Raw genomic sequence first — 548,084 nt, forward strand, 5'->3', positions numbered from 1 at the left:
CCCTATCCAGTATCAGTCTATCCTCATCCCATCTCCAGCAGTTACTTGTTGCTTTCTCAGCCATGACATTTGAAGCGTTTGTTCAAATAAATGTAGCAATTCGAGAGAGAGAGAGTTGATTCTGCACGTATTGGCTGAATCAACTTTTCTTGCAGGAACTGGGTGTTCTGCTCAATTATGCCCACTGTCCGGACTCAATTTTGTGTGTGTGTGTGTGTGTTAAACAAATCACTGCAAATATCGACGATTTGGGGAAAAAATGTTGGAAATACGCTGTGGTATTTCCGCAGTTGCCGGACCTACAAGGTTTTTTTTTAAAAAAACTCTGGCTCTCTTTGAACCACTTCGCCAATTTATCTCCTTGCCACCACAGTTGTGGGGTAAGCTGATGCTTGGTGATGAGAATACAGTGGTGCTTTGTCTTGCCAATGAAAGAGAAGTGCTTCCTTTGCTTGCCTGAGGGCACGGCTCCAGACCTGCTGTCGCTTATTTTACGGTTCTCCAATCACTGAGCGTGTCCAACCTTCATACCGACCAATGGCAAAAAAGCCCATTGCCCTGGCGGACCAATGGAAAAGATGACAGGTGCAACGCTCCGCCGAATGTAAAGCAGGGGAGGCCGGCGGCCTCTGGTCCAATCAGCAACGGGGCTTGGCCATCGCCGCAGCCAATGGAAGGCGGGTCCTGTTGTTGACGTCCAGCTCGCAGCGGTAAGATGGCGGAGCAGCGCGCTGTGCGAAAACGGAGTGGGGACAGCGAGTCGGATAAACGAGGTGAGGTGAAGCGGGCCCTCGGCAAAGCCAACCGAGCCCAATTCTCTGTGGAAACACGGGGCGGAGAAGCCAGGCGGCGTGCGGCGGGGGCGGCCAGTAACTGCTTTCTGGCCGTGCCGGTGACAGATTGGAGAGCGCGCGGCGGAGCCGTTGCTGGCTGGACACTGCGAAGCCCCCCCACCCTGCCCGCCCGCCGCCGTCTATCCACACAACAGCAAATAGAATCGGGGCACCACATCACCCAAGGCGTCCGGTGTGAGCGGCCGTGCAATGCATCCGTGTATACAATGCAGAGTGGGGAGGCTGGTGCACTCATGCATGTGCAGGAGTGATGGCGACAGCGGCTCTCATCACCCCCACCGAGCAGCCCCTGAAGCCCCGGTCGGCGGGCTTGGCAGATGGATGGCACCGAGGTGTGGGGCTCCAAGTTTATTTTCTGGTTTTGTGAGTCAACGGGCATTGGCAGCTGTATTGCTGAGTTTGGACGGGGACACCCACTCCCCACCCTCCATGTGGGTCGCTCCGCCCTCGACTGACACCAGCGAGGGACAGTTCACAGCCTCCGGGGTTGCAGATGCATGGCTGTTTAGATCGGCTGCTTCCCCACCCCGCTTTTACCAAAAGCAGCAGTGAAACAGATTTTGGCTTGATGGTTATCTTCTTTCCCCCTAATCTCTACTCGTGCTTTTCTTTTTTTTTAATCCCTTCTGCTCTCTCTTTATTCTTCAGGTACGTACCGTGTCTTTCTCTTGCACCGTCCCCTTCTTCCAAGCCTCACGTCCCTATTGTACTTCAATCATGACATGTCACACACCCACGATGATTTTTTCCCCCCCTTTTTGGTGATCTTGTTTAATCCAGATAGAGTCAGCTGAGTTGATTTTTTTTAAACTTGCCGTTCATCATGTTTTTTACCTCTTTCCCAATTGAACACACACCTAATATTTACCATTTTTCACTGGTATATGTAAATATAACTATACATAAAAGAAAAATAGTAGGAACTATGGAAGGCCTTTATCATTGATTTAATCACAATTTTTTTTTGGTCTCAATGCTGCTATCTTCTTCTAACCCTGTATCTCGTTTTTATACAGAATATATCAATCTCTCGAATGTAATCAGCAATGTGTCTTCATGAGACATCTACAGATGTACAAATATCTACAAATATTCTCTGATCTTTTAGCTGCAGAAATGTATTTTCCATCTCTTACCTGAATCACTTGACCTTTCTTTTGAGACTGAGCTTTGGTTTGAGATATCCCAGCAAAAAAAGAGACATCATGCCTCCATCTACTCTGTCAGGGAATGGCTTCAATTCAGTCACCTTTGATTTGCCAAATTGTGCAGAGTACAGGCTCTATCTGCTCAATATTGTTTCAGGCAAGTTACTATTGCAGAAATCAGTCTGGTGCACCTCCTTTTCATTATTTTCTTCACAGAATGATTGAACCAGCACACAGTATTACAGGAGATGTCCCATGTAATTCTATAAAGATACATTTATATTCAAATCATTTTGCAGTAGAAGAACACATTTTATTTGTCTTTCTAATTGTCTGTTGTATTTGCTTGATACAACATATCAAAGGACACTTGGGTTCCCCTGAATGCTTTTATTTTTAATCTCTCACTTTTTTTTCCATACTGAATCCTTTTCCATTTTTTCCCCCACATTGTAAAAGTTCAAAGGGAATACAGAATACATGGATCTTGGGTGTTCTTTTGTGTTTGGTCTGGTAAATAGGGGAGTTCCAACGTATCTTCAACATTTCAGGGTCTTTTTTTATTTTCACTCTTTGATCTGCAGATCTTTGTTAAACTGTCAAAGTTATTAATGCTTATTTCTCTGATGTGAATTTTCTGGTATCTTTCTTTGTGGAACAATGCTTTAAAGTGTGTATATGTGTCTGTATTTTGTCACACACATATATACAGGTATATATGCAAGTTGAAATATAATTGATGAAATTTCCTTGAAATTTTTAAGTGTATGCAGTTGGATATTTTTCTCCTTAGTTTTGTTGGGAAGAATGTTTTGTGTAAATATTTGGGTTTCTCAATTGGTTGAATAAAATATGTCCATGAACTTGGCAGCAAAAAATAATTATCATGCTGAAGTTCATTAAAGAACCAGTTGGAAAATTGCAGTTCTTTGTGAAATACCGTGATGTCCTTTTTAATGGAAACAGTTATGGGTTCTGTTTTTTTTGGTATCTATCCCAACCAGGCACTATTTATACAGAGTTAAACAAAGAAGTCTGCAGATGCTAGGGTTGAGTGCAGTGCACTAATGTGATGCAGAATTTCCGCAGGTCACGCAGCATCCGTGCGAAGTGAAGGGTAAGCATCGTTTGGGGCCTGGGTCCTTTGCCACAAATACATAGCTTCTCTGGATTCTGCGTGATGTGTGTTTCACAGCATGTTTGTGTATTGCACTATTTATATAGAGTTTTGGCAGTGATGCTTGTGTTACAATGTCCTTATCCAACATGCACATTTACATTTGAAATGGCAGCTATCATTCCTGAAGCAGAACCGCTAGTCTAGAATGACAATTAAGATAATTGTAATATTCCTTTTTACATCTGTCATGGCTAGTTTATGCCCATACTTACATGGGAATTGGATAGTTGAAGCAATATATGCTCTAATTACTGGCAAGAATACTAATACCCAAATTTGCTGAATTCTACTGATGGGTAAATAGTCCATAGCCACTCAGATCATTGCTTCTCAAGAAAACAGCCAAGTTGCAAAGAAAGGTTCTGCCTTACCCTTACCACCATCTGAGTGAAAACATTTTCTTTATATCGTCTCAATACCTTCTGTTAATTACTTTCAATATTGCCTTTTGATTTTAATCCCATTCCCTTTAGGAAAGTCAGGACTTTCTATTTGTTTAGGGCTTTCATAATTTACAGGCAGCATGATTGGCAGGTAAGCTCAAAATTTCAGAAAGGTTGTCAAAGAGAGAGTAGTTGTAAGAATGTTTAAATGTAGTTGAACATCAAAGGATTGTGAGATTTTACTGATAATTTCCTGTTAGCACTTCATTATTCAATAAATTTGCATATTTACAGTGTTTTATATGATCTTGGGATATTCAAGAATCTTTTTAGCCATTTAAGTAATGAGGGAATGAAAATAGTTAACTTAATCTTGATAAAGTGTTCAGATTGAAAACATTGACTAATAGTTTCTACCCCTGGATACTGTCTAACCTGCTGAGTTCCTCCAACAATTCTTTACCTGCCTTGCATCAGTATAATCTGTTTTTCAGTGATTGTTGCATGGGCTGACATCCCTTCACTGCTGCTGATCCCCAACCTGATCCGTCGCCACTGCCTATCCCTACCTGGTCTGCCATTCAACCACTAACTCACCATCTGGCCCAAGCATTGTAAAAGGTTGCCCCCCCCCCTCCCCCCAAACCCAGTCTAGAATGTTGTTTGTTGGCAATCAGATTGTCTAACACGATGGACCATTTAAAAAGAAGCCTGCAGAAAATTGGAGGCAGTCAGTCAACAATGGAATGTCAGGGAGATGGAGGAATTGGAAAACAAACTTTGTCATTACTTGGACAACTTTTTATCACAACTTTCCTTTATTCTCTCCACCTTTGCCTTTTCTGCAATTCAAAACACTAGTTTCCACATTTTTCCAGTTTTTAAGGGTTGAACAAATGACTTTTCTCTCTTCCTTGATAATGCCTATCTTCCTGCATTTTCTCTTTCTTTCTTTCTTTGTTTCTTTCCATCACAGAATGAGATTCCTCAACAATAGCAAATGTTCTTTTCTGACTTTTTGTAAAATACTTGATTATAATTGTAATTCCTTATACCTTATTTTAACCATCTTTCTGAGAAATTAACCATCTAGAATATTCTTCTCTGGATCTTCCAGAGTGATTTGTGATTAATCAGTTTTTTTGAATCACTAAATTAGGAAAATTTATCACTGCATGTGATATTGAGGAACAACTGTAATTTATCTTCAAAATTATTTTTACATCTACAGTAAATCTAATCAGTTCTCAGTTTATTTAGCAACTGCAGTGTGTGTTAATGTTTTGGTGTGTAGTTGCTTTTTTTCTGGTTGCATTCAGAAATGAAAGAATTTTTGTCCTTTTGGATATTCTGCTATTATTTTCAAATATTTGAAGGGAGTATTAAGTTGCTTTACTTTAACATTTGCAAAAATTTGTTTGAAAGCAACTAATGTGATTAATTTGCTTGCAAAACCTGAAGTTATAAGTTATTGGTTTGTTCTGTGTCTTGAAAATTTTGTTTTTGGAAATGGAATCGCAAATGCAATATACATTTCCTCATAAAATTGTCATACATTGTGAGATTTTAGTAGATCACTGTAAATTAATATTAGACTGAAGATTCTAGTAGTGATTCTAGTGATGTGTTACGCAGTGTGTCTGCTGTTTTATGTATGTTAAAATTTATGTTTATTTGCAAGAGGTTGTGCCTCATTGCATCAGAAAAGAAGGTTGTTTGACCACTGAGAAAGGGTGACTCAGCCAAGTTCCACTTATGGGTAAATAGTCCATAGCCATGAAGATCATTGCTTCTCAATTAAACAGCCACGATCCAGAGAAAGGTTCTGCCTTACTCTTAGCACCATCTGAGTGAAAACATTTTCTTTAGATCATCTCAATACCTTCTGTTAATTACTTTCAATATTGTCTTTAGGAAAGTTAGGATTTCCTATTTGTTTTGGGCTTTCATAATTTTGTATGTGGAACCCTCTCAACACCCTCTACTCCAAGGAAAACCACTGGAGTCTATCTAGTCTTCACTAATTGTTTCACTCTTCCATTTCTACAACATTTTCTCGATCTCCACTCCAGTGCAATCATACATTTTCAGTAATGTGCTCACCAGACTTGTTTGCAGTATTCATGAAATGGGCATAACTTCCACTCTTCAATATGAAACCACCAAGTAGTCATCACAGGTTGCCTTTGAGAGGGAAAGATGCCTTCCTGGACCCTTGTAGTCTCATGTTGAAAGTATTCCTCCAGTACTGATTATTTCAGTATTTAGATACATTTAGAATGGAAAACAAATACATTTCCAGGTTAGGACATTTTATGACATGGCAGGCAACATCCAAATTATGACATTCCCATGCACTTAGTGTCCTTGATCATCTTGATAAAGTTAGGGATGTTCAATTGTCAAATCCTTGGTGAGTTGCTGCGCTGAATTTTGTAAATGTACACACTAAGGCCATAATGTGCTGATGACAGAAGTGATTGCAGTAGAAAATTCATTGAACTTGCATATTGATTTACTTTTATAGAGTTCACCTGGAGTACTTGCTGGCAGCAAAATTAGCTTAGCAGTTAACGCAATCCATTACAGCATCAGCTACCCAGGTACGAATCCAGCGTTGTCTGTAAGGAGTTTGTAAGTTCTTTGTGTCTGCGAGGGTTTTCCCCCCAGGTGCTCTGGTTTCCTCCCACATTCCAAAGATGTGGGGTTAGAAGGTTAATTGGCCACATGTGTCTCTTGTAATAAAAACACAGAAATGCTGGAGGAACTCAGCAGGTCTCGCAGCATCCATAGAAGGTAAGTATATGTAAAACCAACATTTTGGGCTTGAGCCATACTTTGAAGAAGGGCTGAGGCTCGAAATGTCAGTTATAAATCTCAAGTGGAAATAGTTGGATCTTTCCTTGTTGAAGATGGTCATTGCCTGCCATTTATGTAGAGTAAATGTTACTTGCACTGTTCAAGTCTTGGAAATAAGTAGAGGAGTAGAGGAGTTTCCTGTATCAAAGTGAATATTGAGCATTGATTTGATAAAACTACTGAAAGGGTCAGAATTCTCACAGCCATTTTGAGCCCCCATACAGAAATTGTTTATCATATTTTGGTCTTTTAACAGAACAATAATTCCACAAAGAATGGTCTTGATTTTTTTTAGTTCCCCAGTGATGAAATTTTTAAAAGATGGTTCTCCCCATTGCCCTTTGAATTAAACAAAAAGTACTGCACAAGGCAGATTTTTCCATGTTATGATGAGAAAGTTAAAATCCTTGTTCCTCTTTTACATTGGGGAGACTGGATGTAGACTGGGCAATCAATTTGTTAAGCACCTTCACTCTGTCTGCCTCACAGCAAGGAGCTCCCAGTGTCCAACCACTTCAGTTTCATTCCTCATTTCCACACTGGCGTGTATATCTATGGCTTCAAGTACTACTAAGTTGAGGCCACCTATAAATTGGAGGAATAACATCTTGTATTGGCAGTGTGCAACTTGACAGCATCAATGTAGACCTCCAATTTTCAGGAACCACTGGCCCCCTTCCCCTGGTCTCTCACTTTCCCTTTGTTTCCCTTTCTTCAGCTGCCAGGTACTTCCTTCTTTCAGAGAACTATCTTTAGGAACTTTCACACAGAAATGTCACGATATTGCTGTAAGGAGGACTCGGCAGTATCCTGGCTTCATGCTTGTCTTGGTTGTTCACACAGAACTGAGCAAAGTTGGCAAAATGCTGGGCTAGGGTGTAATTTCAAACAGAAGGCTGGCATTCCTGGACCAAGAGAGGTGGGTCGTGTGATGCATCAGCGTTGGCATTATCTTCCATATCTGAGGTGGTCTTGGAATGAAGTAAGCAGCTTTCAGACAGTGTGGCATTCCAGAGTGTTGAATAGGTCTGCTGGTAGAAAATTGCTGGCATAGAAATGACCCCTCTCTACCCCCCCCCCCTCCCCCCCACCGCCACCCCTGCCATTCTGGGTTGTATCTGCAGAGGTGTCAGCTACATCCTTTTTCATGACCTCATCGATTTCCACACTCATTCTCACAAACTCTAACCCTTTGGTCTTCCAAGGTCTGGCTGATCCACCCCATTCTGTTAAATGCTGCTCCTTCTGTGGTACTTTTCTGAATTCTTTGCTGTGCAACATTCCAATACACCATCATGGTTCAGCAGCTGGTCTGAGCTATCCTACTGTGGCGAGGTTAGCTGGACTTGCATTGAGGGAAGCTTCAGTTTTGCATGCTTAATACAGCATAGCATGTTGTATTGCTGAAATAGATCAGGAATCCATTTCCTCAATCTGTTATCAGTGTTATTTTGATTACTTTGTTTTCAACTTTTTGATTTCATATTTTTACCATTGTTCATAAAAACATGTTGATCCGAACCCTGTCTCTTGACACCTTGTGGCAGATGTTCGTGTGGTGTGCATTGTATACAAATAGAAGTTGTAGAATAAATATTAAATTATAGAAATGGTTCTTTATTAACTCTTTTGCTTAGTTAGCTAATTCAAGAAAAAGAAAGTTGTAGGCATTTTGATACAGTTGAATCATATCTAACTCACAAAGGGAAAATCTTTTCATTTGTTTTAGGAGCTGAAGCATTCATTAGTTTGAAGTAATTTGATAATGCTGGTTGTGCCTATGTTTCTCTGCAGGCAGAAGTCAGAAACAAAATTCAAATGTTTAAAAAAAAATGTGGTTTGCTGATGTTTCATCTCTTTAAATATCTCATTTTTGTTGTGATTTCTTCATTACCTCATTCCCCTCAATTTCTGTATTTATGTTCAGCACTTTGTCGGAAATGCGGTCGACGTTTTGTAGCATCGAGATTCTACCAACGTCATTGAGCTTCATGACTGATTGCTATTTATTAATTTTGTTAGTATTGAGGGATAAACATTTATTTGAACTTCCAAATGGAGATCCTCTGTTGTTTGGGTCGTGCCATGAAATCTTTTTCAATGCCTTGAGAAAGTTTAATTTCATAAACAGGGGTGGCCAATTAATGATATATGTGCCAAAAGTGGAGCTTTTGATAATTAGAACTGGTGCATTGAAGGAAGCCCGGTTCACCTTGACTGAGTCTAATACCCCACCTTAATTGGAGGCCAAATGCAGTTTGATTTTGCTGAAATGACTGCAACTTAGAAATATGGTAGACTTGGAAGTTATAGGTTGTTGAAGAAAATTGAATTTTTTTGTTGTTGTTGGCTAACAAGCAGAAAATGGTTTGGGGGTTCCAGAAGGGGCTGAAGGATAAGGTGTAGCCCTGTGCAAATCTTAGTTTTGCATGGGTTGGGGTGATTACTTGGAACTGCAGCTATGATGATAATTTGGAGAAACCTGTGGAAGCACGGTTTTGGTGACTAACCAACTGGTTTATATTGCACACCCAAAAGGGTATGATTAAAAATGCTTTTTAACTATTGTAAATATCTAAGCAACCAAAGGTTTGAGACTGGTTTGTGAATGAGAAATTTTGTCAGAATTGTAGCATGTAATCTATCTTAACACAATGTTGAAACTTGCCAAAAAGTTCAGTTGTTGTGACAATGAAGTTGTCAGTATTTACTGTTGTAACACTGTCTAAACAAGGTCAGACATGACTTTTCCTTGCATGAATAATTTTATGTATAAATCTTGAAGTGGTGGGTCAGTGAATCAGGTTTATTCCCTATCTGCAAGTTTCCAATCAATAAAAGTCAACTGACCTGATGGAAATTTCATATATTTATGAACCAGTTTACAGCAACAAGCAGCTGTGTCCTTGATGGTGGAATGTTACACCATGCATGAGGAAAGCATTGCAACAAGTGTACCATAATCTTTTGCCTGTTGTGGATTAAATATTGATTACATTCAAACTTGATCATCTTTATTTGGGTAAACAAAGGTGTATCATCTCAAACTGTAAATTCAAATTTTCATTTGGAAATTTATGACTTGAACCGCTTGGTGAGATGCATTATATGAGTTCGATTTCCAACCTTTTGATTAATGACTTTTCAGAAATTTATTATAAATGATGACTTTCTCTGACCACCATAGTGTGAGCATAAATCTTTTAAAACATGAATAGACATGTTGGTTAGAGGTCTAAATAGATGTGCAAGTTGCACAGTGCTTGTTTCAAGATAGAGTTATTGTCAGAGTACGTACATGACATCACATACAACCCCGAGTTTCTTTTTCCTGTGGTCGAAGCAGAATTACCACTTATTGGTAGTGCAAAAAAACTCTACACGGTGCATATTTGTAAACAAATAAAGAACTGTAAGCAGATAATGTATGTAAACAAACCTTGCAATGCAGAGAGGATTAAAAACCTCAAAAAAGGGCACGAGCCCTTAAATGAGTTCCTGATTGAGTTTGTTGTTGAGGAGTCTGATCGTGGAGGGGAAGCCACTGTTCTTGAACCTGGTGGTACAAGTTTTGTGGCATCTATACCTTTTTCCTGATGGCAGCAGCAGTGAGAACAGAGCATGTATTGGGTGGAGTGGATCCTTGATGATTGCTGCTGTTCTCTGATGGCAGCGTTCCCTGTAGATGTTTTCGATAGTGGGGAGGGTTTTGTCTGTGATGTCCTGGGCTGTGTTTAATACCTTTTGCAGTGCTTTGCTCTCGGGGGTATTGGTGTCTCCCCATGCCAGACCGCGATGCAACTAGTCAGCACACTTTCCACTGCACATCTATAGAAATTGGCTAGTTTCTGGTGTTTTACTAAATGTAAGAGCCATAGGCTCGGTTCTTACCTATTGAGGGCGTTAGCGGTATTCACTGGGGTCCTAGGCCTCTTCCCGTTGGTGCATGGGTGAGGGTTGGCATCATTTATGGAGCTGCAACCTACAACCTACTGGTTGTAGGTGTCAGTGGTAACCACCAGGGTCTGTAGGCCTCCTCCTGTCAGTGCATTGACGAGGGCTGACACTGTTTATAGAGCCAGAGTGTGGTGGCGCATGCGCGGTTGGTTCGGCTTTGGCGGCAGTGGTGTCAGCCCGGGGGCAAGCATGTCGATAAGTATGCATGTGCCGTGGAGCATGCTCGGCCTTGGAAGCACAGGGGTTGGAGCTGGGTTCAGTGCACCACACCAAGGAGCGTGCGCAGGAGTTATGCAAATATTTAAAATGAGGTTCTTCAGCCTGCATTGGCATTTGGAAATCGAAGTAGGGTGAGTTAGGGGTCGACAAATTCTGTTGACTGTTTCAGTATCGTTTAAGTATCAATCGAATATCATTTAGACCTCGTTAACTTTTATATGAATGTTTTGTTGTTAAGAATCTGCTACATAGAATATTAGAAAAGGTTATAAATTTTTAAACTTGTAGGGATTTAAATGCAACTGAACTTGTGCTGAAAATGATTGAAAATGTGTCGCAGACAAACTGCTAACTTGGCCTACAAGCAACTATATAAGTGAATAAAAAGGAAGTCGCTACACCAAACCTCTGCAAACTCCTCAGGAAGTCGAGGTGCTGATATGTCTTCATGATGCCATTGGTGTGTTGGGTCCAGGAAAGGTCCTCTGAGATAGTGGCTCCCAAGAACTTAAATTTGCTCACCTCACCATCTCTAATTCTCCTAATGGTCACTGGATTGTATATCTCTGGCTTTCCCTTCCTGAAGTCAACAATTAGCTCCTTAGTTTTGGTGACATTGAGTGCAAGATTATTGCTGCTGCACCATTCAGCTAAGCTTTCAATCTTCCTTTCTATATGGTGACTCATCACCTTTCTTTATATAATCCACTCTCCTGGTATCATCAGCAAATTTATATTTGGTGTTGTTTTACTGAGCCACACAGTCGTCGTAGGTGTAGAGTGAGTAGAGAGGGGGATAACTAAGAATGTAGCCCTGTGGTGCTCTGGGACTGATGGAGATTGTGGAGGAGATGTTCTTACCAATCCTCACTGATTGTGGCTGGAGGTGAGGAAATTCAGGATCCAATTACACAGTGGGGTGTTGAGTTCCAGGTCTTGGAGTTTGCTGATCAGCTTAGAGGGGATGATGGTGGTGTTAAATACTGGTAAAGGTTCATTATTCAGTAAAGGGCATCCTGATGAATGCATCTTTACTGTCCAGGTGTTCCAGGGCTTTGTGTAGAGCCAATGAGATGGCATCCAACCTGTTGCTATGATAGGTGAACTGGAACATCAACCACTGCTCAGACAAGAGCTGATCTACTTCATCACCATCCTTTCAAAACACTTTATCACTGTTGATGTAAGTGCTACTGGTCAATAGTCATTAAGACAGGTTACTGCGCTCCATGATTAATGCCTGTTTGAAATAGGTAGGTTACACACCCTACTGAAGTGAAATATTGAAGATATCCGTGAATATATTGGTAAGTTGGTTAGCACAGATTTTTAATACTCGGCCAGGTACTCCGTAGGGCCAGATGCTTTCCTCCGATTCACTTTCCTGAAGACAGCATGCACATCATCCTCAGATATAGATAGGATGGGATAATCAGGGTGTGGAGGGGTGGTTCTTTGCTGTTACTGTCATTAAATCAGGCGTAGAAGGCATTGAGTCCTGATGGGAGCAACACTTTGCTGACTGCTACTTCACAAGATTTGGTTTTGTAATAGATAATCTTGTGTTCAAAGTTTCTGTGCCTTCAGAACCTTGGAACAAATTTCAAGACCATAACCTTGCTGAAAGCAACATCTTTATTTGTTTTACAAAACTTGAGAACTCAGAGTATACTGTTTCCGAACAGCTAGTCTGGCAGTAAGTGAGTCTGCCTGATGGTCAGACTCCTGCTGCACACAGTTTTCTACAACATCACTTGCCTTTAATCTCAGGGGTTAAACTGGTTCCTGTCTTTGTCTCTTTCTGACTCTGGCATCAACATGTTAAAACCATTCATTAGCTTTGATCAAGCATTTACAATTTTTTCAGTCTGCACCCAAGAGATAGTGCAGTCCCTGTTGCTGTGAATTCTTTTGCTAACCGAAGAGAAGAAACTAACATTTAGACATTAGTCACACTTGTTTTTCACACTGTTTCATTAATACCCAAGAGATAATTAATGTGAGGGAGACACATTACTTTAAACATTTAGCTTGTACACTTCATTGCGAGTTACATTATCTGAGGAACTTGAGGCTAACAGAGATTTGTTAGCACGCTGAAGAGATGATTTCTATGATACAAGAAGGCAGAACATCGGATTTTTCAAGAGAAATGTGTTACATTCATCTTCATTTTGCCTCTTTGTTTCTGTGAGACATCTAATCTAAGACATTCAAGGCTAAATAGACTTTTAGGCTGAGGTTTGACCAAAAACGCACGTCATGGGACCTCGCTTCTCTGAATTCTTTCACAATGCAGCAAGGTACATGTGAACATTAGTTAAAATTTATCAATTTACATTAGTCGACACAAGGAAGACCCTTACTTCCACACTTGGAGGTTTTAAGTGTTCGAGTTTTGGTGAGTTATCTTCCTTGATGCCAGCATGCACTTCATGGTATTGAGAATCTTAAGATCCTTTGCAATTTCATCCAGCTGTGCACATAATGAGTATCCTATCAAATACTGGACCTCTTTAAGATGATATAAAGGCTTAGGGGGGGATTGAGAGGTAAGAATCTTGTTAAAGGGTTTCTGACCTCTAATCAGCTTCATAGCTGCAGAATTTAGGTGGCTACTGCTTTGAGAAGTGGGGAAATAGATTTAAGATGATTTCATGCTACATTGTGAACTGATTATCTGAAATGCTTGGGACCGATAACACACCATATAACAATTACAGCATGGAAACAGGCCAATTTGGCCCTTCTACTCTGCACTGATCCAAGTACCCCCCTCTAATCCCACTGACCAGCACTCTGCCCATACCCCTCCATCCCCCTCCCATCCATATACTTATCCAACTCTTTCTTAAATGACAAAATTGACCCTGCCTCCACCACCTTTCCCGGAAGCCCATTCAACACAGTAACCACTCTCTGAGTAAAGAAGTTCCCCCTCATGTTACTCCTAAACCTTTGCCCGTCAACTCTCAACCCATGACCTCTTGTATCCATCTCTCCTACTCTTAATGGGGAAAGCTTTTCCACATCAACTCTTATCTATCCCTCCCATTATCTTAAACACCTCTATCAAATCTCTTCTCAGCCTTCTACATTCCAAGGAATAAAGACCTAATTTGCTTAATCTCTCCTTGTATTCCAGATGCTGAAACCCAGGCAACATTTTTATAAATCTTCTCTGTACTCTCTCTATCTTGTTAATATCCTTTCTATAAATCGGTGACCAGAACTGCACACAGTACTCTAAATTTGGCCTCACCAATGCCTTGTACAGCATCATCATTACTTCCCAACTCCTATATTCTATGCACTGATTTACATAGGCAAGCATACTAAAGGGCTTCTTCACCACCCTATCCACATGCGCTCCTACCTTCAGGGAACAATGCACCGTTATTCCTAGATCTTTCTGCTCCACTGTATTCTTCAAAGCCCTCCCATGTACCACATATGTCTTGCTTTGATTATTCTTTCCAAAATGATGCACCTCACATTTATCAGCATTAAACTCCATCTGCCATCTTTCTGCCCACTCCTCTAAGCAGTTTAACTCCCTCTGCAATCTTTGAAAACCATCTTCATCATCCATAATTCCCCCTATTTTAGTATCATCTGCATATTGATTAATCCAATTTACCGCCCACTCTCCAGATCATTAATTATATATGACAAACAGCAACGGTCCCAATACCGAACCCTGAGGTACACCGCTTGTCACCGGCCTCCATCCTGACAAACAATTATCTACTACTACTCTCTGGCACCTTCTTTCCAGCCACTGTTGAATCCATTTGACTATCTCCAAATTAATACCCAAGGACTTAGCCTTCCTAACTAACCTCCCATGCAGAACCTTATCGAAGGCCTTACTGAAGTCCATTTAGACAACATCCACTGCTCGACCCTCATCAACATTCCTAGTCACCTCTTCAAAAAATTCAACGATTGGTCAAACACGACCTTCCACTCACAAATCCGTGTTGAGTGTCACTGATCAGACCCTGTATATACTTATATATGCTATCTCTAAGAACGCTTTCCATCAATTTTCCTACCACAGACGACAAACTTACAGGCCGATTAGTTGCTAGGCTTGCTCCTCAAACCCTTTTTAAACAAAGGAACCACATGCGCAACATGCCAATCCTTTGGCACTATACCCATTTCTAATGACATTTGAAAAATCACTGCCAGAGTCTCTGCTATTTCCTCACTAACTTCTCTCAAGGACCTGGGGAAAATCATGACAGGATCTGGAGACTTATCCACCTTTATATGTTTCAAAAGCTCCAGTTCTACCTCTTTCTTAATCACTATAGTCTCCATATTTACCCCCTTTGCTTCCTTTACCTGCACAGTTCAATATCCTTCTCCTCAGTAAATACTGTGGAAAAGAAATTGTTCAAGACCTCCCCCATCTCTTTTAGCTCCACACACATTTGTCCTTTCTGATTCTCTGTTGGACCAATTTTGTCTCTCACTTTCCTTTTGCTATTCACATATTTGTAAAAACCCTTTGGATTTTTTTTTACCCTGCTTGCTATAGCCACCTCATACCTTTTAGCTTTTCTAATTTCTTAAGATTCTTTCTACATTCAATACAGTACCCAAACATCTCCTTTTTTCCCTGTTTCTTATATTTTTTATAGTACTCCCTCTTTTTTCAAACCAAGTTTCCAATATCCCTTGAGAACCATGGCTCTCTCAAACTTTTGACCTTGCCTTTCAACCTCACAGGTATTTAAAGATTTTGGACTCTTAAAATCTCTCCTTTAAAAGACCCCCCATTTCTCCATTACATCCTTCCCAGAAAACAAATTGTCCCAATCCACCCGTCGTAAATCCTTTCTCATCTCCTCAAACCTAGCATTTCCCCAATCAAAAACCTCAACTCTGGGCCCAGACCGATCCTTTTCCATAATTACCTTGAAGCTAATGGCACTATGATCACTGGACTCGGAAGTGCTCCCCCACACATACCTCTGTCACCTGACTCATCTTATTTCCCCAACAGTAAATCCAACACAGCTCCCTCTCTAGTTGGTACCTCCACGTATTGATGTAAAAAGCTATCCTGCACACATTTTACAAATTCCAACCCATCCAGCCCTTTCACGGAATGGGTTTCCCAATCAATATTCAGAAAATTAATATCCCCCACAATCACTACCCTGTGCTTTTTACAAATATCTGCTATCTCCCTACTAATTTGCATTCCCCATTTGGTGGTCTATAATACACCCCTATAATTGTAACTTCCCCTTTCCCATTCCTCAATTCCATCCAAATAGCCTCCCTGAATGAGCCTTTTATTCTATTGCACCTAAGCATCGCTGTAATATTTTCTCGAACAAGTAGTGCAACCCCACCCCCCGGTTCTATCACACCTAAACCAACTAAATCGAGGAATATTTAGCTGCCAGTCACATCTTTCCTGTAACCATGTTTCACTAATCGCTACCACGTCATACTTCCAAGTGTCAATCCATACCTTCAGCTTGTCCACCTTCCTTATAATGCTCCTAGCATTAAAATATATACATTTTAAGATTTCCCACTTTTTACTTCCTGTATGCCCCTATCTTTACCAACAGCACTTATGATCTTTCGCAATCGACCTCTGCCCACCTTCGTATAGAGCATCCCCCTTTTCTGTCACCTGTCTTTCCCCGATGTTTTGGTTAACTGAATATTGTCTTTAAGCAGCCCAGTTGCATCAGCAGAATACTTGGATTGGCCATTACTGATCCCTGACATCTTGTCACTGCTGCTGCTGATCCTGCCTGGGAGTCCGAGGTCCTTGCTCCTGCCTGGGAGGCCATTCTCCTTGATGATGCTAGGACAGTGGAGAACCAAGCAGGGTTGGTGTCATGGGGGGCATTCGTGGGCCATGGCCCCCATGAGTTATTAACGCCCCCCCCACCCACCTAGTACGATGGTGCCACCACCTTGGCCTGATACCACTGAAAAATCAGTGCCCCTGCACCTCCCTCCCCTCGGTGGTTATCCTAATGCCCTTTGATTAGATTTGTTCTGACACTGATTCTGGAATCAAATACAGTGGAGGATAAAGAAGAAATGGAAAGAGAGAGGAGGGAGTTACCTGAAATGAGGACAATCTCCCCATGCGCTGCCTGACCTGCCAACTTTCTCCAATTGCTCACTAATGGCTCAAGAATCCAGCTGTTCAGCATCTGTCTTCCCGGTTGGTTTTGAGCTTTGTTACCCAACTGGCGCTAACAGTGCATCAGAGCTCGACATGAGCCTGTCGGGTGAAATATTTTCCAACTTGTGATGTCCTGTTGCTGTCAGAAAGAGTTTGAATAACTGAGATTTTCAGTTAACTGGTTTTCGGGTAATTGGAAATATACTGTAATGGAATTTCCCCAAAAGCCATGTGCAGTTATGGAGAGTGTAACAGTTAATGTGGAGGAAGGCCATTATGGAGAGTGTAACAGTTAATGTAGAGGAAGGCCTTTATGGAGAGTGTAACAGAATCAACATTTTAAAATTAACTGATGTGAAAAGATGGAATATGAATAGAAATTAAATGAGAAATTAAGCCTGGGAAAAACCTCAGCATCGATGAGGATTGTGACAAGGTAAGGACTTAACCGCTAAGTTAGTAATATCAGTGAGAAATTATCTAAGTATGGTGGATCTTTGGTTTCATATTGCTTCTTGTTGAACATCTGAAATAATTTGCACCCTATTAAAGTTAGTCTCAGTCAACCCCTGAAAGAAATGAGTCCTATTGTTCAATCCATTGAATTTGGAGCTGGTGAATGTTTGAGCCCACCTGGTCTTTACTTTTAAAGAGGGTTGGAGGATGATGGAGCATTTTTGTTGGTTGCCATTCAAGAATTCTTCATCTCTTGTCCAAGTCTCTAGATAAAAGTATCTTTCAGGAATAGAATGGATCAGATTTATTGATTGACATTTAAAAAAAAAAATCTTAAAAATGCAAAATTTTATAAGCAAACAATTCTTATGGTTTTCCTTATGGTTTTTCGGGAAAACAGGGAGGTGATCCATGCTATAGAATATGGTTCAATTAAAAGAATAATAAGCATCAACTGAGCAGACCAGTTTGCTTAGCTACCTGAGTTTATTTAAGACTGGACCAAATTTGATGTTTTGTTAACTTTTTGGTGACATTGTTATAATTTTCAGGCTGAGGGAAAATGTTACTTAGAAATCTGCCATTGTGGTTTAATAGCCTCATGAGCTTCATTTCTAGATTTTTTTTTCATCTCTGTTTTGTGTTTTTGGATGTGAGGATAACGAAACTATGGATAAGTCCTTGTCCAATGTGAGAGGCAGTTATGACCGGAGTATTAAATAGTTATGAGTATTAAATAATACTCCAGTTATGACCGGAGTATTAAATAGTTATGAATTCTCATGATGAGAAAGTGATTTGCATTTACAATTGGAGATATGTGATTTAAGTTGAAAATAAGATGAATGCTGGTCAAGTTCAAGTTTATTGTCACATGCACCAAGGTTCAGTGAGAAAGTTTATTATACAAGCAGTCCATCTGGTTATCCTATTCATAGCACAGTGTGAAGCACAGTACAGGAGTGCAGAGTTAGAGAGAGGTAAGTTAGTACAAAGCAAAGGCAGTATAATTTTTATCAGTGGGAGATTGATACACAAGTCTGAAAACAGCAGAAAATAAATTGCCCTAACATCAAGCAGTGTGCAGTCTCACACTCGTGAATCTTCTTCTGATAGGAGCAAGATAAGGAGAGTGTGGCTGGGGTGGGATGAGTCTTTTAATAGGAGTAAAACACAAAGTGTGCAGATACTGTAATCGAAGTAAAAGCACAATGCTTGAGAAACTCAGCAGGTCAAACAATGTACTTTATGTAGCAAAGGTAAAGATACATAACTTGAGCCCTTCATTGAAGTATGAGCAAAATGTAGGAAGGTATCAGAGCAAAATGGTAGTGGGGGTGGGCAGTGGGAGCACAGTCCCACAGGCAGGAGGTAGTGGGTTGATAAGGAGGGAAGGGTACACCAGGACAAGAGAAAGGGGGACGGCTCTGTGAATGGAGAGGGAAAGGGTGGAGAGCTGGAGGAAAGAAGACACAGATGGGGAAGAGAGGGTGAAAGGGGAGTAGGGTGACAGAAAATGGAGAAATTGATGTAATGGCATCCATTTGTAGAGTGCCCAGGTGGAAAATTAGGTGTTGCTCTTTCAATATGTTGGCTACTTTTCCTAGGCAACGGGAATTAGAGATGGAGTTGATGGAGAGTTGGAGAGGGATGAGGTTTTTATGATGATTTGAGCTGTGATCATAACTCTGCAATTTCTTGTGGTCTTGGGTGAAGCAGTTCCGATACCATGCAGTAATGCACCTTACAGGATGCTTTCAGTGCTGCATCTGTGGAAGTTGTGAAGGAATGCTGATGACATGTTGAATTTCCTTGGGCTTCTGAGGAAGTCCAGATGCTGGTAGATGGACCAGGGCTGGTCATTGGGGATCTTATTAAAAATAAAGATATCTAGACTAAAATGCTTAGTAGCTTGGAGATGCATGAAACACGGTACAATGGTGAATGATTCAAAAATAAAGGAGCTGGATATTCAGGGAGCAGAGGAACATCATGTACATATGGTCTGGACCACTTTCATCATTTCCAATCATCTGAGCATGACCTCCAACCTCAATGTTTCCCAACTCTGCACTCCCTATTTCTACCTCCTACTCAAGATCACAAACTCAATTGTCCCAGCAGACGCATCATTTCTGCGTGCTCCTGCCCTAGCAAACTGGTATTTTCTACCTCGACTCTGTTTTGTCTCCCAGTCCAGTTCTTCCCCACCAACATCTGGGATACTTCTCACATTCTCCATTACTTCGTCGACTTCCAGTTCCCTGAACTTGACTGGCTCATCTTTACCATGGATATCCAATCACTATACACCTCCACCCCTTCATACCGAAGGCCACAAAGCCCTTTGCTTCTCTCTTGACAACAGACTCAACCAGTATCCCTCCAGCTGGCAGAACTTGTCCTCACCCAAAATCTCCTTTGACTCATTCCACTTTCTTCAAGTCAAAGGAATAGCCATAGGTACCCACTTGGGTACCTATGCCTGTCTTTTTGTTGGGCACTTGGTGAAATCCATACTCCAAGCCTACACTGCAAGACTCCTCAACTCTTCCTCTACTACATCAGTGACAACTTTGGTGCTGCCTCCATCTCCATTGCATCTGCTCCCAGGATGAGGTCTTCCATACCAGATCATGAGAGATGTCCTCATTATTTAAACAATGTGGCTTCCCTTCTGCTGCCATGATCTCAGCCCTCACCTGCATATTCTCTGTTAACTGCACAACTGCCCTGGCCATCTCTGCCCCACAAGGGATTTCCCTTGTCCACGCCTACCACCCACCAGCCTCTGCATCTAACGTACAACATTATAGCACAGTACAGGCTCTCAATGTTGTGCCAGGCTATATATTCCTACCAAAAAAAAACGAAAGCCTTCCAACTTTGTAACCCTCTATTTTTCTTTTATCGATGTTCCTGTCTCAGTCTCTTAAATGCCCCTTGTGTCTCAGCCTCCACCACCACCACCCCTAGCAAGGTATTCCAGGCACCCACAACTCCATGTATTTAAATTAAAAAAAACCATGTTCCTTATGTCTCCCCAAAACTTTTCTCCCTTCACTTTTGTATAGCTGTCCTCTGATGTTTGCTACTTCCGCCCTGGGAAAAGGTCCTGACTATCTACTTTCTCTGTGAGTCAGAATCTTGTAGATCTCTAAGTCACCTCTAATCCTTCTTTTCTCCAAAGAGAAAAGTCCCTACTCTGCTAACCTTGTCTCTCAAGACATTTGCCAGATCAGGCCACATCTAAGTAAGTCTTCTCTTCACCCTCCAAAGCTTCCATATCCTTCCTATAATGAGGTGACCAGAACTGAACACAATATTCTAAGTGTGGTCTTGCCAGAGGTTTGTTGAGTTGCAATGTGAACTCTCGACTCTTGAACTCAGTCCCCTGACAAATGAAGCCCAGCATCTTCAGGCCTTCTAAACTATCCTATCAACCTGTGCAGAAACCATGAGAGAGAGTGGGATCTTGAAGTTCAAATCCATAAGTTATTCCACACTGTTAAATAACAGACCATTAATCCTGTACTCAGCCCTCAGGTTTGACCTTCCAAAATGCATCACTTCATGCTTGGCTGGATTGAATTCCATCTCCCGCTTTCTGCCCAAATCTGCATCCTGTCTCTATCCTTTTGTAACCTACGACAACCTGCAACATTATCTACAGCTCCTCAATCTTCATTTTATCAGCAAATTTACTGACCCCACTTACTGTTCCTTCATTTAGGCCATTTATAAAAATCACAAAGAATAGGAATCCCAGAATGGATCCCCACGGAACCCCAGTAAGTTCCACAGAACCTCTGGGAAGAATGCTTTTCGTCCACAACTACTCTCTGCTTTATACAGGCAAGCCAATTCTGAATTCACACAGCCAAGGTTCCATGATTCCATGCTTGATGACTTTCTTGTAATACTTTATTTATCATTTTAAATATATTTAACAATCACATCAAATACAAACATCAAGCGAACCCTTGTTCATGTGAAAGAACAAAGAAAAATAAACAAAAAAATCTCATTGTCAGTGTGTACAGTAAAACATATAGAGACACAATAATACTACAGTGTTTAAAATCTTTACAGAGGTCTACTGGGTAGCCAGAAGCGATTGTAACCCAATATTGGCACCAGTGAGGTACTTATATGCTTTAAATAAGGCTGTCAGATTTTTAGAAAGGTGTTATATCCCTTCTTGTGATTGTATGTGACCGTTTCAAGTGGGATGCAGCTATTCATCTCCGAAGACCACCTAGCCATGAGTAGGTGGGAGTTGGACTTCCATGCAAGTGCTGTGCACTTCCTGGCCATACATAGGGGAATTTTTGTGAATTTAATTTGAGAATTAGTTAGTGATCATGGTCAAGTACCCCAGAGGACAAAACTCTGGGTCTATTGGGAAGGTGACTACTGTGATCTTGGTTTGGGTATCACAGAGGTCAGACCAGAAGGGCCTCCTCACCTTTGTGCAAAGCCAGATAGAATGCACATAACTGATAATTCAGGTTTATAATTGGTGAAATTTCTGTGGCATGGGGTACAGTTGATGGATAAAGTTATAATGGACCAATCCATACCTGGCATTGATAGTAGCTAACAAGCATCCCTGACGCAGATTTGACTAGAGTTGTTCGTCAATTGTTGTGTCAAATTCTGACTCCCATCTCACCCTATACTTGTGCAAACCTGGCTTTGGGCTCTTACTCATCAATAATAAAAAAAAATACATTCTAGAAATAAACTTGCATACATTTTCTTCATGGAGTTGTTTCTCCTTTTGAGTCCCAGTAGTTATTTCAGGCCTCAAATTAGCCCCAAGGACAGATTATAACTGAAGGTAACAAAAAAGGAATTATTGGATGTCCTATTTCATCAGCTGTTCAAATGACAAGAAAAGTCCTTTTTCACAACAATCTTCCAGATGTTGTATCCTCTTATGATACCAGGTTTCCAAAATTTTTTTGTTCAAAGTCATGGGTATAAGTTCATTCTGTCTTAACGGTGTCCCCTGTGACAATCCTCTTTTCAGTCCAGAGCCTCCACAGGTGTTACACCAAGTGTTTTTAAAATGATTGTCTTTCTGGCTATAATTCTGAAATTCCATTTATACATGAAATCATTATACACCTATTTTAGAGAGTGCAATCCAATTTGTACCCAAGAGAGGGTATTGATCCTCTCAAAAAAAGAAATGAATCTCATTTGGGCTGTCAAATAATACTTTTTTGTAACAAGGCAACATGACGCCTCCTAACCTATAACCTTTCCATGGATATTACAGTTACCTTACAGTTCCAAATAAATAGCCCAACATGCTTATTAAGGGGTTTAAAAAAAGGTTTGAGGTAGTGGAATGGATAAGGACTGGAAAAGGTACTGCAATCTTGGCAATATATTCATCTTTACACAGTTGACCCTGCCAGTTAGTATGATGGGAAAATTCCTTGATGACTTTCTGAACAAGTCTCTCATGGGAGATCTTATCAAATGTTTTACTAAAATCCATACACACCATATTTACCACCCTACCTTCATTACCTTTTGTTATCTCCACAAAAAAACTCAGGCTTGTGAGGCATGACTTTCCCTTCACAAAGACATGCTTGCTATTCCTGAGAAGACTGCACTGTAAATACTTATAAATCCTACCCTTAAGAATCCTCTATAATAGTTTGCACACCACTGATGCAAGGTTCACAGGTCTATAATTTCCAGGGTTTTCCCTGTTTCCTTTCCTTAAACAATTGGACCACATGGTCATTCCCCTGTGGTGAAGGAGGATGCAAAGATCATTGCCAAAGCCCCAGCCAGTTCAATCTTCCCTTCCCACAGCAACTTGGGGCAAATCTCAACTGGTCCTGGGGATTTATCAACAATATTTTGAGGGTTCGGTGCAGACTGGGGGATTGTTTTATTGGGCACCTTAGCTCTGACTGCCGTAATAGTGTGGATCTCTGAGTGGCCACCCATTTTAACTCCCTGTCCCATTCCTTTGCTAATATGTCTGCCCATGATGTCTTGCAATGCTAGACTGATACCACCTGGAAATTAGAGGAACAACCCCTCATATTCTTTCTGGGCACTCTCCAACCAGATGGCATGAACATCAACTTCTCTGGTTTCCTTTAGACCCCCTCCCCACCCCCATCTTTACACAACCAACCAATTTTCCCCTGCAACCGCTGCAACCGTGTCTGCCTGTCCCGCATCGGACTTGTCAGCCACAAACGAGCCTGCAGCTGACGTGGACTTTTTACCCCCTCCATAAATCTTCGTCCGCGAAGCCAAGCCAAAGAAAAGAAAGAAATATCCACTAGCTTTGTCATTCTCTCGCTTCCTTATTACCTCTGTATCCTTTTACAGAGCCAAAATCAATTCTCACCTTTCCTCTCCCCTGTTCTCTTAACCTTACACATTTTTTTCTATTGGTTTGCACTCTTCCTTCCCCTCCCCCCCACATTCTTCCCTCTTTTCCCCTAGCCTTTGAATACGGATGCATATCTCTTTGTTGATGCTTTAGGAAAGGCTCAGAGCTGTAATGGGCACGACAAAACTGCTGTTTTCCTGTGTTTTTACTATTTTCATAATAGCTTTGCGCATTCTTTGGTCATACTATTTCCAAGATTGATTGAAATTTAAATACAGTAGCAATATTAAAACTGATTGGGTATTTCAGCTTCTCAAGCTTGTACAGATTATGGTTCGCATGTTGAGTTTTATTGACAGAGCTGATGATAAATTTTTAAAATCTGGATCTTGTAAGCTCTGAATATCTGCAGGCCTTTGGAGGAGAATGTTTTGGATTTCTCTTTATATGGTATAAAATGCTTCTTGACAACTCCCTTCCCTCCCACCGCCCCCACAAAACAGCATAGCTTTTGCGTGGATAATTGTGTCTGTGCTATTGATTTGTTTTAGCTCTTCAGAGTAAGTAGTTTTTTCTTTGGCTTCTCTATTTTTTAATTTTAAAAAATCCGATCACTCTCCAATCTTTTTTGCTTAAGGGAATAGTGGTCTGGTTTATGAGATCTGTTCACGTCAAAATTCCAAGCTAGGATTGGTATCAATTTTTTGAATCTGCATTGTTGTTGCCTCCCATGAGGCTAATATATCTTCACTGAGGTGTGGTGGTCAAAACTGAACACAATACCTCCAGATAGGGCTGAGCCAACAGTCTCTAAAAACTGATTAAGATCTGTAAACTTCTCTGTAGTTTCAAACTTCTTTCTTTTCTTTCTTTCTTTGGCTTGGCTTCGCGGACGAAGATTTATGGAGGGGGTAAAAAGTCCACGTCAGCTGCAGGCTCGTTTGTGGCTGACCAGTCCGATGCGGGACAGGCAGACACGATTGCAGCGGTTGCAAGGGAAAATTGGTTGGTTGGGGTTGGGTGTTGGGTTTTTCCTCCTTTGCCTTTTGTCAGTGAGGTGGGCTCTGCGGTCTTCTTCAAAGGAGGCTGCTGCCCGCCAAACTGTGAGGCGCCAAGATGCACGGTTTGAGGCGTTATCAGCCCACTGGCGGTGGTCAATGTGGCAGGCACCAAGAGATTTCTTTAGGCAGTCCTTGTACCTTTTCTTTGGTGCACCTCTGTCACGGTGGCCAGTGGAGAGCTCGCCATATAATACGATCTTGGGAAGGCGATGGTCCTCCATTCTGGAGACGTGACCCATCCAGCGCAGCTGGATCTTCAGCAGCGTGGACTCGATGCTGTCGACCTCTGCCATCTCGAGTACCTCGACGTTAGGGGTGTGAGCGCTCCAATGGATGTTGAGGATGGAGCGGAGACAACGCTGGTGGAAGCGTTCTAGGAGCCGTAGGTGGTGCCGGTAGAGGACCCATGATTCGGAGCCGAACAGGAGTGTGGGTATGACAACGGCTCTGTATACGCTTATCTTTGTGAGGTTTTTCAGTTGGTTGTTTTTCCAGACTCTTTTGTGTAGTCTTCCAAAGGCGTTATTTGCCTTGGCGAGTCTGTTGTCTATCTCATTGTCGATCCTTGCATCTGATGAAATGGTGCAGCCGAGATAGGTAAACTGGTTGACCGTTTTGAGTTTTGTGTGCCCGATGGAGATGTGGGGGGGCTGGTAGTCATGGTGGGGAGCTGGCTGATGGAGGACCTCAGTTTTCTTCAGGCTGACTTCCAGGCCAAACATTTTGGCAGTTTCCGCAAAGCAGGATACAGCAATGAGCTCTCTGAACCCTTCTCCATTAACAATGGCGTGAAGCAAGGCTGTGTTCTCGCACCAACCCTCTTTTCAATCTTCTTCAGCATGATGCTGAACCAAGCCATGAAAGACCCCAACAATGAAGACGCTGTTTACATCCGGTACCGCACGGATGGCAGTCTCTTCAATCTGAGGCGCCTGCAAGCTCACACCAAGACACAAGAGAAACTTGTCCGTGAACTACTCTTTGCAGATGATGCCGCTTTAGTTGCCCATTCAGAGCCAGCTCTTCAGCGCTTGACGTCCAGTTTCAAACTACAATCTGCAATACTACCATCCTTGTTAGTTTGTTCAGAAACTTTGAACCCAGGTCCATATTATCCATAAATCAGGCAAAACTGAACATCATTTGTCACTTCCTGCCAATTGGAGAACACATCTTTTACTTTTTCCTGTCTTCCATCAGTTTTCACCATTCAAAGGAATGTATTTAATTCCTTGAACTTAATCTTCACAAATTCCAAATATTAGGTTGAAAAATAGTCTTCAGGAAATTTGTGAGAATAAGTTTGTCTTTTTCTTGATTAATCTTTTTAGTGACCAAGGAAAAGTTTAGCTCAATCAAAAGTTTATTTTAATATTTTAAACTTGCTCTCTGATTTAGTTCTGTGCTGTAACTTGGTTGTTAATAAGACCTAATTTCATATTGATAAGCCTGTAGTTTATCTCCATCTTTTTAAAGAATGCAGGATTGTCAGCAAATTTCCATTGGAAAGATTATGTTTTTAAAAATTCCAATTTGATTTACCTGCATGGAAATGTTTTTGCAGAGGCCAATGTATTGAATTATTTAAAATTAGTAGTGATTGTGTGTTCTCCTTGGTGTATTAATCCTGTGTCTATCATTATTTCATAGGTGTTTCAATTTAAAAATAAGAATTGGTTTGTAATGATGTTGCTGAGACAGTTGGGAACAGATGACAGGACCTTTGTTTGCACAACTTCTCTCTCCTCACTTCTTGGGAGATATTTAGTTGCTGCCAAACATTTGCAGTTCAGTTTACAGTTGGACATTCTGGTTTAGTTTTTGTATTTTGCCATCTTTCATCAATACTAAGCCTTTTTTTTTTAGCTCATCCAAAATTTTACTGTTGTAACATGTCCAGTTTCTTAAATACCACTTCTTGCATTTGTATTGATTTTAATTTCCCACCTTCACATTATTTCAAATGTACTGCGAATACACAATGTGTTCTTTTCATTTTTTATTCTCAAGATCTTTTTTCCTGAATCTTTTCAATATCCTTGAACTGAAACAATTATAGTTTTGCACCTGTTATTTTGATTTGTGGTAAAAGCTGCATGCCCAATGGCACAACTTGCACCCTTTTTAAACGAGAGCATGCCTTAACTTCTCTAGTAACTCAGTTTAAAAAAAAAGCAAGTATTAAAACCGTTGGCCCAAATGCATTGCATCAATGGCTGCTTCTCTTGCTATTGACTAACAAGTGCTTCGACTTGCACTGATAGGTGAATTACTGGTAATAAATTATTATTTTATAAAATCTTTCACAGAACAATAAATGTACCTGTGTTTTCTCTTGAGAGCATTTGCTGTAATTTCACTTTGACCTAATTTCTTTTGCTGAATGCACACATTTTAAATTAAGCTTTTATGTTGGTAACTGAAAGCCTGACACTGATGAAACTATTCTTGTGCAAGAGCTTTTTAGTAGGAATGTAATGTGAACTGCTTTTGAAGTTGATAAATCAAAGGACAACAGATGAGTGCACTGCTGTTGAAAGCTTTTGATGGGTCATCTGAATTTCTCAGACTAATTTGAATCTGGTTGTTCTGGCTGTTGATATCATTCCTTTCAGTCTTTTAAAATTTATTACTGCATGGTAAATTCTACTCCTTTATGAAACTTGTGGCGACAGTCTAATGTCTGAGCCATTAAACTTTTTTCGATCTTGTATGATTGAAAGATTTTAACTACATTGTGATTTTGGCTGTGAAGAATGGAAATCAGAAGTGCAAAGAAAAAAAGCTTTTTCTCTGTACCTTGGTTCTTTTGCCACTGCTCTCTTGGTTAGGAACAGCAGGGCAGGTACAAACTAAAGAAGGAAATGTCTGATTTTAAAATGTTGTAAATTAAAGAGATAACAAAAACTTCTCAAAGCATTTGTGAGGAAATTGGAGTGGCGGAAAGGTGATTTGTAGGAGTGGTTTATTTTGGCATGTATTTTTTATACTTTTAAGATATGTTGCTGCGTTTTGGTTCACAGGCACTGTTTTTAATTACAATGGCAGAACATTTAATTGAAGGATGTTCTTTTCCCTTACTATTCTTGTTTAATTGCATCCATGTTTTCATTTGTGCTTGCTGAGATTGCATCCTTCAGAATCTACTTAATTTGTAACTAATATCAATGTTTTCCCACTCATTAAATAATTGAGAACATCCTGAAAAGTCCCAAATTTAAACAATCATTTTGTGCATTCTGTATTTCTTTTGCAAATTGCCTTCTATTATTTAGCATATTAACAATTTTTAAAATATTTTGAGCACTTAATGTCCAAATGTATGTTTTTGGAACTCTCATATTGTTGTACAAAATTGAACATTTGGTATAATGACTCCAAGTCTGTAAATTTTTTGCTAGTTTTCTTTCCTTGATAAATAACTGGATGCTATTAATGGGATGGAAATATTCTGTGTTCATTGTCAAAATAATTTCTTGTCATTTTTTTGAATTACTCCAATCTGGCAGACAGCAATATTTTTTCACTTCAGTATATTGTTTAATCTGGAGAGAACACTCCTTTCTTTTGATTGTTCTGTGGGGACTGAGTTAATGAATGTATCCAATCTGAGATCTGCAGACACAGGAGACGACATGAGAGTTTATTGTTGTACACATAAATAAAATATCCAGATTGTGGCGGCATGCCACTAGGCAGGCGAACCGGCCCCACTTGTAATCCACGCGGCGGGGCAGCCGGCAAAAATGGCGCCATCGGGGGTTTCCCCTTCTTCTCAGCATTGGCAGTGCAGTTCTCAGCCGGGTCCAGGCTGGGAGTATAAATCCAGCCCGGCAGCCAGCAATAAACCAGTTTTCTGCTCACTGTGCTCAACCCGTCTGGTTGTGTGCTCTTTCAGTAGCAGTGTAGCTGCTGCTACAAGATCATATTTTTGAACTAAGTGGATCAAACTAATCAGTCTAGTCACATTATCTACTGATTTTCTGTACTTAATAAATCTTGTTTGATTTCTATGAATCAATCTTGGTAAGACATTTTCCAATCTATTCGCTAATAATTTTGCTAAAATTTTGTAATCCACATATAACAGAGATGAGCCGATAAGATGATGTTATTAATGGATCTTTACCTTTTTTTGGAATTACTGTTATAGTAGTTTTAAAAGAATCTGGTAAAACTGTGGTAATATCTTCATAAAAACTGGATCAATACATCTTTAAATTCCTTATAGAATTCAGAAGTAAAGCCATAATCTCCTGGAGACTTATTATTCTGTAATAAAGTTACTATTTTTGCAACTTCTGCAACTGAGAATGGTGTTCCTAAAATCTTCTGTTCCTCCTGATCCAGTTGAGGTAAATTAAATAGATCTAGAAATTGATAATTTCTAGCTTCATTATTCTTACGTTCTGATTTATATACTTTAGTGTAAGATTGTTTTAAAGAGTCACTAATGTCTTGAGAATTAGACGAAACAGAATTTTTATCAAGTCGAATAGCTGTAATCATTCTAGATTCTCGATCCCTTTTCAATTGCCAAGCCAGGATCTTATTTGCTTATTCTCCCAATTCATAATATCATTGTTTACTATTTAAAAGCAACTTTTCTATTCTAGATGGCTGTAAAGTATTATATTGTAACTTCTGATTCAATAAAATCTTCTTCCCATCTTCTGATGGACACTTATGTAATTCTTTCTCCAAGATTAGAATCTCTTTTCCCAAATTATCAACTTGGATCATGTGTTTTTAATTTTTCAGGAAAAACTCATTATTTGACCACGAGTATAACCCTTGGGAGTGTCCGAAAGAACAAATTTATTATCCACTGAACTATCATTAAATATTAAAAACTGTTTTTGATCTGTTATAAATTGACAAAGTTTTCATTTTAACCATAATGGATAAATATTGGGTAGAATTTGGTAAGATAAGAGGGTTACACACATTTTAAAACAGATCTTATTTGAAAAACTGAAGAATTCATATTCACGAACATTGCAAAAACTATGGAGAATGCTATGCACATTTTACAAGTAGGTGCTAATTGAAATGATGTCATGAAATGAATAGACCATGATCTGGAGGAGACAAACTAGCTGTTTAAAAGTACCTACAGTGTGCTCACAGAAAGATCACTCCTGGATTTTGTTTATCTAAGACAACAGATGGGAGCAGAAAGATAACTCCTGTTGTTTGCTGAAGAAGGTGAGGTTTTTTGCAAGTGAGAGAGTCACATGGGCTTTCTGGCATTTGGAGAGAGAGAGAAGGAGGAGGGAGGAGGCGGGCTGAACAGTGCAAGCCAAGAAGCTTGTTGGAACTGAAACAAACTCCAGAATGGTGGATGGCTGGAAGTGCTATCTGTATTTCTCTTGGAATAAGAGGAACAGAATGGAATTCTGTGATAGCCTGAAAGAAAGGGGTTACCATCTGGAGAACCCTGATGTGGCAAGTTTTATCACCAAGACATTGAGGTGACTGATGGTGGTACCTCAGTTATGGAAATTCTGGAACAACAAATCTCTCTCTGCAAACCCTACAAGAACCTTCCTGAGCGGTAAACATTTACCTTTCGAGCCCCAAAGCCTGGCGATCTTTATACATGTTAAATTCTGTGCACAGTATAAGAATTGCCTGCAACCAGAGAACTTGGAAAAAGGAGAAGTGACATTGAACTATGAAACAAAGAACTTAAATTTACACACACATCATACATTTGCGCTTAGAATTAGAAGGGGGTTAATTTGGGTTAGTTAAGTATAGAGATAAGTTAAAGTTTGATTTTGTTTTCATGTTTAAATATAATTAAAAACAACTTTTGTTTAAGTAACTATTTGTCTTGGTGAATGTCTATTGCTGCTGGGTTTTGGGCTCGTAACATAATAGCATGTTAGTAAATCTCCATCGATAAGCTATTGCCCTTTTATCCTCTAAATTTAGCTGTTTAAAAGTACCTACAGTGTGATCTGAAATAAGCCTAAGTGTATATTGGATTTGCTGTACTCTACTATGTAGTTTAGTTGACATTAAGAACATATCTATCCTAGAATATGAGTCATGACGATTAGAGTAAAATGAATAATCTCTTTCTTCCATAGGATATTTCTTTTTCCAGTCATCTATCAAATTAAAATCCTTCATTAATTACAGCGTTAACTTTGCCACTTTTGAGTGGGTCTAAACAAAAGTTAACATCTCCCCTCCCCCACTAAAATATTATCATTTGCCTCACCCAATTGAAGAAAAGTATTTTATATAAAAACTTACGATCATCAAAGTTAGGGGGGTAGATATTTATCAGTGTCCATTTTTTGAGAACATTTGAAAATTAATAAACACAAACCTACCAAATGAATCTAGAATGACTTTTTTAAAATCAAAATAGGTATTTTTTTATTTATCAGAATAGCAACTCCTCTAGCCTTGGGATTAAAATGTGAAGATACAACTGTACCTACCCAATCCCTCTTTAGTTTCTGGTGTTCTTCAGTCAGATGGGGTTCATGTATAAAAGCTATATCTACTTAAAAATTTTTTTAAGGTTTGTTAAAACTCGCTTTCTTTTTATAGGGTGATGGAGCCCATTCACATTGAAACTAATAAATTTTAAATTACTATCCATTATTATCTTCTAAACTATTCCACAAAAGGACCTTTCATAATCAATTGTCAATTTCTGACTTCTCACCAAACCCATAATCCTAAATTTAAATTGAATTTCATTCACATTTATTGTGAATAAATATAGTAGGTAGAAAAGAAAAGAAAGAATAGACAAAAGACCCCCCAAAAGCACTGTCAAATATTGTCTTGACATTGCTACCCTCTCTATTGTCCGAGATATGAAACAAAAACATATTAACGCCGGTGACTCAGTAGCAACCAGTTTCCCCATCACTCTAGCTACCCCAGGAAATTAAATCCATCTATAAAAGAAAATCAAACTAACCATCAATAACTAACCCCACAATATAACTTTCAGTTCAAGTATCATTCTTGCCAATTTCTTCTTGACGTAAAGCTGGTAATTTTCCACAAATTCTCATGCATGATCTGGATTCCAGAAAATCTGACTTTATTGACCTTGTAAAAAAATATCTTCAAAGTAGCTGGATAACATAATGTAAAAGTATAACCTTTCTTCCACAGAATGTTCTTAATTGGATTAAAACTTTTTACGTTTTTTTCAATAATTCCAAACCATTATCAGAATAGACGAGATTTTACTGCCTTCTATTTCTAATGGGACTTTTCTCTCTTTGGCTTGTTTTGCCGCTAACTCCAAAACTTTTTCACGTACTTGATGTTGAAGAAATTTCACTATTATTGGTCTTGGATTCTGTTCAGAGGGGGGGTTTTGGATCAAAAAGCTTGATGGGCACATTCAATCTCGATACCATCTTTAAAATGTTCAATCCCAAAAATTTGAGGGATTCATCCCTTCATAAACTTAATCACATCTTCCCCCTCCTTATTTTCTTTAATATTGATAATCTTGACATTGTGTCTGTGGCTATAATTTTCCAGAGAGTTCACTTTTGCAAGTATTTCTTCATTTTTCTCTTCAACATGCTCAAATGCTTCTGATCTTGAAAATGTTGGTCTCCTTTCCAGTACTTTAACTCTTTCATCTACTGCATTATATTGTATTTGAACTTTTTTTAATCATTCTGGTCAGCACACTTTATCTATTTTCCCATCCATTTTGGTTTCTACTTTAACCTCAGACCATTTAATATCTTTCCTTACCAATTTAAATTCTTCCATTATAATAGTTAAAGGATCTTTAATAGCTGTAGCTGATAAAAGTTTCAACCAAACCTCTTCCTCTTCCAACAGCTCTTCCAGATTTACCTGTTCTTCTTCTCCCTGTATAATATCCTCTTCCAATTCTTCTTGCCTTTCTTCTTCCTCTTCTTCCATATATCCTTCAGTTTCCTTAATAATTTGTAACTTGATGTTCTCCCTGTTGATGCCGGGTCCTGTCTCACCCAATTTTTTTTTTATGTGTGAGCCAGGGCTCACTTCTGCCGATGTTCACGTATGTGCGTTCATGTCATTCTTCTACCAGATCGTCCAGGCATCCATGCTGTTGCAGGGATGCCACAGCCCACTGTGTGTGAGATCGGGAGCTAATTTTGAACGAAGAGCCAGGCCTTCTCCAGCCCCCGATCTCGTCTGCAAGGTAGGCCCTTTTTCTTCCAGTTGTAATTCTTTTTCATCTTCGCTCTTCTCTTCTACTTCTCTGTCCTTTTTGAGTGGCATTTTTTCCAAATTCAAGGGTAGTTCCCTCCTTTATTATTACCATTATTATTAAAGTAAATACTTTGATTTTCGGATCCTTTTAAAACTTTTTCTCAGAGGAGTCCTATTTCCCTGTCCTGGCTTTACATCATCATGTGACATCCAGCTATAGCCAGATCATATTTCATATTTATTGTCAGAGTACATATATAACATCACATACAACCCTGAGATTCCTTTTTCTGCAGGCAAGGCAGAATTATCACTTATTGGTAGTGTTTAACAAAAATGTACACATGTATACAAAGAAATGTAAAAACACTGTAATACAGAGAGGGGGAAAAATCAATAATGTGTATAAATATGTCCTTAAATGAGTCACTAATTGAGTTTGCAGTTGGAAGGATAGTAGCTGTTCCTGAACCTCGTGGTGTGCGTCTTGTGGCACATCTACCTCTTTCTTGATGACAGCAGCGAGAACAGAGCATGTGCTGGGTGGTTTGGCAGCATTCCCGATAGATGTTCCTCGATGGTGGGTAGGGTTTTTCCTGTGATGTCCTGGGCTGTGTCTACTACCATTTACAGGGCTTTACACTTGGGCGTATTGATGTCCAGATACAAGACTGTGATGCAGCTGGTCAGCACACTTTCCACCACACATCTTTAGAAATTTGCCAGGATTTCCAATGTCATACCAAACGTCTGCCAACTTCTGAGGAAGTAGAGGAGCTGACGTGCATCCTTCACGATGCCAGGAAAGATCCTCCGAGATGCTGACTCCTAAGAACGTAAATTTGCTTACTGTCTCCACCTCTGATTTCCCCCAATGATCACTGGATTGTACACTTCTGGTTTTCCCTTCCTGAAGTCAACAATCAGCTACTTGGTTTTGATGACTTTGAGTGCGAAGTGGTTGTTGGTGTACCATTCAGCCAGGTTTTCAATCCCCCTCCTGTACGCTGACATCACCCTTTTATATACAACCCACTACTGTGGTATCATCAACAAATTTATAAATGGTGCACTGAGTCACATAGTCAAAGGTGTAAAGTGAGTAGAGCAGCGGGCTAAGAAAGCAACCCTGTGGTGATTGACATTGTGTAACCAGGTGTAAGTACATTAGCTACAAAAGAACAAATTAAATTACTGTAATATAAGCAGGTACATAAGATAAATGAATGACAATAGGATTACCAATTAAATGATCACAATTTGGCAAGATTGGAAAATGACACAGGATAAAGTGCTCTTTGTGCAGGTTGGATAACCATGTGCTCCTTCTGCTGTTTGTGCTTGAGCTTCATGCATTCCCAACCACAGGACTAAATTTTCGGATTTGCCTTGAATGTTTCTCAGTTAATCATTGAGAATATTTCAGTTTCTCAGAAGCTTTGAAGGTGTCCTTGCAATGTTTTCAACTGTCCTCTTAATAATTACTGTCTGTGACAGAGTACAGATTAGGGTGCATGTTTTGAAAATCTGGTTTCAAACATATGGCCAATGCCACCTGTTCATTGTGGCAGGTGGAACATGATCAGAGTCTAGATTTTTAATATGGTGACATTGATTGTTTTACACTGCCCTCAATTTCTTGAGGCAGCAGTTTTGGTACTTGTGGAGTCTGTTGATTTCCCTGCTGTAAGCTGTCTATACTTGATGCATATCAAAGGGGTGGGAGGAGACAAACCAATGCAGTTTAATAAACTGAGCCTAGAACTTGATTGGAGAATTTTGAGTATTAATTTCTGTAGGTGGTGAAATGCAGTGATAGGTCGTATGTCACGATGGTGAATTTCATTTGTCTGACCATGCTTGCGAGATGGCTCCTGAAATACTAAGGCCTTGTTGCTGGCAGGTGTGTCCTTGGCCAGGATCATGGATGGGAAAAGCTGGCAAAGGATCCTTGTTTCATAGCTCTTGTAAGACCCAATTTCTGCTATGCAATGGTACAAGAATCAAGATTTACTGCTCATTTTTCTTGTGAAACATACTTGAACCATTGGCAGATCATAACTCAGCGACTTAAATTCTGATCTTGATTCTAGAGTGGAAAAATGTGAGCGAGATTTAACACTTTCAAGTTCATCTTGTAGATTAAACCCATTTTTGGAAATCAGGTGAAATATTGCATTGAAGAAAAGAAGGTTATTGCTTGCTTTATCCCAGATCTGTACTGGAATTACATTGATGAAATTTTTGGGGTTTCAGACCATCATGAATTAGATTTTAAAATAGCAATAAATTTTGGGGTTCAGCACCATTATCCAGCATGAATGACAAGAGTTGAAGACTTTTCTTGCTGTCCAAGACTGTAAACAATAATTAATACTGCTTCCTGTACTTTCATAGTAATTTTTCATTGATAAAGATCTCGTCTTTTACGCTATTGATGGTCCAAATTTGCATTGATTTATCTGTGTTTGCCTTCTGGGATCAGCTTGTCAAAAGCTGGGAGTAAGTGCTTGAAGAAGATTAGAACCTAGAACATAAACAGTACAGAACAAGACAAGCCCTTTGGTGAACACGATGTCCAAATCAAACTGAAACTCTGCTGCTTGTTCTCCATAGATATTCCAAAATCCCCTTTATATTTATGTTTCTGGAAGCATCTTAAATGCTACTATTATATCTGCTTCACTACTCCTGACATCATTCCAGGGAGCCACCACTCTGGATAAAGAAATTGCTCCATATATCATCCTGTAACTTCCTTCCTGTTACTTTGAATGCATGTCCTCGAGTCAATGACACTTTTACCCTGGGGAAAAGATTTTGACTCTCCACCCCATCAATGCCTGTCATGAGTTTATAAACTTCTATCAGATTGCCTCTTTGCCTTCTGTGCTTTAGAGATTCTTGATACTTTTACCGGTGGTAGAAATTAGGAACTTGCCTCTGAATTACAACATTCATGTGTCTTCTTTCTTGGGAAAGCTGATATGGTATCTCTGAGATCCCCTGTCATGATTTTTTTTTTCTTTCCTGAAGTGTCTGCCCAATTTCTTAAGTAATTCTGTTACCATTCTGTCAACACAGGATTTAGAAGCAAGCTCATGGCTAATTTCATTCCATAGTGAATTTTTCCAGAATTTTATTCATATTTTGATTTCTCTTAATGCTTTGAAATCTTCTATCCTCTGAAAGAACTGTTAGACTTATCGCTCACTATCAAACTGTACTCTTCTCTCCTTAGTTGTATGAGATGCCCTTCCTGCTTCTCCTCCATCAAGCCCTTTGAGAATTTTCCAAGTTTTGATGAAATCTCACTCTTCTGAACTCCAAAGAATACATTTGCAGTCTAGTTAATCTTTTGACATGTTGCAAACCCACTAGTCTTTGAACCAATCTAGTAATTGTTCACTGAATTCTTCAATGACAAGCATATCCTTTATTGGATAAAGAATCAAAACTCTGGATTATACCTCACGCGCAGTGTCAGTAACTGTAGTAAGATTTCTCCCTCTCATAATGAAAGATAACACACATTTGCTCTCCTAATTATCTGCAATAGCTGGATGTTGTCATTAGTGACTTGTGTCCAGGTCCCTTTCATCATCAATGCTACCTGATCTCAAATGGGAACAGTATTCTTTTAGTTGCAATTAACCATATAACCATATAACCACTTACAGCACAGAACAGGCCAGTTCGGCCCTACGAGTCCATGCCATAACAAATCCCCACCCTCCTAGTCCCACTGACGAGCACCCGGTCCATACCCCTCCAGTCCTCTCCTATCCATGTAACTATCCAGTCTTTCCTTAAATGTAACCAATGATCCCGCCTCAACCACATCTGCCGGAAGCTCATTCCATATCCCTACCACCCTTTGCGTAAAGAAATTTCCCCTCATGTTCCCCTTATAATTTTCCCCCTTCAATCTTAAACCATACCCTCTAGTTTGAATCTCCCCCACTCTTAATTGAAAAAGCCTATCCACGTTTACTCTGTCTGTCCCTTTTAAAACCTTAAACACCTCTATCAAGTCCCCTCTCAATCTTTTACATTCCAAAGAAAAAAGCCCCAGTCTGCACAACCTTTCCCTGTAACTCAAACCTTGAAATCCTGTCAACATTCTCGTGAACCTTCTCTGCACTCTCTCTATTTTGTTTATCTTTCCTATAATTTGGTGACCAAAACTGTACACAGTACTCCAAATTTGGCCTCACCAATGCCTTGTACAATTTCATCATAACCTCCCTACTCTTGAATTCAATACTCCGATTTATGAACGCCAACATTCCAAATGCCTTCTTCACCACACCATCTACCTGAGTATCAGCCTTGAGGGTACTATTTACCACAACTCCTAAATCCCTTTGTTGCTCTGCACATCTCAATAGCCTACCATTTAATGCATATGACCTATTTAGATTTGCCTTTCCAAAATGTAACACCTCACATTTATCTGTATTAAATTCCATCAGCCATTTCTCAGCCCACACCTCCAGCCTTCCTAAATCACCTTTTAATCTACGGTAATCTTCCTCACTGTCCACAACACCACCAATCTTTGTATCATCCGCAAACTTGCTTATCCAATTCTCCACCCCTACTTCCAGACCGTTAATATATATAACAAACAATAGTGGACCCAGGACCAATCCCTGAGGAACTCCACTAGTCACCGTCCTCCAATTGGACAAACAATTTTCTACCACTACTCTCTGACACCTCCCATCCAACCATTGCTGAATCCATTTCACTACCTCCTCATTTATACCTAATGCCTCCACCTTTTTTCCTAACCTCCTGTGGGGAACTTTGTCGTATAATCTTTTCAACCATTTTATGAAGTATTCATCAAAACTTATCTCAATCACCTGTGTGCCGAATTCAGTTTGTGTATATAAGAAATTACAGTGTTTGAACTCTTGGATTCAAAGATTGCAAGGAATTGTGTTGAAGTCTCTTGTTACAGAAGAAGGTATGATGAGGGGAGGGGGAAGAGGAGAGCAGATTAGCAAAAACCAGAAAAGTTGATGTTAATTCCATCTGGCTGGAGAGTGCCCAGATGGAAAATCAGGATTCTTCCTCCAATTTACAGATGGTCTTGGTCGGTAAGTACTCAAGACCATGTGAGTATGGGAGTGTGACACAGAACTGAAATGGTTGGCAACTGCAAGCTCTCTGCCACTGGTACGGACAGAGCAAAGGAGCTCTGTGCCCTTTCTCTTCAATGTGAAGAAGGTCAGAAAGGGAGCTCTGAATGCAGTAAATCAATCCTGCAGGTACACGAGTGAAGTGTTGCCTCACCAGAAAGGCCTTTTTGGGGCCCCAGACTGTGGTGAGGGAGGAGGTGTGGGTGCGTGTGGTCCATGCCTCCTCCTCTTGCTACTGTCCCCTCCCTCCCTTCATCACCTATAACCTCCTGCCTTTGCAACCATGCCCCCCCACTCTTTTGTTCAGATGCCTGCCAAAATTTTTCTACACCTTGACGAAGGGCTGAAGCCCAAAATCCTGATGATGCATTTTTACAATTGCTATGTAAAGGACACTGTTGACCTGCTGAGTTTCTCCAGGATTATGTTTTTACTTTAACAACAGCATCTACAGATTTTCATGTTTTACTTATGATTACAAGTAGGTTGCTTGTATTATTCAACATTAAGCAGTGGAAGGAGCAATACCTGGAGTAGCAGCCTGAACTTGAATCTTTGCAGAAACTATTTTGGTGCAGTTTGCATGCAGAAGCAATAGGTTGGAGTGGAATTTCAGAAGGATTATGGAGAAGGAATGGTTTGAGTGAAAGGGGTGAAAGAAGTAAGCTGAGAAATGGGTTTGGAGAGACATGATTGCCAGTTTTCAAAGGAATACCAAGTGCTCAAGTTGGGGAACATGGAGATTTATAGGGCTGGTTGCAATTAGTCAGCATAGAGGAGGTGAACAATGTCAGGACCGAGAGCATTCCTGGGTAGAAATGGTCAGTCAATGTTTGTGTCTGAATCCTTTATCCATGATAGCGTGGGTAATATGACATCTGTCACAGAGCAAAGAAGCTAGGGGAGGAACCAAAGGTCATAGGGGAGGAAGTAGGGGAGGAACCAAAGGTCATAGGGGAGGAAGTAGGGGAGGAACCAAAGGTCATAGAGGAGAAAGTAGGGGAGGAACCAAAGGTCATAGAGGAGGAAGTAGGGGAGGTAGTAAAGGTAGAAGGGGAGGAACCAAAGGTCATAGAGTAAAACCATGCAGGCAATTTCCAAGCTCAGGATTCAAACTTCATCTCTAATACTGAGGAAGTAACAGTGATTTGTTTTGAGTAGGAGCAGGTGAAACCAATTTAATCACATTAGACAACAGCAGAGAGGATCATTGAAATAACTTTTTAATCTTCTGCAGTGAATGTTGAAGTGTTAATTGTGAGGTGATGAAATGGAAGTTATTGCATTGGTGATGTTTAGGTTTTTTTCCCTTTAACATATTTGACTCTACACTTGATTTAAAAGATTGTTTATGGCTGTTCTGATTTTCCTTTCTGCATTATTGAATACCATTTGGAAGAAGTGCAGAAGAGCCATCTGGTTGTATTTCTTGAGGGAGAATAATTGGAGTTATTTTGAATGCTATGACAAACTAAATGGCTCTAAACTATAATTTTAAAGCATTATTACCATTTCAAACTTAGACTTTTTTCATTTGCCCCATTCTTTTTTCCCCCTTTGAAGTGCAAAGCATGCCATATTGTAACTAACTTGCTGTTCTGGTAATAGTAGCTCAAAGAATATGCTAATCTAAACTGACCATAACTTGTGTTGCCAATCTTTTTCCATGTTTCCTACATTGGTCCATCCCTTAAAAAAAATTCATAAATATTTGAAGGAATTAGCTGATAACCTATACTCACACTCAACTGTACGAATGGAAAAAGAGCTGAAGTAATTTGTATTCAATAGCATTTTGAATGCAGAAATCTGGAATCTAAAATTGCAGTGATGAAAAAGTCTTGTGACAATATTGAGCTCACCTACCAGAATTGGAATAAGTAAAAGTAATATATTTATGCATTATTGGGGAAAATACTTATTTTGCCAGGAAGGAACTTGAGAAAGGACTTTGAGGAGTTAGAAGGAGCCAATAGCAGACAGAGGCGAGCATAATTAAGTAAAATCCTAAGATGCTCTCAAAGTGTGTGGGAAAAACAAGAGGCAGTCTACAAGATTATGAGAGGCGTAGATAGGGTGGACAGCCAGGGCAAGAACAACAAACACCAGAGGATGTGTGTACAAAGTGAAGGGAGGGAAGGTTGGGGGAGACATCAAGGGTAAGTTTTTCTTTACGCAGAGAGTTGTGAGTGCCTGGAATACCTTGCCAGGAATGGTTGTGGAGGATGAAACACTCACTCTTGGTTACTGGTATGATTGACACCTGAATGAAGCCTGGATGTTGTCCTCTGATATGGACAGGAGAGGATCATCGGGGACTTGGGGGTGCACATTTGGTGGTTCTTTCTTGTTCTTGTGGTCCAATCGGGTGCAGAAGATATTGAGTTTGTCAGGGAGTGAAGCTTTGCCTTCTACTGCACTGGATCATGTTTTGTAGCAAGTTGTGTAATTTAGACCCTGCCACAGCTGCTGGGTGTCCCTCGTGGTTTCCATTTTCGTCTGGAAACGCCACTTCGTTCAGGAGATAGCTTTCTGCAGGTCATACCTGCTCTTTCTGTTGTGATAGGTATCTCTGGATTGAAATATCTGTGATGTAATGTTACAGATAGACCCCCTCTTGAGTAGTTTTCAGTTCTGGTCACCTTTCTACAGGAAAGATGTGGATTTTCTAGAGTGGGTGCAGAGGAAATTTTCAAGGATGCTGCCTGGATTGGAGAGCATTCTTATGAGGAAAGAACTTGGTCTTTTCTCCTTTGAGACGTGGAAGATGTGGGGTGACCTGATAGAGGTGTAAAAAATGGTGAAAGGCATTGATTATGTGAATGATCTGAGGCTTTTTCCAGGGTGGAATGGCTCACGTGAGGGGGCATAGTTTTAAGGTGTTTCGGAGAAAGTACAGGGGGAATATAAGAGATCCCATTTTATCTGCTTCCATCACTGTTGCCCACAGACAGTTAGAATGCTGAATGAGCAAAGGATCTCTTCTTACTAGCCATCCAAGACTCTAATTTTCTTGAAGCAATATTTATTTATTTTTATGGATGGAATATTTGTTCTGCATATGTATTGCTTGTCTGTATGTGTCTGCAAATTTTGCATCAAGGACCAGATAATACTGTTTCATCAGGTTGTACTTGTACAATCAGATGACAATAAACTTTACTTGAAGAGGCAAGTTCTTCACACAAAGTGGTGAGTACCTGAATGTGCTTCCTGCATCAGTGGTGGAGGCACTGGGATCTTTGAAGAGTCTATTAGATAGTTACATGGAGAATGGAAAAAATGGAGGGTTATGTAGTTGGGAAATTCTCACCAGCTGTTTGAGGAGGTTAGTACCACACTGCGCTGAGGAGCCTATTCTTTGTTCTATAAGCAGCACAGTGAGCACAATGCTGTTACAGTGCCAGAGGCCTGGGTTCAAATCTGGCGCTGTCTGTAAGGAGTTTGTACGTTCTCCTCATGTCTGTGTGGGTTTCCTCCAGGCTCTCCGATTTCTTCCCACCATTCAAACAAATATAACGGAGGTTATAGGTTATTTGGGTCTCAATTTGCTTATTGCTTGAAGAAGGACTCAGACCTGAAATGTCAGCAATATATCTTTGTCTCCTGTGGAAGTTGAAAGACTGGCTGAGTTCCTTCAGCATTTTGGTGTGTTTTTCAATTGTGCTGAAAAGGCCTGTTACCATGCATGCTGTTTGTCTAAACTTTAAACTTTTTACTTAAATTTAATGAGTGTGTTTTCTTAAGTACCAAAAAGAAACTGGTTTGCAGTTGTATTGAGGGCTGTGATTATGGTACAGTACATTTCTGATCAACCGAAATTTCGAATATCTGAAATTCACTCACCTGCATTTTATTTCCAACCCATAGTCATCAGGTGAATTTCAGCCTGTTAGCATTAAATTAAATCCATTGAATAAAGCTACAATTTTAGATTTATGTACCTGCTTCTTCATCCATTTGGAAGGAACAAAGTTATTGTGGCCAAAATACTGGAGGAACTTAGCTGGTCTTTTCAGCATTTAAAGGAGACAAAGATGGATTGCTGACATTTCAGGTTGAGCCCTTCTTCAAGATAAAATCAGAAAACATAGAAGCAGGATATATCAGAAAGTCTCAGAATTCAAACAATGGGGAAGGAATTCAGACCAACCAAAAGTGTTAATTGAAATATGATGAGGGACTACGTGAGAATTTATCAAGTCTAAGGGAAAGGAGAGATGACTAGGAAAGAAGGGATGATGATGGGGTTTTAACAAAATCAGTATTGATGCCATCAGGTTGGAGGATCCCCAGTTGGAAGATGAGGTGTCTCCAATTTACAGGTGGTCTCAGTCTGACAGTGCATGAGACCATGGACAGTCATATTGGTAAGGGAATGGGATGGAGAATTGAAATGGGTAGCCATTGGGAAATCCATGCTATTGAGGTGGACATAGTCAAGGTGCTCCCAATCTGTGCCCATTCTCTCCAATGTAGAGAATACAGCGGGAACACTGGATGTAGTAGATGACCCCTGCAGATTCACAAGTGAAATATTACTTCACTTTGAAGGACTGGGGGCCGAATGGGGCTGAGGGAGGAGATGTGGGCATAAGTGGAGCATCTTTTGTGGTCATGGGTAGGTCCTAAGGGGATGATTGGGGAGGAGGAGTGTACAAGGGAGTCACGGAAGGAATGGTTCTTGTGGAAGGAGGAGAGATGAATGTGTCTCGAGGTGAGAGCATGTTGTAGGTGGTGGAAATGGTGGATGAGGATGTGTTGGATGTGGAGGCTGGTGGGCTGGTAGGTGAGGGCAAGAGGAATCCTGTCCTTGTGTGTGGGGTTGGAGGGGGCCAGGGGAGATATGTGGGTAATGGAGGCAAAGTGAATGAGTGCCGAGTTGATGGTGGTAGAAGGAAAGTCATGTTGTTTGAAGAAAGACATTACTGATGATCTTGCATGGAAGTCTCATCTTGGGTGCAGATACAATGGAGATAGAAGAATTGAGAGGACAGAATGGAATCTTTGTTGGGGACAGGTGGGAAGAGGTGTCGTTGAGGAAGCTGTGGGAGTTGGTGGATTTCTAGAAGGGTTTGTCTCCTGAGATGGAGACAGAGTGGTTGAGGAAAGGGAGAATGTTGCTAGAGATGGACCAAGTGAATTTGAGGTTGAGGTAGAAGCTGGCAGAAAAGAGGATGAATTCAACGAGCTCATCATGGGTACATGAGGAAGCACCAAATTAGTCATCGATGTATTTGAGGAAGAGTTGAGGAGCCTTGCCTGTGTAGGCTTGGCAGAATGGATTGTTCCATGCAGCTAACAAAAAGGCAGGCATAGCTGTGTCCCTTGCTGGGTATCCATGGCTACCCCTTTAACCTGGAGAAAGTTGGATGAACCAAAGGAGAAATTATTGAGGGTGAGCACCAGCTACAATTTTTTTCTGTCCCTGGCCTGAATTGAATTGAAAATGAATTCTCATTTCCTGCCTCACTTGCAGATGATGTGCTTTACTTTTCAGAAAATCTGGATACTGACTGTTTTCTCGGAACACATGGTCCCCTGCCAATCCCCTCTACCCTGTCCTGGTATTGCACGGATATCCTGTACCGTTGGCCTGAAAGTGCATATTCTCTCTGCAGAGACTAACTTGATTTATTGAAGTCCAGAAATCTTGGTTATGTTTTGGCAGAGCTGAGAATTTGAGAATCTGAATGTGCAGAGGCAAATTACCAGCCAAAAGCACAATAAGTAACTAGTGTAGATTACTGTTCACGAAACCTATTTTTTTCCTTGGAGATGTGAGCTTATTTGCAGTGCTATAGGAAGAATTTCAGCCAAATCCTTTAAGATGGTGCTGAACCCACTGACTTCCTCCAGCATATTATTTTTGTTGCAGATTCTAGCATTTCCATTCTCTTGTGTTTGCAGCTTCTGAGGGAATTATCAGAAGGCCTTTCACACTGCTGAGTACATGTGAGTTAACCCTCCAAATTGGGGGGTTAAATTGCAGGAACCATGCAGTGTGAAAGGAAATAACTGGGCAGGGCAAGTCAATTTCAACTAGGCTCTAAACTTTGCTTGGAGCAGAGTTGAGAGCCCGGCTGAGTTAACTCACCAACCGCCTTCTGCCCTACTAGGAACAATTAGTGATGTTAGTACCTGTGTGCTTGCGTAAGTCTGACAGATAAATTTCACAGTGAAGCTGCCACATTCTGACAGCCCTGCTGCCTGAGCCCCACTTTGACGGCCTTCCGTTGTTGTGTTACCAGAGAGAGTGTGCTGCTTGAGGGGAGCGGGGCAGAGGGAGCAGATGGCATGAGGAAGTGGGGCAGGGGATTCATTTCAACAAGAAATATTTGACAAATTAATCTGATTTTTAAAAAAAATTATTTTAGATTTTTTATCATTAAACCAGGAGAACACCTCATTGACTGTTACAGAGCATATCAATATCTTCCAGCAATCTGCGTATATATGATGTTTCTCTTCCCCCCCCCCCCACCCCACTCCCCATTCCCACCCCCTGGAGAGAGAAGGCGAAGTAGAGGTAACAAGGAAAAAGAGAAAGAAGAGAAGGAAGAAAGGAAAGAGAGGCTAGGTCTGGCGTTTCCAGTACATATCCATAGAAGCTGTGGAGCCACTCCCTTGTATATCTACTTTTCTTGATCCACCTATTGGTGAATCTCTAAGTTTTTTTTTTTGACCATGTATGGCTACAATCATGCTCCTGTGTACTTCAATATGACTGCCATATTTTAACAAAGGTGCTGTGTTGGCTTCTAAGATAATACGTAATTTTTCCCATGGGAATACAGCTATGCATCTTAGTAATCCACTTGCTGATATGAAAAGGGGAGTCAGACTTTCAGACCATCATTATGCATTTTTTTGCTACGGCCAAAGAAATAAATATGAATTTAATTTGGAGTTTGGTTAATTTGTAGCTTATGTCCATAAGGTTTCCTTGTAGATACAATGTTGGGTCCGGTGGGAAGGTTACTTTCATTATTTTAGTTCGTATATTGGCCAAATCCTGCCAAAATGGGTCTACTTTACACAGGACCAGGTTGCATGAATGAATGTTTCCTGCTCCACCCCACACCTGAAGCACATTTCTGATACTTCCATCTTTACCTTCTGGGTTTTTTGCAGTGTGAGGTAGAACTGGTGCAGAAAGTTATATTGGAACAGTCTGTGTCTAGAGTTGATAAATTGTCACACTGTCTTTACATGATTCTGACCAACATCTTTCGTCAGTTGTGATGCCCAGGTCTGACTCCCATTTTTCCTTTGATCTGTATAACCCGCTTGGGGCTTTCACCTTGGAGTACCGTGTACCTTCTTGATATAAATTTGGGGAAATTTCCCAGGTGAAGCAACCCTTCAACCTTGCTATGTGTAGATAGGGCCATTGTCAGGCCCCACCTGTCCCTTAGGAATGATCTTAATTGGAAGAAACAGTGAAAGGTCCCATAAGACAAATTGTATTTGCCCCTTAGGTGCTCGAAGGACGTAAGCTATTTTCATTTGTAGCAGTCCTCAATGTATTGGATCCTCTGCTGGTGCCAAATCTCCAAGATTTTATTGCCTTTGTTAATGGGCATCAGTTCATTTTGATTCAGTGGCGCCTTAGGCAATATTTCCACTTTCTTTCTGTTACATTGATCTCATGCCAGATTTTAATCAGATGTTTCAGTATGGGGTTATCTGCTTTTAAATATTAATTTGGCATCCCATTTGTATATTAAATCCTTCGCTGTCCTCTTCCCCCATTGCATGCAATCCCATTTGCACCCAAAGAAGGATGCAAGGAACCTTGACTGAGCTGCTAGATATTTTTTTAAATCAGGCAACTAAGCCTTCCCCCCAGACACAGAGACACAGACGCTGTAGTCCCATGTCAGTTTTTTCCAATGCTATTCTTTCCAATACTTTTGCATTCCATATAACCATTAACGGAGCGGAAACAGGCCATGTTGGCCTTTCGAGTCCGCACCGGTTCACTGATTTTGTGTGCCTTCTTCAGGCATTCAAAATGAATTTCCTTATAATGGCATTCAGTGCCTTAAAAAAGGATGGTGGTAATGGAATTGGCAAAGATTGGAAGAGGTATTGGAGTCCTGGCATCACCTTCAACTTTATGCACTTGACCTTTCCCATTAAAATGATGGGCAGATCCTTCCATCTCATCAAACCAGCCTCAGTCTTTTCAAGCATAGGAGGGTAGTTTGTATAAGTTTTCCAGTTACTGTCAATCTTGATTCCTAGGTATTATAGCTCCTGCCTGCCAACTGAAATTTCTCTTTCTTTGGTCTTTTTTAAAAAAATTAAAAAATTTTTTCACACGATGAACATATTAACCAAAATACACACAAACATTTCCCTCTTGAATCTACACAGTGTCATTTTCTCCCCTTTCCCCCCTCCCTTCCCTCCCTCCTTCCCACCCCCCTCCAAACCCATTAAACGTTCAACATATACAATAAACCCATAAAACAATGTCATCACACAATGAAAATAAACTAGAAAATTGTGTCATCTACTTTTACACACTGGGTCAGTTCATTTCGTCGTCTTCTCATTCTATCATTTTAGGGGGTGGAGGTCCGCGGTAGGCCCTCTCTTTTGGGTTCCATGTACGGTTCCCAAATTTGTTCGAATACTGTGACTTTATTTTTTAAATTGTATGTTATTTTTTCCAATGGAATAAATTTATTCATTCCCATGTACCATTGCTGTACTCTCGGGCTCTCTTCTGATTTCCAAGTTGACATTATACATTTTTTTGTTACAGCTAAGGCTATCATAATAAATCTTTTTTGTGCTTCATCCAAGTCGAGGCCTAGTTCTTATTTTACTTGGAAGAAAGATCTCCGGATTTTTTGGTAAGTTGCTTTTTGTGATTTTATTTAATACCTGATTTAGATCTTCCCAAAACTTTTCCACTTTCTCACAAGCCCAAATTGCATGTACTGTTGTTCCCGTTTCCTTCTTACAGCGAAAACATCTATCTGATACTGTTGGGTCCCATTTATTTAACTTTTGGCGCATGGTATATAGCCTGTGTAACCAATTATATTGTATCATGCGTAACCTCGTGTTGATTGTATTTCTCATAGTTCCGGAGCATAGCTTTTCCCATATTTCATTTTTTAATCTTTGTTTAGATCTTATTCCCACTTTTGTTTGGGTATATAGCTTATTTCATCATTTTCTTTCTCTTGCAGCTTGATATACATGTTTGTTATAAATCTTTTAATTATCATTGTGTGTGTAATCACATATTCAAAATTGCTTCCTTCTGGTAATCTCAGCCTGCTTCCCAATTTGTCCTTCAAGTAGGTTTTCAGTTGGTGGTATGCAAAGATTGAACCGTGAGTTATACCATATTTGTCCTTCATTTATTCAAAAGATAATAAATTATTTCCCAAGAAACAATTTTCTATTCTTTTGATCCCTTTTCTCTCCCATTCTCTAAAGGAAAGGTTATCTATTGTGAAAGGGATTAGTTGATTTTGTGTCAATAATAATTTTGGTAGTTGGTAATGTTTTTTTTTCCTTTCTATGTGAATCTTCTTCCAAATGTTGAGCAGATGGTGCAGTACTGGTGAACATCTATATTGCACCTGTTTTTCATCCCACTTATAAAGTATATGTTCTGGTACCTTCTCCCCTATTTTATCTCGCTCTATCCTGGTCCAATCTGGTTTTTCCCTTGTTTTATAAAAATCTGATAGATATCTTAATTGTGCTGCTCTATAATAATTTTTAAAGTTTGGTAGCTGCAAACCACCTTGTTTGTACCATTCTGTTAATTTATCTTGCGCTATCCTCGGTTTCCTCCCCTTTCCATAAGAATTTCCTTATTATTTTTAGCTCCTTGAAGAATTTCTCTGTTAAGGGATTTGGTAATGATTGAAATAGGAATTGTATCCTTGGGAAGATATTCATTTTAATGTAATTTACCCTTCCTATCAGTTTTGGTGGTAAATCTTTCCAATGTTCTAAGTCATCTTGTAATTTCTTCATTAATGACTGATAGTTTAATTTGTATAGATGGCCTAGATTATTATCCTATGTATCGGATTGCTTGTGTTTGCCATTTAAATGGTGATTCTTTTTAAAATTCTGTATAGTCTACGTTACTCATTGGCATCACTACACTTTTATTTGCATTGTTCTTGTACCCCGATATTTCTCCATATTCCTTCAATTTCTTATGTAATTCTTTTATTAATAATTCTGGTTCTGTTAAGTATACTATGATGTCATCTGCAAATAGACTGATTTTGTATTCCTTCTCTTTTATTTTTATGCTTTTTATTTTATTTTCTGTTCTTATCAATTCTGCCAATGGTTCTATTGCTAAAGTGAACAGTGAGGGAGATAGTGGACATCCCTGTCTAATTGACCTGCTTAATATATATCTATTTACTAATTACTATCACCTTTGCCATTGGACCCTTATATAATGCTTTAATCCAATTAATATATTTCTCTGGTAGGTTGAACCTCTGTAATACTTTGAATAAATAATTCCATTCTACCCTGTCAAAGGCTCTGTATTGCCCCTTGTCCCTTGCCGGGCAATCACAACTCCCCTCTCCATTCGGACTGCGAACCCGTTCGCAAGTGTCAACTGATTTCGCAGTGACTGTTATTCTCCCAACCAACCCCCTCCAGAAGACTTTTATCTTCACATTACAACAAAGCTCCCCCTCTTTTCTCTTTTTCTTTTTATTTAAATTTTTTTAACCCCTCCTCTTTCCCCCCCTTCTCCCTTCCCTTTTCTTCCCTCCTTTAGTTCTTACTTATACATTATTTTTAGATCTTTATATGTAGTTTGTCATCGTTCTTTGTTCTTGTTACATCTCTTCATACCTCTTTCTGTTTTGCAGGCGTTCTGCAAATTCTCGCGCTTTCTCCGGATCCGAGAACAGTCTGTTTTGCTGCCCCGGGATAACTATTTTAAGCACCGCTGGATATCTTAACATAAATTTATAGCCTTTTTTTCCATTGGATCGATTTTGCTGCATTAAACTCCTTCCTCTTCTTTTGGAGCTCAAAACTTGTGTCTGGGAAGAAAAAAAAATTTGACCTTTGTATTCCAGTGGTTTTTATTCATTGCCTTCTCCAATATATTTTCTCTTGTGTATCTCAGAAATTTTACTAAAACGGATCTTGGTTTTTGTGGTGACTGTGGTTTCGGGGCTAATGTTCTGTGTGCCCTTTCTATTTCCATTCCTTACGCATCTCTGGCGTTCCCAGGACTTTTGGGATCCATTCTTTTATAAATTCTTTCATATCTTTGCCTTCTTCATCTTCCTTAATGCCCACTATCTTTATATTGTTTCGCCTACTATAGTTTTCCATTATATCCATCTTCTGAGCTAACAACTCCTGTGTTTCTTTAACTTTTTTTGTCACTTTCTTCCAATTTTCTTTTTAAGTCGTTCACTTCCATTTCTGCCACCATTACACATTCTTCCACATTTTCTAATCCTTTCCCTACATCTGTTATGACCAGCTCTATTCTACTCACTTTTTCTTCTGTACTTTTCATTTTGCTTTTCATTTCACTAAATTCTAGTGACAACCATTTTTTTTAATGCTTTCATTTGTTCTTGAAAATTTTTTTTATCTATGTACTGTCCATTAATTTTACCTCCTATTCCTCTGTGCAGAGCTTGGTGTTCTTCTTCTTCTGTGTCTGATCTTGGGTTTGTGTCTTCTCTTTCTCTTCCTTGTATCTATGTCTCTTCTGACTTTCTTGTTGAGCTGCTTGTCTCAGTTTATTGGATTTTTTTATCCATAGTTTCTTTTTTTTTTTTAAATTTTTTATTTTTCACACCATAAATCACAATAGCCATGATATACACTTTTTCTTTTCCACACATTTACAGTGACTTTTTCTCCCTCCCCCCTCCCTCCTCCCAAGCCACCCCCCCATCCCTCCCCCCTCTCATCCATTTTAGTTATACAATCTAGGTTGCATTAATTCAGTTAGACAATGTTGTCATTCAACAAAAATACACCAGAAATTCTACTGAGTCCATTTTTTTCTTCTCTTCTCCTTCCATCAACTTAGGTAATGTTTGTTCCCGGTAGGTTTTCGCTATTGTATTTAATGTAAGGCTCCCATACTTGTTCGAATATTTCAATATTATTTCTTAAACTATATGTTATTTTTTCTAATGGAATACATTTATTCATTTCTATATACCATTGTTGTATTTTCAAATTATCTTCCAATTTCCAGGTTGACATAATACATTTTTTTGCTACAGCTAGGGCTATCTTAACAAATCTTTTTTGTGCATCCTCCAAGTCAATTCCAAATTCTTTATTTTTTATGTTACTTAGGAGAAAGATCTCTGGATTCTTTGGTATATTGTTTTCTGTTATTTTATTTAATATCTGATTGAGATCATCCCAAAATTTTTCTACTCTCTCACATGTCCAGATTGCATGAATTGTTGTTCCCCTTTCTTTTTTACATCGAAAACATCTATCAGATACTGTTGGGTCCCATTTATTTAACTTTTGCGGTGTAATGTATAGTCTGTGTAACCAATTATATTGTATCATACGCAGCCTCGTATTTATTGTATTTCTCATCGTTCCAGAGCATAACTTCTCCCATGTTTCCTTTTTTATCTTTATATTTAAATCTTGTTCCCATTTTTGTTTAGTTTTACCATTTGTTTCCTCATTTTCCTTTTCTTGCAGTTTAATATACATATTTTTTATAAATCTTTTGATTAACATTGTATCTGTAATCACATATTCAAGGTTACTTCCCTCTGGTAAACTCAAGTTGCTTCCTAATTTATCTTTCAAGTAGGATCTCAGTTGGTAATATGCCAGCGCTGTATCTCCCGTTATATTGTACTTATCTCTCATTTGTTCAAAGGATAAGAATCTACTTCCTGAAAAACAATTTTCTATTCTTTTAATCCCTTTTTTTTCCCATTTTCTAAAGGCAAGGTTGTCTATTGTAAAAGGGAGTAGCTTATTTTGCGTCAATATTAGTTTTGGTATTTGGTAATTTATTTTATTTCTTTCTACATGAATCTTCTTCCATATATTGAGGAGATGGTGTAATACTGGAGAAGTTCTATGTTGTACCAATTTTTCGTCCCATTTATATAATATGTGTTCAGGTATCTTTTCCCCTATTTTATCTAATTCTAGTCTCGTCCAGTCTGGTTTTTCCCTTGTTTGATAAAAATCTGATAGGTACCTTAATTGTGCGGCTCTATAATAATTTTTGAAGTTTGGCAATTGTAAGCCTCCTTGTTTATACCATTCTGTTAATTTGTCTAGTGCTATCCTCGGTTTCCCCCCTCTCCATAAAAATCTCCTTATTATTTTCTTTAACTCTTTGAAGAATTTTTCTGTCAGTTGTATTGGCAATGCCTGAAATAAGTATAGTATCCTTGGAAAAATGTTCATTTTAATACAGTTTATCCTTCCTATCAGTGTTAGTGGTAGCTCTTTCCAATGCTCTAAATCGTCCTGTAATTTTTTCATTAGTGGATTGTAATTGAGTTTATATAATTGGCCTAGATTTTTGTTTATTTGCACACCTAGGTATCTTATTGCCTGCGTTTGCCATCTGAATGGGGATTCCTCCTTAAATTTTGAGAAATCCGCGTTATTCATAGGCATTGCTTCACTTTTATTTACGTTTATCTTGTATCCCGACACTTCTCCATATTCCTTCAATTTCTTATATAGTTCTTTTATTGATAGTTCTGGTTCTGTTAAGTACACTATCACATCATCCGCAAACAGACTGATTTTATATTCCCTGTCTTTTATTTTTATTCCTTTTATATTATTATCTCTTCTTATCGATTCTGCTAGTGGTTCTATAGCTAGCGCAAACAATAATGGTGATAGTGGGCATCCCTGCCGCGTTGACCTGCTTAAGTTAAATTGCTTTGATACATGTCCATTTACTGTCACTTTCGCTAACGGTCCCTTATATAATGCTTTAATCCAATTAATATACTTCTCCGGTAAACTGAATTTTTGCAATACTTTGAACAAGTAATTCCATTCTACTCTGTCGAAGGCCTTCTCTGCGTCTAAAGCAACTGCTACTGCCGGTGCTTTATTTCCTTCTACTGCATGAATTAAGTTAATAAATTTACAAATATTGTCTGTTGTGCGTCTTTTTTTGATAAATCCAGTTTGGTCTAAATTTACCATTTTCGGTACCTGTTCTGCTAATCTGTTCGCTAATAGTTTAGCTATTATCTTATAATCTGTGTTTAGCAAAGATATTGGTCTATATGACGCTGGTGAGAGTGGATCTTTCCCTTGTTTTAGTATCACTGTAATTATTGCTGTTTTACATGAATCTGGTAAGTTTTGTGTCTCATCAATCTGGTTGATTACATCCAGGAGGGGCGGTATTATTAGGTCTTTAAATGTTTTGTAGAATTCTATTGGGAGTCCATCCTCTCCTGGTGTCTTATTATTTGGTAAATTTTTTATTATCTCTTGTATTTCTACTGTTCCAAATGGTTCTGTTAATTTATTTTGTTCCTCTATTTGTAGTTTTGGTAGTTCAATTTTAGTCAAAAATTCATCTATTTTCCCTTCTTTCCCTTCGTTTTCGGTTCGGTATAATTGTTCATAGAATTCTCTGAAGTTTTCCTTAATTTATTTTGGATTATATGTAATTTGTTTGTCTTTTTTCCTTGTTGCCAATACCATTTTCTTAGTTTGCTCTGTCTTAAGCTGCCATGCTAGGATTTTGTGTGTTTTTTCCCCTAGTTCATAATATTTCTGTTTTGTCTTCATTATATTCTTCTCCACCTTATATGTTTGTAATGTTTCATATTTTATTTTTTTATCCGCCAATTCTCTTCTTTTGGTTGTATCTTCCTTTATTGCTAATTTTTTTTCTATGTTTATTATTTCCCTTTCCAACTGCTCTGTTTCCTGATTATAGTCCTTCTTCATCTTGGTTGCATAACTTATTATTTGCCCTCTAATGAATGCTTTCATTGCGTCCCATAGTATAAACTTATCTTCCACTGATTCCGTATTTACTTCAAAGTACATTTTTAATTGTTTTTCAATAAATTCTCTAAAATCCTGTCTTTTAAGTAGCATGGGGTTTAATCTCCATCTATACATTCTTGGAGGGATGTCTTCTAGCTCTATTGCCAATAACAGGGGTGAGTGGTCCGATAATAGTCTAGCTTTATATTCCGTTTTCCTAATTCTCCCTTGTATGTGGGCTGATAACAGGAATAGGTCTATCCTTGAGTATGTTTTATGTCTAGTCGAGTAGTATGAGTATTCCTTTTCTTTTGGGTTTTGTTTCCTCCATATGTCCACAAGTTTCATTTCTTGCATTGATTTAATTATAAATTTGGTTACTTTGTTCTTCCTGTTAATTTTTTTCCCCGTTTTATCCATATTTGGATCCAAATTCAGATTGAAATCCCCTCCTATTAGTATGTTCCCTTGCGTATTAGCTACCTTCAAAAAGATATCTTGCATAAACTTTTGATCTTCTTCGTTAGGTGAATATATATTAAGTAGATTCCAAAGCTCTGAATATATCTGACATTTTATCATAACATATCTCCCTGCTGGATCTATTATTTCCTCTTCTATTTTAAATGGCACATTTTTGCTAATTAATATAGCCACTCCTCTTGCTTTTGAATTATACGATGCTGCTGTTACATGTCCTACCCAATCTCTCTTTAATTTCTTGTGCTCCAATTCAGTTAAATGTGTTTCTTGGACAAATGCTATATCTATTTTTTCCTTTTTCAGTAAATTTAGTAGTTTCTTCCTTTTAATTTGGTTATGTATTCCATTAATATTTAGAGTCATATAGTTCAGCGTAGCCATTTTATATTTTGTTTATCTTCTCTTTCCGTTTTTCCATCATTACCTTTCCTCCTTTTCCATTTCTGTTTTCTTATTTTCAACTCTTTACCAGACAACATTCCTACAACATCCAACATTTTCCTTATTCTCCTATTTCTATCTTCTTTATCCCCAATCTCCCCTTCCCCTCCTGAGTTGCCCTTTATCCCTTGTCGGACAACCACATCTCCCCTCTCCATTTGGATTTGCGAATCCACTCGCAAGCGTCAACTGATTTTGCAGTGACCGCTCTTTTCCCCCCACCCAGCCCCCCCCAGAAAAGATTTCGTTTTTTATATGTCACGAAGGTCACTCTTTTAGTTCCCTCCTTATTCTCTCTATTCCATTACCTTCCCTTATTAATTCTTGTCTATACTTTCTATGTTTTCCTCTAATTACAGATACTTTCACATATGCCCGTTGTCTCTATTCACTCTTATACCTCTTTACCCGCATACATATCAATCGTGGTCATTTTTACCCTTCTTACCCGTCTTCATCCCTCAGTCTATTTTTGTCTTTACCCACATACATATCAATCGTGATAATTTTTGCTCTCATTACCCGTCTTCATCCCTCAGTCTATTTTTGTAATTGTTCTGCAAATTTTCGTGCTTCTTCTGGATCCGAGAATAGTCTGTTTTGTTGTCTTGGAATAAATATTTTCAATACCGCAGGATGCTTCAGTGTAAATTTATATCCTTTCTTCCATAAAATCGCTTTTGCTGCATTGAACTCTTTTCTCTTCTTTAGGAGTTCAAAGCTTATATCTGGATAAATGAAGATTTTTTGCCCTTTATACTCCAGTGGTTTGTTGCCCTCTCTTACTTTTTCCATTGTCTTCTCCAGCACCTTTTCTCTTGTAGTATATCTTAGGAATTTTACTACAATAGATCTTGGTTTTTGTTGTGGTTGTGGTTTAGGGGCCAATGCTCTATGTGCCCTTTCTATTTCCATTTCTTGCTGTAGTTCTGGACATCCTAGGGCCTTAGGGATCCATTCTTTTATAAACTCCCTCATATTCTTGCCTTCTACATCTTCCTTAAGGCCCACTATCTTTATGTTATTTCTTCTGTTATAATTTTCCATTATATCTATTTTTTGGGCTAGTAATTCTTGTGTCTCTTTAGTTTTTTTATTAGATTCCTCCAATTTCTTTTTTAAGTCTTCTACCTCCATTTCTGCTGCTATTGCCCGTTCTTCCATCTTGTCCATTTTTTTCCCCATTTCTGTTAAGGTCATATCCATTTTATTTATTTTCTTTTCTGTGTTGTTTATTCTTCTTCTTAAATCATTGAATTCCTGTGTTTGCCATTCTTTAAATGACTCCATGTATCCTCTAACAAGAGCAAGTACCTCCTTTACCTTGCCTATCTTTTCTTCTTCTATTTCCCTGTACTCTTCCTCTTCCTCTTCCTCTTCTTCTTCCTCTAGGTTGACCATCTGTTGTTTCTTTGCTGCCCTTTCCTCCTCTTCTTTCTTGTTTCTATTGTCTTCTGTGGTCTCTTCTTGCTGCAGGTGTTCTGCAGCTGTCGTTGCCGGCTGTGGAGATCGACTCCCCAGCTGGTCCCCCCTCCCGTCGGTGTGTTTTTTTGTATGCGCATCGCGCATGCGCGAGGAGTCGCGCATGCGCGGTTGCGCACTTTTACTCGGCTCTGTGAGCCATTGTTGTAGTTCTCTTTCTACCGACCTGAGGTAGTGGGGTCTTCTCTCCACAGCGGGCCTCTTCGGACAGGTAAGGCCTTCACCTTTTTCCTCCGTTGTCTTCTCTTCCTCTCTTCTTTCCGTTGATTTTGATTTTTCTCCTTTTGTCTCCATCTTCTTTCCACCTTTATATTCACTTTTCTTTAACTTGTATTTCTGTGCCTTTGTATTTTCTCTTGTTTTTCCCGACTTTTCTGGAGAGGGCTGGAGTTCACCGTCCGGCCACTACTCCATCACGTGACTCCTCCCTTATCCATAGTTTCTTGATGTTGATCCTCTTCTTCTGGGCTGGTTATCTGTTGTGTCTCTTGCTTCCTTTTTTCTTTCTCACCTCTCCCTTTCCCGTTGCTTTCTTTATCTTCCAGCTAGAAGCCCTGCTGTCGGGCATCTCTCAGCTGTTCATGCTGTGGAGTTTCACCTCACAGCTGGTATACCCTCCCGTCGGTGTTGTCCTTGTCGTGCCCATCTGCGCATGTGCGATTCCTCACACATGCGCAGTTGCGCACCTCTCTTTGGCTCAGTGAACCATTTTTACAGTCCCGCGGTCGGTGGGTCGCAACCCTGCAGGATTTCCACTAACGTCGGGGAGCAGGCTCTTCTTTCCACAGAGGGCCCCTGCTTTTTCGTGCAGGTAAGGCCTTCACCTTTCTCTTCCGGCTTCTATCCTTCTTCCTGTTGTTTTTGGTTTTTCTTTCTTAGGTGCCATTTTCTCCACACTTTTATTTTTTATTTGTTGTGGTTTGTGTATCTGGGGCTTTGCTTTTTCTTCACTTTTTTTTCTTCTTTTCTGGAGAGGATTGGTATTCTCCTACCGGCCACTACTCCATCATGAGACTCCTCCGCCATGATGAAATTGTTGAGGCAAGGGAATACATAGTTTTAATACATCCCTATTGTACTTTTCAGTAATTACCTTTGTGCCACTTGTTTGCATTCATAGCAATCTTTTGATTGCCTTAAAATCTAGTGATCTGTTTTGGCTATACTCGGTGACCAAACCTTTACAACTCTCTTGAGTTGTGAATTCTGAAGGTTTGGTACCATCTTGATGAAAACATTTTTTCTCTCTGCCCTGAATGGCTGATGCTATCTGATGGCATGATGATCTGTGGTTCTTGGCACTCCAAACAGCATAAATATTTAATATGTTTCTATTCAGTCAAGCCTCGTAAATATTTTGGGTTACTGAGAACTGTAGAGCTGCAAAGGAATATGAGAATACATGTCCACAGAACCCTGAAGGTGACAGAACAAGAATACAAGAATTGGAAGGCCTCGTTAGAATTGTATTAAGTATAAGTTTGGTCAAAGCTAGTGTACAGCTTTAGCTATCATTTTAAATAAAAGACATGGTGGGATAAGAAAAAGATAAAAAAGAGTTACAGTTGCGGAGAGTGATTGAGTCAGCTAAGCTTGTTTTTCTATCAACAAAGGAGATCAAGGGGTGATTTAATTGAGATATGAAAGGTCACAAGATGTTAAACTGCTAAGAGCCATTCCCCAAGAAAAGAAATCAATGACGAGATGGCGTTAATTGATTAAAGAACAGTAAGGGTGTGCAGAAAATTTTTTAATTTGGAAAACACGTGTGGAAGGATGCAGTAACTTGCTGTCTGAAAGGATGCATGAGTCAGAAACCTCGACCGCATTTAAAAAAAACTTGGTTGAGGATATGAGGACTTGAAAAGCCATTGTGTGTTGGATCATGGAACAAGCTGGAGTCTGGGACTAACCTATTATATATTGTTGTCTTTGCTATATAATATACACTGTTTGACCTGCTGACTTTGTCCAGCATTGTGGTTTTACTTCACCCACAGTGTGCAGATTTTTGTGTTTTACTCTAACTTAATGTCCACCTTTAGCTCATGTAGCAATGAGCTAAATGACCTCTGTTATGAATTTTTGATGATTCCATGAAATATTACAATGACATTCATAAAAATCATTGATTGAATCCTTACTTAAAGAAAATTCTTTTAAAATTAATATTTTGAGTTGTTACTTATTCCTAATTGCCCTTATGAATCAGTAGCCGGTGAAGGTGGTGATTTAGCACCAGTGATACTGTTGCTGGGTGTAGAAATGGAGGATTTTGCCTTGCTGACGGTGACTAATGCATTTCCAAGTCAGTGAGGATAGAAATATGCTAGTGGTGAGATTCCTAATGAATCTGTTCACCTTGTCCTCACTGTTAGGGGACATGGCTTTGTGAGGTGATTGATGTTGGAGCAGCTAAAACCAATGTCTGTAGTACATTTTGCAGATGATATGTATTGCAGTCACTGCACATCGGAAGTGTGACTGCGCTTAAGAATGGATTGACGCTCAAGAAAACACTTTTGTCCCAGCTCACAATGTATCTTTTAATAATGTTTGGGCTGTACTCACCCAGGCAAATTGAGACTCGTATCCTGTGCACGACCTTTGTTGTTTTTTTTAATATTTTTTTTATTTTTCACTGTGAATCATATCAACCAAAATATGTACAAACGTATCTCTTTAAATTTACACAATGGTCTTTTCTCCCCTTTTTTCCCCCCCTTTCCCTCCCTCCCCTCTACTCACCCCCCTCCAATAAGAAAATATTCAACTTTTACTATACAATAAAACCATAAAACAATATCTTCACACAAAGGAAAATAAACAAGAAAAATACGTCATCTATTTATTACACACTGAATCAAGTAGTTTTGTCTTATCATTTTCATTCTCATTTTAGGGGATGGAGGTCGTAGGCAAGCTCTCCCTGATATGTACCATGTATGGTTCCCAAATTTGTTCAAACATTGTGACTTCATTTTTTAAATTGTATGTTATTTTTTCCAATGGAATACATTTATTCATTTCCATGTACCATTGCTGTATCTCATGCTCTCTTCCATTTTCCAAGTTGACATTATACATTTTTTTGCTTTCGCTAAGGCTATCATAATGAATTTTTTTTGCACTTTATCCAATTTGAGGCCTAATTCTCTACTACTTGTGTTGCTTTAAAGAAGTATCTCTGGTTTTTTTGGTATGTTATTTTTTATAATTTTATTTTGTATCTGATTTAATTCTTCCCAAAACGTATTTACTTTCGTATATGCCCAAGTTGCATGTAATGTTGTTCCCATTTCCTTCTTACAGTGAAAACATCTATCCGATAATGTTGAATCCCATTTTTTTTTATTTTTGAGGAGTGATATATACCCTGTGTAACCAATTATACTGTATCATGCGTAACCTTGTGTTTATTGTATTCTTCATAGTTCCAGAACATAAGTTTTCCCATACTTCATTTTTTTATCTTTCTATTTAGATCTTTTCCCACTTCTGCTTAGGTTCATAGTTTATTTCATTTTCCTTATCTTGCAGCTTAATGTACATGTTGGTTATAAATCTTTTGATTATCACTGTGTCTGTAATCACGTATTCAAAGCTGCTTCCTTCAGGTAATCTCAAGCTTTTTCCCAATTTATCCTTTAAATACGCTTTCAATTGATGATATGCAAACATTGTACCATGAGTTATTCCATATTTGTACTTCAACTGTTCAAATGTGAATAAATTATTTCCCAAAAAACAGTTTTCTATTCTTTTGATTCCTTTCCTCTCCCATTCTCGAAAGGAAAGGTTATCTATTGTAAAAGGGATTAGCGGATTTTGCGTCATTAGTAATTTTAGTATTTGATAATTCATTTTTTTCCTTTCTAAGTGGATCTTCTTCCATGTATTAAGTAAATGATGCAGGACTGGTGAGTAGTTATATTGCACCAGCTTTCCCCTATTTTATCTAGTTCTATCTTAGTCCTGTCTGGTTTTTCCTTTCTATTGTAAAAATCTGATAAATACCTTAATTGAGCGGCTCTATAATAATTTCTAAAATTTGGTAACTGTAAACCACCTTGATGATACCTCTCTGTTAATTTATCTAACACGACCCTTGGATTCCTCCCTTTCCACAAGAATTTCCTTATTATTCTCTTTAGTTCCTTAAAGAATTTTTCTGTTAAGGGAATTGGTAATCTTTGAAATAAGTATCGTATCCTTGGGAACACGTTCATTTTAATGCAGTTTACCCTCCCTATCAACATTAGTGGTAATTCTATCCATTGTTCTAAGTCTTCCTGCAATTTCTTTATTAGTGGCTGATAATTTAGTTTGTACAAGTGGCTTAAGTTATTATCTAATCTGATCCCTAGGTATCGGATTGCTTGTGCTTGTCATTTAAATGATGATTCTATTTTTAAATTTTGTATAGTCTGCGTTACTCATTGGCATCACTTCACTTTTATTTGCATTGTTCTTGTACCCCGATATTTCTCCATATTCCTTCAATTTCTTATGTAATTCTTTTACTGATACCTCTGGTTCTGTTAGGTGTACTATGATGCCATCTGCAAATAAGCTGATTTTATACTCCTCCTTTATTTTTATCCCTTTTATTTTATTTTCTATTCTTATCAGTTCTGCCAAAGGTTCTATTGCTAAGGAGAACAATGAGGGGGATAGTGGACATCCCTGTCTAGTTGACCTACTTAATTTAAAGTGACTCGATACATATCCATTTACTGTTACCTTCGCCAATGGTCCATTATACAATGCTTTAATCCAATTTATATATTTTTCTGGTAGATTAAATTTCTGTAATACTTTAAATAAGTAATTCCATTCTACTCTGTCAAAGGCCTTTTCTGCGTCTAGAGCAACAGCCACTGTTGGTTTCTTATTTCCTTGAACTGCGTGAATTAGATTAAAAAGTTTGCAGACATTGTCCACTGTTCGTCTTTTTTTAATAAATCCAGTTTGATCTTGTTTTCCTATTTTAGGTACACAATCGGCCAATCTATTTGCTAATAATTTCGCTATTATAGTCTGAGTTAAGTAAACATATTGGTCTATATGATGCTGGTGTTAGTGGATCCTTCCCCTTCTTTGGTATTACTGCAATTATTGCTGTCTTACATGAATCTGGCAAGTTTTGTGTTTCTTCTATCTGGTTCATTATTTCCAGGAGAGGTGGAATTAATAACTCTTTAAATGTTTTATAGAATTCTATTGGAAATCCATCCTCTCCTGGAGTTTTATTGTTCGGTAGCTTTTTTAATATATCCTGTACTTCCTCTATTTCAAATGGTTTTATTAGTTTGTTTTGTTCCTCTTTTTGCAATTTCAGCAGTTCAATTTTAGCTAAAAATTCCTCTATTTTATCACCTTTACCCTCATTCTCACATTGATGCAATTATTCATAAAATTCTTTAAAGTTTTCATTCATCTCTGTTGGGTATATGTAATTTGTTTGTCCTTTTTCCTTGATGCCAGTATCGTTCTTTTAGCTTGTTCTCTTTTAAGTTGTCAGGCTAATATTTTGTGTTTTTTCTCCCAGTTCATAACACTTTTGCTTTGTTTTCATTATGTTCTTCTCCACCTTGTACATTTGTAATGTTTCGTATTTAATTTTTTTGTCCACCAATTCTCTCCTTTTCGTTATACAATCCTTTTTTACTAATTCCTTTTCTGTACTTACTATCTCCCTTTCCAACTGCTCTATTTCCCGATTGTAATCCTTTTTCATCTTAGTCACATAACTTACTATCTGCCCTCTCATGAAGGCTTTCATTGCGTCCCATAATAAAAATTTGTCTTTTGCCGATCCTGTGTTTATTTCAAAAAATGTTTTAATTTGGCATTCAATAAACTCCCTAAATTCCTGTCTTTTAAATAGCATGGAGTTTAACCTCCATCTATATATTTTTGGTGGGATGTCCTCCAGTTCTATTGCTAATAATAGGGGTGAATGATCTGAGAGTAGTCTCGCTTTGTACTCAGTTTTCCTAACTCTCCCTTGAATATGGGCTGATAACAAAAACATATCAATCCTTGAGTAAGTTTTGTGCCTACTCGAATAATATGAAAATTCCTTCTCTCTTGGGTGTTGCCTCCTCCATATATCAATAAGTTTCATTTCCTGCATTGATTTAACCATAAATTTGGCTACTTTATTCTTTTTACTTGTCTTTTTTCCAGTTTTATCCAACATTGGGTCCAAGTTAAGATTAAAATCCCCTCCTATCAATATATTTGCTTGTGCATCTGCAATCTTCAAAAAAATATCCTGCATAAACTTTTGATCCTCCTCATTAGGTGTGTATATATTGAGCAAATTCCAAAATTCTGAATATATGTGACACTTTATCATTGCATACCTCCCTGTCGGATGTATTATTTCCTTTCTATTTTGATTGGTACATTTTTGTTAACTAGTATGGCTACACCTTGAGCTTTTGAATTATAGGATGCTGCCATTACATGTCCTACCCAGACTCTCTTTAGTTTATGTTCCGCCTCAGTTAGATGCATTTCCTGCACAAATGCTATATTTATTTTTTCTTCCTTCAATAAATTGAGTAGCCTCTTCCTTTTTAATTTGGTATGTATTCCATTAATGTTTATAGTCATAGTTCAACATGCTATCTTATATCTTGCATACATCTCTTTTCCACCTCTTTGCCACTTCCATCCCCTTTCCCCATTTTCATCTCTTAGTTTTCTCTTATTTCACTTAATATACGACAACACATTTAAGACATAAAGTACCCCTGCAGTTCCCACATCCACTAATACCTTAACCCCAAATATTCCTCCCCCCCTCTCTGAGTTGCCCCATACCCCTTGACGGGCAACTGCCACTTCCCTTTTCATTTGGGTTGAGATCTTGTTGGCAGCGTCAACTGATTTTGCAGTGACGGTTATTCCCCCTCCACCCAGCCCTCTCCATAACATATAACATAACATAACAATTTACAGCACGGAAACAGGCCATTAGGCCCTTCTAGTCCGCACCAAACCAAACACCCCTCTCTAGTCCCATCTCCCTGCACAATGCCCATAACCCTCCATCTTCTTCTCATCCATATACCTGTCCAACCTTTTCTTAAATAATACAATTGACTCCGCCGCCACTTCCTCATTCCACACGTCTACCACTCTCTGAGTAAAGAAGTTCCCCCTCATGTTACCTCTAAACCTCTGCCCCTTAATTCGTAACTCATGTTCTCTTGTTTTAATCTTTCCTCCTCTTAACGGAAATAGTCTATCCACATCCACTCTGTCTATCCCTTTAGTAATCTTAAATACTTCTATCAAATCCCCTCTCAACCTTCTACGCCTCCAGAAAACACTTTTTTTTAAACACGTATAACAAAGCTCTCTCTTTTTTTTCCCCCTTGCACCTTTCCTTCTCTTTTCCCTCTTTAGATCTTTACATATACATTGTTTTTACATCTTTATATATACTTTATCACCATTCTTCATTCTTGTTACATCTCTTCATCTCTTCTCCTGTCTTGCAAATGTTCTGCGAATTCTTGGGCTTTATCTGCATCTGAGAGCAGTCTGTTTTGCTCCCTGGGTATAAATATTTTAAGCATGGCTGGATGTCTTGATATGAATTTGTAACCTTTTTTCCATAAAGTTGATTTCGCTGTATTAAATTCCTTCCTCCTCGTTAAGAGTTCAAAACTTATGTCTGGGTTAAAAAAAAATATTTTGACCCTTGTATTCCAATGGTTTATCATCTTCTGTAATTTTATTCCTTGCCCATTCCAGTATATTTTCTCTTGTTGAGTATCTCAAAAATTTTACTAAGCTGGATCTTGGTTTTTGATGTGCCTATGGTTTCGGAGCTAATGCTCTGTGTGCCCTTTTTATTTCCATTTCTTCCTACATTTCTGTTGTTCCCAGGACCTTCGGGATCTATCCTTTTATAAATTCCTTCATGTCTCTGCCTTCTTCACCCTCCTTCAGGCCCACTATTTTAATGTTGTTTCACGTACTATAATTTTCCAACATATCAATTTTCTGAGCTAACAACTCTTGTGTCACTTTCTTCAAATTTTTCTCTTAAGTCATTCACTTCCATTTCTACAGCCGTTTCCTGCTCTTCCACATTCTCTACTCTTTTCCCTATTCTGTCATTACCAGTTCTAACCTTTGGATTTTATCTTCTGTTCTTTTCATTTTCCTTTTAATTGCATTGAACTCTAATGACGACCATTCTTTTAGTGATCTCATTTGTTCTTCAAAAAATACTTTATCTATATTCTGTTTATCAGTTTTACCTTCTATTTCTCTGTGAAGATCTTGGTTGTCTTCTTCTGTGTCTGCGTCTCTTCTGTTTTTCCTGATGAGCTACTTGTATTTCTTCGTCGGGCCTCTTGTTGCTGTTCCTTCCTTCTTGGGCTGCTCATCTTTTGTGCTTCTTGACATTGGTCTCCTTGTCGATCTTCCCTCTGTCTGTCTTCCACGTCTGTTTCGTCACACCCTCTTCTGCTGTCTTCCTTATCCTCCAGCTGAGAGCCCTGGTGTCGGGCGTCTCTCAGCTGCTCGGTCTGTGACAGCCTGCTCCTCTGCTGAGCTCCTCTCCCGCCGGTGTCCTCTTTTTCCTCTGATTGCGCACTGCGCATGTGCGACTCCTTGCGCATGCACCATTGCACACTTTTTTTGACTCCGAGAGCCATTTTTGTAGTATACTGGCTGGTGGGTCGCTACTCTATAGGGCAGGTACTGACCTCAAGGTTCGGGCGCTCCTCGTCACCACAGTGTCCTGTTTCTTCCTGCAGGTAAGGGCTTCTTCCTTCTTCTCCGACGACTTTTAAACATTTTTCCAGTTGTCCCTACTTTCTCCTTATTGGAAGCCATCTTCTTTCTCTCTGTATCTATCTTCTATTTCTTGTACTCTATTTTTGTTATGCTTTGCTTTTTTCTAACTTTTTTCCTATTTTCCTGGAGAGGGCTGGTTTTCCTGACCAGCCACTACTCCATCATGTGACTCCTCCGACCTTTGTTGTTGATGGTGGAAAGGCTTAGGAGTGTCAGGAAATGAATCACTTAGTGCAGGATACCCAAACGGTCAGGTTCTCTCTCGTAATTCAAACCCATGTATTGGTGAAAATATTCATGTTATTGCCATGTTTTAAAACTTTGGCTCTTGGGAGAGCTCGCTTCGATGTCAGCAGTCTTGAAGATGTAGTTTAAAAACCCTGATAATCATTATGTTTTATTAATATTCATTCCGAAGTCTCAAATTTATTCAGCAGATCGTTTGAAAACCTTATGAAGATCACTCAAAGCAAAATTTCTTTACAGTGGATTTTGTACTGCTCTGCAGTCTCAAATAATTATTAGTCCTGCACGTAGCTCATGAGAATGAAATCTCAGCTGTTTTATCTTGATTTATCAGTGTTCTTCTGGGCTGGTGCTATTTCTTGAGTATATCAGAATGACCTTTGTTATTCTTATTTTTAATTGAATTCACTTGGATCTCCCTGCATGTTGATAGTAGTGAATCTGAAATTGTGTGGCTCTGGAAATCCTAAATATTCAAATTTTCCACAAATGAAATAATGTACAATCCAAAAAAAATCTCTAAAATTATAGAAAACTGCATGGTAAAAACAAAGAAACACAATTAATCACAATTGTCAAACAATGTGATTTAATTTGGGTAGAACAGGGTATAGACAGGGTTTATAGCAAACATTAGAAATGCAATGAAGCCAAGAGGATTGATCACTCATAAACATGGGAACAGACTCCTTAATGTTATTTGTGAGTTATGTTCAAAATCTTCTGCAATTTGGGAAACTGGCCATGTAACTAATGTTTAGAGGCCATTTTTCAAGGAATCTACAGTAAAATGTGATCATCTGTATCCATTGTAGATGGTAATAAGCTCCATTTAGTGATCGTCAGAAATAGCTACATTTGGAGTCAGACTTGAAGTCTCGAATGTATTTATTGTAGAATACTGATCAGCTCAATGTTATCTATTCTTGGCTATTTATCTCTGTTATATATTAATCCTATGTCTCAATCATTCATTTCTTGTGTTCTGATTGCAGCTCTCCACTTGCTCTCTCCACAACTAAAACTAACTTGTTTTTCTCATTTTGTCCAGGACTGATGAAAGGTTCTTGACCCAAGATGTTAAATCAACTTGTCTTTCTACAGATGCTGCTCAACCTGCTGCGTATTTTCGTTATTTTCTGTTTTTACCTCAACATGAAATATTAATTGGTCATTGAGGTGCTGATGACCTTTTTCTATAATTGCATAATTCCAAATAACTATTTTTCCTGAATTTTTCTCATTTAGATCAGCCATTGACATTAAATTTAATTCCAAGCCATCCATCTACTATGCATAGAGTCCCATCCTGTGTTTTTTATGTTCTTTATTTAATCAATTAAATGCTTTAAACATATCAATAGTTGTTGAATTTCTTTTTCATTATCTTGATTCCCTGTCATCTTCTGTTTACCCCTTATATTTTGTAAGCAAGTTTAGTTTTGGAAGATTTTAAGCATCCTCAGGAAATTGAGACTGAGCATTCAAAGCAATTACTCTCTCCCTACAAATGTTTAGTTAACGTCGAGGACTTTCCATTGAATTTGAAAGGTATTGCTGGTCTTTATAAGTTCATGGTTCCTATTTCCAATGTGAACTGTGATGAAGAAAAAAATTAAGTCTGACATAGCTGACCTAAAACAAGAGTAGGGAAATAAAGCTTAAAGCGATATCCAAATTTATTGATAAGATGGAGAATCAGAAGCAATGTGGTCTTTTGAAAGTTAATGACATCAATGTTGTGTTTGTGTATTGAAAAAAATAAAGGTCTGAACCAACCTTTTTTAGCAAAAGGTTTTAGTACTTTAGCTGTACAGATACTTCAGGTTGTTCCTCCTCAATGTAAACAATTTTACAATCTGAGGATATGGTTCTTCCACTGACAAAATTGGAAGATTTTACTTTCAGGCTTGTTAGAATCTGAAAAATGTACAGCATAGAAATGACCCTTTAGGGAAATGATGCAGATCTATAGTAGTCCCATTTGCCAGTGTTGGAGCCATTATTCCTCTCTTCCTCCCCAATTACCTGCCCAAATATCTTTTTAAATTTGCAATTGTATCTGCCTCTATCACTTCCTCTGGCAGGTTGTTCTGCCACCCTCTAAAACACTTGTCCCTTAAATCTACTTTATGGTTCTTCTTTCTCTCCTTAAACCTGAGTGCCCTCCAGTTTAAAACTCCACTGCCTAGGGGAAAAATTCTGACCACCTCTACTCAAAATGTTGTAAACTTCTTATAAGGTCACTCCTCAATTTCTGATATTCCAGTGAGAAAAAAACCGAGCCCTATCCAATCCAAGAGACCTTGTAAGTAAAGCTCTCAATTCCAGTCAGCATTCTGGTGAATTCTTCTGCACTCCATCTTTCACTCTAAAATATTTGTCTTGTGGTGAACAGAACTGTGCACAATGTTCCAAGTGCGATGTTGTCAATGTTTTGTTCTCATCAAGCTGTTTTTATTGAAATGGAAGTAGTCTGGCCTGGGTGGGGGTGGGGGTGGGGGGTGGGGGGTGGGGGGTGGGGAGAGGGGGAGAGTCTATTTAAATTATTCATAATTTTTATTTTGCTTTAAATTTGATTTAATTTTTCACACCCCAGTTTGGCAATACAGTTAATCATGTGAGCATAAATGGACTAAATTGACAAATATAAAGCTGAATTATCAAGGTGGTCACAAAATATTCATGCATGATGCTAGAAAATCAGGATACTGCAAGTAGTTGTTACAGGTGAAAATATTTAGTGTTTGGGGAAATTGAAGCTTCAAATTTTAGTTTGTGGTTTTGCTCAGTGTAGGTTATGTTTTGGTGCTGAAGTTAACTGCTGTTTCATCAGTTTGTTTGTTTAGGTTACCTTCATGAATCAACAAGATTCCAACAAAAAATCTTATTGACAGAAGCTGCTACTCACTAAACAGTTTATTGATGCATATTTTCCATGGCTTACTTTCAAAATAAGAATGTGCATTTAGTTGGTCAATAGCAATAGATCATTTTCCTCATTTATGTTGTATGATACTCTTCTCTCTTTGGCTTGGCTTCGCGGACGAAGATTTATGGAGGGGGTAAAAGTCCACGTCAGCTGCAGGCTCGTTTGTGGCTGACAAGTCCGATGCGGGACAGGCAGACACGGTTGCAGCGGCTGCAGGGGAAAATTGGTTGGTTGGGGTTGGGTTTTTCCTCCTTTGCCTTTTGTCAGTGAGGTGGGCTCTGCTATGATACTATAAATAGGAAATATTACTTTCCATCTTGATGAAAGGCTCAAGCCCAAAACATTGCTGATGTATCTTTACCTTTGCCACATAAAGGCACTGTTTGACCTGCTGAGTGTCTCCAGCATTTGTGTTTTTTTTTTACTTTCCATCTTTCTTTATTCTTGTTTATAATTAGCTTTGGCACTGTTCAGAGTTTGAGTGTTGCTAGCTTGAGTAGCTATGAGAGACGTTTCTGTTATAATACAACATTGTATTAAAGCTACTTACATTGTATTAAAACCCAAAACCCAACCAACCAATTTTCCCTTGCAACCGCTGCAACCGTGTCTGCCTGTCCCGCATCGGACTTGTCAGCTACAAACGAGCCTGCAGCTGACGTGGACATTACCCCTCCATAAATCTTCGTCCGCGAAGCCAAGCCAAAGATTAAAGCTACTGTAGTGCAGTCAGTCAAGATTACAAAGCTTTGACATTTTTCTTCATTGAATTGTAATCTGAATAGACCATTTAGATAACATGGTGACATTTTTCATTTATCATTCACTTCAGCATCAAACTTTGTTGAATTTCATATGAAATTCAGAAGCTCTAATATTATTTTTGATAATAGCATCACTGAATATAGCCCATGTGAACAAATTGTCAGATCGAGTTCAATAAAACATGTCTAAGTCCCATCTGAGAAATACCTGAATTTATTTTTGTTGTTGGAAATTTAAGAATCCTGTCAGTCATGTTTATTTCAAGTGCTATTTTGGTAAAATTGAGACTTGCTTCCTAATTTGGTACTACGATGGTTCTTTGATTTCTTTTCCTTGAGTTCTCTTTTGCATCAGTTTGATCTTTAAATAAAAAACATTGCAGGTTGGCCTACTTATTGTTTTTGAGCTATGATGCTTGGATTACCCTGAAGTTCCACATATTTGAGATTTTGCATCTTCAGAGGAGAAAGGGTGGGAAGATGTATCATAAATGGGAGTCAGTGTACTTATGTTTGGTGGCTTGCTTATCCCAGATGGAGACAGATCTAGAAAAGGAAGTAAATAATCAAAAACGGGACATCTGAACATGACAGCAAAAGTGATGAAATTTTGAAATCCTGCATAAGTGCAAGAAGAATTGAATGAGCAGATCTGTGTAGAACTGAGGCAAAGGTTATTCCTTATATCCCACAATAAGAAAGGCATTTTAAAAAAATATTGCTGGTCGAGCTGCACAGTAACCTGTGTATAAGAGACACCTGCTACAAAGATTTGTTCCGCCTTTATAACTGCAGTGTAAACTCACTTAAGATTGTACAGTACTGGCTAGTGAAATAAATTCTAATCCTCCAGTGTCTTCAATACCATGTCTTAGAAATGCTGAAACTTGTAATCATTGTTTACATTGGGAATAATTTGATCTTAAGTGAGACTGGCCTGTAATGATCTGAAAGAATAATTTTTAGACCCAAGTGTGGATAATGTGCCATTCAGAATTAAATCTATTTTGTACTATGCAACTTTAAATTATACACTTTCCTGTAAAGCATGATATTTAATTTTTCTATAGCAGTGACAGCACAAAAGTAGTTCTTGAGTGGTTCTCTAAACATATTACTGTTTAAATCAAGGTCTTTGGTGTGGTGAATCGTGTGATCCTGGTGCAATCAATCTTTAGGGAGAATTCCCATTTGGGAGCTAGAATGAATGTTTTTTAAAAGTCTGCTGTGTTATTGCAGAATGTTTTTTAATTTTTATTTTTCACACTGAACTATATCAATCAAAATACATATAAACATTTCCCTCTTAAATATACACAGTGGCATTTTCTCCCCTTTTTTCCCCCCCTCCAAACCCATTAAACGTTCAACATATACAATAAAACCATTAAACAATGTCATCACACAATGAAAATAAACTAGAAAATTGTGTAATCTACTTTTACACACTGGGTTGGTTCATTTCGTCTTCTTCTCATTCTATCATTTTAGGGGGTGGAGGTCCGTGGTAGGCCTTCTCTGTTGGGTTCCATGTACGGTTCCCAAATTTGTTCAAATAATGTGACTTTATTTTTTAAATTATATGTTATTTTTTTCCAATGGAATAAATTTATTCATTTCCATGTACCATTGCTGTACTCTCGGGCTCTTTTCTGATTTCCAAGTTGACATTATACATTTTTTTGTTACAGCTAAGGCTATCATAATAAATATTTTTTGTGCTTCATCCAGTTTGAGGCCTAATTCTTTATTTCTTATATTACTTAGAAGAAAGATCTCTGGATTTTTTATGTTGCTTTTTGTGATTTTATTTATTTAGATCTTCCCAAAACTTTTTCTCTTTCTCACATGCCCAAATTGCATGTACTGTTGTTCCCATTTCCTTCTTACAGCGAAAACATCTATCTGATAATATCCATTTTTAAAAAACTTTTGGGGCGTGATATATAACCTGTGTAACCAATTATATTGTATCATGCGTAACCTTGTGTTTATTATATTCTTCATAGTTCCAGAGCATAACTTTTCCCATACTTTTTTTTATCTTTATGTTTAAATCTTCCCACTTTTGTTTGGGTTTATAACTTACTTCAACATTTTCCTTCTCTTGCAGCTTGATGTACATGTTCGTTATAAATCTTTTTATTATCATTGTTTCTGTAATCACATATTCAAAGCTTCTTCCTTCTGGTAATCTCAATCTGTTTCCCAATTTATCCTTTAAGTAGGCTTTCAGTTGATGGTATGCAAACATTGTACCATGAGTTATTCCATATTTGTACTTCATTTGTTCAAATGATAATTAATTATTTCCTAAAAAAACAATTTTCTATTCTTTTAATTCCTTTTCTCTCCCATTCTCTAAAGGAAAGGTTATCTATTGTAAAAGGGATTAGCTGATTATTGCGTCAAAAATAATTTTGGTAGTTGGTAATTTGTTTTTTATGCTTTCTAAGTGAATCTTCCATATATTGAGTAAATGATGCAATACTGGTGAGCTTTTATATCATATCAGCTTTTCATCATACTTATAAAGTATATGCTCTGGTACCTTCTCCCCTATTTTATCTAGCTCTATCTTAGTCCAATCTCGTTTCTCCCTTGACTGATCTTTGGCTTGGCTTCGCGGACGAAGATTTATGGAGGGGGTAAAAGTCCACGTCAGCTGCAGGCTCGATTGTGGCTGACAAGTCCGATGCGGGACAGGCAGACTCGGTCGCAGCGGTTGCAGGGGAAAATTGGTTGGTTGGGGTTGGGTGTTGGGTTTTTCCTCCTTTGTCTTTTGTCAATGAGGTGGGCTCTGCGGTCTTCTTCAAAGGAGGTTGCTGCCCGCCGAACTGTGAGGCGCCAAGATGCACGGTTTGAGGCGATATCAGCCCACTGGCGGTGGTCAATGTGGCAAGCACCAAGAGATTTCTTTCGGCAGTCCTTGTACCTCTTCTTTGGTGCACCTCTGTCACGGTGGCCAGTGGAGAGCTCGCCATATAACACGATCTTGGGAAGGCGATGGTCCTCCATTCTGGAGATGTGACCCACCCAGCGCAGCTGGATCTTCAGCAGCGTGGACTCGATGCTGTTGGCCTCTGCCATCTCGAGTACTTCGATGTTAGAGATGAAGTCGCTCCAATGAATTTTGAGGATGGAGCGGAGACAACGCTGGTGGAAGCGTTCTAGGAGCCGTAGGTGATGCCGGTAGAGGGCCCATGATTCGGAGCCGAACAGGAGTGTGGGTATGACAACGGCTCTGTATACGCTAATCTTTGTGAGGTTTTTCAGTTGGTTGTTTTTCCAGACTCTTTTGTGTAGTCTTCCAAAAGCGCTATTTGCCTTGGAGAGTCTGTTGTCTATCTCGTTGTCGATCCTTGCATCTAATGAAATGGTGCAGCCGAGATAGGTAAACTGGTTGACCGTTTTGAGTTTTGTGTGCCCGATGGAGATGTGGGGGGGGCTGGTAGTCATGGTGGGGAGCTGGCTGATGGAGGACCTCCGTTTTCTTCAGGCTGACTTCCAAGCCAAACATTTTGGCAGTTTCCACAAAACAGGACGTCAAGCGCTGAAGAGCTGGCTCTGAATGGGCAACTAAAGCGGCATCGTCTGCAAAGAGTAGTTCACTGACAAGTTTCTCTTGTGTCTTGGTGTGAGCTTGCAGGCGCCTCAGATTGAAGAGACTGCCATCCGTGCGGTACCGGATATAAATAGCGTCTTCATTGTTGAGGTCTTTCATGGTTTGGTTCAGCATCATGCTGAAGAAGATTGAAAAGAGGGTTGGTGCGAGAACACAGCCTTGCTTCACGCCATTGTTAATGGCAAGGGTTCAGAGAGCTCATTGCTGTATCTGACCCGACCTTGTTGGTTTTCGTGCAGTTGGATAACCATGTTGAGGAACTTTGGGAGGCATCCGATGCACTCTAGTATTTGCCAAAGCCCTTTCCTGCTCACGGTGTCGAAGGCTTTGGTGAGGTCAACAAAGGTGATGTAGAGTCCTTTGTTTTGTTCTCTGCACTTTTCTTGGAGCTGTCTGAGGGCAAAGACCAAGTCAGTAGTTCCTCTGTTTGCGCGAAAGCCGCACTGTGATTCTGGGAGAATATTCTCGGCCACACTAGGTATTATTCTCTTTTGGAGAATCCTAGCGAAGATTTTGCCTGCAATGGAGAGCAGCGTGATTCCCCTGTAGTTTGAGCAGTCTGATTTCTCACCTTTGTTTTTGTACAGGGTGATGATGATGGCATCACGAAGGTCCTGAGGCAGTTTTCCTTGGTCCCAACAAAGCTTGAAAAACTCATGCAGTTTGGCATGCAGAGTTTTGCGGCCAGCCTTCCAGACCTCTGGGGGGGATTCCATCCATACCTGCTGCTTTGCCACTTTTCAGTTGTTCAATTGCCTTATATGTCTCATCCTGGGTGAGGACCTCATCCAGCTCTATCCTTAGGGACTGTTGAGGGAGCTGGAGCAGGGCGGAATCTTGGACTGAGCGGTTGGCACTGAAAAGAGATTGGAAGTGTTCTGACCATCGGTTGAGGATGGAGATCTTGTCGCTGAGGAGGACTTTGCCGTCTGAGCTGCGCAGCGGGCTTTGGACTTGGGGTGAGGGGCCGTACACAGCCTTTAGAGCCTCGTAGAAACCCGTGAAGTCGCCAATGTCCGCGCTGAGTTGGGTTCGCTTGGCGAGGCTAGTCCACCACTCATTTTGTATCTCCTGGAGTTTGCGCTGAAGATGGCTTCATGCGCGACGGAAGGCTTGTTTCTTCTCTGGCCAGGACGGCTTTGTAAGGTGAGCCTGGTGGGCAGCTCGCTTCTTTGCTAGCAGCTCCTGGATTTCCTGGCTGTTATCGTCGAACCAGTCCTTGCTTTTCTTGGAGGAGAAGCCCAGTACCTCTTCAGTGGATTGCAGTATGGTAGTCTTCAGCTGATCCCAGAGGGTTTCAGGGGACGAGTCCGTGAGGCGGATTGCATCGTCGAGCTTTGCTTTGAGGTTTGCCTGGAAGTTTCCTCTCACTTCGTCTGACTGCAGGTTTCCAACATTGAACCTCTTTCTAGGGGCTCTACTGTTCCTGGGGTTTGGCTTGAAGTGAAGATTGAGCTAGCAGCGAACCAGCCGGTGGTCAGTGTGACATTCCGCGCTGGGCATGACCCTGGTGTGGAGCACATCTCGTTTGTCTCTTTCTCTCACAACTTCAAATATTTTATCCACTTGCTACATCATTTTTACACCTTCTTTGTAAAATTCTTATTTTCTACTCTACTCTCTCCACATTTTATAACTTCTTCAGTTATTAACATCAATGATTGCTGAAAATTCTCCATTTAAATTTTAATTTCAAATGTAAATGCATAAGGCTCTTTCATTTTCCGCACCTTTATTGGCCACAGTTCTTTGTTCTAAATGTATTTCTTGTTCTTGCTTTGCTTTTTCACTGGAGCTGGAAGCCTCTAGTGTCTTTTTTAATGTTTCCTCCATTTTTTTTGTGCTCTGCGCATGCATGACTCAAGGTAGGCCTGCCTTCATTTTTTCTTGTTCAGCTTCCTGTGTAATTACAGCTGTTTTTTCTTTCCGTGGTGCCATTTTAAATTACTTTCCAAGTCTTCCGATACTTTTTTCCTATTTTTATCTTCAACCTTTTTTAACCTCATTGTTTCAACGAGAGTAGGGATTTGCAGTCGAACCCCATGTCGTCACATGCCATGACTCTTAGGTTCATAAGATTATACATCATTTTTTCCATGTCTCCTGGAGACTTGTTTGCTTGTAAGGTTCCCAAGGTCCATTCAATTTCCTCACTAGAAAGCAGGGCATCTAATTCCGTATGGTCTTTGTGTTCCAATCTTGGCAGCTCAGTACCTGCCAAGAACTTCTCAATTTTATTCATATCTCTTGGCGCCTAGGATTTATACAATTTCTCATGATAGGTTTTAAAAGTGTCATTAATTTCTATTGGATGTGTGTTATCAAGTCTGGCGAAGACTGAACTGCATTAATCGTCCTTAAAGTTTCCTCTGCTCTGAATTTCCATGCCAGTATTTTATGTCTTCCTTCACCTCGTTCATAACATCATTGCTTGGAACCCAAGAGTGTTTTTTCCACTCTGTATGATTGCCGTGTTGTATTTAAGTTTTCTGTTTTCCTATTCCTTATATTTTTCATTTGATCTCATATTTTGATTTTTTTTTTTGCATTTTTATGATCTCCTGTTCCCATGTCTCCACATCAATTAGCTGTTTTTAAAAAAATATTTTTGGTGTATGAAATTATTTTCCCCCTTAGGTAGACCTTCAGTGTGTCCCAGATTAAGAATTTACTATTAGTTCAGGGGCAATTTGTTTCACAAAACAGAGCAATTTGACCCCTTATAAAGATGCAGAAGTCTGGGTTTCTCAAGTGTAGCATTAAGGTGCCACCTATATGCATTTCCCTGTTTTTCAGGCATTGTTATCTGTAAGGTCAGCAGTGAGTAATCTGATACTAGCCTTGTTATATATTCTGACTCGAGCATTCTGCTATCCAACTGTGCAGACATCAAAAAATAATCAGTTCTGTTATGAGAGTCATGGGGATTTGAGTAAAAGGAGTAGTCCCTAGCCTGTGGGTTCCTCTTTCTCCATATTTCTATCAGATTTAATTCCTTGAAAAAGGCCAGAGTTGCTCTCGCTGCCTTGGATCTCGTCAATGTCTTTGTTGTCTTATCTACAATAGGGTCCAGGCAGAAGTTTGGATCTCCTCCAGCTGCAGCCCCGAGGAAAGCATTTTGCATGAACTGCTCATCAAAGTTTGGCGCACAGAGGTTTAGTATTGTTCATGGTTCTGAATATAGTTGGCATTGCATAATTACAAATCTCCCAGCCAGGTCTGTCACTTCAGCACCCACCATCACAAGGTGTATTAAAATGGCTACCCCCCCCCCCCCCTAGCCTTGGAACTGAAGGAGGAGGAGGAGAATACTTGCCCCACCCAGTCCCTCGTGAGTTTATTATGTCCCTTTTTCGTCTAATGTGTTTCCTGTAGGAATATTATATCTGCTTTCTTTTTTTAAGGTGAGCCATGGCCCACTTGCTTTTTATGGGGTTGTTTAAGCCATTCACATTAATACTAATAAAATTGACAGTCTTATTCATTTGTGTTTCTATATCTTTTCACCTTCAAGCAGATGTAGCTATGAGGGAGAGGGAAAGACTCTAAAAATTCACACATCTCACAAGATGAACATCTGCTTATAAGCAGAGCAGCCATTGTGTAATTTACTTTATTAAACTGTTCCACTCTCGTTCCAACTCCCATTCGCTTATTAAACTATACTGCTCTTGCTGCAACTGCCGCTCGCTGTTAGTATTGCTGCAGTTCCTGCCATGCCTCAACTGCAAATGAATGGATTGCTGCTTGCAATGTGGGCAGTGAGGCACCCATGATCTTATGGAGTAGCGAAAGACCTTGCATTTGTTTGGATTAAACACCCTCTGCCATTTTCAATCTATTTTATCTACACACTGGTATTTCTCTGCTGCCTAAGATTACCTTCCACGCTATCAACAGCCCCTTTTACATTTATGACCCACTAAATCGGCCATTCAGTGTTCCTGGATAGGAATGTCATTTTTACTGTACACACTTGACCACTTTTAACTAGGATACTGCATGTGTTCACATTTGCAAGGAACCATTCTTGGGGTTAGGACTGTTTTACCTTCTGGCGACGTCATGATGTATCGAGCGATGGTGGACCTGCCCTAAATCCTGATCAATTAATTGTGATCTTATATTTGAACAAAATTAATTATAACATTTTTAAGCTTTTTGTATAGCACATTATGAGACCTTCAGCCTCTGTTGTTGTTGTGCTGACCTTTAAAGGGACTAAGGAAAAGAGCTACCAATAAATAGCAACAGTGGACAATTTTTAAACAGATGAGAAAGTTGGTAGTGCTATTGTGCACAATTTATTAATCGTGGGAAAGTTGGTAGCGCTATCGTACACAATTTATAACTACCATTATGGTGGACCTGCCCTCCCAGAATTTCGTGTGGTCGAGAAAGGGCTGTATGTATGGCTGCATGCATGGAACACTCATGGAGGGGTTTCTCTGCCGCATAGCCTTCTGGAAGGTCAGGTCTGTCATTGCTTTTTTTCCACGGTCTTTATAAATTGTGCACTTATAGCGCTACCAATTTTCCCACTCTGCTTAAAAATTATCTGTTATTGTTATTTATTTCCTCTCTCTCCCGCTGTGACTTTCCCGCTACAAAGTTTATACCTTCATTTTAATCTTCCTTCATGTTCCTGCTATCATGTTAAAAACTTGGGTCATTTCTGTCCTAGAATGCAATTGCCAGTTCAAAACTTTCCTGATTGCATTAGGATTTGAGGCAGTCTATCCCCAACATGAAATGATGTCATCTCATGCCAGCGTTGAGATGATTTTCATTTCACACTAGATCCTTTTTAGACTGATTGGCTTTTAATTCCTGGGACCACTTGCAAGTGTGAAAGGGGCTTTTGTGTTATCTGATTTTTGTGATGGCTATGCTTTGTTCACAACTCTGGTTTCTTGTGGTCTTGGGCACAGCAGTTCCCATATCATGGAGTGATGTATCTGGGTAGGAGGCTCAGGAGCATCACTGATGCATCTCTCTCAATTGGTGGGCGATCTCAACATTGGGAAGCTTGGATAATTTCACTTTTAAAGAATAATTTTAGTGGAATTTTAGTTGGAATATGTCTGCTGTAACTGTGGTGCTGTTCTGATTGTTGATATATGGAAAGGATAATGAAAACTTTCTTTGGCTGCTTTCATCTGCATTTGCTGCTATTCCAGAGAGATGTAAAATAAACTTAGGATTGCAGAGTGTATTTTAATGAACCAGATATGCATACAAAAGAGCTATTCTGAGGTACCAAGGTCTCATGATTTCTTTTAGATGAAAGTAATGGTTGATTTATAGGACTAGGTGTTCAATCCCTGACATTGCAGTATTGTTTAGATTGATCTTCCCTCATTGAGTTAGTGTTGTCAGTTGCCTCAGTTCAATAATGGAGGATGACTACAAGGGAGTATTATCCAGTATTGGACACTTCTTTAGTTATATTCCCTGGTATCATTGGGTGTTTTGGCCTTTTAAACACAATACCCCCTCTTCCAAGGCAGACCCACCACAAGCTGATCCAGAAAGGATTCCTCCTATTCAGCAAGACTCAGTGACTGCTGGTTTCAGCTGAGTTGGAGACTGATTTAATTGCCTTTTTTATGGACTGCCCTGTGATTTCTACTTCCTTTAGGAGCTTGGTCATGGATTTGGCATCAAATCTTTTACAACTGATTTCAACTGAGCGCATCTTCATTTTCCAGTCTTACTCTTCTGCTTCTGCGGCAAGATTAGTATAATGTAGAGCAGTGGTTCTCAACCTTTCTCTTTCCACTCCCATACCACCTTCAGTTTTCCCTATGCCAGAGATGCTCTGTGATTAGTAAGGGATTGCCTAAGGTGGTATGTGAATGGAAAGGAAAAATTTGAAAATCACTGTTTTAATCTTATCTAATTGACTCGTTATGTGCAATGTTTCGTAACTCCAAAGGAAATGGGCCAATGACAATTTTTCTCAAGCAAAATATTTCAGTAGCAATTGGGTCTAGAGCAGTGATTCTCAACCTTCCCTTCCCACTCACATCCCACCTGAAGCAAATCCTTACTAATCATAGTGCACTGATGGCTTAGGGATTATTTAAAGTGGTATGAGAGTAGAAAGAAAAAGGTTGAGAACCACTGACGTAGAGTTTTCCGTTCTTGCACCTCAGCCATGGTATGTCCCCAAAGGAGCCGTCAGCTTAGTAATGAAGACAATCTGTCGAGAGCTGGACTAGAGTACCAGATCTGATCTACGGTTGATGCTGGCAATTTCCAATGGAAATGTGAGTCGCTGGCTGAGGTCTACAAGTAATTTCCAGTCTCTGGCTGTGTTGAGTTAGCGTTCATCTCAAAGTAAGAAGGAGTGGGTCCTGCAACTTGTTCCCTCCCGGATGAAAGGTATTAGGCATGGGAGGGTGTTTGGATTCTGGGTGTTTGACAGAAGGGGATTCAAAGTTTTTCTCTTTTTTTGAGTTTGACTGGTAGATGTCTCACCAGGTGTATTGTCCTTGGGTGTATTGTACCCAACCAAAATGTGCTTGATGGATTAGGAATTGGGTAGAGGGGTCATGTTGGATCCTCTCCCAACCAGAGATTTTGGTTTGTGGGAGAGGGGAGAACATCATATTGCAGCTCGATGATAAAGCGGGTTGTATTTGACTCCTTATTTTCTGATTAGTTTCCTCCTTTCAGTGCCCTTCATCTTATCCATTGTTTTGTTTGAAATGTGGCTTTGCCAAACCTGGTTGCTGCTTCTTGTCGGCACACTGCCTCCACTACTGTTGCCAAGATTCAGATGGACTTGCTTTCTGCAAGGTGGGCTTCTTTGTTTCTAAGCCAAAGTCCCCTTTTATCTTGTTGCATCTCGCTCACTATGTCCTGGTGTTGGACTGCTGATTTTTCATTCCATACTGCTGGAGCCAGCATCCATTTTCTGCCTGTTGATAAAGCTGGGGTACCACCTCTTATGCACAGGTCCTGTGCTTCTCTGAGCACCAACTCCAGCCTCACTTTGGTACATTTGTATTCCTCCACAAGGCGAGACAATGGCAGCGACAGGATTCCATCCCAAGAAAGCCCTACTCTACTAAGACATCTGGGTAGTCTGAACCACTTTCTCGTTTGTGAGCTGATAAGTCCCTCCATTTTCTTTGTTATTGTAAGTTGTGTACATTTGTGTGTGTTTGGGAAACACGTTTTCTTTCAGAAAAGGGTTTTAAATGTGACTGATTTAATAGCATCAGAGAAAGAAGTAAGCCATTCAGCCCATTGTGTCAGTACCATTCAAAAATGAACTTTCCACCTCACATTTGGTTCATGGGTCTTCAAGTACATATCCAAGTCCTTCTAAAATCTGATGGTTGCCTCTGCCCCTACCATCCTTTTGGTAATGAGTTCCAGATCATTTTTATATTCTTGATGAAAATGTTTTATCTTGTGATCCTATGACGAATTATTTTAACTTTAAGTTTTGAACCATCTGCAAAGGGATACAGCTCCCTTTGGACATTTTTCTCATAATTTTAGAGTATTGAGGTATTCCTCAGTCTTAATAGTTCCAACACATAAACAATAGTTAAATAGTATGTCCTGTTTAAGTTTAGAAAATATTAAATATACCATTCAAGATTCAAATACTAATTTCTTAAAGACATGGGGTCCTTTCATGGACCATTACCATTATCTAAAGTTTTAAGACCGATCTAAACTTCGATGCTATATTGTTGATTTCCGAGTTGACGTCACTTGATATCCATAAGTTTTTTCTAAATGGAAGGGGTTTTGACTATATGGGATTTAAAAAAAAATTTTTTCTTTATTTTCTTCTGCAGTGGTAGCCTCTTGCTATTTCCCTCCCGTGAATGTGGTCATCGAAAACTCTGCTACCATTAGTAATTCATACCGAGAATAATTCCCCCATCACCACTCTGGCTGCTACACAGTAATGACCTCCAGCCTTGTTTTCAGTTTGTTTCCAAGCCCTCTGTGACCTTGTTCTTCCATGTTGTGATAATGCAGAGCTGGTCCATCAGATCAATATATTTTGAATAGTTTATTGTCGTGTGTGAAGGTGCAGTGATGAGCTTCATTTTGTGTGCCTTAAAATGTTGCTGCATACCAATGCCATCTTCAGAGGAATTTCTTCCAGAAGGTGGTAAATCTGCAGAATTTGGGCCACAGGTGGTTGTGGAGGTCAGGTCATTGGGTGTATTTGGGAGAGATTGACAGGTTCTTGATTAGCAAGGGCATCAAAGGTTATGGGGAGGAGGTTGGGCTGTGGGGCTGAGTGGGAAAATGGATCAGCTCATGATTAAATGGCAGTGCAGACTTGATGGGCTGAATAGCCTATTTTTGCTCCTATGTCTTGTGGTCTTAAAATATAACTATGGTTTAATTTTGTGTAATTGTAAATTTCAATAAATATTTTAATAAGATACAGTGGAATCCCAGTTTAATGTGGCCCAATTTAATGCGAATCGGATACAACACGATGAGTCATTACTTGGGCGTTGGGCTGTCACTAGGAGTACGTGCAGATTCTTGGGACTGCTGTGGGCAGCGGGAACGGTTGATATATTAAAAATTCATTTGTTTTAATTTCAACTGTAACTGCAACGATTTATTGAAACCTAGATTTAGTGCGATCCCACTTTTTTTGTGATGTGATTTTTTTTTTGGACCTAAACACTCTCATTATAATGGGGATGTACTGTAGTTCCAAAGAAGAAAACCCTAGCTTATCTGATCTTTTCTCAGAGCTGCAGTTCTCCAGTTCTGGAAACATTTTCCTATATCTCATGGTCCAATTTAATTATGTTGTTTCATTTGACCTGTTAGTAATTAAAAAGGATGCTGAAAGGAATTCTGCAACCATGTCAAAACTAAGTATTTTTATCTGGGAAGTGCAGATAAATGCAGGATTAGTCTTTGACAGAACTACATTTTTAAGATGACTTTAGCTGCTCTTTTTCCACCTTTTGAAATGTTTTGATAGGTTGCACTGGTGAAAAAATGTGGGTTTTTTTTGTACACGTTTTTAGCTTTTTGTTAGTTTTTCTGTTTTTTCAAATACCAATACATACATTAAGTTATAAAAATGTAACTTTCAGATTTTCCTGTAGAATAAAAATTTGCATAAATTAACCTAGGAATGGAGAAAGTTACTGAATAAATCAGAACAACCAGTGCATAAATCCCAAAATACATATGTCAAAGTAAGTGAGACTACAGATCTTATTCTGTTAATTACATGTCATTAAAATTATGACTGAAAATTCAAATTGATTTCAGCATTCTTTAAATTGAAATCAAAATATGCATTTCTTGCAAGTGCTACTAAATATTGCCCTATCCAAGTATTCATGCATGTTAAGATTTTATTTTGTGTTAATTTCAAATTCACATCTTCCATGAGAAACATTTACTCAAGGTTGGCAAAAGGGATTTAAAGCTGTACTAATATAAAGCAAGGCTCATGCTAAACTTGAGCACAAAATAAACTAGTTCTACTCAATAGCTTGTTTTGGCCTCACAGAATCTTTGTAGTTGTTGGAAATGGAACAAGTTATGACCTGCACCAAAATTGCATGTTTGGTGCCATGTGAAAATTGTAAGCAAATTGTAGTTTGATTTTCAGCTAAGTATCAATGCATCAGACCTTTGAGACGCGTTAATGGAAAAAAAATGCTGCTTCTATGAAATCCTTATTTCCAAAAATAGGAATTGATTTAGTTGTCCTTATTTGTCTGGACTACATTCAAGATTATCTGAACTATGATTATGAACATATCTGTTGGAATTGATTCAATCCTGTGATGTAATGTTACTGTAGACTTCAGTTTACCAGCAAAATTGCCATGGATCTGGTCCAGAATTATACTGTTAATGTCTTTGTCCAAACTTGCACTGGAATTTGTGCACTCATTGAATTTTGGCCACAGTTGCGAGCAAGACTGATGCACTGATGGAGAGTGTTTTATTTTACTCCATTACGTGTCTTGCAGAGGCAACCACTTAATTTGCTTCAAAAATACAATTTTATAAATCCAGATATTATGCATGGATTACAGGTCAATTGTATATCTTTGTGGATGGAACTGAAAAGTTGATGGAGTTACTCTCTCCACAGATGTTATCAAACTTCTTGTCTCTGTCCAGTGCTTTCTACTTTTATGGCAGCAGTTGTGTTTTTAGATGAATTGGACTCTATGAAAGGTGAACAATAGGAAAAGAACACAATCTAGTCCATGACAAAAATGTGAATTGGTGATAGCGAAGTGATGGGAAGGATGCGCAGCATAAAGCAATTTCAAGCACCAGTTTGAATTAAGGCTAGAAATTGAGGATTGTGGTAGTCTGAGGAATGACGTCAGTGACAACAGGATTTGAAATAAAATTTTGAATGTTGAGCTGAAGGAAAGCACAATTTATCTTTGCCTTTAAAATATAGACTGACTAAATTAATGTGGGGGTGGTGAAGTATGAGAGCATGTGTTGGAGACTGGTTATTAAGTTTAAGACAGTCAGAAAAAAGATGTAACTGAAAAAATGGAACTAGTGCAATGCTCTATTTTGGCAATCACTTGTTTACAATTCATATTAATGATTTAGAGGAGGAAGGGCAGAGTGTAAGTTATTCAAGTTTACTGATGACACACAATTTGGTTGGAGGGCATGATGTGCTGAAGATGTTTGAATTGTCCAACTTGATAGAGTGGGATCATTGAATAATTTGTACAAAAATGGCAAATGGAATTGAATGTAGTAAGTTGAAAAGTCGTGCACTTAAGCAGGGGGAATCAAAAGACCAACTATTTAAGGGCAAAGAGATTGCAAATGAGTGGAGCACAGATGGAACTTGTGGTTCTTGAAACACAAAAATTTGCAGACAAAGTTAGAAACACAAATGGTATATTGGCCTTCACTGCAAGAGTTTAAGTACAGAGAAGAATTCAGATTTATTATTATACAATTGTAAAGTACAACTGGACAAAACAGTGTTCTTTGGTCCTTGGTGTTTTTTTTTTAAAAACCAAGCAAATGCATATAAAGACATATATTTGCAAGCGATTTGCAGTATCCAATACATAGTTTCTAAATAAATACATTGTTAAATGATAGTAAAGGCTCAGAGGGATTGTATGAGCAGTTTATCAATCATTCAGCCATCCCACTGCCTCTGAGTAGAAGCTGTTTCTCAGCCTGTTGGTTCTGACTCTGATATTTCTGCATCTATATGCAGGGTGGTTGAGGTCCTCAACGATTTTGAGACCCCCTTCAGAGAATGATCACAGTGGATCATGTCAATGGAGGAGAGGGAGACCCCAGTGATCCCTCTCCTGCTCTTATGGTCCTGTGGATTGACCTCCGATCTAATGCTCTATCTTTCTTTGGCTTGGCTTCGCGGACGAAGATTTATGGAGGGGGTAAAAAAAATGCTCTATCTACAGCAACTGTATCACACTCTGATGCAGCCAACCATGATGCTCTCAGTGTAGAAAGTCAACAGGATGATAGCTGGTAGTCGTGCCTGCCTCAGTCTTCTCAGGTTGTGCAGTTGTTGTTGCATCTTTCTGACAAGTGAAGAGATATGTGTCTAGGATAGGTCACTACTCAAGTGGTTTCTTAAGTATTTAATATTTAGGTATTGTTACAATTGTATTGGGTATTGAAGAGGTAGTAGTTGTATTACTGTGTACCATCTTGGTTCATTTAGAAAGGATGTGCTGTAAAAGCAAGATCATTTAAGTTTGGACATACGAGGTCAGTGTGCCACCTTAAATTGTAATAAGCAGTGTCTTGCACAGAATGAGGAATCATTAATCAAGCTGAGAGTAGAGTTCCAATCTTCTTCCGAAAATGTTGAGTTCAAATCTCGTTCCCATTTGCTCTTGATTCCAGCCATGGGAATTGAATTTCAATCCAATAAATTATTATGAATACTTGATGTTAATCCACCATGAAAATAAACTGAGAATTAAAAAACTGATCAAGAATATTAGCATTGGAAATTCCTGGAAAATCTGAAAGCTTAGACTGAACAAAATGTCTAATTTGTAAGTGTCTAAAAATAAAACTATCTATTGTAAAGAATAAATTTAGTTGATAATTATTCAAAAGAGGCAAAATTATCTTGCATAAAAAGATGATTAAAACTTTGTATACTTTGACTATGCCATTCCTTGAAACCTGCGTCCAACAAAGACGGTTGAAAGAGATGGTTATCTATTATTGGACGTGCAGTGAAAAATTATTAATTCTGAAGAATTTGTTAAATTGATCCACTGTGTGAGAAAGGTAAAATTTTTGAAGCATTGAGAGATGCTGGAAAGATATTTTCCAAACTTTGTCAATGATTCTTTGAATTAATTTTGAACCTTGCTCGTTAATTGCTTTATTTGGTTTTTCTTGTGATCCAGATAAACTTGTATCGGCATCTCAGGAAAAATAAAAAAATGTTGATAGCCAGACGAGCAATTTTATTGAAATGGAAAGATGATTCATCCCCAACTCATACACAGTGGTTATATGACATAATGTTCTATTTAAGTTTAGAGAAAATTAGGTATAATATTAAAGACAGAAAGTTTCAATTTATGAAATTGTGGGGCCCATTCTTAGAATTTTTTTTGAATTGGAAGAATTAACAATTACTGTATGTTTCGGTGGTTCATATCCTGTTCTCTGGGGTTTGCCAGTGATTCCATATTATTGATTTCTTTTATTAATTTAAAGGTAACCTTAATTAGAGGGTGGGGTTAGATTAGAGTTAGATTTCATTTTTCTTCTTCTTTCCCTTTATTTTATTATTTCAATAAATGGATTTAATGGTTACATAAATCATTTCAATTAAATGTTTTTGATATAAGCAATTATTGATGTAGTTTAACCTACTTATTTCCTCATTGGCCTTTTTTCATGCATGCTTACTTGTATGCAAATGGATTATTATTTAATTGTCATTTCTATACTCATGCTTAAATGTTAAACTCAATTAAAATATTTTAAGAAGAAAGGATATGTCAGCTAAGAATAGATTCATAAAGCTAATTCTGGAGATGAGAGGATTTCCCCAAATAAAATGTGGCTAAAAAAGTGAATTAGTACATCAAGTGCTGAAGGAACTCAGCAGTTCAGGCAGCATCCATGAAAAGAAAGGGACAGTCAATGTTTTGAGCCAGAGCCCTTTGTCAGGAATACCAAGAATTGGACATGAACCTAAATAAGAGGTTGAATGGGGAAAGGGCCTCAACCTGAGAATAAATGAAGCCATGTGGGACACTGGGAGATCCATGCTGTTGCAGTGGACAGAGTGAAAGTGCTCAATGAAGTGTACCTACAATGTGTCCAGTTTTCTTGATGTAGTGGAACACCGGATGAGTAAATGTCCCCAACAGGTTCCCAAGTTAAGTGTTGCCTCTCTTTGAAGGACTGTTTGAGACCCTGAATGTTGGTAAGGCAAGAGGTGTAGTTTCAGGTATAGCATTTTTTTGGCGGCCACAGGGTTAAGTGCTGGGGAAAGGGAAAAGGGCATTGTGGCAGGTGGAGAACTTGTTCAGGTGTGATCACAGGGTGAAAAGGTAAGGCCTCCACTGAGGACAGAGTGAATTCTTGTTCCTTTGTTATTGAAGAATGAGGGGTGAACTTGTTGAAATACACAAGATCTTAAAGTGGCATGACAGGGAGGATGTTGAGCTGCTTGTGGTGATATTTAGTGAGAGAGACTGTTGCTGCTCTATGTATAAGATGCTGGCCCGCCCACTGATGACCCGACCCCCCCACCCCCTGGTAACCCCTCCTCCTGTGACCTGGCTATAAAGGCCGACCTCCCTGCCCCCTTCCATTCATTCGAGCACATGGAGTTGGGCCAGCTGAAATCTAATGTGTATTAAAGCCTATCGTTCCTCACTCAGTCTTTGGAGTCATTGATAGTGCAGATCACTTTAATACACATTAATTTTCCACACGGGATGGACAAGCTGCTGAGACCTGACAGACTCGAAATCGATCCACAGATGCCCGAAGCTGCTGAACGGTACGAGCAGCACAATCACAAACTTCCTCGAAGTCACAGTGGGCCTGGTAGACTCTGACGAGAAGAAATTCAAGGCCCTGCAAGCTAGAGTGGGCCACCAAGCGTACCTAGCGATCCGGAACTGCACAACCTACCCAGAGGTCATGGCTGAGCTCCGCAATCTCTATGGACCCCAGGTGAACGAAGTGTACTCACAGTATAAGCTGCCCTCGAGGAGACAGCAACCAGTTGAGTATATGGCTGAGTTCCTCCAAGCACTGTACGACCTGGGGAAAGACTGCTGGAGCACTGCTACAGCCCTGCACCCACATCACCCAGTGTGTGGAGGAGCTGGTGCGAGGTGCCTGCATATCTGGAGTGAGGTCTGACTGCGTTTGTTAGTGACTGCTTGAGGAGAACAAGCTGCCCCTGAAGAGAACTTTCCAGCTTGCCAGGGCCCTTGACTTGGCCTAATACAATGCTAACAAGATCGCTGGCAGTTCCTGTCGGGGCCTCCACGTGGACCGCAGGCGCCACCATGTTGGGACCCAGCATCACAGACAGCCTTTGCGATAGCGAGCCGCGACTCCACTGCCGCCGCAATCGGCCACCTAAGGTTCCACTTCTGCGGCCAACAGAAGCAACCCCGATGACTGTCCGGCTAATGAGGCTATTTGTTTGGGATGCGGGAAAAGTCCAAACTCTCCCAAGTGAGCAGCTCGGCACCGACATCACGTCCATCCCCGAACAGCATGACTGCATGCGCGACTCAGGAGTCGCCATCTTACCTAGCGTCTCCTCTGCCCTCCTGGATGATGTCATTTCCATCTTCCGCTGCCCAGATGACGTCACTCCCTCTTCCTCTGATGCGACATCATTGTCAACATGGACGCCGCCATCTTACCAGTCAGCCCTCCCCTTTGATGACAACCTGATCCTGACCTCCATGACACTGATCTGATCGACTACTCAATGATGAAGATCGGGAAACTCTCTCTCTCTCTCTCTCTCTCTCTCTCTCTCTGTCAGACCCATGAACAGCACCATCACTATGGTGACAAAGGATCAATCCACAGAGATCTGGGGGTACTGTGTAGCATTGTTAAAGGTGTGGGGTGAACATTATGATAACTTTCATTTGCTTGTAATGCCACAACTCTGTGCGCCGATACTCATGGGCCTTGACTTCCAGAGCCAGTGTAGGAATGTGATGATGACATTCGGAGGACCACAATCACCCATAACGGTACACAACCCCCAGCTCACAGACCCCTTCCCACGGTAGCCCGTGGCCTCTCAATCTTCTGCATATTCCCTCCGTCATTATTTGAGAACCTGACTCCAGACTGCAGGCCCATCATGAACGAAAAGCAGGTACTATAGTGCCGAGGACCAGGCATTTATAAAGTCTGATGTGCAGCAACTCCTGATGGAGGGGATCATAGCTCCCAGTTCAAGCCCATGGCGAGCCCAAGTCGTGGTCATCAGGGAGGGGAGCAAACCCCTTATAGTGATCGATTACAGCCAGACGGTCAACCGTTTCACTCAGCTAGATGCTTACCCCCTCCCCCGGATAGCTGATATGGTCAATAAAATAGCCCAGTGCAAAGTGTACTGCATGGTTGACCTGAAGTCGGCATACCACGAACTCCTCCTTCATCCGGGGGACTTCCTCGGGATGCTCTTCGGAGTCACTAATGGGGTCTTAGTGTTCCAAAGGGAAATGGGTTGGATGGTAGACAGGCATAGACTGACAGCGATGTTCCCCAAGTGTGACAGTGTTACCATCTGCGGCCATGACCAGCAGGACCGGGACACAAACCTGCTGAAATTTCTCAGTGCAGCCAAGTCCCTTAATCTGACTTATTACAAGGAAAAGTGTGTGTTTAGAACCACTCACCTGGCCCTCCTTGGATGTGCCCCTGACCCCAGCCGCATTTGTCCCCTTACGGAGCTCCCAATACCACACCACCTCAAGGTGCTGAAACAGTGCCTGGGGTTCTTTTACTATGCCCAGTGTGTGCCCAATTACGCTGATAAGGCCTACCCCTTAGTAAGGTTCACAAGTTTCCCCTTATCGGCAGAAGTCCGGGTGACATTCACCCAAATCAAAGGAGACATTGCTAAAGCCACGATGCATGCCATGGACCAATCTATCTCATTCCAGGTGGAGAGCGATGCTTCTGACTTTGCACTGGCTGCCACTCTCAACCAGGCAGGCAGGCCAGTAGCATTTTTTTCCCCACACACTCCACGGCCCTGAGATACAGCACTCCTCAGTCAAGAAGAAGGCATAGGCAATCATTGAGGTAGTATGCCACTGGCTGGGAAAATATTTACCCTGCTGACGGACCAACAGGCCATCGCCTTCATGTTTAACACAAAACTGTGGGGTAAAATCAAGAATGATAGAATCTTGAGGTGGAGAATTGAACTCTTCAACTCTAACGATGATATCCTGTACCAGGTAAATTCAATGATTCCCCAGATGCCCTATCCCGAGGGATGTGTGGCAGCGCGCATCTCAACTGCCTCCAGTCCCTCCACAATGACCTCTGCCACACCAGAGTCATGCAGTTGTTCCACTTCATAAAAGCCTGAACCTCCCATAGTCAATTGAGGTCATCAGGTCTCTGACCAGACACTGTCAGGTCTGCGTGGAATGTAAACGGCAGTTCTTCAGGCCTGACAAGGCACACCTCATCAAGGTCACGTGCCTCTGAATGAATGAGTGTCAATTTCAAGGGACCCTTGACCAATAGAAACGTCTATTTCCTAAGTGTCATAGATGAGTTCTCCAGATTCCTGTTCACCATCCCCTGTCCTGACATGACCTCTGCCACAGTTAGACACTCTGCAGCATATTCATCATCTTCGGTTACCCGGAGTATATTCATATTGATTTGGGGGGGTCCTCGTTCATGAGCGATGAGCTGTGGCAGTATCTGTTGGCTAGAGGCATAGCCACTAGAAGGACCACAAGCTATAACCCAGGGGAAACTGCCAGGTGGAGCGAGAAAATGCCACCATTTGGAAGGCGTTCTCACTGGCAGTAAGTCCTGCCAGAGCAACTCCATGCCATCTGATCTCTCCTATGCACTGCTACAAATATAACCCCACATGAATACATTTTCCTTCCGCAGGAGGTCGGCTACTGGAACCACTTTGCCGCCCTGGCTCTCATTTCCGGGACCTGTCCTGCTGAGGAAACACACAAGGGGCCATAAGACTGACCCATTGGTGGAAGAGATGCAGCTCCTGCAGGCTAACCCTTAATACACTTACGTCCAGTACCCCGACAGCCATGAAGACACAGTCCTTGTCTGGGACCTGGCACATGCCGGAGACACCCACCTACCCCATGCCCCCTGATACACACACCTTTGCCCCTACAGGGGCGGTGCAGGCTAGCGATGCCTCCAGGCACCCACACCACATGCCCGGGACCGTCACCTAGCCGAACCGACCACCACAACTGCTCCCACATACAACCAAATCCCAGCCCCTATAGAGACACCTTTGCACTCCGCCTCAAGACACCCGACCAGCAACTGAACCGATCACCTGATGGGCTGAACCTTTAGGACTGGATTTTGTTTTTTTAAAGAGGGGTGAATGTGGTGACATGTATGACCTGTTGCTGCTCTGTGTATAAGTGACTGGCCTGCCCACTGATGACTCACCCCCCCCCCCCCCCCCCCTGTAACCCCTCCCCCTACGCCCTTCCATTCATTTGAGAATATGGACTTGGGCCAGCTGAAATCTAATGTGTATTTAAAGCCTATTGTTCCTTACTTAGTCTCTGGAGTCATTGATAGTACGTATCACTGCTTTCACTAGAGGGATGCAGTTACAAATTAAGGGGGTGGTCTTTTAAAATTGATGTACAAAAGAATTCATTCTCACATTGTGAGAGGAATATCTGGAATTTTCTACCCTGATGGACTGTGGGGTGTTGTATCCTGGTGTAAATTATAAAAAGATTGGGGAATTAAGGGTTTTGTGAAAACAGCACAGAAAAGGTCTTGTAGTTCTGGTAAAGAGGCACATGAGGGATTTTCTTCTGTCCCTGTGCTGCAGAGGTTGAGTAGCAACTATTTCATTAATTAGTGATAATGAATTATGATATGGTTGTTGCGCAAAGGATGAAGAGTACAAGCTATGGACAGTTCTGCAGTGCTTTTTTTAGATTAAGAATAGTAAAATAGGTAAGTAGATAACCCATATCACTTTAATATTTCATTTTATTCTGTCACTGCCAAAGTTATTTTACAATTTGTTGATTCTTTAACTGGCAACTATGGGTTTCTGTTTCTTTGCAGTATCTTGAGAACCATTAGGAATTAATAGTATTGAAATAATACACATTAGTAGGAAATGATTTCCAGCCACATTGGAAAAATTTGTGCTTCTTTTAATATTGTTTTATGAAAAGGAATTTTTTTTCTTCCTTGAGGCTTCAGAGCATAATCTTAAAAGGCAAGATCCTACATCAATAGTAAACATTGTATTGTTTACTTCTGTTTTCCTGATCTCTTTGTTCATATTTGTTTTTGAAAAAGAATTAAGGCTTAAGCCAATAAATTGAATATATAGTTAAGAAACAAAAGCACCTGGTCATGTCTCATTAGGAAGTTCTACAGTGTATGAATAGTTTTGCTGACATTGAGCTCTGAACCTAGTAGGAAGTTCAGGAATTCTGCACGTCTCCTGTAAAATTGCGCAGTTTTCAGGGCAGTGATTGATGGGGAACATCTATCAACTACTCTGTTAATAGACTTCCTGTGCATCAAGTGAAAAAACAGTCATCTACATCAGCATTTATACTGGGAATTGCCTCTGATTCTTGTCAGATTCAACATTGTGTCAGGTCTGAGATCCCAGTGACTTCATTGCAGTTTCTAGGCCAGAGGGGGAGAAACTTTTGGATATTAATTTAGTTTAATTATTTTTTAAAGTTTTATTTGTCACTTGTATCAATACCAAACAATTATTCAATTATCAGTTTAATATTCTTAAATAATTTTGTCTTTTTTGGGTTGAATATAAATGGTTTGAATTATCGCAGTGTTTGCCATTTGAAAGCTACTTCTCAGATCTCAAAGCTTTCAGGTGCATGGCCTTGTAGTGCATCCTGGTACCGGGACTGAAATTCAGAGTACTTCAGGTGTGTGAGGTGGCCCACTGCGTCAAGGTGAGGTGGCCCACTGCGTCAAGGTGAGGTGGCCCACTGCGTCAAGGTGAGGTGGCCCACTGCGTCAAGGTGAGGTGGCCCACTGCGTCAAGGTGAGGTGGCCCACTGCGTCAAGGTGAGGTGGCCCACTGCGTCAAGGTGAGGTGGCATGGTTAACAGTGCCAGCCACCTGGCTTTGAATCTGGCACTGTCTGTAAGAAGTTTGAATGCTTTTCCTGGGTGCTCTTTTTTTTCCCCATCTTCTAAAACATACGAGGTTGGTAGGTTAATTGAGTGATAATGAATTATGGTATGGTGAGGCAGCATGAATTTCAATGCCAGAATTAGCTTCTGTGTTGTAAATAAAATTTAAAAGCCAGAGCACAGGAAGACTCCAGGCAGTAATTTTGAGAATGGAGCCTGGGTTTTGAAAGATTCACTCATGGATACTATTTGAAATGCACAGATGTACAGAAAGAGGTTTCTGACCATTTTAAATTCTTTAAAAATAAAATAATAGTTCAGGGATATCGGTTTTCCCAGTCCAATTGTGCATAACAACTAATTTTTTGACATTATACCTCAAATAAAAATTAACTATCTTCTTTCAACCAAGTAATTGTATTTGGAATTTAGGTTCAAGTGGCGGCTGCTCCTTTTACCCACTATATCTATGTCGGCCATCAATAATTTATTAACACTTACCTTACTCTAATTTCATTTTATTCTCCCCATATTCGCATCAACTCACCCCAGTTCTATCACTCACCTACACACTCAGTTAACCAACCAAACTATCCACATTTAGGATGCAGGAGGTACCCAGGGGAAACCTATGTGGTTTAAGGCAGAGTATGCAAACTCCACACAGGTAGCACCCAAGGTCAAGATTGAATTGCATCAGCTGTATTACTGTATGATGTCCGAAATTTCTAACATGCCCTGCTTTCCTGCATCTTTACCTGTCCATTTTCCTGAAATGCTTCTCTTCATCACTGTTACCTTTTTTGTAAATTTTATTTTAAATTTGGATCAATATAAGTACAGTATTTATCCATATCATAACAAATAATAAAAAAACAACAATACAAAAAGAATACATAATTTCATATTTTCTCCCTCTTCCTCCCCAAAAAAGTAAGTAAGATGGAAGAAAATAAAAAAGGCTGCCTGATAAATATATAGCCTCTTGGTTAATTAAATTTCAAATTTGCATAATCATCTTGAACCTTGAATTAACTAAGCTGAGTGGGAATGGCAGACGCAGTACATGAGGTCATAGCAATAAAATCCATATAAGGTTTCCAAATCTTATCAAATTTTTCTGGTTGATTCTGTAAATTATGTTATTTTCTCTAATGGTATACAGTTTAGTAGTTCCTTTTGCCATTTATTCAACCCCATATTATTGTCTAGTTTCCACGTTATGGCTATACATTTCTTTGCTAAAAACTTCTTCAGATAAGTATCCAACTTCAAATCAAAAATATCTCCTAATAAAAATATTTTGGGATCTTTCAAAACTTGCATCTTCATAACGCGTCCCAAAATTTTCCTACTTTTTCACATTGCCATACTGCATGGAGAAAAGTTCCTACTTCTTCATTACATCTAAAACATTGATTAGAACAATTTGAATTAATTCCATATAATGTATATGGAGTTTAATATAATTGATGTAAAAAATTAAATTGTACCATTTGGTACCTAACATTAGTTGTATTTGTTACACTTGAATGACATAATTTGACCATTCTTCTTGAATTTGTATATTTGTATCTCTTTTTCATCTCAATTTAGATTTAAATAAATCCTTTTTCTTGCAATTTTATATGCATATTAGGAATAAATCTTTTGATAAATCTATCAGTTATTAAATATTCAAATGGACTTTGATCAGTTAGTTTAAAATTTATCCCTAACTTTCTTTTAAAATATGATTTAAGCTGATGAGAAAAAAATCATATTTGGTATATTATCCTTTCAATTGTGAAAAGTTTTACAAAAACTAAAAAAAAAGCAATCATTTATCTTTTTTATTCCACAATTATACCAGATGTCAAAATAAACATCATTAACCGTAAAAGGAATGAAAGGATTTTGCTTTAATACCATTCTAGCCAACTGATAATTCTTCATTCCTCTTTCTGCATGTATACCATTCCATATTTTAAGTATATGTTTCAAAATTAGTGTATCTATTTTCCCTCTCAACAATCTTTCACGCCATTTATACAAAATATACTTAGAATTATTTTCTCCTGTTACTCATTTCAATTTGTACCCAGGCTGTCTTTTCATCAATCTGATAACAGGAGGACAAATCTAAGTTGAGCTGCTTTATAGTAAATTATAAAAATTAGGCATTTGTAATCCCCCCGTCATGTTTCCATGTTAATTTTTCTAATGTCATTCCAGGCATTTTGTCTCACCAAATAAACCTTCTGATAATTTTATTTAAATCTTGAAAAAACATCGTTGGTACAAAAATTGGTAATGATTGAAATAGGTATTCTAGAAAAAATATTCATATTCATACAATTTATCCTTCCTTTTAAATCAATTGGCAAGTCCTTCCATCTTATTAAATCTTCTTTAATTTTCTTCAATAGAGGTATGCAATTTAATTTAAATAAATTATTTAAATTATTAAAAATAATAATTCCAAGATACTTGACCATTTTCTTCTTCCATTTACATTTTTTCATTTTCTTCACTTGAGTGTAATCTGTTTCAGTCATTGGCATTATTTCACTTTTATCAATATTTACTTTATAACCTGATATTAACCTATACTCCGCCAATAAACAATTACTTTTTTTAATGAACTTTCAGGGTTTGTAAGATATATTACATCATCTGCAAAAAGGCTAATTTTATGTTCTTTATCATTTACATTAAAACCATCAATCTCATTATCTCTTCTGATCACCTCTGCTAAAGGTTCTACAACCTTGTCTCGATGATCTTGCCAATAAAAAAGATTTTGATAGTTGTCTATTTGGGCAATTATATAATGCTCTTATCCAGTTTATAAAATTTATTGGAATTCCAAAAACCTTCGATACTCTAAATAAATAGTCCCATTCTAATCTATCAAACACTTATTCTGCATCTAAAGCCAAAGCTACTGATGGTATTTTTCTTTTCTGTGCCATATTTAACAGACTTATAAAGCTAACAATATTGTCAGCTGATCTTCTTTTCTAAATAAAAACCTGTTTGGTCCATATTAATCAATTTAGATAAACATTTAGCTAACCTGCTAGCTATTAGTTTAGACAAAATTTTATAATCTGTATTCATTAATGAAATTGGCCTATATGAAGATGGAAGCAAAGGGTCCTTCCCTTTTTTTTTGGAATAACTCTTATTAATGCAGTTTTAAATGACTCCAGTAAATCACAAAGATCTTCCATTTAGTGTAACAATCCTGTAAATATAAGAATCAATAACTCTTTAAATTCTTCATAAAATTCTAGAAGAAAAACCTTCTTTGCCTGCAGCCTTATTATTTTGGTAAAGACATCACTATGTCAAATATTTTTGTAACTGTAAAAGGATTTGTTAATTCAGCCTTGTCTTCTATATTTAATTGTGGAAAAATAATTTGTGACAAATATTCATCTATTTTATCTCCATCCTTCAAAGATTCCAACTGGTATAATTTCTTATAAAATTTCATAAAAACATCATAAATACCCTGTGTTTTATAAGATGACCTGAATCTTCTTTTATAGCAGTAATTGTTCTCAATAATTGTTCAGTCTTCAATTGTCATGGTAAAACTTCATGCACTCCATCTCCCAACTCATAATATTTTTATCGGGTTTGCTTTGTATCTCTCTCCACTCTATAGGTTTGTATTAAATTTCAATTTTTAAAAATCCAATATTCTTCATTTCTCATCATTTACATGATTTTTCAATTCTTCTTCTATCTTTATTGTTTTATTTTCCAAATGGTTAACTTCTGACAAATATTCTTTTTTAACCTTAGCCTTATAACTTAAATAAATCCTCTTAAATAAGACTTCATGGAATCCCAAACCACAAACTTATTGGTTACAGAATGTTCGTTAATGTCTAAAAATATTTATTATAAATTCACAAGAATCTTGCCTTTTTAACAATGCAGTATTAAACCTCCATCTATAACTTATATTTTGCTCTTCCTCCAATAAAATTGATATAAACAAAGGCGAATGATCAGACAATATCCTTGCTTGATATTCAATATTTTGAACTCTAGCTTGCAGTTGAGAGAAGGTTATAAACCAATCGATACGTGAATATGTCTTGTATTTGAAGGAATAAAATGAATAGTCTCTAATATCAGGATACATTCTCCTCCAACTGTCAACAAGTTTCATTTCATTCATAAAATCCTTTACAACTTTATCTATCTTGTTTTTTAAAACCAAAATTCCACCTGATCTATCCAGTTTTGAATCAAAAGTAAAATTAAAATCTCCTCCCATAATTATTTTCCCCTTTACATTAGCTAATTGCATAAAAACATCCTGTATAAATTTTCCATCATTTATATTTGGTGCATATGTATTCAAAGTCCAGTATTCATTATAAATTTTACAATTTACCATGACCTATCTCCCCACTTCATCAATAATTACATCCAATGTTTTAATTGTTACATTTTAATTTATTCATATCACCACTCCCCTAACTTTAGAATTAAATGAAGAAAACAATAGTGTTCCTACCCATTCTCTCTAATTTTACATGTTCTATTTTCGTTAAATGAGTTTCTTGTGGGGGAAAAAAACATCTACTTTAGTTTTTTTCATTTAGCTTAATAATCTTTTTCTCTTCATTGGATTCTGAATTCCGTTAATATAACATTAATATTAAAGCATATGTCCATCCAGTGTCCTTCCCCCTCCCTATATAATATCCTATATAGGCTTAAAATAAAAAAGAAAAGATAGAGAAAGGAAAAGAGAAGCAATAAGTAAGGAAAAACCCCAGAGGCGTGTGATGTTAGTGTCTCTACTCCCCGATCTATGTGGGATGCAAGAAGTATCACATTAGTGCCCATGACTCCGCAGTGGTCAGCATCATACTCCCCACTAACTTGCTCGAAATACCATACTATCCCTTACAATGATCTTTTCAATAGAACTTAGAATTCATTAATTTTATCAAATATAATAGATCACGCACATTATAGGTTAAACCTTCCTCCTGTTTAATCTCTCTCGAAACACAATATACTTTCAGTTACAGCAGAAATCTTTCAATTGTGCAATTAATTCAGGTATCAACAGCCATGGTCTTCAGCAGGCAATGAATCAGCATCTACTTTTGCTTCATTAGGCTCAGTAAAAAATCTATTCCTCCCTCCCAGGACAAATACTTTCAATACAGCTGAATATCTCAAAACAAAGGCATAGCCTTTTTTCCGTAACACATCTTGAACTGGATTAAACTCTTTTCTCTTCTTCAACAATTCAAAACTTATGTCTGGATAAAAGAAAATCTTATTTCCATTATAAATCATAGGTGATTGTCTTTCTTTAGCTTCCTTTGCTGCCAGCTCCAATATCTTCTCTCTTACTTAATATTGAAGGAATCTGAGAAGTATTGGATGGGACCTTTGGTCAGGCTTAGGTTTAGTTTTCAATGCCCTGTGGGCTCGTTCAATCTCCAAATCTCCTTGAAATTTAGTCTGACTCAAAGATTCTGGTATTCACCGTTGCAAAAAATGTTTTCATTTCTTGACCTTTATCCCCTTCTTTAAGTCCAACAATCTTAATATATTCCTTCTGCTAAAGTTTTCCAAAACTTCTATCTTTTGCATTAACTGATCGTGCTTTGCAGCAGCCTCTGTTTGTACTTTCTTAATTTGGTCTTTGAGATTTTGAATCTTGGATTCATTCTCTTTCATTTTACCATCCGCTATTTCAAATCTAGTATAACCTTGTTGCATTTATCTTTCCATCTTATCACCATTCTTCTTTACTTCATCAGTTAATACTTCCATAGATTGTCGAAAAAGTCTAAAAATTGCTTCATTTCTCCAGAAGATAAAGAAGTCTCTGCACCTTTTTCTGCTTTTTTTCTTGATTGAAGGTTGTTCTTGATCTTTCTTTTGCTTTTCCAGGTCCTCTTCTTGATCACTGGAGGTGTAAGTGTCTTTAGTCTTTTTAAAAAATTACCTAATTTTTTTGTCCTCTGCACATGTGTAAACTTGGCTCTTATTCATTCTTTTCTCAGGCTTGGGATTTGCTGGATGAGTATGTATGAGAGAATAATTGGTTCATTTTCTGCAGTGTAATCTTGGGGCATATATATTAATTATGTCACTCTATACTGATTTCAAACAGATTTGGATAATTCTACCTCATTCCTTCAACCTAATTGCCAAAACAGCTTGTAGCATTCACCCTGTAATTATAACGTAGTGAAAAATTTAGAATTTTCAATGTAGGGTTTTCTTTCTGTACTGTGGGTGTCAAGCACTCTTGTTGTGGATAGGATTCTAGTCCATTGAAAATGGGGCATGATTACAAAATACAGGAAGGAGGGTGATAACAAAAGCAGCTAGAGCCTCAATTTTCATTGTGCAATGGCAGACTAAACTCTTTAATCATTTTAAGTGGAAGGAAAATGTACTAAACAGGGCTTGTAAGTGTATTTCAGTAAATCTCTGTTTTGTCTTGCATGCTGAGAAGATTGTTTTTTTTTGCATTAGCACTCAGTAACAAAACTACTCTATGGAGCCAGGGTTGTGCAAACAATATTCCATTTACACCACTCAAGGTGTACTGGTGTAGTAATTTACAAATTGTTGTGTTATAGAATGCTGTATGGAAAGTATGTCCTTCCTTACTGGATGATTTGCTTTCTGTGGGGAAAAAAAAATTCCCTGTGTCTTTTTGAACTTAAAAGAGCAAGTTGTGGGATTGATTCTTGAAAAGAAATCGAAAGGCATTTATTTTGCACTTAATTTTCCTTTCATATGAAGATAGCTTTGTAGCCAAATTCCTCACAAGAATTTTTCATTTTTGTGTTTACAATGATCATACATACAACAGAGATTCTTTTTCCTGGGGGTCGGGATGATTTGTTACTTTACGCCATTTACCCTTTGCTGAAAGCCATCATTTTTTTTTAACTGATATCTGGAAAAATTTTCTGAGAATTAAATCTGTGGAGAAATATTGATGTTCAAGTACAATGCAATTTGTCTTTATTATATTGGCCTGTTATAACAATTTTCAAGAAAATATCTGAAAATTATTTTCCTTTCTGGATGTTTATGGAAGCTGAGATCCAAAAAAACCAAAAATTGCATGTTAAGTTTGTTTCAATTCTCATGTGATCTCATAATATACTTGGCGTTTGCCCACAGACAGACAAATGAATAATTTTAGATGTGTCTCCTGCTGGCTGATTCACTTAGCTCTGATATTAACTGCATGCTAGAAGCAATGCTTGTAATATCCAGCTTGAAATAGCAAATATTGTTGATTACTGCTACTGTTCCAGGAGTAGATGCTTTCCAGTATATATTCAGATAAAGAGCAATTCAGATAATAGAAGGTATGACAAATCTATTCAGAACTGATTTGTGTGATTTATGCTTCATCTGTCATGGAATATTTGGTTAGTTTGATGTCCAGTTTACCCACTTAAAATAATGTTATCTTGAAAGTCTTTTCTCTCAGGTCTGGAATGTCAACTTTTTCAACATTCACACAGGTGATCGATCACATTTACATTCGTTCTGCACAGCATCATTTCAATTGCAAAATCTGTTTCTGTGAGAATCCTCAATGCAGTAACTTGGTTTCTTTGTTTTTTTCCAAAAATATGACTATGAAGCTATATAACATTTTTGAATGTGATTGTTTAACACTAATTTAGATGGAACAGAAAGTAATAAACAAGAGCAGAAAATTAGTCACATTTTGTGGTGTTGGAATTAAATAAACATGACCAGTGAAAATAAACTTCAGGAGAATCCCTCTTATCTGGAATTCAATCAAGCAGAAACTTAAAGAACCAGCAGAAAAAAAACTCAGAGGAAATAAATAAATAACAAGTCTGAAGGAATGAGACTGGGCAGATTGACCCCGCGGGGGAGCTCTGAGACTTTGTTGGGCATGTGCAGATTTGCATCACTGAACTTCAATGCGCGGACATTCTTACTGCTGTCACCACTTTGTGTGGAGGTGAGTCGGGCGGTCAGAGCGAGGTAGATGGTAAAGTTTCAATAAAGTTGTTTGAATAAAATGTTGCCCAGGATGAAGAGCCAGCTGATGCTGTTGATCGCTGTGGCAACTTTCCCAAAGTATTACCCTATCCCTGCCTAGTACAGTCTTTATCTTTATTAGTACAGGCAGTCCCCAGGTTGTGAATGAGTTTCGTGTCTTGGGTTGTCCATAAGTCGAATTTGTAAGTAAGGTGGAACAGGTACTTAGGGTTCTTATTTAGCTTCATAAAATTATGTGCATGAATCAGTTGGAGGCACAATGCGCATTTATGCGCACACGCAGATTGGAACACAATTATATTCAAATTGGGGAATAGCCTGATCGTAAGTACAAGTTGTTCGTAACCCAGGGACTGCCTGTATTAGGTATGTTAGTTAGACTTTATCTGTAAATTTGGAGGAGTTGGGTTAATTATGATGGTGGGATGGTTAGCATTGCAGTTAGCTCAACACTGTTACCATGCCAGTGACTGGGGTGTGATGAATCTGTGTCATGATGTCAGTCTTTCGCTGTGCTTAGTCTGCCCTCCTGACATTGGACATGTATTATCTCTATCATGAAAGACACTCCCCTTGGGTATAACTGTGTACACGCCCATTATCATTCATTATTGTATTGCTAAGTTTCTACTAATGAAAGCCATGATTTCTGGTTAACTACACAGCCTTCGGATTCTTCATTTACTGGCATTTCATGGGGTTCAAATTTAAATTTTATAAGTTACAGGAGTTACCTGATCAAAGTAAACTTTACATAATTAAAGGCTTCGATACTGATTTTTTTCATATTTTGGACTGTCTTTTATCTTTTAAATGGTGTGTTCTTTATATAGGTGTATAGGTGTATTAGTTAGGCTTTGGAAGAGTGAGTCTCAGTCACTGGAAAATTTTGCATATCCACTATCCGTGATCTCTTTCAGTCTTGGATAATGGGGATTCCACTGTATTTCATAATTTGGAACACTGAATATTCGATTGATATTAAACTTCATTTGCATGCTTTAATCTATTTGAAATATTTAAATCAGTGGCACTAATATCCTGATGTTTAACAAATTTTATTTATTTCTCATTTTTGTTGATTTTTTTTGCATTTATATACAATTTCTGTTGTCCATTTCTTTTACATAGCCATGTGATGACTTTTGACTTGGTCTTGCTTCACCTACTTCTGAACCCATTGTCCTACCTTTGCTATCTCCACACTTGACAATTATAATGTTCTGAATGTCATCATACATACATTCCTCATAAATTTATTGACATCTCAAATTTAGTGTCCTTTCCTGAACTTGCATCAAACAACACCCCTGTGCTCACTGATAAACCTTGGCAGCTAGTTAAGCATGATTTTTTTTAAAAACACCTCTCATGTTCTAAGCCCTTCTTATTTCTGAGTCCTACAGCCACAGAGCTTTCTAAACTAAGTACGTTTATTTGTCACAGGATACTGAGTACAGCGAGAAAGATTTTTCTGTTAGCAGACTGATTGCTTGGTGATAATTGATCTTTCTCTCCATTGCAAACCAAACTAAGTAGCATGATAGTCCTGTTATGAGGTTCATTCGGGAACCTGATGGCTGCAAGGAAACCCATCTTTAAGCTTGTTGTAGTGTGCTTTCACACTCTAAAACTTTTCTCTATGATCGGAGGAGGAGAACTGAGTGTGTCCTGGGTTTTATGAGTCTTTAAAATATTGGCTGCCTTTCCTTGGCAGTAGAAGATGTTGATGATGTCCATGAAATGTCCGAAAGGTTGCATTATGCTTTTGCACAGCATTCACTACCTTCTGTAGTTTCTCCCTATCTTGAGAAGAAGAGTTATTGCACTATGTTCTGATGCATCCAGCAAATATGCTGTTGATGGTGCACCTGTAGAAGTGATTGACATACCAAACTTACTTAGTTTTCTCAAAGTAGAAGGATTGGTACACTCTCTTGACTGTCACAGCAATGTGTTTGTCCAGGGTCAGGTCATTGAGATATTTATTTCTTTTAAGAATGAAGCGATGTTATTTTTCAACTTCAGCTCCAGTAATGTGTGTATTAATGTCCCCCACCATTAATGTGGGCATTAATGACCCCCCCCTTAAACTCTCGTTTGTCTCATAAACATTGAGAGAGAGGAGGGTTATTATCTTCACACCATGCCAATAGACTTTCAATCTCCTTGTATTCTGTTTCATCATTGTCTTGATACCCACTGTGGAGTCATTGGCAAATTTGAAAATGGAGTTGGAACAGTATTTAACTGCATAGTTGTGGGAGAAGAGGTAGTATAGTAGGGGACTGGTACACATATATGGAGGACTGGTGTTGAGTATGACCATGGAAGAGATGTTGTTACCCATTGTTATTGTAACATGTTACAGAGAAATTTAGGGATCCAATTGCAGAGGGGGCGCTGAGGCCGAGAACAGATATTTGAGTAAGTTTGCATTGAAGGTGGAGTTATAGACTTTGAACAGTGGGCTAACATGGGTGCTTTAGGTATCCAGATGTTCTAAGAGAGCCAGGGAGATGGCAACTGCTGTGGATCTTTTTTTCCAGTTGGAAAATTGAAGGGAGTCATGGCTGGTTGGGAGGCTAGAATTAATGTGAGCCATGGCCATCTTTTGAAACATGCCATGATGTTGGACATCAAAGTTGCTAACTGGAAGTCATGTTGATCCATTGTTGTGCTTTGGTACTGATATGATGGTGGCCTTTTTGAACCAAGTGGGAACAGTGTAGGGAGAGATTAAAGATATCTGAATAATACATCCTCCAGTTGATCTGCACAAGCTCTCAGGCCCTCCATCTGGGCCAGTTGTTTTCCATGAGTTCACCTACTGGAAGAGGGCTCTGATTTCAGCATCATTGACTATGGGAGCAATAGAAGAGGTTGTAGAAGATGAGGTAGATGTCACTTCCCTGCTGGCTACTTATTCGAGTGAGTATAGAACTTATTTAACTCCTTATGGATTTCACTGTTGTTGCTCTTATTTAATCTAGGGTTTCTTGTTTTGCCATATTTATGACATAATAATTGATATGAAATTGTCAAAAAAAGACAGAAATAAATATCATTGTGATTGAAAAAGGTATAAACATTTTGGTAGAATATTCATTTTAACTGAATTAATATGACCAATCATTGTCAATGAGAGTGGTGACCATCCTGTAAGAATTGATTTGGTTTGGTTGACTAAAAGTGCAAAGTTTTCTTAAAATTAAAAAAAAAAATTATTAGTTATAATAATGCCTAAGTATTTAAATTGTTCATTCACTATTTTGAATGGATATTTAGAATAAAGTTCCGGTGCACCCTTCAATGGCAGTAATTCTCTTATGAAGATTGATCTTTTAACCAGCAAATGTGCTGAAATGAGGAAGTAATGATAGTATATTCGATATGGATAACTCTGGGATGGAAATGAGCATAAACAGGCCATCTGCATAAAGAGTAATTCCCCAAACCAAACCAGTAAAATCAGGATTTGCCTGCAGAGCAATAGCAAAGGGTTCCAGTACTAAGTCAAAAAATGATGGACTCAGAGGACAGCCTTGTCTTGTGCCTCAATGTAGTTTAAAAAGTTTGGATTGCTGGGAATTGGTACTAATTGATTGAATAAAAGGTATCTTTAGAATACTAGAAATAATGGGGGATTAGCCCAACCTAATTTTCCGCTTTTACTACTGGGCTATAAACATAAGAAATGTTACTTTTGTTGCATTGTGAAAAGACAGATGAATATCCTAATTGGATTGAGATGGAGTTGAAGTCCCTCAGAAATATCTCCCTATGGGCGAGATTGGGGTCACCTTTACTTACCTCTATTCAAAAATTGACAAAAAGCTTAATAATACACAGATTGGAGATCTGGAATAAATTCAGAAAAAAATTCAGACTTATGGGATTTATAGTTACAATTCCTGTAATATCTAATTATTTATTTCAACCAGCTATTTTAGATGTCTGTTTTCAAGAATGGAATTTTTTAGGTATTAATAGTTTTAAAGATCTTTTTTATACAACAACTGGGGACGATATTTAATCTATCAAATAGGCATTATTTCAGATACTATCAAATTTGACATTTTGATTGTTCGAAGCTTTTAACATTTTCCTACTCTTTCTGACCCAAATTTTATCGCTGAGCTATTCCAGTTACAATTTACTCATAAAGGTATGATATCTGCTTTATATTATAAACTATTGAGTATTAAAGCAATTTCTTTAAGTGGAATTAAAACTGAATGGGAGAATGATCTGAATATCTCTTTCTCAGAGGAAGAATGGATTTCAATTTGGGCCTGATTTATGATTCAGCATTGTGCACTCGGCATAATCTTATTCAATTCAAAGTGCTACATTGTGTACATTTCTCCTCAGTCAAACTTGCTCAAATTTATTCTTGTATTAGTTCACTTTGTGACAAATGTAAAATATTCGATGCCTCTTTGTTACATATGTTTTGGACTTGCCCTAATTTGCAAAAATATTGGACTGACATTTTTAGAACTTTTTCAGTCATATTTAGGATCATTTTAGATCCATGCCTGGTCATTGCACTATTTGGTTTTTCTAAAGATATTAAAATTATTTTATCTTCTAATCAAAGACAGGTTGTAGCATTCTCCACTCTATTAGCCAAGAAGATGTATTAAGATGTAAAGATGACTTCCTACCTACACATAATCAATGGCTATTAGATATTATGTCCTTTTAAAATCTGGAGAAAATTAAGCATAATGTCACAAATATCAAGATTTTTTAAAATAAGATTTGGGGCCCATTTATAGCTCATTTGGCGTGCTTGTTTGGATCCCCTGAGGCTGCTTGTTCAGATTTAACATGACATACAATATGAATTTTATTGGTAGAATAAAATTGGGTTTGAATTTTTTTTCTTTTTTTCTTACTTATCTCATAATATTGTATGCATTACCATATATTGGATTTAAAATTAAGTAGTATTGCTACTGTACCATATGTTATTAATTGTAAACCTGCAAAGGTTTCATTGCAATTGATTTACTGCTTTTTTTTGGTTAGTTTTTCTGATAAAACTCAATAAAGATAATTTTAAAAGAAAGATACTTTGTTGCTCTACTCTGTATTCAGTGAGAGCATGGATCTCTGCCATGACTGCTGTGTGCCTTTGATGGTCTCTTGTGATTTGAGCTTGTTGTGGTACCATTTCTTGGTTTCTCCAACAGACTTGTGGAGACCTACTTGGATGAACCTGGCCTTTAGCAGCGAGTTGACTTCCTGGTTCATTCATAGTTTCTGATTGGGAAATAGTTTTATTGACTTTTTGATTATGCAGCCTTCCATGCACTTGGTGATGTAAGGTCATTGGCTGAATCCTTGAATACGAACAGATGGACCAACATGAAGCAGTTGCATAGGATGCCATCCATATCCTCAGACAATTGTTGAATGACATCTCACCACTGTTCCCTCCCTCCTCAGCTTCTGCTTGTATGCAGGTCGCATCAACACAGCTGAATGGTCTGAAGTGTTGTTGAAGGATGGAATGGTTGGCATTCAGAAATGTGTACCAGTCATCCAAAGTTGTGGAATTTTTGGTGGGGCAAGATATGTTTAATCTTGAGGATGGTTGGTTGAAATTTCTGGCAATTAATATGGCTTTAGGATACTTCCATTTCAAGGTTGTGCCTGGAGGTGAATTGTTCATCTTGGACTTGCTTCATGTTTACCTGAGGTGGTATGTGGACTGCATTTGGTGTAATGGATATGGATGCTTGCAGCTAGCTGGTAGTCAGGCCAGCACTTCACTGTGAGACATTGGGCACACAACATCTCCTCAATTGCCAGGAAAGCGCAACAATGACTACACTTCCTGAAAAGACTGAAGTGGCAAGGGTACCAGCCACCATTTTGTCAACCTTCTGCAGGAGATCTATCGAGAGCACCCTGGTCGGCTGCATCACATTGTGGTACGGTTAACACAGAGGATTGGATCGATCAATCCACAGGACCATAAGAGCATCAGAGAGGACCACTGGAGTCTCCCTCTTCCTTCCCATCCCCCCCCTCCCGTTGACTTAATTGGAATTTCTGAAACTGTTGAAATTTGAGCTTCAACAATCTTAATTCTTCCAGCATTTTTGAATGCGGTTTTAGCTTCAAGGACCAAAGATATGGAATTCCCTCCCTCTTGCTGACTTGAAATAGTTCTATAATACTTGCCTGTTTTAGCTCTATCCTAATGTCATTCTGGGTGGCAGTTTGTCAAATTTTATTTGCAGATACTCTTGTGAAGCACCTCAGGACATTGTCCCACTTTGAGGATGATGAAAAAATATTGCAACACTAAAGAAATTCTGTGAAATAAGGAAAACCAGAGATCTTTTCTGAATAAAAGATAGAATTAACCCTTTGTTTAATTTGTCTCAAACTACAGTATAAAATTTTCAGTTTGAGAAACTCGATGAAGTTCAGAATTCAGTTGAGTTTGCACAATATGGTTGGTACATATATGTTGCATATAATGAGTAAAATATTTGAAAAGCAAAGTGTGTGCTCTATTCTCACTACTGGCATCAGGAAGGGGGTATAGGTGTCACAGGAGTGGCACCACCAGGTTCAAGAATAGCTGCAACCTCTCCATCATATGACTCTTCAATAACAAACTTAATCAGGGACTCATTTGAGAACTCCTCTTTTGTACTTTATTGATTTTTAAAAATTTTCTCTGTATTGCACAGTCAGTTTGTTTACTTTCGTTGTTGGTTTGCAGTTTTTAAATTTATTTACAGGTGTTAGATGTGTATTTTTTTTGTGCACTTGGCAATAAGTAGTAATTCTGTCTCCCCTGCAGGAAAAAAGAATCTCAGGATTGTATGTGATATCATGAATGTACTCTGACAATAAATCTGAAATCTAAAATGGAAAGTGTGCTTCACTGAAAACCCTCTTTGGATTTACACAACTCACAAAAGTGAACAGAGAAGTCATTCAACCCTTCTTGCTTGTTCATGCTCAATGGGACTACGGTCAAATTTACTCCCATTTCCCATCTTTTATCCACAATAATCTATCATATTTGTTCTCTCCACTAAAGTTCATTGATGAAACATGCCTTTGGTGTCAATGACTTCATGACAAATACAAGTTATGCAAAATCATTGCACCTTATCCACCTTGCAGCAAATATTTTTGTTAATTGCTAAGATTATGGATCAAGTGAAACTGACGTAACAGGTATGAAACCTACTTATTTACTTGCCTTTATATATTTTTTAAAAAGTACTTGAGTTAAACAAGAAAGACTGCATTTTCTGGAGAAACAGCAGGTCATGCAGCATCCATATGAAGTAAAGGATAACCAACGTTTCGGGCCTGGGTACTTCGTCTGGTCTCATCAAAAATATGCAAGTACCTGACTAAAAAAAGGTGGGGGAGGAGCACAGGCTAATAGATAAGAAAGAGATCATTGGTGGATATAGGTGGGAGGGTAGAAGAGAAAAAATGAAGAAAATGATGGGGGAAAGAGGGGTGAGGGTAGCTCTCTGATGGGAGAAGGAAGAGACTGGGATGCAGCGCTGAAGGAAATGAGATAGAGGGATAGAGAAAAGAGAAACTTGGGGGAATGGATAACAGAAATGTTAATGTTGTCTGGTTGAAAAGGGCCAAGATAGAATGCATGATATTGTTCCTCCAATTTGCACATGGATTTGGTATTGCAGTACCCATGGCCATGGACAGACATGTCGGTGTGGTATAGGTGTCTGGAATTGAAATGGTTGCCCACTGTAAGTTCGAAGCTGTTGCAGCAGACAGAATGTAGATGCTCAACAAAAGTCTCCCAGACTATGTTTGGTCTTCCTGATGGAGAGGAGGCCATATCGGGAGCACTGGATACAGACATTGACCCCAACAGATTAACTTGGAAGGAGTGTTTGGGCCCCGAATGATGGTGAGGGAGGAGGTATGGGTGCTAGTGTAGCATTTCTTGCAATGCAATACTTTGTTTAAATATTTTATTTTTGTTTTTTTTTTCATAAATGTGTACATAGAAAAACTTTCCTCTATATTATACTTTAAAAAAAACCGAAACAACCCCTTCCCTCCCCTTCCCTTTCACAATATAAATCACATACCACCAGGGCTCACATTTATGTTGATCATCAAAAATTCTATATGGGGAAGTCATTTGGATTTATACTATAGCAGCATTTATTAATATCCTTTTTATTGTTTTTATGATTACAATTGGGCCCCTATATGATCAAAATATGGCTGCTATATCTTAATAAAGATGTCATATTCTTTAGGTTGTATGTATTTTTTTCCATAGGTAAACAGCTATTCATCTCAGCAGTCCATCGTGCTATATGCAGAGGGGAGTCGGATAACCAAACAGTTGCAATACATTCCTTAGCCACTGCTAAGGCTATTTTAACAAATGAAATTTGAAGTTTAGTTAATTACTTCTTTCAATAAAATTGGCCAAAATATAAAGCTCTGGGTCACCAGTGAAGGCCACCTCTGTTAATATTTAAATAATATTCTGCCAAAAAGGACTTAACTTCACATGTGACCATGTAGCATGTAAAAACATTCCTATTTCTGTCCCATACCTGAAACACATTTCTAATATTTCAGATTTTGATTTATGCAACTTCTATGGTGTGAGATATAATTGGTGTTGGAAATAGTATTGTAATAATCTGTATCTCGCATTTATAATTGATGCCATGATGTCCAAACACCAATCAGACCAACATTTTTCCATTATTGCAACACCTGGACTTGACTCCCATCTTTCTCTTGATCTTTGTAAACTTATTTTTGCACTTTCATTCTGGAGAACATAGTACATCTTAGTTATAAATTTAGGTATATTCCCCAGCCAAATCATTTATTCCATTTCACTAATTTCAAGTGGGGCTTAACTTTGCCTCCATCTTACTCTTAGGAACGATCTGAGCTAGGGAAATCAAAAGAAATTCCCATTAGGCACTCCGTATTTATTTCTTAATTGTTCAAAATGCATGAGAGATCCCTCCATATAACAATCATTAATATATCTTATTCCTATGTCACACCATGAATTCAATATTTTGTTACCCAGATTCATAGGCAGCAATACATTTTTACATAATTCTGTTATTAAAATGATATACCTGCTTTTTTTTTCCATGCACTCATTTATTTCTTTCCACATTCTAATCATATGTATTAATATAGGGTTATCCGTCTTGATATTCCACTTATAAATAAAGTCTTTTGCTGTTTCTTCTTCTAATGAATTCAATTCCATTCATATCCAAGAAAGGGGAATGTCTTCTCAAAAAAAAAGATAAAAATCTTGCTTGTACTGATAAATAATATTTCTTAAAGTCTGGAAGTCAAAGCCCTCCCATTTTATAATCCCATGTTTGCTTTTCCAATGAACTTTTTTTTTCCATAGGAATTGCCTTATGTAATCATTCAATAATTTAAAGAAATTTTTAGGTAGTGCAATAGGCAACAATTGAAAAAGATACTGTAATCTTGGCATCACCTTCATTTTAATACAATTTACTCTTCCTACTTGAGCAGTGGTACTCAATCTTTTATTTTCCACTCACATGCCACTTTAAATAATCCCTCTGTACTTAGTAAAGGATTGCTTAAGGTGGCATGTGAGTGGGAAGGGAAGATTGAGAATCATTGCTGAAAACCCAATTGTTATAGAAATATTTTGCTTGAGAAAAATTGTCATTGGCCCATTCCTTTGGAGTTATGAAACCATGCATATAATAAGTCAATTAGGTACGATAAAAACAGTGGTTTTCAAACATTTTCTTTCCACTCACATACCACCTTAAGCAATCCCTTACTAATCACAGAGCACCTATGGCATAGGGAATACTTAGTGGTGTGTGAGTGGAAAGATAAAGGTTGAGAACCACTCCACTAGAGTTATTGGCAGGTCTTTTCATTTCTGTAAATTTTTCTCATTTAAGAGGAGTGTAATTAAATTTGTACAAGTTTTGCAAATTACTATCTGTCATTATTCCTAAATATTTGATTCCATCTATCTTCCATTTCAAACCTTTCTGATATCTTTCATAATAAAAAAAATTTTCAATAGCATTATCTCACTTTTGTCCATATTTATTTTATGACCTGATACTCTTCCATGTTTTTTCTAATGTCGTTTGTAATCTTATCAATGTCTATTCAATCTACTCAAGGGAAAAACCCCTGACATCTGATTGTTAGTTATAATTTTGGCTTGTGGTTTATGACAAAGAGTTCTTATCTAGTTTATAAATTTTCTGCCTACACCAAATTTTTCCTGTTTTAAATAAGTAAGACTATTCTATTCGATTGATTTGCTTTTTCTGCATCGAGAGATAGTTGGACTTGGATTCAACTTTGATTTTGCTATGTATTATATTGAATAATCTACCTAGACTATTTGAAGACTGTCTTCCTTTAATAAATGCCTCCTGATCTGGATGTATTAATTTTGGTAAATACTCACCCAGTCTGTTGGCTCGTGCCTTTGCTAGAATGTTATAGTCTGCATTCAGAAGTGATATTGGTCTGTATGATGAGGTTTTTAATGCATCTCTACCTTTCTTCGGTAGCACTGAAATTATAGCAGTTGAAAATGATTCTGGGAGGGTCTGGGTCTCCACTGCCTGGTCTAACACATCCATCATAAGAGGTATAACACATCTTTAAATTGTCTGTGGAACTCAGGAGGAAGCCCATTTTCCCCTGGAGATTTGTTAGCTTGTAAAGAACCAAAGGCTTTCTTGATATCTTCTCTTGTGAAAGAGTCATTTAAATCAATTCATCTAATTTTGGAAGTTCCACATTTGTTAAAAATTCATCTCATTTTCATCTCCTAACAATTCTGATTTGTATAGTTTCATACAGCATTGTCTAAAAGTATTATTTATTTCTTTTTGATTATCTGTTATAAAATTGGTGTCTTTTTATTGCATTTATCATTCTAGATGACTCCTCCACCTTTAACTGCCAAGATAAAACTTTATGCGCCTGTTCCCCTTATTCATAATATTTTTGTTTGGTTTTTAATATTTTTTTCCCATTCTATATGTTTGTAATGTGTAAAATTTCAATTTTTAATCATATAACAATTACAGCAAGGAAACAGGCTAGTTTTGCCCTTCTAGTCTGCACTGATCCAAGTACCCTCCTCTAATCCCTCTGCCCATTTCCCTCCATCCCCTCCCATCCATATACTTGTTCAACTCTTTCTTAAATGACATAATTGACCCTGCCTCCACCACCTTTCCCAGAAGCCCATTCCACACAGTAATCACTCTCTGAGTAAAGAAGTTCCTCCTCATGTTACTCCTAAACCTTTGCCCGTCAACTCTCAACCCATGACCTCTTGTATCCATCTCTCTTACTCTCAATGGGAATGCCTTTCCACATCAACTCTATCCCTCTCATTATCTTAGATATTTGTAATGTGTAATATTTCAATTTTTAAATTCTCTAACAGACTATATTTTTCTTGTGACCCTGTTCTCTGATATTTTTCCAATTTTGTAATATCTTTCTCTTGACCTTATAGTTCTGTAGCATATTATCTCAAGATTTTTGTATAGGAAATGATTTGTCCTCTGAGATAAACTTTTAGCATATCTCATAGCAAAAAGCTATTATTAGTAGAAGAAAGATTAGTTTCACAGAATAGTTCTAGCTGTCTCTTAATAAACTCACAAAAGTCCTTCCTTTTCAACAGTCTGGCATTCAGATGCCATCTGTATCCATTTTCTTCTTTTTCCACTATTGCAATAGTTGAATGGTGAATAGTCTGATAAAAGTCTTGGCAAATATTCTGTTTTTACCACTTTACTTTTTAACTGGGCAGACATTAAAAATAAATCAATCTTTGAATGTGAATCATGCACACTTGAGTAGAATGAGTAGTCTCTTTGTACAGGGTTAAGTGCCTCCATATATTAGTCAAATTTAAATCCTTCATAAATGATAGTATCACTTTTGCCCTTGTCATTGTTCTGGCAGATTTATCCAGTATTGGATTTAGAGAAAAATTGATGTCTCCTCCAACCAGTATATTTTGTCTTTCCTCTGCTGTTTTTAAAAAGTTATCTTTCTTAAAGGCTTCATCATCATAATTTGGTACAGAGATGTTCATAAACTTCCATGATTCTGCATTAATTTTACAATGTGCCATGACAAATCTTCCATCTTGGTCAGTAAGTGTTCCTTCTCTTATTATTGTTGTATTTTTATCAATTAGAATCGCTATTCCTCTTGTTTTAAGCCAAATCAAGATTATATTACTTGTCCCACCCATCTTCTTTTTAATTTAGCATGATCTAATTTGGTAAGATGGTTCTTGTGGAAAGACTATATCTGCCTTTAGTTTTTAAAGTTGTGCTAAGACTCCCTCCTTTTAACCATTCTCTTTATCCCATTAACATTAAGACTAATAAATTTAAATGTTCTACCCAAATTGATTTTTTTAACAAATATTGTTTAACAGTAAAACCTTCTGGATTATTTAAATAATAGTGATCTTTCCCCTTTAAAAAAACACATACAATGTCCCTGCCCTGATGGTGATGTAAACGGGAAACCCTGAAAGCCCACAGAGTCTCTCTCGAGGAAGAACCACCCCTTCCTTTAGTGCCATTTTTTATATATTCACCTCTGGGCACTATTCTCCCCCAAGAATGGAGTTTCCACCACGCTACTACTTTTCCCAACTTTTCTCTCTGAGCTCTATATGAACATTTCAACAAAATTTACTTTTCAATAGTAAATATGATGTTTTTCTAAATAAAATAGCCTTTACTTAGTCCCACTGTAAACATGCTTCACAGTTTTCCTTTTTGACAACCGTAGCCTTTTCATAAGCCTCGCAAGAGGTCTTCCACTTCGTTCTTAGTCTTGAAAAATCATCGATTATCTCCTGCTTCTTCGACTCTCAGAGTCACATCGAATATTTCAAGTTTTGGAGTGTAGTTGTCTTTACATCATCAAACTCCTTCCTTTGCTGAATCAAAGTAGGACTAAAATCTTGGAAAAATAGCACGTTTTCATGGTCAATCTCGAACAGACCATTGTTTTGCTTAGAGTATGTTACTTGCAGAATTGTCTTCCGTTCCTGGTAACTCAAAAGTCTTACCAGGCGAGGTCGTGGTTGTTGATCGTCGGCTTTCTTTGGACCAAGGGTCCGGTGAGCGTTTTTTTTCCACAGCACTTGTGGGATCCACGTTTCAAAGAAGTTAACCGGATTTCTCCCCTCGATTCCTTCTTTCAGTCTGATAATTTGAACATTATTTCGTCTGCTAAAATTCTCCATGTGGTCGATCTTGTCCAGCAGACCTTGTCTGTTCAACTCCCATCGCTTCACATCTTTCTCCACAGCTTTTGAGCTTATCTTGTGTTTTTACCAATTCTGCTTCTGCTTGGGTCATTCTTTCCATTAACTCTTCAACAATTTCTTTAATTTCAGTCATCCTTTTAGTCATGTTTCTCATTACATTTTCAATGCCAACAAATTGATTTTTCATATTTTCCATTTTAATATTTAGTTCTAGTCCTGACTCCCCAGCTCTGCTGAGGTCCACTGGTTCAGGGGCCACTCTTGCGCCACTCCCTTATGGGCTTGTGCTCTATGTTTCTGGTTTAGCAGAACCTTCATTTTTTTTGTTCTTGGCTGCCTTGGTTGTTTTGCCAATTTTTTAGTGAAAAATTCTTAATTTTAAAGTTTTAACCGGCTTTTTGATACTCTTCACGGAGAACTTGATCAAAACAGGTCTGTCTAATTCCATGGTCTCCCTTCCCCACCTTGCAGTGCAGTACTCTCCAGATAGGCCAGGGAGAGGGCACAAGGAGAGGCCCTGATGACAAAAGCACAGGGTACAAAGTAAATAAGCTCATAAAAGGAGCAGCTGCAAAAGTGATTATTCAACTACAAGAATTCTGAATGTTAGGTGGTATTTTGCTCAAGTGAAGACCATACATTTTCATGAATTGTATATTGGCATATGTACCAAGGTACAGTGAAAAGCTTTTTGTTTGCTATCCAAGCAAGTTAACTCGACTTGAGTTCAGTAAAAGTGCAAGTATAGTGTGAGAAAATGCAGGGGAGAAGGAAAAATACAATTGCACTAGAAGTCCGAAAATCCAGAATGCTCAGGGGTTGGTTCTGTCCTGATTTTTAGGATTCTCGCGCAGTACTTTTAAAATGCAAACATAAGGAGGAATAAAGAAGAGATGAACAGGAAATTTTGAAAGTTTATTCATTAGCAAATACAGAATGCCTCATTTATCAAAACGAGCAGTTTTGAAGAAAGCTCGTCAACACTTGACAAAGGTGTGAACTATTTTTTTCACCTCAGAGAAGCATGTAATGCTTGAAATTATGTTTAAAAATTAACATTGTAAAATAAAATGCAGTATACAAATGAATTTCTTTGTGATAAGATTAACTGTGTTAAGCTGTGGTTGCTTGTTGCCACTGCATCTGTGGAGATTTACATTTAAGTGCGATAACAGCAAGAAAGAAACTGTCTTGGAATTTGGGGGTTTGTATTTTCAAGCTTGGTTATCTTCCGCACGATGGTAAAGAGGAGGGATGTGGTGCCATATATGATGGTCATTCTGGACTATATTAATTGGAGAATAGAAGGATGAGGGGGGGTATCTGATGGAAATGTTTAACCTTATGAAAGGAATATATGAAAAAGAAACGTGAAGTTGTTTTCATTGGTAGCTGATGCTCGAATGGGGCAACATAGCAGAACGGGGCTAAAGTGGCAAGAATTGGGGGAGTAGATTTAGAACATACAATTCAATAGCAGAGTTCAGGGCCTTTAGCCTATAGTGTTGTGCTGACGTAATAACCTTTTCAGACAACTGTCTCGAATTTCCATAACTTCATTTTTCTCAGTTCCATGTACCTATCTAATATTCAAACTAATATGTCCATCACCAATGCCAGCAGTGCATTCCATGCACCCACTTATCTCTGTGTGGAAAAACTTTCCTCTTTCACCCCCATGTACTGACTTCCAAGCGCCTTACACCCCTCTCATGTTAGCCATTTCAGCCTGGGGAAAAAAAAAAATCTTTGGTCATCCACACAATAAATGCCTCTCATCATCTTGTACTCCTCTATCAAGGAGAAAAGACCAGGTTTACTCAACCTATCTTCAAAGGCATGCACTCCAATCTAGGCAGCATCCTTGTAAATCTCCTCTGAACCCTATCTATATCATTCACATCATTCCTGTAGTGAGGTGACCAGAACTGAACACAATGTTCCAAGTGGGGATCTAAAGTCTTAAGCATCTGTGGCTCTTGAACTGATCCCACGGTTAATGAAAGCCAACACACCAGTCTTTTTTTTTATTTTTAATTTTTTTATTTTTCACACCATAAATCACATTAACCATGGTACACACTTTTTCCTTTTCACACATATACAGTGCCATTTTCTTCCCCCCCCACTCCTCCCATCCCACCCTCCCTACCTCCCCCCTCCCGTCCATTTAAGGTATAAAATCTAGGATACATTAAACCAGTCAGACAATGTTGTCATTCAATAAAAATAAACAAGAAATTCCACTGAGTCCATTCTTTTCATTTCCTTTTCCTTCCGTTAACTTAGGTAATGATTGTCCCCGGTAGGTTTTCGCTATTGTATTTAATGTAAGGCTCCCATATTTGTTCGAATATTTCAATATTATTTCTTAAACTATATGTTATTTTTTCTAATGGAATACATTTATTCATTTTTATATACCATTGTTGTATTTTCAAATTATCTTCCAATTTCCAGGTTGACATAATACATTTTTTTGCTACGGCTAGAGCTATCTTAACAAATCTTTTTTGTGCATCCTCCAAATCAATTCCAAATTCTTTGTTTTTTATGTTACTTAGGAGGAAGATCTCTGGATTCTTTGGTATATTGTTTTCTGTTATTTTATTTAATATCTGATTTAGATCTTCCCAAAATTTTTCTACTTTCTCACATGTCCAGATTGCATGAATTGTCGTTCCCATTTCTTTTTTACATCGAAAACATCTATCAGATACTGTTGGGTCCCATTTATTTAACTTTTGAGGTGTAATGTATAGCCTGTGTATCCAGTTATATTGTATCATACGTAACCTCGTATTTATTGTATTTCTCATCGTTCCGGAGCATAACTTCTCCCATGTTTCCTTTTTTATCTTTATATTTAAATCTTGTTCCCATTTTTGTTTAGTTTTACCATTTGTTTCCTCATTCTCCTTTTCTTGCAGTTTAATATACATATTTGTTATAAATCTTTTGATTATCATTGTATCTGTAATCACATATTCAAGGTTACTTCCCTCTGGCAAACTCAAACTGCTTCCTAATTTATCCTTCAAGTAGGATCTCAATTGGTAATATGCGAGCGCTGTATCTTGAGTTATATTGTACTTATCTTTCATTAGTTCAAAGGATAAGAATCTATTTCCTGAAAAACAATTTTCTATTCTTTTAATCCCTTTTTTTTCCCATTCTCTAAAGGAAAGGTTATCTATTGTAAAAGGGAGTAACTTGTATTGTGTCAATATTAGTTTTGGTAATTGATAATTTGTTTTATTTCTTTCTACATGAATCTTCCAAATATTGAGGAGATGATGTAATACTGGAGAAGTTCTATGTTGTACCAATTTTTCATCCCATTTATATAATATGTGTTCAGGTATCTTTTCCCCTATTTTATCTAATTCTAATCTCGCCCAATCTGGTTTTTCCCTTGTTTGATAAAAATCTGATAGGTATCTTAATTGTGCGGCTCTATAATAATTTTTAAAGTTTGGCAGTTGTAAGCCTCCTTGTTTATACCATTCTGTTAATTTATCTAGTGCTATCCTCGGTTTCCCCCCTCTCCATAAAAATTTCCTTATTATATTCTTTAACTCCTTGAAGAATTTCTCTGTCAGTTGTATTGGCAGTGCCTGAAATAAGTATAATATCCTTGGAAAAATGTTCATTTTAATACAGTTTATCCTTCCTATTAGTGTTAGTGGTAAATCTTTCCAATGCTCTAAATCGTCCTGTAATTTTTTCATTAGTGGATAATAATTGAGTTGATATAGTTGGCCGAGCTTTTTGTTTATTTGTACACCTAGGTATCTTATTGCTTGCATTTGCCATCTAAATGGTGATTCCTTCTTAAATTTTGAGAAATCCGCATTATTCATAGGCATTGCCTCACTTTTATTTACGTTTATCTTGTAACCCGACACTTCTCCATATTCCTTCAATTTCTTATATAATTCTTTTATTGATAGTTCTGGTTCTGTTAAGTACACTTTAACATCATCCGCAAATAAACTGATTTTATATTCCTTGTCTTTTATTTTTATTCCTTTTATATTATTTTCTGTTCTTATCAATTCTGCTAGTGGTTCTATAGCTAACGCAAACAATAAAGGTGATAGTGGGCATCCCTGCCGTGTTGACCTGTTTTGGTTAAATTGCTTTGATACATGTCCATTTACTGTCACTTTCGCTAACGGTCCCTTATATAATGCTTTAATCCAATTAATATACTTCTCCGGTAAACTGAATTTTTGCAATACTTTGAACAAATAATTCCATTCTACTCTGTCAAAGGCCTTCTCTGCGTCTAAAGCAACTGCTACTGTAGGTGCTTTATTCCCTTCTACTGCATGAATTGTTAATAAATTTACAAATATTGTCTGTTGTGTTTCTTTTTTTGATAAATCCAGTTTGGTCTAAATTTACAATTTTCGGTACATACTCTGCTAATCTGTTTGCTAATAGTTTAGTTATTATCTTATAATCTGTGTTAAGTAAAGATATTGGTCTATATGACGCTGGTGTGAGTGGATCTTTCCCTTGCTTTAGTATTACTGTAATTATTGCTGTTTTACATGAATCTGGTAAGCTTTGTGTTTTATCAATCTGGTTGATTACTTCCAGGAGGGGCGGAATTAATAAGTCTTTAAATGTTTTGTAGAATTCTATTGGGAATCCATCCTCTCCTGGTGTCTAATTATTTGGTAATTTTTTTATTATCTCTTGTATTTCTACTATTCCAAATGGCTCTGTTAATTTATTTTGTTCCTCTATTTGTAGTTTTGGTAGTTCAATTTTAGTCAGAAATTCATCTATTTTCCCTTCGTTTTCAGTTCGGTATAATTGTTCATAGAATTCTCTAAAGTTTTCCTTAATTTCTTTTGGATTATATGTAATTTGTTTGTCTTTTTTCCTTGATGCCAATACCATTTTCTTAGCTTGTTCTGTCTTAAGCTGCCATGCTAGGATTTTGTGCGTTTTTTCACCTAGTTCATAATATTTCTGTTTTGTCTTCATTATATTCTTCTCCACCTTATATGTTTGTAGTGTTTCATATTTTATTTTTTTATCTGCCAATTCTCTTCTTTTAGTTGTATCTTCCTTCATTGCTAATTCTTTTTCTATATTTACTATTTCCCTTCCCAACTGCTCTGTTTCCTGATTATAGTCCTTCTTCATCTTGGTTACATAACTTATTATTTGCCCTCTAATGAATGCTTTCATTGCATCCCATAGTATAAACTTATCTTCCACTGATTCCGTATTTATTTCAAAATACATTTTTATTTGTTTTTCAATAAATTCTCTAAAATCCTGCCTTTTAAGTAACATGGGGTTTAATCTCCATCTATACATTCTTGGAGGGATGTCCTCTAACTTTACTGACAATATTAAGGGTGAATGGTCCGATAGTATTCTAGCTTTATATTCTGCTTTTCTTACTCTATCTTGCATACGAGCTGATAACAAAAATAGGTCTATTCTTGAGTATGTTTTATGTCTAGCCAAGTAATATGAATATTCCTTTTCCTTTGGGTGTTGTTTCCTCCATATATCCAAAAGTTGCATTTCTTCCATCGATTTAATTATAAATTTGGTTACTTTGTTCTTTCTATTAATTTTTTTCCCAGTTTTGTCCATATTTGAATCCAAATTCAGGTTGAAATCCCCTCCTATTAATATGTTCCCTTGCATATCTGCTACCTTCAAAAAGATATCTTGCATAAACTTTTGATCTTCTTCGTTAGGTGAATATACATTGAGTAGATACCAAAACTCCGAATATATCTGACATTTTATCATTACATATCTCCCTGCTGGATCTATTATTTCCTCTTCTATTTTAAATGGCACATTTTTACTAATTAATATAGCTACTCCTCTTGCTTTTGAATTATACGATGCTGCTGTTACATGTCCTACCCAATCTCTCTTTAATTTCTTGTGCTCCAATTCAGTTAAATGTGTTTCTTGCACAAATGCTATATCAATTTTTTATTTTTTCAGTAAATTTAGCAGTTTCTTCCTTTTAATTTGGTTATGTATTCCATTAATATTTAAAGTCATATAGTTCAACGTAGCCATTTTATACTTTGTTTATCTTCCCTTTCCGTTTCTCCATCATTACCTTTCCTTCTCATCCATTTCTGTTTTCTTGTTTTGAACCCTTTATAAGACAACATTCCTAAAACATCAAACATTTTCCTTATTCTCCTATTTAAAACTTCTTTAGCCCCAATCTCTCCTTCCCCTCCTGAGTTGTCCTTTATCCCTTGTCGGACAACCACATCTCCCCTCTCCATTTGGATTTGCGAATTCACTTGCAAGCGTCAGCTGATTTTGCAGTGACCGCAACTCCTCTCCACCCAGCCCCCCCAGAAAAGATTTCACTTTTCATATGTAACAAAGGTCACTCTTTTAATTCCCTCCCTCTATTCCATTTCCTTCCCTTATTAATTCTTGTCTATACTATCTATATTTTCCTCTAAATACGGATACATTCATGTATGCACATTATACATATACACACATATACCTCTTTACCCACATACATATAAATCGTGGTCATTTTTACTCTTATTACATATCTTCATCTCTCTAGTTGTTTTGTAGTTGTTCTGCAAATTTCCTTGCTTCCTCTGGATCCGAGAATAGTTTTTTTTTCCATAAGATCGTTTTCGATGTATTGAACTCCTTTCTCTTCTTCAGGAGTTCAAAACTTATGTGTCTTTTTAGTTCGCAGTCTTTTGTACTCTCGTTACACGTCTTCATCCCTCAGTCTATTTTGTTCTGCAAATTTTCGTGCTTCCTCTGGATCCGAGAATAGTTTGTTTTGTTGTCCTAGAATAAATATTTTCAATACCGCTGGATGCTTTAGTATAAATTTATACCCTTTCTTCCATAAAATCGCCTTTGCTGTATTGAACTCCTTTCTCTTCTTCAGGAGTTCAAAACTTATATCTGGATAAATGAAGATTTTTTGCCCTTTGTACTCCAGTGGCTTGTTGCCCTCTCTTACTTTTTCCATTGTCTTCTCCAGTACCTTTTCTCTTGTAGTATATCTTAGGAATTTTACTAAAATAGATCTTGGCTTTTGTTGTGGTTGTGGTCTAAAGGCCACTGCTCTATGTGCCCTTTCTATTTCCATTTCTTGCTGTAGTTCTTGACATCCTAGGATCCTGGGGATCCAATCTTGTATAAACTCTCTAATATTCTTGCCTTCTTCATCTTCCTTAAGGCCCACTATCTTTATGTTATTTCTTCTGTTATAATTTTCCATTATATCTATTTTCTGAGCTAACAGTTCTTGTGTCTCTATAACTTTTTGACCTCACCAAAGCCTTCGACACCGTGAGCAGGAAAGGGCTTTGGCAAATACTAGAGCGCATCGGATGTCCCCCAAAGTTCCTCAACATGATTATCCAACTGCACGAAAACCAACAAGGTCGGGTCAGATACAGCAATGAGCTCTCTGAACCCTTCTCCATTAACAATGGCGTGAAGCAAGGCTGTGTTCTCGCACCAACCCTCTTTTCAATCTTCTTCAGCATGATGCTGAACCAAGCCATGAAAGACCCCAACAATGAAGACGCTGTTTACATCCGGTACCGCACGGATGGCAGTCTCTTCAATCTGAGGCGCCTGCAAGCTCACACCAAGACACAAGAGAAACTTGTCCGTGAACTACTCTTTGCAGATGATGCCGCTTTAGTTGCCCATTCAGAGCCAGCTCTTCAGCGCTTGACGTCCTGCTTTGCGGAAACTGCCAAAATGTTTGGCCTGGAAGTCAGCCTGAAGAAAACTGAGGTCCTCCATCAGCCAGCTCCCCACCATGACTACCAGCCCCCCCACATCTCCATCGGGCACACAAAACTCAAAACGGTCAACCAGTTTACCTATCTCGGCTGCACCATTTCATCAGATGCAAGGATCGACAATGAGATAGACAACAGACTCGCCAAGGCAAATAGCGCATTTGGAAGACTACACAAAAGAGTCTGGAAAAACAACCAACTGAAAAACCTCACAAAGATAAGCGTATACAGAGCCGTTGTCATACCCACACTCCTGTTCGGCTCCGAATCATGGGTCCTCTACCGGCACCACCTACGGCTCCTAGAACGCTTCCACCAGCGTTGTCTCCGCTCCATCCTCAACATCCATTGGAGCGCTCACACCCCTAACGTCGAGGTACTCGAGATGGCAGAGGTCGACAGCATCGAGTCCACGCTGCTGAAGATCCAGCTGCGCTGGATGGGTCACGTCTCCAGAATGGAGGACCATCGCCTTCCCAAGATCGTATTATATGGCGAGCTCTCCACTGGCCACCGTGACAGAGGTGCACCAAAGAAAAGGTACAAGGACTGCCTAAAGAAATCTCTTGGTGCCTGCCACATTGACCACCGCCAGTGGGCTGATAACGCCTCAAACCGTGCATCTTGGCGCCTCACAGTTTGGCGGGCAGCAGCCTCCTTTGAAGAAGACCGCAGAGCCCACCTCACTGACAAAAGGCAAAGGAGGAAAAACCCAACACCCAACCCCAACCAACCAATTTTCCCTTGCAACCGCTGCAATCGTGTCTGCCTGTCCCGCATCGGACTGGTCAGCCACAAACGAGCCTGCAGCTGACGTGGACTTTTTACCCCCTCCATAAATCTTCGTCCGCGAAGCCAAGCCAAAGAAGAAGAAGAAGAAGAAGAAGATAACTTTTTTATTAGATTCCTCCAATTTCTTTTTAAGTCCTCTACCTCCATTTCTACTGCTGCTTTCTTCTTAAATCATTAAATCTTGCGCTTGCCATTCTTTAAATGACTCCATGTATTCTTTAATAAGAGAAAGTATATCCTTTATCTTGCCTTTCCCTTCTTCTTCTATTTCACTGTACTCTTCGTTGTCTTCTATGTTCTCCTCTTGCTGCAGGTGTTCTGCAGCTGTCATTGCCGGCTGTGGAGATCGACTCCCCAGCTGGTCACCCCTCCCGTCGGTGTGTTTTTTTGCATGCGCATTGCGCATGCGCGAGGAGTCTCGCATGCGCGGTTGCGCACTTTTACTCGGCTCAGCGAGCCATTTTTGTAGTCCACTTTCTACCGACCTGAGGGAGCGGGTTTCTCTCTCCACCGTGGGCCTCTTCGAACAGGTAAGGCCTTCTCCTTCTTCTTCCGTTGTCTTCTCTTCCTCTCTTCTTACCGTTGATTTCGATTTTTCTTTTTTCGTCGCCATCTTCTTTCCACCTTTATACTCACTTTTCTTTAATTTTTATTTTTGTGCCTTTGTGTTTTCCTTTGTTTTTTCCGACTTTTCTGGAGAGGGTTGGAGTTCACCGTCCGGCCACTACTCCATCACGTGACTCCTCCCAACACACCAGTCTTAACAACACTATCAACTCTGTTCTTCCACGCAACTTAGAATCCTTCCATTAACATATTCTACCTTCAAATTTGACCTCTTATAATGAATCATTTCACACTTTTCTGGGTTAAATTCTATCTGCCACTTCTCAGCCCAGCTCTGCATCCTATCAATGTCCCACTCTGACCTTTGACAGCCCTCCAGACTATCCACAATACCACCAACCTTTGTGCCATCCGCATATTTGCTAACCCACCCTTGCATTTCTTCATCCAGGTCATTTATAAAAATCACAAAGAGGAAAGGTCCCAGAACAGATCCCTGTGGAACACCACTGGTCACTGACCTCCATGCAGAATACAAACCATCTTCAATCACCCTCAGCCTTCTGTGGGTAAGCCAAATAGCATGACCTCCTTAGATCCATACTTCCCTACTTTCAAATGAGCTTGCATGAGAACCTTGTCAAATGCTATATATTAATCCATATTCTCTCTATCAACTGCTCTACCTTCATCAATTTTCTTTGTTACATCCTCAAAGAAATCAATTAGGCATATGAATCATGGCTTTCCCCTGACGAAGCTATGCTGACTATCCTCAATCATATTACGCCTCTCTAAATATTTATATCCTGTCTCTCAGGATCTTTGTCAACAACTTGCCCACTGCTAAAGTCTCACTGGTCCATAATTTCTTTGGTTATCTCTGCTGCCTTTCCTGAACAGAGAGACAGCATTCATAACCCTTCAATTCTGCAGAACTTAAATTTGGCACATGTACTGTCAATTTTTCTTCACCAATGTGGGCTTCCTTCTCAACTCTATTCTGATCCTGGCCTGATAGCACAGATGTTCTTGAAATTCCACTAATTAGGGTGTACCTCCATAGAATGGTGCCAATTGAATTATCAGGACTGGAAATGCAAGGTCCGGAAAGTCTATAGAGGAGCAGATGAATTTGCAGGACACTGATCTAAAGGCTGTAAAGCAGATTGTAAACCATTTGGTTCATTCATGGTAAATGGCAAGGCACTAAAGAGTGCAGTAAAACAGAGGGATATGGGAATACAGATACATAATTTCATGAAAGATGCATCACAGGTAGATAGAGTTGTAAAAAGAGCTTTGGCATTTTGGCCTTCATAAAGATGCACCACCAATGACCTTGCACTCAATGCCACCAAAACTAAGGAGGTGATTGTTGACTTCAGGAGGGGAAAGCCAGAGGTATACAATCTAGTGATCATTGGGATCACTAGGTAGAGAGAGTGAGCAAATTTAAATTCTTGAGAGTCATCATCTCAGAAGATGTTTTGAGAACCCAACCTGCTATTGGCATCATGAACAAACCACTTCAGCTCCTCAACTTCCTCAGGAGTTTGCGGAGGTATAACACCATAAATCATTGCAAATTTCTACAGATGTGTGGAAAGTGTGCTGACGAGCTGTGTAACTGTATGATATGGGGACATCAATACCCTTGAGCTTAGAGCACTCCAAAATGTAGTGGACACAGCCCAGGACATCAGAGGCAAAACCCTTCTCATTAGATTCTACAGGGTATTTCATCTTGTATTCATATGTGTGTGTTCTTAGACAACACATGGATGAAGGAAAAGGTTTTTTTTCTTTCAAGTTGTTGTAAACTGCACCATGAGGCATGCCAGGAGGTTGCAAGTCTCCATTACAGATCCTGCACACTGTGTGTTGGCCCCCTGCTGGCAGCCAAGTCTAATTAACCAGTAAGGCCTGATCACTATCATTACATCTCTCTTTCTTAAAACAAAAATAGCTTTCTTTTAATTCGCATGTTTTCTTTGTATAACTACAATTTTAACTTTAACACCAATAACTTAGATTTTCATTATTATCAACAATGTTAACATTTTTAAAATTTGTGTTTTCACATTTACATACACTAAAAGTTGAAGAGCAAATAAAGATAGTGCTACCTCAATCTATTACAGGAGTTTTTTTTAAAATAGTCCTTACCTTGACATTTGAATAGGTCAGCGCCTACCTTTTGGTAAGGTCTGTATGGTGCTGGGTGTGGCTTTAGTGGTTCTGCAGGATTGCTTGCTTGATATTTCTGGCATATTGTACAGTTTGACATTTCATTTGTTATATCATTGTTGATTTTTGGCCAGTACATCACCTCTCGTGCTCTTTTCTTACACTTTTCGATTCCAAGATGTCCTCCATGGATCCTTTTTTAGCATCTCTTTTCTCGGGCTCTTTGGGATAAGGATTTTTCTTCCTTTGTATATGATGTCTTCAACTACTGATAGTTCCACCCTGCAATTCCAGTTCTCTGAAACATCAGGTGAGCAGTCTTGCTTCATGTGGGGCCATCCATCCAAGATGTTTTTTCTCAGTTGTCTCGGTGTTTCATCTTTGTTTGTCTCTGCCTTTATGAGTTCCATTTTTGCATCTGATATGGACAGAGCACTTGTGATTATGTCCACGAAGGCATTCACTTCTTCATCATTTTGGTGTTGGCGAGCTCTCTTGTGTCAACAGCACAAGACAACGTGTCTGCTGTGTATATTAGCTTACCCGGAGTGTATGCCACATTCAGTGTATAGCATTGCAGCTTAATCATCATTCTTTGTATTCTAAGTGGACATTCATTTAATGGCTTTTGGAACAATGCAATCAAGGGCTTATGGTCAGTCTCTAAACTAATTGCTTGTCCTGACACAAGCTGATGAAATCTTTCACAGGCGTGTACAATGCTGAGCAGCTCCTTTTCAATTTGAGCGTATCACATCTCCGTGTCTGTCATTGAGCGTGATGCTTATGCAATTGATTGCCAGTCATCATATTTTTGCAGAAGAACTGCACCGAGCCCACTGAGATGTGTCTGATGATATTTTAATGGGTCTCGCTGGATTGTAAAACCTCAGAACATGTTCCTTTGTAAGCAGTTTCTTTAGTTCCCTCCATGACTTTTCATGGTCATGATTCCACTCCCATTCAATGTTCTTTTCTGTTCGTCTTCTCAATGGAGCCGTCTTTTATGAGAGGTTGGAGATGAATTTACCCATATAGTTGACCAGTCCATTAAACCTCTTGTCTGTCCTTTTTGCATTGTGGCCATGGCATGTTCCCAATGGCAGACACCTTTCTGGGATCTGGTCTAATGCCCTTACTGCCAATAATATCTCCTACAAATGTTATTTCTGTCACCCCAAGCTGGCATTTCTCTCTATTCAGCTTCAGGTTTGCTTTCCTTGTTGCTTCCAGCACTTTCCTTAATCTCTCATCGTGCTCCATTCACATGGTTCCCCATACTGTCATGTCATGCATTGAGGTATCAACTCTGTCCAGGTGCTCATATGGATAGTTTTGTGATACACATCAAGAGCTGAGGCAATTCCGAATAGTAACCTTAGGAATCTGTATCTGCCAAATGGACTATTGAACATGCACAGTCTTGAATTTGCTTCATCCAATTTTAACTGCCAAAATCCTGATGATGCATCCAACTTGATGAAAAATTTTGCATTTGCAAAGTGACATGACTTATTCATGCATCAGAAGCTTAAAGTGTTCTCTCTTTATTGCTCTGTTTTTTGGATCCAGGCAAATTCTAAGCTTTCCATTTCTTTTTGTCCACAGCAACGAGTGAACTTACCCACTCCATTGGCTCATCTATCTTCTGAATCAAGTTCAGGCTTTCCATCCTGTCCAACTCAGCCTTTAGTTGCGTTTGAAGTGTAAATGGAACTTTTCTGCATAGATGTATTATTGATGGCACACGTTTATCTACTCTGATCGTGTGTTCTCCTGTAAGGCAGCCTAGACCCTGAAATAGGTCATTGTACTCTTCCATGAGTTCATCATAGACTATCTCTCCTTCGGTTTCCACAAGGAGGACTTTTGTTTTAACTCTGGTTCAATTTCTCAAAGGCTGTTAAACCTAGTATTGCCTGTACATCCTTTGGTACCCACGATGAATGCTAGCATGTGCTCTTTGTCCTTGTGTTTCACTTTGACCATGCACTCTCCTTGCACGGGTATATCAGTACCTGAATATCCTGTCACCTTCACTTTTGTTTCATATCTTGGTCTAATCTTCTTAAAATCAGTCTCTAATATTACATTAATTTGTGCTCCAGTATCCAATTTAACTGAAATGTATGTATCATTCACTTTTAATTGCAACATCCAGTTTCTGTTTTCTTTCTTGTTCTCCATCACAACATCTACAGAAAATTCCTCTATCTCCCTTTCATCTACTGCATGAACCTTGCTTTGTTGCACTTGGTTCCTACAGCAACAGGCATAATGGTTGCTTTTGTTGCACATATAGCATGTTTTACCATATGCTGACAGTTTTTTGGTGTTGTGTACTGCATCAACGACATGGCTTTTGATTGTCCTCTCCACTTTTTCTTAGCTGGCCACGCCTCTCTTTCCACTTTGGCACACTTTTTGTCAAATGGCTTGTCTGTTCTTGCTCACTGCTTCCATGTTGTAGCTAGTTTCACTCTTTTGCCTGCATTTTTACAGTTTCTGTAGCCCTACAGAATGTTATGGCTTTTTCCAGGTTGAGACTTTGCTCTCTTAACTGTCTTTCCCTTAGACTATTATCTGGAATACCACACACAAGTCTGTCTTTTATCAGTGAGTCGATCAGTCCACCAAATTCACACATTTTGCTTCTGTTTCTCAATTCAGCCGCATACTGATCAATACTTTCTTCCGTTTTCTGTATATATGTGAACAATGTGTGCCTCTCAAACATCACGTTACGTTTAGGTATGCAGTATGCCTAAAACTGTTCCATTATTTTTTACAGTTTCATTTTGTCTCCTTCAGCAGCAAATGTGAAGTTGAAACATTTCTGGGCTTCATCACCCACGACATGTAAGAAAACCGATGCTTTCACTTTTCTCGTCAGCTTCGACTGTCACTAAATACAAATCTGTTCCAATTTTCAGCCACATTACCTGTCAGCTGAAGTTTCACTGGTGGGTGTAATCCTTCCATTTTTAACTGTGTTAGTTTCTCTTCACTTATCAGTTGCTGACTTTAGATTTAAAGTATTTCCTTTTAATTTCCTTCATTCTACTTCTGACATGTTTCATCTTGTATTCGTAAGTGTGAGTTCTCGGACAACACATGGATGAAGGAAAAGATTCTTTACTTTAAAGTTGTTGTAAACAGCACCATGAGGCATGCCATGAGACTGCAAGCCTCCATTACAGATCCTGTATACTGTGTGTCAGCCCCTTGCTGGCAGCCAAGTCTAATCAAACAGTAAGTCATTGCTAGTTGCATTGCAACCATGATGACTATCGTTACACAGGGACCACTGCTGTCAGAGAACAGAAGCAATCACCAAGGATCCACACCACCCAGCACACGCTCTGCTCTCGCTGCTGCCATCAGGAAAGAGGTATAGGTGCCACAAGACTTGCACCACCAGGTTCAGGAACAACTGCTACCCCTCTACCATCAGACTCCACAACAACAAACTCAACCAGGGACTTGTTTGAGGACTCTTACTTATGCAGTTTAGCGATTTAAAAAATAAATAAATAAATAGATAAATAAATTAAAAAAAATTCTGTTTTGCGCAGTCAGTTTGTTCACATTCGTTAACTGTTTCCAGTTTGCATGTATACACTGTATTTTTTTTTTGCACTACCAATAAGTGGTAATTCTGCCTCACCTGCAGAAAATGAATCTCAGGGTTGTATGTGATGTTATGTGTGTTTTCTCACAGTAAATCTGAATCTATATCTAAGTTTTGATTTTCAGAGTTGGGATGTAATGGTAAAATTGTATAAGATATTGGTGAGGCCAAATTTGGAGTATTGTGTGCCGTTTTAGTCACCCAACTACTGGAAAGATATCAATAAGATAGAAAGTGTGCAGAAAAGATTTATTGCTTTGACTTAAGGAACTGAGATACAGGGAAAAGTCAAACAGATTAGGATTTTATTCCCTGAGGGGATATTTGATAGAAGTATTTAAAATTATGAGTGGGATAGACAGAGTAAATGTATATAGACTTTTTTCCACTGAGGGTAGGTGAGAACCAGAGGACTTGGGTTGAGAGTGAAAGGGGAAATGTAAGGGGGAACTTTTTCACACACAGTGGCGGGATTGTGGAATGAGCTGCTAGCTGAAGTGGTGAATGTGGGCTCAATTTTAGCATTTAAGAAGAATTTGGACAGGTACCTGGAGGACTTTGGACTGGGAAACAAAATGGATCAGCACAGACTAAAAGGGCTGAAGAGGCCTTTTTCTGTGTTGTAATGCTCTATGGTTCTATTTGCTGAACTTTCAACAATTTTGATGTGCTGACATCAACTGGTGAGAAAGACTTGGACTAATGAAGAAAAGTTACTTTTGCAAAACTTTAAAGTAACTATAGGCATGATCTATACCTCAGTTGCTGGCTTTAGGAAAGGTGGAACAGTTGAGAGTTTTTTGTGCTTTTGCAACTGCAATATGAATTGTTCCTGGTTGTTTTATTGCTTAGAGTAAATTTGTTGACCATTTTTAATGGGGAAATAAATAAACACTTCAATAAAGTAATTGCAGAATGCAAATTGATCCATAGCCCAGGGGGTTAATTGAAATAGCAAGGCCTTGCTTGAATCCAGGTACAGGGAGTCCCGGGTTATGAACATCTGACTAACTGACAACTCATACAGATGAACAAATTGTGCCCTCAATTGGTGCATGCGCATAATGTTACCTCATGAATGCCCCTTCCAGTTGTAAGACATTGATGGAACGAGAGTGTTAAATTTTAATCATGATTTTTTAAAAACATTTTTGATCTATCTAAACTGTTTTAAGATATTTCATTAATTTTTTTTGCAGTACTAAGACAAACATTTGACTAACTGATCCTCAATAAGAACTGTATGTATCTGTTCCAACTTATCTACAATTTCAAATTAAAGACCAACGGAGGAATGGATCTCATTTGTAACCCAGGGACTTGTATTTTCAGCTGTATTTGTTTGGTGATTGTTGTGCTTGAATTTTGAAGTCTGGATGTTTAGGAGGGTCAGAACTCCTGCATTATTGAGAACCCCCAAATTTGACAAGTAGGATCTGTTTATTACTAGCAATTTAAAAAGTGTATAAAATTATTATGAATGCCAATTAGCTCAGAATGATGCTCTGTTCGAGAAAAGCATGGAACAAAAAAAAATTGAAGATGCTTGATCTAATTTGGTTCAAGAATTCATGATTTTTGAGTTGTATTTGCATAATAATTAACTGGTGGAAGACAGATGATGATTCCAAATAAAGTATCCAAAGTGTTTGTTGAAATGTAATCTGTAAATCCAATGACTTGTTCTGTTTGCTCACCTTTTGTATATGATTAAAATACAAGAAGTGAATTTAAAACTCTGATCTTATTCCAGATTATTCACTGGATGTGTTTGTTGTGATGGCAACAGTCCTTGTTATGAAGCATAAAGTAGGAGTTATCATTTGATCTTTTTAATTGATCCTAAATATGAAATTATAACAAAGAAATTTACAATGAATTTAGGAGTGAAATTAACAGGGTGGTGATGCTAAACCCATCCCTCGAGTGCTCTGCAACAGTTGAACAAGAAACCAAGCATTTTTGGGATGGGGTGCATTTATAAAGAAGGTAAATTTCCAGAAATTCACGTCACACAAGTTGAAAAATATTTTGAAGTAGAAACTTGTTATTTCCAGATTGAAGGTGTTTGTGGTTTCAGTAACATGAGGGTCACCTGCAAACCTTCCAAGCATTAGTATGTGGATCTGGTTCAATTTTGTCAATGAAGGGCCTTTTGGCTTATTGGTGGATTTTTATCTCCATGTCATTCTGCTCTTCTTTTCCTTTATTCCTTGATTCCCTGAAGCTTGATCTCTGTCTTGAATATGCAGAAAGACCAAATCCTCGGAGAACGTAGAATAGCACAGGAACAGGTCCTCTGGACCTCATCCTGAAGTAGAGAATTCTAAAGGTTGACTACCTCATCTCATTTGAGTTTCCAGTGCCTGCAATTTCTCTTATCTTCTCTCAGTACAGATTGAGTGACCCCTTTCAATTTGAGTCTAACTGCTCAGCCTGTTGAAGGAGACGATGACAGTTGAAACCTGCTGGGCTTAATATTGTTTGGGCTGGGCCTCCTTATATTTTTCTGAATGTGATCCACAAATAAAAAGGTTTGGCCATCCCTGTGATGAAGGCATCAATCTGATGATTCATGAGTTGTCAGTTGTCATCACAGCAGAGCAATCTGATAAATTGGAAGAACAGCACAGATTAAAATGACATCTGAAATAAATGAAATTAGTTAAGATCCAGAAGCATGAGTTGACCCTGCAACAAGACCACAGTTGATCCCATCTTAGACTTCAAGATTCCTTGATTGTCATGTAGTAAACAGATGTAATATTACAGGAAATTTGCTTTTGTCTGCAGTAAGGCTGACAGGTTCACCATCAGCAGAAATTTCCAGGCACCTCTTACAGTCGGAGAAAGAGAAGAAAAAGAGAGTCCTCTCAGAGTCACTGAATGTCTATGGATTCACCTCCGGCAGTCCCGCAGCCTTAGACCTCAGTCCAAACCATCAGCAACCCAAGCTCCAGATCTAACCTTCCAACATGATCAGGAAGCCTTCAGTGACCTTGGCACCCTCTACAAGTGACAACGCCACTTCACTGCTCTTTACCTTAACTTGCAACCCCCCTGCAGTTTGTTTCATCAGTCTTCAATTTAAAGACTGTGAAGTACTCTGAATCGGTGTCTGGAATACAACATTCCAAAGACTTGCTATTTTCTGAGAGATGAATTTTTTCTCTGTCTAAAATGGGCATCTTCCATTTTGAAACTATGGCTCTCATTCCTGATATGTCCATGTGGGGAATCTCAGCATCCATTCTGTTAACTTCCTTCAAAATCTTACATTTCATTAAGATCATTAGTTGTTCTTGTGTGCTGCAATAAGTTTTGACCCAATCTTGTTCAACCTTTAATGAGAACATAGCAAATAGGAGTTGACCAATTTAGTAAGATCATGGCTGAGCCAGTCTTGGCTTGAACACCACTTTCTGACTCTTCCACCCTGTTTCCCCCCCACTTTCTCTTTTTGTCCAGGCTGCTTTACTTTCTTTACCTATCAACCCCTTTGTCCCATGAATCAACATATTGATCACCTTTACAAGCATATTCTTGAATTGTAGAGGTCAACAGTGCAAAATACTCCATGTTTAGTCTTACCTGTGCCCTGTAAAGCTCCATCAAAAACTTGCTACTTTTTTTACAATTTGAAATGAAGGCCAGCATTCCATTAGCTTTCTGTATTACTTGTTATATTAATATGCACATACTAAATGTTTCATATACTAGATCTATTTTTGCACATATTTGTATTTTCAATTTCATTCATTCTTTTCATGCACAATCTCCCTTATGATAATTTATCTTCCAACATGATCACTTGCTTGTATCCCTTTGCTGCTCTTTGTCCTCACAACTTGTTCACTAACTCATGTCTGCAGTACAGTTGCCCCCTTTACCTAAATCATCATTTTTGTTGAGGTCTTAAACTTAATTAAATCCTGTGTCAACCCACTACTTACTAATTGCTAAACCAAAAACAATCTTTGTATCCCAACTCTCATTTTGTGTTGTTAGTCATTCCCATTGACATTATAATAACCAAAACCCTCAAAGAATGTTGGCACCAGACTTCCCCTTTATAGGAGAGTTCTAATGATATAATTTTGGATATCACGTGCACAGGATGACAAAACTGAAACAGGGAAGAGTTCATGGAAGTAGTTATTAAGATAGCGGAATATCATCCATAGGCACTCTGTTTCTGTCATCAAAGATATTGAAGAAGAGGATGCAAATGAGAAATAGGCTGGTGTGAAGAGTAGATCAGTGGGGAACACCAGCCATGACTTTTTCGGAATGTTGAGAGAAGCCAATGCAAATTCCATCTTGCTCTGTCTGTCCATCATTCTTCACCCCTCCCAACACCTCATGATCCCTGCCTCACTCGTTCTCTCCCCTCTTTATACTGGCTATCTTTCCTCTCCACTCTGCAGTTGTACAGGGCCCTGGTGAGAGCTCACCTGGAGTATTGCGTCCAGTTCTGGTCTCCACATTTAAGAAAGGACATATTTGCTATAGAGGGAGTGCAGTGCAGATTTACAAGGTTAGTTCCTGGGATGGCAGGATTGACATACGCGGGTAGGTTAGAAAGACTGGGATTATATGCGATGGACTTTAGAAGGATGAGGGGAGACATGATTGAGGTATTTGGGATTATCAAGGGGCTAGACAAGGTGAAATCAGAGCACATGTTCCCAATGATGGGAGAGACTAGGATTAGAGGCAGAGTTTAAGAATACAGGGAAGGCCATTTAAGACAGAAATTAGGAGAATATTTTTTAACCCAGAGTTGTGGATCTGTGGAATGCATTGCCACAGAGGGTGGTGGGGGCAGAGAGAGTTGGATAAGGCTCTTGTGGACAAGGGAGTTAAGGGTTATGGGGTAAGACTGGGATTAGTTATAGAAAGAGAAAGATCAGCCATGATCCGATAAATGGCGGTGCTGGCTCGACGGGCCATTTGGTCTACTCCAGCACCTATTGTTTATTGTCTCTTGTCCTCATGTAGTCTCAACACTAAATTTCAACAATTCACTTGTCCCCACAGATGCTGCTTGACCTGCTGAGTTCCTCCAGTTGTTTTTCATCCCAAGTTGTGGGGGTGGGGGTGGGGTGTGGGGGGGGTGGGGGGTGGGGGGTGGAAGAGTGTGTCCACGTATTTCATTACAAAATTTGGCAGGCTATAAAATACAAGTTATCTTAATATTTGTTTTGAATTACTAATCAATTACTTAATTGTGCTGTGTATTTGCCAGTTGAGTGCAAAGTGATTGTCAAAGGATTTTGGTGAGATTTTTTTTTAATGGAATTATATTAATGTACATAATGATTTGGATTTCTTCCAATGTACTTTTATGGTGTTGAACCATTAATCTAGCTTTATTATTTTGGTGTGCTTTTAATATTTAGAATAAAGATCAATTTCCTTTCAAATATAAGAGTTAATTCTGTTGATGAGGCTTGCTCCAAAATATTGGGTTGAAAGTTTTCTGATGAATTGCTGAGCTCATCAGTGACGTGCATGATATCTTGCAGAGTATCATTTATGTATCCTGCATCAATGCTGGTAAGTAAAGCTTTGATTCCAAATGACAAGGCCATCCGTGGAGCTTGGGCCATGCGCAATGTAGATACTGTATACCAGAACTAGTCAAATATTTGATGAAAATAAAATCTTTTGACTGCTGTCTTATCAGGTCTGTGTGCATTTCCCAACAAGACTGTAACTGTGTGCAGCAGTGCCATCTGCTGACATTGTGTGGCAGTTCAGTTAAGATGAGAACACTTGATCATTTCTGGCTGAAATCATGACCTTCAAAAAAAAAAATTGTACTGGGCACTTTTGGTCTGCACCTGCACTGGTGCATTTGACCTTTGTGCAGCATGAGATGGGCTCCCGTAATGTGACAGTATTGCCTTATCACCGTTGTCCCCCTTTATGTCCATTCTGATTTGTTACTGAGAATGTGGTTGTGAACTACTGCTTTGAAGCATTTCTGGTGAAGGCACTCCCTCAGTGCACCTGGGAAGAGAATTCCAGGATTTAGATCCTGTTACAAAGTCGTTTAATATATAACTGAAGGGAAATGTATAAACCTTGGTGGTTCCATGTTCCTGAAGCTCTTGTCCTTGGTTGTAAAAATTGTGGGTTTGTGAGGTTCCATTGGAGAACTGTGAGTAACTCCAATATATTTTGTAGACTGTACACTTTGCAGCCACTATGTATTGGTGATGGGAAAAAAAAGTGGTGGTAGATAGAATACCAAAACGTAGGTGCTTTGACCCTAGTGGCAGTGAGTTGCTTGAGTGTTGTTGGAGCTGCGCCTGCACTCCTGGCATGATGGAAGGATTATGGATAATCAAGAGATGAATCACTCTCCACAAGATAGTCTCTGACCTGCTCTTGTTGCCAGATTTTCATGTAGTTGGTTCATTTTTGATGCAAGTAACCCCAGGATGTTTTTTTCTAAATATTTTATTTCAAATTTTAAATCACAGAACATAACATTGATTACAGTATATTAATACAGACATCACATGATTAAATTAAAAAAAAAAACCCACCCCCCCTCAACCACCCCACTAATACCCCCCTCCTCCCTTACCCACTTACAGAGAAAAGAAAAAGCAGATCATCAATAAATACAGTCATATTCAATCTTTTTAGCTGCGGAAACAGAGACATCCACTGAAGCAGACCGAGGGATCAAACTTTAACACTGATAGTTTTTAAATATAGGCTCCAGACTTTTAACAAAGAAAAATATTTATCTCTCAAGTTGTATGTTATCTTTTCTGAAGGAACACAAGCTTTCATTTCATTATGCCATCTTTTCATGCTTAAAACCAAATCAGACTTCCATGTAATAGCTAAACATTTTTTAGAAACAGCCAAGGCCAAATGTAAAAATCAATTTGATACATAGTCATTCTCAATCCTAAAGTGATCAACTTAATATCCCCTAATAAAAATAACAATGGATCAAAAGGTAAATTCACTTTTAATGCCTGATCTAAAAACAATTTAATTTGTAACCAAAAACTTTTAACCTGAGGACATCCAAGTCAAATGAAAGAAAATACCTATTTCTTGACCACACCTAAAACACAAATCCGAAGAACTAAGTTGAACTTTAAAAAAAATTTCTGAGGGGTTAAATATAATTGATGTAGAAAATTATATTGCACCAGTCTATATCATACATTTATGACCTTAGTCATACTATCTTAACACAAATTTTTCCAAACATTTTCATCTATCTTTCTATTCAAATCCAATTCCCATTTCATTCTCAATTTATGAACATCTAATTTAGACATTTTATTTTGTACTAACTTATACATCTCAGAAACGAATTTACTTGAATCTTCCTTAGTAAGTAATAATTCTAAAGAAGATTTCCTGGGTAATTTTAAGCTTTGACATAATTCTTCCAATAATTTTTTTAAAACCTGATAACAGAAGAAAGTATACGAATGAATTTGAAACTTCTCTTTCATTTGATCAAAAGACAAAACTCTTCAACTTTTTAAATCCCCATTTGACTCCATGTTTTTAAAAACTGACTGTCTCCAGTAAAAGAAAAAATGTTATTCTGATAGAAAGGCATTTTCACTAAAATCTTCCCTTTCCCACCTATCTAATAATCAACTTTATTCCATATTTCAATAAAATGTTTCAGAATTGGTGGGTCTATAACCAGTTAATAATTTAGAATTCTATTTATAAATAAATTCAAGCATAAACTTCTTGTCAATTTATCCTACTCTATTTTAGCCCAAATAGAAAATTTGCTCGTATCAAACATTGCATTAATAAATTTCAATTGCACTGCTTTATAATAATTCTGAAAATGAGGAAGTTGTAAACCACCCAGTTCAAATTTCCAAGTCAATTTCTCCAGAGACACCCAATTCATTTTTCTTAGGTTACCATAAAAAAATTCTTACAACTAAATTAAGATCCTTAAAAAATTTTTGAGGCACTAAACAAGGAATAGATTGAAAAAGCTACTGAACCCTTGGAAAAATATTCATTTTAATACAATTCATGCTCTTTATTAGAGTAATGGGTAAACCATTCCATATATTTAAATCTTCTTTAATTTTATTAAATAATGGAATATAATTTAAGCTATACAAATTTTCTAAATTTCTATCAATTCTAATACCAAAATATTTAATTGGATTATTTGTCTATCTAAATTGAGCTACATCTTTACAACGGTCATAATTTCCTTGTACCAATGACATAATTTCACTTTTGTACCAATTAATTTTATAACCGAATATTGCACCATAATCTTGTAATTTTTATATAATAAAGCTAAAGAATTCTCTGGATCTGTATATAAATTATTATATCATCTGCAAAAAGACAAATTTTATATTCCTCTTTATTCACTTTAATCCCCTTAATATCAACATCTTGTCTTATCAATTGCACCAATGGTTCAATTGCCAAGACTAACAATGTGGAGATAAAGGACAGCCTTGCCTCGCCGATCGTGTCTCAGGGAAAGATGAAGAAAGTTGCCATAGGACTTCTATATAAAGCCCTAATCCAATTAATAAATTTTGACCCAAATTGAAATTTTTGTAAAACTTTAAATTAGTAATTCCATTCCAATCTATCAAAAGCCTTTTCTGCATCTAATGACAAAACTAATGCCGGATCCAATTGTTTTTGAGTACTATGAAATCAATTTTGCTATATTGTCAGCAGAGTGTCTATTCTTCATAAATCCAGACTGATCTAAATCGATTAACTCTGATAAGTATTCGTTTACTCTTAGCAATTATATAATAAACATTGAGTAATGATATAGGTCTATAAGATTTCGGCTTTAATAAATCTTTATCCTCCCAAGGTATTACTGTTATCACAGCATTTGAAAAAGATTCAGGTAGTGAACAAATTACAGTTGCTTGTTTTAATACTCCTATTAATAAAGGCATCAATAAATTTTTAATATTTTATAAAATTCAGACATAAATCCATCCTCTCCAGGAGATTTCCCATTTTTCATAGAATTCAAAGCTTGAATAACTTCTCTCAACTTAAACAGAGTCTAAATCTTTCTGAGCTTGGCAACTCAAAGATGGTAGTTGAAGCTTATGCAAAAAATCATCAATCTCGTCTTCATTATTCAATGATTGAGAGGAGTACAATTTAGTATAATCTCTAAAAGAATCATTTATATCTTGCAGTTTATAAGTAATTCTTGAATTTTTTTAACAGTAATAACTATCGATGCTTGCTCTATTTTCAGTTGCCTTATGTGCCCGTTCTCCCAACTGATAATATTTTTGTTTAGTTCTATCAATCAATCTTTCCGTCCTATAAGGCTGAATTGAATTATAATGCATTTTCTTATTCTCCAATTCTAACCTCTTTTTCTCCGATAGGTTTTTTGTAATTTTTTTCCAAAGTCATAATTTTTTTCTATAATTGATCTATTTCCTGAAGACAATTCTTAACCTGAGTCGAAAAACATATTATCTGAACTCTCAAATAAGCCTTTAACGCATCCCATAGAACAAATTTATTATCAACTGAATTAGCATTAGTATCTAAATATAATCTGTATTTGATTTCGTATAAAGTCACAAAACTCCACATTTCTTAACAATGATGAATTAAACCTCCATCTATAAACTGTTTCAATTCTATCTGAATTTAAACATGACATCATCAATGATGAATGATCTGATACAATTCTAGGTTTATATTGTACATACTCAATTCTTCCTTGTAGATGAGCCAAAATTAAGAAAAATATCAATTCTAGAATAAGAATCAAACTGATAAGAGTAAAATGAATAATCCCTCTCTCTAGGATTCAATTTTCTCCAAATATCTACCAAATTCAATTCTTCCATCAATGTAATTTTTTTTTAGCTATCTTCATCTTAATCAGAGATTTTGTAATCTCTCTAAAATTGGATCTAAGCAACAGTTAAAATCTCCACCAATTAGTACATTTCCATATATTTGTGCCAAATTAAGAAAAGCATCTGAAATAAATTTGTCATCTTCAACATTTGGAGCATAAATATTCATAAAAACCCAAGGTTCTGAATAAATCTGACAATTCACTAATACAAATCTACCAAAAGGATCAATAATTGTTGACTGCAATTTAAATTGTAAATTTTTATAAATTAGAATAGCTACACCCCAAGCTTTAGAATTGAAAGATGAAGCTATAACCTGTCCTACCCATTCCCTTTTTCAACTTTTGATGCTCTTTCTCTGTCAAATGGGTTTCCTGTAGAAAAGCAATATCCGTTTTAAATTTTTAAATATGAGCCAAAACTCTCTTTCTTTTAATTGGATTATTGAGCGTTACATAATTCAAACTGTTGTCATAGTTTAATTTTTTTTTTAAATATGAAACTCCCCTCTCCACTCCGGGACATCCCAGCTCCACAGCCAAATTTCAAAACATAACATCTCCAAGAAAGAAAGCAAGAAACCCCAAAATAATAATAAAAAAAGAGAAGAAAAAAGCTCCCAAAATGCCGATTAGGTCAGAGCCAACTTCCTTATTAAAGAGAAGTGGCCCTCACCACTGGTGCCACGAGGCCTCGGAAGTGGAAAGTGGGGAAAAAAAGAAAATCTGCCTCCCCAGACGGAATATCAGAAGTAAACTTTAATCAATCAAGTATGGTAAGCTTCTTCAAGGTCTCTGGTAACTTGATCATCATCAATTTCAACTTGAACTTAATTTGGTTGCCCCCCCATATGAAATCTCTCCTTTCAATTTTTCTTGATCCCCCTCATGTTGAGATACAGAAGAATTCCCTCCATTCTGCTTAATGTTAGGCAACAATTTGGCAAATTCAAAAGCTTCAAATTCATTATCAAAAAATTGAGATTGTAGTTAAGGTTAGAATAATACAGGGAGCTTCAAGTACCTTTTGGGGTGGGGAAAAAAAACTTTTTGATCCGAGGGGTGCCAGACTTCAAGGCTTCTGTATCTTCTGCCGAAAGGTAGCAGAGAGAAGAGATTGTAACCACAGTGCAAGGAATGATGATGTTGGCTGCCTTCTTGGGGAAGCTTCATGGACAGATGTTTTCAATGGATGGAAGGTCAGTGCCCTTGATGGACTTGACTAAGTTTGCCACTTTCTGTAGCCTTCTGCATTCCTGGGCACTTGAGTTTCCAAAGCAGGTTGTGATGCAACTGGTCAGTATACTTTACGCAGTACACCTGCAAAGGTTTGGAAAAACTCATCAGGACACATAACATCCATAGAAAGTAGAAGGCGGTCATCATATTGAGCCTGAGCCTTTCTTCAGGTGTGCCAAAAAAGGTGGTGCATGGTAGGGGAATGGGGATGATCATAGGCGAGCAGGTAATAGGTGGATACAGATGGGAGGTAATAGATAATGTTACCTCTTACCTGTCGGCCTGTTTTCCTTATCCCCTCTACCACCATTTTATTCAGGTGTTTGTCTCATTTTCAGCACTTTTAAAGAAGTGCTCAGACCCAAAATGCTGACTTCCTTTTATTTTCTATGGATAGTGTGTGACCTACTGAGTTTCTCTAGCACTTTTGTGGATTGCACTGGACACCAGCATCTGTGGATTTTATACTTTATATTTAGAAATTTAATAAGATGATTCAACAACATAATAAATCTCCTCTAACTTCTGAGGAAGTAGAGGCATTTGTGTGGCTTCACTGTTGACTCATTGTGCTAGCTCCAGGAGGCCCTCAAATCTGTGGACTCCAGGAGCTTGAAGGAACTAACCCTCTCCACTGCTGTCCCATTAATGAAGATTGTGAAGTCCATCTGCTTCTGAAACCCCACAAGAAGCTCTTTGGTGTTGCTGAAGTTGAGAGAAAGAATTTTCTGGCACCACTCAACCATCCTATTTTCTGACTCATTTCCCATTATATGGCCAGCAGCAATGATGTTGTCAGTGAATTTATAGATTGCATTGGAGCTGAACTTGGCTATGCAATTGTGCTTGTATTGGGAGCAGAACAGGAGATGAAGCATGCAGCTTTAAAGTGCCACAGTGCTGATGTTCAGTGATGATGAGGTAACTGCCATTCTGAATTGATAGATCATTTTGGTCTGCCTGTTATTTTTATTTGCTGTTTATCTTGCTTATAGGTTGTGTTGCAACTTACTTGGGTTAGCATGTCATTTTTACTTATGCCTGCTGCGTCTCCTTGCATCTCTTTTCCTTCCTTATTTAATTAAAGGCTGTTTCACTCTTGAACCTCCCCGTACAACACAAAGTCTTAACAAGCCTGAGACAGCCAAAAAATATATTTGCTCTGTTGCAGTATTGCTTTTACTTCTACTAACTGCAACTGTAAATATTTATGTATTTATAATTGTATATTATTCATCTTTTTCTCTATCTTGGCATGTTGAACAATCTGTGGAAATTTAATGCATGTAGTTGGTATGTGCTGCCCGTTTGGCTGCAGCAAGCAAGAATTTCGGTGCATTTGTCCATTGCACACATATATGACAATAAACTTTCATAATGGGAGAATGAATGATATGATTGACTGTGAGATTAAAGGTTCTAAGTTGCATCAGGGAGGACAGCCGCTGAAGATTGAGTTGCACCCCCACCACCCCTCTCCTTCCCCTAGGATTTCCCTTCGCACCATTAGTGGCCTGCAATGCAGTTGATTTGTGGCTGTTCATGGAAATAAATCTCTTGAGGTCTGAAATCCTTCTCTTCACCACAAAGCAAAGACATTTCAGATGTAAATATTCTCATTGTCAGTGAGGTATTGAGATCCCAAGCTGTTGCACCTGGGCCAATGCTCCAACAGACAAAATATTTTCAGATAGCTATCTGGTGCTAGTTTTTTTAAAAAAAATGCACTTAACTGAGTCCAGTCCATGTATTAATGGCTTTTATTGCAAGCCATTTCGGTTCTGTATGCATGTGGAAGTGTACCACTCTCAATAAAAAAAATATTTGTTTTGCGATGATTTTTCATATTTTATGCAATAAAAAAGACCTGCATGCAACCTCTTGTGACTGTTGTTGAGTTTACAATTGTTAATCAGAAACATATGGATGATATTTATTACTTTTTGTTTTAACCATTCATTACAGAAAGTTGGGCAACATTCCAAATGCTTGAATGATATTTAAAGCATTTAATACTTGGTTCATATGACCATTGGCTTGGTGAACTATTTTATGTACATGATCTGGTTGATAAATTTAGCCATGACAAAGAACATTTGTTCAGCTGCTCTTCCTAACCAAGTCCACCCTTTCCTTTAAACTTTTGCGCATACTTTTCTGTGTTTATTAATTTACAAATTGTTAGTAAGGTATTATTGATGCAGTAAATAAGTTATAAAATAACATGTCTATAAATGTTTTTGATGGTTAATGATTATTTTTCATAATTTCTATCAGTAATTCTGAAGAGCTAGACTAAGAAAATGGTGCAATGATGGCTGCTTTGGTGCAAAATGTTTGAGCTTTTTGACATATGCAAGTTATAAACAAAGGTTTTTTCATTAATTCTAACCAATTCTATTAACATACAAAAAGTACTGGAGAAACTCCGCAGTTCATGCAGCATATACTGGAAGTGAAGGGTAACCAACGTTTCTGACCTGAGGTTTGAGTGAAAAACAGGCAGACGTCTGAGTAAAAAGGTGGGGTGAGGGGGAGAATGGGAGGAGAGGATGAAGGAACAGGCAGGGGAAGGGTAAGAGATTATCAGAGGATACAGGTGGGAGGGTAGAACGGAAAAAATAGCTGAGAAGTGATAGGGGAGAATTTGATGAATGAATTATCAAAGATCCTCACCACCCAGCACATGCTCTGTTCTTGCTGCCGCCGCCATCAGGAAAGAGGTCTAGGTGCCACAAGACTCGCACCACCAGGTTCAGGAACATCTGCTGCACCTCCACCATCGGACTCCTCAATGACAAACTCAATCAGACTCATTTAAGGTTACTTGTAGACTTTATTGATTTTCTTTTTCCCTGTATTGCACAGTCAATTTGTTCACATTTGTTATCTGTTTATAGTTCTTTGTTTGTCTGTTTATGCTGTGTAGTTTATTTTTCATGATCAATTAGTGCAATGGTTCTCAACCCTTTTCTTTCCACTCACATACCACTTTAAGTATTCCCTATGCCATCGATGCTCTGTGATTAGTAATGGATTGCTTAAGGTGGTATGTGGGTGGAAAGAAAATGTTTGAAAACCACTGTTGTAATCGTACCTAATTTACTTGCTATATGCACGGTTTCATAGCTCCAAAGGAATTGGGCCAATAACCATTTTTCTCAAGCAAAATATTTCAGTAACAATTGGGTCAAGATCAGTGATTCTCAACCTTCCTTCCCACTCACATACCACCTTAAGCAATTCTTTACTAATCACAGAGCACTTATGGCATAGGGATTGCTTAAAGTGCTATGTGAGTGGAAAGAAAAAGGTTGGAACCACTGAATTAGCGGTAATTCTGCCTCGCCCACAGGAAAAAGGTAACGGGCCCTTTTGGCCCATGAGTCCACAAGTCTATGCCACCTGATTAACTTGCAGCCCCAACACATTTCGAATGGTGGGAAGAAACCGAAGCCCTCAGGGAAAACCCACGCAGACATGGGAGAGTGTATAAACATCTTACAGCGCAGGATTCGAACCCCGGTCCCGATCACTGGCGCTGTAATGACTTTGCATTATCCGCTATGTCAACTATGCATGTTGATGGTGGAAATTGCAGAGGATAATACATTGCATGCAGACACTGGTGGGTTTTTAGGCGAGGACGAGGGGAATTCTGTCCTTGTTGCGTCTCAGGCTGGAGGAGCTCAGGCAGATGTGCGGGAAATAGAGGAGATGCAGAAAATGTGTAAATTGTTGACTAGATAGGAAGCCACGCTTTTTAAGAAGGAGGATGTTTTGGATGTACTGAAAAGTCCTCATCTTGGGAGTATATATGATGGAGATGGAGGAATTGAGAGAAAGGAATAGAATCCTTACAGCAAACAATAGAAGAGGTACAGTCAAGGTAACTGTGGGAGTTGGCAGGTTTGTAGGAAATATTTGTGGAGAGTTTGTCTCCTGTGTTGGGGACAGAGATCGAGTCAGGGCAGTATTGCCAGAGATGGACCAAATAAATTTGAGGTCAAGGTAAAAGTTAGCAACAAAGTGGCTCATCATGGGTGCAGGAGGCAGCACCAATTACAGCATCAATGTTTCTTTCTTTCTTCTTCTTTGGCTTGGCTTCGCGGACGAAGATTTATGGAGGGGGTAAAAAAAGTCCACGTCAGCTGCAGGCTCGTTTGTGGCTGACCAGTCCGATGCGGGACAGGCAGACACGATTGCAGCGGTTGCAAGGGAAAATTGGTTGGTTGGGGTTGGGTGTTGGGTTTTTCCTCCTTTGCCTTTTGTCAGTGAGGTGGGCTCTGCGGTCTTCTTCAAAGGAGGCTGCTGCCCGCCAAACTGTGAGGCGCCAAGATGCACGGTTTGAGGCGTTATCAGCCCACTGGCGGTGGTCAATGTGGCAGGCACCAAGAGATTTCTTTAGGCAGTCCTTGTACCTTTTCTTTGGTGCACCTCTGTCACGGTGGCCAGTGGAGAGCTCGCCATATAATACGATCTTGGGAAGGCGATGGTCCTCCATTCTGGAGACGTGACCCATCCAGCGCAGCTGGATCTTCAGCAGCGTGGACTCGATGCTGTCGACCTCTGCCATCTCGAGTACCTCGACGTTAGGGGTGTGAGCGCTCCAATGGATGTTGAGGATGGAGCGGAGACAACGCTGGTGGAAGCGTTCTAGGAGCCGTAGGTGGTGCCGGTAGAGGACCCATGATTCGGAGCCGAACAGGAGTGTGGGTATGACAACGGCTCTGTATACGCTTATCTTTGTGAGGTTTTTCAGTTGGTTGTTTTTCCAGACTCTTTTGTGTAGTCTTCCAAAGGCGCTATTTGCCTTGGCGAGTCTGTTGTCTATCTCATTGTCGATCCTTGCATCTGATGAAATGGTGCAGCCGAGATAGGTAAACTGGTTGACCGTTTTGAGTTTTGTGTGCCCGATGGAGATGTGGGGGGGCTGGTAGTCATGGTGGGGAGCTGGCTGATGGAGGACCTCAGTTTTCTTCAGGCTGACTTCCAGGCCAAACATTTTGGCAGTTTCCGCAAAGCAGGACGTCAAGCGCTGAAGAGCTGTAAGGGAGAATTGAGGACCCTTGCCTATATAGGCTTATAGTATGGATTGTTCTACATGGCCAATAAAAAGGCACCCTTGGACTTGGAGAAAGTGGTATTTGTCAAAGGAGAATTTATCAAGGGTGAGAGCAACTTTGCCAGGCAGAGGAAGGTTTTCATATCAATTATCTTTGGATTGATCAAGTCATTTTTGCTTTGTTCAGATGCTTTATTTGTCATGTGAAAATAGCTTACATTTGATCCAGGCTGTGGAGTTGATTTCTATTTTTGTACATTTATTTGATATGTATTTTTATCACCTGTTGACCAGTCACTTGGCACCCGCTGTAATAGCATTGCAGCCACCGTACTTGTGGTAGTGGTCTGTGCGTGCATGAGCTCCAGATTGGCAGGATGGAGTTCAACCGAGTCCAGCCGCGGTACAGCCACAATGTACAGAGCTCCCACTTACCTCTAGATAGTAGTAAATAGTTATTGTTATAACCTCTCCCCTCGAGTCGTGTCGTTGCTACAACATTGATAAACATGGTGTCAGAAGTGGGATGGCGAGTGTCCCGAGTTTGAGGCTTCCCAGTTGACCTGCAAGTGAGGAACCAGCACCACGTTGCAGCAGTCACCTTGGCGGATGGATTCCAACGACCTGACACATTCAACTTCGAGGGTAACGTTGCCGAGAACTGGCGTATTTTCAAAAAAGAATATGATATATTTATCGCGGCCACTTATAGTGACAAGCCTAACTGCACCAGAACATACATTTTGTTAAATTTAGCTGGTCTGGAAGCCATAGAGAGGAAGAGATCATTTCTTCCTGTGGATAACCAAGGTGTGAGATTATAGAAAGCATGGACTAATTTTCCATATCTGAGGAGACATGTCTCATTGAAGGGGAGCTGATTCTCAGTCTGGTAGAATCAAGAGGACCCTGAGTACTGGAAAAAAATTGGAGAAATGTGCAATCCACAGACAAATATCATGATGGAAAGGCACGTTTAATTCAAAAGATCAGAAGCCTGGTGAATCATTCAATTCATATGTCAGTGATGTAAAGATAGGAGAAAAGACCTGGAACTTTGGAATGCTCTGCGAGGAACTAATCAGAGACTGAAGTTGAGACAGATGCACATGACCTTACCTGTGACAAGGAAGCTTCTGGAGCCCTAAATGATAAATCCACAGGAGATCAAGAGCAAAAGACTGTCACACTGTCACAGAAGGAGCGCTATGACAGAGCGAGCGAGCCGATTGCTCGAGGCTTTGACAGAGTGTCAAGTTGTCAGGATGCAAACTTTGCGGGGCTATGATCGGACTGGCATGGTAGAATAAAGCTGCTAGGAGCCGAGGTCATACCTGGTCTGATCGGAAGGGAAAGTATCCAGGAGAAACCGATGACACAATCTTCCTGTAAGGGAACTCGTCTTATTTTAACACAATCTTGACGAGACTGTGTACTTGAATACGGGACTTCAGCCTAAAAACAGTGGTACTCCCTCAGTAGCCTCACCTGAGATAATGGACCGTGCACATTCTCAGGTTGAAGTACCACAGGCCTCTACCTCCACAGATAGGCTCCGGGCACATCTGTAAACTGAACCCCAAGTACAAAGACTGTGTTCATTGTGTAATGTTATCTTGCAAACTGTTATGTTGGGGGTTATTAAAGAAAGGGAATGTAGACCAGTCGTTCGGCACCCACTGTAATTGCCTTGCAGCCACTGTACTTGCGGTAGCGGTCTGCGCATGAGCAAGCTCCGGATTGATGGAGTCGAGGCATGGTATGGCCATCACGTACAGAGCTCCTACTTACCTGTAGATAGTTGTAAATAGTTATTGTTGTAACCTCTCCTCGAGTTGTGTCATTACTACAACATGGACAAATATCACACATAATTTAAAATACGCAATGACCTTTTTTCAAAAGATTACTTCACCGTGTGTCTGTTTATTTATTTTTTGCTGACATTGTTTCCATTGATCAATAGAATTCTGACAATATGCATGAATTTGGCAGAGGATTTGACCAACCATTTCTGGGGATAAGCCAGTTAGAGGCCTGAAATATTCCATGATCTCCTCTTGAGAAGTCCTTTTGGTGCTTGAAATAATTGCATTGAAATCCATATGGAAGAGCAGGCATTGTTGTCCAGAGGCCTCCCTCTTTTATTTTGCTTTGTGATGTGGTTGTCTCAGTCCCTGCCTTTGTTTCCTTGTGTATTGCCAGATGTAGACTTGATTGTTTTGATGATTTTAGCTGCCCTTCTGCAAGCTTCAACTGTTATTCTGTTGTTTTTCTTCCTGCAAGATTCCAAGGCTAAATGTTGTTGTTTTCCTGTTATTCAGGAAACTTAGTTGACACAAAGGCAGTTTCATTCAGACAGATATCAGATTTTCAGTTATTTGTGTTTTCCAATTTGCCCCTTCCTCTGCTCAGCATGCATGCTCATATGAGGGCTCTTGCACTTTAATGCCTATTTCATGATTATAGTTTTGCTGTTATTTTGGGCTGTGTGGAGAACAGTTTTCCAAGACTCATTTCCTTATAAGGAAAGGCCTGATTGTACATAGTACCATATTTTAAATATTGAAAACATTCTTTTAGGCACTCCCTCTATGTCAAGCATTATATTTCCAACCCATTTTTTGCAGGGTGGGTGTGTAGCTTGATAGTGAGTGTATTCCTTCTTTGTTCTGGGCTTCTCTGAGCTCCTAATGAATGGACTTGCCATCAGTGGATCCCAGATTCTCCTTCACTCTTCTGAGTGGCCTTTGACCAAGGGTTTCATGAGTGGGTGGTGATGTAATGCTTTTTTCAAGAAGGTTCTTGTTTTTTTTCTCCCCTTTGTAGACCTGGTAATCTGTAGTTGTGATGGGGCTCAGAAGAGAAAATCTATTTTGAGAGTCTGGGGTCATGCATGTAAGCCACCTGGCTGTACATTGCAGCTACGTTTGGTGTAATTGGTCCTCGGTGCTACAGATGTGCTTGGGAATAGACACAGATTTTAATTTACTTTTGGTGCTTGTGGGTTAGGTTTTTCATAAAGTTTTTAAGCTGTAGTATCTAATGTATCAAATATTCAGTGGATTTGAAGAATTTTGCAGTAGTCCAACAAGGACGGCATGGTTGCTGTAGCAGTTGGCGCAATGCTGTTAAAGCACTAGAGACCCGGGTTGGAGTCTGGCACTGCTTGTAAGGAGTTTGCACATTCCTCCTGCATTTGTGTTTCCTCTGGGTGTTCCAGTTTTGACTCACCTGCCAAAAACATATGGGATTTCTGGTTAATTGGGTGGCATGGGCTTGTGGGCCGAGGGCTTGTTACTGTGCAGTATCTCTCAAGAAAAATTCAGAAGTACACAGGAGAGCAGGAATCACTGCTGCCTATGAGACTGTAAGCATTTTGACAGTTTTGAGGTCTTGAATCTTCAAATATCCATTTTCTCAGACAGCCAAAGTTTGTGATGGTGCCCCAAACCCCATTGGTGGACTTGATTGTCAGAGTTTGTCATCATTGAGAGCTTTGTGATGGTATACAAGTTGTGTTTTAATCAACAGGTTCACAGCTGACTCAGTTGCAGTGTAGACTGGTGTCAAGCAAGATGGAGACATAAAGAAACAGGAGATGCTGAAAAGCTGGATTAAAAAAAAACAAACTGTTCAAGGAACTCATTGGGCCAAGCAGCATCTGAGGAGATAGTCTCTGGCCTCCACCAGGTGTTTGACCTGTTGAGTTCCTCCAGTAGTTTCCTGGTGTCAGTGAGGCTGTGCCATTGCCTCAGCACTTTGTTCAATCACCTCGAGCCAACTCTTGCTGGAGTAGAGCTCTAGGCAGCTGTTGAATTCTATTTCCTCCATTCTAAACATAAAATCACCCTAACTTAATTCATCGAGCTGCAATATGTAAGTGATAGATGTATGTGCTCTCAAAGTTACTGTTGATTCATAATCTGCAGCATGTGATGGGTCTTACACTTAATAGCAGGAAAATTAATGCCCTCTACCAACCTGCTTACGCTGTATTGTAGCAGTCCCTGTGGGTAAGCAAGGTGTGAGATTATAGAAAGCATGGACTATTTTCCACATCTGAGGAGACCTGTCTCATTGAAGGCAAAGCATGAGAAGCACAGGGGCAGCACAGTTAGCTTGGTGGTGAATACGACACTATTGCAACGGCAGTGATCCAGATTCAAAACTGGCACCGTCTTTAAGGAGTTTGTACATTTCCCAGTGTCTGTGTGGGTTTCCTCTGGAGGCTCCAGTTTCCTCCCACCTTTGAAAATGTACCAGGCCTGTCGATCAATTGGGTATAATTGGGCAGCATGGGCTCGTGTGCCAAAGGGCCTGTTACCATCCTGTATGTCTAAATTTAAATTTGAAGGCAAATCTGAAAACACTAGTATAGTTTGTCATTGGTCCATCATAATTATTCCTGAAGTGACCACGGAATTGGGCTCAAAATCCCAGTTGTGACCAACTAGTTTGTACTTCATGACTCTGGGTTTTAAAAATTCATAACTTCTGTTCTTGTGAACTGACAATTTCCTTCTGCAAGCCTGTTGAAGTCTCTTGCATATTGTCACTTGCTTTAGTTTTGAAATCCGAGTTGATGATGCTTACTGCTCCCTGTTAGTAGTTTCTGACACAAGTCACCACTTCATCCTCTTCCCAGGCTTCTCGATAATCTTTTTGCTGCGTGGGCGTGCATTTGAACAGTTCTAATCTTTTTTATCCAGGCATAGTTGGAGAATCACCTACAATGGTTTGTTTCTCTTCCATGCAGACAGTCTTGCCTTTGGTGTATATCAATAATCTGTTTTTGGCACTTTGCTATTTACCAAGGCAACATAATCTGAATGCACAGCATCAATTTCTATGGGTTTATTGATGGCAGTCAGTTCTTCTTTATTAACATCTTCTTCAATAGAACATTAGAGCATTACAGCACTGTACATGCCCTTGGACCCACAATGTGGTGGTGGCCTATATAAACCTACTCAACAAACTAAACTTTCCCTATCTTCCACCCATAATCTCCCCACAATATCCAAATTATCTGAATGATTTTTCCAGTACTTGCTACTGGATGAGCAAAAATGTCTCTGTAACAATTGACTGGAATGCAAGAGCCCGGTCAATGCAAGAGCCCGGTCCCTGCCACAAAATCTGTGACCAATTCCCCAGATAATAATATAAAATATAATTGTTTGCAATATTTGACCCAGAGGTGAGGGTGGAGCTATAAATCTGTATGCTATCAAAACAGTATATTTCCACATCTACAAAAATGCCCCAGTGTTGACTCAAATGCTCTTACATGGTACATTGTTTTTATTTTCTGTAACACGTAATATTTATTTTTGTGTTTTTTGTGTTTTGTTTTCAGAATAAGCACAGGACTAACTATAAATATCCTGCATTCATCAACTTAAACCGAAATATCCCTGATGTTGCATCAGGAAGACATTGCTATAAGATTTTGTTTAATGATGCATTTATTCTCTCTCTCTTCAGATTGTTGGACCCAAGATATGTTTGGAAGAAAATGGGACCAAGCAGGTACTTAAAATAATCGACTGCAGATGCCAATTTTGAACTGAATCATCTGCTGGATACTTGGAAGGGATTATGACAATGTTATAAATTTGGCTTGTTCAGTTCGCACCATTATTCTGTTGCAGTATGTATTGAAAAGATAGCTCATTATTTAGTTGTGTAATAGTGGCATCAGTGCTGATCTGAATTACCCTTTGAATCTAATTTAGGGATGTATGCATTTTCTAATTGTGGATAAACATTGAATAATCGATGTTAACTTCAGGGGATCTGGGATAACTAGACTATATTTCATTGTTAACTAATCATTATGTGTAGTCGGTAATTTGGGTGAGTATTCAACATTTAAATGAGAGAAATTGCTTTTAAAGAAGAATTGTTGATGGAACAATAAACTTTGTTAGTAAGGTTCCATTTGGCTTTAATTGTAGGAATTGTTTATGTTCCAGTAAACTAACCTTGCAGCATTGTGGTAAATCATAAAAATCTGTCGACACTGCGGTTGAAGTAAAAACACAAAACACAAGCTTGAAATGTCGGTTCTATATTTTCACCTTTGCTACATAAAGGACACTGACCTGCTGAGCTTCTCCAGCATTTTGTGTTTTTACAGCATTGCGGTGTGAATGGATTCTTGGCACCTATAGATAGTTGAAGGCAGTATGATGCAGAATTCGCTGTGAAACTGGGGATGCGAGTTTGCCAGAGGTATTCAGAGTGGCTGGAGTTCATTATTAAGACACATTAGTGAACCATTTGCGTTTTTAAAACCTGGAAGCTTTTATGATCAGTTTCTGGTGATGCTAAAACATTCAAGTTTTTTCTTGTCATTAATATTCAGCTCATACCTTTTAATGAACTTTTGACCATTTGGGTAGATTCCAATACCATATTCACTAGCCTCCTCTGCCTTATCTATGTTGCCACATAATTGCTACTTTGACCTCTTAATTAGGCTACTCTTTGTTTGTCATTAGCCCATTTGGTAATGCCATCTCCTGAATCAGAAAGTTGTGGGTTCAAGTCCAGACAGACGAGCTGCATTGATAGAGAAACTGTGCTTCATAAGAGCTTGTGAAATTAAGCCCTCTTTTTTGCTCAGCTGGCATTTCTTTGAGGAAGATGAGGATCTATTCCTTCCATTAATATCACTAAAACTAATTGTAAGACCATTTTGATAAAACTGTTAATGAAGCATTGCATGCTGAAATTATCTCTAGAACGACTCCACTTTTGTGGTTGGGACATCATGAAGGATAAAAAGTGCAATAGCAATTTAAATGTTTCCTTGCTTCTTTCACCCTTCTGTACACTGTTATTTTTGGCATCTTGCGCCATCTATTGCATCAATATTATCAATTACATGAAGTGCCAAAAGCGCTTGTTTATTTAAGTATTTCTCATGATTTGCTCAGTCAATTTCTCATTTTGGCATAATTCTTCTCTGCTAATCAAAATGGAGGTGACCGCATTATGGGAGGGAGATTTCATTCCTAGAAACAAGTTCATATTGCTATGTCTTTTTTCCCCCCCTTAATACATTGTCAGTGCATGCATCAAGAAAAGCACGTTGAAAAAAATCAAATACGTGATTTTTTTAAAAAAAAATTACATTTTTTCCAAGTAAATTCTGCAAGAGTGACTTTTATTTCATACTCAAATTTTTGGGGAGTGATTTGCAAAGGTCACACTTAAAAATTTTTGGCGAGTGATTTGGGCGGCAGTTAGTGTTGCGATTAGTGCAACGCTGTGACAGCACCAACGATCAGGACTTGGGTTCGAATCCCACGCTGTCTGAAAGGAATTTGAATATTCTCCTAACGTCTGCGTGGGTTTCTTCTAACGGCTCTGAGTTCCTCCCACCATTCAAAACATACTGAGGTGTCTGTCAATTGCATGCAATTAGGTGGCATGGGCGGCCTTAAGGGCCTGTTAACATGCTGTACATCTAAATTTAAAAGCGTATATCTGTTACCTGAGTGTCTGCACTTCCTCTTATTTTGAATAGAATACTCATTCTTAAATTATTTAAGCAATTTTATAAATGCTCTTTTTACTTTGCTTTTATTTGAATATTTATGCAAGATGTCTGTTTCATTGCTAGAGCACTTAGGATTTCTCAAGTTTAATGTTTTAAAACATGATCGTCAGTTTTCATAAGTACTGTGGGTTTCCACATTTAGTCATCTTTAACCTTGGCCTGAATGCAAAAGGATAGTTAAGACAATATTTTGCTTGATTCAAATTATAAAATTGAGGCTTTGAGTTGATGTTGAAAGAAAACTCTTAATATGTACTGAAACAATCTGCTGGAGGAACTCAAAAGATTGAGGAGTATCTTTGGGAGATAAAGAATGGTCTATGTTCAGGCCCTTTATCAAGTCTGCCTTTTGGCTTTAGACTCCAGCATTTGCATTCTTGAGCATCCTTAATGGTGTACTTCGTTTGTTGGGCTTATTCCTTATCATTGAAGTTTCTCACTTGGTGCACCTGGGAGGAGTGAGGTGGGGGGGGGGGCTTCATGGCTGTAAAGTGCATTCACTCATAATTATCCATGAGGGACAGGGATACAAGCTATTTGTGGATAATAAAAAGCACCAGTATCTCCAAGGCTGCTGTCAATTACATAATGGCTGCAGTGAAGTACAGTTGCCAACCCATTCATAGATTTAACAACTACTGCCTAAATTTTATCTTGTTAGAATGTGCTTGGTGTGTTTTTGATTTTTTTGTAGCTTTGCAAGAAGAAAATAACAAGGTTGGATTATTTCTCACTATCCATTGGAGCTGGTAACTCTTTTTACCACAAAAACACCAAACACTGAGCACAAGTACCCATGTTTTTGGCTCTGAGCACATTGTAGTTTGCAATACATAGTATCTTTCACAAGTCCAATCACAAACTGTATCCTCTATTTCTTTATCAGCATATTCTCAACGGTGGATATGACAACATCACCAACTCCTCACTGATCATCAACCTGGGCACTTCAGGGGTGCCCTTTTTCTTATACACTCATGACTGCACAGCCAAATTTGACTCCAATTCAATCTATAGATCTTATGACGACATCACCATTGCTGGGCAAATAATGGGAAGTGGTGATTCAAAATACTGGATGGAGGTTGAAAATCTGGTTGTGTGGTGTGAGAACAACGATCTTGCTTTCAACATCAGAAAGACCAAGGAACTTATTGTAGACTTTAGAAAGGGAAGGCTGAGGGACTACCCACCTGTCTGCAGTGACAGGACAGGGGTGGAGAAGTTCCTGGGAGTCCTTGTGTAGGAAGACCTCTCTTGGAACATGCACATTGAATGAACTGTAAAAAGGCATTCAATACTTCTGTTAGCCAAGTAATCTAAATAGATCTGACTTGTCATCTGATGCCCGATCTAACTTGTACTGTGTAAAGTATACTGACTAGTTGCATCACAGCTTGGTTTGGATACTTGAGTTTCCCAGAAACACAGAAAGCTGCAGAAAGTGGTAAACCTAACCAAGTACATCATAAGTACAGTGGAACACCGATTTAACACGAACCCAGATATAACGCAGTCAGCCAGTGGACCATTTTTTCTCTTCTTTCCGGAATTGAAATTGTTTTCAGATCAAAATGGAATGCACTGTGAGAAGACAAAAAAAATATTTTTCAGTGAAAGATAAGCTTCATACACTTGACGTGATCAAGAATAAAAGTCATACCCAAGATGTACATGACCTCGGCACACCTGAATCAACAGTTCATGGTTGGAAATCTCAGCAAGTTACTTTGGAAAGTTGAGGAAGAGGTGGGACTAAAGGCCAAATGCTTGAATACAGCCAAAGATGTTAGCCTCGATGACTTCCAGTATAAGTGGTTTGTTCAAGCATGCTCAGAACCCCTTCCAATTTCCGAGCCTATTCTCAAAGCTTAACCCAAGAAGTTTGACCAGCTGATCAATGGAGAAACATTACAGTTCAAAGCTAGCAATGGATGGCTAGACTGGTTTAAACGCTGTCACGGGATTTCTTGTGTGGAGAAATTCACTCAACCAACAGTGCCACCATCAGCGAATAACCAGCAGAGCTAAAACCTCTCTTAGAAGGAGGTCACTGCACCAAAGAACAAGTATACAACTGGGACGAAACAGGCCTCTGTTACAAGGTGATCCCAGACTGCACACTATCTAGCAAAGATAACTCCCATCGATGTGAGGGGTTAAAAAAATGCAAAGATCGAGTGACATTTCTGTTTTGTGTTAAAAAGACTGGAACACCAGGTCAACGCGGCAGGGATGCCCACTATCACCTTTATTGTTTGCGCTAGCTATAGAACCACTAGCAGAATTGATAAGAATAGATAATAATATAAAAGGAATAAAAATAAAAGACAGGGAATATAAAATCAGTCTATTTGCGGATGATGTTATAGTGTACTTAACAGAACCAGAACTATCAATAAAAGAATTATATAAGAAATTAAAGGAATATGGAGAAGTGTCGGGTTACAAGATAAACGTAAATAAAAGTGAAGCAATGCCTATGAATAATGCGGATTTCTCAAAATTTAAGAAGGAATCTCCATTCAGATGGCAAATGCAGGCAATAAGATACCTAGGTGTACAAATAAACAAAAATCTCGGCCAATTATATAAACTCAATTATAATCCACTAATGAAAAAATTACAGGACGATTTAGAGCATTGGAAAGATCTACCACTAACACTGATAGGAAGGATAAACTGTATTAAAATGAACATTTTTCCAAGGATATTATACTTATTTCAGGCACTGCCAATACAACTGACAGAAAAATTCTTCAAAGAGTTAAAGAAAATAATAAGGAAATTTTTATGGAGAGGGGGGAAACCGAGGAAAGCACTAGATAAATTGACAGAATGGTATAAACAAGGAGGCTTACAATTGCCAAACTTTAAAAATTATTATAGAGCCGCACAATTAAGATACCTATCAGATTTTTATCAAACAAGGGAAAAACCAGACTGGACGAGATTAGAATTAGATAAAATAGGGGAAAAGATACCTGAACACATATTATATAAATGGGATGAAAAATTGGTACAACATAGAACTTCTCCAGTATTACATAATCTCCTCAATATTTGGAAGAAGATCCATGTAGAAAGAAATAAAACAAATTATCAATTACCAAAACTAATATTGACGCAAAATAAGCTACTCCCTTTTACAATAGACAACCTTTCCTTTAGAGAATGGGAAAAAAAAGGGATTAAAAGAATAGAAAATTGTTTTTCAGGAAGTAGATTCTTATCCTTTGAACAAATGAGAGATAAGTACAATATAACTGGAGATACAGCGCTGGCATATTACCAACTGAGATCCTACTTGAAGGATAAATTAGGAAGCAATCTGAGTTTACCAGAGGGAAGTAACCTTGAATATGTGATTACAGATACAATGTTAATCAAAAGATTTATAACAAATATGTATATTAAACTGCAAGAAAAGGAGAATGAGGAAACAAATGGTAAAACTAAACAAAAATGGGAACAAGATTTAAATATAAAGATAAAAAAAGGAAACATAGGAGAAATTATGTTCTGGAACGATGAGAAATACAATAAATACGAGGCTACGTATGATACAATATAATTGGTTACACAGACTATACATTACACCGCAAAAGTTAAATAAATGGGACCCAACAGTATCTGATAGATGTTTTCGATGTAAAAAAGAAATGGGAACAACAATTCATGCAATCTGGACATGTGAGAGAGTAGAAAAAATTTTGGGATGATCTCAATCAGATATTAAATAACATAACAGAAAACAATATACCAAAGAATCCAGAGATCTTTCTCCTAAGTAACATAAAAAACAAAGAATTTGGAATTGATTTGGAGGATGCACAAAAAAGATTTGTTATGATAGCCCTAGCCGTAGCAAAAAAATGTATTATGTCAACCTGGAAATTGGAAGATAATTTGAAAATACAACAATGGTATATAGAAATGAATAAATGTATTCCATTAGAAAAAATAACATATAGTTTAAGAAATAATATTGAAATATTCGAACAAGTATGGGAGCCTTACATTAAATACAATAGCGAAAACCTACCGGGGACAAACATTACCTAAGTTGATGGAAGGAGAAGGAAAGAAAAGAATGGACTCTGTAGAATTTCTGGTGTATTTTTGTTGAATGACAACATTGTCTGACTGAATTAATGCAACCTAGATTGTATACCTAAAATGGATGAGGGTGGGGGGGTGGCTTGGGAGGAGGGAGGGGGGGGGAGAAAAAGTCACTGTAAATGTGTGAAAAAGAAAAAGTGTATATCATGGCTATTGTGATTTATGGTGTGAAAAATAAAAAATTTAATAAAAAAAAAAGACTGGAACACGCAAGTTAAAACTGCTTTATGATTGGTGAATTTCACTTGCTCTGCTGTTTCCACCATGTCAACATGAAGTTGTTACCATTCGAGTACACACATAGCAGCAATGCTTGGATAACCAGTGTCATTTTTGAGGATTGGTTTTACATAATTTTGTCCTGCTGTCTGTGCTTATTTGCATAAGCAAAAGCTAGAACTCAAAGCTCTTCTTTTGCCTGAGAACTGTTCCGCCCAACTGCCAACCTATTAAGTTGCAAAGGAAAGATCTGAGTTTCGTAACTCCCAAAGAACATTACATCTGAGATCCAGCCCCTAGATCAGGGGATCATCTTAACATTCAAGCAGAATTATAGGCATGAATTAATTCGTGGAGTTGTAGATGAATCAACAACACTGGAAGAGTATCTGAAAATCATGACTGTTAAATAAGTTTTCCACTTAGGTGGGAAGTGCTGGGCAGCATTCAACTCCTCATGTATGGAAAAATGCAAGGAGAAGGGTCTGGGCCCAGCCTTTTCATCACAAAAATCCACCAAGGGAGAAGAAGATAATGACCAAGAATTCAGTGGCTTCACAGATGAAGAGGTGGGTGAGGTGCAGATGTTGTTCCAAATTAGCAAAGAGGATTTCCAGTGGTACTCTGCCAATGACAAATGCCCACATATGAGCATTTGACAGATTCCGAGATCATCCGTAACATTACTATAGCAGTGGTTCCAGAACCACAGGAGGATGACAATGAGGAGCCTCAACCCCCACCCCTAAAAGGGTCTGAAGCCATTGAGTACCTCGAGGCTAGCCTAAGTTGATTGGCCAGCTCAGAAGCATTTTGGATTTCACTGACTGCCAGCAACATGTTTTGTTCAGGCAATAAACACTCGATTGTTTTTTTAAGAAATAAAATGTTGATTGAAAGTGGTATGGGCCCATAGGACCCCAAAACCCAGCAGCAATAGAAATTCACCAAGACTAATGGTTACTTAAACAAAAGTTACTTTAAATTTTATTTAAACATAAAAACAGGATCACACTTTAACTTATCACTATTCACTTAACTAACCTAACCAACCCCTTCTAATTCTCAGCTCATGTGTATGTAATGTGTGTATAAGTTCAGAAAAGTTCTTTGATTCACAGTCTAATCTCATTTTTCACTCCTCCAAGTTCACTGGTATCAGGCAATTCTTATACTGGGCACAGAATTTAACATTTATGGGCCTCCACCAGGCTTTGGTGCTTGAAAGGTAAATGGTTACCTTGTTGGTTTTCAGAGAGAGATTTGTTGCTTGTTGGACACAAACTGATTCCTTCCTATCAGTTATTTCAGTGTCTTGCTGATGAAACTTGCTCCATCAGGGGTTTCCAGATGATAACCTCTTTCTTTCAGGTCACCACAGAGTTCCTTTTTGTTTCCCTTATTTCAAGGGAAACATTATTCAGCCAGCCATCTCCTCTAGTATGGACCACAAGGGCTCTGAATAGCTTAAGTCAGAACTCACAATGTGTCTTCCAAAATGGGTTTTTTTCCACAATGGGTTTTTTTTTCCACAAGCTTGCCAGCTTGTCCTGTTCTAGTCCCAGCTGCTGCTGCTGAACTATAGATATCTTTCTCGACCCAATCTTCTAAGTCTGTTCATCTGTTGCTTTCCAAAAAAAAACAATAATCCATTAAATGACTCCACAGCATGTCCAATTAACACCTACTTCACAAGTAGGCAATGCTTCAGAGTTTTTGCAAAGGCACTCAGAGCCTGGACTGTTTGGCTTAAGCCAAGCTCTGGCATTTTAAATGAGATCTGTATTGTGAAGTGTTTGTGACCTACACTTAAAAAAAAAACCTACAATTCATCTTTCAAAATCATATCTATACATAATCTAAAATATAACATAATCTGTCACAGTAAGAAATAAAAAATGATTGCAAATACAAGTGTTGTACATATGTTCTTTATTTTTTTGAAAACTCTGTTTTTCGTGACCCCGATTTAACATGACCCTGGTTTGATCGTGATCTGATTTTTTTTGACCCGAACCATCACGTGATAACGGGGTTCCACTGTATCCACTTCTTATCCATTGAAAACTTTCTGAGATGCTCCCTCAAAAAGGCAGCTAACATCATGAAGGATCCCATCGAACTGGTCACAATCTTGTTGTTGCTACTTTCAAGCAGAAGGTACCGAAGCCTTAAGAGAATGGTTCTGAAAGATGTTGCTGAGGTAGAAAATCAGCCATGTCAACAAGTAGCACAGGAGACTTTAAGGGTTGGACGATCACCTGCTTCTATTTCTTATGTTTTTATGCACTCATCAATTGATATTGTATTAATTAGATCATTGTCTTGCAAAGGTTTGAAGTTTGCATGCCTTTCACATCATATAAGTAAAGGCAGTTTTGTGAGGGTGGAAATGGTCCTAAGTGATCATGTAATAACCAAATTATTTGACCATTAGCAGAATACTATTACCATTTGTGTGTCAATTACTTCAGGTGATGGTGATGGGATATCATTTCGATGCATCTGTGATTGTGAATAATTGAAGGATTTGGACTAGGGATGATGTAAAAATAGAGTACAGACCCGTCATGAGTAATATTGTCAAATGAAAAATGTACATTTTGACTTTAGTTTGCAGCAGGAAAATGAGTTGTCATTAATTTTTTTTTACCAGCAGGTGGTGCAATAATACCAGATTGGATCAAACCCTTAACACCTTTGAACACACTAATTAATACTCTGGAAGAATCAGATTTGTAAATATAAGCATAGATTTACACCATATCAGCATGAGAAGGAAGAGCACAAAGAGGCCAGCAATTTATAATGAAAACAGAATACTGAAAATATTCAGCAGTTCAGCACCTGTCTTTGGAAAATAAACAGTTCCAAGAAAAATACCAAGCCAGGAAGAGAACGGGAATCATGAGCACTGGAGAGGTATATATCTGGGATGAGTAATTAAATGATGAGCCGATGGCACAAGACAGACAGAAGTTGTAATAGAATTAACTTAAAAAAATAAAATTTATCAAGAGCTGTCAAAGGTGACAAAGAGCAAGATTATGGTGTACAAGCAGAGACTGAGGACCACAGCACCAGAGGTGAAGGTAGTAAAAATATGGTCAAGGGAGACGGAGAAGTGCCTTTAGGACTGCTTTAAATCGGTGGACTGGACCACGTTCAAAGATTCATCTTCAAAATTGATTTCATCAGGACTTGTGTGGAGGTGCGTTTGCGCACATAACACAAGTTCCCCAACCAAAAGCCATGGATGAATCAAGGTGTTCGCAACCTGCTGAGGGTGAGGTTGATTGCATTTAAGACCGGTGATCTAGATCTCTGCAGGAAATCTAGGTGTGATCTCTGGAGGCTATCTTAGCAGCAGAGGCAATTCCAAAGAAAGCGAGAAACAGTAACTGCTCACCAGCCATGGCAGGGCTTGCAAGCAATTGCATCTTACAAGGTGGGCACATAACCGGATTGGGGGGGGGGGGGAAAGGGGGCTACTGTTCTCACCTTGCCTATCCAATATCTGAGTCCTTATCTCAATAGCTCAATAATGAATCTTCATCCCAGGGGTGCAGTGCTATGCTGCTGGGGCTCACTTGAGTGCCCCGGACTGCAGCTCCAGGCTGGCATCTCATCGGGCTGCTTTGCGGCTACTCTGGCATTTTGCTCAATGCGGGGTGAATGGGCAAAATGGCTGTCTTCGCCTTCCTTACCCATAATTCCCCATGCAGCTGGAACCCCTCTGCGTTTCCCTGGTGCTGGTAGAACAGTTCCAGCTGCGAGGGGGATTATGGGTAAGGAAGACAGATAACTATTTTGCCCATTCATCCCATTATTGAGCAGAGCTGTAGTGAGCGGTAGCCATGCTGATGTGTGGGCACAGATGGCAGGGACTGGCATGGAGCCCTTTCCAGCAGCTAGTTCCCTACCACCTCTGGCTTTGGCATCGGCAGACTTGGCGGTGAAGAAGCAGAGGCCGGGCAGCACAAGAAATTCAGCTGCACAGTGGCTGAACAGATAATGAAGTCAGTGGCCATGTTAAGGAGTGGTGCAGACTGTCGGTGGCTGCCATGAAGAAATCCTCACAGCTACAACCTGGAGCGCCACAACTTGCAGGTCAATTGTGGCATGTGCAGCTTGGTGAGCCGAGGCTTGCTGCTGCAGATAGCCGGCTACAGCACCTCGAGCTCATTCAGGCCCGGATGCTGCATAGATGAGCTGGCCATGGTGCCAGAGGCTGGGTGGCCCGCGGGGCTGTCACAGCCCACCCTGGCTGCATGCAGATAACTTCGCTGATCTCCCTGAAGCCTGCATGTTGTCGCACAGCTTGTTTTCTATGAGGATTGTTGCACAGAGGGAGCTGCCGAGAGCTGGATGCTGGCCAACTTTGGAAACATTTATGGGGTGTGATGGGGTTGAATGTTGCCTGTGCAGGTCAGTGGACGAGGAAGGGGGTTGGGGGATTCAAGGTGGCAGGTTGTTGATCAGATTGTTTGGGGGGGGAGGGAGGAAAGTGAAATAAAATGGGCCCACCAAAGGAAATCAGTTCCGGGCAAGCAGCATGGTTGTGAAAGCCGGCCTCTTGCCCTGTTTCCTGCTTCCCAAATAAACATCCATTGCCGGAATGTGGCGCCCAGTGATCAGGAAGAGGGGAGGGGTAAAGACAGATTGGTGTCTCGCATCCTGTATCCTCAACCTGTGTGTGGTGGTGAGGGGTGCTTAAAACGGAAACTGTTTGGTGGCAGTGGCGAGGTTGGTATATGATGTTTTTGTGTGTTTTTTTTAAAAATGGGCAATTTACCTCAAAATGCCACTGGGCAAAGGATAACATCATGATGCTTTACTACGCAAAGAGCTGAGCATCTTTTATGCTCGCTTTGTGAAGGAGAATGCAACGGTGCCAATGAATCGCTGTAGAAGCTGTGTGTCCTGTGATATTTGTCTTGAGGCTAACTTAAGACATCTTTCAAGAGGGTGTCAGGCTCTGATGGTGTATCTACAAGGGTACAGAAAATCTGTACCAACCAACTAGCTCGACTGTTCACAGACATTTTCAATCTCTCATTGCTGCACTCAGAAGTTTCCACCTGCTTCAAAAGGGTATTAATCATACCAGTGTCCAAGAAGAGCAGAGTGAGTTGCCTTAAGGTCTATTGTCCAGTAGCACTCCCATCTATTGTGATGAAATGCTTTGAGAGGTTCGACATGTCCAGAAGTAACTGCAACCTACATAAAGAATGGAACCAGTGCAATTCACTTATGACCACAATCAATTCACAGCAGATTCAATCTCACTTGCTCTCCACTCAGCCCTGTATCACCATGACCAGTGGTTCTCAACCTTTTTCTTTCCACACACATCCCACTTTAAGTAATCCCTATGCCATCGGTGCTCTGTGATTAGTAAGGGATTGCTTAAGGGGGTATGTGAGTGGGAAGGGAAGGTTGAGAATCACTGCTCTTGACCCAATTGCTATTGAAATATTTTGCTTTAGAAAAATTGTCATTGGCCCCATTTCTTTGGAGTTATGAAACCGTGCACAAAATGAGTCCATTAGGTACGATTAAAACAGTGGTTTTCAAACTTTTCTTTCCACCCACATACCTCCTTAAGTAATCCCTTACTAATCACAGAGCACCTATGGCATAGGGAATAGTTAAAGTGGTATGTGAGTGGAAAGAAAAAAGTTGAGAACCACTGACCTGGACAACAGCAGTGCATACATCAGGCTGAATTTCATCAATTACAACTCAGCTTTCGACACCATCATACCCTTAATGCTAGTCAACAAGCTTCAAAATCTGGGCCTCTGCAATTGGATCCTTGTGTTCTTTTCAGAAGACTACAGTCAATGCAAATTAGTAACAGCACTGACAATCAACATACACATCTCAAGAATTAATGCTTAGCCCTTTCCTTTGTTCTCTCTACACCCATGATTATGTGGCTAGGCACAATTCAAATGCTATCTACGTATTTGACAATGACACCACGGTTGTTGGCAGAATCACAGATGACAATGAGGAAGGGTACAGGAGTCAACTAGTTGAGTGGTGTTGCAACAATAACCTTGTACTCAAAAAATGTTACTAAAACTAAGGAACTGATTGTGGACTTCAGGAAGGAGAAACCAGGAGAACACAAATCGGTCCTCAGCAGTGGTAAGAGTAAAGAACTTCAAATTCCTGGGTGTCAAGATCTCTTAAGATCTATCCTGGGGTTTTTGTGTTGAAGCAATCACATAAAAGGTTCACCAGTGGATATTCTTTATTAGAAGTTTGAAGAGATTAGATATGTCACCAAAGATTCTTCCAAATTTCAATAGGTGTATCATGGAGAACATTCTGACTGGTTGCATCATCATCTCATGGAGGTTTCAATGCACAGGTCATGAAAAGGTTACATACAAAGAGTTGTGAATATGGCCAGAACCATCAACCTTCACTTCGTTTTAGACATCTTCAAGAGGTGATTTCTCAGGAAAGCAGCCTCTATCATCAGGACCCTGACCACCCAGGACACGTCCTCATCTCACTGCTACCTTCAGGAGGGAGGGACAGGAGCTTGATGATGAACATCCAATGGTACAAAACAGCTTTTTTTCTCTCTGCCATCAGATTTCTGAATGAACAAAGAACCACAGACCTCATTTTTTCTTCTTTTGCACTGATTTATTATTTTTTAAATGTAAATTTGTAGCAATGTTGCTGCAAAACGATGAATTTTGTGATACATATTCATGACAATAAATTTTGATTTCAGACTATTGGCATTAATCATTATTTTACAAAAAACTGGAAGCCATGATTTGGTTTTCCTTTCCACTGCCTAATCACTCTTAAGAAGAATTAAAGTTGAAGAAGTATTATAAATATAATTGTAATAGTTAAGTCATTTATAGTAAAAGTCAAAAAATCCAGATGCCAGAAATCTGGACCACCAGAGAATCTGGACCTCAAATTTTTAAAATTCGCGGGCTTTCCTATGCCTCAGATACACAGAAGTCACGGAAATGAATGCATAAATATTTATTTTTTTTACACTTGGTTAATTAACAAAACATTTTTTTTCATATAAAATGCAATCAAAATTTGTCTGCTCATTTCTTCTTTATTCTTCTTAAATTTGAATTTCAAAAGTACTGCCCAAGAATCTAGAAAGTCCAAAAATCCAGACCAACCCAATCCCCAAGCAGTCTGGATTTTCAGACTTTTACTATGTAAGTAGATGCTTTAATGTGTATATTCTGCATCCATTGGAACTCCAGGAGTGCATATTCAAAGGTTATTGGAAAAATTTGTTATTCCATAATCTGGATGAACACCATCCATGTGTTCTAGCTTTTTAAAAAATTTGTCTCAGAATACTGGCAATTTCAGCAAGTGCAGGATTTACCACCGCATCTAGTTGAAGAAGTTGATGATCAGCTGTTGCCTTGAATTTTTGAACCGCCAAGACATTTTCTTTCGCTGATTGCTGTGGTGTTATTCATACAGCAGCATCAAATTCAGTATGTTCTTCATTTCCTTGAGATATTTCACTGAATATGATCATTTGAATTAGCATTTAAAATCTTCTTAATCCTTTTGGAGATTGGGTTTGATATGAACATCCAAGTATTTATATCCAATAAAGTATTAAAGAGCAGATGCTGTTGAAGTTAGAGTGCCCTCCATAATGTGTGGGACAAAGGCACTTTTTGTTTTTGTTTCTTTTCCCCTGTAATTTGTAATCAAACAATTCACGTATGAGTGAAGTGCACATTCCAGATTTTATTAAAGGTTATTTGTATATATTTTGGTTTGACCATGTAGAAATCACAGCATTTTTTATACATGGTGCCCTAAAATGACAAGACTATAATGTTTGAGACATTTGGTTTCACAGGTGTTTGTGAACAGGTATGTTTAATTGCTTCATTGGTGCAGGTGTAAGAGAGCTTGGGTTCCTTGTGAGCTTTTGATCACCTTTGGAGTCGGTAGTTGCCACTTTTCAACATGAGGATCAGAGTTGAGCCAATGAAAGTTAAAGAAGCCATTATGAGGCTGAAAAACAAGAATAAAACAGTAAGAGTCATTGCCCAAACCTAAGGATTACCAAAATCAACTGTTTGGAACATAATTTAGAAGAAAGAATGCACTGGTGAGCTAATTGCAAAGGGGCTGGTAGGCCAAGGAGGACCTCTGCTGCTGAATACAGAAGAGTTTTCATTGTAATAAAGAAAAATCCCCAAAGTCCTGTTCAACAGATCAGAAACACTCTTCAGGAGACAGGTGTGGATGTGTCAATGTCTACTGACCGCAGAATGAACTGAAATACAGAGGCTACACTGCAAGATGCAAACCACTAGTTAACCTCAGAAGCAGGATGGCCAGATTGCAGTTTGGCAAGAAGTATTTAAAAGAGCCTGCAGAATTCTGGAAATAAGGTCTTGTGGACAGATGAGACCAAGATTCACCTGTATCAGAGTATGGCAAGAGTAAAATGTGCAGGCATAAAGTAACTGCCTGAGATCTAAAGCATACCACCTCATCTGTAAAATGTGGTGGGGTGTTTTGGCCTGGGCGTGTATGGCTGTCACAGGTAATGCCATATTTATTTCTTTATTGATGATATAACTGCTGATGGCAGTCGCAAAATGAATTCTGAGGTATATAGAACTATCGGCTCAAATTCGAGCAAATGCCTCCAAACTCATTGGACACCTCTTCATCCTACAGTAAGATAATTATCCCAAACATACTGCTAAAGCAACAAAAGAATTTTTCAAAGCTAAAAACTGGAAAATTCTTGAATGGCCAAGTCGGTCACCTGATCTTAATCCAATTGAGCATGTCACCAATATGGTCCCCTGAAATGAGGGGCGATGTACAAAAAGTGTTGCAATTTCTACAGGTTCAAACCAAAATGTACACAAATGCCCTTTAATAAAATCAGGAATGTGCACTTTAATCACATTGAATTGTTTAATTATAAATTTAAAACCGTGGAGCTCAGGGGCAAATAAAAGAAAACAAAATGCGCCTTTGTCCCGACATCATAGAGGCCTCTATATATTCGCATGTACAAAGCAGTCACAAATGGAAATGTAATGGCATAATTGATGAAAGGATTTCATAATGCCATGTGATCATACAGCTTTGAGGCAAGGTGAACCAATTCCTCAATAATAGTGTTATAATGTAATAAAACATCTTCAGGTTTCTACAGATATTTATCAAGCAAAGCTTAACATGGAGGCATGTGAGATGGACTGTGACAGAATCTTTGGAGTTCCAATGTTTAGACTCTCAGCTTTGAAAATTAAAACCAGTGCTATTGAATTAGAAAAGAACTGATGTTCTGGAGCATGACTGGTCTCTGCATAATCACAGAGATGAGGAAAGGCAAGGCCGATGCACTGTTTTTACAGAACCTTTTCTCTATAGTACTGTACTTCTGTTTTATTTGCATTGCCTGATGTCCTCAAAGATAGGTTGACTTTCCTGGATAGCACACAAAACAAGGTTTTTCCACGGTAACTCAGTCACACGTGGCAATAAACAGTTTTCTTCAATTTCATGCAGGGATTTAAGAGCTTGTCTGAACATTGGTACTAAGGCATTACCAGAGTGCAGTCAACACATCGATTGACGATGATGAGAATATGAAGAGTGGAATTTTCAATAAGCTCTGTTTTATAGAGGGGATAATTTGGGAGTGTGATTCAATTCACACTTGAATTATGTAATTCAGAACAACAGAAACATAGAAGCCATCTGATCAGTTGAAATGGGATGGGAGTTGAGCAATGTTATGTAGTAGATGTGAGCATACTTGATAGTAGAGCTGATAGTTTGCTAATTGTAGTCCAATCCAAGTGAAATGGGATGCCATGATCTTGAATGATCTGATTCAGCCTCAAATAATGACCTGAGGGAAGGAAGCAGATGGTGGTTAATAAATGGAGGAACAAATGAGGGAGACTAACTGGGTTTTTAGTTGAGCTGCTGCAGACTTGGGATGGCCATAAACCCCCCCCCCCCCCACCTCCAAGTGTTGTTCTCATTCATGGCAAGCCAAAGAAATCAGACTGAATATGGATCTAATTTCCTCTTTGGACGCAGCATTATAGTTCTGTGGTTTTGATCGGATATTACATAGTGCATATCTGTCATTTTACCCATAAATAAAGTTTAACTCCAATTGTTCTAAGTGTCTGGCCATTGTACCAGTTGTTTTCCAGAGCTGATAATGGTTTGAAAAGAATTCTGGCAAACCTTAGAGCCAATAAAGTTGGGCTAACTTTTTCACCCATTGTTTCAGACTTGCAATAACATTTCCTTCCGAGTTGGAAGCAAATTATATTAATTTGTAACAAACATGGGGAGATGGTCTCCACATTAAGTACCAATGCTAATCTCTGCTGTTTGTAACTAAAGGTAATTCATTCTTCCTTCGTCTTGGTGCTGATTTTTTTAATACCAACTGTTTGTTGCCTTTCCCAAATAAAATGTGACGTTGGGAGTTCACAGCATTCCAGTGAAACTTGAGTTTTAACAAAACGATAAAGATTAAATGTATTTGGGATTACCTAATAAATTGATATTTATTGCTTTAATGTACTGAATTTTGTGATGAACTAATGTAGCAGTTAGCTGCAGCACCTGAATTTATGTGGGTGAGAACAGGCTATAATATTGTGAACTTAATCTCTGCCCAGACATTTTTGCAAGAACTGCAGGTAAACAAATGGTGAAGAAAGGAGATGGATGAGAAAACCAAAGGTAGAATTACAAAGTTAGGCAGTCAACTGTCATGTGTTGGTGCATGGATTTGTCATTGATTTATTTGTGAAGTCATGCAGTGAAACAGGCTCTTTGGCCCAACTTGTTCATGCTAATAAAGACGCCTACCTGTGGTCATTCCATTTGCCTGCATTTGAACTTTATCATTCTAATCCTTCCCTATCGATGTACTTGTCTAAATATATTTTAAACTTTGTAATTGTATACCCCTCTACCATTTCCTCTGGAAGAATTTTCCATGTACCTACCATCCATTGTGTGGGAAAACTTGCCTCTCAAGTTCCATTTAAATCTTGCCCCTCTCACCTTAAATCTATATCCTCTCATTTCAGACTCCTATCCCCTGTAATGATAGGGTGCTAGTGATAATACTGACCAGTAGAGGGAGTCAAAGATGAATTGTTGCATCTGTGAGTAGATTCAAAATGGATGCCTCCATGAGTTTGTTTGCATACAGTAGCTAATAAAGTATAGTTGTTACAAAAGAACCCAAGCGTCTTTATTACAATAAAAGAAACATCACATACATTGGGAAAAAGTATATGATCCTTCACCTTATCTATAATTCTGATTTTATGTACCTCAATAAAATCACCCCTCAGATTCCCGAATTATAGGGAAAACAATCTCATCCTATCTGATCTCTCCTTACAAAAAAGTTTTCCAGTTCCAGCAGCTTCCTTGTGAATCTTTTATGCCCCTTCTCTATTTTAATCACATCCTTTCTATATTATGGTAACCAGAACTTCACTTAATTTTCCAGGTGCACTCTTACTAATGTCCTATTCAGCTATAATGTCATATCCAAACTCTTGATTTGTTCAATAAAGACAAGTGTGCACCACCTTGTCTTCCAGCTTTGTCACTTTCAGGGAAATATGCACTTGTATCCCTCAGTCTGTCTTTTATAGCCCTCCCCAGGGCCTTGTCATTCACTTTGTCCTGCCCCGGTTTAACTTCCTAACATGCATCACTCTGCACTTGTAAGAATTGTAGTACATAAGTCATATTGTTTCTTTGAAAACCAGGCATTACAAATAAAATAAAATGAGGTAAAATAAAATAAATTGTCCCCTTGGCACCTTTCCCTGTGACTGCAGGAAGTGCTACACTTGTCCTACACCTCCTCCCTCACTACACTTTGGGTCCCCAAACAGTTATTCCAAGTGAAGCAACACTTGTGATCTGTGGGAGTCATTAACTGCATCCAGTGCTCCCGTTGTGGCCTTCTCTACATCAAAGAGACAGGGCACAGACTGGGAGAAATTGCTTCATCGAGCATGTTCACTTTGTCAATATCAATGATGGGGATCTCCCAGTGGCCAACCATTTTAATTCTGCACTCATATCTGTCCATGGCCTTATGCACAGCTAAACCAAGGCCACTTGTAAATTGGAGGAGCAACACATAATATTCGGTCTGGGCTCTCTCCAATCAGATGGCATTAACATTGACCTCCACTTTCTACTAGACCACTCCCCCTTCTCCCCTATCCTTCTGTCTACTGTCCTCCAGTTCTCCACCCACTTCCCTCTCCATTCACAGAGCTATCCCCCCTCCCCCTGTCTCTCTGCCGCTCCCCATTTTATTCAGGCTCTTGCCTACATTTTACTCATACCTTGATGAAGGGCTCAGGCCTGAAATGTTGGTTATGCATATATCTTTGAGATATAAAGTTGGCTTTTTGACCTGCTGAGTTTCTCCAGCATTGTGTTTTTACATTAAAGAGAAAACTTGTTGAGTTAACAATCACTACTAATTCTTCCAGCTTCTGTTCAGTAATTGTGCAGCATAATAATGTTGAAATTATAAATCTGACACTAATTAGATTTAGTTTGTAGCTTAGGTAGTGGAAGAATGAAGAAGACCTGTCTTCTATATGCCTACCCAACCACATTATTCACCTGCTCTCACCCTTTAACTGTCAAAGATGTGAAATAAATGTTATTTTCTCCTTGATGGCAAACCTATTTGTGTATGAATGTGTCTAATTTTTAAAAAACATTTTATTAATGCGTCAGTTTTTTTTCAGACTTTCATTTTGGATTGCTGTCAAGTTTACATTTTTGCAAATGTCTGGTAATTTTCAAAATGTGTGCAGGATAACAAAAATCTTGTTTTAGATGGAGATTTGTAACCAGATATCTTCTTCATAAATTCAAAAAGGGTAGCAAGATGTTTATGTGGTATTAAAGAAGAGATGAACAAAAATTGGTATGATTTCTAATTGCCAGCTGTATAATATACAAGCTGTATAACTTTGCAACAAAAATCGTTTGCTTCTCATTCACACAGTAGTCAAGTTTACTTCCTTAGCTTTTTGTGGAAATTCATATCTTTTTGTTCATTGATTGTATGTTGCTGGACTCCTGTGTTACTGGCTGTCTTTGTATTCACATATTTGATTTATTTTGACAAAATAACAGTGATGTGAAGTTTAAAGTCTATTATTTTGGTTTGTTTTGTGTGCATCTGCTTTGTTCAATTTTGAATTGAATAGTCATATTTAAGTGATTTTCTGTAGTTATCTTCCCGTCTAGTTAATCAAGGATAAGTGCACTGTAATTTTATAACAAATCAAATATGTACTGTACTCTCCTTTCAATCAATCCTGCTGCTTGCAGTAGATTTGTAATGGGTAACTATATCCAGCAGAGGGCATTAAAAGCAGCTCTTTTAAAGTACTGCACAGTATCGGATAAAGAGCAACCACCATGTTGAGGACAACCAAAGGATATGACAGGATATAGGACAATTATGGATATGGAAGAGAAATAGCAGCGGAGTTTAAGGTGAGGTGTTGCACTTCGATATCAAGTGCAAAGAGGAAGTACTCATTTAATAATGGGGCCTTTAACAGCATGGATGGGGTTTAAAGTGCATAGCTCCGTGAAAGTGCCCATGTGAGTAGATAGGATGGGAAAGGATTGGGAGGGATCTTAAGTACAAGAAAAGAAAGTAGTGTTGCATCCATATAAAAGTTTGGCTCGACCATACTTGAAATACTGTGTGCGATTCCAGTCACACCATTACGGGCTTTAAAAAGGGTTCAGAAGAGATTTACCAATATACTATTGGAATTAGAGTGTCTGAACTATGGGGAGAGGTCAGACAAACTTGTTTTCTTTGGAATGCCAGATACTGAAGGGAGTCCAGATAGAAATTGCTAAAATTATGAGACACATCAGTTGGGTAGATGGGCAGAAAGTTTTTTCCCAGTGTGTTTATAAAAAAAAAATCAAATACAAGATGTATATTTAAGAGGAATGAGTGTGATTTAAAAGAATTGTGCAGGCCAAATTTATTTTAACACAGAGAATGATAGATGCCTGGATTTGTCAGGAGTAAAAGTAGAAGCAGACATAATTGTAGCATTTAAGAGACTTCTGAACAGGCACACAAATATGCAGGGAATAGTGAGACATGGATCATGTACAGATAGAGGAGACCTGGATTAATCCGGCATCATGTTTAGCACAGATATTGTGGGCCAAAGAGCCTGCCCCTGTGGGGAACTGTCAATGAGCAGAAGTCCCCAATGGGTTCTTCCAGCATTTCTGTGTTTACTACAATCACAGCATCTGCAGACTTTTCGTGTTTCACTTCACTTTGCTTGGAATCAACTCCAAGCCCAATGTGCACAGGACTTAGCAAGTTAAAGAAGAGGTGTGTGATTTGCAGGGCAGGGTGGAGGGGATTGGCTCACTAATTCTGTCAGAATCTGCTCCCACATGGCATCTCCCTGTTCATGTGGGACAGCATTTGACTGGTGTGCAGCATTTATGATCTGAAAATGATGTTGCTCAAATGCAGCACTCCTTTGCTCCTGGATGACACCCAAAATGGCTATTATTCCCCCCAATGTCAATTAAATTATAATTGTTAACCGTGGAACTAGATGGCAAGAGATCATGAAATTTTTCCTGAGGAGGAATTGGGAGAAAGGAGATAAGTGAGCAATGAATAGTAGAGTGTGAGGTAGATGACCAATTTGGAACCTGTATTTGATTTATTTTATGCAGAATTGTTTTACATGTTGATTCTGAATAAGTATCTTGGAGAAGTAATATGAAATAAATTAAACTGAAGCATTTGTAGCCATGAACAGCTTGAAATGCCTGGCAGCTTCCTCCTAAAATCTTCTATGTTGCAGAAGGTCTAGGATAAATATATTAACGCGATGGTCAAGCAAGTACACCAACAACTACTTTTTCAGAAGGCTAAGGAAGTTCGGCATGATCCCCTTGTCCCTCAACCACTTCTACAGGTGCACCATTTAAAGCATACTTGTTGGATGCATCACACTGTGGTTTGGGTCTCATCAACTCAGTGGTTCTCAACCTTTTCCCACTCGAATACCACTTTAAGTATTCCCTAAGCCATAGGTACTATGTGATTAGTAAGGGACTGCTTAAGGTGGTATGTGGGTAGAAAGAAAAAGTTTGAAACCAGTGTTTTAATCATTCTTAATTGACTCGTTCTGTGCACGGTTTCATAACTCCAAAGGAAATGGGCCAATTACAACTTTGCTTAAGCAAAATATTTCAGTAACAATTGGGTCTAGAGCAGTGATTCTCAACCTTCCCTTCCCACCCACAACACATCTTAAGCAATCCCTTACTAATCATAGAGCACTATGGCATAGGAATTACTTAAAGTGGAATGTGAGTGGAAAGTAAAAGGTTGAGAACCACTGATCTACATCTTCCACTGCCAATGAAAAGAAGTTAACATTTATCAGTTATTGGTATTTGTCACACTGTGAGCAATGTTGGCTCGTCCAGCGTTATTGGTATCTCTCATGCTGTGGCAATGTTGGCTAGACTTCAGTGGTTATTGGATTCTGTCACGCTGTGGGTGATGTGACATCCTTGCTCAGATGATTATTTAATCTAACAGGTTTCAGAGCCTGATTAAGGGGTGCTCTCGTGGTGTCTTTTACTTGTCTCTGAAAAGACAGGGTCTTGTTATTATCAATTCTGTGTTTCAAGAATTTTGTCTGGGGAGGAGCCTGCAGATGGAGTTAATTTTCCCAACACCCTGCTTACAATCGTGTTTTCCCAGAAGAATGCTTCCTTTCTGTTCTAGTTTTGAGACATGATGATAAATTTAACTCCCTCCAGAATGCAGGTCAGAGGTCTGAAGGTTGAAGTCCTCCTTGGCCTCTTCCACAGCTTCTAAAATTGTAATGGTGAGTGAGGGGGTAGGGAGTTGGTTTATGCATTGATGACAGGAACAAATGGATTGCACACTAGAATGTTGGAGAGGCATGAGATGTTCACCTATCCCACTGGAGAAGCTAATGAGACACCAGACTAGCTCGAACATGATTGAAAAAAAACACAAGAGGGAGTTCCTCTTCTAGTTTGCTATTCGAAAAGAAAGCGTATCACCACCTTTTACTTTAAGCAGGCCATCTTCTATTCATTGTCCTTACCTGAAGGCAATGTCAAAATTTGAGCCTCTGAGTAGGCTGACTGTTAGTGGAGTGATTTTCAGCTCTGGCATGACTGAAATTCACTGAGGTCTCTGACTATCATATTGAGACTGGATATTGAAACTATATTAACTACTTTTATTTGCAGGATGGTCACTGAGCGCCAGATTCCAAATGTTTGACAGTCGTTCTTAGTCCAGTGATTAAAGGGTCTGAAACAATCAGTTTCTTCTGATTGAATATTAACATATTCACATTCACATACCAGTGCTTATCAGCAAGTTGACATGTGGGTGGGATCAGGCCTTTGTCCCTGCAGTTTTCCTCACCAATTAGATTCCATGTGGATGCATCTTTTCTCTTTTATGTCCAACCCTGCTCTATTTTTTCCTATTCTTTCTCAGAGTACACTCCCTCCAACAGTAAACTTAATTGAATTAAAAATATAATAGATACACAAGCTCGGTGGATAATAAATATTCACAGTAATCCTTGTGCAAAAAAAGTTCAAATTTCAGATTTATTGTCAGAGTACATACATGACATCACATCTAACCCTGAGATTCTTTTTCTTGTGGGCGAGTCAGAATTTCTACTTATTGGCATGCAAAAAAAACCAGAACTCTAGAAAAGATGCGTAGCCAAAAGAGAGGTAATATTACAAGCTCCTATTTTAGTAAAATGGGATTATCACTGTAAGAGATAGTATAGACAGGAGGAACTGAATGGTCACAGTTAACATTTAACATTTCAAACAAGCACCATCCCAATGCAAGTCACAGCCCAGTGACAATATGATACATTGTATTATGAGCCCAGAAGACCCCAAAAACCCAGCAGCAATAGATATTCACCAAGGCAAATGGTTACTAAAACAAAAGTTGCTTTTAATTATCTTTAAACATGAAAACAGAATCACACTTTAACTTAGCACTATTGACTTAACTAACCTAACTTAACCCCCTTCTAATTCTAAGCACACGTGCCGGAAGTGATGTCATCAGTGTGGGTGGAGTAATGGTGCTGCCCAGCATTCGCATGTGGGGGTGCCCAGAGGGTTGAGAGATACTCCTGATTGGTTGCTGAGGACTGCAACATTCCTGGCGGGTTTAGAAAGGCACACTTGAATGAAGTGGCTATTCTTGCCGCATCGGGAGAAATGCAAGTTCCTCATGGGGCAGTTCTTTTGGAAGCCACTGTCTGACCCACACTGAGAACCGTAGTACTTAGAGCGATGGACTGCATCAGTGGCAGCGATCATCTCTTCCATGTGAGGCCCCCAGTGACTGCTGTTGTTGGCATTGACCAGGCTGGAGGATGAGGGAGGCGAGCATCAAAGACCTCTACATGATGAGCTGCATCATGTAGGGAGCGGACTACCTCCATGATCCTGGTAAGGGAAACATTAGTCTCCTCCAACAGTCTCTGTCAAGAAATCCTCGACCGCTGCCCTTGCGTGCAGACATCCCGGATGAGTTGCTCCACTTCCCCGGCACTCACCCCAGCTTTGATTGTGTACAGGCGTGGTAGCTCTTGCAGTGTCCCCAGGTAAGCATCCGCTGTCTCACTTGGCTGCTCTACCCTGAGGCTAAGCAGGTACCGGGTGTAGAGTATGTTCGTTGGGGACCGGTACATGCCCATTGCTAGTTTGAAATCCACGCAGTCTCGGATAGCCTGGAAAGTGCGCGGGCCCAGCTTGGTGTGTAGTACTGGTTTATATTGATGACCTCAACCTGTGTGTGGATGATCGGCTTGATTACATGCTTCTAGATAGCGAAGTATGCTGGAGCGCCTGGATGCTGAGGGTCGATATCCAGCCTCTCGAAGGTGAGGAACTTCTCCGTGGTCCTTTAACTTTAAGCTAATTAAATTGAGTGCTGGTGTATGAATGATTCTGATGCAAAGTCCACAGGCTTTAATTAGCTGAGACTTGTACACTCCTGGATCCACTTATCTGACTGCTCCCAAGGGGGCCGGCTCAAGTCTTTATATGGGCTGGTGATTGACAGCAGACAGCTGGGGCTATCCATGCAGGTTGCCCCCTGCAGTAGGCTGACAGGAGTGCAGCCGTTGTATCAGAACACTACATCATTAATTCTGGGCATCAAATTCCAAAGGCCTACGCTTCAACTCTGAATTTAAAAGATTGAACTTTAAGAAACTTTCTAGATTTAGGCCTGGACTGTAATCACACACACACACACACACACACACACACACACACACACACACACACACACACACACACACACACAGAGTTGGGGATGGATTTAGGTTAAAACTATAGTTCATAGTTTAAGAGATAAGAAATAAAATTAGTGTTTTAAAATTAAACACTGTCTGGTTCATTGTCTATTGCTGCTCGTTATAAACAGTTTGTAACAGTAAGCAAAGAAATGTTAACAAACTGCGATACAGAAAATCATTATTTAATAATAATATCCAAAGCAAGTTTCCTTAAATGAGTCTCCAATTGAGTTTGTTGTTAAAGAATCTAATGGTGGAGGGGTATCAACTGTTTGTGAACCTGGTGCTACAAATCTTGTGGCACCTATACCATTTTCCTGATAACAGCAGCGAGAACAGAGCATGCCCTGGGTGGTGTGGATCTTTGATAATTACTGCTGCTCTCCAATAGCAGTGCTCCATGTGTATTTTCTTGATGTTGGGGAGAATTTGGCTGTGATGTACTAGGCTATGTCCACTACATTTTGCAGGGCTTTCTGCTCAGAGGTATTGGTGGCCCCATACCAAGCCATGATGCAGCCAGTCAACACACTTGCAATACAAAAGTGACTTGCAATTGTGCAGACAGTGCTTTGGTGGCATTGGAGCAGTTGATAATTTGTGTAACAAAAGCTAGCTTTTAGAAAGAGCTTGTTCTTGAACCTAGAGATGCTGGTTTTCAGGTTTCTGTACCTTTAGCTTGTGACCAAGGTAATGGGGATCCTTTCTGATGTTGAGGCAGTACCTCACATAGTTGTCTCCATTGAATGGGAGGTCAGAGTCAGTGAAAGATATGCATTCAATATATGAATTGTTTTCAAATTATATAGATTGCAATGCGCACACAACCTATTGAGAATTTTGTGTAGTGTTGTTCCTTGAACTCAATGCTTCTCCTGTGACTTCAAAGTGATTGTGTATTTCACTTCTGAATATTCTGAGAGCCTTTGAAGTACAGTATAATTTCTTCACTGTCTGGGGTTGATGAGACCAGCTATTCTCAACCCTCTTTATGGCTGTAGCCCCCTTAGGACTCTGCTCAAAGTTTATGGGTCACCTTCCTTATGAAGCAGTCAAGGTTTGGTTTCTTCTGTAATTCTCAACTACTGACTATAAAATACATAAAACTGTTTATGTTATATGAGGTGAAAAGTAAATAAGACTTTTACTCTGCCGTGGTCCCCAGGGCTCCCTTTGAGAATGGCTGGTTCGAGTATTATTTCTCAAAATAAAGTTTGAGCAACAAATAAAGCGTTTTCAGGCTTGGTAGATGGCATACAAATAAATGCAAGCACTTAAACAACAAGTTGTACTCAGGTTTTTAATTGAAATCACCATCATATTGTGCATTTTGTTTGATATTCTGATTAGTAAGGGATTACTTAAGGTGGTATGTGTGTGGAAAGAAAAAGTTTGAAAACTGCTGATTTTGACACTCGATTCTGCTAGGGTCAACAAGTCTCCTATGTTTGAATAGAAGGAGAAAGAGTTGTGTTTGTATCGCATCTTCAAATGATTTTTAGTATCTCCCACAGTGCTCTACAGCCAATTAAATAGTTTTGAAATGTCGTCACAATTATAATTTTGGAAACCGAGCAGCTTAAATGTTCTGTGAACAACTAAATGACTATGACTGGGGATTCTGTTCCAGCAATTTTGGGTAAAAGATTTTGGAGTGATGCCATGGCATTTGTGATACTCATCAGTTTTACATCTTTTCCAAAATGTGACATCCTTGGTCCTGCTCTGAAGAATTACCTGGATTTTATTCTCAATAACAAAACTGAGACTTAAATCAGAATCTTCTTAGAGTCAAGGGGACTTCTTACAGAACTGTAACAGTTCTCTGTAGAATTTAGTGTATGTATGTATGTGAATATGTGTATGTGTGCACATATGGATGTATGTGAATATGTACCCACTGCAATTTGCCTGTCATCACAATCGCTCCACAGCAGATGCAATATTGCTGGCTCTCCACCTAGAAAACAGCAATTCATAAATACGGTTGCTCTTCATCGACTATAGCTCAGCCTTCTACATCATTATTCCTTCTGTGCTGGTCAAGAAGGTATAAACTGTGGACCTCTGCAACTGGATCCTTAACTTCCTCTTTGGAAGACCACAGTCAGTACAAATGGGAAACGTCTCTTCCTCACTGATTATCAACACAGGCGCCTCTCAGCATGTTTAGCTCACTGCTCAGCTCATTTATACACCCATGACTGTGTGGCCAGGCACAATTACAGTGCAAAATACAAATTTGCTGATGACACCATGGTTGTCAGCAAAATCACAATCAGACAATGAAAAAGCATACAGAAGGGAGATAGATCAGCTCATTGAGTGGTGTCACACCAACAACCTTGTGCTCAACATTAGCAAAACCAAGGAGATGATTGTGGACTTCAGGAGGAAATCAGGAGAACACGACCCAGCCCTCATCGAGGGCTCAGTAGTGGAGAAGGTCAAGAACTTCAAATATATGGGTGTCAACATCTCCTAGGATCTGTCCTGAAGCCTCCAAGTTGATGCAATCAAGAAGAAGGTTCGCCAGTGGCTATACTTTGTAAGGTGTTTGAGGAGATTCGGTATGTCACCGAAGACTCTCAAAAACCTTTACAGGTGTACCACGAAGAGCATTCTGGCTGGTTGCAACACTGTCTGGTATGGATACACCAACTCTCAGGATAAGAATGGTTGTTAACTCAGCTTGCGACATTACAGGCACCAGACTTCATTCCATTGAGGACATCTAGAAGAGGCGGTGTCTTAAAAAAGCAACTTCTATCCTCAAAGACCCCCAGGCCATGCCCTCTTCATTCTGCTATCATCGAGAAAAAGGTACAGGAGCTCAAAGACGAGCATTCAGCGGCACGAGGATAGCTTCTTCCCCATTGCCATCAGATTCCTCAATAATCAATGAAGCAAAGACACTGCCTTACTTTTCATACACTATTTTTTAATTTATTGTTGTGAGATGGTTTCTCTCAATGTTTATTCAATTATGCTGCCGCAAAACACCAAATTACATGACTTGAAGATTACAATAAATTCTTGTGTGTAGATGCGTATATGTGGGTGTGTCCATGGGTGTATATACTGTATCTGTCTGTGTATGCATATGTATGTTTATGTGTCTGGACCTTATGTGCTCTGTATTGTGTGTGTGTGTCTAAGAGTGCACTGTGGTCCAGAGAAATGCTGTTTTGTCTTATTGTTTATGTACAATTAGATGTTATTAAACTTGGACACTACTCTGTTTTGACTGAGCTGATGTTCTTTCAAGGTTCATATTGACTACTTCGTTTTCTTGCATGGTTAGCATTCCTTGTAAGACAAAAAATGAGGTCAAATCAGTCTAAAGACTAAGCTGATGATATATCGTGTTATTGTTGTCTCCACCTTACCTTTTGCTTGCAGATCAATATGATCTGTCTGCACAAAATTCCTCACTTCACATGAAGTGTCAGGATGAGATTCCAGACAAACCTCACCAGTGTCTAGACATTGTTGAAAGAATCACCAAACCAACTGAATTATGATGAACTGACCTTGGGTGAACTGCCATATTGTTGTCAGAAATATAGATTCAAAGAACATTGCTAAGAACTTCAACATTGACATACACTACTGGGAAGAAGCATAGGTGTACCCACAAAAATTTTAAAAGTGATGCTCGTTCATCTGAGGAAGCTAGAACGGAGGAAGCAATTGGAAGAAAAGAATGTCAAATCAAGAACCACCGATTCTACTGCACCCCCTACACCTCTGTCACGTTTCTACACATCACAACACAGAAGGGTAGATATTGTGGCCTTAATAATGAGTGGTAAAGCAACCACTTAAAGAAAACCATTCCTCAATAAATGATGCAAACGGTTCTTGTATCTTATCAGAATTCTTTCTTGATATTTATATTGCTTTGGTCCCTTCTATCTACCAAAGTGACCCACTTTGCATTTCTAAGTATCGAATGTTGCTGTTTAGAATTATGACTGAACTGTGTTCATTGAATTACTATGATTATTGGAACTCCTTAAAGTTGGCTTCATCTACTCATGAATATCAACTTTCTACAATAAGTAGCTTCTCTCGCTCTCTCTCACTCGGAAGCCAAAACAAATCCTTACTTATAGACCAATGAAGGAAATTCCATTGTTCAGATTTGAGGATAGAGAGTCCCAGCTTCTTACAGTGCAAGTGATAGGCACAGGGTAAAATGAATCTAAATACATACAGTATTGCTAATCAAATTCCATTACAGAACAAAGGTCTGCAATCATTCCTCATGTTCCTCCTATGGCCAGCCTCAATGGTCAGCCAACATCTCTCTCAATTTAAATTTATAATAGGATTAAGATTTATGATAATTCAATCTCATGGTTTCTTGAAAATTCTCTTCAGTTTCTTCAAAAGGTGCATGTTGTTGAAGGTTGAGTTGTTCATTTTCCTGAAAGTATTGAAAATAGCATAGAGTGGGGAAGAATAAGTAGATTTTAATTTTTTTTAATTAATTTTGAGTTTTATCAGAAAAACAAAAAAAGCAGTAAATCAATTACAGATTTGCAAATAATAACAAGGTACAGTCGCAATACTAAATCCAATAAATGATAAAACATACAATATTGTAGGAGGTAAGTAAGAAAAAAAATGGAAAAAAATTCAAACCCTCAACAATCAAGGGAAAGATTCATATTGTATGTTGTGTTAAATCCGAACAAGCAGCCTCGGGATCCAAACAAGCACGCCACGTGATATTCATCTTTGCACCTAATTCGTCAAATTATGGAAATGACCTATAAATGGTCCCCAAGTCTTATCGAAAGAAATATTGATTTTCATGATCTTATGCCTAAATTTCTCTAGATTTAAAAAGGACCTAATATTTCATAGCCATTGATGATGTGTAGGTGGGAAGTCATCTTTCCATTTTAACAGAATTGCTCTTCTTGCTAATAGAGTGGAGGATGCTATAACCTGTCTTTGATTTGAAGATAAAATAATATTTATATCTTTAGAAAAACCAAATAGTCCAATTATCGACATGGATATAAAGTGATCCTAAATATGATTGAAACATTTCTAAAAATGTCAGTCCAATATTTATGCAAATTAGGCCAAGTCCAAAACATATGTAACGAAGAGGCATCAAATGTTTGACATTTTGTCACAAAGTGAACAGATATCGGAATAAATTTGAGCAAGTTTGACTTCGGAGAAATGTACACGATGTAGCACTTTGAATTGACTAAGATGTTATAGGCCCAGAGGACCCCAAAACCCAGCAGCAGTAGAAATTCACCAAGACAAATGGTTACTTAAACAAAAGTTGCCTTTAATTATCTTTAAACATGTTAACAGGATCAAACTTTAACTTATTACTATTAACTTAACTCTACCCCCTTCCAATTCTAAGCGCATGTGTATGTAACGTGTGTGTAAGTTCAGAAAAGTTATTTGATTCACAGTCCAATCTCACTTCTCACTCCTCCAAGTTCACTGGTTGCAGGCAATTCTTATACTGTGCACAGAATTTAACATCTATGAATTTCACCAGGCTTTGGTGCTTGAAAGGTAAATGGTTATCACTCTTGTTGGTTTTCAAAGAGAGATTTGTTGATCGTTGGACACAAATTGATTCCTTCCGATCAGCCATGTCAGTGTTTGCCGAAGAAACTTGCCCATCAGGGTTTTCCAGATGATAACCTCTTTCTTTTAGGTCACCACAGAATAGTTTCTTTTCTGTTTCGCTTATTTCAAGGGTTTCAGTCCTAGCTGCTGCTGCTGAACAGTAGAACTAAATTCTTTCTCTCTCTCTCTCTCTCTCTCTCTCTCTGGAAAAAACCATATGACTCTCTGAGAACAATAAAAACTGCACTCAAACTGCGTCACCAGACCCAATCTTCTGAGTTTGTTCATCTGTTGCTTTCCAAAACAATAATCCATTACTCCAATGCAGGTCCAATTAACACCTGCTTGTGAAGTCCTTATAGGCATTCTTCAAAGTTTTTGCAAAGGAACTTGGAACCTGGTCGGTCTGGCTTGAGCAGAGCTCCAGTATTTTAAATGAGATCTGTTTTGAAGTGTTTGTATCTATGTGTGACCTAACTAAAAACCCCACAGTTTATCTTACAAAAAGCATATCTAAATACAACATAAAATATAATATAATCTGTCACAAAGACTGCCTAGTGCACAATGGTGAATCATAAATCAAGTCCAAAATTGAAATCCATTCTTCTTCTGAGAGATATTCAGATCATTCTCCCATTCAATTTTAATTCCACTTAAAGAAATTGCTTTCATATTCAATAGTTTATAATGCAGATATCATGCGTTTGTGAGTAAATTGTAACTCGTAGATTTCATTGATAAAATTGGATTTTTTAAATGTAAAAATCTGGAGGTTGTCGGCTTAAAATAATTGACAAAAGAATTTGAGCCCAATTGTCACATAGGATTTTTAGATCTATAGCACTCCAGAAAATGCTGAATAAAATTAAGCTGAAAATTTGCAAATGTAATTGGACTGAGATATGAAGAGGATTATAATGCAGATTTATGATTAAACTAAGAAAAACTGGGGTACAAGACAATATTGGACAGCATTTTTCAGAGTTTGCATGTGCTAAGCTGTTTTTCCCCCATTATAAAGCATTTTTGGATAATAATAATGAATTCCAATGATTTAAGTATTATTTCTGTTCATCTACATTGCTTTCAGCTTCAAGCTAACAGCTATTTTAAACACCAGGTTAGGAGGATAGCCGATTCAGGGAGATTGTTTTATTTGATATTGCCACCTGGTAACCAAAGGTCAGATGTTTTGTTCAAATGTACTTGCTTATTTCAAAGTCAAGAAGAAGAAAAGCTCTGAGATGTAACCTATTTTTAACACTGGACCTTCTATCGTTGAATTATGTTTCCCTGTTGAAAATTGCACACAATAAGGAACACTTTTTCAGGAACAAATAGAAGTGATATGAATGGGATTTGATTTAAAAAAAATGCGAGTGCATAAAATTTACTCCAAATAATTTTGGAAGTTGGATCTATTATAAAATGACTTTTTAGATTAATACCAAAAGATTGGAGCAAATTATGATTTTAAGATACTGTTTGTTGTGCAAATGTTTGAATCAGTGATTTAAATTAATTCTGTCAACTTTTAAAATGGATTGCTGAATGTTAATTGAATTAAAATTATGATTTCTGAAGTTTTTCCTTTTAATTTGAAGTGTAGAAAACATCTTTTGAAATCAGATGTATGGTAAGTTCCTCTATTAAATTGTACAATAATCGTAAAGTTTACATCTTGGTGATTGTGAGATGCCACAACCAGTTTTTAACTTAAAAATATTCTTTCATATCTGCTTGTTGGAAAATCTGAGTAAATCTGATAAAACAAGAGGTAAAATGGTAGCTGTCAATTAATTGTAGTGTGAATTTGTATACATGATCTAGTTCACATCATTTAAACCATCCATCTGCAAGCAGTTTGAGTTCTAAAGTACACTGGATGTGGTGCATGTGATGTCATAAGAAAAAAGCAATTATGATTGGATCCAACCATTGATCTTTACAGGTAGTTTTTATGAGAAGGTGGTCGAGGTGAGGGTGGCTTATGAACTAACTAAACCCAGCTGAAATGAATTGTGAAGCTATTTCTCAGGATTGCAAAATATGTAAAATTCCGTTTGAAGGAAATTTCCCCTTTTAATTTGTAGGCAGACTTATTTTGGTCAATGCGAGAGTGCAGATGCTGACTTGAATGTGAAGAAGCTGAAACTGAAAGGGGTAGCATAGAGTTAACTGTCAGTTGTGCTGACGCGTGATGACTTAAATGAATTGCTGTATTAATATACTTTGTTAAATCAGACAGAGAGATTTAGCACACCACTGACCTGTACCAGCTGTATAGGCAGCTCGGTGCTGTATGGCTTCACTGCTGGCTGCGACACTGAACATGGGGGCTTTCTTTCATCTGGTCAGGCGCAAGTTCAAAAGGCGTCGGAAGAAGAGGTCAGAAAGGAAAGGTAGATTTGAATTTCTATCTTTTCAGTGAAGGTGATTCTTAATGCTTGAACATAGACTCGTACAAAAGATTTCTGTAATTTTGTACTTTGCGTATCTGTCTGAGGAGTTCAGTTGTTTGTTTTCTTTCCAGTTAATATTTTTTAAATCAAGCAGAATTTGCTGAAGTATATTTCGGCACATTTATGGTGATTGAATTAAACTTGCAAAATTGGATGCAATGCCGATGGATGTTTGCTCCACTTTTATTTGTCCGCTTAACAACTTTCAATATTGGAGCTGATTCTGAATGAATTCTAAATGTTCTTGTACATAATTACATCTAATTTTTGTGTTTAGTTGTGAAATAAAATTATTTTTCAAATTTTTGTTTGCTCTAATTGGGTTAGAATCTTGAAATATTCAGAAATCCTCCCTGATTATATTTTATTGAAATCATAAAATATGATTTTATGTTCATATTTAAGCTTGTCTCATTAAGGATTTAATATTTGACCTTCGAAAAATTAGTGAAAGACAATTTAAACTTTTGAATGAGGAGGAGACCTGAGATTTGGATCAGAAAGCATCTTGTAGAATTTGGCTACTGTGGTTCATTTAGTTTGGGAGGTGTCGAAATGGTGATGAAAAACTGCAATTTGAGGTTGTCATTTGAAGTTACAGAGTAGATCTCTAATTGAATAATAAAAGGGATAATTTGAAACAAGCCATATAGTTCTCAAAGGCAAGAGTAGAATGGATTGCATCTGACCATGAACATGGTTAAATAACCATGGGAGAATCTCTTTTTTTGCATAAATTATGCTGTTGAAATTACTTTAGTTTGACTATCCAGGTTGAGCACAGTCAGATGATATATTACAAAGAAAACACTCAAATAGGAGTTCACAAGATGTGTATTCAATGCTCCATATTTCAGTGTGGTTTTTAAATAATATATTTTTTTAAGCTGTTGCCTTCTTTAAGCAGCTGAAAGTTATTGTGAAGTTTTTTTTGTGTCAAGAACTTCTGGTTTCTTGTATTATTTGAAATATAATTATTTGGTTCTTGAATCATTTTTCTTGAATTATTATGAGCTTTTAAAATCAAAGCTTGTGGATGTTTTGAGTTCTGACTTGGAAGTTTCTCAAAGACGTAGCAGATTAGAGCACTTCTCATCAAAACTGTTTATGTTAGTATGTTCAGCAAATAATTTTATCTTTGCCTATTGATTGTGAAATGATTTGTTGCTTTTTATGAAAGTGAGGACAAATTTTGAATTTATGCAAAGACAGGCTTTGTAATTAAGTTGGCGCTGAAAATAATCAACTTAAGCTATTGTAAAGAAACCTTGTATCATTTTTAAATTCCAGAAATGGATTTTTTTTTTCTGCTAAATTCTTCATTTTGAAGTCATAAATTTAACAGTACAGGTACATGGTTACAAGAAACATTGGGAATTAGATCTGTACTAGTTAAAAAGGGCTTCTAAACCTAATCCCAGTACTAGGCCTGTAAACCTGTGGATTATGCCTCTTCAATTATGTATTTTGATACCGTTTAAATATGGTGAGAGTTGCCATGTCAGAACTAACTTTTAGTTTGATATATAAACTTCAAAGGAATATAATGGATAACTTTCCGACCATTATTTTGTCATGATCCTGAAATGAGTGGAGATTAGTGAAGCATGCACTATCTCTCACCTTCTCTCTGTGTCTTTAAATGTCTAACAAGCAGATGGGTAATTCTGTACGATTCTCAAAATTAGAGAAAAGAGGTTGGGTACATCTGCTTGAATCCCATTTGGATCTTGATTTGAACAGCCATGTGGGACCAACAGATGCTGCATTTTTACCTGTAAGCATTTTTTTGTTAAAGGATAGTGAATTGACAGAGAAATGTAGGTCGATCACTATATTTAACAATGTCTCTAATTTGGGAAAATTGTCCAAATATTTAATGGGATATTCATTTAAAGGATGCTTAGACCCGAAAGATTGGATAATTATTCATGTATTATCATCTGGCTGCTGCTCCACTTGGAAAATAATCAAGTTTCAATTCAGGAATAAGGACCAGCTTGAAAAGACATTTGGTGCTTTGAATCTTCAGAGGGTATTAGAGGAGGCTTAAACTTGAAGCACCAAAGACTCCATGAAGGTTGTATTTAAAAAGGAACAAATCACTTGAACAGAAGTAAACGGAACCCAAATTGCAGTACCTAGTTTAACTTTGGCAGGCGACCTTTGTATACAGATACTTCCCGACTTGCAACCTATGTGATGTACGTCTATCTGCACATATGACTGAGTCTTCAATTGGCGTATGCGTGGTGGGTTTGTGTATTGGAGTTCAGTTGGTGCATCCAATTGAGTTAAGGGCACAAATTCAATGTAGTCAGGGTGCTTAACTCTTGCACATGTGCCAGCTGAACTCTAATACACGAACCCTCCGCGCATGTGCCAATTGAAGGCTCACATACACATACAGGTATCAAGTGCCCAACCTATGTACCCCAGGATGCCGATTAACAAAGTAGGTATGCACATTTTGGCTCTTACATGCCCTGTATCCCTGTTATAGTTTGTGAAATATAACATTTGATTTTAAAATTCAGTGCTCCACGCGCACGGGGAAAATTCCAACTTGCAACCATTGTGAGTTGCGACCGATTCCTTTGGTCCCAATTATGGTTGTAAGTCGGGGAGTACCTGTACATTGCCCAGCAGTTACCAGATATATGTGGATCAATCCACTACAAACAGTACAGGAAGAAAGTGTGGAAATTGTAGTGTTTGTTTGTTGGTGATTGAGAGTAGGTTTTGGAATTGTTAAAATGGATTCTGTTGTCTTTTCTGCACCTGTAGTTCAATGTGAGATAGAGGATGATAGGGTGGTGAATTTGATGGGCATGATTTCTTGTAGAATTTGGTGTTCAGATATCCAGAGTACATCTATTACTAATTTTGCATGTGAACTCCCAAATTGCTTGGGGGAAAAAAAGGACCATAGAGTGAGAAAAATCAAATTGCTCGAAGTCATTTACAAGGTTAGCTGAAGGTATTATTGTATGAAACATGCAATGAAGTAGGCTGAAACAACAAAAACAATTGGGGTTTAACTGTGGCTAAACTTTTTGACAATGTGGAAAATATTTACTTGAAAGCAGCATGTTGTTAACAAAGTGAAGAAAATGCCAAATTAAATGTTGATTTAGCCTTGGGCTCAAACCTGATCTGACATTATTAAGATGGATCAAGTCATGTTCAGAATATGTATTCCATGTTGAACGCTGCTTTTTTAAGGGTATTGCTTTATTATTAACGAGCAGTGAATCCAAAAGTGGGAAAAAAATACAAATTTAGCAATAAGTATTTTTATCCTTTTGGTGGTGGCTCGTACAAGAGAATTATAAAATATTGTTGGTTAAACAAAGGATTACTGATTACTTCTTTCGGGAATAATGTATCTCTTATGATTCAAGGGCCCTTATGTGAGGCACGTAATGAAATTAGCAGTTTTAAAAATGATAAGTTGTAAGATTGAATGCATGGTTCCACTTTGGATAATTATCCTTTTGGGATGTTTGGAGAAATTTCAGAGCGGCTCGTCAGGATTAATGAACAGGTTCAACTGAAAGTTAATGCAACTTTTGTATTGCCTGTGGAGAAAATGAGCTTAACGAATGAAGGAGACTTTTTTGTATCTCAGCTATAGGATGCTTGACATAAAATTGATGCATATGCATTATTTTTTTAACCTGTGCCATGCTATGGTCACTTAGTTCTAATGGTGATGTACTTCTTTCTGAGACACAAGGTGAAAGGTTCAAATTCCACTCAAATAAAAATGTTCTAAATTAATAAAATGATTATTTGACTCTCATCAGGAATTGAGGATATAAAAAATTCAGAACATATTTATTGAATATTTAAAAGTTACAAAAAAAAAGGCCAGTTGAATTAAAGCTATCTAACCTAATTTTCATTTCCCAGCACTTGATTAATACCTCCGAAATTCTTGGCTCTATCAATATCAACAAGCACTTAAATATAGTGAATGTTCCAGATCTACCATCCTTTGAAGGAATGAGTTCCAGATTCCGATCAACCTGTGGGTGAAAGAAAATATCTTTGTCTCCCTGCCAATTCTTAAATCTATGTCCCTTGTTTTTTGACAGCTCAGTTCAGAAAGAATTATCCTTGTACAATCTTCTTTTACCACTCACAATTTCATGCACCTCATTAAGATTCCCCTGCTCCAAAAAAGCAGTTACAGCTGATTCCATCTCTTCTATATTGCTACAATTTTCCAGTGTTTGCAATGTAGGTGCACAATGATGCAACCTCAGAACTGCAAAAACCCAAGATCAACCCTAACTTCTGTTGTTGCCTGGGTGAAGTTTGAATGTTCTTTCTGTGACCATGTATGTTTCTCCCATTACCCATATAGACTGGTAGGTCGGTCAAATAGCTTGTGTATATTGGCCTGATTGTTGGTAGGTTATTTGAAAATTAGAGTGGAATCAGTGAGAACAGATTACAGAGAAATATGTATTTGTTTGAGAGCTTGTGCAGAAGGCCATTTGGGCCATTGAATCCTTTCCATACATTTATATTTCCTTCTACCATCCTCTGTCTGCCCTCTTCTTTCCTCCAAATCCCCAACCCCTTCTTCTATCACAGCATAGAACTGGAGGTAACTCTCAAATTGTGGCCCATCAAGAATTGTATAGAATTTCTAGCCTACATTCTCTGCTCCTTTATTCTGTGCCTTCCATACTGTGGCATGCATCACACTGCTAATTAAAAGGTTTCGTGTTCTAACATGTTACCCTTCTTTTGGTATTTGGTACCCTTGTTTTGGTATTTGGTACCCTTGTTTTGGTATTTGGTACCCTTGTTTTGGTATTTGGTACCCTTGTTTTGATATTTGGTACCCTTGCTTTGTAAATGGCTACTTGGTTGCTAAACTGCTTGATGATGCAGGACTTGAAACACTGTTTGCCACAATTAAAATCCGTGGTCCGACAAGCAGGGTTTTGGTAAACATGAGATTTCAAACCATAAATGGACAAATATACGATACTTGACATGTAAACAAAATTCTTCAGTTGAATTTTATTTTCTGTCTGACTGAAGCAGTTTCAGCTTCTTACATTTCTGTATCTGCGATATGGAATGGGCTTTACGAGCACTCCCTTGGGCAGAGTAACCCAAGGTCAACTTGATTAAAATTTCACCTTATTGAAAAACCCGAGGGTTTAGCTTGACACCATGGCAAATGTGCAAAACAATTTGTCTCCAATAATTTTGAATTTTGGGAGGTGGGAACTTTGCCATATCAGAGCAGCCAACAGAATACAAATTCATTGTTCTCCTGAGGTATTAAGTGTGGTTGCTCTGCTTAATTAGAAAGCTCAGTGACTGGAACGGTCGACTATGAAGGGTGAGGTGAATGGTGATTGCCACTAAGAGCCGTTCTTACAGCAAAGAGGATCGTAAGTTTATCAAAGCGGAGACCCAGAGACTGCTTAAAGAGGGAGTAATTGAACCTAGTAAGAGTCCGTGGCGGGCTCAAGTGGTCGTCGTGAAAAATCACACTAAGAGACGACTGGCTATTGACTACAGCCAGACAATCAACCGTTACACTAACCTGGATGCCTACCCCCTGCCACGCATCAATGAAATGATTAATCAGATAGCGCAATACAAAGTGTACTCCACTATCGACCTCAAAACAGCTTATCACCAATTCCCCATTAAGAAAAGGGAACGGCCCTATATGGGGTTATACCAGTTTAAAAGGGTACCTTTTGGGGTCACTAATGGTGTGTCCGTGTTTCAGAAGGAAATGGATAAAATTGTTAGGACGTATGAGTTTCAGGGTACATTTCCCTATCTGGATTACGTCATTATGTGTGGGAAAACACAGGCTGAGCACGACAACAACTTAAAGAAATTTTTAGCAACAGCTAAAGAACTCAACATTGCATTTAACGAGGACAAATGTGTGTTCAACGCGACAGAGCTACCCATTCTGGTCTGCATTGTCCACAACGGCGAAATCCGCCCCGACCCAGAAAGAATGGCCCTCCCCTTAAGAAGTTACCATCCCAGATGTATGGGATTCTTTTCCTACTACTGCAAATGGGTTCGGGACTACACCACAAAGGAAGTTTGTTTGACACTAAATCTTTTCCTCTCTCTCCAATGGCCTTGAAGGATTTCGAGATAATTAAAGCTGATATTGCCAAAGCTGCACTCTTGTCCATTGACGAGGATGTCCCATTCCAAGTGGAAATTGATGCCTCAGATTGTGCCTTGGCAGGGACACTTAATCAAAAGGGCAGACCTGTGGCATTCTTTTCCCGCACGTAACGCGGACCTGAACTTAAACATCCTGCCTTTGTAAAAGAAGCCCAGGCTATTATTGAAGCAGTTCGCTACTGGAGACACTTTCTAGCTGGCAGAAAATTTACTCTTGTCACTGATTAGAAATCTGTAGCCTACATGTTCAGTACTAAACACAAAAGTAAAATCAAGAACGATGAGATGGCACGCTGGCAATTGAACTCTCAACTTGTAATTATGAGATCCAGTACAGACCGGGCAGGTTAAATGATTCCTCTGACGCATTGTCATGAACTGCTGCCGGTGCTCAGCTTGAGGGGCTAAAAGAGATTCATAGCAGACTATGCCACCCAAGGGTCATGAGATTCTTCCACTCTACATAAGGGCTAACTCTCTGGAAGAAGTCAGCAAACTGACTAAAAGCTGTCCTCTTTGTGCAGAATGCAAACCGCAATACTTCAAAGCTCCGGAGGCCACTCTCATCAAGGCAACCCAACCTTTTGAGAGGATTAGATTAGATTAGGGGTGTCAAACTCAAATTCACAGAGGGCCAAAATTAAAAACTTGGACTAAGTTGAGGGCCGAACTAAATATTTATTGAAAAGTTTCAACAACATCTGCATGTTTTCTCTTCTTTCAACATATGTAATGTTAAACTTTAGGATATAACTTTAGGAGGATAATGTTACAGGTCAGGAGTAGGTAGCTCAAGTTCACCCTTTGCTTGACCTGAGGGAAACATATTTGGTCCCTGTGGATATGTAGTCAGCATTCACAGGCTGTGTCCATTTTGGCCTGCATCAGGACTCAGCATTTCCTGCTCACTCCTCAGGCTCTAGGTCTCTATTCACCCTCGACCCACCATCCCTCTACCTGACCAGTCCTTTACCCAACCTCTACTCACTCTTCACTCCACTCGCTCTGCCTCTACCCACCCCATCCTATAGACACCCCTCTACTGCCTCTCCCCTCAACCTGTTCCTCCCTCTACCCGTCTCTCACCCTCTAATCACCCCTCCCCTACTCGCCCTGCCCCTCCCCTTTTACCTCTTCCCTATCCACCCCTCCTTCTACTCATCTCTCCCTCTAACTGCCCCTCGCACCACCATAACTTCCCCTGCCCATTACTCCTCACCTACACCCTCTGCCCACCCCTGCTTACCCACCCACTCAGGCCCAGCGCGCTGCCGATCAGCCTTTGGGGACAGCCACCATCTCTCTCTTCACGTGCAGGGCCGAACCTGCCGTCCCTGGGGTCCGCGCGGGTGCAAGCGCTGAGGGCCGTCCGGTGCCAGTCACGTGGGGCTCGCGCTGCCCGGGGGCCGTGTGCAGCCTGCCATGTCCGTGCGCCGACAGGCAATCACAGGCGCTCGCCCATCCGCCGCACCGCTCGACAGGTGGGAGAAGTGATTGGTTGTGCGGGGAGCCTTCCAACTGGCTTGCCGGCTGATGACATCGACAGACTTCTCGTGTTACAATTTCTCGTGTTACAATGGGGAAGGATGTGCAATGAAGGGGGAGGATGGTGGGGGTGACATTACCAAAAAACAGCATCGGCTCTCGCTGCAGGGCGGGCCACCTCTAATACATTTTTGAAATGATCTTGCGGGCCAAATATAATTATATCGCGGGCCAGAGTTTGACATGTGTGGCTTAGATTTTAATGGGCCTTTACCTTCCAACAACAAAAATGTATATTTCCTTACTGTAATTGATGAATATTCCAGGTTTCCCTTTGTGATACCCTGTCCTGACATCTCATCAGCGTTTGTCATTAAGTCACTTGACAGAATTTTCAGCATTTTTGGTTTTTCCAATTACATTCATACCGATAGGGGCTCAGCATTCATGAGCGCTGAACTGCGGCGAGCCCTTCTACGAAAGGGGATGCCAGCCGTATCACGAGCTACAACCCGCAGGGCAATGGGCAGGTTGAAAGGGCTATTGCTACAGTCAGGAAGACTGTTAATCTTGCTTTAAAAACACATGGTTACCCTGTTACCCAGTGGCAGGAAGTGCTGCCTGAGGCACAACATTCTATTCGGTCTTTATTTTTTTACTGCAACAAATCAAACATCTCATGAACGTATGTTTGCCTTTCCTAAGAAATCAGGAACTGTGATGGACTGGCCAGCCTATTTATCTGAGCCTGGAACTGTGCTGCTGAAGTGCCATGCTCGGGCACGTAAAACAGACCCCCAGTCCAACCAGTTCAGCTACTGCATACTAACCCCAACTACGCTCGTTAAATTCCCAGACGGGAGTACTGACACTGTACCCCTAAGAGATCTGGCCTCGCCTGGTTCGCCCCTTCCTCGCCACCCGACTCAGAGTGAGCCTGAGAGATTGGACTCGCCCCCCCCCCCCCCCAGCCTGTGACCCCAAGTAAGCTTTCAGATGGCCATGCTGTGGCTCCACTGCCTCACGCTGGCTATTCTGGAGTGGGTCCAGAAGTCAGTCCTTCCCATACTACAGACCCAGGACCTGTACCAGTTCCCAAGGTTGCAAAGGAGCCACCTGTTTTGAGAAGAAGCACCAGAATTCGTAAACAATCTGATTGACTGACATATTCATAAAACATCTCATTATATTTTGATTGCATGCTAGATACTGGAGTATTTTGGCTGTTAGAGTATCTCAAGGCCAAACATAGTATTCATGTATCACTTGTTTCAGTCTTTCCTAGCAGCTGTCCTTTTGATTTTAACCTTTCTTCTGCCGGGGGGGAGACTGAGGTGAATGTCTGTCAAGCTGCCTGTCTCCCCTCTGCCGAGGCTTGCTGTACTAACATTGGCTGTGCATTATCTCTACTGTTAAGGACACTCCCCTTGGAAATAACTATATATGCACCTATTGTCTTTTATTATTGTACCATGAGTTTCTGTTAATAAAAGCCATGATTATTGTTTGACCACATCGTCTTTGTCTACTTCATCAACTGGCACTTCAAGTTCAGCCTTTATAATGCAACATTTTCAATTCATTGATAGATCAAAGCTCACCCCAACGAAACAACCATCGTGGTTTAATTTTGTGTATGGAAAATAAATGCTGATGTGCTTTGCATTTCTAAAGGATTGGAAGTTTTATGCTGAAATACATGCTGATCATGCTTGAAATATCTATTTGGTTGCAAGCCATTTTGGAACTTCCGAGATAGTTGAGTGAGTTATAAAAATGTGTCTTTATACTTTTGTAACTACTCCCCTTCTATGTGCATTTGACTGTGCAGTTGAAGTTTACCATGATATTTGTGCATCAAAGGTAAGTACTCAGCTCTGCATTGAATATTTATAAAGGTTAAAATGTGCAAATATGTAAATTAAAAGGAAAACTAATCACTGCAAGTTTAGAGATCTGATTGTTCACACCTAAAGCAATAGATTTTACATTCAACCAACTTTCTGTCCAGCCACACAGGCAAACCTTGTGTTATGGGGGAGGGGAGATATTTGTAGAAAATGGGTCATTGCAATTTTTTTTGAAATGTGAAGCTGTATCAGTTTGGAAAAAAAATTGTGCTGCTTTATTTACTTTGAATTCCCCATAAAAATTACATGAGAGTGCATGTTATTGTTTCACCAAATTCTCAGTTGAAATTTGTAAATTCATTATGATTAAGGGAGAATTTCCATAATTCGAACAGTTTTCATGCTGGGGTCGCCTGTATTTCTTATTTCAAAGATTTGTTTGAATTCTAACTAATTGCAAGTTTGTTTCATTTTGAGAAACAAAATCTTTTTTTTAATTTTGGGGGCACACAGTTTACATTATTCTTTTTTCTCATTTTCTCTTCTTCCTTAATCTGAGCCTTGTCTCAATGTCAGAATGTTATTCCAGATGTCGGTTGCCTTCTGCTCCCTTGCATGTGAGGTCTTGCAGTTTATTTCACTGGCAGCTGCGGTCAACCCTGTCTGCTTATATGATTTTGGCAAAATTCATGAATTGAATACTGAGTGGAAGCAAAAACTTTATTTTAAACCCCACCCCCAGACATAGATTTAGAATTCTAGTTGCCTCTTAACACTCTCCTTGCAGGTCAACAACCCTTGTACAACTATGACTTGATTATTCTTCTAAATTGTAAAATTATTCAAAGGACAATATAATTAAAAATGTTATTGGCTTGAGGCAGTATTTTGTACAGATTTTGCCTGGAGTGTTGTAGTTGTGTGATAAGGGAAAGGAGAAGAGCTGGGGAAGAACTAAAGGCTGAGTCGAGGAGTAGACAGCCTTTATGAAGCCAGGGCAAGAGGATGAGGATACGAGTTGGCATAAAGGGAAGTTGTTGAAAATCCTAGGCTGTCTAATCAATATGCAAAGGGGAGCTTCTGAAGGGTCTTGTCTCCCAAATTTGGGGGAAGAGTACAATATGGGGGAAGATGGCATGAATATATTGGCCTGAAGAGCTTGTTACCATGTTGGGAAACTGGCCCCTTTCACACAGCCATTAAAAGACAGGAATTAACTGTCTTTTAACTGCTTCACCTACCACACAACAAAGGTGGAATGGGCATCATTTTCATCCTATGGCTGATACAACCAAGGTAGGTAGTATCAGAGCCTATGTGCCTTGCAACGGCTTCTGTCGAAAAGGGTTTACACAGGACACCGGCGCTGTCATGCTACAGGTCCTGCAGGTTCTGGGATGCTGGCTTGCTTCTGTAAAAGGTCGCACTGACCCAGCATTTCTTGGTTCATTGTGAACGACCCAAGCTGCCTTTTTTAAAAATATTTTATTTTTGTTTTTTTTCTCAGAAAATATACATAGTGACTCTTTAAATATTCAATATATTAAACTTTTTCTCACAAATGCAACAAAAAAAACCAAAACAGTCCCTTCTCGGCCCCCCCCCTCCCGATACATGCACTGTCAGAGCTTACATATATTTTAAGTATATAGAGTACAGTTGGGCATATTGTTTTTGTAGATATAATAGTTACTTTTATACCTTTTTTTGTTCCTTTTTATAACTGTATCTGGGTCCCTATGTAGTCCTTATTTGGCTGTTAAACCTTTACAAAAGTGTCATATTTATTCTTTAAGTTGTATGTGATTTTTTTTTCCATTGGTATACAGCTGTTCATTCTCGCACTCCATCATACTATAAGTAGAGGGGAATCACACTTCCAAGTGATCGCGATACATTTTTTTTGTTAATCACATGGTAAATGAGATTTGATATTTGGTCAATTTGTCATTCATTTCCATGAAATTACTTAATAGATACAGCTCCGAGTCACCCGTGAAGGCCACTCCTGTTATCCTGGTTAACTTTTCTGCGATTTCTTGGCAAAATGGTCAAGTTGCCTTTAAAGACAGGTTGTTCTCATGCCAATTAAGTGAGTTTTCTGTGTAAAAGGCCTTATGATTTTACGACTGGAAAATATTGACCAATCTGATGAATATCATTTCAAATTTAAAATAGAAAGACATTGTGCAAAATTAGTAGCTGCATATGGTGTTGAATAAAACCTCAATGTATTTCTCAGTGAAATTAGGCCCATTTTAAAAGTTTTTGATTCATGAAGTCAGAGACACAGAGCACAAAATGAACCCTTTATTCCACATGCGCAACGACTATCAAATAGTATTCCCATTTTGGGTTGAGTTGGCATTTTTGCTTCCTGACAGGATTCACAAGTCAATATTAAATAAATTAAAAACAAAAAGAACTGAAAATATTCCCAAGAAATTGACATTGCAGGTTGATGACTTATCATCAAGCTCATGAGTCATTGAGTATAGTTGAGTCTCCAGTTCATGAGTGGTTTGAATATAGAATGCACTTCAGGGATCAAATTCTGTGATCTTTACATAACTCCAGCCCCACAGCAATAGAGTTGACTGGTAATTTTCTTTTGAAATAGCCTAGCAAGCCACTGAGTTGTACTATGGTTGCTGTGTTAAAAGGAAAAATTAATTAAAAAAAAAATCATTCAGGACACCAGAAATCAAATGTGGTGAAGTGACCTTGCCAAGTTCTGTCTAAATTGGGAAGTTGTCTCACAGATTAGTCAAGTGACGGCCTGACATACTGACATACTTGTAGTCACAGAATCATAACTTGGCTGGACTCTTTAGAATTCAGGAGTGAGTATGTCTTCATGCAGTGGCAGAACGAATGATGTTTTCAGTAGTGGAAGAATCTTGGACCAAAGGGCACAGCCTCAGAATGAAAGGAAATCCCTTAAGAACAGAGATGAGAAGTTGTTTAAGCCAGAGTGGTGAATCAGTAGAATTTGTTGCCACATATCGTTGTGAAGGCTAAGTCATTGGTGCAATGCAGATAAGATTGGTAGCCACGGGAATTAAGACAAATGTGACCAAGGAAACCTGAATACCAACTGCCATTCTCCCTCAGCTGATGAAACAAACACTTTTTCGAGCTGAGGGACTGAAAGTTGTCTGGTCACCTGATGTAATATGGATTGGGGACCTCAGCATCCATCATGAAAAGTAGCTGACTATATGCCTGACCTGAAGCCATAGCTGCTAGACCAGACCTTTGGCAAACACCAAACCAACATGAAAAACACAAGTTCCTTTTGAACACATTGGTTAACCTATTGCCTGTTTTAACACCATTGGGACTGCCACACAAAAGTTGCTGGAGAAATGCAGCGAGTCAGGCAGCATCCATGGAATGCAAGAGAGAGTCAATATTTTGGCTCGAACTCTTCATCAGGAATACCAAGAAATGGGCAGAAGCCTGAATAAAAGGATGGTGGGTTGGGAGGGGGAGATGCACCGGCTTGCAGCTGATTGGTGAATTAAGGGGGAAGCAATGGGGTTAGGAGTTGATGGGATAAGATAGGACTTCAAGAACTGAGTTACAGGGAAAAGTTAAACAGGTTTGGACTATTTTCCCTGGAGCGAAGAAGAATGAGGGGAGATTTGATGGGGTTATTTAAAATTATGAGGGGTATTGACATAATAAATGTAGGTAAGTGTTTTCCCCTAAGGATAGGTGAGATACAAACCAGACGACATTGGTTAAGGCTGAAAGCGAAAAGGATTAGGGAGAACATTAGGGGGAACTTCTTCTCACAGAGAGTGGTGGGCATATGGAACAAGTGACCAGCTGAAGCAGTGAATGCGGTCTCAATTTTAACATTGAAGAACAATTTAGACAGATACAGAGATGGGAGAGGTATGGAGAGCTATGGACTGGGTGCAGGTCAGTGGGACTAGGCATGAAAAATAGTTTGCCATAGACTAGAAGGGCCAAAAAGCCTGTTTCTGTACTATAATATTGTGTGGTTCTTTGGTTCCAATAAACAAAGGGTCGAGGAAGATGCAGTCTGATAGAAGGAAGGAAGGGGTTGGGGAGCTAGAAGAAAAGTGTGGATAATGGGGAGATAGAGAGGGTGGGAAAGGGGAAGAAGGAAAAGAGGAATGCCGCTGGAGAGATATGGGAAGGGGCAGGGGAGGGGGGGTGGTTGAAAAAACAAGGGTGGGGGGGGGGGTTTCCCAAAGTTGGAGCTCGATTTTGATGTCATTTGGATGGAGACTGCTAAGATGGGAGATCTGCATCACAATGGATGGAGCAAAGGTCTCAATGAAGCGATCCTCCAATCTGTGTTCTGTTTCTCTGATGTATTAGAGGTCGCTAGTAAATGATCTACAGGTCCTGTTGCTTCATTTTGGGGCTCTGAATGATGGTGAGGGAGGAGGTTTGAGTGGAACCTTGGTGCGGTCACAGAGATGTATACTCTGAAAGTCTGCAGAAATGATGATTGTCGTAAAAATACAGAAATGCTGGAGGGACTTGAGGAAGGGCTCAGGCCAGAAACACCGATTATATATCTTTACCTCCTAGGTACGCTGCAAGACCAACTGAGTTCCTCCAGCATTTTTGTTTTTATAGTGATAAGCGCCAAAGGGGTGATTAATGAGAAGAAATACATGGACCAGAGAGTCACCAAATGACCAATCCCTACGGAGGATCTTGGACATTTTGGCCTCCACAGTTTGGTATCCACAATTTGGCACTGGACATTTTGCAGCCTATAGTTTGGCACTGGACATTTTGGTGCAAACAATTGGATTTCACTACAATTTATTCACTTATTATACAAATAAAAACTTGTGTTCATGTGATTAATCATGTGATCATCACAATTTAAGTGTTTATCGAGTGATATGTAAAATTGTGTACTCTTTCAGTTGATGAACTTGTTTGTGTTTGAGTTGTCTCACGGTTCACTTGATGGTAACTTTGATGTCTTGGATCATCATCAGGTTTGTTTATATTTAGTGTGCTACTTCACCCTATAATGGCTAGCATTTTAACATTGAAAATAAGTGTAGGATTAGGCCATTTGGCCCCTCAAGCCTACACCACCATTCATTATGATCATGGCTGATCAGTACCTGGTTCCTGCCTTCTCCCCATACCCCCTAATCCCCTTGGCCACAAGGGCCAAATCTAACCTACACTTAAATATTGACAGGGAACCGGCCTCAACTATTTCCTGTGGCAAAGAATTCCACACATTTACCACTCTCTGAGAGAAGAAATTTTTTCTCATCTCAGTCCTAAAAAAATCCCCTTTATCCTTAAACTATGGCCCCTGGTTCTGTTTTTTTTCCCCCCAGCATTGGAAACAAAGTACGAGAGGCAAAGAGAAATTCACTCATAATGGTTATCTTTATATTTTTGTTAAGTGCAATAAAACAGATGATTTGATTGTGTTTTGGCAGTAAATAAATATGCATGCAAAGCACAAATCAATACAAAAAATGGTGAAATGATTTGTGAAATTGATCAACACAACTATGATTCCTATGCTGCAACAGTCAAAGTAGGTTAAAACCAATGTGAAGCACCGTGTTCGCAAAACTTAAGAATTTATTAACTTCTTGTTACTTCCATAATTCTTAATCAGTTTTTGGCAGATGTGTCACAGGCAGTCCAAGGAGCCATTTCACGTCCTGATTCCTTGAAAAGGACTATAAGAAAGGAGCGCAGTAAAATGTATCAGGCACCTCCTTATCCAACAAATTTGTTCGACCTAGAAATTCCAGCTAGTTTTAAGATCTATGAAACTTGTAACAGCAGTGAACCATTTCTACTCTGAGATCATGAGCTGTCTGATCGCAGGATTTTGACTTTTGGTAGGAAAAAGAGCTGTGAAGAAATCTTTGCAGATTCTGATGTCTGGTTTGCTGATGGAAGTTTTAATCTGGCCCCATCATTATTTTCACATGTATATGTAATATTGGGTAAAGAAAACATGGTGGAGTTCACCCTATTATTTATGCACTTCTTACTTGCAAATAAAGGGTAGCTTTGATGAGGCTGTTCAAACTTGTTAGAGCAATCTTGCCAAACATTGCCCTAAAAAGCATACAGTAGAGTGTGAATTTGAGCAAGCTGCCATGTTAGAAATGAAAAGCTTTTCCAGATTTCAGATTTATTGTCAGAATACATACAGGACATCACATATAATTCTGAGATTCCTTTTTCCTGTGGGCACAGCAGAATTACATTAATTGGTAGTGCAAAACATTAACTGCACACAGCATGAACATGTAAACAATCAAAAAAACTGTAAACAGATAATGAATACAAATAAATTGTGTAATACAGGGAGAGCAAAGAAAATCAATAAAGTGCACAAGTAAGTGTCCTTAAATTAATCCCTGATTAAGTTTGTTGTTGAGGAGATTCTGCTTTGTCGGTTTTTGGTTTCTGCAACCTGCAGAAAGTCATGAGCACCATTTTTTAGCTATCTTTTTTAGGTAATTCCATGGGTGGAGTTAAAAGGCTGGCTCTATCGATTGAATCATAATGTTCATAAGCATCTAAAGTGCATCGGAGCAAGTCAGCACGATAATAAGCATGCAGATTTCATACTCAAAGCTAAAATGATCCTCTCTCTTAGTTTTGTACCATTGAATGACATTGAAACTTGTGTTGATGCACTTGAAGACTTTTTGCCAGATGAACTCCAGGAACTCTTACATTGGTTTGAAGATAATTATATTGGACGGCCAAATAGAAATAGGCATGGAAGACACACAGCACTGTTTCCTATACATATTTGGAATCTTTATGAGAAAACCTTAAGTGGAGAGGATAAAACTAACAACTGTGAGGAGGCAGCTTACAGATGAATTTATGCGGAGCTAAGGATATACCATCCAACCATTTGGAAGTTCTTAATAGTATAAGGAAAGTTCAAAGGGGAAGGGATAGTTATTATGAATAACTTGTAGCTGGCCACTCCCCACAGTGTAAGATGAATAAATATTTATGTGCAGAACAAAGAATCCTAAAAATAGAGTCTTCATATGGAGAGAAAGAACCTTCAGAGTATTTGCAAGGCCTTGGCCATAATTTTGACTTAATCGATTAATTTTGTCAATAAACAACTTTCATAAAATTAATGAGTGATACTTTTTAAATAAACAATTTTGAATAAAATTAATTCAATCATTATTTTGGTTCATGCCAAAATGTTCAATTCCGCCTTACGGAATGTGGAGATGGGGGAAGATGTGTCTGGTGATTGGATCCTGTTGGAGGTGACAGAAATTGTGGAGAATAATATTGAATGTGGAGATTGGTGGAGTGGTAGGTGAGGGTGATGGGAACCTTATTTCTGTTATGTCAGAGGGGATGGGGCAAGAGCACATGTGTGGGAAATGGAATAGATGGAGGTGAGGGCTGAATTGATAGCAGTGGGGAGAAACCACATGTACTGAAGAAGGAGGACATCACATGTCCTGAAATGAAAAGCCTTGTCATAGGAACAAATTTGAAAAACATGAAGAACTGGGAGAAAGGAATTTCCGGTACTTACTACAGGACCCCACCACCAGACTCATTTTTCCTTCTCCTCCCCTATCAGCCTTCCTTTGGGACAGCTCCTTTTGTGAATCCCTTGTGCACTCTTCCCTCCCCACCCATCGCCCCCCCTTCCCCCATCACCTTCTATTCTGGTGGCAGAGGTGTCATACCTGCACCCACACTTCCTCCCTCACCATGGTCTGAGGTCCCAAACAGACCTTTCATGTGAAGCAACACTTCACCTGTACCTCCAATTTTGAACCCATTTACTGCATCCAGTGCCCCCTCTGTGGCCTTCTCTACATTGGAGAGACCGGTTGCAGATTAGAAGATTGCTTCTCCCAGCACCTCCTCTCCATCTGCAACAAAGGTGACCTACCCGTAGCTAATTCTGAGTCACACTCTCAATCTCACATGTCTGTCCATGGCCTTTCACACTACCCCACCCTGACCACCCACAGATTGGAGGAATAACACCTCATTTTTCGTCTCGGCACTCTCCAACCCCAGGGCATGAACATTGAGTTCACTGTGTTCCACTAATCAGCTTGCCTTTTCCCCCCTCCCCCCCCAACTAGTTATTCTAGTTCCTACTTACTTTCTCTCTCCACCTAGCCTAGACTCCTTCCCCCCCATGATGTTTCTCCCCCCTCTCCACCTATCATCTCCTACCTTCACCACCCCCTTCCCCCTTTTGTTCAAACATCATGTTCCCCCATTCCTTGATGAAGGGATCAAGCCTGAAGCATAGGTGAAGTATTTTTAACTTTGCTACATAAAGTCACCTGCTGAGTAGCTCCAGCATTTGTGTGTTTTTGTCATCTTCAAAAGCCTAATTGCCTATCTTGGACATTCAGTTGTTTACCATCATCAAGTCTCACACCATTAATGTTCTCGTCACTTGTGACCAGAAGCTCAACTGGAAATGCCACATAATTTGAGAACTGTAGTAGTTGGATATCCTCTAGTGAGTAACTCATCCCCTCCAACCCTAAAAATCCTTCCATCATTTATACAGTTAAGGTACTTTGCACGAATGGGTGAATGCAATTTGAATAAAGCTTGAGAAATTCAACACCATTTTGGACAATGCATAATCCTGCAAAGCACCTAATAATTCATTTCCTCTACCCCATCACACTGTGGCTGATATATATTCTTTATCTGCAATATGTACGTTCTGGATGTTGAGGATGGAGCGGAGACAATGCTGGTGGAAGCGTTCTAGGAGCTTCTCCGCTCCATCCTCAACATCCATTGGAGCGCTTACACCCCTAACGTCGAAGTACTCGAGATGGCAGAGGTCGACAGCATCGAGTCCACGCTGCTGAAGATCCAGCTGCGCTGGATGGGTCACGTCTCCAGAATGGAGGACCATCGCCTTCCCAAGATCGTGTTATATGGCGAGCTCTCCACTGGCCACCGTGACAGAGGTGCACCAAAGAAAAGGTACAAGGACTGCCTAAAGAAATCTCTTGGTGCCTGCCACATTGACCACCGCCAGTGGGCTGATAACGCCTCAAACCGTGCATCTTGGCGGGCAGCAACCTCCTTTGAAGAAGACCGCAGAGCCCACCTCACTGACAAAAGGCAAAGGAGGAAAAACCCAACACCCAACCCCAACCAACCAATTTTCCCTTGCAACCGCTGCAATCGTGTCTGCCTGTCCCGCATCGGACTTGTCAGCCACAAACGAGCCTGCAGCTGACGTGGACTTTTTACCCCCTCCATAAATCTTCGTCCGCGAAGCCAAGCCAAAGAAGAAAGAAGATGTACTGCATTTAGTCACAGATAACTGATGGTGCCTCACAATGCTGTGACAATCTCTTCAGTGTCACAATAAATGTGGATTTGTAAATAATCCTGTTGTTTCTTCATCATAGTTAGGTGTTAATCCTGGAATTCTTTATCCAATACTATGGTCAACACTCTCCCCTTTCTCGTTCTCTGTGTCTCCATCTCAAGACTCTTAACTTTTCTACAGAAAACCCACCAACCCCCATAATTAGCTCGATGACATTGCTTCACAACCTGTCCCCTGTAAGATAATCTATTTCTTTCTCTTAGTTCCTTCATTTCCGTCACATCTGCTCCTAGGATGCGGTCTTCCATTCCAGATCATCTGAGATGTCTTCCTTCTTTAAAAAAAAGTGGCTTCCCCATCAACTCAACCCTGACCTGCATCTCCTCCATTTCTCATATCTGGCCTCGCACCCCCTCCTCCCCTCGAGTCAAAAGGACTGGATTCCTCTCGTTCTCATCTCCCACCCCACCATCCTCAGCATCTAACACATGAACCTCCACAATTTTCGTCACCTACAACATGATCCTACCACCAAACACTTCTCCTCTTCTCCCCTCTTTGCCTTCTGCAGGGACCAGGGACCACTCCCTTTGTGACCGCTCATCCTTTCCCACTAATTACCCTCTTGGTACACAAGTCCTGTAAACACCGGAATTGCTACATCTGGTGCTCTTGTTGTGGCCTTATCTATGGCTGTCAAGGGAAGTCAAAGCCAACATAAAAGCAAAAGAAAGAGCAGGCAAGGAAGCAAATATTCATGGGAAAGCAGAGGATTGGGAAGCTTTTAAAAACTTTGAGGTAACTAAAAATACTCGTAAGGAAGAAAAAGATGAGTGTGAAATTAAGCTAGCAAATAGTATCAGAGAGGATATGAAAAGCTTCTTTAAATATTGTATATTTTGGCATATGTCAACCCCTTTTTGCAGCATCATTTTAAGGGTTTTATGGTATAAGTAGACCCCCATTTTCTGGCTGCTTGAGGTGCCCCATTGATGTTATATATGTCGACCCCCAAAGCTTGCACAAATGCCTAAAATGGGCTATTGACTGGCGTATACGTCGAGCTTCTCCCCCCCCCCCCCCCCCCCCGCACCAAAGAGATCGCTCATATTTACCTGCTGGCTGTTGGCAAGAGGTGATTGCTATCATGGATGCTCCATAGATGCAACGTAGCATACAACAAAAATATGAAGCAAGCTTTAAGTTGAAAGTGATAGAAATGGCCAAGAAAACCCACAACTATGATACTGCAAGAAAATTTGATGTCCATGAGAAGTTGGTAAGAGATTGGAGGAAGAAAGAAGAGACTTTAAAAAAAATACCAAAAGGGCAATATTCTTTGAGAAAAGGAATCACTTGTTGGCCAGAGCTTGAAAATCACATTGAAGAATGGTTACGTGAATAGAAGTAAGATTGCTACATAGTCACCCGAAATAAAATAAGAACATTTGCACTGGAGTGGGCCAAGTTGCACCCAGACCTCAGTGATGATCTTGAGGCTACAGTCGGCTGGTGCAATCATTTCATGACTAGGAAAAATCTGGTATTATGAAAAAAAAATTGCACAGAAACTACCAAAAAATCTTGATCATAAAATTGTAAGTTTTCACCAGTTTATTATACGGAACCAGCTTTGCGGACGAAGATTTATGGAGGGGTGTGTCCACGTCTGCTGCAGGCTCGTTGGTGACTGACAAGTCTGATGCGGGACAGGCAGGCACGGTTGCAGCGGTTGCAAGGGAAAATTGGTTGGTTGGGTGTTGGGTTTTTCCTCCTTTGTCGATGGCATAGGGATTACTTAAAGCGGTATGTGAGGGGAAAGAAAAAGGTTGAAAACCACTGACTTAGTTATGGAGAATGGACAGAGAAGTGGCAAATGAAATACAATGTTGGAAAGTGTATGGTCATGCACTTTGGTAGAAAAAATAAATGGGGATATAATTGAAAATACCCATATGCAAAGGGTTCTGGGAGACATCTTGCAGGTCAAAAAGAACTTGCAGGTTCTTTTTTGAAAACTTTATGTATAGTCAATAATAGATAATACAATCAAGTACAATGTAATACATATTTTAATCCCATAAAACCCCCCTCTCCCTATCCCCCAACCCACCCCACCCCATCACCCTACTAGTGTACCCCCCCCACCAAAAAAAAGAAAGAAAAGATGGAGGAGAATAATTAAAACAATATTTTTAGATATGTGTCATGGTTTGGGACCACACCACCCATGTATGGGAAAATATTTTAACAATTAATATGCATCCAATCCATGTACAGGCTCCAAATTTTAACTAAAAAAGGATAATTATTTCATAAATTATATGTTATCCTCTCTAAAGGAATACATGACCTCATCTCCACATGCCATCGTTGAATATTCAATTGAATCTCATTCTTCCATGTAACTGCAAGACATTTCCTAGCTACTACTAAAGTCATCCTCAAAAAAGCAATTTGGGATTTATCTAATTTCAACTCTAAACACAATGATTTAATATTACTCAATAAAAATATCATAGGGTCTAATGTAATTTTAAATTTAAACATAATTTCCAAAAATTCTTTAATTTTATTCCAAAAGAGTTTAACTGTCTCACATAGCCAAACTGAATGTAAGAAGGTTCCTCCTTATGACATCTAAAACATGAATCTGAAGTGATGTATTTAAATTTCTTTAATTTGTTAGGAGTTAAATATAAATTGATAAATAAAATTATAGCGAACCAATTTATATCTCACATTCACAATCTTAGTCATATTATCTTCACATATCAACATCCACTCTTCCGGGGGTATAGTTATCCCCAAATCTTTCTCCCATTTCACTCTATTCTTATCTACATCTGGCTTGGGAGTTTTAGCCTGCAATAAGTTGTACATATTCGATATGAAACCATTCCTAGTACCATCAGTAATTAAACTCTCAAATTTATATTTTCTCAGAAGACATGAGGTACACCCAAAGTTTTCTAACAATAAAGCTTTAACGATGATAAGTTTTAAAAAAAAGTACTCAAAGGTACATCATATTTTTTTCTCATTCTTTGAAAAGAAATAAAATGTCCTGCCTCATTAACAATCTTCTACCAATTTCACTCCTTTTTGTTCCCATAACTTCAGTAATTGATTATTAACAGTAAATGGTAAAAGTGTATTTTGAAATAAAGGTGTCTTAGCTGAGACTTTACCTTCAGTGCCTAACTGTTCATTCTTATTTATCCATAACTCAAGCAGATGCTTCAATACCGGTAAGTTATAAATATATAATCACTGAGAATTCCATCGATAAATAAATTGATCCATCCTCTTTTCACCAATCTGAGATAATTCAATAGTGGCCCAAACCAAAGGAGTATCCACTTGAAACATTCTATTTATAAATTTTAATTGAGCCGATTCATGGTAGTGTTGAAGGTTAGGTAGTTGTAGACCATCCGATGCATATTTCCATGTAAATTTTTGTAATGTAACTCGCCATTTTGTCTTCCACAAAAATTTTTCTTATCAAGGAGTTAATAACCTTAAAAAATTTATAAGATATCTTGCATGGAATAGATTGAAACAAATATTGAATTTGAGGAAAAATATTCATCTTGATACAATTCACCCATCCTATTAACGCTATTGGTAAGTCCTTCCACCTATTCAAATCATCTTTAATTCTAGTCAATAATGGTAAATAATTCAATGTAAATAAATGATCATGATTGTTATCAATAATAATAGCCAAATATTTAATACAATCAGACCATCTAAACTTCATAATATGTCTACATGATGAATAATCCACCTCCGCCATAGGCATAATTTCACCTTATAACCAGATAACATTCCATACTGTTGCAAACATTCATGTAAGGTCTCCAAAGACTAAAGGATGAGTTAAATATATCAACATGTCATCTGCAAACAAATTTATCTTGTATTCATTAGAATTCACCTTAATACCTGTTATTGCATTATCTTGCCTGATCATCTGCGCCAAAGGTTCAATAGCCAATGCAAACAGAGCTCGTGACAAAAGTCAACCCTGTCTAGTTGATCTAGTTAATATAAAAGGTGAAAATATCTGTCTATTCGTCACCACTCTCGCAGTAGGACTTTTATATAAAGCCTTAACCCAACTAATAACAAGAGGCTCAAATTTAAATTTTTCCAGAACCTTAAACAAAAAGCCCCACTCAACTCTATCAAAGGCCTTTTCGGTATACAAAGAAATTACCATCGATAGGTTGGGTTGCTGCCATGAAGAATTAATCAAAGAAATCAATTTTACTACATTACCTGCTGAATAATGGTTCTTAATAAAACCTGCTTGATCCATATGAACTAAATCGGATAAACATTTTGCTAGTCCCTTAGCCAGAACCTTGGCTACTATCTTATAATCCACATTTAACAAAGAAATAGGTCTATATGATCCCACATTCAAGGGATCCCTACCCTTAGGAATCAAGGTAATAATTGCTTAGAAAAAAAGTTTGGTAAAGAATCAACTTTAGCCACCTGGTCTAAAACATCCATCAACAAGGGAACTAACAAATCTTGAAACTCCTTATAAAATTCAGAAGTAAACCCATCGTCACCAGGGGATTTACCACTTGGTATATTTCGGAGAGCCTCTGCTAATTCACTGACAGTAATTCTGTAAAACCTCATTAGAACGCGGTAGTTGGGGTCCAAGATTTAATACCACGTTACAGCCGAGTCATGGTACAGCTGCATGTATGTCATGATTCAGGAAGCAGGAAAACAGAAAACTGTGACTCAAACCCTATCATAAGACCTTTAAACTCCATATATTAACATACACATCCTATAAATGAGTCATAAGAGTCCATTTTTGAGTTTGTGGCTATTAGCCACTATTAGCCTGGCTCCTAAAATCAATGTTTGGGGTCCACAGACACCCGCGCTACAAGCGATTCTGTGGATTAACGAATCACATTCTAACAAGGTTTCACTGTACTAGTTTCTAAATCCTTTACATCCCTATCATTTAAAGTAGGCAGGTGAAGCAGGCAAATGCAAAGCCGACATTCATTTCAAGAGGAACAGAGTGCAGGGAATAAGAGCGGGGATGTGATGTTGTGGATTTATTAGGCACTGGTGAGACTTCACTTAGTGAGTTGTGAACAATTTTGGGCTCCTCATTTAAGAGAAGATGTGCTGACATTAGAGTGGGTTCAGAGGTCGTTTTCAAGGATGATCCCAGGAATGAAGGATTATTATATCCACTGTGTAATTGGATCCTGGATTTCCTCAATTCCAGATCACAATCAGGAAGGATTGGTAGGAACATCTCCTCCACAATCTTGGCTGAATGGTGCACTAGCAACAACCTCACACTCAATGTCACCAAAAACAAGGAGCTGATGTTATCTTCAGGAAGAGAAAACTAAAAGTGTACAATCGAGTGATCATTAGGGGATCAGAGATGGAGAGGGTGAGCAAATTTAAGTTCTTGGGAGTCACTATCTCAGGGGACCCAACATATTAATGGCATTGTGAAGAAAGCACGTCATCACCACTACTTCCTCAGGACTTTGCAAAGATTTGGTATGACATTGGAAACCCTGGAAAATTTCTACAGATGTGTGGTTGAAAGTGTTCTCTCTGGCTGCATCAAAGTCTGATATGGGAACACCAATACCCTTGAGCGTAAATACCAGGCAAAACCCTCTGCACCATCAAGAACACTGGAGAGCTGCAGCAATCATCAAGGATCCACATCCCCCAGCACATGCTCTGTTCTCACTGCTGCCATCAGGAAAGAGGGATAGGTGCCACAAGACAGGTACCACCAGGTTCATCCTCCACCATCAGACTCCCTAACAACAAATTCTAGCAGGGACTTATTTAAGGACTCTTACTTTTCCACTTTATTGATTTTGTTGTTGTTCTATATTTCATAGACAGTTTGTTTACATTTGTTTATTTGTTTACATGTGTACATTGAGCACAAGTTGCACTATCAAGAAGTGGTAATTCTGCCTCGCCTGCAGGAAAAAAGAATCTCATGATTGCATATGTTGTCATGTATGTACTCTGTCAATAAATCTGACCATGAGGAGCATTTGACAGCTCTTGGCCTATACTCGTTGGAATTTAGGAGAATGATGGGGGATGTTGAAAGCCATGTGGATTTAGAAAGGTTGTTTCCCATAGTGGGAGGATCTAGGACAAGAGGGCACAACTTCAGGATTGAAGGGTGCTTGCTCAGAACAGAGATGCAGAGGAATTTCTTTAGTGAAAGTGTGGTAAATGTGTAGAATTTGTTACCACTGGTGGTTGTGCAAGACAAGTCAATGGTGTATTTAAGGTAGATTAATAGGTTCTTGATTAACCTGGGTAGCAAAGGTTCAGGGGAGAAGGCTGTGCTGTGGGGCTGAGTGGGAAAGTGGATCAGCTCGTGATGAAATGGAGGGGCAGGCTCAATAGGCTGAATAGCCTATTTCTGCTCCTTTGTCTTCTGGTGGTTTTGTTTGTGGGCCTGTGCTGCTCCCTGGGCCCCTTCCCCCACTATTTTATTCAGGCACTTGCCTGGATTTTGCTCACACCTTGATGAGGCCCAAAACATTGATTACGTATCTTTGCTACATAAACAATGCTATGTGACTTGCTGAGTTTCTCCAGCATTTTTGTGTAAATTATTCTGGGAGTACGTTCATCTGAACAACAGCAGTGGAGCATTAAGGTCTCTGACCACCACCTTTTTAATAATTATTTAGGACAAATAATTAATAATGTCTTGCCAGGGAAGCTCACATTTTGTCAAACAAGAGGAAGTACCTGGAACTGTATTTTGTCGCATTACTTGTATGGCAGGCCTTAAACTGTTTTCAAGATATAAAAGCAAGGAGAAAACCATTTGGTTTTCAATGTTAACTTCAAGACAAATTAGCTTTAGATGTAGTGGGCTTATTGCTGAGAAATCTGTTTGTCTGGCTCTGAACTACAGTAGAACATTGCACGGTTTAGTCCCTGGTGCTCACATGGCATTTTGTTAGATTGCTTGAAACAGGATGTATCTAGAAAAGAGAGAAAATAGATGAAATATGCCTTAAGTTAACAATTGTAACATCACAAACAATGTGGAGATTAAGGAAGAGGAAGTGTTGGATCTTCTTTCAAACATGAAGATTGATAAGTCCCCAGGACCAGACGTGATATACCCAAGGTTGCTGTGGAAAATGAGGGAAGTTTTAGCTCGAGCAGTAGTTATGATCTTTGAGTCGTCTATGACTGAAGGGGAGGTGCAGGATGATTGGAGAATGGCAAATGTCGACCCCTTGTTTCAAAAATGTAATAAGGAGAATCCTGGGTATTGTTGATCTGTGAGTCTTAAACTATTGGAGAGCATTCTTAAAGATAAGATCTATGAGCATTTGGAGAAGTACAGTCTACTCAAGAATAGTCAACTTGACTGTGAAGGAAAGGTTGTGCCTCAAGATCCAAATTGAATTTTTTTGAGGGGGTGACGAAAGAAATTGAGGAATGTAGGGCGGTAGATGTGGTCTATATGGATTTTAGCAAGGCATTTGACCAGGTCCCCCATGAGAGACTCGTTCGGAAAGTCATGAGGCATGGGATTGATGGAACTTTGGCTGTGTGGATAAAAAAATTGGCTTGTAGGAAGAAAGCAGAGAGTGGTCATGGAAGGAAAGTACTCTGCCTGGATATCACTGACTAATGGAGTACCACAAGGATCTGTTCTGGGACCCCTGCTCTTGGTGATTTTTATAAATATCCAGGATGAGAAGGTGGAAGGATGAGTCATTAAGTTTGCGGAGGATACAAAGTTGGAGGAGTTGAGAATGGAGCTGAAGGTTGTCGAAGGTTGCAAGAGGATATAGACAGGATGCAGATTTATGCAGAGAAGTGGCAGATGGAGTTCAATCCATATAAGTGTGAGGTGATGCATTTTGGAAAGACAAACCAGAAGGCTGAGTACAGGGTTAATGTTTGGTTACTTCAGAGTGTGGATGAACAGAGGGTCCAAATCCATATATCCGCCGCACATGTTCATAGGATAGTTAAGAAGGCCTATAGGATGGTGGGCTTCATTAATACGGGGATTGAGTTCAAGAGTAGAGAGGTCATGTGGCAACTCTACAAATCTCTGTTAAGACCACACTTGAGTATTGTGTTCAGTTCTGGCTACCTTATTATAGGAAGCTTTGGAGAGGGTGCAGAGAAAATTTATTGGAATGTTACCTGGAATGGAAAATAAGTCTTATGGGACAAGGTTAGCAGAGCTAGGATTTTTCTTTTTGGAATGTGGAAGAATGAGAGGAGACTAAATAGAGGTCTACAAGATTATAAGAGGCATAGATAGGATGGACAGCCAGCGCCTGTTTCCTAGGGCAGGAATAGCGAACACTGGAGGACATGTGTACAAAGTGAAAGGGAAGGAAGTTTAGGGAGTCATAAGGGGTAAGTTTTTAATGCAGAGTTGCCTGGAATGCCTTGCCAGGGATGGTGATGGAGCCTGAAACATTAGAGGCATTGAAGAGACTCTAAGACAGGTACATGGATGGAAGAAAAATAGAGGGTTACAGAGTAGGGAGGGTTTAGTATTTTTTAAAAAAGGAATATGGGTCAGCACATCAAGGGCTGAATGGCCTGTACTGTGCTGTATGTTTAATAAACAAGGCTTTGTACAACTGAAGCACATCTTGCTATAGTTTGTGAAAAAGCCTCAGTCTTTGTAGCCTTTGTGATTGATTTTTCTACTTACATATGAGCTTTTAATCATAATTGTTTTCAACTCTCAAATCATCATGTTCCTCCACAATTTAGTTTCTCACCATTTACACAATATTTTCTTGAGTCCTCAGTTGATGACTTTTCTTTTACCCAAATTTGAACTTCATTTATAATTTTTAAAAATGCTGGAAAAGGTCAGCATGTCTGGAATCAAGCATGTCAAGTGCAACAGAGGTAAAAGTTTTAGGTTACAACCATTTTGATCCCAAGCCCTCGTGAGAAGTTGACATCTTTGAACAGAGAGAAAAGGAAAATCTGTATCCTGCTGTTGCAAACTCCAACTTGTGTCTGGAATTTTGGACGTTGCTCAAATTGGAAATTTCTACGTTGATTTTAAGGAAATATTGTCATATAATGTTCAAATGCAATGACAAAGATGATGACTTAATTGCCCAGTTAATATGGAACAAGCATAAGATCTTTGAAGCTGTCTTTTATCGATTAGTATTTCATTAAAAATTACAGCACAAATTAAAATGATATGCATAATCATTTTTAATGATTAATATTATGCATCACAAAGTTGAGTTGTGAGTTTTGAGATATCTAGTTTTGATTTTTATGCTCTGATGGACCTTGCCTGCTTTTTACGACAAACCTTTTTGTATATTTCTGCATAAATTTTGATGTCTAATGATGACTGCTTTCAACCTGAGGTAAAGATTCTTTAATTTCCTTGTTTGGATTTAAAGCATCTGAAGTTTTGCAGTTTCATATAATCATTTAACTGCAGTTTTCACTTTAGAATCAGAATTTATTGTCATGAACAAGACTTGTAATTCATTGATTTGTGGCAGTTTCATAGTGCAAACATTTACATAAATCCCTTTACAAAAATAAATAAAATTAGTGCACAAAAAGTCAAAGTAAGGCAGTGTCTTTGGTTCATGGATCATTCAGGAATCTCATGGCAGCAGGGAAGAAATTGAGTGCACGTCTTCAGGCTCCTGTACCTTTTTCCCAATGGTAGCAGAGTGAAGAGGGCATGGCTTAGGTCGTGGGGGTCCTTGAGGTAGAGGATGCTTTCTTAACACACTGCCTCTTGTAGATGTTCTCGATGGAGTGAAGACTGGAGCCCATGAAGTCGTAGCCCAAGTTAAGAACCCTCTGGAGTTTTTTCTCATCCTGAGCATTAGTACCTCTGTACCAGACAGTGATGCAACCAGCCAGAATGCCCTCCACAGTACACCTGTAGAAGTTTTTGAGTGTCTTTGGTGACATATCATATCTCCTCAAACACCTCACAAAGTTTAGCCACTGGCGAACCTTCTTTGTGATTGCATCCACATGGAAGCTCCAGGACAGGTCTTTGAAGATGTTGACACCCAGGAATTTGAAGTTCTTGACCTTGTCTACTAGTGAGCCCTTGATGAGGACTGGTTCATGTTCTCCTGACTTCCTCCTGAAGTCCACAATTATCTCTTTGGTTTTGCTAACATTGAGTGCAAGGTTGTTTGTTTGACAACACTCAACGAGCTGATGTATCTCCCTCCTGTACACTTCCTCATTGCTATTTGTGATTCTGCTGACAATCATGATCTCATCAGCAAATTTGTAGGAACCATTGGAATTGCTGTATGTGTGTGTGCCTAACCATCCAGTCATGCTTGCATAGTGAATAGAGTAGTTGGCCAAGCATGCATCCATGAAGTGCACCTGTACTGATAGTCAGTGAGGAGGAAAAGTTGTTTCAGATTCGTACTGGCTATGGCCTTCTGATGAGAAAGTCAAGAATCCAGTTGCAGAGGGTGGGGTGGGTGCAGAGTGGTGCAGAGGCCAAGGGTTTGGAGTTTGTTGACCAACACTGATGGAATAATGTTTTTGAAGGCTGAGCAGTAGTCATCGAAGAGCATCCATATGTATGAGATGCTGTTTTCTAGTGATCCAACTCTGAGTGGAGAGCCTGTGATGTTGTGTGGCACAATTGCAACAATAGGCGAATTGCAGTGGGTCTACTCCTTTGTTTAGGTACATGTTAATTCTGGCCATGACCAACCTCTCAAAGCATTTCATCATGGTAGATGTTAGTGCTACTGTACGAATGTCGTTGAGGCAGCTCACACTACTCTTCTTGGACACCAGGATGTTTGATGACCTTTGGAAGTAGGTGCAAACCTCTTATTGCAACAATGAGAGATTTAATTTCTATTCACATTTTAATTCTTCTGCTAAGTTATAATACAGGATTGCAGTTTCAAATTGATTATATTTGGTAATCTGCAATGGTAGAATAAAATATTTTTGAGTTTGTAAGATCATCTGGACTGCAAGAATATCTTCGTTAGGCTGTTGGTCATTGACTACAGCTTGATGTTCAACATCATCATACTGGCAAATCTCTTGATTAAATAAAGGGATCTTGGACTCTTTTCATCCCTCTAACTGGATCCTCGATTTTGATATCAACAGACTCCAATTAATGAGGGCTAGAAACATCATCTCTTCATTGACCATCAACGTGTGCACCTCAGGGCTACATGTTTTGTCCCCTTCTCTATTCCACACGCAGTCGTGATCGCATAGACAAGTTCGGCTCCAACGCAGTCGATAAATTTACGAGTCAGATTTGAGGGTGGAGATCGAGAATCTGATTCGGCAGTGCCAGAACAACAATCTTGCTGTTAACATCAACAAGACCAAGGAGTTTATTGTGCATTTTAGGAAGACCATACTGAGGTACCACACACTTATTTGCAAGGATGGGTTAATGGTGGAGAGGATTAGTACCTTCAAGTTGTGGGGATACCACATGTTGGAGGACCTCACACATCGAGGCAACCATGAAGAAGGCAAACCATTATCTCTGCTTTCCAAGAAGTCTGAGGAGATTTGGCATGTCAATCGCAAAAGAAAATTGACTGGTGACACCATGGACACAGAAGGTTGCAGAAAGTAGTAAATATCAAGTAAATCATAGGCTCTTTCTTCCTTCCCATTGAAGACATCTGTGATAGCTACTGCCTCAAGAACACAACCAACATCAGAAAGTACCCTTATCACCCTGGTCTCACTGCTACCTTTGGGCAGAAGCTAGAGAAGCCTGAGATCCAGCACCTCGAGGTTCAAGAACAGTTTTTCTCCAATCGTGTCATGCTTTTGAATCTCCATTACTACTTGAACCATAAATGGGGCAACAAAAAGACCTGTCTTGCACAATTGAAACACCACTTTTTTTCTTGCACTAACTGTTGATTTGAATATTTATCTTTCTTTTATTTTCATTATCTCTTTCCATACTGAGGTCGTTGATTGTATACTATTGTTTTTGTTTTATTCAAAGTGCGTTTGGCAGCAAGCAAGAATTTCAGCACACATGTACATTGTACTTCTGTGTATGACAATAGATTTAATATATATGTGTGTTGTCAATGATTGCCATTCATTTATCTGAACAATTTAACTTGATCCTTATAGTTCTCCAACTGTAGTTACTGACTACTTTGAAATTCTTTTTTTTTTTTTTTTTTAAATTTTTTTATTTTTCACACCATAAATCACATTAGCCATGATATACACTATTTCTTTTCACACATATACAGTGACTTTTTCTCCCCCCCCCCTTTCCTCCCAAACCACCCCCCCCCACCCCCCCCTCTCATCCATTTTAGGTATACAATCTAGGTTGCATTAATCCAGTCAGACAATGTTGTCATTCAACAAAATTACACCAGAAATTCTATTGAGTCCATTCTTTTCTTTCCTTCTCCTTCTATCAACTTAGGTAATGTTTGTCCCCGGTAGGTTTTCGCTATTGTATTTAATGTAAGGCTCCTATACTTGTTCGAATATTTCAATATTATTTCTTAACCAATATGTTATTTTTTTTCCTAATGGAATACATTTATTCATTTAAATTTGGTAGTTTCTTCCTTTTAATTTGGTTATGTATTCCATTAATATTTAAAGACATATAGTTCAGCGTAGCCCTTTTATATTTTGTTTATCTTCTCTTTCCGTTTTTCCATCATTACCTTTCCTCCTTTTCCATTTCTGTTTTCTTATTTTCAACTCTTCATAAGACAACATTCCTACAACATCTAACATTTTCCTTATTCTCCTATTTCTATCTTATTTATCCCCAATCTCCCCTTCACCTCCTGAGTTGTCCTTTATCCCTTGTCGGACAACCACATCTCCCCTCTCCATTTGGATTTGCGAATCCACTCGCAAGCGTCAACTGATTGTGCAGTGACCGCTATTGCCCCCCACCCCGCCTCCCCCAGAAAAGATTTCACTTTTCATATGTCACAAAGGTCCCTCTTTTAATTCCCTCCTTATTCTCTCTATTCCATTACCTTCCCTTATTAATTCTTGTCTATACTATCTATATTTTCCTCTAAGTACAGATACATTCATGTATGCTCATTGTCTCTATTCACTCTTATACCTCTTTACCTGCATACATATCAATCGTGATCATTTTTACTCTCATTACCCGTCTTCATCCCTCAGTCTATTTTTGTCTTTACCCACATACATATCAGTCGTGATCATTTTAACTCTCATTACCCGTCTTCCTCCCTCAGTCTATTTTTGTAATTGTTCTGCAAATTTTCGTGCTTCTTCTGGATCCGAGAATAGTCTGTTTTGCTGTCCTGGAATAAATATTTTCAATACCGCTGGATGCTTTAGTATAAATTTATACCCTTTCTTCCATAAAATCGCCTTTGCTGTATTGAACTCTTTTCTCTTCTTTAGGAGTTCAAAACTTATATCTGGATAAATGAAGATTTTTTGCCCTTTATACTCCAGTGGTTTGTTGCCCTCTTTTACTTTTTCCATTGTCTTCTCCAGTACCTTTTCTCTTGTAGTATATCTTAGGAATTTTACTACAATAGATCTTGGTTTTTGTTGTGGTTGTGGTTTAGAGGCCAATACTCTATGTGCCCTTTCTATTTCCATTTCATGCTGTAGTTCTGGACATCCTAGGGTCTTAGGGATCCACTCTTTTATAAACTCCCTCATATTCTTGCCTTCTTCATCTTCCTTAAGGCCCACTATCTTTATGTTATTTCTTCTGTTATGGTTTTCCATTGTATCTATTTTTTGAGCTAGTAGTTCTTGTGTCTCTTTAGTTTTTTTATTAGATTTCTCCAATTTCTTTTTTAAGTCTTCTACCTCCATTTCTGCTGCTACTGCCCGCTCTTCCATCTTGTCCATTTTTTTTCCCATTTCTGTTAAGGTCATCTCCATTTTAATTATTTTCTCCTCTGTGTTGTTTATTCTTTTTCTTAAATCCTTAAATTCCTGTGTTTGCCATTCTTTAAATGATTCCATGTATCCTCTAATAAGAGCAAGTATATCCTTTACCTTGCCTCTCTTTTCTTCTTCTATTTCACCATACTCTTCCTCTTCTTCTTCCTCTGGGTTGACCATCTGTTGTTTCTTTGTTGCCCTTTCCTCCTCTTCTATTTTGTTTCTATTGTCTTCTGTGGTCTCTTCTTGCTGCAGGTGTTCTGCAGCTGTCGTTGCCGGCTGTGGAGATCGACTCCCCAGCTGGTCCCCCCTCCCGTCGGTGTGTTTTTTGTCATTCGCATCGCGCATGCGCGAAACTTCGCGCATGCGCGGTTGCGCACTTTTGTTCGGCTCTGCGAGCCATTTTTGTAGTCCATTATTTACCGACCTGAGGGAGCGGGTTTCTCTCTCCGCAGCGGGCCTCTTCGGACAGGTAAGGCCTTCACCTTTTTCCTCCTTTGTCTTCTCTTCCTCTCTTCTTACCGTTGCTTTCGACTTTTCTTTTTTTGTCGCCATCTTCTTTCCACCTTTATACTCACTTTTCTGTAACTTTTATTTCTGTGCCTTTGTGTTTTCTCTTGTTTTTCCCGACTTTTCTGGAGAGGGCTGGAGTTCACCGTCCGGCCACTACTCCATCACGTGACTCCTCCGACTACTTTGAAATTCTTGATGTAAAATGTTCAAAAGCCAAAGAAATGTTTTAACTTAATGTAAAATTTCAGTGCTAATTTTGTGTCTGATTTCATGCTCTCTTGTGATAACATTATAAGAATAAGCTGTAACTTCCTTTAACTTTTCTGTATTTGTGTAATTAAATAAACAAGTAACATTTTTAAAAACTCTCCATAAAGTATCCAGCTGCAGAAATAAAATGTCTTCAACATCTTGATAATTAACAAGAACATTGTTCCTTCAAGTGATTTAAATTTATTGTGAGCATTTGATTTACTTTCTTTTTATCTTTCTCACCAGTATTTTTTTTGTATTTACTAAACAAACAGATTCTTTTCTTAAGCTGTGGAATTGTAAAAGGAGCTGTTTAATCATTTTTCCTTTGAATTTTATTTTGAATATGCAATCTTGTTTTATTTCCCACACAAATTGATGTCACCTAACTTAAATACTGATTAATACCAGATATGACTTTTAAATTCTAAAATATTTGGGCACCATGTGAATACAATGATAATTGTAATAACTTTATTGGAAAATTGATGTTGAATTATTTAAATTCTTTCTGAATGCTGGGGCAGGCTGGAGGCATTGTACTCCTGTTTCTTTTGAATTTGGAACTATGGTGCCAGTTTGTGTACCTGCAATATGATTAAATTGCATTTAAAAATTTGAATGGAGGCAAGTTGAACCTCAACAGGATATCACAGCACATATAATCAATTCATTCCTTTCAGATAGTGGGGATAAAGAATTTTAACTTGGCAAAATTATACTACAATTCTTTTTTTCTGTAAATACTTTCAATTCATTGCTTGGCTTCTTGTAATAGATCAGTTAACAAATCAATGCAAACAAGTGGTGTGACATTAAAGAAATGAGAACCACCTTGAAGGCTGGAAAGGTTAATGTAATTTGCATGTTTTGAGGCAAGAAATACAAAATTTGTGAGTTTTCTTCCCTATGGTAAAGTTGAACTGTAAAGTCATCAAAAAAATGGTTTCCATTAATGCCAAGAGAATTCTCTTTCTGTTCTCTGCCTCTTTCCCAAGGGATGGTTATAATTTACTTCTATTTTCACTATACAAGTGCTCCAAAAATATTTGCATTTACTATTAGCTGCAGGCAGTTTCTCCAAATTTTTACAAAAGCCATGTGTACTACACAGTTGATTTATAGATGGAAATCAGTGCAAGCAAGCAAAAACAAGTTAAAAAATCTTTCTGTTCAAATAATTCTAAATATAATCTGAGCTTTATATATAAATTAAAATTCCTAAATTATTGTTAAAACATTCCATTTAACTCTTTCTTGTAAACACATAGAACAGTACCACACAAGAAATGGCCCTTTGAGTCATAATGTTGGTGCTGAACATGATGCCAAATTAAACTGTCTTTTGCCTCCATATGATCCATATCCCTGTGTTCACTGCATATTCATGTATCTGTCTAAAAACCTATTCAAATGCTACTATTGTATCTGCTTCCACCATTTTCCCAGGAGGCTCATTCCAGGAGCCCAGCTTTTAGGATTAAAATGTCCGAAAGTTTGAACCCTACTTCATTTTTGTATTGTACAAAACCAGAGCAAAGATATTTTGAGATGAGAAAGACAAGCATTTCAATTCTGATAAATTACAATGTTAAGTTTGATTGTCCATTTATTGGGAATTCAAGTCAAGCCTATTGTCATCTGATTGTTCAAATACAATCTGATAAAACAGAGTTCTCCAGCCCTCGGTGCAAAACACGAATTAATCTGCTTGGCACTTTGGTATTGTCTAATCTCCATGATAGTACTCATTTTTATATTGTGAATACAAATTCCCATTTTTGTTTGTATAAGCAGTACTCCAGGGTGCTGCATTAGAGAATTGCCTTGAAAATAAATTTCAACCTTCAGCTTGAAAATCAGGCTGGGAATAGGATCTGGGTTGAGAATTAATGCATTTTCTCTGATCAATATTACACAAAATATCACATGAATCCCAAGGCCATTTAGCCTTTGGTTTCAACCTCTTGCACGCCTTCTTTCCTCTACTTCAACTTAATAATAGAAGCATGTACTTGCATTCATAACTTAAAATGTTTCAGCCTAGAATGGAGTTTTGATGAAGTGTTCCTGCCCATATTCTTGACCATTTATTTTCTCCCATGAATGCTGTTAAGCCTGTTGAGTTCTTTCAGCAAACTGTTTTGGAAAAGTAGAAATTTCATTCAGTTATTCAAAATCAGGTAAATGGCAGATGAGTCAGGAGAGTTGTAATATTCTAAAAGACAGAGAAACAATAGCAAAGGATTCCATGTTGTGGAAAATGAGCAGATAAGTGAGATTATTTTGATAACTTCATCTAAGAATCACCACAGTGACTGAATGGCCTCCTTCAGAGTTCTGGACTTTCAGAACTGTTGTGAATAACTAGTGTTATCGAAACAAACGTTGAATGCATTGTACTTAATCCAAATTATTGCTGCTGGTAAATGGAGTACAACTTATGTTTTTGTTGATGTCATTTGGAACTGAAGACAGTTATCTAAAAACTTGGAAAATGAACTATTTAACTTTCAATATTTGTGAACTTATTAATATTCTATTTTTCACATACTTTAGAAAAAAAAACAGAATTTTCAGAATTTTAAGTCATAGAGTTTATTGTGAGGGTTGATGGGCCTTCGTGAGTTCTTGAACGGCTTGCTTTTCAGCTTGTTAAATGTGGACTAATGTTGCTGTATTGCACAGTTCTTCCAAACCCCAGTTGGAATTGCTAAACCTCTGCTTGTTTCCATGATACAGCGTAGGCAACAAAGTGGAATTGATATTATGGTTACAGAGAGGAGAGGAGCTTAGGGACCTTGGTATAAATTAGACTTGTCAAAATGATTTTGCAGCAGCTGGCTCAAAAAGCAAGGTAGAACTAAATGTGCCAAAATATAAATGTAAAAACATTTTATTGTTTCATTTCTATGATTTGATTTGCCTGCATGAAATTTATCAATAGAGGTTTCAGATGGACCAACTAGATTTCCTACGTATGTATCGAATTTCATAAAAAAAGTTAATGCTGTCTTGCTGCAGAATTCTCTTGAATAGATTTTTAATGAAGATATGATTTGTCCATATGTATGCAACAACACCCAAGAAAAATGTTGATAGCAATGTCTGAAAATAAAATGGCAGTGGTGCCACAGCTGTTGTAACGGCAGCACTTGCTGCTGTTGTGAACCCGGAGAAACGGAGAGACAGTGCTGCTTCTTTGGGTCCTACCATCCAGTCCAAATGCCAATGGCTCCATACAAGCTTTAAAAGGCCTATTAAAGAAGCCCACTATTTTTTTTAAAAATCCAAGGGATCTGTGCTGGGCAGCACCCCATGAGGGGTTTCATACATGGGGAAGCAGCGGACTGATGCAGGCACCAGAAATGAGGCAAGCACCCCGTTGAGAAGAAGAAGCCCCTGTTGTGAGCGGCACCAGGCAATGTTTTCTTATGCTTGCTTCATGATATACTATGAGCTCTGATATTAACCACAGGTCCAGTTAGCTGTCTTGGAGATTTAATACAGTACACCTCCAATTATCCAAAATGGTTGGGACCAGGCCAATTTCAGAAAAACGATATTTTCATATAACTGGTCATTTTATAAAAACAGCCCAGTAGCAACTCGCTTGTAACAGTGTTTAAACAACAACAAACAACAAGGGAAGGCTTTTTAAGCCTGAAATAACATTTAAATCTCACCAAAAAAACCTGAACAAAATAAGATAAATCCAACACCAAATCTCAAAATTTTACTCTGTGGTTTTTCCAAAATTCCAAATTTTCTTTCAACCTGTGGCGTCAGTTCAGCTCTGAAAACATTTTGGATAACTGAGGATTTCTGATTGTTTTGGATATCCTCATTTATTCCAAATTTTTCAGAGGTGAAATTACATCATTTCAGTGTCGAAAGTTTTTGGATAAATGAGGATTTTTGACTTTAGGAGCCAAATAGACATCACTTCTTGGTCCAAAAAATTTTTGGATAACCCAATTTCAGATAATTGGAGTTGTACTATATATGGTTTGGGCCAACAATCTGCAACAGAACTATTCCAAGTGATGACTGGTCAACCAAAGCTGAAAATTGTCCCAATACTTTGCTCAATCTTTCTTGCTGCAATGGTGAAGCAACATCACAAACACCAGTCTTCACTCCATCAAGGACATAGACAAGAGGCGATGTCTTAAGAAAGCAGCCTTTATCCTCTGTCTTAAGAAAACAGCTTCCATCCTCAAGGACCCCCACCACCCAGGCAATGCCCTCTTCACACTGCTACCATCAGGGGAAAAAGGTACAAGAGCCTGAAGACAACCAGCCAGTAGCCCACGGACAGCTTCTTCCCCTCTGCCATCAGATTTCTGAATGGTCAATGAACCATACTTTCTCCTATTTTTTTGCACTATTTATTTATTTTTGAAATGTAATTTACAGCAATATTTGTACTGTAATGCTGCCACAAAGCATTGAATTTCGTGACATGTTCATGACAATAATTCTGATTCAGATTTGAATTCTCACTATTGTCTTCAGATTGAAGGTACAGAAGCCTGACAACCAGCAATTCTCGGTTCATGAATAGTTTCCTTCCACTGTCTAAGGCCCTGCCTGTGTGTAGAGACATGGAGATTCTAATTCAAAAGGGGAATACGTGCAAGTTCATCTCTAGGATGCAACTCCTATTCCAAAGTGAGGACCCGAAACTGGGCTTACACAAGTCAAGGGAATCGTGAGAGACAAGCTTGGGCACAACAATCCATGAGTGGTGCTGGTCAGATTTGTACCTGGACAGCATGACAGCAGTTATTAATGCCAGGTACAGATTGGTACAATACAATTTCCTGCATCAGCTATACCTTACACTGCAAAAATTATTTAAATCTAAATCAGAAATTTATGTAATATGCTTTAGGTGTGGTGTGGAGATTCTAACCTTTATCCATTCAATCTGGCTGTGTACAAAGGTGAGATCCTTCTGGGAGGACCTGGGGAACATTCTGAAAAAAGTTACAAAGGTGGATTTTCCACAGGATCTGTCTGGAATTGTACTTCATGGGAAACATTATGGACATGAGTTTTAAACTGTCCAGATACGAAATTCAGTTTGTGACGGTTGCCTTGTTGGTAGCCAGGAAGTGTATAGCAGTCACGTGGAAGTCTGACTCCCAACTAAACATTCCATCATGCAATGGTATACAGAAATGCAGAGTTGTATTTCCCTGGAGAAAATCACATAATTTGAGGAGGAAATATGGCACATTTATTAGGGTGTGACGACCTTATCTGCAACACTTTGGTACGCAGATATAATTATACCCATTCTGAATAAAGGAAACGCAACAATCCATGCCAAAAGTGAAATGATTGAGATCAGTGAAGTGGGTCGTGGCTCAGATGACGTGCTCTTGCATTTTGTTCCTTACCTTTTTCATTTTAAGTTTCTTTGGGTTTTTCTTAAGTTCCCTTAAGGGTTTGTGACTTTACCAATATTTTGTTCTTTGTATTTGTTTAACTTATAAAATCTTTTTTTTTGTATTAAGGTAGGGGAAAAATAGACTCTTATGTTTTATACTATTTTTGAAAGAAATTGCATTGCTTGTTTTGATTTGTATGGGTCCTTGAAAAATCAAAAATAAAATATTAATAAAAAGTAATTTATTTCCAACAGCTATCAGGCTCTTGAACCTTCCCTTCTATTAGTCATGGAATAGTCCACCTCTGCACTATTGTAATGCCACTTTTTCCTTGCAGTATTTTAACTGTCAATATTTCTCATCTCTTGGATTATTGCTTTTGAATTTAACGTAAACTATTGTGATTGTTTTATTTAAACAGAGTACCTGTTTGTACATGTGTACAATAAACCCATTATCATGATCAGACTTCACTCTTCCAGACATATTGTAGTGTGTAGCAGATATCCTACACGAAAGAAATTATTGCCAGGCATCTTCCACTCAGTGAAAGCATCATCCTCAACCTTGAGGTACTGTCTGAGAAGGAGATACCTTATACGAGATATTCTGATGAAAGGTTACATGAAACATTAACACTTTTTTCTCTCCACAAACATGAGTATTTCCATTTTTTCTGTTTTTATTTCAGATGCTAAAACATATTTGGAATGAACATATCTTGAATTCACTCACTTTCTTTTGTCAGACAAAATTTAAAATTTTCAGGTTGTCTGATTTTTTTTTAATATATATCATGTTGTTTATTAAATCTGGCTTCCATTTCACAATGTAGTAAATTAATTGGTGTGCTTTTCCATCACAGTCAGCACATGACTTGTGAAAGTCACAGTCAGTTTTCTGTAGCTTTATTTCTGCCTTAAATTCATGTGGAATAATTTAACCTGTTAACTGGGTGATCAGCTAACTGAGTAATGAGGATATTACTGTCAATATATTTTAGTGTGATTTAATTGGCGACCACAACTGGAGTATAACTTGTTATAAAACTGAGAAGTCCTTTGTATTATTGTTGGTGTTCATTGTGGCTGAATCAGTGACTGGTGTTTATCATTGTATCTTTTAAGGATCAGTGAGTCTAGGTTAAAAGTTTGATGGAAAAATTTGTACTTTGTCATGTGTGTATGTATATTTTTTTTGCACATTCTAATTCTGGTAGAAAATTTTAGTTGAATTTTGCTTGTCCTTGTAAAAATGGGGAGATTGGAGAATGAAGTAATGACAGATTTAGTTGTGATTTCACTTGAACATGTGATTTAAAACAAATATTTGTTTTAGTTTTATCACTGTTCCCGTTTGTTAAAATTGGATTTACTTTCGGCATTTTTAAAGGTGAGATGTGTTTAAAAAAAGTTAAAATTACTTTAATTGTTAAGAGTCATGCTGGCCAAATTGATGTTCTGAGCTTGTTGCTTTTCCCTGCACTTGGTCCATTTCTTTTTAAGTCCTTCCTAACCTTAAATCTATCCAAATGTCTCTACGTTATCTCTTCAACATTTTCCTCAGGCAGCTTGTTCCAGATGCAGACCAACCTCTGAGTGAAAAATGTTGCTCCACAGGTCCCTTCTAAATTTATCTCCTCTCACCTTAAACCTATCTCCTCTAGTTCTAAAATCATCTGCTCTGGGGTAAAGACTGAGTGCTTTAATTTTATCCTTGCCCCTCATGTTTTTATAAACCAACATAAGTCTTGCCCTCAGCTTCCTCTGCTGTAGGGAATAAAGACCCAGTCCCAACAACATCCTGGTGAATCTCCTTGCACCTTTTCCAAATTATTGACGTCCTTCCAATACGTAGCAACCAGAATTGCACACAGTTTGCAATCTTACCAATGCCTTATGTTGTTGACTCATGGTCCTAACTTTTGTACATTGTACAGCTGTATCATGAGGTAGAACATAGAACACTACAGCATAATACAGGCCCTTCGGCCCTTGATGTTGTGCTGACCCATATATTCCTTAAAAAGAAAAATATTAAACCCTCCTTACACCGCAACCCTCTATTTTTCTTCCATCCATGTGCCTGTCTAAGAGTCTCTTAAATGCCCCTAATGTTCCAGCCTCCACCACCATTCCTGGCAAGGCATTCCAGGCACCCATAACTCTGCGTTTTAAAAAAAATATTACCCCTGATGTCTCCCCTAAACTTCCCTTCCTTCACTTTGTACACACTTTGGTGTTTGCAGTTCCTGCCCTGGAGAAAAACATGCTGGCTGTCCACCCTATCTCTGTCTAACATAATCTTGTAGACCTCTTTTGTCTTCCCTCCTCCTCCTATGCTCCAAAGAGAAAAGACTCAACTGTGCTGACCTTACTTCATAAGACTTAATTTCCAATCCAGGAAACATTCTGCTCAATCAACTCTGCACCCTCTCCATAGTTTCCACATTCTTCCTATAATGAGGTGACTAGAACGGAACACAATATTCTAAGTGTGGTCTCTCCAGAGATTTGTAGATATGCAATATGACCTCTCTACTTTTGAACTCAATCCCTGTATTAATGAAGCCCAACACCCCTTAGGCCAAGGGTGGCCAACCTTTTACATTCCATGCATGAATTTTTTTCATGCATGAGTTCAGATGGCCCACACAATTCTTGTTCCCCCATTTAATTCTTGTAAAAATATGTTAATACAGACATATTTAGCATTTTTACATGATATATTGATTTAATATAAAACAAGTTATACATTACTTACCTTAATGAGACTTTTGAGTCTATTTTGATTTCACTAAAAATAATTTTAGATTTATTTTCAGTAAAACTCATTTCTTACTCTAAGCTGTGTGAATTTCTGTTATGTATTTTTTAATATTTTATTTTTGTTTTTTCCATAAATATACATATCAAAATTTTCCATTTTCAAGAGATATATTTATTAAAAAAAACTTTTACACAAAAAAACACAATAATTCCCCCCCCCCATCACAATATAAATCCATAGGGCTTTCAGTTGGGTTAATAATAGTGGCAGCTTTTAAAAATTATATTTGGGCTCCTATTTAATCCAAATATGATTGCCATATTTTTATATGTCTTATTTAGATTATATGTGATTTTTTTTTCATAGGTATTCAACTATTCATCCCTGTCTTCCATCTGTAGAGGGGAGTCAGATTTCCACAGCTAAAGCTATTTTAACAAATGAAATTTCGAATTTAGTTAATTTATTACTTATTTCAATAAAATTGCCCAAAAGATAAAGTTCAGGGTCGTCCATGAAGGCCACCCCTGTTCCCTGTTAGTAATTCAGTAATATTCTGCCAGAAAGGTCTCATCTTCACACACGACTACATAGCATTTAAAAACATTCATATTTCTATTCCACATCGAAAGCATATATTTGATACTTCCGATTTTGATTTATTTAATTTCTGTGGTGTGAGGTATAGTTGGTGTAGGAAATTATCATCTTTATCTTGCATTTATAATTGATGTCATTGCTATCCAAGCACCAATCAGACCAACATCTATCCATTATTGCAGCTCCTAAATCCGATTCCCATCTCCCTCTCGATCTCTGTGAACCTGGTTTTGCACTTTCATTTTGGAGAGCAAAGTACATTTTAGATAAAAATTTAGGTGTATTTCCTAGCCAAATCTTTTTTTCCATCTCACACATTTCAGGTGGGGCCAAGTTTGGTCCCCATCTGTTCGTTGATGCATCGAATAACCAGATAATACAAATGCTTTACTGTTAAATTCAACAATACATGTATAACAGGAGCCCCTGGAAATGGCATCTGTCACTAGCCAAGCTCCGTCTCCTTTTTTAACTAGCGTTCTGTGCGGGGACTCGCACATGCACAATAGTGTCATGTGAAATACAGTAGCTGCAGTGGGTACAGACAGCCAATAGAAGCGGCTGTCTACATCCCTTTCTTGGGCAACCCCCTTCACATGTAGGTGTCATACATTACAATAATTATAGTTCAGCAATGAACAGTCAGCCCAATTTAATCCCAATATTTTGGGTTGGGCTTACAAGTGCGCCTGAAGCGAGTTATGTAGTAGCTATTGGTGGAAGTAGATGCATGGGGTGCTTCAGCTTGAAAGGATGTACTATCTGTGGTTTTGGGGTTGCGGCCATTTGTTTCATGGATTGTTACTGAGGGAATTCCGCGTACCCCGGGTTCATGTTCCAGATCCTGGTTTGGAATGGTTCAGGATGGAGGTGGCTGGTTTGTAGTTTCATCAGGAATGGGTGGCTCCCTTACAAGTAGGATGTGTCGACGGTTTCTCCGATACACCCTTCCTTTTGATTTTACCAGGTATGACCTGGACTCCTGGCAGCTCCTTTCCACTATGCCCTTATGGTCGTAGCCCTGCAGAGTCTGCATCCTTATGACTTGTCCTTCTGCTAATGGCATGAGCAGTTGGCTATTTCTGTAATAGCATCTTTTCTGCGTTGGCCTCCTGTTCAGCAGTTGGGATTTAATTTCTTGCGAGTTCTTTAGCTGAGGCTCCAAGAGTCTCCTTACCGTAGGCAGAGTCGTCCGAGTCTGCCTGGACATGAGTTGTTGCGCTGGAGAGCCCAATATGGTGTTGCCAGGGATATTCCTTGGGTTCAGCAGGTTTAGGAACACATCAGTATTTTCCCTGTGGAGCTTCTCCATGAGTGGCTTCACTCTCCTCACGGTTCTTTCAGCCAAGCCGTTTGACTGTGGGTATTCTGGGCTGCTAGAGATATGGTTGAAATCCTATGTTGTTGCAAAGTGTCTGAATTTCTCACTGGTGAACTGGGTGCCATTGTCCGTTAGTAGAGTATGGCGTGCCCCATGCACTGAAAAATGTCTTTTTAACTTGATAATGACTGCCGACGAGGTGACATTGGGTGAAAGGTCTATCTCAAACCATCCAGAGTATGAATCAACAAGAACCAAATACTGTTGTCTGTGCCCTTCAAAAATGTCTGTTTCTATGGTTGACCAGGGGAGGTTCAGCACCATGTGAAGTGCAGCAGCTCTTTCTGTTGGTGTGGTCTGGTGCTATTACACCCTGAACAAGCTTGTACCTCTTGATCTGTGTTCTCAGTCATCCCTGGCTAAAAAACTATGACTCTCGCCCTGCGTTTGGTTGCTTCTGCACCTGGGGAGTATGTCACCTCCGTGCAGGATGTTGACATAAATGTTTTGCAGTGAACTCGGAACTACTGCTCTCAAGCCTTTCATTATTATTCCGTCATCGATGAATAATTCGTGCCGGAATGGGAAGTAGGGTTGCACTTCAGGTGGTAGACAGTGCAGCTTGTCAGGCCAGCCGCCCTTGAGAAAAGTGCTCAAGGTCGTCAAAGTTGTACCTTCAGCCGTGTGGTGTCTCAGTTCATCCAACTGAGAGGAGGAGATGTGCATTACTGTCATTATATCAAACATGTCCTCTTCCTCAGTTTGTTGGATCGTGCATTCACTGGGAGTACGAGATAGCGCATCTGCTAAAAGCATTTATTTTCTGCACTTGTAAATTAAAGTCACTGAAGCCTGAGAATTATTCTCTGTAATCGTGCAGGGGCCGCATGGATGGGCTTTTTCAGAATTGTGACCAGAGGTAAGTGGTCAGTCTCTATGGTCACTGGTTTGCCATAAATGTAGTCGTTGAATTTTGAGCAGACGAAAACTGCTGCCAACAACTCCTCTATTTTGGTGCATCTGGTCTTCGTGGTGGTGAGTGACCTGAATGCGTAGGCCACTGGTTTTCCATCTTGCAGACATGCTGCACCCAGACTGTATTGTGATGCATCACAGGTTAGCATGACTGGTCTTTGTACATCATAGTACAATAGAACAGGTGGGCATGATGTATGCCTTTTTAATGCGTGGAATGTGTTTTGTTGTTGCTCCTGCCAGGGCCAAACCACGTCTTTATGCTTCAACTGCCTTAGCGAGGTGGTAAGATCACTGGTGTTCAGAATGAATTTGACCATACCCAGGAAACGTTGTAGCACTATCTCGTCTGTCAGAACTGGCATTACACTAATTGCTCTAGTCTTTGAAGGGTCTGCCTTCTACGTAAACATGGCCTACATAACCTGTCTGGTTCAGGTGAAATCTGCAGTGTGGGGTTGAGCTTAAGATGAACCTTCCGGGCTTTGTCAAGTACCTTTTTAAAATTTGCAATGTGTTCTTCCAAATCTTTGCCAATTGCACAGGGATACCCCACAAAAATTTGCTCTATTGATCTTTGAAATACTTCGCTGGCTGAATTGATTCCAAATGGCATTCGCAGAAATCGGTATTGGCCAAAACTTGTGCTGAATGTGGTCAACAGTGATGACTTGTAGTAAAGTTTGATTTGCCAGAAGGAATTCTTTGCGCCCAAAACTGAAAAAAAAATGGTTGCGTAGGCCATCTGCGCGGCAACTTCCTCCACAGTACGCATTGAATGGTGTAGTTGTTTTAAAGCTGCATTGAGGTCTCTCGGATTGATGCATATCCTGATCTACTGTCCATCTTTTTACTTAGCAGCCACAATGGAGGACACCCACTTGGTGGGCTCGAATACTGGGGTAATCCTGCCCAGGTCTTCCATCCTGTCCAACTCAGCTTTAACCCTGTCATTCATTGCTATCAGTATATGGCGTGCTGGAAGAACCACAGGCCTCACTTTTCGATTGAGCACATGAAGTATGTCACTGGCAGTTTTCCCAGTTCTTTCGTAAAAAGGTCAATGTACCCAGAAAAGATTTTGTGCATCAGATCATCTTCGGCTGGACTTGTCTGGTATACCTCTCTGCTGAACGAAACAAGATCTATGTCCATGCTTGTGCTCAGTCCTAGCAGAGGCAGGATGTTTTCTTGGACTCTGAAGAATCTTAGTATGTGCAGCTGTCCTTGAACGTAGCACCGCAGGCGCACTGTGCCATCAGTTCTAACTTTGCTGTATACTAGACTTGTGGACTTGGACTTCCTCAGTAGGATGAAGGTTCTTTGTGACATGATGTTGCACTTGGCTGCAGTGTCAAAACTTTCCTTTACCATCGATCTTCATTGTCACAAATGCTTCGTTATTCCTTCTGATTCTTGTTGGTTCTCCTGCCATCTGCAGAGCCAATCCATCAAGGTAATACTTGTCATCCGAGTTGGTTTGTCCTTGCTCAGGTTCCAACTGGTTAATTTTCCTTCTGTATCTGGTTCTTGGGGTGAGTTGCTGCCTAGCTCTGCAGCATCTGCTGAAATTCTTCCATTTCTGGCATGCTCTGCACTGCTGGCCGAACGCCGGCATATCTCTCATCTTGCCACATGGTCGCTGCCACAGTTGCTGCATTCCGTCCTGGGTGAGAGGGTGGCAAGGCTTAGTTGGCTTTGTATTCTTCTGGCTTCCGGCCACTGCCTGATTGCAGGTCTCGCCTGGACTGCGTCTATGTTCGTGCCTTGGTGCTGCAGAGGGGCTAGCTTTCTGCTGTTCTCTTTTGTGGTTTCATCGGCCAGACACTTGGAGAAGGCCTTTGCGAGCTTTAGTTCATTGTCACACAGCAGTGCCCTTTTTGTGCCTTCATCACTGATACCGCAGACCATCCTGTCTTGAATGAACTCCTCACAGAGTGCTCTGAAGTCATAGGTCCTTGCCTTGATTTTTAGATCGCTGACATACAATTGAATCGACTTGCCAGGCCTCTGGTTTCTGGTATTAAATCGTTGTTCTTTTGTGGATTACACATTTCTCAAATTTTTCTTTTTAAACTCTCTGAGCCGTTTCTTGACTCAGCAAGGCTGATAATGATACTCCTTTCATGCATCTCATTTGCATATATGGATGACCTTTCCCTTTCAATGGCCTCGGAGCCCGTTAAATTTAGTTAAATGTATACTTTGATTTGGGCAGACTTATCATTATGCACTACCGTGATGAAAATGTTGTATTCTTGTTCGAATATGCGCCAATTCTCGGCCACATTGTTTTCAAACATGAGTGGGTCAGGCCTTCTGAATCCATCTGCCATTATGGTGCAGTCACAAATGTGTTGCAAACTTTTCACTTGAGGGCTTCAGGTTCAGACTTCTTACGCCATGTTCGTTGATACATCGAATACCCAGACAACACAACACAAATTGGCAACCTCTGATGAATTCTTTACTGTTAACTTCAACAAAACCATGTTTAACAGGAGCCACCAGCCAAGCTCTGTCTCCTTTTTTAACTAGCACGCTTTGCAGGGACTCGCGCAGGTGCAATAGCATCGTGGCGAGTACAGTAGCTACAGTGGGTGCAGACAGCCAATAGAACAGGGGTGTCAAACTCAAATTCACGGAGGGCCAAAATTAAAAACTTGGATTAAGTCGAGGGCCGAACTAAATATTTATTGAAAATTTTCAACAACATCTGCATGTTTTCTCTTCTTTCAACATATGTAATGTTAAACTTTTTCTTATTAAAATAAATGTTTAATAATAGTTTTGGATAAACTCTTTCCAGAAGCATTAACAAATGAGAAATAAAATATTCAATAAATAATATTTCTCTATAGAGGATTTGTCAAATGTTGCTAGTGTGCTGTCGAATAGTAAAATCTGAGGGCTATTGAGATTCCTCAAACATCAAATGGGTGACTGATTGTGGGCATGAACTCTAGCAGGGTTATTTGCCATGCCCTTTTTCCATTGGTACAGATATCCTTTGATTTACACACTTTTCAAGTTTTATGCCTAATGAGCTTGTAACCAGGTGCAGGACCATTTTTAACCAGGAATATATTTATCACTGTGACATGAAACTATTGGAAGATCGTTTTATCCTGAGATTAAAGTTCATAATACTTACTCAGGCCTGTGTGCAGGAAGGCGGGGTTTGCGGCCGATCGGGTTGGACAACGACAGTGCGGGGGCATCGGCTCTTGCTGCAGGGCGGCATCTCGGCGGATCAGCGGCCCCGTCACCGTGAGTCGCGGGTCGGCCTGCGGCAGGGAGGGGGAGTGGGCAACGGTCCTGGCGAGGTCAGGCCCCCCCTGAGTTTCTGCCAGACCCCCCTTGACCTGCTGAGTTTCTCCCGGACCCCTCTTGACCTGCTGAGTTTCTCCCGGACCCCCCTTGACCTGCTGAGTTTCTCCCGGACCTCCCTTGACCTGCTGAGTTTCTCCCGGACCCCCCTTGACCTGCTGAGTTTCTCCCAGACCCCCTCCCCTTGACCTGCTGAGTTTCTCCCAGACCCCCTTCCCTTGACCTTCTGAGTTTCTCCCGGACCCCTCCCCCTTGACTTGCTGAGTTTCATTCAGACCCTCCTTTGACCTGCTGCGTTTCTCCCGGATCCCCCTTTAACCTGCTGAGTTTCTCCCTTCTGGTGTTTTTACGAGAAACACAGACTTTCGCTCATACATTGATGAGGGGGATCAAGGGCCAAACATTGTCAGGTACCTCTCTGCTGGATAAAGGATACGGTTTAACCCGCTGAGTTTCTCCAGTGTTGGGTTTTCACGAGGTAGAGTCAAAGGGCCGAAGGGCCTGTTTCTGATCTGTAATGTTCTACGGACTCTGCTCTTCTTTCCGTGCCGGTGTCCCAGGACCTTTCCAGGGCAGTCACCACGCTCAGGACCGCGCTGGGATCCCGGTCAGTGGTGGAGGAGCAGGTGAGCACGGCTAATCCCGATCCAGCCCACGCCACTCCCAAGATTGGCGGGGGGTTCCACCCTACCTGCCCGACCAGCCTCGCTCTCCACGTGTACTCCGGGCACCAGCCGCTGGTCCAGTGGGAAGGCGCAGGGTGGCCGGTGGCCAGCGCCCCCATCGCCCGGCGGGGAGCCCCAATCTTCCCTCCAGCGTCCCGATTCCATCTGCAGCTCTAAGAAACGCTGTGCCACTGGGGTTCCGGGCGCTGGGAAGCGGCTTTGGCTTCCCCTGACACCGGCCAGGCCGCGCTGCGGTGGGGGGGTTGGCGGGGGGACACAACAGCGTGTTTATAAAACCACCCACCACTACTTTTCAAGGACCAGGATTTTTCTCTCTCTCTCTCACCCTGGGACACAGCGATTACTGTGCATGCGCTATACTGGCGCGGCGGCCAGTGGGCCACCTCTAATACATTTTTGATATGATCTTGCAGGCCAAATATAATTATATCACGGGCCAAATTTGGCCCGCGGGCCAGAGTTTGACATGTGTGCAATAGAAGCAGCTGTCTACACCATCTTTCTCTTAAGAGCAATCTTAACTGGAGAAAGCAAAAGAATGTCCCATTAGCTACTCCATACTTATTTCTTTATTGTTCAAAAGACTTATCTTATTCCTTTGTCATACCATGAATACAATATTTTGTTATCCAGATTCATAAGCAGTAGTACATTTTTACAAAATGGTTTCCTCAGTGATATACCTGTTTTTCCTGATACATTCATTTATTTCTTGCCATATTCAAATTGTGTATTAATATAGGATTGTTGTTGACTTAACATTCCACATAACGTCCTTAATTGTCTCCTCTTTTATTGAATTCAGTTGCATTTGAATCCACGAAGGGGGACTATTTTCTTCAAAGAAAGATGATAGAAATCTTGCTTGTGCTGTTGAGGCCTTTTCATTGTCAGCCTCCAAGCTGAATGAAAAGGTATTTCTTACTTACAGGCCCAGGGAAATGTGCTCCAATGTCCTCTTTCAGCCTAGAGGCGGCTGGGGTGTTGATGCGGCGTTCAAGAGGCATGGCTAGTGGTGCCATAACGCCATACATATGTGCTGATTAATGGCCGATCGATACCCATAATCCCCACGCAGTGGGAACCGTTGGTTGACTGAGTAGTTCCCACTGTGTGGGGGATTATAGGTAACAGAGTCAGCCATTACTCGGCAAAGTGTCAAACAGTCCCAAAATGCCAAGGTTGTTCTACATGCAAGATGTGTTGGCAGCAGCAACAAGAAATTTCAATTTTCACCTGTGTCTGCTCATTGAAACAGGCTGTGTAAGGGTGTGCATGACAGCCCTGGTGTTTGGTCTGGGTCTGGCTGCCAGTGTTTGGCCAGGATGGGGGGGGTGCATGCAGAATGGTGGCAGTGGGAAGGGCTGAGCGGTTGGAGGGGTGCTGACTGGGACATCACTGCCGCCGGCTGCCTGTGCCCAGCAGCAGTTAAGGTGGTAGTTCCTGGGTTGTGGGCTGATGACATCAGCAGCCCGCCCCTTTAGGGTTGCTCCAAATAGTTCCCCGTCCCTAGATCCCTAGTAGGGCCTTCACCTCGTCCTTGACACTATGGTCGGGGATGATCACTTGAGGCACATCAAATGCGGACGTGCCGCATTCATGGAGGTAAGTGGAGCGAGGTAGAGGCGGATAATATATGCCTTTCCACTCACTCTTTTCTCCACCATGAAAGGACCTATAGATAATACTTCTTAAAATCCAGGAGTCTAAGTCCTCCCAATTTATAGTCCCTTGTTAACTTTTCCACTGCAATTCTTGGTACTTTGTTATTCCATAGGAATTTTCTTATACATTTATGTAATAATTTAAAGAAATTTTTAGTTAGTGAAACAGGCAACAATTGAAAGAGATACAGTAGTCTTGGCATTACCTTTATTTTTATATAATATACCCTTCCTATTAATGTAATTGGCAGATCTTTCCATTTCTGAAAATCTTTTTTTTCTAATGGAGAGGTATAACTAAGCATATAAGTTCTATAAATTATTATTTGTCATTATTCCTAATTATTTAATTCCATTTTTCTTCCATTTAGATTTATTGCCTTATTGGTATCTTACATAATCAAAATTCTGCAATGGCATTATCTCACTTTTATCCATATTTATTTTATATCCTGATATTCTTCCATATTTTTCTAATATCATTTGTAATCTTATCAATGATTCAGCTGGGTCACCATCATCATCAGCAAATAAACTGATGTTATGTTCTTCCTGTCCAACTCTGAAGCCCTTAATATCCAGATCTCGTATAATCTCTGCCAGAGGTTCAATAGGTAGTATGAATAATGATGGAGATAGGAGTCACCCCTGTCTACTCGATCAACTGAAGGGAAAAAAGGAACATTAAATGAGCACTTACCTGTGCGAAGTTTGATGATTATTATTCGAGCAATGGGAGTCGCTGCGTCAATGTGAGATCCCATTCGTGCATGCGCAGCCATTCCTTTACAGTCCAGAGGGGAGAAGCCATTGAACTTAAATGAGCTAAACTAGACAAACCAACCATAACACAAACCTGTGACTGAATGTTATTTATTACATAACAAACAACTTTATCTGTAAACAAAAAAAAAAGGAGGGTGAGTTGGGCACAGTGACTCAACAACTGCTATTGCTCGAATAATAATCATCAAATTTCTCACAGGTAAGTGCTCGTTTAATGTTCCATTATTCTTTGCAATATACGTTGGTTTGCCAATGTGAGAGTTTGTAGCTCAGTGGCTTATCCCCTTCGGATGGGCTGACAGATCATAATCAGTTCAATGGGTCCCCTCTCTGCAGCCTTTGTCAATCTGCTGCGTGTAGGATAGAAGCCGTAAAACTCTGCCCCTCTGAATTGAAAGGCTTATTGTAGAACCTCATTACTCCATCCAACCTGGCGGAGGATATCCTATATAGGACCCTCGGCCCTATTGGCTGCCAAGGTTGCTGCTGCTCTAGTTGAATGGGACCCAAACTGAGAAATATCCACTCCAGCCACTCTCATGACCTCCTGCAGCCATCTGGCCAACGTCAGGGAGGTAGCCCACTGATGCAGTTTTTCAATAACATATAAAGAGGTATTTCTCATTTAGTCTAATATGTTTTGTACATACAACATACCTTTTTAAACAATCCATGATTGTCTTCTCCGTATGCATACAACAAAAATTTTGTCCCACTTCTCCAAAATTTCTGTAACTTGAATGCTTACACAGTCTTCCTTCCAACAGATATCGTCCATATGAATGCAAGACAAAGTTTGTACCCTCTGGGCCGATGTCAAGGCCACTAGCGTTATCAGCCTATGGGGCAGGCTACGTAAGTCTAAACTGGAAGTTGGTGACAACAGTCTTAAATAGTCCAAAATAATCTTTACATCCCAAATTTCTTTATATCTGGAGATCACAAGTGAAACATTCCTTTCGTGAATCTTTTGATCAGGGGGTGGTTCGTCATCTCATGCTCAGAGTCCTGGAGTGTCAAGAAAGCAGCCAGTACACTCTTTGCTGTATTCACCACGCTGTAGCTGTCCTCATGCACACAAAACATATCGGTTAGAAAGCTCAGTACACCTCCGATAGAGGCTGACTGTTAATTCAATCTGATTTGGGCACAATACTTTTTCCATTTCCCCATATAGGAGGCATACTGTTTTTGTGTAGACTTTCTCCAAGATGCCTGCACGATGTCCAGAGTTCTAGGCTGCAGAGTGTTTATGACAACCCTCGCTCTCCGATCCTGCACCCTAACAGACTTAAGTGAGACAATGGATGAGATATTTTTGACACCGGTTGGATTAGCAGATCTTTGTTTTTTTTTGTGAATGCCAATGACCTCCCCACCATAAGCCTAAGGAATACACGGAACCAACATTGAGAAGGCCAATTTGGCACTACCAGCAATCCCGTGGCACCGTCTTCCTGTATCTTCAGGCACTTCAGCACCAAGGCGAATGGAGAGAAAGCATAAAAGTTGTACTTTGACCAATCTAAGGTAAAAGCGTCAATGACCTCTGCTTGGGGATCTGGCAGCCAGGACATAAACCTCGGAACCTGAGCATTAAGCCTGGATGCAAACAAATCTATCTCCGACATACCAAAGGTGTCTGCTAGCAGTTTAAAATATTTCTTACCCAGAATCCTCCCAGTGCTATCATTGAATTTCCTGGACATCAGGTCCACCTGGGTGTCTATCCAATCCAGCAGGTTTGTGGCGGTAACCCTATTGTTTCTTTGAATGCACCAGTACCAAGTCTCAATGGCTAACTTGTTTCTGGAAGGAGATTTGAGACCTCTGATATTATTGAGGTAGGCCACTGCTGAAGTGTTATTCAACCTCAGCAATACATGAATGTCAGCTTCCTTCACATTGAAAGACTTTAGTGCTAAAAAGCTCACCAGCATTTCCAAATGATTGATAGCTGATTTTGAGGCCTCCCTGAGCTCTGTGCCTCCAGCAGAGAACTTTAGATTTGTGACTCCCCAACCTTTGTCACTAGCATCTGACCTGATCTCCAGGTCCACCTTTCTGAGCTCAAACCTCACGTAAGCCAGGAAGATATTGTCGATCCACCATGCCAGGTTGGATCTAATCTTACTTGTTAGCCTCATGAACCTGTCAAAATGTCCCCTAGCTGCCTTAAGAGCTGATATTTTGTCTCTTTCCAGGAACCTATAATTTAGCGGACCATATTGTATCGCCGGGAAAGTCTCCACCAGTTTCCCAATCAACCTGGCCACCTTTCTTATGGAGGGACGAGACACTGTCATGAGCCCTCTGCAAGCTGTCCTAATCTCTTTCATGGGTAACTTTCAATAATGAAGCCGAGGAATTTTAACCTCTTAGTAGGCACCAGCACTGAAATCTTGGGATGTATAAGAAACCCTACTTAGCTTAATAATCTCGAGGTGGTTGCTACTGCCCTTTTTGTTTCCTCAAATGATTTGCCCACGATAAGGGTATCATCTAGGTAACCCATTACCATGTGACCCTCTTTCCTGAGCCTTGCAAACATCGACTTCATTAACACGGTAAATGCCCTGTGCGCCAAGCTCAGCCCATTCGGCAAGGCCTTATACTGCTATAGCTCTCCCTTCCAGGTAAATTTCAAGAATTTCCTGTACTGAGGGCAGATCATAACTGAATAGTATGCGTCTTGCAAATCTATCAAGACCATGTAATAGTCTTTACATAACAACAGCATCACAGAATATATGTTATCCATTTAAAAATGCCTATATAAGACATATTAATTAAGATCCGATAGATCCAGTATCACTCTAGTGCTGCCACTTCTTTTGAGTCACGTGAAGATGTTTGATACAAACTCATATTTTTCATGGCTACAACCTTCAATAATGTTTTTCTTTTTTAATGCCATGATCTCGACTTGTATAGCCTCTGTTAGTTGTGGACTGTGTATGTATGTATTTAGACCCTTCCTCCTTATAGGAGGGGTTTTCTGGGGATAAAATTTGATTTTGCACCCCTTCACTGTCTGCTGAATAGAAGCATCAGTGGAATAGCGTTAATCGACCACCAACCATTAAAGCCTTTTAATTATCAAGTGCACTCAATTATAATTGCATAGCATTCACTACCTCGACACGCCTTGTCTGCGGGCTGTTCCATTCTGGGACCACCTCCACGAAGCACTTTGAGCGGGAAAGTTCTGCTGTCGCTGTCTCCACAGAGGGTGTTGCTCTAAAAATGACCTGCTGGCTGTTGCCGCTTGGAGTGGGAAGCTGCTTTGGATAACCCACTTAAATTCCCCTGCATACCTGCGATAGGGGTGAAACATAACAGGTTCTCTTGCCTGTGTTCTCAAACCTCTGACCATGCTAGCTGCTGCCTTCTGGTGCTCATTCAAATCTTTCACCTGTTTACTGAGATGATCACCAAATAGAAATTTTGTTACAGGGTTAGATGACCTGCTCAAATGAGCTTATCTTAGATTTAGGTTGTGCTTAATCAGTTCCTTCCTGAAGTCATTCAGTTCATAGTTTGCATGGGATAACAGTCCCAGACAGTCTTGTTGGGTCTCCAATCAATCTTGTGAGAGCGTTTGTGCAGTGAGCCCTGTAGTTTTGCAATTTCATGCCTTTTACCCTTGTGGGAACATTCAAATTGTCCCATATCGCGGGGTTTACCTTGGGCACCTCCAACAGAGGGCAGTTACCAGGACAGGGGTGCTTCTTGATGGATTCTTCTAGTACCATCTCCTGAAATGCATTCGATGCCATATAAATTAATAGCCCTGTAATATCATCCTCTAGCAGCTTCGGTACTGCAAACTTGGCGGCATTAGTCGGTATATTGCTCTTATTCTGACTGGCCTGAGCAATGTATGGGGATTTGAGTGACACAGTGTCCATTAATGGCCATCCATCATCGTCCCATGCATAATCATAAATGTCCTCCCCCTACGCTGATGGTGTCGGAAACTTACTCACCAGTTCTTCCAGTTTATCCAGACAACTTACAATTTTGTCACTGGTCAAGGGCTCTGCTGTCTGGCAGGCCTTACTCTCTGACCCTAATCGAGTGGGTGTCCATCATACAGAGACCATGCCCTTCTTCGTGCTTTTTCTGCAGCTGGCAGTTATTCTCACCTGTCGAGTGGGCGGTTTCGTTACGTGATGTATTAGGTTTAAATCAGGTCCTATCTGCTCTTATGTGGGGTACTCCCCTTTGCTGCTGCTCCATGTACTGAGGTCCATTTGCCTCATGCAGCTCTCCTCTTGCAGTGGCATAATGGTATCACTGCTTCCTTTTTGAGACTGACTTCCACGAAGCCAGATCAATGCAGCCAGACTTGGATCCCACCATCAGCAAAGGTAGATCTCTGTCGCCTGAACCCACCCCCAGCAGAGGTAGATAGGCATTGCTGCTATTGTTTTCAGACACCAACTTCCACGAAGCCAGATCAATGCAGCCAAACTTGGATCCCACCATCACCAAAGGTAGATCTCTGTCGCCTGAACCCACCCCCAGCAGAGGTAGATAGGCATTGCTGCTATTGTTTTCAGACACCAACTTCAACAAAGCTAGATCAGTGCAGCCAGACTCGGGGCCTACCTTCAACGAAGGTAGGCCACTGCCGCCTAATTCTAGCCCCAACAGAAGTAGATCAGCCCTGCTGCTCCTTAGATAGGACACTGCACTCTGCAGGCAAACTGGATTTTTTGTGCTAAAGAAGCGCAACAGGGGCTCTTCTTGGACGCCTTCCTCCTTGGGCTCTTGCCATCCTGCCTTTGCCCCAGCTCCTCATCGGGACCCAGGAACCTCCTGCCGGTTGTCCCGAACTTTATCCAGTTCACTTCCATCTCTGAAGAGCTACATTGGGGCCTCCCCTCATTAGGACCTGGGATCCTCCCACCGGGAATTTTTACCGCTTACCTCCTTCTTCGGAGGGCTCATTTGGCTGTTTTACTCAATTTTTGTGGATTGTTCTCCTGCGATCTCCCTCAAGGCTCTGCTCCTGCAGGCCTTACTACTTTAGTGCTTTTTTGGGATCGCTCTACTGTGATCTCCCACTGATTCAGCGCTTTTTTACACTTGTGCTAAAAATACGTGCTGCTCCTCACAAGTCAATGGATGTAATGGCTGCGCATGCGCGGATGGGATCTAATGTTGGCGAACCAACGTACATTGTGAAGAATAATACATGGCATTTAGCTATAATTTTAGCTTGTGGCCTATGATAGAGTTTTATCCAATTTATAAATTTTCTACCAGCACCAATTTTTTTCCAATGCTTTATGTAAGAAAAACCATTCTAGTTAGTCGAATGTCTTTTCTGCATCTAAAGAAATAGTTATGTTTGGATTCAACCTTGATTTTGACATGTATATTATATTGAATAATCTACTTCGACCAATGGTTCTCAATAACTCCAAAGACTATGTTACCTGACTAATATGCTTTTATTACAGTGGTTCGCAACCTTTTTCTTTCCACTCACATCCCACTTTAAGTAATTCCTATGCAATCAGTGCTCTGTGATTAGTAAGGGAATGCTTAAGATGGTATGTGAGTGTGGAGGGAAGGTTGAAAATCACTGCTCGAGACCCAATTGTTACTGAAATATTGTCATTGGCCCATTTCCTTTGGAGTTGTGCAAATAACAAGTCAATTAGGTACAATGAAAACAATGGTTTTCAATCTTTTTCTTTCCACCACATCCCTTACTAATCACAGGGCACTTATGGCATAGGGAATATTTAAAGTGGTGTGTGAGAGGAAAGAAAAAGGTTGAGAACCATTGACCTAGAGTATTTGAAGAACGTCTTCCTTTAACAAATCCCACCTGATCTGGATGTATTAATGTTGGTAAATACTCACCCAATCTGTTGGCTCGTGCCTTTGCTATAATTTTATAGTCTGCATTCAGAAGTGATATTAGTCTGTATGATGACGATTTTAATGGGTCTCTACCTTTCTTCGGTAGCACTGTAAGTATAGCAGTTGAAAATGTTTCCAGGAGGCTTTGGATATCCACCGCCTAGACCAACACATCCCACAAAAGAGGCATCAACAAATCTTTAAATTGTCCATTGAACTCATGAGGGAACCTATCTTTCACTGGGGATTTATTAGCTTATAAAGTACCCAGAACTTTCACTATATCTTCCCTTGTAAAAGTCATCCTTTTCTCTCTCTTCTAGTTTAGGAATTTCAACATTTGTTAAAAATTTTTCCATCTTGTTTTCATCTCCTACCAATTCTGATTTATATAGTTTCATATAGTATTGTCTAAGTGTATATTTTCTATCTTTTTGATTATATATTATAGTATCAGTTTCTGCTTCAATGGCATTTATCATTCTGGATGACTCCTCTGCTTTAACCTGTCAAGATAACATTTTATGTGCCCGTTCTCCTGATTCATAATTTTTTTGTTTAGTTTTTAATTTTTTTTTCATTCTATATGCTTGTAGTGTATTATATTATAACTTTTTATCCTCTAATATTCTGTATTTTTCTTGTGTTCCTGATATCTGATATTCTTTCTCCAATTTTGTTATATCCTTCTCTGGACCTTCTAAATCTCTTGCATATTCTCTTTTAAGATTTTTTAGTATAAGAAATCATTTATTCCCTCAAATAAGCTTTAAGTGTATCCAATATTAGAAAACTTTTGTCAGTGGAAGGAAGATTGTTTTCATAAAATATTTCTATCTGTCTCTTAATAAATTCACAAAAATCCTTCATTTTTAATAATGTAGCATTGAGGTGCCACCTATACATACTTTCTTGCTTTTCCATTATCATAATAGTTAACGTCTGATAAAAGTCTTGCCAAATACTCAGTTTTTACCACTTTACTTTGTAACTGGACAGACATTAAAAATAGGTCAATCCTTGTGTGTGAATCTTGTACCCTTGAGTAGAATGAGCAGTCTCTTTCTAAGGGGTTGAGCTGCCTCCATATGTCAATTAAAATTAAATCTTTCAAAAATGTTACTTTTTTTATAGCTTTCACCCTTGTTCTTGCTGATTTGTCCAATTTTTGATTGAAATTTCCAATTAGCATATTTTGTCTTTTCCCTGAGGTTTTTAAAAAGATATCTTTCACAAAGACTTCATCATCATAATTTGGGGTGTCAGTGTTCATAAATGCCCTTGATTCTGCATAAATTTTGCAGTGTGCCATCACAAATCTTCTAGCTTGGTCAGTTAATGTCTCTTCTATTATTATTGATATATTTTTATTTATTAAAATCACTACACCTCTTAGTTTTGATCCAAATAAAGACAACATTACTTGTCCCACCCATCTTTTTAATTTTGTGTTTTCCAACTTGGTAAGATTTGTTTCTTGTAAAAAAGACTATATCTGCCCTTTTAAATTTTGTTTGGGACTAAAGGGACTTTGTTAGCACTTACACAGGAACAGCAATTGAAAATTCACTGGACAATTCAAAATAATAGTTTTTTAATTAAAAACATAACAACATAACATTACTTACTTAACTCTAAATGTAACCCCACTATGTGCAAATGTAAATGTATGTGTTTGTGTATGTATAATTAAAGTCCCACTCTGAAAAGTCTATCTTTAAAAGTTCAACATCATTTTAGTCTTGAAGGTCTTAAATTCTCAGTTCAGAAATAATTACAGAGCTCTTTCAAACATCGTATCTTCAGGCCTCTTTACACATTATGTGGCTATTTTCTTCCATGATTAATTCCAGATACACATGGGTTAAACAAATGTGGTTATCTTCATCCACGATGGATTCACAAACCAGACAAGGGTTAAATGAAGTGGCCATACAAAAATAGATCCAGTTGAAATTTGTCCACTTTTCCAAAGAGATACCAAAATGGTCTTCTTTATTTCAAAAGCCACTGATTCTATGTTCCCCTTTCCCCAGGAGTAACACACACAGCAGCACCAATTCTGGTTATTGTATCTCAACCCTGTCTTTCACAAGGTTTAAACCCCCGTGTCACACGGGGTTTAACTTCTGAACTCTCCAAACTGAACTCTTCTAAAATGGAACTCAAAATGTCTGAATTTGGTAATATGTTTCTCCAAATCATGTGACTGTAAAATCATCACCGAGGTGAGTCTGTATTCTTGGAAACCATATGACCATCCGTTGTATTTCTACCAAAATTCGGATCCCTTTTGAAAACTATTCCATATCCATTACAACCTCTGACTTCATCTCTGTTCAAGCGAGCTTATGTGGGCTTTGATCAAAAAGAGATGGCTTCCTTCAGCAGTTCTTGAATAATTAAGTTCTGCTTGAAATCCATTAGCTCTGTCTGTCCAAGACACTGCAACTCCAAGAATAAACACTCTTCTCTGAGTACAATAGTGTATTTGTAAATCTGCTGTGACCTGTGTGTGAGACCCTGTACCAGTATTTTACTTCTATAATTTACTTTACTAAGACATTTTTATATATGAGAAATATAGCTTAACATTAAATTAAAGATTAACATAAATCTGTTACAATGCTAAGATCCATTTTCTCTTCACCCACCTGTTAATTCCATTAACATTAAAACTAATACATTTAAATGTTCTATCCATATTCTTCTTTAAAACAATATTTTTTAACAGTAAAATCTCTTTAAATCTTTAAATAATAGTGATCCTTCCCCTGAGAGAAAAACTCACATTGTCCCTGCTCCGACGGTGATGTATACATTGAGCCCCAAAAGCCCATGGAAAAAAAAACAGCGTAATCTCTTGAGGAACAAGAACCCTTCCATTTAATGCTATTTTTTTTTTTGCAGACACCATTCTCCCATTTAGACCAGTGCTCCACCCTGCTATCACTCATACCAATTATTTTTCTTTTAATAAGGTCTTTGTGAGCATTTCTATACACTTTTGAATACAAGAGAGTTTAACAAAACATTTTTTTAAAATACTACTTTTAATACTTTCACAGTTCCATTATAAATATTTTCACAGTGGTGATGTGAGAATGGAAGAAACACAGCCACCACGTTGAGGGTCTTTAACGATTGGTTTTATTCAGATTCAGCACACCCCTTTAAGGGCAGCATGAGCTCAGTCACCTGATGCATTGTGACATCATAATTGCTGCCCAGGGTGCGCGGAGGAAGGGATGCTGGAGTCAGAAAGAAGCCTCTGACGACACCATTTCCCCATGGCTGCCCCGCCATATGGCAATACAAATGGGGCCAGTTCGCCATGAGGATGTGTGCCGCCACACAACCCCCCCCACCCCAAAACTGGCTACGCGTCCTGTCACCCTGGCACCGGCTGTCTGCACCAGCTGTGATAAGTCCAGATGGGCTGCCTTCAGGCGGTCCACCATAAAAAGTTACTCTCTCCCCCCCAACGTCCAGGGTGAAGGTTCCATTTTACTGTTGCAAGACTTTGTATGGCCCCTTGTACGGTCGCTGTACCGGTGCACCTTGTGGTCCCCTCTGCACAAAAATGAACTGGGACGAGTCGAGCTTTTTGGGGAGATGAAACGGCCGGGTGTCGGGGGTGGGGGAGCTAGGGAGGCCAGTCACCTGCGTAGGTCCGCCAGCAGGTTTTTGTCGGTGGATGTGGTGTCAGGGTCTGGGCTGAAAAACTCACCTGGCAGGGAAAGCAGTGCGCCATAAACCATCTCCGCTGCTGAAGCCTACAGGTCCTCCTTGGGTGCCATCCTAATCCAGAGGTGGAACCAGGGTAGTATGTCCCCCCCAGTCTGGTCCAGAGAGTCTGGCCATAAGCAATGCCTTCAGGTGCCCGTGGAACCTCTCCACCAACCCGTTGGACTGTGGGTGGTATACACTGGTGTGGTGGAGCTTGGCCCCCAGGAGTGTTGCCATCTGAGGGCAGATGTGAACTGCACCCCTCTGTCCCTAGTGATGTGCGCCGGGACTCCGAAACGAGCAATCCATTGGCTGACCAGAGTCCTGGCGCACATCTCCGCAGAGGCCTCCTTAATCGGGACAGCCTGTGGCCACCTTGTGGCCCGATCCACCACTGTGAGGAGGAAAAGAGCCTCCTTGGATACCAGCAGGGGCCCGATGACATCAACGTGGATGTGTTGGAATCTGCGAACCGCCGGGTCAAAGTTCTGGATGGGGGCTTGCGTGTGTCGCTGGACCTTGGATGTCTGGCACCTGGTACAGTTTCTGGCCAGTTCCGCCACCTCCTTCTTCAGCCTGTGCCACACAAACCGCTTCGCAATCATTTGCACGGTTTTTACCGCTGGGTGAGCGAGGTCATGGATCAGACTGAAGACCTTCGCCCTTGAGTGTGGTACGATCACCAGGCGTGGCGTGCCAGTTGAGACGTCGCAGAGAAATGTGTCCGGGCTGCTGGGCACCCAGACATCCTTGAGTTCGAAGCCTGAAGTGGCAGTCCTCAAGGCCTGTGTCTCTGCATCGTTCCTCTGTGCCTGAGCCAGTTGCTCGTAATCCAGGCTGGGCACGAGAGTGTTGATGGCAGGATGGGAGAGCGCATCCGCCATTACATTGTCCTTGCCGGCCCCGTGTCGGACGTCGGTCATGAACTCAGACACGTGCGAGAGGTGGCGCCCTGTCTGGCAGACCATGGATCCTTGGCCATCACCAGTGCTTGAGTGAGGGGCTTGTGATCTGTGAAGGTTGTGAATGGCCTGCCCTCAAGGAAGTAGCAGAAATGGCGGATGGCCAAATACAGTGCCAGGAGCTCCCAATTGAAGGCGCTGTATTTGAGCTCTGGCGGGCCCAGCTGCTTGCTGAAAAAGGCCAGCGGGCGCCATTGTCCATCGAGCCACTGTTTCAGAACTCCCCCCACTGCTGTAGCTGAGGTGTCCATGGAGAGCACCGTGTGTGCCTCTGGCCGTGGGTGCACCAGCAGCGTGGCGCTGGCTAGAGCTTCCTTTGTCACAAAAAAAGCCCTGTCCATCTCCTCTGACCATGATAAAGTCATAGGTCATGGGCGCGAACAATGGGCGCATGGTGTGCACGGCTCTGGGGATGAAACTATGGTAAAAGTTCACCACCCCCGCGAACTCTTGGAAGCCTTTCAGGGAGGAGGGTTTGGTGAATCGTTGAACAGCTGCTACCTTCTCCAGTGCCAGCGTGGCTCCATCCACTGAAATGGTGTGCCCTAGAAACTGGAGGGACTCCTTGGCGAACTGGTATTTGGCCATGTTGACCGTGAGACCGAAATCCACCAGCCAGGCAAAGAGTGTGCGGAGGTGGGCTATGTGTTCGTTGTGGTTGCAACTGGCAATGAGAATATCGTCCAGGTAGCTGAACACAAAGTCCAGGTCTTTTTCAACTGAGTCCATGAGGCGGTGGAACATTTGGCCTGAATTCTTTAGACCAAAGGACATACCTAGGAACTCGAAGAGGCCGTCTTACCCACGTCATCTGGATGCACCGGGATCTGACGGTATCCCCGCACAAGGTCAAATTTGAAGAAAACCCGTGCGCCGTGGAGGTTGGCGGAGAAGTCCTGTATGTGGGGCACCTGTCGGTAATGGTTGCGTCGTTCAACCGACGGTAGTCCACACTCGGTCTCCAGCCCCTGGACGATTTTGGGACCATCTGGAGTGGCAATGTCCAGGCGCTGTCCGAGCGCCAAACGATTCCTGGAGCCTGGAGAACTCCTCCTTTGCCTGCTGGAGCTTCTCGGGTGGCAGCCGTCTGGGTCTAGCATGCAGTGGGGGGCCGTGTGTGGCATTGTGGTGAAAGACCCCATGCTGGGGCAGGGCAGCTTTGAACCATGGCTCTAAGATGGCGGGGAATTCGTGGAGGATCTTGTCGAACTCATCCCTCGTGGCGGCTACAGTGGCAATTTCGGGCCTGTGGGCTTCTGCTGTGTCCAGTCGGATGGAGTGGAAAATTCGGGCATTGACCAGCTTTTTGTGGTTCATGTCAACCAGTAGGCCATGAGCTCTGAGGAAGTTGGCTCGTCGGGGTCACCACTGTGGCAGTGTGAGCCGTGGAAGAAACATGGCCACCACATTGAGGGGTCGTTAACGACTGTTTTTATTCAAATTCTTCATGCCCCTATAAGGACAGCATGAGCTCAGTCACCTGATGCATTGTGACATCATAATCGCTGCCCAGGGTGCGCGCTGGAAGGGATGCTGGAGTCAGAGAGAAACCTCTGATGACACCATTTCCCCATGGCTGCCCCACCTCGTGGCAATACAAGGGGGGCCAGTTCGCTATGAGGATATGCGCCGCCACATCACAATCTTTTTCCTTGGCAACCTGAATCTTTTTTATACAAACTTCACAAAAATTATTCCACCTCATTCTTGGGCTTGAAAAATCACCGGTTCCCTTCTGTTACTTCGACCCTCAAAGCCGCAGGATAGATCATTGAGCATTTCAAGTTTTTAGCACGTAGTTGTCTTTTCACATCTTCAAATTATTTTTTCTGTTTAATCAAGGTTGGGCTAAAGTCTTGAAAATATAATATCTTTTCATGATCAACCTCAGGTGGGCCATTATTCTGCTTAGAGTAATCATAGGCTGCTTCCAGAATTAGCTCCCATTCTTGGTAGCTAAAAAGTCTCACCAGAACTGGTCTTGGTCTCTGATCGCCAGCTCTTCTGGGTCCAAGTTTTCAGTGAGCACCCGCAATATGAATTTTTTCCCCATATTCCTTCCTTTAGTCCGATAATTCAAACATTATTCCGTTGACTAAAGTTCTCCATGTGATAAATTTTATCAAGCAGTCCTTGTTTATCCACCTCCCATTCTTTGGCTGTTTTGTCCAAAGCCCCAAGTTTTTCATGCATTTTTGTCAATTCAGTCTCTGCTCGATCCATTCTCTCCATCAGGTCTTCAACCATCTCTTTTATTTTGGTAATTTTCTCCATCATTATCTCTCATTATCGTTTTAACACTTATCGGTTATTTATATTCTAATTTTTTTCTTATTTTATTGGCCCGACTCCCCAGTTTTACCTGGTTCTACCGGTCCTTTTGCCATTTTTACACTGCTTCCTTTTGGACTTTCATTCGATGTTCCTGGTTGAATAGCCAACTTCTTCAATCTTTGTTCTTAGTTGCCTTGGCATCTTTGTGCTAGTTTTATCAATTTTTGATGAAGAAAATCTTGATTTTCAGATTTTGACCGTCTATTTCGTACTGTTCACGGAGAACACAACCAAAACATGTCTGTCTGTCTGTCTAAGTTCTTTGCATGGCCACACTCCCGAAGCTTGATACTCTTGACAACCTCAACGGTGGAACCATCAATGGTCAGTTGAGCGTGGTCTCCCCGGGCCCTCCTGAAGTCGACAATCATCTCTTTTGTATTATTAAAATGTTCAGATACAGGTTCATTCTACACCAGTCCATTAGTGACTGCACCTCATCTCTGTTCGCTGACTCGTCATTCTTACTAATAAGGCCATGGTCATGTCGTCAGTGAACTTGATGATGTGGTTCGAACTGTGTTTAGCTGTACACTTGTGGGTCAGCAGAATGAACAGCAGTGGACTAAGCATGCAGCCCTTGGGGGGGGGGGGGGGTGGGGGGGGGAGGACACACACACCTGTGCTCAGTGTGATGGCCTTGGAGGTGCTGTTACCAATCCTGACTGCTTGAGGTCTCCCCAATAGAAATTCAAGAATCCAATTGCATGACTAAGTGTCTTTGAAACACAGTTGCAGACAACATTATACTTCACTCTTTCCATCCCTGGTGAACCTTATACTGAGAAACTGAACAAAACCTTCCTTCTGTGTGATTTGAGGGAATATAGTTTCGGTAGACAATTCATTATCTGTATTTCAAGTCCCATTGACTGCTAAATGTTGATTTCTCTTATTTAAGATGATTGAATTTGGGCATCTATTTTTCCTTTAAAACTCACACTTTTTTGTCTAAATTGACCTTGTGTTTATATAGCATCAAACCATTTTTACTGATCAATAATTGGTTAAAAATAAGCAACATGTTAGATAATATAAAATGAGCATTGTAACTCTAGCAGGTGATTGATCAGATATTGCTTATTTCCACTTTTGTAACAATTATATTCATTAAAAAAATACAATGTTCTTTTCCATCTAAGAACTTATTAAGGATGCTGCCTTATTTTGTTATCATGATCTTTTATGACTGCTGCATGCTAAATGTATGTTATATAGATCAAGATGTCAAAGATTAATGGGTGAATTTTAAGCTGCATTATACAGATCCACAATAGCAAATTTAAGTCCAGAATGAATTGCAGGACTTGGCTTCAAGGGTAATTTGTTTCATCATCTAATGATCACACTCAGAAGTCTCCTGACCGTGCTTAAAAATCCCTTGGCAGTGCTTGAAAATTCTTTGCACGTGCTTCATGGTCCCTTGATCATACTTCAAGGTCACTTGACCGTGCTCAAACTCTCTTGGTTGTACTTGAAAATGTCTCAACCATAGAGAAGATTGAGAAAATTTGTTGCGATTTCTAACACGAACAAATCTGATGTCCCAAGAGTGCTTTTGGGTTGATATAAATGTAGCCCTCCTGGAAATGGTCTAAGCAGTGTTGTGAGGAATTATGAACTTCAATTGGACATTTCTTCTGTTTTTTATATTAGACCTAATTGTCTGATGGGACCAGAAATGTGGCAAATTGTCTGGAAAAAGGTACAAAACCCAGAAACGGTGAAGGATTTGATATTTTTAATGGGTAGAATTTTTGAAAATGTCAATTTTGTGGCAAAGCTTTTTATCAAACAGTGAAGTTAAATGGAACAAAGCACCACATGGAAGCATGGAAAAATACAACAGGAACAGGTCTATTAGGTTCACCATGTCTGCCGATCATGATGTCAAACTCATCCCATTTGTCTGTATGTAGTCTTTCTCCCTCTGTTCACTGCCTGTGTATGTATTTGTCTGAATACCTCTTAAACATTGTTATCGCACCTGCTTCTATCACCTCCCCATTCCAGGCACCAACTACTTTCATGTTTTTTAAAATAAAAATTGCCTTCTAAATCTCATTTAGAAGTAACTAATTTTCTGATTTACTCCAAAAAAAGTCAACAGAGGCTATTAATCTGCTTATTTTATCAGCCCTCAGTTCAGTTTTGGAAACTGTGGGCAAGTAGGATTTAACAAATACCTTGAAGAAGGCATCAGGCCAAAAATGAAAGTTATATATCTTTAACTCCTATGGACTCTGCGAGACCTGCTGGGTTCCTCCAGCATCTCTCTGTTTTTACTACAATCACAGCGTCTGCAGATTTTCATGTTTCACTTCACAAATTAAAAGCTTGGTTGTCAGCAAAGTTGTAATGATCCAGATCAACAAGGACAATGGAGTAACTGCAGATTCCCTGGAAGGGTATAAAATTGTACAACATGAAACATAGTTTGGTAGATGTATTCATTTATATTTTCAGGTTTTCATTTTCAACTGGGAATGTGGAGCATTCTAATTATAGATTCCCTTCACATGACCTCTTTTGCTTGCTACATCCAATAGAGCAGGGGTGTCAAACTCAAATTCACGGAGGGCCAAAATTAAAAACTTGGACTGTCGAGGGCCGAACTAAATATTTATTGAAAATTTTCAACAACATCTGCATGTTTTCTCTTCTTTCAACATATGTAATGTTAAACTTTAGGATATAACTTTAGGAGGATAATGTTACAGGTCAGGAGTAGGTAGCTCAAGTTCACCCTTTGCTTGACCTGAGGGAAACCTATTTGGTCCCTGTGGAGATGTAGTCAGCATTCACAGGCTGTGTCCATTTTGGCCTGCATCAGGACTCAGCATTTCCTGCTCACTCCTCAGGCTCTAGGCCTCTATTCACCCTCGACCCACCATCCGTCTACCTGACCAGTCCTTTACCCAACCTCTACTCACCCCTCACTCCACTCACTCTGCCTCTACCCACCCCATCCTATACACGCCCCTCTACTGCCTCTCCCCTCAACCTGTTCCTCCCTCTACCCGTCTCTCACCCTCTAATCACCCCTCCCCTACTCGCCCTGCCCCTCCCCTCTTACCTCTTCCCTATCCACCCCTCCTTCTACTCATCCCTCCCTTTAACTGCCCCTTGCACCACCATAACTTCCCCTGCCCATTACTCCTCACCTACACCCTCTGCCCACCCCCTGCTTACCCACCCACTCAGGCCCAGCGCGCTGCCGATCAGCCTTTGCGGACAGCCACCATCTCTCTCTTTACGTGCAGGGCCGAACCAGCCATCCCTGGGGTCTGCGCGGGTGCAAGCGCTAAAGGCCGTGGCGACCGGGAGAAGTGCGCTCGCGCTGTGGAAGGGCCGTCCGGTGCCAGTCGCGCGGGGCTTCTGCTGCCTGGGGGCCGTGCGCAGCCTGCCATGTCCGTCGCGCCGACAGGAAATCACAGGCGCTCGCCCATCCGCCGCACCGCTCGACAGGTGGGAGAAGTGACTGGTTGTGCGGGGAACCTTCCAACCGGCTTGCCGGCTGATGACATCGACAGACTTCTCTTGTTACAATTTCTCGTGTTACAATGGGGAAGAATGTGCAATGAAGGGGGTAGATGGTGGGGGTGACATTACCAAAAAACAGCATCGGCTCTCGCTGTAGGGCAGGCCACCTCTAATACATTTTTGAAATGATCTTGCGGGCCAAATATAATTATTTGGCCCGCGGGCCAGAGTTTGACGTGTGCAATAGAGTAAGTCATTATTTGGAATTCTAAATGGCATATCATAAGAAAAAGCTGTAATTTTTGAGTCTAGCTGTTGAAGTATTTCTAGCCCTGGAGTTGATGATGTGCTAATTATTATCAGATTCAAAATCAGATATAGGGTTTCTGCCATGCTATTTATTTCCACTGCTGGTCTTATCCATTCAATAATCGTGACCAGCCCAAATATTTACTTACCTCCCCATACCCAAAAGCATTTTTACCAGGAATTTTGTAAACTTTATAAATTCAGTTTTGCTCTCTGAACTGCATCAATGTAGGCTTAACTGATTTATTTCCAATTACATAAATTTCTTTAAGTCGAAGGGTTAGAGTGACACGTAACTGATGATAGATTTGCATGGTCTGCAGTTTTTCAGGACAATCTGTAATACTGATATTTATTTGAAATGATGTGATTCTTCTGCACTTTTGATGCTTTTCTTCACATGCTGATATGTTTTGATTGTTTCTCAAAAAAATGATTTGAATTAAAGTAGAAATGTTTAGTAGTTTTGTTCTGGTCCCATTATTTTTGGTAGCATTTGAAATCTAGCAGCAACTGATGTGAGAGAGCAAGAGGCCTTCAAACATATTTGATAGTTCTGTTCTGATGATGTATCTTTTGACATCATTGGTTGCCTTTAAGTTATGTATATTTATCCATCTGTATTGGTCTAATTGTATCAGTGCAGAACATTGAAATTCTGTATTTTTTGGAAAATGACATAAATACAAGCCAGGTGACAATGAATTGGCAATGATTCAGATTGAAGTATTAAAAATCAAGTCTTTTACTTTCACAGTCAATGGAGTTGACAAATTTTGCTAATCAGAGTGCAGTGCAGTGATAGTGATTTTAACAAATTCCTGGAAAGAAGAATTGGACCTAAATGTAGTGGTAATGCATAACAGTTGGGCAAAAGATTATGGGACAAGCATCGATAAATTAAATCAAAAACTCTGAATTTATTGTTTGCATACATCTCTTGAAATGGTTGAATTTATGCTGTCATGTCCTCATTCCTCTTTGAGACAGCATCATTCCCATTCCAAGTATAAAGTCAGTATTCCACTAATCAAGCTCTAGTTTTTTTTCCCCTCTTTAGCAGTGTCGAATAACACATTGCAGTTTGCCAACCAGTGGAGTTACAAGATCCACTGAGCAGGGGAATTTGATTTCCAGATAACAACAAAGGATTTATTCAATCACTATGAATCATTGGGCACTGAATGCTATTATCATTATGAGGAGTTGCATCTTCTCATTGATCAGGGCATCTGCTTCATAATTGATACTACATATTTTAAATCCTTTTGTAAAATAATAGTTTCAATCGGTGATTAAAATTTAATACAATCACTTCTAAAATAAAATATGCTCCTCAGGTTTTATGCTACTATAGAATTGGCATATTTTTGTTTCTTATATTTTGAAATCTAACTGTTCTTTACTTCACCTTTTTTGTAGGAAACCATAGCAAGTCCATGGCTGAAGGTATGTGATGAATTTTAGCAATTTTCCTCAATATTCTTTATGACTTTTATGAACATACCTGTTCTATACTATGAGATGCTCTGTTATCATGAATTTATTTGTGTTTGCAGATTGTGCTAAGGAGGTGGAAGTAGGATCATTTATTAATTTTTGAGTCCATGACGATATTGGCATCTCATATTGAGGCACACCACTCGTTATTCTTGGTTATAATCTGGCTGAGGCAGTGGAATTATTTTATGATGAAGTGAGAAAGCTTAACTAGAGAACACAAAACTTTAAGGGAAAATCTGGAAGTTACGAAAGTCATAGGAGCATTGTTAGATAACCTTTGAAGAAGAGTGAGTTCAAGTTTATTGTCACTTATGTCTGGTATAGTGAGAAGAGTTCTTCCAACAGCAGTTCAGCAAGTCAACTCCAACATGCATGTAACTATAGAACATAGAACACTACAGCACAGTTCAGGCCCTTCACCCCTCAATGTTGTGCTGACCCATGTATTCCTTAAAAAAAAGTACTAAACCCTCCCTACCCCATAACCTTCCATTTTTCATCCACCTATGTGCCTGTCTAAGAGTCCTTAAATGCCCCTAATGTTTCAGCCTCCACCACCATGCCTGGCAAGGCATTCCAGACACCCTCAACTCTCTGTGTGAAAATAAAAACAAACAAATGAAAAAAAATTACCCCTGATGTCTCCTCTAAATTTCCCTCCCTTCACTTTGTACACATGTCTTCTGGTGTTTGCTGTTCCTGCCCTGGGAAACAGGCCTTGGCTGTCCACCCTATCTATGCCTCTCATAATCTTGTGGACCTCTATTAAGTCTCTTCTCATCCTTCTATGCTCCAAAGAGAAAAGTCCCAGCTCTGCTAACGTTGCCTCATAAGATCTAATCCGGGTAACATCCTGGTCAATCTTCTCTGCACCCTCTCCATAACTTCCACATCCTTCCTATAATGAGGAGGTGACCAGAACTGAACACAATATTCTAAGTGTGGTCTCAACAGAGATTTGTAGAGTTGCTGCATGACTTCTCTACTCTTGAACTCAATCCTCATATTAATGAAGCCCAACATCTCATAGGCCTTTAACTATCCTATCAACCTGTGCAGCGACCTTGAGGAATGTATGAATTTGGACCCCAAGGTCCCTCTGTTCATCCACACTCTCAAATAACCAACCATTAACCCTGAACTGAACCTTCTGATGTGTCTTTACAAAATGCATCACCTCAAACCTATCAGGATTTAACTCCATCTGCCACTTTCCTGCCCAACTCTACATTCTGTCTATGTCCTCTTATAACTTTCAGCTCCATCCACAACTCTGCCAACCTATGTAACATTCACAAACTTACTGGCTCATCCTTCTGCCTCTTCATCCAGGTCATTTATAAAAATCACAAAGAGCAGGGGTCCCAGAACAGATCCTTGCAGTACTCCGCTAGTCACTGACCTCCAGGCAGAATACTTTCCTTCCACTGCTATTCTCTGCTTTCTACCCGCAAGCCATTTTCCATGGATTGTATGCCTCACGACCTTTTGAACGAGTCTCTCATGGGGGACTTTGTCAAATGCCTTGCTACAATCCATATAGACCATATCCACCACCCTATTGAATTTCATCCTCATCAATTTCTTTTGTTTTCTCCTTAAAAAACTCATTTAGGCTCGTGAGGCATGACCTTCCCTTCACAAAGCTATGCTGACTCTCTTTGAGTAGACTATACTTCTTTATATGCTCATAGATCCAATCCTTAAGAATCCTCTCCAATAGTATGCACACCACTGATGTAAGACTCACCAGTCTATAATTCTCAGGATTCTCCTTTTTACCTTTTTCAGACATAGGGACCACATCTTCCATTTTTCATTCCTCCTGTGGCCAAAGAGGACTCAATGATCTTAGCTACTGCTCAAGCTATCTCTTCCCTCACTTCCCACAGCAACCTAGGGTTTATCATGTCTGGCCCCAGGAACTTATCAATCTTGATTTTTTTTTTAAGATTGAGAGTATGGACTTAATTTAGGAATTTTTTGGTTATAACAGTTTTTCCCTCGCTAGTCCCATTATAGATAACCATCTTTTTCAAATGTCTGTGTTAGATGCAGGCTTTTGGAAATGGTACAGATTTGGTATCAAAAGTTATAAAGATCTTTTTATTCAAGATATCTTTGCTTCATTTGAACAATTGTCAGCTAAATTTAATATTTCTAATAAACATTTCTTTAGATATTTACAAGTTAGAAATTTTGTTCAGTCAAAACTATAGGATTTTCCTCGAAGCGCAAATTCAAATATTCTTGATACCTTTTTTAATTTACAGTTTGTTCATGGTGGATTAATATCATGTATTTATAATGATTTATTGTGTTTAAGATCAGCCTCAATGGCTGGGATTAAGAATGATAGGGAGCATGATCTCAATATAATGTTTTCAGATGAAAACTTGTACTCCGCTCTTAGTTTGTTTCAATGATTGTTCATTTTGTTCAATCATTGTTTATTACAATTTAAGGTGGTACATAGAATACATATATCTACACTTAAATTATCTAGTTTTTATGCAGATGTTGATCCATTATGTGATAAGTACAAAATTTTTGAAGCATCATTGATCCATATGTTTTGGGAGTATCCCAATTTAAGAAGATTTTGGGAAAACGTTTTTCAATCAGTAATTTTTAAGATCAAAATTGAACTATGCCCTTCAATTGGCTTGTTTGATTTTTCGTGTGAACTGGATATACTTGAGTTTGCATCTCAAGGAGTTGTGGTCACTCTTATCAAAATGCTCCCCTACTGAGAGGTCCATCACATGACCAGGTTCATTATCTTGAATTAGATCCAGTATTAACTCTCCTTTTGTCGGCTGGTGCATATACTGTGTTAGGAATCCTTTTTGAACACACCTGATAAATTCCGCCCCTCTATCCCTCTTGTAGTCAGGAAGTGCCAGTCAATATTAGGGAAATTGAAATCGCCTATAACTACAACCCTGTATTCCCTGCATCATTCCAAAAGCTGCCTGGTTACCTGCTCCTCAGTCTCCCAAGGACTATTTGGGGTCCTGTAGATTAGTCCTAGCACAGTGATTGCTCCCTTCCTAATTCTGAATTCCACCCACATCGTCTCAGTAGACACTCCCTCTACAGCGTCCTCCCTTTCTATAGCTGTGATACTACCCATGAACAGTAATGCTACTCCCTTACCTCCCATCCTATTTATTTTAAAACACCATATCAAATTAGTCAGATATTACTCTGTGTTTTGACCAAGGGTTGGTATAATGTAACTCAATTGGTTTCTATCCAGAATTATTTTTAAGAAATAATGTTAAATCAACAAATATGGATGGATTTTTAAAATTACATTTATATTAATTTGTGATGATGTATATGTTATTTACATGCCTTTTGTTATATTAGTAGAGTTTGCATGTAGGATTATTATGTTAAATTCAATAAAAATATTTTTTAAAAAGAAACACCTGAACCCTGGTACCTGCATCAGCCAATTCTGCCCTTCCTCCACCCATGTCTCTGTAACAGTCCAACATTGTAGTTCTATGATCCGTGCTCTAAGTTCATCCCCTTTATTCTTAATACTCCTGCGTTGAAATAGATTCATTTCAACCAATCTAACTGGCTGTATTTATGTTTTGTTCCCTGCCTGTCCTTCCTCACAAACTCAGAACACATAGCATCATGATCTTGACCTTCTGCCCTATTCTCTGCACTTATATTCTGGTTACCACTCCCTTGCCAAACTAGTTTAAACCCTCCCTAACACTCTAGCAAACCTCCCTGCCAGGATATTGTATAGTCCCTTTCTAGTTCAGGTGCAGCCCAACCTTTTTGTATATGTCAGACCTTCCCCAGAAGAACTATGCAAAGTAGGAGAGCAAAAGTACTATTCTATTACATGGTATAGTGTTACAGTGAAAAGATCAGTCTGTACATATCAAGGGCCGTACTGGAGCACTGTTGTGAGATTAATTAATAAACTTGACGGTTGCATTGCGGAGACTGTCCTCAAACCGTTGTGTGGTTTCTCCTTTTTTTTTAAACTTTATTTATGTAGTTCAAAAAACTATTAGTACATAACATATACAACAATTAACCCTAAACATGAATGTTATTTTTTATATATAGAAAAAAAAAGAAAAAAAAAGAAAAGAAAAGACACCCCCTTCACCCAACTCTCCCAAGGAGAGCCATAAAGAAAGAAAAAAAAGAAAAAATATTTAAAAAAATTAAGCATACATATTAAGATCTAATCAATTTAAATTGAAATATAAATATTCTGAATATAACAACCACTTATTAATTTTAAAAAACCTATAATTATCATGCAAAACATATGTAATTTTTTCCATTATTAAACAATATTTCATCTCATTATGCCATCTATTAATATCAATCATATTTGTATCTTTCCACATACTAGCAATACATTTTTTTGCTACAGATAAAGCTAAATATACAAAAGCAAGTTGAAACTTATCTAATTCCAAACTTTTCAAAGGTTGCAAACTACCCAATAAAAACACTGTCGGATCTAAAAGTATTTTAATCTTATACAGGTATTCTAAAAACAATTGAATTTTCTTCCAAAAAGATTGTATGTGTATACATGACCAAACAGCATGAAAAAAAGTTCCAACAAAATTACCACATCTAAAACACAAATCTGATTCATGAAAACCATACTTTTTTAATTTTTCAGGTGTTAAGTATAATTGATGTAAAAAATTATAGTTAATCATTGCATAACGTGCATTTATCAATCTAGTTACACTATCATAACAAATATCTAACCAATAACCAATCATCCTCAGAAAAAATAAAACCAATGTCAGTTTCCCATTTACGTTTAGACCTATTCCAACCCTTTTTATCCATACTATCCTGTAATATTTGATACATAGATGAAATATAACCCTTCTCTGGTACCTTCATAAGAAAAATCTCAAATTTAGTCATTTCAGGTAAAATCATATCTCTACCAAACATACGTTTTACCAAAGATCGAATTTGGTAATAAAGAAACAAAGAGTTCTTATCAATACCAAAACTGTCCCTCATCTGATTAAAAGATAAAAATTTACCCTCTTTAATATCATTTTATTTTTCTTAATCCATAGCTTCATTAAATGTTTTAGTATAGGAACATTATATTGCTGTAACTAATTTATATTCCATCTAAACAAAAATTGATGTATTTCAAATTCAGAAATATTTGCCATCTCAATTTTGGCCCAACTTGCAGGCCGTTCCAAATCCATCAAGGAACTAATACATTTAAGTTGGGCTGCTTCATAATAATTTTGAAAATGTGGTAAACGTAATCCCCCTAACTCATATTTCCAAGTTAATTTATTCAAAGCTACTCTCGAAAATTTACCTCTCCATAAAAATTCCCTAACCATTTTATTCAAATCTCGAAAAAAAACTTATCAAGTAAATACGGAATAGATTGAAACAAGTATTGCATACACGGAAAAATATTCATCTTAATTGTATTTATTCTACCCAATAAATTAATAGGTAATCAAATCAGTTTTAATTTTTTTATTAACAGAACATAATTTAATTTATATAAAGATTAATAATCAACATTCAGAGTTATACCCAAATATTTAATTCGATCAGTCCATTTCAAATTAATAATATTCTTATAAACTGAATAATCTCCTTCACTTATCAGTAATATTTCACTTTTTCCCAATTAACTTTATATCCAGAAAGACATCCATATTGTATTAAATACTCCTTCAAGTGCAAAAGTGACTGAGCTGGGTTTATTAAATACACCAATACATCATCAGCAAATAAATTAATTTTATACTCCTCATCTAAAACTTTCATAGCTTGTATCTATGTATTTTGTCTTATCAGCTGTGCTAAAGGTTCAATCACTACGCAAACAAAGCTGGAGATAAAGGACAACCTTGATGAGTTGATCGAGTCAATTTAAAAGGTTCCGAAATCAAGCCATTCGTCAATACTCTAGCTACTGGTTTACTATATAAAGCCTTAATCCAACCAATAACATTTCTCCAGAACTTTAAACAAAAAATTCCACTCAACTCCATCAAATGCTTTTTCCGCATCTAAAGATATCAGCATCGGGTGGTCTGAAGATTGTCGAAATCTATCAATCAAACTAATCACGCGCAAAATATTATCTGAAGCATATCTATTCTTTATAAAACTTGTTTGATCCATATGAATCAACTTGGGTAAAAATTTAGCCAATCTATTCGCTAATATTTTAGCTATTATTTTATAATCTACATTTAACAACGAAATTGGTCTATATGAAGATACTTTCAAAGGATCTCTATCTTTCTTTGGAATTACTGTAATTAAAGCACTAGAACAAGACTCAGGTAATTCATAATGTTCTCCAGCTTGACGTAATACATCCCCAAACACTGTAGAGAAATCATCATAAAAGATTTTATAAAATTCAACCGAAAATCCATCATCACCAGGCGATTTACCGTTTGGCATTTCCATCATAGCCATTTTAATTTCCGAATCAGTAAATGGTTCCTCTAACTCCTGTATATCTGCATCCTCTAATATCGGTAAATTCAACTGTGATTAAAAAAAAAAGATCAATCGATCCAATTTCTTGTTTTTCTTCAGATGTATATTTTATAAAATGAACAAAATTCATCATTAATCTCTCGAGGTTTATGTAATAAGAGAATTCCGTCTACAGCATTAATAGTCCTCAAAACCTGTTCTTTCTTTAATTGCCATGGCAATACCTTATGTGCTTTCTCTCCCCATTCATAATACTGTTGCTTAGTCCTATTAATCACACATTCAAATTGATAAGATTGCAAAGTATTATATTCCAATTTCAACCTAGAAAATTCTATTTTCTGATCTTCAGTAGCATCTTTCTGAAATTCCTTTTCTAACTCAGCAATCCGTTTCTCTAAGTCAAAACTGATTTAATTGATTCTTTTTCATTTTAGAAGTATAACTAATTATTTGTCCTCTCAAATAAGCTTTCATAGCATCCCATAATACACATTTACTTTGAACAGAATTAGAATTTTCTTTCAAAAAAAAATTAATTTGTTTTTTCAAAAAATCAATAAATTCCGTATTTTTTAACAACATAGTATTAAACCTCCAACGATAGGCCACTTGAATTTTCTCAGAAGTTGCATATGTAAAATATAACAAAGAATGATCTGAAATCACCCTACTTTTATATTCCGCTTGTTGTATCTTCCCTTGTAAATGTGTCGATACTAAAAAAAAAGTCAATCCTTGAAAACGATTCATGTCTAAATGAATAAAAGGAGAAATCTTTCTCTGTTGGATTAAGATATCTCCAAATATCTACTAAATTCAGATCTTTCATCAACGCTTGAACCTGAACTACCATCTTGGATTTCTTAACTTTCTTCGGAGATTTATCCAATTAAGGTTCCAAAACACAATTAAAATCACCACCAACTAAAATATTATCATTAGCCTGACCCAAATATAAAAATGCATCTGAAATAAATATTTTATCATCTACATTTGGAGCTTAAATATTAAATAAAGTCCAAAATTCACTAAAAATCTTACAATTCAATTTAAGAATACATCCTGCCTTTTCCTCCATTGATTGTCATTCAAACAATAAATTTTTATGTATCAAAATTGCTACACCTTTAGCCCTAGAATTAAATGAAGAATATACATGCCCAACCCAGTACCTCTTTAATTTCATACTTTCCTTCAGATTCAAATGTGTTTCTTGTAAAAAAGCAACATCAATTTTCATTTTCTTAATATACGCCAAGACTTGCTTACGCTTGATCTTACTATTTAAACCCCGATCATTAAAAGTAGCAAACCTCAACTTTGGCATATCTACTATTGTTACTAAATACCAATAATATCTTTATATGAAAACTCAAATCAACGAATATAGGCCCTCCAATAGGAGGAAGAAAAATCACAAATTAAAAACTAACTAAAATGAAAATTTAAAAAAATTTAAAAAAAACTCTTCCCCCCCAAAAAAAACAACCAGAGGCTGATGACTAGTAAAGAACTTAGAGTAAATCTCTCCCTCACCTGCCAAATAATGAATAACATCAAAATATCATAATAACAAAGAAAAAGTAGAATAAGAATAATTAAATTCTTCTATTCATCCAAGAGATTCCAGTCTCGGAGATCCCATTTCAGAAAAAGTTGGACTCTTTCCATTCCCGTTTTTCCCATTTCTGCCATTTCCAAAACAAGCAGATTTTTCTTTAAGAGACAATGGTGGACTACATTTTTGTCCTCTTATGTCTGGCAATGAATCAGCAAAAATCATTGCTTCACGATCATTCTTAAAAAACCGAAATTGATGATCTCCATAAAACACCTTCAACACTGCTGGGTAGCGAAAAGTAGACTTATAACCTTTATGCCACAAAGCTTCTTTAACTAGGTTAAATTGACGTCGGCGTTGAATGACCTCTTGACTCAAGTCAGGATAAAAAAAACTCTACTATTCTGAATCAATAACGGAGTTTGTCGTTGTCTCGCATTTTGCACTGCTAGTCGAAGTATTGCTTCTCTGTCCAGAAAATTCAAACATCGAATTATTATCGGTCTCGGTGGTTGACCAGGTAAAGATGTTCTTCTTAAAGCTCTATGAGCTCTTTCCAATACCAAGCCTCCAGAAAAAAATTCTTGACCTAATACTTGTGGGATCCAGTCTTTAAAAAAACGAAGAGGATCTTGTCCTTCCATACCTTCTGGCAAACCAACAATTTTCACAATATTCCTTCTACTTTGATTCTCCAAGTAGTCTATTTTCCTCTCTAACTCCTTCTCACGTTCTCCCAATTCTATAACTGATTTTTCAACCTTTAACACTTTTTCTGATTTGAAACCACTTGCTATTTACATTCCAAAAAAGCAGACTGAAATTTTTTAAAATCTTCACAAGATGCTTCCACACGTGCTTTAACCGTATTCAGTTCTGAACTTATACTAGTATTCATTTGAACCATCTCATTCATTAAAGGTTGAATGACAGGATTTAACTGCATACACTGTAACTCAGAAAAGCTCAGCCCTGCTTTCTCTAACGTAGTGGCAGAGCTGGGTAACTGCAGCTCCTGCTGCAACTCAACGAAAGGCATTTTAGAGGTTTTACTGTGGGTCTGGACTCCCAGCGACGGCACCCTGACTTCCTCTGGGGGTTGCCGCTGGTCTCCCCTGCAGATCGTTGTTTTTGCGCAAAATCACGGAGGAAATCGATATCTTCAGGTTGAAATGCTTCCTGATGCATTTCAAACAATGGAGTCGACTTCCTGCATGCTCCCTCCATTAAAATCGAGAGGCTTCCAGAATCGGGATCCACTTCTTGGGAACACGCACCTTCCTCCAGAGAACGGGTAATTCCAGTGCCATCCTTCACTTGGTGAGGAGTAGACATTTTTTTTTCAGCTCCCACAGGCAGTCTTTGTGGTTTAGACACTGAAGAAGTTAAACCTGAAGCTATATCAAGTCGTTTAGGCCCCAAATCTTCAGCACTTCAAAAATGTAACTTCTTCTGCACTTGAGGTTTAATTTTTTTACCATTAATGGCCATAGTAGTTCCTCAATAGTTTAAACTAAAATTTTAAAAGTTTAAACTTGAAAACAAGGGGTTAAAAATGGGTACTTAAAAGTCCGGCCAGAGAGGTTGGAATTACACGTCTAGACTCTACGCCATCTTGCCACGCCCCCGTGGTTTCTCCTTCTTGATCCCTTTCCAGATGGGAAGAGGGAGAAGAGAGTGCATCTGTGGTGCATTCTTTCAATTGTGCAAGTGTAGAAACTGTTGAGAGATGTAGAGCACAGACCACACTTCCTTAGCTTCCTATGTAAGTAGAGGTATTGATATGCTTTCTTGACTGTCATATTAATGTAGTTGGTCCAGGGCAGTTCACTGGAAGTGTTAACTACTAAGAACTTGAAGCTATCTACTTTTGCCACTTCAGCACCATTAATGTGGACAGGTGTGAGGACCACTCCCTCTCCTGAAGTCTGCACTGAGATCACCTCCTTTATCTTGCCAACATTGAGAGATATGTTTTCAGTTAAGATTGGAATAGATTTTGAGTCTTGTAGACAAACCATTCAAATGATTAGGAATTTTATTTTGTGCACTGGGCATGCAAGAATTCTGAAGTTGAGCAAGATCAGATTCCAAGAGGACACAATGAAGTTGAGGTCAGAGATGATTATGTTCCGTCCCTTTAAAATTAATGATATCTCAGAACTTCAAATTCACGGAACATCATGTAATTCCATGTAACAACATATTGATAACAGATCCACACTTCCTCAGCAAACAGAATTTTTATTTTGCCTTGTTTTCATGCAAGCCTGACACAAAGTTGAAAGGATCATTCTCAATATATGTAAATTCGATATTTTTTTTCTGTAAAATTGCAAAAACAAAACTGTGGAAACAAGTTGAGTCTACAATAGCAGCAATCGATGGAAAATTTTATTAAATTTCAGCACATTTGTACAGCTTCAGTTTTATTTATGTTGCAGATTCAGAAGATGGTAGAATAGAAAGATGTTGGGAGAGATATATACAAAGGATGGGGAATTGATACAAGATCATTTGATGGTCAAGCCACAACCAGCAGTCAAGTTACATTGCATGTCATTGAGGTGATATTCTTTCATGAGAACATTTTCACACTAAATTGGGTGGCCATACAAAAATGCCATATTACAACCTCAAAATCTGCTGAGTTTTGCAAGCACTGGGACATGGACAATCACTCTTAACATTGCCTTAAATTTTATTGCAAAGCTTTAACAGCAAACTCTGCTGTAGGCAAAATAATTGTTTATTGTGAGCACACTCATCCTCAAACAGATATCTTGTTCATGCAGTTTCCATAATCCTTTCTTCTGAAACTCTTGTGTTGACAAATACAATTGCATTTGAACGGCACAGGTTGTTTAATGTTTAAATTATTGGACAAACAATGGAAAGGCATTGACTCCAAAGATGAGATTGAAAATTTGAAATTTCACAATTCAGGTTGGCATTAAATAGTTTATCATTCTGAAAAATAAAAGCTGTTACGAGTGTCTATTAAACCACTAAATTACAGTAATCTGGCTCATTAATTTTGAACAAGCAAATCTCCCGTTTATAACTTAGTATGCTGGAATCTCTGGACCCATTTAAATATGATTTACTCATCACTGAAAACTTTCCCTTCACTGTACTGTATAAGCACTTTCACAGAGGGCTGCAACAGTTGCAGAAATCAAACGACCACTTCAAGTGGTCTCTTCCTGCTCTCTTCATGGATCCTTCTAAAGCTTGATGGAAAAAAAGTATGCTTCTTTACCTCATTTTAGTTCCAACCTTGCATATAGAAAATACTGAGGACAAGGATGCTTAAGTTAAAAATCCAAACATATTTCAAAAATACAGCTTCAAACAAAGAAATATTTAATGAAGATGTCACAGCCAGATCACTTTGTTTTTAAACATGTAATTGTTTATTGTCATAAAAGACCATCAGATGTTGGAGCAAAAGTAAGCCATTCAGCCCATTGAGTCCACTTCATCACATGAACCAAGATAACTATGAAGAGCTTTAATTTGCTTGCTAGCCAGGAAGTCAACCTACTTGCTTGTAACTAAAAAAAACAAAAGTGCAGGTCATAATGTTACAGTAAGTCAGAGTGCAGAGTATAGTGTTATCAAGACAACTTAGACAAGTGGATGTTATAGAAAAAAGTGTAGTTAAAACAGCACAAGGGGACCATCTTTACCAATGAGAAGTCCATTTAAGATTCAGGTGACAGCAAGTAAGAACTGTCTTTAAATCTGTTCGTTCGTGTTTTCAAGCTCATATTCCTTCTGCCTGACGGAAGTGGGGGGAAAAGAATGTGACTGGGTGGATTGGGTCCTTAAATGAGTTGGCTCTTTTCCCAAGACAGCAGGTATGACTTGATGGAGGAGAGTTTAATTTACATGATGGCCTGAGCTGTGTTCATACCTCTCTGCAGTTTCTTGCAGTCTTGTTCAGGAATTTCAATACCAAGCTGTGATGCATCAAGACACATATGTAAAAATTGCCAAGAGACCCTGGGGACATGCCAGATTTCCTCATGCTTCTGAGGAAATAGTTGTTGGGGTGTGTTATGCGAGGAACAAGTTCGACAGGTCCAAAAAGCATAGCTCGGCACAGATCAAATGTGATAAATCTTTATTTGCCCACGAGGGAAATTCACCACAGGGAGTCACATTCACTTCCGTACACTCACAAAGCAATTGCATCTAACACAATTAAACAATTTATAACTATAAACTGCACTGGATATCAAAACACAGTCGAGGAAAAGGCAACAATAGCAACCATCCCTCGACCTATACAGGTGCGGCACCGACATTAAATAAAGAAGAAAGGTACGATGATGATTAATCAGTGTGCACCACACCCATTACTGCCACACACCTTGGTGTTGATTCTTCAGCCTCGGCTCTGGCTCATGAGCTGGCGTGGAGTTCAGGTTCATTCCTTTGGGAAAAGAGAGCCAACTGCTGCATGTGTCAGGTTTTATACCCCACTGCTGGTCAGTGGGATCAGCCCAGGTGATTAGAGCCAGTGGGAACCTATGTGATCTTTTGAAGAGGCCATTTACAAGGTCAGTACTGGGGATGGGTGGTCTTGAACTTGATTTACAAATGTGGTGGCTTCCAACCAGGTTCTTGCCAGAGAGGTCACATGAACCTCCACACTACGGGGTTCTTTCTTGTTTTAACATCATCGCGGTTCAACAGAGATAGGCTCTTCCCTGATTCTTCCTAAGAAGAAGCTCTCCATCATCTCGCCTCATCACCATTGATATATTCAGCTCGGAGTGTTACTCTGACACCATGTTATCAGGCTCTCTGTCTCCTTCCTGTACTTTGCCTTGCTATTGTTTGTAATCTGGGCCACAATGATGGTGTCATCTGCAAACTTGTAGGTTGAGTTCGAGGAGTGTTTGGCTCGGCCGACACAAGTGCATGTGGAGTATAGTCGGGGGTGAGTACACAGCATTCTGGGCACCACTCTTTAGGATTATCATGGATGAAGGTGTCACCAATCCTCACTGCTTGTTGTGGGGGGTTTGATTGATGAGTTTGTTTGGGACAAAAGTGTTGAAGGCAGAACTGATATCAATAAATAGTTGTCTTTGTTAAACACAAAGGTGAAACTGCTTATGTTCTGAAATTTATTCAAAGGCTGCAAAATTACTGTCCTGTTTATACCACAAAATGTTAACTTAATGTGATTTTTGTGTTACTGATTTGTAAAGTTCTTGTTTCTTATGAAGTTATGTAATATTTTAATGCTTTGGTCTTTTGTTACCTTCTGTTTGTTAGCATGATTCTTTTTTAAAATTTGTGGTCCAAACAAAATCTGTTTCCAGTCTAAAAAAAACTAGACTACAGAAGTACCCAAGATAGAAATAGACAGAACTAAGCAATTTCTTTTTGTGTGGTCCAATAAATACAGACATTGAAGCAACCAAAGCATTTTCCTCGTGTGTGTTCATGCAATAATACTTAACATTGTAAATGTGAAATTATATCAAATCTCTAGTGAATTTTTATGTCTTTTGATATTAGGGAAGATTGTTGGTTTCTAGAAGAGTCTTTGGATCTCTTTTAGACAGATCTCCAGCTGATTATAGATTGTTTGGTTGTGAACATTTTGAGAGAAACACATTTGACTGACAATTCAAACTTACCTGAGTTTTAACTAAAAAAATTCTGAAGATGAAAACTGCCTTTTTAAATTCCATAAAGTACTGCATTTCTCTCATTCTTCTGTGTTTTGACTTCCTACTTCCAATAACAGTTATAAAGAAGAAAGTAAGTTTCATCATTCACCATGTGATAAGGACATGGATAGCCTTTAAGATTAAATGGGACATTATTGCAACAATCCAAGTGAATAAGTGGTACAGTACTCAGAAAATAAAGCAGTAAAAGGCTTTCATGAATTGGCTAGTAGAAAGTAGAATACAAGAGACGAGAAACATTCCCATCAAAAATGAGTGGCCTTAAATACAAATAAGGAATATTTTGTTTGAAACCTTGCTGCTGTGAACCACAAATGAAATCTATTGAATATATCCATCAATTCGCATTTTTCTTGCCATCAAATTCCTTGCTACAGTTAACAATTTGTGGTTGCTTTGATATCACTCAGGTTGCAGCTGTAAATATATATTTCAGCATAAAAGTTGATCTTCAGATAAGTTGGGTCCCCATTTTCATGGTTTTATCGTTTATCGGCTGTATGAGTCAACCCTCCAATTTTCTACAAGGAATGTGCCAAAATCTGGTGTCCGGGCCTCCCAGCAACAACCCAAACTTTGTAACAGCACTCCAATCACCAAGTAACAAATCTGTAAATTAAGCAAGCAAGTTAAAAATAAAAACAGTTTAAAAAATCTTTTGCTTCTGGCTGGAAAGATGCCAAATGGAGCTGGGCCCAAGTCGTTGCCGACTCCATTCTCAACTTTGGGTACATTGCCGTCTGCATTGAAGAAGTTGCCTCACTGCCCAAGTGTGCTCAGTGCAGGAACCACAGCTATGCGTCGGCTCCTGGCAGGTGCAGGGACCTCGGGCCCAGGCAGGTCTGGGGATCTTGGCCTATCGAGGAGGTGCATGGACCACAGCCTACTGGGAAGGAGCAGCGGCTTCAGCCTACCGTGCAGGAGCAGCAACCTCAGCTCTACAATTGTAAAATGTCTGGATGGATTATGGTGGCACTTGTCGATGGGGAGGTGTCGGGGAGTGGCGGCACTGGCTGTGGGGAGGTGCTTCTGGGTTGTGTTGTGCACAGAATCTACATCAAGCAGCTTTTTGAGTTGAATTTAAGGTCTCAAAAGTGTATCTGGCATATAAGTCGACCCCCCCCCCCCCCCCCATTTTTGAGTGATTGTTGAGGGTTTCAAGGCTCAATTTATATGCTGAAATATACAGATTTATTTGTAGATGTATCCCAAAGGTATTCTGAGATGCCTCCAAATCACACAATCAGGAGCTACTGAAAAATGTCTATAATAAACCTTTGTACTTTAATATTGGTTTGAACAAGGGAATTATCTAAGAGCTATGTATGAACAGTTGCCAGGTTTAAAATAAATAAATTGAGAAAGAAATTACTAAATTTGAAAACTTATTGAATTAACTAACCTGCAAATGTGCACTGTTGGTTTGTTAGTGTTCATGAGAGGCAGCCTGCCATTAATCACATTCTGATGTAAGTGATTTATCTCTGCCAAGGGCTGGTTGTGCCCTCTGCACTCAGCCATGTATTTCAAGCATATTTTCACATGAATTGGTGGATTGCCTTGGGCACTTCATTAAAGGGCAGAAAAATATTTGATATGACTGTCAGTCTTTCAGAAATCAAACTTCAGAATAGCCAATGGTAGAAGGAAAATATAGCAAGACAAAGGAGCATATGATTTTTATTAAAAGGTAACAGATGAGGTTCCAAGTAACAGGAGATGTAAAAAACAATTTACATTGATAGCCACACCAGGCATTCAGGCCATACAAGCCTTCAGGCATTAATAGTTATCATTAATGATGATAATGATATGTTAGCATGGTATATGAACTATTAAATAACTACTGTTCAGATTGCTTTTAGTTCTTGAAATTGAAAAAAAATCATTGTGATATTTTAGTAGTGTATAAAGTGCAGTACATGACCACTGTAAATATAAATGCAGTGAGGCATTTCAATGAATGTGTCCCTGATGTGCTCTATAGTTTTCCTGCAGTATATTTATAGTGAGAGAAATATGACATACTGAAATTGAAACAAATGGGCAGCTAAATGCATATTACATGAATTCTGTCCAAGTCCAAGCCTTTTCAGAGATATATGTCATGTCTATTTAAGAGAATAGTTCACAGTACATTTCTGGGTGATGATGGGATTCAAATATTCTTAAGAAGAATTTAAACAATTCTTTTCTCCTTGAAAACTTTAAAAAAATGTATACAATTGCATGAATACCTTCAACCTGCTGAGTAGATCGGGCATTTTCAGTTTTTATTTCATATTTTGTGCGCATAAGCTTCAATTTAAGGACATAAATTTAAAAAAACTCCAGTAAAACTGTTATCATATCCGATCATATCCTTTTTCTAAAATATTCCATCAGAATGTAGTTTGCAATTTTTGCATGTTTCTCTAGACCTACAGAGATATTCAGAATGTTAAAAATACTAAAAATAAATCTGTAGGAATGAAGATATTTATTCAGAGTTGTGCAATGGAGTCTCGTGGAATATGGATCATTAATAGAGAAGACACTAAACATTGGAGAGGTATCAATGGAATACAAACTGGTTAATTTGATACTCGTATCTAAAAATATTGAAGTAAAAAGAAGATGTTGTGAACTGAAACATTGGTTCTTTGTAAAATTATAGAATTCTTTCAGGGGAAAATTTTCTTCTACCAAAGTGTATGAGCTTTATCTGCCACCTCTTTGCCCAATCTCCTCATCTATCCAAGTCTCTCTGCTGCCTTTTGGTATTCTCAGAACCACCTTCTCTACCTATTATTTTGGTATCATCTGCAAATTTAGAGACAAAGCCCTCTATTCAATATAATTTATATCTAATGTAAACAGAAATGGCCCCAACACCAACCACTGTGGAACTCCACTGATAACCAGTAGCTAACTAGAAGAGGATCCCTTTATTCCTACTCTGTTTCCTGCCAATCAGCCAATTCTCTAGCCATGCTAATATCCTTCCTATAATTCCATGGGCTAACATCTTGTTTAGCAGCCTTATATATGGCACCTTGTAGAAGGCATTTTGAAAGCCCAAATACATAACATCCACGACATCTCCCCTGTCTATCCTACTTGTGATCTCTTCAAAACAATTCCTTTCAGGAATCCATGCTGACTTGGGTTTATCTTTTCATGCATCTCCAAGTATTCCGTAACCTCATCCTTGACAATCAACTCTAACAGCTTCCCAACCACCAACGTCAGGCTAATAGGTCTATAATTTCCTTTCTGCTGCTTTACTCCCTTAATCAGCAGAATGACATTCATGATCTTCCAGGAGCCAATATTCCAACCTTTTGACTTCTTCCTTACTTTTCTGGCATAATTTTGTTAAAAGCTTTTTGCAGTGAAATCTCTGAATATTCACTCTTCCCACTTGACAAGTTTCTGATCCATTAATTTAATTTTTCTTTTCCACTTTGACTTTTTTAAGTCTCCTGCAGGATCTCCATTGAAAATCAGAGAAATAATATACCATCTTTTTATTCGGCATTTTTCCACACGGTGTTGATTTCAACAAATATATACTTTGTTATTCTTAAGTTATTCCTATTTTCATTGTCTCTGGACCCATGGAGTTTTTGGAAATTATAAATTTGAACTTGATAATTGTCACATGAACCAAAAATGTAGTGATAGAGGTTGTTTTATAAGCAGGCCAGTTGGACATCCCATACCTAGTACAAGTAAGACGTAGTACAAAAGCTGCAGAGATATAGAGGGAGATAAGTTGGTGTGAAGCAAAAGCAACATAATTTTATTATTTTATGGTTTGCTCAGGTGTCTGATAATGGTGGGAAAGAGTCTGTCCTTGGTGACGTTTGATCTTATACTTGTGAACCTCCTTTCTGATGGGAGAAAGATGAAGAGAGTGTGATTAAGATGGGATGAGTCTTTTAATATGATGGCTGTTTTTCTAAGGCAGCGGGAATTATAGATGAAGGAGATTGGGTACATGTAATGGCCTGAGATATGTTAATAATTCTCTGCAGCCTTTTCTGGTTGTGAATGGAGCAATTCCTTCATCATGTCATGATGCACCTTGATCGAATGTTTTTAATAATCCATCTGTTGATAAAGGATGCAGGTGATGTACCAAATTTCCTCAGGTTTCTGAGGAAGAGAGCAGCACTTTCATGGTCGTTGCTTCAATTTGGTGGTCCATGTCAAGTTACTGGAGATTTTTACCCCCAGTAGTCTATCATCTCCACCTCAACTCTGTTGATGCAGACTGGAGGATGAGCTTCATTTCCCTTCCAGATGTCTAAAACCAGCTCCTTGGTCTTGCTGACGTTGAAGGAGAGATTGTTGTCCTAGCACCAAGCTATGTTCCTCTATCTTACTTCTTTGTTGTTCGAGGTCCTTCCTACAATAATGGTGTTGCTCTATAAATTTGTAGAGATGTAGTCAAGTGTTTGGCAACACACTCGTGTACAGCGAATATAATAGGGGGTTGAATACATTATCTTGTGATGTCCTGGTATAGAGGATGATCGTGGAGAAGATGCTGTCACTAATTCTCACTGATTGTGACCTGTGGGATAGAAAGTCATGGATCCAATTGCTGAGAGGTGTTTTGTGATCAAGGTCATGTGTATTTGGTTTGTATTGAAGGCAGAAAGAAAATCGATGAATAAAAGGGTGATGTTGATGTCCTTTTTCAGATATTCCAGGCCTGAATGTAGGGCCAGGGAAAGGACATCTGCTTTGGATTTATTATGGTGGTCTGTAAAATAGAGTGTGTTTAGATTGACTGGTTATTTGGTCTTTTTTGCCCTGCATCCAATCACATATCTTCATGTTCGTTCTTTCCTCTCTGCCTTCCTTTTCTGTTATTGAAAAAAATAGCAATAAAACAAATTTATCATTCTTATCATGGGTCCATTGACCTGGAAAATTAACTCTTGAGTTCTCCACTGATGCTGCATGTTCAGCATGCTGAAAATTTCCGGCATGTCGTCTTTTTATTTATGTAAATGGCTTGTTTTGAAACACAGTTTTGGTGATTTGATATTGAACATAGAAATTTACAGCACAGTCCAGGGCCTTCAGCCTTCAGTGTTGTGCCAACCCAATAGCCCACTCTAACAACCACATAGAATTTCCCTTCTTTCTTAACCTTCTAGTTTTCTCATTTATTGCACAGTGTTTCTCTTCTGGATGACGTTTTTATTTCTTAGCTAGGTAAAGAAATCCAAATTTAATCTGTGTTCTGAATATGAAAGTCCTTGGAAATGGTACCCCAAAGTCTCTCACCTCAGCAGTTTCGGATCAGGGTTTGTTTGATATTGATAACTAATCCAAAGGTGGGATGTTGTTTTATGAAGTATTGTAAATTTTTACTATTTAATGGCGTTTTTGCTCCTTATATCTTTGTTTTGTGTGCCATATCAAAAGCACTTTAGACAATGCCATTATATGCATTTATTTTTGAAAGTCTAATTGAATTCTGAATTGTTTTACTCAACCAAATGTGAGTTACCCGTGGTAACAATGTGGTGCACCAACAGAAATTATGATGATAGCCTGCTATAGCTGGAGTATGTCATGTGAAGGTGAATAAAATGCATGCTGGCCAGTGTTCAAAACTACTAATCAGAATGGGAATGAATTTGGTCACAGGGAAAATAATTTTGTTAATCTTGAATAATTTAACTTCATATGATGAGTTCAAAGGAAGTATGAAGTAATGTTCTGCTTGCTAAACAGTTTACCTGTATCTCATTTATTTAACTGTGGATTTCTTATTTTTGTACTTCATTGAATTATTTCAATATTTCTGCTGTAGGGTATTATCAAGGATAAATAGAGTCAATTTCATTAAAAGATCACCATGGATAAAAAAGATAGCTAATGCATTTCAGATAGCTTGTACCCACTGTGTTCATGCACATATTGAGCCTCTGCATTTTTACTGTGTCAAAGACCACATTTAGTAAATGTGTGAAGTTCGACAGTTAATATCAGTATTACTATAAACATTCAGTTAGAATCGAGGCTTAAGATTAATGGGATAAGTAGGTGAACATAACTTTGTTCGAGAGGAAGTCTAAGTGAGAGCAGCTGAATCATTATCTGTAGTTCCTGATCTGTAAGTTCAGGAATCTATAATGTGCTGAATTGTGAAGATGAGGGAATGTTTCACGAGCTCAAGCGTCTCATCTTTGTCATCTTAACTGTTCAGGTTCCATGAGCAAAACAACTCAGTGCACCTTCTCCAAAAGAAAGTTAAAAGCTGCAGAACTAGAAAAACAATTTGTATGTTTTGAGGTATTTTTTTTAATTCATAAAGTAAAATGAAGAATCATGATATGTTCTATGCATTGGAATGCAGCCTGTCCTTGTCCAAACTGGTGGTGCAGACTGGGGGTAAAAGGGACATTCAGGTTGATGTGGAGTGTGGAATTAAAATGGGAGCTCAAAATGGCCATTGCAATGGAGTGCATACCCTGTCCCCTAGCCCTCTGTTTCCCAATTCCTTTTCCTTCCTCCACCTGGTTCTACTGGGTCCTCTATCCCCTTCCCCTACTGATGCCATCTGCCCACTATCCCTCCCATATCTAATTTCACTCATCACCTTCATTGTTGTCTCCACTTATCATCTCCCTGTCACTTTCTCTATCTTTCTCCACCTCACCTTGGCTCCATGTACCCACTAACCCCGCTTCACCTGGATTCACCAATCATTTGCCATCCCCCTCCCCTTCCTGTTTTCTCTACATTTGAAAGCTTCACTTCCCATTCTGACCAAGTGCCGCTGATCTAAAATACTAACTCTGTTCCTTCCTCCACAAATGCTATGGGAGCTGCTGATAATTTCACTCGGCAGCTTTTTCTGCTTTGGTATTAAAAGTTAATAGTTTTGAACTTTAGAAACAAACAAAATAAATCAATAAATGTATTGCTCTCTGTAAGATGAAGAACAATTAACATTTCAAGGCAATGACATATTGGGATTTGAGTCTGATGGACAGAAAGGGAAGAAAAATTAAACACTTTTGAGCTGGGAGGGGAAGGTGAACAATGAAAGCTCAAAGGCAGATAATCTTTGTGGCAGTGCAAGCATTTCATTTATTTAAACACTCTGAAAATTGTTTTTGTATGATCTTGCTGAACATAGATTTTAATAGTTACTGCTGGATACTTGAGTATTTTCACCAAACAATTTTGAGACAAATAATTGTACAATTGTTCAAAATTCTTGGTATTGGAGTGATGGAGCTTCATACCTATACAGCTTGAAAAAAGGCAATTCGTTCCAACTCATTTATACTGCCCATATTGCCTTTCTGAGCCTGTCTTACTTGTCTGCGTCCTTTTAACCTATTCCTATCCACATAACTGTCCAAATGTCATTCATCATGTACCAGCTAGAATTCTTTTATTTTTTTTATTCCTTCATAAACTGATCAACTTTTTTTACATAGAGGTATCGAGAGAATTTTCTTCCATTGCCGCTATTGAAAGATTTCAACAGACTTTAAAGGCTAAATCAGATTATCATTATATGAAAAATACTAGGTCTTCTACGTAACAATTACATTTCCAAATTCTTTCAGTCCAATTATTTAGATGATTCCTGGCATTTATTCTCCAAGTAAATCATGCCTTTTGATTATTCTTTCCGAAAACTCCATTACAATCTATGTATTAAAGGGAACGGGTTTTTAAAAAAAAAGTTGTGGCATGGTTAGTGGGACACTATTTTAGCACCAGATTTTTTCTGGTATTCCAGTTTCCTCCCACCATCCAAGACGTATGGAGTTGTTGGGTTAGCTGGGTGTAATTGGACAGCATAGGTTTTAAGGGCCAGAAAAGCCTTATACTGTTTTATATCCTTAAAATATTTTTAAAAATGAAAAATTTCCCATGACCTGTTTGTTTTCCATCATTTTTTTAATATATATTGGTTTTTATGGACTCGTAAAGCAATTCAAACAATCAATAGAATCTTTTTCAACAGAGTGTATTTAACTCCCAACCCTCCCTTGATCCCAAACATATAATCATACAGGTTATACAAATACTAGTGGGGCTCACAGCCCCACCAAAAACTGAAGAAAAAACAACCTAGATGACTAAATAACATAGGTAAGGAATAAAAAAAACTAAAAAAACCTTAAAAAATGCACATCGCCTGCACCATGTCCCATTTCCTTAACTGCACTTCTTTCCCTGCGGGGACAGATTTTTATAGTGTCCATATTTCAAAGAGAGGGGGACCTAGTCAATGCCCATGCATTTCAAGTAGGGTTGCCATGCTTTAATGAATGTGTCATATTTCCTCCTCAGATTATGTGATTTTCTCCAAGGGAATGTAATTCTGCATTTTCATATTTTTTTGTGTGGTTTTTAATTGGGAGTCGGACTTCCATGTAACTGCTATACATGTCCTGGCTATTGACAAGGTGACCTTCATGAACTGAATTTGATATTTGGAAAATCTAAAACTCACAACCCCAATATCTCCCAGAAGGTACAACTCCGGATCTTGTGGAAAATCCACCTTTGTAATTTTTTTCAGAATGTCCAGCAGGTCCATCCAGAAGATGGACAGAGCCAGGTGGAATGGACAAAGGTTCCAATCTCCACACCACACCAAATGCACATTTCCGAATTTTCTGGCTTTGATTCATGTAATTTTTTTGGTGTGAGGTACAGCTGGTGGAAGAAGTTGTATTGCACCAAATGCATCTGGCTTTAATGACCCCAGTCACATTGTCCAAGCATAGGTCTTACCACCACTCTTCATTGATTGTTATGCCCAAGTCCGAATCCCATCTCTCATTCAACCTGTTTAAGCCCGGCTTTGGGCCCTCACTTTGGAATATGTAATACATCTTAGAGATAAATTTACACACATTCCCCTGTCGAATTAGAATCTCCATATTACTACATCTTGGTAGGGTCATAGACGGTCCTAATTTTTCCCTCAAGAAAGATCTTAATGCAGATGGTAGAAGTATGTTCTGTTAGACAAATCATATTTGTTCCTCAATTGTTTGAATGACGTGAGCTTCCTTTGTTTGTAACAGTCCTCGATACACCTGATCCTTTTGTGGCACCAGGTGTCCAGATCTTATTACCCAGAGTCAAGGGTATCAACTTGTTTAGGAGATATCCCCACCTTTCATCCAATATATTGATTTATTCTTTGCCATATCTGAAGTACATGCTTTAGTATGGATTTAACTATTTTATTTGAAATTAATTTAGTGTCCCATTTGTATATAAATTCTCCTGCCATCTTGTCACCTACTGTATTTAGTCCAATTTGCCCAGGAAGTTGTGGGGGGGGGGAGCTCAAAGAATGAGGTGATCAACCTTGTCTGGGCTGTCCAATAATATTTTTGAAATCTGGTAATTTTAACTACCTCCCCCCGGCCCCTACCCCACCCCACCCCAATTGTAACCACATGTCAACTTTTCCATGGAGATTAAAGCCATTTTAAAGAAACCCCATGGCAATGAAATGGGTAATGATGGAAAAAGATACTGGTGTCTTGGCATCACCTTCATTCTGACACAGTTAACTCTGCCCACCAGTGTTATGGGCAGAGCCCTCCATCTATCATGGTCCTCCTCAATCTTCTGGAGCTAAGGGAGACAATTAAGTTTGAACAAGTTATGTAAATATTTATATATTTTTATCCCCAAATACTTAATGCCTTCCTGTGGCCATTTAAATTGACTTCCCTGCTGATATTTTCTAATATCCCTGTTTGTCAAAGGGATAATTTCACTTTTGTCCTGATTTATCTTATACCCCAAGACCTTCCCATAATCCTCCAATGTAGTCTTCAGCCTGTCTAACAACCCCCCCAGGGTTTTGTCAAATACACTAAAACATCATCAGCAAAATGGTTGATTTTGTGCTTCACCTGGCCCACCGAGAACCCCTTTACGTCTGGATTCAACCGAATGACTTCTGCCACTGGCTCCATTGCCAGTATAAACAGCGCTGGAAACTATGGACAGCCCTGCCTACTAGACCTACTCAATGGAAACACTGGAGACATTTGCCCATTTGTAATAATTTTTGCTGGTGGTTCATAGTAAAGTGTCTTCACCCAGTTAATAAAGGTTTGACCCAATCCAAATTTCTCCAGTACCTTGAAAAAAAGTTCCACTCCAGTCGGCTGAAGGCCTTCTCTGCATCCAGAGATACGGCCACTCCTGGATCCACCCCCAACTGTGCCAGATGCACTGTTATTAAGCAGTCCAACTATATTGTTTGCTGACTGCCTCCTTTCTACAAATCCAGCTTGATCTGGATTTGATAATTTTGGCAAATATTTTGCCAACCTGTTAGCCATTGCTTTTGAAATGATTTTATAGTCTGTATTTAATAATGAGATAGGTATATACGAGGCAGAGTTCAATCGATCCCTGCCTTTTTTGGATATTACTGTGAAGATTCCTGTTGAGAAAGATTTTGGGAGGGTATGCGTCTCTGCCACCTGATCTACCATCCCTATAAGAAGGGGCATTAGCAAATCTTTGAATTCTTTATAAAATTCAGTGGGGAAACCCATCCTCTCCCAATGATTTGCCATCGTGTAAAGAGCTCAGGGTCTCTGCGATCTTCTCTTTAAAGAAAGTGGAATTCAGCCCCTCTTTCTCTTCCTGATCCAAATTTGGTAGGTCCAATGAAAGTAAGAAATTGTCTATTTTGGAGAGATAACCCCTTTATTCCGATTTATGCAATTCCTTGTAAAACCTTCCAAATGTGTCATTTATTTCTTTTGGTATATATGAGATCTTGCCTTCCCCTGTTAGAATAGTATTAATTGTTCTTGAGGCCTCTTCCACCCTCACCTGCCAGGACAAGACTTTGTGGGCCTTCTCACCCAGCTCATAATACTGTTGTCTAGATCTTAAAATCAACTTTTCCGTTTTATATGTTTGTAACGTATTATATTTGATTTTTTTGTTATTCACCAAATTTCTGTATTTTTCTTCCATACCTGCTCTTTGATAATCCTTTTCCAATTGACCTCTCTCTTGTTCTAGGGTGTTAACCACCTTCATTTGCCCCAGGATGTTTGTATATCCAATGACCTGGCTCCTTAAGTAAGCTTTTAATGTGTCCCGTTTTAGGAAGTTATCCTCAGAAGAGGGACAATTTGTCTCACAGAACAATTCTATCTGGGTCCTGACAAAGCTACAAAATTCTAGTTTTCCCAACAGCAGCATATTCCAACGCCATCTATACATTGAGGCCTGCTTATTTGGCATTATAATGGATAAAGTGAACGGAGAATGGTCTGACAGAAACTGCACCATGTACTCGGTTTCCACTATCCTACCCTCCAATTGGACTGATGCCAAAAATAAATCAATTCTACTGTAGAATGAGATTCAACTTAGCCACCTGGCCCTTGTTACTTTCTTTGTTGACTTGACCATGATCGGATCCAGACAAAAATTAAAATCCCCTCCAATCAAGATGTTCTCACATCCTTCACTTACTTTCAAGAATATATATCTTGTGTAAATTTTTCGTCATTGAAAGTTGTGGCATATATATTCATATATGTGTCCAAGATCCGAGTATATTTGACAACGTATCATTACAAATCACCCCACCAAGTCCGCAACCACTTTCTTGACCACTATTAGAACATTCTTCCTTATCAAAATGGCCACTATCCTGATCCTGAAATTGAAGGAAGACATTGTCATCTCACCCACCCACCCACTCTTTAATTTTAATTGCTCTTGTTCGGTGCGGTGCGTCTCCTGCAAAAACGCTATGTTCACCTGTATCTTTTTTAGGTGAACTGACACTTTTTCTCTAAATTAACACTATATAAAGAAACATAGCCCTCCCGTATTCCCCACACTTCCAATATTTACAATCCATTCTTCCCCTGAATCCCTCTTTCCCCTTTATTTACATTTATATTTAGTCTTGTTGTAGTGGCAGGGTTCTTACAAAGTCCTTTGCTTCCTTTGGTTCCTTAAAAATCCTTCTTTCTTCTCCTGCCCTTAATATCTTCAGTGTTGCCAGGTGAAGGAGAGTTCAATTTCTTTTTGTTTCAAACTCTTTTTTACCAGATCAAACTCCCTCCTGTGTTTCAACAACATCGTACTTATGTCCAGATAGAATAAGACCTTCCCTGCCCCCCCTCATATTCCACTGGACCACCCCCCTGACTTTTTCCCCAACCACTGCCACCCTCAAAATCCTCCCTCTTGATAGCGCAGGAGTCTAACTGGGATAAAGTGTGGCCCTGGATGTGGGGCAAGAGACTAATGGGTCCATTATATGTCCAAATTGTTTCCTATTTTTTTTCCTCCCCAGTATGTTTGGTATCCTATTTTGTAGGAACTCCACCATGTCTCTCCCCTCTTTACCTTCCTTCACCCCTACAATCTTAATTGTATTCCTCCTATTAATATTTTCTAACATATCTATTCTCTCCTACATCTTTACCCTGTGCTTTTCCCACAAAACCATTTCATTCTCCCCTTCCAATCTTTTCTCTAACCTTTCAATTCTCTCCTCTGTTTCCATTACCCTTTCTGTTAAGCTGTCTAACCTTTCTTTAATTACTCCTTGCCCTGCCACCAACGTCCTTAGACTTTTTTATTTTCCCAATGGCCTCTTGTATTTCCCTGGCAAAAGGCATCAAGCCCTCTGCCTCTTTTGTCAGTCTTCCATCACCATGTGTTGTCTTTCTTTCTTCCCCTTGCTGCTCTTCATCATCTTCCTCCTCTTATAACTCGCTCTCCGACTGTAGGCCACCCCACTATGTCTTTCCTGCCACTCTCCCTCTTACCGCATTGCCCCTAGAGTCCACCAGGCCCGATACCTTGGACACTCTCCAACACTCTGGTCCCGACCTCCTCGTACTTGCTGGTTGGAGCATTCTTACCAGGTAAGTCCTTACTTTCCCTGGTGCCTCTCTTCCCAGCCCATGGACTCCTCTTCTCTGCCACCGCCGATGTCACTGTGGTCTCTAACTCTGTCCGACTCCACCGGTCTCGCACCTCCAGGTTTCCCTCCACCTCTGTTGTTGCCATCATCCTGACCTCAGCCTGGCTCTGCCACACTCGTGTCTCCTGCCACCATTGATACTGCCACTGTCTCCTTCTCAGCGCAGGTTCCCTTACCTCAAGCCTCTGGGCTCCCCGTCTTCGCCTATGTCACCGCTACCTCTGTTGCCATCCTCTCTATCCCAGCCTGGGCTGGGATGGGTGGGGGGGGGGGGGGGGGGGGGGAGGGGAGGTTTCTAAACCTTAACATCTCTTTTTTAAATCTTTTTAACAGGGAGCTCTCCAACCTCATTATGCCTATACTGCTGCCATTTTCATCATTTTGACAATCTTTTTTCCATCATTCTTCACAACCCTCCAAATTTATTTCCATACAGATGGAAATAAACCATTGATTTGTGAATACACTGGGCCTCAAGAGTATCTGAGGGAAGGATTTTAATAACTGTTAAAATAATTGTTAAAAGATTAATTTGAACAGCATAAATTAAGCAACTACACCTTAAAATCCATCTTACCAGTTTGTTTTAATAGGGAGAATTGGAACAAAAAGTGATTCAATTTGCCAAGGAGAGGAGAAATGAGATTATTGGGCCTGCTTGTGTAACATATCACAGTCTGAGATGTTGTACCATTATATATTTCAAATTTAAAACTACTAATTTAACATTAAGCTTTCAAATTGACTGTACAAAGGTCAGCTTGGATGGAGGAAATTTGATATTTAGACAATCTGGCTTCTGCTAGTTTTTAGCAGGTGCCTTTATTGAGTGAGTTCCTGACCTGCGTCCAATTGACCTACTTTCTTGTTTAGGGCTGTAGATAACATGCAAACTGACAACTCTTTGATTAACATTATTTGAAATACTGTACAGTCTAACTTATCACAGCAACTATAGACAGGAGATAAACATTCTGCCAAAAGTGAGGCTCCATATAAAATATAGACATTTAAAGATCAATTTTGTACATAATTTAGTGGCTCAAACTATTATCCAGGGATTCTGCTTATTTGAATAACATTTTTTTATTATTGGATGGACTTCTGAACTCTCAAAATGTATGTGAATGTTGATTTTATGTTTTTATGATCAAATGTACATCCATCAGGCATGCTTAACAAAAATAAACCTTTGTTTCAATATTTAACACTTTAATATATTCTCCAATTCATCATACAACAGGAAGAGACATAAATTACACCAATTACCTGCTCCAGCATCTGTAATTGGTTTTGATGATAGCTGATCAAAATAAGAATGTGTGTTTTAAGTGATTTGTATATTTGGCATTGCTCCTTGTCACAGCAGAGATCTCCAAGCAATAATTCTATGGAGCAGAATTCTGGATAGTAATATAAGACTGCTTCAGCAATTTATCAATTGTGTCAGACTGCACACAACCTTTATTAGAATGTAACTGAAAACTGTACATAGACAAGTTGAAATAATTGCTTTTTTTATTTTGCAGCTTTTGATGAGCATTCAAGCAGGATACTATATCCATATTTGCCAACAATTGGTAGTTGGGAAAGAAAGGAATGAGGAGGATATGGAGAAGCTTGCAAATGGATGGGGCAAGAGAGTAACTGAATGAGCAAAATGATGGCAAATGGATATGATGTGGGATTATTTACTTTGGTAGAAAATACAAAAGCATCTGAGATCTGAATTAGCAGGGAAACTGATACAGCTTAATCAAATGGATTGCAGCTTTGTTAATGTAAATGAGAGCATCTGAACTAGGATTTGTCAGACTATGTACAGAAATCAGAAAGACGTGGTACAGATCTCCCCAAGAAGTCCAGGTTTGACCTGCGGAAAGCTATCTCAGCAACAAAGAGGCAATTCTGAGGGAAACTAGTAACAGAGCCAGATACTCGCCAGATATAGCTGGAAGTGCAGCCCATTACATCCTACAAGGCAAAGCCGAACATCATAAATGGCTGTGATGATTCAATACCTGATGAGCTGAGCACCTTTTATGCTCGCTTTGAAAAGGAAAATTCAACGCTACCAATGAGAATCTCTGCACAAGTTAATGACCCTGTGATATTTCAAGTTCAAATTTATTTATCATCCTATTGCACAACTTCAACCCTAGTCCTCAGTGCAAAACATGCAAACAAACACACAACCAGACATAATGTACATACAGACAAGTGATACACATGCTGGACAAATATACATATACTGTTTATAAATAAATAAATATTGTTTAATAAATAGTAGCATCTCGAATGGTTAGTGTGAGCAGTTAATTTAGTCGTTCAGCATGCTCGCTGCCCATGGGAAGAAGCTGTTTCTCATCTTGGTGGTACTGGTTCTGATACATGTATCTATTTCCCTATGGGAGTAGGTGAAAAATGCTGCGTGTGGGATGATAAGGGTCCTCAACTATTTTGGGTGCCCTGTTCAGATAATGATCCCAGTAGATCACATTGAATGGGGCGGTGGGGAGCTGGTGGAGTGAGATCCCACTGAAGCTCTCCCTCACTCTTGTGGTCCTGTGGATTCCCTTCAGCGACCATGATATACTGTGATAGAGCTGGACAGGATGCTCTCGACAGAGCTCCTGTCGAACATTGACATGATTATGGCTGGTAGCCTTGCCCATTTCTGTCTTCTTGGGAAGTACATTTGCTGTTGCACCTTCCTGGCAAATGAGGAGGTGTGTGTCTAGGATAGGTCACTAGTTATGTTGTCTCTGAGAAACTTGGTGCTCTCTATTCTCTCCACTTCCAAGTTATTAATGTGTAGTGGAGGGTGGTCATTCCTGGTCCTCCTGAAGATCACTGTCATCTCCTTCGTTTTGTCCATGTTGAGACTTAGATTGATATTCTTGCACCATATCACGAGATTTTCCACCTTTTATCTAGTGGAACTCATCGTTGTTGCCAATAAGGCCAATTACTATTGTGTCATCCTCAAACTTGATTACTCCGTGGGACCTGGATGTGGCATTGCAGTCATGAGTCAGTAAGATAGACAGGAGCTGGCTGAGCACACAGCCCTGAGGTGTGCCAGTGTTCAACGTGATGGTGCTCTATGTTCTGCTGCCGAACCATACAGACTATGCTCTTTCCCTAAGGAGGTCCAGAATCCAGTTATATCCAATTGCAGCGAGGGGTGTTGAGTCCCAGTGAAGACTGCTTCTCCACCAGGCTCTGGGAGTGGTTGTATTTAACACTGAGCTAAAATCAATAGGGTGTGAGGTGTTGTACACCAGGTGAGTTAGGACGGAATGGAGGGACAAGTCTATAGCACAGTGGTTCTCAAACATTTCCTCCCACACATAAACCACCTTAAGTAATCTATGACTGGATGCCATAGGTGCTCTGTGGTTAGTAAGGAATTGCTTAAAGTAGTATGTCAGTGGAGAAAAAAAAGGTTTAGAACCACTACTTATTGCATCATCAGTGGAATAGTTTTTACTATAGGCAAATTGAAATGGGCCCAGTGTCTCTGGAAGATGCGCTTTGATACATTGCATCACCAGACGCTCAAAACATTTTATAATGGTGGAGGTCAGTGCCACAGGGTGGTAGTCATTGAGGCCACATCCTGATCTTCCTGCGGACTGGCTTAGTTCGTTTTGCTTGGAGTCTGTATGCCAGGGTTTGCAGGATGGATATGTGATCTGAGTAACCGAAATGGGGGCGAGGGGCAGCCTTTTATGTACCAGGGATGTTGCTGTACACCAATCCAAAGTGTTCTCTCCACTGGTGGCAAAGTTAACATGCTATTAAAACTGTAGTAAGACTGCTTTCAGGTTGGCATCATTGAAGTCATCAGCTACAATCATGACACCTTAGAAAGGACGTGTGGGCTTTGCAGATGGCACTGTAAAGCTCCTTCATGTCTTCACGTCATTAACCAAAGGCAGAATGTAGACTGCAGCAATCAGCATGGCCAAGAATTCCCTGGTCTGCATTTCACCATCAGGTGCTCCGTCTCTGCTGAGCAGAACATATTCACAACAGACATTTGTGCACCAGGTCTCACTGATATAAAAATAGACTTCTCTCAAGTCAAATCAAAAGCAGCAGCGTCTCTACCTGCCCTGAAAGAGATGAGGCCATCAAGCTGGATCGCTGAGCCTGGAAAGGAGTCCTGGAACTATATTTCTTTCTTTTTAAGATATTGTTATTGATATTTAATATATAAACAATTCAACTGTACAATTATGCAATGTGCAATACATTTAAAATATTGGAAAAAGATTTCAAATGTGAACATAATTCAAAAGACAAATGCACATTGTCATTTAGTGTAGTAAAACATAACAGTAAACAAAAAAAAACAACCCAAAAGAAAGAGAAATAAAAGAAAGAAAGGAAAAATGAAGTTAAAAGTTCTTTTCAAATTAATTATAAAATTATTTTTCTTCCTGGAGTCATATTTCTATAATGAACAGAGCACAGAAACCCTGCAATTCTCTCTAGTTCAGATGCAGCCTCAGGTAAGATCTCCAGATTGTCAGGAGAGCGGTCTGAAGGGGTTAACTCTCAGTCTAACCCCGATACCGGCCCGCTTTCCACACTCTGCCTTCTCCAGCTGCGCCTCCCATGTGACTCCCATGATCTACTCCATGGTTTGCTGCAGTTTGTGTTCCCTTCTTCAATAGGTTAAAACTGCTCAGTATCTTTTCAATCCAATCCACTAGTTTGAAAGTCCAGTCATATTTCTTCATTTTGTTATTGATTCCCGATCATGCACAGTACTAATGGGGTTGAGGATTTCACCATTATGAGGAGCTAAAGTAGTCGCTGCAACCGCGTGCTCTGCCATTTATTTGTCTCTGAGACCAACGTCAGAATATTCTTCAAGAGGATAAACCTTTGTAAGGCGTCAGGCCCTGATGACGTACTTGGCAAGATGCTAAAAATCTGTGCCAACCAACTAGCAGGAGTGTTCATGGATATTTTCAGTCTCTCATTGTTGCAGTCAGAAGTTCTTACCTGCTTCAAAAGGGCTTCAATCAAAGAAAAGCAAAGTGAGCTGCCTCAATAACTATTGCCCAGAAGCTCTCGCATCTACTGTGATGAAATGCCAGAATCAACTCGTACCTAAGTAAAGATCTGGACCCATTTCAATTCACTCACCACCACAGTCGCTCCACAGCAGATGCAAACTCATTGGCTCTCCATTCAACTTGGACCACCGATACAACAGCAAGACATACATCAGGCTATTTTTCATCGGTAACAGCTCAGTCATCATCCCTTCACTACTGATCATTAAGCTGCAAAACCTGGGCCTTTGCACATCCTCTGCAACTGGATCCTTAACTTTCTCATTGGAAGACCACAGTCAGTATGAAATGGAAACATCTCCTCACTGACAATCAAACAGACATATGTCAAGGATGCATGCTTAGCCCACTGCTCTACTCGCTAAACACCCATGATTGTGTGACTAAGTACAATTAAAATGCTTTCTACAAATTTGCCGATGACACCATGGTTGTTGGGAGAATCTCAGACAGCAATGAGGAAGTGTAAGATAGGTCAGCTAGTTGAATAGGGTCATAACAACCAGTGCACACAATGTTAGCAAAACTAAGCTACTGATTGTTGACTTCAGGAGGGTGGAAATCAGGAAAATACAAACCAGTCCTCATTGAGGGATCAGCAGTGGAAAGGGTAAAGGATTTCAAATTCTGGGTGTCAACGTCTCTGAAGTTCTATCCTGGGGCCTCCATTTTGATGCAATCATGAAAGAAGTGAGGAATTTAAGGACATTTGGTATGAGACCAAAGATTCTTTCAGATTTCTCCAGGTGAACCGTGGAGAATAGTTTGACTGGTTGATTACTGTCTGGTCTGGAGGTGCCAATGCACAGGACAGCGAAAGACCGCTGATAGTTGTGAACTCTGCCAGCACTGTCATGAGGTCTCAAGAAAGCAGCCTCTCTTATCAAGGACCCTTACCACTTAGGTCATGCCTTCTTCTCACTGCTACCTTCAGGAAGAAGGTAAAGGAGTCTGAAGACAAATGCCCAATTATCCAGAAACGGCATCTTCCCCCTTTGCTATCAAATTTCTGAACTACAGACACTACCTCACTTTCTCTTCTTTTGTACTAATTTATATATTTTTTAAAAATGTAATTTATAGCAACTTTGCACCAGTAGTGCCATAAATAATGAATTTTGTGACATGTTCACGTTAATAAAATCTGATTCTGAAATCAAAATAAAGATTGAGAGATTAGGAATGGACAATAATATTTCATTTTAAATTATTTTTTTTAAATCTCCAGGAATAATGGCAATCTGTAGGATACCACAAAAAGTTAAATTCTGGTGTCTGAGATGATTTTTGTTTGGCTGTAACTTAGAATTATCACATGAATTAACAGGTATCTATCACACAGGTATCACTACTTACTTCTCCCATGTACTTGTAGTTGACTTGTTTTGATAATATGCCAGGATACCGCAGTTTATGGAAAGGGAACACCTCAGGCAGCTGCTGCAGGGTTTCTGGATTTCACTGCAGATCTGCAGCTGTTGGAAGTTGCTGTCACATTTAGGCCTTAATTAGCCAATTTCCACAGAGCAATTTCACGTAGGGAGCACTTTATTTTGTGAACTTGCATTCCTCGCATTGCATATTTATATCATGCTTCTTGGTAAAATACATTAATATATCAAACTTTCTTTCCCCTGCAGCCATTGTGCATCTTTCAAGGTAGAAGTAATTCATTTTGTTTTGAATTCTAGCAGCTAAGAAAGATGGATTCATTGAGGATGGAAAGAGGAACATCCTTCAGTGGTGTTTCTTAAATTTTACACTCCTGTTGCAGGTGGTTTGGCTAGCAGTGTTTCCTCCACAAAAAAATGATCTCTACCATGATTCACAGATAGGTTCCAATTTAACTCTATGATCCAATCTGCAATGGATACAACAGTAGAAATTGCAAATATATCCATGGGCATAATCAAATGCCAGAAACATACAGCAGGTCAAGCAATATCTTAGAAAGAAAAATTGAGTCACTGTTTGAGGGCATTGTCCCTTCAGAACTTGAAATGTGAGAAAATGAGCAGATTTATCATGCCAAAATGGGGAGAATGAACAAGAGGCTTATCTGTGTTAAGGTGGAGAGCAAAATTTAGACTGCACTCCATAACAAACATTTCCTCTTCTCTTCACTCCTTTCCCTTCTGTAACTTAAAACATTTCACTTTTTTGGTTGCGACAAAGGGTCATGGGCTTAAAAAAATCTTTGTTTCCTCACAGATGCTGCTTGACTCTTGATTGTTTCTATTTAGATTTAGCTTAAAAAATAGACTTGAAGGGAAATAGATTTTGCATTTTATATAAGATGACAGGTAAATGTTAAATAAGAAAGTCTGCAGAAGCTGGGGTTGAGTGCAGTACACAATAGTGCTGCATGCTGCTGAGTTTTTCTATCACGTGTATTGCAACAGGCAAATATGGTTGATTTAGGGGGCTATAAACACAATGAAATTTGTGAACTACAGGGAATAGTTTTGAATGAAAGTAGATGACAAAGTAGATTTTACTTCAAGGAAATGTAAAATTTGAAGTTTTTGCTTAATTTTCTCGAATTAGATCCAGTAACTTTATTTAAAAGTTTATATATAGTTCCAAAAATGTTGTTTCTTTTCTTCTCAAATTTGTTGACTGAAATTTAAATTCATTTGTAATGGCTAAATGGCAATTGACACATTTGCTTCTAATCAGTTTATGTTTGTTGATTTAGTGGGCTTGTATAATTAAGATAGCTCTTTTCATTCATCATGTATTGCATCTTATGAGTTGCAATTTTGATTTCAACATTTAGTAATTTTATTAATAGTTTCAGATTTCAAAAAAAAAACAGTTGTTTATGGTCCAATAAAGGTTTCAGTTTTGTATCTCCCACATTGCATTTAACAACAGTGGTATTTGTTTAAAAAAAATATCTGTTATTCTAATTCCAGGCAGAACTCAGTGGAGTAATGTATTTTCAATTGTTACAACCTAGACCACCAATAGAAATTCACCAAGGCAATGGTATCTACAAAACAATAATTTTTATTAATATCTATTAATAATATAAAATTTTACTTAATTCTAAACTTAACCCCACTATGTGCAAATGTATTTGTGTGTGTGTGTGTGTGTTGTTGTTTGTTTGTCTGTATGCATGTTGTGTCTGATTGTGGGTCTGTGCGTTTTGCACCGAGGACCAGAGAACGCTGCTTTGTCGGGTTGTACTTGTGCAATCAGATGACGATAAACTTTTTCTCTCTTTTTGCCTTTCAATATGCTCCTTAAAACTACCACTTGACCAAAGTTTTGGTCATCTGCCCTGCCTTTTTCTTATATTTGATGTTAACTTTTAATCTAGTGTATTCGTGTGAGGTTTCAAAAACTTGGAGGTGAAAGCCTCTGAGTGCTTAATGATAAAGAATATAATTGGAAGGTAGGAAAGATGAAAGGGGGAGCACTGTAGCATAAAATGCCCTCAGTTTTGTGCAGAAAGTAAATCTGTGACGCTACTGTGTGTCATTGATCAAGCTAGGATAGAGTTCAATGACAATGAAGTGTATAACTTATTTGAAATTTAATCATTTATTTGGGGCAGTGTGGTTACAGCACCAGTTACCAGGGTTCAAATCCAGCATGATCTGTAGGAGTGTGTATGTTCTCCCTGTATCTGTGTGGGTTTTCTCCAGATGCTTCAGTTTCCTCTCACTGTTCAAAACTTCCCAGAGGTGTAGGTCAATTGGATGTACTGTAATTGGGTGGCATGGGCTCGAAGGCTAAAAGTGCTTATTACTGTGTTATATGTCTAAATTTAATTTTTTTTAAAAATTGCAGAAATCTTTACTTTTTGGTCAGTAGCCAAGGCAAGTAGCCAATTCCTCTCACTTTGTTGACCTCCACAGAATTATTCTGTTAGAAGTTTATTTGCATACCAAAGAAATTTTGCTATCCATTTATTTCTCACTTTCAGGCATAGCTCTAAATGTGTCAGTTGGAGATACCACAATTAAAAAGAGCTTTCCTGAGCATCAAAGTTCTCCAGTTTTTTTCCTTGTGTGTCCTAAGCCAGCTAGATCAACACATGTGATCTGCAGATAATATTTATCTTCCATTCTATTTAAACACTCATTTGATGTGGGAAATTTTTCATCATGCAGAGAGATGGAGTGATGACTGTTAGTTGCTCCATGTCACGGACTTTGAAGACTTTTGTTTTATTTGTCTGTAATCTTGTACTGCTCTTTGAAGATGCAATTGCAATTTTGGATTAAGCAACTAATGTGATTTCATTTCAACTCCAATTCAATTAGCCTTTTTATTTGGCTATAGTTTTAAAGTTTTCCTTAATGCCAATGGAATACTGTAACTAAAAAAAAGTTAGCAGATTCTCACGGATGGAACAGTTCTTTGGAATACAGCCTCTATATAATTTTCTTCACTAAAATAGATTCCTAATATTTTAGCCTACTACTGTCAATGTCAATTTGGCTCAGCTTTGACTATTCCATCAATGTTCAAACTTTTGCCCGCCACAGGATATGGGAGGACACTAGGTTGAATTATGCTATGTGAACTTTTATAGAATCATATGAGGTCCTTCAGCCCAATTTATCCATGTCAACCAAAATGTCCCGCTCAGACTTGTCCCACCTGCCTTTAAACCTATCCCATCCAAATTTTTCGTAAATGTTACAATAGTACTGCCTTAACCATCACTTCTGCAACTCTTTCTGTACACTCGCTACCCTTTGTGTAAAGAAAGAAAGTTACCCCTTGGGTTTTCCTCCCTCACCTAAGCCTATCTCCTCTGATTTGCTAATTCCCCCCATTCTTGACAAAAGACCCAATCTATTTTTCTGATCATGATTCTGTGAAGAACTGCTGGTTGGATGCAGTCTAGTGTGGAAATGTGGAGCAAGTTGGAACACAAATAGTTGCATTCCCAGGCTCACGCTTTGGTGCAAGTGTATTCTGTTATGTAGCCAAAGAACTGGATGCACTTGATTTCTAACCCCACAGCATTGCATCAAGCATGACTGAGGCCAAAAGTGTGATGCCTTCACCAATCTTTATTAAAATGGTGTTTTAAGTTTTTTAAACCTTTTTATTCAAATTATATTAATGTTTCTAATTCATTTTCATTACTTAAATATACTTAGATCTCAATTTTCATCTTGTAATCTTTTATATTTCTTTCTAAGGAATCAAAAAAAGTTTCATGATAACTTCCATTATCTTGCAGATAGATCACTTGACTATCAACAGTCGAAAAACCAGCAGAAATATTTTAATCAGGATGTGGATGATGAGGATGGTGAAAACATGAGTAAGAACACTGACTATTTCAGTTTATGCACACAGGACTACTTCTGTCCTTTATTCTGATGAAGCAAAGCTTTGTTCTTTAAATTGAAAATCCATCAGTAACCTTTACATACTAGCCCAATTTTGTGTTTGGTAAACTGATGCTTTCTTGTCACTTTTTCAGAGTTCACATCAGCTAGCAAAGTGAGATGTGTTCTTCTATTTCGTGCATATTTAGATTTTGTGTGGTACAAGCAAAAAGAAAGGTGGAGGTCAAACATATTTTTGATAGAGTTGTTTGTTTTAGGATGCAGTTTGTGACGAAACTCATTGTGACCCAGGCTCTTTCCTCTCAGTGTACTTGGTGTCTGAAATCTCACAAGTTCAGTCATTTACCCCAATGTTCATTGACAACAGGAAATAGTATCAAAGAGAGATTTGAATGAGTGGTATTATCAAATGTTGTTGAAAGGTAATGTATCAGACACGTGTAAAGATTGCTGAGTACTTTTGGATAGCAGCAAGAAGCCCACCTGCCTTCAATTGACAAGGCTGACTCTGAGCTAAGTGGTAATTGGACATTTGCGACATAAATAGCATGAAGTGGCAGAGCCAATGGGAATACTGGGGAAAAACTGGCTGAGCCGTGGCACAAAGCTTATGAATCCTAAGTGTGTACTAAAATTTACAAAACTATTAAATATTTAAAAAGCATTTAAGAGATATTAAAACACATAAATTGTTAAAAACAATTAAGTAAACTTTGTTGATCCGGAAAATTTAAAAAGCCCAATACTTAACTGAACCTTTGTAACAATGCTCTCCACTGATGTGCACAGGCCAGTGGTGGAGTGGTTAGTAAACCATCAGTCAGCATCTGCCGGTCTGTTTGGAGTCTCCACATTTGTGGATGTTTGCCAGGCATCCCTGATGTTTGCCTGGGAAGTGCCATCAGTTTCACCTCGAATTGTGGGCAATTTCGCAAGAGAATCCAAGCAAGTGAGAGGCTGTTTCACTTAGGTTGTTGCAATGCAAATGTTATAATTTTCCTAATTGTCCTGAAGGAGGAGAAAATATGAAAAGCAAAATTGAAAAAGAAACTGCTATTTCTGCTTGAACATTTTAAGTGGTCTTAGAAATATTTAATCAACAAAGAGAACTGCTAAATTGCAATAGGTTTTGGCAAGCATTGTTGCTCAGATAGAATAAAGGCAAACCTTGGGTTACATTAGGGTACATTCCTGAGAACTGTCTGCAAACTGATTTCTGCGTAAATCAGAAATGTCCATTTCTACAGTAAAATATGTAATGCTCCACGTGCACTTGTTATTTTTCATTCATTTCAGTGGCCAATCGCCCTAACACTACCCATAAATAAACTATTACAACGTATGTTGTAATAAAAACATTTTATTATTATTATCAACTTAAATAATTATTGAAAAATGTATGGGAGAATTTGCATAGATTTTAGTAAGTAGGTCACTCATATCCTGGGAGCCATGTATATACAATTTTACATCTCATATTTACAGTTAAACCTTTAACTAGTAAACAAAATATAACTTTTTGCTTGAAATTGATTATCTGCTTCACTGTTTGATATTTTTAAATATAACAGATGGTAGATTTCTAAATTAAAACCACTGTTTGTTGATGAAACTGCAATCTGCATTGTGGAATGGTAAGTATTTGGAAATGCATTGGGTTAAGTGGAAAAATCAAACATTCCGGGAAGATTCATTCCTGATTATCAAGAAAAGTAAATGCACCATCTACATATTTGGCTTTTTTTCTTTCAGGTTTTCTATTTAAAAATGGATATTTACTGTTTTTGGACATATTAATAATAATTCTGTTATATTAAATAAAATGTTTGCCTTCCTCCAATCTGCTGACATGGCTAAATTCACAACATCCTGCTGAGATGGTAGACTATCTCCACCTAACTTTATGATGTTCAACCAATTGTTGTGTTAACTTTGGGTATTTCAGCTTTCTTTATCCTCAATTATTTGCAATAGTATGTAATAAAACACTAATTTTGTTCATTTTTTTCTGTTCTTTAAATTTCCTTTGCAGATTTTAGCAACTTCTATCCCTCTCCTTTTTATTCCGGGTCAGCGATCCTCTTCCTAAGTATCTTCATGCCACCGACAATCCAGTTGGATATGTAGGAGGATGAGACCTTTAAACAATTCTGCACCAATCATCCTTGAACTTGGATAATTTGGATCAAGCCATCTCGTTAGAAATTGGATGGAAAGTTATTAGATGGCATTCAGTATATTATATTTGTATTGAAGGAAATTCATGTTATCAGGGACAAAAAGAATGATCACAATCCTAAACAGTTCATATTTTTTTTCCATTTGTAAGCAGAAAGCCTGCTTCTGATGGTGTGCTTTGATAATAAATAAAATTATGATATATGTCATTATTGGTTTAAAAGAATAACTGAAACCTGGAACTGAGGTGAATTATTTCCAGTCCAACAACTAGAATGTAGTGACTCCATAACTTCCTCATCTACTCCTCCCTCCCCACCAATCATCCTCTTGGCACCTACCCCTGTGACCACAGGAGATGCTCCACCTGCGCCCTCACCTCCTTCCTCACCACCATTCGGTGCCCTAAACAGTTCTTCCGAGTGAAACAACACCTATGAACCTGCAGAGGTCATCTTCTGCATCTGATGTTCCCGTTGTGGTCTCCTCTACATTTGAGAGACTGGGATTTGTTGAGCACCTCAGCTCTGTCTGCCACAATAGCATGGATGTCCCAGTGGCCACCCATTTCAATTCCCCATCCAAATCCCTTACTGACAAAACTGTCCATGGTCTGATGCACTGTCAGACTGAGACCACCCGCAGATTGGAGGAACAACACCTCATCATCTGTCTGGGCACTTTCCAATAAGATAGCATTAAAATTGACTTATCAAATTTCCATTAGAACCCCTAATACTCCCTAAATCCCCCCTTCTTCTTTCCTCTAGTTATTCCCCTTTCCCTCTGTCTCCTATCACAAAGCCAAAATCATATCTCACCTTTCCTCATATCCAATTAACACCTTTTGTTGATTGGTCTAGACTTCTCCCCTTCCCATTCTTCCACCGTTCTCTCTCAGTCTTAATTGAGATGCCTGACTGCTTTTTGCTTTTACCTTAAAGAAGGGCTTAGGCTCGAAACATCAGTAATATATCTTGACCTCTGGATGCTGTGAGATCACCTGAGTTCCTCCAGATTTTCTCTGTGTTTTTACAACTAAAATGTACTAAGTGAGGACTGCGAGCAGTCAAATGAAGTTCCAGCTGCTCCATGTACTGCCCTGATCCAGTTCCAGAAGTGGCATTTAACAATCTGATGCAATACCCGATTCAGCACAGGTTGAATGTGAATTTCATTTAATGTATATAGGCTTGACCCTAGGATGGAATACATTTTATTTTACAATATTACAGATCAAAATTAGTTGCAGCTATAGAGACATACCCTTGTACATTAAGCAATTTTAGATCTTGGGTTCAGTTAAGTCTATAAAAATCCCCTTCCAGTTGACCATTATTTAATTATAAGAAAATTCTAACTGTCCCAATTAGTTTTGGAATGAAATTAATTCAAGGCAGAAAAAAATGCACACTTCCCTTTGTACTATAAAATCTTTGTTTTATTGACTGATTTTTTAAAAATTCTATTTATCAAACCTCTCTTGCTCAAATTGCATTTGGTGAAATTGATTCCATCTTGCACCCCTTATCGGTGACATCAAATACTATCTATTCTAATTAACTGAATCGGGTGGAACCCTACCTGTCCATAGAAATTACTGTTAACAATTCATGAATGAAATTAGGATTCATGTTTAAATAAATGCAAATTTGATTTAGCCTGAATGAATTAGCACAAAGTTTAACTGACTTGAAGTAATATTGGGAAAACAAATTATTTTATTCAACATTTTTATTTCTATACCTGTGTTTATTCCTCTGTTAAAGTTGGTAATGGATGCCAGAGGAAAGCTTCCTGCACATTTGTGGAATGAAAATTAGTCTAGCAATAATCATCTAAATTTGTGAGCACTAGATAAACCGTTCACCTGTTTGCAGCAACAGCAAGGACCACCCCCCACCCCCAGTGCCCAACCACTTTAATTCCACTCACCATTCCACACTGACTGCCAAATTGAACCGCCCACATGTTGGTGGAACAACACCTTGTATTCCGTCTCGGCAATCTTTGACCACATAACATTAATATTGACCCAATTTCTGTTAACCCCGTTCACCTCTCTCTCTCTCTCTCTCTCTCTCTCTTTCCCTTACCCCTCTGTCTCCCTCCTTCAGTTCCCTACCCCCTTCCCTTCCTTCTCTAATCACAGAGCTATCTTTCTTCGCCTTCTTCCCTCTCTACCTATCACTTCTTAGTTTCTCTCTCTCTTCTGCCTTTCACCTGTCAGCCTGTGCACCTCCCCTTCCCCCACCTCTTTATTCAAACGCCTTCCTGATTTTCGACACTCCTGATGAAAGACTCAGGCTCTATATGTTGACTGCCTTTTACTTCCTATGGATGCTGCGCTATGTGCTGAGTTTCTCCAGCACTTTTGTGTTCTGCAACTTAGACTTCCTCATCTTTAAGTTATCTCGTAGTTTCTTGAGGTCTACATTGTATATGTTCCTGGCTAGATGAGCCAGATGTTTAGAAATGTCAAAATGTTATGGATTTTACTGTGCAAAAATAAGGGGATTCTATTGCAGCCTTGCTCTGATGTGAATTTTGGCATTACATGTCAGATATTTGTGGCTTAAGTTGTTGATGGACATGCCATATGGATAATTTCTCTACAATGCCATTGTGATCCATATTGCATTTTGTTACGAGTTAATTATATATTTCCTACAGACAACATTTTAGTGACCCTGAATTTGCAATCTTTAGCAAAGCAAGGGACTTCTTGCTATTCTCACAAATACCCAGCAATTTTGGCGTAAAATTTAGTCCATATTAAAGAATTCTCACAGAAAGGAAACAACGAGGGAATTTTACTTAATATTTTAGTTGTAAGTTGTAAATGATTGTTGCATCCATATCTGCTTAAGAGTAAGTTGAGGGTGAAATATTTTAAAATTCTTTATTTTGAAAAGCTCATGAAATTATAGAGACTGCAACTGCAGTATATATTGCAATACTTCTTGAGCATTTTTGAATCTTTATACAGTACTCGCCTTTAAATACAGGTACACAATCCTTTATCTGGATATTTAAAATCCAGAAATCAGCATTTTTTTCCTGGTGCTGGTACAGCAGAGGGAGGGAGAGAGAGAGAGAGAGAGAGCAGCACAACTAGGTTGGGCGGGGGTGGGGGAGACAGAAGCGTGACTCGGGTGGGCGGGGAGGGGAAAGAGACGACAGCGCGACTGGAAGGGAGTGGATACGACAGCACAATTCAGGTGGGCTTAAATCTGGGGCGGCTGGCTTTTGTTCTAAAATCCGGAAAATCCAAAATTCAGAACACACTGTCCCCCAAGGGTTCTGGATAAAGGATTGTGTACCTGTAGTTGACATTTCTTTTAAATGGTGAGTTAGATATTATCATTCACATCTTTTTTGAATATTTTATTTTAATTTTCATAGACTCATCAAACAAGCATTGTAATCTTTTTTAACATTCATATAACATGCAGAGTCTGGTTTATCCCCCCATCCTCGTACAACTGAAAGTACTATCAATTAAATTACTTCGATAGCAAAATGAAAAATACCCCATAAATTCCTCCTCTTTTCCCCCTCCCAGTTTATCTTTACCCCCCCCAGCACCAATAACCAAGCTATTTGTGTCAATCCCACAAATGCACCCATCTACCACTTGTATCTCCGTCCCTTTCCTTGAGCTCCCCAAATTCATTCTTACTTATAATATACATTCATCGTTAACATTAACATTATGAAAAAAAGCACATATTTCCCCACAGTTATAATATTTACTGTCTATCTTTCCCCTGATTCCCTCTTTCCACCTTTACATTTACGTTTAATCCCGAAGCGGTGGTAGAGTTCTTACAAAGTCCATTACCTCTCTTGGATCCTTAAAAAAAAGTTTATTTCCCCTTCCGCCTTACTATCTTCAGCGGTGCTGGGTGAAAGAGGGTAAACTGGTTCCTTTTTGTTTAAGGCTCTTTTTAACCAGGTCAAATTCTTTCTGTCAAGTTACCCAGCCTTTCTTTGATTGCCCCCTGCCCTGCCATGTGTCTTCAAAGTTCTTTTTATCTGGCTAATGGCTCCAGTATCTCTCTGGAAAAAGGAATCAGGCCCTCTGTCCCCTTTATTTGCCTTTCACCTCCCTGTAATACCCTTCTTTTATTCCCTCGTTCTTCCTCCTCCTCCACCTTGCTTTCCGACTCCTTCACTTACTTTTTGTCTCCAGGCCGTCCTGTCATTCTATTTTCCCACCAAATCCCCTCAGGCCGCACTGCTCCTGGAGTCCTTCAGGCCCGCCACCTCGAACGCCCTCTGACACCTTGGACCCGACCTCTTTGTGCCTGCTGTTTGGAGCGGAGTTACCAAGTAAGTCCTTGTCTTCCAGTTTACTTTTTCTTCCAGCCCAGCCCGTGCGGTCTTTCCACTGCCACCAGCATTGTCACCAACTCCACTTTGACTTGACTCCTCAACTATGGGTCCCCAACTGTTCCGTGCCTGACAGCTCTCCTGTTGCCGCCTGTCTCACCGTCCACTCCTCGACTTGACTCCCCTGACCTTGGGTATGACTTTGGGCCTCACCATCTCCTGCTCTCGCTGTTTCGGTCGCGTCCTTCCCCCAGCCCCCTCGAGATCCAACCTTATTGGAGCCACCTGTCTCTCCTTCCTGGGTGAGTCCCGTTCCCTCGGCAAGCTTTGTGGCTCTGTTGTTATGGGGCCATCTGTCTCTCCTTCCTGGGTAAATCCCGTTCCCTCGGGAAGCTTTGTGGCTCCGTTTTTACTGTCACCGCTGCACTGGGTCAGCCTCTCCACCATGTGGTGAGTATCTTCCTCCATCCTGTCTTTGTTTTTTTTCCCCATCTTTTTACTTTCCCTTCTCACTCTTTATTCATATTATTGGCTGTCTTCCTTTTTGGGGTCTTTTTATTTTAGGGGATCTTCTTGTATTTATCCTTCTCTTTTCCTTGGGGAGGTCTTGGATCACCCTACAAGCCTCTCATTGCAATCTTGGATCTGTCATTCACATCTTTAACAGTTAAATTGCAACAGCTGGGGAAGGAGCTTTGCATAACTTTACAAAACTAAAATGACTCAAGAAGGTTTCCCAGAACAGAACTGAAGCTTTATGATAATAGTTTTTGAGATGATTGACTCAGTGCAAATGCCATATTCAAGTCCTTCACAGCAAAAATAATCTCTGCTATTTGTGTAATAGCACAATGCAAAAAAGTGCTGCAGAAACTCAGCAGGTCACGCAGCACCCACAGGAAGTAAAAGGCAGTTGAAGTTTTGGACAATCAATTGAAAAAAATGCTGATTTGTGCTTTATTTAAACCGCTAAATATAACTAATTAATATTGAAATGTTGAAACATTTGTTTTTATTGTTCCAGCTGCTGTTGTCTCCCACGCATTTAAATGGAGACTCTTGTGCTTCCAAGTTTGACCTTGATGCACTATCAATTACTAAAAAGACTAGAGTTACAGAACTATAAGCTTGTATTTACAATAAACTGGAGGGTCATCGGATGTTGTGATCCAGGCTTTCTGGAGAGGGGTTATGGTGTTGGAGTCTTTATTCGGGGGGGGGGGGGGGGTGGCGAGACATGAGTTCAGTGGGTGAAGCCAGATTAATGAGAGTACAGTAGTTCACCACAAACCTGACACAAACTGCAGTAGCATAAAAAATTCCTGCTTAAATCTGGAAAAGTTCAAACTGCCCTGTTGGGTCCTAAGAGAAGTTGATTGGTGCAGTAGAGCATAAAATGCAGCTGCTGGTTTAGGCCCATAGTAAGGAAACTTGATTATATCCTACCATCCATGCTGACGTGGGAATAGAAACTCTGGGTCAATAGTTTTAGCCATCTTTACATTAATGCTGTCTTTTCCCTCTGCTTCATCACTCCCAATAACACAAAGAGGTTAAGTGTGACAAGAGCATTTCATTTTTATTTATTCAGTTCTTGAATTTCTCAACTGTTGTTTGTTGTTTTAATTTTTTTCGGAAAATTGCAAATATTTGCCTACCTTGAGTTGAATAAAGCTGAAAAAAAAATCAATTCCCAGCCTTTTCTGAATTAGTTACTTCTGCTCTTGTTTTCGAGATGTAATTAGGTCAGAGAACAGGTCAATTTTACTGTCTGTATTTAACTACCTTTTTATCAGTTGTAAAAGAGGCCTTCTTTGGGAAATTTAGCTCCGAGTGCATATATTAACTGCAGCAAAACAACCAAGTTTATAGTGTAATTTAGGCATCCCCAAAAACCATGAGGTGAGTTGAACCAGTGAAAACAGCTTAAATTTATAAACTGTTTATTTTTAAAATCTTTTCCTACAAAAACACAGAAAGCCACTTGCATTGAGTATGAAATCAAATGTATTCAGAAAATCTCCCCCCCCCCCCAACTAAAGTTCTGACATTTTGATTGACCAAAATTGTTGAAGATATTTAACAATTTGGACAAACTGCATCAAATACCGAGCACTCAGTAGTAAATAACTGAAAGCATCACAGGAACTAAACAAGATGCAATAACCCATTTGCAAAGGTGATTTAGTGTAATAACTTGCCTGCAGCACATTTTTCACACAAATGTTGGTAATACATCCATGTAAAATTGACTTATATTTTTTAACAGTTTTGTTTCTTATAGAAGTGATTATTAATTTGATCAAGAATATTCTTCTTTTTCAAGATGCCTTTTCCTTTAATGCGTTGCCAGAGTGGGTATTCATATTTGTGAAACTTCCTTGTATTTCTCCATACCTGTCCTTCAGTAAGCATGGGTGTATGAATTTAGGGTTTTTGGTCAATTATTAAGTCTGAACAAAAATCTGTAAGTAACTAACCAAATGTTATTAAAATTTATATTGAACCAAGGGCACAAGTTTCATGTTAAACAACTCCAGCATAATAAATAAGCTTAGAATTAATTTTCTGCCATTAGCCAAAGGGCATGTTCTAAGTGTGAAGACCAAAGCATGCAGGAAATTGCAACATGGTAAATATACTATACTTTTGTTCACTATTACATGATTTTTTTTTGGTTTGGGTAGTCGTTTATGAGGAAGAATTCAGCAATTGAACCTGTGGAAAGGAAAGTGATCAAATTCAGATCACACATCAATCATAAAATAGCTTGTGAAAGCTCATTTATAGACTGTTAAAAGTAATTTAATTGCTAGTGCACTTACTCCTTCATATTTCATTTTTCATAACTTGATCCAGTTATTCGCCAATTCACCTGACCCCCCCGCATCTGCAGAATTTCTTGTTTAAATTATAGAAAATAGTTACTGCGTGCTATCAAACTTAAAGGCAATATCTCAGCTATAGGCATGTTAACGTTTTTTTTCCACCATTTGAAAATCAGTTGTATTTGAAGAGGTATTCAATTGCATATGAAGTTTGAATGCAGATTTTGCTTTTTGAACATAAATGTCTCATTATCTATTCATGTGAACATGCTTACTGAAGTCCGTTTCATTCATTTGCTGTAAGTAAGCAGACTTGGTGTGAATTACCATTGTTATTCTACTAATTTTTCTACCTCTTTTGTCTTGTGATTTTATTTGTTATTGTGATTAACCCCAACTATTATATCCTGCTGCATTCTTAAATTTCAATGCCTAACATTTGTTTTCTTGAAAATCGTCTCTATATTATCCAAAATAATAATTTACTCATCAGTAGGTGAACACCTCTCTTGCCTCCTTGATCCAGGTATTCATGCAAATGGCTCACGTATTCTTGCAGCACATGTTAAATAATATGCATTTGTATCATGTACCTGAAGGCATATTGTCAATGTATAAAATATACATCTTTCAATTGTTGCACACAAGTATTACTTTTGGAAAACTGAGCTGAAATTCATTCTTGATACATCTTTTGTATTGACAGTATCTTTATAAAAATCCATGACCAAGTCAACATCACAACTTTCAGATATGCCAAGGTGTACATGTAAATACAGGAAAATTGGAGTCATGCTTCTTTGTGATTAAATAAATGTAATTCACTATTTTCTTCCAGAACACTTGTCCATCTGTTTTATCCCTTCCTGTTCCCCTTTATTGGTATTAGGAATTCCCACTCTGGCATTACAGCTTTTTTTTTTGAGCTCCAAAGGAGTAACCTATGGACCTTTTGTTGAAGGATGTTATAAATGAAAATTTGACTGATATTTTATCAGCTTTGTGAATGGAATGAAGTGATGTGTATGAAGGAACCCTGTAGTTTATCAACCTGCCCCACCCTCCTTTAGTATACATGTATGGACATGCTTGGACAATAAGTACTACCTAATATCTGATTGTTAATCAAACAGGTAGCATATTGTGCAGTGCATAAAAATTCTTATAGTTGTGTTATGTACCTCATTAGATAAATAACCAGTATTCAAGCCAAAGAAGCATGAAGTGGTATGATTTTCTGTTTTTTTTTAGGTGTGTGCTACGATGATACATCTTGAGCACATCATGTTGTAAAAGAACGCCACAGAATTTCAGATTTAAATAAAATACTAGGGGCGGCATGGGTAGAGTAGCGGTTAGTACAACGGGATTACACCACAAACGAACCGTGTTCGAATCCGGCGCTGTCTGTTCTGAGTTTATACGTTCTCCTGTGTCTGAATGGTTTTCCTTTGGGTTCTTTGGTTTCCTCCCACTCTTCAAAACGTACGGGGGTGGTAAGTTGATTGGGATATTTGGGTAGCACGGACTCATGGGCTGGTCTAAATTTAAAGACATCATTACTGATAACCTATATGCTCACTGTGGAACTGAACATTGAAATCTTGCGCAGTGATAAAGGTTTTTAGAAGGACAGACAGTGGAGCTGAAATAAATTCAGCTTTTTTTTCCGTAAATAATATTTTTTAAATTACCTGTAATTCCTACTTTTGGAATGTATTTGATTGTTTTATTTAAACAAATCTCTAATTACATAACTATTAAAAGTTTTATGATAAAATACTTTTCTGGCCCCCTGATGGCATTGGCCATTGATATGGTTGAACACAGCTTAGTTATTCCTGAAATTATTGTGGACTTCATATAAAAGACCTGGAGAAAAGCAGCCAGTGAATCATTACAAGATATTTGCATTAATATTCTTGCACTTATTCATGGGGTAGCCTGACAAAGAAACAGGAAACCTGGTCCTCTTCTTGAAAATATTAAGTTGCATCTTGGAATAAATGAACTGAAGTTGAAGAGGAAAAATTCTGATTGCAGCTTGTTATTTGATATGTTTAGCCAAGAAATTGATTATTGAGATCCATGCATGTGTTAAGTTTCATGTCACTTATACTTAAAAGTGAAGAGGCAGTTTAATGTTTTTCCTTGTGTTATATATTTAATAATGAGCGTAGAACTCTGTACCATGATAATATGGAGTATTAATATTTCTACTCTTCCCACTACCACCCCTCACCCATCCAAATTAAAGTTATCTGCTGCTTTTACCCTTGAAAATTCATTACCATTTTGAGCTATAGGTTGTTAATTCTTTCAGATATTTTAATTGTTAAATCTTTTTTTTTTACATTCACATATTAGCCTAAAACTAAACTCTCCCATCCCAAAATGAATGTCAGACACATCACTCATTCTGTTACAAAGAAAGATGAGGAATCTTTAAATTTTGCATTTACAAGATCCTACAACGAAGGTGTTGTAAGTTGCTCTTTCTGGGCACTGCAGGTTCAAGCAGCACTGACGTAAAAGAAAACCGTAATCTGGAGAACGTCTCTCTTAAAGAAAGCAATCAAACTCCTGATGAGACGCAGCTTTCAAATGGCAGCAATTCCTCCATTAACAGAAAACGGCCATTGGAAGAAGGCAGTAACGGGCACTCACATCCAAAGTTCCGTGCAAAGAAGAGGAAGAAAACACCAGGTCCCATTTTGCCAAAGAATGCACTTATGCAATTAAATGAAATTAAACCAGGCCTCCAATACAAGTTGCTATCTCAATCTGGCCCAGTCCATGCTCCTGTTTTTATCATGGCTGTTGAGGTCAATGGACAAAAGTTTGAAGGATCTGGGCCCACTAAGAAAAAAGCCAAGCTACATGTCGCTGAAAAAGCTCTGAGGTCCTTTGTCCAGTTTCCAAATGCTTCTGAGGCCCACCTGGCTATGGGGCGCATGCTGAATGTTAATACAGACTTTACATCAGATCATTCTGACTTTCCAGAGACTCTTTTTAATGGATTTGAAACTCCAGCACAAGGAGATGATCCTTATCTTTTGGGGTCCAATGGAGACGGTTCCTTCAATTCAGGTGACTATAATTCTTTTAACATCTCTTGTGATGCTGGAGGAAGTACTATTGGTCAATCAGCTATGATTGGTCCATCTCCCTTTGCCGTGACCAGTGGAAAGAACCCAGTCATGATCCTGAACGAACTGCGCCCTGGACTCAAATATGAGTTTGTTTCTGAGAGTGGAGAGAGCCATGCCAAAAATTTCATCATGGCAGTGACTGTAGATGGGCAGACGTTTGAAGGGTCAGGGAGAAACAAGAAGTTGGCAAAGGCTCGTGCTGCTCAAGCAACTCTTCAGACTCTGTTTAACATGCAACTGGACTCAACACCATCACGGCAACCTATTCTTAGTGAAGGCCTTCAGCTTCACCTGCCTCAGGTAGGAAACTTACTTTTGAACTTCGCACATTCTGACATAAGTCGGTGTCTTTTCAAGCGTCAAATACATATTTTAGTAGAAAAAAAAGGAAATAGAAATGTTAAATATATTCTTTGCAGCAATTAGCTGCACCATTCTTAATAAAAGAGGGCTGGAAAATAAAAAAAATGTAGCATTTGCTGGAAATCTGAATCTAAAAAGACTGCAACATGTGTGAAGAGATGAATGTTTCAGGTCAGGTTAGATCAGGATCCTCTGTCGGAGCAGGGAAAGAAAGGAAAGCATGTTAATTTTAAGTTACAGAGAACCAAATGAATGGGACAGAGGAACGAACATTTGTGGCATGGCTAACCATGCCATAAAGACAAGTAATTCAGTTTATGGGGCTAAAGAGTGATAATACAAATAAAGATGTAAAATGTTGCAAAAGTCAAGTTTCATCTTTAAAAAGTCTTCCTTCTTTGCTACCAGACTTAATATCTATCTATTTCCTGCACCTCTGGCCTCATCACCCACCTCCCCCCCACCCCCACCCAAGTCGCTCAACTGATTTGTCTTAGTTTTTCTCTCTTTTCCAAGAACCTGCATTTTACAAAATATTATGCTTCTTTGTATCATCACATTCTAATTGTCACATTAAACCAGCAACCTGGTGACCTCTTCAATTTATCCCCACAGCAAACCTGCTTTGCTCTTTCAGGCATATACTCCCTTTGTCCTAGCCATCCCTCACCTACTTTCTCTGAAACTTGAATCGAAATTGCTTTATGTATTTCACAGTTCTGTTGAAGAACCTTTGATTTTCTCTTTCCATAACTGCTTCCTGACTCACTTCGTGTTTCTAACATGTCCTGCTTTTATTACAAAGGGGCATAGTGTTGTGGTACATACTAATTGGAAGCTTTCCAGGCACATGTCAAATTGACAAGCAAATTGTTTTGTTAGTTCTGCATATTTTTATTGTCATTGCAAAGGTTTGAGCAGGAATTCTTTTTGCTGCCTTTTGTATTTGCTATCTTATCAGTTGCACCTTGAACTAATGTATGAAGAAATATTTTGCTATTTTTTTGCTCCTGAAGGGTGTACAATTTCAATACTTGCTTTTCCAGGTAAGAAGTTTTTGAATCTTCAAAGTGATGAATACTTTAACTACAGATTTGTCATTCAAAACTGCTTCTTGAACACTAAGATATAATGAGAAATAAATGCATGGCTCAAATCTTTGAGATATTTGCTGCTGACACCCGTTGTTAAAATTCAAACAGTTGCCACCTGTTTGCTGTTACCATTTTTGTTTTGTTCATTCCTTTTCTAATTGGTGAACGCGCTAAGAGTCGACATATTCACATATGGCTCCCTCTTGCACCTGTGCCCATCAATCAATTGAAAGAAGCTCTGATTTTTATCCCATCCCTTTATATGGTAAAAATTCTCTTGTCAAATCACGCTGGTTTTTCTGTACTACTTAAAATAGCTCAAGGAATTTGTAAAATATTTCATATGTGTATTTCCTTAAGCATGGCAGTGTGATAGTTACTCAAGATTTTTATTTTGTTTTGTGAACCTGAATCCCCAAATCCCTCTTGAATTGGGGGCCTCCTAAACATGTGTGAAATTAAAAATTTAGTCAAAGTTGGAATTTGTGGAAAAGCTGCTGCCATTTTTAATGCTTTGCAGAGACTGAGGCAGGAATTGTGGAACACCTTTGTTCAAGGTTCCAATGCTTATTGCAAATTAAGATGACTAATTCTCAATAAAACTTATGGAAGATTCAAAAATAAAATATAAACAATGAAATGTGCAGAATAAGGGAGAACCCACATAAAGAATAGGGATTCATTTCAGCAATTCTTCTTGTGTAATGAGGATGAAGGCTGTGGAAAGGTCATCCAGTGTGATCACCCTGGCAGAGAAGAGGAAAAGAATAATATGGTAGTTGTCAAATGATCTATGATTAGGGAGTCAAATAGCATCCTTGCTCATTACGATCATGGTACATTGTCTCTCTCTTGCCAGGTAGAGAGACATTTCACAAAGGCTTCAAGAGATATAAAAAGGGAGTAGGAAAGGCCAATCATTGTGGTCCATATTAGGACAGACAGCATTGAAAGGAAGAGGCAGATAGCACTGTCTGGAGAGTAGAGGATTATTACCAGTGCAACATCCAAATTGATATGGGAATATGGATTTATTAAAATGAACTGGAAAAAATGTGCCTGAAAAAATACTATAGATAAGAGGGGTTCCTTTTCAGGGAACACTGATGTTAGTTTTAGAATAAAAAAGAATTGTACCATTGGGATTTATACCAGCTGAACAAGACAGGGAGCAGATTCCAAAAGCAAGGATGCTTAGGGTGATCTCATGTACCAACACAGGCACATTAAACTATGATGCACAGTAAGCCAATAAATGTTCCCTTCAAGGGCCTATATTACAATATTCTGTGGCACACAGTGTATCAAATCTTGCCTTGCATGATTTTGCATGTTCTCCCTGCATCCTGTGTGAGTTTTCTTCCACATTCCAAAGATGTATGGGCTTTGTAAGTTGATTGGTCTCTTAGGTGTATTTGAGCAGTGCAGCTCATGGGCCAGAAAGGCCTGTTACCATCCTGTTTTTATAAAAGTTTAAAAAAATACTTACTCCTCCCATTCTACAATTATGGAGCAAACAGAAGAGCAGGTAAATTATCAGATCTTGGTGGGGATGTTGCTCAGCAAAGAGAGGGCCACTCACAGAGAGTGGTTTAAAGTGTTGGTTGTTGAAAGGGAAGGGACTTGATGTTAGATGGAAGTGTTAGATGGAAGAATTGAGAGAAGTTGGAATTGACTGCTGGGAATGGGAGATGCTGTTTTGATGGTGATTAGCTGCTTCAACCTTTGGCAGGAGCATATTAATTGATGCTTTTGTGAAAGTAGGGCTGAAGTTCATGAGTAACCTCATGAAAGTATTTTGTTTACCTAAAAGACTGATTAATTCAAAATAAATTTCCTGCATAATTAATTATATAGAACTTTATTCCAGTTGTGTTTGCATTCTGTTTAGCACCATTGTTAGTGTCGAGATACCTGTATATTAAGAACTTCAAAAGACATAATTACAGATTTAAGAAGCTACGTGAAGGTATCAAACAACAGGTTTTTCAAAACCTATTCTATTGTATGAATGTTTCACAGTCTGATAACTTCTTCGGCCAAATACATAAGGCATATATGATTGTTGGTGAGGATTCCATGCTTTCAGCAACAATATTTTGAAAAGAAGTGGTGTGGAAGAGTATAGAAAAGTCAGAGACGTTTCTCTTAGAACTATAAAACTAAAGAAAAGTGAAGCAAGTATTGTAGCTACACCAGGGGAAAAAATAATGGGTGAGTACAACATTTAGACTCGGACAGACTAAGACCTGTGGCCCATATAAACATACTTTACACTTATTATGAAGACTATAAACATCAATTGATCTCTAGACACAAGTTCAGTAAATGACATGGTTAGATATTTGAAAGTAGGATGGTCAGGTGTAAACATACCAGTCAGGTATAAATCATATTTTAGAAGGTGAACAGAAGTTTCAACAATTTGGGATAAAATTACAGCATGATTGAATTTTGGAAGAGTGAAAACGTGAAACCACTGTTCTTGATCTACATTATGCTGACTTTCTTTCAGCGAAACAGAAAATTCCCACAAATTGAGCAAATTTGGTAATAGTTGAGCAAATGGGAAATATTGGAAAATAAATTTTCTCAGATCAGAACCAATGAAGTGGCAAGAGTTACAGTTGCCAAATAAAAGGAATGTAAAACGAAAGAGGCAAAGATTTTTAAAAAAATCAAACTGAAAGAAATGTAGAACTAAAACAGAGTTGGCAACTGATGGAAGAACAGAGATTGCAAAAGATACAAAACAGAGCTACAAAATAATAATATGTAAAGTAAGTTAACCAGGAAGCCAAAGTGAACACACACTTTTACTATTAAAATAAGCAGGACTGTAATCTCTGTCAGGCTCTAAGTACTAGGCATCGGCATTTAGAAAGAGCTTGGGAAATTATAGTACTTGCGGTGGAAATGATCAGTCCTGAAAATTCACTACTTCGTTTCATTATTTCCTTCAATATTTTCCTTATTAAATTTGGCAATCTACTCTATAATTTCACATGCATTTTCTCAGGACATTATCTTTTCCCTCTAACGACGAAGTAGTGAAATTTTCAGGACTGACGATTTCCATCCCAAGTACTATAATTTCCCAGGTTCTTTTTCGTTTTCCAAGCTTTAATTAAAATTGGAAAATTGTGCATGGCACTGCAATCTTCAACAAAGGTGACAGATACTGTTAGTCAAACTGTTGTTAAGTTACTTGCATGACTGAACATCTACATCAGAATCAATTTATCAAAAGAATATCACGCATGATGATCCTGATCCAACTTTCTGAAATAATGGAATATCTTTCGATTTCAGTCTAACATAGGTAAAGATGATGACTGACCACCTTTTTTAACTCAGCTAGAAAACTGGCTGAGCAGCAAAAGACATCGAACATAGAACAGAACAGACCCTTTGGCCCACAATATTGTGCCGATTGATATGTCTATGTCATAATATTGAACGATTGCATATTGTGATATGGAAAACAAGTTCAGAAGGTCCAAGAAGTAACGAGTCTGAACATGGTTCAATCACAAACAAGGATCTTTATTTACACTCAGGAGGTGGGGGGGGGGGGGGGGGGGAGGGGTGGTATTGCAACAGGGATCACACTCACACATACAGTCAGAAAAACTGTACACACTTCATACGCATTGGAAGCAGCTAAACAACCAATGCTTGCTACTTCCAACAAATTGCTGTTAATCATGGTTCTTACAGCTACACGCGAGGACAAAACAAACAACTACCCGCCATCCCTCACTAACTAGTAGGCAAAGTATCCCATTTAACTATAGAATATAATTACACTGATAATAATGAATTAGGTACAACAATCGTTTCTAGGAATGCACCACAATAGTCCACCAGCACCACCTTACAATTGTCGCCCACGGCTCGCAACCTGGAGTGGAGCTAGGGTTCATTCCCAAGAGAAAAGAGAAAGAACTGATCTACGTGGTGAGCTTTGTACTACAGCCTGCTGGAGGGGCTGAATCAGTTATGCCCAAATGAGGCAAAGTATTCAAAAGAGCCAATCGTAAGGTGAGACCTCACTTGTGTGTGAAAGAACCTTGATTAACATGGGGAAATGACTTTCAACCTCCAGGAGTAAACACACAGAAATTCCTTTGTCCCACCTGTTGGATAATTGTACGGATAGCACAAATGAATCAGATATCATGTGAAAAGTTGGTTCTCTGAAGAATTGATGTTAATAATGCAAAGTGATACAGTCCTACTTTATAGGGTGTTGTGGACAGTTCCAAACTGGACCCAATTTTATAACTTGATAATGGGTTTTGATTCAAAATGTTGACTGACCCATGTATGCTGTCTGGCCTACTGAGTTCCTTCAGCATTTCTTTGTCTGCTCAAGATTTCAGCATTTGTAGTCTTTGTGCTTTCCAACTTTTCTGTTTGTCATCTAATTGAGTCCATTGATAGGGTGTAGTTGCAGTAATTTCCCAGCACTTCTTGAACAATTCATCTTTGGAATGTGGACTTCAGTACTTAGGGCTATCCTGAATGTTCTTTAGAAGATGCTAATGAGCCACCTCCTTAAAACACTGGGATCCTTCTTGTGATGATATTCCAAAAAAAATGCTGCAGGTAAGGGAATGTTGAGGGCTAAAGCTCCTTGTCAATAACAGAATCGGATTGAAAGGGATCCTGCAGTTTTTGATGTTCCCATGCTTCTGCTACCCTTGACCTTTTTGATGGTAAGAGGTTATGGGTTTGGAAGATCCTTACAGAGTAGTCAAGGTGGTCAATTGCAGTTTGCTGCAAGTATGTATTATCCATGCAATCTTTTGTACTTATGATCTCATTTTAATTTAATGTATACTATTGTATTTATTTTTGTCTTTAAGATGAACCTGTATGGCTGCAGCAAGTAAGAATTTTAGTACAAATTTACATTGTACAACATGTATGAAAATAAACTCATTATCTATATGTGAAGTAATGCATTTGGAGAGGAGCAATCAGTGAAAGGAATATACAATGGGTAGCAACAAAGCAGTGTGAAGGAACAAAGGAGCTTAAGAGAGTAAATTTTCAGATTCTTAAAGGTCAAGAGAAAAATCAATAAAATGATTAAAAAGATATCTTTACTAACTAAGGCTTGGATTGTGCGAGCAGGGAGGTCATGTGAGAACTGCGTACAAGACGACAGTTTGAATACTATTGACATTTCACATCAGCATATTACAGCAAAGATGGGTGGCGATGGAGAGAATGCAGGGGAGATTTGTGTTGCCATATCCAGAACAGACCAGTCAAAAGCTCATGGATGTTGATTTAAAGTAATTGGGGAAAAAATAAAATATTTGAAGTTTTTTTTACATTGAAGATTTCCTGAAAGGTAGGTGGACATAGAAACCTACATCACATATAAATGATTCTTAAAATTACATGAAATCTACTTGTAGAGCTGTGACATGCATGGTTATGGAAGAGAGAGGCAAGTTAGAATGAGGCCTTGTAGCTTTATTGTCATTCATTTTCTCTAATTGGAGTGTTCTCCTTGCATTAGTTTTTCCAGGGCTTTTTGAGGCCTTAATGTTGCCTTGAGGTCATAGGCAGGATCATCGTGCTCTTGAAATTCAGTCATTTGCTCAGTGTTTTAACCAAGGTTGTAATGTGGTCTGAAGCTGAATAGTCACAGTGAAACCTGAAATAAGCTCTAGTGATCAAGCACCGTGAAAATACGTCAATATTACCTCATTTTAGTGCTGTTTGAAAGTGATTGAGCCTATTTAATCAGATGGGATTTGGAAACAGGTCGTACATGGCAGTTTTTAAGATTGTTAATTAGATGCCTGTAATTTAATTGTACTGAGATAGTTTGAGTAGAGGCGCAACCAGTTCTGGTGCACAACACTTCAGCACAACAGCTGGGATGTCATCTGGCTATGTCATTTTTTCTACATTCGGCCCTCTCAGTTCTTTTTTTGAAATCATGAAGAATGAATGGAATTGACCAAGGACTGGATTTTGATGGCGAGGGTCATTGCACAAAACTATGTACTCAGAGTATCTAACTGATCAAATATGTTATGCTTCATTCACACTCTTGGTGCTGCCACCATTGAGAATAGAGATGCTTGTGCAATCTCTTTCCCATTTATTTGTCTGCCTGCCATCCATGGCCGGATATGTGGTTGTCCTGCAGAACTCTGATTTGTTGGTTATGGGATGGGTCTTTTTATTTGCTGCATTCGTTTTTATGTTCGGTTTGTGTGTGGTTTCTGTTGCTAGTTTTCAGTTATGTCATATGCTGTAGTTAAGCTTTGCTGCATTTCCAATTTCATTTGGCTTGACAGTAATGATATGTAAGAATATGCTAGGCTGCAGGGTTATATACTGTTCCTTCTGTTGGTCATGGTCCACTGTGTATCATGGCCATCCAATTTTTGACTTGCTAGATCAATTCTGTATCTATCTTGCATCACAATTACAGTGTTGCATATCATAATGGAGGGTGCCTTCAGAGTGAATATAAGATTTTGTCTCCATAGGATCTGTGCAGTGTCACTTTTACCAAGGCTTTCATGGATACATGCATTTGCTGTGGCATTTTGAGATTTCAATGAATTTGATGGCTAGCAAAGTAAAGAGGTGTGACTTAGCTGCCCTCAAAAGATTCTGAATGAAACATGAAAGCCTGCAGATGTTTGTGATTGAATTAAAAGCATGGAAATGCTGCAGGGCCTCAGCAGACTCATGGTGTCCCAAGAAGGTAAATATATATAACCAATGTTTTGGGCTTGAGCTATTCTTTAAAGTATGAGGAGGGAAAAAGCAGGTAGGCACTTGAATTAAAGGCCAGGGAAAAGGGAAGAATGGACAGGGGGAGGAGTACAGACCAAGAGTCAAAAGTTGTCGATTGGATATATATGGGACACAGGAGAGAGGAAAGGTGAAAATTGACAGGGGAGGTTGGGTGGGGGGGGTGTGGGGGTTGTTTTTGTGGAAGTAGAACTGGGAGAAAGGAGGCAGAGGGAAAGGGAAGAGAGAGAGGAGAGAGAGCGAGATAAAAGGAGTCCATTTTGTCATTTACAGAAAAATTGGATAGGTATATGGATGGGTGGGGAATGGAGGGTTATGGGCAGGGTGCAGGTAGGTGGGACTAGAGGAGAGTACTTGGTTCAGTGTGGACTAGAAGGGTCGAGATGGCCTGTTTCCGCTCTGTAATTGTTATATGGAGACAGGAAAAGATGCTGGGGGGAGGGATGGTGGTGTGGTGTTAATGGAAACCAGAGGAGTTGATATTAATGCCATCCGGTTGAGGTTTCCCAGACAGAATATGTTTTTCCTCCAATTTACAGGTGGTCTCAGTTTAGCAGTGCATGAGACCATGGGCAGACAAGGAAATGTGGCCTGCTAATGCAGCAGACAGAGCCAATGTGCTCACTGGGGCAGAGAAGACCACAACGGGAGCATCGGATGCAGATTCACAAGTGAAATGTTGCTTCATTTGGAAGGACTGCTTGGGGTCAAGAATGGTGGTGAGGGAGGAGGTATGGGCACAAGTGGGACACCTTGGATTGGTGGGAAGGGAGGAGTGGACAATGGAGTCACAGAAGGAGCAGCCCCTCCAGAAGGCGAAGAGGGGAGGAGAAGGGTGTAGAGCGCGTCGAAAGAACCAAAGACTTGTTGATCCAAATCAAGGCCTTTATTAACTAAAAGACTGGAGCATATCACATGTAGGTCAACCAGTCCAGAATGACCTGGTCTGGCTAGGAGCAATCCTTTAAGACCTGCCAGTAGGTGTGGCTACTCTCTCAGCCAATCGCAGTCATCCTACACTACAATCTGTACTATCACAAAGGGAAGACGTGAAAGATGAAAGTCTGCAGAGGCTGAGATTGTACTAAAAATACAGAAATGCTGGAGGAACACAGTGTCCAGGAGGTAAACATATATTACCGACAACGTGAAGAGAAGATGAGTCTAGTGGTGGGATCAAATCATAGGTGACGGAAATGGGGGAGGATGATATGTTGAATGTGGAGGTTGGTGGGGTGGCAGGTGAGGACAAGGGGAATCCTATCCTTGCTGTGTGAGGGCGTGGAGGGACCAGGTTAAGAGGTGAAATGCAGATAAGAGCTGAGTTGATGGTGATAGAGGTGAAGCCATGTATATTAAAGAAGGAAGACCTGGAATGGAAGACCTCGTCCTAGGAGTAGATGTGCCAGAGACAGAGCAATTGAGAGAAAGTAATGGAATCTTTACAGGGGATAGGGTGTGAACAGGTGCAGTCAAGTTAGCTGTGGGAGTTGGTTTGTAACAGATGTCTGTTAAGAGTTTGTCTCCTGAGATGGAGACAGAGAGATAAAGGAGAATATTGCTAGAGGAAAGTGCTCAAAGGAAGTCTGCGGCCATTATGGGCTGAGATATGTCAGCCAAAGTGAAGGTCCGCTTAAAACAACTCGTGCGGGATGGTTCACGTCCCATATGTGCATATGCTGCTATTGTTGGTGGGAGTGAGGGACGGTCCTGACTTTCTGATGTGGGTGTCTCAGTTCAGGGGGACGCAATTCACTGAGCTCCATCTGTGTCCACAAGGAAATGCCACCCTGAGTGCTGGTCCCAGAGATAAAGGAGGCTGTCTTGGCGGCTGACTGTTGTAGCTATCAGTGATGGCCAGCCCCAGTGTTTCCCGGATGCGGGCTCCAGGACCCCATTTCTGATGATAGAAACACCAAGTTTGAGTCTCCACCTGCTTTGGCTGTTGCTGGTCTCCTTGGTCGAGTGGGAGAAAGAGACAAATCGCTGGGCGTGACACAGCAACTAAGTGAATGGATGTCCCGCCATATTACTTGGCATGTCATAGGACATTTGCAAGGGCTGTTAACTTGTGTAGGTCACTGAAGTCGTTGTTCATAAGGATTAGGCAGATGACTTCCAGCATCCATTAATGCCAGCATACCATTCAGGCCTTCCATGCAGAGCAGCCATGCCACTTGTTTGTAGTGGAAAAAGCTGAAGGTTCAGATAAAGAGTGCCTTAATTGCCTCATATATGTTGGTGGCTGGCAGCTGATGTAAGAAGTCAATGATTCATCCAGCAGTCTCCTGCTCGAGTGAACTGACCACATAATACCTTGTGGAGTCTGCAGTGATCTGCCTGATCACTGCCTGGGCCTCAGCCTGTTCAAACTGGACTAGCGGTGTGAGGTAGAAAAGGTTGGCAGCTTCAGCGAAACTGCATTCTGTGCCCTCATGTTGTTCATCGTGGGGTCCAAAATGCCATTTTGGACTGTTGTAGACTATGTGCTGTGCAGTGAATGAAAGAAAAACCACACGGAAGTTGTGAGTGAGTTGAACCAACCAACTGATTTTACTAGAACTCTCCGAGATCTACAACTAGTTCTATGTGAAAGCTTTCCTTTCTTCAATCTTAAGCCATGATTTTTGCATGTGTGGATGCTTATAGTAGAGAGAGGGATGTTATAGGCCACAAACATTCAAGATGCTATTACAACATCATTGTTAAGAAGGGATGTTGTCTTGGTATGAACTGGACAGTATTCAGCACCTGTCTTAGATTTGGACTTGCTACTTAGTCTTTTGGTGCATATCTAGCTTGATCAGTTCTGGGGATCAGTGCTACCAATCTAGACTCAGTATGGGACTTTGAACTACAAGTGTATGGCTCCCAGAATGTGGTGACATAGGGAGACAAGATGATGAGGAAAGTGTATGGCACGCTTGCCTTCATCAGTCAGGGCATGGAGCACAAGAGTTTGAACGTAGAGTCAGGCCCTGGGGATTTATCCACCATTATTTGAATTAATGGTGAACAAGACATTGGTGTGACCACTCTTGGGGTATTTGGTGCATTTTTTGACACCTGGCTTTAGGAAAGATGATATTAAGCTGGAAAGAGTGAAGAGAGATTCACAAGGATGAACCTGGGACTGGAAGGATTAAGTTGTAAGTGAGACAGGGACTTTATTCCCTGGAGACTAGGGACAAAGATAAGGTGATGGTCACTATCATTTTCCCAAAGTAGAAGATTCTAATATTCGTCGACACAAGTTTAAAGTGAGAGGAAAGATTGAAATGGGATGTGAGAGGCAAATGTTTTACTCAGAGGATGGTGGGCGTAAGGAAGGAGCGGCCAGTGGAAGTGGGAGAGATAGGTACAATTATCATGCTTAAAAGGGAGTTAGACAGCAAAGTTGTCCAAAGCAGGTAAATGAGACTGACTCAGCTCGGCATCTTGGTTAGTATGCGCCGTAGGAACTGTTTCTATATTCATACTGTGCTAGTGTACATTTCTTTGTTCATAGTTTTCAGTAAATCTAGGTCAGTTAAGTGGAATGCTTGGCCACATATATTCATGTAAATTCAAATTTCTTAACTAAAACATGGTTTTGCCACGGTTTGGTAGTTCAATAAGCAAAATACAGGTAAGGATTATTTATATTAGGTTCTTAATGGCAGATTATTTAAATTTTCCATTTGCGATTGATTTGCATTTATGTATCCAATTTTTAAATCCAAGTTTATGAATTACAAATGCAATAATCTCCCATTCTTTACTTATAAGGTAATGTCAATGAAATTTCAAACTAATAGTACAGTTCCTGAATCTCAGGGCTTTGAAAGTTTATGGGTTACACTTCTGTCATTTCTTTGTGTCCTAGAATAGAAATGGTCAGGTCAAGGCAATTTGTCTGTCTAAAGCTCCTCCATATTTTGTTCCTCTGCATTGAATCAATTTTGTTTCTTTTTTTATTGTTTTTGGATCTTGCCTGTTACTAGTATTTAACCAATTCCCTGTGTTGTAAATGCTGATGCTTATTCAATACATCTGCCATGATCCTGTATATTACTGCATCAATTAGAGGAAGAAGCTGATTTGAGCAAGAGAGATCAGGTGACCTGACGAGTGGCAGCAGTTAGAATTTAAAAAGGGGAGAGGCAGCAGCTAGAAACTCATTGGAGGAAGAAGCTGAGTATCACTGTTTTCAAGCAAGGATGTGCAAGGAAAGTGGAGGACCTACAAAGGTGAATTTTTGAGAGTCCAGAGTTTGTATGTTCCTGTCAAGATTAAAGGTAAGGTTAGCAGGCATAAGGAGGATATTGGAATCTGGTTCGGAAGAAGAGATTGGTGTATAGCAGATACAGGCAACATCAAGCAAATGTACTTGAGGAGAATTTAAAAAATGCAAGAAAAACCTCAAGAAAGAAATCAGGATGGAAAAAAGGACATGAGGTCACTTTGGCAGACAATGTGAAGGAAAATCCTAAGGGTTTCTACAGGTATATTAAGAGCAAAAAGATAATAAGGGACAAAATTGGTCCCCTTGATGATCAGAGTGGCCTGTCATGATAATGAATATGTATGAGATGTACCAGAAGTCACGTGGTATGAGAGAGAGATAAGAGCACAAGCAGGAGAACAAAGGAAACTGGAAAATAAAGACCCTGAGAAGTTTACCTGATAAAACTTGTGTTTAATGTTTTATTAACTTCACATTTCGGACCACAAATGTGACATTGGCGATGAGGATGAAAGAAGCTTGAAGAAAATTAAAGACTAAACAAGATTACAGAGGATTACAGACAACTTCAAGGTGATAAGAATTTTCTCTTTGACTCAGTACTTTTTTCCTCATGGCTGGTGCAGACGGTGACTTTCTTACACATAGTGGAATTGCTCATTTTGACCCAACGGGAGATGCAAGCACTGTAAGTGTGAAGTGGAAGGCATGGCTGGAAGAATTTGAATCCTACGCTGACAGTCGTGGCCTATTTCTAGATACCGGTACAGTTGAACAAAAAGCGCAGAGAAGGGCATTACTTCTTTTCACTGCTGGACCCGCTGTTCGGGAAACATTTAAGACACTTTTGAATACTGGAAGAAAGGATGAGTACCGGAAAGCGGTAGATGCATTAAATGCACACTATGTAGTGACACCGAATGCTACATTTCAACGCCATTTGTTTCGGAGAACGAGACAAGAGATGGCCAGACAATTGCTCAGTACGTGACGAGACTACGCCAGCTAGCTGTTGGATGCAATTACATGCCAGCTGATTTGGACAACCAATTATTGGATCAAGTCGTACAGCACTGCAGATCAGATAAACTCAGAAGACGTCTACTGGAACTCACCGATGCTTTAACCATTGCTGCTGCATTAGAGGCTGTTGAAGGGCAATTTCATACCATGACCCTGAAAGACAACTCAAGCCAGCAAATTAAGAGGCTCTCACATCGCCATAATCAGCCAAGATATGCGTCGACACAGGACGTGGAGTGTTATCGATGTGGAAACCGAGGTCACTTTGGAAAAGACCCATATTGCCCGGCCAAAGGCAAAGTTTGCAGAAAGTGTGGAGGTAAGGACCACTTTGCAAAGAAGTGCAAAAGCAAGTCCAATGCAGACCAGAAGAGGAAGAGTACAACTTCCAAAGGCAAAGCCTGGGGGAAAGGAAAGTATCCTGGAAAGAAAGATACCATTCGCCAGATAGACGGTGACGATGATGATACCCAGGAGGAACAGAGTTGTTACCAATTTACGTTGAATGAAGTACATCATGAGAAGGTCCCAGTGATCATTGGTGCAGTGACAGTGCAGGTCATTGTAGACTCAGGCAGTGACAGTAATGTGATTGATCGACATTTACGGGAGAAGTTGAAAAGGAAAAAGATCATCTGTACCTCAGAGAAGTGTTCCAAGAAACTGTATCCATACAGTTTTACTGCAACTGTTGAAGCTGGAGATAAGTACACCGAAGCAGAGTTTATGGTCATAGAAGAGAGGGGAGAACCATTGCTGAGTAGAAGCACAGCGCAAGACCTGGCAATACTTTATATTGGAGCTTGTGTCAATTCAATTCAGTCATACGAGGATATGAAGCAAGAATTCCCCGCAGTCTTCCAAGGAGTAGGAAAGCTGAAAGGTCGACAATTGAAGCTAGCGGTAGATGAAACGGTCAAACCCAAGGCACAACCAATGCGCCGAACTCCGTTTGGACTTCGTGGGAAAGTCGAAGCCAAAATTAAAGAACTGATCGAACAAGACATTATTGAACCGGTGGAACATTCGATACAATGGGTCAGTCCTGTAGTGATTGTGCCCAAACCAAAGGGTGACATAAGACTATGTGTTGACATGAGAATGGCCAATGAAGCTATAATTAGAGAACGACACCCTATACCAACAGTGGAGGAAATACTTCAAGAACTAACTACCAGTAAGATATTCTCAAAAATTGATCTGAAATGGGGCTATCATCAATTAGAGCTGGATCCAGGTTCCCAAGATGTAACAACATTTGTGACTCACTGTGGATTGTATCGTTACAAGAGACTATCATTTGGAATTAATGCAGCTTCGGAGATCTACCAGTATGAAATCCATCGAGTGATTCAAGGCATTCCTGGAGTTGCCAACATTTCTGATGACATCATAGTCCATGCACCAACGAAGGAAGAGCATGACAAACGGTTGAGGCGTGTACTATCTAGACTACAGGAGGCAGGCCTTACCGTGAATGGAAACAAGTGCCAGTTCGGTGTGTCAGAAATGGACTTCATGGGACACAGACTTACATGGGAAGGACTAAACCCTGCAAAGGCCAAGGTGAAAGCTATTGCAGAGGCACGTGCACCTCAGAACGCAACAGAGGTGAGGAGTTTCCTGGGATTGGTCAATTTTTGTGCAAAGTTCATTCCTAATTTCGCTATAGTGGGAGAACCACTAAGGAAACTAACCAGGAAAGGTGTACCATTTCATTTTGGATCTGAGCAGAAGAAAGCGTTCACAGCGCTGAAGCAAAGCCTGACAGATGCAAAAACTCTTGGATATTACGATCCGGCGGCATCAACCAAAGTCATAGCGGATGCCAGCCCGGTTGGTTTAGGAGCCGTGTTGGTCCAGATGCATGATGGAGGACCAAGAATCATTGCCTATGCCAGCAGATCGTTATCAGATGTGGAAAGAAGATACTCTCAGACAGAGAAAGAAGCACTCGGACTTGTATGGGCCTGTGAGAGGTTCCATGCATATTTATACGGCATTGAATTTGAACTCATCACAGACCATAAGCCATTAGAGGTGATCTATGCACCTAGATCCAAACCATGTGCCAGAATAGAAAGATGGGTACTCAGACTACAACCCTACAAATATAAAGTAATCCACATTGCAGGGAAAACAAACATTGCAGATCCGCTGTCCAGATTGGTGAAGGATGGTGGTCCACAATCCAAGTCAGAATTGGGAACAGAAACAGAGAGCTTTGTACGCTTCGTAGCTATTCAGTCGACACCGAAAGCTGTGACTACGAAGGAAGTCGAGAGAGAATCCGAGACGACCAGGAGATGAGAGACCACGATGCTGAAAAGAAAGGTGCAGCAAAGCTGTACACAGATTCGAAACGTGGAGCCAAGTACTCAGACATCATGCCAGGAGATAATGTTCTAGTGAGGCATGAAACTGGTGGTAAGCTAGACACACCTTATTACCATCAACCCTATACTGTCGTATCCAGAAGTGGCAGTATGGTGACAGTCAAGTCTCCGACTGGAGTCCTGTATAAGAGAAATGTATCAGGTGTAAAAAGGTACCAGTCCAGAGATACATCTAGCGAAGAGGTTGAAAGGCCAATACGAGATGCTGAAACTGAGAGAACTGATGATGTTCCAGAGGCAGTTACCAGCACTCCTGATGAAGTGACTAGAGCGCCAGAAACACCCGAAGCCGTGGCAAGCAGTATTTCCGACGCTGAGAGTGAACAACCGAGAAGCGACAACAATATCGCTGGCAGGCCGAAACGAAACCGGAAAGTGCCCAAACGATATGAAGACTTTGTGCCATAGTTTTAATAAGAACTTTGGGACAGTATTTAATCTTATATCATAAAGTGCATGTATGAGTGCTGTAGGAAGTAAATTTTATGTAGTTGAGTTATAGTATTACCATTAGTTACGATGTTTGTATGTTTCCGAGGGATATTGGTAAGTGAAGGTAAAGTTTATTTCTGATTAAAGGAGGGATGTCATGATAATGAATATGTATGAGATGTACCGGAAGTCACGTGGTATGAGAGAGAGATAAGAGCACAAGCAGGAGAACAAAGGAAACTGGAAAATAAAGACCCTGAGAAGTTTACCTGATAAAACTTGTGTTTAATGTTTTATTAACTTCACATTTCGGGCCACAAATGTGACATGGCCAGCTTTGTATGCAGCCAGAAGAGTTGAGGAAGATCTTAAATGGTTTTTTCTTCAGTATTCACTCAAGAAGCAGGCACAGAGCCTTGGGAAGTGAGGAAAACAAGCAGTGAGGTCATGGAGCTGATACTGATTAAAGAGGAGGAAGTGCTTGCTGTCTTAAAGCAAATAATGGTGGATAAATCCCCAGGGCCTGACAAGATGTTCCCTTGGACCTTGAGGGAGGCTAGTGTAGAAATTGCAGGGGCTCTGGCAAAAATATTTAAAATGTCCTTAGCCATGGGTGTGAAGGGTAGCTCACATTATTCCATTGTTCAAAAATAGGCTCCAAAAGTAACCCTGGAAATTATAGGCTGGTGAGCTTGGCGTCAGTAATAGGTAAGTTATTGGAAAGTGTTCTAAGAGATCAGATATACAATTATTTGGATAGCCAGAAGCTAATTATGTATGATCAACTTGACTTTGTGTGTGGTAGGTCGTGTTTAACCAATCTTACAGAGTTTTCTTTTGAGGAGTTTACCAGGAATGTTGAGGAAGGAAAGGCTGTGGATGTTATCTACATAGACTTTAGTAAGGCCTTTGACAAGGTCCCACATGGGAGGTTACTCAGAAAAGTTCAGACACTTGGTATTCATGGTGAACTAGTGAACTGGATTTGACAATGCTGGATAGAACAAGCCAAAGAAGAGTGGTGGATAATTGCTTCTCAGACTGGAGGCCTGTAACCAATGGTGTGCATCAGGGATTGGTGCTGGGACCATTGTTGTTTGTCATATACATCAATAATCTGGATGACAGTGTGGTAAATTGGATCAGCAAGTTTGCAGATGACACTAAGATTGGAGGCATTATGGACAGCAAATAAGGTTTTCAAAGTGTTACGGAATAAGTTAATAAATTTATGATAAATTATATCTGTAAAGGGTAAGATTTTGAGGTTTGGTTATCAGGTGACATTTCACAAACATCTCATTTGCTATGCAAGGGTAGACTTTGTGTCTACAGTTGGCTTGGCAGAGACAATTGGAAGAGTTTCACAAGTAGGTGTGAATGGACCAATATGTTTGAACAGTGTCCAGGCTCAGGAACTGAGAACTTTTTTACTTTTAAACTGGTGCCAAAATTTTAAATGTCTGGTTGAAGTTTGTTGTCCTAAGAGGGGCCACGTGGTTTTGCAAACAGAGAAAATATTCATTGTTTGTCAGAGTATACTGCAACAGTTTGTGGTGAAGGCTGCAAGTTGGCAGACCTGCTGCAAGACCCCATTTCGAGATGGGGTGAATTCTGAGTTCAGCCTATTCTAAATCTCTGTTGTCAATTGCAGAGATTGTGGCTGGTTATAGTGTTTATCATGGAATAGGGGATAAAGGAGAACTCATTGTGGTAACCTAGAAGAAGAGATTATCTTTTGGAAAAACCCAAGAGGGGTCAAGATTCTTTGGTAAGACACTTCAGTTGTTGATTGAAGGAGATCAATTTGTGTGTCCAACAAACAATGAATATCTCTGAACCAACAAAGGCCTTCCTAAGTTGTAACATGTTAAGTTAAAGCATCAGAGCCTGGTGAATATTATAACTGTTCAATTCTGTGCACAGTATGGAAGATTGCCTGATACCAGTGATCTTGGAAAAGTGAATGATTGAACAGTGAAAACGAACTTTCCTGAACATGTAAACATTACATACGTGTGCGCTTAGAATTAGGAGGAGGTTAAGTTAATAGTAATATGTTAAGTATTGATCTTATTATTATTAAGAAAATAAAACCAGTTTTGTTTAAGTAGCCATTGTCTTGGTGAATTTCTTTTGCAGCTGGTTTTTGAGTCCTTTAGGCTCATAACAAAAGCTTGCAGAGGGATCTGGACCAGCTGGAAAAATAGACTGAAAAATGGCAGATGGAATTTAATGCAGACAAGTGTGAGGTGTTGCATTTTGGAAGGACAAACCAAGAAAGGACATACACGGTGAATGGTAAAGCACTGAGGTGTGGGGTAGAACTAAGGGACCTGGGAATACACATATATAATTCCCTGTCACAAGTAGATAGGATTGTAAAGAGAACATTTGGCTTATTGACCTTCATAAATCAAAGTATTGAGTATAGGAGCTGGGATGTTATAGTAAAGGCCAAATTTGGAGTATTGTGTGGAGACTTGGTCACCAAACTACAGGAAATATATTAATAAGATAGAAAGAGTGCAGAGAAGATTTACTAGGATGTTGCCTGGACTTCAGGAGCTAAGTAACAGTGAAAGGTTAAACAGTTTAGGACTTTATTCCCTGGAGCATAGAAGAATGAGGGGAGATTTCATAGAGTATTTAAAATTATGAGAGGGATTGACAGAGTAAATGTTGATAGGCTTTTTTCCACTGAAGGTAAGGACATGGGTTAAGAGTGAAAGGGGAAATGTTTGGAGGGAACGTGAGGGGAAACTTGTTCACACAGAGAGTGGTGGGAGTGTGGAACCAGCTGCCAGCTGAGGTGGTGAATACTGGCTCAATTTTAACAATTAATAATAATTTGTACAGGTATCTGGATGGGAGAGGTATGGAGGGCTGGGTACAGGTCAGTGAAACGAAGCAAAAAAATGGTTCAGCACAGACAAGTAGAGCTCTTTTGCTGAGCTGTAGTGTTCTATGGTTCTATAGTTCTAATTCTCTTTTTAATTAGTTCACATCTACCTAAACAACTTAACATTTGTTTTTAAAAAAATCCTGTTATAGCAAACATTTTACTATTTATCCTTGTGAATTCTGTTATTCTTCCAATCTGGATGACCAGCCATTTGTATAATACATTTCCTTTTCCAGTGTTGCTTGTCAAAACAGAAGGAGCTTTTCCATGCTGGAATATGTATTAAGCTTGCAATGTGATATGCACATTTGTAAATATCTCTCACTATTATCTTCATCTAATGTCTCTCCCTTCCCAGGTGTGCCTTCCCTTTTAAATTCATCGTTTGCATTTGATATTTCTCCTCAAAGGTCATGTCATGCCTTGATGTACTTTGCAATTTGTGTTCTCTGGGATTAGTTGAAGCCATCAGCAAGACGATCATTAAACGATGAAAAGATAGGCATCAGGCCGTTCAGCAATAAATAGAGTTCAATCAGATCTGGGTACGCTGTGGAAGATAAGAAGGCATGTGACAATGCCCTTCACTGTAAATACATTTCTGTCACAGTAATTCCAAATGTGTATGCCAAACAACAAATATGCTTGTGGATAACTGTTATACTCCACAAAATATCAATTGTTCATCATTAATGTTATAAGACTACGTGAAAGCAAATTATTATCATTCAGAAATTAGGAACTTATCTATCCCATGCCAAAGAATGTCAAATCTTGAATTTGGTAATTCTTCTGATGCCTTTACAAATAGTTTAGTTGAACCATCTTGTATTCTGTCCTGAAGACAGCATCACGAGCTCTGAGAAATGCCGTGACTCTGCATTCAACCATGGTTTTTCATTAGCCCTGATTGTGAAGCATTTGATCTCAATAGCAACCTCCATGCAATTGCTGATGTACCCAGTCATGAGCTCATGTGCTCCTCGACGTTTACATGACTGTTGTGGGTGGCCACCTCCCTGACACAGCGGGCATCTCAACAAAGGAAAACTTAATGACAGTCCTGGAGGTAGGGTGGAACATACGTGGTTGTACGTTCTGGGTGCCAATTTCCTCTGGGAGCACTCCCTGGTGGTCAATTTGAGAGGGCAAAGTCTATTCATTTCCATGACATTCAAATCAATTGCCTTGTGCCATGCCAAATTGACTGCATCCCACCTTGGCTCGGTGACCTTCTCCCACAACAAGTATGCCAGTATCCTAGCTGATTTCCTGGACATCATAACCCCACCCCCCCCCCCCCACCCTGTTCACAATGGCCAGCCCCAAGCATGAAGTGCAGCACCATATCACCACCACCGGACCACCATTCCATGTACACGCCCAGAGGCAAGCTCCAATTGGCCAAAGACGAGTTCTGCATGATGGCAGAAACAGGCATAGTTCGCCGCTCAACAGGCCATGGGCATCCCTGCTTCACGTGGTCCTTAAAACATTTGAGGCCTGGAGAAACTGTGGGGACTACCGTCATCTTAACACGGTCATAATAGCTGACCAGTACCCTATTCCTCACATCCAGGACTTCACGGCAAACTTAGATGGTGCCAAGGTATTTTCCAAGATCGACTTGGTACACGGCAACCATCAGACTCTGGTCACCCAGACAATATCCCTAAGATGGCTCTCATCACCCTATTCAGGATCTGAGTTTTTGTGTATGCCTTTCAGCCTCAAGAATGCTGCCAAGCTTTCCAAAGGCTAATGAACACGGTAGGTTGACTTCATGTTCATCTACCTTGATATCATCATCGCCAGTGCTCTCGCCAGGAACATCACTCATATCTCTGACAGCTTTGCCAGACGCTCGGCGAGCATACCCTGCCAATCAACCTTGCCAAGTGTCAGTTTAGCCTCACTTCCATCAACTTCCTTGGCCTCCGCATCAACCAGCATGAAGCGGTCTTGTTGCCGTCCATGGTCGAGGCCATTTGCATGTTTCCCAAACCCTCTAAGCATCCCTCAAGGTATGGCTCATGGGCCCAGACTAGATGGACGAATTGCTGGGGGTCATGCTAGCTATATGCCCTGCCCCAAAGGAGGACCTGGCACCTTCTTTGGCTGAGCTGGTGTATGACACCCCACTAACGGAAGCAGGGGACTTCATCCTGGCAGCATGTGGACATCAAGAACCACCCACGACCATGTTGACGTGCCTCTGTGAGAAAGTGGACTCGCTTTCTTCAGTCCCAACGTCCTGACATGGTCTTACAACCACGTACGTTCCACCCTACCTCCAGGACTGTCAGTAAGTTTTCCTTTGTCGAGATGCCCACTGTACACCTCTGTAAAAACCATACAAGGGGACGTTCAGAGTACTACAAATCAATGCCACGGATTTCATCTTCGACATGGGCGACAGACCCGAGACTTTCTCTGTGGATCGTCTCAAGCCAACAAACCAATGCAGGTGTCACAACCCTACCACAGAGGGCGTCCACCATCATGTCAAAACCCACCTTCAACTAGACAACCTAACTACCTCCAATACGCCGGTTTGTGGGGGGGGGAGGGGTTCACGTAGCGGATTGCACCACTTAGATCTCGAACCGTCATTCAGAGATTCAGGTTATTGCGGGAGCGGGTGCCTGGCGTGAGATGGTTGGGAGAAGTGGACTGGTAGTGTGAGGCTAGGCAGTTGCTTTTCCTCTCTCTGAGTCAGCAGGTCGATTCGCTTTTTCAACCATGGATAATGACATTTGAACTGAACCGTTGAATTATTAAACTTAATGTTTGAACCGAATTGTTAAACTCAGTGTTTGTACAACCCACAAATGAATACAAGATCATGTATTTTTAAATGGTAAGTATTTGGAAAGTGTTCGTGTTCAGAGAGAGTTGAGTGCCTGTGTATATGAATCACTGATAATTAATTTGTAGATGCAGCAAGCAATTAAGAAGGCAAACAGAATGTTAGCTTTTATTGCAAGAAGACTGGAGTACAAGCGTAGAAATGTCTTGCTCTAATTATATGGAGCTCTCCTTCGACGATATGTTGAATGATTTGAGCACGTCATGTTTCCCCAGCTACAGGAAGGTTAAACTTGCACTTGAAGATGTGCCGCAAAGATTCATCAGATTAATTCCTGGGATGGCAGTTTTGTCATTTGAGAAGAGATTAAATGGACACTTTCCTGAGTTTGGAAGAATGAGAGTTATAATTATAACTCACAACATTCTTGTCGGTTTTTGACACTTCATCGAGGTCTGCGCATGCCACGATGGTGAACTCTTCTTCCATCTCTCTCTCTCTCTCTCTCTCTCTCTCTCTCTCTCTCAATGCAGGCATGTTGCCTTCTTTGACTAGGGTGTGTAGAACTAGTGACCACCATGTCAGCCAGAAGTGTGCAGTCCAGTGATCATTGTGGGAGAGGGTGAGCAAATTTAAATTCCTGGAAGTCACCATCTCGGTGGACCTTTCCTGGACCCAACACACTAGTATCATTGTGAAGAAAGCACGTCAGCGTTTCTACTTCCTCAAGAGTTTGCAGAGATTCAGTCTGATGTTGGAAATATTGGCACGGTTGGCATAGCGATTAACAGCGCCAGGGATCGGGACTGGACCTGGGTTCGAATCCCACGCTGTCTGTAAGGAGTTTGCACATTCTCCCTGTGTCTGCATGGGTTTCTCCAGGGGCTCCAGTTTCCTCCCGCTGTAGGTTAAATGGATATAAATTGAGCAGCAAGGACTTGTGGGCCGGAGTGACCTGTTACCGTGCTATATGTCTAAAAATAAATGAAGGGTTGGCTTTTCAGAACAGAGATCAGAAGAAATAGTGAGGATTGTGAATGTTTGAAATTCTTTACCTAAGAGCACAATGGAGGCTCAGGCACCAAGTATATATTCAAGGAATAAACCACTTTTTAGATTTTAAAGTTGTCAAGAAATATGGAGTTAGTGTAATAAAGTGAATTGGGGGTAAATGTCAGTCAAAATGTTATTGGATGGCAGAGTAAACATCCTGTTATGGCGGATCACCACTAGGCAGGCGAACCGGCACCGCTTGTAAGCCACGTGGCGGGGCAGCCGGCCAAAATGGCGTCATCGGGGGGGGTGTTTTCCCTTCCTCCCAGCACGGGACTCAGAAGCCCGCGCTGGGGGAACCACGTGATGCCCGGGTGACATCCAGGCTGGGAGTATAAGTGCAGCCCAGCAGCCTGCAATAAACTAGTCTGCTCACTGACCTCAACCCGTCTGGTCGTGTGTGTTATTGCAGGAGCAGTGTAGCTGCTGCTACAATTGGTGACCCCGACTAGTTCAAATGTCTTTGAACCCATCCTGAGTGAGCCTGGGATCAGCGCTATAGCCGTGAAACTGCCTGAATTCTGGGTTCAGGAACCAGAGTCCTGGTTCGGCCACGCGGAGGCTCAGTTTCACCTTCGCCAGATTTCGTCTGACACAACCAAATTCTACCATGTGGTCACTGCCCTGGATCAGGCCACCGTCAGATGCGTGCTGCACCTCGTTCAGCACCCACCCGCCGAAGACAAATACGAGACCATCAAGCGAGTGCTTACCAGGTCCCTCGGACTATCCAGGCACCAGCGTGCCGCTCGGATGTTGCACCTCGACGCCCTGGGGGACAGGTTCCTGATGGAGCTGATGGATGAGATGCTCATGCTCATGGGTGAGCACACTGACTGCCCACTCTTTGAGCCCATTTTCCTCGACCAGATACCTGGGGACATCTGGCCGCTGCTGGTCCAGGAGAGCTTCACCAACCCGAGAAAGGTCACCCAGAAGGCCCAGGAGCTATGGCTCGCACAATTCCCTGAGGGCTCAGCTGGTCACGAGGCATGGGCACGACCAAGCCAAGCCCACCCCTAGCGCTGCGGTAGAGCATCCGTCTCCTGCAGGGGCCCCAAGAACATAACCAAGGCCACAGCATCCACTCCAGGCCTCTGCTTCTACCACCAGCGTTTGGGAGCCAACGCTCGGAAGTGTCGTCAGCCCTGCTCATTTCAAGGAATTGACCAGGCTGGCTGCTGTTAATGGCTGTGCCGTCTGGCCAAGGACACAGCCTCCTCTACTTGCGGGACTCAGTCAGCAGCTGGCGGTTCCTCGTTGACACTAGAGCCCAGATCAGTGTCATCCTGGCCACGGCCATCGAGTCCAGGAACCGACCTCGTGGACCTCCCCTCCATGTGGCCAACGCAACAGAAATCCGGACAAGACAGTCCACTTCCAGATTGGCCAACAAAGTTTTCACCGTCTCGTCCCTATCGACCGCCATCCTGGGTGTAGACTTCCTCCTTGCACATGGGCTTCTGATGGACATTCGAGGTAGGCACCTGGTGGATGCCCGTACCTTCAAGGCTGTTCGCCTCGACGCCTCCCGCTCGGAGCAACCACAGATGGCCACGATCAGTACGCCCAGAGACTAGTTCCAGCGAATCCTGGACAAGTTCCCGACACTCCTCAAGCCACAGTTCTCCGCTGCCTCACCGCGCCACGGGGTGTTCCACCACATCCCCACCCAGGCCCCACCGGTTCACGCCAAAGCACGCTGGATCCTGCCTGACAAGCTCCAGGTGGCGAAGGAGGAGTTTTCGCACCTGTTGGAACTGGGGATCATTCGGCAGTCCGACAGCCTGTGGGCTTCGCCACTCCACCTAGTCCCTAAAGCCTCCAGCGGCTGACGTCCTTGCGGAGACAATTAACGGCTCAATGAAGCAACAGTTCCTGACCATTACGCCATCCCTCACATCCAAGACTTTATGGCCAACCTGCACAGTGCGAGGATTTTCTCCAAGGTTGACCTGGTGCGCAGATATCACCAGATCCCGGTCCACACTGAAGACATACCTGAGACACCATCATCACCCTCTTTGGCTTGTTCGAATTCCTGCGCATGCCATTCGGGCTCAAGAATGCCGGTCAGACCTTCAAGTGCCTCATGGACTCTGTGGGCAGGGACTTGGATTTTGTCTTTATTTATTTGGACGATATCCTCGTCGCCAGCAAGGACTGGGTGCAACACAAGCTCCACCTACGTGCCCTTTTCTCCCAGCTGGCTGGCTTTGGCAATTCCATCAACCCGACCAAGTGCTAGTTCGGGAAAGAGTCCATACAGTTCCTGGACCATACCATCACACCCGAAGGAGCCACCCCCAATGCTGCAAAGGTCGCTGCTATCAGGGAGTTCCCAAGCCTGGACAGCCTCAAGAGGCTGCAGGAGTCGCGGGTATGCTCAACTTTTAAACTGCATCATCCTGGGAGCTGCGCGCCTCATGCAGCCGCTATTCGCCCTCATCGCAGCCAAGCACAAAACGCTCGCTTGGAACCAAAGGATGCCCTCGCGAAGGCCATCATGCTCACCCATCCGCACACCGACCTGCATGTGGCACTCTCTGTCGATGCCTCTCCCACAGCCGTCAGTGCCGTCCTGGAGCAGCAGGTGAATGGACATTGGAAGCTGCTGGCATTCTTCAGCTGCCTGCTCCGCCCGCTGGAATGCAAGTATAGCGCCTTCGACCGAGAGTTACTGGGCATGTACCTGGCGTTGCGGCATTTCGGCTATTTTTTGGAGGGGAGGATTTTTACCATCTTCACCATCCACAAGCCTCTCACCCAGGCGCTCACGATGGTAAAGGATCCCTGGTCGGCCTGCCAGCAGCGTCACCACTCCTTCGTGTCGGAATTTACCACCGAGATTCGGCACAAGGCGGGGAAGGACAATGTGGTTCCCGATGCACTTTCGTGACCGGCCATCTCCGTGCTGACGCCCAGTCTTGACTTTGACCAGCTCGCCCTGGACCAGAAGTCTAATGAAGAGATGAGGGCCTTCAAGGCCACCATCACGGGCCTGCGGTTCCGAGACTTCCCGACTCTGAGCGGCGAAGGCACCATCCTGTGCGATATCTGCATAGGCACCCCGCAACCAGTGGTTCCCCAGCAGTGATACAGGCAGATCTTCCATGACATCCACGACCTTCCACATCCATCCATCAGGTTCACAGTCCGGATGGTGGCAGAACAGTTCATATGGCATGAGCTGCGGAAGTAGATCGCGGGCTGGGCCAGAATATGTACCCATTTCCAGATGTACAAGGTGCACAGGCACACCAGGCCGCTTGTACAGGAGTTTGATCACGTCCGGGAACGGTTCAGCCACATTCACGTGGACATTGTCAGGCCCTTACCCATTTCCCGGGGCAATCGTTACCTGTTTACGATGGTGGACCGCACCACTCACTGGCCCGAGGCGATCCCGATGCCGGATGCCTCTGCTGTCTCCTGCTCCCAAGCACTATTGCATGGTTGGGTCGCCCGGTTTGGCATCCCGGGTCACCTCACCAGCACCTCACCACATCTGCGCTCTGGGCACAGTTCGCCAACGGGTTGGGGATCCAGCTACACCGGCCTACCACCCGCACGCCAATGGACTTGTCGAACATCTGCAACACCACCTTAAATCGGCACTCATGGCCCGCCTCACCGGTCCCAACTGTGCGGATGAAATGCCTTGGGTGCTCCACTCCCAAGGAAGATCTGCAGGCGTCATCAGCTGAGCAGGTCTACGGTGCACCGCTGGCACTACTTGGTGAGTCAGTCAACGCACCTCACAATCCCCAGCGGTCACCGCACAAATTACTTCCTCACCTCAAGACACACTTGGACTCATTCGAACCCCCACCGCTGCCCAGGTGAACTCACGTTCCCGGCAAACTGCTCTCTGCGGAATACGTTTTCATTCGGCAGGGCCCGACCGCAGCACCTCTGCAGCGATCAAACGAGTGGCTGTACAGGGTTGTACAGCGTTCCGGCTCTACATTCACGCTGGACATTGGCGGCAGGCAGGAGCTGTTTACCGTGGACAGGCTGAAGCCAGCGTACCTCGATCCCACTGAGCCCGTGGTCGTAGCCCAGCCCACGAAGCGAGACCGCACGGCGAAATAAGACATTAGCGCCGGTTCTGGGGGGTGGGCGGCTGTGTGGTGGCTCACCACTAGATAGGTGAACCAGCCCTGCTTGTAAGACGCAGCGGGGCAGCCGGCCAAAATGGTGGCGTGGGGGTTTTTCCCTTCCTCCAAGCACAGGGCTCAGAAGCCCGTGCTTGGGGACCACGTGATGCCCGGGTGATGTCAGCGGTTCTCAGTCAGGTCCGGGGTGGGAGTATAAATGCAGCCCAGCATCCTGCAATGAACTAGTCTGCTCACTGAGCTCAACCCATCTGGTTGTGTGTGTTATTGCAGGAGCAGTGGAGCTGCCGCTACAATGGTTCCTTTTTCTCAATATTATGTTTTTACTGTGGGTTATGATGAGAAGTAATTTCCTTCCAATAAAAGTAGAATGTTTGAAGTATTAAACAGGTCAGCAACATCCCCACAGTGTATTTCATCAATGTTCTGTTTTTATGTCCAGTAATTAGGGTGACAGAGTTAGTGTAGCTGTTAACACAATACCGTCACAACACCTGTGATCAGGGGGCGTGGCAAGACAGACGTGTGATCTCGACCTCTCTGGCCGTACTTTTAAGTACCCGTTTTTAACCCCTTGTTTTCAAGTTTAAACTTTTTAAATTGTAGTTTAAAGTATTAAGGAACTGTTATGGCCATTAATGGTAAAAAGATTAAACCTCAAGTGCAGAAGAAGTTACATTTTCGAAGTGTTGAAGATTTGGGGCCTAAACAACTTGCTACAGCTTCAGGTTTAACTTCCTTAGTGCCTAAACCACAAAGATTGCCTGTGGGAGCTGAAAAAAAATGTCTACTACTCACCAAGTGAAGGACAGTGCTGGAATTACCCGTTCTCTGGAGGAAGGTGAGTGTTCCCAAGAAGTGGATCTCGATTCTGGCAGCCTGCCGATTTTAACGGAGGGAGCACACAGAAAGACTACTCCATTGCCTGAAACACTTCAGGAAGCATTCCAACCTGAAGATATCGATCTTCTTGATTTTTTGAAAAAACAGTGAGCTGTGGGGGGAGACCAGCATCGACCCTCTGAGGAAGTCGGGGTGCCATCGCTGGGAGTCCAGACCTGCAGTAAAACCGTTAAAATATCTTTTGTTGAGTTGCAGCAGGAGCTGCAGTTACCTGGTTCTGTCACTACGTTAGAGAAAGCAGGGCTGCATTGTGGAAGACTTGTCCACATGAGCTTGTTTAAGCCTGTTGTTATGAGTTCAGAAGACCCCAAAACCCAGCAGCAATAGAAATTCACCAAGACAAATAGTTACTTAAACAAAAGTTGCTTTTAATTTTCTTTAAATATAAAACAAGATCAAACTTTAACATAGTACTATGAACTTAACCCCTTTCTAATTCTAAGTGCATGTGTATGTAATGTGTGTATGTTCAGGAAAGTCCAATAATTGATTTTTTACTTCTCCAAGTTCACCAGTATCAGACAATTCGTATACTGTGCACAGAATTTAATGTTTATGAATTTTCACTAGGCTCTGGTGTTCAAAGGTAAATGGTTACTGCTCAGGAAGGTTCTTGTTTGTTTCAGAGAGTTATTTGTTGCTTGTTGGACACACACAAACTGATTTCCTCCAATCAGTCATGCTGAAGAAACTTGCCCCATCATGGATTTTACAAATGATAACTTCTTCTTCCAGGTCACTACAGGGTTCTTCTTCTTTCCCTTATTTCAGGAGAAACACTCTAGCCCGCCATTTCCTCTTGTAAGGACTACAAAGGTTTTCAACAGGCTGAACTTGGAACTCACAACCCGTCTTCAAAATGAGGTTTTCAACAAGCCTGCCAGCTTGCCAGGTTGCAGCCTCAAAAGCTACTGCAGAAATTACTTCTCTCTCTCTCTCTCTCTCTCTCTCTCTCTCTCCTCTCTCTCCCTCTCTCTCTCTCTCTCTCTCTCCTCTCTCTTTCTATCTCTCTCTCTCTCTTCCCCTCCCCCCCCCCCCCCCGTAACAAAACTTCCACCCAAGGCTCCAAACCCAATCTTTGAAAGATCTTTATCAGCACTTGAGCCTGGACTTTTCATTTGTACCAAAGCAGTTCCATTGTCTTTGCAAAAATCACTGGTTCAGCTTCAGCAAAGCTCTTGCATTTTAAATGAGATGTGTTTTGTTACTCTGTTTGTGAAGTGACCTACACTGAACCACCACAATCTATTCCTTTTTAAGACATTTATATATAATATAAAATAACCCATAACACTGTCAATAGTGAAAGACTGTAGCTTCCCTCCAATGTCCAAAATACAGGTCGACCTAATTTGTCTGAGTATCCTATAAGGTCCTTTGTAAAGATTGGCCAAGTGTTTCCCTATGGATGCAGACACTTGCAGTTTTTGAGATTGTCAGGCACAAAGGAAGCATGTTCTCCATGCGATGGTGGTATAGGGGTCAATTTTCCTACAGTCTCCCTTAGGCTGGACAACAGTTCCTTAGGATCATCGTCGGAGTTGGAATGATAGTGGAGAACTCCCCTGGGACCACCAATGGTGCGCTGTATGCGAGCTCCACAGACGAAGCTTGAAAGTCCTCCTTTGGTGTTGTTCTAATGCCCAGTAATACCCAGGGCAGCTCATCAGCCCAGTTTGGGCCATCTAACCAAGCCATCAAGGCTGACTTGAGATGTCGATGAAATCTTTTCACCATTCCATTAGCCTGGGGATGATAGGCATTCATTGATGAATTGTTGCACCGAGCTAACGAGACAAGGCCGTCCACAGCAAGGAAGTAAATTGTGGTCCTCTATCTGAAGTAACATGTACTGGTAAACCAAAATGATACACGCAGGAACTGAGGAACACCCAAGCACAAGTGCCTGTAGTAGCATCTACTATAGGCACGGCCTCGGGCCACCGTGTAAACCTGTCTATTACTGTAAATAGGAAGCAGACCAACAATGTCAACGTGGACATGAGCAAAACAATGAGTAACTGCTGGAAAGGACTGCAGTGGTGCCTTAGTATGCCGCTGAACTTTTGCTTTCTAGCAGACAATGCAGGACCTCGCCGTTTGTGTAATGTCTTTTTTAAGACCATGTCACACGAACCTGTCAGAAACCATACGAACGGTCAATCTAATTGATGAATATGAGAGACCATGCACAGAGTCAATTACTCGACGATTCCATGATGCTGGAACTACTGGGCGTGGGTGTCCCACTGAGGGGTAGTATGCCATGAAGTCCAAACTGGACATCTTTCAATTGCAGGTTTGTGATTGCACTCCGATAATGGTCATGACTCATGGTCATGTTCTTGGACTGTGGCCAAAGTTGTGTTGTCAAATCCTTGATCTACAGACAAAATCTTTGAATGGGACAGTGCATCAGCTATTACATTGAATTTTCCACAAAATTTCTGGAAAGGACAGAAATGAATGATAATTTCTGTTGTTGTTGCGCTGACCTGGGCTCTGCGACCTTGGAAAACACAAATGTTAAGGACTTTTGGTCAGTGTACATAGTAAAATCTCTGCCCTCCAAAAAATAACAGAAGTGTCAAATAGACAAGTAAATGGCCAAAAGGTCCTTATCAAAAGCACTGTTTTTCCTCTCTCCTTCATGATGGTGGCTGAAGAATGCTAATTGTTTCCATTGCTGGTTGACATATTGATGAAGTGCACCTCCTCTGGCCATACTGGAAGCGTCTGTAGAAAGGGCAGTGGCTGCATTTAAAACTGGGTAGTTGAGTCAGCAAATCCTTCATCTTCAAGAAGGCATTGTTTCCCTCTTCAGTCCAATGGATGGTTCAGGGAGTAAATCAAAAAGAGGTTTCATAATATGAGCTGCTCCCAGAAGAAACCAACAGTAAAAATTTACCATTCGCAAGAATTTCTGCAGGTTTTTAACCGTAGCAGGTTTTGAGGATTTGGTAATGGCCTCAACTTTAGATTGCAGTGGGGTCACACCTTCCTGAGTAATCCTATGCCCTAAGAAATCAGTCGTTTCTTGTCCAAAATTGCATTTATCTGGATTGATGATCAGTCCAAATTCTTGAAGACAAATAAAAAGTGTCCAAAGCTGTTCCAAATGTTCTTCCTTATTCGTACTGGCCACTAAAATGTTGTTGAGGTAAATGAAGACATTGGTCATACCATGTTCTAAAGCATCCATCACCTGTTGAAATGATTGAGCAGCATTCTTTAATCCGAATGGCATTCGTAAAAATCCAAACAACTCGAACGGGGTAATTATTGCTGTTTTTGGAATGTCTTCTGGCTCTACCTGTACTTGGTGATAGCCACGCACCGTCTATTTTGGAGAAGATCATCACTTCATGCAAATTAGTCAAGAAATCGTGAATATGAGATATCGGATAATGATCCAGAATGGTGGCATCACTAAGCTGCCTGTAACCTCCATTGTGTTTCGGGACCATATGTAATGGAGATGCCCAGGGACCGTTAGACCTACAAAATATGCGTAGTTCCTCCATCTTGGCAAACTCTTCCTTAGCTGAACATAATTTCTCTGGGGGCAAGCGATGTGTTTTAGCATGGATAGGTGGGCCCTTGGTACAAATGGGATGAGTAACACCGTGTTTTGCAGTGGAGGCAGAAAATTGTAGAGTAGTCATCTCAGGGAAATCTTCCAACAGCTTGGAGAATTCATTTACTGGTTTACTTGATGTTTGGAGGTGCAGAGCAGAGGAATGGTTTGAAAAGTAGTTCCATCTATCAGCTGACGCCCTTTTAAGTCGACGAGGAATGAATGAGCCAAAGAAAATCTGCACCAAGCAAGGGTCGGGATACTGGTGCTATAATAAATAACCAAGTGTATAGATGATTCTCAAACTTGGCATCCATCTTCCTGATGCCGAAGGTTGGAATGTTGGGACTGTTAACTACTCATAGTTGCAGGTCTGGGGTAAGATGGCGTGTGTCAAAACTGGTGAGTGGAAATACACTAACTTTTTTTTAAATTTTTTATTTTTCACACCATGAATCACATTAGCCATGATATACACTATTTCTTTTTCACACATATACAGTAACTTTTTCTCCCCCCCCCCTCCTCCCAAGCCACCCCCCCACCCCCCCCTCATCCATTTTAGGTATACAATCTAGGTTGCATTAAGCCAGTCAGACAATGTTGTCATTCAACAAAAATACACCAGAAATTCTACTGAGTCCATTCTTTTCTTTCCTTCTCCTTCCATCAACTTAGGTAATGTTTGTCCCCGGTAGGTTTTCGCTATTGTATTTAATGTAAGGCTCCTATACTTGTTCGAATATTTCAATATTATTTCTTAACCTATATGTTATTTTTTCTAATGGAATACATTTATTCATTTAAATTTAGTAGTTTCTTCCTTTTAATTTGGTTATGTATTCCATTAATATTTAAAGTCATATAGTTCAGCGTAGCCCTTTTATATTTTGTTTATCTTCTCTTTCCGTTTTTCCATCATTACCTTTCCTCCTTTTCCATTTCTGTTTTCTTATTTTCAACTCTTTATAAGACAACATTCCTAAAACATCCAACATTTTCCTTATTCTCCTATTTCTATCTTATTTATCCCCAAACTCCCCTTCCCCTCCTGAGTTGTCCTTTATCCCTTGTCGGACAACCACATCTCCCCTCTCCATTTGGATTTGCGAATCCACTCGCAAGCGTCAACTGATTTTGCAGTGACCGCTATTTCCCCTCACCCCGCCCCCCCCAGAAAAGATTTCACTTTTCATATGTCACAAAGGTCACTCTTTTAATTCCCTCCTTATTCTCTCTATTCCATTACCTTCCCTTATTAATTCTTGTCTATACTATCTATATTTTCCTCTAAGTACAGATACATTCACGTATGCACATTGTCTCTATTCACTCTTATACCTCTTTACCCGCATACATATCAATCGTGATCATTTTTACTCTCATTACCCGTCTTCATCCCTCAGTCTATTTTTGTCTTTACCCACATACATATCAATCGTGATCATTTTAACTCTCATTACCCGTCTTCCTCCCTCAGTCTATTTTTGTAATTGTTCTGCAAATTTTCGTGCTTCTTCTGGATCCGAGAATAGTCTGTTTTGTTGTCCTGGAATAGTATTTTCAATACCGCTGGATGCTTTAGTATAAATTTATACCCTTTCTTCCATAAAATCGCCTTTGCTGTATTGAACTCTTTTCTCTTCTTTAGGAGTTCAAAACTTATATCTGGATAAATGAAGATTTTTTGCCCTTTATACTCCAGTGGTTTGTTGCCCTCTCTTACTTTTTCCATTGTCTTCTCCAGTACCTTTTCTCTTGTAGTATATCTTAGGAATTTTACTACAATAGATCTTGGTTTTTGTTGTGGTTGTGGTTTAGAGGCCAATACTCTATGTGCCCTTTCTATTTCCATTTCTTGCTGTAGTTCTGGACATCCTAGGGTCTTAGGGATCCATTCTTTTATAAACTCCCTCATATTCTTGCCTTCTTCATCTTCCTTAAGGCCCACTATCTTTATGTTATTTCTTCTGTTATAATTTTCCATTGTATCTATTTTTTGAGCTAGTAGTTCTTGTGTCTCTAGTTTTTTTATTAGATTCCTCCAATTTCTTTTTTAAGTCTTCTACCTCCATTTCTGCTGCTACTGCCCGCTCTTCCATCTTGTCCATTTTCTTTCCCATTTCTGTTAAGGTCATCTCCATTTTATTCATTTTCTCTTCTGTGTTGTTTATTCTTTTTCTTAAATCCTTAAATTCATGTGTTTGCCATTCTTTAAATGACTCCATGTATCCTTTAATAAGAGAAAGTATATCCTTTATCTTGCCTTTCTTTTCTTCTTCTATTTCACTATACTCTTCCTCTTCCTCTTCTTCTTCCTCTGGGTTGGCCATCTGTTGTTTCTTTGGTGCCCTTTCCTTCTCTTCTTTCTTGTTTCTATTGTCTTCTGTGGTCTCTTCTTGCTGCAGGTGTTCTGCAGCTGTCGTTGCCGGCTGTGGAGATCGACTCCCCAGCTGGTCACCCCTCCCGTCGATGTGTTTTTTTGCATGTGCATCGCGCATGCGCGGTTGCGCACTTTTACTCGGCTCAGCGAGCCATTTTTGTAGTCCATTATTTACCGACCTGAGGGAGCGGGTTTCTCTCTCCGCAGCGGGCCTCTTCGGACAGGTAAGGCCTTCACCTTTTTCCTCCTTTGTCTTCTCTTCCTCTCTTCTTACCGTTGCTTTCGATTTTTCTTTTTTGTCGCCATCTTCTTTCCACCTTTATACTCACTTTTCTGTAACTTTTATTTCTGTGCCTTTGTGTTTTCCTTTGTTTTTCCCGACTTTTCTGGAGAGGGCTGGAGTTCACCGTCCGGCCACTACTCCATGAAATACACTAACTTTTGAACCTGTGTCCACCAGAAATTTTTGCTGGGACAATTGGTTCCATACATACAGTAGGCTTTCAGGTTTTTCACCAACTGCTACAGCCCTTTCTGGCAATTGGCCTGGGCGTTTCCCACAAATGAGCAGGGTTGAAGGCACTTGTGGGCAATTACTCCCCAATGCCTGTGATAATAACACCAAGACGAGGTGTTCACAGGCTGCTTGCTTGTCTTGAGGCGTTGCCTGCTTGTAGTGAGCGATGTGATAAGAGCATTAGAGTGTGGCATGGGGTCAGTATTGGAGGTGTTGGTTGTGCAGACTTGTCTTTACTTGCTGTACCATTGGAACATCTGCCTCTGCTGCTACATCCCTTGGGTTTTCAAATAAACTCTTGGATAACAAGAGCCTAATATCATCTGGCATTTGCTCTAAAAAGAGCTGCTTGAATAACATCTTGGGCTTTTCGCCAGATGCCAGGAACAGCATTTCATCCATTAGTTCTGAAGGGGTGTGGTCTCCTAACCAATTGAGATGTAGTAGTTTGGCTGCCCTTTCCCTACGGGACATTCCATACACCTGTAATAAAAGTGCTTTTAAACCATCATACTTACTGGTACATGGTGGCCCCATAAGAAGTTGCCAACCCTCGTAGTAACAGCCTGATCCTGGGCACTGACAAGTGGTGTCCAACTCAACTTTGCGAAGGTGAAATTTGCTTCAGCCTGTTGGAATCACAGTTCAGGCTCAGCTGTCCAGAAAGCTGGTAGCTTCACGGCTGCAGAGTCCATGTTTGTCCAAAAATACATTTTTTGGACTTGTCGGGATCACCAATTGTGGCCACTGGAATCAAAGTGAACATAGCAAAATAACCACACAAGGTGTTTCTAGAGTGAATCAAACGGATTTACTCCTCACAACCTGCACAACCTTTTAAAAGCCAGAATCACATACTCAACACGCACTGACGTCATCACACACTGATGTCGCATAGCCGGTTCGATGCCTTCTGGGAATTGTCGCGCCACTACATGGTTACCATGCTGTATGTCTAAATTTAATTTTTTTTAATTAAAACATTTAAAATCTCCAATACCATGCTTTTGGATTAATCTGTCTAATGATATGACCACCAAAGTAGTGCTGTTGACTAAAATCTCAGTAAACCTCTGCCTTTCATTCTTCTGTTATATATGGCTATCTTAACTTTCTTTCAACTTTATTTCAGATCTCCAATCTTCATCAGAGAACTTTGTTAATGCCATCGTTATTCATTTATCTGAAAGGATTGCCGAAAGCTCGGTTAAGTCATGTTTCTTAAAATGCACTCCCCTTTCTCAATATGTCTTGGTGATTTAATCCTGTGCAGTTCAATGTTCATTTTGACAAGAGATGGTTTTAAGTGAGAAACAAAACATGGACACTTATCATAAGGGCCATCACATTGGTTCGACGCAAAACCCTTGAAAACCTGAACAGCAAAGATGCATACATCAGGATGGTTGTTATTGACTACAGGCCCTTTCAGGTGGGTCAAATGCTCTTGTGTAAAGATGAAGATTATACCCCCTTGCAGCTAAATACTTGCCTACCTCCATGTGCTGAGAGCGCCTCCAGGCCGCCGATGCCAACCATCCTCAGGGAGGGATAACCTCACCTGAATGTACAGCCATGCTAAACAGCTGTTTAGGGGCAGGCTAATGAGTCATCAGCCCGCGACCCAACTCCCTGCTACCTGTCAGCCCCCTGCTCTGCTACCTGACAGCCCCCCACCCTACTGGGGAGGGGCAGCTGGTGGGGGCTGTCGGGCAGGGAAGGTTTGCGGGGGCCATCGGGGCAGGGGCGACCGTCGGGGCAGGGGAGGTCTGCAGGAATGTTGGGGGGCGGCTGGTGCAGACTGTAACAGCCTGGCTGACTGCTCTGGCACCTCACTGGGCACTTCGATCTTCAGGGCCGCTATCTGTGGTTCAAAATGCGGCATAGCAATGGTGGTCTTCCCTACTCATAATCCCCCCCACACAACTGGAACTGTGCAGGATAACACAGAGCAGTTCTACCTGCGTGGGGAGCAGTGGTGGGGGGGGGGGGGTTATGGGTAGGGAAGACTTGCCATTCCTATGCCACATATTTGACGGTGGCACTGTGGCACCAGTCTCCCCACCTCCATCAGATCTGGAGAGCGCTACGAGGCACCTCTGGATATGAATGGGATGCTGGAGCAGACTTTTAGGGCTGCTGCCTGAAAGGTGAGTTTGTAGTTTTCAATCCGCTCCTGTCACCTGCCTCAAGGCGGAGAGTTCACCTGAAATGGACTTACAGTTTGCCATCCAATGCCATCATTCCCATAAAGGTACTCAGCAAACTCCAAGACCTGGGCCTCAACACTGTGAAATTGGATCCTGGGTTTCAAGTTAATTTAAATTTATTGTCAGACTACATACATGACATCACATACAATCAGATCCTTTTTTCCTGTGGCTTAGGCAGAATTTCAACTTATCGGTAGTGTAAATTAAACTCAAGAAAATGATACATTTACAAAAGAGAGAAATGTAAACAAACTGACCATGCAAATACAGGGGAAAAAAAAATTCAGCAATAAATAATATGCAAAGGAAGAATCCTTAAATAAGTCTTTGATTCAATGTTGTTTAGGAGTCTGATGGTGGAGGGAGGGATAACAACTGAAACTGGTGGTATGAGTCTTGTGGCACCTATACCTCTTTCTGATGGCAGTAGCGAGAACAGAGCATATCCTTGGTGAAGTGGATCCTGGATAATTGTTGTTGCACTGTGGTGGTACACCACTGGCCTACTGCAGGGGGCAACCTCTGTACCTACAGGAGTGTAAGGGGACAGGACAACACCTGGCCGGCTGTCAATCAGTCAGCCTGAATGGATCAAGCCCCACCCAGTCGGGTGTCAATCACCCTCCGGGATATAAGCCTGCGCCGGCCTCCCGGGGCCTCACTCAGAGTTACTGCAGCCACAGCCAGCCTGGCTCTGTGGAAGTCTTTGTGGATTAAAGCCTGTTGTTCAGTCTTTATCTTTGTGCATTTCTGATTCTGGCTAACAGTGCACCACATGCACTCTGATGGCAGTGTTACACGTGGATTTTTCTCAATGGTGGAGAAAGTTTTACCTGTGATTAGGTTGTGTCCACTAGCTATTCTCAGAGGTGTTGGTATCCCCATACCAAGCCATGATGCAGCTGGTCAGCACACTTTCCACTACATATCTGAAGTCGGCCAATGTTTCCGATGTCATACTGAATCTTCTCAGACTTCTGAGGAATTAGAAGTGCTGAAGTTCTTTCTTCACAATGACATTAGTGTGTTGGGTCCAGGAAAGGTCCTCCAAGATGATGACTTTCATGAATTTAAATTTGCTCACCCTCTCCACCTCTGATCCAACAATGATCACTGGACAGTACACAGTGTTTGATTTCCCTTCCCAAAGTCCACAATCAGCTCCTTGGTTTCAGAGGCATTGAGTAAGAGGTTGTTGTTAGTCCACCATTCAGCTTCATTTTCAATCTCCCTCCTGAATGCTGACTCATCAATCCTTTTAATATATCCCACTACTGTGGTATTGTTAGCAAATTTATAAATGGTATTTTTGTACCAAACCACACAGTCATAGGTGTAAAGCGAGTCATCCATTTTCAACACGAGACTAAATGTAATCTTGGGGAACAGCATATCATTTTCCTTCTGGACAGCTTTAAACCTAACACCATAAACATTGTTTTTTCTAACTTTAGGTAACCCCCACCTACATTGGATTCCACTGATTCCATCTCTTCTATTCCTACTCCTGTACTTGTTTTTTTGTCTTACTTTTCTACTATCCTCCTACTAATGGTTTCTCCCTCTACCTGTTTCTCTGCTCTCTCCACTAATCATATATTCTGTCCAATACTGTATCACCTTTGGGCCTCTCCCTGGCTCCTTTCCCCCTTTATAAATCTAATTTCACCTATTCTATCTTAGACTTGATAAAGTGTTGACTCCCCATAGATGCTCTCTGACCTGCTGAGTTCCTCCACCAATTTTTTCTGTTCAAGATTCCAGCATCTACAGTTTTCTTATTTCTTTCTTAATCAGTTGTTGGTGTAGAGGGTACAAATGGTGGGATGTTATTTAGACATAGAATATTTTAGTGATGAAGTGTTTGCAATGTATGAAGAAACCATTGTGACCAAAGAACAAGTAGGATTTTTTAATCCGTTGGTCATGTTGGGAATGTGCTGTTGTATTATTATAAACTGCCTAAATTTAAGTGTTTTTTTCCCTAATTAGTCTTGCAACAACAGTGAGGTTGATTTAAATTATGAATTTACATTAATAAGATGCAAACATGAATAAAACTTCCAAATGATAAAACATGGAATTAAAGATGCAGTCCAGCTGCAATATGGATGATTATTGAAAAGATAATATTGCATGAGTGCAAACCATTTAATATGGATCACCTTATTCCTTTAGTCAGGAGAAACCTTTCAGCACCGTTAGTGTGAATAGCAGCTGGTTAATTGTCCAATTAAATCTAGGTTATTAAATATTTATTTAATTTCCCATGAAATGTGTGCTTGGCTCCTCTTCAGTTAGTTAGGAGTCTGAAATGATAAATTCACAGCTTGAATTTTATTGCGAGTTTTATTATATTACTTTCAACACCTTGTGCAATTATGGTACACCTGCCACATTTTCCAACAACACTACATGAACAAAAAATGGTTTTTATTCAAACATCAATTAGTTGTTGCTTTTGCAGCTGGTTATTATAATTGTTCACTGTTCATACTGCAGATTTTTTATTGATTGGGCAGTTAGAGATTGTAATATACCTCTGCACTCGTACTATAATATGGGAAGCTGCATGTTAGGGGATCTTCCTATTCTGTGTAACTGGATTTGAGATTTCATTTCTTTCTGTTCGTTATTACTTTAACTCGAGTCAATCTCAGTATTCACTAAATATGAGAAAAAAACATGAAAGTCTGCAGACATCATGATTGAAGTAAAAACACAAGCTGGGGAAACTCAGCAGGTCAAGCATTATACCCTATCTAGCAAAGATAAAGATACATATCCAAAGTTTTCAGTTTGAGCCTTTCATCAAGGTATGAGCAAAATAAAGGCAGGCACCCGAACAAAATGGTGGAAGGGAGGGGCAGGCCCCCAGGCAGGAGGTCATAGGTGCATAAGGGAGGGAAGATAACTCTGTGAATGGAGAAGATGGGGGGGGTGGTGGAGAGCTATAGGAAAAAAGACAGAAGGATGGGGAGGGAGAACAGGATGTGGGCTAGAAGAAACTGGAGAAGTCCATGTTAATGCCATCTGATTGGAGAGTGCCCAGACAAAAAATTAGATGTTGCACTTCCAATTTACAGGTGGCCTTGGTTTGACAGTAAGTGAAGCCATTGTCAGACATGTTAGTGCGGAGATGGGGCACAGAATTGAAATGATTGGCCACTGGGAGATTCCTGTCATTGATGCAGACAAAGCAAAGATGCTTACCAAAGCAGTTACCCAGTCGGTATCCAGTCTCCAATATAGAGAAGGCCACACGAGAGCACTGGATGCAGTAGATGACTCCCGCAGATTCACAAGTGAAATGTTGCTTTAAGTGTTTGGGGCCCCGAATGGTGGTGAGGGAGGATTTACGGATGCATATGTGGTACTTCCTGCAGCCACAAAGGAAGGTGCCAAGGGAATGATTAATGGGAAGAGATAAGTGGACAAAGGTGTCATGGAGGGAGCAGTCCCTATGGAAAGCAGAGGGGGGAGGAGCAGGGAAAATGTGTCTGGTGATGGGATCATGTCAGTGACAGAAATTGTGGAGGATAATGTGTTGGATGTGGAGGCTGATGAGGTGGTAAGTGAGGGCAAGGGAAATCCTGTTTTGGTTGCGTCTCATGGCAGAGATGAACGGGAAATGGAGGAGATGTGGGTAAGGAGTGGTGGAGAGTAAGCCACATTTATGGAAGAAGGAGGACATCTCAGATGATCTGGACTGGAATATCTCATCTTAGGAGCAGATACAATGGAGACAGAGGAATGGAGAGAAAGGAATAGAATCCTTTCGGGGACAGCATGTAAAAAGTGTAGTTCAGGTAGTTGGGTAGGTTTGTAAAAAAAATGTCTGCAGAAAATTTGTTTCTCGAGAAGGAGACAGAGATGAAAAAAGGGGAGAATGTCACTGGAGATAGAAGTGAATTTGAGCTAGACTGAATATTCACTTTACTTTTATTCACACAGAAAAGGGGAGTGGTGAATGGAAACAGACCACTCGCACCACCCTTAAATCAGATTACAGCTTGTTTCCAACTTACGACCTTTGCGACATGACCATCCACACAAAACCAAATTTTAAAAGTGTGTATGTAAATAAAATATACAACATTTATGCAGTTTATGTTGTATTTCACAAACTATAACAGGGATGCAGGGCATGTCAGAGCCAAAATATGCATACTTACCTTGTTAGTCAGCATTCTGGGTCCCAGGGCTGAGTGTGGCCATCTTGATTCCTGTGAGAATGCGCGAGTCATCAGTAAGCGCATGCACTGTGGGTTTGTGTATTGGAGTTTGGTTGGTACGTGCATGAGAGTTCAGGATGCAATTTCAAAATCGTCAGGGCACTTAACTCTTGCCCATGCGCCAACTGAACTCCAATACGCGAACCTACCGAAGGTCCATGCCCTCACACAGGAGTCAAGATGGCTGGACCATGACCACGGAATGCCAACTAACAAAGTAAGCATAGACCAGAATGTGAAAGGATTTTCCGAGGTTGATCAACAAGTTCAGGAAGCTTTATATTATTATTGTCAAATGTATGATGAAAAAAAGATTTAATTAAAAAGTTGGCTTTAAGACTTTGGTACTCCACGCACTTGGGCACAATTCAGACATACATCCATTCTGAGATACAACCAATTCTTCATTCCCCATTACGGTCGTAAGTTGAGGACGAAGTGTATAATAAAATATACATGTTCCCAAATATTTGTTTTCCACAGGGTTTTCTGATCAAGTTGCATCAAAAGACATTCAAAAATTGTATTTTTACCTTATTAAAGCAGCAGAATTTTCACCAATGATCAGTTGAAACAATGAAACTCAGAGCAAGTAGTAAGGGAAAGCAAAGTAAACTAGAATCACAAGAAGGACAACTCCCCTGAGCCCTAATTTGTTGGAATCCTTTTAGTTTTGAACACTCTTCATCCCCTGTACTTCAAAAAAGGGATACCTGCTCATTTTACAATACTGAGAACTTGTGCAAATCCTTGATACTCTGCACTAGTTTTCAGTTTTGCTGGGAAGCTGATACAAACTTCTGACTTTTGAGTTGCTGCATGCTCCGCTGAAAACCTGGGGGCTAAGAACCTGGCACGAAGACCTGTCCCTCAGTTGGTGCACAACTGCTCTGGGTCCCGAGTATTAATGCCTTTTTCATGAATCACCACTTCTTGGTGTGGAGATGCTACCTGATAAGGCTGTTGCAGGGCAGGATAAACAGTGTGGCTACTCAGCACTGATGCATGTGGCTCAGGGATCACCTTGGCTGCCACAATCAGTGTAACCTGTTGCTGTGGAGTGGAGCTATAGTTAGTTACCATAGCTATCGATAGATCACGCGGTCTCTCATCTCCCCAGCTCAGAGGTTTGGTGGTAACTAGCTCAATAGTTATTGTTGAGCTCATTGACATAGAGGGAGCATTGAACTATGCATGCAAAGAGATTATTATGAGATATTTTTGTCATTTACATTTGTACAATATACAGATGAACTGAAATTCCAACTTGCTGCAGTCAGACAGCTGTAATACAAATTATATTATTACAACATGCAAAACAGAAAAATAGATAATAAATCTTAAAGATAGATAAATATTCACAGTTGCAGTTAGAGCAAGAAGAGAAAATATGAAGTGTGAAGACTGGAGCTTCCATCATATCCAACAAGATGGGGAAAAGAGAGATGTTAGGATTGAGGTAGTAAAAGCAGCTACCAGTTCCCCAGCAATGGGCTCTTGCTGTGCTGATCAGAATGAAGCTCTGATCACATTTCTCAGCCCTGAATAGTGGGCCAGCATCAGTCCTTGTTTGCAGGCAGCCTCTCTGCATCAGGCTGAGGGGCAATTCATTACTGTGAGAGAGGCAGCAAACGGCAGGGTTCACAGATTTGCGTGCTTAATTGATGGAAATTTTGACCTGACAGACAGACTGAGGTGGTTGGGAGGTAAATAACAACACAAAGAGAGAACGGTTGGAGGCAATGTTGGCTAGAAATGGGAGATTGAAAAGAACTTAAGAGATGGATATTGATTCAGATCCAGGACAAGGAAACACCTTGTTGAAACTTGATTTTCACCAGAAAAGGGAATGTGGCAGATATACTTGTGCAGATGGTCTCAGTCATGGTGTCAGAGAGGTCTGAGTTCTTTTTCTATGTCTGAGATAAGGATGTTCACGAAAACAATGGTGACAAAAAGATCATGGGGCTTACTTTCAATTCCATTGGGATCATGGGGAAAAATTATATTGATCTGGTGCAACAATTGAAGCAAAACAATGTCTTTCATATCCAAACAAAAAACAAAAAGTTCCCAGTACAGCATGGTTAAAATCCAATCTGTCATGGAAATGCTGAAGCAGGTATTTAGTGCTCCATAAAATCTGCATGCCTGCTTTCCTTTTAATTATAGTACTCATTGGAGAGAGCTGTTTGTACTGGAGAATGAAGCTCCTCCCATTTAAGTGTTAACAGCAAGCATTCCCAGGTCAGTTATAACTCAGTCAGATGCATAAGAATACCCCTTCATAAATCCTCTGCTGCATAGTTTCCAAATTATCACACCATGCTGTAAGCTCGAATGAAATGAAATGGGCAATTAGTGTTAAATTGGTGATAAACCACATCATTAAGATGGTTCAAATTTATATTTCTTTGGAGCCAGTTATCAAATAGATTATTTTTCTCATTGTTCCAGGCTTGGATTAAAATCTGATCCAAGATGTGGAAGGCTAGTTGCATCTGCTTATACATCTTGCATGTAAAAAAGATTTATAATTAAAATTGAAGAAAACATATTGTTGATTTGAAAAAAATACAGCTAGAAGAGGAGTAGGTGATTGTCAGATCATGTTATATGGTGATTGTAAACATATTTCAACATTGTCAGGATTCTGCGTATGACAGATCAATGCAATATCATTTTTAATTGCATCCTTAATTTTGAAATTCCAATCAGAATGTAGTTTTGAGTACATGGAATGTTGCAGCAGAAAAAGTGTGGCTGGGAGCAATGTTCTGTGAAGATAGCTGTGACCTAAATGTTTGACCTCATTCCTCTGACTAGGTGCTGGCAGATGCTGTGGCTCGATTAATAGTGGACAAATTCAGTGAACTGACTGACAACTTCACCTCTCCTCATGCAAGAAGGAAAGTTCTTGCTGGTGTTGTTATGACAACAGGTACTTTACAACTTGTTTCACTTACTTTTGCATGCAGGTTTCCTTTGGAGTAGAATAGATTGCATAAATAAATATCTTCAAAAGTTGAAGTTTGTGATGATAAATTGGTGAAATTATAGGTCTCTCATCTCATGCGATGATTGAGGTGCTGAACACAGGAACATTTAATGTGGTAAGTGTATGAAAAAGAAATGTAAAGAGAAAACTGCTGTTAGTAAAATGTGGTAGGTGGAGCAGAGTCTTTTGTGGAACATAAAGCAGTTGGGCCAAATTTGCTGTTTCAGCTGCAAAATTCTCTGAACTTCCTGAAAACTCGGACTCCTGCAACTGTTCTGCAGAAGATTGCCAGGGATAGCGAAGAGCATATTTACAGGGAATTTACAAAGATGTGACGATGTTGCAGAATGGTAATAACAGGGGGCTTTAACTACCCAAACATAGACTGGATACCTGTAAAAAGGACAAAGTGGAGGCGGCGGGTGATAGATGTAGCTTTTGAAGCCTTCAGGAGAACTTTGTTGAGAGGCTTCTGACCCAACAAGAAAGGTGTCATGACTAGACTTGAAATCTAATAAGCCAAGGGTAATGGGTTTCAGTGGGGGAACATCGAGGGAAGGGTATCATGAGGTGATATGAAAAGAAATGTTGACCACTTAGAACAAAAATAATCAGTTGAAGAAAGAAATGCATTAGATGTGCACATTAACTGGAGTTGAAGCTTGTCTGGTAAAAAAAAAATATAGTTGGACCAGTGCAATACACAAACATGCTGGAGACATTCAGCAAGTCATGTGGCATTCATAGGAAATAAAGGGTAACCAATATTTCAGGCCTGAGCTCTTTGTCATGTATAAACCAAAACAGGTTTAAAAAAGAGAAGAAAGGAAGGAGTAAGGGGAGGAGTACAGGCTAACAGGTAGATGCAAATGGGAGGGTAGAAGAGAAAAAAGCTGAGAAGTGATGGGAGAGGGTAGTTTTCTGAATGGAGAGAGAAGGGAAAGGCTGGGGAGTTGAGGGAAAGGACATGAGGGATAATATTGAAAAGAGAGCGACTGGAGGAGGGGGTTAATGAAAGTTGGAGAAGTCAATGTTAATGCCATCTGGATGGAGAGTGCCCAGATGGAATAAAAGGTGTTGTTCCTCCATTTTGTGGGTGGCCTCAGTTGGGAAGGCTTCAACATAGTTTCACTGTACTCTGGAGACTTTTGGGAGAGGGGAAGAAAATTGAAACCAGAGGTCTGTGGATGACCAAAAAGGTGGAGAATAAAATTGAAAAGATAAAGCCCATTGTTTCCCTTCTCTACTTTCATATGTCACTGGTGTTAATTTGTTGTTGAGTGGATTTGGACTACGACATCGTGGTGGTGATGGATCTCATCTAAAGGGAGATGATCGTCTGAAAAGTTCTAAAAATCAGAATAAATTACTTGGAATTCACACAATTTCCATTCTTACAGTTACATGTTGCAGTTGAATTGATAGGTTCCAAGAAACTATTGAAGCATATTTCAATGCATTTGAAAACAATTCTTTATATTTAAGCAAAACAAATCTCATTGATGTCTCTGCAGACTTATCCTCTGCCCACTTCTCTGTTCTCCCCACTGCCATTGCTCTTGCTTGCTTCAGTCTTCCCTTTGCTCTTTCTCCCTCTGCATCTTCCCCCCATAACATTGCTCCTTCTTTTCTTGACTTTGCTTTTGGCCCCAGTGGAGTTTGCATCATAGAGATATAGTGATGAATCTATGTAAAACGCTGTTTTGGCCAAAACTAGAGAATTGTGCCCAGACCTGGACAGTTCATTTTAAGAAAGCTGCAAAGGCTTTAAAGAGCCTTTGACTGGAGAAGCTGGAATGGGACAGAGTAGGTTACGAGGAGATCTGATAGAGGCATTTACAATCATAAAGGGTTCAGAGGACGAGAAGTAGAGAAAAATTACATTAAGTGAAAAGTTCAAGGACTTGGGACGTAAAATGAAGAGGAATGTCAAAAGGGAATTAAGGAAAAGTGTATTTAAATAGCTAGTGGTAAAGGATCATCAATGTTATGCAGGGATAATGGATGAAATGAGATTTGTAAGGGCTGATGATAGAGAATGGAATTCAACTAGCATACAGCCAATAAAAACTTGTCAGGCTGAATGACCTTTTCCTTGTAATCATTCTGTGACCACATTCTTGAATTTAATTCTAATAACTTGTGAATTGTATTATTGTTGATAATTTTCTATACCTGCCCCCTAAGGGAAAAGATGCATAACATAATGTCAGTTTTATTGTTGTCTGGATTTTAAATAACATATTTATACAGGTATATGAATTCCTTCAATTCTAAAATACTCTGTCGAGAGCTATGGAATACAATGTTCATGCTGCTCAAGAAGATATCTGTGTGACTGATGCAACAGCCACCAGAGGTTTTTTTTGCCTTGCACAGAAAAAAATGTTCCTTGTGGCCTGTCAATTCTCTTTTATATGATGTGCTTTTTATGTAGTAACATAAAATATTTAAGTAAATGAACATGACAAATTATAATTGCACAGCTAAAGCAGTGTTATCTGCAGACTGTTATATGCTGCCTTTAAATAGGAAACTGATTCATGTCATGTGGAAACATACATTTATTTCTCTTGCTGTGAAGAAGCAAGCTCTTTATAAGTGCTATCTAATTGGTCCGAGTCACTGTACTTTTATCATAGCCTTGCAATATATTTTTCTTTTCAATTATTTATCCAATTTGCTTTTAGAAATTATTATTGAAATGTCCTTCCACCACTTTTGAGCAAATAAAAGGTTGCTTTGTGAATTTTCTTCCCTTTTATTATGTAATGTGTTTGTCTCAATTATTCTACATTTTGGTTAGTAACAAAGAGTTTAATTACAAACTTTATTGCCGCTGGAAGCAACTCCTTATTCTACTCCAACAAAATCTTTGATGTTATTAAATACATCTATCAAAAGTGCCTTTTATCTTCTCCACATCAATGAGAATAATAGAATTTTGTCTAATCACTTAACATTTGAAATCCCTCCATGCCAGATACTATTCTCGTGTATCCTCTTGAAGACTGTGTCTTCCAGAAATTCAGTGCCCAGTTATTGCTGTGATCATTTCCATGTTGTGGAGTGTTTATATTGTAATAAAGCAAAGATTTTTTATTAGATTTAATTCTGTACATAAAAAGATACTAACCAAATACTGATTGTGGAAAATTTGTGTTTAGAAATATATAGTGGCATAACTGAGGCCAATTGGCACTGATTTGTTGAAAAAGGAGCAAGTTTTTTTTAAATGTTATTAGACTTGTTTCAATTTGAACTAATGAAGAGTTCTTTTTACGTTGATTTTCAGGTGTTCCTGGAGCTATCACATGATCTTTGTCCATACACAAGCTTATTTTTAAAAAAACATTACATTAAAAAAATTAACTAGTAGGCAGCATTGGGAATGATATGCCCTATTCATCATTATTTTATAATTATGGACACTTCATTTTTTGTTCACTCTGATTCATAAAATAGTGGCGAGGGTGTACAGGTACACAATCCTTTATCCGATCATCTAAAATCCGGAAAGCTCCAAAATCTGGCACGTGGGGAGAGAGACGGCAGCGCGAGTCGAGCGGGTGAAGGGGGGAGACCGGCAGTGCGAGTCGGGCGGGTGAAGGGAGGAGACCGGCAGTGCGAGTCGGGTGGGCGAGAGACCGGCAGTGTGAGTCGGGCGCATGAGGTTGGGGGGAGGAGACGGCAGCACGACTCGAAGGGGGTGGGGTGGATTCGGCAGCACATTTCGGGTGGGCTTAAATCTGGCTTTCCGAAATCTGGAAAAATCCAAAATCCAGAACACCCTGTCCCCCAAGGATTCCAGATAAAGGGTTGTGTACCTGTATGAGAATAAATGTATCAGTTAGATACTGGTAAGAGGAGTGTAAATAGAAACATGTAATAGTTTGCTTCAGGAAAGGGACAACAGCATCTTCCGAAGGAAAAATGGAGATAGATTTTTAGTAATAGTGGTGTATGACTTGGAGAGAAAAAAGGACATTGAAATAAATTTTGTACTGCTGTAGGGCTGGTCCAGTGCAGATGCAGTATGCCAACTAGTCTTCCCTGGTATGAATTTGGATACTCCCAATAATGTACTATATTGACTAGTTGTTCCTTGCTTTTTGCCCTCCACTCTACTTGCTCCACACCCCCATCCCTCTTCTGAAATCAGGAACTGACGTCAAAGATGCCAGGGTTATATGTGTTGCCACTGGAACTAAATGTATCAACGGCGAGTACATGAGTGACCGAGGCTTGGCTTTGAATGATTGTCATGCTGAAATTGTTGCACGAAGATCTCTCATTCGGTTTCTTTATTCCCAAATGGAATGTCATTTAAGGTGGGTGCAGTGCCGGATTAACATAGTAGCAAAAGTAGCAAATGCTAAGGGGAATTGCTGTCTTGCTTTGTTACTTTAAGTTCTATGAATTACTGACTGGGTGCTTAACTCAAGCATTTTTGTTTTCATTTTTGTGCAGCGGCAATGGGATACCACAGTTTGTGTTAATAACCCTCGATTAAAGGCAATGTTAGCCAATTATCACCTTTAATCGGGGTTCTTAACACAAAAGATGGGAGTGTGGTATTTTATAGCCACTGCACAATTTATCGATTCCCAATGTGAAAGAAATGGAGACTGAACAGAAGTATTGGGGCACACTTCTAGAGCGAATACATTTGAAATCGATACCTATGTGTAAGTAATTCTATCAGTGTTATATAATGGCTATTTGGGTTTTTAGGAGGGGGGGAAATTGGTGGGAAACATGAAAGCTTATAGGGGTGGTAGCAAAAATTATTATAATCTTTCATCAAGGATGCAACCACTGAATATATATGGTGATCTGAGAAAGCTGGCATAATTTTGTTAAGAATAATTAAAAATATTTCAAATTTACCAAAACCGATGCAGGGTCAGTGTTAGAAACTCTCTCGGGGAGCAAGGGTGTGTGCAGTGTCACACTTCTCCCTCATTGCATATGTGCCAGCCAGCATTTTGTGTGGTGCCATCACACTTCCCCCCTCACAGCGCATGCACCAGTCAGTACAATTTAGGGCCCCTTTATAATATATGCTACAAGCCCCTCATTACCTTAATCTGGCCCTGGGTGGGTGGAATTCAAAAATCACATGCTCTTCCAGGTTTTATAGACTTAATTTGCTGTTGTGAGTTATTAGTTGCAGGTAATCATAAAAATACAATGCTGGAGAAACTCAGCAGGTAAAACAGTGTATTATATAGAGCAACAATAAAGATACATAACCAATGTTTGGTGTTGATAAAGGGCTCAACCCCGAAACTGTTCCTGAAGCTGGTGTTACGAGTCTGCTGACACCTGTACCTCTTTCCTGATTGTTTCAATGTGAATAGATCATGTCCTGGATTGTGTGGATCCTGATTATTGCTGTTGCTCTCCAACAACAGTGTTCCATGTAGATTTTCGATGGTGGGGAGAGTTTTGCCTGTAATGTACTGGGCTTTCTGCTCAGAGGTATTGATGCCCCCATACCAGACCAGGATGGAGCCGGTCAGCACACTTTCCACTACACATCTGTAGATGTTTGCCAAGGTTTCCAATGTCATACCAAACCTCCACAAGCTCCTGAAGTGTGTTTTCTTCACAATGACATTAGTGTGTTGAGTCCAGAAGAGCTCCTCTGAGCTAGAGACACCCAGGAATTTAAATTTATTTATATTGTTGTTAACCATTTTTTTCCTTTCCTCTCTGTTCTCATCTTTCATAACACATGCAGAGGTTTATCATTCTGCTCTTTCACTGCTCCCTGAACAAAGACCCTTAAACAAAGACACTCCCAACCCTGAAGTCCACTCATTCTACAATTTCTGACTCAAATACTTCCATCATCTTTCCACATTGATGTGATCTACTGTTTCCTCAGTCTAATTTGTAATGAACTGCTAATAACCTGGCCCTCGTGCTGGCTCACATTAGCAGTTATTTCCTCTTATTCTGTTTATATCTGTAATCGTGTGGTCTTCAAACCCCTTTCACAAACTGTTCTGGTTATTCCTACAATACATTGTTTTACTTACCCAAAACAGAATTCACTCAAATTCAACACCAAATCAAAGTCACAAATTATGCTGTCTAAGGTTGTGATGCTTTAAGCTCTGTGTGACCTTTTGATATTCTTTCATTGCTGAATATTCATTCACCATGTAGCACACCATTTCTCCTTCTCAACCTTTTCTCCAGCCTCCTCAGACTTCAAATAGTCCAAGATGTGGTTGGATTTTTCCAATGTCATCTCATGGTTTGCTCATCTATTACCACTGACCTCTCCCATCTAAAGAGTCATGAATCTGGAATTCATTGCCACAGACAGCTGTGGAGGCCATGTCAATGGGTATATTTGAAGCAAAGATTGTTAAGTTCTTGATTAGTAGGGATATCAAAAGTTATGGCAAGAGGATAGGAGAATGGGGTTGAGAAGAAAAATACATCATCAGTTATTTGAATGGCTGAGCACTCAATGGGCTGAATGGCCTAATTCTGCTCTTTTTACCAACAATCAGAACCACTGCTCTTAAGATGAAAATACTCATTCTCTTGTTTAAAACCCTGCATGGTGCCTTATCCTTTTCACTGTCTTCCTAAACATTTCTTTCTGCTGACCAGTCTCTTGTGAATTTGACTTCCTTGTCTTCTTCACCTTTTTACTTTCCTTTAATATCCTTATTAAGTCCCAACTTTTGCCTGCTCTGCAATCTCCATCTTTGCTTCTGAATCTGTTTTTTTGTTCATTTTTTTTTAAAGTATCTTGGGTTTAGAATACATTAAAACTTTGTAAATGTATGAAGACAAAAGAGATGACAACCCTGGCCCGTGGTCTCCTCATCCTCCTCATCCACCCATCCCCATCCCTTGGCAGTTTACCCTGGTACTGAAAAAAGTATAACACTTGTTCCTTCACCTCCCTCACTATCATTTGGGGACCTAAATGGTGCTTCCAAGTGAAACAGAGGTTCACCCTTTCACTTCACCTCTTTCAACCGAGTCTGTCGCTTCTCCATTGCTACGGACAGGCCAGATGCAAATTGGAATAATCACATTTCATATTCCACTTGGATAGCTTCCAAACCAATGCTATGAATGCTGAATTTTACAATTTTCCTATTTTAAGTAACCCACAACTCTGGTTTTCTTTTCCCATGCACACTCACCTGTCCACCAAGTTTTCTTTTCCCTTTCCTCCCCTTTCCCATCCCCTTACCTCTCTCCCCTTGGTTCCATCTGCTTATCACATTCTCCCTGTGGGGATCCAACTTTCATCCCATCCCCCTTGTACCATAATCCTCCACAATCTCCATCATTACTGGAGCACCACTGGGCTGTTTTCTTAACCGACTGCTCTACCCACTTTGCACTTATGACTGTGGCTTGGTAGGACAATAACACCATCTACAAATGTGTGGACAATACTCCTTTTACAAATATTCTGATGTTTTTGGAAAATTTGTAGGAACTTTATTTTAATCTTTTATGTTTAGGTATGGAGTAAATAGTATAAAATTATAGTATAACTTATTTCAATTTACTTTTTTTAAACAGTTAACCTGGCACACAAAATAAGCAAGGATAGATCTAAAGTATTTTAGTTTGCATCATATGTTAGTCGTCGAGTGTTAGATTTGAATAAATTATAAAGTAACACATTTCTACATACATTTTTATTAGTTGTCTGGTAAATAAGATTAAGAGAGGATAGATCTAATGAATTTTATATTGTAATGTTGTAAAAACAGTACTTTGTTTTCCTTTAAAGCAACAAGACAGAAGACCACCAGAAATCCATTTTTGTCAGGTGTGAAGGAGGTGGCTTCAAAATTAAGGAAAATGTACAGTTCCATCTTTACATCAGTACGTCACCGTGTGGAGACGCCCGCATCTTTTCACCACATGAAGCAGCTGTAGAGGGTAAGGATTTTTTGTCCGTTGATGTGGCTAAAATATTTGAGAAGAAGCAACCTTAATTTTGGACATTTGCTGGCTTTTTTAAATGAGGGCAGTAACCTCAACAATTTCTGGATTTATTTTAATCTTCACTTATTTACTGGCAAATTAATTCAGAATATGTTGAGATGATGGAGATTCTGTTGGTGGTATTGCAGGAAAAGTGAAAAATAAACAGAAATGAATGTTTCAAGTTGGTGATCCCACTTCAGAGTGGCAATAAACCTCCGATAATCTGACATCCAATTGTTAGGAAATCCTGATAATTCGGCATTAGATTCTTCATTAAACTGCAATGTGAGCCAGAAGTCAGTGAAAGACAGGTGTGCAGCCAAAGCCAGAAGTTTAGAGTGTGGCTTGGACACGGATCCAGACTGTAGGCTGGGTGTGTGGCCAGAGCCGGGATGGGGTCTAGAATAGAAAAGGTCAAAAACATGGGGTTAGTTTGTGGCCAGATCCAGGGTCTGGAGTGCTTGTTTATTCTGTAGCTCACTAGGTTCATTTCTTATGCTACGATGTAATAAGTAAAACAAGCGAACTGAAGGTTTGATTGGGTATTAATAAGAGCAACATCCAGTGGTCTGAAAAATCTGCTTGTCTGCCACTATCCAAGACCCAAGGGTATTGGATTATTCAAGTTTTACCAAAGTAAGAGTAAAATAGAGTACCGACAATATTTTAAACAACTATCAATTTTATTATTTTTGGTTACAACTGGGCTTGAATTTTGCATATGCCATTTCTGACCCAGGCAACACTTTGTAAATGCACAGGTTTTAAGTCCTTTCTTAAATGAGACCAGTAAAACAAACATCTTTTGAAAATTCTCTTTCCATAACAGACAACTGTTAGTGCTGCAAATCAAAATAAGTATTAGTCTTGTACCCTACCAGTAAATGCTGATGGTTCCATTTGGAACTGCCAACATTCTCGAAAATGAAAGAAAATTAGGGGATTCTCACATTATTTGGTCAAATACAATTACCTTAAATTTATTGGCACTTTCTCTGACTGGCTCAACACTAAATCTGTTCGCTCATTTCAATGCAGTTCACTGAGTTGCTCAGATTCTGTAGAATCTACTTTAGAGAGTTCATTTCATAGGGCCTGTACCACAACAGGAAGGCCGGGAACACTCGATACAGCAAAGACGATGGAATCATACAACACTTGTAGTACTGAAGACTTGGACTTGAGAACAAGCCATAATTTCAAGGGCACCTTTCTCTCTCACAGGGATTTATAGAATGAGTTGTCAAAGGCAAGTGGTTGAGGCAGGTAAAATTGCATTTAATAAACCTTGATACAGTTACATGATAGGAAAGATTGACAGGGTATCTGGCCGAAAGGTGGCAGATTAGCAGAGGGGGGGTCTATCTGGGGAGACAAGTTGGTAGGCATGGACAAATTAAGCTCCTGTTTCTGTGCTGTAAAAGTTGATGAATACATCTGTCAGATAGTGTGGAAAATTGTCCAAGGGTGTTCTGTCTATTAAAAAAAATAAAGTAAATCTAATCTGGCTAATTATTGCCTAATCATTCTACTGTTGATCACCTGTTTTGCCATTCTGCACCTTGTTCTCCTTACCAGCTCCCAATATGGGTTTTGCCTGGATTATTTGGCTCCCTTTCTTAACTCAGACTTGGTCAAAACATGGACTAAAGAACTGAATTCCAGAGAATAATCACCCTTTATGACAAGACCAGATTTGTCAAGGGAACCATTCCAGGGAAAACTGTGATCGGAGTCCTATTTTCTCAAATGAAGATGGTTGTTGGAGGTCAAACATCCCAGCCCAAGGGCTTCAATGTAGGAGTTCCTCATGTTTCAGGTCAATCTATTTTTAGTGACCATACTTACTTCCATCATAAGATCAGAAATCATGATGTTCAGTCATCAGCAAGCAATTCCATTCACCTCTCCTCAGTAAAGGAAGCAATCTTTGTGTTCATTTTGCATGAGCTACATAATATGCAGGTGTGGAGCTGGTAAGTAACATTCACATCACAAAGTGCCAAGCAATGAACATCTCGAACAAGAACGAGTCCCATCACCTTGATATTTGTTACCATTGCTAAATTCCTGCTGTTAACATCTGAATGTTCAACTCAATGAAGATGTTGCTGGCAATATTATCAATTCCAAATTGCTACTGAATTGAGAAGGCAATTAAGAATGAAAGTTAAGTCTTTAAAAAGGATCTTCACCAGAAACATTGACTGATCATTTCTTTCCATGGATGCTGCCTGACCCTCTGACTTCCTCTAGCAGCTTCTTGTTTGCTTCAGAATCTTACCAATGTGCATTTTCGGAATTGAAACAGTCCATGCCAGATGGGTTAAGGAAAGCAGCTTTCCTCCCCTGATGTGTTTTCAGGAGAGCCCAGTATCTTCATGGTTCTGCTATTGAAACTATTTTCCTTAAATTCCAGACTTATTTAATTGTTCAAATTTAAATTCCCTTGTTGGTTCAATGGGATTTGAACATATTTTTCTGGATTAGTAGTTATTAATTTAGCCACAACTCTACAATACCCCGACAAGAACAGATGAGAGTTCGAATATCCTATGGCGTGTAGCTCACCTTCTGAATATCCTAAAGACTTCCAACATCTACAAGCAACAGGTTGAAATACTCTTCTTCTCCACTTGTCTGAACAAATGCAGCTCTAACGACTCAAAAAGCTTGACACCATTTGTAATATGCCTTAACTAACATAAATGAAATGTTTAGTACACCTGAAATGAATTGGGAGAAGTAACTATGAATCTATTTTGTAAATTGAACTTCCCAAAGTTTAATGCAGACTTTAGTACACATTTGCTGTCATTTCACTTATTTTTTGCAAATGGCAGATCAGGGAGACAAGCACCCAAATCGGAAGGCTCGAGGTCAACTAAGGACAAAAATTGAATCTGGTGAAGGGACAATTCCAGTTCGATCCAGCAACACCATTCAGACATGGGATGGAGTGTTACAAGGAGAACGTTTGCTCACTATGTCATGTAGTGATAAAATAGCCAGGTCAGTAACACCAATTTGTTGATGTTTATTATGAGTATGCATTATGGAGTTGAGCTGGAATTTCCTCAATGGTGGGAACCATTAGTGGTTTAAAGAGCTGCTGTGCAAGTGGTTGGTGTCAAGTTTTATGTTAAACCCCTCTCCCTCCTCCACCACCACCAGAAGCACTCCAATCACTGAAATTCATTATGCACAAGATTCAAGGCATTGTGTGATAAAGAATTCATTGTCTCTGAATTGCGTGAAGAATAGTGGGGTGCAGATCAAAGAGTAGCAAATAGAATGGATAAATGAGGGAACTGTGGTTAGACATTAAAGAATTGAGAGAAAGGGAGCTATTATAACTATCAATTATACTGACCACCAGTTACTCATGAAATTGGGCAAGGTCTGTGGCTGACTCCTGAATCGATAGGGATAGATGGATGGCAAATTACTTAAGAAAAGGCCAAAAGGGAATTGGAAACAAAGTGAGCTCGTGCTTAGGAATGGGGGATTGCAGGCTGAGCATCAAAGAAAGAACTTAATAGGATCTACTTGCTAACTGATTGGCACTTAAAACTTGAAGGCAGCGGATGAGATATGATTTCTCCTCTTTAACCAGTGCTGCAGACGGATCTCCTTTTGACTGAATGTTTCTCCAGTTGTGGGCTTCAATTGGGTCAGATTTTTGCCTTCCTAGCCATATCATGCAAAAGGATGTGGATCAAATTTCATGAAGTGAACTGTATGCTCGTGTATGCTCATGAACTGTAGGCTCTGAGTATTGTATTTTTATAGCTGTCATTTCCATGTTTCCTTCATAAACTGATATTTCCAATCGGGAATATCTTAAGAAACAGTCACCTCATTTAAAACCTGAACTGGATGACAAACCAGCCAAACCTCCTAAAACCATCCCATTTCATGGGCTAAGCTGTGAAGAGTTTGTTATTTATTGTCTTGCAGATGATACAACAGTGGAAAGTTCCTTTGTGCATCAATTTGGAAGGCTTTGTTTAGTTTCCAGTTTTTACTGTTGTTTTCCTTTGTACTTTGGAATATAAATTGTCAAACTCGGAATGGAATTGTATTTAGGGTTATTTTATTGAACACTTTTGAATAAGTGAATTTTCTATTGTTGAAATCCTATATTTGGTTCTTAATTCAGTATTTTCTTTTTAAGTTGTGGAAATCCATTAGAATGCATCATATGACTTTCTTCTATTCACAAAAATTAAGATATATATAAATCAAATTTATTAATTGACAGGTATTGTGAATGAGTTCATATATCTGAACTAAGATTCAGTATTTGATACTCTTGTTAGAAGGAACAGAAAACATGATTACTAAATAAGGGTTTCCTCACCTATTACTTTGTGTAGAATGCTCTTGTGTCTGGTTTACAGAAGTTGATGGTACATGCTCACTGGAATAATCTAAAGCGAATAGAAGTTAAGAGCCAAAAGAAGTAACTTGCACTACTTTCTCATATCTTGAGTTTCTCATATATTCTCATGACTTAGACGGCATCTGTTTGGTCCGTTGAGTCCTTGCCAGCTCTCAGAACATTCCCATTAGTCCTATTAGCCTACTTATTTCACCTGTAAATCAACCCATTCTCTCTCATGCCAATAAATTCATTCCTGATTCTCCTGTCACCCATGTCCTTGGACAATTTTTAGGAGAAAACTGATCTACCAATACATCTTTGAAATGCAAAAGGAAAGTAAAACATTCACTGTCTGACTTGAACTTGGTTCACTGGAGGTGGGTAAGGCAGCTCCATTATCTGTTGAAGCCGCATGCCACATTATATCAACGTTGCTGGCACTGGAGTGATTCCAGTGCAAGTACATAACACATTGTTTTAACTAATGCCTTCTGTATGTTTGTTATCGGGTGACTCTTAAAGTATACTTGATCACTCAAGTAGATCCCTCCAAATTTAAGTAGGGATATATTTGAATTGGATGCAATTTGGAAAATAAATGTTCAGTGATTCTTGAGGGCATGTGATTAGTAAGTAAGTTGAGCCTTTGTTCTTTGTTTTGAAGAATGATTGTTCAGCGAGACTTGGTGGATGCTGAGAGGATGTCTCCCTCAGGAGGAATCTCAAAGTTTCAATTAAAAGTTTCTAACAAGATGAAAATAAGAGGGAATCTCCGCTAAGGATCTTGAATCTTTTGAATTCTTTACTCTTTAAGGACCCATTAGACTGAATTATTAGGCCCTTTCAAACTGCCATGTAAGCGACCTAGTTACATGATGATTTGAAAAGGTCCAACCGGGTCCCTGACCTACCTCAGAGGTGGTCAGAGAACCCAGTAAAACTTACCAGGACGTCCTGCTTGTAAAGGAAAATGGCAGACCTGGTCATTCTGGTGTTGTCAGCGCTTGTGTGCTGGCATCACAGGGAAACCCCTAGCTGAAGTGCCTGCCGTGATTGGGGGAGAGGGGGATCACTGCTGCGGGGCCTAGGGTTGGGGGGGAGAGGTCGCTGTCTTGGTGGGGGGGGGTAGTAGAGTAGGAATCCGCAAACTCTTGCTGCTGCGAGTGCCGCTCCGGTTTGCAGTGATGGCTCAATGTTTGCGGCAGTGGGACGTTGCTAGGGCGGGGGGCACACACACGATTGATGGGGTGGGTGTTGATTGATGGTGGAGGTGGCCACTAACAGGAGGGGGACTGACTGGGGGAGGGGGGTGGTGACTAATGGGGTGGGGGGGAGCAGGGGAGACCGATTACCGATAATTCCCATGAGTGCGTGACGTGTCACTTACCGCGTCATCGAGGAGATGGGATCTCCCTTAAATCGCTGGGTTGGTGATTTAATGGGTTGATCCCCCTGTGATTTAAAATGTACTTCCAGAATCTTTGTCCCAGTAATCACACCCAGGTCCCAGGAGGGCTACCCAGGTGCTGCAATTTGAAAGGGGCTATTGAATGCATTCATAGACAATAAAGTCTAATTTATCCAACTGGTTACTCAGTGGTTACGAGGAGCATCATGAACAGAAGCTTGATATTATGTGTTAATTGCAGTGATGCGATACAATTTACGGCAGATTGGAAGCGGTTTTTATGCACCAAAGCTGTGTAATCATATGCTCGTTTTTTTTAAAAAGGCGAATTTACCTTTTATGCAGAGGATGGAAAAGGCGGATAGCGCAGTCCTTTTATGTAGCCCAGAGTAGTGCACCAGCTTCTCAGGGCAAAACAGGTGGGATGATTCGCACAGCAGCCTCCCTGCGATAACCCAATTGCCCTGCTACCTGACAGCAACCCCCCCCCGGCCGCCCTGCCACCTGACAGCACTCCATTGTCCCACTGCCTGACAGTCCCATTAGAAGCAAGTGGTAGAGGAGTGGGCGGCATGAGGGAGCAGTGTGAGGGAGCTGGATGAATTGGAGTTCGCCTGCTGAATCTGCCCTCTGAGCTTTTATGAAGGTAAGTGAAGCAATGTAAAGATGGAGAATATCCACCTTTACATTTGCTTTTTGTTTAAACTATAAAAAGGAGAGAGTGCAAATACCTGTACATAGCAAGGAAATTCAAATCTCTCTCAGAATGTCAGGGCATGTACTCCCACCACTCTTCCCTGACAGTGCCCTTGCATGCACTCCTCTAAGTCTGCTATCTCAAACTTTCGCTGGTCAATCCATGATTTGAATTCCCATCTAGGTACCAAAAGCTATAGCAGTTGATTACTGAATTTTCTGGGCATTTGCAGTTGCACCCTCTTGAAAAACTGTTACTAAACATAAGTACAAGGACAATAGTCCTGCTGTCCCTCTAGAGTCTTTATGAGTATGATATTGGTTGTAGCCTGGAGGTGAGCATGGTTTTGTTTGTAAATTAGCATCACACACCAGTTAATTTCCTTCCACAGAATGTACAAAAGTGCCTCAGGTAAGCATAGGAAATCACATAGCATATTTTGCAATGCTCAGTGTTTATCTTTGGATTTTTCTTGCAGATAATGAGTGAGTTACTGCTCCCTAATCAAAGAGTTAATGTTGCAGCCCTTGCATACTTAGTGAAGCAGTGTAGAAATTTCTATTTTCCATGTAATTGAGCATTTATCATTGAATACACCCTGAGGCAATGTGATTTGTGGTGTGCAGTACTTGTGCGACATCAGATAGCATAGTCCTTCAGCATGGGGCAAATAGTCTGTTGTTGATTGGAACTGGTGCTCAAAGGTATATGCAAAGATGACAAAGACAGATGTACTATGGTACTGAAGGGCAGAAGCAGTTCTAAAGTGTTCTTGTGCCATAGAAATAGTACGTTGAGGTGATTGCAGAAACAAAAATGACATGAGGAGGCAACTACCATACCACTGAATGAATAAAAGAAGTACATGCTGTTATGAAACAGATTATAGGAAGTCCTGTTCGGCTCCGAATCATGGGTCCTCTACCGGCATCACCTACGGCTCCTAGAACGCTTCCACCAGCGTTGTCTCCGCTCCATCCTCAACATTCATTGGAGCGCTTTCATCCCTAACGTCCAAGTACTCGAGATGGCAGAGGTCGACAGCATCGAGTCCACGCTGTTGAAGATCCAGCTGCGCTGGGTGGGTCACGTCTCCAGAATGGAGGACCATTGCCTTCCCAAGATCGTGTTATATGGCGAGCTCTCCACTGGCCACCGTGACAGAGGTGCACCAAAGAAAAGGTACAAGGACTGCCTAAAGAAATCTCTTGGTGCCTGCCACATTGACCACCGCCAGTGGGCTGATATCGCCTCAAACCCTGCATCTTGGCGCCTCACAGTTTGGCGGGCAGCAACCTCCTTTGAAGAAGACCGCAGAGCCCACCTCACTGACAAAAGGCAAAGGAGGAAAAACCCAACCAACCAATTTTCCCCTGCAACCGCTGCAACCGTGTCTGCCTGTCCCGCATCGGACTTGTCAGTCACCAACGAGCCTGCAGCTGACGTGGACTTTTACCCCCTCCATAAATCTTCGTCCGCGAAGCCAAGCCAAAGAGAGATAGGAAGTCAAGAGAGGAGCCAAGCAGGTTGGGGATTACTATGTAAAAGAGATGTGTCTGCATTGATTCTTTACAGAATCTGACGACTATCATTCATTTGAGCTGGTATGTTGACAAGAAGGAATTCCATCGAGCCAGAAGTCTTGATGAATTTTTTTCTCATTGGAAGACTGTTCAAAAGTAATTTCTTAATAAACAGGCTGGATTCTCACCTGATGAAATTGCTAGTGTAGTCTGACAAAGATGTAACAATGAACCTTTGCATTAAGGATAATAAATGTCCTTGAGACCGTTTTAAACTTTCGGCAAGAATTATATGAACATTTTTATGAATCTGTCATCTGGGAGAAGCACACTTGGGAAGTCAGGGACCTTGAGGATCTCATTAGTTTTTCCACTTGCCCATAATATAGGAATGCATTTGTAGAAATATCTTGAGGTCTGTGAGACTCAATCGATTTAGAATTCCTTTATCTGGAAGGGGGTATGCGGTGGGCACATATTTAATTAGAAACAGGAGAAGGTCATCAGTCCATCAACCCTGCTTCTCCATTTAATAAAGTTGTGACTGTCTGGTTGTAATCGCAGTTTTGTTTTCTGTCCACTCCCATTTGCATGTATTTCTGGCTGAATCTAATTAGTTTCAAAATATGGCAAGAGCTAGGAGAGAAGTTAGAGAAGCACCTGTCAAGTTCTGCAACTCAATCCAACAAACAGACTGGAATGGTCCAGAATGCCATGATAGGGGTAGTTGCTGTGATATGAGCCCAGAGGACCCCAAAACACAGCAGCAATAGATATTCACCAAGACAAATGGTTACTTAAACAAAAGTGGCTTTTAATTATCTTTAAACATGAAAATAGAACCACACTTTAACTTATCACTATTGACTTAACTAACCTAACTTAACCCCATTCTAATTCTAAGCACATGTGTATGTAATGTGCGTGTAAGTTCAGAAAAGTTCTTTGACTCACAGTCCAATCTCAATTCTCATTCCTTCAAGTTCACTGGTTGCAGGCAATTCTTATACTGTGCGCAGAATTTATCATTTATAAAGTTCTCCAGGCTTTGGTGCTTGAAAGGTAAATGGTTACCGCTCAGAAATGTTCTTGTTGGTTTTCAGAGAGATTTGTTGTACGATGGACACCCAGCCACTTCAGTGTCTTGCCGAAGAAACTTGCCCCCTCAGGGTTCTACAGATGATAACCTCTTTCTTTCAGGTCACCACAGAGTTCCTTTTTGTTTCTCTTATTCCAAGTGAAACATTAGACAGCCAGTCCTCTCCTCTTGCATGAACCACAAGGGCTTTGACCAGGCTGAACTAAGCACTTACAACCTGTCTTCCAAATGGGGTTTTCCACAAGCTTGCCAGCTTGTCCTGTTCCAGTCCCAGCTGCTGTTACTGTTTGTAACACTGTAGAACTGATCTTTCTCCTCTCTCTCTCTCTCTCTCTCTCTCTCTCTCTCTCTCTGAGAGAAAACCTGTTTGATTCTCTTTGCTTGCAAAACCACATGACCCTCTTAGAACACCAAGTTCCCCTCCAGGCAGAATGCGGCTCTGACAAGCCTTTTCACCTGATACCTTTTTGTAAACAACAATCCATTAATGAAGTCTCCTGGGCACTCTCCAAAGCTTTTGCAAAGGCTCTGAGGCCCCGCATTAGCAGAGCTCCAGTATTTTAAATAAGATGTGTTTTAAAGTATTTGTATGTTACCTACACTAACAACCCTTGCCCCAATTTACCTCCCAAAAACATATCTGTCACAGCTGAATTTATAGATAAAGTGAAAACGTTATTTCATATTTTGCTGCTGATGAGAGAATTGTTCAAATGGGCAATCTTTAAGGTGTTTAGTCTTGATTAATCTTCTTGATGTTGAAGCAAACTTTAGTGAGACCAAGTGTTGTCTTGAATCTTGTTACTTACTGATCGCCCTCAAGATAGAACCATTTGCTAACCAATACTAATTTTCAAGTCTGATTCCCTGCTTGGGAGTTCCAAACTGAAGTAAGGAATACATTGCAGATGTAAACTTCCTTGTGTTCGTTCTCCTTTCGAAACAGAATCCCATTTCACTGCACTCTAGTAACATAATTGCCGGTCCTAATTCATCTCTGAAAAAAGCTCTTAATTGAAAGTAGCTGAAGATTATGTTGTTAAGAATATTATATCTATTTTTTTAACTGCTCAAATGACATAAGTTGCCCTTGCATGTAACAATCTTCTATATACCTGATCCCTTTCTGGGACCAGATATATAGAATCTTATTATCCATTGTTAAAGGAATTAATCTATTTTGAGTCAAGGGCAACTTTGGAATTTTTTTCCTTTTGATCTAATTAAATTATTCAATTTATACCAAATATTCAAAATATGCTTTGTTAGAGGTGCTTCTTTTCTGACTTTGTACAGTTCAATTTCCACCCATGAAGGCTTGTCTCTTTAAAGATCTTGGCAAGAAAAGGAATTAGGTCCTCTGAAGTGGATTCCAAATCCTGACAGTTCCTCCTCTTTTCCTGCTTTTCTGTTTCTTTCTCTCTTATCTATTTTCACCTTCTTTCTTTTCTGTTTTTGTATTTCGGGATTTTGTTGGGTGGGGGGGAGGCGGGATGGGACTGTTTGGAGATATGGACAACTTGTACCATTGATTTTTCCTCATTTCATTTTATGTATTTAGGTAATGGTTATTTCTTGATCCATGTTTGACCACAAAATTAAAATAAAGTATTCAAAAAAAAAATAGAACCATTGCTATTGTCTGTCCCCTTTGTAGAGGGGATCGCACCAAGGTAAGACAATTATGCCATCCATGCCTCAATCTTACAGGTCAGCAGCCACCTGGTCTTTTGGATGTTTTCTGACCGCTCTGCATGGTGCACTTGTTCTCAGGCTACCCTCAATTGTTTGATGTTGTGGATGTTGTTCATGGTTTGGAAAAACAAGTGTTGACAGCTCCTGCACATGACAAGTATAAGAGCATCAATTCAGTGCCACCATGAGTGGAAGGATCTCAAACTTGTGTAGCATTGTTGCTTTCCTGGCTCAAGTACAGAGCCAATGTGATTCCTTGTGATAACCTTTTGGGTCAACTAAGTGATCATATTGGAGTTAGATTGGCAATCTGCAATACGAGTGGAGGGTGGATTTGAATGCAGAAAACTAAGGTGCTCAATTAAAACATTAATTACTGGTTGATAATGAGACTAAATTTAATCTGTGTAAAATATGTTTACATTTCACATAGGTCATTAAATAACTGATTTTAAATGGGTTTGTGATAGAAAGATTTAGGAAAATAAATATTCCAGATTGGTTTTGATATACTTCATGATTTAATAGTAGATACCACTGTGGATGCTTTCTGAGGCAAGATATTGTGGTGTTGCTCCATTGAACACAAGCTGTTTTGTGGTTAAATTATAATTTAATATTTCACAGTTCTTTAAATGCACAAGATTTCCATTAATGATTATTGAAATTTGATTTGATTGCTAAGTTGATACTTCATTCAGCTATCTGAAGGATTGCTGTGCAGACGCAGTGTAAAGCTTTTGAAGCATTATTGAAATTAAGAAGTGTATAATGTAAGTGTACAAAAATTGTGCCAGCCATATTGGTAGTAAAAATTTAAATCTATGGCTTATTGTTACCGTGACTATATTTAAGCTATTTTCAGATACATTAATTTATCGAGACAATTTAGTTTAGATCAGCAGTCATACTGCACAATACATTGCCAACAGAGAAGAGGTTTTTGATGTTTAGTGCTGTTGTATGGGTTCATGACAGCTCTCTGCTTATTTTTTTGAAAAATAATGTTCCCTTTATTTCAGGTGGAATGTGCTTGGAGTACAAGGAGCTCTGTTGACCCATTTTATGAAGCCTATTTACTTTGCCAGCATTATCCTGGGGAGTTTATACCATGCTGATCACTTGTCTCGTGCAGTCTACCAGCGAATTGGTGATATTGAAAATCTTCCAAGCATATATACTCTCAACAGGCCTCTGCTTAGTGGTGAGTTCACTCTGTCTTTTTATGGTATCAGCAGTTAATCTAATCACTTATTGGATTAAAACTGATGTTTGAACACACAATTCATATTTACAGAGAATTTATTTGATGTCCTGTGAGCCCTAAGTTTGTTTTACTGTAATATTGCATCCAAAGAGTATATTTCACTTTATAGAATGCAATCTTCCAATCAGCAAATTTTGTGAATCTTGTGCAGGATGAAGTATAGAGGAGAATGTGGTCTCGCAATGTTAAATGAAGTGGCCACTTCTCTCCTCAAATTGCAGTAGCAGCAGCTGTAAGATGGAGGAATGTCTGGTTGAGCACCGTTGTTGTTTGCCCAAAAGGTCTGCTGAAAGATTAGTCTTTCATCTGTGAAAAAGCTTCATGTTCAAAAGGTCTTGTAACTCCATGATCAAATCAGCAACTATTTAATCCACAAATAAAGTATTGCTGGCAAGAACAAGTTAGAATAGCAAGGTAGACTAAATGAATTATTAAGAGTTGCTTTTGCAGTTCAAGTTGCAGAATGAGAGATTTCATTTGTTTATTTGGAAATGGTTGGTAAACCTCCAATTTGTGCAGAATGTGAAAGCTAAAATCAGTAACACTGACCCATATTTTAAATGTACCCACATTAAAACAGTAATTGAACTAATGGATATTCTAATCGTATGTCATTCATTTATATGTCCCAAGGCACATTGCTAATATTGACCATAACAATGAAAAGTTATGAACTAGTATTCACTGTTATCCATATAACATTGCAGGTGGGCTGCATTGGAACTTCAATTTTTTTATAGATTTCCATTGAATGATCATTAAATGCTATTTGTCTGATTTTTTTTTTACTGAAAATTACTTTTGAAAATTGGACTCATTCTGTATGTGAGTTATGTCAAATTTGTGTGAGGAGGCTTCCTACAGTTTCTACTTTAAAACATTGAAAATTGTTTTTGATTATGTTGTCACATTTGATGCAGTACAGAAAATACACACCAATAAGAGATCATTAAAAGATGGACTATAAAAGGATGTTCTTTTGGCATAAAGATCTAGGACAAATCCATTACTTGTCACGTTAATGTCAAGAATGCACCAAGAGCGAGACTTTTGTTTTCGCTTTGCTCTTTTTACATCAGTTGGATTGTTAGATTCCTTGCCTTGCATTCTCTCCTGCTCCCTCCAACCAGGAAGTGTGTATTTTTATTGTGCTTGACTTTTATGGAGAGTGTTGGTTTAACTAAAAGCAAGTTAAAGTGAGAGAGAGAATAGAATTAGTCATGTGAAAAGTTAGATGTGTATTGATCCAAAGTGCATATTTCTCTCTGAATTTATTTCCTCTCTTTATAAACTGACTATTTAAATAAACTCTTTAATGTTTTCAGTAATCCTCCTCGATGGTTCCATTTGTGATTTTTTTCAAAAAAAATCAATCTAACCAATAGTTCGATAACCTAAGTCCTAAACAAGTACTCAGAACAATGTCAAGGAAAATGGGTGCTTATCGTAAGAATGTAACAGGTATAAATAGATGGTGTCCAGAGGAGAATGCCAAGTTTCTCAAGTACTGTTGGTTTGCCCTCATACAAGCAAGCGTCTGTCTTTGGGAAAAGTATTTTTTTACTATTTTAATCAAAGAAGAATTGAAGTTTCTCTGAGATTTTTTTTCCCCCTTCTATGTATTTCATTTGTTTGGCACTGACTCCAGTATTCTTCCAGTTGTTTGTTTTCAACACACTTGCACACCATCAATATGTGTTGCACCTTCATAATATAGCTAGTGTCCAACACAATCTGAACTCTCCCTAAACCTTATATTTGGCTTTGTTACCTTTAGATAATTAAATTTATTTGCAACATAGTACAAGCGAATTTCAGCCATTGAAACCCTTGTTGTCCAATTATACCCAATTAACGTACCAATCCCATATATTTTTGGAGGATGGTGGAAACTGGAGCACCCAGAGAGAAGTCAGGTCACATGGAGAACATGCAAACTCCTTATAGTCAGCACCAGATTCGAACCTGGGTTGCTGGTGCTGTAAGAACATTGGTCTAACCACTATGCCAACTGCACTGCACATTGAATCCATGCAACTTATTCAGTTTGCCATGCTATATCCTTCTCTGCTGATTAATACAATTATCACCACCCTGATGTTCACCAATTTCCATTGGCACCTGGCTAAGCAATGTCTCCATTTTAAAATTCTTATCCTTGTTTTCAAATGTTCCAAGGCATCATCCCTAATCATCTCTTCGATGTATTCTGCTCCCACAACCCTTTGAAATGGAGTCAAAGAGATAATTATAGTATTTTAGTTCTGGCCCTCATGATTGTCCTATATTTGAATCACTCCATCATGTCTACGGCTTCCCACCCAAAGTTCTGGAAACACCTCTGAAAACATTCTTTTAAATCTGCAGGGTTCCCTTTAAAATCAGTTCTTTGCTGCACTAATATCCCCTTACATAGCTTGATGTTTTAAATTGGAACAAATTGGCTAATTAAATTGCATGACTTGCCCACAGAATTTGAACCACTTCAACCTCCACTTGCTTCTGTCCCCAAAATCCTTTACTAACTGTTAACTCTTAAATATTGATTCATAGAACAGGAAAACTGGATATTCTTTTCATAAATCTTTCTGACCTTACTCTTTTTTTTAATTTGTGCTTTGAAGGTAGCAATTAGCTATATTGCACAGATCTGTCTAAAATGTGTAAAATTTGTGTTAGATATTGAAACTAAAGTTAAGAAAATTCAACAAAATTTCTATGGGGAATGTATTCTTTGAAAAGTTTATTGTAAGTATTGTGGACTGAACACAAGTTATGATATTAAGAAAATAAATATTTCATTTGACTTTTTTTTAGAATTTATTTGCCTTGATTCCTCTTCACTTTTATGTGAAGCCCAAGATTTTTATTCTATTACATTTTGAGTATGACCTTTATGAAGTAATGACCCTTGAACCTTTGTCTGGTCAGAAATAAGATGAATTTTATCCTCATGGGTAGCTGTTAAGAGATTGGAAAGATTACCATCTTTCACAGTATATAAAACCAAGTCTTTGCAGATAGGTCAATCATCATATCTAAAAATGGTCTAATTTGTCACCTCACAAAATGTGGCAAGAATGCCAAACAAGGAGATGGACAGCTTGAAAAGTAACCTGCTACATTGAATGGAAAGATTGGATTTAAAGGAATAGAATTCAGTCAACTATGTAGAAATGGTGACTGTTGTTGATTCATCCCAGAGCATTTTCAGAAATTGGTAATTATTTTCCTTATTCTTGTGATTAGTAACATTCTTTACTTAGATTATTAATGAACATGAGTTTTCATTGAAAATATAAATATGAATTCATTTGGAAATGCCTTTTTATAGGAAGTAAGAAAGAATTACTGTACCAGCCACACTGGTTCAAATTTGGCACTCTCTGAAAGGAAACCCATGCAGAGACAGGGAGAACATATAAACTCCTTACAGTCAGCTGGCACTGTAACAATGTTGTATTAACAATTACGTCAATTATGCCTATTGGATTATATAATCAAAAGGAAGCTATTTATTAAATAACTGTTCATGGAGATTTGTCTATACTTTCAATAAATTATACAATAGTTTCACATTTCTGTGGAAAACTTGGAATTTTTTATGGTTTATCATTATTTTTTTCATACTTAGGAAAATTTTGCAACTCTAATTTTTATTTTCAATTATGTGTTTTTTTAATATTTTATTTTGATATTCATAGACTCATAAGAATTCAAACAAACAATACAATCCCTTTCAACACTCATATAGCCTACAGAATCTGTATTTATTCCCCCGTCCCTATCCCCAATACAACTGAGAATATAGTCATATATTGTACAGATACAAATACTGGTGGGGTCCATGACCCCTCCAGAGACCTGGGAAAAAGCTAGGAAAAAACAACCAGGGTGACTAAGTTACAAAAGGAAGAAAAATTTTAAAAAACTAAAAACAAAACTAAAATAAAGCATGTCATCTGCGTCATGTTTTACTTCCTTAATCCCACTCATTTCTCTACTGGGACGGATTGTTACAGTACCCACAATTCAAAGGGGGGGCCTATCGAATCTGCATACCGATGTATTTCAGATAGGATTGCCACACTCTAATGAATATGTCATATTTCTTTCTTAGATTGTACATGATTTTCTCCAGGGGACTGCAGATCTGCATTTCCATATTCCATCGTGTGGTATTTAATTGGGAGTTGGATTTCCAAGTAACCACTATGCACGTCCTCGCTGCTGACAGGGTGACCTTCACGAACTGAATTTGGTATTTGGACAATCTAAAACTCACATCCCCAATATCTCCCAGAAAGTACGACTCCGGATTCTGTGGAAATTCTGCCTTTTGTCAATTTTTTCATAATGTCCCCCAGGTTCACCCAGAAGGTGGACATAGCCACATGGAGTGGAAAAAGATTCCAATCTCCATTCCATACTTAAAGCACATTTCCAAAATTTATGGCTTTGATTTATGTAATTTTTGTGGTGTAAAGTACAGCTCATGCAAGAAGTTGTATTGCACCAACCTGTATCTGGCCTTAATGACCCCAGTCACACTGTCCAGACTCAGGTCTTGCTACCACTCTTCATTGATTGTTGTGCCAAAGTCCAACTCCCATCTCTCTCGACCTGTGTAAGCCTTGCTTCGTGCCCTCACTTTGAATATGCTATTAGTTAATGCTCTTGCAATGATTTTATGATCTATATTCAATAACGAGATTGGTCTATACAAGGCGGGATTAATGGGACACTTTTTTTGGGATTACTGTGAAGATTGATGTTGAAAAAGACTCTAGGAGGATATGCATCTCTGCTGCCTGATCCACCATCTTCATAAGAAGGGACATTAAAAGATCTTTGAACTCTTTATAAAATTCAGCAGGGAAACCATCCTCCCCCGGTGATTTGCCAGCCAGCAAAGAGCTCATGGTCGGATTGATTGTTCTTGAAGCCTCTTCTGCCCTCCCCTGCCAGTCAAAACTTAATGGGCCCTCTCTCCCAGCTCATGGTACTGCTGTCTAGACCTTCCAGTTGGGCTATCTCTTGTTCTAAATCATTAATCTCCTTCATGTGCCCATTTTTGATGCTCTTGGTATATCCAGTTATCTGGCCCCTTAAATAAGCCTTCAGTATGTCCTATATTAGGAAGTTATCCTCAGTAGAGGGGCAGTTCATCTCACAGAACAATTCTATCTGAACTCTAACAAAGCTACAAAATTCTAGTTTTTCCAACAGCAATGTGTTTTCAATTATGCGTTGATGAAAAATCTTAGCATTGAAATGAGTTCTGCTAACATAAAAGTTGACAGAAAATATTGTTGGGACCCAATTTGAGACAAGAATGAAATTTAGAAGGATGGAGATTTTTTCCAAGTTGGTTCATATATTACCTGATGTCTCTTTAGGAATATTGAACATTTGTTAAACTTGCCTAATGTCAATTCATGCATTTATAGCTTTCATAAACTCTACTCAAACTTCTACATTTATAAATTATGATATTTGGAAGAGAAATTCCAAATGTAATCATGTGTGCTCAAGAGTATTCCGCAAGATGGGACAACAACTGTTTCAGGTTACCGGCCTCAGGCAATCTTGACAGAAGTAATGAAGTTTTCAAAGCCCGTGAGACTTTGATAAGACAATCTTCCAGCTGTGTTCCTTGCCAGTCAGCCAGCTGGACCAAACTCCTGATATAGTAATTCAGGAGAAAAATAGAAGAGCAACCTGGGTAAAACGGTCTGGGATCCAGACGCATATACCATGTGATTTATTGAATTTGGTTGAGGGTGGGAAGCTCGTTGCTGGGAATTTCACAGTTGCTGCCTGACCTGCTTAATGTTTGTAGCATTTTTCAGTTTGTATTTTGAAAATGTCTACATTTTTTTTATTGTTTACTGTGATAGAATATTGTCCACCTGTCTGGTTGAGTTCATCTCCAACATTGTCAATGTGGAGAAAGCAGCCCCCTTGATTCCCACCCATTTCTAAAATATACCCACTTCACTGCCAGATTACATTTGCTGCAGTGTTTAATGTTGATAAACTACTTTCCATAAGCACATGATTTTTATCACGTAGAAATAAAAAGCAGCAGAAACCTGGGAATATCTAGAGGCTTGCACTAGCAAATTTTCCAGATACGCTTCAAATAACAATCTCCTTCAGTTTGGTGATAATTATGCAGTTTTAGCACAACCATCCTCTATTCATTGCCTCTCCTGACAAAGGCAAATACCCTGTATTGCTTTCTGAATAACATTATCTACTTGTACTGCAACCTTCAAGGCTCTGTGAAAAGTAACGCATACAAAGTCGCCAAGAGCAATAGGAAGCCAGAAGATTGGGAAAACTTTAAGAAGCAACAAAGAACTACCAAGTGAGCAATAAAGAGAGGGAAGGTAGACTGAGAAAGGATTAGCACAAAATATAAAAATGGATAGTAAAAGTTTATATAATTATATAAAGCACAAAAGGGAGAGTAAAGTGAAAATTGGTCCCTTGCAGGATGAGAAGGGGGAATTGATGTTGGGTAATGAGAGAAAATGGCTTTGAATAACTATTTTCAAAGGACATATGTTATGGATGTGCATCTTTTGGCGGGCAGCAACCTCCTTTGAAGAAGACCGCAGAGCCCACCTCACTGACAAAAGGCAAAGGAGGAAAAACCCAACACCCAACCCCAACCAACCAATTTTCCCCTGCAACCGCTGCAACCGTGTCTGCCTGTCCCGCATCGGACTTGTCAGCCACAAACGAGCCTGCAGCTGACGTGGACTTTTTACCCCCTCCATAAATCTTCGTCCGCGAAGCCAAGTCAAAGAAAGAAGAAGAAGGAGAGAGGACCTGGATGTAAAAGCTATCACCAAAGAGGTAGAACTCAGAAAACTTAAGGATCTAAAGATAACTAAATACCCTGGTCCTGATTGGATTCATCCCAGGATACTGAAAGAAATGGCAGCAGTTATACTTGAGCAGGGGTTCCCAACCTGGGGTACATGTACCCCCAGTGGTGCATTTGCACTCTTTAGGGGGTACATTGGGTCTGAGAGAATAACCACTACTGTACAATACATGGTGTTGTAATCTGCAGTCAGATTGCACAATGTCGTGGTTTTTTTTAATCCTTAATTTTTAGGGGTACACGCGAACATATAAAAATGCTCAGAGGAACAAAAAGGTTGGGAACCCCTGTACTAGAGGCTTTGGTGATAAATTTACAAAAATACTCTGGGCAGGTCCCAGTAGATTGGAAGATGGCGAATGTCAGATAAGAATGTAGGTAAAAGGCAGGTAACTATAGGTCAGTTAGTTTAACATCTGAAAGTTATCATTAAAGAAGAAATGCCATTATTCCTTCAGTGCTGGTCAAGAAGCTACAAACTCTAGGCCTCTGTACCTCACTCTGTAACTGGATCTTTGACTTTCTTATTGGAAGATCACAGTCAGTACAAATTGGAAACAACGTCTCCAATTTGCATGCTTAGCCACCTCTCTACTTGTTATACACCTATGACTGTATGGCCAGGCACAATTTCAATGCCATCTACAAGTTTGCCGATGACACCACAGTTGTCATCAGAATCACAAACGGCAATGAGGAAGCGTACAGGAGGGAGCTAGATCAGCTCGTTGAATGGTGTAATGACAACAACCTTGCTCTCAACATCAGCAAAACCAAAGAGATGGTTGTGGACTTCAGGAGGACGTCAGGGGTACACGACCCAATGCTCATTGAAAGCTCAGTAGTGGAAAGAGTCAAAAACTTCAAATTCTTGCATGACAGGATCTCCAAGGATCTGTCCTGGCACCTCCACGTTGATGCAGTCACAAAGAAGGCTCGTCAGCAGCTATACTTTGTGAGGTGTCGGCACCAGACTTCACTCCATTGTAGACTTCTACATGAGGCAGTATTTTAAATAAGCGGCCTCTATCCTCAAAGAACCCCCACCACCACCCAGGCAATGCCATCTTCACTCTGTTACAATCAGGGAAAAGGTACAGGAGCCTAAAGACGAGCACTCAGCGGCACAAGGACAGCTTCTTCCCTGCTGCCATCAGATTCCTGAATAATCAGTGAACTAAAGACACGGCCTTTCTTTTTGTGCCCTGTTATTGTTTATTATTTTATTTTTATAGTGATGTCGTAAGATGGTTATAATATGTACATTTGCACTGTGATGCTGCCGCAACACACCAAATTACTTGACTTCTTCATGACAATAAATTCTGATTCTGAAGTAGCAAGGCATCTGGAGAGAAATGGATCCATCAAGCAAACGCAGTTTGGATTCAGCAAAGGCAGGTCCTGGTTGACATATTTACTGGAGTTCTTTGAGGATATAATGAGCAGGTGGATTTCGTCTACCTGAATTTCCAGAAGGTGTTCAATAAGATGCTGTATAAAAGACATACAGAAGATAATGATGCATGGAGTTGGGGGTGATGTATTATCATTGATAGAGGATTGGCTACCTAATAGAAAGTGGAGATTTGGGGTAGAGGGGTATTTTTCTGGTTGGCAATCAGTGGCAAGCGGGGTGCCACAGGGGGTCGGTGCTGGGCCTGCAACCATTCACAATATACATAACTGATCTGGAAGAGGAGACAGAGTGTAGTGAATATGTTTGCTGATTATGCTAAATTGAGTGGAAAAACAGAGGATATGCAGTGTCTGCAGAGAGATAAATATAGGTTAACTGAGTCGGCAAGAGTCTGGCAGATGGAATACAATGTTGGCAATTGTGAAGTATAAACATGGAAGGAAAATGAAAGATTCAGAATATTATTCAAATGGAAAGTGATTGTAGCATGGTGCCATGCAGAAGGATTAGGGAGTTTAGTTTGCAGGTGCAACAGGCTATCAAGAAGGCAAATGAAATGTTGGTCTTCATTGCTGGAGGGATTGTATTTAAGAGAAGGGAAGTTATGCTGCTCTGTACAAGATAATAGTGAGATTGCATCTGGAGTACTGTGTGTAGTTCTGGTCTCCTTACTTGAGGAAGGATATACTGGCTTTAGAGGTGATGAGGAGGAGGTTTAGCAGCTTGATTCCAGGAATGAAGGGGTTAGCCTATGAGGAGAGATTGAGTTGTCTGGGATTGTATTGGATAGAATTTAGAAGAATGAGAGGGGATCTTATAGAAACTTACAAAATTATGAAAGACATAGATAAGAGAGGTAGGTAAGTTGTTTACATTGGTAGGGAAAACCAGAATATGGGACATAGCCTCAAGATCCAGGGTGGTAGATTTAGGAAGGAGATGAGGAGGAACTGCTTTTCCCAGAGGGTGGTGAATCTTTGGAATTCGCTGCCCATTGAAGCAGTGGAAGCAACCTCCGTAAATATATTTAAGACAAGGTTGGATAGATTTCTACATAGTAAGGGAATTAAAGGATGTGGGGAAAAGGCAGGTAGGTGGAGATGAGCGTATCATCAGATCTCATTGAATGGCAGAGCAGGCTTGACTCGCTGCATGGCCTACTCCTGCTCCTATTTCTTATCTTCTTATTTTCTTCTGTTCTACTTAGTATCCAATCATTTACTGTCTGCTCTCTTGCTTTATTTAACCTCCTCAAATTCATTATCTTGTACTTCTCTGGATTAAATTCCATCTGCCACTGTTAGAACTTGGAACATAGAACACTACAGCACAGTACAGGCCATTTGGCCCTCTGTGTGTTGTATCCATCTCACCAATTTTTTGAAATTTTCTCCAGCCTAGAGCTGGTACTTGTTTACAATTTGACCCTTAGATAAAATAATTTAGAAAAATAAGAACATTTGTATTTCTCATCTTCTGGTCATTCCAGCATGCCACAAAGGTAGCTTTGATTGTTGTAATGCGGAAATGTAATAGTAAATTTGTGCAAAGTGGGCTTCATCAAACAGTAGTGCAGAAAAGGCATAATGAAATCTTGGTTTTTTTCCATTTGATACAGCTAAGTTTTTGTCTACGAATTTGCTGTGTCATTAAAACTGCCCCTCAATCTCTGTCCTCTTACCACTTCTGTGTCAGCTCATGTGGTACTTAAATCCTCTTCCTCATCTTTGTTACCCATGAATTTGACTTTTCTCATCCTTCATCGTTCCCCATTGGCCTCCAATCTTCTCCCAAAACTAAACTAAAAGGCCTGAGGATTGGGTAAGTGCAAATCTCTTGCACTCATTATGCTGCCCTGTGCTTAGAGACCTGAATTGTCTCCCATTGCAAAGCTGGCTTGGTTTTAAAACCTTCACTGTTGTTTTCATTATCTCTGTGCATTCTACTATGCTCTCCTTCCATCAATCAATTGATCTCTGCTATTCCAGTTCTAGCTCTTGCACACTTCCAATTTTAATCACTCCACCATTGGTAATACCAATTGACCTAATTCCTAAACAGTCTCTAGACCCCTTCTTCTTCCTGTAATTCTTTTTAAATCCAAGTCTGCTATCGAGAACCTTGATTTTTAAGAACTGCAATACAATTGCAAGTAGTTCTCATAGATATTTGTTTGGGTAACATTAACAAGAACACAAAAACTTTTGTAACTAATTTTTCCTTCCATTATTTCTGCTCCCACCCCCACCTCTGCCAACATTTTACCATACCTTAATGAAGGGCTCAAGTCTGAAATGATGGTTATGTATCTTTATTTTTGTTTTATAAAGTACACTGTTTGACTGGCTGAGTTTCTCCAGCATTGTGGTTTTACTTCTTTTCCTTTCTTTATTGGTTGCTTTGTAGTTCTTTGTTGTTTTTATAGTTTTCTCAATCTTCCAGTTTCCTACGGCTCTTGGCGACTTTGTACACATGAGCTTTTAGTTTGATGCTTTGCTTTATTTCCTTAATTATCCAAGCCAGGCTCTCCCTTTACTGCCCTTGCTTTTAATTGGAATATAATTTTGATATTGAACATTATAAAAAATGTATTTGTAAGTCTTCTACTGCTTCTCAACTGTCCCACCTTATAGGCTATATTCCCAGTTGACAACACCCACTGGTTTTAGATCGAACTATTACGCCTTCCATTTGTGTGAGAAGTTCATTTTACCTACATCATTGCACAGGACCAAACCTAAGACTGTCTCCACCAACCTGATTGAGGGAAATAGTATTGTCTGGACTCAGGATAACTCCTCAAAATTGTTGTGCACTCTTTTTCATCAAAGAGAGGCGGGGGGGTGGGGGGGTAGGTGGATATTCATGAAATACTGTACATCTAAAAAGTCAATTTCAATTATATAAAATATGTGGCAGAATGTTTTCATACATGCGTACATTTCCTAGTGAGCATATTCCAACCACATTCACTCAGCTAACGTGTTTGGAAAATGCAACCTAAGGTTGTTCAATTTATTAATATAGATTTCAAGTTTGTGATGGAGAACATTTGCCTTTAGAAGAATATTGTGATGTCTCAGATGCTGAAGATGTCCAATTTATCCAAGGCATATCCTTCCCAATATCCAAGTTATGATTCCAGTGCAAAAAAATCTTTCTAATTAACTTGTATTGCCATGAATTTTGGACTTAAATCTGCACCAAGTGGAATAGTGCTGATGTGGATATAGTAGACAGCTTTAAGTTCCAAGGGGCAAACATCTCCATTGACTTGACCTGCTCCCCCATGCTGATACAATGGTAAAGAAAGTGAACCAGAGACTCTCCTTCCTCAAAAGCTTTCAGCCGTCACCTGCATCCCTTAACAACAGGTGCACTATTGAACGCATCCTATCAGTGATCAGGGTGCATCACTGAGTAGTAAGTGAAAATATTCACTCAAGACCATAAGAAATTGCAAAGGGTTGTGAACACTTTGCAGGCCACAACACATATCCTCCCTTCCATCTCTAACTCCCACTGCCTTTGAAAAGCAACTAACATGAAGATTCATAAATGTGAGATCATGCACCACCATATTCTGTCCTGCTTTTTATCCAAGTCTCGAATGAACCCCAAATTATAAAATTATGTATTCTTTCTCTTTCTGTCTTTATTTCTCTCTTTAACCTTCTAACTACACTTTTGTTCTTTGTCTTATTTTTTTATACAGGTACACGATCCTTTATCCGGAACCCTTGGGATCAGTGTGTTCCGAATTTTGGATTTTTCCGGATTTCGGAAAGCCCACCCAAATTGTGCTGTATCCAACCCCACCCCCTTCCAGTCGCCCAGCCACCTCCCCCAACTGTGGTCCCTTGGCCGCCTAGCAGTCTCCCCCGACCGCTAGTCCCTTGGCTGTCTCCCCCAACTGTGGTCCCTCGGCCACCCGGACGTCTCCCCCGACCACCGGTCCCTGTGCCACCCAGCTGCCTCCCCCAACTGCGGTCCCTCAGCCGCCCAGTAATCTTCCCCCGACCGCCAGTCCCTCGGCCGCCCGGCAGTCTCCCCTGACCACCAGTCCCTCGGGCGTCTTCCCTGACCACAGTCCCTCGGCCGCCTGGTGGTCTCCCCCGACCACCGGTCCCTCAGTCGCCTTCCCCGACCGTCGGTCCCTCGGCCGCCTCCCCCAACCGCCCAGCAGTCTCCCCCGACCGACAGTCTCTCAGCCGTCTCCCCCGACTGCCGGTCCCTCGGCCGCCTCCCCCGACCGCCAGTCCCCCGACCGCCAGTCCCCTAACCGCCCAGCAGCCTCTCCCAACCGCCGGTCCATCAACCACCACCCCCAACTGCTCAACCGCCAGTCCCCCAACCGCCCAGCAGTCTCCTCCGACCGACAGTCCCTCAGCCGCCTCCCCCGACCGACGGTGCCCACTTGCCGGATTTTGGAGCTTTCCGGATTTTAGATGTCAGGATAAAGGATCATGTACCTGTACTAAGTATGTCTACTGGTCCGCTTGCATAATAATTGCTAACACTGCATTTTGATACATGTAACAATAAACTTCAATTTGAAACTTTGAAATATATTTAGTGAAATTTAACAACTTGTATGAAGGTTTTGCCATTTTATTTCAACCAGGAGTTATTCCACAAAATAGTCAGAACCTGTGTTGAGAGCAATACACAAATGTGTTGGAGCACACAGTAGGTCATGTAGCATTCATGGAAGAAAAGGGTAATCAATGGCCTTCATCAGATATAAACAGAAACAGGCAGGTGCCAAAATAAATAAGGTTAGAGGGAGAGATGTTGGGTGGAGAGGAGGGAGAAAGTGACCTCAACTGCATGTCTGCGGCTGAGACCCCATCCAGTGGGACCAGACAGCATACCTGGTCTGGTAAGGAGGGACTGCTCAGACCAACTGACGGAGGTCTGTAGAGACATTTTCAATACGTCACTGCAGTCCATTGCGACCTTATATTTCACGACAGCCACCATCATCCTAGTACCAAAGAGGGCGATAGTAGCAGACCTCAATTACTCCCACCCAGTGGCACCGACTTCAACCATTATGAAATGTTTAGAGCATCTGGTGAGGAATGCATCAAAGCATATCTCCCAGAAACACTGGGCCCATTTCAATTTGCCTACAGTTGGAACCATTCTACTGATGATGTGACAGCCTTGTCCCCACACTGCCATGACCTACCTGGAGGACAAAGCCTCATGTGCCAGGCTGCTGTTCATTGATTTCAGCTCCACATTTAATACGATTATTCCCCAGAGGATGGTGGAGAAGCTGTCTTCACTGGAATTCAACACCCCTCTGTGTAAGCACAGTCGGTCCGGGTCAATAGCAGAAGTTCATTCATCATTACATTGAGCATTGGCGCACCTTAGGGCTGTGTTCAGCCTGCTCCTACCCATGCTACTGACCCACAAATGCAGCTCCAGCAGAGTTATCAAGTTTGCAGATGACACATTAGTAGTTGGCCTCATCAACATAAACTACAATGATAGAGTATATAGATATGTTTTTGGGAGATAAATTTGGGCAGGTTTTTTCAGTATAGGTCACAAACAAGCACTTTAAAACAGATCTTATTTAAAATGCTGGAGCTCTGTTCATGCCAGACATATAGGTGCCTAGAGCTTTTGCAAAAGCTTTGGAGAGTGCCCAAGAGACTTCGTTGTTTACAAAAAGGCAACAGATGATAGAACCTGTCAGAGCTGCAGATTGTCTGGAGTAGAACTTGCTGTTCTAGGAGGGTCACGTGGTTTTGCAAGTAGAGAGAGTCAAAGAGGTTTTTCTCAGAGAGCGGGAGAGAGAGAGAGCAGTTCTACAGTTTTACAGTCAGCAGCAGCAGCTGGGACTGGAACAGGACAAGCTGGCAAGCTTGTGGATAACTCCATTTGGAAAATGGGTTGAAAGTGCTTAGTTTAGCCTGGTCAAAGACCTTGTGATTCATGCAAGAGGAGAGGACTGGATGTCTAATGTTTCACTTGAAATAAGAGAAACAAAAAGGAACTCTGTGGTGTCCTGAAAGGAAGAGGTTATCATCTGGAGAACCCTGAGGGGGCAAGTTTCTTCGGCAAGACACTGAAGTGGCTGATTAAAAAGGGATCAGTTGTGGGTGTCCAGCATACAACAAATCTCTCTCTGAAAACTGACAAGAACCTTCCTGAGTGGTAACCATTTACCTTTCAATCACCAAAGCCTGATGAACTTTATAAATGTTAAATTCTGTGCACAGTATAAGTATTGCCTGCAACCAGTGAATTTAGAGGAATGAGAATTGAGATTTGACTGTGAACCAAAGAACCTTTCTGAACTTACACACACATTACATACATGTGTGCTTAGAATTAGAAGGGAGTTAAGTTAGGTTAGTTAAGTCAATAGTGATAAGTTAAAGTGTGATTCTGTTTTCATGTTTAAAGATAATTAAAAGCTTTTGTTTAAGTAACCATTTGTCTTGGTTAATATCTATTGCTGCTGGGTTTTGGGGTCCTCTCGGCTCATAACACTACAGAGAAGAGGTGAAAAATCTTGTGTTGTGGTGCAAGAATAACAACCTGAGTCTATGTGGACAAGACGAAAGAGATGATTGTGGACTTCAAGAGGATGAGGGATGACCATCCTCCATTACACATCAATAACTCTGTAGTGGAGAGAGTAGAGAGCACTAAGTTCCTTGGAGTTCACTTTAGTAGTGACCACTCATGGGCACACAAAATTTCCTCACTTGTCAGGAAGGCACAACTGCAACTGCACTTCCTGAGTGGGCCAGGCTACTGGCCATCATCCTGTCAATTTTGTACAGTAGCTCTACCGAGAGTGTGGCTCTATGACAGTATGCTACATTTAATGTAGAATATTGGATCTGAGGTCAATTCACAAGACCATAAGAGCGGCAAAGAGAATCACTGAGGACTCCCTCCCCCCCCCACCCCCTCCCCACCACCCCTTCGATGGGATCTGTCAGGAATGTTGTCTGAAGAGTGCTTGCAAAATTGTTAAGGACCCCTACCACCCCACACACAGCATCTTCCAACAACTCCTGTCAGGAAAGAGATATAGAAGTAATAAAGCCAGAATTGCCAGGCTGAGAAACAGCTTCTTCCATGAGCAGTGGGACTGCTGAACGACAGATGAACTGCTCATACATTCTTCTGAAACTACTATTTATTTAATAATATTTATTCATTTTTATATACGTACTGCATATAATATACAAGTGTGCAAACCTATGGAGAGGATTCTAAAGGATAGGATCTGTGAGCATTTGGAGAAGTACAGTCTACCCAAGGGTGGTAAGCATAGCTTTGTGAAGGGAAGGTCATGCCTCACGAGTCTAATTGAGTGTTTTGAGGAAATAACAAAAGAAATTGATGAGGGTAGGGTGGTAGATGTGGTCTACATTGGATCTTAGCAAGGCATTTGACAAGGACCCCCACGAGAGACTCATCCAGAAAGACTTGAGGCACAGGATCAGTGGAACCTTGGCTGTGTGGATAAATAATTGGCTTGTAGGAAGAAAGCAGAGAGTAGTAGTGGAAGGAAATTATTCTGCCTGGAGGTTGTGGATTAGTGGAGTAGCGCAAGGATCTGTTCTGTGACCCCCCGTTGCTCTTTGTGATTTTTATAAATGACCTGGATGAAGAGGTAGAAGGCTGGATCAGTAAGTTTGTAGATGACACAAAGGTTGAAGGGGTTGTGGATGGAGTTGAATGTTTTTGAAGGTTACTGGAGGATATAGACATGATGCAGAGTTGGGCAGAAAAGTAGCAGATAGATTTAAATGCGGATAAGTGTTAAGGTGATACATTTTGGAAAGAAAAACCAGAAGGCTGAGTTAATGATCGGATACTTAAGAGTGTAGATGAACAGAGCGACCTTGGGGTTCAAATCCATCCATACATCCCTCAAGGTCGCCACATAGGTTGATAGGATAGTTAAGAAGGCCTATGGAATGCTGGGGTTCATTAATGGGGGCTTGAATTCAGGAGAAGTGAGGTCACCTTGCAACTCTCCAAATCTCTGATAAGACCACACTTAGAGTATTGTGTTCAGTTCTGGTCACCTCATTTTAGGAAGGATATGGAAGCTATGGAGATGGTACAGAGGAGACCTACCAGGATGTCACCTGGATTGGGGAAACAAGTCTTATGAGGCAAGGTTAGCAGAACTGGGACTTTTCTCTTTGGAGCGTGTAGAAGGATGAGAGGAGACTTAAACGAGGTCTACAAGAGAGGAGACAAACGAGGCATAGATAGGGAGAACAGCCAGCACCTGTTTCCCAGGGCAGGAATAGCAAACAGCAGAGGACATACTCTATGTACAAAGTGAAGGGAGAGAGTTTAGGGGAAACATCATGGGTTGTTTTTTTCACAGAGAGTTGTGGGTGCCTGGAATGCCTTGCTGGGGATGGTGGTTGAGGCTGAAACATTAGGGGCATTTAATAGACTCTTAGACAGATGAAAGAAAAATAAAGGGTTATGGGAAAGGGAGGATTTAGTAGTTTTTTAAGGAAGGAATATATGGGTCGGCTCAACATTGAGGGCTGAAGGGCTTGTACTGTGCTGTATTGTTCTATGTATGCGGTGCTTAATGTCTATTCAGGTAATGTCTGAATATACATCCATCGTCCATGGTCCCATAAGGTTATAATAGAATTCAGAAATCCTGATTGGAGAACAGGATGTAGTGGATGTAACTGGACGTACACAGAAACTTCCCACTTACAACACATTTATCTCATGTCTTTTGTATACAAGGGCTTATATATGTACTGTAGATACTGTACTTTCTGTCTATCGTGGCTCCCGAATGCACCAAAACCAGTGTCTGATCACAGCAGCAAGAGGCAAAGGAGTATTGATTTGGAAGTGAAACAAAAGGTTATGAAGCAACACAAAGGTGGAAAAACAGTGAATGCTATTGCTCGCTATTTAGATATGTCACACTCGACAATCACGACGATCCACAAAAACAAAGAAAAAATTCTCCAAGCTCTTAATGGATTGGTTCCAGTGAAAGCTACAAGGCTAATAAAAATGCAAGAGGGACCTATATCAGATATGGAGAAATTGCTAATGTCATGGATTGAGGACCAAACACAAAAGTGAGTCCATCTCAGCACGTTGACGATCACTGCTAAGGCACGAAGCTTGTCCAGAAGCTTAAAGAAAAAGCAGGACCAGACTATGATATCGAATTTAGTGCGAGTTTTGGGTGGTTCAGGGGCTTCAAACGTTTTTCGCTGCGTCATGTGAAAGTGAGTAGTGAGTCTATGAGTGCTGATGTGAAGGCAACAGAAGAATTTGTTGAAACCTTAGATAATGAGGGCGATGAAGAACTCCTAGAGGTGGTTCCTGAGGAACTAACAATTGAAGCGTTGCTAGAACTAGAGCAAGAGAGAATAGCTGAAGAAGAGGCAAGGAAAAAGGAAACTGCAGAAGGCAAAGAAGAACAGGTGCAGAAGATATACACTGTTAAGGGATTGGCCAAATTATTTGCAGACCTTAACCGCTTGCTGAGGAGTGTTGAAGAGATGGACCCAAACACTCAGCACTTTTCACTGATAGAGAGGAAATATGAAAAGAAAGCATATTAGGCAAACGACACTGGATATATTCCTGAAGAAGCCAACACCTCCCCAAGATGAGCCTCAGCCAGGTCCTTCAGGCATTACTGAGTGACAGTTCATCAATGGAGGTTATTCGACCTGAAACTTTTCCATGAGCAAGTTAAGAACAATGATGTGGATGATCCTGATCCACTGTGATATAGGCTAAGAAAGTGTTTACATGAAAGTTTAAAAAGTGAAAAAATATTAAAGTTTAATTTAGCGTAAGTTCAGTATCCTATATAGCTTTGCTACTATATACAGTAATATGGTGTTCACACAGCATCCACATCGCGTAACGCCCAATTTCACAGAACATACAGTGGACGTTTAGCGCCGCAAACCTGTAATATGTGTGCTACATCTATATATGTGTTTACATGCTTTTACACCAAGGACCAAAGTAAGGCTGTTACATCCATTTGTACTTATACAATTGAATGACAATAATAAACTTGAACTTGACAGGAAAGGGAGTACAGGCTAATAAGTCACAGGAGAGAGGGTAGAAGGGAAAAAAGCTGAGAAGTGATAGGAGAAGGGGACTGAGGGCAGCTCTCTGATAGGAGAAGGAAGGTAAAGGGGTGGGGAGTAGGAGGAAAGGACTCAGAGGGAAAGTGAAAGAAAGAGACCCAGGAGAGGGAGTGAATGGAAATGAGAAAAGTTGATGTTAAGGCCATCTGTTTGGAGACAGCCAAGATGGAATAAAATAAGGTGTTGTTTCTCCAATTTGTGGCTGCTGAACTTTTCAATGTATGAATACAAAATTCCATTATCGTTATTGTACAGCCTGTGAGTGAACATGGAGTCCTGCTTCATTTCATAGTTTAAATATCTGATCATATTCACACGCAACTTGTTTGTCTGTTTTTAGGTATAAGTAACACTGAATCACGTCAGCCAGGCAAAGCACCAAATTTCAGCGTCAATTGGGCTGTAGATGACTTGGCCTTGGAAGTCATTAACGCCATGACAGGAAAGGATGACATGGGGCGACCTTCACGGCTGTGTAAACACGCTCTGTACAGTCGCTGGTTACGTTTACATGCCAAGGTAAGAACACCCCTCAAACGATTCAAATTTTAAAATAGCATTCCATTCCAATAGAGTTTTTCCATTTTAAATTGCTCCAAAGCACTGTCTTCCATGGCACTCTTATCTGGTAAACTTCTGTCATGTTCTGTTAAATATGTCTTGGATAGCTGCACCATTGTAATAATTTTTCATTCACACTACACCTCATTCAGGACCATGAGTTTTCCACCTAACGACCTTGCACCCTGACCCACTCGGGTTTGCATTATTGATTCTCTTGCTTATTTGAAATAATCTCAAGCCTAGCCAAGCTAATTTTTCTAAGAAACCTTAAAGCAAGTACAGGGAGACTGATACATCAGTTGAGTCCATTTTGTATATGGTGTAAACATGCAGCTGGAGTCTAAACTGGTAGATTTTTGGTGCACACATTTCTTCTGATGGTGTAGGTTCTTTATGGAAAAGGTTGATGGAAGGTGCAGTAAAATTACTGCATTCTGTTTAATGATTTGCATGATAACTGTGCTTGCTTCAACTACACTAAGCAATAAATTGTAAGAAATGACCCACCAGGCCAAAATGTGGCACTCAAAAATTGTTCTAATCATATGAAAAAGAGGGGACCAATAAGATGGAGATTCGATCTACACAGCTAATTTTAATCTGGAATGCGATGTCTGAAGTGAAAAGTTTAATAATGTATTTTAAAAGGGAATCTGACATTTAATCAAATGATTTTTCCACTAACTGCAGTCATGTAATTTATATTAAGTTGTAGCGATACGCTTGAAGGGAGTGGGCAGAACCAGCTCTAACAGCTCCTGTCTTGTGACACCTAGACACAACAGCCTCCTATCTACTGGCAACTAGCCACTACAGCCACGAGGCATAGTGACTCAGCAGCACCTGTAGGTCTACTGAGAAGTCCTGGCCTATTCAATGTAGCTATGTCATGAAGTTATTAGCACTTCAGATGTCATGATGCCAGGTCAGATGTTGTGTGTCTATATTAAACCTGATAACACTAGTAAATGCTCTTCTCTTTGCTTGCTAACAACTTCAGGTGTGGTCTTGTTATTTCAACATGATGGTGTAAGAGCACAAACATCATCTGCCACAAAGTCTTATTATTTGTATTCTTATTGGAAGCTTTTTTGATTCTGTTTGAGAACCAGCTCAGGAAGAAAGACATAAACAAGCATCTGCAATGGCCTGCGAGCAACTCATGAGCTAGCTGTGCTTCTCTCAACATGATAATGTTACACAGTGGTTTATATATGCACATTTTTGTCCTTTAAGTTTATTCTTAATCTCTCCTGCTTTATGGAGCAGTTATGCAACATGACACAATGAAGGCTACCTTTTATATAAAGATAAGACATAGTCTTAACAAGGGTCATGCAACAATCACTCCTGCTAATGAACAGCTAAAACTGAGTATTATTTCTGTTGCTACTTGTGAATGACCTAGCTAGGACATTAGGTTGAAATCTCATGTGAAGCAGACTAGGTGGGGATGGAGACATGAGACTGCAATTACTAAAATCTAGAGCAAAAAAAAAAACAAATTGCTGCAGGAATTCACATCAGGCAGCATCCTGAAGTCCTGAAGCAAGGTTTCAACCTGAAATGTTGATTGTCCAGTGATATTGCCTGACTCCCTGAGTTCCTCCAGAAGTTTGTTCTTTGCTCCAGATAGGGATGGTATCTTCCCTTCAGTGAATGATGTTTTGTGAGCTAGTTGTGTTGATTGGGGGGAGTCACGTGATGGAGTAGTGGCCGGACGGTGAACTCCAGCCCTCTCCAGAAAAGTCGGGAAAAACAAAGGAAAACACAAAGGCACAGAAATAAAAGTTACAGAAAAGTGAGTATAAAGGTGGAAAGAAGATGGCGACAAAAAAAGAAAAATCGAAAACAACGGTAAGAAGAGAGGAAGAGAAGACAAAGGAGGAAAAAGGTGAAGGCCTTACCTGTCCAAAGAGGCCCGCTGCGGAGAGAGAAACCCGCTCCCTCAGGTCGGTAAATAATGGACTACAAAAATGGCTCGCAGAGCCGAGTAAAAGTGCGCAACCGCGCATGAAAAAAAACACACCGACGGGAGGGGGGACCAGCTGGGGAGTCGACCTCCACAGCCGGCAACGACAGCTGCAGAACACCTGCAGCAAGAAGAGACCACAGAAGACAATAGAAACAAGAAAGAAGAGGAGGAAAGGGCACCAAAGAAACAACAGATGGCCAACCCAGAGGAAGAGGAAGAGTACAGTGAAATAGAAGAAGAAAAGAAAGGCAAGGTAAAGGATATACTTGCTCTTATTAAAGGATACATGGAGTCATTTAAAGAATGGCAAACACAGGAATTTAAGGATTTAAGAAAAAGAATAAACAATACAGAAGAGAAAATAAATAAAATGGAGATGACCTTAACAGAAATGGGAAAGAAAATGGACAAGATGGAAGAGCGGGCAGTAAACCGTAACAGAAGAAATAACATAAAGATAGTGGGCCTTAAGGAAGATGAAGAAGGCAAGAATGTGAGGGAGTTTATAAAAGAGTGGATCCCTAAGACCCTAGGATGTCCAGAACTACAGCAAGAAATGGAAATAGAAAGGGCACATAGAGTATTGGCCTCTAAACCACAACCACAACAAAAACCAAGATCTATTGTAGTAAAATTTCTAAGATATACTACAAGAGAAAAGGTACTGGAGAAGACAATGGAAAAAGTAAGAGAGGGCAACAAACCACTGGAGTATAAAGGGCAAAAAATCTTCATTTATCCAGATATAAGTTTTGAACTCCTAAAGAAGAGAAAAGAGTTCAATACAGCAAAGGCGATTTTATGGAAGAAAGGGTATAAATTTATACTAAAGCATCCAGCGGTATTGAAAATATTTATTCCAGGACAACAAAACAGACTATTCTCGGATCCAGAAGAAGCACGAAAATTTGCAGAACAATTACAAAAATAGACTGAGGGAGGAAGACGGGTAATGAGAGTTAAAATGATCACGATTGATATGGATGTGGGTAAAGACAAAAATAGACTGAGGGATGAAGACGGGTAATGAGAGTAAAAATGATCACGATTGATATGTATGCGGGTAAAGAGGTATAAGAGTGAATAGAGACAATGAGCATACATGAATGTATCTGTACTTAGAGGAAAATATAGATAGTATAGACAAGAATTAATAAGGGAAGGTAATGGAATAGAGAGAATAAGGAGGGAATTAAAAGAGTGACCTTTGTGACATATGAAAAGTGAAATCTTTTCTGGGGGAGGCGGGGTGGGGGGAAATAGCGGTCACTGCAAAATCAGTTGACGCTTGCGAGTGGATTCGCAAATCCAAATGGAGAGGGGAGATGTGGTTGTCCGACAAGGGATAAAGGACAACTCAGGAAGTGAAGGGGAGATTGGGGATAAATAAGATAGAAATAGGAGAATAAGGAAAATGTTGGATGTTGTAGAAATGTTGTCTTATAAAGAGTTGAAAATAAGAAAACAGAAATGGAAAAGGAGGAAAGGTAATGATGGAAAAACGGAAAGAGAAGATAAACAAAATATAAAAGGGCTACGCTGAACTATATGTCTTTAAATATTAATGGAATACATAACCAAATTAAAAAGGAAGAAACTACTAAATTTAAATGAATAAATGTATTCCATTAGAAAAAATAACATATAGGTTAAGAAATAATATTGAAATATTCGAACAAGTATAGGAGCCTTACATTAAATACAATAGCGAAAACCTACCGGGGACAAACATTACCTAAGTTGATGGAAGGAGAAGGAAAGAAAAGAATGGACTCAGTAGAATTTCTGGTGTAATTTTGTTGAATGACAACATTGTCTGACTGGCTTAATGCAACCTAGATTGTATACCTAAAATGGATGAGGGGGGTGGGGGGGGGGGGGGGTGGGGGGGTGGCTTGGGAGGAGGGGGGGGGGAGAAAAAGTCACTGTATATGTGTGAAAAAGAAATAGTGTATATCATGGCTAATGTGATTTATGGTGTGAAAAATTAAAAAATTAAAAAAAAAGATAGTTGTGTTGATTGATAACTTTGTAGCATGTTGTGAGCAAGCGCAGCGAAGAGACTGAGACAGCAGGCTGGTATCACAACTGCTTTATTTTGAATCTCGTGCTGCAGCCTTTAAGCCTGATCTAGGTCCTACCCCTGATGTACCGGCGATTGCGTTCCAATGACGCAAGTGCATATGCGACCTTCCAGTCTGGACCAGAAGAGACAGTCCCACGACACTATCCTTGCCGTGGCTTCCCCACTGACCATGCATGACAAGCAGGGCCAGTTCGCCGCTACAAGCATGTGCGTCGCCGCAACTTGTTAAATTTAATACTCAGCCAACTTAGTATTACTTCTTCAGAATCAACAATGCTCATGTATAGTTAATTCTGAAAAAAATGTTACTTGTCATTTGAAAGCAACATTCACTTTTAGAGCACCAGAGTATAAATTTGAACTGAAAAAGAATTAATTTGCAATCCCAATATTTGATATTGCATTCCTTCCAGTTGCTGTGACAAACAATCTCATGGGAAAGTATATAATGAAGAGTATTTTACCTTGAATTGCTTTATTTAAATGCCATTTTAATTTGTGTCTATTGGTATATTCAATCCGCTTTTTTCCCTCTTCTCCTCAACCTACATTTTTATTCAATCCCTACAGTTGCCATGTCTGCCTCAATCCAAGCAAGACAAGTCTGGATCTTACTATGAAGCAAAGCAGGCAGCTGTTGAGTATCAAGGTGCCAAGGAAATCCTGATCAAAGAATTCCAGAAGAGTGGATTAGGCATGTGGGTGAAAAAGCCCATCGAACAGGATCAGTTTGTTCTGTCTGTCTAAGTTCAGAGAAGTGTTGGGATTTTTAAGAATTGAAAGCTGCTGGAATTCCATGTCAGATGTATTTATTAATGTAACTTTAAACTAATTTTTAAAATTTTGTTTTTCTATAGTAAAAACATGTCCATTTTCTTGGCCAGTGGCTAGATTTTTAAAGTAACGCAAAATTGGGATACAGTGGTCCCCCCCTTATCCGCAGTTTCAGTTACCCACGGTCAACCGCGGTCTGAAAATATTAAATGGAAAATTCCAGAAATAAACAATTCATAAGTTTTAAATTGCACGCTGTTCTGAGTAGGGTGGTGAAATCTCACGCCATCTCATCTGGAACGTGAATTATCCCTTCAGTGCATCCATGCTGGATGCGCTACCCGCCCATTAGTCACTTAGTAGCCATCTCGGTTATCAGGTTGACTGTCACAGTAGCGCAGTGCTTGTGTTCAAGTAACCCTTTTAAAATATTGTTATTATTGTTCTATTTTATTATTAGTTATTTTTGTTAATCTTTTATTGTGCCTAATTTATAAATTGAACTTTATCATAGAAGAAAAACATAGTATATATAGTGGTTTCAGGCATTCACTGGGAATCTTGGAACATATCCCCAGCGGATAAGGGGGGGAACTACTGTACACAGTACTTGTTTTAATTGGTTTCTAAACGGAACAGTATTTGACATCTTCATTCAATTGTGCAGCGTCTGCCCCTTTTTTTAATCAGTTTGACTTTTTCAAATCATCAAAGTTCTAGAAGAACAGCTTTAACTTCAATATGTGTAAAAAGTTATGCAGGAGATAGTTGTCCTGAATTTGTCTTAATGGGTCACGTTATCCAATTTAGCACTCCTTACAGAGGGTATCATAAAAGGAGGGTGAAGATGTTGTAAATTCAGATGCTATAGTTATTGGCGTAATCCATGATGTGTATAAATTTTTGATAAGCAGAAGTCAAATCAAGCTGCAAATTGAGGTTCCAACCTGGGCACTCAAATTCATAGAAACATTTTGTCCTTGAGCATGATGTTCCAGACAATAAGATAATGTTTTTCTCTATACCATGGTAACATCGATCCTTTATCCGGAGACCTTGGGGGACAGTGTGTTCCGAATTTTGGATTTTTCCGGATTTCGGAAAGCCCACCTGAATTGTGCTGCCGTATCCACCCCCCACCCCCCGGCCGCCTCCCCCAACCGCGGTCCCTCGGCCGCCTCCCCCAACCACCGGTCCCCCGACTGCCGGTCTCTTGGCCGCCTCCCCCGACTGCCACCCCGACCGCTGGTCCCCTGACCGCCCAGCAGTCTCCCCCGACTGCCGGTCCCTCAACTACCTCCCCCGACTGCCGATTCCTTGACCGCCCTCCCTGACCGCCCAGCAGTCTCCTCCTACCAATGGTCCCTCGGTCACCTCCCCCGACCACCGGTCCCCACTTGCCGAATTTTGGAGCTTTCAGGATTTTTTAGATGTCCGGATAAAGGATCGTGTACCCATATTATCAAAAATATCAAACCTAATTTAAAATTAACAACTAATCTTGTGTTAAATGACATTTTAGAAAGTGAATTCAAAGTTTCTACTGTCCTCTCCTTATAGCAATGTTTTCTCTAAGTTCAGCCGTCAGTTCCCTGGTTCTAATTATGTTCAGGGCATAAGTTTCTCTGAGACTTCCCAACCAGTAAAAGTCATTTTCTTTTGTCTTCCCCATTAATTTCTTTCAATATCTTGTCTGCTTTGATCAACATGTGCCTACCCATATCCTTAAACTTCTAAATTTCAGGGAATGTATCCCTAATTTGTGAAACCTCTCCTCATAATTTAACCCCTAGAGTTTAAGCATTATTCTAGTAAATCTGAGCTGCCCTTTGTTTGACCACTTTATCCTTCCCAAAGGATAATGTGCTTTTATATCTGCCACACCAACAACTCATACTTTATGAAGTTGGTGATCAATAGCACTAAATGATTTTTCATTCCTCTGTACAATAAAGTTAAAAGGTTAAAGTCTGATGTGAAGAATAGTACTGCTCCCCCTAGAGTAGAAAAAATGTGATGACTCCGTAAGTAATTTGAATTATTATCGATTCTGTACAATTAACTATCCTACAAGTATACAAAGTTTGGGAATATTCTTAATTTTATTGGCTGCAGCATTTGTTTGTGTTCAAAATGAAGAACTATATAGTGGTCCCCCTTTATCCGTGGTTTCTCTTTCTGTGGGTTTCAGTTACCCACGGTCAACCGCGGTCTGAAAATATTAAGTGAAAAATTCCAAAAGTAAATAATTCATAAGTTTTAAATTGCCCATCGTTCTGAGTAGCATGATGAAATCTCGTGCTGTTCTTCCCTTTGTCCATTCTATCCACGCTGTATACGCTACCTGCCCATTAGTCACTTAGTATCCGTCTCAATTATCAGGTTAACTGTCGCGGTAGCGCAGTGCTTGTATTCAAGTAACCCTTTTTAATATTTTTATAATTGTTTTATTTGATTATTAGTTATTGTTATTAATCTCTTATTGTGCCTAATTTATAAATTAAATTTTATCATAGGTATGTATGTATAGGAAAAAACAGTATATATAGGGTTCTTCTATCTGTGGTTTCAGGCATCCGCTGGGGGTCTTGGAACATATCCCATGCGAATAAGAGGGGACTACTGTAATTTTTATTTATGAAGATGAGTACACTGTTTTTTACAGTTCCATCTTATTTAAGGTGATGCAATTTGTTTAATTGAGGTGATTCTTGGTTTACCCTTTACATTGTTTAGGCAAATTCAGCAGAGCTCTCTGATAAATTGTTTCACTGAGAGCAAATATTCAGCACTTAAAAAAGATCAAGACACAAAAAAAATATTTTTTGAAAATTTTATTGCAATTTGAAATATTTTTTAGCAAAGTTTAAATCACAGCCTAGCCTGGCCATGAAAGGAATGCTAAATGTCTATATATGTGCCTGCTGCTTTTTCCTGCTCTTTCTCCAAGCACAATGTTGATGTGCTTATTTTGATCTGTGTAAACTGGAATAGCATATGCTTCAATGCAAATATTCCTTACTTTAAACTTCTACAACTGAATGAAGGTAATCATGAGTGTAAAGGATCATATATTTACTTAACAGTACAGCAATTAATTGTATCCCATTAAAAGTTGACATCACGCATTGCAGAAATAAAAGGGGATTCAAGTGATTAGCTCACTTGAAAACTTGAATTGCAAGTGAAATTATCATTAATTAAGGGTTCTTTCTGGAACTGGAAGGATTTATTCTGTTTTTGAAAGCTCAAAGTTTGTGTTGTCAGTGTTTAAAAATCTAAAGTTATCGCTATGTTTTCATTTCAAGACTGTTGCACAGTGAGAAATTTTGGTGATGATACACTGAGAAAATATCTTGAGCATACATTTTTGTCCTTTATGGTAGTTGGTACCTTAGGTCAGGTATAGAAGATTGGTCAATGTATGATCTTTATGTTTATATTGTCATCTGGTTTCTTCTCCACACCTGTAAGTGTATTACTCATTGGATTTCTTAACCTTTGTTTTTCCCAGTGGATCATAATTGTTGTCTGGACTTACACTGAGAAATATTGCTATTCTTTCATGTCCGCATGGGCATGTAAATTTTGGCTGAGGGACCCGAGTATGCTGACATGTGAAACATACTCTCTGCTTGTCAGCCAAAATAAGATATGCTTAGATCAACACCAGTTTGTAAGTCCTAAGATAATGTGAAGTTTCTGTTTGATGGGATTTCCAAAACTTAGTCTTTTTGAATGCATTCTTGGCAGAGATATGATGTGTCCACTACTGACAATACTCTGTCATGGTCAAAGCCCTTTTTTTATTTCTCTTGTTTATGGTGCAAGACTTTCATTTGAGTCTTTGATTAACTGAAGGCACAGTTACTGCTAATAATGGACCCCAATCCTGGTTATCTTGGAATGAGAATGACGACAGCAACAGTCACATTTGGCAAAACTATCTGAATTATTTGAGGTTTTTAAAATTGGATATTTCATGAGATATAATTACTCATTACTATGACTGATTATATACCCAAATGTTTTACTAATTAAGACTTATTAATGCCATGGTTCCTATATTGAATTAATCCAACTGAAACCAACATTTAATTGGCAAATTATGAAAATGTTTCAGTTTTTTAACAATGTGGAATGGAAATGTGCTTGAGGTTCATATGTGTTGAGTATCCCTTCCTCAACAAACTATGATTGATTTTTATTATAAGGCAGAATAATAGTTCAGCATAGCCTAGAAGGGCTGAAGGCCCTGTTTTCTCTGCTGCAATGTTTTTTGGTTCTATAAGGATTTGTGTCCTGAATCCCTGGAAATGGCAGGTTGTGCTCATCTGCTTTTAACATAATGAGCAAATAACTAAAAGCTTCATGGTTTTGAATAGAACAAAGGCAATATGGGAATCCACACAGTGAGATCACACATTCTCTTTTTCTAATTTTTTTTAAAAACTTTGACCAGGCTGCTTACTCCAGGAAAATATCCAGAAAACAGCGTGAAATATGTGGCAAACTCACTCTCGATTCACAAATCCTTTTTATTGACAATAGTTTGTGCAGGCAGGAATCAGTAATGGACTGTAATAACTGATTAATCCACCCCCTGGTTCAGCTGTTGGGTCAAAGTCTGAAATGGAGCTGATATTTTAATGGAATTTGCGCTTAATGTACTCAACCTTTTGAACAGATTTAGGATTTGATCCACAGGTCAACTGAAGAACTTGATTCTTTCAGGGTACTTAGAAATATCCCTGCTGAGAAGGGACATGATGATCCTAACCAGCTGGAGGATAGAACTGTGTCTAGAAATCCAGAACCTTTCTTACCACATTTAAAACCTGTCTGAATCATCTGAACCTGCTCTGCTTTTGATCATAGATTGATTCATGGAATTTCTATTATCCATTGGTAGAGACTTTGATTGTACAGTGGTGTTGATGGATTTGGAGGTAATTGTCTCTGAACGATAAGAAGAAAGATATAAAAGGTAGGATTTGACTGAAAGCATTTAAAGATGCAATCTCAGAGCGTTAATGTTAGTTCTTTTGGATACAACATCAATCTGAATGTAGATTTCTAAGTCTAATATTTTGATAAACAAGGCAAATGGGTATCTGATGAAGAAAGGGATCACCTGCCATAACCTTCAGGTGGAAGTAATTTTACTGCACTATTAGTTATAGCATGCAGATTCAAACCTGTAGCAATCAAATTGACGACCCAACTTGTGTGCCTTTTGTGAGCAATATCATTTTACTTTTCTCACTTGTAAATTCAGTTAACTGCTGTTTACCACTTGTGAGGAGTTCGAAAACCAGGGGTCACAAATTTAAATCAGAAACTACCGAGAGGATATTGAGAATCTGGAAACTAGAAGCACAGAATTATTTAGCAAAAAGGCATTCAACCCATTCAATAAAAATCAGATTTTGCACTGCAATTTACAGTAATTATTTAGAATATTAATCAACAATAGCAAAGAAGCAGTATTCTTGTGTTTGTATCTTGAAATAGATCTGTTATCCCATGTCGCATCCTGTCTGCACTATGGGTATCATCAACTATGTACTTTGTCACAGTAGCTATTCCATACTGCAAGGATCTTAAGGTGATGAATTGTCTTGCATTATGGGAGTGTATTGTCAAGTATCTAACCTTTGCACATCATTGGTGATGGAAGGGTGACACATGTTTTATTGCTTCACAAAGAAATCTAGTGTAAATGTTCTTTTCTGTAAGCATATATTTGTCACCTTTTTATTTAAAAGGAACGGTCACTTAAACACAACTTGCATCGTCTTAAGTAAAGTAGTTTTGTATTTAGGTTTTTGAAACATCTCAATGAATTCATTGTTTAGTGCATTTTGTATATTAGAAATCAATTCCATTTGGTGTTACATCTTTCATGATAAATGACATTGCAAAAATAGAAATGTTAAATAAAATTTAGCCCCTGAAAAATATTTCAAAATGTATCCAAATTATAGTACTGTACAAACTGGCAGTTGGATAAAGTTATTGTCAAAATATTGATTTTTGCTGGATATTTTGGCCTGTTCGCTTTAGGAGGGGTCAAATCTTGTGCCTTTTCTGGTTTTTTTTTACACATGACCAACTCACCACAGAGACCCAAACATCAATAAGTTTATGATGCATCTATCATTTCACAAAGGTTTGCCACAGTTTAGTCTGCATGATGCTTCTGGGTTAGTGAAAGGAAAATTATGAGTTTTTCTGGTTTGGTGCAACTGAGGATATGGCCAGTCAGTTGTTCGCTGTCAATACCCTGAGAAAAAAACTAATATTGAGACTAACCCAGCAGATATCCTGCTTCCCAGGTCTGGCATTGGTCTAAATCAGCAAGGGTATTTTCTACCTCTGTGCTATCAACTGTCCTGATGGGTTTCTTCTGGAGTCCGGCAGCCAGTGAGACCTTCTGCAAACTTCTCACTCTTTGGCTAAACAGTGCTCCCATTCAACTGAATAGGCATCAATTCCCAAGAGAAAGATAAGTTGTGTTTTTGTTGTTAATTTGTAAGGTTTAATTATTTGCTGTTCTGTATGTGGGTTAAATAATTTTAATAGGTTTTCTTTTTTCTGTGCTATTTTTAACTTTAGTCATATTTTTATTTTGTATTATGAACGGACTGTTACTAAATATTTGTGAACATGAGAGACATTCACCACATTCAAAGGTCCAGAACACACTGTCAGCTTTGACAGGCTGTGAGTCGAGATGCTTTGATGCTGTCGAAATGTTTTTGTGAATCTGTGCTGTGCCAAGCTGCTGACAGAAAACACATTCAAACTAACACTATGGCCCTGGGCAGCCATTCGGTAATTTTGGGGAAACAGGGGATCCATTCAATTTAATGTGATGGTAAGAAAGCAAACAACAAAGAGCATTTTAATCAATGCAGAGAGTTTCAACTAATTTTAAGGAAAACCTATCTATAATCAAAAGTAATGATGGAAAGGAAAATCTATTACCATGCAAACTGACAGTTAGTCCACTTGACTTGTCCAACACATTCAGTGGGAAAAGTTTAACAACGGCAAAACACTCATGGAAACAATGTTGCTACCACTTTTTTTGAAGATCACACCAAAAAATGTGTTATGAGAAATAAAGAGACTGAAATCCAATAAGGCTAATCAGAAGACTAATTACTTGCCAGTCAGTTTCAGTGTCTGCAATCAGCCAAACTTGATGTGGACATGTTCAAACCATGCAACAAAAAAGTGATGGTATTATCAATACAGTCCAGTAAAGCAATGAAAAAGGGCACAGTTTTTCACGTCAGAGTTGTTTCTTCGTGTTGATGAACACAAGATAAACAATGGATTCAAGAAACCACTATTTTCTGAATTTTCAATATTAATTTTGAACTGATTTTCAAAAACCTCTATGTATCATCATGTGCATCTGTGAATAAATGAAAATTGCAGATCCGCACTAATTCCTGCTGAAGATCACCATTTAAGTAATCCCTATCACATTGGTGCTCTGTGATTAGTAAGGGATTTCTTAAGGTGGTATGTGTGTGGAAAGAAAAAGTTTGAAAACCACTGTTTTAATTGTACCTAATTGACTCGTTATATGCACAGTTCCATAACTCCAAAGGAAATGGGACAATGACAATTTTTCTCAAGCAAAATATTTCAGTAACGGTTTGGTCTAGAGCAGTGGTTTTCAGCCTTCCCTTCCCACTTACATACCACCTTAAGCAAACCCTTACTACTCACAGAGCACTGATGGCATAGGGATTACTTAAAGTGATATGTGAGTGGAAAGAAAAAGGTTGAGAACCATTGCAATATAAACAGTACAGAACAGGGTATATGATTGCAATGAGAAGAAAAGGCTCCAAGCAAGGGCAGCATAATGGCTCTGTTATGAGGTTCATTCAGGAGTCTGATGGCTGCAACAAAGAAACTGTCTAAGCCTGTTGGTGTGCACATTCACTCTCTTGAGCCTTTATAATACTGGTTATCTATTAGGAAGAGGTTATTTTGCACCTGCAGAAACTTCAGTGTAATTTATCATTCAGAGAAAATACTTTACAATTGTCAATTAATCAAACCTTCTTAGTGAGTGATCACACATGTAGCATTCAAGAGTTAAAGTTAAAAGCTGGGAAAAATTGTAGATGTGCATGAACAAGAGAAGGTGGGTACAGATGACCAAAAAAAACTTGCCAAGAAAATATATATACATGTTAATGTCCAATTGTTCATTGTCATGAATGATAGAATGGAAAATACCCATTGTAACAAAGCCTATTCAATTCCAGGATGGTGAAAATGCAATGCAACTCTCCCATGCCTGTTCACTTTTAAATCAGTCAGCATTAACCTCAGGAGATCAGCATAGAATCAATTAATTAAGCAGTACTTGCTGAAAGTAAATATGGTTTGGGATCATATTTCAGAGTTTTAAACTTTAAATGATTTTTGACAATTTGTCCCCCAACTTATCTTGAACAGATAATTTTGAAATCAAAGCATTTTTGGTGCACTGTAACATTTAGGACTTACAAACTTTCATCTTATTTTAAAATGCAATTATTGCTGATTCGGCAGGCAAAACAATCCATGGGAAACTGGCATCCAAGAGAAGAGAGCATTAGAGACATTGTACATTAGGAACAAGATATTCAATCTGTTCTATTGTTTTTACATGAATAGATATTTCACTAATTGAATCCAACTGGTATTTCCTCCTTCAACTTGTATTGCAATATCTCAGCATTCAACATTCTCATACTTCAATTGTGATGCACAACTGGAGGTATAGCTCAATTATACAAACATTAGATATACATTGTCTTCCACTTTTTGGAACTTACTGCTAAATATTTTCTTGTTACATCTGGCATCCAGTTTAGAGACATGATATTCATTTCACATTCATTAAGTTAGGAACAACAACAACAAACAACTAATTAAATTAACATAGCAAAGCGCAAAAGATGCTTCACAAGAATGTAGTCAAACAAAAATGTATATGTTGCATAAGGAAATACTGTGGCAGATGAACAATAATTTGGTCAAAAAGGGAGTTTTAAGGAGCATCTTGTCAGGTAAAGAGAAATAGATAAGACTGGTAAGAGGATTCCAAGTTTAAGACCGAGACAACTGCCATCAGTGATGGTGGGATGACTTTTGGAGGAGATTAAGAGGCCAAGAGTCGAAGAGCTCAGTTACTTTAGAAATAATAGAATGTGTCAGAGTGGTTAGATCCAGAGAAAACAAATACATGGGTGAGGTTTTGAGCAGCAGACAAGTTAAAGTTGGACAAGATCATATGGTTAGAGAAACAAAAATGGTGACAGCAAAGTTGTGTGGTCTGCAGCCTATCTCAGTCAAATTTGACATCAAGATTGTGATAGATTTTTTTTTGCCTATTTCAGAGATGTCGGATATGAGATGAGGATAATGAGTAAGTGCATGGGAGAGAAGAGGATGGTTTGGTCATCTTCAAGTGTGTTTAGAGAAATTTTACAGTTATTCTGCATTCTGTGGCAGACAAGCCATATGTTAATTTGGAGACCATTGAGAGATTATGCTAGAAAGTTGGAGCTGGATATCTCAGTGAACATGGAGTTCTGTGTCTTTAATACAGAAGGATATTTGGTATTTCGATTTGATGTTTGAGAATTCTAGATGACATTTATTACAATTACATTTGTTAAAATTAGAAATCCTAATGCTTATTTGGGATACAGGTATAGTAGAAATAATGAGGTGACGGGAAGAAAGCAAACTTGCCCTGTTCTGTGGAGGAAATAGTGAAAGATTTAACATGCTTTTTTGGATTTGTGCATTGTATTACTTTCCTCTAGCTCTGCTCTCCAGTACATTGTTCCTTCTACAAAAGAGTTAAATCTTGCATTTATTAGAGGAGTGATGTAAACCGGGTGTTCCATTCAACAACTTTAAACAGTGGCGGGATCCTTGACAGAGGTTATTTTTCACATTATATTTCAGTTCAGTACTTGTACATTACAAAATTTGGTTAGAACACACAAGTTCTGGAGGAACTCACAGATTCATACGAGGTAAAGATACATAATCAATGTTTTGAGCCTGTCCTCTTCTTCAGGATATGAGTAAAACATAGACAAATTCCTGAATTAAAAGGCTGGGAAGAAGGGAAGAATGGGCAGAGGGAGGAGTACATACCAAGAAACAAAAGCTGTTAATTTGATGTGGAGAGGAAGACAGGAGAGAGGAAAAGTGAGAATTGATTGGGGGAGAGGAGTGTTTCAGTTTCTGTGAAAGCAGAGCTGGGGGGAAAGGAGGCAGGGAAAGAGAGATGGAGCTTAGATACAGAGAAAGATGGGAGGGGGGTTCTAATGGAAACTGAAGAAGCCAGTGTTTTTTTTTTTTTTTTATTTAAATTTTTTATTTTTCACACCATAAATCACAATAGCCATGATATACACTTTTTCTTTTCCACACATTTACAGTGACTTTTTCTCCCTCCCCCCTCCCTCCTCCCAAGCCACCCCCCCATCCCCCCCCCCCCTCTCATCCATTTTAGTTATACAATCTAGGTTGCATTAATTCAGAAGCCAGTGTTAATACCATCCAGTTGGAGGGTGCCAGATGGAATACGAAGCGTTCTTCCTCCAATTTGCTGGTGGTCTCACTCTGTCAATGCATGAAACCATGGACAAACATGCCACCATGGAAATGGGGCGGGGAAAAAAGAATATACTCCATTCAAAAGCACATGAAACCATGGACAGACTCATTGGCATGGAAATGGGGTGGGGAATTTGAATGGGTTGCTATTGGGAGATCCCTGTTAATGAAGTGGATTGAGCCAAGGTGCTCAACAAAGCGATCTCCCAGTCTACATCCAGTCTCTTTGATGTAGAGGAGACCACAGCAGGAAGTATTACTTCTGATAGAAGGACTGTTAGGGGCCCCAAGCGTTGGTGAGAGAGAAGGTGTGTTCACAAGTGGAGTAAGCATTAAACTTCTTAATTCATTATCCTTCTTGGCACTCCTTTATGACAGCATTAACTATCCAGTGTTAAGATCAAAGTGCTTGATGTTTGAAAGAACTGACCATGTTGGGATGAGCATTGATTTTTAACCAGCCACTACGTGTGTGACCACATCCTTTTGTGATTTTGTAATCTTTCATCCTGTTTCTAACTGAGCTGATTGATGCCACCTGAAACTGAGCAGGTCAACATCCAGCTGTCTATCCCTTTGGATTTTTTGTCTATTTGAAAGTTAAATTGTCCCACATAGTACAATAATAAATAATTCCTCACTGTTAAACTAAATAGGGTAAATTATATTTTTATTGATTTAGATTTATCATGCTTTAATAAATTACTGAAATGAAGCTGCATCTGAGTAAAATACATATTACAGTAAAATTCATGTTATTCGGAATTCAAGCAACCAGCAAAAAAATTGTGGAAAAACAGTAAGTAAAAAAAATGAAAATTGGCAGTCAGTTCACCAATCCATGCAACACCACAATCTCAAGCAACCAGCAAATTAATCTATCTGGCATCTACCAATCCCCAAAGATGCCGGATACCAGGGGGTTTTACTAGAGTTACAGGAAAGAGAGGGATGGCAAAATAAATCATTTAGATGTTCAAAAGTTTCCAAGTTGTGTTTAGGGGGTTGTTCATCTTAAGATTCTATGGTAATGTTCCACTGTGTAATGAGCAGGTTATACTGTAATCACTGCATGAGTGCCAGCACTAATACTGTACCACTTCACATTAACAATCCCAGCATGTTTCTCTGTTCCATGTAGAAATGAAATAAAAATAAATTTACATCTGACTTTTAATATGTGTTGTTCGTGTTGTTTTTAGGGAATGTCGCACAGTTTGTTGCATTAAACACATATTGACATTCTGCATGCCTATAAGACTTGGGTTGGATTACTGTATTTGTCTTTGTGTACGTTTTCTGTATTCTTGTTCACTATAATAATAAATAAATCTGCACTTTATATGTGCTGTATGTGGACTTTATATTCAAAGAAAGTCCATCCAGTGTACTAATCAGTAGAAACTAAAGTTCTGGTGCTCCTACACTAACCAATGAATATTCATTGATATCCAAATAGATATCCAATATCCAAGTAGTTTTTAGAAGCTGAGCATCAACTTCCTGAGCATCAACTGAGCACAAGAAGTGATTGGTTACAAGTTCCCCTCCTCCACTCAACATAAATAACTATACTTGCTAAAACAATTTTATTTTACATTAACTCAGAACCACCTTTCAATATTTCCCAACTGTTGAGTTAGTTTATTAACATGTGATAGTAATCTATAAATAAGGAATGCTCATCTTAACTTCTTAATGACAAATACCCTGAACAATGTTCTTTGGATCATTCAGGTGTTCAGTTCCAGGGCCATGGTTAAAAATAAATAATGCCCCTTGGTCACATAATGCTTGGAAGGTTATTCCAAATATTTGTTACCATGTATATATAGAGGATTAGAATCCTGTGCTGGTCAATTACAATTTACAAGATATTACTTAGTCTCCCCTACTGTTTAAAAATAACATTTGGGATTAACTTTTATCGCGCTATTATTCTTCAGGTTTCTCGTTTCCAGGATGAAAACAACATTGTCCCATCGTGCCTCAGAACTCGTATTCCTGATGTTTGGGATCTCTCTGCTCTCGACCATCATTGGTTGACTGTCACCCTGGTTTGTCAACAGCCACTCTTGGACATCCAGTTGCGGTTTGTACCATTTGGTCATTAACTTACTTTTGCACATTCTGTTTTGGCTGTCTATTTAAAATATTCAGTTGACAGTGACAAATGCTCTGAATTCACTAGGTGCTTTCAAACTGCTTTGTAAAATGGGTTAACCAGACAATTTACCTGGTTAGTGCCCCACTCATGAGGCAGTTCAAAGGGTCAGACTACATCAGTGTCGTCCAAAGTCAACTGGGTCCCTGCGCTAACTTGGAGGTAGTCAAGGAACCAAGTTAAACTTACCCAGGACGCATCAACTGGTGACTTGAACAGCAAAATAGCGCCTATGCACTGGCGTCACAGGGAAACCCCAACTGAAGTGTCTATGGTGATTGGGGACAGAGAAAGGGGTCGCTGCCAGGGTCTGTGGTGGAGAAGGGGGGTGAGGGGGAGAGATGGAGGCCACAATCGTGGGGGGGGGAATGAGTTCGCTGCCATGGGGGGAGAGGTGCCACGATCAGCGTGAGAGGGGTCTCTGCCATGGGGCAGAGAGGAGAGGGGTCGACTGTCGCAGGGGCAGAGGGGTCGGCTGCCGCGGGTTGGGGGAGTGCGATTGATGGTGGAAGGGAGACTGACAGCTGATGGGGAGGGTGGGGGAGACTAGTTTGCATTATTGTGAGGGCAGGGTCCCCTTAAACACTTGGTCGGCGATTTATTGGGGCTGTCCCACCTCGGCTTAAAAGGTGTCGGAGGCACCTTTGCCCCACTATTTGCACCTGGATCCCAGGAGGGCTACCCGGGTGCTGCAGCTTAAAAGTACCTACTGAGACTTTTGATTTAAACTTTAGGTTTTTTCAGAACAATGTATGAAATGCAGTGTGAGGAGGCAATGAGGGATTAGTTGAAGAGGGGTGTGTTCAATTGAAACAATTGATTAGGGCTAAAAAGCAATTAAGTTAACAGATAGCGAGTATTAAAAGGAGAGACCGCTATTGGAGCGGCCAGTGACAGAGTGGGGCATCGACTTTGCAGCTTTGTCTCTGGCTTCGTCAAGCAGTGGCTGAGGAAGAGCTTTCTCCTCATAAGGTAAGGGTGGTAAGTTTCTTTAATTAATTATGTTTATTGCAAGAATTAAGTTATGGAGCCAGAAGTTAGGGCAGTCCATCGTTCCAATTGCAGGGTGTGGGAAGTCAGGGGTAGCATAAGTGTCTCTGATGACTACACCTGCAAAAGGTCCATTCATCTGCAGTTCCTGGGAGACTGGGTAGGGAACTGGAGCTGGATGAACTCGGGATCATTGGGAAGCAGAGGTTGTGCTAGATAGGAGTTCCAGGGAATCACTCTTAAGCGTTGGGAGGAAGGCAACTTTCAGGAGAGACAAGGGGAAGAGGCAGAGAGAGCAGGGTATCCCTGTGGTTGTTCCCATTAACAATAGGTATATCAGGGACAAGTTGTAGTGGTCAGGCGTCTGGCACTGGGACTAGACCCTCAGCTCAGAAGGGAAAAGAGGAATGCAGTTGTGATAGGGGATTTGATAGTAAGGGGGACAGACAAGAGGTTCTGTGAAAGAGATTGATTATCCTGGATGGTTTGTTGCCTCCCTGGTGCCAGGATCCGTGATATCTCTGATCACGTGCTCCTGATCCACGTAGGGATTAATGACATAGGCGGGAAGGGTGAGGAGGTCCTGATAGGAGAGTTCAGGGAGTTAGGAGCAAAGTGAAGGAGGGGACCTCTAGGGTTGCAATATCAGGATTGCTACCCATGCCAGATGTTAGTGAGGCGAGAAACACAGAGATAATCCATTTTAACACGAGGCTAAAGAGATGGTGCAGGAGGGAGGGCTTCAGGTTTCTGGATCATTGAACTCTCTTCCAGGGAAGGTGGGTCCTGTTCCAGTGGGCCAGTTTGCATCTGAACTGGAAAGGGACGAACATCCTTGCAAATGGTTTTGTTAGTGCTGCTTCAGGGGGGTTTAAACAAAATTTGCAGGGGTAGGGGAACCAGAATGTTAGAACTGTTAGTAAGGTGGAGGGCGATGAGAGTCATGCAAGGACTGGATGTAAAGACAGGGTTGTTCAGGAAAGAAATTGTCTCGCATCTACTTCAATGTGAGGAGTATCATTGGTAAAACAGATGAACGTAGAGTGAGGATTGCCACGTGAGATTATGACATTGCTATTGGTTGCAGGATTGGCAGCTCAATATTCCAGGATTCCAATGAGATAGAGGGCAAGGGAGGAAAGGAGAAGGTGTGCATAGACAAGACAGCACAGAGGATTTGTCTACAGAGGCCGTATGGGTGGAGCTGAGGAACAGGATGGGCATGAGCACGCTAATAATGCTGTATTACAGACCACCCAATAGTCTGAGAAAATTGGAGGAGCAAATCTGTAGGGATATAGCAGACCAGTGTAAGAAACAGAAAGTTGTGATCATAGGAGATTTTAACTTTCGGCACATAGACTGAGACTCTCATATGATAAAAGGACTGGATGAGAAGTTTGTCAAATGTGTACAGGAAAAGTTTCTACATCAATATATAGAGGTGCCAACAAGAAAAGGTGCAATACTTGGTCTTTTAGGCAACCAGGCAGATGAGGTGGCAGAAGTATGTACAGGTGAGCATTTTGGGTCTAGTGGCCATAATATCATTAGTTTTAAGTTAATTATGGAGAAGGATACATCTGGTCCTAGAGTTGAGGTTCTGCATTTGACCAAGGCCAATTTTGAGGAATTGAGGAAGAATCAATTGGAATAAGTTATTTTCTGACAAGGATGCATCCAACAGGTGGAAGGCCTTCAAGGATGAAATTTTGAGAGTACAGAGATTGGATGTTCGTACCAGGAATAAGGACAAGTTAACAGACATAGGGAACCTTGGTTTTCAATAGATATTGGAGAGCTGGTTAAGAAAAGGAGGGGGACTATATATGTGATATAGACAATGAGGAGGAAATGAGCTACTTGCAGAGTATAGAAAATGTAAGAGAATGCTTAAGAAGGAAATTAGGAAGGCAAGAAGACATGAAGGTGCTTTGGCAGATAATATGAGGGAAAATCCAGAGGGTTTCTATAAGTATATTAAAAGTAAAAAGATAATAAGGGACAAAATTGGAGCCGTGCAAAATGAGGAGATCTTAAGTTTTTGTATCAGTATTTACACAGGAAACTGGTACAGTGAATAAGGATGGAAGTGAAACAAATAAAAGTGTCATGGAATATATGGAGTTTAAGGAGAAGGAGGTTCTTACTGCCTTCCAAAGAATATAAAGGTAGAAAAAACCCCTGGACCGGATATGATATTACCCCACACCTTGAGGTAGACAAGTGCTGAAATTGCAGGGCCCCTGGTGAATATATTCAAAATGTCCTTAGTCACGGGGAGGTGCTGGAGAATTGGAGGGTGGCTCATGTTATCCTGCTGTTTAAGAGGGATTCCAAGAGTAAACTAGGCAATTATAGGTCAGTGAACCTGACATCAGTAGTATGTAAATTATTTGAAGGATTTCTGAGAGATAGGATATATAGTTATTTGGACCATCATCAGCTGATTAAGGAAAGTCAGCATGGATTTGTGTGTGGTGGGTCATGTTTAACAAATCATGTAGAGTTTTTTTTGAGGAAGTTACCAGGAAGATTGATGAGGGAAAGGCTGTGGATGTTGTTTACATGGACTTTATTTAGTAAGGCCTTTGACAAGGTTCCACATGAGAGGTTGGTTCACAAGGTTAGGACACTAGGTATACATAGAGAGGCTGCAAACCTGATTGCTGGAAGAAAACATAGAGTGGTAGTGGATGGTTGCTTCTCAGACTCGAGGTCTGTGTCAAGTAGTGTCTGTGTCAAGTTATTGTTTGTTATCTATATAAATGACCTAGACAATAACGTGGTGAGTTGGATCAGCAAGTTTGCTGATTACACAAAGATAGGAGGCGTTGTGATCTGTGAGGAAGATTTTCAAAGCGATCTGGACAAGCTGGGAAATTGGGACAGTTAATGGCTGATGGAATTTAATGCAGATAAGTGTGAGGTGTTGCACTTTAGAAGAGCGAATCAGGATGGGACGTACACAGTAAATGGTAGAGCTGCGCGGAGAAGCGAAGAGACCTGGGAATACATATACATTGTTCCCTGAAGGTGCCATTGCATGTAGACAGGGTTGTAAAGAAAGCTTTTGGTATCTTGGCCTTTATAAATCAAAGTTTTGAGTATAAAAGTTGGACTGTTATTCTGAAGTTATTCACGTTATTGGTGAGACCACACTTAGAGTATTTATGCAGTTCTGGTCGCCCAGCAGTGGGAATGATATCAGTAAGATTGAAAGAGTGCAGAGAAGATTTCCTAAGATGTTGCCAGGTCTTCAGGAGTTGAGTTACCGGGTAAGATTAAACAGGTTAGGACTATATTCCTTGGAACGAAGAATGAGGGGAGACTTGATAGAGGTTTATAAGATTATGAGGGGTATAGACAGAGTAGACATGAATAGGATGTTTCCTCTTAGATTGAGGGAGATAAATACAAGAGGTCATAGCTTTAGGCTGAAAGGGGTAATGTATAAGGGGAACATTAGGGAAAGTTTTTCACTCAGTGGTAGGAGTGTGGAATGAGCTGCCATCTGATGTGAATGCAGATTCAATCTCTAGTTTTGAAAATAAATTGGATAAATACATGGATAGGAGTAGTCTGGAGGGTTATGGGATGAGAGCAGGTCAGGGGGTGAGCTAGTTTTATTGGTCAGCATAGACCAGAAGGGTTGAATGGCCTGTTTTTTCTATGCTATAATGTTCTATAGTAACGTTATCGACTACTTTCTATTTCGTGTTGTCATCAATTTAACCAAATTTCAAAAAGTTTCAGGGACCCAAGTCTGGCAATTGGTAACAGTACTTGTCCCAGTTGTAAACAGTATGTCCATCAATTCTGGGATTCTTTGACTTCTTTCTGTCCTATACCTGTTGACTTTTCATCATCAAGCCATTGCTTGTATTTGATGTGAATCTTCAGAGTGTTAAACTTCATTACTGATATTTTGTGTACAACCTCACCAAACGCCTTTTGGAAATTTTAAATGCATATTATATGGAGATTACAATATTTGATTGAGATTCTCATTTTCTCAAATCAAGAAGTTTGCCCCTGCAGCATCTTCTTTATCTAAAGACTTTCTGACAGCTGTTTGTAAGTTCAAATTCCTATTGAATTAATTACCATATATACTCGTGTAATCGTTGGTACCATGTAATAGTTGACCCCCCCGCCACCCCTCCTTTTTGGGCCCAAAAATTGGGTGTTTTAGTATGACCCATGTAAAAGTTGCCCCAACTGCCTGCCCGGCTGAACTGACCAGGGATCCTCACCTTTGCTGCTGCACCCCCATCCCCATCCTCGCCTTGGCCGCCCACCCATCTGAACTCCTGACACCCTGACGATGGACTTACCATCAGGTCCTGGCCATCCGAGCTCCCGATGCCTGAATGACACAGCTACTTCACAAGGTCAAAAGTCTGAGCTGTGTAAAAATCACCCTCCCCCCTTTTGTTTTGGCCCGAAAAAGTGGTCCAAAAAAATTCGACAACTACACAAGTTTATACGGTATTTCAGATTGAGTTTCCCTTGTTTTCTGTAGCTCTGTTTAACAGGTACCACATTAGTCCATTTCCATTTAATTGCTGTGTATTTTTACCAGTGAATATCTGTGTTCGGTAGGCCTCTCAATATCTGGGATGACTTCAAACCCTGAGGATTAATTAACCTTTCAAATTCCTAGACTGTCATTTATTTACATACTTTTCTTTAATTATGCCTGTTTCCAACTTGGAGTGGAAGGATGTTTGCCAAGTTTTTGATATTTCCCTTGTGAGATCCTTGACCAAACATAGAATAATGCAGCCTGGAACCAGGCCCTTCAGCCCACCATGTCTGCACTGATCATGATGCTAATCTAACTTTTACACTACTTCTATTCCCTTCCTGTTCATTTCCTCAGAGAAAACAATCCAAGTTCGTCTAGCCTCTCCTTCTAGCAAATACACTCCATCCAGGCAACATACTGGTGAATCTCTCCTCCACCCTTCCCCAAGCCTCTACATTCCTCGAAGAATGTGGTGACCAGAACTGTACACAGCACTCCAAATGTGGCCTCTCCATATAGCTGCAAGATGACATCCTAACATTTAGCCCCAACTGATGAAGACAAACATGCCAATGCCATAGGCCTGCTATATCACTCTATCTAATTGTTTTGGCACTTACAGAGATCTATGGACTTGCACCCTAATATCTCCCTGAACATCAATGTGCCTTGGAGCTGTGCCATTTACTCCATCCTTTCCTCTTGAAATTGACCTTCCAACTCCATCTACCATTTCTCAGCTCAAATCTTGCTGCATCCTTTGACAAACGTTCTTACTATCCACAGCTCCACCAATTTTCATGTCATCCATAAACATTCATCAGTCTAATGACATTTCTATCCATATCATTAACATATATTACAAATTGCAACGGTCCCAGCAAAACTCTTACCAGAACATCACCGGTCACAGACCTCCAGCCAGCTGATCAGCCGTCTGCCTTCTATGACCAAACCAACTGTGAATCTGTTTTTACCAACTCACTATGAATCTCATGTGACTTGATCTTCTCATCCATCCTATCATGAGAAATCTTGCCAAATGCTTCATTAATGTCCACATGGACAACATTGACTGCCCCACCCTCATCAATCAGTGTCATAACTCGCTCAAGATATTCAATCAAATTTGTGAGACAGGTGGCCTCCCACACAAAGTCATGCCAAGTGTCCATAATAAATCCATGGTTTTCCAAATATGAGTAAATCTTAAATTTCTCTCATTTCTCCACAACTGGTGTAAAGCTAATTAGCCTATAATTTCTTGGTTTTTGTCCCTTTTACAATTAACAAATGAAGGAACCACATAGGCTATTCTCCAGTATTCAGACATCTTGCCCATGGCTAAAGAGGAAACAGATTTTTATTTCTTCAAGGCTCCAAACTCTTTCTGTAATTCCCTCAATCCCATCAGGCCATGGGGGCATCCACCTTTGTTTTTCAAGACACCCACCACCTCATGCTTCTTGACATGGACATCCTTTAGAATAGCCATTCTTGACCTATCTTTGGCTTAGGACTCTGCTCAAAGTTTATATGCCCCCTTTCCTGTTTAGTTGATTAGTTTCTTCCGTACTTCTCTCCTATTAACTACATTTAAAATATTTTATGATTTTAATCTGTGGGCCTCGTAAATGTACTGTGACCCTGAGGGAGGGCCGTGTGGCTCCCATTGAGAATACCTGCTTTCTTCTCTTTGGCTTGGCTTCGCGGACGAAGATTTATGGAGGGGGTAAAAAGTCCACGTCAGCTGCAGGCTCGTTTGTGGCTGACAAGTCCGATGCGGGACAGGCAGACACGATTGCAGCGGTTGCAAGGGAAAATTGGTTGGTTGGGGTTGGGTGTTGGGTTTTTCCTCCTTTGCCTTTTGTCAGTGAGGTGGGCTCTGCGGTCTTCTTCAAAGGAGGTTGCTGCCCGCCAAACTATGAGGCGCCAAGATGCACGGTTTGAGGCGTTATCAGCCCACTGGCGGTGGTCAATGTGGCAGGCACCAAGAGATTTCTTTAGGCAGTCCTTGTACCTTTACTTTGGTGCACCTCTGTCATGGTGGCCAGTGGAGAGCTCGCCATATAACACGATCTTGGGAAGGCGATGGTCCTCCATTCTGGAGACGTGACCCATCCAGCGCAGCTGGATCTTCAGCAGCGTGGACTCGATGCTGTCGGCCTCTGCCATCTCGAGTACTTCGATGTTAGGGATGAAGTCGCTCCAATGGATGTTGAGGATGGAGCGGAGACAACGCTGGTGGAAGCGTTCTAGGAGCCGTAGGTGGTGCCGGTAGATGACCCATGATTCGGAGCCGAACAGGAGTGTGGGTATGACAACGGCTCTGTATACGCTTATCTTTGTGAGGTTTTTCAGTTGGTTGTTTTTCCAGACTCGTTTGTGTAGTCTTCCAAAGGCGCTATTTGCCTTGGCGAGTCTGTTGTCTATCTCATTGTCGATCCTTGCATCTGATGAAATGGTGCAGCCGAGATAGGTAAACTGGTTGACCGTTTTGAGTTTTGTGTGCCCGATGGAGATGTGGGGGGGCTGGTAGTCATGGTGGGGAGCTGGCTGATGGAGGACCTCAGTTTTCTTCAGGCTGACTTCCAGGCCAAACATTTTGGCAGTTTCCGCAAAGCAGGACGTTAAGCGCTGAAGAGCTGGCTCTGAATGGGCAACTAAAGCGGCATCATCTGCAAAGAGTAGTTCACGGACAAGTTTCTCTTGTGTCTTGGTGTGAGCTTGCAGGCGCCTCAGATTGAAGAGACTGCCATCCGTGCGGTACCGGATGTAAACAGCGTCTTCATTGTTGGGGTCTTTCATGGCTTGGTTCAGCATCATGCTGAAGAAGATTGAAAAGAGGGTTGGTGCGAGAACACAGCCTTGCTTCACGCCATTGTTAATGGAGAAGGGTTCAGAGAGCTCATTGCTGTATCTGACCCGACCTTGTTGATTTTCGTGCAGTTGGATAATCATGTTGAGGAACTTTGGGGGACATCCGATGCGCTCTAGTATTTGCCAAAGCCCTTTCCTGCTCTAGACTATCAACAAACCTCTCCCCTCATTTCACCATCATCCATGTCCTCTTTGGTGTATATCATTACAAAGTATTCATTAAGAATCTCCTCCACTTTCTCTGGCTCCAAGCATAAATTTCCTTTTTTGTCCTTGAGTGGACCTATCTCTTCCTTGAAGAAGGTCTCATGCCCAAAGGGTTGGTTATATATCTTTACCTCCTGTGTACGCTCTGAGACCTGCTGAGTTCCTCCAGTGTTTCTGTGTTTTTACTAGTCACAGCGTCAACAGACTTTTGTGTTTCACTACCTTTTCCTTAAGCTTTTCTGTTGCTCCTCATAGATATGTAAAATGCCTAGAATTCTCCTTAATCCTACTTGCCAAGATTTCTTGGCCCCTTTTATACCTCATTTCTTTAAGTTCTCCACTGCTTCCTTTATATTCTTCAAAGACCTCATTTAATTTCAGATCGCTAAACCTAACATATGCTTCTTTCTCTCATTTTTAACCAAACTTCCAATATCTCTTGTCATCCAAGTTTCCCGAATCTTGCCAATCTCACAGGAACATATTAGTCCTGAACTCTAACAAGCTATCTTTTAAAGACTCCTGCATGTCAGGTGTGGGGTTTACCCTTAAACAGCCACTTCCAATCTACTTCAGTTCCCACTTAATACTGTTATAATTAAACTTACCCCGATTTAGCACTTTCAACTAAATCTTCATCCATAACTATTTTAAAACTTAGGGCATTGTAGCCACTAAATTAGGGTACTTTTCCATTGAAATTTTGATCATCTGGTCACGCACATTCATCAATGTCAGGTTTAAAATTACATCTTCTCTGTTTAAACTACTCACATATTGTTTCAAGAAACTTTCTTGGGTGTACCTAATAAATTCTGATGCATCTTCTACCCAGTATTAAGAATGTCTCAGTCAGCATTGGGGGGATTTTAAATCACCTACTGCACCACCCTGTGTTTATATCTTGCCATAATCTGCCAACATGCTCCATCTGTCCTTCAAAAGCTCCCACTGGCTGTTGGGAGACCTGTAGTATAATCCCATGATGGTGATTACACTTTTTTTATTACTGAGTTTTACACATCAAGCAGCACTGGATGATTCCGCCTCAGTGTCCTCTCATTGCTCTAGTTCAGCCATGCCATTCTCCTTCATCAGTTATGCAACTCCCCCACCTCTTTTACATCTCCCTCTGTCACATCTAAGCATTGAGCTGCCAGTCCTGCCCTTCCCTTAGGCTAATTCCTTCAATGGCTACAATGTCATAGTTCCATGTACTAATCCAAATTCTAAGCTCATCTGCCTGCATTAAAATAAATACATATTCTTAAAATAAATACATCAGTTCTGCTATGTTCATCACCTGGCCAAGCCTGTTTTTCCTGTAAGACTTAACTTGACTCTCCTCAATCACTCCAGCTGCCGACCTACTAGTCTGGTTCCCATACACTGTCACTCAAGTATTCTTTTCTTTCTTTGGCTTGGCTTCGCGGACGAAGATTTATGGAGGGGTATGTCCACGTCTGCTGCAGGCTCATTGGTGACTGACAAGTCCAATGCGGGACAGGCAGGCACGGTTGCAGCGGATGCAAGGGAAAATTGGTTGGTTGGGGTTGGTTGTTGGGTTTTTCCTCCTTTGTCTTTTCTCAGTGAGGTGGGCTCTGCGGTCTTCTTCAAAGGAGGTTGCTGCCCGCCGAACTGTGAGGCACCAAGATGCACGGTTGGAGGCGATATCAGCCCACTGGCGGTGGTCAATGTGGCAGGCACCAAGAGATTTCTTTAAGCAGTCTGTGTACCTCTTCTTTGGTGCACCTCTGTCTCAGTGGCCAGTGGAGAGCTCGCCACCCAAGTATAAACCCTCCTGTCAAAATCATTGAGAGTATTTACTCTCAAGTTGTCGTGTAGATAAAAGCTCTCACATGACTGGAGGGAGAACAAATGCTTTTATTAGCTTTCAACAACAGGTAGGGTTCACTTGTAGGCTTCAGAGGGATTCTGCATTTAGACGGGAAACCAGGGTTTTATGTGGGTAAATGGAGGTGGAACCAGGAGGCAGGGCCAATCATCAATACAGCACTCCCAGTGAATCCCAGTTCACTTCACAAGTATATCATGAATTTTAGTCAGAATTGTGCTCGCAACAATAAAGAAAAGATGGCAGGATTTGTACGATGCCTTTCTGACAAAACTTGCATCTACTGAAGTACTTTTGAAGTGTAGTCTCTGTCACAACAAAGTGCAGTTTTATTTGGAATGCAAGTTCCCAAGAATAGCAATGAGTTGTAAACCAGGACTTGCACATAAAATTTTACACATTAATATTTGAACTGCTAAATTGTTTATAATCACATGTAACAAGATCCAGTGAAAACCTTTGTGTGCTATCCAGCTAAGTCGACCCATATTTTGCCTGGTCTTACTCTTGACATCCTCTGGCTGATATTTCTTCAGTATTGCAGCTTCTGCTCAGTTCTTGTAAGTTTCCCTGATGTGCATTTCCTAGGCCAACTCCCAGAAACTGAATACTGATCAAATGAGGTGATGGTGGGGTGTTTCCAACTTCACTGTGATCTATTTCTGTACAACAAATAGCATGGAAGGCTGATTGGGCTGGAAGCCATCAGGCTGCCCCAAAAAAACAGGAGTCAATGGATAATCACACCTGCTGCAGCTTCATAACAAACCTTTCTATTTAGCAGGCAGATTACGCAAATCCACACCTTGGAATTCAACACAGGTCAGCCATTATCTTGATGGCTGCCACACAGCAACATACCACCTAACTGCTCCCTCTTGGTCCCTTTGTTGTCGACTTTCCTTACTCCTTACCCTCCCCCCACCATTTATTTCACATTCACATATGTTTATCTGCCTGATTCTAAAGGCTCCACATTTTCAATTCCAAATGTGTCTCTGTGAGGAAGATCAGCTGGTAATTCTCATGACCAAGCACTTAAAGGACCTTCAGCGATTATTTTACAATTTTGTCCTCTCATTTCTAATGGAAACGTCCCCAAAAGACTTGTCACGCTCTGGTCACTTGATTGATTGCAGTGCGAGTGGTGAAGGGAGGTGTCTTAGTGCAATTGATTTCATAAATATGGTAATTTAGAATAGCAACAGAATTTAATACATGGAAACAGGGACTGTGGTATGTTCTGTTTGGCTAGATTGCGATATAAATCCACTTCTGTTTTCAGAACTTTTATGAACCATCCTAAGAGTACCTGCACAGATCAAGAGAGAGAGTCAATATTTACAGTAAAGACTCTGTTGAAATAGAGTGTAATGTTTAGGTTTGTTATTTATAGTGAGGATCTGTGGAGGGAATAGAGTATAAGTATTTGTCACTATCCATAGAAATGATCTGTGGAACAAATAGTGTCAGAATTTTGTGTTGGTATCCACAGAAGGATCAGTTGGTGGAATACAGTGCTAGTATTTATTGTTGGTAATTACAGAGAGAAAGCGTCAGTATTTAGTTTATCGTAGTTATCACCGTGCCTATAGCTGTGAGAATTGTATCTAGAGAAATGAACTATGGCGAGAGTGTCATTGAATTAAATTGTTGATTGTCACATGTAGTGAAAAGCTGTATTTTGCATGCTATATAGGCAAGTCAACCTATACTTAAGTATAGCAGATAGTGCAACAATGGAACAGAAGTGCAGGGTATGGATGAGCTTTGGGAGGAGTGTAGAGAACCACCTTTTCAAAATGATTTTAAAACATGGGAACATGGGCCGGCCAATAGTAACTAGGTTCAATCAGATATTGGGGTTGTAGTGCTGGAGATACTCAGCAGATCATGCAGCATGTATGTACCTGGTTGTTCAACTCCACACAAGGTATGGTTACACTATGTGAAAGCTTCATTGACATTCAAGACTTTGCACTGTGGGTTTGAGCCTGCCAAGGGCTATTATGATATTCCTGAATACAGGTCAAGTACCCTTTATCTGAAATGCACGGGACCGGAAGTATTTCAGATTTTGGATTTTTTGGAATAATGTGTTGAGGGTAACTGAGCAGCCCAGTAGCATCAGCAGAACACCTATATCAGCTGTTAAACAACAACAAACAACGGCAGGCTTTCAGTCTCCACCTACAATGCTGGGTTTTGATCAAAAAATTACAGTACACTGTATTTTATTTTCAACACAATGATGTTGCTGGTCGCATTACACTCAAACGTGGCATTTTAGGTGGAAATGAATTTCCAATTTCACATGAAAATAATGTTTTGTACTTACCAAATATACTTGATCTCTGCTTACAAAAGAAGATAAATGCAGCACCAAATACCAGAAATTCTGCTGGATGGCTTTTTTTAAATGTTTCCCCCAGAGTCATCTGCCCCATCCGGCAGTGACGATGGTTGGTAACAAACTGGCCCCAACACAGGAACAGAGCCCCACATGGGCAAGTGAGGTCAGGTGTGGAATTTTCCACTTGTGGTGTCATGTCATGCTCAAAAGGTTTTGGATTTTGGAGCATTTAAGATTTTTGGATAAGGGATACCTTGTGTGGAGTTTAACAACCAGGTACGTACATGCCACATGATCTGCTGAGTATCTCCAGCACTTAGTGTATTACACTACAACCCCTGTATAACATTTTTTTCTCAAAGTCTTCCATCTCGGAGTTTTAAAGCAGGTCCGTGATGAGACACAGTGTTTTTAGTGATGGGCCTAGAGTTAGGTGTGATGGGGTGGGGGTGGGTGCAGGGAAGTTCCACCAACACTGGTTATATCACTGGCTTGGTAATGAGACAGACAGAGTGCTCACTCATTGGGGATTGAGCTGGTGCCAGGACACCATGCACAATGAATTCTGTGTCTTCCCCCTCCCCCCTGCTGCTCCTTGTCTCCTTAGGATCACTCCCAGCCTTCTCTATCAGATTACATTCCATCCTCTGCCCCTCCCTCCAACACTGCTACCCCTAGTACCCACCCTCCCATTCACACCCTCTTCCTTCCCCCATTCACCACAGGAGCAAGGGTACATGCTCAGCCTACTCCTCTACTCTTTCTACACCATGACTACATTTCAAATGCCATCTCCAAATTTGATGATGACATCACGGTTGTTGGCAGAATCACAGGTGACAATGAGGAAGTGTACAGGAGTGAGATAAATCACCCATTTGAGTGGTGTCCCAACAACAACCTTAGACTCAAAGTGAGCAAAACTAAGGAACTGATTGTGGACTTGAGGAAGGGGGAAACCAGGAGAACACAAACCAGTCCTCAATGAGGGGTCAGCAGTGGAAAGGGTAAAGAACTTCAAATTCCTGGGTGTCAGCATCTCTGAAGATCTATCCTGGGGCCTTCATGTCAATGTAATCATAAAGAAGGCTCACCAGCGGCTATACTTTGTGAGGAGTTTCAGAAGACTCAGTACGTCACCAAAGAGTCTTGCAAATTTATACAGGTGTGCTGTGGAGAACATTCTAACTGATTGCATCACTGTCTGGTCTGGAGGTGCCAATGCACTGTGCAGGAAAAGACTGCAGAGTTGTGAACTCAGCCATTACCATGATGGGCATTAGTCTTCACTTCATTAAGGGCATCTACAAGAGCTAGTGTCTCAAGAAAGCAGCCTCTATCATCAATGTCCCCACCACCCAGGCCATACCCTCTTCTCACTGCTACCATCAGGAAGGAGGTGCAGGAGCCTGAAGACAAACACCCAACATTACAAAAACAGCTTCTTCCCCTCCACCATCAGATTTCTGAACAGGCAATGAACTATATTTTTAAAAATAGTCTATTCACGGAAATGTCATTTATAGCAATTTTTGTATCTGTAATTCACAATACTACTGCCGCAAAACAACAAATTCCATGATGTTCATGACAATAGATTCTGATTCTGCATCTTGTTGATTGAGGCTGTCCTGACCAGACTGGAACGAGTCGTCACCCTGGTCTCTTTCACCTCCTACTTCCTCCCTTAGTCTCAGTGCAGATAATGGGACGTCCTCCTGTTTCTCCTACGTTCCTAGTAACAGGATGATCATATCCTTCATCCAGTCTCAACCATCACTCCCTGCATGTTTTTTTCCTAATGCCAGCATCCTTTATTCCTGGCACCTCTAAGTCCTTTATTCCTGGCATTGCAGTACTTTCTCATTCCTAGTGACATCAGGGATTCTGATTCGTGTTACTGCTAGACCCTTTATTCCTTCTGACATATCAGATCCTTTATCACTGGAGCAACACACAAAATGCTGTAGGAACTCAGTGGGTCAGTCAGCATCAATGGAAAGCTAAAGATGGTCAATGTTTTGGGCCATAACCCTTCATCAAGAATAGCAAGACGGGAGAAGTCGAATAAAAGGGTGGGGGTGGGGGGGGGGAGGAGAACAGGCAGGCTGAAGATAGGTGCATACAAATGGGAGGGGTGGAATTAGGCTAGGAAGTCATTGGAGGAAGGGGAAGAGGGCTGAGGAAGATAAAATCTGATAAGAGGAAGGAAAGGGAGGGGTTGAAGCTGGTGGTAGGAAGTTGTGGGTGACGGGCAGGTGGAGAGGGCAAGGGATGTGAAAGAGGAGGAATGGAGCCAGAGAGATAAAGGAAAACAAGAGGGGTGTGGGCTGTGGATACTGAAAATTAGAGGTTGATGTTGATATCATCTGGTTTGATCATTACTGGTAATAGTGGGACCTGACTCTCAACTTTGCTAAGCCCTGCTTCATCTACTAACATTTCTCAGGCGAGGCACTTGAGAGAGGTGGTCATCAGGCACGTGTGGAACTGAGAGAGAGAACAGCAAACTTCTGACTTGCCATCAATTATAGTGTTGGGTGGGCTTCACCCATTCAACTGGGAATTGCTGATCATCATATAGGTGAAGAGAGACGTTACTGCTGACACCCTATGTTTTGAAAATCTGTGCTGTAAAATCACAGAAAGATCATGGAATCCTTGTTAATTTGGAATTTAAACCAAGGGAAAATGTTCACATCTTACAGAATATAGATTTCAAGGTGATCTAATTTTAAATATTAAGTTCGAGGAACATTAGTGAGTGTGGCTTAAGAACATTATTTATCTTGACAGATTTCAAATAGGCAAAGCTACAAGGTTACAATTAGGAAGTCAAGAATAAAGATTTGAGCAGAATTACTTGATTCAGTGCCTATGTGAATAAATTATTGAAGAAGGACATTGAGGAGAAATGGATTAAATTACCATGTTCAGAAAACATTTAGGCAGGTACACAGATAGGAAAGGTGTAGAGGGATATGGGCAGAATGAAGGCAAATGGGACAAGCTCAGGTAAAAGCTTGACAAATTGGGTTGTAGGACCTGTTTCTGCACTCTATAAAATTCTTGACTCCATGAACCCATTGGACAACCACGTGCCAATTTGGGAAGATGTGTTACATGTGCCACCAATGTTTTATGATGCCAAAGCCCCGTGGCCTCAAATTATCTTTTTTCTCTTTGAAATACCATTACCTTGTGAATTTTTTAACATCCTATATCAGGTGTATTTTTTATTTTTAAATATTTAGATAGTCATGTTGGTTTATATTCTGAAAAGATGTTATAAAATCCTAACCAAGGGATCGAGTGGTGGTAGTAGTGAGGAGAGGGCATATAACTTGGATGTGAGGGTCCTTGATGCTTTCTTGAGACACCTTCTCTTGTAGATCATAATCAGAATGTATTGTCATGAACATGTCATGAAATTTGTTGTTTTGAGGGAGCATTACAGGTGAAAATGTTGACATCAATTATATTTAAAAAATAAATAAATGAGTTCAAAAGGAGAAAGTGAGGTCGTGTCTGTGTTTCATTGTTCATTCAGAAATCTGTTGGCAGGTGGAAGAAGCTGTTTTTGTACCGTTGGGTGTTCGTCAACCTCCTTACTGCGGGTAGCAGCGGGAAGAGGGCATGGCTTGGGTGCTGAGGGTCCTTGAGGAGAGAGGCTGCATTCTTAAGACACCACCTCATGTAGTTGTCCTCAATGGAGTGAAGGCTAATGTCTATGATGGTTGTTGTGTTCAGAATAGATTCAATGGGTTCAAAGAGAATCAAAGCTGGACACGTGTTATCAACAAACAATGATCTTTATTTACCCACAGAGGACTCACAAAAGGACACACTCTCATAGACTTACCAGAATAATGCACAAATTACTACACATTAGGTGCAAGTAAATTGCTGCTAGACATTCTGAACTCCCGTTTGGGAATGCAAGGGTTAAACCCACATTGCCCATCCATCCACAGGCACAGTCCAGCAATGAACAGTAAATTAATCACAACTAACAAGAAGGTATCCAGCATCAACCATGGCATGGGATCTGGGACAGGCCCATCACAGTCAACCCTCTGGTGCCCGCCTGTGGCTGGCAGCCTGGACATCAGTGATGGTCTCGAGGCAGCCACAAAAGAGGACGAGCAGGCTCCGTGTGTAGTTTTTCAATTCAGGGTTAATTTCCTTGATCTGCTCAGATCAATCACATGTCAGACTCACCTGTGGGTAGATTTAACAATTGATTGACACCGAGAGAACTAATCACTCATCAGCCTTACAGGTGGACAGATCTAACCCTTGATTGGCAGGTGAGGTCATTTCTAATCTCAGGCTTGCTGGAGAGGTCACATGACCCTCCACAATCCACACTTCATTCCACCCTTTGGAAGTCATATAGAGGCTAATACCTCGATGACATATCTACATTACACACAGCCCATACCCACTGATGGCCCACCAACTTCACCCCAGCCCCACAGGCCCACCAGTTTCCACTTGGGGTGTTGTGTTCAAGGGACTGGTCCCTGGCTTGTTTAATTTGTTCACCAACTCTCATGTGCAGCGAGTGAGTGGTATTTCCTGATTGACCCAGAATGTAAGTGCAAAGCTGCTTATCAACACCTTCATCTGCAAGCAGGTAGTCCAAGGCCATCCTGACTCCTCACTATGCTGAAGTGCCACACCCATCCCGTTGGCTGGTGTCTCCACCATGGTGACCATTCATCTGGGTTTTCCTTCAGATTTACAAGGCATATGGTGGCACGCATCCCAGATAGCAGTAGCTGACCATCCCATGGGCACCTAGGGGTCAACCTGGCAGTTGCACATCCAGGACATACCATTTATCCCCCAGGGAACACCCACCTTTGCTGGGCTGTTGGCTGCGGACCCTCTCGTGCCTGGATACTGTTCCTGCTCCTCAGACTAGAGCTGGTAGTACTGTCTGCACAAACATTCCCAAAAGTCATGGAGCTGGACAGTTCCCTCCTCCCCCCACTGTTTTCATTGTCGCAGGGATCAGTGTTCATGGCAGTTCTTCCGTACAATTCAAGTTGGTGGTTTCATCAGCCACGTGTACAACTACCACTTTTAGCACCCACAGATAAGTCATCCTGTGAAGGAAGGAAAGTGTGTTTGTGTGTGCACGTTTGTGTGCTCGTGTGTAGACAAGTAATTTCCATTACCCCCAGTAATGCCACCCAATGCTTAACTCCCAGTCCGTGTGCCTTATGTCTTCCCCCTTCTCGATGCCCCTTTTCCAGCTAGGAAATTTGATGCTCCACCTGCCCACCTCTCAGTAAGGGCACTCCATGGGACGGACGAACACGTACACACACACGCGAGGTTTACAGGGTTTAGTTAAATTAATTATTATTGTGCAAAAACATCGCAATTGTTCAGGTCCAGTTGAAACTCCTTGAGATCAGCTCACAGTGCCAATTGTTGTGTTGAGAATAGATTTGGTTGGTTCAAAGAGAATCAAGGGACTCGTTATCAACAAACAGTGGCTTTATTTATGCACAGGGGAACTCACAAAAAGGCACACACTCACAGACTAACCCAGAATAATACACAAATAACTGCACGTCGGGTCCAAATAAATTGCTGCTAAACATTTTCAACACCCAATTGAGAATGTAAAGCACAGCACACCAATGAACAGTAAATGAATTACAACTAACAAATATATCAAATGAACCTGGTTTCCAACATCGACCAGGACCGGGATCTGGGACAGACCCTTTACATTTGCCCTTCCAAAGCCCACCCGTGGCCAGCAGCCTGGACTTCATTGATGGTCTTGAGGCAGCAACAAAAGAGAATGAACGTGTAGCTTTTCAATGCAGGGTCTGTTCACATGATCTGCTCGAACTAATCGTGCTTCAGCCTCATCTGTGGGCAAATCTAAAATTGACACCCAGAAGACCAATCACACGTCAGTCTTATAGGTGGACATCTCTAACCCTTGATTGGCAGGTGAGGTAGCTTCTGATCTCAAGATCACTGGAGAGGTGACATTACCCTCCACAATCCATACTTCATTGGCACTGGACAAATTCATAACTATCTCATGTTTTCCTGTCCTGTGCATTGGCAACTCAATATCAGTCAGTGATGCAACTATGATACACCAGTAAAAATGAACAAAAGTCTTTGGTAACATACAAAATCTCAAACCCCTAATTAAGTATAACCGCTGGCAAGCCTTCTTCATGATTACATCAAAATGAAGGCCCAAGGATAGATCTTAGAGGTATTGACAACCAGGAATTTGAAGTTCCTTACTGACCCCTCGATGAGGACTAATTTGTGTTCTGGTTTCCCCTTCCTGAAGTTCATTATCTTTTCCATAGTTTTGCTAACGTTGAGTGCAAGGTTTTTGTAACATCACTCAACTAGCTGATCTCTCTCATGCCTGTACGCTTCCTCATTGCCATCTGTAAATCTGCCGACAATTCTGAGGAAGGACATACTAGCTATAGAGGGTGTGCAGCGCAGATTTACAAGGTTAGTTCCAGGGATGGTGGGGTTGACATATGCTGAAAGGCTAGAAAAACTGGACTTGTATCCGATGGAGTTTAGAAGGATGAGGGGGGATAGACAGGGTGAGGTCGGATTACTTGTTCCCAATGATGGGGAAGACGAGGACTAGAGGGCATAGTTTAAGTATACAGGGTAGGCCCTTTAGGACGGAGATGAGAAAACATTTTTTTACCCAGAAAAGTGTGAATCTGTGGAATGCTCTGCCACAGAGGGTGGTAGAGGCAGATTCGCTGATTATGTTCAAAAGAGAGTTGGATAAGACTCTAGTGGGCAAAGGAGTTAAGGGTTATGGGGATAAGGCTGGAAAGGGGTACTGATAGTAGTGATCAGCCATGATCTGTAAAATGGCGGTGCTGGCTCGACGGGCCGAAGGGCCTACTCCAGCTCCTATTGTCTATTGTCTATTGACAACCTTGATATCATTGGCAAATATGTAGACGTCATTTGAATTTTGCTTAGCCACACCATATAGTCATGTGTATGGCGAGTAGAGCAGTGGGCTAAGCACATACCCTTGAGGTTGTCTATGATGACTGTCTGTGAGGAGACCATGATCTTCTGATGAGTAAGTCAAGGGAGGCTCAGAGGCCCAGGTTTTGATGCTTGCTGACCAGAACTGAGGAGACGATGGAGTTGAAAGCCAAGCTGTAATCAATGAAAAGTAGCCTGATGTACATGGTGCTGTTGTCTAAGTGGCCCAGAGTTGAGTGGAGAGCCACTGAGGATGCATCTGCTGTGGAGGAATTCTGACGGTAGGCGGATTGCAATGAGTCCAGGCCTTTGCTTAGGTCTAACTTGGCCATGAACAACCTCTCAGGATTTCATCGCAATAGATGGGAGTGCTACTGGGCGATAGTTTCTGCTCTTATTTGGCATGGTATGATTGATGCCCTTTTGAAGCAGGTGGGAACTTCTGACTGCAGCAATGAGAGATTGAAAATGATTTTCAGGACCCTGCCAGGTATGCCATCAGAACCTTATGCCCTTCTGTCTCCTTACCTCAAGCTCTGCTTCCACAGAGCTAAAAATACCCGCCCCAGTCAATTCTCACCTTTCCTCTCCTGTCCTCCCATCCACATCCAATGAACACCTTTTGTCTATTGGTTTGTACTCCTCCCTCTCATCAGCCTTTTAATTTGGGCGCATGCCTGCTTTTTTACTCATATCTTGAAGAAGGGATACCTCCTAGGGATGCTGCGAGACCTGCTGAGTTCCTCCAGCATTTCTGTGTTTTTACTGCAATCACAGCATCTACATACTTTGGTGTTTAACCCCACTCTTCTCGGGGAACTCAGGGATTAGAGCATGATATGACAGAGACATGGACCCTTTATTGCTCAGTGGGATACGTTACACCATCTGTTATACCAGTAGGGTGGAGCCAATCTACAGTCATAACCAATAGCAAGCAGTCAGTATAATACATTACATCACTACATTCCACCCACCCCCCCCCCCACCTAAAATTAACCAATTTTAAGTAATAGCAAAAAAAATCTTAAGGGATAAAACACTACAGAAGAAGAGAAAATCAGTTGAGAAATGTTGCAACTAAAATTTATCGTGAGTAAGCTGTTGGGATGGCCTTGAAACTCTCTGAGACCAATGCAGAATAATTGGTGAGGGCTCCTGTAAGTTTACAGGAGAAACCTCCTTTTCAGGAGATGACTAGTAGCAGGTGTTGCTTATTAAGTCTCTGGGTGTAACAGACTGGATTTCAGGGACAGATACATGCTGTTCTGAGGAGGGCAAAGGAAAATAAGTGAGAGCAGGAAAATGGTTAGAAGCTGTAGGCAGAACCCCCCTGGTGAAGCAAGGTCCCTAAGGGAAACAGTGTCCTGTCTACCATCAGGGAAAGCAATTTGAGCTTATTGCGGATTAGCATGAAATCAGACATACACACTCGACTAAAGGGTCCACCTTGCTCTGTCTACCATGCTTTCTCAGTAAAACTTCTCTTGGTCTAGAAAACCAAGCCGGCAAGGTTGATCACTCTTTGACTTTCTGGGAAAAGAAAACAAACACTGATGAGGTGTTTCATTAGTTGATGGGTAAAGTACAGGTAGAGTTCAAAGCTTCAGGTAACACCTCTTGCCAGCGACTGGCGGGGAGACTTTTAGATTTGAGTCCCAGATTGTACCATTGCTACATTCAACTTGCCCATTTCCCCGAGGGCTATAACTGGTAGTATGACTTTGAAGAAGACCGCAGAGCCCACCTCACTGACAAAAGGCAAAGGAGGAAAAACCCAACACCCAACCCCAACCAACCAATTTTCCCCTGCAACCGCTGCAACCGTGTCTGCCTGTCCCGCATCGGACTTGTCAGCCACAAACGAGCCTGCAGCTGACGTGGACTTTTTACCCCCTCCATAAATCTTCGTCCGCGAAGCCAAGCCAAAGATAACTGGTAGTATGACTTGTGGCAATACCTCTGTCAAGAAGAAATTGCTGAAGCTCTGTCACTATGAATGAAATTCAGGTAACCAAAAATGCTAAAAATGGAATCAAGACATTTAATTATCGAAGCAGCGGAAACATCAATACAAGGAATAGCAAAAGGGAAATGAGATAATTCATCAATAACATTAAGAAAATAAATGTTTCTATTATTTGAAGGCAGTGGCCCTTTAAAATCTATGCTGAGACATTCAAAGGGTCTAGAAGCTTTGATCAATGAGGTAAGTGAGGGTTTGTAAAAACGAGGTTTGCATTTGGCACAGACAGGACATTGTGCTGTTAGGGTTCTCACATCCTCCACAGTATAGGGCAGATTGAGATTTTACACATAGTGATAGAGTCTGGTGAACCCCAGGTGGCACAGTTCTTCATGGAGAATCTTTAATCTGTCTAACTGCAGACTTGCACAAGAAGTGCAAGAGAGAGCATCTGGGGGATCATTGAATTTTCCTGGACGATAGAGTATGTCATAGTCCATGAAGGCAACAGATTTCTGATCAGTTAGCAAGGTAAACTTCATGCCAGCTAGAAAATGCCTCCAATAGCGGATGGCTTCTATAATTGCTTCCTTTTCAACGGGATGAGTGTTTCAATTCTGGTCCGTGCAGTGTGCGGGAAAAGAAAGCTACAGGTCTGCCAGCTTGATTCAATGTGGCAGCTAGAGCAAAATCAGATGCATCCAATTCCACTTGAAAAGGTAAATCCTCATCAATTGCAGACATGGAGGCCTTAGCTATATCTTGCTTAATGTTTTTAAAAGCTCGGAGCCTCATCACTCAGAGGAAAATTAGTGGTTTTAAAAAGTGGTCGTGCTTTGTCAGCATAATGTGGTACCCACTGAGCATAATAGGAGAAAAATCCTAAGCCACGCTTGAGGGCCTTTTGCGTTGTTGGAGAGGACAGATCCATGAGTGGTCGCATTCTCTCAGGGTCGGGACTAATTTCTCCCTGACTTACTACGTAGCAGTTTCTTTGTGCGGTACACACACTTGTCATTATTTAGAGTTAATCGCAAGGATTTGGCTACTTGTAGGAACCGTTGCAAATTTTGATCATGATTATTCGTGTCTTTGCCACAGATGGTAACATTGTCCAAATAAGGAAAAGTGGTCTGCAACTTATAGGTGTCGACTAACTTATTCATTTCTCTTTGGAAAAACTGATACTCCGTTAGTGAAGCCAAAAGGAATTCACTTAAACTGAAGGAGTTTGCCATCTGCCTCAAAAGCAGTAAACTTCCTTTCAATCTTATGGATGGGAACCTGGTGGTAAACTGATTTGAGATCAATAGTAGAGTATATCTCGTATTGATCAATTCGAGTGACCATGTCTGAAATGCGAGGCAGTAGGTATGCGTCTAGTTGAGTGTATCTGTTTATGGTTTGGTTGTTATCCACAACTATTCTAGGTTTTGCGTCATTTCTAACCACTACTACTTGAGCGCGCCAAGGATTTGTGCTGGGCTTGATGACGTTCTCCTTTAACATTGTATGTATTTTAAAGTTAATTCTGCAATAATTTGTCTTATCTTGTTCTAGTCCTGAGCAAGCCATCATGATCGTGAGTTTAGATGGGTATAACGCAGTCGAGGGGTGGATGTAACTGTCTGTACTGCCCAAGTCAAATAAACAGTTCATAGGCTGCCCATTTACCTCCACTTTCATCGTGGATGACTGCAGGTCATAGGATTTATCTTGATTTACTTTCATAGAAGCCAAGATTGGATCCCCTTGTGGCATTGGCATATAGGACCTTGCTTTGTCGCTGATCGATTCGCTGGACGATTCAGAAGAGGTCGACAAAGCCGAGGTCGGACTAGATGTCTCATTGACTCTCCAGCCCAGCATCGTGGCGTTATGACGGCGACTTTGCTTAGTATCAGCGCTTGGGTGCTTCTTTTCCTTTTCTTTTTTCTTCCTTTGCTTGTCGCGAGTGCCAGATGTCGACTTTCTAGCTTGGCAACCCTTTGCCCAATGGCCCTTCTTCTCACAGTTGGCGCAGGTATCTTGGTGTGCAGGGCACCGGTTGTGGGCATGTAGTGCCAAGCCACAGAAATAACACTTTAGGGACCGGGTTTTGCATCACGGTTTTGTCGGGCTCAGTAGCAAATCTTCACTACAGGTCAATTTGAGGGGCACCACTTCGACACCTCTTTCTTGCTCGAATGCTTTCACCCCTTGTAACGCAGTTAGGAGTATCTTCGCTTGTTGCAGAGCCGCATTAAAAGTCAAGCCCAGAGTCTCCAGTAGACGCTGTCTAATGTATCCGGAGTCCAGACCGTTTATGAACGCGTCTAACATCATGGACTCATGATGGGCTTCAGCCGTGTCGGCGGTGCAGGTACAGTTCCTGGATAAGAGCGTCTACGCTCTCTCCTGCTTGTTGCTTCCAAATGTGAAGCTGGTGTCTTGCATATAGGGTGTCCTGAGGCACATCATAGTAGATTTTAAGGAGATTCACTGCATTCTGATAGCCAGCTATCTCTCTGACCATGGAGTAGGGGACGTCTCCGAGGAGAGCCATGAAATGGTCCATTTTCTCAGCGTCTTGCACAACGTTATTCTTCCGCATGTAAGCTTCAAAGCACTGGATCCAGTGGCGGAACTTTTATCTGGCTCAGCTGGCATCTTGATCTATTTTGAGTCTTCCAGGATTGAGGGAAGTATCCATAATTTTTCTTCTGTTAATAAAATTGATATGCCAGAGACATGGACAAGACTTGTATCATACTATAGGCTTTTATTAACAGAAGAAGCCACCTCTACTGATCAGTGGGATACATTACACCATCTGTTAAACCAGTAGAGTGGAGCCAATCTACAGCCATAACCAATAGCAAGCAGTCAGCATAATACATTACATCACTACAGAGCAGCAACAGTGAGAGGCAAAGAACTGTTGACACTTGGGGCTGGAATCCTTCACCAATTCTTTTCCTCCCATGTTGGTGCTCAACTGGAAGAGTTTCTCCAACATTTTTTTTTGCTTCAAATTCTAGCATCTGCACAAGATTTGGTGATTTTATTGAAAGTGGAGAGGTTTGGTGAGGGTGCTAAATGAAGAGAGTGTTCAAAAAGTGTCTGATAAATGTACAAAATAGACTTTATCCATTGGCTTAATAGAGATGGTAAAAACCTGGAAAAATAGAGAGCACTTGATTTTCTGATGTACAAATGACAGGTGACATAGCTAATGTATAAATGTTTATATATGATCAGAATATGCACTTGCTTGTGTATTCAGAATGCAACTAGCAAAATATATTTTAATGCAGAAAAGCAGCAATATGTGACATGAGGTATTTTGGAAGGAAGACATGTGAAGCAGCAAAAACTAAATTGCTTGGGCTTTGATGCACATCAATCTTTGAAGATGGCAGGAGAAGTTAATGTTTTTTTTAAAGCCATTAAGCATTTCAAATTATTAATCAATGCAGGGAGTGGAGATGCATAGAAATTATGTTAAACTGTAAAGTGGTGGTTGGATCTCAGCTATAATCTGCTGTCCAGTTCTGAGCCTCACAGAGAAAGATAATTGCAAAGGCTTTGGAAGGATTTCCTAAAATGGCTCCATTGATCAATAACTTCTGTTCCGTGTGGACAGAGAATTTAGTGAGGGTGTTCACTGGAGCTCGGGAAAGTTAGGTGATGTTTAATTCAGGTGTTCAAATGATGAAGGCAGAGAAAATATTTTCGCAGCCAAAGAAAACAATAAGCAGACCATGTAGGTTAACAGTAATTAGCAAATAGATGATGAAATATTTTGGAAATATTTTACTGTGATGTGGAATCTACTGTCTGAAAATGTGGTGTAACCAGATTCATTGGCAAATTTCAAAGGGTTTTTTGGGTACTTCAATTAACGTGTTTTAATTAAAAAAAATTTTAGACATACAGCATGGTAACGGGCCATTTCAGCCCATGAGCCCGTTTGGGTGCCCAATTACACCCAATTGACCTACAACGCCCGGTACGTTTAGAACAGTGGAAGGAAACTGGAGCACCCGGAGGAAACCCACGCAGACACAGGGAGAATGTACAAACTCCTTACAGACAGTGCTGGATAGTCCAGATCGCTAGCATTGTAACAGCATTATGCTAACCATTACGGCAACTCTGCCACTGTAGTTTGGGGAAAGCAAAGTGGAGTTGGATACAGCTCATTTGAAGATCCAATACGAGTATGATGATTGAATGACCTTCTGCCCTTTGACAGAAGTGCGTTCAAAGTATATTTTTTTATAATTTTTTGTTTTTTACAGTGAACCATATCAACCAAAATATATACAAACGTTTCTCATTAAATATACACAGTGGCATTTTCTCCCTTTTTTTCCCCCCACCCTCCCTCCCCCCTTCCCGCTCCCCTCCAAAGCCAATAAATATTCAACATATACAATACAATAAAACCATAAAACAATGTCTTCACACAATGAAAAATAAACAAGAAAAATGCTTCATCTGTTTTTACACACTGAATCAAATCGTTTTGTCTTCTTATCATTTTAGGGGGTGGAGGTCCGAGGCAAGCTCTCTCGGTTATGTTCCCTGTATGGTTCCCAAATTTGTTCAAATAATGACTTTATTTTTTAAATTATGTTATTTTTTCCAATGGAATATATTTATTCATTTCCATGTACCATTGCTGTATTCTCAGACTTTTCCATTTTCCAAGTTAACATTATACACTTTTTTGCTTCTGCTAAGGCTATCCTAATGAATCTTTTTTGCACTTTATCCAATTTGAGGCCTAATTCATTACTACTTATGTTACTTAAAAGAAAGATCTCTGGAATTTTTGGTATGTTATTTTTTGTGATTTTATTTAACATCTGATTTAGTTCTTCCCAAAAGATATTCACTTTTGTACATCCCCAAATTGTATGTATTGTTGTTCCCATTTCCTTCTTACAGCGAAAACATCTATCTGATAATGTTGGATCCCATTCTTTTAATTTTTGAGGAGTGATATATAACTTGTGTAACCAATTATACTGTATCATGCGTAACCTTGTGTTTATTGTTAACTAATATGGCTACCCCTCTAGCTTTTGAATTATATGATGCTGCCGCTATGTATCCTACCCAGTCTCTCTTTAATTTATGTTCCACCAGTTAGATGCGTTTCCTGCACAAATGCTATATCTATTTTTTCTTTTTTCAGTAAATTTAATAGCTTCTTCCTTTTAATTTGGTTTATAGTAATGTTTATAGTCATATAGTTCAACATGACCATCTTATATCGTGTTTACACCTCTTTTCTGCTTCCTCACCACCTCCATCCCCTTTTTCCCATTTTCATCTCTCAGTTTTCCCTTTTTAAACTCAATATATGACAACACATTTAAAACATAAAATACTCCAACAATTCCCACACCCAATATGACCTTAACCCCAAATTGCCCCACCCCCCCGTAAGTTGCCCCTTATCCCTTGCCGGGCAACCACAACTTCCCTTTCCATTTGGGTTGCGATCCTGCTCGCAAGTGTCAACTGATTTCCCATTGACGGTCATTCTCTCCCCCCCACCCCCACCAAACCCCCCGAAAACATTTTTTTACACATATAACAAAGCTCTCCCTTTTTTCCCCCTTCCTTCCTTCTCCTCTCTTTTCCCTCTTTAGTTCTTTACATATACATTGTTTTTACATCTTAATATATATACTTTATCACCTTTCTTCATTCTTATTACATCACTTCATCTCTCCTTCTATCCTGCAAATGCTCTGCGAATTCTTGTGCTTCCTCCGGATCCAAGAACAGTCTGTTTTGCTCCCTGGGTATAAATATTTTAACCTCGGCTGGATATGTTAACATGAATTTATAACCTTTTTTTCCATAGAATCGATCTTGCTGTATTGAACTCTTTCCTCTTCTTTAAGAGTTCAAAACTTATGTCTGGGTAAAAAAATATTTTTGACCCTTGTATTCCAATGGTTTATTATCTTCTCTAACTTTATTCCTTGCCTGCTCCAATATATTTTCTCTTGTCGTATATCTCAAAAATTTTACTACGATGGATCTTGGTTTTTAATGTGTCTGCGGTTTCGGAGCTAGTGCTCTGAGTGCCTTTTCTATTTCCATTTTTTCCTGAATTTCTATCGTTCACAGGACCTTCAGGATCCATCCTTTTATAAATTCCTCCATGTCTGTGCCTTCTTCACCCTCCTTCAGGCCCACTATCTTTATGTTGTTTCGCCTACTCCAACATATCAATTTTTTGAGATAACAACTCTTGTGTCTCTTTAATTTTTTTTTGTCACTTTCTTCCAATTTTCCTCAAGTCATTTACTTCCATTTCTACAGCCATTTCCCGATCTTCCACATTCTCTACTCTTTTCCCTATTTCTGTCATGACCCTTTCTAAACTTAGCATTTTATCTTCTGTTCTTTTCATTTTTCTTTTAATTGCACTAAATTCTAATGATAATCATTCTTTTAATGCTCTCATTTGTTCTTCAAAAAAGGCTTTATCTCTACTCAGTCCATCTGTTTTATCTTCTATTTCTCTGTGAAGATCTTGGTCTTATCTTCCTCTCCTTCTGTGTCTATACTTGTGTTTGTGTCTTCTTCTCTTCTTTGTATCTGTGTCTCTTCTGATTCTCCTGATGAGTTGCTTGTATCACTTTGTCGGGCCTCTTCTTGCTGGGCCTCTTGTTGTTGATCCTCCCCTCCTGGGCTACTCATCTGTCGGGCCTCCTGCTGCTGCTCCTCTTGCCGTTCACCCCGTTGACTTTCTTCCTTTCCTGGTTCCTCACTCCCTCTCCTGCCGCCTTCCTCATCTCCAGCTGAGAGCCCTAGTGTCGGGAGTCCCTCAGCTGGTCGCACCGTGGTTGCCCGCTCCTTGGCTGAGCCCCCCTCCCATCGGTGTTTCCTTTTACCTTTGTGCACTGTGCACTTTTGTTTGGCTCAGAGAGCCATTTTTGCAGTCCACTAGTTGGGGGGTCACAACTCCCCAGGGCTAGCACCAACCTCGGAGATCGGGCGCTCTTTGCTACCACGGCTCCCTGTTCCTTCGTGCAGGTAAGGCCTTCTTCTTTCTTTTCCGGTGACTTTTCTTCTTTTTTCCCCAATGTTTTTACTTTTTCCTTCTTGGGTGCCATCTTCTTTCTCTTCTCTGCAACTTTATCTTCTATTTCTTATACTTTATATTTGTTAAGCTTTGTCTTTTCTTGACTTTTTTTTATTTTTTCTGGAGAGGGCTGGTTTTACCCTACTGGCCACTACTCCATCATGTGACTCCTCTGCTTTCAAAGTATATTGAGGATTTTTTTGGAATAGTTTTTCCTTAAATTCAGAAGGGAGTTTGCAACTTTTCTAATCCACTCTAGATTAACTGGATCAACTTTTAAAAGGCTGCATGGGGTGGCAACACAACAACTGGCTAAAATGGAGATGACTGTATATACCCCAACCCAGTCTGGAGACGAAACTGCTTTTGGTGACCAAGATGATTTTGTGCACATAATGTCTGTAATTCCAAACCCTTTATTATTTTCTGGAAGAATTACCTCTTATTGAAGAATTTCTGCATAAAGGGACTGTGTTTTCTGAGAAAATCTACCATGTTCTCTGCACAACCCATTCAGTTCAGATGTGGGATCTTGACACAAAATATCTACTGTATTTTTCCCTCTACTGATGCTGTCTGATCTATTGAGTTCCTCCCACAGTTTGTTTATTGCTCCAAATTCAAGCATCTTTAGTCTAAAATGTCTCTTAGCACTCTTCCCTGCCCTCAAGCTGATGGCTGTCTTCTCTTCCCTCTTTAGTCTTTATCAAGGGTCCCAACCTGATACATTGACTGACCATTTCTATCCACAATACTGTCTGATCTGCTGAATCCCTCCAGCTTCTCATTATTCATGACCCTAGCAGCCACAGTTCTTGCCCGACTTTGTGTTGACAGTAGGTATTCTAAATTTCAAGCAAAGAAGAAACATTCTCCTCAGGACAGCATGGACTTTAAGATGAAGGCCCGATCTAGAAAAGAAAATGTTCTCACCACTGCATCAACAATTTTCTATCCCCTGAAGCTCTGAAGGAAGCACTTGCTTGAGAATTACAAAGAAATATTAAAATAAACTCCATTGCTTGTTTTATTTCAATACAATTGAAAACCAATTTTTGTCCAGAGTGAAATAATGTGAGGATCACAATCCGGATGTTTCCTGGTGTTAGTCAGATAACCCAAACAAGATTTCTGTTTTAGAGGCACAAGGCTTGATCCTTGTTTCCAATGTTAACACTCCTTAGGAAACTTGGGTAATGTTGTGCTTCGGGCACATCTCACGTGGAACAAAACGTTATGCTCTCACCAGCACAGAAGATCAGGGCAGTTCCCTGTCATTTCCCAGTTCAATTACGAGCCCAGCTTTCAACCAAACCTTGGCATTACCCCATTCATATTGAGCAAAAATGTCTTGAATAATTATCCCCATCCCACACCCTAGGACCTAATAATCTTATTCTATTACGTGCTGCCCATCAAGTAGTTCCATTTGTTCCTCCCCATGGGTAATCTCGTGTCCCAGTAAACCATAAAATGCTACAGCACAGGAACGAGCCCTTTGGCTCATCTTGTATATACCAAACTATTATTTTGCCTCAGCTCACTAACCTGCACCCAGATCATAACCCTCCCATCCATGATCTTATCCAATATTTCTTCAATTTCAAAATCGAGCCCACACTCACCACTTGTTCCACGCTCCCATCACGCTCTGTGTGAAGAAGTTCCTCCCAATGGTTTCCCCTCAACAGTTCATCTTTCACTCTTAAAACTCGTCATCTAGACTTTACTGCCACTTCTGGACTTGTGGATTAGTTATTCAGGAAATTTGTGAAACAGCAGAGAGGAAAGACCAATCATTTTTTACGTGTGTTTGCGCTCACATTTTATCTTCAAATGACATGTGTTGATGTCGCCATCAACTGCTCTCCATTATATTATTATTCTATGATCTTGCCTGTTTTACAGGTGAGGGTATTGGTTAAAATATCTACCAGCATGCAACAGGAGTTGTTTGATGCAGTTAGAATGGTACATCCTGCTTCCCCAAACAAGATGCAAGTTGAGAAATAATGAAAGGTAAGAGCATTTTTCTTTCAAAAAAAATCCCGTGCTGCTCGTCTTCATTCTCAACAAGATATTGCAAGCATCGGCATCATACAAACTGGGCTCCTGGCTAATCTCCTGTGACCTTTCTGTGACCCCTGAGCAACATGGAAGCTCAAGCAGCAGATTAAAACAAAATGAGGTTAATGCAATGTTGAGGTGGGGTGATGAGGAGTTTATTGAACAGAGATAGACAGCTGGAGATGAAGCCATCAAATGCAAGCACTAAGCAGACCTTTGTGGCTGACGTGTCGCTCTGCAGATGACGGTTTCTCCACTTGTCTGATAGAAGTTGTGACTGGTGATTTGCTCTTTGATTATTTGCTGCGTTTCAGACAGACCAGGTGTTGTGAGCTGATACGATGGGACTGTCATATCACAAATGCAGCTAGGAAAAAGAAACAAAGGGATTGTCGAGATAACGCTTAATAGAGTGCCTGGAAACACAATGTCTGGGCCACAAATATACTTGCCTGATCTACACTATTTTCTCCATCATTATTTTCCAAACCTGTTTGATAGGCTTTAATATGAGAACATTTAGCAGGGCATTAAGGAAAATGCCAGAACTCCTGATAGAAAAATTCCATTAAAATACAATTTTTAAAAAGAATTAGTTTAAAATTTTAATAGTTGGCAATTTCAAACAGAATTAATTGTTGGTTGGGGGTTATTCAGTATGTTAATGTGATTGAGAAATAATTTGTGCAAGTCACCAGTAAAGTTGTGTGATGTATTTCATGTGCGCTCATCTCAAATCATTGTTTCAAACTGCATTTCATCCAGTGCCTCACAAGCCAGTAAAGAAGAGGGGGGCGGGGGGGGGGGGGGGTGGAATTGTTGGACAACAGCTTACAGTGAACACAGGCAAGATTATCTTAAAATAAAACTTTAGCAGCATGTGATTTAACCAAAGAGCTTAATTTCCTCTCAGCAACTACATAATCTCACCCTTTCAGAGAAATTCCCTCTGATTTCTTTCCCTCAGCTCCACTGCTACCCTCAATAACTTGCTTCTCTCCATCTCACTTCTGTTGAAGGGTCTCAGACCCGAAACGTGGACTGATTCACTTTCCACAGATGCTGCCTCATCTCTGAGATATTCCAGCATTTTCTCTTTTTATTTCAGATTTCTAGTGTCGGTCGATTTTTTTTTCTTTGATTTGCACAAGCAAATTGAGGTCAATCAAAGCAAAGATGCCACAATTTATTCAACTGGCCATGGAAGGTCTCATATGTTTAACACAAGTGGTTAAAGATATATTTCTATCTGAAAATCATCTACTGGATTATCATTAGATTACAGCTTTTTAAACTTTGTTCTTACTTTTTGGCCAGCCTTGAAACATAATCTTTCCGCAGATGCCACCTGACCTGCTGAGTATTTTATGGTATTTACTCACAGATTTGCTGATTTGATAATAGTGAAACATTGGATTATGATTCATGCTAGTTTCAGAAGTACTTGAAATAGTTGATGGAGCTGTCGGGAAGCCACTGGGATAGTAGTTTCCACCTCTCATAGGACACAGTAATGAAACCAACAGTGAAATGGAAGCTGTACAACTGCATAGATCAGAAAAGCCAAGAGCTACCAAGGGGGATTCATAAAGAGTAGACTGTGATATGGCTCATCGTCACTGTAACTGAGTTGGTCGTTCACCAAATGATGGTGGTGTCACAGTAATGCCAGATGTCTAGTGCTTTCAGGAATTTGCACCGTTTATAATTGCCTCTGATGCAGCGATGTTGAGCAAGTTGCAAAGAAGGCTCTATACTTTTAATAATGAAATAATTGAAAAACAAATTTAACTGATGTAAATTAAAAGTATTTTTTAAACAAAAGCCATTCCTTGCATTTACCCTACTGGAGTCATACAGCATGGATCAGGCCCTTTGGCCCAATTCATCCATGTTGACAAAGCAGGCTTTCTGGCCTGGCCCTATTTGCCTCCATTTGGTCCATATCCTCTTCAGCCCTATCTATCCATACATCGATCAAAACGTTTTTGGATTGTCAAAATTTTACCCATTTCTACGGCTGTGGTTCCAGATGTGGAACCACCTTCTGAGTGAAAAAAATGCTCCTCACATCCCTCATAAATCTCTTCTCTCTTAACTTCAACCTATGCTCTCTAGTTTTGGAATCACCTACCCTGGGAAAAATACTGTGAACTTTCACTTTGCCTTTCATTTTATAAAACTCTTTAGGTCACCCGTCATGAAGGTCTGCGATTTCATTCATATAAACGGGATAGCTCTCAATGCACTAACTATGCTTGTTGCTAAGATTGAGAGCCAGATGTGACATGCATCCATCCCCCTTGGCTCAGGGGTACACTGTGACTCCATGATAAGTCCAGAGGCAGAATGAGTGGCCAGGTGTCAAATGTTTTGCTAATGTCTGACTTCCAGACATTCTGCACTCTGTGGACAGATGTGGGAGCCCAGAATGCACATATGTGAGTATTGGAATCAGGTAGAATTTCTCGTTAGTTTGCCATCAGCAAGACCTGACCCAATAACAGTTTTTCTAGCATTATTAATGTGGCAAAACTTTCTGAAGAGCTTCAGAGGATCGATTATGATTCCTTTATCTTGTGCCAGTAATAAACTCTCTCTCGACTTCCTGCAGTCTTTGACATGGTTGCCCTCCTCCTCCAGCTCCTCTCCATTGTTGCTGGTTGTATCTTTGACCGTGTCGTTGAAATTAATAAATAACCTGATGTGCAAGACGGATAGGAAAATGTTGATTGAGCAGTAAACCATAAAACTTAGTGGTTGTAGATTTTTTTAAAAATATGCTTTTCTTATTATGGTTTATTAAACAACTTTTTGTTTATCACATACTAAATTAAGTATATGAGCCTAGATAAATCTTTTCCAATCTTTTTTTATTGGTTTTAATATATGCAAATACATAGGTACATTTGGTAGTATTAATAATAAAATAAATTAATATCAATTTACAAGTATCAAATAACAATGAAAAAGGTACGTATGAACCCATGTTATTAAATAGAAAAAAAATAAAAGAAAAACATATTCCTCAACTAAGAATCAAGCTCCTCCCTATGAGGGTTGCTGGCCAAGTTAAGGAGTCCACTACTAATAATAATAACTATGGGGTCATTTTTAAAAAAGCTGATAATTAATGTACAAATTTTGAAAAGGACCCCATGTAGCCAACTGCTACAAAGAAACACACACACTCACAGTGTGGGAGGTTAAGCTCTGAGATTTATTGAGGCTGGAAAGGCTCCTTTCATTCAGTTGGAGTTCCAGCCGTTTGTTTGATTGGCGGACATCAGCCGAATGAATAACAATAGCAGGTGGGAACATTCTTGCATGTGAATAGCCTTCATCCCCAGCCTGTTATTGATCTGTTAGCTGGGCAGCTTGGCCAAGCGCCGGTTCGCTACGTTAATGGACGTGTTACAGTGTGTTATGCTGCTGTTTACTACCGTGCGGGGTGTCAGCTCAATCTCAGCGGTCACCACACCCACAGAGAAAGAAAGTTAAGAGCCTACATAAATTTTGAACGAATGATCGCTGTGTATTGGAAATATCCAGGTGAAATTTATTATACATCACTGATTTACCAGCAAGTTTCAACCTCTCCATTAGAAAACCTCAGGTTGCTGTCCATATCATGTAATTTTCCAGCAATTATTGAGACTGCCTTTAAAATTATTTTGAAAAGCTTGAATAAGAAATGTTCAGCTGCCAGGATATTGAAGGTGCAGTCAAAATATGAATTTGAATCCATAATGAATTCTAATAGTTTATGTCCACCAAACCTATTATTAAACAAATCATTGGGAAGCTGAAGAAAGAAGCAAACTGCTGGGAAGGAACATAGTAGTTTTGTGTTGAGACCCTGTTTTGGGACTAAGGTGGAGATGGCCTGTTCAGAGAAGTGAGGGGTGAAGGAAGGTGGGAACTGCTAAGTGATAGGTGGATCCAGGTGAGAACAATGGAACATGGTGGAGGAGTGAAAGATGGCAATCGCAACGGCCTACAGCTCCAGACATTCAGGTTCAATTCTGACCTCGGGGAATGTCTCTATGGAGTTTGGACATTCTCCCTGTGATTGTGTACGATTCCTGTGGGTGCTGTGATTTCCATCCACATCCAAAAGGTGTGTGGGCTGGTAGGTCAATTGGCTGCTGTAAATTGCCCATGGTGTATAGGTGAGTGGTACAATCTAGGAGGAAGTTGAGGGACATGGGAAAATAAAATGGGATTTGTGCCTAAAGGTCAGGACGGACATGATGAGCCAAAGGGCCTATGGTGTATAACTTGCATAATCTTTCAGGTACCCGAAGATACCATTACGCTGAGGTATAAGGAACAAGCATTTCTTTTCATCACATCCTTGCATAGAATCAACTCACTGCTGTGCATCAATCCAATTGTTCATTACTATTTGTTGCATCACAAGCAGTAATTACATAAATTTCTTCTTCTCTGTTATTTTAATGTACACATGCCCTTGGGTTGTTTCTATCTTAGATTTTGTTAACTGTTGTCCACTGCTGAGCCATAGCGTGTTTCCATATGGTAAACTTCCCAACCCACTGAGGTCAGAGTGATCTGAGGTCACGTTTTCGTCCTCCCTGGAGACATTGGGTGGGGTAATGAGTAATCTAACACTGAGTTCAGTGAGGTCATCTGGTCGTCTCTTGATATAAGTAGCTTGGTGCTCAGTCACAGTTCCTATTAGACCTCCACACATGACAGATTCAGAAGTGTGTGTTTTCCATCTTACTGCCCGTTCTTCACTTCAGTCAAGACTCAAGAGGCTTCTGATTATAAGGTAAGAAGCATGATATATTTCTCCTCAAAAATTGTATATAAATTCTTTTTGCAAAGATTTTCATCGAAGATTTACCCTAGATGGGATTGTGTGACTGGAGTAGGTTGATGAAGGGCTCAAGCCCAAAGTGTTGGTTATGAATCTTTACCTTTGTTATATAAAGTACACCATTTGACCTGCTGGGTTTCTCCACCATTGTGTTTTTGCATTTACTGTAGGATATGTTTCAAGTTAACTTGGCTATTGCAAGCAAATGAATAACCTTTAACGTTCAAGGGATCGAATCGTCCCAACAGTATAGAAATATATTAAACATAAAATAACAGACCATGTATTTATGAATAGTAATTATTCAGACGACCACCCATTGTAAATTGCAATAAAATTAGTGTTTTCTTTTGTTATTTGTGCTTAACATGATTGGATATTAATTACCTCTGGAAATTACTTGGTTTTTTTATATAAACCCTTTTTAGATCTTTGGAAATCGACTCATTTTTGAGACAAACAATAATAATAAAAAAAACTGATAACTGTACCTGTTGTTAGATAACAATGTGTTTCTTACAGAGATCCCTTTGAATTGAAAATGTTGCTCAGTCATTGCCATGTTAGGCCTGAAGCTAGGTGGGCCTTAGACCAAAAATGGTTGAGAACCAGTGCTCTCGTCTGCTCCTCTTGACTTTTAAAACTTTGGTCTGAGCACTCTGCTGTCGTTAATCTTCTTCCCAATCATCCAGAAATTACATACTGCTGAGTTAATTCAAAGTCTTATCAATTGGCAAGGTGTGATGATTAAATACTGGCTTTAATGCTTTCCTCACTTCCCCTGCTTACAACAGGTCTTCTTTTGTTTGGTTTAGGCTGATTTACCCTTCAATGGTGCTTAATATAAATCTTAACCCAATGCACTATCCTTCCCAAACAATATTTTATTGAGAAAATTGGTACTCATTCATAATCCCAGTAGAAGTCAGGGCTTATTCATTCAGTAGTAAGTGTTATTTTATAAGACAGGTTGGGTGACTGCTTCACTGAATACCTGCGCTTTGTTTGTGGGTCTAATGTTATGAGTCTAGAGGACCCCAAAACCCAGCAGCAATAGAAATTCACCAAGACAAATGGTTACTTAAACAAAAGTTGCTTTTAATTATATTTAAACATAAAAACAGGATCAAACTTTAACTTATTACTATTAACTTAACAGCCTAACAATCCCCTTCTAATTCTAAGTGCACATGTATATAATGTGTATATGTTCAGGAAAGTTCTTTGATTCACAGTCCAATCTCACTTCTCATTCCTCCCAGTTCGCCAGTATCAGGCAATTCTTATACTAAGCACAGAATTTAACATTTGTGAATTTCACCAGGCTTTGGTGCTTAAAGGTAAATGGTTACCTCTCAGAAAGGTTCTCGTTAGTTTCAGAGAGAGATTTGATGCTCGTTGGACACAAACAAACTGATTTCCTCCAATCAGCCACTTCATTGACCTGCTGAAGAAACTTGCCCCATCATAGGTTTTCAAAATGATAACCTCTTCTTCCAGGTCATCACAGAGTTCCTCTTGTTTCCCTTATTTCAGGAGAAACACTCTAGCCAGCCATTTCCTCTTGTAAGGACTACAAGGATTTTAACAGGTTGAACTCACAACCTGCCTTCAAAATGGGGTTTCAACAAGCCTGTTGCAGCCTCCAAAAGCTACTGCAGAACTGACTTCTTTCTCTCTCTCCAAAGGATCACATGTTTTTTTTCTCTCTCAGTTTGCAAAACTACATGGCCCCTCTTAGAACAACAAACTGCCATCAGACAGATTGCTGGTGCCGGAATCAGTTCTGAGCCTGGGCATCTGTTACTTTAAAGACAGTAGTCCATTTACTCCGCAGCATCAGTCCAATTACCACCTACTTGTGAAGTCTCCATAGGCATTCTTCAAAGTTTCTGTAAAGTCACTGTGAACATGAAGTCTCTGCTTATGCATTGCTCTTGCATTTCAAATGAAATGTCTTTTGTGAAATGTTAATATCTGTTTGTGAAGTGACCTACACTAAACCCCCACAATCTATCTCTTTTAAAGACATATTTATATATAATATAATATAACCCGCAACACTAAAAACAACAAAAAATTACGATAGTATTAATTGAATTAAAAAGAGTCAACAAACACAAAGAACTAGATAATAGCTATTCATGGTTATCCTCTTCTGTTCGTACTTTCTCTCCCCATCACTTCTTTCTGAATGGTTTCTCCCTCTGCCTGTCTCCACCTCTCCCACATTCTGTTCTATACCCTATCACCTATTGGCCCTTCATATCTTCTTTCTCCCTTGCATAATATATACACAATAATACCTTCTTTTCATTTTAGTCTCATTAAAGGATCCCACTGTGAAACCTTGACTGACCATTTCTGCCCATGGATGCTGCCTCACACTGAGTTCTTCCATTGTTTGCTCAAGAATCCAATATCTGCAGTTTTTGGGTTCCTCTGCATGTTTTAAATAATGTTTTATAACACTTATGTTACTGTTAATGTATGCATACGATGTCAATCTTGTAGGTTTAAATTAGTGTTAGAATTTAACAAAAATAAAATACTCAGTTTAAAAAGTTGCTACCTTTTCTTTCTATCTCTTTTAAATGAGCTCTCTACTTCAATCCCTCTCTAATTTGTTTTCTGCACATAATTTTGTGTTTGCACTTTAGTTGGAAGCCCTGTGCATCAGGCGTGATTCTTCCCTGGATTCAAACGGTTGTGTTCTCTGTCCATGTCACAGATTTTAGGAGAGAGCTTGCTTCCTAATCAGTAAGATGTGATGCTGAGTCCCACTAAAATCTGAAACTCGGCATACAAACTTGCAGTTTAAGGGACTTGCCATTTACTGGTAATTAAGGATGAAGAAAAAAAGCAAGTAGTTTGCCAACCAAGAATTTCCATTTAACAAAAGTCAGGCAGATTTTAAGTGAATGTGATATGAAATTCAGTCTCACAGTTACAAGGTTCTTATCAGTGGAGTCAAGCTTGATGAGATTAAGTTAATCCTGAAACAGATTGAAACCAAACTGCCAAAGATTTTGCCATCTGTTTAATTGATAGGGGAAATACTAATACATTCAGGCATGTTGTTCACCTTAAGGTGAAACAGATTGGCTGTTCCTGGCAATGGCTACATAGGCAATGTTGGACGTGGGGACAAAAGATAAATGTGGGAAGTCGTGCCGAAGTAACAACCTGCATTCGTGCGCGTTCTCTTCAATAGGGATGAAATGTGGAAAGTCATTGTTGAAATTGTGCAGAGGGTTAGAATAGGAGAGGAGTATCGGGAGTTGGTTGGTAAGGAATGGCAAAGATAGGGTATGGAAAACTTAAAGGACAGACTGAATAGGTGAAGAGTTCATTGTCATAAGTTTACCTGTTATATTATACCTACAGAGTGAGAATGAGTGCGAGCACTTTAACAGGTTAGTTCTAGCATTCATATTTCTGAATAATTAGAAGAATGAGCACAGTTACAGAGTATAGTTACAATGAAAGAAGAAATCAGTTAATAGTAAACAAGGCCAGTTACATCTTCATTCAGAATTGTAATGGCCATGGGGAAGAAACTGTCTTTAAGCCTGTTGGCGCGTACTTTCACTCCCTTGAGTCTTCTCTTCGATGGGAGGAGGGAGAAGAGGGTGTGTCTGGGGTGTTGTGGGCCCTTTAGTGTATTGGCTGTCTTTCCTCAGCAGCGGGAGATATAGATGGAGCCATGGAGGGAAGAGAAGTTTGTGTGATGTTCTGAGCTGCATTCACTACTTTTTTGTACCTTCCAATCTGGAACTGAGCAGCTCCCGTCCACACTGTGATGCATCCCACATCTGCTTTCAAAGGTGCACCTGTAGAAATCATAGAGGGACAAGTAGGGTTACCAGTTTTGCCAAATAGAAATACAGTACACCCTGTTCAAATCTAAATTCAAATATTTTAATTTGCATGTTGTTAGGTCTGCTTTGTTCATGAATGAGTGAGACAAACACCAGACTGAGTCGAAATCAGGGTTCTTTGTTCTTTATTACCGGATTGTAACACTTGCGACTAACAATGTTAGTCGGAGAATGCATTCTGCCGTTATCAGCAAAATGGTGATTTTTTATACCCTTGGATACATGCTTAGAACATCATCATATCATTACTTGTCCAATGACTAAAACTGTTGCTATCCTTTCCCTGCTAGCTTCCTGCCTCTCAATCCATCAATGTCTCTCTTATCTTGTAAGTACAAGGATGCATTCACATCTTGTTACAGCCCTGTACAGGGTAACTCCTTACACATTCCCATCTCATGATGTTTTACCTTACAATGTACACGCGTGCATTGAGAGAATATTACGACAGGGGAAAAACCTCTTTGCTCAAAAATATTGGTAAATTTATTCAGGTTAACTTTATGCATGTGAGACCCTGTTGCCAAAATATTCCTTTCTTATTCAATTAAAATAGAGGTATTTAAATTACATCCCTTTAATTATATTTTACTGTTGACTTGGCTTTCATTAACAGGTCCTTGTTTTGCAGAACTTGCTTATAAAATTTCCTTGCACTGACAGTCTATGTTCCATTTACATGGTAACATAGCTTCTGCTGTGGTCACATCCAACTTATTTTGTTCTTTTGTCCATTGAGCTTTCATTAACAAGAAGCCATGTTCCACATTAGCATTATGAGCCGGTATGCTGAACATGTACTGGCATAAAATTAACAGCTGAGAATTGCTCTTCAAAGTTAATTTGTTGAAATGTATATTTCATGGCATAACTTGCTTTTACATTCTTCACGATTACATTGCTTCTCTTGAGCAACGAGTTTTTTAAACATTGTCCATGAACAAAAAAAGAACATTGTTTTCAATTCTTATTCCCTTTTTTTAACACTACACATGATGATTCCACTTGTTCCCATGCTGGAAGAGTAATTATATTGTCATAAGTATGTAAACGTATCAAATTCTTCAAGAGATGAAATCCATTTCACAGCAAAGTCTTGGCAAGGGCTTTAATAATTATTCACTTCAAGTTTGGATTTCTTTTTCTGTTCAAAAGTGATGTTGTCTCTTTTAAGACAAGCCTTGACACTTAAAGAGATAAACTTTTCATCATTTCTTTCTTTTACGCGGTCAACAAGTTCCCTTTTAAGCAATGAAGTACTTCAATAACGCTGTTTGCTCTTTTTTCAATTTGCATAATTCTATTGCTAAAGAGATAGTGAAAACTGTCAACAAGAAATCAATCGGCTTCATTCAATAGGTTATTGAAAAATTCAACAAGAATTTTCTGGACCTTTTCTTTGGAATTAAAGTATGATTTCAGTCCTTCAAATAAACTCAGGATTCTCTGAACTAAAATATTTAAAATGACCCGGTGGGTTTTAGAATGCGAGAGAACTGAAAAATACTGAATGCCAACAAAATCACAAAAATCCTTTAATCGCTCAGTTTGAACAGTATAAATGGTGAAGTAAGAAATCAATTTCATGACCAATTGCTTCAATGTCAATAGAAAGGACATCAGATGCAGATTGAGCAGCGCGATATAGGATATGAGTAGGACAGCGAACACCTTCCATAGAATCGTTCATGCTTTGCTTCAACTTTGAATAGAGATTGTTTTTTTAAATATTTAATTTCAGACTTACAAAATCCAATAAACAAAGCCATTCATGTATTCATGCATATCCAAACTCCATATTTGTCCCAATCACCTCCCACCCCTCCTCCCTCACCCATCACAGCAAATACATTCCAAACACTTGATCCCACTCATCCTCTATCAAGAGCGGTTAGGAAAAAAAAAATCACAATGGCAATGCCAGTCAAAGAAAAGAAATTCAAAAGAAAAAGAAAACTCAGGACATGAAAAGAAAAGGGCAGGTGCATTTCCCGCGCCGTCCTATTTCCAAAATCACACCTTATCCCTGTTTAAAAGGGGGGAAATCAATCTATCTGAGTACCAATGTACTGCAAGTAAGGTGGCCATACTCTACTGAATGTGTCATGTTTCCTCCATAGGTTATATGTGATTTTCTCCAGTTGAACACAACTCTGCATTTCCATCTTTCATCATGTGGTATTTAGCTGGGAGTCGGACTTCCAAGAAACTGATATACACTTCCTGGCTTCTGCCAAAGCAACCTTCACAAACAAAATTTGGAATTAAGTCCGTATAAACTGCACTTCTCCAATATCCCCCAAGAGGAACATCTCTGGGCCCTGTGGAAAATCCACTCATAATCTTTTTTATGAATTCCCAAAAAGGTCTCACCTTTGAGCACAGCCAGGTAGAGTGGACAAAAGTTCCCACCTCCGCACCACATCTAAAACACATTTCTGAAATCTCAGACCTTAATCTGTGTAGTTTCTGAGGTGAAAGGTACAAATGGTGCAGGAAGTTGTACTGTAAAATCCTGTATCTGGAGTTGACAACCCCCGTCACATTGTCCAGACATAGGTCCTGCCACCATTCCTCATTAATTGTTGTACCCAATCCGACTCCCATCTCTCCCTCAACCTTTGTAGGCCCGGTTTCGGACCATCAGTTTGGAATATGTAATACATCTTAGAAATAAATTTACACACATTCCTCTTTCAAATTAGAATCTTCATGTCATGACATTCAGGCAGGGTCATTGCTGGTCCAAAATTTTCTCTCAATATAGAACTTATTTGCAGATAACAGAAGATTGTTGGACAAATTATACTTGTTTCTCAATTGCTCAAATGACGTAAGATGCCCCCCTTCGTAACAATCCTCAATAAACCTGATCCCCTTCTGGCACCAGGTGTCCAGGATCTTATTACCCAGAATCAAGGGTATTAAATTATTCTGAGTCAGCGGCATCTTGGGGGATATCTCCATCTTCTATTCAATACCTTGTTTTATCATTGGGCAGAGTCATCCATCTGGCCAGGTCTTCCTCAGCCCTCCGGAGCAAAGGGATATAATAAAGCTTATGCAAAGTCCTTATCTACTTTAACCCTCAAGTACTTTATGCCTTCTCTTGACCACTCGAACTCAGTGTTACTGATACTGATCATAATCCCCTTTTGTCAGAGGCATAACCTTGCTCTTATCCAAATTTACTCTGTACCCCAAAACCTTCCCATAATCCTCCAGTATGGTCCTCATCCTGGCCAATGACCCTCTGGGATTCGTTAAAAATACCAAGACATCATCAGAAAAAAGGCTGATTTTGTGTTCCACCTAGCCCACCTTGAACCCCTTTATGTCTGGATCCCACTGAATGGCCTCCGCCAGCAGCTCCATAGCTAGTATGAATAGCGCCGGGGACAAAGGGCAACCCTATCTACTTGACCTGTTCAAGGAAAACAATGGAGATATCTGCCTATTTCTAATAATTTTGGCTCGAGGTTTATGGTGAAGAGCCTTAACCCAATTGATAAATGTCTGTCCCAGTCCAAATTTCTCCAGCACCTTGAACAGAAAATCCTACTCCCATCTGTCAAAGGCCATCTCCGCATCCAAAGCTACAGCCACTCCAGGGTCTGCCCTTGACTGTGCAAGATGTACAACACTTAATCCAGCTATGTTATTTGCCAAATGCCTCTTTTCTACGAAACCCGCCTGATCTGGGCTTGTTAACTCCAGCAGGTGTTTCACCAGCCTGTTCATCATGTGGTATTTAGATGGGAGTTGGACTTCCAAGAAACTGATATACACTTCCTGGCTTCCACCACTGGAACATAATTCCCTATCAATATAGCCACTTCCTTGGCTCCAGAACTGAAGGAAGATGACCCCACTTGACCCATCCACCCCTTCTTCAACTTTGTGTGTTCTTGGTTTGTGAGGTGGGTTTCTTGTAAAAATACTATGTCCACCTGTGTCTTTTTAAGATGTGCCAAGGCTCCCTTTATCATTCCATTGAACCCATTAATGTTCATACTTACCACCTTAATTATCTCATCTATCACCTCAGGGTCTTCCTAATATCTTTATCCCCCTTTTCTAATCTTCCTTTGGCCCATATCTTTCGACCCTTTCCCCCAAAGACCTTGGGTCCACATCCACCCAGAACTTGGGTAAATTAAAAAAAAAATTAAAAAGCTATCTTCAGCAAAATAAAAGTAATATATCCGCCCCCCCCCCCCCCCCCCATAATTCAACCTTTCCTCTCTTCCCACCCACTTTAAACTCCCACTTCCCCTCCTAGTGCCACTAACACTTTGTTTGGCTTCAATTCCCTTATCAAACCGAGGCATACCCACGACACCCATCTTACTCCATCCCCTCCCACGTCATCCCCAAGCTCCCCAATTATGTACATCTTCAAACAACAAAATGCTACTTTAGACAGAACTGATTTACATTCATACTCACCAGCCAACAGCTCTCTCCCCCGGCTTATTGCCCATCCTCCCTGGTGGCCTTCAGGGATTTGGCAAATCTCATCATCTCCTTTGCCTCAGTATAAAATTTTTTGTCCTTCCCACCCCCTCCCTCCGGGCAATAGCACTTCCAGTGTCACTGGGTGCAATAGCCAATATTCCACCCCTTTGCTTCACAAGACCTTTTTTACGTCATTCAATGAACTGTTTCCTTTGTTTCGGTAGCACCCCACTAATGTCTGAAAAGAACAATATTTTGCTGCACGCCCCCCACCCCTCACCCTTCCCCCTTCTGCCACTGCCTGGAGAACTGTTTCCCTATCCCTGAAATTTTCAAACTTGACCAAGACTGACTGAGGCTGATGCCCTGGACCTGGATTGAGGGGAAAAAAAGACCTCCAGGCCCATTCTATCTTCAAATCTCCCTGTACCCAAATCCAATCCTTAATAAACTTTATCAGATCATCCCCCTCCACCCCTTCCTTTAATCCCACAATTTTAACATTTTTCCTTCTGTTGAAATTTTCAAGCATATCTAGTTTCCCCAGGATTTTTTCCCTTTCCTTATTCTGACCCATCTAAAAATTCCACCTTTGAATGGATATTGATTACACCTTTAGGCAAACGCCCAATAAAATTAGTAATTGTATTATCTCCACCAAAAGCTGTACAATTTTTCTCATTAAATCCTAAATCAATAAGAGTTTCTCTGCAAAAGCTTGCTATAGTTTCTGAGGTCTCATCTGGAAGGGATTTTACTCAACAGCTTTACCATCAAGCCTTTTACTCAGGAAAAAGAATTGCACAGATAAAGGGAAAAAAATTTCTGCGTTGCGATTACTTGCATCCGTGGATATGCCATAAAAAGATATTTTCGACAATCTCTGCAGTGGTGTATGGAGCTTTTACATTTTTTATTATTGCAGTAGATTTTGTCCTGGCACTTGAAAATTTGGATGCAATTTTGGAATCAGAAAATACTTCCGATAGAGGTATGTTCATACGGTCATTTGAGGTGAACGATTGATAATGATGAACAGTGTGGAAGGCCATGACAACTCCTGCAGCTATAATTTTATCATCTTCTATATTTCTCTTGATCAAGATATTTGTTATTTTATCAGTTTCTTTTGTAGTCAAGGAAACCATACATCTCTAGTGCTTCATTGTTTATTTTTGCTGCTTTATATCATCATTTTCGATATTGAATGAACAATTGCATATTCCACAACTTTTCCCTTGTTTAATCAATGTCCATTCTTCAGAGAAAAAATCACAAAATTTAAACTTTTGTTTAGGCATCTTGCGGTTAAATTACAAAACACAAACGAAAAATATTTTGCTAGATTTCTGTAATGTGACTAATTGTACTTAGAGACAAGTGAGAAGTACAATAATAGCTGACAATCAATGGCCAGTAGATACAATAGTCCTCAGGTGAATCTGAGGCAAGACGGAAAAACCAGGGTTTTATATTGGGGTAGGTGAGGGTGGAGCCAAGGGAGGAGTCGGCCATCTGAACAAAGACAATGAATTCCAGTTCACTGCATTAACCCCTTCCTTCAGAATTGAGCCTGTGAGTGAAAACAGACCATTCATTCCAAAAAACGAATAGTTTCTAAATATTTACAAGTCTGTCGGGGTCTGGTAATTCTGGTCAAGCACTTCAGTACTGGAGGACTTTGGGTTTCCTGAACTTACTGGACCCCCTGTGGTACAGGGTCAGTGGGTCGAGAGCCCCGGCTCAGGTCATTGGGTGGATTAGACCACTTTCCGAGCAGTGTCCTCTGGTAGTTCCTGGCTCACTTGAGGCATCAGATCCTCAGTTCCAGTGGATGCCAGGTCTCTGATCAAGACGGTGTCCTCTCTGCTGTCAGGGTATGTCATGTAGGCATATGTTGGGTTGGCATGCAGAAGGTGCATCCTATCGATCAGGGGGTCTGTCTTGCCCCTCCTCACCTGCTTTCTCAGCAGGACTGGTCCTGGTGCCATCATCCAAGCCAAGAGAGTAGTCCCAGATGTGGATTTCCTCTGGAACATAAACCTAAGCTTGTGAGGAGTTGCATTGGTTGCCGTGCAGAGGAGCGACCTTATGGAGTGGAGCACCATTGGTAAAACTTCTTGCCAGCACGTCTGGAAGGCCTTTGGAACAGAGAGCCAATTTCACGGCCTTCTATACAGTCGCACTCTCTTTTTCAACTTGTCCATTCCCCTGGGGATTGTAGCTGGTCGTTCTGCTTGAGGCAATGCCCCTTACGAGCAGGTACTGGCTTAGCTCTTTGCTCATAAATGATGAGCCCCAGACGCTATGGATATAGCTGGGATTCCTGAACAGGGCAAAAATAGAGTGCAAGGCCCTGATGACCGTGGTGGTGGTCATGTCTGGGGAGGGGATGGCAAACGAAAAACATGAATACTCGTCGATGACGTTTTCAAAGTACATTTTTGGTTGGTGGAAGGGAGGGGCCCCCTTGAAATCAACATTAAGTCGTTTGAAAGGGTGAGATGCTTTTATCAGGTGTGCTTTGTCGGGGCAGTAGAAGTACTGCTTGCACACTCTGCACAGACCTGGCAGGTCCTGGTCATTTCCCTGATGTCCTCAACGGAGTAGGGCAGGTTGCATGTGTTGACGAAAGGAGCTATGCGAGTGATGCCTGGGTGGCCAAGCTCATCATGCAGTGACCACAACTGGCCAGTGTGTGGAGAGGCACAACTTCCTCTTAACAGGGCATCTGGAGGATCATTAAGAGGACCTGGCCTATATGCTATGTCGTAATTATAGGTGGAGAGTTTGATCCTCCACCTAGTGATCTTATCATTCTTTATTTTGCCACTTTTTGCCTTATGAAACATAAATCCCACCGATCGCTGGTCAGTGATCAGTGTAAGTTTTTTGCTGGCCATGTAATGCTTCCAGTGCCTCATGCCCTCTACAATGGCTTGAGCCTCTTTCTCTACAGATGGGTTCTGATGCTCATAGCCTTGTAGGGTGCATGGAAAAAAAGGCCAAAGGCCTGCCTGCCTGGTTAAGGATAACGGCTAGAGATACATCAAAGGCATCGCTTTCCACCGCATGCATGGTGGCCTTTGTGATGTAGCTCCGAACATAGTCGAAAGCCATCTGGGCTTCGGCCAACAATGGGAAAGAGGTGGATTTTAAGAGTGGGCAGACCTTATCTGCATAGTGAGGGAGCCACTGGGCATAGTAGGAGAAGAAGCCCAGGCACCTCCTTAAAGTTTTCATGGTCTTCAGGATTGGGAGGTCTAACAGGGGGCACATTTAATTGGGGTCAGGACCGATGACACCATCCTCCACCACGTAGCCCAGAATCGCCAGAAATTTCATCCAGAACACGCACTTACTGGAGTTGTATGTGAGATTCAGGGCCTTGGCCATGTGGAGAAACCGCTGGTGATTGGTGTTATGGTCTTCCAGAGAATGTCCACAAATGGTGACATTGTCGAGATAAGGGAAGGTGGCCTTCAACCCGTACTCGTCCACCATTTTGTCTATCTGTTTCTGGAAGACCGAGACCCCATTAGTTTTTTTTTTTGAAGTTCACATTCCAGATTTTATTTTAGACATACAGCACAGTAACAGGCCAAATCAGCCTATTCAAGGTTAACTGTGTACATTTTGGTTTGACCCTGAGGAATTACAGCACTTTTTATACATAGTTCCCCCATTTCTTTTTTTTTAAATTTTTTATTTTTCACACCATAAATCACATTAGCTATGATATACACTATTTCTTTTTCACACATATACAGTGACTTTTTCTCCCCCCCCCCCCTTTCCTCCCAAACCACCCCCCCCACCCCCCCCTCATCCATTTTAGGTATACAATCTAGGTTGCATTAAGCCAGTCAGACAATGTTGTCATTCAACAAAATTACACCAGAAATTCTACTGAGTCCATTCTTTTCTTTCCTTCTCCTTCCATCAACTTAGATACTGTTTGTCCCCGGTAGGTTTTTGCTATTGTATTTAATGTAAGGCTCCTATACTTGCTCGAATATTTCAATATTATTTCTTAACCTATCTGTTATTTTTTCTAATGGAATACATTTATTCATTTAAATTTAGTAGTTTCTTCCTTTTAATTTGGTTATGTATTCCATTAATATTTAAAGACATATAGTTCAGCGTAGCCCTTTTATATTTTGTTCATCTTCTCTTTCCGTTTTTCCATCATTACCTTTCCTCCTTTTCCATTTCTGTTTTCTTATTTTCAACTCTTTATAAGACAACATTCCTACATCATCCAACATTTTCCTTATTCTCCTATTTCTATCTTATTTATCCCCAATCTCCCCTTCACCTCCTGAGTTGTCCTTTATCCCTTGTCGGACAACCACATCTCCCCTCTCCATTTGGATTTGCGAATCCACTCGCAAGCATCAACTGATTTTGCAGTGACCGCTATTTCCCCCCACCCCGCCTCCCCCAGAAAAGATTTCACTTTTCATATGTCACAAAGGTCACTCTTTTAATTCCCTCCTTATTCTCTCTATTCCATTACCTTCCCTTATTAATTCTTGTCTATACTATCTATATTTTCCTCTAAGTACAGATACATTCATGTATGCTCATTGTCTCTATTCACTCTTATACCTCTTTACCCGCATACATATCAATCGTGATCATTTTTACTCTCATTACCCGTCTTCATCCCTCAGTCTATTTTTGTCTTTACCCACATACATATCAATCGTGATCATTTTAACTCTCATTACCCGTCTTCCTCCCTCAGTCTATTTTTGTAATTGTTCTGCAAATTTTCATGCTTCTTCTGGATCCGAGAATAGTCTGTTTTGTTGTCCTGGAATAAATATTTTCAATACCGCTGGATGCTTTAGTATAAATTTATACCCTTTCTTCCATAAAATCGCCTTTGCTGTATTGAACTCTTATCTCTTCTTTAGGAGTTCAAAACTTATATCTGGATAAATGAAGATTTTTTGCCCTTTATACTCCAGTGGTTTGTTGCCCTCTCTTACTTTTTCCATTGTCTTCTCCAGTACCTTTTCTCTTGTAGTATATCTTAGGAATTTTACTACAATAGATCTTGGTTTTTGTTGTGGTTGTGGTTTAGAGGCCAATACTCTATGTGCCCTTTCTATTTCCATTTCTTGGTGTAGTTCTGGACATCCTAAGGTCTTAGGGATCCACTCTTTTATAAACTCCCTCATATTCTTGCCTTCTTCATCTTCCTTAAGGCCCACTATCTTTATGTTATTTCTTCTGTTATGGTTTTCCATTGTATCTATTTTTTGAGCTAGTAGTTCTTGTGTCTCTTTAGTTTTTTTATTAGATTTCTCCAATTTCTTTTTTAAGTCTTCTACCTCCATTTCTGCTGCTACTGCCCGCTCTTCCATCTTGTCCATTTTCTTTCCCATTTCTGTTAAGGTCATCTCCATTTTATTTATTTTCTCTTCTGTGTTGTTTATTCTTTTTCTTAAATCCTTAAATTCCTGTGTTTGCCATTCTTTAAATGACTCCATGTATCCTTTAATAAGAGCAAGTATATCCTTTGCCTTGCCTATCTTTTCTTCTTCTATTTCACCATACTCTTCCTCTTCTTCTTCCTCTGGGTTGACCATCTGTTGTTTCTTTGGTGCCCTTTCCTCCTCTTCTTTCTTGTTTCTATTGTCTTCTGTGATCTCTTCTTGCTGCAGGTGTTCTGCAGCTGTCGTTGCCGGCTGTGGAGATCGACTCCCCAGCTGGTCCCCCCTCCCGTCGGTGTGTTTTCTTCCATTCGCATTGCGCATGCGCGAAGTATCGCGCATGCGCGGTTGCGCACTTTTACTCGGCTCTGCGAGCCATTTTTGTAGTCCATTATTTACTGACCTGAGGGAGCAGGTTTCTCTCTCCGCAGCGGGCCTCTTCGGACAGGTAAGGCCTTCACCTTTTTCCTCCTTTGTCTTCTCTTCCTCTCTTCTTACCATTGCTTTCGATTTTTCTTTTTTTGTCGCCATCTTCTTTCCACCTTTATACTCACTTTTCTGTAACTTTTATTTCTGTGCCTTTGTGTTTTCCTTTGTTTTTCCCGACTTTTCTGGAGAGGGCTGGAGTTCACCGTCCGGCCACTACTCCATCACGTGACTCCTGAGACCCCATTAGTGATGCCAAAAAGGGACCCTCTGGAACTGATAGAGCCGTCAATCTGCCTCAAATGCTGTGTAGGGCCAGTCCTCGGAATGGATCAGTAACTGATGGTATGCAGCATTCTGGTCAATGGTCGGATAGACCCGATACTGTGCAATTTCATCTACCATGTCTGAAATTCGAGGGAAGGGGTATGCGTCCAGGGTGTGAAATGATTAATTGTTTGGTTATAGTGAATCACTAGCCTGGACTTTTCTTCCCCTTTCATGACGACCACTTGGGCTCTGCATAGTCTGTTGCTAGGCTCAATTATGTTTTCTTTGAGCAGCAGTTATGTCTTGGCTCTAATAAATTCCCGATCCTCCACACTGTATCGTGTACTCTTTGTAGCTATTGGTTTGCAATTGGGAGTCAGGTTTGGAAACAATGGGGGGGATCAATATTTAGGGTGGAAAGAACACATGTAGCGTACGGCTTTTAGGACCATCCGCTCCGCACCGTGATTGGAGGAAGTGGGCCAGAGTACTCCACGGTCATGCTTTAAGGTGACACAGGAAGTTCAGGCCCAGCAACACAGAAGCACACAAATCCTTCAGTACATACAATTGGAACTTACAAAATTCCCCTCCCTTTACAGTTAGATGTACTATACAACACCCCTGGATCGTGGCAGAGTGCGAGTGCGAAGCTAGGAAAATATGATAGTCCGTCGGGTACATGATTAAGTTGTACTGCAGAGCTGTCACAGAGTTTATAAAGCTCTCATAGAGCCAATGTTTACTAAGCAATCAGTCAAATGTCTGTTTACCCTCACCCCCATCGTCAAGTTATTCAATTGATGAGGTATTGCCTGATCCAGAACGATCAATGCCAGTGCTCCAGAAACCCAGTCGCTCCCCATGCTGATGTCAACTCTTGCCTCTTGGTCCATGGGCAGACAAGATGGCATTGACCATGAGGTGTGCCAAGATGGCCACCCTCCATTATGATTTGACGCAGGACTAGGTGGCATTGACCTCAAGGCATGGCAAGATGGCCACCGTTACTTCCCGCAATGCTTCACTCCTGGTAGCAGGTCCCACCATGAGGCGCAGCAAGACGCTGGTGGCAAGTAGCATGGAGAGGCTGAGGCCGGCACTTCGGGACTCAAGCATGGGTCGAGCGATGATTCGGGGGTCGCCCTCTTTGGGTTCCCTTTAGCTCAGCAGACCTTCACCCAGTGCCCTCACTTACTGTATCCTGCGCACACAGAGTCATTTGCGGGGCATCAGGCACGGGGGTGCTGTGTCTGTCCACAGAAGTAGCATTCCCGGTCGTGCGTGGCTGAAATGGTCGGCGATGGGGCTGTGGGGGTCAACAGTGCCCCAATGACCTGGTCCTCTGAAAAGGTGCCACTTTCACCCGTGAGGTTATCAGCTCCCAGTTGGGCCTGCTCAAGTGCTTTCGCCAGCTCTAGGTTGCTGGCCAAGTCTTTCTTCTCCAACTCTAGCAGTTGCTGACTAATGTACCTCAACCTCACTCCTGCCACGAGGGTGTCCTGGATTTGTTTCTCCTCTCTCACCCAGGCCATGGCCTCTTTGTAGTGGCATTTTCTGGTCAGGGCCCACAGTTCAAGAACATAGTCAGCAAGCAACTCACCCGGACACTACCGACATTGAGAGAGTTGGTGCCTCATGTGGTGGGCCTTCAAGCCTTCAATGGTCAATTTGTAGACAGCACAGTCTCTAATGACATCATACCCTTTGGGGCCGACTTGAGAGAGAAGTGCCAATCTCCAGAAACTATCCGAGTTGGAGACATCTTGTGTAGCCGTCAGGTAGGACTGGAAGCATTCCAGCTAGGAGGTAAATTCCTTTAGGGCCTCAGGGGACAGAGGGTTGACCTGGAGCATGCCTGGCTTCAACAGGGCTTCCATATTGTTTCAAAGTTAAGCTATTAAAATTGTAACGTGACTGCACTCGGAGACAAGTGAGGAGTACAATCATGGTTTTAATAGCTTACAATCAATGGCTGGTAGCCACAATAGTCCTTGGGTGAATCTGAGGCAAGGCGGGAAAACCAGGGTTTATAATGGGATAGGTGAGGGTGGAGCCAGCCATCTGAACAATACACAGACAGTGAATTCCAGTTCACTGCACTTGACCAACGCACGAATTGAAAAAATCAAGCTTGGTTATTTCACTGATTCATCCCTAACAACTGCAAATGCATAACTAATGGGCTGGCTGGCTGGCAGCGGGTCAATGAAACGTGTCACGCGGGCTTTCGTTGGCTGCAGTGTCACAAATACTTGCTGTTTTTGGATGACTTCCTTCAACGTAATAATGGGGTTATTTAACGTTTTAGATTTAATGAAGTAAAATTCAAGTAGTACAAATAAAATTAATGAAAATTCCAAATCGTGCCGCTCTAAACTGCTGAATCTTTCAATTTATTTAAAAAAATATTAATGCAGGACATATAATGCATCCTGATAAAGTCAATACAGGACAAAATCATTATATACAGGACATGTCCTGGATGTACAGGACACCTGGCAGCCCTAGGGACATGCAAAGTTTACTTACTCTTCAAAGAATTAGTGGCATAGGTCTGCTTTGTTGACCATTGTGTCAACATGTTGCTCCCATGTCAGATCATTGGAGTTGTTTATTCCTTAAAACTTGAAGCTACCTACCCTTCCACATCAGTGCTATTAATGTGGAGGGGATGTGGTCTCTTCCCCATCTCCTGAAGTTAGTCAACATCTCCTTTGCTTTATTGACATTGAGAGGGAGAGAGATTGTTATCTTGGCACCATGATGCCACAAAGAGAAAAAAAAGGTGCTTATAAATATAAAAACAGAATGAATAAACAAATATTCACATTTGCTGGTGTACAATAAATATGCCCTAGCAGCACAGGCAGATCTTTAATGTCTAGTGTTCGGGTTTAATTACCTGACAGCTGTGAAAACACAGTTATTGAACCTAGAGAAGCCGGACATCAGTACCTTCTGCCCAAAAGTAGAAGAGAGCATAGCCTAGATGATGGGGATTTCTGATGATGTTGGCTGCCCTCTTGAGGGAGTGCCTCACTTAAATGTTTTCCATCACCAGGAGGTTGGTGCCCATGGTGAATGTGGTTGTATCTGCCACTTTCCACAGCCCTTTGTGCTCCTGGGCTTTCAAGGTTCAAAACTAGACCCTGATGCAACCAGTCAGTATACTTTCCATACAACACCTGCAGAGGTTTGATAGAGTATTCAGTGATGTGTCAAATCTCCTCATTGGAAAGTAGAGGCATTAGTGTGCCTTCTTGGCAGCTTCCTCAATGTGCAGACTGGACTAAAAAAAAGCCTCCAATATGCAGACTTCCAGGAATCTGAACTAACGAACTCTTCCCGCTGCTGCCCCACTTATGAAAACAGATGAGTGGTCTTTCAGCCTCCCCTTCCACAGTAAGCTCCTTAGTCTTCCAGATGTTGACAGCAAGATTGTTGTTCTGGGACCACACAATCAGATTCCTCATATATTCAAATCCTCATTACTCCTTTTTTAGCCAACAACCATGTTGTCGGGTGCTAATTTTTACATTTTATTGGAGCTGATCTTGACTTTGCAGTTGTGGGTGCATCGGGAATAGAGCAGGGACTAAGCATGCAGCCTTGAGGTGCCCCTGTGTTGATGGTCATTGAGGAGGAATGTCTGACAGTTGGGAGGGGAGTGGAGCATGGAAGAGAGATGTTACATTTAATCTCATGTTGCCAGAAACCTTCTCAGTAAGTTGCAGGTCAGTGTGAAGGGGTTTAAACAGGAATGATAATTCAAAATAGTATTCAAGCATGCCGGAGAAACTCAGCAGGTCATGCAGTATCCATTGAAGACAATAGGTGGTCGATATTACAAGTCTGAGCCCTTCTTCAGGAGTGCCAAAAATCAGACAGACACCTGAATGAGGTGGGGAGGAGGGGAAAGGGAAGGAGCACAAGCTATGGGTGATTGCAGGAGGTAGGGGGAAGAAGAGAAAAGGACTGAGAGGAAGGTGGCAGAGGGCTGAAAAAGATGCTCTCTGATAGAAGAAAGGAAGGGGCTGGGGGGCTAGAGAAAGGGAGTTAGAGGGATGAAACAAAGCAATGGGGGGAGGGATTAATAGAATTTGGGAAAAGTCTATATTGATGCCAAGATGGAATATAAGGTGTTGATCCTCCAGTTTTTAATATGGCCTCCCGATGGCAGTACATGATGCCATAGACAGACAGTGTGGCAATGGAGTGTGAAATTGAAGTGGCTGGATCCTGGGAGGTCCCTGCAGTGGGTCAGTCATGGATGTGGGCATTCTTTGTGGGAATAGAGTTTGTTGTATCTTCTGACATCGATACATCAAAGAGTCACTCTCCGAAATAAAGGCGACTAAGGATCTTCTGACACCCTTGAAGACCCAAACCTGACTGTGAATAGGAAAGGGCCAAAATCAGAAGCATCAAAGCAAAGAAGTTCCTGTTGTCTGAGTTCAGGGACTGGGGTGAAGTAGGTGGAAGGAACAAGTTACAATTAATCAGTTTCAAGAATAATACTTACATAGATGCTGTCCTGCCAGAGGTTGGCTGGCCAAATCAATGTGCATAGTTCTTAAAAACATAAAGGAACAAATCTCTTTCCTTTTTTTAATAAGTATATCTTTAGGATTTTAATATCGATTTTTTTAAAAAAAGGTTAATGCAAAAAAAAAACAAGGCTGGCTCTGTCTTGCTGTTTTGCCATGATCAATGAAAACATGCATTAATTTGTAAATAAAATAGAGGAGTTAATCCGTCTCAAAGTTAATGCCTAATGAAATTCCCCAGGTCAAAATTAATAAACTGCTGGGGGAACTCAGACAGGTCAGGCAGCAGGTGTGGAGGCAAAAGGATGGTCAGAATTTTGGGTTGAAGTCCTACATTAGTTCATAGATGCTAAACTTCATTCCATGTCTTACCCAAAGGAAGCATCCAGATGTGAAATGGCAGTGCCAATTTTAACCATGAGGGTCAGTGTACCAAAGCTGATGTTTCCCTCACCCTCTGGCCATACACACAGATTTGAAGTGTTCCTTTGTTGCATCAGGAGCAGGTAACTGCACCCACATTTTAAAATAGTTCTTCCAAGAAACACCCAGAAGACTGCAGATGCTAGATTCTGAGGCTGGAAGAACCCAGCAGATCGAGCAGCATCAGGGAAGAAAAAAAAATGGTTGACTTTTTGGGCCAGAAGCTCTCCAAGATGAGGAGTGCAGAGAAGCCAGTGCAAAGAGGACAGGACAGGGGCCCATGTGGGATTGGTGGCCCAGGTACAGGTGAACCATGATGGTCAGAGGCAGTAGAGTGGCAGATGTAAGATAGAATGAGAGAGAGGCAAGCAAAGGGGAGTGGCCAGTGTGTGAGTGGCTCTGGGTAGGAGTGAGGGTTTGGCTCACAAGGCAAAGGATCAGCTTGATTCCAGTATGGTAAGACCTTGGAAGTTAAATTAGGAAGAAAGAATGGATAGCTCAGTGGTTAGAGCCCTGGTTTTGTAAACCAGGGGTCATGATTTCGTTCCTCACTGGGGCCTCATTTCTGTGGGGAGCAATGGACAAAGTGGTGACTCTCTGTCTTCATTACAGTAGACAAAAGTTAAATAATTTCATGTATGTTACATTCTAAATGTATCATTACATGACAATAATGGAACTTCTACCTTAAGGGCAGTGGAATGCTCCGATTGCAGAATGTGGGGAATCTGGGACAGTATAATTGTCCCTGATGACGACACCTGCAAGAGGTACATCCAGCTGGAGCTGGATCAACTCCAGATCATTTGGGAGGCAGAGGCAGTCATAGAGAGAAGTTTCAGGGACACAGTCACCCCTAAAAGTCAGATGACAAGATAAATGGGTGACAGTTAGGAGAGGGAAGGAGGCAGGCTGTTCCCCTCAACAACAAGTATACTGTTTTGGATACTGTTGGAGGGAAACGATCTGCCAGGGACAAGCCATTGTGGTTACGTCTCTGGCACAGTGGTTGGTCCCTTGGCTCGGAAGGGAAGAAGAGGAGAACTATGGTAATTTGGGACTTGTTGGTTAGGAGAGCAGATAGGAGGTTTTGTGAATGAGATTGAGACTCCCAGATGGTATATTGCCTCCCAAGTGCCAGGGTCAGGGACAACTCTGTTTGAATTCACAGCATTTTGGAGGGGGAGGATAAACAGCCTGATGTTGTGGTCCACGTCGGGACCAATTACATAGATAGCAGTAAGGATGAGGTCCTCAAGAGGGAATATAGGGAGTTAGGAAAGAAGTTAAAAAGCAGGACCTCAAGGCTGGTAATCTCAGGATTACTGCCTTTGCCATGTACCAGAGAGGGTAGGAACAGGAAGTTGTGGTGGATGAATGCGTGGCTGAGGTGTTGGAGCAGGCGGCAGGGGTTCAGATTTCTGGATCTGGGGAAGGACTGACCTGTACAAAAGCAATGCTGCACCTGAACTAGAAAGGGACCAATGGGCAGATCTGCTAGAGCTGATGGGGAGGGTTTAAACTAGTTTGGCAGGTTGGGGGGGGGGGGGTGGGAATCAGAATGTGAGTGCAGAGATTAGGGCAGAAGGTCAAAAGCATGAAGCCATGTGTTCTGAGATGGTGAGGAAAGACAGGCAGGGGACAAAATATAAATGGAGCCAGTTAGAGGAGGTCAAATGTGTCTATTTCTACATAAGGAATGTTAGGAATAAAGGGGATGAATTTCGAGCATGGATCAGTACGTGGAACTACGATGTTGTGAGCATTACTGAAACTTGGCTGGAGGGCAAGATTGGCTGATACAGGTACCAGGGTTTAGGTGCTTTAAAAGGAATAAGATGGGAGGTAAGGGGGGTGGTGTGGTGGGAGTAGTATTACTGGTCAGGGATAGTACAACAGCTATAGAAAGGCAGGATGCTTTAGAGAGAGTGTGTGGAAGTCAGAGTGGGTGGAAGTCAGAAACAGGAATGGAGCTATCACTGTTCTGTGAGTAGGGTATAGGCCACCAAATAGCCCAAGGAGCAGATAAGCTGGCAGATTTTGGAAGGGTGCAGGAATACAGGGTTGTAGTTATGAGTGATTTCAACTTCCCTAATATTGACTGGCACCTCCTGACTGCAAGAGGGATAGATGAGGCTGAATTTGTCAGGTGTGCTCAGAAGGATTCCTGATACAGTAAGTGGACTGGTCAATGCGAGGAGAGGCCATACTGGATCTGGCTCTGGGGAAAGTGAGTCAGAGGAGGAGGAGCTTGCTGAAAGTGAGGAGAAGGTAAGCTATTAAAGTCGGGGGCTTACCGGGGCTTGGGCCTACTTGGTTCGGCTGGGAGTCGGAGGAGGAGATTGGAGAGAGTCGGGCTGTGAATCAGAGGAGGAGCTTGCTGAAAGTGACAGGGTTAATTGGTCAAGGGGCCAATAAAAGGAGTGAAAGGGGAGGGAGCGGCCAGCGAGGAGTGGCTCAGTGAGTGAGTGGAACAGTGAAGGAGTGAGACTTCCTGGCTTTGGCTTATCAGGCTTCGGCAAAAGCAGGCAAGGAGAAAAGGTAAGCTGAGTTATTTGCCTTCGTATTCAGAGTCATGCCAATAGGGTTAGTGGTCTGTACTGGGTGTCAGATGTGGGAACAATGGGTGACCTCCACCCTCCCAAATGGCCACATCTGCACCAGGTGTACTGAGATGCAGTTACTAAGGGAACGAATTAGGGATATGGAGTTGCAGATTGATGACCTGCGGCTTGTCAGGGAGAGTGAGGAGTTAATCGACTCAACTTTCAAGGCGATAAATACTCCAGAACCTGTGTCAGGTAAGTGGGAAACCGTCAGGGGGGGAAAGAAAAAAGTGAGAAAAATGGAGAGCACACCAGTGACTATCCCACTCAGCAACAGTTATGTTGTGTTGGATTCTGTTGAGGGAGATGACTGGACAGAAGATGGCCACGGGCACCAGGTCAATAGCAATGAGCCTGCAGAGTGGTGCAAAAGAAAAGGAAAAAGAGAAATGCAGTAGTTATTGGGGACTCCATTGTCAAGGGTACAGACAGGAGGTCTGTGAGCCAGATAAGTATACCCGCAAGGTGTGCTGCCTCCCTGGTGCAAGGGTACGAGATATCACAGATCGGATCCAAAATATTCTGAGAGGAGAGGGAGAGCAGCCTGATGTCTTGGTACATGTGGGTACAAACGACATTGACAAGAAAAGGGAGGAGGTAAAGAAAAGGGATTACAGTGAGCTGGGACGAAAGCTGAAAGACAGGAACGCTAGGGTGGTGATCTCGGGTTTACTACCTGTTCCAAATGCAAGTGATGAAAAGAATGTAAGGATAAGGAAAATGAACGTGTGGCTGAGGTGCTGGTGTACAAGGCAAGGATTTGGCTTCTTGGATCATTGGGATCTCTTTTGGGGAAGGCATAATCTTTACAAGAGGGACGGGTTGCACCTAAATCCAAAAGGTGTCAACATTTTGGCAAGTATGTTTGGTACAGCAGTGGGGCAAGGTTTAAACTAATTTGGCAGGGGTATGGGAACCTGAGTGATAGGGAAAAGGGTAGGGAAGATAAAGTAATGGCCAGGAAAAGTAATGTTGGGAGGAGAAAGTAAAAAAATCAGATGGTGCAGTGAGTTTTCGGGTCAATGATAGTCTTAAGAAAATTACAAAGAAAAATAGTGGACAGAAAAATCAAAAGAAAAGGTTACAGAAGTCACTAGATATTAAAAGGACAAAGAGCATAAGGGCACTTTATCTGAATACCCGCAGTATTAGAAATAAGGTTAGTGAACTTGAGGCGCAAATTGGTACCCATGCCTATGATTTGGTAGCATCACGGAAACATGGCTACAAGGTGACCCTAATTGGGAATTAAACTTTCATGGGTATCAGGTGGTGCAAAGAGATAGACAGGATGGTAAGGGAGGTGGAGTTGCACTCTTAATCAAAGGTGAGATCCAGGCAGTAGTGAGAAATGATATAAGATCTAAAGAGCATAATGTTGAGTCCTTTTGGATAGAGATAAAGAATAACAAAGGGAAGAAATTATTGGTGGGTGTTATCTATCGCCCACCAAATAACAATAGTTTAGTGGCACAGGAAATAAATAGAGAAATGTGTGAGGCATGTAATAATGATACGGCAGTAGTCATGGGGGACTTTAACTTCCACATAGATTGGGAAAATCAAGTTGGTCGTGGGAGTCTGGAAGAGGACTTCATAGAATGCATCCGCGATAGCTTTTTTGAGCAGCATGTTAAGGAACCCACAAGAGAAAATGCTCTCCTGGATCTAGTGTGCAATGAGATAGGTAGAGTAAATGATGTAATAGTCAGAGACCATCTGGGAAATAGTGATCATAGTATGATTGAATTTCTCATTCAGATGGAAGGGGAAATAGCTAGAACTAAAACTAATATATTATGCTTAAACAGGGGTGACTACCATAGGATGAGGGAGGAATTGGGCAGAGTGGACTGGGAGCACAGGCTAATTGATGAAACAGTTGAGGAACAGTGGAAGATTTTCAAATAAATATTTTGTAATGCTCAACAAAAATATATTCCGGTCAGGAAAAAGGGCAGCAAGGGAGGGAAAAATCAACCGTGGTTAACAAAGGAAATAAAGGAGAGTGTAAAATTGAAGGCGCAGGTGTACAAAGCTCCAAAGAGTAGTGAGAAACTGGAAGATTGGGAAAACTTTAAGAGATTACAAAGCGGGTAATAAGAAATGGGAAAAAGGATTATGAAAGTAAATTGGCACAAAATATAAAAACAGAAAGCAAAAAATTTTATAAATATATAAAACGGAAGAGGGTGGCCAGAGTTAACATAGGACCCTTGGAGGATGAGAAAGGAAAACTGGTAGCAAAAAATGAGGAAATGGCCGAGGCATTAAACAAATATTTTGTGTCAGTCTTCACGGTGGAAGACACGTCCAGCATGCCCAAGTGCAGAGTTAAGGATGCGAATGTGGGGAGGGCCTTGATAAAATAGTTGTTACTAAGGAAGTAGTGATGGAGAAACTAATGGGACTAAAGCCAGACAAATCACCTGGTCCTGATGATATGCATCCAAGGGTTCTGAAGGAAATGGCAGAAGTTATAGTTGATGCATTGGTGGTCATATACCAAAATTCCTTGGATTCTGGGCAGGTCCCGGCAGACTGGAAGACAGTAAATGTCACGCCACTTTTTTAAGAAGAGATGTAGGCAGAAGACTGGAAATTATCGGCCAATTAGCTTGACGTCTGTAGTTGGAAAAATGCTTGAAGCCGTCATTAAAGATGAAATAGTGAAACTTTTGGAACGTAAGGGTTCAATCAGGCAGACACAGCATGGTTTTAGAAAGGGAAGATCTTGTTTGACAAACTTGTTAGGATTCTTTGAGGATATAATGGGTGCGGTGGATAGAGGGGAACAGGTTGATGTTGTATATTTGGATTTCCAGAACGCGTTTGATAAGGTGCCGCACAAGAGACTTATCAGTAAGTTACAGGAAAGTGGAGTCCGGGGAAGTATATTGGCCTGGATTGAAAATTGGTTGTCTGACAGGAGGCAGAGATTCGGGATAAATGGGAGTTTTTCAGGTTGGCAGAGAGTGGTAAGTGGGGTGCCGCAGGGGTCAGTGTTAGGCCCACAACTGTTCATCATTTACATTGATGACTTGGAGGAGGGGACAAAATGTGGTGTAGCCAAGTTTGCAGATGACACCAAATTGAGTGGAAGAACAAATTGTAATGAGGATGTGGAGAGTCTGCAGAGGGATATAGTTAAGCTGGATGAGTGGGCAAAGGTCTGGCAGATGGAGTACAATGTTAGTAAGTGTGAGGTTATCCACTTTGGCAAGAAAGATAAAAGAGCTGAATATTATTTAAAGGGTGAAAAACTACAGCATGCTGTTGTGCAGAGGGACTTGGGAGTGCTTGTGCATGAATCACAAAAAGTTAGGTTGCAGGTGCAGCAGGTTATTAAGAAGGCAAATGGAATGTTGGCCTTCATCGCATGAGGAATTGAATTCAAGAGTAGGGAGGTAATGTTGCAACTGTATAAGATACTGGTGAGACCGCACCTGGAGTTACTGTGTCCAGTTCTGGTCTCCATATTTGAGGAAGGATATACTGGCTTTGGAGACGGTCCAGAGGAGGTTTACTAGGTTGATCCCTGGGATGAAGGGGTTGACTTATGATGATTGTATTCGCTCAAGTTCAGAAGAATGAGAGGAGATCTTATAGAAACATATAGGATTATGAAGGGTATGGATAGGATAGATGTAGGAAGGTTTTTTGAGCTGGCCGGGGAAACTAAAATGAGAGGACACAGTCTCAAGATTCGGGGGAGTAGATTTAGGACAGAGATGAGGAAAAATAGTTTTTCCCAGAGAGTAGTGAATGTTTGGAATTCTCTAACCAGGGAAGTGGTTGAGGCTGCCTCATTAAACATATTTAAAATTCGGTTAGATAAATTTTTACATGATAGAGGAATTAGGGGATATGGGGAGAAGGCAGGTAGGTGGAGTTAGGTCATAAATTAGATCAGCCATCATCGTATTGAATGGTGGAGCAGGCTCGATGGGCCATTTTTGGCCTACTCCTGTTCTTACTTCCTATGTTCCTAATGAACCTGGTCAGGTAATGGACCTCGCAGTGGGGGAGCATTTTGGTGAGAATGACCACAACTCCCTTAGCTTCAGCATAGCTATGAATAAGATTAAAACAGACAAGATGGGAAAGTGTTTAATTGGAGGAAGGGCTAATTATGAAGGGATGAGGCAGGAACTGGCAAGAATAAATTGGAAACACTTGTTCAAGGGTGAAAGCACAGAACTAATGTGGAAGAAGTTTAGGGACCACTTGTGATGGGTTCAGGATAGATTTGTCCCATTGGGACATGGAAAAGATGGTAGAAAAAGGTAACTGTGGTTGATGAAGCAGGTGAGACCACGTCAAAAGGAAGAAAGAAGTGTACATTAGATATAGGAAGCAGGAAACAGGAAGGGCTCATGAGAAGTTGATGGTAGCCAGGAAGGAGCTTAAGAAAGGATTTAGGAGAGCTCAAAGAGGGCATGAGAAGGCCTTGGCATGTAGGATTAAGGAGCCCCCACGGCATTCTATGCTTATGTGAAGAACAGAAGGATGATGAGAATGCAGGTGGGGCTGATAAAGGATAAAGAAGGCAACTTGTGCCTGGAGGCAGAGGAGGTTTGGAAGGCCCTAAATTAATACTTATACACAAATCCTTGATCAGGGTGAGGTCAGAATAGAACAGGCTTGTGTGCTGGAGAATGTGGAGATGAAGGAAGAGGAAGTGTTGGATTTTCTTAAAAATATGAAGATTGATAATTCCCAGCGGCCAGATGCGATATACCCCAGGTTGCTGTGAGAAGTGAAGGAAGAGATAGCTGAAGCAGTAGCTATGATCTTTGAGTCTTTGGGTGCAGGGGAGATGCAGGAGGATTGGAGAATGGCAAATGTCCCTTTGTTTATAAAAGGTAATAGGGAGAATCCTTGGAATTATAGTTTAGCGAGTTTTACATTAATTGTGTGCAAACTATTGGAGAGGAATCTTAAGGATAGGATCTATCAGCATTTAGAGAAGTACTCAAGGATAGCCAGCATGGCTTTGTGAAGGGAAGTTCATGCCTCACGAGCCTAAATGAATTTTTTTTTTGAGGAAGTAACAAAAGAAATTTTTTTTTAAATAATTTTTTATTTTTCACACCATAAATCACATTAACCATGATACACATTTTTTCCTTTTCACACATATACAATGTCATTTTCTCCCCCCCCCCTCCTCCCCTCCCACCCTCCCCACCTCCCCCCTCCCGTCCATTTAATGTATAAATCTAGGATACATTAAACCAGTCAGACAATGTTGTCATTCAATAAAAATACACCAGAAATTCCACTGAGTCCATTCTTTTCATTTCCTTTTCCTTCCGTTAACTTAGGTAGTGATTGTCCCCGGTAGGTTTTCGCTATTGTGTTTAATGTAAGGCTCCCATATTTGTTCGAATATTTCAATATTATTTCTTAAACTATATGTTATTTTTTCTAATGGAATACATTTATTCATTTCTATATACCATTGATGTATTTTCAAATTATCTTCCAATTTCCAGGTTGACATAATACATTTTTTTGCTACGGCTAGAGCTATCTTAACAAATCTTTTTTGTGCATCCTCCAAATCAATTCCAAATTCTTTGTTTTTTATGTTACTTAGGAGAAAGATCTCTGGATTCTTTGGTATATTGTTTTCTGTTATTTTATTTAATATCTGATTGAGATCTTCCCAAAATTTTTCTACTTTCTCACATGTCCAGATTGCATGAATTGTTGTTCCCATTTCTTTTTTACATCGAAAACATCTATCAGATACTGTTGGGTCCCATTTATTTAACTTTTGAGGTGTAATGTATAGCCTGTGTATCCAGTTATATTGTATCATACGTAACCTCGTATTTATTGTATTTCTCATCGTTCCAGAGCATAACTTCTCCCATGTTTTCTTTTTTATCTTTATATTTAAATCCTGTTCCCATTTTTGTTTAGTTTTACCATTTGTTTCCTCATTCTCCTTTTCTTGCAGTTTAATATACATATTTGTTATAAATCTTTTGATTATCATTGTATCTGTAATCACATATTCAAAGTTACTTCCCTCTGGCAAACTCAAACTGCTTCCTAATTTATCCTTCAAGTAGGATCTCAATTGGTAATATGCCAGCGCTGTATCTTGAGTTATATTGTATTTATCTTTCATTTGTTCAAAAGATAATAATCTATTTCCTGAAAAACAATTTTCTATTCTTTTGATCCCTTTTTTCTCCCATTCTCTAAAGGAAAGGTTATCTATTGTAAAAGGGAGTAACTTGTTTTGCGTCAATATTAGTTTTGGTAATTGATAATTTGTTTTATTTCTTTCTTCTTCCAAATATTGAGTAGATGATGTAATACTGGAGAACTTCTATGTTGTACCAATTTTTCATCCCATTTATATAATATGTGTTCAGGTGTCTTTTCCCCTATTTTATCTAATTCTAATCTCGTCCAATCTGGCTTTTCCCTTGTTTGATAAAAATCTGATAGGTATCTTAATTGTGCGTCTCTATAATAATTTTTAAAGTTTGGCAGTTGTAAGCCTCCTTGTTTATACCATTCTGTTAATTTATCTAGTGCTATCCTCGGTTTCCCCCCTTTCCATAAAAATTTCCTTATTATTTTCTTTAACTCCTTGAAGAATTTCTCTGTCAGTTGTATTGGCAATGCCTGAAATAGGTATAATATCCTTGGAAAAATGTTCATTTTAATACAGTTTATCCTTCCTATTAGTGTTAATGGTAAATCTTTCCAATGCTCTAAATCATCCTGTAATTTTTTCATTAGTGGATAATAATTGAGTTTATATAATTGGCCGAGATTTTTGTTTATTTGTACACCTAGGTATCTTATTGCTTGCATTTGCCATCGAAAGGGTGATTCCTTAGGAGTCACGTGATGGAGTAGTGACCGGACGGTGAACTCCAGCCCTCTCCAGAAAAGTCGGGAAAAACAAAGGAAAACACAAAGGCACAAAAATAAAAGTTACAGAAAAGTGAGTATAAAGGTGGAAAGAAGATGGCGACAAAAAAAGAAAAATCGAAAGCAACGGTAAGAAGAGAGGAAGAGAAGACAAAGGAGGAAAAAGGTGAAGGCCTTACCTGTCCGAAGAGGCCCACTGCAGAGAGAGAAACCCGCTCCCTCAGGTCGGTAAATAATGGACTACAAAAATGGCTCGCTGAGCCGAGTAAAAGTGCGCAACCGCGCATGAAAAAAAACACACCGACGGGAGGAGGGACCAGCTGGGGAGTCGATCTCCACAGCCGGCAACGACAGCTGCAGAACACCTGCAGCAAGAAGAGACCACAGAAGACAATAGAAACAAGAAAGAAGAGAAGGAAAGGGCACCAAAGAAACAACAGATGGCCAACCCAGAGGAAGAGGAAGAGTACAGTGAAATAGAAGAAGAAATGAAAGGCAAGATAAAGGATATACTTTCTCTTATTAAAGGATACATGGAGTCATTTAAAGAATGGCAAACACAGGAATTTAATGATTTAGGAAAAAGAATAAACAACACAGAAGAGAAAATGAATAAAATAGAGATGACCTTAACAGAAATGGGAAAGAAAATGGACAAGATGGAAGAGCGGGCAGTAGCAGCAGAAATGGAGGTAGAAGACTTAAAAAAGAAATTGGAGGAATCTAATAAAAAAACTAAAGAGACACAAGAACTACTAGCTCAAAAAATAGATACAATGGAAAATTATAACAGAAGAAATAACATAAAGATAGTGGGCCTTAAGGAAGATGAAGAAGGCAAGAATATGAGGGAGTTTATAAAAGAGTGGATCCCCAAGACCCTAGGATGTCCAGAACTACAGCAAGAAATGGAAATAGAAAGGGCACATAGAGTATTGGCCTCTAAACCACAACCACAACAAAAACCAAGATCTATTGTAGTAAAATTCCTAAGATATACTACAAGAGAAAAGGTACTGGAGAAGACAATGGAAAAAGTAAGAGAGGGCAACAAACCACTGGAGTATAAAGGGCAAAAAATCTTCATTTATCCAGCTATAAGTTTTGAACTCCTAAAGAAGAAAAAAGAGTTCAATACAGCAAAGGCGATTTTATGGAAGAAAGGGTATAAATTTATACTAAAGCATCCAGTGGTATTGAAAATATTTATTCCAGGACAACAAAACAGACTATTCTCGGATCCAGAAGAAGCACAAAAATTTGCAGAACAATTACAAAAATAGACTGAGGGAGGAAGACGGGTAATGAGAGTTAAAATGATCACGATTGATATGTATGTGGGTAAAGACAAAAATAGACTGAGGGATGAAGACGGGTAATGAGAGTAAAAATGATCACGATTGATATGTATGCGGGTAAAGAGGTATAAGGGTGAATAGAGACAATGTGCATACGTGAATGTATCTGTACTTAGAGGAAAATATAGATAGTATAGACAAGAATTAATAAGGGAAGGTAATGGAATAGAGAGAATGAGGAGGGAATTAAAAGAGTGACCTTTGTGACGTATGAAAAGTGAATTCTTTTCTGGGGGGGCGGGGTGGGGGGAAATAGCGGTCACTGCAAAATCAGTTGACGCTTGCGAGTGGATTCGCAAATCCAAATGGAGAGGGGAGATGTGGTTGTCCGACAAGGGATAAAGGACAACTCAGGAGGGGAAGGGGAGATTGGGGATAAATAAGATAGAAATAGGAGAATAAGGAAAATGTTGGATGTTGTAGGAATGTTGTCTTATAAAGAGTTGAAAATAAGAAAACAGAAATGGAAAAGGAGGAAAGGTAATGATGGAAAAATGGAAAGAGAAGATAAACAAAATATAAAAGGGCTACGCTGAACTATATGACTTTAAATATTAATGGAATACATAACCAAATTAAAAGGAAGAAACTACTAAATTTAAATGAATAAATGTATTCCATTAGAAAAAATAACATATAGGTTAAGAAATAATATTGAAATATTCAAACAAGTATAGGAGCCTTACATTAAATACAATAGCGAAAACCTACCGGGGACAAACATTACCTAAGTTGATGGAAGGAGAAGGAAAGAAAAAAATGGACTCAGTAGAATTTCTGGTGTATTTTTGTCTGACTGGCTTAATGCAACCTAGATTGTATACCTAAAATGGATGAGAGGGGGGGCTGGGGGGTGGCTTGGGAGGAGGGGGGGGGGAGAAAAAGTCACTGTATATGTGTGAAAAAGAAATAGTGTATATCATGGCTAATGTGATTTATGGTTTTAAAAAAAAAAAATTTAAAAAAAAGAAAGAAAGGTGATTCCTTCTTAAATTTTGAGAAATCCGCATCATTCATAGGCATTGCTTCACTTTTATTTACGTTGATCTTGTAACCCGACACTTCTCCATATTCCTTCAATTTCTTATATAATTCTTTTATTGATAGTTCTGGTTCTGTTAAGTATACTATAACATCATCCGCAAATAAACTGATTTTATATTCCTTGTCTTTTATTTTTATCCCTTTTATATTATTTTCTGTTCTTATTAATTCTGCTAGTGGTTCTATAGCTAACGCAAACAATAAAGGTGATAGTGGGCATCCCTGTCGTGTTGACCTGCTTAAGTTAAATTGCTTTGATACATGTCCATTTACTGTCACTTTCGCTAATGGTCCCTTATATAATGCTTTAATCCAATTAATATACTTCTCCAGTAAACTGAATTTTTGCAATACTTTAAACAAATAATTCCATTCTACTCTGTCAAAGGCCTTCTCTGCGTCTAAAGCAACTGCTACTGTTGGTGCTTTATTCCCTTCTACTGCATGAATTAAGTTAATAAATTTACAAATATTGTCTGTTGTGCGTCTTTTTTTGATAACTCCAGTTTGGTCTAGATTTACCATTTTCGGTACATACTCTGCTAATCTGTTTGCTAATAATTTAGCTATTATCTTATAATCTGTGTTAAGTAAAGATATTGGTCTATATGACACTGGTGTGAGTGGATCTTTCCCTTGCTTTAGTATTACTGTAATTATTGCTGTTTTACATGAATCTGGTAAGCTTTGTGTTTTATCAATCTGGTTGATTACTTCCAGGAGGGGCAGAATTAATAAGTCTTTAAATGTTTTATAGAATTCTATTGGGAATCCATCCTCTCCTGGTGTCTTATTATTTGGTAATTTTTTTATTATCTCTTGTATTTCTACTATTCCAAATGGCTCTGTTAATTTATTTTGTTCCTCTATTTGTAGTTTTGGTAGTTCAATTTTAGTTAGAAACTCATCTATTCTCCCTTCTTTCCCTTCGTTTTCAGTTCGGTATAATTGTTCATAGAATTCTCTAAAGTTTTCCTTAATTTCTTTTGGATTATATGTAATTTGTTTGTCTTTTTTCCTTGATGCCAATACCATTTTCTTAGCTTGTTCTGTCTTAAGCTGCCATGCTAGGATTTTTTGCGTTTTTTCACCTAGTTCATAATATTTCTGTTTTGTCTTCATTATATTTTTCTCCACCTTATATGTTTGTAGTGTTTCATATTTTATTTTTTTATCCGCCAATTCTCTTCTTTTAGTTATATCTTCCTTCATTACTAATTCTTTTTCTATATTTACTATTTTCCTTTCCAACTGCTCTGTTTCCTGATTATAGTCCTTCTTCATCTTGGTTACATAACTTATTATTTTCCCTCTAATGAATGCTTTCATTGCATCCCATAGTATAAACTTAACTTCCACTGATTCCGTATTTATTTCAAAATACATTTTAATTTGTTTTTCAATAAATTCTCTAAAATCCTGCCTTTTAAGTAACATGGGGTTTAATCTCCATCCTCCCCCTCCACGTCCTCCCCCTCCACGTCCTCCCCCTCAAAAGATGCTCACAAACTCAAGCTAGCATGCTGGAACATCAGAACCATGCTAGATAAGACTGACAGCCATCGACCTGAACGTCGGTCTGCCCTCATTGCACATGAACTCCTCAGACTTGACATCGACATAGCCGCTCTCAGTGAAGTCCGCCTGGCAGATGTAGGCAGCTTCCAAGAACGCGGCGCGGGCTACACACTCTACTGGTCTGGCAAGCCTTCGGATGAACGACGCCTATCTGGTGTAGGCTTCATGGTCAAGAGCTTCATTGCCTCCAAACTCGAAAACCTTCCGACAGGCCTCTCGGACCAAATCATGTCCATGCGACTCCCACTTCAAAACAAGCGTCACATCACCCTCATCAGTGTCTATGCTCCAACCCTCCAGGCGGAACCAGCAGAAAAGAACAAGTTCTACACCGACCTGCGCAACCTCATCCAACGTACCCCTACAGCCGACAAGGTTGTCATCCTGGGCGACTTCAACGCTCGTGTCGGCAAAGACTCAGAAACCTGGCCAGGAATCCTGGGCAAGCATGGCGTCGGCAAGTGCAACGACAATGGGCGCCTCCTGTTGGAGCTCTGCGCAGAACAGCGGCTTGTCATTACAAACACCCTTTTTCAGCAGAGGGACAGCCTTAAGACCACCTGGATGCATCCCCGATCCAAACACTGGCACCTCCTGGACTACATCCTGGTGCGAGAAAGTGACAAACAAGATGTGCTCCACACCAGGGTCATGCCTAGCGCGGAATGCCACACTGACCACCGGCTGGTTCGCTGCAAGCTCAACCTTCACTTCAAGCCAAAGCCCAGGAACAATAAAGCCCCCAGAAAGAGGTTCAATGTTGGAAAACTGCAGTCAGACGAAGCGAGAGGAAACTTCCAGGCAAACCTCAAAGCAAAGCTCGACGTTGCAACCCGCCTCACGGACCCGTCCCCTGAAACCCTCTGGGATCAGTTGAAGACTACCATACTGCAATCCACTGAAGAGGTACTGGGCTTCTCCTCCAGGAAAAACAAGGACTGGTTTGACGAAAACAGCCAGGAAATCCAGGAGCTGCTGGCAAAGAAGCGAGCTGCCCACCAGGCTCACCTTACAAAGCCGTCCTGTCCAGAGAAGAAACAAGCCTTCCGTCGCGCATGCAGCCATCTTCAGCGCAAACTCCGGGAGATCCAAAATGAGTGGTGGACTAGCCTCGCCAAACGAACACAGCTCAGCGCGGACATTGGCGACTTCAGGGGTTTCTACGAGGCTCTAAAGGCTGTGTACGGCCCCTCACCCCAAGTCCAAAGCCCGCTGCGCAGCTCAGATGGCAAAGTCCTCCTCAGCGACAAGATCTCCATCCTCAACCGATGGTCAGAACACTTCCAATCTCTTTTCAGTACCAACCGCTCAGTCCAAGATTCCGCCCTGCTCCAGCTCCCTCAACAGCCCCTAAGGCTAGAGCTGGATGAGGTTCCCACCCTGGATGAGACATATAAGGCAATCGAACAACTGAAAAGTGGCAAAGCAGCAGGTATGGATGGAATCCCCCCAGAAGTCTGGAAGGCTGGCGGCAAAACTCTGCATGCCAAACTGCATGAGTTTTTCAAGCTTTGTTGGGACCAAGGTAAACTGCCTCAGGATCTTCGTGATGCCACCATCATCACCCTGTACAAAAACAAAGGCGAGAAATCAGACTGCTCAAACTACAGGGGAATCACGTTGCTCTCCATTGCAGGCAAAATCTTCGCTAGGATTCTACTAAATAGAATAATACCTAGTGTCGCTGAGAATATTCTCCCAGAATCACAGTGCGGCTTTCGCGCTAACAGAGGAACCACTGACATGGTCTTTGCCCTCAGACAGCTCCAAGAAAAGTGTAGAGAACAAAACAAAGGACTCTACATCACCTTTGTTGACCTCACCAAAGCCTTCGACACCGTGAGCAGGAAAGGGCTTTGGCAAATACTAGAGCGCATCGGATGTCCCCCAAAGTTCCTCAACATGATTATCCAACTGCACGAAAACCAACAAGGTCGGGTCAGATACAGCAATGAGCTCTCTGAACCCTTCTCCATTAACAATGGCGTGAAGCAAGGCTGTGTTCTCGCACCAACCCTCTTTTCAATCTTCTTCAGCATGATGCTGAACCAAGCCATGAAAGACCCCAACAATGAAGACGCTGTTTACATCCGGTACCGCACGGATGGCAGTCTCTTCAATCTGAGGCGCCTGCAAGCTCACACCAAGACACAAGAGAAACTTGTCCGTGAACTACTCTTTGCAGATGATGCCGCTTTAGTTGCCCATTCAGAGCCAGCTCTTCAGCGCTTGACGTCCTGCTTTGCGGAAACTGCCAAAATGTTTGGCCTGGAAGTCAGCCTGAAGAAAACTGAGGTCCTCCATCAGCCAGCTCCCCACCATGACTACCAGCCCCCCCACATCTCCATCGGGCACACAAAACTCAAAACGGTCAACCAGTTTACCTATCTCGGCTGCACCATTTCATCAGATGCAAGGATCGACAATGAGATAGACAACAGACTCGCCAAGGCAAATAGCGCCTTTGGAAGACTACACAAAAGAGTCTGGAAAAACAACCAACTGAAAAACCTCACAAAGATAAGCGTATACAGAGCCGTTGTCATACCCACACTCCTGTTCGGCTCCGAATCATGGGTCCTCTACCGGCACCACCTACGGCTCCTAGAACGCTTCCACCAGCGTTGTCTCCGCTCCATCCTCAACATCCATTGGAGCGCTCACACCCCTAACGTCGAGGTACTCGAGATGGCAGAGGTCGACAGCATCGAGTCCACGCTGCTGAAGATCCAGCTGCGCTGGATGGGTCACGTCTCCAGAATGGAGGACCATCGCCTTCCCAAGATCGTATTATATGGCGAGCTCTCCACTGGCCACCGTGACAGAGGTGCACCAAAGAAAAGGTACAAGGACTGCCTAAAGAAATCTCTTGGTGCCTGCCACATTGACCACCGCCAGTGGGCTGATAACGCCTCAAACCGTGCATCTTGGCGCCTCACAGTTTGGCGGGCAGCAGCCTATTTTGAAGAAGACCGCAGAGCCCACCTCACTGACAAAAGGCAAAGGAGGAAAAACCCAACACCCAACCCCAACCAACCAATTTTCCCTTGCAACCGCTGCAATCGTGTCTGCCTGTCCCGCATCGGACTGGTCAGCCACAAACGAGCCTGCAGCTGACGTGGACTTTTTACCCCCTCCATAAATCTTCGTCCGCGAAGCCAAGCCAAAGAAAAAAAAAAGAAAAGATACATTCTTGGAGGGATGTCCTCTAACTTTACTGTCAATATTAAGGGTGAATGGTCCGATAGTATTCTAGCTTTATATTCTGTTTTTTTCACTCTATCTTGCATACGAGCTGATAACAAAAATAGGTCTATTCTTGAGTATGTTTTATGTCTAGCTGAGTAATATGAATATTCCTTTTCCTTTGGGTGTTGTTTCCTCCATATATCCAAAAGTTGCATTTCTTCCATCGATTTAATTATAAATTTGGTTACTTTGTTCTTTCTGTTAATTTTTTCCCCAGTTTTGTCCATATTTGAATCCAAATTCAGGTTGAAATCCCCTCCTTTTAATATCTTCCCTTGCGTATCTGCTATCTTCAAAAAGATATCTTGCATAAACTTTTGATCTTCTTCATTAGGTGAATATACATTGAGTAGATTCCAAAACTCCGAATATATCTGACATTTTATCATTACATATCTCCCTGCTGGATCTATTATTTCCTCTTCTATTTTAAATGGCACATTTTTACTAATTAATATAGCTACTCCTCTTGCTTTTGAATTATACGATGCTGCTGTTACGTGTCCTACCCAATCTCTCTTTATTTTCTTATGCTCCAATTCAGTTAAATGTGTTTCTTGCACAAATGCTATATCAATTTTTTCTTTTTTCAGTAAATTTAGCAGTTTCTTCCTTTTAATTTGGTTATGTATTCCATTAATATTTAAAGTCATATAGCTCAACGTAGCCATTTTATACTTTGTTTATCTTCCCTTTCCGTTTCTCCATCATTACCTTTCCTTCTTATCCATTTCTGTTTTCTTGTTTTGAATCCTTTATAAGACAACATTCCTAAAACATCAAACATTTTCCTTATTCTCCTATTTAAAACTTCTTTAGCCCCGATCCCCCCTTCCCCTCCTGAGTTGTCCTTTATCCCTTGTCGGACAACCACATCTCCCCTCTCCATTTGGATTTGCGAATTCACTCGCAAGCATCAGCTGATTTTGCAGTGACCGTAACTCCCCCCTACCCAGCCCCCCAGAAAAGATTTCACTTTTCATATGTAACAAAGGTCACTATTTTAATTCCCTCCTTATTCCCTCTATTCCTTTTCCTTCCCTTATTAATTCTTGTCTGTACTATCTATATTTTCCTCTAAATACGGATACATTCATGTATGCACATTATACATATACACACATATACCTCTTTACCCACATACATATAAATCGTGGTCATTTTTACTCTTATTACATGTCTTCATCTCTCTGTTTGTTTTGTAGTTGTTCTGCAAATTTCCTTGCTTCCTCTGGATCCGAGAATAGTTTTTTTTCCATAAGATCATTTTCGATGTTTTGAACTCCTTCCTCTTCTTCAGGAGTTCAAAACTTATGTCTTTTTAGTTCGCAGTCTTTTGTACTCTCGTTACACGTCTTCATCTCTCAGTCTATTTTGTAATTGTTCTGCAAATTTTCGTGCTTCCTCTGGATCCGAGAATAGTCTGTATTGCTGTCCTGGAATAAATATTTTCAATACCGCTGGATGCTTTAGTATAAATTTATACCCTTTCTTCCATAAAATCGCCTTTGCTGTATTGAACTCCTTTCTCTTCTTCAGGAGTTCAAAACTTATATCTGGATAAATGAAGATTTTTTTGCCCTTTGTACTCCAGTGGCTTATTGTCCTCTCTTACTTTTTCCATTGTTTTCTCCAGTACCTTTTCTCTTGTAGTATATCTTAGGAATTTTACTAAAACAGATCTTGGCTTTTGTTGTGATTGTGGTTTAAAGGCCAATGCTCTATGTGCCCTTTCTATTTCCATTTCTTGCTGTAGTTCTGGACATCCTAGGATCCTAGGGATCCAATCTTTTATAAACTCTCTCATATTCTTGCCTTCTTCATCTTCCTTAAGGCCCACTATCTTTATGTTATTATTTTCCATTATATCTATTTTCTGAGCTAACAGTTCTTGTGTCTCTTTAACTTTTTTATTAGATTCCTCTAATTTCTTTTTTAAGTCCTCTACCTCCATTTCTACTGCTGCTTCTCGTTCTTGCACCTTGTCCATTCTTTTTCCCATTTCTGATAAGGTCATATCTATTTTATTCATTTTCTCTTCTGTATTGTTTATTCTTCTTCTTAAATCATTAAATTCTTGCGCTTGCCATTCTTTAAATGATTCCATGTATTCTTTAATAAGAGAAAGTATATCCTTTATCTTTCCTTTCCCTTCTTCTTCTATTTCACTGTACTCTTCCTCTTCCTCTGGGTTGGCCATCTGTTGTTTCTTTGTTGCCCTTTTCTTCTCTTCTTTCTTGTTTTCGTTGTCTTCTACGTTCTCCTCTTGCTGCAGGTGTTCTGCAGCTGTCATTGCCGGCTGTGGAGATCGACTCCCCAGCTGGTCACCCCTCCCGTCGGTGTGTTTTTTTTCATGCGCGGTTGCGCACTTTTACTCGGCTCAGCGAGCCATTTTTGTAGTCCACTTTCTACCGACCTGAGGGAGCGGGTTTCTCTCTCCACCGCGGGCCTCTTCGAACAGGTAAGGCCTTTTCCTTCATCTTCCGTTGTCTTCTCTTCCTCTCTTCTTACCGTTGATTTCGACTTTTCTTTTTTCGTCGCCATCTTCTTTCCACCTTTATATTCACTTTATTTTGATTTTTATTTTTGTGCCTTTGTGTTTTGCTTTGTTTTTTCTGACTTTCCTGGAGAGGGCTGGAGTTCACCGTCCGGCCACTACTCCATCACGTGACTCCTCAAGTAACAAAAGAAATTGATGAGGGTAAGGCAATAGATGTAATCTACGTGGATTTTAGCAAGGTATTTGACAAAGGTCCCGCAAGAAAGATTCATCCAGAAAGTCTTGAGGCATGGGATCAGTGGAACCTTGGCTGTGAGGATAAAAAAAATTGGCTTGTAGGAAGAAAGCAGAGAGTAGTAGTGGAAGGAAAGTATTCTGCCTGGAGGTCGGGGACTAGTGGAGTTGCTCAAGGATCTCTTCTGGGGAGCAAGAGTTTGCTCTTTGAGATTTTTATAAATGACCTGGTTGAAGAGGTGGATGGATGCGTCAGTAGGTTTGTGGATCAGGAGGTTGGAGGAATTGTGGATGGTGCTGAAGGTTGTTGAAGGTTACAAGATGATATAGACAGGATGCAGAGTTGGGCAGAAAAGTGGCAGAGGACTTCAATCCTGATAAGTGTGAGGTGATGCATTTTGGAAGGACAAACCTGAAGGCTGAGTACAGGGTTAATGAACAGGTTCAAATTCATACATCTCTCAAGGTCACTGCACAGGTTGATAGGATAGTTAAGAAGGCCTGTGGAATGCAGGGATTCATTAATGGGGGATTGAGTTCAGGAGTAGAGAGGTCATGTTGCAACTCCACAAATCTCTGGTTAGAGTATTGTGTTCAGTTCTGGTCACCTCATTATAGGAAGGATATGGAAGCTATGGAGAGGGTGCAGAGGAGACTTACCAGGATGTCACCTGGATTGGGAAACAAGTCTTATGAGGCAAGGTTAGCAGAGCTGGGACTTTTTGGAGCATAGAAGGATGAGAGGAAGCTTAATAGAGCCAGCTACTGTTTCCAAGGGCAGGAACAGAAAACACCAGAGGACACACTGTATGTACAAAGTGAAGGGAGGGAAGTTTAGGGGAGACAACAGGGGTAAATGTTTTCTTATGCAGAGAGTTGTGGGTGCCTGGAATGCTTTGCCAGGGATGGTGGTGGAGGCTGAAACATTAGGGGCATTTCTTAGGCAGACACATGGATGGAAGAAAAATAGAGGGTAGGGAGGGTTTAGTACTTCCTTTAGGAATATATTGGTAGGCACAACATCAAGGGCTGAAGGGCATGCACTGTTTGGTAGTGTTCTATATTTTACGGGACAGGTGGAGGAAGATGATGGAGTGGGGGCTTAGAAGACAAAGGTTGCCTGTGCTTGAATCTGATCAGGAGAAGGTGAGAATGGTAGAATAAAGAGATGAAACCAAAGAGGGAATAGGGTGCAGAAGGATCTATTGGGGAGATGAGGTTGTCAGGGGATAGAATCATAGGGGGAGGGGAATACACGAGGTAGGTGGGGAAGGAATAAGAAGTGAGAAGACCAGAAATGGTACAGAAGAGAATGTCTTCCTACATTATTCTGTCTTGTAATCTCAAGCTAATTGATAAGAAAAGCTCATTGCACTTTGAATAGTGTTCAATTTCAATTGTCACTTTTAAAAGATGATCTCATTGTTTGTGGGACTGAATGTGTGCATTTAGAGCTGCCCTTTTTCGTAAATCCAATAATTAACTGCCTAGTTGCCTACAGAGTGCTTTGAGAGGTCACAAAGGGTAGCTTTGGAAATGGAATTGAGACCAGCCATTGTTACAGACCTGGAGTGAAACAAGAAAATCTGCCAATGCTGTGATTGTAGCAAATTCACAAAATTGCTGGAGAAACTCTATAAGCCCTTCACTGTCCCTCAGAGTTAAAGATATATAACCAGCGCTTCAGCCTGAGCTCTTCGTTAAGGTATAAGGGAAAAGCAGGCAGGCATCTGAATAACATCTGTCCATGGCCTCATGCATTTCCCAACTGAGACCACCTACAATTTGGAGGAGCAACACCTCATATTACAACTGGGCACCCTCCAAACAGATGGCATTAACATAGACCTCCAGTTTCTGTTAGCCTCCTTCCCCATCTCTCTCATTCCCTATTCCTTTGTCTCCATTCCTCCAGCTCTCCATCCCCTGCCTCTCCCTCTTTCCCTATCCCTCTATCTCTTTTCTTCCAGCTCTTCATTCACAGAGCTGATTCTTCCCATGATCAATTCTCAGCTTTTCTCTCCTACCTCCTATCGAGGCTGTTGGCCTGAGCTTCTCCTCCTGCTCCTTCTTCCCTCCTCCCCCTATCTTTTGATTCAGGCGCTTGCCTGCCTTTTTTTCTCATACCTTGATGAAGGGCTCGGGCCTGAAATGTTAATTATAGATCTTTGCTTCCTATGGATGGTGTTGGGCCTGCTGAGTTTTTCCAGCAATTTTGTGTATCTCGTTGTTGCTGTCCCTCGAGGTCGAGAATGATGGACTTCGTTCCATTGTTCCCACAGAGAAAAGATGCCTGTATGGGTATTTGTTTAACATGTACTTAATGTTGCACTCCAAGAAGCACACAACACTTCAGAAATCAACCAACAAATTCCAATGGCATGGAAACTATGACAATTGAAGCTGATGGATTTGTTGCAGCCTTCGTCCACCTTCACAGCCATGCAGGGTAACTTTGTCTGCCTGTTCCACCACTGAGGTCTTGGTTGGATTGTTCTTCGTCAGGGACTTCCCCCTCGACCTTACTGCCATGGGTGATTCTACCAGGAACATAGCTCCAGACGGCATCACTCTCAGGATCTCAGGACCATACAAGCTTCTCCACCACGACAAGGTGACAATCCAAGTCTACTATCCACTTTCATTATAGCCACTGTGTTCTATGTAGGGGCTTCCTGTGACCTGGAACACAAGAGAACAGGGCTTTATCTGGTATGGATTGTAGGTCAAGTCTTCAGAAGATAGCAAGTTTTTAACTAAGGATGAGAGTAGAGAAAGCAGAGTGAAGAATTAAATACAAAGGTAAGATTAGGGAATGTAAGCAAACAGCACTGGTAAGTTGAACAGGGCCAGACAATAATGTCAGGGTGACATAGTTAGAAGAGCAGTTAGTGCAATGCTATTGCAGTGCTCGCGTCCTGGGTTCGAAACCGGCGCTGTCTGTAAGGAGTTTGTTCATTCTCCCGATGTCTGTGTGGGTTTCTCTGAGTGTTATGGTTTCCTCCCACCCTTCAAAATGTACTGGTGATTGTAGGTTAATTGGGGTATTTGGTCAGCATGGGCTCGTAGGCTGGAAGGGCCTTTTACCATACTGCATACCTGAATTTAAAATGTAAAAATAAAAATTTTTAAATTTCTCCAAGTGGCTTTCAACATTTAAAAGAGTGAGATGCATTATCTGTCTCTGTGAATGAAACTGGCCTTTAGCTGTTTTGGCTTCATTGGTTAGTTATTGGGCATAAACTATTACCAAGGCTGTGTGACAGATTGAATGAAGCTTTATCATTAAGAGGCAATGGAGCAGATTTAACTGATAATCTCTCTGGAGGAACAAAAGTCATCACTGTAATGAAGTGTACATAAGGAGTGATAAAATACAGTAGGGAAGGTTGCCAAGAGAGTTAAAAAGCTAATGGAATCAGCAACATTACAGAGATGGTACAAGATGCCAAAGATCAGATGGAAAATGCTTATTTCAAAGTGGGGAGCAATAAGTTTTCACTGCTAAAATCAGCAAACGAAGTACAGGGCGGCGAGAGAGCCATCCAAGGGTTTATGTGGGCTGGGGTTCTGAATGAACAGATCCCGTTCAAAGGTCAGAGAATGAGGTCAAATATGAAAATAAGGAGTGCGTAAGAGAAAAGTGGTGGCCCATAACAGAAATACTTTTGTCTGAGTGAAGGGCTTTCTATCCCCTCAGGCAATCCCATGGGATTAAGGGTGGCTTGCTTCTAATCCACTTGCCAGCAGTTGAAGATGCCTGTGAGTAAACACTTTTGGCTTGGGGTAGATGTTGCGGATGGGGAACCTGGACAGAGTGAACTCTTAACTGACGGATTAGGAGATCCAAGATGGTTAGAGATTAGGATTTGGTCAGTAGGACAGAAAGAGTGAAGAACAAAGGGGAGCAGCACGAGGCGATCATGCATGGTCTAAGGGCTGAAAGCTTCATTGGAATGAATAATCGTGTTAAGCAAATGCTTCAAAATTGTTAGGTCTGCTTTATTCGAGAATGAGTGAGTCAGACACCAGACTGAGTCGAAATCAAGGTTCTTTGTTCTTTATTGCCGGATTGTAACACTTGCAACTAACAGTGTTAGTTGGAGAAGGCGCATTCTGCTGTTATCAGCAAGTGGTGTTTTTTTTATACCTCAGGATACGTACTTAGTAAATGATCATACCATGACATTGTCCAATGAATAAACTGTTGCTATCCTTCTCTGTTAGTCTGCTGCACATCATTCTTGTTATTGCCAAACTTATCTTGAGTGTACAAGGTCACATCTGCATCCTGTTACTCCTTAGTACTGGGTGACTCCTTCTCCGGTCCCATCTCATGATGTTTTTACCTTACAATATCCAGTATAAATGCAGGAGTCTTGGGAATAAAAGTGGAGCTCCCAAAGTTCCCTGTTCTTGTCCTATCCTACAATGTATTTACTTGATATGTCCACGTTCTATTGAAGCCTCTTCCCATACTGTTTCCTTCAACTACTTCTTGAGTGAGTGAGATACACATTCCATCCATTCTCTGTCGTAAGGTTTCTTGGGAGTTCCTCTTTATTGGATATCATGTACAATAAAATCTTGTATCATCTTTAGATTGAAAATTCAGGAGAAAGATTAAGCCAATGGTCTCTTTTTTTAAAATATAATCCTCTGCAGAGAGTTGTTAAAGTTTAGAAAGAAATAACACCACTGGTAGTGGTGGAGACAGATATCAATGCATTTTTAAAAAATAAAAGTTCAAAATGTCCAGGAACACAGGTGGATTAATGTTCAAGTAGCAGAGACACAGATGAATGACCAGGCTCCTGTGCTGGTTTTCAAGATTCCTTTATTGTCATGTAACAGTGGCATCAATAGAGGTGGTGTCACCACCTCCCCCCCAACCACCTCTTCCCATACCAGACCATACAGAATCCTTAGTAATGTTTATTGTACTAATAAATCATAAATCGTAATTCCAGTATATCACTGAATGTAATGGTGAGATAAACTAGAAAAATTAAAATTACACCTTTAAACAAAAAAACCAAATTAACAGTATATGAAAAAATTGTATAGTTGTAAAAATATAGAATAATATGTGATAAATATAGTTGTAAGTTGCTTAAATGTATTATTAAATTATATAAATATTAGCAGAATTGTTTCATAAAATCTTTCTACATTGAATTGCAACATCATTTGTAACTGAGCAGAAGCTTTTTTTGATTTTTCTCCTTCTCTTCCTTTAATTACAACTTTATTCTCAAAAAAGTTATTGATGTCAGTTCACAAATACTAATGACCACAATATTGTAGGTGAAACACCAGAACATTTGACAAAATCAGCGACTATAAAAACACCAGAGCCACCAAAGCAGCAGCGCGCGCTTGTAGCACGTGCAGACGAAACCACGTGATTCGAAGCATCGTTGTAATTGGGGAATAATGACAGCTGTGACCAGAGCACAGTAGAAGGTTCAAAAAGTAAATTAGCATTGAGTTTTATCCTTGTAGGTATATTGATACATGTCAGCTGGCCTTATGAGAAATGTTTTTGTTGTTATAGCTAATTACAGGGATGCTTTTATTAAAAAAATGATAAATTTCTGCTGAAACACTGTCCAAACATTTTATAGACAGTCATTTTGGTGTCACCCCCTCTGATGGTGTCACCTGGTGTGGTTCACAGCCCCCTAGTGACACCAGTGCCATGTAATAGTACAGAACATATAACATTACACGAAATTGCCGCCTTCCTGCCATCAGGCAGACAAGGACTCACCATTAGTGTCGTCCGGCACCTCTTCCAGTACGAGACAGAGAGAAGAGTTACTGAGTGTCCATGGATTTGTCTCCAGTGCTCCTGTCGTCTCTGCAGCTGCACAGATTCCAATACAATCCCTTGGCAACCCCAGCACCAGATACAAACCTATGACATGATCAAGAACCTTTAGCGCTGAAGCCCTTTGTGCCTTTGGCACCCTCTCGGAGAGGTTCAAAACCCTGTGGAATTTAGAAAGATTAATTATGGGGAAATCTCCTGTGTGAATGGGATTGGTCTGCGTACCAGCATACACTCAATCAGCTGAATGGCCTTTAATCAGAAGGAAACATGGAATACACAGGTGAAAAACAATTTGGTCAGACTGAACATGAATCGCAACTGATGAACATCTGTAGGTTTGGTTGACCAAAGCCACCTGAGCACAGCTGCACTTTGATCCATGTCATCCAAAAATCTTTTCTTGAACCATCTTCTTGGCCTCCATCAGATGTGATCAGCCATGCTAGTCACTAATTTGTTTAGCAGCATCAATGGTGGTTATGGAGGCCGATCCTGGAATGGCAGGTTCTGCATAGTTGCTGCAAATATTGGCATTGTTGAATTGTCCACTGTGCTCTTCACCACTACATCATAGTTACCAATCTGTAGCTGTACTACAAGGTTGTCTACTTTATTCCTATGCTGCGTGCATTTATATGCAAAACCTTTAGCCCTTTATTTGTTAAATTTGACTCTGTGTCCCTGTTGCATTGCAGCATATCCTCATGGCCATAATGTTGCCCTTTCTGCTCATCCTTCCACACAAACTCCCTACCAGCTGTTCCAACTTGTGCGCCAACCACCTCTTCCTCTGCTTCACTCTATTTCCCAAACCCCCTGAGAAACTTGTTGAAACACCGCATTCTAATTCCCCCCCCCCCCCACCCCCCGCACAACAGCATCACAAACCTCCCTACCAGAATATTGCTTCCCTTTGAGTTCAGGTGCAATCCGTTCCACTTGTGCAGGTCACCCCTTCCTCAGAAAAGGTTCCCCAGAAAAGGTTCCAATGATCCAAGAACTTGAAACCCTTTTCCCTGCACCATCTTCTCAGTCACACATTTATCTGCACTATCTTCCTGTTCTGACCTTCCTTCACTCGTGGCACCAGGAGTAATCCAGAGATTATCACCTTGGAGGGCCTGCTCTTCAGCCTCGTTCCTACCTCCCTAAGCTTAATTTGTAGGACCTCTGGCCTAATTCTGTTTATGTCATTGGTTCCAATATGTACCACAATCCTTCCCCTTAAAAATATTCTGGACCCACTCAAAGACATCCTGTCCTAATCACTTGGGGAGTAACTCTATCCTGGAGTTTCTTTTGCAACTGGCGAATCTCCTATCTGTGGCCCTGACTAACGAGTCCCCTTGGATATGGTTTTGGAGAGGATGAGGTGCTAGAGGCTGAGAAATTGTAAATATAGAGAAAGATGTTTTCTCTGGCTCAAGAGTCCAGAAATAGGGAACGGGAGTGGGGGTAGTAATAATCTAGGAAGAAAAAGTGGCCTATTCCGGACTGAAATTAGAAGGGTTCTTTTTTCATGCAGAAATTCCTCTCCCAGGGAGTGTGATTTGTTCAAACATTGTTGGATGGAAAATGAATTATGAGTTTTGGTGAACGATGTAGGAAAATGGCATTGAAGTCAGCCGTATCTAGATAAATGGCAGTAGAACTCAGGAATGCAGTTAGTAGAGTAGCATCTAGAGGGGAAAGAATTTTCACCATTTGGGGTTGAGACCCTGCATCAGGATTGAGAGTGGAGAGGAAATATAATATAAAGAGGAAAGGGGGAGGGGTGAAAGAGGGCTGGTTGGTGATGGGTGGACCAAGGAGGAGTGTGGGATGATGGGCAGATGGGGAGCGGAGTCGAGAGGCACACAGATACGTGAGAGGTGAAAGCAAAAAGACAAATGGCAGGTGGGGGAAGGGGACGGTAAAGGAGGAAACTGCTGCTGGACCATGATAAATATGTACACGGGGACTACCTGTGCTGAAGCCCAAGAAGTAAGGAAGGTGATCATGGGAACTATTAAGGAGAAATGGAATTGGATGGGACAGGTAATCCGGTGGGTGAAATGTATGGGGAATAGGTGGATGAAAATGGGTGAAGTTGAGGGGGGGAATGGAATTGGAGACAAAAAGTCAATGTATAACTGTACACATGTGCCACAGGTAAGTCACAGAACAAACTTGAAAGGCCCAATGGCTTATTCGTGTTCCTAATTCTTATGATCTTTTAATAAGGAACTTCCCAGCAACTTCAGGCTGGGATGAGCTCAGTTTGGCAATTTGACTAGCATGAATAATTTATGCATAAAGATTTGTTTCTGTGTTGTAATAACTCTAATCTCTGTTGTAAAAGGTGCAGGATCTAACGATCCAGATCAAAATTAACCATCCTTTAAATTTTAATTTAGAGAAACAGTAACAGGCCCTACGAGTCCACAAGCCCACACCGCCCAAATACACCCCTCTGTCCAATTGACCTACTGACTCAGTACACCTTTGAAACAAGGAAGGAAACCAGAGCATCTGGGGGAAAACCTCCACAGCCACAGGAGTCAGGTTGATGGCACTGTTAGACCGCTGCACTAACCATGTCACTTGAATGAGGAGATTTAATAAGCCCTCATTTATTAAAGGAGCATCATGTTTAACAAAGTAAACTTTTTGGTGAGTTGTATGGATCACCAAAAATGCTATTGATAAATTACTCTGGAAGCAGCACATAAAGATAGTTGAAGTGCTTAGAACCAGGAGACTGACTCAGGAGCAGGAAACAGTCTAGTGATGTATGAGACGCGCTCTACATGATGAGAGGAACATTTTCTGAACAAGGAAGGTGCAATGTGGTGCTTTCTGGGGTCAGAAAAAAGATTGCTGCTTTACCTGATAAATACCATGACATAGCAGTCTGTCCACCTGAGGCCATTTCAAAATGTGGAGATGACACAAGGGAGGAGGGTAATGAGGTAACTTGAGAGTCTGAAACATGAAACACAAAAGCGAAATGAATAGGCAGGCAGACAGTCATGGTCAAAAGGTCACGCAGCTTCAATGGAAAGAAATGGGCAATCAACGTATGGGGCCGGGACCCTTTCTTGAGACTCGACAAAACATCCCAAACTGATCTGTTGACTGTCCACTACTCTCCGTGGATGTTGTCGGATCCGCTGGGTCTCTCCAGCTCCTGCAGTTCTTGTGAATTTCTATGGTCAAAATGTGCTGGGTCCCACAACTGGTTCCCACTCCCACAGTGAGCACTTATTGGTATTGTTCACTCGCACTGCCCAGCACCCTGTTCAAGCTCAATTCAAATCCACAGCAGGCCTTCATTCCTGATCACATCCTGTCTCAGATCGCTGTGGCGGTACGTCTTCTGATCCTGAAAGTTCTTTTCCTCAGAATTGTAAGAAGTATATTTCAGCCTCAAAAGCACAGAAATTGTTTGATTGTCTTTTTTATTGTTCTGACAACAGATGTGAGAAATGAAGCTTGAGTATGAAAATGCTGGAATTGGAAGAAATATTCAGGAGACAAAGAGGACTTTACTTTGGAGTCAGGTAAATAGTTAAGGAATAGATAAACACATTTGATTGTAATATCTGAAGCAGAACAAATAATGCAGGTTTGTGATTGTGTGTCTGGAAGATTAATATACCACAATATCTGGGAAACCATTCCAACAGATTCTGCTGCTCCAAGCCAGCTGAGTTGAAAATATCCTGGGGCCAGAAAATAAACAGGCTGCTTTTAGTATTCACTAAGAGAAAGTGTGTCAGGTAAGTGTTGTTCAGTCTAAAGTAAACCCTGAGAGACTGTACAAAATTACATGCAAGCACTTCCCATTAATATCTGTCCTTGTTCCAATTTGCCTCTTACACATTGGCGCAAAGTATTCCGGCCTCTTAAGGCTCACTGTTGAGGGAAAGGACTCTCTGAATCACAAAAAGCACATAATTTGCATATGATATTTGCTGTCTTACAACATTAGCTGACTGCTAAGCTTTAAGTGAACTATATAGAGGAAATTCAGCATCAACCCAGCTGAATTGGTTGCAGCCTTTCCTTTGACACACAAAGCCATGGGCTCAGGTCTCACGCTGGGCACATCAAACACAACACTAAGGCTGCCAGAAGTGACTGAGGGGTACTGCATCGCCCATTAGCTTGGATGTGAAACGGAGTTGCCACCTGTTGAATTGAGCAATTGGAAGTGATCCCACAATGCTAACTTCAAGAAGAGCAGGGAGTCGGCCAATCTGTTTACTAATAGTTTAGCTATTATCTTATAATCTGTGTTAAGTAGAGATATTGGTCTATACGATGCTGGTGTTAGTGGATCTTTCCCCGTCTTTGGTATTACTGTAATTATTGCTGTTTTGCATGAATCTGGCATGTTTTGTGTTTCTTCAATCTGGTTCATTACTTCCAGGAGAGGAGGAACTAATAAGTCTTTAAATGTTTTATAGAATTCTATTGGGAGACTATCCTCTCCCAGCGTTTTATTGTTCAGTAATTTTTTTAATATATCCTGTATTTCAAATGATTTTATTAATTTATTTTGCTCCTCTTCTTGCAATTTCGGTAGTTCAATTTTAGCTAGAAACTCATCTATTTTGTCTTCTTTCCCTTCGTTCTCAGTTCAATATCGTTGCTCGTAGAATTCCTTGAAGTTTTCATTGATCTCTGTTGAGTTATATGTAATATGTTTGTCCTTTTTCCTTGATGCCAATACTGTTCTTTTAGTTTGTTCTGTCTTAAGCTGCCAAGCTAGTATTTTGTGCATTTTGTTTTCCTAGCTCATAATACTTCTGTTTTGTCTTCATTATATTCTTCTGCACCTTGTATATTTATAATGTTTCATATTTTATTTTTTTGTCCACCAATTCTCTTCTTTTTGTTGTATCTTCCCTTATTGCTAATTCTTTTTCTGTACTTGCTATTTCCCTTTCCAGCTGTTCTATTTCCCGATTGTAGACCTTCTTCATCTTAGTTACATAACTTATTATCTGCCCTCTGATGAACGCTTTCATTGCATCCCATAGTACAAATTTATCTTTCACTGATACCGTATTTATTTCAAAGTGCATTTTAATTTGTCGCTCAATGAATTCTCTAAAATCCTGTCTTTTAAGTAGCATGGAGCTTAATCTCCATCTATACATTCTCAGTGGGATGTCCTCCAGCTCTATTGCTAATAACAGGGGTGAGTGATCCGATAACAATCTAGCTTTATATTCCATTTTCCTAACTCTCCCTTGGATGTGGGTTGACAACTGGAACAGGTCTATCCTTGAGTATGTTTTATGTCTACCCGAATAATATGAGTATTCCTTCTCCTTTGGGTGTTGTCTTCTCCATATATCCAAAAGTTGCATTTCCTGCATCGATTTAACCATAAATTTGGTTACTTTGTTCTTTCTGCTAGTCTTTTTTCCAGTTTTATCCATCTTTGAGTCCAAATTAAGGTTAAAGTCCCCTCCTGTCAGTATATTCCAGATGTTTTCGTTGTAAGAAGGAAACAGGAATGTGAGAAAGTGGAAAAGTTTTGGGAAGATCTAAACCAGGTATTAAATAAAATCACAAAAAGCAACATACCAAAAAATCCAGAGATCTTTCTTCTAAGTAATATAAGAAGTAAAGAACTTGGACTCGATTTGGTTGGAGCACAAAAAAGATTTATTATGATAGCCTTAGCTGTAGCAAAAAAATGTATTATGTCAACCTGGAAATTAGAAGATAACCTGAGAATACACCAATGGTACATAGAAATGAATAAATGTATTCCATTGGAAAAAAAATAACATATAATTTAAGAAATAACATCACAGTATTCGAACAAATTTGGGAACCATACATGGAACACAACAAAGAAGTCCTACCGCGGACCTCCACCGCCTAAAATGACAGAAGGAGAAGAAGACGAAATGAACTGACCCAGTATCTAAAAGTAGAAGACACAAATTTCTTGTTTATTTTCATTGTGTGATGACATTGTTTAATAGGTTTAATGTATCATATATGTTGAACGTTGAGTGGGTGGGGACGGGTGTAGTGAAGGAGGGAGGGAAGGGGGTGGGGGGAAAGGGGAGAAAATGACACTGTGTATATTCAAGAGGGAAATGTTTGTGTGTATTTTGGTTAGTATGGTTCATAGTGTGAAAAATAAAAAAAAATTAAAAAAAAAAGAGCAGGGAGGATCTTTCTGTTTCTTTGACCAATATCTATCCTTACTTACTCGAGTGGCATTACAGAAGCAGGTATTTGTCCCTTTTTGCATTGTTGTTTGTGGGATATTGCTGTGCACAAACTACCATCCAAGTTTCTTGTGTTCTAACATTGTCTTCTTCCAAAGCATTTTGTTGGCTGAAAAATACCCTGGGATATCCCAGGACCTGAAAAGACACTACGGAAATGACGGTCTTCCTTTTCAAAGTCTTGGTGACCGTCAAGGAAACCAAGCAAAATAACATCGTGGGCAAGCATAGCTGGGTCCTTCCAAACAAAACCAGGACATAAACCTAATGAATTAATTGTTCTGGTTGAGATTAATGAATGGAGGATGAGGAGATGGAAATGGAGCGTGGTGAGTGAGCTTTGGCTTGTGATTCATTGGAGTTTATGAGACTAATTTTGGACTGAAGCTCATTAATAGTGTCATGTTCTGCTTGATTTTCCATTGCTGTAAATGAATAGATACTTCCTTTTATAATCCCTATTGACTGAATGAAACAAATCTCACCAGGAGATTACATTGAGATTTACTATTTTCTTACAGGGCTTGGCAGGGTGGATGGAAGAAGAATATTTTCCTTGCCGAGAGATCTTTTTTCATTTAGGATTGAGATGAAGAGAAATTTCTTCAAGAGATATGGCATTGAGCTAAAAGATCAGCCATGATCTTCGTGATTGGTCAGATAGTCTGCTTCCCCTCCTGCTCCTAATCCTAATCTTTTTGTTCATTGGCTAAAGATAAATGCATGGCCAAACTAAGCTTATTCTGCATGAAAATATTTCAAATGCTGCGCAAAGGGTGCAAGCTCCAAGGAGATCCAGGAATGAGTTCTTAATAATCTGAATGGATTTGGAGTGGTACTAAATTGTGGGTTCGGCGTGTTTTTACCGCAAGGAACCGTGTCCCTTTGATGCATCCCATGATATTGGCAGGGCTGGAACTATTTCATCTAAATGTTTTGCTGTTTCATCTATTGGGTTAAATTGATGTTTGATAGAAGCGTGTCAAAGTCACTGATGGCATCGTATTCTAAATATTTTCAAGTGTTTTATCCAACAATCTCTTCTCTGAATGAGGTAAGTTTTTTCATCATCTGTGGGACCTGAGCTTCCTCTGTGAATACTATGCAAAAACAAATTTGTTCAATGATCTAGGATGACATTTGTGGAAGACAGAAGGAGCAGTTCACCTTCTTTCACATTCTGTACATTGCGAAAAAGCATTATGCTATCATTGTCCCATTCAGGCACAAATAAATTCCCAGGAGGCATCCGTTTTCTTGTGGAGACCAATGATTGTGTGAGGACAAATTGAAGTATGCTCGCAATGGACAACGCCTTGTAGTACTTGGAGAAAGTAAATTTGAGTGTTTCAAATAAGGGTATAGGTTTGCGAAAATTCTGGCTAATTAAGGTTTTCTATTGCATTTTCTTGATGAATCTTTCCTTCTTGACGCTGTGCTCTTAATGGAAGTAATAGGAGCAGGAGCAGGTCGTCTGTCCTGTTGAGCCTGTTCCACTGTTCAATAAGATTATGGTTAATTTGGTCGTGGGCTCAGCTCCACTTACCTGTCTGTTACCCATTATCTTCAATCTCTCCGTTATTCAAATATCTATCTCAGGGAGAAGCAGTTCCTCCTCTTCTCCCCTGAAACTTGAGGCCTTGTCCCCAGTTCTCGTCTCACCTGCCCATGGATCCAACCCCCCTGCTTCTACCTGATTTATCCCTGTCATTATTTCATTCGTTTCCACATGATCCTTCTAAATTTCAATGAGGAAAGTCCCAAGCAACTTAATATCTTCTCAGAGGCTGATCTCCTCATCTCTGGAATCGACCTGGTGAACCTCCTCTGCATCGCCTCCAAAGCTAGTACATACTTTCTCAATTATGCAGATCCCAGAATATGGCACAGTACTCTATTTGCAGCTTCACCAGTATCCTGTACAGATGCAGCAGAACCTTGCTGCTCTTAACTTCAATCCCTCTAGTAATAGCTTACATTCCCGTTGCCACTTTGATTACCTGTTGCACCTGCAAACTAACCTTTTGTTATTCATGTACAAGCACTCCCAAGTCTCTGCACTGCAGCTTGCTGCAATTTTTCACCATTTAAATTGGATGTTGCTTAGAATAAGGATGGCTTGAGCAAAATGGCGGGGTTTCTGGAACTGCTGTAATAGCTCTGCTGGTGTTGGTGTGGACCCAGGAGGGCAGGCAATGCAGTTGCAGTGTTCCTCCGCAGGGTCCTACTGCCTGGTTGTGATGCTGATGGCCACGTTCAGGCTTTAAACACACTTTTAAAGGGATCACCATTATTTTATTTAACATTTTAAAATCAAGGGAGGGCTGTGCCCAAGATGGTGGCCCCAGTGCTTGCCAGCAGACCATGAGGGGATGCAGACTCCAGGCGGGCACCAGGCTGGGAGACCAACATCTGCTGAGAAAGAGATACGGGGGAGACGATCCAACAGGGAAGGTGACCATGGCAGCAGACCAGCGAGAGGCTCAGCAACAGAGGGACCCACGCAGGCTATGGGCTGCTGGAGTCTGGTTTGTAGGAGCCACTTATTGGGACTGGGATTCAAGGGGGGGGGGGGGGGGTTCAAAGTCCAAGAAGGGCTCCCGATTGGGCCTTGGGCACTGAAAGTTTCCAGACTGTATCAAAGGTTCAGATCTGGGAGCTTGGGTGTGCCAATGAATCAGACAGGAGACCATATGGCTGCTGGAATGCTGGCATCTCTGAGGTGACTCTCTTTTGCTTCTCTTTCTCTTATTGGGGGCACCAGGCTATGTTTGTGGCACCTCTTTGTGTGCCTTTGCAGCAGGCAAAAGTTGACAAATTTTGTGCATTAGTACATGACAATAAAGGGATCTTGTTCTGGCATAAGCTGACAGCATCACAATCTTGCCTTCTTGATTACCTGCTGCACCTGCAAACTTTTTCTGGATAGCTTTATCTTTGAGTAGAGAGCAATGTCCCACTCTCATCACCTATGCTATGTGTGTCTTCGAAAGAATGCAGAATCCCCATTGAATTCAGAAGGTCAAATATCAAATTCTCTTTTTATTATGTGCTGGGGAACAAGGAACGACGGTAATGCTCTAATTATTCCATTAGGGCTGAAACCGTCTGCCTCTGAGAACCAGATAAATGCTTTCATTTTTATGTTTTTCTGACAGATTTTTTTCAAGCAAGTAACTTCAAACATTTCCTGGAATTAAATAGGTCAATTTGTTCCAGCACATAAGACATAGTCAATTACCTGAAACAGTATTCCAGGAATTCCTCAGGGAACTGATATGAGTGACTGACTGGTATTCAGTGAGCAGACCTGCAATTGAATCTTTTTAAGACCAGAAGGCCATAAAGCATAGGCACAGAAATAGGCTATTCAGCCCATCGAGTCTTCCCTGCTACTTAATCATGAGCTGATCCATTTTCCCATTCAGCCCCACTGCCCGACCTTCTCCCCATAACCTTTGATGCCCGAGTTAATCAAGAACCTATCAATCTCTATCTCAAATGCACTTAACGACCTGCCCTCTACATCCACCTGAGGCAACAAATTCCACAGGTTTAATAACCTCTGGCTGAAGAATTCCTCCGCATCTAGGCGGATGCCGTTCAATCCTGAAGTTGTGCCCTCTTGTCCTTGACACTCTCACCATGGGAAACAACCTTTCTTCATCTACCCTGTCCGTGCATTTCAACATTCAAAATGTTTCAGTAAGACCCCCTCGTTCTCCTAAATTCCAACAAGTGCAGGCCAAGAGCTGTCAAATGCTCCTCGTATGATAATCCATTTATTCCTAGAATCATTCTAGTGAACTTCCTCTTCAACATCAGCATATCTTTTCTTAATGAGGAGCCCAAACCTGCTCACAGGTGGGGGCTCACCTGTGCCTTATTGTAGATAAGGAAAAAGAGGTTCTGCTGCATCTGATCAGGGCTGGAGAGATCTCATAACTGCCAGCTGCTTTCCCTGGGGCCAAGACTATCAAATTTCCTTACTGAGGTCCTCAGTGATTGATTCAGAGTCAAGTTCATCGATGACTGGTAGACAATCGATGGCGTCAATGGCTGAGCTAGCAACAACACTTACCCTCGATTGGAGTTCAGAGTAGTGTTCTATCCAGTGTTCCATCTGCTTGCTTTTATCGGTGATTATTTCACTGCAGGATGACTTCAGGAGTGCTGTCTTGCTCTGCAATGGGTCAAGAGCCTTCTTGATACCATTGTACATCAATCTGAAGTTGCTGTCACAGCTGTTGTCTGGATGTTCTCACTGAGCTGGAGCCAGTACTTATTTGAGCACTGCCTTGCAATCTGTTACACTCAGCAGCTCGAAGTGCCTGAAGTGTTAGGTCGGATGCTGAGCGCTTGTACTCTGTGAGAGCTGCATCCTTGGCTTCAATGACAGGAGTCATAATGTTGGACTTTGCCTCAAACCAATCACTGCTCTTTGTGGTCTTTCTTCCAAAGATAGAGAGTGCTGATTCATGGATGGTGTCGCAAAAGTATGACCATTGTTCTATTTCAGTATCTCCTTGTGAGGAGGTAGTCATTGCAGCCTGCACTGACATGGAAAAATGGTCAAGCTTTTCTGGCTGTTTCTTCTCTGTGGTGCTGATGCGAGGTTTTTCAATTTGTTTGGAGTGGTGGATTTTTTTTGGATCTAGTTTGATCTGTATCACAAGCAGCCCTGAGTATGAGCGGGTGATTAGTACAAAGTTGATGAAAGAACGTCTGGTGATGATCATGTCTTGTTGGTGCCAGTGTTTAGACCGTGGATGTCGCCATGAGACCTTGTATTGCAACTTGGTCTGAAAGGAAGAGTTAGTTACACACAGGCCATGATAGAAGCAGAACGCCAAAAGACGTTATCCAAAGTCATTTATTTGGCCAATTCTAAAGTGGCCAAAAGTTGTTATTGGCTCCCACTCTGGCGTTGAAGTCACCAAGAGAATGAATTGCTCATTACTGGGAATATTCCTGATAACAGCTTCTAATTTGCATTGAACATGTATTTTACCTCAGAGGTGGAGTTCAAGTGGCATACACACTGACGAGAGATACTGGGCCATGACTGGTGTGTTGGTGGAGAGTCATGCCATTCCGATACATTTTCTGGTGACTGCACCATTTGTAACAAGGAGTTCCGAACAGCAAAGCCCACCCCATGCTCGCGGGGCTCGTCTTGGTTCTTTCCCTGCCAGAAAAATGTGTAGTCCCTTTCCTTCAGTGTATCTGAATCCGCCAAACATGTTTCTTGTAGGGTAGCTATATCTTCTTTTAACCTCAGTAGCTCATTGTTAATGACTGCTGTTTTCACGCATCTTCAATATCCTTGAGGTTTTGGTCAAGTCCAGTCATCATTGTGCAGTCATTCCAATATCCCAGCTTGAGGAGTGTTGTCTTATTGGACGTTTTCTTTCTTGTCTGGTGCAGCTCTTTGTGGAATGATCCATTATTCTCGAGCACCCAATGAGGAAGACTGGCTGTGGTGGGACACCACCTTATTGGCTGGGGGCTGCCCAGCTTGAGGCAGGCGGTAGCTGTCCAGTGAAACGCAATGGTCTCTCCCACCATTGAAAGCAGCCCCCACGTCATGCTCTACACCACCCAAGCATTATGACCTATATCCAGTAATTACTACTTACTGTGTTTGTCTGGCACTATAAGGCAAAGTTGGAATGGCCTCTCCAGGGCAAAAGCTAGGGCAGAGTTGATGTGGAGATCTGTCTGTTGCTCGTGCAGTGGGACCCCCCCCCTCTCTCCATTACTAATAACAGGTGCAAAGGAATGATGAAAGTTGATACAGTTTGGTGCCAGCAGCATCACAGGAGTTTCTGAGCCGGTGCTAGATACAACAGTTAGCTGCCTTTGGGACTCCGTCTCCAGATTTTTCCTTTGGGTTTACATCCAAAGCCTTTCCTGTGAGCGGGTACAACCACAAGGCAGCGGAGGTTTGAAATCGGAGATTTTTCTCTCCTAGATGAGTTACCATCCGTGGTTAACGAACCCCATTTTCCCAGAGCAACTAGTTTCAAGGTGCCAATGGGCCTCCTTTGCCCCTTCTCCCATCAGTGAGTACAGCTCTGCTGGCCATAAGAACTATGAAGGCCAGGAGTTGGACTTGGTTGTCAGAGGCTGTTTGAGATGCCCACCATGAAGAGCATTTGTGTAGAAGCGGGAGCTTGGCTCCACTACTACCCTTCGGCTATGACATCCTTGAGAACCCGAGTGCTCTGTGGCCTTTCCTCTTTATTTCTGCCATTGAATCCCTGTCTTTAAACATTGCAATTGGTAGCATTGCCTCTTCACTGAGTCACTTACAATTTGTAGGAGGATTTTCTAACATTCCTCTCAATGATTCAGAAATCTGGAAGTGTTGGGCTAAGGAAGACCTTTCCCACGTTTTGTGCAGATGTTCCAAATATCAACCCAAATTACATGAATTTCATGGGATGCCAAGACATTGATATCACTGGCTAAACATAGAGTTGTATTGTTGTGCAGCAAAGAAACAGGCCCCTTGGCCCATCGTGTCTCTGTTGACCATCTTGTCTATCTGTACTAATGCCACTAGTCAATATTAATTTCATATCTCACCAGATGCCTCTTAAACACTGTTTCTATTCCCACCTCCACCACCAGTTCTGGCAACTCATTCCAGAGAAAATTACCCCATAGTTCTACTTCAAACCTACACCCCTTGGTTTTAGATATCTCTACCATGAGAAGTAGACTTGGTATCTTTCTCTCTGACTGTCATAACTTTATACACCTCCATCATATCACCTCTCAGCTTCCTCTGCTCCAGGGAAAACAGACACCACCAATCCAATCTCTCCTTGTAACTCAAGCCTCAACAAGCTTTTCTGTACCCACTCTTATTTAATCTCATCCAACCTGTAGTATGGTGATCAGAACTGATCAAGGTGCTAAGATATGGCACTGATGATCGCTCAGTGTTTTGTATCGTCATTTTGAAGGGAAGTTACAAGAAGCTTTCATTGTTTTGTGTCTGCGTTCAGAGGCCATGGTGGGGGGGGGGGGGGGGGGGGAGTTTCATTCTCTGAAGAAAGGTAGTTTCATGGCTGTTAATACAGAAGCCAGATTTTCAGCCAATCACTCACCAAAGTAATTGAATATTAATTCTACAGTTACAATGATAAGATTTGAAAATTTAAAAATAATTTCAAATGAAACCAGAAAATTGCTGGAAGTACTCAGCAGCTTTGTCAATATCCTCACTCTCTAACTGCTGCCATTCACCTGTTGACTGTGTAATTATGTTACCAGGCTTCCTTTGATGGTCACACCCAGCTTGTGTTGTGTCAGATAGTTATATTTTATATTGTATATAGATATGTTTTAAAGGAGATAAATTGTGGCAGTTTTTTTTAGTGTCAGTCACATACAAACACTTCAAAACAGATCTCATTTAAAATGCCAGAGCTCTGCTCAACCCAGACAGTCCAGGCTCCTTTACAAAAACTTTGAAGGATGACTATAAGGACTTCACAAGTAGGTGTTAATTGGACATACTGTGGAGTAATGGATTATTGTTTTGGAAAGCAACAGATGAATGGACTCAGAAGATTGGGTCCGATGCCACAGTCTGAGTGCAGTTTGCTGTTCGAAGAGGGTCATATGGTTTTCTCTGAGAGAGAGAGAATTCAGTTCTACAGTTCAGCAGCAGCAGCTGGGACTGGAATAGGACAAGCTGGCAAACTTGTGGAAAAACCCCATTTTGAAGACGGGTTGTGAGTTCTGAGTTTAGCCTGGTCAAAGCCCTTATGATCTATACAAGAGGAGAAGACTGGCTGTATGATGTTTCACTTGAAATGAGGGAAACAGAAAGGAACTCTGTGGTGACATGAAAGAAAGAGGTTATCATCTGGAAAACCCTGATGGGGCGAGTTTCTTCCACAAGACACTGACATGGTTGATTGGAAGGAATCAGTTTGTGTCCAACGAGCAACAAATCTCTCTCTGAAAACCAACAAGAACCTTCCTGAGTAGAAACCATTTACTTTTCATGCACCAAAGCCTGATGAAATTCATAAATGTTAAATTCTCTGCACAGTATAAGAATTGCCTGCAATCATTGATCTTGGAGAAGTGAGAATGGACTGTGAAATAAATTTTCTGACCTTACATTACATACACGTGCACTTAGAATTAGAACAGGGTAAAGTTAATGGTAATAAGTTAAAGTTTGATCCTGTTTTCATGTTTAAAGATAATTAAAAGCAACTTTTGTTTAGTAAACATTTGTCTTGGTGAATTTCTATTGCTGCTGGGTTTTGGGGTTCTCTGGCTCATTATAGTGTCCTCTTAGAGACATCTCTGCTCCTCCACCTTTCCTGTTGCTCGACAAGTTTCTCTCATTTTCTAAAGGAACGTGCTGAACCGGAAGCATTAACTCTGTTTCTCTTCCCACAGATGCCCCTGATCTGCTTGAGTGTTTGAAGCATTTCCTGTTTGGTAGTAAGGTTTGAATTCTTCTACTATCACATCACTTCACACTGTCAGCATCACCATCTGTTACCTTCCCTTGTGCATTAAATCCGCTTCCCCTTAAGCGTATGATTTATCTAAAAATGTGAATATTTATTCATGTTTATTTGTGTTTTATTTCCATGTTCTTTGTGATCTGAGCCTGCAGTAATAAGTTTCTTGCGTCCTGACTAATTAAAGGAAGTGAAAGAAGGAGACACCATGAAGAGTGGAAGGAGACCATTTGGCTCAATTTGTTCTGGAATTGGAGTAATTGAATCTTCTGAAAACAATGAAGAATATCGCCTGTGTACAAGACCTAATTGCTTTTCGAAAATGGTCATTGGCTGTGACACATCTTTGGCATGTCCTGGAAGGTAAGGTGGATCTGTAAATTTTGGGCTCCATAGAAAGTAATGACCATGTCTGAGTATGAAAGTTTATTGTTGTATACACAAGTACAATGAACCGGAATTCTGACTTGCTGCAGTCACAATTTAAAATGACTACCATATGCCATGAGACAAAAAAGGATATAATAAATATAAAAGGATGGATAAATATTCATTGTTGTAGTTAGTGGAACAAAGAAAGGTGATGTTTCAAAAGTGCGGACAGGTGCTTTTGGTGGTCCATGAGTTATTAATGTTTTTCATAGTACAGGGAGGTTCAAGAGAAAAAAAAACTGTACTTAAACTTTGAGGTGATAAAAACTGTACTTAATCTTTGAGGTGCCAGACTTCAGGATTCTGTATCTTCTACCTGAAGGTAGCAGCAAGAAGAGCTTGTGACCAGGGTCACCATAATGGAATGAAGGCCTTCCTAGAATGCATTATCTACAAAACATTATTGCAACTTTTTATTTATTTTTTCTTTTATTTACAGTGTGGTAGAAGCCGATTCCAGCCATTGAAACCCATGCTGCCCAATTACATTCAATAAACCTCCAACTCCCATACATTTTGGAGGGTGGGAGGAAACTGGAGTACCCGGGGAAAACCCACACAAGAGAGAATGCACAAGCTCCTTACAGACAGTGCTGGATTCAAACCCGGGTCGATGGCACTGTATTAGTGTTGTGCTAACCGCCACGCGAACCGTGCCACCCCATCCAGCTTGTCACTATCAGCGCCATTCTGAGCAGTATTTGTCATGGCAGAATCCTTGTGCCACAACACTACTGCTGATTCAGAGTTCTGTACCTTTTATTTACTTTTTCATAAGGTCTAATTGTTGCCGGCAATGACATTTACTGTTCACCCCTAAATGCCCTGAATTGAGTTGGAGTTAACATTGTTGAATTACAGTCACAACACCCAGATTTCTACTTTAAATTCCAAATTTATTAAATTAATTGAATTTAAATTTCCCATCTTCCATGAGCTTATGTGTCTGGTCCCAACCCCTGGATAGTTAACCGGTGATTGAATAACTGTGACCCTGTTTTTGTTGTTATTCAGTTTCAGTTTTTTTTAGCCGAAATTGCTCGTTGGTTTTTAGACTGCAGGCACGTAACGACACAATCAAGGAATTTTGCTGCTACAAGGGCAGTCTAAAATGGAATGTGCAGGAATTTTGAGTCAATTCCTGCCCCGTGATTTATCCTGCAGGACCCCTACAACTTTTTGAAGGAAACCTGCAGTGTAAATCGTACCGGAAAAATTTGTTGATGGTCATCCACTCGACTGCATGTCCAACCCCTGGGTCTGTTGCACTCTGGTACCTGCAGTCTAAAAAGATGCCTGGTGTGAATGACCACACGGGCAATAATTATGTTAATTTTTTTCAGCGATTTTCCTGACAAAGCGTTAATAATGGCTCATCATCTTACGTTGTGAAGTAATGAGGGATGTGAGGCCATTGTCTATCTGATTTGGCATGGGCTGCCAGTTATCAGATGAGTTGTTATTCTATGGACCCTGAACTCCTCAGGGTCTACAGAAATTACACAAGTGGGTGTATTTCCAGGAAAGAGCAGGGGGTATCTCCCTCATGTTCTGGTCAACATTTATCCTTTGACCAAATTCAAAAAGAATACATGACCTTATTATTTTATTGTAGAGGTTGTTGTGTGCAAATTATGTGCTGCATTTCTTGCGTTCTAATCATGACTAGACTTCTAGAATACTTTGGAATGTCCTCAAGCTATGAAAAGCGGTATGCAAATGCAACCTTTTAGTTTTCTGCGGACTGGATACCATTTGTTGTCACACTGTGTTAATGAGCATTGATCATTGTAAGTGTTGTTTCTGTTTGGATATTGAGTTGTTTATTGTATTAAATACTGTTTGCTGGCTTCTCCACTTTCCCCTAACTACCTTGTGGAATCATAGAGTTATAAAGTTGTACCACACTGAAATGGCCCCCTCCAGTCTATGTGATGGTTAACGAGATGAACCCCATTTGCCCGCAGTGCACCTTTATCCCTCCACTCTTTTCCATTCGAATAGGATTAATGGCCTGAGCTGCATTCTCAACTGACTGCAGGCTCTTGCGGTTCTTGGGCACAGCAATTCCTGCACCATGCAGTGATGCATCTGGACTAGATGGTACATCCAAAAGAGACCTTAGGGAGTATGCTGAACTCCTTTTGGCTTCTGAGGTAGAGTCATTGATGTGCTTTCTCCGCTTTAGCATCATGTTTGTTGGACCAGGACAAGATGGTGGTGGCGCTCATTCCTCAGAACTTGAAGTGCTCCACCTCAACACCATTGATGCAGAAATGGGCATGTGGTCTTCCACTCCTCCTCCCCCACTCCCCGCCTCCCAGTTTCTTGATGTCAGTGATCACCTCCTTTGTTTTGTTGAAATTGAGGAGAAGTCATCGTTCTGGCACCATTATTCCAGACTTGATCCACCTTCCTGTATTGTATTTGAGATTTGACTGATGACAGTGGTGTCCTCTACTAACTTGTAGATGGAGTTGGAGCAGTATTTGGCCATGAGTGAGTATTTGGTCCAACATGAGTGCACATGCAACCTCACCAGGCATCAGTGAGGAGGTGTTGTCACCAATCCTCACTGATTGTGGTCTGCAAGTCATGAAGTCAAGGGTCTCGATACAGAGGGGGTGTTGAGACCCAGGTCTTGGAGTTTGGAGTCGGATTGGGATTACAGTGTGGAAGGCAGAGCTGTGTCAATAAACAGGAGTCTGACGCTGGCCGGTATTGCTGCTATTCAAGTGTCCAGGGATTGGATAGCAACCAAAGGCCAGGGAGATGTGTTTCAATCCACCTTGCTCTAATTGAAAAGCAGAGTAAATCAAAACAATTGAATGGGCTCTGGGTGTTCCTGCACCTCTAGATTATAGAGTGAATGCACCCTTTCGTATCGTATACAACCACTTGGGTGCAGAAGAAGATTATCTAAGTTCAAGTTTATTATCATCTTCAACCAAATGACCAGACGTAGCTGCATTTCTCCTGATCACAATGCACATACATGCACATCATACATTTCTAACAGTGCATAATAATTACATATATACATAAAAGAATAATATAAAATAAATACAAATGAATATTCTGAAATAATTTACTCAATTTCATTAATAAGAGACCCACTGTTACTAAAGGGAAGCCATATGTTACAGACACCTTAGTAGCAATTCAATAAATGTTTGAACGCCAATTAAAATACTCTGAAAATGTAGAACTTCTTTGTTGCTTCCTTGTGACGATATTTTTGATTGACTAATTTTACCACTTTAAATTGCCTTCATGCTCTTTTGGCACCTTCTGGCTGCTGCAGTTAATCGTGTGGCCTTTGTTAACTGGGTAGATTAATATATCTGAAACGACTCTGTTCTTGAATCCAATTACATGACCAGCCTATGAAGGTCAAACTTGGGAAGGTGATGGCGTGACTTTGGGACATTCTGCATCTGAGTCATCAGTATTGCTGGCAATATGCAGTGTTTACTCTACCTGAGTAACCATTCCCAGCAGTTAATTAGCAGAGTCTCAAAGGGAACTGTGCAAACATGGATTTAGCCAGAAATCAAACTAGTGTTGGTGCTAAACATTACCATCACGTGAAACCTGCTGAAAAATTATTTTTTAAATACTATTTCAAAGTATTTAGTATTTAATAGTATATGTAAAAGCTAGCCAAAGCTTCATTAAACAGTTTAGTGGTTGTCTTTGAGAGTAGAATGTAGGGAGGGTTACAGGCTTGCTGCACTAACTCCATGAGGTGAATTCTCAGGAATCCTTAGAAATGGGAGTTGCCCCTCAGTTGGGTCTGTGGAATTAAATGTGCAAAGACGGCTTCACTTCCAATGCTTCCAGTCACGTGTGTGGATGCTGCAGGACAGTAACAGATGAAGTTCACTCTGCAAGGGCTGAACCTGGCCTGATAAAGAATGTTTAACAGCATGACAGCAGTCCTAATGGTACAAGCTCTATCAGAGAAGTTCCTGTTTGTGGCTTTTTCTAGCAGTCGTCGGCGTGCTGGCCTCAGTCGTGGTTTTGTTGGGAATGAGTACTGAAGAATTATTGAAATGCTGGGGTGGGGGGCATAATTAAAATGAGATTAAATAATTGATGAAAGGTCCGTCATGAAAGGCCTCCAACCATTGTTTTGTGAGGTTCTCCCCCAGTATCCTAGCTGGTAATTGTCACATTTGTGGCCCATATTCATTATCATGACAGTAATAATCTCTCGATTTCCAAAACAAAAAAAAAATTTGTAATTGTTTACAGCAATCCACATTGAAGGAACTAAATGCTTTGTAGAACACTTCTGTTCAGTCTTCAGTGACCCTGAACTTACTGTTTCCTTGTCATTTTAGCTCTCCCTCCTGCTCTCACGATGACCTCCACCTTTGGTTCCAGGAGTGGAAAGTGGGACAGAACCTCACCTTCCCACTTGGTTGGAGAGAAATTTGATTTCTTTTTTAAAATTTATTTTTAATTGAAATTTAAACAAACATTTCCATAAGATGCATCTCAGATATTTGCATATATTTCATATATTTATATTTGCCATGGTTTTCTACATAATATTTATCTGAGGTATACACTTATAGAGTGATTTCAGACACTAGCCTTCCTAATTTGTTAGGCTGGTTCCAAGGAAAGGTCATCGACCTGACATTTTAAGTTAGCTTTACTTTCTTGACTAATGCTGCCTGAGCTGAGGGCTATTCTGTTTTAATTCAGATTTCCAGGAACTCAGCATTTCTGTGCCTCCCAGTTCCAGCTCATTTTCCCTCCCTCATCTGTTCTCATTCATCTACCCCAATTGTTACCTCCTCTTGTTATTAACAAGCTTTCCCCCCTCTAAACTGGCTCCAGAACCATTCTTTTTTCTGGGAGAAAAGATGTTATCGATGTTTTGGTCAGAACCCTTCATCAAGAGCATTGACCAATGTGGCGATACACCACTGTATGCTGTTACTACATTACTGGCACTATGTCCATATGTACATTTGGCCCGCCTTCCCTCGGTGACTCCACCCTCTGGAATCTCCTAATAAAGGTGGTTACACCAAGTCCCTCCCTTAGCATGAGTCCTGGAATCAGGCCAGAACAGAAGCCTGTCGTCCTGCAACTCCAGTCTTTTGGTATTATTGATAGCCATATATAACCATATAACAATTACAGTACGGAAACAGGCCATCTGCGGCCCCTCTTGTCCGTACTGATTTAAGTGAATTCCAATAGTCCTACCTAGTTGCTCCCTGTCCATAGCCCTCCAATCCCCTCATATCCATGAACTCATCCAACCCAGCAGCAATAGATATTCACCAAGACAAATGGTTACTTAAACAAATGTTGCTTTTAATTATCTTTAAACATGAAAACAGGATCAAACTCTAACTTATTACTATTAACTTATTTAATCTAATTTAACCCCCTTCTAATTCCAAGCTCACGTGTATGTAATGTGTGTGTAAGTTCAGAAAAGTTCTTTGATTCACAGTCCAATCTCAATTCTCATTCCTCCAAGTTCACTGGTTGCAGTCAATTCCTATACTGTGCACAGAATTTAACATTTATGAATTTCACCAGGCTTTGGTGCTTGAAAGTAAATGGTTATCACTCTTGTCGGTTTTCAGAGAGAGTTTTGTCATTCGCTGGACACAAACTGATTATTTCTCATCAGCCACGTCAGTGTCTTCCTGAAGTAACTTGCCCCATCAGGGTTTTCCAGATGATGACTTATTTTTTTCAGGTCAAAACAGAGTTCCTTTTTGTTTCTCTTATTTCAAGTGAAACATTGGGCAGCCCGTCCTCTCCTCTTGTATGGACCACAAGAGCTTTGACCAGGCTGAACTAAGAACTCACAACCCATCTTCAAAATGGGGTTTTTCCACAAGCTTATCAGCTTGTCCTGTTCCAGTCCCAGCTGCTGCTGCTGAACTGTAGAACTGATTTTTTTTCTCTCTCTCAGAGAAAACCACATGACCCTCTTAGAACAGCAAACTGACTCAGACAGCCTGCAGCTCCGAACCTAATCCTCCAAGTTCTTTCATCTGTTGCTTTTCAAAACAACAATCCATTAGTGAAGTCCCTTGCACACTCCCCAAAGCTTTTGCAAAGGCTCTTGGAGTCGGCCTGTCCAGCTCCAGTATTTTAAATGAGATTTGTTTTTAAGTGTTTGTATGTGACCTACAATAAAAAGCCTGCCACAATTTATCTCCCTAAAACATATCTATATACAATATGAAACACCACATAATCTGTCACAGATTGTTCTTTGTCAGGGACCTCATCCTTGACCTTACTGCCATGGGTGATCCTACTAGGAGCATAGCTCCAGACAATATCACTTGATCACAGGACCAAACAAGCTTCTCCGTCATGACAAGGTGACAAACCACAGAGAAGAAAGTGTATTGTGGTACCCACCTTACTCTATGCGTGTGGGACATGGATGGAGAAGAGAAGACATGACATACAGCTTAACCACTTCTCCATGACTTGTCTGTGCAGAATACTTCACACATTAAGTGGTAAGTCCAAATTCCAGTCATGTTGATTCTGTCTCAGACAAATCTGTCAGCATCCACACACTATTTTTTGTGGTGTTCTTCCCAGATTTATCTATTGATGGGTCAAGGTTAAAGTTTAATTCTCTCCCTAATAAGATATGTCATTGTGTATTTGCTATCTTAAAAAAAATCCCTGTATGAATTTCTGGTCATCTTCATTAGGTGCATAAATGTTTAACAAATTCCAAGATACTGAATAAATCTGGCATATCATCATTACATATCTACCCGCCGGGTCCATTATTACTCCCCTGGCTTTAGAATTGTATGATGATGCTACTACATGACCTACCCAGTCTCTTCAGTTTGAGATGTTCTGCCTCTGTTAAGTGAGTTTCCTGTACAAATGCTATGTCTATTTTATCCTTTTTTAGTAGTGTGAGTAACTTTTTCCTCTTAATGTGGTTGTGAATTCCATTAATATTAATTGTCATATATTTCAATGTATTCATCCTATCAACCCATTTTTACTCTGTACCACCTCTTCAACCCCTCCTTCTCTCTTCCTCTAAAATCACATTTTTGAATGTTCTTATTCTTTACTATATGCATTGACACAATTAATAAGAAAATAACAAAAATTATAAAAAGACTAAAGAATTGTAGAAAAGAAAACAACAGAAAATCCACCCTTAATAAGTTGCCTTTGCTACCTTGCAAGACAACCACAATTCCCTTTATTTCTTGGGTTTTGGTCTATACCACAATTGTCAACTGATTTTGCAGTAGACTGTTCCTCCCCCATCCCCAGCCCTCCTGCAGAAAAATCACTATATTATTCTAAAAAATAAAACAAAACTTTTATATATAATCCAACTCTTAACTTTCAAACCTATTTATATACTTTATTTTTAACAGTCCTTTTGTTATTTTCTTTACTCTTTTTCCTGTTGCTTATTTTGCAATTGTTCTGCAAAACAACAGGCTTCTCCTGGATCCAAAAAAAGTTTATTTTGCCCACCGGGGATGAATATCTTCAAAACTGCAGGATGACATAATACAAAATTGTAACCTTTCCTCCAAAGTAAAGTTTTGTTAAATTGAACTCCTTGCGCTTTTTTTAAAAATCGAAGCTTATATCTGGGTGGAAGAAATTTTTTTCAGTGTATTCCGATAGTCTCTTTTTTTACTCTTCTAATAGCCAACTCCACTATTTTCACTCTTGTTGTGTATTGCAGTAGTTTTACCAGTATGGAACGCGGTTTATGCTGTGGTTGTAGTTTTGGTGCCAATTCCCTATAGGTTCTTTTAATATCTATTTCTTCTTGGAGTTCTTCTACTCCCAAAATCTGTGGGATCCATTGCTTTAAAAATTCTTTTGTATCTGCGCATTCTTCATCTTCTTTCAGACCTACTATTTTTATATTATTTTGTCTACTAAAATTCTATAAAATGTCTATTTTCTAAGTCGTGTGACTTCTTAATTTCTTTGTCTCTATCTTCCAGTTTTTCTCTTAATTCGTTCACCTCCATTTCCACACCTATCACTCTGTCTTCCACTCCTTCACTTCTCTTTTTCATTTCTGTCATTACATTCTCCATTCTTTGGATTTTTACATCTGTCTCTTGTATAGTCTTTCTCATAGCTTTAAGTTCAAACATTATTGTTTCCATTAAAGTTTTTATTTGTTTATCAAAATATTCTTTATCCACCATCTGGATTTGTTTTTTTACCTTGTGTTTTTTTCTTGTAGTTCTTTATCTTCTTCTTCCATGGCTTCTCTTTCTTGCTCCATGTCTTCACTCATTAATGCCTCTCCTGCAGCTTCTCCCATTATGATAGCAGCAACCTGCCGCTGGCGTCTGCTCTCTTCGGTGTCTTTTTTAGAATGCACGCTAACATTTCTTTTTCTTGCTCCGTGAGCCATCGCTCAATCCCACCTTGTAAGATGTCACCTCTGAGCTGCCCGCTTACTGGTTTCACAGCTCAGGCCATCCTCTTTGGGAGCACTCGCGGATTCTGGTAAGGCCTTCTTCTTTGTTGGTGGGCGATCTCTTTGTTGCTTCCTTACCTGTTGTTGTAGGTTTTTCTTTCTTTGGAGCCATCTTCAGGCTTTTCTTGTACCGTTTATTTAACAACTTTTTAATGTTCTATTTCAAAGCTTTGCTTTTTTGTCACTTTTTTTTAACTTTCTTTGTTAAGGACTGGTTTTACCTGACCAGCCACTACTCCATCACATGACTCCTCAAATGTATTAACCTGATTCATATGGAGCAAATAAACAAAACACCAACTGTGGCAATAGCTCTTGATGCAGAGAAAGCCTTTGATAGGGTTGAATGGAGTTATCTTTTTAAAGTACTACAGAAATTTAAATTACCAGAAAAATTCATTAATTGGATCAGGACACTATATAATCTATGGCAAAAGTGGTAACAAATGGATATGTTTCAGATTACTTTAAATTGAGTAGGTCAACAAGACAGGGCTGCCTACTATCACCTTCCTTGTTTGCTTTAGATGTAGAACTATTGGCTGAACTGATAAGAAAAGTCCCCATGATGAAGGGAATAAAAATAAAAGAGGAAGAACTTAAAATGAGCTTATTTGCGTATTATATTTAATGGACCCAGATAAATCAATAAAAAGATTATATACAAAATTGAAAGAATAGGGGGTAAAATCAGGATACAAGGTTAATAGCGATAAAAGTGAGGTGATGCCAATGAATAAAGTCAACTATACAGAATGTAAAAGGGAATCTCCTTTCAAATGGCAATCACAGGCCATATGTTACTTGGGTATCAGAATAGATAATAATTTAAATCATTTATATAAATTAAATTATCAACAATTAATAAGGAAAATACAAGAGGATTTAGAGAAACGGAAAGAACTACCACTAACTTTAATAGGGAGAGTAAACTGCATCAAAATGAATGTATTTCCATGCTACAGTACTTATTCGAAACACTACCGATTCCCTTGACAGGGAAATACATTAAAAAATTGAATAAATTAATAAGAAACTTCCTATGGAAAGGAAAAAAAAATCAAGAGTAGCTTTGGACAAACTAACATGGATATATAAACAAGGGGGATTACAGTTACCAAATTTCAAAAACTATTACAGGATAACACAATTAAGATTTTTGTCAAACTTTTACCAGGCGGGAGAAAATCCTGCTTGGCTTAAGATTGAGTTATATAAATTAGAGGAAAATGTTCCTGAACACTTACTTTATAAATGGGATGAGAAACTGGTGCAACATAACAACCTACAATACTATATCATATACTAAAAATATGGAAGAGAATACATCTGGAACAAAGGATGATAAATTATCAAATACCAAAAATGTTATGAATGCAAAACCCATTAATTCCTTTTACAATGGATAATTTATTCTTCAAGGAATGGGCAAGAAAAGGAATTAAAAGAATAAAAGATTGCTTTTTGGGAAATAATTTATTGACATTCAAGCAGTTAAAAGATAAACATGGAGTATCACATGGTACAATATTTTTGTACCAGCAATTGAAAACATATTTAAAGGAGAAGCTGGGAGCTAGTCTAAGGTTACCTGAGAGTAGTTGCTTTGAATATTTATTCACAGACACTGTGATATTAAAAAAAATGATTACAAACATGTATAGTAAATTACAAAACAAGGAAAATGATGAAGTAATATATAAACCCAAACAATGTTGGGAAGAAGACCGAAATATACATGTAAAGAATGAAATATGGATGGAACTATGTGTAGGTACCATGACTAATACAATAAACACACAGTATCATATGATACAATACAATTGGCTCCATAACTTGTATACTACACCTCAAAAATTAAAAGAATGGAATCCAACTCTATCGGACAAATGCTTTTGTTGAGAATGTAGAGAAGAGAGAATGGGAATGGTTGGGTTAGTGATGGTTGGTGTGGACTCAGGGGTCAGAAGGCCTGTTTCTGTGCTATATCTCCCCCTCTCTCTGGCTGTGTCTAGTTAGGCTGATTTCAGTCTTCTTGTGGTAGGAAAACAATGTTGAAGTTTTGAGACACAAACAATTGAGATGGCAGATGTTGAAAGTTGGAGCAACAAACAATCTGCTGGAGGAACTCAGTGGGTCGAGCAGTATCGGAGAGAAAAAAAGAACGGTCGATGTTTTAGGCCGGAACCCCCCCCCCCCCCCCCATGAAGTATTTTTTGAATGCTGAGACTTTATTCTTTTTCAACAGGAGTTGACGATTGCTCTCCTTGTATTGTGTCAACAGTTGCTTCCCGCTAAAGGGTATGCAAGGTTCTTTAAGTGAGGATGTATTATGGAATCTTTCAAAATTTGCGATCATCCTCAAATTATGCACGTTTCTAATTTGTGAAATCTTATTTAAATTGACTGAGAGATTTGTAAGTGCAGTGAAAAGTAGTTTTTCATAAACTGTTTCAGAAAATGTCAGAGAGAAGGTCACTTGTCACTCATACTGATTAAATCTCTGTCTGGTCTGCATGAACATTGCCTGATAATTAGCATGAGACTTTGATAACATCATCGTCACCAGCCAGTTGATTTAGCTGTCTTTGCTCCACAATGAAGAGGATAAATTCCATTGCATCTTCCAGCACAGAGGGAGGCCATTCAGTCCATTGTGTCTCTGCTAACCCCATGAGAGTTATTTTCCTTTGAAGCTCTGTCCAATTTTATTTCATGTTAAAATGAAATCAAGCAATAAAATTAGATATTGCTAGTGGTTCTCAGTAGATCAGACAGCACCTGCAGAGAGAGAAGCAGTTACATTTCAGATTGATGATGTGAAAGTCTGAGGATATGCCTGGACATACCTTCTCCTCTTGATCCCACTCCCCTTTAGATCAATTACTGATGTGATCATCTGTTAGCTTTGCTCCAATCCCTGGCAGTCTCCTCCGTCTCCATCCCAACATCCTCCTGCTCTCTTCGCTGTTTTCAGCTGCCCGTCCCTTTTTACAATGTCAGAGGTTTTTTCAGCTTTGAGCTTCCAGAGATCTTATTCTCTGAAGTAGGTTTTCAGTTTCCGGTTGCCTCGGCCTTTTGCACTTTCTGATGAAGACTCCTCCCACAGTAGAACCTGCCCTATTTGCTTGCCTGCTCTCATTCTCCATTTAAGTTCCTGCGTGAAATTTTTGGAAATCCTGTCCATTTGAGTCCCATCAGAATTGAAAGCAGCTACCGTTCTCGAACAAGAAAAGGGGAAATTGTAAGAATTGTTTAAAAAAAGCTTGCATTTTATATCTCAGAACATTAGTATCGGCGATAATGATTTCCTTGGGAAGCTAGCAGGGATCTTCCTGATTATTTGGAATCTCCAAGTGCACATATCCAAAGAAATGATAAACCGTGCACAGTAAAAATCAAAAATAGTTGAGGTCCTGTGGGTATGTGTGTGGATTCTGAATCTTGGAGGGTGATGCTAGGAACATAATGTCTCGAGAGGATGGCTTTAAACACATGCACTTGTCTATTCCACACTGTATGTACGCAGTCAATCCGCTTATACATCATTCATTTATATCCTATTTATATTCATTTCACCTGCAAAACAATTGATTCACATCCAAACATTACATCCAAATTTGTTCATGGCAATAAGTGTATTGTCATATATATTGTACAATGCACATATGCCTGAAGTTCTTACTTCCTTCAGCTGAGTAGATGTTTTAAGGAAAAACTATAAGAATAAACTAATTGAATTAAATTAAAAGAGACAATATTACATTAAATAGATAATAAATATTCACGGTAATAAAAGTGATCCAATAGTGCAGTCTGTTCATGATTATTGTGCCAAGGGGAGGTTCAAGGATCTGATAGCTGTTGGGACGAAACTATTCTTGGACTTAGAGGTGCAGGAATTCAGGCTTCTGCACCTTCTACCTGAGCGTAGCAGTGAGAAGAGGCTGTGACCAGGATGATGGGGGTCCTTTATGATGTTGGCTGCTTTCTTGAGGCACCACCTCCCATAGATGTCTGCAGTGGATGGTAAATCAGTTCCTGTGATGAACCTGGCTATGTTTCCTACTTTCTTCAGCCATCAGTGTTCCTGGGCACTTGCATTTACAAACCAGGCTCTGATGTAACCAGTCAGTATACTTTTCACAGTGCACCTGATGTAGAGGTTTTAGAAGATTTAATCTTAGTACGGTATCTGAATCGCTTTCATCTTCTCAGGGGAACGCATCATTGCCATGTCCCCTTTGTGAATGGAGTAGCTCTCATTTCTTGACTCAGTTCAGTCGAATGGTGCTTCCAGCTCTTCTGGAATACTCCCAAGGTCACATGATTCTTCCAAGTTTTCTTGCAACTTTCGTACAATAATTTACATGTACTCTTCTGATTCCTTCTGCTGTTTTCACAAGATTTCTTTTCTACCCACTGATTTCAACATTCATTCTAACATCCCATGTCCTGGCCAACAAGTTTTGATAAATCCCCACTCTGGCTGGGTTCCACTGTTTCCATTTTCACCTGCTCCCATTCTGCTCTTCTCAACCTTCCACCAGTGGCCTCTATCTCTACTCTTTTCTACAGCCCTCCCACCCTCATCTACCCTGATTCTTGTCACCTTGATCCCTTCGCCCTCTTTCGATGCTTGCTGTCTCCCTTCCCAGTTTTGTCTCGTCAAATGGTCCCGACTCAAAACGTTGACTGACCATTTCTCTCCGTGGGAGCTGCCTGACCTGCTGAATCCCTCAGCTTTTTACTCAGTGGAACTGCCAGACAAACTCAAACTTGTTTCTCTCCATAACTGGAATTGTAATTGTGATTCTGCCTCAAATCTTTTCTTTCATTTTTCCTCGCGTTTTGCCTGAACTGTCCTTTGAACCTTCTGCATATTAATAACTCAGCAAGAGTGTAAACCACTTTGCCGAACACTTTTCTGTGGGACTAAGCCAACCATTTCATTTTCTCTCACATGTCTGTCCTTGACCTCATTCACTGACAGGCTGAGGGCAAACATAAACTTGACGAACAGCACTTGGGCAGCTTGAAACCCAAAGGCAAGAACATAGTTTTGTCAAACTTTAGGTAACTCCATCTCTGTCTGGTCCATCTCTTGTTTGCCTGTTCTTACTTTTATCTTTAATCCCCCCCCCTCCCCGTCCGCCATGATCTCTCCCTCATCCTGTCTCTCCACCTCTCCCACATCCTATTCCCTCTTACCCCCCCCTCAGCTTCTCGCTCCCTCATTTTTGTTTCCCCCTCAATTTCCTTGATATCACCCCTTCCTAATTTAGTCTCATTAAAAAGTCATGACCTGAAATGCTGACTGACCATTTCTACCCGCGCATGCTGCCTGACCGCTGAGTCCCCCAGCAGCTGGAGTTCACGCTGTTGTGCCATGTGGTGGTGTTGTCCGAGCTCTGTTCTGATCTCCCAGCCATGGGAAATATCATTAAGCTGGAAAGAGTGCAGAAAAGCTGCATGAGGATGTTACTTGGACTCGAGAGCAGGGGGGCATTAGAGGTTAACAAAACCACGAGGGGAAAAATGAGGCAAACATTTTTTTTCCCAGTTTGGAGACTCCAAATGCTGGAGGGCATGGATTTAGGATGAATGAGGAAAGATTTAAAAGAGACCCAAGGGACATATTTTCTGCACAAACGGTGGTTGCTATATGAAAAGAGCAGCTTGTGGCCCTGATAGAGGTGGGGGCAATAGCAATGTTTAAAAGCCATTTGGACAGGTACAGTGACAGGAAAGGTTTAGTGGAGGAGAAAGGACCAAGTGCAGGCAAATCACACTAATTCATGTGGACAATTGGTCAGCAAGGACAAGCTGGTCTGAAGGATCTTTGCACCACATCATTTGATAGTGAAAAAAGGAAATGCTTAATAAAATCTCATTTGATAAAGGTATCTGCATAATCTTGCAGATGGTGTAATTGTTCACTAGCTCTTCACGAGATATTTATCCAACCCAGACCAATGCACAAAAATTGCCTGTTGCTTTTCAGCTGACCACGTTTTTACTGTGATGGTCTTAAAACCTGTCTTCTCAGTTTACTTCGTTTGATAACTCAAAGTCCTGATTCAGAACACGTTCCATGGACAACTCTTATCATTGGTGAATGTACTGTTTTAAGACTTCATTCGGACATTGGTCTGGGACATGGGGAGAACATACAGGCGGTGCTGGATTCAAACATTGGTTGCTGGTACTGTAGTACACTAACCATGCTGCCCAATTTTGAGTTTATTAACATTTTAGGAACTTTTTGGAGTTTGTAGGGGTGTCATAAATTGAGTGTTCGTAACCCGGGGATTGTCTGTAGTTTATCTCTTTCTGTCTTCTCCTGTTTTTGAATAAAGGAGTTACTTTTGCTATTTTCCAATCAAATGGAATCGGGGATTTTGGCAAATTAAAACTAATGCATCAACCTTCTCATGGCTTCTCAAATCTGGGGTGAAGTCTGTCCAGTCCTAAGGCTTCTCAGCTCCCCCACTCCACCAGTTTGCTGAATACTGCTGACTATGTGATTGCCAAGTCAGGCACTCCTTGGCATTTCCCTGACAGCTAGAGTGGCTGTAGGAGCCTTCTTTTGGATATGCTGGCTTTGTGATTTGTAAATTCATAACCTGGTTTGAAGTTGTTGAGAATTTTTGGAATATTTTTCTATTGGACCATAAAGTAATGGAAAAGCTTGTTCCAACCTATTTGTCGCTGGCAGGAAAACAAAAGCAATACGACTGGGCACAAATGGGATGGAGCTTCAATTTATTCCTCTCATAACAAGTGAATAGCAACATCAATACTGTGACCTATTTGCTGCAAACCATCCATAAAATATTACAATTATTTCTGTGCAGTTTCGTTGGCTGGTAAGGACCTTCCATTAATCTTCAACTGAGGAGTCCACATGACACAACACATCCTGCAAAAATGGAGCGTGGCTTCTGAATGTATGGTCTGGCTGGGCTCATTTTTTAGGGTAATGCAGTTTTCATTAGTATCCAATTTCTTTCAGTGAAAGTGTTGCAAGGAAACTGCTGAAGCAGTCCTTGTTCACCAGCTCAAGCAATGCTGTGGAGTGCAATAATGGTGTCTGGTAGGAGCTTTTCAGAACTGGAGTTTCAATATTGCTTTGGATGCCTTTGCTTTCTTTATTCAGCTGAAAAACATGTATTTCAGTTCCCAGTGTAAACTTTGCCTTCATCTGTCTACATTGTTAGGCTGCCTTTAGTTTTGATGGCCTCAAGATTCAGTTTGTTGTCATGTACAGAAAACACACAAAAATCTTGAGCAAACAGAGAAACTCTGCAAGTCAGAAATGAATAGAAATGGTCAGTCAATGTATGGGTCTAAACCCTTTATCAAGCCTAAGAGAGAATGTGTGAGATTACAATTATAAAGTGGGGGCTAAATGGGGTGAGGGTTAGAGAGGCAGCATCTGCAGTTTTTTAATCATTTTTTTTTGGTAATTTTATTTACAACACGATAGAAGCCAAATTGAAACCCGCGCCACCCAATTACACCTAATTAACCTACCGACCCTGTGTGTTTTTGGAAGGTGGGAGGAAACCACCTGGGGAAAACTCACGCAGACCACGGGTAAACGTGCAAACTACTAAAAGTCGCTAACCGTTCTCTACACAATAACCTTTCCTTTGTTTACCCTAAATGGAGTCACCAAACTAATCCAACACCATTGTTAAAATTAGAAAGTGAAGACAAAGAAGAGCCCCTTCAGAGAACTCGTGTCCATGGATCCTTCAATGTTACCTCCTCCTGTGCTGCCATAATATCCACAGTGTTGAACCTGAGTTCAAGGATTCCAAATCACTCTCAATCCCCGAAGCGGCAGGGAACCTTCAGCACCTGTGACAGTTCAGGAGAGAAACTCATTTTCATTATTGTCGTGTCCTCCCTCTCACCCACTGGCTTGATTCTTTATACACCTACCCCCTCCACCGAGCCACCTTGACTTGTTCCTTGAGATGAGGCAGCAAGGCTAGTGTAGCAGTTAGCGCAATGCCATTACAGTGCCAGCGACTCGGGTTTGAACCAGTGCTGTCAGTGAGGAGTTTGTACATTCTCCCTATGTTTGCCTGGGTGTCCTCCCATGTTCCAAACACGCACGGGGATTGTAGGTTATTTGGTGTATTGGGGGGGGGGGACACAGACACGTAGGCTGGAAGGGTCTATTACCATGCTGAATGTTTAAAAAATGTTGTCCATTGGGTCCCTAGAGCTTGTGCTCTCCATAGCTGAGATCGAGGATGACTCATACCTTATTTATGATTGTAGGGTCATGTGACCTCTGAGATTGGAAGTGACCTCACCTGTTAATCAAGGGTCAGATCTGCTCACCTGTGAGGCTCATGTGTGATTGGACCTTGCAGTTGACATTTGATTGGCCCTCCAGTTGTCAATCAATGGCTAGATCTGCCCACACGAGATTGGTCCTTGCATGAAAAGTGGATGGACCCTGCATTGAAAAAGCAGCACATGGAGTTTCTCCCCTTCTGTTTTTGCTGTTGCCTGGAGACTATCACAGGCCATGGGCAGCAGTGGAGGGCCAACTGTATGGGTCCATCCCAGATCCCAACCTGTGGGCAATGCTGGAGACCAGGTTCATTTGATATACTTGATGGTTATAGTTAATTTACTGTTTATTAGTGTGCTGTGGCTGCTGGTGATAGAGAGGGTTGGTGGGTACCATGTATTTAACCCTTGTGTTCCTAATCGGGACTTGAGAACATGATTTATTTGCACCTGATGTGTAGTTATTTGTGTATTATTGCTGTGTATGTGTGTGCCTTTTTTTGAATTCCCCTATGCATAAAGACCACTGTTCGTTAATTTGTGTAACTGAAACTGTATCTTCAGCTACAAAGGTACGTAACTGCACCTGCTTAGTCGACTACAAAGAGATATTGTAAAAGACCTAATGAGAAGCAACCGTGGATTCTCCGAGCCCAGACCACTGCACGGAGAGTCTGATGTGAACCTTGAAAACACTATTTAAAGCAAGAAAAACTCTGTATTAATTGAATGGATATAGCAGAAAGAAGTGGGTAGCAACAGCTCCTCCTTTATGCTCCCCACTCCTGCTAGCGATATGCAATTAAGGTTGTTTGTGTAGCTCATTTGTTCTGCTGTTGTTTTATCCTGAGGCAATACAGCACAGGTCGACTTTAACATTGGCGTAGTCGGCAGGGATGTATGGGGTGTCTAGGGAGGGGTAGCATCTCTGGTGGGGGGGGCCTGCCATGCCCTTTTTGGGCAGCTCATCCACCTTTGGTCCCCACCTGACACTCAGCTCTCACCTGTGGCTCCAAGTAGCTGTAGCATGTGCAGTGGCCACACCCTGGTAAACCGTCTCGGCAGACAGGCTAAACCAGGTTAGGGTATCCGACAGGTCTTTGACCCTCGGTGAGGTAGGGGATCTGTCTATCCTAGTGTGTGAAGTTTGGCCCTGGCAGATTGAGCAGAAGAGACCAATTAATGGTCCAACGGTCAAGAAGGCAGGCCCAGCAGTGTTGTGGAATCCTAAGAGCATGACAAGACACTTGGGCATCCAGGTCGTCCACTGCAGCAAGAGAGGTCTCCAGCCATAATGGTTGTCTGTGCCATTGATCAAGGTCTCTTGTGCCCAGAGAGTGGGATCCCCCAATGGCAATGGCTGTTCCACTTAAAACTCCATCACAAACAGGTTTCTGTTGTGAAATTTATCTCAGTTAACCCAACTCGTCAAGTCCTGCGATGATGGGGAAGTGGTGAAGCAACAGGTGGAGATGACCACTGGCAGGTGTAGTCACAAACCTGCACATAGGTGTCTTTGGACCAGTGGTCGTTCGTCTCTGTACCTGGGGCAGCAGAGATGTCCGGCAGCATCCAGAGTGACTGGGCAGTCCTTTTTAGGACAGCACTGCCTACCCTCACATGAGGGGATGTCCCAAACATTGCCTTCCTCCTCAACAGCATCTAATTAGCTAACCACAACTGGCAGATCATCTCTTTATGTACAAGAAAAATAAATCAAAGAAAACTCATTTTTGGAGCCAGGAATGTCCACACCTTGCTGGATAGAGACAAGGTGGCAAGGCCTGAAACCCAAACAGCACTCATTGGGGCTGAACTTCACCGTTATTGCATTGACATCGCTGCACTCAGTGAGACCAGGCTTGTAGACAAGGGTTCATTACAGGAAGCAGTGAGTGGATATACGTTCCCTTGGAAAGGAAAACCACAGACAGTCAACAGGATCCACAGAGTAGGTTTTGCAATCAAAACTGCTCTCCTGAAGAACAACCCTGTCTACCCACTGGAATCAATGGAAGTCTCATGAAGTTCCACTTTCCTACCGGCATATCACCATTGTCAGTGTCTATGTATCAACTTTCGTGAGTTCAGATGAAGACAAGGAAAGTTTCTCTGAGGACCTGGACCAGACTATTCGGAAACCCCCGGGAGTGATAAACTCGTCATCTTGGGTGACTTCAACGCTAGGGTGAAGATTGATAATGACGACTGGGATGGAGTCCTTGGGAGACATGGAGTGGGAAAACCAAACAGTAATGGCCTGCTGCTTCTGAGTAAGTGCGCCGAGCATAACCTGTCCATCACTAACACGATGTTCAAACTAGCAAACAAGTCCTAAACAACTTGGATGCATCCTAGGTCCAAACACTGGCACTACTTGATCTTCAAGACATCACCATCACCTGGGCCATGCAAGGTGCTGAATGTTGGACAGATCAGAGGCTGGTTTGGTCAGTCCTCAACCTGCACGCAGCCCCTTTGCATCGCAAACTATCAAAGACTGTCAGAGTGTCAACCAATATCGGCAGACTATGAGATTCAGATCAAGTCCAAAGTTTTCAAGATGTATTTAATGAAAAACCTTCCAGAAATTCACTACTTGTGGGAACCTGCTCTGAAAAATAGAAGCAGACTGCAACAACTCAGAATGAAAACCAGAGTGCATCAAGATTGGTTTGATGAAAACTATGAGACCATTTCAGCAGTCCTTCAGGCCAAGAACAAGGCCTATGCTGTCTGGGAAAATGACTTGTCATCTATCTCAAAGAAAGACAAGTTTAAACACCTGCAGTCCAAAGTATATGCGGAAATGCAAGACAAGTGGTGGGAGAGAAAAGCTGAGCAGGTAGAATGCATGCCACCAGAGAATTTCTCAGCACCATAAAGTCAGTTTATGGTCCTTCTAAATCAGGATGCTCCCCCTTGCTGTCATCAGACAGGTCGAGCCTAATCAAAGACCAGAAAGGACTCAAAAACCGCTTGGCTGAATACTTTTCCAACCTACTCAATAGGCCGTCCACAGATGATCCTGATGTCTTACAGCACATCCCTCAGTAGCCAGTCCTGGATGACCTAGACCCATTCCCCTCTACTGATGAGATCAATAAAACGACCTTGCAGACAAATTCAAATAAAGATACAGAGCAGGATGATATTCCTGCCGAGATCTGTAAAGCTCTAAGCCCAAATGCATTACAGGCGTTCCAAGACATCCTGGAAGACATCAGGATCACAGAGGAGATGCCTGTCAACTTCTGCAATCCCATCGGGGCTCTCTACAAAAATAAGGGAAGTAAATCAAACTGTGGAAACTACAGGGGTATCTCACTGCTGCCTATTGCAGGCAAGATGTTCCCCTGTATCCTCCTGAACAAACTTCTCACTGTCTCGGCAAGGAATCTCCTGGAGGCGCAGTGCGGCTTTTGGCCAGAATGGAGTACAGTGGACATGAGATTGGATGTGAGACAAGTTCTGGAGAAGTGCATCGAGCAGAGCAAGCCTCTTTACTCTGATTTCACTGACCTGACAAAGGAATTTGACACTGTAAACAGGGAGGCTCTCTGGATCTTCCTGAGATGTTACGGATGCCCAAGGAAATTCATAAAAATGATTCAGCTGCTCCATGATGGAATGACAGGACAAGTCCTCTGCAGTGGTGGCTCAACAGCTGCACCATGATGGAATGACAGGACAGATCCTCTGCAGTGGTGGCACATCGGCTGCATTTGCCATTTCTAATAGGGTGAAGCAGGATTGTGTACTAGCCCCAGTCTTGTTCAATCTGTTCTTCTCTTGCATGTTGAAACATGCTGTCCAAGCTCTGGAGGAGGGAGTGTGCATCAGGTATCGACTGGATGGCTCTCTCTTTGACCTTCACTGCTTGAACACATGGATGAAGAGCCTCTACACAGTCATTCAAGAAACCCTTTTTGCTGATGACTGTGTGCTCTGGGCGCACAAAGATAGTGATCTACAGTTAATGTTGAACAAATTCTACACTCTGCGGCCTGACCATCAACCTGAACAAGACAGAGAAAAGGAATCAAAAGAATAGAAAGTTGTTTTTTGGGAAATAATTTATTATCTTTTGAACAAGTGAAGTACAAATATGGTATAACTCACGGTACAATGTTTGCATACCACCAACTGAAAACCTACTTGAAGGACAAATTGGGAAGCAGGCTGAGGTTAGCAGAAGGAAGCAGCTTTGAATATGTGATTACAGACACAATGATAATTAAAAGATTTATAACAAACATGTATATTAAGCTGCAAGAGAAAGAGAACGATGAAACAAGCTGTAAACCCAAACAAAAGTGGGAACAAGATCTAAACATAAAGATAAAAAATGAAAAATGGGAAAAGCTATGCTCCGGAACTATGAGAAATACAATAAACACGAAGTTACGCATGATACAATCTAATTGGTTACACAGGCTATATATCGCGCCCAAAAAGTTAAATAAATGGGACCCAACAGTATCAGACAGATGTTTTCGCTGTAAGATGGAATCGGGAACAACAGTACATGCAATTTGGGCTTGTGAGAAAGTGGAAAAGTTTTGGGAAGATCTAAATCAGGTATTAAATAAAATCACAAAAAGCAACTTACCAAAAAATCCAGAGATCTTTCTTCTAAGTAATATAAGAAGTAAAGAGCTAGGCCTCGACTTGGATGAAGCACAAAAAAGATTTATTATGATAGCCTTAGCTGTAGCAAAAAAATGTATAATGTCAACCTGGAAATCAGAAGAGAGCCTGAGAGTACAGCAATGGTACATAGAAATGAATAAATGTATTCCATTGGAAAAAATAACATATAATTAAAAAAATAACGTCACAGTATTCGAACAAATTTGGGAACCGTACATGGAACACAACAGAGAAGGCCTACCGTGGACCTCCACCCGCTAAAATGACAGAATGAGAAGATGATGAAATGAACTGACCCAGTGTGTAAAGGTAGATGACACAATTTTCTTGTTTATTTTCATTGCGTGATGACATTGTTTAATGGGTTTTGTTGAACGTTTAGTGGGTAGGAAGGGGGGTGGGAAAAAGGGGAGAAAATTACACTGTGTATATTCAAGAGGGAAATGTTTGTGTGTATTTTGGTTAATATGGTTCATAGTGTGAAAAATAAAAAAATTTAAAAAAAAAAACCTGAACAAGACTGAAGTATTCCATCAGTCCATGCCAAACACCAACACCATAGAACCAAGCATCACTGTTGATGACAGCCAGCTAACAAATGTAAAACAGCTTCAAATACTTGGGGAGCATCATCTCAAGTGATAGGTCTTTGGTCAAAGAAATTGACTCCAAGATCAGGAAGGCCAGCCTCTGGGGAGGCTGCGTGCCAGAGTGCTCAATCAAAGCAACATTCGCATCTCCACAAAGCTGGAAGTCTACAGAGCTGTGATCATCCCTTCTCTCCTATATGGATGTGAGACTTGGACTCTGCTCTGATGTCACATCAAACAAATGGATAAATTCCACATGAGCACCCTCCCTTCTATCCTTGGCATTCGTAGGCAAGACTGTATTACACAAATTCCACCAGCATGGAGTCTCTGATCATCAGAGCCCAGATGTAGTGGGTGAGACACATTATCAGAATGAACGACCACCATATGCCTCACCAGCTGGTCTATAGTGAACCAAAGGTTATCCACACAAGCACTATAAAGACGCTGTGAAGGAAACCCTACACTACTGTGGCATCCAGCCAAGAGAACTAGAAACTGCAGCTGCTGACTGATCCCATTAGCAAGCTCTGTGCTATGAAGCCGACACCAGTTTTGAAGACCGGCGAAGCCAAAAACTGATGGAAAACCGTGAACGGCGTCACAAAGCAGCAGCCACGGTTATTACAAAAATGGACTCCCAGTGCCCCCATTGTGCTCAACTCTGCGCTTCCAGACTGGGGCTGCAAAGTCATCTTCGTGTCCACAGATGAACTGCACAACAATGTGTCTTCTTTGAACTGAAGAATGACCAATGTAATATGAAGTCAGCAGGATCTTGCTGGGACCATCGGGACACCTCGGTCTGAATAAGTGGCATGTGGAGTTCGAGAAGCAGAAAGAGAAAAACAAGGGCACCTTCAGATCCCTGGGAGAACTGAGGTCTCTCATCCGAGGTAGACCCGACTCCTTGCCAAGATCAACAAGGAGCCTAAAGAGAAAGCGCAGGGGATACACAAGTTAGTGTCTGGGGATGGGATAAATTTTAATTAGGAAAGCAGCCATAGTTGCCAGGATAACATAAAGATCAGTTCTGCAGCAAAACGGGGCAGGCACATGACAAGTTGCTGTCTGAAAGCTGGGATAAATTTTAATTAGGACTTGCGGCAGTACAATTCAGACCTGCAGTATGATAACATTATGGTTCAGGAGTTGGACAAGAGTGATGGGGGAAACCTTAGTGCAACAGATGTTATTGCACCCGAAAAAGCAGATAGAAAACTGACAATTGTCAGCTGCATTAACAAAGAGATTAGGCAATGAGGGATGGCCGGTTGGCGGTACGCGGTCCGTCAGGGAGATCGAGAAAGCAGAACAATTATTATGGGAAAAGGATGCAGGAAAAACGTGGAAGAAGTGGATTGGAGAATGGAAGGAATGGAAGGAACAAGGTTTGAAGGAATGGAAGGACAATTCAAGGAAGAAAGGGATAGAGATATGTACAAAGGAAGGTGCACCCAAGGATTGGGAGGTTTTAAAAGCTGAACGTGAATAGGATGGTAACCAGGGGTAAAAGTGAAGAAATGATGAATGTAAGGCACAGAGCCAGATGATTACAGCAGCCAATAACCAATCAGAAGACCCCAGGCATCCTGATAACGAGGATGAGGAATCAGGATTCCTTTTTATGGGCATGACCATCCCCTTATGTACTCTCACCTCAGATATAACCATATATAACCACTTACAGCACAGAACAGGCCAGTTCGCCCCTACTAGTCCATGCCGTAACAAATCCCCACCCTCCTAGTCCCACTGACCAGCACCCGGTCCATACCCCTCCAGTCCTCTCCTCTCCATGTAACTATCCAGTCTTTCCTTAAATGTAACCAATGATCCTGTCTTAACCACGTCTGCCGGAAGCTCATTCCACATCCCTACCACCCTTTGCGTCAAGAAATTTCCACTCATGTTCCCCTTATAATTTTCCCCTTTCAATCTTAAACCATGCCCTCTAGTTTGAATCTCCCCCACTCTTAATTGAAAAAGCCTATCCACATTTACTCTGTCTGTCCCTTTTAAAATCTTAAACACCTCTATCAAGTCCCCCCTCAATCTTCTACGCTCCAGAGAAAAAAGCCCCAGTCTGCACAACCTTTCCCTGTAACTCAAACCTTGAAATCCTGTCAACATTCTTGTGAACCTTCTCTGCACTCTCTCTATTTTGTTTATATCTTTCCTATAATTTAGTGACCAAAACTGTACACAGTACTCCAAATTTGGCCTCACCAATGCCTTGTATAATTTCATCATAGCCTCCCTACTCTTGAATTCAATACTCCGATTTATGAAGGCAAACATTCCAAATGCCTTCTTCACCACACCATCTACCTGAGTATCAGCCTTGAGGGTACTATTTACCATCACTCCTAAATCCCTTTGTTGCTCTGCACATCTCAATAGCCTACCATTTAATGCATATGACCTATTTAGATTTGCCTTTCCAAAATGTAACACCTCACACTTATCTGTATTAAATTCCATCAGCCATTTCTCAGCCCACACCTCCAGCCTTCCTAAATCACCTTTTAATCTACGGTAATCTTCCTCACTGTCCACAACACCACCAATCTTTGTATCATCCGCAAACTTGCTTATCCAATTCTCCATCCCTACTTCCAGATCGTTAATATATATAACAAACGATAGTGGACTCAGGACCGATCCCTGAGGAACTCCACTAGTCACCGGCCTCCAATTGGACAAACAATTTTCTACCACTACTCTCTGACACCTCCCATCCAACCATTGCTGAATCCATTTCACTACCTCCTTATTTATACCTAATGCCTCCACCTTTTTTCCTAACCTCCTGTGGGGAACTTTGTCAAAAGCTTTACTAAAGTTTAAATAGACAACATCCACAGCTTTCCCTTCATCAACCTTTTTTGTAACCCCCTCGAAAAACTCAATCAGGTTTGTCAAGCATAATCTACCCCTGACAAAACCATGCTGATTACTCCCTATCAATCCCTGTACCTCCAAATATTTGTAAATACCATCCCTCAGAACACTTTCTATCAACTTACCCACCACAGACGTCAGACTCACGGGCATATTATGATGCCACAAGCCCCCCCCCACTGGCAGCAAACAACTAGAGCACAGGTTGGACACAATAGCTGAGTGAGTAAAATCTCACGCAAGGAAGGAGGTCTGACGAGACCACCACGGAAGAGACGGAAAGCATGTTTCCCCTCCAAGTTCACGTAGACTCACGAGCCCCTATACTGCATGCCCTAGCTGCTCTTTGTTCCCCTCAGAGGTGGGTGGTTGATTTGCCACCACTACCACTCTTTTCCTATCTGCCAAATCCTCATGTTACTCGCTGGTATGGTCCATGTGGGCAAGACCAGGACAAAGTGCAGTTTTATCAGCCCTACGGAAGCTGTTTTATTCTTGTACAGTTAATTGGAGAGGTTGAAGGCCCTCCTGGGTCTGCCTTGATTGCCCAGGTTCCACAGGAATTATGGAAGCAAATGGCCTCTAACATCCCCATGTTACCTTCTCTGTAAACAAGGGATTGGGGGTGCTAACACAGCACCCAGTGGACAAAGTTGACCCAGGAAATTGGCATTGTCAGAGATTCCCACAGGGAACTTTAATATACTGGTGAGAATACCAGTATCTTGGAATTCTCACCTACCATCAGCCGAAGGAAAACCAAGGGGTTCCCAATTAAATTTGGTCAGCATCCCCCCACGAAGTTGGCCTTACTAATTGTCATCCAATATGCACCACCCTGAAGCCTGAGGCCCAGTTGCCCTCCATACCACAGTATCCATTAAAGGAAGCAGTGTGGGAAGGTATCATAGACCTTATCAACTCCCTGGTACAACAGAACATTCTTGTCCCCTGTCGCTTGCCTTGCAACATGCCGTTATTTCCGGTTCCTAAGCCAGGCCTGTCAGAATGGAGCTTGGTACAGGATTTGCAGGCTATCAATGATGTGGTGGCACCGTTACACCGAATTGTTCCAAACCCAGGAACTATCCTTGGCTTATATACGCAGCATCCACTATATTTACTATCAGTGACCTGATACTCTCAGCTTTTTTTGCTGTGCCCTTGCACCCAGACAGCCAGTATTCTCTTTGCCTTTACTTATGAAGGGCGGCAATGCACCTGGACTAGACTGCACCAGGGTTTTATTCACTCACCCACGTTATTCACAATTAAGAAAAGAAGCGTAACAAAAAGCCCAAAGCTGTGTTATCTGTCAAAAGAATAAAATAGGAACACCGTTCAAATGTCCCCCAGGACCAATGGGATAACCAAAGAGCCATTTGAATGCATGCAGATAGATTTTATGGTATTCTCCAGAATATAGAGTTTCAGGTATTTTCTGGTCTGATGGGTATTTCATGAAATAATACCTAGGTTTGGATTTCCTGCCAATGGGCCGTACTTCAAGGCCAAAGTAAACAATAAATCATGCCAGCATTTCAGAATAGGGAACAGTTCCACATCAACCACAGGCCTGCTGAAACGGAAGAAAGGGCTAACACTTGTATCTCATTGGCGGAGACATTGCTGCGACTGATCAGTCACGGCTACTCGGGCGACCAAAAAAGTGGCTTGTGCTCTCACCAAGGCGCCGCGATGTCACCAGACAAGGTGACAACCAATTCACCCGGAAGTCACGGCGACATCTCCACGATGTCTCCAGCAGTTGCTGAGACATTGCCACAACATCTCCTAAGTCTCCTTGGTTTCCAGCAGGTCTTAGCGACGTTGCGGACAAAATTAGTCTCCGCAACGTCACCGCAACTGATGGAGACGTCACGGAAACCTGCTGGAGATTGGAAAAAGTCTCCAAAAAAATCGAGCATGTTTGAATTTTCTGTGATTCCCCGGAGACCCGGCTAGTCTCCAGGAGACGTCGTGGAGACATCTCCGCAACCAGCAGAGACTCGAGTTGCCACCAGGTAACCACCTAGTCTCCAGGCCAATGAGGTAGGCACTTAATGGTACTTTAAAGAATAAAATGGCCAAACAAACAGAAGAAATGGGATTAGGATGGCTCTATTTGAAATGTGCCCAACCCTATACGTTGGTACCGGACTAACAGTGGTTGATATTTTATTTGGTCGCCCTCTCTGTACGCCCTGGGGAGCAAATAAACAAATTAATACATGTCTAGATTTGCACACCTTAAATGATAGGATGATCATATATGTTCAGGAATTAACTGACATTCTGAGACAACTGCACCCATAGGTATGAGAAGCACAAAGATGTGCTCATCCGAAAATGGGATAAATAAAAGTTATCACCTCACTGGAAGGGACCATTGCACGTGCTGTTAATAATACTGACAGCTGTAAAAATTGAAGGACAACCTTGCTGAATTCATTTGTTGGACTGTAAATCTTTGATTAAATAAGAATGTTGTGGCTAATACTGACAATTTTGGGTGTATGGAACCCAGAGGGGAGATTGTAGTAAACTTAGGAAAAAACACCTTTCTTTCGTTATGCTGAAAAAGTGTCACAAATGGCTTGTTGGGTCTGCATCTATACCCCAAACTGATCAAGGAGTCACTAAGTACTTGGTGGTGCCCTTAAATCGTAGTGAAATATATTCAGTGCAGTCCTTCTCCAACTGTATAGGAGGCTCTGAGCGAGAATGGTGTGAGGATATAATAGAAGATTGTGGCTGTCAGTGTTTTGAGGGATGGTCTGTCTGTAAGTATACCCACCAGCATATCAAACCTCAGCATTCCTATTGGTTATCCATACCTGTCCTGCCGCTGCCGGGCCTGGAAGATACCTTGTGCTACTGTAATAATCCCACAGGTGGAGACCCAATGAATGTGGGGTACAGCCAATGTAAAGAAAATCAGACTTTAACTTTGGGTTAGCATCTACCCCCCCTCCTCCCCCCCCCCCGCCCCCCCCCCCCCCCCACCATCTCCTTGACTGGCAAATGTTGTCCACAAGGAAATGTCCACCAACTTCAGTCGATGGAGCCAGATGGATTTGTGGGAAGAGAACTTATTTCTGGCTTCCTGGTGAAAGCTTGGGTGATGTTACAAAGAGAAATAAGAAATGGGAAGGGTGTTGTTATTTGGCTTACCCAGTGCCACATTTTCGCCTTGTTTTTAATGTAAAAGACCATCCAATACATCGCAAGGATAACCTGTATAATCAGGGAATACTGTCTCACCAGCGGGGCATTTCAGAATCTGAAAGATTCTGGATGGTCGCTTTTCCCTTGCATGGAACAGCCAGAAATTCAAGGGAAATTATTAACCGCCTTCCCTGGGGGGGGGGGGGGTTTGATTATGTTAAAGATCAGATGCAGGTAGCCAGTCCTGAGCTGAGGGCTGAGGGCAAAATCAAATGGCTTTGGATTACCTTTTGGCCGAGAAGGGTGGAACATGCGCCTAATTGGACAGGAATGTTCCACTTAGATCCCAGATGAGTCGGAAGATATTACTTCTCTACCTGAGCACATACAGCTTGAAATCTCGAAGCTCAATAAGATAGGTGCAGATCTGTATGACTTTCACTTAGGGTCTCCTGGATTGTGAAACTTTGGAGGACTGTTTAGTGAGCGGGGGGTGGGCACTTTAATGCATTATCTTATTATTGTATTTTAATTCTTATGTGTTTATGCATAATATCTAGTTGTTGTATCCACTGTACCAATCCTTCCATATTGTAGTTATGAAATGATAAAAGGAAGAATGTTGAAGGGGAGGGCAGGAAAATGTAAGGGTGCTCGGGGGCTTCTGTTATAGAAAATAAATGACATAAGTTTGTTAGTATTAACAGACAAAGGAAAGTGGTCAGACATCATGTAATCAAAACTGCAAAGCACAGCATAACTGAAACTGTACCTTCAGCTACAAATATACATGACCACACCTGCTTAGTCAACTACAGAGTTATTGTAAAAGACCTAATGAGAAGCAACCGGGGGATTGTCCGAGCCAAGACCACTGAATAGAGAGTCTGATGTCAACCTTGAAAACACGACTTAAAGTGAACGAAACTGCATTAATTGAATGGGTATCGCAGAAAGAAACATAGCTACACCTACTCCTCCTTTATGCTCCCCACTCCTGCTAGCGATATGCAATGCAGGTAGTCCTCAACTTATGACCATAACTGGGACTGAAGGATTGGTCATAACTTGGATTGGTCATGTTGGATTCGCATGTCTTAAATGAGGGGTTAAAGCAATTTTTAAAAAACATTTTCAACAAATTAATGCAGGATGGTAAAACATAGGATTCTGTCGACACCGTGGTTAAGTGAAAAAAACACACAAATGCTGGAGAAACTCAGCAGGTCAAACAGTGCCTTTATGTAGCAAATTAAAAGATTCAGAACCAATGTTTCGGGCTTGAGTCCTTCATCCTTTAATGAAGAATCTCAGCATATGTACAGTTTAAAAAAAATTATGGCCGTATGTGTGGGTGGACATAATTCTTATAAGTTTTAAAAAATACTTTATTTTTTTCATTTTTCCACAAATATATTCATACAGTCTTTAAACTTTTATACCTTTCAAATATATATAAAATATTTTCAAACAAAAGAAATAAGAAAATTTTCCCCCTTTTTCCCTCCCTGCACCCTGCAGAATAAGAATATAACTTTTCGTATTGTCAGAGTTCTCATTTCTTTCATAATTCTTTTTTTCTTTGAAGGGATACGTTTACAATTGGACCCCAACATAACCTAATTATGCTTGCCATATCTTAATGAAAGGGTCATTTATTTTTTAGGTTAAAAGTGATTTTCTCCATGGGTGACGTAGGTTGTAAGTTAAGGACTAACTGTAAAGGTTGTTTGTGTAGCTCATTTATTCTGCTGTTGTTTTATCCTGAGGAGATACATCATGATTGACTTTAACACACCTACATACCAGGAAAGAAGTAGTGGTGTCCATAATGCTTGGCTCAGGTGCCCATTTCCACGTACATCTCCAAAGCAACAGAGTAGGGCAGAGGTTCTCAACCTTTTTCTTTCCACTCACTTGCCACTTTAAGTATTCCCTATGCCATTGGTGCTCTGCGATTAGTAAGGGATTGCTTAAGATGGGATGTGAGTGGGAAGGGAAGGTTGAGAATCATTGCTCTAGACTCAATTGTTACTGAAATATTTTGCTTGAGAAAAATTGTCACTGGCCCATTTCCTTTGGAGTATGAAACCGTGCACGTAACGAGTCAGTTAGGTGGTCTTCAACCATTTTCTTTCCATGCATATCCCTTATTAATCAAAGAGCACCTTTAGCAGAGGGAATACTTAAAGTGGTATGTGAGTGGAAAGAAAAAGGTTGAGAACCACTGGAGTAGAGCTTAAGCCAGTCCCTGGCACAGCCAGAAGAGTGCTAATGTTGGAAGGAGAATAGGTTCCAGGGAAACAAGGTCATGGGGTGTTGCTGCTAGTGGAGCCACTGTCTTACAGCACCAGAGACCTGGGCTCAGTACCTATCTTGGGTGTCGTCTGTGCAGAGTTTGCACTGGTTCTACACAAAGCACCCTGTGGCCACATGGGTTTCCTCTGGACGTACCTGGTTTCTTCCCACATCCCAGAGATGTGCAGGTTGGCAGGTTAATTATCAGGTGAGTGGTAGACTGTGACAATTTAGCTAACATTCCTTGTTGGTGGGAAGTTGCTGAGCACATTTGCTACAGTGGCAAACTATATTTTGAAAGAAAAAATCATTTATTTTTCTTCTTGATCCTTAGTAACACCAGTCTTCACTCCTTGCAATGTTGAACAAGATTATGGAACTATTATAATGTTTTCCAGATCACTTTGTCGAGCATGGATGCTAATTCAGTGACTGTTTAATGAATAAGCAGGTTGTCACTTATATTCATAAAAGTGAGAAGCTACAGCAGAGAGAACAATGTATTTCCTTCAGCAGATCGATCAATAACTGCCATTGGTTGTCTTGTTGTCATGTTTCTGATTGGGGATAGCAGATGGAATGGCTGTGTGATCTGAGACAGATCCTGCCCTGCAACTGTGTGCTGGTCCACTAATTATTGTTATGCATCTCCCAAGAATTGCATAAATATAGGTTTAGGGATTTTGTTCCGACATTACTGTTGCTGGCCCTTTTGGTTTGCAAATCGTCTGAAGTTCTGAAAGGTCAGATTAGCTGTTCCTCATTGCTTGTAATGAGATACTGATGTGAGCTCAGAATGACCCGTGTGTTATGGCAAGTCCCTTTGGGTCTGAAAATAATGAGGGGAAGCTGGTCACGCTGAAGCTCTCCCATCACCTGTGTGTTCGCTGTTAAAGGGGTGATCACTTGGGCTTGGACAAGGAGTCTGCATCAGCCTAGGAGAGAGCAGCACCACTAATTGGAGCATGACTTCATTGCCTCTGTTCCCAAATGGCTATTCAGGGAGAGAAACAAAAATTAATGAAAAGTTGAACAATCCTGACGATCCCCAAAGCCTTTTGCAGAGACTGAAATGGATGGGGTGCTGACATCGCTGAAAGGAGAATACAGTGGTCAATTTGTGCAAACAGCATCAGGAAAATGAGCTGAAGTTTTCTGCATGTTGCTCCAGGGATGTTGGTCAGGCCTTCACTGAGTCCACAGTGGCCACCCATTTCAATTCCCTATCCCATTCCCTTGCAGACATGTCTGTCCATGGTCTCATGCACTGCCATACTGACACCACCTGCAGACTGGAGGAACAACACTTCATCTTCCGACTGGACACCCTCCAACCAGATGGCATTAATATTTCGTTAAAGCCACTCCCCCACCCCACCCCCCACTTCTTCCCCTAGTCACCTTCCTTCAGCTTGGCCTCTCCCTTTCATGTCTCCTTTTGCTCAAACGTGGTAAATTCTTACCTTGTTCCTTATCATATCCAGTTAACACCTTTTGTTGTTTTGGATTCCTCCCCCAATCAGCATTGTCTGATTTTGGAAACTTTCTGAGATCTCCTACTTCTGGTTCCTTCTGCTTAGGCCTCAGGCCCGAAACATTGGCATTATATCTTTGCTTTTTTTGGACACTGAAAAGACCGGCTGAGTTCCTCCAGCATTTTGGTGTGTTCTTACTACAATTACAGCATCTGCAGACTTGTTGTTTCACTTCATGGAGAATTTCCTTGCTCCATGCAGAATGTAGAGTCGCACTGAGCCGATACTACATTTATACTCATCCCATTCTCTCTGGGTTCTCTTCAACCTCCCCCCCTCCCCCCACCAGCTTCAACCACTCACCCACACACCACAAGCAAGTTCCTGGAGCTGATATGACCACCGATGCACACCCCTTGGGGATATGGGAGGAAACCGGAGTACCTGGGGTGGAGGAAACTCACACAGTCACAGGGAGAACCTGCTAGTGCCTAGACAGCGCTGGAGGCCAGGATCAAACTCGTTCCCCCAGAGCTGAGAGGCCGTGGCCCTTACAGCTGCGCCACTCTGCATTGGCTTGAAAGGATCCCTTGTGCACTCACCCAAAGGGATGGGCAGAGTCTAAGTTTAATGTCTTGTCTGAGAAATGGGGCTGCTGGCAAGGTATCATTCCCTCAGTACAGCAGGGGGAATATCAGCTAAGATTGAGATGGGTTTGAACCCACGTTCATTGATTCCTGTGCGACGGTGCAAACTGTTAAGCCAAGGCTGCTAATCCATGGCTGAGATATCCAGCGGTGTGTTAAATCTGAATGCACAGGAGCTTAGTGCAAGAAAACTGACAGCACAGCTTTTACTCTCCCCACTGGTGAAGGAGAGGCCCCAGATGTTAGGCGACATTCAACTTTCAGTGGATTAATTTGAAATGTTCTTCCTTGTTTTTGGTAATTAGATAAAAGGAATCCAGAGAAGCATTTCACGATCTGGTGGTGGGACAGGCAGTGAGACTGATGCCAAACAACTGTGGCAAAGTGGAGGGGAGGAGCAAGATAGAAGGCGAATGGCGATAGAAGTTAATAGAGTGAGGTGCCACATGCTTGTGAGAGTCTATTCCCTTGACTCTACTGTCCCCAATAACTACTCCATATCTCTTCTCTCTCCAGTCTTGAATGGCTCCCTGAACCATGGTGCCATGGTCAGGTTGATTTTAGATTTATTGCCAGCGGGCAAGGCAGAATTACCACTAATTGTTAATGCAAAAAAAACTGTACACAACCTACACATGTAAACAAATAAAGAAATGTAAACAAACTGCAATAGAGAGAGGACAAAAAATCAATAAATCGTAAAAGTCCTTAAACGAGACCCTGATTGAATTTGTTGTTGAGGAGTCTGATGGTGGAGGGGTAGCAGCTGTTCATGAACCTGGTGGTGTGAGTCTTGTGGCATCTAAACCTCTTTCTTGATGGCAGCAGCAAGAATAAAGCATTTACTGGGTGATGTGGATCCTTAATGATTGCTGCTGCTTTCTGATGGCAGCATTCCCTGCCAGTGTTCTCAATGGTGGGGAGGGTTTTGCCTGTGATGTCCTGGGCTGTCCACTACTTTTTGGAGGGCTTTACGCTCAGGGGTATTGGTGTCCCCATACCAGACTGTGATGCAGCCGGGCAGAACACTTTCCACCACACCTCTGTAGAAATTTGCCAGGGTTTCTGATGTCCTCACCAAACTCGCCAGGAAGTAGAAGTGCTGACGTGCCTTCTTCATGATGCCATTAGTATGTTGGCTCCAGGAAATATTCTCCAAGACAGTGACTCTCAAGAATTTAAATTTGCTCACCCTCTCCATCTCTGATCCCCAATGATCACTGAATTATGCACCTTCCTGAAGTCAACAATCAGCTCCTTAGTTTTGGTGACATTGAGGGCAAGGTTGTTGTTGGTGCTCCATTCAGCCAAGTTTTCAATCTCTCTCCTGTATGCTGACTCATCACCTTTCTACCATGGTATTGTCAGGAAATTTGTTGCTGGTGTTATTGTTATAACTAACCACACTGTCGTAGGTGTAAAGTCAGTAGAGCTACGAAAACAGCCCTGTGGTGATTCAGGATTGTAGAGGAGATGTTCTTTCCAATCCTCGCTGATTGGGGTCTAAAGGTGAGGAAATCCATGATCCATTTACACAGTGGGGTGTTGAATCCCAGGCCTTGGGGATGATGGATTTGAATATCAAACTGTCATTTAATAAAGAACTTCCTGATGAATGCATCTTTGATGACTAGGTGTTCCAGGGCTTTGTGTAGAGCCAGTGAGATGGTATCTGCTGTAGACCTGTTGCTCCAATAGGCAAACTGGAACGATTCCATGTTGCTGCTTAGACTGGAGCTGATATGCTTCCAATCCAGCCTTTCAAAACATTTCATCACTTGATCTAAGTGTTACTGGTCAATAGTAATTAAGGCAAATTACTACACTCTTCTTGTGTATTGGTATGATTGTCACCTGTTTGATGACTGTATGACTGCCTTTTGAAACACAGTGTCCAATTAACTTCCCAACCCACACGCTGTTGCGTTTCCCCACTCAAACTGTTTCCATTTATAACGTAAAACAGCCCCTTGGGCCATGATACTCAAATTAAACTAAATCTTGGCTACTTGCACATTATCCATATCTCTCTATTCCCCACATGTTCATCTGTATCATAAACCTCTTAAATGCAACTCTCTTATCTGCTTCCATCACTACCTTTGGCAGCCCATTCCAGATACCCACCTTTCCATGTATAAACTAAAAATTACCCACACATCTCCTTTAAACTCTCGCCCCCCCACACAGATCATCTAGCACAACCATTCTTAAGCTTTTTTTTGACTATGCCCCCCCGCCCCCCACCAAGGACTCTGGTCACTGTTTATGGCATCCCTTCCCTGTAAAGTTCCTCCGCACTTCTCTTTGACTGACTACATATAAATTATACAAAATATTTATGTTCTGTGAGGGGAAAAGAAAACCAGGCTTTTATTTAAATGTGCAGAGGCCTCCAGGAAGGGTGTTGGGGGGAGGGGCAGTGTAGGGTCTCTGTTTTGAATGGCTGTTCTAGTATGTGACATCTTAATCCTGGGAAAATCATAATCTAAAAACCTATCCTTTCTTTGCTTTTGTTCATTTTATAAACTTCTCTCAGGTCTCCCCTCAGCCTCCGGCACTCCATAAAGAAAAATCCAACTCAAGTTTTTCCACCTTCTCTTTTTACAGCTTATACCCTCCAATCCAGGCATGATCCTGGTAAATCACTTTCTTCTGTACCTTTTCCAAAGTTTCCACATCCTTCCCATCATTAGAGACAATGTCCTCTCACATCTTAGAAACCCCACCTTCCATCACCTCATATACACAGACTGGAGTGATCTGGAAAACAGGACAATTGGTCACAGATATTAATGGTTGCTCTTTCCTTTGTAATTACAGAAGTTGCAATTTATACACTGGCACTGAACTTTTCTAAAGGACCAACTTTTATTATGTTGTTGCCCAGAAGGAGCATTGATTATTTCTGAGAAACTGATTTGAGATATTGTAGAGCTCGTCGAAAGAATCAAAGACTTGTTGATCCAAACCAAGGCTTTTATTAGCAAAAGACAGGAGCTCTTCACAGGTGGCCGACCAGTCCGGAATGATCCGACCTGGCTAGGGACACAATCCTTTAAGGCCCAGACAGTAGGCGTGGCTAAGCTCTCAGCCAATCGCTGTAAGAACAGTCTAGATACTGTAACTATATACACTATATACATTGGTGATAGATCTGTACTATCACATTCACCCCTTCTTGGAGAACTGACCCTGGAAAAAAAACCAAAAAAAATGAGGGAGAGAATGAAAGGAAGGGGTAGGTCGTCGGTCGCGGTGGTTGGGCCCCGGCGGTCGTCAGCGATGGACGCTAGGGTGAGTACCTGGTTGGCCGCAGCGGGTCCCCAGTCGGTCGTGGTGGCCGCTTCGGCGGCGGCGTAGGCAGCGGCAGATGGGGAGTGGGCAGCAGCAGTGGTAGCGTCGGCCTTGGGGGTGTCTGTGGCGGCGGCAGCAGCAGCGGTAGCCACAGTTGGGACCGAGCCCGGGTTGAGTGTTCTGCACGGGGGCGAGAGACGGGCCAACACCATGGTTGCAAGGTGGGCTGCCCCTTCCGGGTTCGGCGTCTCCGTGACGTCAGGCGTTGCCGTGCAGGGGTGCCCTCGCTCTCATTGGATGAGAGCTCTGGGGAAGAAGAGTTTGAATGGGATAGTGGCGATTGAGCTTCACACGAGGCACTGTGTTTGCTGGCGGCCATTTTAGACCTACAGACTGCAGCAAAGTGGCCCTTTTTAAGGCACTTCTGGCACCTGGCTTTTCTTGCTGGGCACTGGGACCTGCTGTGCTTGTCCCTCCCGCAGAAATAACATTTTGGGTTCGCACGGGGCAGTGTAGCAGCAGCCGACAGGCCGTCAGTATCTCGGGGAGTGGTAGGGTAGAAGGGCACTCTACTCACATCAGAACGAGGGGCCCAGTCCCTAGAGAGCTCGGTGGACTTTAAGGCTGCATCCTCCATTGTGATTGCAATCCGGGCCACGTCCTCTAGTTTTTCTACCCCTTGCTCGAGCAAGCGCAGCCTCACTTCGTTCGATCGGAGCTCGGCCACATAGGCATCCCGGACGAGATCGTTTGTGATCTCGGCAGCAGTTTTGTCCACACAGTTACAGTCTTTGCCCAACACCTTTAATACTTGTAAATATGCCCTGCTGGACTCGCCGGGCTGTTGCTTCCTCAACGTAAGCAAGAGCCGGGCATGAACTCTGTTCATCGGTTGATCATACAGTTCTTTCAGTACCTTTATAGCTGTGGTGTAAGTGGTCTCATCCTGGATGTTCTCGTAGACTCTCAAGGACACCATAGACAGCAATGCTGTTAGACGTTGGTTATTCTCCTCTACCTAAATGAATCTCAGGAAGTTTTCAAAGCTCAGCAGCCAGAACTTAAAGGCTTTGAAGGCTGTAGCTGACTGTGGGTCGATATCAAGTTTTTCTGGCCGAGTCAGACGCTCCATCCCTTTCAAAAAAAAATCTTTTTTCTTTTTGCTAATAAAATTGTGGAGCTTGTCGAAAGAATCAAAGCCTTGTTGATCCAAACCAAGGCTTTTATTAGCAAAAGACAGGAGCTCTTCACAGGTGGCCGACCAGTCCAGAATGATCCGACCTGGCTAGGGACACAACCCTTTAAGACCCAGACAGTAGGCGTGGCTTAGCTCTCAGCCAATCGCTGTAAGCACAGTCTAGATACTGTAACTATATACACTATATACATTGGTGATAGATCTGTACTATCACAGATATATAGAGAGAAATGGGAGCTACTGAATTCATCATAGGAGAGCGTCACTGAAGGCAGGACAGATGAGAACGTGTCCCACAATTTACTGTGAACAAATCCTCTTTTAACAGGCAAACATCTGGAGGTGCTAATGGAACAATTCAACCCAGGGACAGGCCCTTTACTCCATGTGTCTGCATTGATCCTGATGCCAAAAACTAAATTAAATCCCAGCTGCTCGCACCTGATACATATCCCTCTACTCCCAGCATTTGCACATATCTGTCTGAAAACCTCTTACATAAGTACATAGGAAATAGGAGCAGGAGTAGGCCATCTGAGTCATTGAGCCTGCTCTGCCATTCAATAAGATCATGGCTGATCTGATTAAAGTCTCATCTCCACCTACCTGCCTTTCTCCCATATCCCTTAATTCCCCTACTATGTAAATATCTACCCATTGTTTGTCATCTATATCAATGTTCTGGATAATAATGTGGTAAATTGGATCAGCAAGTTTACAGATGAGACTGAGACTGGAGGCGTTGTGGACAGAGAAGAAGGTTTTCAAAGCTTGCAGAGGAATCTGGGCAATGGGATGAAAAAAGGACATACACGGTAAATGGTAGGGTACTGAGGAGTAAGGTAGATTAGAGGGATCTGGGAATGCAGATAGGTAATGCCTTGAAAATGGCATCACAGGTGGATAGAGTTGTACAGGAATTGGGATGTTATGTTAAAGTTGTATAAGATATTGGTGAGGCCAAATTTGGAGAATTGTGTGCAGTTTTGGTCACCCAACTACTGGAAAGATATCAATAAGTTGGAAATAGTGCAGAGAAGATTTACTAGGATGTTGCTTGGACTACAGTGAAAGGTTAAACAGGTTCAGATTTTATTCCCTGGAGCGCAGAAGAATGAGAGGAGATTTGATAGAGGCATTTAAAATTCTGAGGTGGAATAAACAGACTAAATGTAGGTGGGCTTTTTACACTGAGGGTCGGTGAGATACAAACCAGAGGACATGAGTTATGCTGAAAGGGGAAGAGCTTAGGGGGAACGTCTTCGCACAGAGAGTGGCGGGAGTGTGAAATGAGTTTCCAGCTGAAGTGGTAAATACGGCTCAGTTTTAACATTTAAGATGAATTTGGACTGATACATGGATGGGCAAGGTATGGAGGGCTATGGACTGGGTGCAGGTCAGTGCAACTAGGTAAAAATAATGGTTGGCACAGACTAGAGGGGCTGATGTGGTCTATTTCTGTGCTGTAATTATTCTATGGTTCTACCCAAATACAACTACCATATCAGCCCCTACCTCTTCTCCTGGCACCTGTTCTAGGCTCTCTGTGTGTTTTAAAAAAAAAAGAACACTTAAACACATGTCCTCCAGTATGTGACTTTTTTTACCCTGGGGAAAAACTGATGTTTACCTTTTTAATGCCACAATTTTTTTAACTTAATTGTCCTCAAGAGCAATCTATTTTCAAAATGTTTATTTTGTTGTTTCTTTCTGTCATCATCAGACTCATGAATGAACCCCATAATGTTAAAATGTTCTTGACTTTGTTCTGTATCACCTGTTCCCTCTCTTTGTAACTCTGCACTTCTGTAATGTTTTACTTGCTGAACTGTGTATGGGATTTCTAACTGGACTGCTCGCAAAACTAACTTTATTTCTGCCCCAGGATAATAAACTTTTTAATGTTTTAAAATTTTTTTGACCTTGCATGCAGTCGAGTACATAGTTAAAGAGTACGTACAAACATAAATCTATATTTATTCCATGATTATTACAGCCCAGTCCCCCAACCCCCACCCACCCAGGAGAGACCTAAAGAAAAAGATGTAGATATAAAGAAAAGTAAGAAAAAGGTAAAGAAATAGAAAAGAAAAAAAAAGCAGATTCGACTTTTGATCATAAGTTCATATTCGATTTAATTTTTCTTTGGAGAGGATCAACATAGGTCTCAAGGGCTAGGAAGAACACAACTAAAAATTTACACCAGAAATTTGTAAATATGGATGGCAAACTTATAAAAATATTTCTTAACTTATAGGTCATCTTCTCCAGGGGAATACAACAATATATCTCTGTGTTTCAATGGGCCATACCTCGATGTGAATCAGACTTCTAAGTAACTGCTATACATTTTCTGGCAACTGCCAGTGTCATTTTAACAAATTCTATTTGAATTTTAGACAGTTTCGGTTTAGGTCTTATCCCTGTAATGTTCCCCAGTAAAAACAATTCTGGGTTTTGTGGAAATTTAATTCCTATGGATTCCTTATTTCCTAAATCTACCTAAAAAGGTCTCACTTAAGAATGTGACCAAGTTGAATGTAGGAAGGTTCCTACCTCCTCCTCATCTAAAACATCTGATGTCTGATTTTAATTTATTTAATTTCTGTGGTGTGAGATATAATTGAGGGAAAAATTGCATTGTACTAATATTTATCTTACATTGATTGTATTAGTCATACTTTCCCAACATAGTTCAGACCAGGTTCCTTGCCAATTCTTACATTTAAGTCTGATTCCCATCTCTGCCTGGACTTATGAACCCCCTTGCTTGGGGGTTCCCATTTGAAGTAAGAGATACACTGCTGAAGTGAATTTCTTTGTATTCGCCTTTCAAATCACTATAGTTTGGTAAAAACATTGTTGGGCCCAATTTATCCCTTAGGTATGCTCCTATTTGAAAATAGCAAAAGATTACATTATTAAGAATGCCATACTTATTTTCTAATTGTTCAAATGACGTCGTTTGGCCCCCGCTCATAACAATCTTCGATGTATTTGATCCCTTTACAAGATCATTGTTCATTGTAAAAGGTATCAGACATTTAGTCTGTTATGATTCAAAGGGGTTTTGGGAGATAAGCCCACTTTGTTCCAATATCAATATTATTTTATGGCAAGTATTTAGCAAACGGGTTTCATTTTCACCAGTTAGTAATTTCACATCTCATTTATATAAAAAAATCCTCTGCCATTCTCTCTCCTATTTTATCCAATTTTATTTTCACCCAAGCAGATTTCTCTCCTTCCTCAAAAAGAGGGTAAGAAATCTCATCTGAGCCACTTGATAGTAATTTTTAAAATGAGGGAGTTGTAAACCTCCCAGTTCATATTTCCATGTTAATTTTTCTATGGTGAACCTCGACATCTTACCCTTCTAAAGAAATTTTCTGACATATTTATTCAACTCCTGAAAGAACATCTGAGATAATGGTACAGGCAGTGTTTGAAAGAGATATTTTACTCTTGGAAATATATTCTTTTTAATACAATTGACTCTTCCCACTAATGTTATAGGTAGGGCTGTCCATCTATACAGATCTTCAGATGAAGTACAATGTTGAGACGTGTTTGGTTCTACATTTTGGCAGTAGAAATAAACAGGCAGAGGACTATTTGGATGGGGAGAAAATTCAATCTTCAGAGGTGCAAAGACACCTGGGCATCCTCGTGCAGAGTTAATGCCCAGGTGGGATTGGTAGTGAAGAAGGCGAATGCTATCCTAGCATTCATTTCAAGAGGTATAGTATATAAGACTATACTATAGAGTACTATGTATAATTTTAGAAAGGATGTGATGTTGAAGGAGGAGGTATAGAGGAGATTTCTAGGATGATTCCAGGAATGCAAGGGCTAGTGTATGAGGACCATTTGACAGCTCTTGGGTTGTATTCGCTGAAGAATAGAAGAATGAGGGGGATCTCATTAGAGACGTCTTGAATATTGAAAAGTTTTGACAGAGTGAATGTGGATAAGATCTATCCCTTGATGGGTGAATCGAGGACAAGGGGTCATAGTCTTAAAATCAGAAGTTATCGAATTAGAACAGAAAGGAGGAAGAACTTTTTTAGTTAGAGGGTCGTGGATCTGTGGAACTCACTGCCGCACAAAGCAGTGGAGGCCAGATCACTGGGAGTATTTAAGCAGGAAATGGATAAGTGCCTCATTATTAAAGGTATCAAGGGATATGGGGAAAAGGCTGGAAATTGGAACTAGGTGTGAGCATAATTCAGCTTAGTGTAGAGTCACGGAACAGACTCGATGGGCCTAGTGGCCTGCTTCTGTTCCATTATCTTGTGAACCTTTTTAAGTAAAGGGTAATAAATAATTCAATTTTTAGTTATTATCTGTATGCATTCCTAGTATTTTATCCCATTTTCCGGTCATTTAAATGGGTATCTCTTTGACACTTAGTCTTCCAATTTGGAGTACAGTTTCTGTAACGAAGTTGCTGATTCTGTCAAATATATCAATATGTAGTCAGCAAATTAATTAATTTTGTATTCCTCCTGGTTGATCCTAAATCTCTTAATGTTTGGGTCTCAATGGATTTCTTCTGTAAGAGGTTCTATAGCTAAAATGAATAGGGCTGGAGATGGTGGGCATCCTTGTCTACTAGGTCTTGTTAACTGGAACGATGTAGAGATTTGTCCATTATTTGCTACTTTGGCTTTAGGCTCATTGTCTAATGCCTTAATCTAATTTGTAAAAGTGTGAGCTCGTCCAAATCTTTTCAGCACATTAAATAAAAAAATCCCACTCCAGTCTATCAAACACTTTTTCTACATCTAATGCCACAACAACACTCAGATCACCTCTCTTTTGTGCCAAATGATTTATACTAAACAACCTGCTTACATTATCAGCAAATTGTCTATTTTTCACAAAGCCTGCTTGGTCCACGTTTATCAATTTTGACAAAAATTTCGCCAGTCTATTTGCCAAGACTTTAACAATAATCTTATAATCTGAATTTAATAATGAAACAGGACTATATGATGATCTTTTTAATGGATCTCTGTCTTTTTCTGGTGTCACAGTAATAATTGCCATTGAGAATGATTCCGGGAGAGTATGTGTTTCTGACACCTGATCCAATACCTCCATAAATAAAGGGATCAACAAATCTTTAAATCATTTATAAAAATCAGAGGGAAACCATCTTCTCCTTCCTGATTATAAACTTGAATTTAAATGCATGCCAACTTGCAGTTAATACTCAGACATAGAATGTGATTGCAGATCATGAAAATGGTTTCTTTAACTTTTTTCAGTCTAACTCTGTTTCTTCTTAAACAGTGCATCTTTCTATTTTCTTCATAGACCTTTCTGTTCCAAAATCCAAAACAACTGCCCCTCACCTCCGTCTTCTTCCCTTTTCCACCAAAGCAACTATATTTTTCATTCTTTAATATTGGGTCTGAATTATTTTAAATTAGTTCTCCAATTTCAGGAAGCGATGCTCAGAAGTTAAAAGTTTGGGAACAGATTTGAAACATCATTGGGGAGCATTTAAATACCTGTAGCCAAAAATATTAACAAGTGATCTAAACATGATATATTATTTGTGACAGAGGTTGACTTTGGCAAATCAACCAATATTGATGATAAGATTCCATAAAAAAGTATAAAATCAGAAACTCCAAATTCAAAGTACAGTAAAACACCCAGTATCCGACCCCTCGATGCCGGATAAGTGAGCGGCATCCACCAGCTCTTCATCCTGGGCGATGTTATTGCTGTTTCACACAGCTGTATTCAAACACCTGCAATGAGCAAAGCATAAATGAGGCACTCCGCTGGCTGAATATTTGCTCTAATCTTCATCAAAGATTTATGTGGTCAGAGAATATTTACTTTTACAATTTTAAACTTACATATGTTTTACCTATTATTTTATTCTAATTTTAATTTGCTGGTTGCTTTAATTCCTGATACCAGGGGTTTTATTGTATTAATAATACACTGGATTCTGAGCACCAGTGTTGATCCTTTAACTGTGTGTGAATATTTCCTGGCAGTTTCTGCGCATAGCCTTGAGAAACTGGAGTTATTCACATCCCTCCCCCCCCCCCCCCCCACCCCATAACTGCTGTAGAAGTGAAAGGTCTACTAGAATGTGCAGGACTGCAAAACAGGGCTCATTTAACACTGAGGTGAGGCATCACTAACCAGAAGAGTTGTTTTTCTGGTTTAAAATAGGTTTGACTCATTCCTTTACAACTCATTTCATTTGTGGTTTAATAAATGTACCTCAATAATAGCAGGAATGAGGGATGTCAAATTGATTTTGCTGATCTCTTGAAGAAAAATGTACATTTTTAATCAAGTGTTTGGTCTCTCCGAGTCCTTTCTGATGCAGGTTATAACACATTGGAAGTGATACATGTAGTTCAGAAGATGAGTGGGGGTTGTTTAATAGGGATGTGGCGAGGATAGGTTACTGGGAAAATGCAGGGCTATGGGATTGATCTGCGAGCTGGGGGGGGGTTATGTGGCTGAATGGCCTCATTCTATGCCAGAAAAAATATGGGCAGTGAGGAGATGTACAAGCAGCTTTGTCCGCACCGTCACAGAATTTGTTATCTTTCCTGTCAGCAATAGCCCCATCTGTTTACATTGCTTCGATGGAGAAATACGGCTTTGTCTGGATTGTGACATTTTTACAGCATGGAAACAGGCCATTCAACCCAACTCTTCCACATTGTCTGAGCTAGTCCTATTTTCGTGCATTTGACTCACATCCCTCAAAACCTTCCCTATCCATCCAAAGTCTGTTAAATGTTGGAATTTTGCCTGCTTCTGACAAATGGTCCGTGTATGCACCACCCTCTATGTGGAAAAACCTGCCTCTTAAATAGAACACTACAGCAGAGAAACAGACCATTCAGCCCTTCTAGACTAAGCCAAACTATTATTCTGCCTAGTCCCACTGACCTACTCCCAGACCATTTCCCTCCACACTCCTCCCATCCATGTACCCATCCAAATTTTTCTTAAATGTTAAAATTGAGTCTGTTTACCAATTCAGCTGGCAGCTCCTTCCACACTCCCACCTCTCTCTGTGAAAAGTTCTCCCCAATATTCCCTTTAAAAACTTTTCCACTTTTACCCTTAACCCATGCCCTCTAGTTTTTTTTCAAATCTCACCTAACCAAGGTTGGAGGAGTTGTGGATAGTGTTGAAGGATGTCAACACTTACAAAAGGATACAGACAGGATGCAGAGTTTGGTGGAGAGGTAGCAGATGGAGTTCAATCCAAATAAGTATATTGGAAGGTCAAACCAGAAGGTGAAGTACAGGGTTAATGGTCAGATACTTTACAGTGTAGAGGAATAGAGGGACCTTGGGAGTCAAATCCATTCATTTCTCAAGGCCTATGGGATGTTGGGCTTCATTGAGTTCAAGAGTTGAGGGGCCATGTTGCAACTCTACAATCTCTGGTGAGATCACACTTGGAGTATTGTGTTCATTTCTGGTCACCTTGTTACAGGAAGGATGTGGAAGCTGTAGAGAATGTATTAATTAATTTTTATTGACATTAATCCTGAGTTATTTTACTTTAGCCACTTTGGGACTTCTGGATTGATCCTAGTGCTGCTACTGACATAAAGTGACTGCCGAAACAAATATATCCTCAGAACTAAGTACACTTTTTCAGATGGGCAGAGATTATGGCTGAAATCCAATGCAATTTTTCATTGAGATTTTCAAACTATAGACATATAAAATGGAAATGTACATTGAAAGTGAATTTCAGAGTTAGTTACTTGGAAATGGAGAGCAACTACAGCTCTATAAAACTAGCATAGCGGTTAGTACAATGCTGTTGCAGTACCAGTAACCAGTACCAGATAACCTCAACATGGTTATCCAACTGCACGAAAACCAACAAGGTCGGGTCAGATACAACAATGAGCTCTCTGAACCCTTCTCCATTAACAATGGCGTGAAGCAAGGCTGCGTTCTCGCACCAACCCTCTTTTCAATCTTCTTCAGCATGATGCTGAACCAAGCCATGAAAGACCTCAATAATGAAGACGCTGTATACATCCGGTACCGCACGGATGGCAGTCTCTTCAATCTGAGGCGCCTGCAAGCTCACACCAAGACACAAGAGAAACTTGTCCGTGAACTACTCTTTGCAGACGATGCCGCTTTAGTTGCCCATTCAGAGCCAGCTCTTCAGCGCTTGACGTCCTGTTTTGCGGAAACTGCCAAAATGTTTGGCCTGGCAGTCAACCTGAAGAAAACTGAGGTCCTCCATCAGCCAGCTCCCCACCATGACTACCAGTCCCCCCCACATCTCCATTGGGCACACAAAACTCAAAACGGTCAACCAGTTTACCTATCTCGGCTGCACCATTTTATCAGATGCAAGGATCGACAACGAGATAGACAACAGACTCGCCAAGGCAAATAGCGCCTTTGGAAGACTACACAAAAGAGTCTGGAAAAACAACCAACTGAAAAACCTCACAAAGATAAGCGTATACAGAGCCGTTGTCATACCCACACTCCTGTTCGGCTCCGAATCATGGGTCCTCTACCGGCATCACCTACGGCTCCTAGAACGCTTCCACCAGCGTTGTCTCCGCTCCATCCTCAACATTCATTGGAGCGACTTCATCCCTAACATCGAAGTACTTGAGATGGCAGAGGCCGACAGCATCGAGTCCACGCTGCTGAAGATCCAGCTGCGCTGGGTGGGTCACGTCTCCAGAATGGAGGACCATTGCCTTCCCAAGATCGAGTTATATGGCGAGCACCAAAGAAGAGGTACAAGGACTGCCTAAAGAAATCTCTTGGTGCCTGCCACATTGACCACCGCCAGTGGGCTGATATCGCCTCAAACCGTGCATCTTGGCGCCTCGCAGTTCGGCGGGCAGCAACCTCCTTTGAAGAAGACCGCAGAGCCCACCTCACTGACAAAAGACAAAGGAGGAAAAGCCCAACACCCAACCCCAACCAACCAATTTTCCCCTGCAACCGCTGCAACCGTGTCTGCCTGTCCCGCATCGGACTTGTCAGCCACAATCGAGCCTGCAGCTGACGTGGACTTTTACCCCCTCCATAAATCTTCGTCCGCGAAGCCAAGCCAAAAAAGAAAGAACCCAGGTTCGAATCTAGCGCTGTCTGTAAGAGTTTGTACGTTCTCCCCGTGTCTGCGTGGATTTCTTCTGGATGCTCCAGTTTCCTCCCACCCTTTAAAATGTACAGGGGTGTAGATTAATTGGGGTATTTGGGCAGCTTAGACATGTGGGCTGAAAAGGCCTGTTATTGTAATGAAAGTCTAAATTTAAAAAAAATTGAATTACTAATGATAGTAATCATTAATTACTTATTGTTTCATCCAAGATAGCACAGCCTCCCTTTAAAATTTACATAGAATATATACAGAGCTTCCAGAAGTCCACCTCCAGTTAATGGAACTTGTAACAGAAATGCTGGGAGCCAAGGTACACCTAATGAACTAAAATGATCTTTCTTTGTGATGTTGTTTGGGGAATAAATATTGAAGAGAGATCCTGTTAACAATTTTTTCTGCACATCCATAACTTCTCTTGCAGTTACAGTCTGTTCCAACTTATTCATTCTTGACCATCTGAAATTGGGTGTAGATTTTTAGAAATTTATTTTGTAACTTTACAATTTCCTCTCCTCACCACTTTCTCTCCCCTTCTTGACTTGCCCCTTGGCCAAGAAATTTTACTGCGTATCATTGTAATGTTTTGGTGCATTTTGCAATTAAATTTTATCTGGAAAATCAGGAATGGAGTATTTACTGTGTGGTTCCTGAACGATGGCAAATTGTATTATGATGCATCCAGAGGCGATACACATTTGGCTGCCACATCTGTTGAACCACGTGAACAGAAGTAGGCATTGTCAAGAGGAGCTACTTGACCAGTGCAAGGCCATTGAACCTGCTGCTTGGGACCTTCTGCATAGGTTTTTTTCTAGCTCTGCACTTAATACTCGCTGTAGGTTGCTTTCTACCCCTCCACTCTCCCGTGCCTCAGTCGTTTAGATCCTGATTCTTTTCTCCATATCTACACCCAGCTCAAGGTTCAGATCTGTCACCATCTTCCTCCCTGGCCCCCTCTCCATTTCTTTGGATTTGTGTGGCGTCTGAGCACTTCTCCACTCTCACCGTTACTTTTCTCGGTCAGTTTGCAGAGACGCCCTCTTTGCAGTTCTGCCCTGCCATCTGTCAAGGACACAATAAAATGCTTTAAATGGTATCCTCAGGCAGACCATTCCATTCTGTGAGGGGTGGGCCCTGATCACAAGGAACTGTGTGCTGATTATGTGGGGCTGTCAGACACCATTGGCTGAGCACGCCTATCCTAGCTTGGGGCAAACTCTGAAATCTGCCCTCATCTGATTTGCTATTCCTGTTTGTGTACTAATGATTCCATGTTCCAATGAGGTCATACTAAAATACAGCACGGTTAGTGCAACACTGTTATAGCACTAGCCACCTGGGTTAAAATCCGCCGCTGTCTCTAAAACGTTCTCTCCTTGTCCACATGGGGTTCTTCTGGTTGCTCTGGTTTCCTCCCACATTCCAAAGATCCACAGATGTGAATGGGCAGCACAGCCTAAAGGCCTGTTACGGGGCTGTATCTCTAAATTGAAATCAAATTAAAACTTGGTTTAAGGTTCTCCCTCACGATTGTGTCATTGCAGTGATCATCTTGGCTTGAGGTGTCTTCCTACAGGTCCAAACCTACTGTTTGTGGAAGTTGTCTGTGTGTTTTCAGCAATTGGTTTGCCCCAGTTTTTAAATGGAAGGGTAGCAGAGAATTGGAAAGAGGGTGGCGTATGATATATTGCTCATATGTTGGTGCGAGCATAGGGACAGGCCCTTCAACCCATGTGTCTGTGCCAAACAAATTAAACTGAATCTGCTTACTTGCATTTGCCAGAGTGGTGAACCTCAGGAATTTGCTACCATGGGCAGCTGTGACAGCCTGCGTGCATTTAAGGCAAAGGTTATGGGGAGAAGGCAGGGGTGTGGGGCAGAGTGGGAGAATGGATCAGCCCATGATGGAATGGCACAGCACGTCTTGATGGACCAAGTGGCCTATTTCTACTCCAGATACCCATTTGCCTCACATTCATGCACCTGTCTTTCAGACGTGATTATTGTATCTGCTTCCATTGCTCATCCTGTTTAAAAATAAATTTGGCCTGCACATCTCTCTCCTCCCCCCCCAAAAAAAACCTTAAACATGTCAGGCAAAGCGAGTGAAATGAACGGTGGTTAAGTGCTCAAGGGAATCATAACTTTATAATGTACCAAATTGTTTTGACGGCCAAAACACCGTGAACAATGGACATGTTTATGTGGACAGTCTTCTGCGGTGATGTGCCTGTCATTTATCCCAAGGGGGCAGAAGATGAAGTCAAATAGGTTTCTTCGGAGCTGTGAATCCCAATCTGTTGCCGTGCTGCCACCTAGTGCTGTAGGCCAGCAATGACAGTCAATTCAAACATCTAATCCACTGAGGCACAGGATCTATCTTCTGCAACCTGTGATTTATTATTGAAACTTGTTTTCTTTTTGCATCTTTGATAGGTGGCAAGACAGAACAAGGAGAGATGTCTCAGCAACACTCCAGGAACTGGATGCATGTCAGGCATTTCCTGGCCTGAGCAAAGATTTACACCTTCAGGAACAAGGGTTCCACAGGTAGGAGAGTTGATTTGAACCTTCCCTGCTTGGATCAGATAGATTATGAGAGAGGAGGTGGGGTTTGGAGGATTGGAAGAAATGGAGGGAGAGGCATAATTTGCTGACATGGCATTAGAGAGGGGCAGGATCAGACCACCCCGTCCCTTTTGCAGCCGGGCGTTGTCGCATCCTTTCTTCATGGTACTGCCCCTACTTACTCTGTGCCCTTGTCTCTCTTTTAGTGCACTTGTGCAGTGTGCATTAGTGCTCCTCATGGCAGCCTGAGTTTGTCTGTGAGGGTTTCAGACTGGAGCAAGGAGGAATTTCTTGGATTGATATTGTTGTTGTCCAACTGCCTGACTTTGACTTGTGGTGGGTGAAGGACAGACGCAGATGCTGGCAGGATCCGCCTGGGGAGAGGCAACTTTGAAGTTGCTGTTGTGCCTGCAATTGTAGGCAGGGTTCTCTTATGAGGCACTGATGTCCTGAGCACAGATCCTTGGTTTTGAATGGTCCCCCATAGATCCTGCTTGGAATACTTTTATTTTTCCAGTCTTGCCTGACCCTGGCATTAAAGCCAATCATCCCACTCGCATCTGACAGCAGTGTTTCAGAATAAGCTTTTAAAATAAATATACAGTGTCCTCCATTATATTTGGGACAAAGACACTTTTTCCTTTATTTGCCTGTGTGTTTCAGTTTTAAATTTATAATCAAACAATTCACGTGATTAAAGTACACATTCCAGATTTAATTAAATGATCTTTTTAAACATAGTCCCCTCATTTCTTGGCACCATAATATTTGGGACATAGTAATGGTATTTATATTAATCATGGTTAGTACTTGCTGCATATTCCTTGCATGCAATGACTTCTTGAAGTCTGTGAATCATAGACATATCCAGATGATGCTCAGCCAGGCCTCTACTGCAGCCACCTTCATGACCTTCTTTCAGGGACTTGTCCCATTAAGTTTTCTCTTCAGCATATAGGAGGCATGCTCGATTGGATTTAGATCGAGTGACTGACTTGGCCATTCATGAATTTTCCAGCTTTTAGTTTTGAAAGTCTCCTTTGTTGCTTCAGCAGTATGTTTGGGATCATTGTCTTGCTGTAGGATGAAGCGCTGTCCAATGAGTTTGGAGACATTTGCTCGAACTTGAGCAGATCAGAAGCTTCTATAATTTCAGACTTTTTATTTTGTTACTGCCACCAGCAGTCACATAATCAATGAAGGTAAATGCACCAGTTCCTGTGGCAGCCAGACATGCCCAGGCTACAACACCCCCACCACGTTTCACAGATGAGGTGGTATGCATTGGATCTTGGGCAGTTCCTTTACACCTCCACACTTGCTCTTGCCATCACTCTGATAGTTAATTTTGGTCTCATCTGTCCACATGATCTTTTTTCCAGAATTCTGCAAGCTCTTTTAATACTTCTTGGCAAACTGTAATCTGGTCATCCTGTTTCTGTAGTTAACTAGTGGTTTGCATCTTGCAATGTGGCTTCTGTAAGACTTCTGCGGACAGTAGACATTGGCACATTCATACCTGCCTCCTGAAGAGTGTTACTGATCTGTCAGACAGATGTTTAGTGATTTATATTCACGATGATGAGAATTCTTCTGTCAGTAGCAGTGAAAGTTTTCCTTGGCCATCCAGTCCCTGTGCGATAACTG

At 40.2% G+C, this 548,084-nt stretch overlaps 1 protein-coding gene and 2 long non-coding RNA genes across 20 annotated transcripts; all 3 read left to right on the forward strand.

Moving 5' to 3' along the window:
- The first annotated feature begins 595 nt into the window (after positions 1 to 595).
- On the forward strand, positions 596 to 400,969 carry LOC138761675 (double-stranded RNA-specific editase 1-like). Of its 18 annotated transcripts, XM_069934225.1 has the most exons (16): positions 745 to 773; positions 3,092 to 3,119; positions 6,093 to 6,168; positions 149,219 to 149,263; positions 234,094 to 234,181; positions 251,446 to 251,472; positions 286,290 to 286,362; positions 288,581 to 288,664; positions 300,545 to 301,485; positions 345,050 to 345,164; positions 349,384 to 349,552; positions 353,002 to 353,153; positions 356,045 to 356,213; positions 365,033 to 365,214; positions 384,084 to 384,262; positions 388,939 to 400,969. In XM_069934225.1, exons 4-16 carry the CDS (start codon positions 149,250 to 149,252, stop codon positions 389,113 to 389,115), a joined length of 2,370 nt encoding a protein of 789 aa, XP_069790326.1. In that variant the 5' UTR covers positions 745 to 773; positions 3,092 to 3,119; positions 6,093 to 6,168; positions 149,219 to 149,249; the 3' UTR covers positions 389,116 to 400,969. The 18 variants fall into 18 exon arrangements, with proteins under 18 accessions (XP_069790322.1, XP_069790328.1, XP_069790323.1 ...); XM_069934221.1 differs by lacking the exons at positions 234,094 to 234,181; positions 286,290 to 286,362 and adding an exon at positions 3,656 to 3,716 and having other exon boundaries at positions 596 to 773; XM_069934228.1 differs by lacking the exons at positions 3,092 to 3,119; positions 234,094 to 234,181; positions 286,290 to 286,362 and adding exons at positions 181,330 to 181,361; positions 181,970 to 182,127 and having other exon boundaries at positions 708 to 773.
- On the forward strand, positions 117,200 to 129,225 carry LOC138761676 (uncharacterized). Its single transcript, XR_011356425.1, has 3 exons — positions 117,200 to 117,244; positions 126,716 to 126,763; positions 128,735 to 129,225. It is a non-coding gene; the product is annotated as an uncharacterized lncRNA (long non-coding RNA).
- Positions 400,970 to 401,748: 779 nt separating the features above from the next.
- Positions 401,749 to 486,060, forward strand: LOC138760055 (uncharacterized). The gene is made up of 3 exons (XR_011355363.1): positions 401,749 to 401,884; positions 432,757 to 432,867; positions 485,980 to 486,060. It is a non-coding gene; the product is annotated as an uncharacterized lncRNA (long non-coding RNA).
- The last annotated feature ends 62,024 nt before the right edge of the window (positions 486,061 to 548,084 follow it).

Source organism: Narcine bancroftii, chromosome 4 (assembly GCF_036971445.1).
Source record: "Narcine bancroftii isolate sNarBan1 chromosome 4, sNarBan1.hap1, whole genome shotgun sequence".
Classification (NCBI taxonomy): domain Eukaryota; kingdom Metazoa; phylum Chordata; class Chondrichthyes; order Torpediniformes; family Narcinidae; genus Narcine; species Narcine bancroftii.

Bases quoted from the DNA above. Each gene is read 5' to 3' on its own strand.
- LOC138761675 (XM_069934221.1), top strand. From the start codon at position 716: ATGGCGGAGCAGCGCGCTGTGCGAAAACGGAGTGGGGACAGCGAGTCG. The intron at 288,665-300,544 runs GTAAGAACACTG...TGGGCACTGCAG, and splicing joins TGAGGATGGTGAAAACATGA to GTTCAAGCAGCACTGACGTA. The intron at 349,553-353,001 runs GTGGGTGCAGTG...TTTCCTTTAAAG, and splicing joins CAAATGGAATGTCATTTAAG to CAACAAGACAGAAGACCACC.